Source organism: Clarias gariepinus, chromosome 21 (assembly GCF_024256425.1).
Source record: "Clarias gariepinus isolate MV-2021 ecotype Netherlands chromosome 21, CGAR_prim_01v2, whole genome shotgun sequence".
Classification (NCBI taxonomy): domain Eukaryota; kingdom Metazoa; phylum Chordata; class Actinopteri; order Siluriformes; family Clariidae; genus Clarias; species Clarias gariepinus.
This window is the reverse complement of record NC_071120.1, coordinates 16,590,669-17,135,733: the sequence shown is the minus strand read 5'-3', so window position 1 is coordinate 17,135,733 and position 545,065 is coordinate 16,590,669. Positions and strand designations below refer to the sequence as shown.

Genomic DNA, 545,065 nt, shown 5'->3' with positions numbered 1-545,065 from the left:
TTATTCTATACTTTATTTTTTTTTAAATGTTGTGCTTTTTAAATAGCATGAAGCCATGTATTGTGTGTAAGTAGTACAAGACAGAAAGAAACAAAAGAATGAAAAAAAAGAACAAAAACGTCTAAGCAATATATCTATTCTAGATAAAATCCTTGCACATGATAGCAGTTTTATATTTAAAAGGTTGTATTGTTACAAAATAACGCTCCTGCAATGTTTTAAAAACATACTGTACAGTATACCATGGTAATAGTTATTTCTTGTTAGAACACTGCACGTACATCATTCTCAATTCGACATGTATTACATACAGTATCATTCAATACATTCTCCCGACTAAATTGTTAGCACATAACTCCTTCTTTCCATCTGTCTCTTTGTGCTTGTTGTTGGTCGACGTTGTGTCAAGGCGTTCTGTGTCTTCCACTCAGAGGGACAGCAACTGCAGCAGCTCACAGGAGCCTGGCTGTCTGCGCGGCTCTGGAGGAGCGAGAGCGACTGCGGCGACGCACAACAGGCCGAGACGCCCCAGCCATAGACCACAGGAGCCACCGTGGCTCCCCCAGTGGAGCACCCTGACTCGACCTGTGTGTGCTCGCGCGGAGAAGGAGAGCAAATGAGAGCAGGTTTTGTTTTAAGCCTGGGGGAGCATACATAATTTTTATATACGTGTTTGTGTACATGTGTGTCTCTGTATGCGTGTGAGTGTATGTCTATGTGTACAGCCTCATATAGCCTAATTTACGAGGCTGACCACGGTTATGGAGCCGACACAGGAGCAACAGGAAGTCCAAAACGGCATGCCTCCAGAGGACGCCTCCCGCTCAATTAGAATTTTAGTTAAATCATCAACAGCAAATTAGGACTAATTATCTGGATAAAGCCACTGACAGATTCATGCGGACCCTAGCGTGATTTACAACTGTTTTTATAACAGCGCCGTTAGTGCCAAGTTAATGTGGTGTAACACAATATAACCTGGTGGCAACTTTTAAAGCTTTTTAAAATCTGGCGGATTATTAATGTTCGGGAGTCAGAATAGTTTGTGTTTATTTAAAATAGCAGCAAAATATTACATAGTGCACATTTGTTGGCATGAGTTTTAAATGTAAAACGGATATTATTCCAAACCTATAATAATTACGGAACAATGGCTAATATTAACTGTGATTCATTCCTGATGATGGCTAAGATCTCTCGCGCTCTCTCTCTCACTCTCTCTATCACTCTGTGTATGTATGTTTGCCCATGGAGAGCCCTTTATCCGTGGCGCTGAGTGGTGTGAGCTGTGTCATGGCCCTCTTCTCCACACAGAGTCGCTCTGTGTGTGTCCTGTCCAGGAGACTGAGAGGAGCCCATATCCCCCTCCACACACACACACACACACACACACACACACACACCAACAAGTACACTTTCCCACACACACACACACACACACACTAACAAATACACTTTCCCACTCATACAGCCCCGGAACATTTAGATGAGCTGTTTGTTTTCCTGAGGAGGACCCCAAAATCTGATAAAACACAGCAGGTGAGAGAGAGTAGGAGAGAGACAGAAAGAGAGAGAGAGAGAGAGAGAGTGGAGGGAGGGGTGGGAGTCTGAACACCTCCCTCCAAAAACAATATTTTGACTGAAAGGTTAGCCATCTGGATCTTTTGAAGGCAGGATTATTGCTGGTGGCTCGGCCTATTTTTCCCCCCTCGTTACTGCGCCAGTTGCCAGCATCCACAGACAGCCACAAGCTGGCACCAAGATCCTCTCTCTGATGACAACCATCCTGCTGCTACATGAATGGAAGTGTTCCCCCCCCACACCCCCCCACCCCCCCTTCGATCTTTCTCTCTCCGCTATGATTCTGTCTTGTTAAAGGCACAAAAAAACCTACAGCCTTTGGTAAAAAAAAATGTCATCTTCTCACATTACACATTAACAACTGTTAAGCATATTTATTAATAAAATCATGCTTGTCGCTGTATCCATTATCATCGAATACAATAACAGAAATATTATCTTAATCACCTTTAATAGGGCTGTCCATGTCTTTAATGCTGAAGTCACTTGCTTTGCACAAAGTACCTAAAGAGACAAGTAGAGAAAACACAATGCATGCTAAAAATACCATTTCTTCCCCCCCTGGCTGCATAATGCTGCCAGGCAGACGCAGTTCCTTTAGTCCTGATAGAGATGTACTGCGATCCGGACGCACTGGCAGGTGGCCATGGTAACCCGATTGTATCTGTGTATGTGCGTCTGAACAAGCCCTGAAGCCCGTGGTAAGTGGCAGCCTTTATCTCCTAATTAGATGGGAGGCACTCACCTCTAGGCAAGGGGAATCAGTGAAGGGCTCTCACTGAGGTCATCTCTGTATCGTAGATTAATTCCAGTGATTTGGATTCAATTGAAATGACATATATGCTGTATGTTATATTAGTGATGCGCACAGGGGTGACACAAGTCGTGTAGCGTAAGCACAAAATCAAGTCTATGCACACACTGACACTCACACTAAGCTAAATCTTTGCTTAGGTTCCAGTAGCGCTTAAAGTACAGACCATTTTAGCTTCTTTTTGTTGTTGTTGTTGTTGTTGTTGTTGTTGCATTCCTATGTTTTAATAAATAAATGTATATGGTTTTTTTTAGCACAACCTAAGTAATATGATGAATATTCATTTTAATCAACTATACAAGCAAAAAATAGCACAGATACATGATTGATCACATGATTTAATGGCAATTTTCAGTTGTTCTATCACCAATAATAAGAAGAATAAGAATAAGAAAATGAGCATCTGGTGAGTTAAAAAAAAAATTAAGCATATTTTTCATTCCCATATTCTGGTAGTGAAAATTTATGCTTTTAAAAAGGAATAATACCTTATCTTATTATTGTATAACTTATTCATGATAACTGATAATGATAACTAGACATTTCCAAAAACCAATGCTTTGTTGCTGGCTAGGATCCGTGCCACTTGAGTTGTGTTTTAAGGGTTAAAATCAATTTCCTAACTGCAACAGGATTACTAGGATTACTTTAACGTGTTTGTGTGTAAACCACATTACTATTTGTTCAGGGATAAGGTGAAGAAAGAATCAAAGAATCTTCAATAAAAGCTAATAAAATGTCACTTCTTGTACATAGATCCTGACCTCAAATGATCCAATACATAAAACAACAGTTAATAGTTTACTATAAAACACATAGTGTAGATATTATTCTAAATATAAAGAATTTTCCCTTTTACTTTTATTGGCTAAGTACTTTCAGCTAAGTTCAGTATATAGCATCTTCACATATGTAAAGCCTTCAGCTTCTCTCCAGCTTGGACTCTTGGCAGCTCCATCTTCTCGCTCAGAAGATCGCATGGCAGGGAGAACAGATGGAGTGTGAAGAGTAAGGTCTTCTCAGGTCCATTTCATGGTGCATTTGGCCGTGCTTTGCATCTGACAATTTAGGTGTCATAATAAATGTTCCCATAATAGCTTTCAATACAGCGGACACTTCTAGACAGGCATCACTCATGAGGCTCATTTCTCTCTCTCTCTCTCTCTCTCTCTCTCTCTCTCTCTCTCCACCCAGCAAGCGAACGGCTCCAGGCATCCTTTTTCAAGAGGCAGCCTGGCCAATCAGCCAGCTCACTAACTATCACCGATTTGAAAGACATGTCAAACACATTAGCTGCTTAAGTGCACGGTGAAATTCGAAAAGTGTTTGATTAAGCAAGACTCATTTAAATGTTTCAAGTAAATTTCCGTGTTTATCAATTAATAGCTACACCAGCAGCATCAGTCATCGTTTAAAAGCAGCTGCACTGTGAAATTAAAATTGGATTTAGACCTTAAGGCATCATCTAATGGCTACTTGCTGACTTTTACTAAATCAGTGTAGCAGATAGTTCGGATCACAATTTAGCAAAAGAAAAAAAAAAATGACACAAACTCCAGGCACTTGGCATAATGTGTATAGACTCACTCAGATCCTGTAAATGTTATACTACTTAGATTTTTTATGTTAATTTATTAGTTCATACTGCATAACAGGAGACTCACAAGGCGTGCTACACCTTGGACGGGGTGCCAGTCCATTGCAGGGCACTCACACAGACACTCACTCATACTCTATGGGGAATTTGGAGTCAGCAACAAGCCTATTGTGAATGTCTTTGGACACACAGAGACCCATGATAGGGTTTGAACCCTTGACCCTTGAGGTGTGAAGTTCTTTACATATTAGATATTTTTACTATATAAAAAAATATTATTAAATAAAAAAATTTACATAATAATGAAATACAAAAAAATAGCCTTCTATACTGTATGTTTAGATTAATTGTGTTTAAGTAAAATAATGTGCAAAAATAATCGCTACTGCTATTGATCGCATACTATAGAAAACCACACTTTACACAGTTAAAATAATTCATTAGCATCACAAGCATTACACACTTATAATAATTAAATAGAAATTAATGATGCTTTGTGTGTAAATTGTGTTCTGATAATGAGGTATAGATTATACTTACTGCCACATCAAGAGGTCCATGTGACTGATTTTGTTATTCTTTTTCTGCAGATTATTCTAAATGATAGAGAATGCAGTATGCCTAACTGTCTTGGACCGCATTTGAGAAAAATAGATGGGAAAACCCAATATTTAGTGGTCAAGACCAACAGCCTACCCCTGAATTAAAGTCCCACAACACAAAGAAACAACTTGTGCTTAAGATGGAAAATTCTATATATTTCATTTCACTGAAACTCAATTGTGGCTGGGGAAGAGCTATCTTGTACTGTTTGGGATTGATTTGAAAAGAAAGAAAATATTTATACACCCCCATGCATGTGCCTAACAACAAGTAATAGAGACTTTAACAAAGTTATACACTTTGTAATGTAATATATTTACCAGAGCAAATGGTGGAGGTCAGGTATGACACAAGCACAATATGCAAGAGTTGAGTTGTTCGAGAGTGCATTAAAGGCTCTGGCAAGCAAAACAAAAACCAGGCCAAACTATGACATGTTTTCTGGGGAAAGCTGCCTGGTGATATCCCAATTATGGAGAAGTAACCACTAAATTGTCAGTTAGAGAACCCCACGCATCTTTTAACACATGTCTTCCAAGTGGGTGCTGTTATGTCCACCTTTCACAGCTAAATGGGCACCAATGCCATCCATATTAGCCCCATATCCCCATCATATTATAATGTTTCTAATAATGTTGTCACATGCCCTGGCTGAAAAGGGTCATTTTCTGATGCAATTCAGACACTCCTGCAGCTTTGGCATTGATGGGAGGGGGAAAAAAAACAAGAGGAAATAGAAGAGAAAATGTGGAGAAAAATTAAATGTACACTTCCATTTAAAACAGAAGGGAAGGAATATAAAATATCTTTTATATATAGTATACTGCAAAGCCAATGGAAATCAATAAAAAAAACTACACCTTTCTTTAAAAACAAATAAGACAGACGAATGATCTTAGCTGAAGTTTCAGTCACTAAAATCCAAGTCCAAGCAAGTAAAACAAACTTAGCAGATACATTTTTGTGGAATTGGTGGTGCAGTTATGGCACAATTTAAAGTCTAGAGTTTGACATTGGCAGAACTCTATGCTAGCACTGACATAACAGAGGACTCATTGGAGAGGTTTAGGGTGTTGACCTGACTGTCAGCTCTTTTTAAGGTGATATTGGACAAATCATTATGGGACCACAAGAATATTTAACATCTAAACAGTATAAGTGGAAAAAATGATGGGTCAGCCGTTAAAAAAACCTTTAATGGCTGTTGAACCTTGGTCTTAGAACCCAACAAAAATGAAGAATTTCTTTTAAAAAGATAAAAGAAACATAGCAGCTCTGTTACTGTACATTATCCATCTCTGTCAGCTCAAGCTTTAAGTAAATAAAAGACGGTGGGAAAAAAACGCCTGTCTTATTTGCCTAAGTAAGTTCTTCAAGTTTTTTTCTTGGAACATGCAGTTGGTTTTAATTAGATGTTCATTAGAAGGTGTCTCGCATTCCCTCAATTAGTCCCTGTCATGGCAGCAGTGGCGGCACAGTAATCTCCATGATTAAGCGGCGTTCTTGTTTGTCTGCGCACTGTCTGCCAGGCTTTCTTCGCTTGCTGTTGTCCTGGAGTTCTGACATGGAGAGTAATCGTTGTGCGCAGTGGCCCTCTGAGGCTTGCCTTGCCTCTGTTCTGCAATACTTAACAGTGTACAGCGCTCACTTCAAACATCTGCCCCCATTAAGCCCCCTTTGCCATTTTCAATTATACCTTTCCACCCTACCATTTGGGCAATTTTCTAATCTTGCCATGGTTGGCGTGATGCTGGCACGGCAGGCGTCCCGAGTGACAGATGAAGGCATGAGGACTAGGAATGGTGGAGAGGTGGAAAACACATGAACAGGAGAGTCACAGCTGCACAGTTTTCTTTCCAATGTCTTCTGCATACTTACAATGGCCACCTGTGGATCAAGATTCCTTTAAACACATGTTAGATATGTGCATCTGATTGGTTGATGTTCAGCCTTCATACAAAGCTACCACATTCAATATCAATGCCTGATATTCAATGTCAGAATACAAAAACAAACATAAGACATAACATTGACCCACTGGTGAGTGTGATAAAAATGGGGTTAGACAAGCCATAAGTGCATTATCAAACCTATTGAGCAATGGAAAGATCCACTGTGCTTTGTGGAATTATGTTTCGGTTGCAACAAAATCTGACTAGGCTAAAAAAAACCTGGTAGCTAACATAATACAATAATGTAATCTAATATTATTAGCTAGGCGGTACAGTGGCTAAGCCTTGTGTTCGATTCCCACGTCAGGTTTGTGTGCATGGTGTTTGCATCCTTGGTGGGTTTCCTCCGGGTTTTCCGGTTTCCTCCAACAGTCCAAAGACAAGCAGATTGGACTAATTGGGGTACCCAAATTGCCTGTAGTGTGTTAATGTGTGCATAAATGTTGAGCGGAGGGTATACCATGGTCGTACAAAATGGTCACCATTGGCTTCCAAGGTCCCTAGTTGGACAACAGAGGTTCCTAGATGGATGGAAGGAGGGATGGAATATGATTAGCTAGTTGTAACAAGTTAAGTGTAACAAACAAGTATATTATCGGTATTCTTTTTTTAACTGTTTTTAATGTGTGATCACATTACGTCCTTGACAAAAAGTTTCCAGGATGTTGGCCAAAGTTTTGGCTATACAGCAAGCTCTCCTTATGTTTATCCATAATGTGACTGTGTGTTGTGCTAGCTCTTAGTGTTTCTACATATCTGCATGTTTATGATTCTGAAAAGATTGTTCGTCATCCATGCACACTAATTAATTTAATTATTTCAGCAAGACAAATTGGTTGAGACCAGCTTGAGGTAATGACAAACAGTTGAAGTGAATCACACCACCATAAAGCATGTTACGTTCACTGAGAAATATATACTGTAACTAATAGTTAAATTCTTTGTGTTTTTAGTACTGCTGCTTGTTTTTAGTTAGTTGTTGGTTAACCTATTTTTATTTAAGTAGGGCAACAGAATAAGTGCACATTCAGAAGAAAAAAAAACCTTTTAGGAATTTTAAGGGATCAGTTGAAGTCATTTGAAAAGACTTATTTGCACTGCTTTGCACTGGGCCAGAAATGGTTTACTGGGAACTTTTTGGAATCAAATTGGGTTTAGAATTCTCAGGGGCATTGCAGAGTACATGGATGGCATTTTACACAAATCATGACCTCGAGTATAATAACTGTCTAAAAGCTGAAAAAAAAGTCCTACAGCCAACCAAACTAGCAATACACCAATGTTGTATCAACAACTTTCGCTTACACTCTTGAGTCAATCTGAAAGAAACACATCTTCCTATAAAGTAGATTCTTAAGGATTTGGTTGTGCTCTTCAACTCCGATGCAGTTCTCCTGGTCATGGGTTTAAAATTATAATCGTACAGTGCTCGTCATGTATCATTGTACAAATCTGTTTTTCTGCCTTTTTGGCTGAACCTTGGGCCAGCTGCCTTGCTGAAAGGCCAGCTCTTGGTGGAGCTCAGCAAGGGTGAAAGAGGTCAGGGCAGATGGATATAGAGTGCAATTACCTCCCCTGAAGGGTACCAGCATTAAGGTCTGTTAGGTTAAAGTGTCTGCCACTCAAACAGAAAAATAGGGTCACTAAAAATCGCACAATAGCTAAAAGCCTGTTATAAGGGCTAGCTATTATGTGCAGAATGTGACCACCAAATGATTTCTGAGAGTGAGAGTGGACACAGGGGGTTGTTCAACACAGAAAAACCAGTGGGAGTATGCTTTTTGGTCCTTGAAAAACCTCGTAGGGACTGGTTTGGCAAAAGATCATGTCTTGTTTTGCTGATAAATAGTCCTGTTTAGTTTAGGTTTTTTTTTTTTTTTTTTTTGAGTACATGTGCAAGCCTGCACTTTGTAGTCATTTTTGTGTTGAAAAGTGTATATGTTAGTCCATAATCACATTAGGTTTGTCACTGACACGCATCATGAGATCAAAAGCAGATACGGGGGTGGAGGTCGTGTGTTACTTGATCAGTAATACATCTTTCTGCGGAATATCTAATCTGTGAAAATATGCGGCACAGTGGGAAAAGCAGACTGTAATTTCTTGACCAAGGCTTACTCAAACGGAAAAAGAAATCTACACGAATTCACCACACCATAGAAAGAAGCAAGCACTAGACTCTCTGCATTGGTCTCACCCGCTTCTCCTCTCCAAACAATTAGCATCTCACGCTGTCAATTTTAAACCCAGCAGCGGCAACACTTAAAGGTCACTTAGCCAATTGACCGCTGGGAGTTGGAGAGGAAAGTTTATTTTTCTGAAATTATACTCATGCACACTTTTCAGCTCTTGTTGTTATGCCTGATTTGTTTTATTATTTATTTATCTTTTTATATTTTTTTTTACCTGGAGAGCTATAACTGAATAATTGCTCCCTGTACATTGTTATTATGATGCCAGGCAATGGGTTTAGCTAATGATTGTGAATGATTATGCATGTGTGTAATTTAAATTTAATCAATTTTATACTTATATCCTATTTATTTGTTTTTGTAGTCTTCCTGTCTACATACTGGGACAAACTTACTCTGTTTTATAGATAAAGAGAAACTGGTGCATCTGTGAGTTTGAGAATCATAATATCACTATAGGTAAAACTACCTACTCACTTACTCATTCACTCACTCACTTATTGTCTATACCGCGTTATCCTGTATGCAGGGTCGCGGGGACCTGGAGCCTATCCCAGGAGAGTTAGGGCACGGGGCAGGGTACACTATGGGCAGGGTGCCAATCCATCACAGGGCACACACACATACTGTATGCACATACACCCATTCACACACACATTTCCACATTACAGGCAATTTAGGAACACCAATTAGCTTAATCTGCATGTCTTTGGACTGTAGGAGGAAACCGAAGTACCCAGAGGAAACCCACTAAGCACATGGAGAGCATGCAAACTTCATGCACATAGACCCCATAGTGGGAATCAAATCAGGAGGTACAAGACAAGAAACCGCTAACCACTAAGCCAGCATGCCACCTACTGTAGGTTAATTTATTATTATTATTATTATTTTGGAATCTGTTAATGTGAATTGGAATGCACAATTGCAGATCATTATCAGCCCATTTACATAGAAACGGCACTTCAAAGTGCTGAGCTGGATGTTTTGAACAAGCAACATGCTTATAATGAATAAAATTCAAACTGTCTAAACCACCAGAAATATAAACAGCGCTATGAAATAAACGGCACATCAAAATGACAAGTGGATAAAAAGGAGAATCATACTGTGTAAAACAGACCAATATGCACACAGTTCAAGCCTAGTAATATAGGTGGCGGATAAAGAACAATTATAACGCTTAATATGCAAAAGAGTTAATTAAGGAATTAGTTTTTCTTTTTTTTTTAAACAGGATTATAGAAATGTACCTGGTGAAGTGTTTATTACTAGAGGATGAAAAATTTGAAAGTTGGGATTCCTGGAGTACGGCTATGACAAAGCTTATGCTTCTGACTAGAAAAGACTTAGTTGTAGTGTTCTATATAAACCCTTGAAAGATTCTTTTAGCAGAACATGTGAAGAACCCATAACCTTTATCTTAAACATAAATTAAAATGTTAAATAATTTGTGATTTGTCATCAGGCAGCATTGCCGGCTTAGTGGTTTGCCTTGTACCTTCAAGAGTAGCAGTTTGAATCTTGATTCCAGACTGTGTGTATGGGGTTTGCTTGCTCTTTCTGTGCTTGCTGGGTTTCCTCTGGGTACTCCGGTGTCCTCACATGGTCCAAAGACATACAGTGTAGTGGCTCATTGTCATCTCCAGATTTCCTATATTGTACACTGTCTTGTGCTTTATGTACCCTGATCAGAACTGTGTGTGCATGGCAGTTCACATCCTGATTGACAGTGGCATCATCCTAGTGACATGAATTGGCCAACTGCACTAATGCTAAAAAATTGGCTAGCATTCTTTAGACAAGAACGTCATGGTGTTAAAATGCTAGCTAGATGCCGTTTCACTCAGGGTTGCTCAGACACAAAAGAGCTGAGTGAGCTAAGTCATTTCAGATTGTGTGAAAGAAAATGGCTAGCTCCGACTGGACGGTTAGTTTACCCGGCATCACCTCTACCAAATATTTTCGCGCGCAAATCAAATCAGAAAAGATCAATGGCAATACAGAAAATTTATTGAAAAGGTAGTGGGATATTCTTATACACACTTTCTACCACATTCATTTGTCCTTGCACATGCCCCTCTTCAATAGCTGTGCCACTAAGATCTGTGAAAGGCTCTATTCTTTTCTTCTCTGAGCTCTTTCTGCACTGGATATTACACACTCAACACTTGTGATTTATTCTTTACATAAACGAGGTCTCAGAAGCTCTTGTTTCCACGACACCCATCGTGATTAGGTAATGCCTCTCATTACGAGCGCGATGGCCCATTTCTGCTGGCAAATCAAAGTGGTTCCAGATCAACGGCCCTTAACTTTCAGAGTCATTAGACATCTAAGCAGGGGTTTTAAAGCAAAACATCTGCTTTTGGTTTCTCAGCAAGTTTACCTGTTCCGAGCCATCGACTCGGTGTGCGATCAGCTGCCAGGCCAAACACGGCGGGAGAATCTGATGACATTGTCTGAGGGTTTTTCCCCCCCCACTTGTTCACTGACACAAATGAGCTGCGGAATGAATGGCAGAGAGACTAGCTATAAACTCAAGGCACAGACTGCGGATATTGCAGATATCATGGATAATATCTTACCTCAACATCTCGCTTACTTTTGTTCTCTTACACACTCTGTTCACTCACAAACACTTTGTCTGATTGCAAGTAGTGAATACAGAATATGCCATCTCGCACAGATGTGACAACTTAATAATGAAAACCCTTGCAAACACAGACTGGCTCTTGTAAACCATCTGTTATGCATCCTTTAAATGGCACAGTGAATTATATTTAGTGTCACTCTACCTGGGCAGCTCTGATATCGACACAGGCATGTGATCCTCACTGATTTCTTTCATACACCTTACATTTCTGAGGCGGCAGACAGTTCGCTCCGTACTGCATACTCAGATAACATCTCAGCGCTATGCCAACGTGCTAATTTATAAATAAGTGCCTTATTTGAATCTTTCATTATCAAACAGCTGTTTGTAAGTAAACTCAATCTTTTACTCATTCGCTACCCTGCTTATTTTATACAGGGTCACGGAAAGCTTGGAGCGTATCCCAGGGGCACTAGGTGGGGTACACGCTGGGCACACAAGCACACACATTCTCTCACACACTACTGGGAATTTGGAAACACCAATTAGCCTACTCTGCATGTCTTTGGACTGTGTGAGGAAGACTTCCCGCAGTCACACTCCCGACCCTGGAGCCACCAGTGCCAACCACTATGCCACCATGCCGCCTGTGAATAAACTGTATCACTAAAAATTCCTGTTATTGTAATATTTCCATGTGGTCGTTTTTTAAAAAAAGCCAAAGAAAGAGAGAAAAAAAAAAAAGAAAAAAAAGGAAAAGTCTGCTTAGTTACTGAAGGATGTGCAAATGATTAAACAATAAATGGAAGCAAGGTGTTGCTATTCTATAGCTCTGGATCGAAGGCAGGGTCAGATTATGTCGGCACATGTGCTCCATGTGTGCACTTGCAAAGAGAAATGCAACACGATCTCCAAAGATTCCTCACCCTGGTCAAGTTATTATTTTCAGGTTTTCTGATTGATTCGCTTTAAAATACTTTCCTCCCCCGCTCTCAGAAAGTCCAGCCTCAATTATGAATATCATTTCATAATACGTAAACAAAGCCAGAATGAAATATTGGCCTTCTCTAATTACATAAATATTATTTCACATTCTTATGTTGATCAGCAAAGGAAGCACATATTTCCTGAATGAGTATCGCTTCAGATGTTTTTTCGCTTTGGATGGAATTGGGCTGAAATCCTGTAAACGGCTTAATAACCTGCACAAGAAAGAGACTGCAATTTAATAATGTGACAAATATTCATAAAAACAGAACTATTATTGCACAACATAAAGTGCTAGCTTGGTTGCTTAATGTTTAATTACAACATTGCAAGAACACCACCACCACCACCAACAACAACAAAGCCTTGAACATACTGTACGACTTGAGTAGTAGAAGCTCCAGTTTGGATCTCCACAGCTACAGATAAGCAAGAGAGCAGTTATTGATTCAAATTAATTAATCCACTTATGAATGGAGGATTCGCAGGCTCAGAAGTGGCTTAAATAATCCTTACAAATTAAACCAGCAAATTTGCTGCATTTAATGATACTTATTTAATGAGTGATACTTGATTACTCAAGTAATTAAATTGCACAAAACTGTAAAAACATGAAGCATTAGTATGCAGAATATACAGTATTGGGAATGGATAACCTTAATAACATTCCGTGTTAATTAATTTAGTGTTATAGTTGATGCCATGCCAAAATCAGTGTAATTAAATATTGGACGGTTTGGAGCAAGGACAGATGTTTGTTCAAGAAAAAGGAAAAAAAAAAACCATAGTAATAATATGGTGTGGTTTAGTTCACATAATACACGAAATGTGTTACTGCAGAAACATTAATAAAGTAAAGCGCTATTGTAAACCTGAACTGTTCAATCCTAAATCCTTAATAAGTTCCATAAAACTGTAGCAGTTCAAAAAAACAAAAAAAACAAGCAAGGATTTTATTAAGTTGCCGGCAAAATAAACAACATCCTTTATTACTTCTTTGTCTTATTACTCTAAATCTTTTGTGACAACCATACCTCAGCATCCATTGCTAATCTGGATAGAGTATGTAAAAATAATCCTACTAACACTTATGTCTTTCTGAATTTAAACGCTCGCCTGTCAAACGGCAGCACAAATGCCAAGACTTGAAAATGACATGCATACGTGTTAAAAAAAAAAAAAAAGATATATAAATCATATAAAAAAATAATAAAGCTTTAGGTAGCATTTGAGCATTCTGGTTTGCACTGTCAGGGATATGTGTGTGTGTTAAACTTGAGCATATAAAGTTCAGACCTCGGTTGGTGATTAGGCGTTATTTTAACTGTCATTTATTTCTATTAAATAATAAAAAGGAAAGATGTTTTATACATGAATAAAGCTGTGAAACCTCAATCCGGAGTAGCTAGAAGAAATTTCTGAGCTAGATGATGACATACCTGCTTTTATCATAACAGCAAACAGCAGCTTCTCGAGGCTAGGCTCTCCTGGGGCCGGGCACAAATCAGCCTTGACGTGAGACGTCCGTCTACATTTCATGATCTTCCTAGAAGTGTAGCGCTGACATCCTCACAAGAACGTCCAGCAGCTTGCAGAGGAGAATAGTTTCTGAATGTTGCTTCTGGGCATGCTGTAGGCCATGGACAGGTAAAACAGGACAGGATGACACTCTGGAGACCTTCTGGCTGATGTCACAGAGACAGTGTGATGGCTAGAGATGCATGGTAGGGATGTGAAACGCAAGGATGTCAAAGGTACAACCAGGGATCATAAGTATGACAGAAGACACTTCAAACTCAGGTTATTTTTGCCCCTTTGTGTTACTCTATGGTAGGGATGTAATGCGATGACATAAGCTGTATTTGTATATGTAAAAGGGTTTGAAGCTTTCATATCTGTATCTGGATTTGAATATTAATCATAACTGTGTGTGGGCTAGCTATAATGGTTTGCGCATTGTCTTCACAAAGTTTTATTCACCCCGTTACTCAAGTTTATAATTGGTCTCAACTAGACATGCCTGGGACACGGGACTGCTTTCTATCACCCTTACACAGCTCTCATTTTGTTTGCCCACAATATTTCAATACATTTAGATGGTACTTTTTTCCATAAAGTAAAAACAAACTATGTGTCTAATGTAAATCACCAATTACAATCTTATACAATTTGTTAAAATAATTTTACAATAAACCAACCTATTTCCAGAAATATTTTTTTAAGAATTAATTTTCGAGTTCTATTGACAGATAATTTTGCCCATTTTAAGCATTATCTACCAAAAGGAGCAATAAGATGCAACACTTAAAAGTAAAAAAAAAGTATGTAAAAAAATTTCCTTAATAATCTAAGATTTAGTTTATTGTGAAAATATAATAAGAAATAGTAGATACACTCACCGGCCACTTCATTAGGTACAAAATTAGGTTCAACTCCTTAATATCTTATCAGCCAATCACATGGCAGCAACCTCAATGCATTTATGCATGTACAGTAGACATGGTCAAGACGATCTGATGAAGTCAGATCGATTAAATGTGGAAGAAAGGTGAATAAACTGACTTCGAACTTGGCATGGTTGTTGCTGCCAGACGTGCTGGTCTGAGTATTTCCGAAACTGCTGATCTACTGGGATTTTTTACACACAACCATCTCCATGGTTTACAGAGAGAGAATAGAGAAAAAGAGAAAATATCCAGTGAGTGGCAGTTCTCTGGGCGAAAATACCTTATTGATGCCAGAAGTCAGAGGAGAATGGCCGGACTGGTTGGAGCTGATAGAAAGGCAACAGAAGCTCAAATAACAACTAATTACGACCAAGGTATCTCTGAATGCACAACACGTTGAACTTTGTGCACATGGACTACAGCGGCACAGCAGCAAAGACCACACTGTCAGCTAAGAACATGAAACCAAGGCTACAATTCGCATGGGCTGACCAAAATTGGACAATAGAAGAGTGGCAATTTTTTTTTGCCTGGTCTGATAAATCTCAATTTCTCCTGTGATATTCAAATGGTAATGTCAAAATGTATATAACATGAAAGCATGGGTATATCCGTTTCAGGCTGGTGATGGTGGCGTAATGATGTAGGGGATGTTTTCTTGGCACCCCATAGTACAAACTAATTATTGTTTAAATGCCACAATGTATTGTTGCTGACCATGGCCATGCTCTTTATGACCACAGGATAACACAACATATCACAAAGCTAAAATCATCTCAAACTGGGTTCTTAAACATGAAAATGAGTTCATTCAATGAACCATTGAATACCATTCCATCCATTAGAGAGCCTTTGGCATGTGACAGAATGGGAGATTTGCATCATGGATGTGCAGATAAACATCTCTATGATGCTATGTTAATATGAACCAAAATCTCTAAGGAATGTCTCCAGAACCTTGTTGAATCTATGCCATGAATAATTAAGGCAGTTCTGAGGTCCAACCCAGTATGAGTAAGGTGTACCCAATGAACTGGTCGTTAAGTGGAAATTTGACTAGATTCAAGATATTTTCACTTGCCAAGATATACATACTAGCATATTTCAATATATTTATATAATGAAGTTTATCTAGCAATTTATGTTTTTATATTATTACAGTAAACCAAACATTCCTTTCTTATTTCAAGCATGAAATAACCCTGGTCTGGTACTGTAATAATTATAATATTTAATTCTAGAAAGGAGTAATAAAATAAGTTTGAAATTATAAAAAGAAAATCTCTCTCTCGCTCTCTCTCTTTCTTTCTTTCTTGATTGGTTGATTGATTGATTGGAAGTGTAAGGACCTTTTTGATCTTAATTTGACAGTTGTCTGTTGTTCTATTACCAAAACTGTAGTTTCAACCCACTATCCTATGACCTTTTCTGGCAAACTTTTTGGGGAACAAAGTGTTTTATATTCTATATTCATGTAATATGGTATACTATATATATATATATATATATATATATATATATATATATATATATATATATATATATATATATATATATATATATATATATTAGATATATATATCTGTTTAGAAGGCAACATCTGTTCAATTTAAATAATTTTAGCAGTTTTTCACCCTGTATCATAAATTCTTCCTGATTATATGTGTTTCAATCAATGCATACTGACTCCACTGTAGTTAAAAGCAGAAAAAAAAGTCTTAGTCCACACTACTGTTTTTTGAAATGAGATACGTAGCCTTGTTCATGTTTAAAGGACATTGCACTTGTCTAAATGAATGCTTCCTGCTCATGCAGGAAGTAAAATACAGCAATTAGCATGCTGCCTCTCCACATGTCTCTTAGCTAAAGATAAGACGTGCTGGCAGCACAGCAGGCCTCTAATTCCCTCATTCAGTTGTCTCTGGTCTCACTGATTATGGATCTATCCTGTAACTTAACCTGCATCTTTCTCCCAGCAAGACAGCCGTCCAATGAACAGCCCTTCCTCCCCACATCTCTTCTTCCTTTCTTTCTTCCTAAACAACTTCCTTTCAGCTGCTCGTCTTTGAATCCGGCTACGCTTCACATCTGGCAAAAAACAATCCCGAGCGGTTCAAAACAAGAAGAACAAGAAGCAGCATGATGCTCTTGAAACGATATCAAGCTTTGAGCATAGATCTTCACGAATATCTGCTGGAGAGACACGGCGGGAGCTTTAAGGAGGAGGCTGAGGTGGAAATCATAGCGTGGCCCAAGGCGAGCAACACCACAACACACGGAAACATTTTGCCCCCTGATCTCTGCACCCTCAGAAAGAGTGGTGGGACGCTCCAGGGCAAGGACGGCTCTGCAGGAGGAAAAGTATAGAGAGGTCAACGCTTAAGGTTTCCTCTGTATCTTGTTCTTCCTTCCTTTATCTACATTTCTTCCAGTTTTCATCTTGTCCATCGTGATAGGTTTCAAAAACATGATAAAAAAAAAATCAATCTACTGTAACCACAACATTATTTTCCTACACAGGTAAGAAAGACACATTTCTACATTTTTCCTTGTTTAAAAAAATAACATGATTTTAGATCTTGTTTTTTTTCTCTTACTGTGAAGGATACTCTCTCCCTCTCTCTCTCTGTTGCTCTCTTTCTAACGCACTCACTCACCACCTCATATATTTTATATATATATATATAAAATATATATATTTTATATATATATATAAAATACAAAACAATATAACTTAGTAATTATGATTAATAAAAAGTCTCTAAAAATATATTTATTTAACCTCTTTCTGGGAAGAAATGTACATAAAATTATGAATGCAAGACCTAGTTTAGAACTAACATATACAGTATATAAATAATAATTTAGTTCAGTATTCTATTATGAGACCCATGGTCAACAGCAACAACAATAAAATAAAATAAACACATTTCAGATGAAAGATATTTTTAATTAAAATCCTGCTTTAGAGCATATAAACATATGAAAGTAATTCTGTTTTCGTTTTCTTTTCACTCCTAGAAGAAAATCATTTAGAGTCGGTCTGAAGAGATCCCCTGTGGTGAAGTACCACAATCCTGGTGAGGTTTTAGTGACATCACCTGGGTTCTGTAAAGTATAACTGTGAAGTCTCACTCTTTATGAAGGTATAGATGTTCACAATATGTGGTAATGAGGTAGTGAGATGATCCACATACTGTACAGCAAGTGTTGTATAGACGGATAAAACCAGCTTTAAGGCTCTTATCAGTCTGCTTTTCACCTAAGTGGAACCTGCTTCAAAGAGTGACGTAGCCGTGCACTGCCGGTAATGAGGGTGTATTGGTTTTTAACAAGGACTGCATAAATAGAGACAAGGACGGCAGCCTTTGAGTCACAAAACAACAAGGGATAAAGTGGAGCTCGGCGCAGACTATGGAACCCAGTGGGATTCACACACTGACATGCTCACACTTCCACACACACAGAAACACATACGCACACACACTTGCTTGTTCAAGTGTGGGAGCGGTTACAAGTGTGCAGAGAGAAGCACAGTGCAAACTCGCCTACGGGTGCTTGCTAAAGATGTAGTTGAATTCTCCTGCTGCCAAATAAGACCCTGTTGGATGGTTTCTAAACACGCATACACATACACCACACACACACGCACACAAACGCTATGCTGCACTTGGTACAAAACTTGCTACAAGAAAAAAAAATGTTCGGAAACATGTGCTCTTAAAAAACAAGTCAAAGTGTGTCTGAGCGTCCCTTGTGAATACGGCCCTGTTGGGTTCCTGTGGAGAATTCGCGCCAGTACCGAAGCCTGCTTCCATCAGTCAACACTTCTGCGCACCTGGAAGGTTCAGAGACCCCATTCACCGCAGCCATGACCTGTCCCTCGCAATCGCGCTTTGACTCGTTTCTTCTGCCACACTTTGGAGAGTGCGCACCTGGCCCAAACCACATTTTACGCTTAAATAATCAGTTCGTTTGCACCGATTTAAGTCCCCAATGCCTGCACAAGGGGCCAGATGCCCTGATCAGCTCTTTTGAGGACATAGTTTTAAGTTTTTGCTAGCTTTGCTGCACTACTTTTCTCATAAACTTGGTTAGGACATATTGTCCGAGGAGGACTTGTGGGAAATTAGAAGCGCACTTGCAGTAACTGAGCAAACCGGTAAGCAGGCAGACATGTCCGGGCGTGTAAAGTGGAAACCGATCTCCTAATATCCAAGAACAGTTATACTGAGTAACACAAATGTGTGAAATAGAAATGAAAGCGCTATCAATATACATGCGTGTTTATGTCATATGATTACAATACCCAGTGTGCTCAAGAGAAACACTGAAAAGATTGCAATAATTCTTGCAATAATCTCAAGTGAAAACAGAAACTGTCGATATTTTCAGCTTGGCTCTGGACTAAATCGTATGTGCTGCCAGCTGAATCTCGCTACTGCTAATCACAGAAAAGGTCAGAGTAAAAATAAGGTGTGGCGATTTGCCAAGATGGTGTCTAGTGGCAAGGCTTTAGGTGGCCTTCTTGCCTTTGGGTTAAATTTACACACTGCGATTAATTGTGGCTTGTTTACTCAGGATGGAAAGGTGCCGCTACAGAATCCCGGGCATTGCACAATTTCTCCGGCCGCAGGGCGGTAGTCTATGTCTTTGAGTTTAATGGGGCTGTGATAACTATCAAATGGACATGGATTACACACTATATCATTATACACACCATTGATTTCGCCCTTGCTTTGCCAGACAAGCAATATTATATGTCCAAAATGACCTTGCACAGAAAGGCAAGCAGTGGTGTAGATCCAAGACAGGCTTGCCAGTGTGTTCTGCGCATACTATTGCCAAGCCATCTGAAACATCACTGGTAGACATTGTATGGTTTAAGGACTGAATTAAGAAATGAATAGCGCCATTAACGAAAAGGAATAAGTGATGACTTTTGTGAGAGCAAGTGTTTTGACATTAAGGGGAAAAAAAAGTGGTCTTATGAGCTGTTAGGTTTCAACTTGTCATCAAAACCATTCAATGCCAAGGATCTCTAGAGTATGTTAATTCTTTGGCAGTCACTTAATTACACTTTTTACTGCTTTGCTGTCACAAGTTAGGGTTAGAAGAGGTTTTGAGGGGAAGGTATATGGCAGATGGTTTTGACTTCAATCCAATAAGGTTCACTAAGAATTCTTTGTATAGATTTAGGACCATGGTTTCTTCATAATTGTGTGTTGTAAGATATAATTCAATCATGAAATTAATCAATTTTTAACCCTAGAAAAAAACACTTATAATAACAACAATAATAATAATAATAATAATAATAAATATCCATCAGTCTATTCAAACATTTAATCTGGACATGACTGGATATCTTAATTATTAATTATTTACAATTCTTTTTTTTTTATATTTTTTTAGAGGCACATTTGTTAAAGAATTTATTTGCATATTTATTGTTTCCTGAGAAATGCTGTAAATTCTCATGATGGGTGTTTTCTCATTGATTAGATGCTATTCTGTTTAACTAACTGCCGGGACTTTGCACTAAATAGACCTACAGTAAAAGTGAATACAGTTCAATAGTTACTGTCTGGGGCACTCGTGTCGATTGCCCATACAGTAGATGTAGCGTCTGATGCACCAGTGTACCTTTTTAAAAAAGTTGCTGTCTCATCTACACTGGGAGTTCTCTGCACACAATTTGGGTTTGGTCCAGCTGTGTCGATATATATACGATGCAGGTTTAATTGATTCCTCTCGGTTAGGCAGTACTGAATGTGGGAACAATCTTGTGCCCTTCTTCCTGTAGACTATACAGTACAACAAGACACTGACACAGTGGCCTTTTATCCTGCTGTTAATACTGGGTGCTTTAATATGGTTTGGGAAGATGATGCTGGTGTTTATCACTGTTTAAAAGTGCATTTGCAAGGACAGTATGTAAAGCTTTGAGTATTTATTTATTTATTTATATAAAAAAATACTGGTCTTTGTTGGACATTAAGGATTTTAGACTGATAATTGAGAATTAGTCATAAAGGAGAAAATCAGTTCCCTTTTAACGGAATTAGTTGCTCTGATAAATCCTACCAGTGGGATATTGATGCAAAAGTCTTCTCACACGAACTAGAGAGAATGCCTGATATCAGTTCCCTTAAGCGAGGACAAAAAGGGGAGGAGGGTAGATGATGGGCCTGTGTGCATGGGTGTTTGTGTGTGTGTGTGTGTGTGTGTGTGTATGTGGTGGGAGGAGGTACTCATGCAGCTATCCAAACTCATTTAAAAAATCAAAACTTCTTTTTCTTAAGTCAGCATTTCAAATCAGACCATGTCTGCACCCAATTAACGCGCCATTTTGTAAAACGATAAATTTACAAATTCGACATACAGCCCCTTTTCCTCAGCAGAGATAGGGCCTAGCATAAGGGAGGAAGATTTAAGAGCATTTCGCAGTGTCAAACATCTAAACCCATCGGGAACCACGGCACAATTAGAGTGGGGTGAAGAGGAGGAGGAGGGGGGGGGGGGGGCGATGAGGATGTTCATGCGAGCGGCCTTATTTCTCTCTTACAGTAATGTGGTTATCGCGGGTGTCGCGGGTGATCCTTTTAAACGGTTTGTTTGCGGGGATAAAAAGCACATGGAGGAAATAAACTTAGTTCTGGCTTAAATCTGTAAATCCTCGCTGGTCATGGAAGATGATCCCAATTTGCTTCTGAGCAGTGCTGTCAGATCTTACAATAATAATAAAAAAAAAGATTTTAAGCAGCAATTATGTTCGATTAATGTTGGAGTGCACGGACTGTGCGACAGCAAGCAGATGTTCGCGTTCTCTTGATCGCTTGTTTTACCTGATGAAGTGTGTACCCCATGCAACAGTCATAAAACATTGCTTAATCCTCCCCCGTGTTTACTTGTATCTGCAGTGCAATCATGCCATAAAGTGATTATCACATTCACTCAATTGCCATCAAATTGAAATCTTCAGACTTGCATGACATTTGCCCTAATTGGAGTTCATTTTGATTCGACATTCTTGAAATTATTTTTGTTAGTCAGTGAGCATGGTTTAAGAGTAAAATACTACAGATTAGGTTTTGATTTTACTATAAAAATAACAATATTGGATCTGTTTCCAACCAACAGATTAAATCAGTTGTTAATTAATGTTTCATCACCTGCATTACTCTGATTGTTTATTAAAAATATTTAGTGCAAAATGTTTTCATTATTATTTTCAAAAGTTAACCAACTGGACCATACTTTAGTAATAGTGATAACTGACAACTGGAAATAAACTCAATACCTTAATAACTGCTAATAACTGTTACCAAACGTTTGCTTTAATCATTTGTGACACTGTGCTCAAATAAGTGCTTCTTAAAGATTATAAATTCCCCAGAGCTTGGCAACTAGCTTGCTGTTGTCTTAATATTAGCAATAACTAAGGCGGCAAAATTATACTCACTCACTCATCATCTGTACCGCTTTATCCTGTATTCAGGGTCGCAGGGGCCTGGAGCCTATCCCAGCAGGCTTAGGGCACGAGGCGGGGTAGACCCTGGACAGAATGGCTAAATTATATTTACAGATAATTTAAAAACAGTTTTAAATTCTGTACAGTACCACTGTATCTAATTGATGGGCTTTAAAATTGTGTTTTTGTACTTTCACTGCTTCTAAGATTTAGTAGCGCATTTTTAATTAATTTAATTAAGTAATTATTTTACTTAACCTAATTAAACTCTCTTGTTGGTAAAGACAAAGTAACCATTAGAAAAACCACAAGAAGTTAAAATAATTTTTTAAAACAACATTAGAGATCGTCAGAGTGAGAATCATTTAAGTTTTTTTGTCAATTATATTTGTCAATACTATGGCATATATGATTATGTTCATTACTTTATGGCATCTGCTTTGTAGTGCTTTAAATACAACACCATTTCAGATTTGGCAACAGACACAAAAAAAAAAATAAAAAAAATATATATATATATATATATATATATATATATATATAAAGAAATTCTGCAAACATAGATTCTGAAAGACTTGCTTTAGGTAGAAAAAAACAGTTCACAGGATATTGAACATACAATTTTGTAAGGAAATGCCATGAAAACTCATTTGACAGACACGGCGTTACTGTATTGAACATTGCATCAACTGCTAAGGAAGCTTAGAATAAACAAAATTTCCACACATACACACACATTATTATGCATGCATTTAAAAAAATAAGAAGAATGAAATGAAATCTTGTTTCTGGTCACTATTGATTACACCGATTCATGATTATGCCTAAACAATCATTACCAAATCCCACGGAGCCTGAGCATCCACGCTGACACTCCACGCAGACAGCTCCGGAAATCTCTGAGCATTAGAACTCAATAATAAACTATGCTTAGAAAAACCAAAAAAAAAAAAAAAAGATTAAATACTTTGACAAGATTATCCCACTGGCACCATAAGGAACATAACAGCTGTGCTTTGCAGTAACAACAGCGCAGCAGAAACGGCGTCTCACCTATTATTTCACGGCATTTTACCCACATCCCTCTGTTCAGCAGCACAAACAAACAGGAACACATGGAGATAAGGCCGCACAGCCAGAGCACAATGTGGTCTCATTTGTTTTTCTACAGAGCTGTTTGTCATCTCCATAGCCCTGTGTTGATCTTCTCGTCGTGCAAAAGTTTGCCTCGGATGACAATGTTGATGTCAGCTTTCCTCAATGTTCCTCAATGTTATTATTATTATTATAATTATTTCCAATGATATAGCAATGGAAATTTTAATAACCAGATGACATAAGATACACTATTATTGTTTATCATTGAAGTTGATTTAGTACTGTTTGTTGACTTTAAAATTAGTTAATTTGGATATTCCTAGGTTTTAAATATTCATTTTCATTAACACAATAACTGCCTTGACATTTCTCTCGCTTTCTCCCCGTAATGCTGATTCATTATCCTTTATAGAAAAGTCACACATGTATGACATGTGGCTGTTTTGACATCATGTGAAGAATATGTGGTGGCACATGAAAAAGAATCTGAAACAGAACTCCACATGCACTACATTTGTGAAAATAAATAAATTGTGTGAGCAATCAGCAATGTGAATAAGAACACATGGACTATATGCTTGTGTACATACATATGAAAAGTCCCCATGTGGAAAATGTGTGAAACATGACTTTTTCTATAGGCAAAATCCAAACCTGGTTTTACTTTAATTGACACACACAGCAGTGAGTCTTTGACTTTTCTTGGTGTGAGTTTCATAGTGCTTTACACTTTGGCACTCATGTCAACCAGGGCTGTGATTTGAGAAAATAGAGGACCAGGCATATAGGGGCATATCGTCTTTTCATTCATTACTGGAAATATAAAGCATATAATGTATAAAATAGAATTTAAATATAAATAAATATTACCACATGCAAATAGCAGTAAATAATTAGAAGAAAAATAGAAATTAACATAGACATTTATTTACATTTATTTTCAAATAGAGATCATCAGGTTTTACAAAAACTTGGGAAGCCCATCAAAAGGGAAAAAAAATCACTTACAAAATTGTGATCATGGATCAGTTACTTAAGAACACAGTTTAGAGACAGTCATTTAATAAATTAGAATAATATCTTCAGGCTAGTTGCTGATAGTCTATAAAAAGTTAATTAAGCCTGTTGTGTTAAACAAGAAAGGTACGACCAGTGAGTTTACAGCTAGAATTATGTGGTTTTACGTCTCCTTGAGCACTCTGTCACATTAGATACAGTTTTTAAATAGGTATGTACAGGGTTGCATGATTTAATAAAAAAAAAAATCACATTGCAATTATTTCGAAATATTGCAACTGAAATTTAACTGCAATATTTAATTTTTCAATTGAATTTAATAGTGTTTTTAACAAGTTTAAGATTTATACAATCAAAAGAAACTATTTACATGTATACATATTCACGTTTCTCTCTCTCTCTCTCACACACACACATACTGTATTCTCTATAGAGCTTATCCTGTACAGGGTCATGGAAACCCTGAAACCTGTACCAGGGAACTCCGGGCACTGGGCGTTGTACTCCCTAGATGGGGTGCCAATCAATCTTAGGGCACAAGCACTCACACACTCACACGCAACAAGCAATTTGGAAATGCCAGTTAGACTAATCCGCTTGTCTTTGGACAGTGGGAAGAAAGAAGGGAACCCACCAAGCATGAGGAAAACATGCAAACTACACACACTCACACACACAGATCTAAAGGTGGGGTTTACTCAACCCTATAAAAATATATATAAAATTACTGACAAACTTGCCATAAATTCACAACTATGTGTATATGCCATGTAATAAACTACAGCCTTTTTTGATTAAATAATTCCACAGGTCTGTACTGTGATTTTAAGGTTATGTGATTAATTGTGCAGCACTAAAATGTATGTTGCTAAAATTACCCCTTTTCTTATTTCTTTTGTTTTAAAACTAGTCAATACTTAACAAAAAAAGAGATCTTGGTTTATAGTTTATACTGTACTTGCATAAAGCAATAATTTAAACAAAAGAATTCCCAAAAGAATCCCAGCAACCTTACCACTTAATCTAAACAACACTCTACTCGTAAATACTGTACATGTTCACAAAGCACAAGAAGAAGTCAGACTGCACAACCTCCCACCCAAGCTAATCCATTTAAAAAAATTAAGATATCACTGTCATTGCATGCTCCAGGAGGAAGTGTTAGAAATACTTCCCTGCATGCATTTGGAAGTTTTTTGGCAGCAGCTCATGTTTGCCTTGAAGAGTCCCTGGCGCTGTTGAAATGGCAGCAGGATGCTGGACCCACCGGAATCCTCGTTTCAATGCCTGCATTCAAAAAAGTAGCGAGCGCCCTTCACATGGCATCAGCATGGCCACAGCCAGTCACCTGACTGCTGGATCTCCATGAGACAGCTGCTGTCTTCTGTGGTTTCATACAGAAGATGGCATCCACATATAGCCATGTGCTGTCCAGCTATCCACATATTAATGGTAAAGAAAGTACTGGCCTGCCAAGCAGATATTCTGTAGACTCTGGTGGCAGAAAAAACAGGTCATCATTTGATTGTTCAGATGTTATGTTCATGTAATAGGGGTTGGTTATTCTATTAAACTATGCTATCATAATTTTTTTTTATGCAGCTTGCATGATGATGGCTAATGTTTTTTCTTTTCCTTTTTTCACAGCTTGTTTCTCAATTTTTCCCCAATTTTATCAGCGGCCACCCACCAGCCAAGTGTATGGTTCAAACTGCTGCACTTTCTCCATCACAGGGCAGCATAACCCCTTCAAAGGTGAATGTATCTCACTGATACATACAGTGTATCTGCCCTCTTCCGTATACAGGAACACCTAGCGGCCCACAACTGGCTAATGTCACTGAGATTGGCAGGGGAGAGAGAGTATTTCATTTCTCCCACACAGAGAGATTGGCCATGGAACTTCTTTCTAGACCTATGGTAGGAACCAGACTTGTGTCAAGAAAATATATTGGCTGAAAATAAATGTTTATTTAAGGCTCTGATTATGGAGACATTTAAATTTAAAAAGGAAAAGAGAATCAAAATGCAATACTATGTAATCAGACCATGATGCTGAATCAAGTCCACAAACTATGCAGGAAATTAAAATATTTACCCTGTGCATGTAAAACTATAGTGTACCAAGTAGTTTTGACAACCATTTGGATGATGTATACTTTTTCCACCATAAAGACTCACGGACCAGGCAGTTGAGGTTCTGGGTTGCTGCTCATAGGGTCAGTGGTTCAAGCTTACTGCACTGCTTGGTCACCACTGTTAGGTCCTTGGACAAGACCCTTAACCCTATGCCTCATACAACCCACCCATTGCAAACCCAGTAAGATAATGGAAGGATTGCAAAAGGATGAGCATCTGGCATAAAATTTGGTCCAGATCTTGTGGCTCAAATGATCCAACGTGGTGACGACTAGAATAAGAGGGAGGAAGCCCCAGCCAAAATCATTGTTTTTTTTCCCCATGAATTAAACCTACTTTTCTATCTTACTGAATTTTCTGAAATTCTGAAATGCATTAATCTTCTACAAAGTGGGTTTTTATCCAACCCTCAACCTCCATATTAAAGAACTGGGAGCTCTGGGTTGACACCACTGGAAATATGTATCACATTTAAATACCTTAAGGAATATTATACTGGGACAAATTTCAGAAGAGTGGAGGCACTAAGTTGAACAAGTTTCCAATGAGATTTTATTTCCCCCCATTCTATCTTAATATGAAGCAATCGTCATGCAAGGAGAGAAAAAAAAGGCTTTCAGACATGTCTTGCAGCTATATAGATGGATTCAGCATATAAAAGTTAACATAGCATATCATTCCACCACTTCCCACTCATCTCCTTCCCTGCGGGTGTGGGGAAAAAATAAGCGTATTATCAAATTCAGCATAATTTCTTGTATGCGTGAAATGGCCACCTCTTCTGGGAACACAGGGCCTAATGATGAGTGGCAGCCTTTTTTAACTTAGGTGGTGCGGACCAAAGGAGACAACGCACACCAGACCCAGATGCTGCTAACATTTCCACCGATTAAATGCGCAGAGGTGACTGTCTCGCCAAAAGGAACCACAAGCACTAAGAAGAAGAAAAAAAATAATAAAATGGTAGCCTTGTCAAACAGAGTTTCTTTAGAAAAAAGTCCATTGAGGGACACCAGAGTCTGATGAAGAACGGAGGATGGGGGAAATTACAGGTTGCTTGGTTACTTAGCAATTTGGGAACTTCATCAACTTCCAAGAAAGAAAGAAAAGACACAAGAGGAGGAAAAAAGATTCCTCCCAATTGCCTCGCACAAGCTGGGCACATGGCACTGTGCTGGAAACACACTATCCTTTGTGTGACACTGTAATGTGTCCCTCCTATTTCCTGTGCTGAAGCCACTGACGCGTGTCCTGCTCTCGCTGCCTCTTCCAGCCTGCTGGAAGTACTTATTTGTCATTTCCTCTCCGGACTGGGGGAGACTCAATTCCATTCTCCTGACAGCTGAGCAAGTGAAGGGTAAAATGATGAGGGAGTTCCAAAGTAAACACATTAACTGACTTTTCAGACAAGAAGAAACCCCAAAAAACTGCAACTGTCCTCCTTTGCATTCTTAAAATGTGTTCCTTAAGAAATGATGCTTATCTCTAGCAAGGGGTATTCATTTTTAAACAAATAAAAACACTGCTAAAGGATGTTGTTTAAGGTGACTGTCATGTCCACCTCAAGGCAAGTCTTTATTTTGTGTTAAAAATTCGAGGGATTTTAAATTAGCTTTGCCTTGTTGTAATATAATTTCTATTATTTTAGTATTTTTTAACAGGTGCAAAGCTCTTTTCCCAACTAACAACATTTCTGTGTAATCACTATCACCCGAAATACAACAAACAATATCATCTGAAAAGAACACCGAACCATAATGTTTAGCCCAGTGCTTGTTTTGCAGACAGAACATTGTTAGAGTTGAGAAATTCATTGTGGTCTCGCTGAGGCCTCCTCCTCTCCATCGTCCTCATTAGGCCTGGAGCAGGGTTTGGGATAATGAGAAAGCAGAATCGAGGGTGGTGGCGTGGATTTGGCGGCCACTGCGAGGCAGCTCCAACATCCACATCCTGACAGCTCTTTCTGGATGATGGGCTGAGCGTAATTTGACGGCCTTGTGTATAAAGTACACCATATTGTTTGGGAATTAAGTGCAGCGTCAAGGCCTGTAATTACACGCTTACAATAACGGGTTTTCAGAGATGCTGGAAATAGCTCGCAGGGTTCCGGCCTATGTTCCAGCCGCCGGCGAACTTCATAGCAATGGGCTGTGCTGACTTTCAAATGTCAAACGATTCTTATTTTAGAAACAAAGCGCCTTCTTTTACCGCTTGCTGATGTGGGAGGGCAGAAGCCTATTGTTTAAGTGTTTCCTGATTACATTTACAACAAGAGAAACAATGTGTGATCATTGCCACAGGAACTACTGTGTGAGAGGGAAGGGGCTGGGTGAAAAATATTCCACTAGGCAACCAAACACGAAATCTACAGTTTACACATCTGCTGGACAAAACGTCTTAATAAGCGCTTTTCGCGTCCTGTTATATGCATTTATTTGCATTTAAGAAGGAGGCAGTTATAATCCAGCAGAAAGATAAGAACGTGACAAACGTCCTGGCTGATATGTAGCCTCATCTAGTAAGGTGAAGGAACAGGGTGGTAGTCTAGGTGTGTCGTCTGTCTGTGTTGTCATTGGCTCGAGTGTTTCTAATAGACTCCCCAGGCTGTACTTCTCCCAGAGACATAATCAGTCAGCGAGCGCTCCTATCCCCTCGGCCTAGGCCAGCACAGCTTCAGGCCAGAGAGAGGCGACTCTGTCCAGTCAAATGGCCTGCTGGGACAATCCACACCACCCCTGTTTAACAGGACGCCTACGGCCCTCAATGACTGGCCAAATTCAAGGACATATAGCAATAGACTCAGGACAGCTTGTCTAACTTTAACCAAATCAGGTGCACTGCTCATGTTTTTTACAGATGAAAAATAAGAAACAACTCAACACCGCCACAATCATTGCAGCAACCATTACTTCCACTGATGACTGATGTCTTTGTAATCAAGTGATATTTAGGTCAACCTGCCAAAATAATTCATTTACATTCTACACCAATAGATTCATATAAAACAGCAACAATTCTAGTCAATTCCCTTTCTTTGATCCAAGCATGACACTCCGCCACCACTCATTATTCCATGATGATGTAGAACTATTCTTGGAAGTAAATACTAATGCTACAAAATAACATGCAATTTGACAGTTCTCAGTGGCCTAGTGGTGTGTTTCTGTCAGATAGATCTCAGTGCACCAAGGTAACCACATGAGGAAAGGTGGGCGCCTGACTGTAGGGCTCATCACCGGGTTCAGAGAAAGTTCATGTAACCACACTGCAGGGTCAGACCTCCACCCTTAGCCTCATTTTAAATCAAGACCAGTAGAGATGTGCAAGCAAATACGAATCAAACAAATCATCATGATGCACATAATAACATTGTCAGAGCTATGATTGTCCCCTTTAATTTGAAGGTAAAGGCTTAGTAGAAACTTTTTTTTCCCACCCCATAGCTTCTATTTATTTCTTGACTAGACTGACTTTTAGACTTTGAGATTGATAAATACAATTCAATATTTAATTTTACTGTTTGCATAAATGTTATTTCTCAGTAGTGTTTTAGCGTGTGCCACATGCTAGAACACTTTTTTTAAAAGGAACCTTGTTCTCCTATTTCCATTTTGTAATGAACAACGAATGAGCACAAAATCCAGAGACCCAGACTGTGTCCTCAATGCATTTAATAGTAGGGCACTCATCTATCTAGTGTGTACTTGTGTCTGTTAGATCAAGGTTTGTGGAACCAGAATCAAAATGTCAACATGACCTGTTCTTTCTTCAGCCTCAGTGCAGAGGAAAAGGAGGGTGACACTGCTTCATCTACATCCTTATAAATGACTTGCATGCTAATTCTATACTTAGGACCGATTTTTCGTTGATTGGCCAATGACAGGGGAGCCTGCTTATTTGAACCACATAGAAGAGCTGTTTCTCCTGGATTGGGTGATGGTACAAACCCAAGGAATGGAATCAATTTACCAAATGTGAAGTAAAACTTGCCTAGACACACAAGCAAATGAAACAAGAGTACTGTAACATCAACAATCGTTGTGGATCGACTTAATGCAGTGATTCTTTTCACAAAACCCCTCCACCATCTTGGAAAAGCTCCTGTTTACGCAGGATGTATTGTCTCTCCTCTTTATTGTTACATGTTAATGTACATTGTTCTGGTATTATGTACAATTAAGTTAATATGGGATCATTGTGCAGCAGTAAGAAGAACAGGTCTGCTTGTATGTTCTAATTATTATGCCACTAAAGTTCACCAAGGCTTTCTTAGTGTCTGCTGGAGTGACTCATGAAGTTGGCCCTAAAATGGACATGGACTTCTGTCAGGAAGGTCGCCATTTCTGAAAAGTGGGTCAGCAATAAAATATTCATGTTGCGGATGGTTCGAGACCAAACCTCTAGACCAGAAGCCTCTGATCCTGGAGCCAGGGGCCTACTCAGTAGGCTTGGCTTGTCATATGATCATGTTGTCATGGGATCAGGTGACAACAACTGGATACACATCATATTGGCTTGTTTTTTTTCCACATGAAAAAGAGACACTTGTCTCAACCACAAACTGCAATAAGTGATTAGGACCACTGTTTTAAAAATGTGTGAACTATAAGAGAATTGTAATATTTTGATAATACATCTTTAAATGACTTGTAGTGAAACGTGATTGTTTCCATATGTGGCTCAAAAAGAAGTTTTAGTTTTATGACGTCCTATGACGGCTGAGATTTTAAAATATGTGTTGTTTTAACAAGCTTAACAAGTTTGTGTGCATTTTTGCAATTATGACAACCTCAACATTCCAATAAGATTGATCTATATACAATATTTATGCTGTTGCCACCTTCCATGTGATTGCCTACTAAGACATTAAAATTAATGTGCTCATGTATAAATATGAAAAACAGTATAACACCAAGAAATAATTTTCAATTGAAAGTACAGGTAATGTGTTGAACTCGATCAGTTCATTTTTCATCTCATCAAGAATTACAAAGAAAAAAAAATAACTGATGACATTAAGAACTGTTAAGTTTTCATGTAAACTAACTACTGTACCAATTTAATACTTATATAAGCAAGCACTGCCTTAAAAACATCTTTGACCCTCTGTAAAAGTTGTAATATGCACAGACAACACTATGTAGTTGTTAACAAATTATAAGATGTAAATTCATTATCATTATAATAATCAATATTTAATGTTAACTAGACTTGATGCCTAGCCAGTTACATTAGCTACTGGATTGAAGTTGAAGCTAGCAAAGAAACTAGGCTAACTCAATTAAATATAGGAAGTTTTACAGACTTACTGCAGTATATTAAAAATTTTTAAGGTAGGTCTGGGGTGCTTATCCTCAAGTTCCATACCTGCAACCCATGTTTGAATGCACACAGATAACGATAGCATTAACTACTTTGTGTAGCATACATATGTTACAGTAGACAATGAATTGGAGCAATTCTTCATAGGCATTTTTTAAAACAATGATAAAATTGCACAGGGCTATTCCAAGGCGGTATCACATGCAATCTTTGACAAGATGAGAGAACTTCAAGAAACAAGAAAAAATTTGTTCTTGAAATAAAATTAAGAAGAATATAAATACTTACTTCCAGCAATACTTAACTATATATACACATACAATTAATTAAGAATTTTCTATTCCTGTTCGTCGTTTGCTTTCTTACATAAGACGTTTATCATTTTGTAGATACTCTAATAATTAATCAGTGTTTCAGACTGACTAATATCAATATGTGGCCTTCTGATTCTGACTTCACTTGCTAATGCTCTCGAAAGTTTATCGCAGTAACAGCTTTGAATTCACTGGGTCACTAACAACCCTCAGCTTTTCACCCCTTACAGATTGGTACTGTTGCCTTGCAGGGAGTGCCTGGAGGCAAGTTTGGCTCTTGTGTTGGAGAAAGTTTGCACTAAACCAACTTTTCCAAGCCTATGGAACACCCATCCTCAAACCTGTTTACAGGAAAACGCCACATCACAGAGCCCACTGAGGGGTAATTTTGGAAGCGACCAAAGGCGTGCCATCAGCGTGGCGTTCCCTGCCGTTCTCTGAAACACTTATAATGAGAAGCGAAGAAAACATTTTTTTCCATGACTCTCCTCCCTACAGTGCCGTGGAAATGCAAAGGACTCCGGCTTTAACGCAGCTCTGTACAAAGCCCGCATTCTATCTTTCTGCCGTGAGAACATAGAAATCATAAAACAAACAAATGCACTAAAAATACTAACTTTGCCTATGCAAACATTCCCCCTTAATGAGACACTGTGCTAAGAGAAAGTGGCACTGCTTGCTTGGTTGTCGGGAACCCGTGGTTTCACTAGTGAGACGACCTAAAGGAGATCATAGAGGGTGGTGGGGGAGCTGGGAAAGGGTTGTAATGCAGGCAGACAAATGAAAGAATTGGAAAGGAGGAAAGGAGCGAGAAGGAGAATCAAACAGCGATAGCAAGAGTGTGTGTGTTTCTCATATCTCAGAGGGGACTTGGAAAATGGGAAAGGGGTTGGAGTTTATAAACTTGGGGTCTTGAGTGCTCTGGAGCATGCTATCTTCTTTTAGTCACACCTAGAGGCCTTGCATTTCCTCTCAACAGGAAAAGCAGCATTGGCAAACCATGATCGCATGTATTGTTCCAAAGCTGCTGTTCAGGGTGATTTGGCCTCAGGGCTAAGTCTGGAGTAGTCTTGGCAAGATTCTTCTCTTTGTGGAGGAAGCTCAAGATATGAAGTGCTGAATCTTGTAGCTTTTTTACCTGATTATTATAACTGTTTATAATACAAGTCAAATATGGAATCCCCAAACAGGACAAAAAATATATCTGAAGAGTTTAAATTATGAATGGATACGAAAATATATCTTGAGGAAATTGTTCGGCAATATTTTTAAAGCTTACTGAACTGAATTTAAAAACATTAGCAAGGTTCTCTCAAAGGCTAGCTAGTGTAACGACAATGCATTACATGGGAATATCCACAACAAGTAATTTAGTTGTCTGGTGAAACCTAATGAGTACAATTATTTAAAAGCGGTTACCATGGGTACAACTAATACAACTAATCCCTAAACATCTAAAATCTAAATATCCATTAACGAATCCCTTAATTGAAATATCTGTTTGCATTTTTTAAACAACTATGTTAATAAACTAATTATCCATGCTAAAGTGAAAACAACTTTGGTTGTTTTCAAAGAACTTTAATGTTAAGTCACTAGCTAGCTTTTTTCAGGTTTCTAGGTTTATAAGTTCCTAACTAACTCATAATAATTTACTCATATACAGTAGTTGCACATACAGCTATCTAGCATACACATACTGTATGCACACGCAATAAGCTAAAAGCATTTTCCCTAATAGAGAAAAAAAAGACATCTTAATACAAAGTTCTTCTTCTGCAAATCATCCCAACACATCCCAACTTACTATTCTAAGTGTGAATGCATTTTTTCAATTTTATTTATTTGTTTATTCTTTCATTTATTTTAGGGGAGGAGACACTGTGGTCAAGTGGGACCTACCTGAGATGAGTTACTGCAGAGTGGGATGTCTGCTCAACTGTTTCCACTGTCTCAGACACTGCTACTGCTGACTAAGTATTTAGCACATGATAAATACTTTTAGCAAATGTGACGACTTTAAGTTAAAAAACATTACTTGCATAGAAAAAAAAAAAAATACTACAGTTAAATTATACTTCAACGAGTACTGTTACAGGACACCATGTACTCGAGGACTGTACCAGGAGTACATAAAGCTGGTTACTTTCCATCACTAATCATATATCTTTTTTTTTTTTACATTAAACTGAATGTAAACCTGTGAATAAGACAACATATTGGTCAGCTTAATTGTCTTTCTAAACTCTTTCTAAAATATTGTGGATGTGTTATTATTCAAGTTTGTTTACAAGTCCTAGTTCTCATGCTCTTTTGGTGTCTGTCATGTAATAGAAGGAGGCTGAGCTATGGTGTAGGAATTTGGAATGACTTATCTAGGTGCAATTCTCGTACACTTTTCTAATTTTACTCAGATACAAATACCTTCTGCATTTAATATATCTCCCTGTTCATGTGCATTACCTTCCTCAGATTTTTTTTTTTTTTGAATGAAAAGTTGGTCAAAGTGAAAGGTAACATAAGGATGAATGCATTTACCATAACTCTATAACTATAATGATAAAACCTATTTACTATGATGTTCACATTCTGTGGACAATAGCATACATAAAGGAAACAATGAGCAAAATCTGCTTACCCACAAGGAAGCATAAAGAAGGGGTAGTAAATTGCAGTCATGTATTATATGATCTGCTTATTTGCCAGATATATACTGGCCAGATGTCCTGGCAAAAACAGCTGTCGACCATCATCCTGCACAGGTTCCTCCAGTTCTGTCTGCAGTTAGGGTGCACAGAGATCGTGGTCCACTATTGCATCCTGAGCCCTTTAATCCTCATTCAACTTCTGCTGTGGGTTTTGATTTCTTTACTGCTTGCTAGGCAGACCTGCAGTGTGTCAATGTAAAAAAACAAAAAACAAAAACAGCTCACCGAAACAGCCACGTAAAAGGTGGTTACAGTGGGGAGGTACTGTAGTTAATCAAAGCTGATATCAATCTTTGAAGCTACTTAAGTGCAATTTAGATCATTGTTCAATTTCTCTGTCACAAAAGATGAAAAGCAGTGAAAATTACAGGAAAAGTAAAGAAAACATGCACTAATACCAACTACTCATCGAGCTTAGATGCTTCAAAGCAATTGTAAAAATGTAAACAATTAACTATAAGACTGGGAATATGTTCATAAATAATGTATTTCTCTTTTTATTTTCTCTTAGAAAATAAGATCCAAAAATGAATAACCTTATATAGATTGAAAAAAGTTTTCCTGCTGTGAATTGACACACAAGATATTAGCCTTTCCCCAAAGGCCAAAAGAAGAAGAAGAAGAAGAAGAAGAAAAAAAAGAATAGAAGCAACATCCGTGCCTAACTAAACAGACAGGCAATTACTGCAAAAAACAAAACAAAAAAAAACTGTGCACCATAATGTGCAGGAATGAATAATAAACAAATTATTAGTATTCTTCACATCAAAATTAAACATAAAAAAACACAGAATGCGATTAGACTCATCGATTGCAAATGTATAATAAAAAAAAAACACTTGATATTTCTAACAAAAAGAAAAAACCTGTACGCATTACTATATTATATATTTTTCATGTCAAGATGAGTGAAGACATCACAGGTCCTGGTTCTTTGTCAGAACGTCTGACTTTCCTTAGTCGCAGCTAAAGGTTAAGGCTTCTCGTTGTAAGCAGCGCATAGAGCTCATTAGCCAGACCACCTGGCACTGATTAGCTCGGCTTTACAAAACCCACTGTGCACTTTAATCCAAACCCTGCTACTAGGCTCGTGTGTGCTGAAATGTTTAGCTAGATTTTCAAAGAAACTTTTCATGGCTTCTAAATCGATCAGCTTTATACTATAATAAAATAAAAAAAAGTTTTTTATGAAGTTTCTGCATTTACTGTATGAAATGGCGTTTATCAAATTCTTTATCGGCTGTAATGTAACAGGTACCTACTGTAACAAGCTTTAGAAAAAAACATGCTGTAGATTTAACTTCCCATTGGTAGTTGCCGGGACATTTGCCACTATTTTTACTGTTAAAATGTTTCCTGTTTAAACCAATTTTACACTGTACTACATTTTTATCCTGAAAATTGGCACATTGTAAAATAATCCCTTGGTCATTAGTAAAGATTCAGAGTCTTGAACGTGTGACATGACCAATTTAGTGCGGTTTCAACCAAAGCCATCTGACATCTGGAAAAAACTAAAATTCTACATAGAATTTTAATTAAAATCCTGTTATACTATACAGTAGATTTGATGGCAAAGCAAAAATGAATAGACTAATGCCCAGAATAGTGTCTTTATTCCCTCAGGCTGATTGTTTATGTTTTGCTCACTTGACCACATTACTGTATGTGCACAAGCCAGGAACATGCTGATTGATAATGTAAGCAAAACCCACCATGTTCTTCAATTCCATTGCAAAAAAAAGTTATAGAATTTGGCCAAAAGGTTTACAGGGTTAAAAGTAATCATCATAAAAAATGCTTTAATCACACAGCGTAAAACCAGCTTTGCAGATATATGTTGATGCAACCATAATTGCCTTTTTTGGCCTACTAACTTGCAATCATTTCTTTGACTGTTTTTCAGCGTTTGAGCACTTGTTGACCTAATACTTTCCATCATTACAAATGTATCAGTCATGTGTGTAGTATACAGCATGTACAGAATGTATAACCTCTGTAACCATATGATGTAATGGTCAGTACTGTATGTGATAATAGTCAATACTGAGTTGTCCAAAGCCTAAAGGACTAAATTTGCTCAACACTGACCAAGCTATGGTCTCTCTCTCTCTCTCTCTCTCTCTCTCTCTCTCTCTGATGAGTCAGCCCATTCTCCTGCTCCTCGACCGTCCTGTTTGTTTGGGATTTGTGGGCTCAGCCAAAAAAGGGAAAAACAGCAGAGCCAGGAGAGAGGAAAAAGAAGGTATGGATGGAGAAAAAAAAAGAAATGTTGTTCAATATTTGGATGTCTTCTGCCTGTCTGCTTAAATATTGCCCCGTGGCCGTCGGGATGGAGCTGAGAACAAGGGCTTCAGTAAGGCTGACAGGGAGATCTCTGTGGCGATGAGGGCGAGTGTTTATCTGTCTGTCTGACGGTTTATCGGGACTGTCAAATTATCCTTCTCAGCAAACACCATGGCTGCCGCATGAATGTAAATAATATGTGCCATGTAAATCACGTGATTACGGCGAGTCCCGGTGCCTCATGTAAGGCTACTTAACAACACTGAGAGCCTTTTGACTACGTTTCCTAAATAAGCACAAAATACGGTTTTCAAATAGTCCTAAATTACATGAATAAATGTTCCGTATGTGTGAACTTACATATATACAGTGCGCAATATTGCTAAATGTAAGAAATATAAGAAGCGTGAAATGAAGTGACAGAGCGGCATTATTTCTAACAAGCGCAGAACAGTCGTGGCTGAAGTTCTGAATCAACCCGGAGCTGAAGCATTTCAAGCAGAGAGAAACGCTTGCTCAGCCAAGAGCAACATCTTGACGGACTGCCTGTCAATGTAGCGTCTCTCTCTCGAACATTATGAGACTTGTTTGAGTTGCAAGTTGCTACAGTTAATAAACCAAATTGCGCGAAGTGCGCTCCCAGATTGACAGCAGCTTTCATTAAAATCAGATCACGCCGTATGAAAATATCCTCCACTGAAAAGATTCTGATTCCACACGAGTAACCCTGTAAATAACCTGCAAACAAAAATAAATTGTCTAGCAGTGGTATGATTCATAAGCATGGAAATCTTCATCTTAATTTGTGGACGCAAACGTCAATATGTCTATTATAAATCACTGTTGATGTGTGGCACAAAAGGAGGATATCGTAAAACTGCTATGAGGAATTCAAAAGAATATGAAATACAGCCCATATAAAAAAAGGACTTCAAAGTGATTAAAAGATTTGGCAACATAACCCAACCAGGATAAATTGTTTTTATGCTTGGTGCAATGAAGTCGTGCCCGGCTGTGAGTGTTGGGCTTCAGCCAGAGCATGAAATTCACTTCCATTTAGCCTCAGAAATAGTTGCTAAGGAGTCAGTGTATTGACCAAACAACTCACATGCTGCCATTCAGACAACTGTCTTAGATTGTCACAGTCATGTTATTTATTGCTCTTGACATGTCTGGTAAGAATATATAAGCTCTGATTTTGACAAGTGTAAACAGACATGCTACATGCTCCTCCAGAAAACCGTTGCAGTCACTTTAACCCCCCAAAAACATTTTTTTTTTAAAGATTTTTCCACCGTGTTCATTCATCCCGGTTCAGTTTATCGTCAGTGTCAGTCATAATCTACTTATGCAGCGCTGCATGAGTCTGTATCCATGAACATTCAAATACTTTAATCTATACACACACCTTTAGTTTCCACATTGATTCATAACCTACCTTATTAATTCTGTTTTTTTTTTGTGTGTGTTCTTGGCTTAACCCTTTAATTTCTCAGGACCTGACACCAGTTCCAGACTTATGCCGTCTTCACAGTGCCTTGTGAGTAGTAATTTGCAAATTGTAACAATGACATTTCCCACCCTAGAATGTACGACATGCTAAGTGCGGAGGGAAAAAAAGAACCTCTCCACAAAAGCATGTCTGTCAGAGCACGTCAAGCTCAGAAAAAGCTACATTAAACACAATTTTACCGTTAGGCCAGAGCACCTATTGGCCTCCTATAATCATCTTTAAACAATCATGCACATTAAAAACACATGATTTGACACATGAACACACATGATGCACAACGTCATGAAACAAAAAATTATATATATATATATATATATATATATATATATATATATATATATATATATATATTAATAATGACATAATATTGACATAATTGAATGATAATGATTTTTTATTTTGTGCAGGGAAATTGCTATACAACAATCAATATTTAGTATGAAGTCCATTATTCTTCAAAATCTGCTGGATCTGGCAAAACATAGAGTCAAAAATACTCTAAAGTCATTTGCTTAATCTTTCTCTAAAGATCATATACAGAAGACTTGAATTGACCGCTACTGCCTTTGTCACCATCATTCACCTATTTTCTATTGAGTTTAGGTCTGGAGATGGATACCATTGTCACATAGACAGTTTTTCACTAGTTTTTCAGTTAATTAGCATGAGTCTTTAGCCAGATAGGCTAGAACTAATTAGCGACATCACCTGTTTTGTGCACAAGGACAAACCATAATACATGGCATATGTTGTCTTAATACTTTTGGCCACCAATTTACAGTATAATAACTGATCTAAAGCCAATGCTGCTACAAACTACTTTAAAAATAGACAGGAGGCATTTTACACAACCTATAAAAAGGGAACCAAATTGTAGTTAACAAGACAAGACGACTCTAAGTTGGAATTTCAAGTCAAGGGGGCTTTTTCAGCGGTTTTACCAGTTGTAGGTAAGGAAATAAATGGTGCAACGTCACCTCGAATTTAGCAATATTCCTCACTTGGTATATTTTTAGGGTTATGGTCCATCCACAGCCTATACCAGGGAACCATAAAAATCCATCGGAACTTCACACAGAAACACTGAAGCCATTAGAAACATAACACAGACTTAGAAGTGGCCCAGGTATCCTGGCATTGTGGATCTGTAAGTTAATTAGTTTCACTGTACTGAATATTAGGCTGTAAAATACAGTATATAACCAACTTAAATAAAAACTAACTGCTTGAAATGTGGCCCGGGTTTGTTTAGGTAGTAAATAATTTTTTGGCTGAAATTCCTTAAACTAATTTTAGTATCGGTATGAGTTCTGTAATTCTGTAAATTTCCATGTTGCCCATTTGGGTGACACAACATGGTCTTAACTGGAAAGTGTCGCACCACTGCGGTTGACTGGTTCCAACGCCAGATACAAACACACGTCCTCACATCCTCACGTAGGAAATTTCCTTCGTTTTAAAGAATGAAACAGAGGATGGGGTACCCCGTACTAGACCCACATTTGACCACATCTCCTGGTCATACAGTACCACGAGGTGTGGATGGCATCAGTACAGTATGAAGCAGAAATACACCCAAAACCTGATCTGTCCTTTGGTTTCAGACAAGGAGCCAAGTCATTTCTGCAGATCTCGACATGAGACACTGTCTGCGTGTCCTTTAATAACATGTACTGTACGGTTGGGTTATTCTGGGATTATCATTGCTGTATTTGTGTCCATGGAGATGAAAGTTGTGAAATACCTCAAAGAGTTTGAATCTGAAGTAGATATTACTGCATTACAGATCGCACTTTAGATGTCAATAAGCCAAACTTTTATTTTGCTGCTCCAATAACCCACACGATGGCCTGATGCTTTAAAGTTCACTTCTGTGTGTGTGTGTGCGTGTGTGTGTGCTGTTGGTGTGGAGACTGAGATGAAATAAGAGGAGCTAAGTTTATGTGTGTGGGTCTGTCTTTTGAATTTGTAGGTGGAAGTAATGTGTGTGCATGTGGAAAAGCTGCGCATCCTGCCTGGAGCTCCAGCACCCGCTGGCTGTGCCAAAGAAAACTGTGGTCGGAAGAGAGCGCTAATAGAGCATGATGCACGTCACCTGAAACTAGAATCATCGGCAACTGAGAAACCACAGCAAGCAGCCATCCTCCTGCTAACGCTGGCCAGGAGCTCCTGTTCCAGTTCCAGCCCCCTGATCTCCCTACACCATTAGCTCAGCTCAGCTTCCAATCGCGTGCCTGCCTCCCCCCCTGCTAGGAGCTGGCCAACAACGGTGGTGACGTCCGGCCTATTAACACTTCCTCTGACTTCACCCCTTTGAATCTCCCAGAGCTCCAGATCTCCAGCTCTAGTGAGGAGCTGCTGCAGTGCCAAAGCCATCTGCAGCGAACCTTCATTGTGCTGTGCACTCAGTAGCGTTGGTGCGTATCTCCTTGGACCTCTTCATGGTCTAAAGATAATTTAGACTGGGGCTGGTTAATGTAAGCCAGCTATCTGTTGTGCCAAAACACTGAGTTGTGGCTTTTATGGAACGTGCACAGGCCATTCAAACCGCTTCATGAGTTCCCCTACTGTCTGGACCTTCTGGGTCCTGTCAAAGTCACGGTCATTGCTCTAGTAATGAGCCCAGAATGGGGCGAGTCAAAGCACTGGCAGACGTTTCTCTCTGGAGGAAAAGGTAGTGTGCACAAAAAGAGTTCAGAAGCAGAAGAAATTGGCTTTATTTTACTGTTTCAAGGCTTGCTGAACATAATAGTCACTCTGCGTATTATTGTGTATTTGTTATAGGTGAACTAGACAATAATAAAATATCTTACCTTTAAAAGTAATGTGGAAATTTCCAAGGAACATAAGCATAATTGCTGAAACCATTTGTTCAAAGTAGGAAAAAAAAACTATGTAGATTTTTCTTCATAGATTTTTCTCGGTTCTATGAAGGTCATTTTGCATATACAGTATAAAGACTTCAGTATATTGACAATGTTATAATGCTCTCAAGAAGCATTGTACACCTTGATATTGTTACTTAATAGAGAACACTATAGTTTATAGCAATGATTACAGCATACAGAGATGTTACTTATCCACTAGGGCAAAATAATAGCAGACTTGAAATGAATTTAAAAAAGAAATGTTTCTACGATGCAAACATTTATAAGAAGGCTGTACATGATTTACATTTTACAACATTTAGGTAGTGGAACGCCTGATCCTGAAAATCGACAGATAATTAGTCAATTTCATTTAATATTTTATATTTCATACATTGCTAACCTAATGCATCATACAGTAAGTGCATTTTATCTCATTACTACCAAGGAAATTCAGTTCTAATTTGCTTAATAGAGTATGCTTACTCGTAGACACAATGTAACATTTAAAGATTTATTCTTTTATTTATTATTTTTATTTTTAAAATGGGAAATGATGAAATCACATTTTTGGGGGAGAAAAAACAAGGAACTGCTGTAAATCTTGGAGGTGCTGACTTGGCATAATTTTAGAAACCTGCAGCACCCATAACCATAACACTACAGCCTTCTGCCTAATATTAAGTAGGTTCCCTTTTTTGTCACCAAAATAGCATTGACACATGAAGTCTTGGACTCCATTAGCTCTCCGAAGGTGTGCTGTGGTACCTGGCACCAAGCACTCAATAGAAGGTCCTGTAAGTTGTGATGTAGGGGCCTCCCCTGTTTGGACTTGTTTTTTTTCCAGCACATCCCACAGGTTCCTTGATTGGATTGAGATCTAAAGAATGTGGAAGCCAAGTCAACACTTAGTTGTGTTCCAGAAACCATTTCTAAACCAGGCAGGGTGCATTATCCCACTGAAAGAGACCACTGACATCAGGGAAATACAATTTTCCTGAAGGGTTGTACATGGTCTGCATCAATGTTTAGCTAGGTGGTACACGTCAAAGCAACATCCACACGAATGGCAGGACCCAAAGTTTTCCGGTAGAACATTGCCGAAGGCATCACACTGCCTTCTCCAGCTTGCCTTTTGCCCATGGTGCATCTTGGTGCCATCTCTTCCCCAGGTATATACCACGTCATAAGCAGCATCAAGTTTTTCAGCAATTTGAGCTACAGTAGCTTTTCTATTGGATTAGACTACACAGGCCAACCTTTGCTTCCCATGTGCATCGTTTTTTCTTCCTTGAAACACTTGGGAACATCCCACAAGCGCTGGCAGTTTAGAAGTTGCTCTGACCCAGTCGTCTAGCCATCCCAAAATGTCCCTTGTCAAAGTCACTTAAATCTTTACACTTGCCCATTTTTCCTGCTCCCAACACATCAACTTCAGGAACATGCACTTGCTGCCTAATATATCCCACTCGCTTCCAGCTGCTTGTGTAATGAGATAATCAAGGTTGACCACTGCACCTGTCAATGGTCATAATGTTATGGCTGATACAGTAAAGGGGAAAACAGTTGGACTTTACATTAGCTATATAAGATACATGAACAGTTAGTATGGTCTTTTATATTATATACCGGCAAAATGTTTGTATCAATAAACACATCAGTGAGTTCTTAGAAGTGGCATTATTTTTCGGCATTTATATAACTTTATCATAATTGACTGAGTATAATGAGCCAAATAGCGCTTATGAACATTTTCCTTTAAATCCTTAGTTCCCTTAGCCATTCAGAATCATTCTTGCATCAATGAATATGATTTAGTGAGGCTTGTGCATGTTTATTACTAAAATTGCAGAGCAGAATCAACTAATGCAAAGTGGTGAGGCGAATAAGCAGGGGGTAAAATAAACACTGTTTTATTGCCTATATTGTGTGGATGCTGGTTCTTTTTGGCTGCTGTAAGTGCTGCAAGAAGTCTTCTGCAATGCGAGACTGAAAGCTGCAGCACAATGTCATCATTCAAAACGAGTTCGGGGGGAAAGCCATGGGACAAACACACGAGGCATCATGACACGCAGAGACCTCCTACATCATATATCGAATATCTGTCTGCAAATGTGGGCGTAAAAGATGTTTTACATATCTTCTACATTTTGAGAAACTTTTTAAAATTCCACATGGAATCATGACCTTTCTTGAAAGTACGGCAAACTGAAATTACATTCCAGAAATAGCTTCATGAGCTTGTTGGCATTGCACCACCCCCAGCATCTTTATACTGGGATGACTGTGCAGGCTAGACGTTCCAGTTTCTCTCTGTCCCTGCACCTCACACACACACACACACACACACACACACACACTGAAAACACACTTCAGTTCTCCTGATGACAGCCCGTGGGTGGTGAAAAAGACGAACCGTGTCAATAGTGTCCATTAAAAAAGGAGCCCAGTCTCTGGTCACTGGTTCCGTTAATGATGGATGATTATCTCAAAGTGTGACAGGTGTGGGAATCGTACAGGAGCACGCCTTCTCACTATGTCCTGTGTGTGTGTGTGTGTGTGTGTGTGTGTGTGTCTTGTCTCTTTGCCAGGCTTTCTTGCGTTTCTGTGTTTATCTGTCACCCCCCTCCCCCAGCCCACAAGCCTCTCTCCATCTGCATTCTCTCTCTCTCTCTCTCTCTCTCTCTCAACTCTACTCTGTAGATTGCTCACTGGTGTGTTTGTACCTGTAATCCACATGAATAGATGTGAATAATAATATTAGACAAGTGAAGAAGACTTAGACACATGCTCAGGTGTAATCTTAACCATCCTTCATGGTTCTATCTAAAACTTTCAGTCTTTCAATCAGGAACATTACCTGCGCATTTCTTTCCACCTCCTCCTTCTCCTTTTCGTCCTCCTCCTCTCTCTGCGTAGTGACACTAGGCAGATAACTCCAGGGCTAATGAGGCTGAATGTGTGTCCTGCCGCCTGCACTCTGTCTCCTCGCGGTCCAATCTCGCTGTCACACTCAGGAAAGCGGCCTATCTGAGCCATTACAAGCCAGCCACACGGCAGATCTGCTCAATACACACTCTCACACACTCACACAGACACATAGTCTATATTATTATCTTTATGGGAGTTTTTCCATGGACTTTACATACATTTCCTCAAGCAGGTCCAGCAGCAGGTACAGTAACAAGGGCATCTGTTCTAATCTTCTCTGCCGCTCTCGGAGTTCCAGTAGAGCTCAGAAACCCGGGCTGTTATGAGAAGGGAAGCTGCTCTCGAGTCTATTAAGGCAAGATGGAAACTTCAGCATTTCTCTTCCAGACTCGTTTTCCGACTTGTGTATTCAAGAAATCTCGTTCAGCACTGTTTTTGCACTTTCACACCACAAGCTAGACCAGTTTAAAGAAATCATAACATGTGAAAGCGATTTGGTTAGATGTCATAGAAAATAAAAGGGCAGTACATACTTTTCTCCACCGAATCTTTAGAAGTCGTGTTGAGCGTGATTATATCCTTTCAAGAAATGTATTATGAAAATTGTCCGTGCAGCTAGATGGGTACGTTCCCTTAAGGAAGTGGTAGAAAAATTACTGGAAAATATGAGTTTAAGACACAAGAGCTGGGCGATCAATAAAATACATCATGTGTTGGTATGAAAGAATAATAAACAACAGCATATTTTGAAATGTTTTATTTTATGCACGCCACAGCAAATTAACAAGATTTACATTTTCTATTTATTACAGATGTATACCAATCAGCCATATACACCCACTGCCAGGTGAATGAAATAATATTCATCATCAATTACTTAATTAGGAGGCATTTCGAGTAGTGATGGAAAGTTTGAGTCCTTTTAGTGACTCAGTTCTTAGAATCTTGTTCATCAAATGAACGAATCTTTTTTAAATTATTTAGTTAATTTTGTTCCTTTGATCAGAAATAAAATAAAATGTTGCATTTTCAATAATAAAAAAAAAAACAATACATCTACATACACAAATTTTGGCTATAGTTCCAGTAATGAAAATATTACAGTGCAGCTAAGGATATATTATAATAAACAGAATGAGTAGCTCACCTCATATTTTCTAGTCTGAGTTGTTCGTTATTTTCAATCTATTGTTGCCCAGTATAAAATGAACGAATCAAAAAAGAATTTAAAAAAAAAAAGAATAACTTACACAACTATCCATCATCTCATTTTCCTCTAGGTTTAAGTCAAAAGAACTTTTCCATTTTAGTTTTTCATTTTATTTTATTTATTTAATCTTTAAACACGTTCACTTCTGGTTGTAAGAAATCGCTAAAATTGCAGCTTCATCTATTGAAGAAGTCCCTAAAAGTTTTTAGATAGAAACGAAAATGTATTAGTACAAGTGCATTGATCCATGCAGTCAGTAATACTGTTTACTAAGTTGGTATAAACAATTTATCATCATCTTCTGACCAATCAGAAGTGCCGTCTGCTGATTCTTTAGGCATCTGGCATCAAAGACACCTTTTTTTTAATGAAGAACCCAAATTTTTCATGACAATATGATGTACATTATAATCAGAGGCAGATTTAGATATGGGCAACATGGGCAAACAACCAGTGCGTCATCTACCAGGTGTGGGACAGAGTGCGCAAAAAAAAAAAAAAGTTGAGAATGATTTGGGATGTGTCTGGTGTCTGGGGTTTCTCTCTACAGTACCTAGAAGACGGTTCTGGCCTCGACTGGTGTTGGCAGCTGTTTCTCTGAGGACTTGGCAGTTCGATAGTCCGGACTGAAACTTCCTACAAGTCTACCTGAGTTTGCAATAACTACCTGGACTCCATATTAACATTAACTAACATAAAATGTTATGCTGTACTGACTGCCACCTAATACACAGTATGGATGCAGATCAATTCCTGCTCTCTGTTTCACCCAAATGAGGATGGGTTCCCTGATGAGTCTGGTTCCTCTCAGGGAGTTGTTCCTTGCCACTGTCGCCCTCGGCTTGCCCACCAGGGACTATCTGACCATTTTGATTCATACACATTCACATTGCATAGAAACTTAAATAATTCTTTTGATTGTGTAAAGCTGCTTTGCGACAATGACAATTGTTAAAAGCCTTATACAAATAAAATTGAATTGAATTAAATTAGTTTGATTGGTTTTCTATTGCTTGTTTGCACATTCATTTATTTCATGTCACTGTGTGGGTTAATTAACCTTGTTGGTGGCCTGATTCTAGTTTGTGAGTGAGACATGGTGTCCCACTCAGTTGTACAAGGTAGAGAGGGAAGTGGGTAAGTGGACATCCCATCGGGTCTCCCCACTGGAAGCCAGGCTGTAAGCAAGAACAGGGAAAATGCAAATCTAACTTTTTACAACAGCGTAATTATTAAAATCACTCACACTACTAAATGCTACAGGATAAACCACAGATCATTCATAATACTGTGTACTATAGTTTCAAAGGTATATTTCATTCTTCTGTTTTGTGAGAAATTGTTAGAAATAATATATAACCAGTCTCCACACCACCAAGGGGAAATGATTTACTTTGCCTTGACTCTTAATTGGGTGTGGGTAATGTCCTGATTCCCTTCAAATAAAACAAACAAATAAATAAATAAATAAATAAATAAATAAATAAGAAAGGGTCAAAGCCATCAGGTGCCCAGTTTAGAAAAAAGAAAACAAGAGATGGGCAAAAAACAAAGGTATTCAGTATTAATAATTCCAGTTACCTATGTGGCTAGTTCTGGTTGGAGAAATAAAATTACCTCAGAAAAATACCATCTTAATTAAGTTCAATAGGACTGCAGGAGCTTCATATGAGTCTTAACTGAATTCTGGAATGAGTTTTTGGCTCTGATTACTTGCATGGTACTCTCGTTCAGGTGACAAACTTTATGGTCAGTGTGCAGAGCGGGAAAATATATATAATGACTAAGTAATGATAAAGACTTATTTTGATTCAAAATTCAAAGATTTAAAGAACTTTATTAATCCCAGGGGGGAAATGCTTTGTCTTGGTCATACAGTTGCATTGATTAATTAATTTACCGGGAAGAAAAAAAACGAGGCAAGGAAAAAATTTTATTCAAGAAATAAAATGATTTTTTTTTTTACAATAAATAGAAGTAAAAATAGAATTAAATATAGCACACAGTTACATATTGCACTTAACATAGTTAATGTACTAATATGCACCTTAATTTTAATTTAAAAAATATATTTTTTAAATCTTATAACTATTTCGGTCATGAGTAAAGTTCTAACTAAAAATCGTGCTTATTTAAAATTTTGACTAAATGCTCAGTTAGCATTTGTGTATTTGTATGAATGTATTAATGGACTGCCAAAGTAGTATTAAGCTTTACTGCTGGTGAGGGTAAAGCTGATTGAGTTCTGCTGAATATTGACCTGTAGCTTATTTATTTATTTACTACAGTACTTACGTGACAAGACTCTAAGAAGAACAGCCTGTTATAAGTAAGTTGTGCATTTACATTCAATGTCAAGAAGAAACCTTTTGAATTGATCAGTATATTTAAACTCTTTAACCTTAGTGATGAATATTTGATCTTTGTAAGCTACTAAAGAGTAATAAAGCATTTTAGTTGGAATTTTGCCTTGCTTTTAAGCAGATAAGTAAATATGAACAGTATATTTTCACTCGGTATGAGTTATATAAAAACGTTTTAAGGCAAATTTATCTTTCTATGTCCTGTATGCATTTATTAAAATACTGGGAGCCAAAGTTTAATAAGACTGAGTACCAAGAATCAGTACTGTTTTACCATGTTGCTCCCTTTTACGCACTTGCTCAGAATAATCTTTGTGCATTATGAGGGTAACTGTATTTTTATTATTTTTTAAATGACCTATTTTATCAAAAAACAAAAGAAAGAAGTAAAAAAATGAAAATGAATAAAAAGCACCCAATTAGCATGAGCGAATGCCTAAAATACAATTTTAAAAATATATATACAATACATTCATTAGACAATGTCGAATAATGTTTTTTAAGGAAATATTCAAAAATGAAATCCCATGATATTACGGTTTTTCATTAAATACATGCTAACGAGATATCTTAGTCATAACGTAATCTGAATAATTAATATTAATGCTTGTTTCATTGTTATTCCTGGGTGTAAAAAAATGCAGCTCATCACACACATACAGTAACATACAGGGCACAAATAAAGAAAAAAAGGAAGACATTCCATAGCCTATAAAATAAGATAAATAGGCTTCACATCCTAAAAGTGCCTAGATCTGGTTCATCAAGTAATTCTTTGTATAATTCATCATAAAAAAACAATCAATATGAACTTTTAAGGCAAGAACATCTTGTCCTAGACTCACTCACTTCAATTCTCAAGGTAGCAATCTGAAGCACTCTCATGATGGCCTGATTTTGGAGCACTTTAACTATGTCATATACACAAAAGAAGATTAAATAAAGCTTCTGCTACGGCCGCTAAATGATGATTCATCGCTTTTTTTAGTTCGATAAACGTTTCCGAAGTTTTAAATGTGATGATGTTTTTTTTTTTTTTTTTTTTTTGGAATAATAAATATAATGAGGTTGAAATTAATTTATACACACCTGGGGACAGTACTTATTGACTATATGGACAGAGCTGTCATCTCCCACAGCAGTCCATTTCATCAGGGCTGATACTTGAAAGAACGTAATAGTGCATGGCCTCTTCAGTTTATTCTGTCATTAAAACTAAGCTAAAAGGACAGGGTGTGAAATGACTTGTTCACTCCCCTGCCTGTAGGCAAATGGTATCTCCCTGCTCATATCACTCGGCCTAAACTCACTGTGAAATGATACTAAAAGGCATTGCAAATAATAAATGATAAAGCATTTAAATAATTGGGACACATTAATGTAAAGAAACGCCTGCTTCATTCTCACTCTGTATTAAAAGTGAAATTCAAACCGATAAACTCGTTTTCTCATTATGTGATGTGAGGGGTACTAATGATATGGTGCAAAAGATTTAAACGCTAATAAATTGACTGGAAACGTCTGTCATTTTTCTCAGCTTCAAAGTCCACCATTACAGCTTACTGAGCCCGGCATCTGTCTTCCCTATAAGCCTAATACAGCAGTGAAGATCCAGCTAATTTGGATACAGTTTGTCTCAAACCCCTTTTTCTATTTGGGCAAGAATTGAAAAAAAGCCAATGTTCCTTAAAGCAAAGTACACATTCAACGTTTGCAAACACCTGAACTAATGAAGTCATATTTGACCCTCTTTTCACCTCCATTCTGTCACACACACTTGCTCTGCAACCGGCACTAGGACCCGGAAGTAGTACGGTCGCGGCACAGGAAGCATAAAAGGCCGTGAAGTGGCGGAGCTTTGGCAGGAGAACGCGGCCCTTTGCAAAGCTGTTGCTAGCGCGGCTAGCCAGCCTCCCCTCGCGGCAGGCCTCCCCTCACAGCCGGCCTCCCGTCAGATAATGTTTTTCCTTCCCTACCAGATAAATGGGATGGCACGGAAGGGAGATAGTGGGAGATAGGGAGGTAGTGTTTTTCTAACTGCACTAGGTCTGGTGTTTGAGTTTAATGCTACTTAATACTCCACTGATCGATTGCGCATTGCTCTTCTAGTCTTGCTGCTAATAGGGCAGGCAGCTGAGTGGGCCCGGCAGTCCTTCGTTCCAATTCAGACACCGCCCATTCATACAATGAGTTCACCCGTCAGCTAAAACTCACCTTTGAACACCCTGTGGGTAAGGTGGAGACCGACACCGACCATCTGTGGCAGGGTGGATTGTCCGTAAGCCATTACACCGCCGACTTCTGCACTCTTGCCTACAGACCTCCTGGGGAGACGCCACGCTCCAGACTTCCTATTACAAGGAACTGGCTTCTTGGGATAAAGACAAACTAGCTGGGGAAGAGCTCCTCGCCACGCTGGAGGGACTGATTCAACTCGCCCTCTGGATCGATCAGCGCCTTCTCTTTCGCCCGAAGCCAGCCCCGAGAACCCTGCCGCCAGCACCAACTTTTTCCTACACAGCACCTCGACCATCGACCTCCTTTACCTCCGCCACCCCCGGACACATTGGATTTCCAACCGGGTGATTTGCCCCCAAACCCGGTGAGAAGCGCCATCCCTTGTCTCACGGTTCAGGTATCCCTCCAATTTGGTCACAAATGGGTCAGAAGTACTGCGTTCATCGATTCTGGTGCTGAAGGTAACTTCATTGACTCTACTTATGCCAAAGCACTGGGGGTGAAAATCGAGGCTCAGACACTATGAGAGCCTGGTCATTCCATTTGGACTCTGCAATGCCCCCGCTGCCTTTCAATGCTTCATCAACGATGTTCTTAGGGACACGTTAGGCCGGTGGGCATTTGCATATCTGGATGATATACTCACATCCTCACGGACTGTCGAAGAACATACCTAAATTTGTGTTTTTCCCTTACTCCCCTTCTGAGAGAGTCCTTAGAATAAATGGCATGGTTATCCTGCCTACTCGCGTCGCTGCCGTGTTTGGGTTTACCATCCACTTTACAAAGGGCTAACTGCTAACTGTTCTGGTCCTCCCGGGTTAGTGCTTGACACATTCGTAACACTTTATTTGATCGCCTGCGTAACACATACATACAGTACAGTACAGTGTATGTGTTACAAATTGTATGTACTGTATGTGTTACATACATACATACATACATACAGTACATGTGTTACATAATGACTTTATAAAGCATTTCAGGAAAAAACTATGAAAGTCTTTTTTCGAATCTTATGAGGTGCAATGGGAATTTTAAATAGTGTAAAATATATTTTAGTGAAAAAAGAATGAGAATCCTTCATTGTCATTACAGAAATGTTAAATACTTGTTTAAATTAAACAAAGCATATTCATTCATTCATTTACCAATATTGCTCTCATGAAGTGTTGAAATTACTATGTAGTATCCATTCTACACGTTTTCCATTTATCCAGTTCTGTAGTATTCTGAGAAAACTCATCCCATGTTACCTTGGTTGAATGAGTACTTGCTTTCAGGGATATAAATAATGCAGTTTTTCTTATCGCTCTATTAACATGTTTACATTCTTCAGTACAATGAGACAGAAACTTACTGTACCTTTCACTCACTATACTCTTTGTGCGTGTATGCATATAGAGGTTACCGGCAGCTTCGCCCACATGCAAATTCTGCTGCCTGCGTGCTAACATTACCTGAGGAGTGTATGGTCAACTCGCTGCTGCTCCTCAATCTGTCTAAATCTACTTCAATTCTTCATAAAATGCTGTTAAGTAAAAATTATATTAAAAATGCACATTTAAATTGCCTATTTTTATTCGTTTAAAGTCAGGGATTTTGTAGGATCAGTATCACATACAGGTTGAAATAACAGTCATTAACTGAAACAGAAACAGTGATGTTGAAGGCTTAAAACTGTGTGAGGAAAAATGAAACTCTGCTCCTAAGGTGAGGTTGTGAACAGCTACAGCATGGCAACAAATACAAAGTAGTTATACTGCATCAGCAAGGTCTCTTCCAGGTAACGATTGCAAAGGAGGTATGGGTTCCACGATGTGCTGTTCAAACCAATTTGCAAGAAGCACATGGAAACAGGAAATGTTGAGGATCTCAGATGCAGTTTTTGGCCTTAATGCTGCAGATTAGAAAGACTTATCGTGCTTATTTTTTTGACATTGAAAAATTTCCCGCATCAACAAAGAACTGATGGAAACCACTGGGATCAAGGTACATCCATTTACTAAGAAATCAGGCCGGAAGTGGTTTCTCATGGTAGAATTGCAGCCTAAAATACAGTTTGCATGTTCTCCCTGTGTTTGGTGGGTTTTCTCCAGGTACTCCAGTTTCCTCCCACAGTCCAAAGACACGTTTTGTAGACGGTTTGCTGTTTCCAAATTTCCTTTAATGTAGTATTTGGTGTGTTAGTGTGTGTATGCCTGTGGTTTGCAAGAGGCTGGGGTCCTCAGTAATGTAACTTTGCCTGCAGCAATAACCACTGCCATCAAGTTATAGATCATTGTGGCCAAGCAATGCTTAGCGCAGGGATTTTCTTAGCGAAGGGAACTCCTGTCCTAGAGGGCCTGTGTCCAACACAGTTGGTGATTCTTCTGCTCAAACTCTGCTCATTTGACTAATCTGTTAATCACTAGGTTCAGTAACTGTGTTTAGGAATCAGTAAATTACAAACTATACACTGGCCCACCAGGACTGGAGTTAAAGATCCCTGTCTAAGCGAATTAATTTAGGAGTGTAGGAGTATAGTTAAAGCATACTCAAGGCATCAATCAAGTAAATATTGTATAGTCTCCAAAATATTAGGTGGTAAGGTGATTTTACAATAGATATATAGCCAAACTTACAGTATCAGGACACCTGTGCATTATACCCCTACGTGGCACAAACATGGAGGCACATTTAGAGGATGATGTATGCATTGTATGTTGTAGCATTACAGTTTCCCCCTCATAGTAACTGAAGAGTCCAAACCTGTCCCCAGTACCCTCAAACAGAAACCAGCGTCCATGAAAAAAGCCTGAGAAAAGCATTAAATTAATCAACACTGCTTTAATTAAAATGAAACAATAGTTGCTTACACATCCTATGAAGACAGTACAGTAAGTGCATTTTAAATTAACCTTGCTGTTACCCTGTTGTTCCTTAAATCTCACCGTTTTCTTGATTACATAATTTTAAATACTTTTACTCTTCAAATTCACATCACTGTAAAAACAAGCTGGTCAAAATTGCAGAACAGTCCTGCTGACAGAAATCAGGCCCGTGTTGAGATTATTTTTGATAAAATTTTTAATTGGGAGAGAAAGCTCACTCTGAAGTGTATCCCACTCCTTCTAAAGTATTACACATGGGTGCATTCTCTGCCCATGTGTCGTGGCTTTGGAAATAAAAAGTTGCAAAGAGAGAGAGTGAAAAAAAGAGCAGGAACGATGAGGGAGGAAAAGGAAAATGTGAGTGATTGATTGTGAGGGAACATTACACTGATTATTTACATCCAGTTTGGAGAAATGGCACAAGCCTAAAGCCTTAAAGCAAACAAAGAGCCGAGAGCCCACATTTCAGAGCAGCCTGTTCCAACACAGGGTGAAAATCCATTATGTCAAATTTCATTTCCTTTCTAGCAATACAAATGGGTTGTTCTAAATGAGGAGGAGAAATGGCAAAAATTTGTAAGATTTTTCTTTTTTTTTTTTTTTACAATCTTTTTTTTTTTTAAGTAATGCAGCCTCCTAGGGAGACCACCTGGGAGATTGAGCAAGACTGAGAGAGAGAGAGAGAGAGAGAGAGAGAGAGAGGTGGTGCTCTTTGTTTTTATTTCTCTCCACTGATCGGGAGAAAAAGAGCAAGGAAGATTTTCTCTTGGAAGTTCTACACTGGAAGTTTTTAGTCCTTTAGTCTTTCATATGTTTGGGGTTTTGCCAACACACACACACACACACACACACACACACACACACACCTATGTACTGTATATATACAGTTTAGTGATCCAAATGACACAGTCAAGAGCTTAAATTTTCTGGGTGTGCACATCTGTCAGGGAACCGAAAAGACTCCTGGTTTTCCTCAGCTGCTTAAACCGCACCCTCTGATCACTACATGCACCTATGTTTAGTTTGTCTCACTTGTGATATGAGTTGTTGTGATATGACCCTAGTCACTGTATCACCTCCTGTGCTCGTCCTTTGCCTTGTGTCAGTTAGGGCTTATAATTTCCAGGAGTGCTGTATTAATCCTGTCCTTAATATTTTCAATGCCTTTAGTATAAAAGTCTGCACATACATCAGTTTCCTTATGGATCTCAACTGGAGCTTACATATTAACGCTTTTTGTGTATAGAAAAAAGCTAGTGATGTACCAATATGAAAAGTCCTGACTAAAAATAAATCCATGTGCAATACTCAGAAAGAAGTTTCCACCATGTTGAAAATATGGTTTATTACAATGATTTATGTATCAACATATTTAACTGGACATGATGCCAATCAATTTCAGGGCACACAAGCACACCCACATTCTGGCCAATTTGGAAATGCCACTTAACGAACCATGCAGGTATTAGACTGTGGGAGGAAACCGGAACACACGGGGAAACCCACCAGGCCCAGGGAGAACATGTAAACTTCACACACACATACCTAGGGCAGGACTTAAACCCTTGACACTAGGCAGTGCCCACCACTATACCACCAAGCCACCTAGGTTTAACTCATTAAATAAAATTAAGTACATTATAAACATAATTCATTTGAAAAAAAATAGACATAATTGCAATTTGTGAAAGCTAAACAGAGCCAAATTCATTATTTTTAATTGAAAATTGGTCATTTCTATTTATAAATGAAGACTAAAAGAAAGGAAATGTACAGAACGTTGTAAACAAATTGCATGACTTAAGAAAACAGAAAGCATAAAGTTAGGGCTCAGTGGGGTTGTATCATTTCTTAGAAATGAGTCACTTCTGTTAAGTTTTTATTAGTTGCTGTCAAATACACAGAACAATTCATTAGTGGATTTCTCTGAGCCACATATTTACTATTTACGGTATATACAGTAGACTAAATTCTGGTATACTCAGAAATGCTGCTCTTTTATAATAGTTATTAATGATTATTCATGTTGGTTTTTATCACTGATAATTATTTTATATTATTAATATTGATATGCAAATTACAGGGTGTTTAAAAAAATCGGGTCATTAAAAAAAAACTAATTTTACAGTAGATGTGCTATAAATGTACTTCACAGCTTGAAGTGCCAAGCAGTATTTTGATTACAATTTAGTCATGGTTTGAGTCACGTGATTTTGGACTGCAATGTACAATGTGAACTGTTTGTTTTGTTTATGTTTAATATTTATCTTGCACAAACATCAGGTCATTATGCCAATCTTGAAAAGTCTCTTTTTACATCATTAAAAGGGCAAAATGCACTTGAACTTGGTCATTTTCTAAAAAGACATGGATCTTCTTTTTGGACTCTTATGGACTGTTTGACTTTCTGTAACTATATGATCCTTACTCTTCCAAAAACAGAAATAGGTTGAATCTTGCCTCTGTTCTGCATGCACCCTCTTGCTGTACTTTCTTGGTTTTCTCCACATGCTCCAATTTCACAAACAAGCCAAATGGTTTTCAAATTGTCCATAATGTATGACTGGGTCTGTGTGTGTGCCCTCTAATGGAGTGTACTTTATCCAGGGGTTTGCCCTGAACTTGCTGGAACAGGATCCAAGCCCCCTGCAACCCTACATAAGATAAGCATTTTGGAAAATAAACAAATAAATAATTGACTTAGGGGGAATTCTTTAAATGCAACCTTACGAACAAAGCCATGATGATTCTGCTGTCCTGTGCACCGAGTACCGTCCCAGACAATTAATAAAAGTTCCTGCATTTAAGAGCTTGTTACTGTACTTTTTTCATGTACTGTATATGTGGTTTACTTGTGGGATACGCAATGCAATAATTTTGTGCTTTTACTCACTACATTTTAAATAGAAACTTGTTACCATCAGTGCAATTTTCAAGTCCATTGATTTTCTAATCTAAACAGAAGACTTTACACAGTCATTCACACTATAAAGTGACCTAGGGTACCCCATGTAGAAATACACAGAAACAAAACAATTCCACCAATCCTAGTTTACGGAAACGAATGGCAGATCATTGTGAAAGCACTGATTGATTAGAGGACAAAAGTGATTGACGGTTACCTTAGCAACAGATCCCAATCATGCAGTCTCTGAGCAAGTGTGTTGAATGGGTGCAATTGTTAAGGTAAGATGAGAAGTGATCTAGCTAATGAGTGAACATACTGAGCAAAGAGTTGTGAGTTTGGCTTTTGTTTTACGCCAATAACAACATTGTTGTTTTTTTTTTAAACCTTGTATTCTGTATGCTTGCAGTATGCCCATGTTTATTTGCATAAGTGACTTACATTATACAGAGTAGCAATAGTAGCAACCATCTATTTTAACTACTGAATTAATTAAAAGACACTAACAATGCAGCTAGACATTAATTTAATTAATCTCAAATCTTGTCTCTATCAACAAGTCATGGCATCATGTCCATCGGCTCCTTACCATTAGCTTCAGTTAGTAATCTATTGGGTGCCATTTTTTTCCATCTGCCTTTGTGAAAAAAAAGAAGAAGAACGATTCTTTAGGTTGATTTTTTTAAAATGTATTTAAAACATATTACCAACACCTACTGCACTATTAGAAGCTAAAACCTTCTTCTTCTTTTTTTTTTTTTTAACAAAGTTAATCACCGATTTATTTTTAGCATCCGAAAAGCCAGAGATCCCTTGAGCGGCAACTTCCACTGTTGTCTTTTAAGATGTCTCTTTTTTGTCCATAAAATTTGCCAATGATGAAAATGATTTAACATTCTAGCTGCAATTTCTTTTGTCTTAAAACTTATGCATTGTTCGCTTCTCTTTGTCTAGCCATGTCTAAACTAACTAGTCAAACAATTTTATAACTTGTGTTATAAAAATATAAATATAAATTAATCTCTTGTAATGTCTACAAGGTTTTACAAACTTGTTACGCATCAGAACACAGCCAACTAATTGTATATTTATTTATTTATGCCTTATTAATTTTTTACGTTAATTCTGTTTTTTTTTTCTTTTTCAACTAGAAAACACATATTTTCTAGATGTACACTTTCACAATCATGGTATCAAGAATATTAATAACAAGTTGTGGTCAAAGAAACTTGGTTAAATAGATATCCAGGAAAATCAGTTTCTTTGTGAAATACTTGTACTTTTGTGCTTATTTTAGAATGTGTACTTTGATATGAAAAAAAAATATATATAAAGAATAAAAATAAATAAATAAATAAATAAATGGTTCTACTAGTAAATTTTATTGAGTACTTGTAATTTTACTTAAGTATTGAGTTTGTGTACTTCTGCCACCTGTGCTGCACTTGTTCTGCCAAAAACTGTGTAGATGTGAAATATTTTCCTTGTGGTTTGTCCTGTATCACTTTATACTGTACAGAATGCATTAACACACTTGATTGACATATAAGTTCTTTTAAATTAAGATGTTCAGTCCGTAATAAATTCAGAGTTTAATTCCATTGAGAGAGAGAGAGAGAGAGAGAGAGAGACGGAGAGGTACTGAGCGAGACCGCACGTGGACAATTAATGATGTTAACAGTTGACCCTTGTGGCCTGAACAGTGGCATTGTTCCAGTGTGTTCGGCGCATAAATCTCGCCACGGCCAAATCAACTTTTTTGATAGTTCACCAAATAGAACTAATGACCTTGAATAAGAAGCAAATTAGCAAACACACAGAGCCATCTGTGTGCCCAGCAGGCATTCAAATTAGTTCATCTTTGCCAAGGTAACCTAATGAATCTCGTACATTTTACATGCAAATCTTGAACTACTCTTGCTCTTCTGCTTCGCCAAACGTCATAGGCAAATAAATATATAAAACCTAATTATGATTTAATTAATAGAAATCTCTTGTTCCATGGAATGCATGAATTAGCTCAGTTCAGTTTAGTTCTGACATAAACTAGGGTTACAGCTTCATCAGTGATGCTGTTTTAACAAGCCCAGAGGTCCAAGCATGGCATGCCAAAGCGATGATGTGAGGTCGTTCAAGTCAACCTGGGACTTTTGATTACGAGAGTAAAAACTCCCGTCATTCCTTTATACAATCCCCTGTTACACTAATGCACTTATCCCAGTGTTACACTAGTGCTTGGATACCATCAACACAGAACGTTTTCTCAGGATTTCTCAGAACGTTTTCTCAGGATGTATGATGGAACTGACTGCTGCATGTTTGAAATGCTAGCCTCCCAGGAACTCCTGTAATGGCATTAACTCCCAGCCGAGTTCCTGTAATGTGCAAGTGGGTTCAGTTCCCACAGACAGATGCATCTCTTATGCAAGTTGGCAATTTTTAAAGATCAGGCATTATACTTGCTTAATGCTCACAGGAATGACAGCAGTGGGCTCTGAGCTAACTCAGCCAGGATCATCATCCACGGATGTACAGCCTACTTTAAAATATTTGCACCAGAGTGCTTTTATTTTGAAATTATTTTTTAATTTGATTAGCTTTTAACATTAACCACATTTCTGTTTCCTCTTCTTTATGGTTTCTCTATTTTTCGAACATCGTTTTGACATTATGCACGTCCCACATGCTAGTGAAATGGGGCTTCCTTTAGGGTGATTGCTGCTATAGGGTCTTCTACACTAAGAACTTAAAACTTGTGGTCCCAGGCTACTGCCTCCCTTGCCTGTCCTGTCACTGTGCATGCTTTTGTGCATGCCTTTGTGTGTGTGTGTGTGTGTGTGTGTGTGTGTGTGTGTGTGTGTGTGTGTGTGTGTGTGTGTGGTTCAAAGCCTCAAATATGACAAACAGTTGCAATGACTTAATGTCTATTGGATTAATGCTGGAAGCACTAAAACCTCATCACTCAATAAAACACCAGTTCATCCATTTTTCCACACATGCTCCACACTGTGCTGTCAACCAATCAGATTCTTTCCAGATCTGTTATGCTGGGTTTTTATTGGCAACTTCTAAGTGTATGAAGTTGTTTTCAAAATGCAAGCAAAATTAACCCATATTATAGCATTCATGAACTGATTTTGAAAACATGTAATTTATATATGAATTGGGTATTTTTACATATGAAGATTTTTGTCACTGTAGGTGAGTTTACATGGACACTAATAATCCACTAATAATCAGAACAATAGCCTAATTGAAATAAAAAATAATTATTTAAAAACCTCAGTAAGGACAGAATGAAAGAGGCAGAGTAAACCACTGATACTCCATTCACTCATTCACACACTTAGGGCATGAGGTGGGGTACCCCCTGGACAGGGTGCCAATCCACCACAAGGCACACACACACTCACACACTCATTCATACATTACGGAAAATTTAGGAATGCCAATTTGCATGACTTTGGACTGTGGAAGGAATAATAATTAAATTTTAACCATATAGACACCTGGTCCAGGTATTTTTCTTTAATTGGGATAACTATATTATTTCTGCCCATGTATGCCCCATGTGGAGGTAACATTAGGTGACTTCACAAGGTTCCATAAGGACTTTCATCGCCTGGATTTCTGGATGAGGAAGAAGGTATAACTGGCTTGTAATTTTGTATGTAATAAAGCATCTAACCAATAACAAGTGAGTTTTTGTAACCAATCAAAATGCAGAAGACGAGATTTATCTGAAAAGGTGGGAAACCTAACCTCATTTCAAATTTGGGGGCAAAGAATCTTCCTCTGTTATTTTTCTGGTAGATTACAACATATAGTTTGCATTTTGTTAGCCATTTACACACTACGGGCAATTTGGAAACGGCAATTAGTCTAATCTGCTTGTCTTTGAACAATGGGGAAAAAACGGAGGAAGCGGAGGAAACCAACCAAGCACAGGTAAAACATACAAACTCCATGTACATAGATCCCGAGGTGGGAATCGAACCCAGACCCTGGAGGTGCAAGACAACAGTCCTTACCACTAAGCCACCGTGCCTTGCAATTTACTGATTATTTTTTATTGTTTAAAGTCTAATTACTGATGCATTATTATACTAGAAGTAAATGTTGCTAGAGTTATTAAAATCTAGAAATAGAAATTAGAAATAGAAGTTTAATTTTCAATCTACATGTAGTGAGTAAATATGTATTACGTGAAAGGCGGGTGTTTAATGGTAAATACTGAAATACAGCACTTAAGTAAAATAATAAAGTAACTGTACTTTGTTGTACTATCTCGACATTGCATGTGTGTGTGTGTGTGTGTGTGTGTGTGTGTGTGCGCGCGGGCGTGTGTGTCCACTCCTGCTCACCATGTCTCTGTTTTGGCTCTACTGTTTGAAGACACACATCATTAGGCACTCAATGACACTGTGTTCTTGCAGAAAGTTCCTACCATTACTGTTCATGACATCCCACACTCCTGTAGACCCAAACTAGTGCACGAATTCATATCCTGCTCTAGCAACTGCATCAACTTTGAGAGTTGGACCAAATAGATTGTCAGTGTGGGCAGTGAGGTCAGGCACCTCTCATGAAGCAGAGCCAATTTTGCCTTTTTAACGCAGAATGCTGTTATTTTTGCCCGTACGATCCACTAGCTTCTAGACAAGCAAACTACTTACTTCGATACAAAAATACAGTCATGGAGTGTAACCATAACCTTACATGTCCACATCTTCATCTTGAATCCTTTCCTTCACTTTGCAGCTTTGTTGGCATGAATCCTATTCATCTGGAGCAGTCAGTCCTCCACTCCTGGAGTCCAGTGCTGCTTCTATACACGGCAATCCCACAACACACCTTCATTACACATCAAGGGCGTTAGGCCCATTAGGATAAATACCCTAAATGTCCTGACTTTACTAATGGCACGCAGCATGACAGCTCACTGATTGACTTGGGGAGATGACTGGATACCTTTGCACTTCTTTGTCCCTTTCTCTTATAGTTTCACTACAGAATGATGTATCATACACACCTTGAGTAATGACTGATTATTATTTCATGTAGAAATTCTCTCTTTTTTTCATCTACTCTCATGCTTTCCTTCTCACTTTCTCTCTTACACATTCTTGCTTTTACTCTCTCGCGCCACTCAAACCCATATACTTGATGTAATGGATTTCCCCCTCACCCCCCCACTGAGCCAAAGATATGAGGAGACATGGCGCAGGTGGGGGGTGTAGATATACACTGTCCAAGTTTAATCCCCTCTCTTCCCCACTCCTTACAGGCTGTTAGTCGAGGATCTGATGACTGATAAAGACAAATTTCCCAAGGCAGCAGGTACAGAGGGGAATCGCTGTTTGCTATCAACCCCTGTCAATTAGCCTCATGCTAGCACGATAAAAGACTCTTAATGGGCCCTTCATATCAGCACTGCGACTTGGATCTGTCCCATGCGTGACAGAGAAACCAATCCCCCCGACGCCTCCATCTGATAACAACAGTTTCCCCTGTCTAATGATACAGTGCAGGGTTCCTCACTACGTCTTATCTTTCAGACACCTCCCAGGAAGCCCAGGCATTCAACACACCCACACAGACACCTTTTATTCTCTATAATTCTATTCTCATACGTATAAATTACAATTAATACAACTAATTTCCTTTTTATTTCTTAGTAGAGAGAGGGGTTGGTCCCAATGTATCTGGCTTATATTGATAAATACAGTACAGTATATATCAATAAGAGGAGTTCATGTATCTAATGTGCTCAAGAAATTTGATTGCTTCATATAGCCATAGATACGTTATATTCTCTTGCAAATGTGCCTTCAGGAAATATGTGCCATTAAGAAATAAAAGCATCCCCGGTGGCATTTGCTAACATCTCACTTGTCAAACTCACTCTTTCCAATTAAATCCCAGCATTAGTTGGTTAATAAGCTGGTTTTTGTTTTTTTTTTGGTTTCTTTTCTTCCACTTGTGCACCATAGAGACAGATAAGCACCTTCCACCCACTCTTACTGTTCCCACTTTGCAGCAATTATTAGGAGCTAATAGATTTGCAAAGTTGCAATATGCTTATCCAATTACGGGATCTACATTAGCAATTAACTTCCAGCTAAAAATAACAATAATGCCAATTACATGCATACAAAATCATATAATCAGCATGCTCTGTCACTACACAATTATTGTGATTACCCCTCGGTATATGGATTGCTTTGCCAGAAGGGTATGTACGCAAAGAACATTCTCATTTTCCTTCCACTTATAAATTACCAATTTCATTTCCCGCAAAGAACACAGAGGGGAAAAAAAAATGCAGACAGCTAAAATACCCTGAAAATGGACATTTATTTAGTGTTAAAGTGAGGACTAATGGAGAAGTACTTTCCTGCCCAAAGTCATTACCATGGCGAACATTGGCCTAACAAATTACACTGAACTGCAACAGGTAAGAATGGCTATAATTGCCTTCACCTTAGCCTTAGCACTGTCAACAAATGTCAAAGTTCACACCAGTATTGGTACATTTTACTTTGGGAGCATTGGGAATTAGATTTTTTTTTTTTCCCTTCAGTTTTTCGGAGCCTAGTTTTCTGGGACTGGCACAATGGTATCCTCCACTGGCAGAGAACAGAGTGCGGCCTGCAGGGATGTCTGCACTCAACGTTGGTGGTCTGAGAATGGTAGCGGATGGACTGAATGAGTTTACTGTATGCTGGGCTGCGGGGTGGAACGAGGACGGGTCGTAGGTGCACGGACACCTCATGAGCAGGAGAACGTTTATTTATTATGTGCCCGTTGTTATGTCTCTGAGATTATTCACCGGTATACACTTTGTAGTTTGTAGCAAGTGTGGTATAGCAGTGGGCTTAGGTTCGCGGAAACACTAGCACACACTTCAAACATGCAATTACTTTGTTAATGTATTTGAACACTGTTTAACCTATTCATTAAAGCCGGAAAGGTTTCAAATGATGGCTGGAGGAATGGATCCGAGGAAGTTTTCCCTGGATCTAACCCATACTTCAACACATTTTCCCTTTATGTTAAGTAACTGGAAGACTTACTGTAAAGATGGACATCGATTTTTCGATGGACTGAAATGTACACATACATACATATTAGCAAAATAAATTGTCTTGCGTGTGTGTGTGTGTGTGTGTGTGTGTGTGTGGGTGTGTGTGTGTGTAGGTGGGTGACATCATGAGAGTAGGACAGCAGAACAAAAAGGGAAGCAAAAAAAACTAATGTGAACAGTTACAGTCAACACTGATATAGTTGCCTATTAAACTTAAAAAAAGACATGTGCTGTTACTGTAGGGCCAGTTTTGAGGAAAAAAGTACAAAGACATCAAACAGCAAGAATGTAAATGAGTAATGAAAACAGGAAGAACGAAATTAGTAGGTGCTTCAATTTTAAATGAGAAAGCCGTCTCAATCGATCTAAGTTTTGTGTAAAATGTTCCAAGCAGTTATAGCTTTTTAAAAAAAATACTATAAAATACTAAAAAAGTGTAGAATGTGATCTAGAACCATCGATCCAAGCTCCTCAAAAATAGCAAATATTGATGTACTAGACTAGATTTATATACAACCAGTGCTTTGACTCGAGGCTACTGTACATGTAATACCATATAATCCAGTATTTTTTTTTTTTAGCACCACACACACACACACATTAGGGTCGTTAATTAAGCATTCAGAGAAAACATACTTAGAAACTGCCATAAACTCCAAAACGGGTTTCGTCTAAAACAACAGCAGCCCCCTACTGTGTTACAAGCGATGCAGTTAATAAAATATACCTAATATTGTTTGCAAGCATTTTACTGCACCTCACTGTGTATTTTTCTTTCTCCTTGTTGTCTTTCTGTTTTTGTTTATTATGTTTGACTTATGCAGCAAAAAAAGAAAGAAAGAAAGATGGAAAGTAAACCAGTAAATACTGCCAGCACAGAGAATAAAGCCTAAAATACCTTGCTAACAACAGGCGTAGAGAATTCCTAGCCCCACTTGACTCTGAGTTACGTCTAAACCCAATGTTTTTTCTAAAAAACATTTTTTTGTGTGGCTGTTGGGATGGACTGGGGAATTTATCATGGTCTTATATTTTATGCGATTAAGAACTATGCCTTGGTTCCTTTGAGTAAAGTAGGAGATTTTCTTCTAAACTGGCGACGTTGACAATCAGCCAAGTTTCTGGGAACACTTAACATAAAATGACCAAAGTTTAGCTGTTCTGCTTCTGCAAAGAGTATTAAAGCTGAAGAGAAGTGGCCTTCTTTGGCCGAGCCAGCGTTCACTGAATGTGCCGTCTGCTCAGGACACTCTGTCATTCAAAAGGGGAAGGTTATAAATAGGCAGTGAGCAAACAGTCAAGGTCTAAAAGTTTCCTACAGCGGCAGGCCTGGCTTGGATTACATAATGGGATAATAACATAGCATAGATTATAACAGATCCTCTTTATTTATCTATAATAATGTTTGCCTGACTTACGGCAAATGACTCACCGGTGTCACTCAAACTGAGTGGCAACATGTTAACAGTGTGTCATCGGTGCATACTGTACAGTATGGTCATACTAAATTCCGTTTGATTTCTAAGTTAAATGAAGTTTGAATTCATTAGCTTGTGCTAATATTGTGGTAATTGCTCCTATGGCTCTATAGTAAAGCAGGCACTGGTGTGATTATATCACAGATAAAAACAACAAAGGTAACCAGGGTTCAAACAGTGAGGGGAAAACAATTAGTAGTTAAGACAGTGTTGGAACATTTATTGTAGCCATTAGACATAAATCAGCTCAAGCTCCGCGCAAACGATTACAAAGCACAGTTGTGCTTGACCACTACTAGTTCTTTTTATAAAAACTCGACCTTCAATTGTTTCCACAAGAATTAAAGGAATTTACCACCCGCACAAAAGTCATGGATTTGTTGCAGTTCATATAATTTTGGTTTTGGCATCACGGTAATTTGCAAGCGCACACTTCAAATGAAATGGTTTCGTGCAAAGGAGCTGCATGTTGTGTGCGGTGGACGCTTGTCTGGAGTCATTTGATATGCACCATTTGAAGGTCCAGCCCTTTCACATAACACAGTGTTCTGACATGTGCGAGAACCCATGCTGTGCCTCCTACTGCCCTTAAATGTAGTTCATGCTCTGAGCACTGCCTCACCGCATTCACCCTCACGAATGTTGTTCTTCATGAAGTAATTGCACTGATAATACGGTGCTTATGATTGAATACTGCATATGCGATTTTTCACCTGACTTACTCCATTGTCCTGTATGACTAAAGAAGAAAAAAATAGCCTTGCGTAACAGGTGGCTTATCATTCCCTTTCCTATAAACACCAACCGCAGACACACAAACCCACAGTAAGCATTTGAACAATAGCTAGCCTACATCTATTGTCCTCATTATTGCATCCATTTTAGTTCTTGAAAGCTTTCTTACCACAGACCTACACCCACCCACCACAGAAGTCTTGAACTTTAGTCTTTGAATCAGCTATAATCCCAGACTAAGAAGACAAAAGAAGATGCACCGCACCCCAGCATGGGTTCATCCTGAACTTCCTGGCTTGTCGTTTGTGGTGGCGGTGGCAGACGGCCAGTCTCTGGCTCCAGTCCCGGCGTTGAAGCATAGTGGACATGCCCTGACATGGGGCTGAAATGGATATTTACCCATCCTCAGTCTCATAAGTTTTAACCTTTTAGAATTATAGGGTTGCACTGTAGTCTATTGTCCTTAGGACTTGAAGTATGATGGATATAAATGGACTAAATCTTGACCTGTAAAAAACAAATCAAATTGGTTTGGTCAGTGAATGACTGGCTGTCCAGCATAGTCAGCATTCATGGATTAGATTTGGTTTGCCCATGTAGTCTCACACGGCGTTTATGCAAAGTATAACAAACGATAGGAATTTTAATTGTATCCCAGTAAAAAATTGATTGACACTACTAAAACACAAAAATTATTTATTAAGAAAAGTTTACACAAATTGCTTCATGCACGATATGAATACGCAATAAGCTCTAAGACTAACTAGGTTGGGCTGTAACATTCACTTCAAGTACATTTCAATTGTATAGGACTTTTAATAGGGCCATTGTCAAAAATAAGCTTTAGAGAAATATAAAATAAGAATAATATTTTAAAAAAATATAAAAAATATATATAAATGTATACTGTAGGTCTATCAATTTACTGTATATCTAATGAACAAGCCGGGGGCAATGGTGGCAGGAGAAAAAAACCCTAGAGAGGAACCAGATTCAAAAGGGAACCCATAATCTTTTGAATAATACTGGATAGTACAATTATATATAGATGCCTTTCAAAACTGTGTGCTATATGGTAAAAAATGCAGTTGTATTACAGGAAATTCATTTAAAGTCCACTTCATTAAGGTTACCAACTAGCAATTTCAGTCAATCAGAGCAATTGTGGTCATAAGTCATCACAGCAAATCTGCTTCCATGAAATGCAGTCCAAAGTTGTAATATTCACAATTTCTAACTAGAACTATGCCCAATAATCACATGTGCAAGCAGGGACTGTATCATGACTAGTGATGAGCATAACTGAAAATATTTTATTTATTTAAATAAAATAGACATGCTATCAATATACAGCAGCTACACAGGATCTGAAGCCCTTTTATGACCTCACTGCTATAAGGTGATATCATGGGTAGTGTTGCCACCTCCCAGCTTTCAGGTGTCTGGCTTTCATCCTGATTTAATGTCTGAATGGTCTTTTATACATTTTCTCCATGCCCACCTGGTTTTCCTCTGGGTTCTTCAAATCCCAAAAACTTGCCAGCGGATTAGCTAACATACCGTAGATATGCTCCTTGGTCTGAATGTTACCCTGGTGCCCTTTTTAGGATGTATTTTGGCATCATGCCAAGACCAGAACCAATAAATAAAAGAATAAAAAGACCCACCAGTGGCTTATCCTAATAAAATAAGTTGGATTTCCAGTTTTCCTGAGCCTGTCTTACTAAAAAACATCAAGGGTTTGTTGGACCTGATGGTCGCTTCAACATCTGCTACACTGTGACATTTCTAATTTCAAACAGTGATGTTCACAAACTAAACTGTGCAGCAGCAGATATTATTTCTTCTTTCATATTATTTTAGACACTGAACTGAACTACAATATTCAATAGGGCTGCCCACCATGACCTTTTACTATGATATAGTTTTGATTATGGTATGCTCAGGACAATGAGGCACAGACAGACAGTGGGGTCCTGAGGGTATAGAGGGAATTAGACCATACGACATGAGGGCCCATGTATGCCACAGCTATGTCGCGCCCCAGACAGCACTCTCATGTGGCAACGCCCGCAACTGTCCACATTCCACAGTATCCAAACATGTTGACCACTCAAGTTGTGCCAGTCCTCATGCCACCGCCCACTCCTATAAAGCCATAATAATTCCACTTGATGTCACTTCAGCCACCTGTGCACTGACGAACATATGTTTCCCATTAAGCCATAGTCACTTCTAGAATGTTTTCCATTTTTGCTAACCATATGCGTAGTTACCATTTGTTGTTTGGTGCCAACTTTAAGTAAACATTCCAAACAAACCACAACTATGTGGTAATTCAAGATTCTTATTTGTGTCTGATTAAGTCGGCATAACACAAGAAGCCACAATGTGCCATTGTGCTTTGTGTTCAGCCTCGAAGAATAGTTTTACACTTCTCCTCTCTGTCTTTAATTTGATAGATAATCAATGACGCCTTCGCGCAAGCCCTGGTGAGAGCTCAGAAGAAGGATCCTAATTGAATCTGACAGTAATTTTCACATCGTTCTCATGCCCTGTCTCCAGTGCCATTAGTGACATTACTGTGCTAATGGTTGCCATGACAGCATGAGCAATGCTCATTAATGGCCTCAGTGGCAGAAATGTTCAGAACAATTTCTTTTTCCTTTTGCTCTCTCCTATATTTTTGTCTCAACTTTTGATTTTTGAGATCTTGAAACTGCATCTAGGAGAAGTTCAGGTACGAAATAAGATTTCGTGTCAGCAGAAACATTAATAGAGTGAGCAGAATTTTTTTTCCTGCTCACTCTATATAAAAAGTTCTTTTATATAGTTTTTTTTTTTTGTATAATCTTTTTTCTTGTGCTGTGCAAAAAAAGTGGCTCATATTCACATTGAGTCAACAAAAGGGAATTTTTGTTTCTTTCAGCTTAGTCCCTTTCTTTATTCTCGCTGCTCTCACTTGGCTTGCTTTCCTTTCAGTTCCCTTTGCTTGCTTTCTTGCGTTCTTACTTTCTCGTTGTATGTTAGTCTTGTCTCAACTACCTTGCCTGCTTCCCCACAGCAAAGGGTCTCAAATGGCCACACAGTGGCTATTCTAACCAAAATCAGCAGAAGCGTGCAAAAAATGAGACGGCATAAACAAGCATCTGTTACAGATGGGCCGGCATTTTTCACTGCGGTCAGGCTTTGTTTAACAAGCAGCGCTGATCACATCCAACTTTTGGAGGAAAAAAGCTGTGTTCTACTTGGGACAGACTGCTCCAGGAAGTGTGGCATACCCGTTTTCGATGGTCTGTAAACAAGCTGAGCTGCCATGCCCAAAGTCACTTTTAAAAGACGCGAAAACAGTCAAGTGCTGGCTTTTGCTCAGGAACAAGCAGCTGGACTGGAACGTAAGTTTTGACACAGCCCTGGAACACAAAGCCGTCCTTACTGTGACCACTGGCTGAACACACACAACCCCACCCCAAACATCTTGGACACATTAGAGCCAGTAGACTACATGAGACAAGTTGATGACAGATAAAGTTTTCTCATTGCAGTTCATGCAGATTATCCACATAATTTCTTGTAGGCTGGTTTTGCACAGTAATACATAATCAACCTCTGATTTCTTCACTTTGAACACTTAACCACTGAAACATACCACATCTACAGTTCCTGTTGTTGTTCTTCTGAGACCGAGTACTCATCAGTTACATTTTACAGCTGTGTATTTTATGCCAATCTATCATGAGGTAGTTTGCTTTCAGAGTGCCTTTAACTATTAACCCGAACGCAATAAATCCTTCAGAATGCGCAGATAATTGTTTCAAAATAGATACAAATACTTGTTTATTTTAGAAATCTTGCCAGAAAACTTCACATGGCATTTACTTGTGACTAGCAAAAAAAAATAAGCAGAGAACTTTTTTTTTACTTTCATGCAGGTGAGTCAATGAAGCTCCTGAGCACGAGTCAGATATGAAGCTTAACAGATTAATGAAAGATCACACATAAGGTGTAATGCATCTGCATGGTTTAATCATTCATCCATAGTACCTGCATGATTAGGCCCATGCTGGTCTACAGTAAGTTAGGCGACTAGTTTGTTTCTTCTTGTTTCCATGTCTCATGCATACAGTATCTCTAATCTAAAAGCCAAGAGTGATGTACTGTAGCTAAGATTGCGGGACTATTGAAGCCGACATTCACCGACCACACTGACAGCAGGTCTATCTTTTGGTTTAGACCACACTATCTTCAGGTTTCAGAAGATGTTCCACTTCTATAACAGCAGCTCTGACAGTAACAAGGTGAGATATACAGTAGATCCATATTAATGAAAATGTTCCAATAATTGATGTTCTAAAGTATTAATTAGGATCTGTAGATGGGAAGGTTATACGTACAGATGATATAAGCCTAACAATAAATTGACTTTAAGAAAGGAGTCTTCCTAACATTTACAGATAAATTCACCTGGGCACACAAACATGGCGAGCTGCATTTTGGTGAATAAAAAAAAATGCAGGTATAAATCCTGAACCATGCTTGCGTTTGATGAGAAAAATAGACTGAGCTGGCTAGCTGTGCTAACCAACTATTTAAATGCCACATCTTAACACGCACTCTGCAGTAGTTTTAGCTGACAGTGTCTTACATCCCCTCATCTAAGCAGCTTAGATTAATTTTAGTTTTGTCAATCACAGCAAACACTGGAAAATTAAAGTCACACTTTTTAGAGCATAGATCATAAACAGCCTCAGCACACTTATCTTCTGCACATGGGAATACATGAGAATTCCCTCAAGACATGAGAGAAACTCTAATATACAATGCAGTATATATAAATTAAATGTTTGTTAACTTGTTATTTAACAGCAGTAACAACAGTTTTCCTCTTTGCTTTTAACCTACGTTTAATAGTATACAGTCACGTTGCCATTAAAGCATCATAGCTGGCTTCCATAAAACTTTAGACAAGAAAATAAAAACAAATTTTAATATATAATCACTATATATTAACACAAGAATATAATATAAGGGGTGTTCCAGTCAAATCAAGACTTTTGATTGTGCAGAATAACAGAACAAAGTTAAGAAAGTAACTAATCTACCTTTATTTCTCTATATAATTCCCTGCTACACTAATGCGCTCAAACCAGTGTTTCACTAGTGCTTGGATATCATCAAGGTAGAAAGGTTTCTCAGTATACCAGAGGCATGATCGGACCGCTTGCTTCACAGATTGTAGAAAACCCTGGCCTCCCAGGAGCTCCTTTAATAGTGGAAACAGCTTGAAGCGAGGTCAGGGTGGAATAGGGGATGTCGCAATAACTCTCAGCCAAGTTCGTGTAATGTGCAAGCGGTGTTTGGGAATGATTGTGTGTACAGTTCCCACAAACAGATGCGTCTCTTCTGCAAGTTGGTGACGGCGATTTTCAAGGATCAGGCATTCCACCCGATCTGCTCTAGGTCTCGTCAATAGAGATCGACATTCACGAGTGTACGGCCTTTTTAAAATCATTTACACTTTTTAACTGAGGCTAAGAGTCTCATGTGCGTTGTGTACTAAGTCTTCTGTAAAGGTCAATCGGTTTTATGCCTCCATTCATGAGAAACTTCATCACAAGTCCTGGTTTCAATTGAATGCCCCTTGTACATAATTGCTCATCCTAGTTAAAAAAAAATTGTGTTATGACAATGTGGGTATATTTATTTTGCTCTAATAATACTTTTAATAAATGAAACCTTTAAACTACTATAAGAGGAGTTAAACCCATGAGATGAGACATGGCACATGAGCAACTACAGTGCAATAATGAAAATAATATTAAATCAGCACTACTTAAGAAAAGTTAATTTTCTTAATTTTTTTTTACATGTTGTAACACCACCCTGTTTTACATTTTGGAGACAATAATGTAATGAAGAGAGTAGTTTTTTCATGAGACGCAGCAGTGATGCTGATATATTTGGGCATGCTTTCATTTTATGGAATATGGATTTAATTACTGTTCGATTTCACTTTTTCATTTTGTTAATAAGCATGCCGGTGACTGACAGTTGGTTTATTGCTGGATTTGGTGAAACGTCTCTTTATTTCCGAGTGACTTTATTGCGGTTGGAGAGGCAGCCGAGTGCTTGGGCTTGGTTAGCTGCCAGTAATGGACAGATGCAGATGCCAAATTGGGGAAGTGAAAGTCCTGCTTTCTTTCTCTCTTTTTCCTCTTTTATCTCTCGCTTGCTCTCTCCATCACTGCAGAGCCAGTAGAAGCAGCAGACCACACACACACGCGCACACGCACGCACGTGCACACACATTTGCGAGCACATCACCCCATGTTAACGAATCCCTGACTTGAACCCAATGAATGTAATCAACTGTCAGAGGTTTGCGGGTGTATGTGAGCCTCGAGGGACTGTTTTTGGGGAAAGGCTAAAGAGACAATAAGACTGCGAGCATGCTGCTTATTAGCAAGTCAGAGTATAAAAGTGGTAAAACACACAATATCTTGTCAGAATGCATTAAGAAAGGATTCTTTTTGTTCCCTTCGGATGTTTCGGTTAAGGGTTTATGGCAGCAATTTCTAAGTCAAAACCTTGTTTAATAGCTTTTTTTTTCTCAACATGATCATTTCATCACTAACACGACGTTTCCTCAGACCTGTTTAAAACAATCGAAAGCCCTGCGACGCAGCTGCCTCACTGGACAGCCAAGTTGCATAACCCATAAGTTAGTAATGTTTCACATTGGAGCTAATTACAGTCTTATCTAAAAATTCACACTGGATGCGATGTGCGTGTAGCGTACACAACAGTCTGAACAACTCGCATTACACGTCCGTGTTCTGCAAAGGCAACCAGTGGAAACCTCAAACGTCCAACATTGCCAAAGCAACATGATGGGTCTGTAATTACAACCCAGTTCACTTCAAAACATCACATGAGAAAAAAGAAAGGAACAGCAAACAAACAACAACGTCCTTGCTTATTTTTGGTATAACGAGGATCATTACTGTACAAACACTTGCACTCTGCAAAATACAGGTCAGAATAATCCAAACCATGTTTTAGATAGAGGTTTAAAATAAAGTTGACAGAATATCGAGTACGATTCGAATGGATCGCTCTTAGGAAACGTTGTGTGAGTTTGACAGCTTGAATTCTCTTTTTTTTTATCCAGAAAAGCTTTTTTTTTTATCCAAAATGCACATCTAAATCTACATCCAGATTTCTGTCTTGTGACGACATTTATTAAATATAACGTTTCTGGAATTCATTAATGCCAATGACAAACACAGAAAAACATTTAAAAAAGCATCTATGCACAGTAGAATGGCCAGGTTACTCATGCAGCTTGAGTGAATATACATTTGACCCCATGTGCGAAAGACACGAGGGGGGGGGGCCTTGACGTTTTGAAATTACTTGACAAATTCCATCAATCTCCATCCTCTGACATGCTACATCCTGGTGAATTAGGGTTAAGAGAATGCAAAGCGGGTTTTACTCTGCATGACTGAGCCAAGCACCCAGAGGGCTTTGTAAGGCCCGCAGTGTGATTTATAATTACAGGCACATGCTCTCTTGCAAGCGGCCACACACACACACACACACACACACACACATACACAAAAACACACTTAAACATGCATGCACGCATGGAAAAATCCTGCACACAAAAATGTATAAAATGTGAAGAATACAGTAGATAATGAATGCGATAAATCTGCATCAGCAGTTTAAAGACATCTTGTGCCTCTACAATTACAGTATGTTCCTCTGTATCCACTCATGACTAGCATTAATTAATTCAATATTTATTTAACATTAATATAATATTTGCTTTCTTTATGATTTACAGAACCTTTTTCAATTTATGACTTACACAATAAGCAGTGCATGTAATTTAACCGAACACCAAACATATATTGTTGACTTTGCCAATAAGATCATTTCTCCTGAAAGGAAGTGAGACAGGAAGTGTCCCTGGCAGGCAGTTTAGAATGAGTGTGTCCTTCCTGCATGCAGTGGATTACACAAACATCTTTAGGAGAAAGAACGAGAAAAAAATAGAAAAGGCTGCAAAAAGTCCCATGTATCATCATCACTGTATGTTTCATACCCATATAAGACAAGATCTGAAGTCGAACCACATTGCTGCAACCACAGCATGTTTAAGGAATTAATGTATTACACAATCGTCAATGTAGCTTAAGCTTCTGCAAATATAAAGTATTCAAGTTAATGTGTACTTTTGCAACATAGTGGTTCACCTGTAAATTAACAAACACTTTTATCACGCAGTTGATTTGCTTTTAGTGAGGACTATAAAACTCAAAAGCAAAGTTCACAGAGAGCTGAAAATCAACACAAAGACAGCTAAACAGAAAAAGAGCACGTCTTCTATCTGCGTAGACGTTCCTCCTTTTATAGGTTAGCTTTTATTTTTTTTCTTGTTCTAACGGATCATCTAGTCTTATTTGTGCTCATTTATGGATTCCATTTAAATTGCTTTCCTTTAATATAGAATGACTGACTTTCACAAAATATATAATACATTTGTATGCTCAGCTAAAACATCCATCTATTTAAACGGAATATAATTCAATATAAAGGTGCACTAACTCAGCCCTAACGTTAAAACCACTCCCTTAATAGTGTAGCACCCCCTTGTGCCACCGAACACCAACATCAAAGCATTGATTCCACAAGGCCTCTGAAGGTGTACTGTTGTGGTATCTCACCCCAATTAGCTTAGCAGCAAATCCTTTAAATCCTGCAAGTTGTGATCATGGATCATGGATCAGATTTGAACTTTTTGAACTTATTGTCATCTTCCTTAAACTGTTTGAGTTTTGCAGTGTGGTGCATTATCCTGCTGAAAGAGGCCGCTGCCATTAGGGAACACTGTCACTGTTAAACCGTGAAGTTTGTACCTAAAGTACCACCCACATGAATGCATGGACCCAGGGTTTAGCCCGTAGCAACACACTGCCTCTACCGGCATCACTTTGCCCCTTCCTTTTTGTTAGGGACTAATCGCTGTGTACAAGGAACATCCCTGAAGAGATGCTCTGACTCCGTCAAGAAGTCATAACAATTTGTCAAATTTCCTTTTACATGGGTATTTTTCCTGCTTCCAGCACATAAGTTTTAGAAATGACTGTTCACTTGCTGCCTGCTATATCCCAACCCTTGACAGGTGCAAATGTTACAACATAGTCAATGTTATTCATGTCGCCTCTTAGTGATTTTATTGTTATGGCTAATCAGTGTAAATACACTTTATATTTTTTACACTGTAAATCAAAGTTGGCATTAAGGGGATCTCGATGTATATACACTTGCACAAATTTAGTAACACTTTAAGATAATGTAACCAATTGTAAGATATTTACATGCATCAGTGAAGGAAGCAAAAAGAACCATAAGGTCAAAATTGTCAGATATAACTTTTATTCATGGAGGGATATTTGGTCTCCATAAAGATATAAAAGCATGCCAATGCATGCACACACACACACACACACCAAGCAAAATAGTCAAGGGAATAGAGCACTTAGATCAATGAATCTAAAATCATCCCAGATTATTGTATTACTCTCATACAGTAACCCATTTACTGCCAGATCCTCTTTCCTTATGCACAAACACAAGGGTGTGAACTCTACCTGACAGAATGGGGCCACGGCGCTACCCAGGGAATTAAGGTGTTGCTCAAATGCAATTATATAATTATAAACTTCCTTTGTTGTGGGCTCATCAGATGAAATCCAGCAGCAATCACTGGAGCTGCAGCACCGTTTAAAAACCCCTGACATTCTGTGCACTTCTCACGTATGTTTGATGTGGTCAAACAATTATATCTATATATGTGAGTGTGGTTCGCTCATGTCTCCGAGAGGGATGCCAGTGTTTAAAGATTGCATGTTGTCACTGCAGTGTAAGTTTTGAATGAGTTGAGTGAAAGCTGAACTAGTTTCTCTCTCTCTCTCTCTCCTACTCTCTGTTTCTCTTTCTTTCTCACTACAGTTTCTTGGACTACTTGAAAATGCCGTTCTGGAGAATATATAGTTCAAAGCAGGGAGAGTAGGAGTTTGTAAAACGTAAAAGGAGGTTTTACAGTATATGGCTGCTGGTGGCATTTTAAATCTGCAGTGTACTTTGTGTAATAATCTACTCCTTTAAGGTTTCTGGGCATTTTGAGGAATTACAACACGACCTTGTACTTTATAATTTTTTTCCATAGTCGAGGTACAATATCATTAAAGGACAATATACACCTGCTGGTGTTTAAATACTGTGTGTGCATTTCATACAAATTTAAGTAATTCACAAACTTTAGGATAATGCTGTTAAAAAAAAAATTGGTACTACTGTTTCTAGTACCAAGTGATAAGAAGTGCCAACCCCCAAGTGGGGGTGATTCTTGCCCTAGTCCATGCTCTTCCTGTGCTTTGTGGGGTTCCTTTGTCTACTCTGTTTTCCTCAACGATCCAAAAACATGTTTTGTAAACTGATTAGTGTTTCCGACTTGTTTTTAGTGTATGATTGGTTATCTGATTGAGTATGTGTTTGTGCATTCTGATGAGTTGGAACCAAATCTACGGTGTCCCATAACTCATGCCCTGTGCCCTGGTTTCAGGCACCATGGAAAATAAATACCTATATTTAACTATTTTATGTCTTCACCTCTTTTAAGGTGTACTACTACATTTCATGTTTATGACTATACAGTAATTGAACTAAAATATTAAGTGCAACTTGTTTTAAAAGAAATGTTTCAGTATAGTAAGCAATTTTGGATTTACAGGGGAAACCACACACACACACACACACACACACACACACACACACTAGAAGAGTTTTAAATTATTTATTTTGCATTTATCTAAACCAGAAGTAAAGTTTTAGGACACAATACCTTCAAAAGTGAAATTTAAACATTTGGACTCATCACAGACAATTAATTAGCATTAACTAGGTGAGAAAAATCACATTTAGCCAGCAGGCTTCAGAGATCTGATTGGTCACAGACGACTCACACAGCATGGTATTTGCATATTATTATTATTATTATTATTATTATTAGCACAAGTATCACTTTAGAACTTGGTAAGAATGAAATGATTCCTCTTGCAGTGCCAAATGCATATGATTCAACTAAGATCCAAGTACTTGAGTAGGTGTCTTCCAGTACAAAGCGAACATGAGCAAGACATATGGATACTGCAGCATTGCGTTTGGCTGAGAAATTCCTTGGACATGCGATATTTCAAATTTGTGCGAGTGCACAGATTTTATCCTCTTAGACCAGACATTGACTGAACACTTCTAATGTTTGACAATGGGAAACATAACAAGCATATAGCACAAGCATACAAGCACACTGGAGTGCATGAAGGGTGTGTACATTAAATTTAGTCTCTGGAGGAACCCCAAGATTGCACTATGTAAGTTATTTACTTTAAAAAGAAATCATTCTTAATTATTCAAAAGTCTCCCCAGCCAGACAAGGTACACTCTCACTACCTGCGTTGAGCAGGTCAGATTATTTCTGTTTCATTAAAGTCAGCAAATTGAATATCAGGGCCAAAACAGGAGCTCCATACTCTCTTAATTATGTCTAATAAATCTGGCTCCTAATTACCCCCAGGCAGAAGAGAGACTGCTGGCTAATGGAAAGACTGGAGTGGCACATTAGGATTTGTTATTCTACCCTCACAGATGAAGCAGACAAACTAAATGTGGACGATTGTCAAGACGTTTGCTCTGTTTGTTTATGTGCTCATTGCTGGAGGGGACTACCATTCTAATAAAGCGCTCACAAATGCATGCTAATCTGACATGTTTGCTTAGCACTGAGCATGAAGCTGCTCCTGTTTGCCTTGCTTCAATTGCATCCCACAGACTGTGAATATTTTACAGTTCAAGAAGTAAGGCAAAGATGTAAACATGCTTAGTTGAAGCAATAGTCGCTAAAATAAAATGTGCACAATTAATTCTACCTTACCCTAAAGTTGATTAAACAAGACATGTTTGGTGACTGATAGGTGCTTGTTTTGTTTTGCAATGGCACTACAAGGCTAATGTTGCTAACAATGCATGGGTGTCTAAGTTAGCAATTTGGTTAAATGATGCCATTTGAATGTTGTACAGTACTCACGTCTTACAGCTGGATGGAATGATTATAATCTGATTCACTGTGAAATCCTTTCTTTAAACTTTAAATGGAGAGTTAAGTCTTAAATCGAAATTGAGATGTATATTAGTACATAGTACAATTACAAATCTTGATCATTATACATTTTCTGCCTACTGACAGTGATGTTTTGCGTGTTTTTCTGAGTTAAATCGCAGAAGATTCATATGAGTCTCAGTTCAACTTTGGAATGCACCTTAACTTTGATTAAAGCCAGATTTGAAAAAATCCCAACTCTCGCCTTAAGCCACAATTCTAACATAATACAATTTAGCTTGAAGTAATTTTGCTTCTACAGCTAGTGCTACTGTTTCAGCTAAACAGCGTCCATTTTCATACTTTGTCCCAGACATTACATGAACAAAAACATTATAAAGGGATATACAGCAAATCAATTCATTTGTGTCTGCAAAGTTGCTTTGTGACCATGAAGTTTACATAGTGTTATTGGCTAACTGCTTTTTAACAAGATTAGCCTCACAGCTCCAAGGCAGAACTAAAAACAAGTTTCCAACAACAGACACTCCTCCCGTGTGACATTTTATATTAACCGACTATGATATATTTTACAGTGAGCTATTTCCTGTTTCAGATATTTCTTTCCACATATAAAATAAACATTTATACTTTGAAATTAAAGATCAAGTTATAAAAATCCATGAGTAAATTTAGCATTTTGTTGTTTAAAGATATGCCAGATATGCACTCTGTCTACAACATATTAGGTAGCTTAGACCTAAAGTCAAGACAATCAGCCTAACCAGAAAACAAACTGTTATTCTTCTTATTTTCTGGATTTTCCATTGTCAAGTTTGCAGATACAACTGTTCCCCTTAAACAATCTGCCTTCCTCAGACCGCATGTGAGTCAACGCTTTAGTTCCTCATTTCAGCCAGTGTCTAAAAGGAATCAATCTCCAGTCTGGATTTGACTCATTAGACTGTGGGCTACTGTGTGTCTTTGTTTACGCACATGTCTCAAAGCCAGGAGTTTCTTATCATTCGAACCTGCTCTAAGAAGCTGTAATAATAAAATAGGATGTATTAGCGGTAGTTACTCACCGGTGACTGCCAAATGAATCAGAATGGCTGCAGACATTAGGAAAGGGTGGGGTGAAAAGTATTACTGTTTTTTTTTTTTTTTGCAGTTGTTGGTCAAGAGTTCAGCTTTGCCAGTAATTCTAAAGAGTTGTAAATAGATAAAAAATTTTAGCACCTATTTACCCACACACTTGTAAATGGATTACACTTTTTGCAACCATTTGTAATCAATGTTTATCTGATTTTGTGTAAATTCAATGTGGAACTTTTGCAATATTGGTTGTTGCCTGAGTGCCTCTGAGTGCAACTTTTTCTCTTTTTTTTCATTAAAGCATGACTTCTGTATGTTCCTAAAGCATTCATTCACTTATTCTTCAGTAACTTTATCTTGGTTGGGGTTAGGTGGATCTAGAACACTGTGCACTGAGCATGTGTTGGAAACACACCCTGGAAGGAAGGCAATAGATCGGATTCATAAAAGCTGTACATTCATAAAATATGTACAGTTTTCTTACTTCCTTATTTTAAACCATATGTTTAGAATAAAGGCAAAGGAAAGTACTAAAATTTTCTGTCAAGTTACATCATCTTTTTTCATTTCCCCAAAATAAGTGAATAAATAAATCATTGCCTTGTAGAGTCCTATGTCATATATAATCATTTTAAAAAATACATCAATATTAAAATACACTCATTTGGATTAATAGAACAGTAGTAAAGAAAGAAAAGAAATATCTGGTAAACACTTTAAATTTTTTTAAGCAAAATACAGAAGTGCTATACCACATGTAATTTTTTTAATCTGAATCTGCCAAAAGTCCCTGTAACGAACCTATTCAGTTATTATGGTACATTTTATTTCAGGTTTCATTGTTGCATTGCTGAGAATTTTTTTTCCCTTTAATCAAGGGTTTGAACTATAACACACAATACAACTTATGAGGAGCATTGTTATTATTATTGTTATTTAGGCTATAATTAGCTTGGTGGTATTTTTCCGATTCCATGATTAATTCTGTAGATCTGTGTTGTTCTTAATTATACTGATTAATGCAAAACATATGGATATAGATGGTTTAGATGGATCTGCTTATAACCAGAGTTACAGTAGGAGAGGCTTTATGTGCAGCACATCAATCATACAATGTAAGACAAGAGCAATTTCATTCCTACTCATGTGGTAATTTGTCTCTGTGGTGTCTTGCATAAATAATCACGCCCCTTGAACTTATAATCAAGGGTGGGCTTATAATCTAAAAATTAATTGAATTTGGGATTATATGTTATGAATTTACGTAAAGTAACACATTCAGTACTGTAATATGGAAGCAGGGGGGATTAATATACAATTCAGTACTTTGCAAAGTTGTGAGCCACCCCTCATTTCTTCCTATTCTGCCTGCTTCCAAAGAGCCAAACTTTCTTGTATTTTTTTTATTTAGTTTTGAGGAATAGTTCTCCTACCTTCCTTAAGGACTTTTTTGACTCCTAATTTCTGGCACATTTTAGTCTCACATTTTCAGTCCAGTCCCTATAACTGACTTACATTCTGCAGAATGTTTTTTTGTTTGTTAAGCCACTCAGTGACCTATGAATCATTCAAGCATAAAAACCATAGACCTGTGAGAAACAGGTGTAGATGATGACAGATGATCAGACCAGTGATTAGTATTCTGATGGAGCTAAATGCTGAGTGGTTGGAATAGACAGGGGGAGAAATGAGGTTCTGTGCCATGACTTACCTGCAAAAGTCATATAAATGAATGTATGCAGTTAAAGTGACACTACCGGAACCATGATTCACTGTTTTTACTTTTCACACCATCCATTCTTGGAGTGAGTTAACTCTGCAAATACAGCGGTTTACACAGAAAACGATGATGAAAATATTACTCTCAAGTACATTTTGGCATGACCGTTTAACAGGACTGCCTTGGACTGATTTTGTAGTTTTTATTTTAAATGTTGGGCGTGAATATGGCAAGCAAATACACGGTATGTACATTATGTTGTGTGATCTAAGTACTTTTTCCTGATCCTTCTTTAGATGCATTTCATACAGTGTGTGTGTGTGTGTGTGTGTGTGTGTGTGTGTGTGTATTCATCTCAGATTTCACAAACCTCACTTTGACCCAGCACATCAGTAGGATCTAGATTCCCTCTCTGCAGACTTGAGCCAACACGGACTCCCTCTGTACCTGTGAAAATAAACAAGGCCTCAGGCTCCTAGGCATCCCAAGCACTGTTAACACTCCAAACATTCAGAGTCATGGACCATGGACCCAGCCACACTCTTTAAACACTTGTTAAACTTGCACGTTTTTCCTGCAATGTCAACAGCTCCCAATCACCCTGCAGGGAACACCATTCCAGCTTCTAGGCAACAGTGCAATGAAAGCAGTCGAATCAAAAAAGGCCATGTAGGGAACGTTTATAACGGAAGTCTCCCCACCCTTTCGTTTTTTGCATGAAGGGTCTGATTGAGAGACGAGACGAGAAAGCTATGCAACCACGGTGACTTCCACATCACCAACCCCACAGGTGAAAAGCCCCAAACTAGACTACAGAGACCAGAGATCAACGCAACCCTCCCTATGCCTGTGATACCTTGGCAGCACCCCGCAGCCCAAATGGAAACCCTGGTCAATAAAAAGGCCAAGCCTGTTTGCACTTTTCCCGCAGATGGATGGTGAAAAGCAATGTGAGCTGGCCATGGCAGCCCCGAACGTTTCCTCTGGAAAGTGTACTTTGCTCAGTTTTCCATTGTCGAAAGACTAAGAAACGTGCAGACCACCATCAATGGTGTCTAGCTGCATTATTGAGACAACCCTGTGTCATTCCAGCCAAGTGGCCCATTGCACGTGAGATTTTGCAGGCTCTTACACATTAAATGACTCTCACTTGTGCTTGAAGAGTGTGTGAAAAGCAGAATGGAGGAGAGTTATGTCCTGCTGGACTTCCCAGCACGCTGCATATTACTGTTCCATTGCATCATTGTGAGCCCCAATTCTATCCTCATTTTATTGTACTTTCACGAGACTAACACCAAAGACTGGCAACCTAATTGTGCATATGTTCTCTAAATGGTTACAAGATTTATTTCAAATGGCTAAAAACGGAAAGTCCAAATTTTATCCAAAATGTCCACTTTATTAAATCATGAAATGAGCAAGTCAAATGGCATCAAGGATCCTACATCTTGAGGAAGATATACTGTACAATACTGCCTGTAGCCAGTTTGTCTTGTTTGGTGCCCAACAAAATCGTTGTGATTGCCAGAAGCCAGAAAATGGTAGAGAAGGAAAAGGGTGTTAGCCCTGTACTTAAATAAACAACAAATAAATTGACTTCTGTTTTTCAAGCCTTTAATGATGTTTTTTTTTTTTTTTTTTTTTCGCTTTTTTTCCCCAACATTACCAGAGAGAAGAGTAATTCATTCTGGGATCTGCAATAATAAAGCACTACTTGCCTCCCTCCAGCTTTCTGCCAATCGTGGCTGAAGCAAGCGAAATTATTCTAGAAGAACAGGAGCGGTGAAGTTAATAGAGGAAATCATTTAGACATTACAGTCATTTTAATGTACTTATGTCTGCTTAAAATCACCCTGGAACACTGTGCTGTTCCAAGTCACACAGTATTAAAACAGTCTGCAGCTTTTGAGGAGCTGATGGCACAGGTGGCTGTGAAATATGGAGTTGCCACTTTTCTCCCTCGCTAAATGTCGCTAAATGCTGTGGGAATGTACCTAACCTAACTTACAGTAATGGTGGATGACTTTTATAACTTTTTTTCCTGTGTGAACTTTGAGAAATATTTAGTAGATTGGAGCGAACGCTTAAAGGAAATTTCCACTTTGAAATGCATTAAATGCATCAATCAACCATAGCATTAAAACGCAAAAATGTATGCCCAATATTGAGTAGCTTCCCCTTATGACACCGGGACATATCTGACCAATTAGGGCATTACTCTGCAAGACCTATGGGGGCGTACTGTGGTGTTTAGCACTGGGACATCGTTTGGGTGCTGTGGGTTGCCGGGGTGGGGACTTCATGAATTGGGAAAATCAAGAATGGACTGAATGTACTGGCCTTTGGTCTATATAGACCCATAATCCTATCACCAGTTTTCTGTTGTAAAATTGATAATCAGTGTTAATGTGTTAATCTTTTGTGATGTTAATGTTATGGTTGATCAGCGTATATTTACAGAAAATATAAATATTTGTTATGTGATTGGTGGCTGTAACAGCAGGATATTTCTAGCACGGGTACAATGACCTTTAATAAAAGGGAAAAAAAATGATACAATGTCAAAGATGAGTGATTACAGTCTGATTTAATTGTTAGTTCCTAAAAAACAGAGAGACAAACTTACAGTGTTAATGAATGATGTTTTAACAACAACAAAAAAGTTTCTTCGAAGTTACTTGCTGATATAAGGCACAGCAGCTGTTAATTTCCCCTTAACCTTATTCAACCCATATTCAGCAATAGCAATGTATGGCTATTGTGTTCGCACTCCAGGTTTGCACTGTGAATTTTACAGAGCAGCATCACAATTCTGGCGGTACTGACGAATGGCCTGCCAGGTTTTCAGCCATTTCTTAAAGTCATCATAAACAATATTTCTCCAGCCGAGCACACCGTGCAAGTCATCTGTCCTCATCGTAGCCTGGCCCTAATGCTTATTCAGCACCATATATTCATTTTATTTGTCAATTATGAGTTCAGGGACGAGAAAAATAAAGCAATTAGGCATCTACATTAGCTTACTCACTGCCCAATTTGGGAATTGTTTCAGCACAACCTTTGCCAATAATAAAGTGGAAGCCAATCAAAGCAAATAGCCCAGTGGATCTTTACCATATAATTGGGATACATGTAATCATTAACCTTGGTGCAGAGCAAGAGAGTTAATGAATCAAATCAATACTTCTCTCCTCTGATCCATAATTATTTGAAAAGAGATGAAAAATTAAACAGACTCGGCCTATGAGGTTATCATGCCGTGCAATTAGCTTGCCGGAGGGAGATTATGTTACCTAGATACCGTCGGGGAAGTGTAATTTCTCTTTCAGACTACAGTTTTTTAATGAAGAGCACAATTACCTAAATAGGTCAGCAGAAGACATGCAGGCAGTTTTACCCTTACCTGTAACGAAGAGATGGGGGTTGTGCTAGAGACTGGAAGAAAAAAAAAAAATAGGGTTCCATTAGTACAGCCTATGGGCTTGTTCCATACACACCATACCAGCACCCTTCTGATATCGTGCTCCTGTTAGAACTCATTATCTTTTCAAGTCAATGAATGTGCAAGCTAAAAAAAAAGGTCATTATGCTGCAGTGTGTAAAACAAACATAGGTTTTATATTTATACTAATTTACTAGTAATTCATATTTAGAAATAAAAATAGGTCACAGCTACTGTATATTTTCTATTGTTTTGATTCTGTATACTTTCGGAAAAAAATGATACTGTATACTGTGGAGTAAGTCAACATTTCTATACTTTCTATACACATACAGTATACAGTAACTTGAATATGTGTATTTCCCCCCATACACAACCCAATTGTGCAGTGGACTACTTGATATAGATTTATAACATCTAAACCCAATTAAGTCCATTTCAGTAGTTCGACTTTGTAACACTACCGAATGTGGAGAAGGTTGGGGTGAAAACTTATTCAGGGCACTGAAGCACATTACAAGGGAGCCAATGAGTTTTATCACCTTTAACACATATTGTGAAGACACATATGTGTTTCAAAATCTCTCTCTCTCTCTCTCTCTCTCTCTTACACACACACACACACACACAGGCAAAAATGAAGGATTTTCTTCCCCCTCTACTGTGACCCTGCTGTTTGCTGTAAGGGTCTGTCTTTGTGCTACAGATTAGATCTGGTATGATTGGCGCTAGGGACCAACACATGACAAAAGGCAGTGCTGGTCAGCAGCTGGTCAGTGTTGATGTGGACAGGCACACATACACATGTACACACAGTGGTCTAAACTAGGTCAGACAAGGGTATCTTCCAGACTGGCAGTTTCCTCACATGTGACGCCTTTCCCTTACATGTTGTCATTATGTTCCCCAAACACTGTCAGAATCAATAGCTTCAACAGCTCAACAGCAGCAGTGTGGTAACGGGCCGTTATAGCTGCTTGGATCTTTTTGAACATTGTGTCAAGAACAGAATAAATCTCGTATCTGCAAGTTAAAAAAATGTGATTTTTTAATCTTTATTAAATTTTATGTAAATAAATTAAATATGGAAGTAGTTGGTCAAAGCTACAATTAAGTTAAATGTAAAATAACATCCTGAATTAAGCAACTTTTTATTCATCCTGAATTAAAAGACTTACTTTTTGCACATTTGCTCAGATATTTTAAATTGTTTTAAAATGGTTTTAAACATTGTGCCAAAAAAAGGATGAAACTTATATAAACATAATAAATTGAACAAGGAACATATTAAATCATGAGATTTGTAACAAGCATTTAAAAAATGATTTTATCTAAATTCTAAGTAAATCTAAAATCTTGTTAAAAGTTAAAATTAAGTTTTAATTTATATCCATTCCATTTAAACCTACAGGTAGAATAATTATATAGAGTAACTAATTTGAATTACTCAAGCATTATTCGCTGCTGCCAATGGGAGTATAAGTGGTTCTAGTTCCAGTTTAGAAAGATTATAAGTACTGTAATGGAACAATGAATCATACAGCAATCAGCCATAACATGAACACCACATAACATTAAACTGGTGACAGGATCATGGGCACCCTAGGCTCACCAATACCTGCATAGACCAAATGCTAGCCATCTCAACTGATTCCACAGAAAAGATAATGCAGCACAAGTACAGTAGCTAAAAAAAGTCCATGCTGATCATGGTACTGTATAAAGGCACTGGAACCCCCAGCACATGACAGTCTACCGCACATGAGGCCCAATATTGTAATCCATACACTGCTCAGCCCCCAAAAAAATGTTCCACACTCTAATATTTAATTGAATTACCTTTTGCTTTGATAAGCAACAGTTATTTTCATCCAGAGAAGTCCAGAGCATAAATTTCTCTCCAAAATTTTGTATTGATGATGGGAGATTTAGACAGCCTTTTTTTCAGTACACCATCTAAATGGGGTTAAGGTCCGACCCCATGACCTTTTTCAATTGGTCCAGTCTATTTTTTATGCACCAAAGCAATTTGAAGCTTTTTTCCAATTAACTGATAAGTGGTTTCCTTAATGTTGCACAGATGTTTAGTCCCAATCCCTTTCCTTCTCTTCACATTATTCATGTGATTAATTTCTATAATAGTTCCACTAAAAAAAAAATGGCTGTGAATTCAACTGTTGTTGTTGTTTTGTTTTTTTTTTGCTATTTTTTCCATTAAGCATGTGAACGCGAACCTGTCTTTGTAAAAAGAAAAAAAAAAGTAGAAGTAATTAAGGACTGGGAGCAATTCTGCCTGAGTCCAGTCCTTCATTAGCAGGAAAATTGCAGACAGTACCAATATTGCAAAGCAATTTGAGTGATAGATAAAAAAAAAAAAGATACTCCATGTTCACTCTTTGCACCACATGTTAACCCTATCAGCGTTTCAGGATTTGTATCTTTTGCTGCACCTGAACTTATTTTATGTCTTTTTTTTTTTGTTGATATGTACATTATTTTAAATGCAATCACTGGAGCAGTAGCAAAAAAATCATACTGAAAGTCGCAATGTCAGATCAGTCAAAAATCAAAAGCCATGGACATGTCAATTATCTCACATTTAGTCAAATTACTTCGTTACTCTGTGAGAGAACTGAAAGCTCTTATGTAGAACTAGCCTAATATTTGCAATTCAGATTCTGATTACTTTCTACAGCTCCAATTAGATAACACCTCATGGAGGCTAAACTCTTCTCAGCAGGTAGCTAATAGTATGAAAGTTGAAAACAGAATGCATGTTTTAATGATGCAAAGACCAGAATGTTAAAAAAAAAAAAGTAGGCTTTTTAAAAGATATTTCCAGGGTGTGGATAAGGAAATTCCAGGAAACTTTATAATAGGGTTTAACATACTGTAACACTTTTTAAGGGACATGCAGTATACAATATGGCATTTAGCGTGCTTTCAATAATGCACATACAGTACTGTAGGCAAAAGTGGTTTGTGGTTTGATTATGGTTTAATTGTGCTATACACAATCAAACCACAATTAATCTCTTTTTAATAACTAAAATAATACTAAAGTATTGATTGTACAAATATTTTGTATAGTTGCAGCAATAAAAAAAACCTGTGAAACTTTTGTTTGTGATCCATTAAACTTATAAGCAGTGATGTAAATATATGGTATGAGTTGTGTTTTTCCTGGAACATTCACGTTCCCTGTTATATGGCAGCATAAAGATGTTAGGGTTAATGTCAACCTGTTTGTGTGGCTCCCCTCTTATTTTTTGAATGGCGTGATTGCCTGGCATGTATTCTCCTCACATACAGTACACATTCCATATGAACCATCCGACCCACCAAATGTTCTCAGTTTCAGGTTTGCAGTATGGCAGGTGCTTCAGACTTTAAGACGTCGTGCCAGCAAGTGTTGTTTTTCCTCCTGAAACTTGGCAGCGAGGATATGACAGACTCTCGAGCTGTGACTTTAATAACAAGAATGCAAGAAAGTAGTCGGAAAGGAAGCTTTCAGGGACATGGAATTAGCGGGGATCCGTGGTCCGTCTGTGCTCGGAGCGCACTGTCACAGAGCTGGAGACGCTCTGGGAGGCCTGGGAGCAATGACGAGGGCAGCACATTCAGCTCGATAGACAATTCTCTCCTAGAGCAGATGTGTCAGCCACCCACACTCTGAAAGATGTGGACTGTGTGAGCGTGCATGTGTGTGTGTGTGTGTGTGTGTGTGTGTGTGTGTGTGTGTTTTCCATGCCAGAACCTTTAATTTAGCTTTGTCTTCATATGGCATATTTTGAATTCTGCCTACCTGTCAAGTGACGACAGCACGATCAGTTCAGTAATCTAATCGAGCGAGCAAATTGTCTCTTGGATAAAATTAAGCAAGAAACAGCATGAAGAATAATGACACATTAATGTGCAACCTATAGGGACTCTGTACATTAAGATACCTTAATGAGCAATGTGACACTTTTTACTTCCTATTTCTGCTTCTCTGCTGTCTGGTGAAGTTCCCTTACCCTTTTGAGCTCCTGTGCAGCCGCAGAGGCCCTCCCTGAACAGGCGATTAAAGGAAAGACTGCCCCCTACAGAAAATCTGGGGCACAACCCTCAGGGCTGACCCTCCTCCCTCTGTGTCCCATGTGTCCTCCCTCTCCCTTTGCTGCTCTGATCCACCCTACACCAGGGAGCCAATGAGACATGACCAGGTGCTTTCTCTGAGGTTGCACAGCCGTGGGGTGTTTCTCTTCGGAAGCTTTATTATCTTTAAAACTGAGAAAAAAAACTACTCAAGGAACTGACAGAGGCCTTCAAGAAACATCCTGAGCTCAGTGCAAGAAGCAAACAAATAAAGCAGCGGCACATAGAGAAAGAACGACTTGCACCTTGCTTCGATTCCACGGCTGGAGCAACATCACACGGCTCTTGCCAAAGCAAGGCTGCACTGCCTATTGACAAGGGAATCTTTAAGAGCGTTTCTTGTGCAAAACTTAACAAAACATCCCCAGATTGATTTTATGTCTGACTTCTGCTGCCACTTAAGAGACAGGGCGGTTTTGTTTCGCAGCTGAACCCCACATGCCGGCTGCTTTTCCTTCAGGGCATTCTCACTGTGTTGCAGGCAGGGGATGAACTCTCGGGCAAATCTATCTTGTGCAGAAGAAGCGCACAGCTCAAAAAGTGCAGGCAAAGCGTAATGAAGTGAAAGGTGGAGCGAGAGCAAGTTTCTGCCGTTTTTCAAACACCCTCAGCCATCAAAGACCTTGTGCTGCTGCACGCTTGTGGAAAAGTTTTGCATGTTGATTCCATCTCCAAGGCAATTTTTTTTTGTTTGTTCCTCTCTCTCTCCCTCTCTCTCTTTCTCTCTCTCAAATGTTTCACTGTGTAGGAGTTTGACTCTGAAGATGGCAGGATGGCGTGTCTCGTTTTGGAGTTTTGTCAGCTTTATGCGCAAGCGCGGCAGCCTACTCCTTTGGCACTCAGACGCATGCTCTCACTTCCTTCTTTGCAAACATTTGCCGTGGGTGGGTTTGCTTGGTTTGCACCGGCAATGATCTATCATTATAAGGTGTGTGAGCTTGGTGGCGAGTGTAAACTTGGCAAGCTCCTTCTGTCGCGCCACCAAGCCCGAGCCCTGTTAGCTCAGCGATTTCTGAGTGGTCAAGTCGTCTTGCCACAATCGCATGCTGGCGCCACAATCGCGTAGCCCAACTGCAACTCTTTGACTCTGTAATGAATACATGCCGAAAATACACTCAGCCGTCTTGCTCTTCCCCCGCTGCTTGCCGGTGACCAGAGAACTGGACCATTCTAGCAGGATGAGCCGCAGGCTTGGTCACCTGGGCCGTGTGGTCATGGGACTAACAGTGCTACACTGACAAACCAGGCTAACCGCTGACCTGCAACGAGATAACTGGCCAAAGCATGGGGTTTATGAAACGATACTATGGAGGGAGAGAAGAATGGCAATGAGTGTTAATGGTGGTTGTTTGTGTGTATACACGCATGTGAAGCCCCTAACCCACAGGCCATAAATACATTTGGTTAAAAACCTTCTCAAGACTGCTGGCCACTGTAGGTATCATGAGGCCAGTAATTTTCCATAATATCATCACTCATTTTTCCTATACAGGTGTTTTCTACTCATTTTCACTCAGTTTAGACGAATTCGCTATAAACCATTAATACAATCACAATCAGAGTGCCATAAAATATTTTCAAATAACCTGTATTATTAACCCTATGATGCACGAGTGATATGACCCTACACTCTTTCATAAATGGGTCATTTTTGACCCACCTATAAAAGTCAATGTGTTTTATGCTATTTTTTTTATTTTGGTTGTGAATAATGAATTGTAACATAGTTTGTATTACATTTTAACCACACAAAAATTATTTCATGTTTGAAATTGTATTATTTTTCACTTTATTACAGATTTTGAACATTTTGATAATTAAAAAATGAATATTATACAGAACAGCAATAGAACAATGTCAACATTCATTATGTGTATGTGTGTAAATGTCTGGTCATTGACAGTTCCTCACTCTTTTCTATTCTCTTGCAGGTAAGTCTCTGTGTTTGCTAAAGCGTTTGATGTGATAGTCCCTGTTTTGCCTTCTTGTCTCCTCACTGCACGCAGTTGTGACAGACTACCTGTTTCTGGCTGTGATCATTGCACACAGGCACATTGCACTTCCCACACCTATTGCTGACTTTGAATATCTATTGCTATTGAATCTTTGTTACTTGGGCAGATCGGACACCTCGTTCTCTTCAGTTGGCCCTGTCTGCTTTTTTCCTTCCCTGGGTTGTGGGTTTTGTTACTCCACACCTTTCCATTGCTTCAATGATCGGGGTTTGCAATTGTGGGCAGCCTTCCAGTCGACTCCTCATGTGTGCTGTGACAAGCTCCTTTGAGAGCTCTTTTAGGAAGAGTCGTCGTGCATTGGTGATACCTCTGTTGAATTCAGGGTGCTGAGTCGTGAAAAAGGTATAGGCATTTGGGGTGGCGATGTCAAGGATGTTGTACCACAGCACCATGGGCCACCTCTGTGTTTGTCGCTTGCAGGTGTAGGTGCCAACCATTTGGTCCATGGCGTCAACACCTCCTTTGGTCTTCATCATTTCTGTTTTTTTCTTTCTGGTGTTTTCATCCACCATTTTATTGTGGTGCATCGTGCTCAGGAGGACAACAGCCATTCCTTTCTTTCTGACGTAGCTGGCCATAGTAATGCTGCCATTGAATCCAAACTCCTGGAGTTTGGATTCAATGGATTCCTTTGAAGGCTTCCTGGACTTGGAAGCCTTCATCAGAGAAGGGATATCTGGCTTGTTCTGCCGTAGAGTCCCCACAATAGTGAGATCCATTTCCAGGAGATGCTGCGCAAGAGGCACACTGGTGAAAAAATTATCTGTGGTGATGTTGCGACCTGTGTTTCTAAATCTACTGCACAACTGCCGGACAATGTTCTTCTCCAGATTCTTCTGAACTTCTTCCCCTGGTTGTCTCCCTGTGTAAACCATCTATACAACCATTGAGGGAGCCTAAAAATTGTAGAGGGAACTTAAATTTAGGGTTAGGGGTGTGTAGACAATTCAAGTGTACGTGCTATTACTAATTTCATGTGTGCCATTGTTACATTTAGAATGTAATAATTGTTATTGTCAGATTGTTAGATGACGCTGATGGTTGTATGCAATACTGTACATTTCACTACATGTTGTGCATGTATAACTATGTACAGTATGTGACAATAAACTTTGACTTGACTTGACTTGAGGTTCCCATGAAATTGTATGGGAAATGCATGTGGGTCATTTTTGACCCACTTATGGAAACTTGGGGTAGTAATACAAATATTATAATTTCTTAAAAAGTATAAGAGGTAACTTAAACATTTTAATGGAATGATATCAAAAACATGTTATTTGAGGAATACCTGGAATATGAAAAGATAACAACTTTTCATTACAAAGATATTGCAAGAAAATGACCTCTCCGGGTCATTTTTGACCCACTTGTGCATCCTAGGGTTAATAACTATACAACATGTGTGTTTCCTTATTTAGTGGAGTCAAGTAAACAGCTACTCATAACAATGCTGCTGAATTCTTCAAGGGCAAAATTTGTGTGAAGGTAATTAAATTTAACCTTATGAGATATTGCAAAAATTGAGCAAGTATCAAACATTTTTATACAGTACACTAAAGCAGATTCAGGCTTCTGCTTTTCATGAGTAGAAAATCCTACACTCAATCCATTATTTATTTAAAAGAATGTTTTTTTTTTACTATTTATCGTGTTTTATTAGATTTTTTTTTCCACACCTGGTATTAGACATATTTTAATTCGCATACTAGTTTCAAATGTTGTATATAGGACTATCCACGTAAATATATATAATGCGCAGAGATCATCGATTTTGAAGATAAATATTTTCAACGACACAATCCTTTAGACCTTTTAAATCATGAACTAGACAAACCGTCATCAATCGTCCCTTTGACTCGGTCACAGATGTACATTAAACACTCCAATGGAAAACCTATAGACTACTGAGCCAGTGAATGCTGCAGCAGTTTATGTCTGTGCAAAGAAACAAGTATAAACAGCACTTCTGATTTATTTAGAAGTAAAAGAGGAGAGAGATGGGGGAAAAAACCTTCCTTGCCAAAAAAAAATGCTGACCAAACAAACACACCAACAACCAGATTGGCCACTTGTGGGTATTTATAGATGGCATTTGGCGGCACTTGAAGGCAGCCTGGAGATTTTAATTGAATGTTGCTATTCCAGTCACTGCATCAAGATAGACGTTTAAGTTCTCCCTACTCGCTTTAGTCTTGGAATTTGCAATTGTGCTCTTTCTGCTTCTTACTAGGCCAGAAGAAACTGTTTTGTTAATTTTCCAAGTAATAATTGGGATACATCTATAATTGGGAGATGTGTAATTGAATTAGGGCCAATTGAATTGAATTAGCTGCCTGTAGATAAGATATCATTTAAATGACTTTTTTTTTAACCAGAAAACTTTGGAAAGAAGGCACACAGAACATTACAGAGGTTTCCTAATGTCAGTATTAACCTAATCTATAATAAAAGATGTGCTGATGCAAATAAATATGCATATTTTTTGGAAAATTAAAAAGAGAGATAAAGGAAACTTTAGGCATGGTAAAAGCAACAAATTTGATACATTCTTTAAGAATTATTTCATTCCACGGTGAAGAAAAACACTTCACAACATGTGGCCGAATTAAGAACACTCTGGGGAAGGTAAGTAGACTTTGTTAAAGTCTACAATCAGGAGATGCCTTCAACAATATAAGACCTCAAAGGGTGTATCTCAAGAAAGAACTGCAAACCACTGGTGATGTTCAAGGACAGATAGGACAGATTAGACTTTTTTAAATAAAAAAATAATAATAATAAAAATAAAATAAAAAATCTCCTCAACATTAACTTGATTGAATAATTGAAAGAGATGAATATGGTAAATTTTATAATTTAAATCATGGCACATCTTAGGCAGTGTTATGGCATTGATATGTACAGTATGGAAACTGGGTCACTTGTGTTTATTGATTACGTGACTGCTGATAGAATTAGCAAGATGAATTGTAAAGTGTACTGAGCTATATTTTCTGCTCGGATTTAGTCAAATGCTTCAAAACTGACAGGACAGTATAGTTCACACTATAGACAATGACCTAAAAGATACCACAAAAGCATTCAATGGCAAAGAAATATTGCCATATAATATTTAAAAATATTTTTAAAGACCTAATGAGAATGAGAATGCTTTTTACTTACTTAAGACAAGACTAAAGGCAGAAAGTCCTACAGACACTGAAGGTGATTGCTTTTAAAACCTCAAAAAAGGAAAAATCAACATTTGGTGAGTTCTATTTGTTTCAGACTTTAGGCAGTTCAAGCCTTTTGTATTAAAAATATTTTTTAATATTCATCCAAAAAAAAATTAAAATGTAAAAAAAAAAATTATAATAATTTATGCAGGATATCTGGGTCTCAGTAGATCAGACTTGTTGTCCAGTACAACCCACAGATGCGGGATTAGATTAAGATCTGTGAAAGTGGAGGCCAAGTCAACACCTTGAACTCTTTGTCACCATCCCTGAACCTTTTTTGTTTTTGGGCAGTGTGCATGAACCTGCTGAAAGAGGCCACTGACATTAGTGAATTCTGTTGTCATGAAGAGGTGAAGTTGGTGGGCAACCCTATTTAGGTAGGTGGTGTATGTCAAAGTAGCAACAACACTAATACCAGGCCCATGGTTTCCCAGTAGAACAGTTCCCAGATCGCCACACTACCTCTACTGGGTGCTTTCTTCACATAACGCATCCTGATGCCTTCTCGTCCTTGGGTAAGAGATGCACCAAGCTCCAATATACTGCATGTTCAAAAAAAGTTGATGTTATATCCAGCATTACCTTTAAGTAATACAGTATGTGGTACAGGAGTTGTTGTATAGGATGGGAGCAGACGGGCTAGCCCTCTCTTACCATGCGCATCAATGTGCCTCAGGCAGCCATGACCCTATCGCCGGTTCACCGGTTGTCCTTCCATGGATCACTTTCAGTAGGTACTAACAGAAGCTTATCATAAGGTCCATTTAATTGAATCCCTTACTTGGCTAAAAAAAAAAAAAAACCTGAATGGACAGTAAGCACCATATAGAGTAGTATAATATGCTTCATGTGTGTATTACTCATCACCTTAACGACATACAACAATCCTTACACCCAGCAAATTTAACTTCTGATCAAAATTAAGCGACTTATAAACAATTACCTAAAGGGTAACATGTCAAATTATTTATAATTAGTTTACAAATCAATAGTTTGATTTGTGCATTTAATAAAATATTTTCACAAAAAACAGGACAGTTAATATGACATTCCTTATGGTATTTTCAGTTTCGAGCTCCTACACATTTGCAAACTGGGGATGAGGGGGTTACTTTTACCAAGGTTCCAGGCTTAAGCAAGAATTGCATTGCCACCAATATGAATATAACATGACACTATCTTACTCTTGCTTTTCTTCTTTTATCTCAGTCTTTCTTTCATTGTCTTTAGCATTTCTATCAGAGGACACTTATTTTCCCATCATAATGCAATAAGTTCTTAGTTTTTAAGGTTTAAGAAACCATAAGTTACCGTAGCACTACAGCCACAATTTTATATTGTGTGTGTCATATACAGTATACAGTATATGAGTCTCTTTTTCCTTTTCTTACTTTTAAAATTGTTCCTAAAGGCTTTCACATACATATATTTATTTATTTATTTATTTATTTATTTATTTAATTATCTTAGATGTTAGGTTGGGAAGGTATGTAGCTTGGGTTTGTTTTTTGTTTTTTCACCTCTTTTTTTTTCAGTTGATGTTGCATTCCCAAATGGGGAAATCTTTTTTCCCCCTCTTTCTCTATAAAAAAAAAACATTCACATAAGAACATGAAAAACAATAACAAACAAAGCAAGGGGAAGGAGGCATACGCATGCCTGTCTAGGTTAATTATCTACACGTTGATTAAAATTCGGTGCTTTTGAACCTTGTGCTCTAACTTGTGCATTGAGAGTGGAGACTTTAGTCTTTATTCTTAATTGCAGACCAGAATTAGCATTCTGAATACTTAGACGAAAAGTGTTATGAAGACTGAGAGTGAAAATAAAGGCAATGTCAACAAACTCTAATAAGGAAGCACACATGGTAAGAAGACTTACATGAAGGAACTGTAGACATATCCTAATAGGAATAAAAACCTACAGTGGAATCAGTGGTGGTTGACAGTACTTGGAAATAAGGTGACCTGGATATATTTAAGTTCAATTTATCTGTAATGATAAAAAAAAAAGAAGAAGAAGAATTACAATTCGCACATTTTAAAGCATTTAATTTATACCTTCCAACAAATGAAAGAAGATCTGGCTTTTTTCATAAAAGTGTATACCGTTCAATATTATTTACAATCTACCCTCAGCTTGTACAAAAATGTGAATGACATAAAGAACGGGTGCAGCGCATGACACATCCGTGGCTAGCGGTAATGAACGACAGCCCTCACATAACGCTGCTCCAGCCTCAGCTCTGACTCACTCAGCCGACTAATAAAGATGACACCTGACAGCTAACAATGCTCGTCAAAATCCTTGCGATTTCTCCAGAAGACAAGAAGCTGGGCGTCTGCCTGCTCCTTCCCTCCCCACATCTGTCCACCAGGCCTTTTCTCTCTCTCTTTTTTTTTTTTTGTTTCAATGTTTTTTCCTTTTTTCTCTTTATTAGAGAACAACTTGAGGAGCACAAGTTTTGTTTTTCAAGGTTGGCCTTGAACTGGACTAATCCAACCAGTTAGTGTACTGTATGGTATTAGATTAAATTCAACTTTATTGTCATTGCACATAGTTAGAAGGCAACAAAATGCAGTTAGCATCTAATAAGAAATGTAAGTTAGTGGTGCAATATAAACATATATACAGACCTATAAAACTATACATAAATATATACATGTATATATTTTTATTTACATAAATGAAAAATAAACGCTATGTATGAATTGGATTTACAGAAGAATATACGTATATATTTAAATGAATATACAGTGTAAAGTGAGCAGAGATGGATAAATTAATGTACTGAATGATTGTAAATATACAGATATATCTAAATATAAATATATGGAATAAAGATATATAGAAACTATATATAGTTGAATTTACAGTATGTGCAATAATATTTAAAAATAAATATGAATAACTTAACAGCTGGATGAAAATGCAGAGAGTATATCTATACACACATATATACATATATTATTATACATATATTAGTGTACTGTCTATGTGCAAATTATACAATGACTGTACAGGGAATATTTACAGAAATATTATACAAGAATGTTGGGTTATCAGTGATGGTTATACCATCCATGTTAGGGGGACGGTATTACCATATCACCCCATATATATATGAAAAAAAGAATATATATATATATATATATATATATATATATATATATATTTTTTTTTTTTTTTTTTTTTTTTTTTTTACAACTCCATAACTGACAGCTGTCACACTTATGTCGCCCCTGGAAGCACTTGGTATGAAGATGGAGATTGTGGTGCAGGCCAGTCATGCATAAGCCATGGGGCACCTGTCGCCAGGCATGTCCGCACATGGGCAAACAATAAACAGTGAATTAAAAGAAATGGATGGCTGCTGCTCCAGCTTTCTGTTTTTTTCTCCCTCTTTCTTTTTTTGGCCCCAGTTCTACCCTACCCAATCTCGCCTGCCCTGAAACCACATGAGGGTGTGGTTCCGGCTGGGGACAGGGAAGCCATTTATTTTGGGTGCATCTCTTCTGACTGACTCATTTGTTAACTGGAAAATTGGCCATGTGCCTCCAAACGAGATCAACATTCAATCAGATATCCGTCCATCGCTCTTGGGTGCCTGCTCTTCACTGGTCAGTTTAGTTTAAACTATTAAATACATTCAGTTTAAGGGGGACAAAACAAATAGTAAGTGAAAGAAAAGTGATATTAGGATCAAGTATTATTAAAGCATATTATTATTTTTTTTTAAAACTACCAGCAGTGATCAGCATGGCCATAACGTGTAAGCAAAACGAAATACAGTACATACTAATTATCCTAAGTAATGCAATAATATCCTGTAATGTGCAGTAATTTATTTTTCCTTGCTCTTCAAAAAAAATGAAAATGAGAGTTTAGTAAGATGAGGAATGTGCAAGAGCACTGTGACAGTGTGAATAAGTGCTATGGGCACCATCAGATGCAACAGCAGATGCTGAAGGCTTTGTGCTATCTCACAGCTTTGACAAGCCTGCTGCTTTGGCCATGAAATCATCTTCCTCAAATAAAAAAGAAGGCCCATAGAACTGCATTTTTTTTTTTTTTTCTTTTTGCCGAACACTTTTTACATAATGAATCAAGGCGAAGAAAAACTGCATTGTGCATGATGTAGTCAGTTTAATTATCATCTGACTTTAGATTAAACATAAAACTATAAAATGACACTCACTATGCATAATATTAATATCCATTAATTGTAGCTTTAAAGAATAGAATCACTGTCAGCAGATTATAAAAAAGGTGAGATGTTCTGGCTTTGCCTTCAATTTCCATCACTGTGTGTAAACCTGTTTGCTCTGCATCACCTTCACAAACGTTTATTTAACATTTCTGTGTGTGTGTGTGTGTGTGTGTGTGTGTGTGTGTGTGTGTGTGTGTGTGTGTGTGTGTGTGTGTGTGTTCCATGGGTACTAGTCTGGAGAACATTAGCTCTTGAGAGGCACTGACAAAAGGTCTTTAACATAAAGCTTCACAGCTGGAACATTCCAGATGGCAGGAGCAGTCAATAAAGAGAGGAGTGAGAGGCCCATAAAAACACACAAAAACATAAAACTCACCACCATAAAAACAGAGCAAAAACTTTTACACGGCAGTTATTTATCTGCCTGGCAAGCCAATGCTGAAGTGTCCAATCAAAACTATTGGCCCTAAATTAATTATTCCTCAATATAATGTTATTAATGGATGGGTTTTTTAAAATTAAAAATTTGCATAAATAATCCCTCACATTACTATGTGTGTTGTAATTCTATCGTTATGGAGTGCATTATTGTTAAAATTCTCATGAATGCAAGGAAAATTATACAGAATATCTGTAGAGAGCAGTGCTGCAGGCTCCAGTTAAGATCATGTGATTCATGAAAAATAAACACAGCAGACATGGAAGAGTGTATGTTTGATGTTGGGCTATGATGGTAAAATGGGTGGGCATGGGTTCCTTTTCCTTTGGTCATATTGTCGTATTCTATCATAGATGTATGAATGGTTTGGAATGGCTTTACTTTCCTTTATGGAAAATGTGGCAGCAGCTCTACAAGAATTATCATTCCATGGTCTCAACATTGCCGGGCTGATCTTGCACATCTTTTGATTGGGGGAAGGCAAGCCTGTGCAGAGATGCACACTTACCCATCACAGACAGGCTCTCCCGCTAACAAAAGGCAGACGCTCTTTGCTTGCCTGTCCCCGCGCCTGGGACATGTGGCACGCTGACATTCCCGGCACCCACACTGGCAGGGGAACGTGCCAATTAGCGGCCATCTAAGAGAAGGGGGTTGCTGGCTGGGGGAAGCTCAGCAAAGGAAGGCTGGGTGGGGATGTATGGGTGGATGGATGGAGTTAGAGAGGGGTGGAGCAGTGGTGCAAGCCCAGACCTCAGGAATGCCTCATGCTTAGACAGAAGGTGTAATTAGCAGGCTGTCCTTGGATGTCCGGGCCACATCAACGGAAACCCCAGCCCATGAGTTTAGTGCCGTTGGTGGACAGGGTTGTGACCTGCAGCGGCTCCACCCGGTATGGTTGAGACACAGCAAAGGCAAACAAGTCTATGCTTCTGAAAGAGACTTTGGGGAAAGGCTTTAACCAAATCCATGCAATCTTTCACTGTCAGAGGCCCAACACCCATTATCATATTTACTCCCTCATTCATGCTAACATAGTTGGTAAATGCACAGATACATACACACACGCTTTGCTTGACAGACCACTTCCCTCCACCAACATACTACCCTCCACACCTCCCCAACCTAAATCGCTGATTCTCCCTTGACAGCTGGTAGACAGTCCTTTAGGAGGACAGCAACCAGGGTGGGGGAGGCTTGGGCAGCCATGCTGTCTGCTCAAGCTTCTGGGCAAAATAAACCGAGAGTCATAATGACATCCCTGCCTGTCTTTCCTTGTGGTGCAGGTGCCCTAATGTGGGAAAACCAAGAGATTTGGGTGAAATGGGTATTGCATGTGGATGAGACATGGATCCCCTCCAATTACCAAGGACACAAACAATCCACAACATTCTCCAAAATTATAACCTATGTCATTTTTTCATTTAGGAAGGACATGGAAATAGAGAAAAAATATATAATACAGTAAGTGTAAGCTATAGATCGAAAAGGAGAAATAAAATGGAAGGATAAGAATTAAGTATAAAAACAATGTGACAATGATATGATAAAAAGGAGAAATTAGCTCGTGCTCAAATGGCAGTAACACAATTAAACATTGATCATTAGCAATGCACCTAGGTATCAAAGACAATTACTGTAAAATTGGTACTTATTGAAGTACTTTGTGAAAGATGGGTAATTATCTACATAATTGCACTACATTCTGAAACTGTAATGTAATTATAATATAACCCTGAAAGAATGCCACCCAAAAGTAATAGTAGTTTCTCACTGTATAGGCATTTGGTTTTATTAGCTGAACTGTTCTGAACCTCCTCTGCAGCATCCTCACATGAGTGACCTAATTGAACAGCTGCTGGCTTGGCGGTCACTGAGGACATGGACCCACTGGGACAGATGTGTGCTGTGAGCCTGGTGCCCAGTCCCTGGAATGCAACTCCTCACACCAGCACCTGACATGTCCCTAAAGTGTCGAGTACCATAGGTGGCGCCAAAAAGGTCCAACAATAACTAGGTGGTGGCCAAAACCATGGACAAATACATGACTATATGTCAGATCAGGCATATCCTCTGATGCTCCTGCATGTGTAATTAATTTTAATTCAGCTTCAGGCAATTAATAATGCCTCAATACAGGGTTACAGGATGGTAAGTTGCAGGCATCATACTAAAGGAGGGACTAAAGGCGGCTTTGAAGGATGACTTGCAGCGAGGAAGGTTGTTATTGACCAAACAGCCACCATTCCTCTCATTAAGTTCTATTAATCTATTTACCCTTCACCGGTGCCTGACACAAAGCTTCTTACTGCCCGCTCCTTTCCGAAGCTGAAATGACACGCACTGCAGGCTACATTGGAAGCCATGAGGTCATGTTGCTGCTGATGGTGTTGGCTAAGGGTTTTGAGAGGGGATGGGTAGTGCCTCAAGGACTGCAGACAAGAGCAGAGGAGAGGAGAGGAAGGGAAAGGAGAGGAGTGAAGGAGCAAGCCAGAGGGATTCAGGAGTGTGAGATATTCATTAGCAGAGTCAAACTGACACACACGCCCCCTCACAGCTTCTACCAAGAAGCCTGATCTGGACCTGTTATCATCTGAGATCAGCAGTGTGGGAGTGTTCATGTAGGTAAGTAAACTAATGATATATGTATACAGTATACAATCATTTATAATAGTTTCCTTATGCCAACTAGTATTAAAAAGTTAGAAAGAGCAAAGGTTAGAACATTGTTTAGCAATTGTATGACTTGGTTTATATAAATTCAATAAAAATAAATCTCACTTAGTATAATTATTATATATTGTATGAGGTTGGCACTTACTGTATAGTCTCGATTCATTATTTATCCCAGCACGACTACCATCGTACTGTATACATAAAACACACACACACACACACACACACACACACACACAGGACTGCACATGATCAGCTAGTCTAGCCAGCGCTTGTTCAGCAATGAAGACAAATGCACCAGACCATCCCTTTTTGCACTGCCAAGCCACATCATTGTTATAAAACCACACTTCTTTTTTTATTAAAACCTTTACACAATGACAGAGGCTACAAAGTCAATTGCTGTCTGATTATCCTTTAGCAGCTTGCCAGGGTGCTTGTTAACACGTTCTAATGAAAGTTGGAGATTGCCAATCCAAAGAAGTGAGAAAACTGTTATACTTTCAATATGAATTCCCAAATTGTCTTATGAAAACAATCACGTTAAAAACACAGCAGCGTCCAGGCTGAGATTAAAATTTTATAAGCAGTGAGACAAGCTTTGTGGAGACTAAACATGCCGCATTAACTGTATGTAACTGTGTATTTTTAATGAATCAGAAAGGTGCAGTAAATGTGGCAGAGAACATTAACTCGGCACTTGTCAGGCTTGATTTGGCCCTCGTTCTAGGGCAGTAACTTGGAGTTACTATATAATTGCTACCAAGTCAGTCTTTGAAATCAATCTGTTATGAGGTCTTTGAGAGTTAAGAAAATAAATAGTCATTTGAATCTGGCTTTGGATTACAGTAAGTCCTCTACATACAAACAAGTTAAAAAAAAGTTCAATTTTGAGAGCTTGTTTGTAAGTCCAATTTGTTTGTAAGTCCAACCAACATTGTCTAGGTACTTGGATACTAACATAATAGCTATACACAGTATATTACAGTACAGTGTTCTTTGTGTTCAGTGTCTACCATCTTTTCACCTCGCTATATTCTCTCAATTATTTTTACTTTAGTCTCCATCGTTATTGCTTGGCGCTTCTTAGCAGTACAAGCTCTGTCAAACATACTGGGCTTGTACTGCACTTGCAGAGGATGCGAAGGACGCCGGGCATGTGATCTACAGTAACTCTACAAACGAATGTTTGCATTTTCGAAAGTTTGTAATTCAAATTTTTCATATGTAAGGGAGTTAGTGTACTGTATATTGATTGAAGGGATAAAACACAATAGGGCATTTGTAATACTCAATGAGTGTAACAGGTTGTTTTAAAGTGTTTTATCCCTCCTATACATCAGCAGTTTGCTTACTATTTAATTAATATGACACACATTTTAACCATTTATGGTTGTAGAACATCTGTGAAACAAGTTAGTTGCTTTTATCACTTGTGAAGGCAGAAATTTAGCTTTTTATATTACCAAGAAACCACATATTTCACTGACTTATACAGTATACTAATAAAGTATGTTAAAAAACTTTTTAAGTTTAAGCATTATTATTAATATTACTGCTACTTATCCATACTGTATTCTTGTTGGTGTTGATGACTCTTTACCTTCCACTGATTTCCATCTTGTTTATGGAACAATTTGTAATATCTTCACCTCTCATTTAACCCTCTTCTTTCAACCAGTCTTGGAACACATTCACACACTACTTTGCACATTAAGCTTACACTGCATGTCTTTGGACTGTAGGAGGAAAGCCACCAAGTACTGGGGAAAAACTCCACTGCAAACTCCACAGGCATAGACCCAACACCCAAGATGGGACTTAAACCCTTTACCCCAGAGGAGCAAGGCCACTAAGCTAATAACTATTAGCTACAGAAAACTTTACATATATTTAAAAACAACTGAGACTGGAGACTATTATCGACAATTACACAAGACATTAGAACATACTACAACATGTTTTTAATACAGTCTATTGTAGCCAGAACTTCTGTCAGAGCTGCTGTTCTAAAAAAATAATCTGCCCTTTCTAATTCATTAGTTTCAAGGATTCAACAGAGCTGTTATAAATAAATCATTGTGTATGACACTGAAATATTATCTGAACAGAAGAATATTTCAAACTGAAAAGACTTTCAAAACCGGCCAAACATGAGCATCATTAGTTGTACCTGTGCCAAAATCACACAGCTTAATACACTAATTAGACTGTTTCACCAATTTCATCATTTAACTTAGTTGATCTAAAGTCAACCTCCGGCACATTTAGTGTCATTATGAATTTTATTGCACTAATTTGGCTTTTTTTTGTTCAAGGTCAACCTTGACAAAGATGTAATGTGACCCTTGCAGCCTGGGAGACAAAGACATGGATCACATACCTCACACCTGATCATGATGGACTAGCCTGACACAGCCAGAGAGGTCAACAATGAACATTTCTCAGACAGAAAATAAACTCTGCTGATATGAACGCAAACTTATTTAATCCACAGACTTATTTTCATTTTAAGTAGAGGTTTTGAGAAAACATAATCCTAAAATTAATAATAATGTTAATAATGCAGATCACCTATAGATATCACAATTAGCAAATAATGTTTTTTTTTTTCACTTTAGATTCTTTAAAACCCCCAGTCAATGTGCACTTAAACACCTTCCTGCAAGCAGCTCCATTTCTTCCCAGTGTGTAAGAATGTAGGGCGCTCCATGTTTTATGCCCAGCCCTGGTACCTCTCTTCTTTGCGCTTAGCTGGTGCTGGGGACCATGGGGAAGGACAAGTCCTGGCTGTCCTGGCTCTTGACAGAGGAAATAAATCACAGCACACACCGGAGGATATCCTTCCAGGCTGCAATCTGGGAACTTCATTATCCCGCCCCTGCCACCAATATTCCTATGCATATCGGCTGTGATTGGGCCCAGGCCCCGCCGTAGTGTAGCCTACTTCTGTCAGCAGCTGAAGAGCGAGAAATCAGTCTTCCCACTGCAGACTGATAGAGCTAGGGCTTTGGAAAAGGATGACTTTGAATGAGCCAGGAAATCCTCTAGAAGATGCTGTACATGGAGAGATGTACTTACAGAGGGGTACGGGAAAGACTGAGTGGGGTGGGAGCAAAATGTGATACGAAAGAAAAATCCTTAGTAAGCATACTGACTGTGGTCCTGTTATAACTCTAGTTTATTTGTTTGCAGAGTAGCTGAGGTTAGATAAGTTTAAACATACATACTTGACCTCTCATGTATTTTGGGAGGGGGCTGAGCATTATTTTTGATATTTTTTTGATATTCACTTTCTTATTTGATTCGTATTATGTTTTACTGGTGTTCTTGTTCATCCATCCTGTATTTAACTGCTTGCCACAATTAATTGTATATAGAACTTCTCAAAAATAAGGGTTTATGTTTGTTTAGTTAGTGTACAGTTATGTTTAAAAGTTAGTTTCCCGTCTTTTAATTCGGTGTGTTTTTGTGTAAAACATAAAAATAATCTGGGTCCTGGTATTAGGCAAATAGAACCTTAGATGAACAACAGCATGTAACATTTTTCACTGTGCCATTATTTATTTAAAGCTAAAAAGAAGGAATTTGTTTTGGTGACAGAAGCTTCTAGTGATGACTGGAATAAATAAATAAATAAATAAATAAATAAATAAAAAGTACAATACAATATAATTACCCATCATGTGGGCAATATTACTGTAAGTACCCCATGATACAAAAGCTTCCACCGTTAGCAGCAATTATTTGAAGTCATCATTTCCTGTATGATTTTATGATAAGTGGATCCAAAGCATTACCCCTCCACCAACAGTGGGTACAGTATGAGATGTTTCACCTGAAATGTTGTTTGTTTTTTACCAAACATGGCGCTGGAGATTAGGGCCGAACAACTCCATTATGGTCTCATTTGTCCATCTGTGCACTTTTTAGACAGATAATTGTTCCTGGCAACCCTTCCAAACAAACTGAACTTGTTCAGTCTTCTTCTAATTGTTCTGTCATGGACTTTTGAACCTTTAACATGCTCAGTGTGGCCTGTAGGGTTTGCAATGTAGCTCTCTGTTTTTTTTTTTTTTTTTGTTTTTTTGTATATAATTTTAAGCATTGAACGATCTCACCTTGCGGTGAAAATTGGTTACAGTCTTGAAGGCTTTCCCAGAATTATTTTTTTCCCTGTAGAACGTTGAATTTCAAATTATTTGGTAATGATTTATACCCTTTACCAATTGATGTACAGCAATAATTGCTACTGTAAGACCATTGCATATACCTCTTATGTTAACACTCACCTGAATGCTCCGAAACTGAAACTTCCAAAACTTCTGCTTTTATAAAGTTCTAAACACCTGCTGATGATTATTTAAGGGCTGATGATTAACAGCACCTGGTTGCAACTTACCCTCTTAAATCCAGTGGAACCTGGAAGGGGTATTTAGTATTAACCTCTTTTCTCTCTTTTTTGGATTTTTTATTTTTTTTTGTTAAATAAATAATGGCGCTGTTAAAAAGTTATATGTTATATGTTATCAGTTGATATTTTTTTGTTTGTTTTTACGCAAAATACATGGAATTAAAAGAGGGGATTGATTGTCAAAAAGAGGGGATATTCGACATGACTGTAAATATCTGTGTAGGAGACCAAGAGAGAATAAGAAAGGATGAGAAAGACTGCATTGTGGAGCTTTATCATTAAATCCTGTTGCATTATATTTGAAGACTATAAAATGCAGCAGAAATTCCAGGCAGTGCTTCTGAGTGGATCGACCTTTGGTTGTACTCTGCAGCTATTGATTGTATATGTGTGTGTTTATACTGTATTTCTGGACGTGTGCTTGCTATTCGTTGACTCTATAAGTATCAGTTAATGCTGTTGTTAAATATGGAATAAAACATAGTGTGGTGTATAATCAATGATAGGGTGGTGTGCTGCAGCTCAGCACAAAGGGCAGAATCAACTTCAGACCTACAAGAAGTTCCGAAGTTACTCTAATAGTTTTTTTTTATAGTTATATTTAATTTCATAGACGTGTTGCATCATCTGTCCTGTAGGCTATCCCATGGTTGAAAGCTCACTACTGTTTATAAAGTCTTGACACTTTTTTTGTTTGTTAAATAACAAGCATTGCTCATACAACTTCCTGTAAATGAGCTTTTACTATACAAAAAATAACGTATTAGAATGAATGCAGTAATGTAAAATTAGCCTGCACTAGACTCAAATATGCTGAGAAAATGAATCAAATTGTCCTAACCAGTGAGATTAAAGAATTTAGTTGTGATGCAGTTTTATATACAATAACATACTGTGTTGTGACCGAAATTTAATATAAAATATCTATTTTCACACAGACGCACACACGCGCGCGCACACACACACTGAGCATGTTAAAGGCTATTACAGTACAATTAGAAGAAGACTGAACAAATGTTACAAAAGTTTGTATGTAAGCGCTGCTAGAAAAAAAAGGCCCTTCTGTTTAAAAAGAAAACAAAGTATACTTAGCAAAAAAAGAAACGTCCTCTGACTTTCAACTGTTTTTACTTTCAGTAAACTTAATGTGTAAATATTTGTATGAACACTAAATAATAAACACCTTCCTGTCTCCCTGTAGCGCCGTCTTAGGCGTCTCACATTGCGGACATGGCGATTTATTGCCCTAGCCACATCAGCAGTCCTCATGCCTCCCTGCAGCATGCCTAATGCACGTTCACGCAGATGAGCAGGGACCCTGGGCATCTTTCTTTGGGTGTTTTTCACAGTCGGTAGACAAATCTCTTTAGTGTCCTGCGTTTTTAGATCTGTGAACTTAAATGCCTACTTTCTGTAAGCTGTTAAGGTCTTAACGACCATTCCACAGGTGCATGTTAATTAATTGATTATGGTTAATTGAACATGCATGGAAAACATTGTTTAAACCCTTTACAATGAAGATCTGTTATTTGGATTTTTACAACATTATTGTTGAAATACACAGTCCTGAAAAAGGGACGTTTCTTTTTTTGCTGAGTATATATCTCAGGTTTGCAAAACCACATCTGAACAAAGCACAAGGCTTCTGGTACAATGTTACTTATTCCAACTGTGAACTGTGGGAGAAAACCGATGTACCTGCAAACTCCACCCACAGACCAGAGGCGGGAATAGAACCGCCTCTATGTAATTTATAAACCTATATATTCTTTGTATATACATTGTGTATTTTTCTTTTTCATTCTTCTTTACTAGCAGAATTATTGGTCCAGTATATAATGGTTTTCTGGTTTTGACAGTTCTTCTGGGTCTTGCTTTAATGAAGAATTGAAGTATATTAAAAAGGCAAAGATAGAATGGCTTTATAATATGAATATGTCATAAAGTTTCATATATAATTTTCTACTACCTTCCGTATTGCTGACATTAAAATAGTTTTCATTTGAAGGCCTAGTTCTCTATTGGAGGAGGAAATGAGCACAGAGGCAGACAGGAAGATATTAATTTCACCATAATCCATGAAGCTTTTTTAATAAAGATTGTGGGTGTCAAAGAGGACTTGCCTTGCAAAGAGGTGCAAAAAGCTGAGATCAAGTATGTCTGTAGCACCACCATTTTCCTAAAGTCACTATAAGTCCTGGACCGAATGTTAAGAGCGGTGCTTAAGAGTAAGATTTTGATTTTGAGATTTTGCAGGTTGAGTAATAATAGAAAATAAACAGTCAAAAACTGCAGTACTTGTCAAAATCTATATTAACTGATTTACTGGATTCTCTTAGGCTTTATATAGCATGCATTCGGGACTTGTAATGATACACTACCCCGCTGCCTTTAGCTTTGATTATGGCACCCATTCACCATGGCACTGGTTCAACAACTTTATGCAACATCAGAACACTTACTTCTGTGCAGAGCTGATTTATTTTATTTTATTTTTACTCTAATTTATCTTAAACTAGAGAAACATACCAATCCGAGAAACATATCTACAGTCTTTCCTAAGAACGTTCCAATGATTTTTAAATGGTGGCCAATTCATGTGTGAAAATGATTCCATAGGCTCCCACAACAACTCTTTTAAAATTTGAGCTTGATGAAGCTTGGCATTGTTCTAGAATATGCCTGTTCCATCAGAGAAAAAAAAAATAATTAGTGGGATACCCTGGTCTTTCAGTACATTCAGGTAGTCAAGTGACTTCATTTTAACAATCTGGGCTCATCAGACCACATTACCTTTTTTATACTGCTTCAAAGTCCATTCCTTATGCTTTCTACTAAAATGTTGCCTTTTTTACTCAAGTTACCACACTAACAAGTGGTTTTCTTATTGCACACAGCTGTTTTGTCCCATCTGCTGTCTCATACATGTGGAAATTCTCTTTCTTTTACTATTAAAGATAGCTGTGGTTTCTTCTGGTAAGCAATCTCCAATCACAGTTATTTTTTTTCCAACCACATTTTTTTCCAATAGGTTTTTAGATGACCACTACTCTTACAGGTTTTAACAACGTGTTGGACATTTCTTAAACCACTTTTAGTAGTTTCAGCAATCTCTTTGGTTGTTCTCTTTGCTTAATGCAGGCCAATATTGTAAGGTCCCTGACATGGTTGTTTAAGTAATCGGGTGGTATTAAGGTATTAAATTACTAAATCAGATAGGGTTAAATGACATGTAGCCAGGTAGGTAAAGGTTCATAAGTATTTAACTATCTGAAAGGAGTTACGTTTTTTTTTTGTTTTTTTTTGACTGAGCATTGTGTGTCAGAGACGACACCAGTTTAATAGACACATTTAATCTACACAGTAGCTACAGGACATACCTCATTCCTTCATATGAAATTCATATGAACATGTAATATATGAATCCATGTATTAATTTTGTGAACATTTCCACTAACACCTAGAAAATTCACTACATTGATCTGATCTGAATAGCTTGCATGATCAAAGATTTCATACAGTTCTATTCTCTCACCCAGCAAACACCAACATACATTGACGCTTTTGTGTTGTTGTTGTTGTTGCTGTTGGTGGGTTTTTTTTTTCCTATAATGCCTTCTCAACTTCTTTTCTGTGAAGCCTCCTTGACTTCTTTTCCACAGCCCCCTCTGTGATCTTTATTCTTGGCCATTTTCATAGCATCAATTCCACAATCGCTCACCCAGAGGCCACAGGAAGAGATCAATCCTGCCACAGGAGAGCAGTAACCCAATCACATCGACCTTTTTCTCCCTTTGCCTCCCTCTCCTATTGGCTCCTTCACCGAACAGCCCACACAGGACTAAGCCAACGCCGGGAACACATCTCTAAGGTGGCTTTTGGGTCAATAATGTTGTCAGCAGGAGGTGTGTTTGGTGTGCTGAGGGGTTTTAGGAGAGAGCCATGGTTAACCTGGAGCTAAGAATTAGCAGGTATTCCGGGAATCTGACTCAACACTTACCTGGATCACATGACCTGCATTCCGGGAATAGAAAGTCAGATGGGGAAAGAGAAGAGAAGTATGTTTGGGGAGGGAGGAGAAGCTAGGGAGAGCATCAAACAGCCAAGCCAGGTATGGTGTGGGGAATCCTTTGGGTCTGGATGGGCTAATTAGAGTGAGCATTTGAGAGAGAAACACAGGTGTTTTAGCTGGAGCAGCTCGCCATATAGAGTAATGGCTGCACCGTTACCCTGAACACCCCCAGTCATTTGTCGCCACTCTCTGTAGCCATGCATCTCGCTGCTCCATTTCCGTATGCGTTTCATTAATTCTTTTTATGTGCCTATTCATTCTTGTTATTTATTGCCCACACAATGTTAACACCATTAGCGGGAGACACAACCATGACTTTGCCTCTGTAGTCCTTACCTGAACCATGGGGAGCCCACATAATATGGTTTATTGGGTCAAGGTGTTGTGTGAGGCAAAGACTCAGGACAAGGGTGTGTGTGTGTGTGTGTGTGTGTGTGTGTGCAAGCAAGATTGAGAGAGATGAGCACAGTCTGTGCTTGCATTATGCAGCGAAAATGTCCTCAACGCTAAGTAATTAATTAAGTATGATAAAAAGAAAAATGCTAGTGTCATAGTGACATTTCTTAAAAGAGCCAAAGAACACATTTAATAACATTAACTTCTTCTCTACTATCTCTGTCTAAAAAAAGAAAAAAAATCCTTTTTCTCCATACTTTTGCAAGTTTAATAATGAATAGCACGTCTCATGTGATATTTATGCCCACAAATCGACATAGGGTTGAGAACGGGGGAAATGAGGAACGCACAAACACACACAGAAAGAGAGAGAATGCACCCAGACAAACACTTAAGAGGAAGGATGCAAAAACGTGAGAGGCAGTGAAGAGAAGACACAGCATGTGTGATAGATGGCGGGTGTGTGTCTGACAGAGAGAGAGAGAGACATAAATGGAGCTTAAGTGCTAGTGTTCAGTCAGAGAAGGTGAAATAAGAACACTCAGAGAACACAAAACACTTTCTGTGATCAGGCCCTGTTCCAAACACTCATCCAGTGCTCACCTTAACTAAACCTTTAATGAAGAAATGCTTCTTCTGAGTCAGCACTATACAGTAGTTTTAAACTTTCATTTCATCCACATTAGCAAAAACAAATGCTTACAGTGCGTTCCACTTGGAGGACAACTTCTTAAGGAGAAAGTTTTTTTTTTTTTATGGACCCACTAAGGTGCTTTGTTTTGGCCAAATTTTAATTCAGAATTGTGTTTTTACACAATCATGACTATTATAACAACTACACAGCTTATAAAGCTAGCGCATGCAGCTAACATATGGTGAATTAGCCAGCTAGCTGTTGTTTAGTAAACAGTAAACTGGTTGTGTTATATACAGTTTAGGTTCATAATTTTCTCTATAAATAACTTGTTACTAAGCTATGACTTTTAAAATGTAGCTAATTTTTGTAGATATTTGGTTCTCAGGTCCAAAGCGGCTTGCAAAGAGGTAAAAGACAATTCTATTGCCTATACTGTTGATGGAGAGTACTAAGCTAATATAAGCTAACAGGGAAACTTGTTAGGGGAAATGAGAAGTGAATATAATGTTTACATGGAATGTAAAGTGTTGGTCACAAATAGTGAGACAAAAATTAAACTCACAGACATTTTAATGACATCATTAATTTATAGTTATTTTATGCAATAAAATTGCAATACAACAATCAATAAATATTATGCAACTTCCGACTAAGCAATCTGACTGGAGGAGAGTTATTTCATGTGTGGTGATCACAGAACGGGGACACCAAGGAGATGTTTAACTATATGTATTACTTGATGTCCCAGATGTTCTAACATTGTTACTTACACTAACTGTCGGTAGCAGCATGGGTCTGTACAGAACACAGTACTGAGAAGAGAGCAGCTACCTGCCAAAATACACATTCTAACCAGTCATGGATGCACTTTAGCAAGAAAACACATCTAATAATGTTATGTCATTTTAAACAACAATTAGTTTACTTAGGTTTCAAATTGTCTCCGTGTTGTTTTATTCACACCTAAGCCAAGCTAGAAAGCTAACTAGCTTCTAACACAAATCCCTCTGTAACTCCTAATCAAGGCCCTTACTTGTTGTGTGAAACAAATAAGTGTACTACCTAGTGCACTAGCTTTCCATTTAATGCTATTTGGGATTCAACCCTGGAACCCAGAACTTAACAGAGCAGATATTAAAGGATAATAAGAAGAAATATAAAAGAGAAAAGGAAAATATAAACAAGAACTAACAGGATTTACAAGACTGCCCACCACCTCCATGTTTGTTCTCTTTGCCTTTTGGCTACATAGTACTGAAGAATTTAAAACTACTTTTACCCTTGATAATTACTCAAACTATCGGTCACTAACTGTTAGTTGCCAGCTCCGCTAGTCAAGATTAGTTAGGAAGTTAGGATATGTGTTGGATATGTGTTGGTAGAGCAAAATAACTGGTGTTTCAGCACAACAGCACTCCCTCTTGTGTTATATTGCTCTTGATAGAGCTTAGTAATGAAGTCCTTTTACTCTTCAAAAGCTTCTGAATCCAGCTGGGCACAGAGACAGAAAGTCATCTGCTGTAATCTGGTGTCACTTACTCAATCCATGGTTGCTTGATTGCTTCCCGAAGATCATGGTTTCTTGACTGCTACTTCACTATTGTCCATTGGGTTTAGGTCTGGAGATGATTCGCGAAACCACATTTTTGTGCACATCGTTTGTGCACAGGCAGAAACATAATTCATGACATATGTTGTCTTAATACTTTTGGCCACCACTATATCAGCAACTAAAATGCCTTTTCTAACAGTGGTTCCCTGTTTAATGATCAATTCTAATAGCAAATCCACAGCAAAAATAACTCCCGCTTGATTGCGATTCATTTTGAGGTCATTATGCAAGTCATGTGCCTTGCTAAATGGTGTTCAGAACACAGTGTCTGAAAATCATTATTTTATCATCTAAAATGCAGTCCAGTGAGGCAGTTATTTTATGAGGATGGAGGAACCAAAACAGCTGCGTTCACAATGAGATAAACCTGAAATTTGATTAATCTGGCAAATCACTTTTTAACTGTTTGACATGTGTTAAGAAAACTAAAATATGATAAAAAAAACAAATCTGCCCATGAGCTAGGGCATTATTTCAATGGTAAATAAATAAGTAAAAAAAAATTAAGACATCAAATACATCACCTGGCAAATTGTAACAACCAGCAAAATAATATAAACAGTAATCATAATGTAATATTTTATTGTTTTTCGAATTATAGTTAAGTACACCAGTAAATTTCTAAATGAACCATGAAAGACAGCTGTGAATTAATATACTAGCAACAATGGCTAAATTTGGAAACATGAGCTTCTGAGCCTAATGCTGGGTTATTTTCTGAGTAAATGCTTCATGATAAATATAAAGTGACAGCATACAATAAAAAATGAGTTTTAAAGTAAAAAAAAAAACACTACATTTTAAACATTTTTTTAATGTAGTCTTGAACTAGTATGACTGTGGGTAAAAATATGGAATTATTGTAAGTTTTTTGGACTGTGGGAGGAAACCAGACCAACCAAAGGAAACCCAGCAAGCATAGGGAGAATGTGCAAGCCAATGCACACCCAAACCAGATCTATGTTTTGTACCCCCAACCCTGAAGGTGCAAAGCAACTGCACTAACCACTCAGCCACCATGACACCATTTGCCATGTCTGAGACATGGGAGTAACATTTTCTTGTTTTCCCAAGGATGGATGACAACATTCTCACATTGTACTTCTCTGAAATTTAAAAGTATACGACCTTTCCATGATTGTGTGTGTTTCCCCTGGGGTTGCTGGTTTCTTCTCCCTCTTAAAGTAGGTTGATACAATATAGTAGGCTACATTAAATTGTCCCTAGTGGTAAATGAGTGTCAACCTTATGCCTAGTGGTCCTACAATAGGATCTACTGTACACTCCACTACAAACCTGACTAGGAGAGTGAAAGAGAGCAAGAGAGAGAGTGCAGAATCAAGCACTCTACCATTTAGAATCATCTACTATGTGGACAATATAAAGAGAGTGAATTTATTGATTCAGTAGACTGGAATATATTAAGTGTGATTTGAAGCACAAACCACACAAAGTTAGACATAGTTATGTTATGACATAGTTGTGACTTGTATGTCTTACAACTTTATTCATAGGGGGAACAAATCCAACCATATGGTCCGGACTATAGTTCAAATTCAAACTTTCACAGGAGTTTAGGTTGTAATAATCATTGTTTGATTTTTCATTTCGTTGCAGCTTCCTCCATTTGGAGCGTACTTCACAAACCCACGTCGAAGAGGTGTCTGTAGAAAGAAACACATCAGAAGCTCCTCAGCTGCACCTTGACTACAGTAACACGTTTAATTGACATTCAGTAATGGTGTCAAAAGCGCTAGCAGGTGCACAATTACGCCAATGAGAGGTCTGAAGCTTCCTCCAGTCGCAGGAGTTGTGACATCTTGACATAGCCCCAGCAGTGACACTGTGCTGATCAGTAGGTATTTCATCTCCCCGGTGAACACTGTTCATTTGCACCCCATAAGAGTGGGCTTGGGAGGGGAGAATCAAGCTGCTACCAAACTTTACTTTTATTTTTGAGTTCATTGAAGTCAGCTGTTTCATGCTTCTTCTTCTTCTTCTTCTTCTTCTTCTTTTTCTTTTTTTTTGTCAAAGCACCATCTGTGGATTTTGGAAGTATTTTTTTTAGAAAGATCCAGAAATATCTGGACAGTGTAGTGTTTATTCTGCATCCTGAATTGCTTTTTATTTCATCACATCATAAAAGTATGTCAACTATCACATTATTTAAAAAACTTAATGCCAACTTTTAATTTTTTTTTGCAAAGTTGAAAGTATTTTTAAAGAATTATATACTGTCTAGTATTTGTTTAATGCTAGTATGCGTGATTATATGCTCATATAAGTTTACGGCATATAAAAGGCATACAAAACATACCCATTGCTATGTAAAAATCCATACAACCTGCTTTAATTAAGTGCCTAATACTTTTATCACATTTGGTTTTAATTCAAGGACATTAAGTGAATTATAATCAAAAAGGTGCCATCCCATCAGGGATGCTGAAGCTCTGTAGGGTGGAGAATTAAAAGGTGAGATAATCAAAGACTAGATGTCACCTTTTATTACCCCTGCACATAGGTAATTCAAAAGACCTCATTGCGGAGAAATATAAATAAATATTTCTTTATATGTTTTAGAAACATGCAGCTCATGCATGCACACAGTCAACATGAGGTTGCTGGGTGTAATGATCAAGCAGAATTGGATGATGTAATGTATAAGTAGGAAACCAAATCCATATGGTTATGTGGCCCAACATTGTAAACATCTGTAAATTGCTGCCAGTCAAAACACCTAGAGTTTATTTTTTTTATGTTTTATTGCTCTTAGATTCTTATTAGAGTCTAATGAATACTTTATTAAACACAGATGCACTTGTAGGGTAAAACTGTTGTGCCTATAGAAAATAAAGACTCAAATGGTACCAGGCTTGACTGTGTAACTTATATGATGTACATCAGTGTTTAATTTAGAGTGATCAAAATTATAATCCTTTTCAAATACAGTGATTTCTTGTTTCATTATATATCTACTGCTTGATTAGATTTTCAGATTTTTTTTATTTAATTGAGGTCATTTAAACAAAAACTTTAAAATAAACATGGAGTGTCAAAGAAAAAACTGGAGTAAAATCTTGCTAGCAGAATTGGATTGCTAAAAATCTATTCTTTTTTAAATTTGCTCGGAGCTGATTTGTTGGATTTGTTGCAGGATCATTACATTAAACGTAAACTTGGAAGGAAGTTTATTTATAAGAAAGATTAGATTTTTTTATTTATACTGTATATTAAGTACAGTGGCACAGTGGATAAGTGGTTAGCATTTTCTCTTTGCACCTCCAAGATCCGGGTTCAATTCCCGCCTCAGGTCTGTGTGCATGGAGTTTGCATGTTCTCCCCGTGCATGGTGGGTTTTCTCCAGGTTCTCCAGTTTCCTCCCACAGTCCTAAGATATGCAAATGAGGCTAATTGGCATTCCCTAATTGCCCGTAGTGTGTGTGTGTCCTGTGATACACGGTCCACAGTGTACCCCGCCTCGTGCTCTAAGCCCCCTGGGATAGACTCCAGTCCCCCCTGTGACCCTGTACACATAATAAGCAGTATAGAAAATGAATGTATGAATAATAAGTGTACACAGTTTACTTTTTTAGTCCTCTAAAATTACTTATTTGAGAGAAGCAAACATTTTTGGTATCTGTGTTATACAGTATTGCTACAAAAACAAATAAATTTCTTTTTAATTGATTTAATAAAATCAGTAAATAGGTTGTACAGTAGCTTGGTTTAAGTAGTTGAGGTTCAGTACAGTCATGTTCAGAGGTTAGTGCCCCTTCTTTTAATTCTGTTTTTGTGTAAAAATATAATAATCATCTGATCATAGCAGCTCTTAATATTGCGCAAATACAACCTCAGATGAACTACAACATGACTTTTTTCACCATGCCATTATTTATTTAACAAAAATGAAGCGAGAAAGAAAAAAAACATGCAAGCAAGTGGGTCGCTAGATTGTAGAGTCACCTTTTACGACAATAACTTGAAGTAATTGTTTCCTGTGTTAATTTATCAGTCTCTCACATTATTGGATTTTTGGTCCATTCTTCTATTCAAAATTGCTCCAGTTCATTGAGGATTTTGGGGCATTCATTTGAGTGTACTAACTTTTGAACATGACTGCAATATATATTTAGAAATTTCAAAAATTGTTGGTCAACTGCACTTACTACATCAAGGAGTATTATTAAAATAGAGGGGATGTGGCCCACGATGTGGCCCCGAGTCTGTGAGCTCATGCAAGCAGAAGGAGCAGATAGTGCTATCCTACGAGTGTGTTACGCTGCTTCCAACGGTGCATAATCAGTTCGAAAAGATGCAGTCGGCCAGCACCACATAGCTTGGAGGAAACACTCCTTGATCTCTTTGGTACATAGTTATAGCCTTGATGGAGGAGTGCCCTAATGATGGGTAGGAATAAGGACTAAATTTGGGAGAAAATCTGAGAATGTTCTTAGACAAATCCTGGGAAAAACATTTCAACAAAACAAGAATTCAAAATTGCTACAAATTATACAGTAACCAAATGTGGTACAGTTTCTTAATTCAAGAACTCAAAAACAGTAAAACTTTACATAAAGTGTATGCACATACATTATGATTTGGAATCTCATATTTACATTAATATATATATAATTTATTTTATTTTTATAATTTTTTTTTTTCCCGGCCTGTCAGTATCACAGATAACACATAGCAGAGTGTATGTGTAGCTGTTCTATCATCATTCACAGCAATTTTTTTTGTTTGTTTGTTTGTTTCCCATATTATAACGGACAAGACCGGGGGACCAAAAAAAGAGAAGAGAGTAAAAAAAAAAAAAAAAAAATATATATATATATATATATATATATATATATATATATATATATATATATAATTATTATAAATTATATAAAAATATATATATAATTTAAGCATAAAAAATATATTTTATTTTCCTCTTGTAGCATTTTCCTTCTTCAAATGCTGACTTGCTGATTGTGGTCTTAATATACAATACTGTGCAAAAGTCTTAAGCCACCCATCATTTAATAAAATAAATTATGTAGATTTAATAAAAGAAATATAACAATTTTTTTTAATGGATTTAGTTCAATTCAATGTTATATACAGTATATAGCAGATTTAACAATGGTCCTTGTCGCAAGGCAGCTTTACAGGATAAAATATTCATGGAAATAAATTTGAACAAAAGTACAGACTATACTAAACTATCAGTTTTTCCCCAATGAACAAGCCACGGTTTTTAAAGACATGGGTAAAAAAAAAAAACATTTGTTTTTGTGGTCTTTTGTTTATGGGAATTTCAGTCTATCACAGAAAAATTGCCTGCATCAGCTGAGTCCAAGACCATCTCAATTGTCACCAAGTGTAACCATCCACAGTCACCATACAGGCCAATGTTCAGGGAACATACAATGAGAACTCCAAATAGAAATGATGCACCAGGACAAGTCTGACAGATCTGGAGTTCAAAAGGGGCTGCCATGTGTACTAAGAAAGACAGAGATTATTATATATAATAATAATAATAATAATAATAATAATAATAATGTGCATGTTGTGTATGTTTGTTTTGACTTCAAACCTCCACTATTGAGTCAAACCTGATCCCATCCATTTAGTGCTAGTGATGTGCTCTGTTTAACCTTAATGGCAGTGGTTGTATTGTCAATTTGGCGATTAGTTTGATGTCCCATGTACAACAGGTTGGAAAAAATAGAGCCTCTTGATTTGGTCTTCAGGCCACTCAACAGTAAAGGGACCTCATTTCACTCCAAAAGTGCATCAGACAAAAAGCCTGATCCATATACTCTTAAAAGCACTTAGCAATATGACAGTTTTGGCATAAATCCCATAAAAGAGACAAAAAAAAATTTAAGTGCTTTAAATAAATGTAAAATTGTGGTATATTGCTTGGTGAGTTTTATTTCGCTTCCCAATAAAATGGAAAAAGGTTTATGACCATTTTTAATACAGCACCTACATATGGCATTACTTTACATTTGCACAGGTACATTTACATTTTTACCTTATTATATTTATTTTTACGATGCTCATTAAATTCAGTAAATGTTTTTCTTGTCAGAATAGATTCTGTCAGTCCTTCCACACTCCTCTGCTGTGGAACTATCAAACAGTCTTCATTTCAACGTCCATACATAAATCAAAGTGCTCTGGCTAAGGCTTCCAAAGAACCACCACAAAATGTCCATTTAGAGGCACACAGCCCATGTTTGTCTGGTTAGGACACATGCCCAGAGGCTAGCTGCCTCCCTTAACACTGGTGTTGTCTTGTACGGCAAGAAGAACACTCTGTACCCACAATTCATTTCCCACTGAGTCACGCCACCCTGTTGGCGGCCTAGCCAGTTTGGCATTGACATGAACAGTTGCCCTGGGCTTTCACTCAGCGTGAATGGACATTTATTTTAGCTTCTCAGTGGACCTGCCAACTCACCTGGGCTTTAGATCTCATTTTACCGCCGTGCTTTACCGTGCCAATGTCTGTCATTTAACTGACAGAATACTTCAACAAAGAGGCAGCCCTGTATGTTTCTCTATGTCCAAACATGTTTCTGACACCTGAGCAGAGGTTTTGGTGGGATTTCTTCAGTCAGTTTGATCCTTAGCCACCATTCAAGAGCTGCAACCCATCTTCCAGCTCATATATACTTCATGATGGTGACAGAAAAACTAGAAAACAGTTTCTTTTAAATCACTGTTTCTAGTTTTTCTGTCACCATCATGAAGTATATATGAGCTGGAAGATGCTCATATATGGTATATAATGGTGTGACATTTTATTTCTATCTACTAGCATTTTTAAACCTGTAACTCATTTGCACTAGCTTGCATCAGTGGACTAATTGGTCAACTTAAATTATTTTTCACATTGATTTGGTTTCGTTTCGGACAGGAAATTATTCAAGCAAACCGAAAAGGCGTCACAAGTCAGGTTACAACGTTTCCTTATCTCATTGGCAAAATAAACACAGGAAGATCTGTGCTATGAAAATCCTATGAAAAAATTGCTTTGCATTATGAAGATATGGCACAACTGGCATTTGCTCATAACTGTTGTAATTATCAACAACAATCGCCCAAACAAAAGCACTCCGTACCAACAGGAAGCTGAAAGCAAAGAACTCCTCTTGAGAAACAACACTGCTTCACATTTGCAAAGAAAACTAACAGCCCACAGTCAACTGAGCAAAACAAGGGAGTGAATATTTGTCACATACGGAGGAGTTGAGGCAGGACACAAGTGCAGACGGTGGTTTGGAACAAAAGTGAAGTAAACACATTATAAAAAAAATAAAAAAAAGGTACAAACAAGAACATGAACAAAACTAAGATCATGGTTTTGGCTAGGAACTATAGACTAAGTATAACAAAGACATCCTACAGTAATATTAACAGGGCAACTAACAGAGGAACCAAACAGCAAACTAAACACATGCATGACAAGACCTAACTGACTTTAAATAGACAAGTTAATCAAAGTTAATGAGGTTCATGTGACAAGTCTGGGACGAATTGTCAACATAAAAGTCCTCCTGAAAGTCAAAAACTTTCATTCTCACTTTTTTTTAGTAACATTTTAGCCTGATTGGGGTCATGGTAGAACCATGCAGAGCCTAGCCAGATGTTAAGCCACATAAGAGCTTCCAGTTCAGTCATCTAAATACTGTATAAGCGTACACTATATATATATATATATATATATATATATATATATATATATATATATATATATATATATATATTGTAGCGTTTTACCGCCGGAAAGGATGTTGGAGAGACGAGTGAGCTTAATTGCTGACCAATGCAATGGCTGGGAGTACTTTATTTTGCACACAACATGTAGCGACACATTCACACGAGAACCACATCCAATTCAGCCTAAACATTTAACAGGTCACACACAAACATGGCCGAAGCCCCCAGCCCAAACAACAGTCCCCAATAGGGGGAACACATTGCAAACCCCCCGCAATGCATGATGGTCGTCAGCTGCCGCCCCGCCTATGCCACAATATATATATATATATATATATATATATATATATATATATATATATATATATATATATATATACTCAGCAAAAAAAGAAACATCCTTTGACTTAAAACTTAATGTGTAAATATTTGTATGAACACTAAAAGAGTCAACACCATAAGACATAAATAAAAATGTTTCACAATGTGTCCCTGAATGCAGGGAGGCTCAAAATCAAAAGTACCAGTCAGTATCTGGTGTGGCCACCAGCTGCTTGAAGTACTGCAGTGCATCTCCTCCTCATGGACTGCCTATTGTGGACAGTCTGAGCACTGATGGAGGGATTGTGTGTTCCTGGTGTGACTCGGGCAGTTGTTGTGGTTATCCTGTACCTGTCACGCAGGTGTGATATTCGGATGTACCGATTCTGTGCAGGTGTTGTTACACGTGGTCTTCCACTGCGAGGATGATCAGCTGTCCTTCCTGTCTCCCTGTAGCGCTGTCTTAGACGTCTCACATTGCGGACATGGCAATTTATCGCCCTAGCCACATCAGCAGTCCTCATGCCTCCCTGCAGCATGCCTAATGCACGTTCACGCAGATGAGCAGGGACCCTGGGCATCTTTCTTTGGGTGTTTTTTACAGTCGGTAGACAAGTCTCTTTAGTGTCCTGCGTTTTTAGAACTGTGACCTTAAATGCCTACTTTCTGTCAGCTGTTAAGGTCTTAACGACCATTCCACAGGTGCATGTTACTTAATTGATTATGGTTAATTGAACATGCATGGAAAACATTGTTTAAACCCTTTACAATGAAGATCTGTAAAGTTATTTTGATTTTTACATTATTGTTAAAATACACAGTCCTGAAAAAGGGACTTTTTTTTTTGCTGAGTATATATATAATAGTATATAAATATTTTTAGTTTCTTCTTCTGTATCAATATCAAACAGTTTATTTTAACAATGAATAATCAGGTTGCATTCCCCAAAAAAATCACAATGTCAAAATATACCCTATGTGCAGAAAAGGAATTTAGATTTGACCTGAAAAGTACTGGCTTAAATCAGCACTAGATAGCCATTGGGTTTTTTTAGTTGGGGGATTTCCTGTTCTTGGTCAGCTCTATTATCTAACAGGAGCTCAGAGAAGATGGTGGTCAGAAGGTTAATAAGTGGATGACCATTTGTGTTTACTATTCTCATATCCTTGGGGATCTCTGACGAGGAACTTGTCCACAGTCCCATAAAAATCTCAGTGAGATCTACTCCTACGCAGCATAATGACTTCCCAACAGATTAAGATTTAAGACCATGACCATTATGTTTTACTCCCTTCGCCTTGACAGAAGAAACTATCCCATAGGAAAAATACTATAGTGTACTGTAGTAATTATTTTAGAGGGGCATTCAAGTAAAACCATGTGATGAAATTTCTCATGAATGGAGGCGTTACATTTGATTGACTTTTACAGAAAGCACAGTATGGTGATCAGACTCTTACCAAACTTTTAAAATGTCAATGACGATGCCGGCTGAGGTGGCTTGGAGCCCACTGCAGTTGTTCCCGTGAAAATTTAGCAAGTGGAATGCTGGATCAGAATCAACTGATACCTTGGCGCCGATTGCTGGAAGGGACACATCTGTTTGTTGGATCTGTACACACAATCATTCGCAAGTACCACTTGCACATTGCAGGAACTCGGCTGGGAGTTATTCCCACATCCCCTGTGGAAAAGATTTCCACTAAAGGAGCTCTTGGGAGGCCAATGTTTCAGATGTAAAGCAGGTAATCTGACCGTGGCTCTGGCATATTGAGAAAACTTTCTACATTGAGGGTGTCCAAGCACTAGTGAAACACTAGGATAAGTGCATTAGTGTAGCAGAGGATTACATACAGTAGAGAAACAAGGAGAGATTTTCCCCTTATAACTGTGTTCTGTTATTCTGTACATGCAAAAATCCTGGTGTGTGTGTGTGTGTGTGTGTGCACATTTGAAGAAAATAAATTAGTAAATACTACATCGAAACAAGACAATAGGATTTATTTTTTTAAGTGTTTGAGGTTGACTAAGTCACAGGCATAATACTGCAGTCTTTTCTTTTTACTTCTTTCTAGTTTTGCTGCCTAATGCAGAATAGTTTCATTTATTCATTTCAGTGATTCGTTTTAAAAATAATCTCAACCAAAGTTCTACAAATTTTAGATTAGCATAAGGTTTTCTGAAAGTTTCCAAAACTTTTAATGCCTGGAAGTTCTAAAAATGTTAAATACCACATTACTACAGTACTAATGATTTATTTTTAGTTTTATTGACCTGAACACATACTTAAACATGAACACTGTATAATTACATTCTAAAACAATTGTCAAGCTATTTATAATCACATCATATTTTTTAAATATTGCAGGATTGCAATTTATTATTATTATTATTATTATTATTATTATTATTATTACAACCTAATCTTCTTAGAAGCATTTAAAATATTCTTAAGCATCAGATTGTGCTCTTAAGCTTCTAAACTGTGATTGACTATATAGTACACGCCAGTGAAAGACAGCAGGCAGGCCAGGAAATAACAAATTTTGAGAGTTATTCCTGTTTTTTCTCTTTTTTTTACAACAGTTCGGCTGACTGCTATAACACAGTTACAGTTGTCCAAATGCAAACGTTTGTTGCTGTGCTTTTCCTTATATGGTTCAGATAAAGTAGTAGTACTATGAGCGTGTAAAGTGTGTGAATTTCTCACACATCTTGTTGAGTTCTGATTCTGATCAAATTCTGCAAAGTGGGCTCCTGGCATCTCTCAAATCCAGAGTAACTTGATAAATAGTTGGCTATTTGTCACAATGTAGCACAGCGCTGATATGCAGAAAGTCTCTGCCGTGGCCTCCCAGTGTGCCCTTCTGCAAAGCTCGGGTTCATGGGAATGGCTAATGGGAAGTAGTGCGGAGCCACTTCCCACAACCATGAAACAGCTGTAATCCTTAACCCCCTATACAAACACACACACACACACACATAAACAAAAAGTAATGACACAAATGACTATATTCTGTAGTTTTATATCTAATGTCATTCCATGGATATAATGTACGTGGAGATTCATCAATAATCATACCCTAGAAAAAGGAGCGTTGCAATTAAAAAGACACAGCATACCATACGTCCAATACATATAAACTCAGTCATGCTTTCGTACATTCGTACACATACACACAAGCAAAAAGGCAGGCTTTAACACGAGTGCAAAATTTATGACGCTTCCATTCCAGTGTCCTAGATCGGCTCAGTGCATTCATCACCTGAGCCGTGCAAAGGAAATGCTGAGGCCGCTAGTCATCATTTGGCCTTGCTCTAACTGCACTATACTACTGCTGATAAAATAAACAGTACTGAACTGGGAATGCTGGCTAAAGAGACACCCTTTTCTTTCTCTCTTTCTCTCTCTCCCTCTCTTAGCTCTCAAAGGGGCTGTAATCCAGAGAATTGGGTTGCTGGCTTAAATGAAAAGAGGTCGAGGGTTGTCTGAGCACTCACATCTCCATGGACTAAAGCTGAAGCTGAGACTGTTGAGAGGAAGTTGGCCCAACATTAATCTCATTAACTTCAGCACCGTCATCATTTTGCACCATGCTTATTGTCTGCTCTCGCTTGAAGTATTACACGCATAAAGCTGAGTTTTGTAGCATGTGTGAATGTTACGAATATAGGGTTTGAATTTTTTTATAATTGAGTTCTGGCTTTTTACTATAATCCAGGATGGACAATTCTTTTGATATCCACATATTGTATATGTACAGTATTTTATAGTCGAGAAAAAAAATTTGTTTTGTTCATATATTATGTTAAATACTTGCTCAAGTGATTCTGGTAAATTTTAAAGTAAGTGAAACAGAGTTATAAAATTCTTTGTTAGCATCCTCTGTTTATGTTTAAAATAACAAGGGGTCATTGCTAGCTTGCTCTACTAACTACTGTAGCTAGTATCCAGCTCACTAGCCAGTAAGATGTTCCTTTTTTCCCCATTTAACTGCATGAAAGTCATAAACAAGTTTATTAATTACCATTATGAAACATTAAAAGACAGTATTGAAGCTTTTCTAACAACAGCCACCATTCAAAGAACTAAAAAATCCATCATGCATTTCAACAGGAAAAAAAGTTGAATATTAATCACATCACTTCCTGGCTAGCGCTAAAAACATTGTAAAAGTATATATACAGTACTAACAACACATTTTTTCTTGTTGTTCTCTGACTTTTCACTGTGTGTTCGAGGTCTTTTGCTGGCATCAGCAGGAGAAGGATTGCCATTTCCACGCTTCAAAAATCACCATATATCCATGTTGTCAAACTTTAACTGATCAGCTGGCTGACTCAAGAGAGTTGATGTGATTGTTTATAGGAGACAGGTGAACACTGTAAATGCTGATTAAGCAAAGCAAATATAGAATACACTATGGTTTGATCTGGTAAAACAATATCAATAGCCCAAGCTACTGAGAGACTGTTCTAGAAATAACTTTGGCAAATTTCAAAGCTGCGTTAATGCTAGTCCGAGGTGGGTTAACTCTAGTCACTGATGGGTAAAAGCTAGCCAAAGCTGGGTACATGCTAGTCAGATGTTAGTAAATGTTAACCGAGACATTCCAGAATTGGAGGATTTTCACTACCAGCTGTAAAATTTCAAAAAAACTAAATCATGCACTTGTTGTGGAAATTCTTTTTGGAAAATATGAATATAGTTGCGGAAAAACTGGTTCCAAAATAGTATTTGAAGTATCAAGTAGGCTTCAAGCACCCCTAAAGTGTGCCACTCTAACCAATGCAACTCTGTTTCTCATATTATCAGAGTAAGACAAAAAACTTTCAAAGGTTTCTTTCATCAATTACATAACTAAGTTTCTCCTTGACCTTGACAGTAATGCTCCATTCCACAGCTAGAATTTATTTTTATTTTTTTTAAAGAAGAAGAAGCCAAAATTAGCATTGAGCACCCTAGCAACCCTGTTACTTTATTGCCAAAAAGCTTCTCCATATGACCATCATGGACACATCTAATTTTGAGAGCCTGACACATGCTAATACATGTGACACTACAAACAAGCAATTTATGTATGGGGAATTTAAGGAATGCAGCAATAATACCTATATACTTACAATCACTTACATAGATGTCACATGGTTAATAATGTAATTTACTACTAATAGGTTAGCTAGTTAGGCAAAGCCTTTGCGGTATTGTCACTATGCTATAAAAAATAGTATTCTAGACATTTAGAACCAAAGAGTATGCACATGATCCTTTACGTTTAAGCTAACACCTAAGGCTAGCATTAGTTATTCACCAGAACGCTACTGTAACTTGCATACTATTTATTACCTCCACTACTGTACATACCAGCTGTTTCTTTAAAAATGCTCAATTAGTTTTTGATTCAAAAACTTTTGATGCTGACTGCAATAAAGAACTAACAGCAGGTAAGAACTAAATGCGAGTGTTAAATGATGAAATTGATCCCCACACCATCTTTTGAAATATTCTCTCAAAGGCAACCTAAGCTATTTTATCAGCTGAATTGCAGATGGTATCTGCTTTGCTGCCTGTTTTTCCCTGCAAAAATAAATATGCAGCATCTGTCCAATCTAGTCATTCACAGCTTCGACTCCTGGGTGGACGATCTCTCCAAACAAATGTGGCGAGGCATGAGACTCATCAAAGTTGTATCATTAGAGATGGTCAGCCGAGAGGAGCCCCACTGCCACCCAGTGTGAGTTAGTCACAGCTGAGAGAGCTGGAACTGAATCCCCTGCTGCGAGCGACGTGTATATAATGAGAGGTGAGGAGAGTGAGCTACACATCCGGCCTGAGTGTCACAGGCTTGAGGCAGGCTAAGGTAATTGAGTAAACTCCATCAGAGGCAACGAGTGACACTACAGCCCTGAACCGTGCATGCTGGAGATCAAATGACAGCAGGAAGTCATTTAGCAGTTGCATTATATAACAAGGAGGTGGTAAGACCCGGCTGCGAACATGGTGAGCTCGTTATATTATGATGTGTGATGACTGCCCGCTTCTGTGAGAATACACACAATATGCCTCTCTATCAAACAAAAAATTCATACAAGCTGTCCATTTCCCTTATTCTTCATGATGGTCATAATAGATCCAGATCTGATCATGAGAACACTGGACAAAGAGTAGGAAATTCCCATCCTGGATGGGAATGCCAGTCATGTCTGGAATTATCGAAATGGGAGGATGGCAGCGAACCTAGAGGAAAGCCAGAACATGCAGAGCTCCATACAGACAGTAATATAAGCTCAGAATTGAATTCTTTAATTGAATCTTTTTTTTAAACTGGTACATATGTTGTCCTTTTAGATGTCTTGCGTCTTGCTTGAGAACATCTAAAACAAACGGCCAAGTGTACTGTATATGCTGTTGAACGTTTTAACAATTTTGTAACATCAAAAATTGTTGGGGGGGTAACACTATTTCACTGGGAAGGGCTTTGATATAAAAAAAAAAAAAAACTTTGATAAAAAAAAAAAATCATTTCCAGCCATACCTCACAAATATCACTTTCAAAGAGTGATATGTTTATAGAACATGAAGTGTCAGACTATAAAGGCCCTTCACTGAAATCCTTTTAAAAAAAAACACAACACGCTTGAGTGAAGCAACGTTTTCTAAGCTCTGATGTCAGGTCCACCCCTCACCCGCATGCTTCCCACTTCTCATTGTTTTCGACATGTTTGCATCTAATAGCATTTGTCTAACAGCATTAGTTTGTTAAAAAGAAGGCAATCTCTTCATTTTGGCTCTTTAATACCCCAAGAGGAGTGCAAGTCCTGGTTCTTTTCCCATCATATTGTTTGCATGAAAGGAGCCTTAAGGTTGCGCTGCCTACACATGCACACAAAACACACACTTTCTCATCCAGCAGCAATGTGGCATCAGACATGGAAGCCGTGAAGCTAGGTGAGTCAGACTCTGAGGTGGGTGGCATAAGGCTTGAGTGGGCGGATGAATACACTTCCATCCCCAGGAAGCGCTTGTGTCAGGACATAATCCTGATACGCAGATCAAAACACCTCAGCCTACATCAATAATGCCTTTGCAACAGGTTTCTTTGTGAATTAAAGCCATTAGACGCCTGCATATTAGCCTTAATTATAGCAAATGAGGAGGCATCGGGAGTGTGAAGCAGGAATGAGCCCTAAACTGAAACACTGAAACATTTTTTTTTAATTCAAGATTGCAATTCAAATATGGTTTTAAATCAAAGATTAGAATTGCAACATGAATTAACAGGATGCCTTACAGTGAATCAAAAAAATGAATTGATAATCATAAAATTATCCCCCCCAAAAAAACAATCAGACAAAATCAGAAATAAGCAGACTCACATGCACACACAAGACAAACAAGTTAAATTGAAATGGAGTAAATAAAGCTGTACATAAGGTGCGAACTTCACAGGAGAGGATGTAGAGAGCACTGACATGTGAGAGTGCAACACATTTTATATCTGTTAGTCAGAGGGGTGACAGCAAGAGTCGCAATTAAATCAACTTGACATTGCATTTGCTAACCTTCAGAGGTAAGTAGGCCCTTTTCCAGCAGTGAAATGATGATGTATTTGCCAGCCCGTTTTGTAAGTAAAGAGATTCGAAAATGTGCCTGTAGTGATGGATTAACAGGGCTCTGATTGTTATGAACAGAAATGTGCTCTGACAGGCTAAAGTGACTAAGTAACATTGCATGTGCGCAAAGCAGGGAAATGCATCGGGCTAATCTTTTGAATATGATTAGCACATAATGTAGCTGTCCTAAAAAAGAGTGATTCACCACAGTGAGAGGCAGAATATCTTGAGGCCATGTGATTTTTCTTCTTTTTTAAAAACACAGACGATAAGAGCTTGCTCTGGGAAAGTTCCCTCTTGACATTTCAGGTATGAAAAGAATAAAGGTCAATGATAGTGCGTAAGCAGTCATAGGAAATCAAAACTCTTATTATAAACCAGATATTTCTTATATGATCTGTGAGTTTGCTTGAAATCTGGCAGTTGCAAAAAAATCTATCTCAAGCTCATGTATGTGTATGTTTGCAGGGTTTAGTCTAAGGCATTTTGAAATGAGTTGCTGCGCTATTGAGTGACTATCAGAAAATAATGTGGACTGATAGAATGGCTTGACTAGGAAAAAATAGGAAATGTCATGAAATACTTTTCTATTTAACATTATTGCTGAGTGCAAAATAAATTGCGGGTTTATATAAGTTTATTCTAGTACCTATTATATTTTTCTATAATACCATGTAATTGACAGGCACTTGTATGGTGGATGCTTCACATAACATAGTCTTAATAATAAAAATGTTTTATAACTGCTGTTATTTAACAAAGAAATTTTCTGTTGATTTATATGGTGACGTGGTAGTAAGGTGATTTTTTTCTGTTTTTCTTTTTCTAACAAGAGGTACAGTGCTGTAAAAAAGTATTTGCCCCCCTCCTGCATTTCAACATTTGCATTCTTGCCATATTTAAATGATTGAGATCATCAAACAAATATTAATATTACACAAAGATAACCCAAGTAAATGCAAAATGTTACAAATGTTTTTAAGCAATGATTACCTTTAGTATGGGAAAAAGCTATCCAGACCTACCTGGACCTATGTGAAAAAGAAAAAGTAAAACAAAGCCGAGTTAAATTTTACTTGCCACACACAGGCCTATTAACTAACAGACTAAGTAATTGGCGTATCTCTCTGTAAAAGCCATTTCTAAAACTTAGAACGGTGTTGAACCTTTCCAGGAGAGGCCAGCCTACCGAAATTACTCCAGGACCACAACAACGACTCATCCAAGAGCCCATAAAGGATCCCAGAACAACACCTACCAGAACTGCAGGCTCACATGCTTCAGTTAAGGTCAGTGTTCATGATTCAACAACAGTAAAGTCACCTAACAAACAATTGAGAGACTGGGAAAATTCATTAAAGAGTACCAAGATGAAAGCCACAAGAATACAAAATCTTGTCCCAAATTTGCCCAAAATATCTTGATTATCCTCTGTGCACTTGAGTTATGCAGTAGGACAATGATCTAAAACACACAGACATAAATCAGATTGAGATTCTAAAACAAGCCGTTCATGCTTTAAAACCTGCCAATGTGGCTGAATTAATACAATAGGCCAAAATTCTTTCACATCGATGTAAACAACTCATTGCCAGTTCTTGCAAGCAATTGATTGCTTAGTTGTTGCTGCTAAGGGTGGCACAACCAGTTATTAGTTTAGATATTAGGTTACTCGAGTTATCTTGTGAGACAAATATGCCAAAAAATTAAAAATCAGGAACAGCCAAATAGTTTTTCACAGCGTTGTACTCATACTCACCCCAATTCAAATAGTGAATTGTTTTCACTATTAAATTATTGCATATCAAAATCTGTGCTCTTCTTTATGTTGGTCTGTCAACCGATATGTATGCTATTTATGTTATTATTTGTTTGGAGGAATATAATGTCAGGATTTTCCTCAGCAAAATTGCTTAGGTGGCACTTTTTGGCTCCGTCTGTGCAGCTCTGCTTTGCCCTTTTCAACTTTTGAGCACTTACATGGGAAAATGCCATTCCTTTGAGCACATGATGAAAACATTACCTCAAAGAATGACCCTTTGCCCCTTACTGCTGCTGTAAAAAAAAAAAAGTGAAGTAAAGGAAAACATTTTAGGTCGCAGGGAAAATGGCCACTCCACTGTGAGAATATGTACAAAAGTAAACAGCAGAATGTTTTTGGCTGGCTCGGTTGAGGTTTTAGCCAGTCACATTTCCATTGACTTGGTGTATGGATACAGTATGTGCAACAAAACACACAAAAGATTGCCGATTACATTGATATTACAATTAACATGTCATTCATTTGTCAGATTTCGTGCAAAAGATTAGATGTAAAACAGGTTTTAATTAATCTTTAATCAGTAGGAGGTTCATGTAAATTAACAGTTTATGGCCCCTCCTATAAATTAGTTGTTTTGATTAATGACATTCATGACAAAGGAGTAATTTCAGGGTTCATTAGACCTCTCTTAATCTTCTAATGAATAACTAAGAGTGTGTTTATAGAGCCTTGATATTTGTTCAATATTTGAATATTCCATATGTAATTACACAGAGCTACACATTGTAACCTTGTAAACCTGCATTTCCCTTTTAACCAGGAAGGGAAGGGCACTGCAAGGGCAAAAAAATTGAATGAAACAAAATTCCGTTTTGTCCACCTCCTTGGATTATTGCTGTTACGCATAAGCTCTATTGTCGATATTTCAGTTGCACATTATTTTTGAAATTAACTAATAACAAAATGATGATAGGTATAACACATGCATGCACCTGTAGAGGAGGCAGTTATGTAGAAGATGTTTCAGAGTTATATAGAAAATATGTCCGAGTTGCCAGATTTCAGAACATTTGCACTTCAAGGAAAAATTCTCTTTTAAATTCACAAATTTAAAATTCTCTTTTAAAGTCAATGCAAAAAGGTTATTTGTTCCAAACAAATACATGTTGGAATAAATATATGTATAGGTTTTTTTTTAATTGCTTAGCAAATAAAAGCCCTATTCAGACATGGGATAGGCAACAAATGAAATAGGTCATTTTGTTATTAAGAAATAGGTCAATTTGATGGTAGTGTTCCTCATGGTTTCTTTTGGTCTAATGGTGCTATCACGCTATGGGCCCAGACATAATCCCAAGTACACTCTGACCCTAACAGCTGGTACACTTGTGTAATAGGAGCACTCTGAACTGTGCCCAGGCATGGGTCAGTTGTCTGTGCTGGAGACTACTTGAAAAGATGGTCTCAAGCATTGTAAAGTCTATGCAGGCACAGTTCAAATTAAATATGAAGGCGAACAGTACTGTACCTGAACAGGGAAGTTTAGAATGCAACATATTAATGTCATCTGTCTCCTTTGATATCTCTATGTGCATACAGCATGTGCCAATCTCATTCTCTGAGCTACACAACCGTAGCCGATAAAGTATGAAGGCAGATAAGAGGGCTGCTCTTATGATTTTCTTTTAAATATCTATAATATTTGGGAGTTCGTGAAGGCTGGCTTTTTTTTTTTGTCCACTTCCTTAATTTGTGTTTATTAGTAGGTTAGGGTGCAAACCGCCATCTGCTGCATTAGAGAGTATAAACACATTCAAGTGTACTTGTATCTAGTAATTGTATCTGGACACAGTACAAAACAATAGTGCCTTATGTATAAGCAGCCTAAATCCTGCCTGGGCAGTCTTGAAAACCCATCCACAGAACGTGAGAGTTGACCATAAAACTTTGGCTGTTGTTTTAAAAACAATTCTACCACACTTGCCAAATATGCTAAAAGTAGCCCTAACTTGTGTGTGTCTGGTAATGTGACTGCGTGCAATTTAGCCATGTTGAAAATGATCTGCAAATATCACTATGTCTGAACAAGTAAGACTCAGTTGTGACTTTTAACAAAAAGTAATTATGGTGCTAATTCAGACACAAAGCCAATATCAGATTTATGAAAAGGAGTACATGTAATTCTGAACAGTACAGTAGCTTCAGCAAATAAAGAACACCTATTAGCTTTTATATGTATGTCTAAATGTAAATGTAATGGATAGTGTATTACAGTACAGTGTATATACATTGTCTAAACACCCCACATGAAACTTGCATTTTCCCCATTACAGTATGTCAGATCATTCCTACCTTCAATTATTTTTTAATCCAATGAAAAGCAACCAAAAATGTTTAAAAATATTTTATTTTCGTTAATTGCTATTTTTAAAACATGAAGGTCAGCTGTTCTGGAATAGTTTTTGGAAGAACATTATTGTCAAGTGCATTTGCAAAACCCATCACGCACCATGATGAAACTGGCTCTAATGAAGACCATCCCAGGAAAGCAAGTCCAAAACCTAGTGCCCTGACTCTTCAGTGCCCTGACACTTTTTTTCCATCAGAAACCTGCATTTTATATTTAACTTGGATGTGTATAATTTTTATATCTACTGCTTGTAAAACCCAAAGTGTGCTGGAATACACACATCAACTAAGAAGTGGTCTGGCTGTTGCTAGAGTATACAGAGTAATTAGGATGCACCGATGGTACCTGATCTTTTCAGAATCATGTATGTACAGTAAAAACAGTGATGAAATCAAGCACAACAAAATCCAGAGCAAAGGTGTAACATAACTATAACAATGCACACAATACCGTACCTCATGGATAAACATACCAAGAGAAAAGCCAGGGGTAGCTCAGTGGTTAAGGCCTTGGACTACGGTTCGGAAGATCCCAGGTTCAAACCCCATAACCACCAGGTTGCCACTGTTGGGCCCTTGAGCAAGGCCCTTAACCCTCAACTGCTCAGATGTATAATGAGATAAAAATGTAAGTCGCTTTGGATAAGAGCGTCTGCCAAATGCCCTAATGTAAATGTAAATGTAATGTAAATAAATACTGTAGGCAGACTAAAATATTATTTTTATAGGTGGTGGAAGAAGAACAACACAGCGCATGGCCGAAACATTTGCCAATAACTAGATGACTAGTTTGTCAAGAGCTACAGTACTTTGCAAAAGTTTTGAGTCACCTCTCATTTCTTCATATTAAGCTTTCAAAGAGCTTTCATATTAATGTAGTCTTAAGGAATAGTTCTTCAGGCTTCCCAAATGACTTTTTTGCCTCTCATTTTTAACCTAGTCCCTGTTCCTGACCAATTTCTGAAGAATGTTTTTGTTTTGTATGTGACCTATGAATCATTCAGGAACACCTAACCAGACATGAACCAATATGAAACAGGTGCAGATGATGACAGATGATCAGGCCGGGGACTGGTATACTGGTGATGCTGAATGCTGAGTGGTTGGAACAGACAAGAGGGAATCTAAGGTTCTTATGAAAGTCTACATAATTAAATTTCATTTGATTCTTTAGAAATGAGGAGTGGCTCAAGTTTTTTGCACAGTGTTGTACATCAAATGCACAGTGATTAGACACTCTGACTCCCCTGGCAATCCATTTATTTGTAAATGTCCTTAAAACTCAATTATTGCACATTGCTGTCTGACTTACCTGCCATTGTTACAATATATTATCTACTAATTTTTAGCCAAGCCAATCAGGTGTCTGGGCAACCAAAACATGTTGATTCCTTCTTACTGTTTTTTTGCTGGTAGATTTATAGTGTAGTTAAACTTTGCTCTTTTTTCAGTTGGGGTTTGATAGGTTTGATGTGTTAGAGCTGGCGTATGACATGGTGTGTGTGAAAAATTCCCACCAATGTAGTGACATCCCACAACAAAAGCCTAATTTTAACCCACTAAAAAAAAAAGAATTTAAGCCATTGCTAATGAAGTGGATGTTTTCCTAAACTGTTTCTGTCTGTCATCCAATTGTTGTGTCTGTTTTAACAGAATAATGGATAAAGAAAGGATAAGGGACATGATCCATCCCTAATGATGTTGCATGAATCAACTGTCATTGTTTCTCAAGTGTGTCAACAAATATTTGAATATTTCTACAAACTGTTAGAACGATTCCACTTCTCTTGTGCTCATAACTGAACTCTGCTTCACAAGGCCATAATTCATCAAGCGCTGGCTTTTATCTCCCTAGATTAGAGAGTGCCTGTGTTATTAGCAATGGGTAAACTGAGATGTAGGTATTATCTGCTGTGCGTCTGACCCTAGGGGACCTGGGCTCTCAAAGAGGTGCATGTCACACCCTGGGGGCAAACAATAACGAGGCTGTCCTGAACCTGCAGGGGACAGGGAGCTGCAGCCTCACCCATGTCATTTCAGTGTCCGCCCTAGCATCGAAGCAGAGGGGCTCCATCAAACCCCACCTGACAACAGCGACAGAGAAGGAGGTGTGGAATGGCACACTCTCTCGCACACCCACACATGGAACTGGTATCCCAAGGAGCTGTGGAACCATAATCATCATCATTGTGTTGAAGATGTGTAATCATTGACTCAGGATGACATAAACGGAAGCCACTTCAAAGTTGCACACTTGGTTTGGCCTCAGTCGTAGAGAAAGACTTTTGGAGAGAGTCAAAAGGAAATCTCATGAAAATTTATGGGTTAGTGTTTTTTATTCGTTATTTTATCATTTCTTTACATAAACCCATCAAGGTGTATACTGTACATGTCCAACAATAACAGACCACGCACCCATACAATATCATCTCTTTTTTTGCTGGATATAACTATGTTAAAACAATGCCATGTATCACTGTGAAAGCAGCATTTAAATCCCCCCAGATTCACATTCATCAGCAATGCACCAGCACCCGGGTCATCACCACTGGGATTTCACCATGCAAACAGATGGGCTTTGCACACAGGTATTATATACATAAGAGAGTGTTGCTCCCAGGGGATCTGTAACTCCAGCTCAAAGACTTTGAATATTTAAATATCTTTTGGTACGTCCTTGCCTCTAAAGCACTCTATCACTACATGGCAAAAAATGACATAATAGCAAGTGAAATATTCTTAAATCTAGTTAAATTTATCTAAAACTTTATCAAATAAGACTACACCAAGCCAAATAGAAGGTTATCAAGCATATTTATAACTGAATTGTACTAAAATTTAAAGCAAAAATAGCAGATAATTTTGCTGCTTTCAAGCGAATAACTAGCAAACTTATCTGGCCATAGATCAAGAAAGTTTTGTTGAACAATTTAGGCAAATGTGCAGGCAAATAAGCTTAATGATCTTGTTTTCGATTTGTTGTTATCCTTTCTTTAAAATTTCGATAAATGTGCTTATATTTGCAGTGTCCAGTGCATACAGCATTGAAACAAACTTACACTAGCTTTGTAAGTCATTTGGATAACTCTGTATGAATCTTTCGAAAGACCACAATGTTCTGTATAATATACTGTAGTTAATGACAGTAGTTTATGTTTTGATGGATGAAATAAGTTATGCATAATGTTTTGTGTTGTTACTACATTTATCCACATGTATAGATTAAAAAAAAGGTTTAGTCTGTATATTAGTCATATATATATATATTATATTAGTCATATATATTATATTAGTCATATATACAGCTCTATATATATCGCTTTTTTGAAGATATCGTTACTGTGTTATTTCATACATTGAAAAAAATCAAAACCAGTCTCAAAAAATTCAGTTTCTATGAATGCCAGAATTTGTCATAGCATCAAGGAAAAACTGGCTGGAAAGAATTTTTTAAAAGTTATTTAGATGAAGCCAGTCAATCTGTATTTGCCTGAAGTTAAACCGGCACCATGATTAAAATAAAAATGCTTAGTAGAATTGAGTTCTGAGCAGTTTTGTGCCAGATTATAAACCACAAGTTTGACGGCATACTGCACCTGCGTCAAATTTTATGAAACTTTTGGCCATATCCGCCTGAAGTTAAACGTGCAACATAAGTGAAATTAACCAATGTTATGAACAATTATGTGGTGGATTTAATAATCTACTTTAAAATAAGCAACTAATAAGCTACTTGCTTAATGTAATCAAACACCTGCATCAATAGATATTATTTTGAAAAGCTAAATATTTTTACTGGGAATTGTTAAATTTTTTACTGCTGAAATAACAGCGCTAAAGTCCTATGAGTCAATTAATGTGCTGGAGTTGTTTTAAGCCAGAACTTAATCTTTATTCGATCTACTTTTGCGATTTTTTCATCTGTGATTCACTGTTCGATTACTGATCAGAAAATGTGTATTTGGCTGACGACAAAAAAGTACAACTTAGTGTAAATAAGGTACAAAATACTTAAACTTACCAAATTTTATTTCCTTGTATTAATAAGTTAGGCAGAGGATTCTGTCGTACAGAAAGACAAACAGTCAAGTACATGGGCTTCCTGAAATATAAATATCACTGAATACATTAAAGCTAATTTTTTAAAAACTATTTATACAAACTCTTTAACCATCAACAATGGATATTTACTCTCGTGATCTATATGAGAAGCCTGCAGTTTTTATGTTCTATTCTTACATGCATTTGAAATAAAAAATATTATTGTAAATATGGCAGCATTGTGGCTTAATGGTTAGAATTGTAGCCTCACACCTCCAGACTGAACGAGGGGGGTTTGCATCTTCCCTGTGCTTAGTGGGTTTCCTCTGTATACTCCGGTTTCCTTACCCACTCCAAAAACATTCTATGTAGGCTGATTGGTGTTCCTAAATTGCCTGTTGTGTATGATTGTGTGAGTGTATGCTTTTGCCCTCAGATGCGTTGGCACCCTATCCTGGATGCACCCTGACTTGCGATCCAAACCCTTGTAACCCTACACCAGATAATATAAAGATAAAGGATTAATGGATTGCAAATGCTGAGGTTTTTTTTCATTAGCAAATATTCCGTTGCTTAATTAGTAGGTGAGCCATCTGCCTTGAACCTTAAAAAATGCCAGTCCACCTCTGGCTCTTGTACGATGATGATGAAGTCTGAGGAATCAGTGTGGGGGAAAATAAGTCATAAACCTTCATTCAGCATCAGTTACAGAGAGGTCAAATGGCATTTAGGGAAGGAGGCACTAAAAACAGGAGTCCAAAAGTTCAATATCAAGATGGAAAATAACTAACAGGGCAACTGAGTGTTCTCCATGGCTGATTTTTCTAAAGGAGAAAACCTGATTGAATTAGGTTAGCAATATGACGACAGATTGATATTTGGTTGTCCAGAATTGCCACACAGTAGGGTACGCTGTCAGGTGTTGTGATCCGAGAGTTATTCAGCAAGATCACATGATCTTGACATGAGAATGCAACGGCAGGGATATACCACAACTCAGTCTTGCTAGGATTTGGTTTCAGGTGATGAGCTGTCATCCATGACAAAATATCTGCCAGACAGCCTGAGATGTGAGCTGAAGCATTAGTGTCAGAAAGAGGAAAAGATAGGTGAGCTGAGTGTCAAATACTTAGCATGAGGTAAGAAAAAATTTGTAAGGATATTATATAAGGATATAGAAGTTGGTATAAAGAGAGAAGAGAAAACGACCCCACACAGAGTCTTATGAGACCCAAGAGAGTCTGTATGGAGGAGATGGAAATCTCTTTTATATCATCTAGAATGAGTTCTCCTCCAGGTAAAGAGAGTTTTTTAACTGACAGATTTTTTACCATTCTTTTTATTTAATCTTTGTATCATTTTATGATATAAAACTGTAGTTTTTTTTCTTACAGTGATATCCTCTTATCAATACAACGTGTACATTTTGCATTCTATTTAAAATACCATTAAGTGTGATATTGCTGCAAACGAACAGTTTGTAGCAAAATTTCTTTCACATGATCATTATTTTGCATTATTATTCATCTTTTTTTTTTTCACTATAGACAGTAATCAAGAATGTCATACATTTGATTTGCCATCCTTGATAATTTATGTTAGAGCGTTGAAAAAGAGGACGCCTTACCCAGTATCGCTTTGGGATTGGCAAAGGTGGCAGATTCCTGCTTCAATCAGGCAGCTCTTCTAGCTCTGCTTTTTTAGTATTTGCCAAGGAACATATGGAGAAGCGGTGAGATCTGGCTTCAAGAAGGGCTCTCTGACCTTCAAGTGGCACGCCGCCTGCAGTCCGATGCTCCCACTCAACATGACGGGTGGATCTTGGCTGAAACCATGGCAGAAATAATTGCGCCTTGTGTCCATGTGAGAGAAAGATGTTTTTAAGGACCTTTTTCCGCGACATTTCCACTATACTGACAGAACAGGCGTAATCATCTCCACAATACCAGAGAATCATGAAGGCTTCTTACTTATTGTCTGGACCATAACAAGACCTTGTTAAATCAATTTCCACATGTTCACATAAAATGACAAAGCCCATGGTCTAAATGCTATGTCTGCTCTGTGGACACAGCATATGTTCCTGTAATGCAATAATACATGATTGAGAAATATGTACAAAAGAACAATTAATAATATTCTTTTTTATTTCTTATGTTGGGAGTATTTCTATCTATCTAAGGGTTATAAAAACCTTTTTTAAACAATTTAAAGTCAAACATTCTACAGTAAGAATAATTATTTACAAGTGGTCAGCATTCATAGACGTCCCAGCACATTCACCCCAAGGTCAGACTGTGCATTGCTCAGTGAAATACAACACATACCAAGTGCTACATGTCAAACCTACAGGCCACGCTGAGCATTTTAAACGTAATTGTCCATGACAGCACAATTAGAAGAAGACTGAACAAGTACAGTTTGTTTGAAAAGGGTTGTCAGGAGAAAGCCTCTTCTGTCTAAAAAAAAACATGGAAGCATGACTGAGGCTTCTGGGACATTGTTCTATGGACAAATGGGACTAAAGTGGAGTTGTTCAGCCTTATTGCCCAGCACCATTCAAGATTTAAGATGCAAAGACCTTTATTAATCTCAGAAGGAAATTGCTTATTCTTGGTCACAGTTGCCATCCAGTAGAAAGGAAAGAGTAAGAAATAGGGAAAAATTATAAAAAAATAAAAATAAAAAAAGGCTTAAAACATTAAGTACCGTATTGCACACTAAACTTTTTAAATACCCTATTGCAAACTAAACATGCACTGGTGAATCTTATATATGTATGAAATATTGTATTATTATATGTAATTACATATAATACATATACACATAATAATATTACATGTTTGGTGAAAAAACAAACAGTTTTTCAGCAGAAACACCTCACACCCACTGTAAAGCCCTGCAGTGGAGGGGTGATGATTTAAGTTTGTTTTGCAGCCACAGCACCAAGCAGCAGTCATTTAGCCAACCATGAAATCCTCCGTATACCAGAGTATTCTAAAGGCAAATGTGAGGCCATCTGTTCAACAACTAAAAAATTGGACAATGATGTGAAGTACACCAGTAAATCTACATCAGAATGGCTCAAACAATAAAAAAAATTATGTTTGAATGTTCTAGTCAGACATCACCCCAATAGAAGTCTTGTGGTGAAACCTTAAGAGAGCTGTGCGTAAGCAAATGCCAAAAACCTCAATGAACTGAAGCAATATTATAAAGAAGAATGGACCAAAATTCCTCTACAATGATGTGAGAGACTGATAAAGTCATGCTACAGGAAAAGGTTACTTATTTTGGCTTCATTTCTGTTAAATAAATAACGGCACAGTGTAAAAAAGATTTTTGTTCGTCTAAGGTTGTATTTGCCTTATACTCAGAACCGCTTAGATGAGATGATTTTTAGTATGCTTTAAGACAAAAAAAAAAAAACATAGAACATACAGTATAAGAAAATCAATTGTTGTCTGTGTATTGTCAATTATGCTGGGAAACAAACACAGTATACCGAACTCAATTGATGAACTCATATTGTTCAGAAAGCACTTCAATGACTGTCATTCACATGAGAAACATCGGCCAGAGACAAACTTTAAACAAGCTGTCTACAGATTCATTTTAGTGAGGCCAATTGCAACAGTAATTCCAGTAAGAATAAATGTAATGTTTGCAGAAACACTGCTACTGCATCATGTTGTAACATATTAAACATTTAGTACTACATCTAAAGCATATTTACATTCGCATTTCAAGCAATATTTAAGTTCTGTTGTTCTGTGTATGATTTAATATTTAATAAAAGATTGAGGTGTAGGCACTAGTGCACTGTGTACTTTCAGATCTAAGTCACTGTTTCTTGATAACATTCGTTAGGAACTAAACTGCATAAGGAGGGTGCATTATTGGAACTCTCTTTATAGATGCTATAAATACCTAAAGTTGTTGAAAAAGGGCACCTGCTAAATGCTGCATTGTGTTGTAATGTAAAAGTTAATAATTCAGAAGAAATTCACACAATGATATGATTCATCTCCTGCCTTGTTGCAAACCTTGATTGCCAATGGAAAAAAATGTGAACCTGATGTGTTGGAGTCCAGACTCCATAGGTGATTTAAACGACTTCATAAAAAGCACAGACTGGGGTGCTTTATAAAATGTTGCATTATGTTCGCTGATTAACAGAATGGGTTTGTGCATTTGACTCAGAGTTAATCTGAAAAACATGAAGAATTACATGTAAGGACATTAACCTGTGTGAAATTGATTGGCTTTAAAAATCTATTTTAAAGCTCCTAAAACTAAACTCCTAAACTTCTAAAACTAAACTAATTCAAAATCTTTAAGTATTAATAATAAACAATGCATATAGTGAACAAAGTATAGTCATATACTATATATTAAAGAGTCAAAACAGATAATAACCTCTGTTGTAATTTACATGTAGGAGGGCGGAAAAAAAACACATCCCTTCACGCAAAAATGCCTCCTTTAGTGACTCAGAGGAAAGCATTATCTGCCCTCTTCTAAATACATGATCTCATAGACACACTAGTGCCACTGTGATTGACAGGGAAAATTTAGCAATTCCTTCTTTCATACCCTGACAACATGGCCAATTTAGCCTCCCTTGGCACTGTTGGGCATTGTCAGTTGTCCTTATGATAGAAATTGAATGCATTTCTGTTAAGCAATTAATTGTCATAAATTGTCTGTGCTTTAGAACCTACTGTATTTTGCTCTGTAGCGGTGTTTTTATTATTATCTCTCTGTTAGTGATTGTAATAATATTAAATGTGAATCAGTTATTAAGCTTTAAATTAGTAGTGGGGGGGAAAAGCAGAGTTTTTGAAACTATAAGAGTATAGGGTTATAACTCCCTTGTCCTATTTATCTGTTATAAATATAGTATTCAATAACTATCATGAATTATTCAGTGAATATAGTGTAACTAATAGATAATGCATGCATTTACAATAAGTGTAAATGTACATCTTGACCTATGGTAGAACCTGGGAATTTAGATATTATTGAACAAGTTAATATATACAAGCAGATGCTCTTTATCTTTATCACAGCTGTAATATATTTAAAATCTTTATGCATATTGGGGGTTGATGAATTATATTTTATGTACATTTATTTATTCCTTTATGTATTGATTTGAGTGTGTTGTTTCCATATGTTGTTATTTTGTTGTGTTGATATTATCTAGTTCATGCACTATGACCATGTCAATTTCCATATTTATGAATACTAAAGCTTACCAAAGTTTTTATCCTGACCTTAATAGCTGACAAGTTAGTTGAAACCTCCTTGCCCACGTTACGTTGGTTATACCACAAGCCCTTTTCATCGCTTTTCCTGTTGCCATGATTCCCCGCGGTGCTCCTGCATGGACAACAGCAGCACGTGTCAGCTGAGCAGAGGTCAGGATGAACCCTGTCATTGTGGAGTGTGGAGCAAATGAGAGGTGGCTATTAGGTTCACCCCTGGGTGCCCTCTCTCTTGATGAAAGCTCAATCAGCATCCCTGCCCTTGGATCTCCGTTCGCACTCACAACACTCATGACTAACACATCACAATTAAGCTGCAATTATCTTACACAAGAGAATCAGACCTCAGCTGGCCTTTATGATCGCTGGCAGACGTGCTGAAATTGTAAAACTGCAGCGTCTTGACCTGGCGCACCTCATTTAGAGCAGCATATTCCATTCATCTGACATGTACCAGTGTTTAGAAGGATCTCACATGGCCACCACATGTGAGCATGTCTCACATAATAGCGTTGTTTGACGCTGTCAATCAAGCTCACGTACAGAAAAGACTTAACCTCAAGAAAAGCCCTGGCCTAAAGGCAAGGAATAAAGACATTATTGTTGCTCCAGACATTAACTTGAAGCATGTAGAATTTCCATAAGATGTGCATACATCAGCCACGTCCACCTACTCACAAGCAGCTGGTAAATCCTCGCAGGCGATGGCAGCATTAAACGCTTTTCTTCTCTAAGAGGAGGATAGAGCTTTATTGTGACTGACATGAAAATGTTCTCATATGAGGGTCTCCTTGGTAACCACATGCTTCCTCTCGAAGGCTAGTCTCAAATATTTAATCACTTTAATCATCCAAAATTAACATGACAATTAAATCAACAACACAAACATTTATGCAGGGAGTTTGTAATTCGCTACCCTGCTTTACATGGCTGATTTCAAGCTTAGGAAAAGAATAAAAAAGGTTTATAAAATAAAGAATAGAAAACAACAGTCACCATTTGCAATTTCTCAACATGTGTCTAAAGCAAAATTTTTAAGTTAAAAATCACTAGCTAGCAATCCCATAGGAAATAAATGAATTAATTTAAAAAATCGTTATTAGCATTACAGTTTCTCCTAGACGACAGTGAGGTGAAATAGAAATAAAAAATAGATGTCAGCTCAAGTTTTTCATACTTTCCTCAAAAGACAAAAGACTTAAGTAATCTTGAATGTCTTCTTTTGAGTTTCAGTAGAGATTTTAACAACGACAAAACTGTTATTAGATCTACCAAGTTAATTATCAAGTTTACTGCAGGTGGTCTAATGTTCATTTTTAATGCTAAAATTTCCATATAAGCGGCGAAGCATGTCTTTTTATATATATTTATATATATTTTTTTTTTTAATTGGTGGAATATTCCAGTTTAAGTACTTAGAAAAACATACACTAATGTCCTTTTGGGCTTAGTGATAGGTTTCTGGAATAAGGGGAGAGCAGCTGCCTGCCTAAGCCCATATTTAAAACCAGTCACGCAAGCACTTGCATGAGCACCACCTTGTGCCAGCGCGCTGATGAGATCATGACTCACCTCAGTGCTTTGTTCACAATTAACAAGAGCTACAAATCCAAAATCCCTCTTTAACATCTACTGTAAACAAGCGCATTGCCTGTTGTGTGGGACAAGGAATTATAAACTAAACATACTGTAGCGCACTGACTTTCCAAAGTGTGCTATTTGAGATTCAGGTACAGAAAACAGATTAAGTGAAAACATAAAGAGAAACTTTCGAGATATACAGGACTGTGTCAGGACCTAACCTGGGGTGACCAGAAGACGTAGCGATTAGCGGTTAGCCCTTTGTTGCGTGGATGGTAAACCCAAACGCGGAAGCAACGCGAGTAGGCAGGATAACCACGCTGATTATTCTAAGGACATCAATCATGGGAGAAGTAATGAAAGGTTTCAGTTGAGAGGTATGGAAGACAGGGTGGATCCGGAGCGCCGCAGGCAGCTGGAGCCGGTAGGTGACAGGATTAATTCAAAGGGTGATACGGTAAGGGCCAATGTACCTGGGTGAGAGTTTTCTGGATTCTGTGTGGAGATGTAGATTTCTTGATGACAGGCACACGTTGTCACCTGCGTTATACATACGTCCAGGAGGGTGTTGACGGCGATGTTGGGTGCTGTAGCGGGCATTGGCACGTTGTATGGCAGTGTGAGCTTGGTTCCACAACCGTCGACACCTACGGACCAACTGTTGGGCCGACAGTACTTTGACCTCCGGTTCTTGGTGATCGAACATCTGAGGTCGGAAACCGTAGCATACCTCAAATGGTTGAGGTTGGTGGCAGATGATGTGTGGAGGTTATGTGACAGTTCTGCCCAGATGAGGTAGCGGGCCCAGGAGCGTTGACGATCGGTGACAAAACATCTCAGGTAACGCTCCAGTTGTTGGTTGGTCCGTTCCGTCTGACCATTAGTCTGGGGGTGATACCCGTACGACAGACTGCAGGTGGAATTAATCAGATGGCAGAAGGCCTTCCAGAACCGTGCGGCAAACTGGGGCCCCCTGTCCGAGACGATGTCTTTCGGGAACCCATGCAGGCGGACTACGCATTCTAATATCAGCTCGGCTGTCTGTTTAGCTCACCGGAGTCCAGCAAGAGCCACCAGATGCATGGCTTTGGAGAACCGATCGACGATGGTCAGGATCGTGTTTTTCCTTCGGAAAACGGCAGGCCCATGATGAAATCAAAGGCATTGTGTTCGTCCAGGGCCGACAAGGAACAGAAGGCGGTTGAAGTTCTCCAGGTGACGGTTGGTTGGTGTCTGTGGCCCTGGCGCACACTGGGGACGCCCAGACGAACTCTTCTACATCCTTAGCCATGGAGGGCCACCACAAGGCACACTGGATGAATTGGGCAGTGCGTCGAGTGCCGGGGTGTCCGAAGAGTGGAGTGGAGTGGCCCCATTGGAGGATCTCAGCTCTCATGGCATTGGGTACGTAGAGTCGTCCGGGCGGCATACCTGCTCGCTCGGTCCCTGTAGCTTGTGCCTGGCAACTTTCGTTTCCAATTCCCAACGGAGTGGTGCAATAATTTTGAAGGGTGGACGGACAGGCGCGGGTTCCGCCCTAGGGGACGTCTTTCTCATGTTGTCGGGAGAGGGTGGCTGCCTTGGTGTTCTTGGACCCCGGGCGGTAGGACAGATGGAAATTATAGTGCTCGAAGAACAGGGCCCACCGCGCCTGTCTTGGATTGAGCTGTTTGAGGTTTCGGATAGTAATTAGGTTTTGATGATTGGTCCAGATAATAAAGGCTCTCTGGTGCCCTGGAGCCAGTGACACCACTCCTCCAAAGCCCACTTTATGGCCAACAGCTCGTGGTCCCCTACACCGTATCGCTGCTGAGTGGGATAAAATTTTTTGGAGAAGAAACGACAAGGATGTAGTTGGGTCTTGGGTAGGGGCCAATGATGCACAATTTCCAGCTTATGCGGTTCCATGGCCACACCCTGGGGCAAGATGACAAAGCCCAGGAACGTGGTGGAGCGCTCGTGAAAAGCGCACTTCTCCAACTTACAGTACAGCTGGTGGGCTAGCAATCTCTTTAGGACCACCCTAACGTGTTGAATATGTTCTTCGACGGTGTGGGAGTAAATGAGGACGTCATCTAGATACACAAATGCCCATCGGCCTAGCATATCCCAGGGAACTTTGTTTATGAAATGCTGGAAGGCTGCAGAGGCGTTGCAAAGTCCAAATGGGATGACTAAACTCTCATAATGTCCAGTGGGGGTGATGAAAGCCATCTTCCACTCATCACCCTTACTGATGCGCACCAAGTTGTAGGCGCTCCGGAGGTCCGACTTAGTGAAAATGGTTGCACCAGAGAGGGCGTCCAGGGCTGAGTTGGTAAGAGGCAAGGGGTATTGATTTTTTTATGGTAATGTTGTTGAGCCCCCGATAGTCAACACATGGGCGAAGTTCACCGCCTTTTTTCTTCACAAAGAAGAAACCCCGCAGCGGCGGGCGAAAAGGAGAGCCAGATGGTGCCTTGACGAAGGGCTTTAGCTACATACTCGTCCATCGCCTGCGTCTCCGTGGTGGATAGGGAGCAGAGATGGCCCCGGGGGGCAATGGCACCCGGTTAAAGGTCTATTGCCAGGTCGTAGGGGCGATGAGGAGGCAGGTGTGTTGCGCGATCTTACAGCCTCAGCCAGGTCCCGATAGGCGGCGGGGATGGCGTTGGTGTCGATCTTGAGGGCCTCGGACTCCCTAGAATACGTCCCAGCCGGCACCCGTAGGCAGAGTTCGGTGCAGGTCAGGCCCCATTGCAGAATCCGGTTTTGGGTCCATGAGATGAGTGGGTCATGCTGCAGCAGCCAGGGCTGTCCAAGAATGAGAGGTGGAGATGCTACAGAGGTGAGGTGGAATGGCGTTGGTGACGGAGGTCGAGGGGCGTGGAGTGATAGAGGCGAAGGTGGGTGCTGGCGGCAGGGTTTTTGGGGCTGGCTTCGGGTGAGAGAGGAGGCGCTGGTCGATCCGGAGGGCGAGCTGGATTAATCCCTCCAGTGTGGCAGGAAGCTCTCGCCTGGCTAGTTCGTCCTTGATCCTAGAAGCCAGTCCCTCGTAGTAGGATGTCCGGAGCGGCTGCGTTCTCCTGCCGAAGCTCCGTCACCTCACGCCGCAAGGCCGCGACGTTTTGGAGGCTCCGGCGAAAAGTCGTGATCTCTCCGCTTAGTGAGTACTCAAGAAATGGCTGATAAACCGTCTGGACCAGCATGGGCGAACTCAATGACTAAGTGATGTGAAGCGCCATCTTGTCTCCTTTAATGCTTCCGGAGTCGCGACCGTAATACTTCCGTGTCCTAGTGCCAGTCGCGGTGCGAGTGTACATGACAGACTGTCCACTAACTCCATGGTTTATTCTTCTCACTGTTTGGCTGCATAGTACCAGTAAGAATTTAAAGCTACTTTCACTTCTTTATAGTACTGTACTGTATATACCTAAAGAAAGGTACGCCAGTTTCAAACGTTGTTGTAGTTGCACATTTAATAATACTGGTATAAAAAAAATCAATATGTGAAATTTTAATTAATTAATTTATTTATTTATTTATTATTCATTTAATCAATTTCTGGAGATATATTTGTAACTAATTTAATACCCGAATGAACCTCAAGTGAAAATCCCATATAAATCTCCTGAGATATTAAAGAGAAAGCTTTAATTTTCTTCTGAGAGCTCTCTAAACACTACATTGTGGAGTCTTAGATTTCCAACTAAATAACTGTTGGTTAACATAGTATATGCTCAACTGCTCCTTTCATTTTGACTTTCTTTCTTTCTTCCTTTCTTTCTTTTTTGGCCTAGTTAACTTAGGCACTAATGATAAACATTCCCACTGCAGTCTTCTACAGTATGCAGTCATAAATATTGCAAATGTCAAGTGTCTGCAAAGCCATCCCATTCAGTCGCCACATGACTAGTCATTTTCTTGCTCTTCTTACTCCCCTGTGGTGAAAAAGGCCTTTGTTATCAAAAAGCACTTGGCTACCATATAAATAACCAGCACATCTACTAATGTCCACTGCAGTGTGCTGGAGAGTGCAATCAGGCCTAATGGCATTTGTTTCTGGCGGAACTGTAGGCAGCACAGCCAGCATCAGCTCTAATGTGTACCTTGACCAGTCCGGGAGCGCAGTTAGTTTGTCCAGTGCTGCCTGATGGAGGGTGGAAATCAAGGCAATAATTGGGCTTGTTTATACTGAAAGGGTGGCAAAGAATCATATTTAGGTCTTCTATGCTGAGGACAACCAGGACCCATTTTCAATGCTTGACATTTAAGTTTGTCAAAGTGAGCTTTCGTTTTTTTCTACAAAAAAGCTATTTTAACATGGTGCTACTTTATTCATCTGTTTATAACAATCAAAAGTGTGCAGAAAACTTCTAAACTTCAGGAAATGAGAGTCAAAGGGATAAAACATTGATCTCTCAGCATGCTTCAAAAGATGTGTGTACAGCATACCGCCTGTTGGTTTGGCACGCTGCGGAAAGCCGATGTCAGCGTGTGTCAGTACGTCTCAGGCTAGAACCTGTAAAAGTCCTAATTAAACATCCCTTCAGGTCAGATTTTCAAAAGATTACCTCCATTGTGACAGCAGATGTGTTCCCTGTTTCACACAAGTTTGCTGGAGGATTGAAGTGCTCCTGTTTCACAATGCCATGCATGTAGTTTTGCATGTTCTATCGCAAGTAATTAAGCAAAATCACAATGCTAGCGTAGCAGACATTTATTAATAGCAAGTCCATCAAATTACAAAAATCCAAACTGTCTTTCATGGCTGGTTGACTGGTAAATCCAAAAAGCCCAAAACGTTGAAGATTTGGAAGCTGATCTGTTAAAGCAGCATGTACAGATGACGAGGTGAGAAACCTGGATGGATTGAATGAATATGGCAGTGCACCATCACAATTTTTAAACCAAGATGAAGCATGAGTTTCATGAGCATCATTATAAGTAAGTTGTGTAATGAGTTATGTGGTAACTAATAAAGGCTTTCATTGCAATGCCATTGTAAAGGTGTTAGGAGCTACATTTTTATATGGATATTTAGAGTTTAAGACCATATGGAAAGAAATGGCCTAGAAAATACATACACTTTTAGGCCTTGTTCACACGGGCATAAAATTTTTGGATAAACGAACGTGCTCTGAACGTCTGCACAACGTCGGATTAAAGGAAGCTTTTTTGTGGTATATGAAGAAATGCTTTTATTTTGCCCTTTTCCACATTTTCCTATGTATAGCATGTAGGATCATGGGATATATCCGGTCCTCCGAAGCGTAAAATGAACATGAAGAAAACACACTAGAAGCGTTTTCCTTGCGTTCGTTGGTTTGAACGGCAAGAAAAAGCTGCATGCAACGTTTTTTTTTCACACCATGCATGCAATGCCGTATAAACGCGCAGCCGGACAAACGCACGTCACCAAAGCCGTGTGAACACTCTCTTTGACTCCTATGTGTAGAAAACGCTCGCCGGTTAATCCTCGCTTACCGGATGCTACAAACGCAAGAAAATCGCTCAATTTTAACACCCGTCTGAACAAGGCCTTAGCCAGACAATAACAGAATCTATTGATTTAACTGCTTTCAGAGCTACAACACTTTAGTTTTTTAATCACTTTGAATCTCTGATTTTATGGAACACAACACCATGGAGTGTACATCATATTGGCAGGTCTGCATGCTTACAAAAAACACTAATTGATAAAACCAGCAAAGGAAGTAGATATTTGGTTATCCTGGTGTGGGCTACCAGTGAATAATGGATGCTTTAAAATTGGATCCCCTAATAAACATTTGGTAAGCTCTAGCACCAAATTTCTGCTTCTAAAATATTGAACCTATCAAGAGTTTTCCAGCACTCTGAAAGTGGGCAACTCCTCCTGGGTCTGCTGCCCAGAGTCTCAAAACTTGTGGCTTAGACACATACAGAGGAAATGACCTAAACCAGGCCAAACATCATGCTCTAAGGACATGTGGGCACTAAACATTGACCCATTTTCTAATTAACTGCTTTTTAAGAACCAAGTGCCTATACAGTTACATGCATAGAGTTTTCCACAATTTTGTGCACACAGGTCCAGCTAAGACATCACAGATAGGCTGCACAGGGATCACCTGGTCATGTGCTTGTCCTCCAAGCCACTAGAAACCAATGAGTCATTGCTTTGGGTGGAAGCCAGGTCAGATCCATTGCTCTGCACATGATATGGCAGGAAGAGGTTTTTTGACAAATGCCTGTGTCAGAATTTAGTTTCATTCCCAAGGGCTGCTGTCCTAGACATGAAGGCCAGAGTGTATAGAGTTAGTCTTTGTATTTGGTGCCTGTATAATTCCATAACACATTACAAGTAGGTCAACTGAGGGTGACAGCAGAGAAGTAATTGGTGTCCATGTAAATGTAATGTTGGAATCTCGGACAGATATTATGAACAACTCTTCAACAAAGATAAGCCCTATGTTTGTTTATGAATGTGCAGGATATGGTATTATTAGGAAAAAGAGAACGGCTCGTATTGCTGATAGTAAGGAGTAGGACAATATTTATAATGGTATACCATATACAGCAAATGAACGCCCCTCCTCACAGAAATACCCATACACAGTAAATTCCCACAATCCACCAAAAGGCTTACAGGGGCTTGATAAAGACATCTGTGATTCGTGGGTCATGTGAGCCTGAGGAGCCACGTGTGAGCAAGCGAGGGTGAAAAGTGTGGGAAGGAAATCAAAAGAGGCTCTTGAAGAGGCCCATCGGCTAGCGTCAAGTACTCCAGCCTGCTGAATTATGAATAAGCCACTGATATCCTGTGACTGGGGGTGGGAGCAAGTACTTCCTTTCGGGCCAGAGTGGAGCTTGAATACCCGTGCATTATTCATGGCCCAAGTGCTCCTGTTAAAATGACTTGATATTGGGAGTCAAGTATGAAAATATTGCAGCCTTTTGTGGCAAGAGACTTGAGAGATTGGCAACACAAAGGACCATGTGCAGGAGGAAGCAAGTGACAGATGTATTTACTTAACTTTTGTTCTTCTTTGTTGATTTTGTGATTTTGCCAGTACGCACTATGCCTCAACACTGACAAATTATTTCATGAATTTTGTTATTCCTATAAAAAAAGAATTGCAGCACTAACTGGTGTTCATTTCAGCTGTAGCTCTCATGTGAATGAATCTCTGTTTTATTGATTAAGTGGATACCTTTACATTAATGTGGAAAAATACTTTTAGCACCTGTCCACATACAGATCAAATCTCCAGGATTGGACTATTATGTGTTTACATTTTATATATAGCCATTTTGCACGTGAATAGCTAGACTGTGGGCTGTCTGACAAGATTAACTCCAATTTGTGGCCAGGTCAGGCTTATGAATATTTGAGACATCACATTTCCCAACTGCCTCAGCTCCCTAGTTAACTGTTAATCCATGTGTTTGATACATTAGAAGCTTACCCCTTACTTTATTTAAGAACTTCTTCTGCTAAGTCTGTTTTCTTTTTTTCTCTTTCCCATCTTTTGCAATCCAGAAATTTATATGGGAGTCCAGGGGATTTGTGTAATTGGGTTTAATTAGGCTTGTGTCAGGGCAAGCGAGACTGAAGTAACTTGACCATAAAGGAACTAAAGAGATAGCAGAAGCCCCTCCAGATGTAGCCAGACTTTGTTTGCCAGATGCCTATGATGCTGACAGGCCAATTAGAAACACCAAATCACACAAAGCTCTTCTTTTTGTTTTTCCTCAGAGGTAAAATCGATTACCACATGCTTGTGAGGACCTCTGCAGTCTTTCTCTACAGACATATCTATTACTCACAGAACTAGCAGTCGAGAGCCATAACTAAAAGCAGCATTGGTTAGGCTTAAGCTGAATTGTAGGTCAGAAAGTCTCTCCTTCCACATGATATATCCCAGCAGACACCAATTCACCCACTGAAGAGAATTAGCATAGCCTCACGCTAGGCTTAGTATAGGATTAAGTGAGGCACATTGCTGTGGTGGCTGAGAAGAAATGATCAGTTTCATATGCTTCTATTATGTATCATAGTAGCTTGGGATTGTGGGCTAAATTTAATGATTAAGCCAGGGTAATGTAAATAGTAAAGACTTATAGAAGGACATGAAGGCAGCTAGAATGCCAGCACAGAAAATTGGCATTTTCTTTGCAGACCACATCAACCATGTGTGGACTTTTGACTTGACTGCTGAACCCCCATAGGCTGCATATAGAATAGCATGGAAAACACTGAACACATCAGAGCTGGAGATTAGCGTACAATTATACTTGTTCATACTATATAGTTACAAAAGAAAAAAACAATAATCCACTGTTCAATGGTAGAGTAACTTCATGGAGGGCATCAGTTTCTGGTTCCTTCCATGAACATTGGAAACAGGGTTACACAAATGTTTAGGTTTCTTGAGGCCTAAATGTTGGTCCTCAACATAATTATGTCTGTCTTACTGCAGTGTTTAATTTCATGATAGAGAACATATTTGGAATTTTGAAAAAAGAGTAAGAAAATATAGTGGCTTTCAGTAATAATTAGCCGTCCAAGGGGGAAAGGTTTTGCAGAACATCCTCATTTCTCAAGAACTTCGTTGTTCTTCTAAGGCAATTTTTTATTCATTAAAATTAAGTGCAATGTGAATATGAATATAAGAACTGGTTCAAGAAACAAAAACATGGTACTTGCAATTTATATGGCGGTATGAGGGTAAAGCTAGACAAGATAGGCCTGTAAAAAGTAATACCCTACTTACAGGAATACTTAAGAGAAGATACCAACTCTGACTGTGCTTCAATGACCAATTATTCAAATCCAAGATGAACTCAGTCATGGAACGCAGTAATTATAGGCCAATGGCTGGAAATGCCACAGGATGAACAGCTAAATAATAGCCTTGGATTCACAGTAACATTTTGAAAGAAGATTATCTATGTAATATCTTATACCCCAACACAGAGACAGGAAATCATCATCATATGAACGTTAGGAGATAGCCTCTTGTGAAAATGAAAGTAGGCTGGAAGCGGGGTTGTTCCGACCACAATTTCTTTTCCAGACTAAAGACTTAATGTCATTAATGCATATAATAATTAATATAATAATAATCACTTTCAGCAGATGAACCATGACCAAGTCTGTCTACGAAGTGAGTTTGTGTTAGATGTCTACCTGACCTGATTTGTTGATTATAATAGATATGTGAAGATTTTTCTTTTTTTGCTTGATTGTTTAAATATATTTTTTAATCCAATTTTGTAGCCCTGGTTTTGGCATTCTATTTTACAATTGTTTGGTCATATGACCCATTTACAATACATAATATATGCTTTTGGGGTATTACATAAAAATAATAGATGTTAACATATTTTGGATGTTAACATTTAACTTCCGCTCATAATACCAAAATATGTTGTATATTAATATAATGTACAGTAAATAATATGTTTTAGGGTATCATTTATAGCTCTAGGGTCCCTCGTTAAATCCCAAGCTTGGGTTAATGTCTGTACAAAGTTTTACACATTCTCCCCATATTTGCATGGGTTGCCTCTAGCTATGGCAGTTGGTGGATTAGCTAAATCGTCTTAGGTCTAAATGAGTGTCTGCATGTATGGTGTGTTTGCATAGTGGCCTAAAATAGCCTGATGTACCATCCAATGTGTATTTTCACTTCCACCACAAGCCTGAAGATGTAGTAGTACTGTACATATTTACACATATTATGCAAAATTTACCTTTTAGTCATTTATAGACATTCAGATGGGTCTCCAGGAAAAAAAAAAACAGTTTTATCCTTTTTTTGTGGCTCAACAGTAGCTGAGTAAAACAGGGGGAGTTTGTGGTATAAAAAATGCATTATCTAAGGCGTATTTCAGCTGAAGCATTAATGAATTCAGTTAAGGGGTTCTCTGAGTCCTATGTCTAACTTGTTAAAAAAAAAAAAAAAAAAGTAAAACATGGGACCTTTAAACTGAACTGTGCAAAAACTGTAAAAGGCCACAATATATATAAAAAAATAGAAAATATTTTTTAAATATTTTTTTTAAATTTAGTCAGATTTAAAATAATAGTATAGCTGTATTATTATTATTATTATTATTATTACAACAGTAGCCGAAAGCTCTGATTATGTTACAACCTATATGGTAGAGGGGCCAGACGGAAGCCACTCCTTTGTAAAATGGACATGGCAGCCCGCCTGGAGTTTGCCAAAAGGCACCTGAAGGACTCTCAGACCATGAGAAATAAAATTCTCAGGTCTGATAAGACTCTCTGGCCCCTCTACCATATAGGCCTGATTGGTGGATTGCTGCAGAGACGGTTGTCTTCCTAGAAGGTTCTCCTCTCTCCACAGAGGATCTCTGGAGCTCTGACAGAGTGACCATTTTATAATTAAAATAAATTTGCAAAAATCTAAAGTAAAAATTTTTTCATGTTGTCATCATGGGATGTTGTGTGTAGAATTCTGAGAAAAAATGTATTTAATCCATTTTAGAATAAGGCTGTGACATGACAAAATGTGATGAAAAAGTGATGCGCTATGAATACTTTCCAGATGCACTGTATTTTTTCGCAGAAAGTGTCCAAAAAACCTATAGAAACATGTATTATTAATAGAAACATGTATTATGTTGGTAATTTTTTTCTGCCATAATTAATTACAACTAGTGAAAATTAAATAAACATCCTACTCTATATTCGTTAAACTATCAACTGTGGTATATCTACCTACAGTTCACAGAAAGTTCACGGATTATCTTATTGCCCTAACCAATCTCAGACTTTTAAGACATATTCCATTCTATTATTCATAATCAAGTTGAAAGCTTCTGCCCGGTACACCATTTGTCCATTTGCATCCAAAGTCAAGATAACTACAGTATCTATTCAATCCCTCACACTGCATTTGAAAGGCTAGTTAAATGTTAGGCCTTCTCACTTTAGGCTTTACACAATGATCACTTAATGATTCTGGTGTTTATCACACACTTTAAAAACAACTTATTTTAGAAAAATGGTGTAATTATATTAGCTCGTTTTCAATATTATATAATAAACAGCACAACTCTTATACTTTCTTTCTATTTTTATGATGTTTAATAGGTCCAAAATTACTGGACCTCCTGATTTTTTTTTTTTTTTTATGAGCAAAGTCCTTGGTGGGATTAAGTGTATTAAAATGTCAAATGGATGTTTAATGTTGTGTTCACTCTAAAAACTTATTCTGTGGCCTTGTAAATTTCACAGTAATAAAAAGGTTATGTTACCCTAATAAAATCTCAAAAAATCACATACATAATTGTTTTTAAAAAAAACTATAAATTTTGTCTTAAATTTACACTATAATTTAAGTTTATTTCACAAATAGAAATTAGCATTTGACTAACTAAATTATATTTTTAACATGCACTTAATATTTTTTATACATTTCAATCAAAATATTTGGTAATGGAGTAATTATACTGATTAGTTTCAAGAACTACAATTATCACTCATTCCAACTCAATATTCTTTATGTTTAAAAACAAAAACTTAAATAATTGAGTAAATTGCCCAGTGCAAGTGCTCATGGGAAGTCTGATGTGACATTAGGGACAAGAAGAAGAGGATGTAAAGATGGACATGAAGCACCTGGAACATTCCTTACAAATCCTTGTGAGTAAGTAGCTAACACTAGTTACTGAAATAATGACTCTGTCTGCCTGCATACACAACTTTATAGGGTGTAAGTTACTGTTCTGAATCCTGTCACAGCCAAGCTCCATAGCTAACGATAGCTAGCAACAGGCCAGTCCGGGTGTTCATTGTGATTTTACTTGTTTGTTCCAACCACCAAACTGCTCAGCTAAAGCGCGGGTAATACAGACACTTAAAATCTAGTGTAAAAGGAGAGATTTACAGTAACACCGAGCACCAGTTTCTCAGAATAACAGTGTTACGGTGCAGCAGTTTCTCGCTATTAAAGTCCCTCGCGCTCGGGTTTGCCGTTTCTTAAACCGCCAGCCGCAACACATTTTTCGCGTGCATATCTGGCGGAATCGCACGAGACAGGATTTTCCTTTTCTCTCGCTCTCTCGCCAGATCATGAGCCTTTTACCTTCCGCAGTCTAACGCGTACACCTCGATTCGCCGTAAAAAATTAATAAATAAAATAAATCCCCCAAATGCTCAAGGTCAGACGACAGTTGCCGGAGGAGGGGCCTCAATGATGGCTCCTCCCCCTCCTGGCGACCTCCATGAGTTAACTCTTTCATGGAATAAGCTGTATTTATCCCGTGTTCTGTGCTATTGACATCGATTTGTTTTAATGTCATTGATGAAAGCGCGGTCCTTTATGATGATGTCCCAGATCAGAGAGATGCTCGCAGGGGGGATCTCTCTCCTGGGAGCTCATCCTCCCGGGAAAAATCCACACTCTTCACCAAGCGTGTAGACATCACGCAACATCTTCGTTAGTGGAAGGAGATTTCTCAGGCAGCGAGTCAGCCTGGTGCTGTCCTGCACACAACGGCTTTGCAGGCATACCAGACAGACCTACTAAAAGCTGAGCACTGGCAGGAGGCTGTGGTTAAAAATTTGCGCACCTTTTAGAGAGGCCGGCAGCGGGGAACCTACTGCCTGGTATGTCTCTTTAGGTACGAAGCACTGTGGAAGACCAGCACCCTCAGGAGACCGATGTTCAATTACCGCCGCCACTGGTGTTTTGGGAGACAGTGGTTTTCCGACAAAGTGTTAGGTGCTCGGTTCCCTCCTGTCGTGTTTTAGAACTCCGAACACTTAACAGCCACCACCAGCACTCCACCGCCTAGCTAAACAACAAAGCTACCGCTTCTTGGGAGAAGCTGGCAGCATGTAAGCTACTGCCAAGCATGTCTCCCTGGCTACAGGATTCAATCATTGTGTTTCAACGGTGTGGGTTTTCCACTTCTGTAAAACCAGAGTGAGCACCTCTGTTAATTTAAATCACAGGCTTGCTGGGAAAAGGGGCCATAGCACATGTTCCCCTCCCAGACAAAGCAATTCGGCATCAACACGTCGCCCTAGCTGACCTCATTTTCTTAGGGTGGAGTCTTAACACCACAGAAAGCGTCCTCCTTCCTACACGAGGTATGACGTTGAGTGTCATGCGGAATCCGACCGCAATGCGGGCACAGCTGTCTCCTGCGTGCGCCGGATCCATTATAGTACTCTAAAGAAGTCCAAGCTAGGCCAGGAGGTAACTTCACCGCTCCTAGAGTGGTTTTAGTGGTGGCTAAGTGCCGGGGGATTTCATTTAAGGGCCAATCCCCATAGACAATAAGGGTTACGCGCCGAGAGCTTCGTACCCTTTCTATGTGGTTCAGACCCCGGTCTTTGACTCTGGGTCTCACTCTAGGTCCATGTTGTCGTCACAGATTGCTAACGACAGACGTTTTCCCTCACAGGCTGCAGTGCGGCCTTAGATGGCCGTCCAGCCTAAAGGATCTGAAGAGGTCATCTTCTCGCATGGCACATCAATTGCCTCGAAACGACTTTATTTCTGGCCCTGAAATACTCCCTCCAGCAGCTCAGGCAAAAAGGGTTACGCGCAGAGAGCTACCTACCCTCTCTATGGAGCTAGCGTCTCGGCATCAACATGTCGTCCTAGCTAACCTCATTTTCTTTAGGATGGAGTCTCAACGCCATGGAAAGCGTTCTCTTTTCTACACAAAGTATACACTGAGTGTCATGTGGGATCCGACCGCAATGCAGGCACAGCTGTCTCCTGCGCGCGTCAAATCCATTTTAAACACTCTAAAGGAGTTCAAGCTAAGCCAGGAAGTAACTTTCACTGCTTCAGTGGTGGCTAAGTGCCGGGGGATTTCATCCAAGGGCCAATCCCCAGAGGCAATAAGGGTTACGCGCAGGGAGCTTCGTACCCCCTTTTATGTGGTTCAGACCCTCATCCTTGACTCTGGGTCCCACTCGAGGTCTGTGCTGTCGTCGCAAGTTGCTAACGACGGACGGTTTTTCCTTACGGGCCGGAGCGCAGCCTTAGATGGCCGTCCAGCCCAAGGGATCTGGAGAGGTCATCTTCTCGTGTGGCATATCAACCGACTCGAATTGATGACTTTATTTCTGGCCCTGAAATACTCCCTCCAGCAATCAGGAGGCCAGCATGTCCTAGCACGGATGGACAACATGGTAGTCTTGTAAATATCGCCCGAGCAGACTAGATTAGGCAGGATAAATTAGGGAACTAGCGCACTAGGTTCTGCTTTAAGGACAGGACAATTCTGTCCCTCGGGGTCATTTACATTCCAGGACATAAAACATGTAGACCCAGTCCACTGCCAAACTGTTGGCAGTAACCTCTAATGCTGTAACCTCTCACAGCCTAGAGAGAGCTAATTGGCCGAGCTCTCTCAGGGGGGAGGGATGAGAGGTATTTAGTGGGAGGGGAGGGATGAGAGATACTTAGTGCTCCCACATTAATGACGGCTCTACTAGCCAATCAGGGGCGTCCTCCGAGTGTGTTACGCCGCCCCCCAACGGTGCGTGAGCGAGCAGTAAAAAAAAAATGGTTGGTGACGTCACGTGGAAAGCTTAATGTGGGAGTCCTCAGCGACTGGGACGAATTGGACACGACTAAATTAGGGAAGAAAAATCAGAAAAAAGGGGGAAAAAGTTTTTTTTTAAATAATACATGCCTCGTCTTAGTTCTTTCTGTGTGCAAAACAGCTGTTTCACTAATTAGTTCTACTAAACAGTTGTGTTAATTAACTGAAAAACTAGTGAAGAACTGGATATAAATTATGTGAAAATTAAGCAGTATCACACAGGAGCGAGTGCTGTCGTGTCTTCACAGGCATGCTGATATTTAGCACAACACCACAACCTCTAGTGTGATAATGCCTTATATAACAGTTTCACAAATATCATTTGTGGCTTTGTTAGTTTATTTAACCAGTTATTTTGCTTTAACAACACATGTCTTTCTGTAACTGGTAGAACTAACTAACCTTGACTAGTGACTGACACTAACGGTAGCAACTAACAGGTAGTTTAATTAACAAGTGTAAAAGAAGTTGTAAATTCTTACCAGTAGTCTGTAGCCAAAATGTAAGTAGAATATACCACGGAGGTGGTGGACAACGTCATGGTGCAAAATAGGTCTTGTGGAGTCATGTCTCAGGAAGCCAAGGGGGAACCTACGCAACATGTTCACCTGCTCCTCGCTTGTTTGTAATGTATATCTTCACCTGCATTACCATGTCTCATGCCACACTTTGCCTGCTGAGAACTGTTTTTGGATCTTTTTTTCAGTTTGCCTCAGGAATATGTCTTATGGTTGTTGTATGTTTTTTTTTTTTTTTTTTTATGTATGTATATGTATCTGTTAGTCTGGTCCAAGTTAAACCTAACATATTTTTGTAGTCATAATATATTTCCCTGAAAATTGGACCAGTGAAACTAATTTAGGTCCAGCAAAAAAAAGATTCTGGATTTTCAGTCTTTACAAATGATCACTTAGTGAACTTCTGTAGTCAGGGAAACTATATTTGATCAAGTTCACTGGCTTTCAAATAATGTGGTGGTCTGGGAAAACCCATCAGTCGTATCTTACTACAGCTGGATTTTCTTTATTATTTCAGAGTTTCTGCCAATTGTATGCTTTAACACTTCTCCATTGACAAAAAATGTCACTAAAATGTCATAATAAAATGGTTTACTTATTTATGCAGTAAGTTACAGATTAAGAAGTTTAACAAACTGGGGCATAAAAATGGCTCGCAAGTGATATCTGTCTGTGCATGACTGCACATGTTGTGCACCAAGTTTCTTCATGACTACTTACTGATCTAAGTGCAGTTGTCATTGATAAGTACTGTGTCTTATCAATGACAAGATAAATTGTCAAATTCTGGCATCTGTTTCAGTATAAGAGAGCTAAAAATAGACTTATACAGTATGTTGATGAAAAGAGGTCCAAACCAAATAATAAACTTATTATATAGTCAATCATTCATACCAGCGTTAAGTATAATTAATGATAAAGTTGTTAAAGCGTTATGTTTTTTGTTTAATGCTAACTAGTTGAATAGGTAACAATATAGGATTTTTTTTAATGATCGTTTAAGTTCTATTTTAGCAATTAACACTGTAAAGTCTCTGGTATAAAAACATGCTCTAATCTTGACATGTTTGCTCATTACATTTTCTTCTCATTATGGAGGAGACAGGCTGGTGTCGCCTATAGGCTTGAAAGCATGTGGTTGTTCCCCATTCAGTATATGGATATGAATTTGTGTATTTTTTTAAAACTATTTACAGCCATATGTTTCCTCATCTCTCATCTAGAGATGATGTTCCTTCCATGTTTAACAAAAACATCCCTTTTTTTTTTATTACCTGGCGCTAGTCTGCAACATGGAATCTTGGATGTGGCTTACAGAGCAGAGTTTGAAAGTAAGCTTTTAATCAACACTTTGCGAATTTCCCTGCACACATTATCAGATGCAGCTTTTGCTTATTAGACTCGACCGTCGCTTCAGCTGAGTAATGCGGCTGGGCCTCCAGTACACAGTCACACCATTGAGACCTGCAGTGACCTGTACACTGTAAAGGAAACAGCACATGTAATTTTGCAAGGCAAACGCTCCTCGACCTGCACAGTGTCCTCAGTGCCCAGACTTTAATGGCTACAACAGGGCCCCAATTTTGTTGTCATCCACAGGAAGCCTGCGGAAAAAACAACACGGACTCTTGACAGCCATGAGGACACCTAGACTGCTATTATTAATAGTAGTGTTGACTATGACACTGAACAGACTGAGCCCTTGTATGGCTGCCTTTTATTTCCTCAATCCACCTCATCCCCCTGGTTTATGAAATATGCACAACGCAAACAGAGGTGGAGCTGATGCACAGTCCTGTTTCTACGACTACTAACCACTACATGTCCAGGGCTATTACTTATTTATAATATACACCAGGTAAGTGCCAAAATTGGCACTTGTTTTTATTCCCCCTCCCTCCTTGGCGCCCTATAAGGACACTTTTGTAGTGCCTTGTTTGCATTAGGGCTCTGCTAAAGCGATAACACACAAAAGTAAGGAGTTGAAATTAGTTACACTGTTCAGGGGCAAGGGCACAGCAATTAGCATAAATATTTGGACAGGTCATCAACTGAGACATAAGTTGTGGTATTGCTGCAGAGGGCCTGTGGTAATAGTGGCCAACTAGTTGTTTTAAGGAATTACCAAAACCACCTTATGTTGGACTGTGCAAAAGCATGAGAGTTTGTAATTGTTGGACCAGTACATTTCTCAAGACATAGCGGATCTCATTTAAAATCTTGAGAGTTGTTTCGTAAGTCAGTAAATCTCTTTTTTATTTGAAGAGTGATTCCAAAGCACCTTAATATTTATTGGTAACAAACCATGTTGCCATATCAACAGCCTTCCAGTTTCATCCCCAGCAAAAAGTGTCATCACTCAAATCCTCAGTGAGGATTGAAGATTCATTCTAGGTCAGAATAGGCCCAGAGCACACTTTTCCTTTAGAAAGCAAGCATAGATTTATGGCCTATTCGCTCCATATTGTAGTGCCAGGGATTGTCTCTTCAAGTTGTCAGAGTGCATACTAACAACAGAAGCCCAAGGGCTCAACCTTTCAGCAGAATAATGCAAGATTTGTTTTAATGATAGTGATGTCTCTAAAGTCTTTTCACAATACAAGCTCAGGTCACTAATCTCAAGGAAGCAGTGCAGAAAGAATGCACTTATGACCCGTTTTTGTTTGTCTTTTTGTATGGCTTAATGCATGAGCATTAGAGATGTAACACAATTTCACTATACTGTATGTATGTGTATCTATTTTGTGCTTCAGGTATCCATATCTGGGTTTGGATTTTAACTTGTCCCTCAACATCAACTACGAGGGCTGTTTAAGTTAAATCAGGACTTTTGATTGTGCTGCATAACAGAACACAGTTATGAAAGTAAAAAAAATAAAAATTATCTCTCTATATAATCCGATGCAATAACTAATGCACTTGTCCGACCATTTCACTAGTGCTTGGATACCACCATGTTTTTCAAATTTTTCAGAGCTATGATTTTCCTGGCTGAAACACTGGCCTCCCAAGAGCTCCTTTAAGGCCCAAACATGTAGAAATGACTTAGAGAGAGGTCAGGACTGTGCATGGGATGTGGCAGTAACTCCCAGCCCTGTTCCTGTAATGTGCAAGTGATGTTCCTGAAAGATTGTGTGCACAGTTACCACAGACAGATGTATCTTTTCTGCACGTTATCCGTCAATTTTTTTTTTAAAGGTTCAGGCGTTCCAGACGCTGAACATCTGCAGTGGGCACCAAACCCTCTTAGCCGGGATTGTAATTCACTGATGTTCACAGACATATTGCCTTTTTTACATTTCTTTAAATGTTGTATTGCTCTAAAAGTATATACACTCCCTCGCTTACTCATTCTCTATACCATTAATCCTGTACATTGTTGCAGGGGGCATGTAGCACAAATCAGCATACACCCTGAATATGGTGCCTGTCCATGGCAGGGCACAAGTATGTACATATACACTCACTCACACACTAGGTGCAATTTAAAAACATCAATCGGCGTAACCTTTAAACTATGGGCCAGACTAAATGCTGAGTGGTTGAAACAAAGGAGAGGGGAAATCAGATTGCTGCTGAGGCTGTTACATAAACAACCAATTTTTTAATTTGGCTCTGTCACGATAAAAAGTTGTTGCTTTTTCTATAATAAGCCCATTTTTTTATTCATTCATTCATTCATTCATGTTCTATACCGATTATCCTGTGCAGGGTTGCAGGACTTATCCCAAAAGACAGGGTACACCCTAGACAAGTGGCAATCCATTGAAGGGCAGACACACACAGACTTGCTACGGGCAATTTGGGAATACCCAACTGACTGTGGAAGGAAACCCATCGAGCACTGGGAGAACGTGCAAACTCCATGCACACAGACCCGAGGCTGGAATCGAACCCTTGACCCTGAAGGTGCGAGGCCACGCTGCTGACCACTACACCACCATGGCGTCTATTTAATTTAATCTCCATCATTCAATTAAATTTTATATAAAGAAATGAGAGATAGCTCAAGGCTTTTGCAAAATATTGTATATGGCTGCATCTAATGTTTGAGAAGTATTGCAGCTAATTTCTCTTGGAAAAAGAATAAATAAAAGTATCTCTGTAAAGCAGATATGAACAGAATGGTAAATATGCCTCCAATAAGCTTCAAGCCCCAAGCTTGTTTAAGAATCCTTAAAAAAATATTAGAGCAGCCACGGTCCTTAATTGCTTAAGAGGCTCTGTCTACTCTGTGCTGTGCATTTTTCACAATGTAGGTCAGTCTTTTCTCACCAGTCTCCTTCAGTCACTCCCAACCTCATGTACTGTATGCTGCTAAAATATGGAAATTCCCCTCCAAGCTGTTGCTTCAGATTGTAAAGAAATATACATATTAAATTTATTTGAAAATATCCAATATTGAATATTTAGCACATTGCATAAATAAAATGACAAAATATTGATTTAGGTGCATGTAAACACCCAAATTCATGATATTCAAACATATGTTAAGTCCATTCACCAGCAGACTCCTTCCTTAAGAAGAAGGCGTACCGTGTTGGAAGGCGTGCCAGGATGCTTTTAGACAGGAATCGACAATGCAACCCTCCCTGGGCAGGACCGCCACCACCGTGCCAGGCTGCTTGCATTGGCACTCAAGGAGCAGCTCTACTGACAGACAGACAGACAGACATAGAGGGAGGGAGAGGACCGGTCTCCTCCTCTCCATGCCTCCTCCTCCACCATCTGTCTCTGGGACAAGTGAGACATGTGTCTGCCAGAGAAGACGCAGGACGTCCCGAAGAGTCGAGGAGCACCCTCTTAAATCACTGTCGTGGCCTCCTCCTCTGTGATGGATCTGCTTCATTTAGCAGGAGCACGAGACGCACAGGGAGGCCAGATCTTCAGCCCGCGTCGTACAAAAGCACAAAAAGACTGCCAGCTGCAGGAGCAGTAGGGTTCTCAACTCGCACACATTTTTATTGTCACCAGAACACTAGGGGCCAACATGCAGGCTGTCATGATTTTGATTGCATTAAACATGTTTCGTCCCGTCATTATTTTTTTATCTATGTTTTGTCTTTCATCGTTTCAGTCAACAAGGCAGTCTGTATTTGTTATCATTAATAAGGAACAAACAGTAAAGTAGATTGCTGGGTTACTCTGTGATGATCACATTTTCTTAAGTTGTCTTGTCTTCTAATTTCTTTTTAAGAGTTTGTGCAACCACAAATGGAATAAAGCACGCTGTGCTACACAAGCCATTAAATAAAATGCGTACTTGAGTGCCATTAACATTTTAAAGCACTTTTTATCTTTTGCATTGCTTTCATTTCTCTGAGTAAGTAAAATGTAGAGATTGCATTTGTGAAACTGTCCAAATGAAAACAATTTTCCTTACAGGAAGTGGTCACAGCTACGGTTGCTATTTCGGGTATTACATCACTTTCAAATGAAGCCAGATGAGCAAGGTTCTGACTTCTTAATTCCGTTTCGTTTTAACTGGTTCACTGTTAGTCTTTAGAATCAATTCTCTAGTACACCTTTTAACTTTTGACTTGAAGACCAAAACACAAACCACACCACATTCATACAGTAGTTTCTCATTCTACAAGGTCAAAGAGAAATGAATGTTCAGCTGAAGCCCCCAGTAGAAGCTGCATGTGGTGGGTAGGGCATGATTTATGGATGATAACATCAAACAATTCCTTTTGCAAATTGCAGTGGCAAAAAAGAAGTGTGAAGACCAACCAAGTTAAAATCCTTCAACCTGTTGAAACACTAAATGAAAATTACTATGATGAAAGTTTTTATAATTAGACAAAAAAATAAATATTTTATTCATAAATAATAATAATATATTATCATATATACAGGTTTTAGATTTAAAATCTTTTTAGGTGTCAAGGCCTAAATTAAAATTTACCACTGTTCATGAAACACTTTCTTAAGGGTTTTTGAAGGGTTAGATAGTTAAGGGTTTTTAGCTTAAGGGATTTTAGCAGGGTGTCACTAGAGATTTATGAATAGGAATGCTGTGCTTCTGCTGGGGGGAGGGTTGGGGGGGTCTGGTGATATAGTAACCCAGATTTTTTAATGATCTTAAATTGTCTGCTTATTATAAATATTTAAAGTAGCAATAGGTATAAAATTGATTTCTTTAAAATATGATGATTTGGTGAATCTGGCACATAGTGGATCTAATTCTTCATACCTATCCATCCACTAAAAGGCATAATGTAAATCAGTCCACGTTGTCTTATTTTAGCAAAGTTGAAGCCTAAAATATGGTTTTCAACTATACAGATCATAGGTTTGCATAATTAAAACTATGTGACGTTTTCAGACCATTAATTTAGGGTAATCAACAATCTATCATTTTGATGTTGTGTGATGCGATGAATACAGAGGAGATATACACTGTGCAAAAACACACAAACACACACTGTAATATTTTGCCTTACCCCTTTTGGCAGTTTGGTAGCCATTGCATGTGTAAAAAATGATTTCTTGTGCTCCCAGAAACACTATTACATTATTTGAGTTCTAAAGTTTTTTTTTCCCATGCCATCAAGGGTAAAATTTAATTGATGCATTAAACTTGTCATTCAGTACATTCACATAGCCAGCTGAATTCATTCTATTGCTGAGCCTGGACCTGACCAACTGCAGCCCCAGATCATACCACTGCCTGCAGAGGCTTGTACAGTGCTCACCATGCATGATGGGTGCATCGCTTCATGCATGTCCCCGTTTCCCTTGCCATCCATGCCCATCTCTCTGGAATACGGTCAATCTGAACTCATCAGGACTCATTTCCATCTGTTCACATAGCTGTAGGGTCCCAATCCTGTGGAAATGCTCTTACTTTCACTATTAAATACAGCTGTGATTTCTACTGTCCATTTTTATGATGCAACTTCACCAAGTCTTTAAGCAATCTCCAATTATGGTCATTCATGATTTTCTCTCCTGACCACAATTCTTCCATGAAGTTGACAGTTCAGCATTATCATTCCAGGTTTTAATGTGTTGGACAGTTCTTAACCCAATTTCACTGATTTCAAATCTCATAATTTTATGTTTTCTTTGCTAGACGCTGGCCAAAAATTTGACCCTGCTGAAATGTCGATTTATTTTGGCCAGAGAATGTATGAAAGTAAAACAATCCCAACAGTAATTTTATTTATATCTATTTATTTCTTTGACTCTCTATCTGTGGAAGTTCATATAATTACTGTTAAAATAGGATGAAATGGCTGACTCATCGCCCCATTAATTTCCTTACACAGACTGAATGGTAACTAGCTAACAGGGTAACAAACAAGTAAAAATCAAATGCTAGCTGTAATGACCCCCACTTGCCAAACATTCATAATGCTACCTACTCTCAATATGATGTATTTAAATAAAACCTAATGTTTAATAGTAATTTGTGAGAATGCTTTCTTAATTTTTAGTAAGAGAAGCACAGCCAAGGCGAAACCGGAGTACCTGGCACATGCACACATACCTGAAGCAGGAATTGAACCCTCAACCCTGCAGGTGCGCAGCAATAGTGCTAACCACTATGCCACCATGCTGCCTGTAATGCATTTATATGGTTAAAGATTTATAATATGAAGAATAAATATCACATAAGTGATAAGTTATAAACCGGACTAGCCGGTGTTAGATAAAATTAAAGAAACATTACAAATTCTGGTTTAAACTTTATTGTTACACTCTAAAAATGCTGTGTGTTTCTGTAAACACATTGTTGGACAGTTGTTTATGCTGGGTCAAAGTTCTGGGTTATTTTAGGTACTTTATACACATTGTTGGGATGCTCTATGTTGGGTCAAACGAAATTTAGTGGGTCGTTTACAAATGAACACCTGGTTGGGTTATTTTTTAAAATAGATAGCGTCTATTTAAAAAACTGAATTTAAGTCAGATTTACAGGAACTTCTCGTTTTTATTGTTTTACAAAGTGTTTATGTTACATTCATTTTATATTTAACATAAAATAATGCGATTATATGATTTTCTCTGACATTTTAGTCAAAATTGAGTTATTCACATTTTCTTATTCTGTGACAATCTATTTACATTATGTAAAGTTTTGTACATTTTGCAATTCTTTTAAAAATAAAAATAAAAAATCTAATGGAATGTGTCAACCCAGCAAGAGTGTGAATTTTACCCACTGATTGGGTCAAATAAAAAACCCAGCACTTTAACATTTAACCCAGCTAGAGTGTCAATTTAACGCACTGGTTGGGACAGATGAACAACCCAGAATTCTGGGTTAAATGTTTAAACCCAGCACTTGGGTCAAAACAACCCAGCACGTGTCCGGCTGGGTTATGGTTGGGTTGTTTTTTAAACCCAGCAGTTTTTAGAGTGTATGGTAAGCAATTAGAGACAATTACTATTATTAGAATAGGTAAATAAAACAACAAATCTGATATTTCTCAGGTCTACATTCATGCAAAGAAAGTAGCGATATTTTAAAAGAAATCTACATTATAGCTTGGGTGTTTGACAATGTGGCCAGCCAAATGCAGAAAATATCCCTAACTCTAACCCTTGCTTAATAAGTATATACAATCAGATTCTTGTTTGCAGCCAAGTCAAAATCATGCCAAAAAAAAGAATTTCTGGAAGTTAAAGCTTACTTATGCTTTTGGTCATCTTTCCTCTTACTCTCTTCGACACTACACCCACAAGCACCCAAAGCCAGGGAAAAAGCACAATGCCCCCTCCCGCCCTCCAAATTACATTAGTAACAGCTTTCATTCCCTCACTATTCGAGTAGGTGTCATGAATTGGAGCCAAATAGCTAAAGACACTGAAGGGCGTCAAGAACTGTGAGAGAAAGAGACAAACTTTTGGATGTGATTGGATTACAATTTCAAGCACTGAGTATACCAGACTCACTCCAATAATGCACATGAGTAATAAATAAATAAAATAAAAAAAGAACATGCCACATCACAGCCAGCACATACTTTTTTTTTTTTTATTATTGAAAAGGTAGGATATCTGTTCCTTATATCCATTTTTTTTTTTTTTTGAAAAAAGGAAAATCAATTCGGATATAATAATTTATGTTGAAAGTAATAAGATCGAGTTTTTCTTGCACAAGCTCTGCTAAGGTAGAGTACATTATTTCATATTAATCTGCAGCTGTATTATTTCAGTAACATTAGCATTTCATTCCACAATCTCAGTGCAGAAACAAGCCGAAATGTCAATCAGTACGAGTTGACTACACTTCATCATTCTTTCCTACCTTCATCATCTCTGTTACCCCCCTCAAGCTCTACTATAATGAGTGGGTTCACTTTGGAGCCACCGCACAACAATCAGCAAAACTACATCATATGTATATATTTCTTCCTCACGCTCTTACGTTTTTTTTTTTTTCCTTTTTTTTTCCAGACGATTAAAATAATGTGAGGAGTGAAGCGGGAAGCACCCCGCAAGGCTCGGCGGGAGGTCTGTTTAGTGTTGCAGCAGGCGAGCTGGAGAGTTGAGAGTAGCGAGGACTCAGGCAACGGCTCTGGGTTGGGAGTGTTAACGAGATCCGATGGGCCCCTCTGTGGGCCTGGCCTGTATTAATCCATCCCAATAAATAATTAAAGTGGCCTGCTGCCTGGGTTATGCCTGCATTATCCTGCTACAGGAGCGCTGATGTGCAAACAGCATTGTTGTTTCTCCATGTGGGATTACAGAGCAGGTCAAAAGTTTATAGATTTTTTTTTACTCATTTTTCGGCAGCTAATGGAAACACTAAGGGGAGCTATCACTCTCAATTAACAGTATCACATACAGTATTCCTCTCAGCCCGCCTGTGGGAAAGCTATAAAAACCACGCTTTCAACTTAAGAAAATATTATTTTGTCCACGCTATATGAACGATTACTGACGATATTGAGTACAAATGTGTAAATGCCATTTAACCTGCATGCCATTTTAAGACAAATTTATGTAATGAAAAAATAGGGCACATGTAGGATTACGAGGGCCCTAACCTCTTTCTCTTGCAACACGCCTGAAAATTACATAGGGAAAAGCAACAAAGTGCTCGTGTCTGGTCGGCTAAATGGAGGAACCAGTCGAGCTCCTTTTTAGTGCTCAGTTCAGCCACGTAAAAACGCTGCCAAGATGGACCTCAGTGTTTAAGTGCAGCTTTCTTGCTCTCACTATTGAGAGACAGAGAGAGAGACGGAGAAATGGAGGGAGTACGAGGAAAAAGAGGGAGTGTTCATAAAACTGTGCAGCTATATATGATACAGACTTCATCTCAGACATTGCTTTCCTCTCCTCCCTATTTATAAACTCCTCACTGTATCATTCCAGCCCTAAAAACAACTTTCATTCATGTCTCCAATGAAAGCCATCTGCGCCATTCAAATATACAATTTTACTCCGTTTTGCTCATTGTAATACTACCTAGCGTCCCGAATGTCCGAATTCACCACTTAGAAAACTTAAATTAGGAGCGCAGGATTGTAAAGATTCAGACATGCAGCCTGCCAGGTCCTCCTCTCACATACTGCTGAAAATCTGTTATTTTGGACATTTTTAGACAAAGTTAAACTATGACTAAACATGAAACGATTAAACATGAAATTATGGTTTTCTTTCTTTTATCCTTTCTTAATTTCTCTGCTTGCTTATTATTGAATTGTAAAAAGTGATCTGCTTTTTGTTTTAATAATAAAAAAAACTATTCATGGCCTGCTGTGAAATTAATTTCGAAATAGTTATAATTCTAACACTCCATATTGTGGAGAGAGGGAGAGAGTATGTGTGTGTGGTCCTTAAACCCACTTCCCCACGCAGAGATAATAAGCTGGCTTATCAGTACAGGACATGGCCAGCCCCCTGTGGAGTGACAGGTCAGAGAGTCCAGGCTACCGAGGATTCTGGAGATGATAAGGCGAGAGAACGAGGGATAGCAAGAGCGCGGGAGAGAAAGAGAGGGAGAGAGATTGGGGGAAGGAGAAGCTCAGGCCCCCAGAAAGCAGAGGCAGCTGCTCAAGCCTATCAGGTCCACCAGGAACGCTCAGAACTCATTAGCATAAATTCAAATGACAAATGTGGCCGGCACTGGCAGAGACTAATTAATTCACATAGGGGGGAAAAATCACGGGCATTAGACACCAAATCCTCCACCGCCAGAGGACTGAACAAGTGTTAAAGCGCTTGGGCTGGGCTGGGCCTCTCTCTCTCTCTCTCTCTCTCTCTGTTCTCTGTTCCTTTGTTCATCTCTTTTCCTTCTTTTCCCGTGGTGGCCTAACAGTCTGTGAATGCAGAAAGACAAATTCAGAGTGTGCTACTGTACATATCTGCATGAGAATTACCGACATATGCTCAAAGGTTGTGATCGTTCACATTCCATCACACCAATACCCATAGTCGTTACAATGGAGGATGCACAGCTGTACACAAAAACTCATCCAGTCCTGTTTGAACAGGACCAGTGTTTCTCTCTACATGACTGCCATTAACATCACAGGGGAAGGATAAGGGCACCCCCTTGTGTTCCTCTAGAGCAGAGAGTTATCCTGAAGCACAAACTTCACACTTCTCACTTTAGTGCATTTACCAAACCACAGATTTTGTATTAAAGTACAGAACAGCATTTAAAGTTTATATCAAATTTTGTTCAATCTGAATTACAAAAAAGGTATGTGTGTTTATACAGTATGTATGTATTTAAATAACGTATTTGGAAAGTGATTCCTGAATAGACACGGATAACTAATGTGGCTGGAACAATCTGTTTTGCTAAATACAGTCAGTGAGGATAAAAAAAAGGGAAGAGTATAATGTTTCTGTGACCATTTGTAGTGATGTATGGTCTTTTTTTATCAAGGGAATTTAAGAGAGCAGCCAGCACTCGCGGACTTCCCCCTTGGGGCTTTTGTGATGAATTTCCAAGCAATTATTAATAAATAGCATTCAGAGTATGTAAAAATTAGGCTGGGGGAAATCTGTCCTTTAGACTAGAGCTACTGGATTTAAAGCTTGACTGAATGTGATTACAGAGTTAACTGTCCGGTTTATGTTTCATCAACAGGATTTTTTTTTTTTTCATTATTTAATACGGTTCGGTGTTATATATTACAATATCATGAACAGATTGCAACATTTGGATTCTATCAAATCCATATTTTTTTATATAATATCACAGGGAATTGTGATTGTAACGTATCTCACTTTCAGGCTTTCACAGTGTGTTTGTGTGTGTGCTTTTGTTTATATGTGATTCATCCAGGCACAGTACTTACTCATAATCCCTCATCATCATTTTTTTTTTTCATTTCCCCTTTTGTTTATAATGACTGTAATCTTAAACTGAATATGAATGTGGAAGTTTACTACACTGTCTCATCTTAATTTTAGTGTCTAACTATATTTCTTTTCATAAGTATTTTTAAAACTGCATCATCACACAGACACACTGACACCGGTCTGCTTTCTATTTTATCCAACATGCCAAGCAACACCTGCAAAAAGCATTATCTTTAGCCAAGTATTAAAATATGTCAGGAAAGATCCACTATGGTAGACAGTTAGAGCTGTTTCAAAACAAGGCCATAAATATCCCAAGGGGAATAAAGAAAGAAAGAAATCAAGCTATTATGTGGATACCATTCATTTAAATATCAAGACATCACTCTTTCCACATTTGTATTATTCCATTAAAGCATGACCTTTGACACATACTGCACGTCCTTTACTTTACAATGTCTCTCATGGTCAGTTAACTTGATTCTGTATTGCCTTTTAATGTCTTTGGCTGCCATGGCAACGGCATAACATGTCGTCAGGCAAGTTCTCTGAGTTTAGGTCACTTAGCTAACGTGAAAATAATTCACAGAAGCAATGAATTTTATTCTGCTTCACCATTAATTGTGGTTCATTTAGATCAGCATGCACCAGTCGTCCCAGCACACACACACACACAAACACAAAATAATAATAATGAAATGAAACATGACAGAGGCTGCTCAAATTCATACACAGAATTGTGTATTGAGTTTTTTTCTATTAGAATTTTTTCACTTCACCTCCCTAAAAAAAAAAAAATGGAAAAAAAACTATCCATGTTGTCTGAAGAAAAAAAACTAAAGCACCAATCAGATAGAAACGACCAGGACTTAAACCAGGGCAATGTTACAGTAGCAAATGACAAAAATAGTGCACAGGAGGTTGGATTTTTTTAATAGTTACAGGGTTGTGTTAGTGATTGCGGTGTCACCGTGGTGTCTCGTCATGACGTGTGTCTAATCAGTGACAGCACAATGCAAAACCTGATGCAAGAATCTTGTAAAAATGTAGATGTTGTAACCTCTGCAAATGGCTTCATTAAAGCGTATGATGTAAAAACTCATGCATAGCCAGTCATTTGCTTTCTCATTTCTACAAATAGGGAAAGCCTTCAATATTTTCCTAAATCAGTCCATTAATTTTTTTAAACACATATTGACATTTTCAAAAAACGAATATAATGTTATTTAATAATTGCTATTATTGTTAATATTTTTTAATAATAGAGGAAGCCTGTGTTTATGGAATAAATAAAAGGTACACTTTCTACAAGAATTCAGTGTTTCCCTGCGCATGGGGTGAGCTGATCTGTGTATCTGTCTGTCTCAGAGATAAGCTCAAAGTCCTGAAGTGAGGAAGAGAAATGGTTTCATGGCTGGCCTGACGCTTTGTATTAGCATGTCTGAAATGTGCATCATCTGCTAACACTTGGACATGGTGTTGCTGTGGCTGGTGGTCGGGCCCCATAATGCACCAGCCACAGGCACCGGGGCCTGTCACTCTGATAGACATCTGGCTAGCCCTCACAGGCTTCAGTCTGCCGGTGACGGGAACTGATGTGACAGAACGCAGCGTGTCCTGCTCTCATCTGGCAAGAATATAAAAGAAAACAAAAAGCTCTACTGTACAGCCTACTGTCAAGCTGACATGTTGTTTCTTCGTTTTATCTCTCTGACTGTTGTTTTAAAGCATTTATTTATACCTAAAGCTTAATGTGCCCTTCTTAAATTACCTGATGTCAGCATGGGATGGTATATCTACAGTTTATTAGATGTGATTAAAATTAAATTTACATATTTGTATACAGTATATATACTGTACATGCAGTGAAAGATCAAATTAATTTTTATTTTTGTTGATGCTGTTAAGAAAATGATCATATACATATTTTTGTTATAAAACCCTGGAAGCAGTTGCTCATGAATAACTCATAATAAAGTATTTTAAGGAAGGAACTATAATTGTATAACAATTAATTATTGTATGCAATACTGTAAGAGAATTCATGCCGTATGTTTTACTGGAAACTCTTTTTAAAACCATACATGCATTTAATGCAAAACTGACATCATATTGTCCTGTACTGTAATCCTAATTTAGCTCAAAACTGCTATATCATTTACATTGTTAATTTCTTCAAAATCCTTCACAAATTTTCACTAACAGGTTTCTTTATTGTTAAACCTTCAACAGATAAAAATGTTATAGATGTTAATTTGCAACAAAAAAAATCACTATACCTGAAAAAAAAAAACTCACTTTTTTCCCCTTTTTTTTGTATATTCAACATAATGAGGAAACTATGTGAATTGATCACACTTACACTGCATAGTTCATTCTAGTAATTAGAAACCTTTTTAAATGAAGTTTAGCTAAAGCAATGAAATCAAGTGTTGATGAGACACTTACTGAAACCTAAAACCAGGTGTGGGAACACGCTGACCCTAAGAACAAATAACAGCATAAAAAACAAACTTAAAGCCTTTTTCTTTTGCCCTTTCAGCTAATTAGCTTAGATAATAGCTAACAATAACTCAAGGCACAGCAGCAACTTACTATCTTATCAGATAAGCTAGCTAACAATTGCACAAGAAATAATTTTGTAGGGAAACTGTGGTTAAAAAGTCGAAAACTATTCTAGATAATTTAGCTAAATGTTTTCAAAGCTTACATTTAGGTAAACACCTAGCTCGCTAATTATTGTCTTGCTAACAGAACAGTTTGAGAATGACCTCACTACTCAACTGCTTTAAATTTACACAAACTTAATTTACACATATTTGCTTTAATTCATCAAGTGATTAAATAGTTGATTATCAAACATACCTCAAGCTCTGTAAATGACTTTTTTTTTTTACACTTCCGAATTGATAGTAATTTGAACAACTTAATCTCTATAAAAAAAGTTAAGAAGATTGAAGACACTGTAAAGGTGGGAGAATCAGACATAGCTTTTTTTATGAAATCATGGATTAAATTTCAGAAAATCCACTGTTGAAGCTCTCTTGGGATCAAGTTCTTTGTGCCTCAGCAGTCATATTGAGTTTTCGCGATCACAAACTGATCATGCCATGAACAAAAAATAATTTCATCCCACACATTATAATGGCTAAGCTTCTTTACAGAATGCATTTTTTTGCCGTAACTTTTTTTCTTTTTAAATAAGCACTGATGTAATGATGTCACACAATCTGTAATCCAAACGTCCTCCTCTTTGGCCCTGTCAAAAATCTCCTAAAATACCTGCGTCCATGCTGTTAGCTAGAGATATGCTCCAAGGCGCCCATTATATTCACCCGCGCCTGTTAGAGCAGCAGAGGATCATTATTTATTGGCATGGCACTCTTTTTGCGCTCTACGCATCTTACCAAAAGTGGATTTGAGGGGCTTCGTCTCCAGTTTATCTGTGTTTACACTGCCGCTATCGGTCATGTTCAGCAAGCCGCCTCCGTGGCAAGGTTGGCACCCTTCTCTTTTTTTTCTCGTCTATGTCACTGAGGTATTAATCATTAGCTGTTTGCCCCCTATCAGCCTGCTCCATGAGAGAGGGTGACATTTCATATTTCGCTACAGACACGGTTAATATCTGCCTCTCGACTGTTAGTAAGCGTATGTGATGCGGTTGAGATGGCGCCATTTTCTTTCTTGAAATGACAAGAACATCTTTTTGGAGTGGCATGAAGGCTAAAAATGTAGCTGGCCCACTTGCGGCAGTTTGCCAACATATGAGTGTTCTCATTACTGACTGCTCCAGATCTTAAACATTCAGAAACCAAGCATTGAGCTTGGTTTGCTGCAATCACCAGTAACATGAAAAAGATTAAGAAATCAGTATAATTTGTATGTACCGTCAATCGTCAACAAGCCAGCTTCTTTCTCACATTAGCTTGTACTTAGCTAATTAGCTTGGCTTCCCTGCCTTTTCTTTGTGAAGAGGCTACCATCACCATGCTTCCTCTAGTACCCGCTCTTTTGCACAAGGTCCTGTGGATATGCCTGAAAGCACCTCTTCATTATTTCCACTTGTGAATTTCATCCGTTTGGTGGAAGGCCCAGTAGCTGGCAGCAGAAGCGCTTGGCTCTTGAGCACCCTGACATCTCACATCCTCACAGTGCCAGGAGTGATGATTGCTTTATTATAAGTGTGATCAGATATTTCAAAAACTATATCTATGTTAGGCAATGTCGGGTCATTACCAGATGCTCTGGTTATACTGGTCAAAAACTGGTCTATTCAAACTCAAATGACCTGAAGGTCGGTACTTCGTTTTTACAAATATATTTTTGAAGAAAGACAAGACAAGTTTAAAGAAAACTGCAAATACAAGAGCCATAGAGATCTCCTGCACAACCTCTACACATCCTAAACAATTTTATTGTAGTAAGCTGATTTGAAAATGTTTTTTTTTTAAGTAGTAGTTTATGACTCCCAAATCTCCAGGTCAATCCTGAATTCTAAGTATTTTATTTGTGGAATTTTATGTCCCTCTGAACTTATTTCCCAAAAATGCACGTAGGTAAATTGGCTAGGAAATGATTGCATTAGTGTGTGAGTCCAATAATAATACCCTGCATTCCATTCAATGTCTATTCCACCTTACACCCAGTGTTTCCAGGACTGGTTCCAGATCAGCTGTTTCCATACCAGAATAAAGCAACTCCTGGAGATGAATGAATAAATTAATTAATGAAAAAATTAATGAATGAAAGAACGAAATTAAAAAAAAAAGTCTGTGCTAACTTGAAGCAAAAAGAAAACAAAAGAAACCTATCAGGAAATAATGTAATGTGATGTCTAATGATGAAACAAGAGAAATGGTATCATGAAAGCTAAATCCCCCAGTTATGAAGATCACAACAGGGAAATCCACAAGAGGAAACTGTGGGCAGCTTTATCAATCCAGTGGAATACATTTGTTTTATTTTCTCTCTCTCTTTCTCTCTCTCTTTGTTATTTTCTCAAATACAGACTTGGTCTAATCCCTTATTCTTCATTGTTCAGTCAAGCCAGGCTCCAGCTGAGTGAAATTACTTTTCACCAGCGATGGTGCAAAGAGACTCTTGTCAGTACACTGCTTTGGGGTTACATTAGACAACACTGATCAATGGATTTCTTTTAAATGGCTAACCAAAAAATCTGCATGACATAATTCTCCATTTTGTTAAGACTCAAGTAATTGGCAATGAACTCACAGTCTGTCAGCTCAGTTCACCGGGTGGATACAATAACTGGCATTCCTCAGCAACATTAAGCACCATTTCTCATTTAGTCGAAATTTTGCGCATGACTAGCCAAAACCAACCGCTCTGCTAAAATCAACAGATTAACAGGGGCCAAAAGGGGTGTTTACTTTTATGAACAATACAGTCCTATTCAAGATACCACCGGAGCAGGCGACATTAGAAACCCAACGAAAATCACGTCGCATATAAATCACCCGTACTTCTGACAACAGGCACAGCCTCTCTATTCTATCGTGGGTTGATAGGATTGTCAGCCAGGGTTTTGAGAAAACCTCCCAAGTGATGTCATTTCCTTTGCTGGAAGCGTTCTGACCAAACAGTCTCTGCTGTAGATGCAGTGTGGCTAGCCGTCTGTCTTTCATGCCCTCTTCAATGTTTAATCCATAACACTTGTCGCATGGCATTAATCTACTGAGCACTACTGACCAACCTGGCCCGGATTCAGCTGGCCTATAAAAATATTATTGGTCCATTTTAAGAGGATTCTGGTCTGCCTTGCTCCAGACTCTAAATATATGTCCATAATTTCTTCGTCTTGTATATGACCACAACATTCAACTACATCAGCTCTAAATCTTTACAATATTTCCACTCTGGTATGCCTGTACTGTATATGCCTCATGCGCACTCAACAAATGTCGCTTCTACATTTATTAAATGCTCTTGTGAATGGCATGACTTCAAAGAGGTTAGTAATGACCATACTCTTGATCCAGAACCAATTTTGCTGTCTTATTTCCTATAAGAGTTGGAAAATCCACTCTGAGTCAGTCAGATATTTATCTTCATACTTTATGCACATCAGTGGCGTTCAGGAATTACTGTGTAATGAGTAAATACTGAGTTGACTTTTAAAATACTGAGTTGACTTTTTTTTTTCAATTGACACTGACACTGCACAGTTTTAGTTTAGTTTGGTTAACGTTTTCATGCTTTATCCACAATGCTGTTTGACTACATCCTGTTAGTGGTGTAGTCTTTTGGTCTGTCCAGCTTTCTCACCTGGTCATCATCATAAAGTTTCAACCTTCATACTTATACCACAGTCAACCCTATCACACCCTTTATCTCAGAGACCACTAACCAGCGAAGCTGCACTCAGCACAGCTGTGTTATATAGCTGCACTGTATTTTGGAACTTTAAGTGCAGTTTTTGGTGTCCTCACTACATCTACATCGGATTTTTCATTAATATGACTTCGATATGGACATTTCTGGAAAATAGTGATTGAGAAAAAGACGCTGTCACGACTCAGTTTTTACGAGCTTATTGCAATGCATAAGTTTATCCCCTCAAGTTATTAGGGGTTTCAGAGTAGAGTTGCACTTTAAGGTCAGGACTTCGATCTGTAATTTCTACAGAATGCTGAACGGACATGGGTTTAGAGGTGATCCTTGTTTTTCGCAATGTGACCTGAGGAGCTGGGTCAGATTACAGCTCGGTTACTGTCCTCTCACTCCAATAACCCCGTCGTGATTGACACTTTCCTCCTCTGCCTTCACCTTGGCCCCTTCCCACACTCGTCACGGCGGGCACCAGCGGGCACGCCAGGCCTGTCAATTAGCAGCTAATGTAGGGTGCAGCTGTATGTCAAACAACACTTTCCCTCGTGGCCAACCGCGCATCAAATGTCCATCTGTCTGCCTGCGGGATTGCGATGTCTTGTTACTGAAGAAGAACGGAGGGGAAAAAACAGCCAGAGGGAGAGGAGGACAGTCGAAGGGAGGCTGGCGCATTAGTCACTCGCTCTCTAACACTTGTCCTAACACAAAGAGACATCACAGTTCAATTGTTTTCAGAGCTAAGCTTGTGTGAAGGGAATGATGTGTTTGGGCGGAATGGATTCTTCTTGACCACTTTTTTAATAGAAAATCCCAGAATGTTTTCATTTTATGATTGATTTCTGTTTGAGTAGGACTCGAAAATTAACAAAACCATTACAGCTATCCGTATCTGCTGTATCTGTAACTGCACCAGCATCTGACCAGCTGGCAAAACACAGGTTATGCTGATCAACCTGGTAAAAGGAAAATAGTTTCTAAATTACTAATGTAAAATCACAGACATTTTTTTAAAGAAAGAAAAATAGCATAGCTGTAAGGTGCATAGAAAATCAAACATTTGGACAAGTAATGTGGAAGCCTGAAAATACTAGCAGACAAGGATGGTGTACCAGTTTGGACGGCTCAGCCTGTGTTTTGGCAGCTGGTAGCAGGTCAGACTAAAGATTCTTAGACCAAATATTTAGCCAACGTTGGCTTGAATCACTCTGGATGAGAACATAATCATTGGGAACAATCATTTATTCTTTTTCCATAGTGCTTTTCCTGTGCAGGAATTACGCAGCATACCCGTGGGGGCTCAGAGCACAAGTATGAGACACCCTGACGCACACATAGAGACTAAGAATCATAAATGATTCCATCATGCATGTCTTTGGATTGTTGAGGGAAACCGAAGTACCTGGAAGAACAAAGTTGCGACAATAAGGAAACTCAGTGCACACAGATCAGAGGTGAGGTTCGAACCTCCAACCCTGGAGGTATGAGGTAACAGTGCAAACCAGTGACCCAGCATCCCCCTCAGTTTGTAACATATTCGCTTTTATCCACTCATTCATCATGTATCACTCTTTAACCTGTATACGGGGTCTCGGGGGCCTGGAGCCTATCCCAGGAAACTGGACAGGGTGCGCACACACACTATGGGAAATTTGGATCTCCAGTTAGCCTAATCTGCATGTCTTTGGACTGGATTATGCAGAAGAAACCCACCAAGAATGGGGAAAACATGCAAACTCCATGCACACAGACCCCGGACCCTGGAGATGCAAGGCGACAGTAACCCACCGTGCCACCTCACATTTATCTCACTCACTGACCCTGACCCTGCATACAGGAAAAAGTGGTATAGACGATGAGTGAGTAATCAGGGGGGCCTGGAGCCTATCATGCGGTGGGGTCCACCCTGGATGGGGTGGGAATCCATCTGTTAGCTTAACCTGCATGTCTTTGGACTGTGGGAGGAAACCAGAGTACCCGGAGGAAACCCACCAAGCAACACGCAAACCCCACGCCCACAGACCCGCGGCGTGAATGGACCCCTCGACCCTGGAGGAGCGAGACGCGAACGCTTTCACATTTATCTATTCAACTTTCTCCCGCATACTTCTCTCACCAGAATTTCAGAGATTTCCCTGTGTTCTCCTGTGCCCTTTCTCCCTGTAACACGATCATCATCTTATAAGAGCCCTATCACCTTTTAAAAATAACAGTAATTACCTCTCCCAAGGCAAAGCCAGACAAAGAGTCCCCTGGATATAATTAGTCATCTGTCAACAGCCATCAGTTCCTCGTGTCTGAGGAGCGTGTCAGACGTTATACCTCGGAATTTCAACCGATACGCGCTTGCCAAACGCACGCGCTGCAGTCACACTGCCAGACCCGGAGGTTGCCAAAAAATATTTAAGGAGTTTAATAAGAAAATTACGCATGTCATACCCTATCAATCATTATTAGTGAAACGGGCTTGCGGTTATTGACACGTAAGAAAATTTCAGGTTTTAAAAAATGAGAAGCATGCCAAGTTGTAAATGTGGGGAATTATGAGATGTGTGCTGCAGAGCCAGAACACACCGGCTTTTGTCAGACGGCGGAATGTTTTGATCACGAGCGCGCTTTTAATGGAGCTCGGTGCAGGATAAAATATAGTCAATGTCCCCCTCTAGCGGTAATAATGTGGTAGTGCAATGTAGACAATTCAGACACAATGTAACTGTTCTCTGTATTTGAAACGCATTAGTCTTATTAATAAATAATTAAACAAACAAATACATGAAAAATGTAGACAAAACTGGAAACAGGCTGAAGGAACATAGAATGATGACTTTAGAGGAAAGTAGCAAAGAAAGAGAGCTCTGTGAAAGTGGAAAATAAAAGAAAGGGAAAAAGACAAACTGTAGGTCTCTAGGTCACAGGTATGATTTTATTGGGTATAATTTATAAAAGCGTTCATTATTCATTAGTGCATTATTATTATTACCACTGGTAGTATTATTGTTGCCACTGGCGTAGTGGTTAGCCCTGTGGCCTTGCACCTCCAGGGTCAAGGGTTCGATTCCCACCTTGGGTGTGTGCATGGAGTTTGCATGTTCTTCCTGTGCTTGGTGAGTTTCCTCAGAAAAACATGCAGATTGTGTGTGTGTGTGCTCTCTGAAGGCCCAAAGTTTCCTGGGATAGGCCCCGGGTAATCCTGTACAGTATAAGTGGTACAGAAGATATTAATTAATAAAATAATCTGTAGTTATAAATAATCTGAGTATTAATATTTGTTCAATTTTTATTACTTTTGAATATATGTATATAAATCTGTTAATTTAATTGATTACTATATACAGTATTTATAAAGATGCCTATTTATTATTACTCTTAACTCTACTTTTTTATGATTATATACTCTTAAACTTTTCTACATTTTAGCCACAAATGTAAAAGTATTTTATTGGGATTTTATGTAATAGACCAACACAAAGTAGAAAATAATTGTGAAATGGAAGGAAAATGATCAATGGTTTTCAATTTTTTTATACAAATCTGCAAGCGTAGCATGCATTTGTATTCGGCATTACTCTGATGCCCTAGGGAGAAAGAAAACCTGGTAGAGTCTAAAAGAAGACATAAGATTGAGGCGGCGGTTTACCTTCTAGAAGGACAACCATCCTTAACATGCAGTCTAAGCTACAATGGAATGGTTTAGATCAAAGCATATTGATGTGTTAGAATATCCCAGTCAATGTCCAGACCTAAATCCAATTGAGAATTTGTGGCAAAACTTAAAAATTCCTGTTCTCTCCATCCAATCTGACCTATGGTTCCAAAGAATGGGGAAAAATGTCTTGCGGCTGAAATTGCAGCAAAAGGTGGGTCTACAAAGTATTGACAAATTTTACAAAAAAAAAAAAAAAATTGAAAACCATTGATCATTTTCACATTTATGTGCCACTGTGTATTGGTCTATTACATAAAATCCTAATAAAATAAATTTATGTTTTTGGATTAAAAATTTCAAGGGGTATGAATACTTTTGCAAGGTTCTATCACCATTATTTCGTTTGTACATCATCAAACGAAAGGGTTACGATTGTCAAGAACACACCCTAAATAGAATGCAAGTACATTTTATTATTATTATTATTATGGATTATATATTATATTATATATTTATATAAATATGGATTATAAATGTAAAGAAATCACAAGCACAACGATTCAGAATAGAAAGCCAGTATATTGTACATTGTTAAACAAGTGCCTGTGTATTTCACCAGCTGCAGTGACAGAAGTGTGAGGTATTATCAGTGTTTTAACACTCAGAGAGGCACTAAATATAGTGTTGGTACAGTAAGGCTCTGCTCAAAACCTGATATATATAGGATTCCTGAGCAGCAAGACAATGCAAATATACACATTTACAGCAGAATTAACATCAACAACGCACATTAGCACAATACACAGTTACTCATATGCATATTTGGCAATGCAAATGCCACATAATCTTAGGATTATGCCTTGCAATATGTTACTCTGAGGTATAATGCAACATGAAGGAGGCAGCACAAATGCATGACTTTCAATCTCAATGTGACACTGCGTATAATAACCTTCCATCTCAGTACAGAACATGTGCAACATTTTAAACCACATCCAGAAAACAAAATAAGTCACAAACATCATCACTCCTTATCCTTGCAAAACATGTGCAAAACATTGAGCTGAAATAGAGCTGTAGACTTTCTGTTTGCAAAAGACAATAAGATCAACAAAGTATTTACATGGTAAATGAGGAAGCCTGGTTCTTTAGCACTCGCACACTTTGAGTTTTCTCCTCAAACATACACTGCAACCAAAGGGGGAAAAAATGCAAAATATCGCCTCTAAAGGATTTCGTAATCATATATGAGATGACAGAGATGATATACTGAACAATGTACAGTGCATTAATAAGGCATTTTACGCAGTTATAATCATTTACCAAAATGCGCTACAATTTGGAGCAATGCTCATTATGCATGTTACATAATTCACTAACAGTATAAATACATTTTACTTAGAGCTTACAAATATGATTTATGACTTATTGCAAAACAATTATGTAAGAAATATCAGTAACAATAAATGTAACAAATTTTTTTTTAAAGGCAATAGTCTGCTAGACGAATTTTAATAGGCCTTGGTATAAAAAATGAATGCATTTTCAGAAATAATGAAAACACCATCTATAACACCTTATGAATGTATTATAACTACACAGATCAGCCATAATATTAAAATATGAAACATTAACCCAATATCGTGTAGGTTCCCCTTGTGTTGCCAGGGCAGCTCTAGCTCCTTGGGGCGTGACAAGTTTTGGGGACGTGCGCTGGTGTCTGGCACCACAACGTTAGCAGCGGATCCTTTGGGTCCAGATCCTTTGCAGTTTCCAGCCTCCATGGATCAGACATGAATGTTTTGTTGGATTGAGATCTGGGGATTTTGGAGACCGGATCAACAACCTTGAACTATTTCCAATAGTGCCAAATGTGGCAGGCTGTGATCATAGGTGTTCAGATACCACTCTATCATTGGCAGCATTGACATTTTTCAGCAATTTGTGCTACAGTGTGTTTTCTGTGGGATCGGACTGGACAATCTAGCCTTAGGTACCCATGATCCTGTCACCATTTTACTGGTATTTATTTGATAAACAATGATTTTCAATTCACCTGGCAGTGGTGTTAATGTTATGGCTGATCGGTGTATATACTGTTACAAATGTATAAATAGATAATAGACATTGTTATAGGTGCTAGAATGTGTTACTGAAAATGTTTGTGCTCGTAAAAGGAAAATAGAATGCATCCTCACATACCTTTACCATGCATTGTTAAAAAGTAAAAAATAATAATAAATTAGCATGAATCATTAGTCACATAGTAAGAACACAAACAATATTACACCATTCTTCTTCTTCTCAAGATTTAAACGTAGTGTCTGTGCTTTATAAGTGTCACATGCGAAGTTTGCTTTGGCACGCAAAATCAACTCAAAGATCTGCACAGCGTACACAACTTTGTACACAACACCTCTACCCTGTCTCTAATTCAGCTTAACATTTAATATTTACCTTCTTGTTAACTGGGATTCTGGATAAACAGCGATGCAAGATTATCACCCTGTAAAGTGTTGTCTGCTCACTCCATTCAACTTAACAAGCTTTTACACTCCTCACATATCATCTTTATCTACATTGCAATATACAGTATGCTCTTGCTCCGAGCAGATTTAAACAGAAATACATTCATCTGGTACGCCACATGTTAATATGAAGCAACATCTATTTCTTTTTTTCTTTTTACATTTGTCACTTCGCACTAATTCCAAAAGACATTTTCTGTACATTTTTCAAATGCAATGACAAAATCTTAACACTTTCTTGTCCTATTTGATGGTGTAGGACTGGTGGAGTCTGTAGGTCCTGCAGATGTTCTGGATCTGTCTAGTAAGATACTCAACTCAACTGGAGTAAAGAGGAATAGCAACCTGGAAGTTTTCAGATAGTTCTGCATATAGGAAGTCACTATAATGTGATCTTGTAGCTACATCAACAAGTGAACACAAACCTGATTGGTCACCTGGCATTCCAAGTATCCTTATATCACTGTGTGCATCAATCTGCTTGTTTGCTACACAATACTGCACTTCCTGCTTTAAACTGGCTATTACAGTACTGACATCATCAGTGAACGAGTACTGTATATATACAGCAGGATATTATTATTATTATTATTATTATTAACTTTAGGGTGTTGAAAATACCTCTGCTGTTCACATCACATTGTTGTTTATTTTTCTACTACAGCTCATCCTGGCGTGTTTTATTAATTCATAATTCATTACTAGTTCTAAAATGTTTTAAGTGTAATAAGCAAGCAGAACCGTCCTGTTTTTTTGGTTAAGCGTTAATAAGGTTATCAACCAAAATGTGTAATTAATGTTGATATGCAAGATTTATGCTTTATAACAGTTGCAAACAAAAGTTTGTACCCCCTTTTTTGAATTTTGTGTCTATGTGGTAAAACATCATTTAAAAAAATCATCTGATCATAGTCGGTCTTAGTATCAGGCAACTACAATCTCAGACAAACAAACATACATTGGGACATACTGGAAAGCAAAGTGAAGCAAGTTTACATATTTTTTGTGGGTGTTTTTTTTTTGGGGCATTTTTTGCAAGATTTAGTGGAGACACAGCACCATGGGCCCCAAGAATGTTATAAAGCACCTCAGCAACTAAACTGAGCCATGTTCAGTATTGTTTTTAAAGCAGCTGGTGCCAAGAGGAATTATAAATTCAGGTTAAGTGAGATTTGATGGCCATTTAATTTAATTTACTTAATTATATAAGTTTTTTAAAAATGTTTTGATTGTTTTATATGCAAAGATATGAATATAGTGTTGGCAATGGAAAATATTGATAATATTTTGGGGTGGCTGAAACAGATTATCGGCATTTGCATTATTTTCTAAGGGAATATGCGTCTCACAATACAAAATTTGCAGTAAGACTTCAATTTGTATGCCGAGGTATCTCTCAAGCTCAGCTTTCTTACAACTTACCCCCTTAAACTTATCCTGTGGAGGCCGTAAGGGGTACTTACTATTACCCACATGATTTTTCCTTTTTGGCTACATTTTTGTTAAATAAATAATGGCACAGTTAAAAGTTATATGTTGTAGTCCATCTGAGATTGTATTTGCCTATTTCTAAGACCCACTATAATTTGTATTACCCAAAAACATAGAATTAAAAGAGGGAAGTTTTACACGACTGTATGTATATAAATTGCAGTAAAAAACAAAAAAACTGTCAGTTTTTGAAAACAGATCAAAGAAAAAAGTTAATGTATTTCAATAATACCAAAACCATACCACTGTGGGTGATATTATATGCTACACATTGGCATAGCACAATGAGAACAGTCTCATACTGCAAATAAGATTAAACCATATCTATACTAAGAAGTGACAATCCATGCCTTATATCTTTTCATTTTCGTTCTATTCTGTTAAGTATCTGACAATGACTTCAGCCGATCATTATTGCTCAGTGCTGAATTTGTCCTGCATATTGTTGCATACAGTTCTAATAATTAACAACAGGCACAACAGGAGTTGGAAGCCCGAAGTGCCAAGCTGGCTATTGACTTCACCGCACAGGTAGTCAACTTGTGACACGTTCCCGCACTAGAGATGTAGGTGGAGGCCAGCCTGTGGAGCCTCTTGGCTCCAAAAGCATTATAATGGCCAGGCATGACCTGCTCCACTTCCTCCTTGTCCACCATCTCTACCAGCCTCTGACAGCTGCGCACATAGTCGCCAACCGCGCTGTAGGGCAGCCAGTCGATCATGGAGCCGTCGTAGACCACGTCTCCACTGAACAGTAACTTGTTGTCCTTGTCATGGAGGCAGATGCTGCCTCTGGAGTGACCTGGCATGTGAAGCACCGTCAGCTGACGGTCCCCGAGGTTGATGACATCGCCTGAAAAAAATTTAAAGGAAAAAAGGAGTACAGCAACTGGATACGAGTCTGCACTGCAGCACTGACACAGCATAAGCTGAAATGACCGGAACACAAACTATTATGGAAAATTTCAATCATGTATGCAAAGCAACTCAGCTACAAACGGAGACAATATGTTCTGTTAATACAATTATTATCCTAACCTAATATTGAAATCAATATAACGCATAAAAAGGGATTTATTTATGTATGTATGTACTGTATGCAGTGGAAAAATGGTGGACCGATTATGCCAAACTGCCCTTATGTCTTACAGAGAATGTGTGCTTATGGTGTTATGGACTGGTGTTGCACTGAGATTTAGTATTCCTGAAATAGGCTTTAAATCCACCTCAACACTGGCAAGGATAAACTGGTTAAGAGATTCATCAATGAATGAATGAATTAATAACTTTGATCTGTCTCCTGGGTCCAATTCAGTGGAGTATCTCTCATCTCTGCTTCTGATACTAAAATTCCTTTAGCAAGATCTATGGAGAACTTCTTTTCTAAAGATCTTAGTATCTGGTCTTGATAATGACAATTATTTGTTAGTTGAATTACACATGTGGAATTTAGGCTGGAACTGAACTCTGAAAGAAGGCTGATTACCAGTGCATTAGATCGTCTCTGTTAGTATTACTTCATTCTTCAGCATTGAATTATAACAAAATCAGGCACGCTTAGTAATGTGGAGAGTTTGTGTAATTGATTTACTGACCATTCTGCTATATAATTGTATAGCTTACCGTCTCAATACAATTCAGATAAAGAAGAAAACCACATTAGGCAGAGGGCTTGGTTCTCTAACTACATCCATGCTCCTTTAATATTCTTGTTATTCAATTGAGTTCGATTTTTTCCATACAGGCAGTTTCTAACCGGAGAAATGCAAAAACTACACCACGATTAAACAGGCAGAGATAAATAATAATAATAATAAAAACATAAGAATATGATTTTATATCTAAAATAATTTGGGATAAAAAGCAGCACCGCCTCCGACTCACAGCTCCAGCACCAATCCTAAACTCTGGTTACACCTTGCGTAATTTCTGCTCTAGGTTCCCTAGTGTTCTCCCAAAAACCTGCCGTAATTAATACTGTACCTGTGAATGAGTGTGCAAGTAATTGGTGCCCTGAGATGGAGTGATATTCTATCCCAGCTGTGTTCCTGCCTCATATACAGTGTGTTCTGCAACCCAAAAGACTATAATAGCAGAATAAAGAGAATTAGAGACTTTTGGTGCAAATAACTGGCAAATCAAAGAGATGCAAAAGTGGGGGGGAGGGGTGTACTATGAATAAGACCCCATTGTGTGAGATTGTGTAAGCACACGCCCGTGGATTTCTGAAACATCTGCAAGCTGCTGCTGATGTCAGTGTGATGCTATTTGTTTCCTTCTCATCAGCACCAGGAGAAGCTCAGCACTGCATGCCGCTACACACCTTCCTGCAGGATGTGGGTGGGCTGCACCGGCTTCACTCTGTACTGCCTGGCCGTCCAGCCCGGGCACGGATTCTCCACGATCTCCCGGTCAGACAGCCATGTCACCGTCTCGAAGTTGTCTCCGTTGGCGAGCGCATCGACCTCGGCCTCGTGCACGCCCACCTGTTGGAACTGGTGCAGACCGCCCGAGTGGTCGAAATGCACGTGCGTCCCGATGGCCAGCAGCGGGTTTTTTCGCTTGGCGTCGTCTCCCAGCAGGCCTTTGGCGCTGATGTACTCGGGCAGACTGCGCAGGCCGAGGCCGGCGTCGATCAGCACGTCCTGGTGAGATCCAGGAATCAGCCAGATGTTCGCCCTGTTTCCCGATGCGTAGAAACGCTCCTGAATCCAAAACAGGCCGTTTTCGAGCGACTTGTGCGCATACCAGTCCGTCGCGGACATCACAGTGCATGTACGTTAATGACGTTACGGAACCGAGACAAATTAATCCGAGTTACTGGAACACAAACGCGCGTGACGGGCGTAGCAAGCCGTAATACCTCCTTCTCCGTAACTGGCGCTTGTTGGGAGCTGCGCTAGTATGACGTAAACGGGAAGTGAAATGATGATTGGTTGAATATTAGGTTAATCCCCGCCCACTTCAGGCGCTGAACTATAAATACCCAGACGCGGCCACGAAAACTCAGGTTCGTTGTTTAATGTTATGTGTAGAAAGGAACAGGGTTTTTTTTAACCGTGAGTGTATTTCGCATCAGCTACTGTTAAAAAAATAAGTATATATACTGCTTTTCAGGATATTATCAGGAAAGTATGGCAGGTAAAGGCAGAGGCATAGCGGCTTTTACGTTTAATATAGAGGCACTGGGAATCACCAGAGGATCCATGCCTGAGACTCAGCGTGGGCCACAACCACTGTTTCCTGTAAGTTCTAGTTTGCTGGCCTGTTCTTTATTATTGCAGTATTATGATTGGAAAAAAGTATTAGGCCAAACCTGCAGTGATATTGTATCCAAATAAATGTGAGAGTGGAGTTGTGCAGTTGGTCCATCTATTGCAGCTATAACAGCGTCCACTCTTTTTTTTTTTTTTTTAAGCTGTTTACGAAATTTTTGAAGTGTTTCTGTATAAATTCATGCCCATTCATTCTTATGAGGTTAAGCACTGATGTCGGATGAAATACCAGGCTCGAAATCTCCATTCCAGTTCATCCCAAAGGTGTTTGATGGGGTTGAGTTCAGGGCTCTGTGTGGGCCAACAAGTTCTTCCACAACCAACTCATCAAACCATGTCTTTATAGTCCTTTGCTTTGTGCACTCGGGCACGGTCATGTCGGAATATAAAAAGATCTTCCACAAACAGTTGGTAGCATAGCATTGTCCAAGATGTCTTGGTATGCTGAAGCATTAAAATCTCCCCTCGCTGGGGATAAAGAGCCTGAATGAAACACCGGAATTCATGGCCAATCCTGAATTAACAGGTTTGGTCAAATACTTTTGTCCATATAGTGTATGTTTTTTCTCTATATCAATATATCTGTATTTGTGGCCACACAGTATGGTGCATCATACAGCACTACTAAACTGCATTTTATGTGTTTAACAGCAAGTGGAGTTTAAACCAGTGCCTCTAAAGGCTGGTGAGGATGAAGACTACATGTTAGCTTTGAAACAAGAGATAAGGGGAAGAATGAAAGGTCTGCCTTTCAACATAAAGCCATGCTCAGGCAGGAGTGGTGGGTTGTGCTCTTGCAGATTAAATCACAGTAACACAATGCGCTATGGCTTTCATTAGCAGCACTTAAGACTGCTCACTGATCCACACATGGAGCACATTGGGATTGGTGTTCACACCTTTGGGTTATTAGTTTTCATTTTGATTAAGGACTGAAGTGAAAAGATCTTGGGCATTTCAAAACAAATGGAAAAAAAAGTCATGGCGCTTGTTTTGTTTTTTCAGATGTGGAACGGTATAAAGAAAAATATGTAAGGGAATGCCAAAAAGTCGAGGATGAAGAATGGACACCAGGTACGACCTCCACTACAAATAGGGCTTATTATGCAATTTGTTATTACAGTTTTGTCCTAAATTGTTTTTGCAGACTGGAATCGTCTTCCAAAGGAGCTAATGCCCCAGAAGAAGAAAATAGGAAAGAAGACTGGTAACTTTACAGAATTGTTGCAAAGCACATTACTGCCTTTGTATGCCATTGTTAAATAAAACAAAAAATCATTCACAGATCCTAAGAAACCTAGAAAGATTTCAAGAAAAGATCAGGAGGCTTTGCTGTCTAAACTAGATGTAAGTTTTATTATTTTTAGGTCGTACTGTATTTGTTGCAAAACTATACTTTTATATAAAAAAAAAATTGAAGATTCTTCAGTACTGAAGAATCTATTTTCTAAGTAGGCTTTAATGGAAACCTCTCAGGGGAACCCTTTCTTTCCTTTCTATTTAATCCTTAAGCGATGCTCTTAGTTTCTAGATTAAATCATTTGTATTCTTCAGTAGGCCAAGCCTAAAGTATTGTTTCTCTTTAGTTATTAAGATGCTGAACTTAAACCTTAATTAATGTATATAGTGCAAGTAAAAGGTTTCTAATTTCTAAAAAGGTTTCACATTCTAATTCCTGATTTTTATTTCTTTCTGCATTGTAAAACCGCATCCAAAATAAGCAATAATCTTCTCTGAATAGTTGATATTAAGATGTCTGCAACTTATGCTCTCTAAAGCCTTCATTACGCCTCTAATCCGAGGTGGTGTTAATTGGTGTTTTTTAAAGCTGGTAACGCTAAATTAACTTCTACTCTGTAGCAGAGGTAAGTTTTGGTCCTGCATTCCTGAGAAGGTCTTCATGGGTAAGTAGGTAGGTATAACTTGTACTCAACAACAAAACGCAGGTAAGCAGCTATTAAAAAATGCAAATAGTAGTTTATATACTTTGAGAGCCAGTTTCATGGTGCATGATGTTTTTTTACAAATGCACCTGACAATACTGTTCTTGCAAGGACTTTTCCAGAAGGGCATTCATGTCTTAATGCTTGTTTGTTTTTAAATTAATTATACACTTCCATATTTTTTAGTTTTAAAATCTCTAATATTGCTCTAGAATGTAGAAAAATGAAAAATAAAAACTAAAAGAAAATAATAATTAGGCGTTTCCTGTTACTGTACAGTCGTGGACAAAAGTTGAGAATTACATAAAAATTGGAAAAGTTGCTGCTTAAGTTTTTATAATAGCAATTTGCATATACTCCAGAATGTTATGAAGAGTGGTCAGATGAATTGCATAGTCCTTCTTTGCCATTAAAAATTAACTAAATCCCCAAAAAACCTTTCCACTGCATTACATTGTTGTCATTAAAGGACCTGCTGAGATAATTTCAGTAATCGTCTTGTTGACTCAGGTGAGAATGATGACGAGCACAAGGCTGGAGATCATTGTCAGGCTGATTGGGGTTAGAATGGCAGACTTGACATGTTAAAAGGAAGGTGATGCTTGAAATCATTGTTCTTCCATTGTTAACCATGGTGACCTGCAAAGAAACGCGTGCAGCCATCATTGCGTTGCATAAAAATGGCTTTACAGGCAAGGATATTGTGGCTACTAAGATTGCACCTAAATCAACAATTTATAGGATCATCAAGAACTTTATGAAAGAGGTTCAATTCTTGTTAAGAAGGCTTCAGGGCGTCCAAGAAAGTCCAGCCATCGCCAGGATCGACTTTTAAAGAGGATTCAGCTGCGGGATCGGAGTGCCACCAGTGCAGAGCTTGCTCAGGAATGGCTGCAGGCAGGTATGAGTGCATCTGCACGCACAGTGTGGTGAAGACGTTTGGAAGATGTCCTGGTGTCAAGAAGGGCAGCAAAGAAGCCACTTTTCCAAAAAAAAGGCTTGTCTGGAAAAGAAAAGGTGAGCGCTACCTCACCTTTTCTCACAGAACCTCACAGAACCATCAGTCCTGTGTCATGCCAACAGTAAAGCATCCTGAGACCATTCATGTGTGGGGTTGCTTCTCATCCAAGGGAGTGGGCTCACTCACAATTTTGCCCAAAAACACAGCCATGAATAAATAATGGTACCAAAAAACCCTCCAACAGCAACTTATTCCAACAATCCAACAACAGTTTGGTAAAAAAAACAAAAAAAAACAATGCATTTTCCAGCACGATGGAGCACCGTGCTATAAGGCAAAAGTGATAACTAAGTGGCTCAGGGACCAAAACGTTGAAATTTTGGATCCATGGCCTGGAAACTCCCCAGATCTTAATCCCATTGAGAACTTGTGGTCAATCCTCAAGAGGTGGGTGGACAAACAAAAACCCACTAATTCTGACAAACTTCAAGACTGCTACCCAGTCAGGATTTGGCCCAGAAGTTGATTGAGAGCATGCCCAGTCGAATTGCAGAGGTCCTGAAAAAGAAGGGCCAACACTGCAAATACTGACTCCTTGCATATATGTCATGTAATTGATAAAGTGCTTGTAATTATATTTCAGTACATCACAAACAACTGAAACAAAGATCTAAAAGCAGTTTAGCAGCAAACTTTGTGAAAACTAATATTTGTTATTCTCAAAACTTTTGGCCATGACTTTACATTCCCTGTTCTATATTTTAAAGGAACTTGAGAAGAAAGGTGATAAATTGGACATTGAGAATGAAAAAGAAGAAAAAAAAGGTGATGAGAAAGATGAAGAGGAGGAAGCTGAAGGGGAAGAATATGATGAAGAGCTTGAAGAGGTACAATAATTATCACTCAATAAACTAAAACTGGAAGCAATAACTCGTACCCCAGCAAAATATAGGCTGTAAATTGAGAATTACACAATGATTAGTAATTTGAGGTTAAATGTAAGAAGATTTTAAAGAGCGGGGTGGGGGGGGGATGGGTGCCTGAAACCATTAGTATGTAATCTCATTTATACCAAAGAATAAGGGACATTAAAGTAATTCACCCATAAGGGCTTTGAAATTTATAAAGAAATGAATAAAGTTAAAAATATTTTAGAAACATGTACCTACAGAATGATTTATTTGAATTTGAAGCAGTTTTGCCCTTGTAAATTTTGGATTTGAATGGATGGCACCAGAAGAAACCAGCGTGAACTATATGAATATACTGGCTATATAAAGTGCTAGTACAGGTTTCCAGAAAGACAGATATCGACATTTAGCTGAGTATCAAAAATCCAGCCATTTAGAGCAAGGCTACTTTCAGGACATATTTAGAATCATCATCCTCAAATTTACACTCACCAAATTTGATTTACTACTTATTGTATTAGAAGAGCAGAAAGGGAGCAGTGCTCTTGCAGCACAGTAAGTTTGGCTGGTAACAGTCTGTGGGAAGAATGATACACAGCACTGCCTGATTTTGCAACAGTTTTGTAACAGTCATGCCCTTAAACGTCATTGAAGTGCGATTTATTATAGATAAAAATAAGTTGAAATGTTGACTATTATTGGCTAGTCATTCTTCTACATGACTCCATATTGAAGCATATTGGTCACTTGAGTAATGATGCCTTTTTGAGAAACTAAACATCTACATTCTTTTTTCAGGAGAATGACTACATAGATACCTACTTCGAGGACGGTGATGATTACGGAGCAGGCAGCGATGACAATATGGATGAAGCCACATATTAATCTTTGATCAGAAAATACTGTCATTCAAAGAAGAAAGGGAACTTGTAATATTACTGGTGAAGCACTTAAGTTTAACCAATAAAACATCTTGTACTTGTGTTCCATTACCTACAACTGTTCATTAAAATACAACAAAGGGTAGTAAAATATAATTCATTTATTTTCAACCTGCAATTACGTACTACAGGCCGAAGGCACATACCGCTCAAATTCAATGGTCATGGAAAATAAACTACAACTTGCTCACATGTTTGTCAAGAGTTAAAGATTTCAGCACTGTAGTTGGCAAACAGACCTTTTCAAGCAATATTAAAACAAAGTAAGCAAAACCTCCATCAATACTGTTTGCTATTTTTACCATTTCCTATAATAAATTAATGTATGTATCCCTGACAAAGGAGACATCAATTATCCCTGTGGCGTTCTGAATACACAGTTATGCTTAGCACTGAGCCAAACATTACGTGTAATACAGTTTTCGGCACACATGGGGCAAAAACTGTGCAAAACTCATGACAGAATTTAATTAAAGGAATGGACAGATTGAGCTAGTTCATACTTGGTGCCAGAACAGTTCTAATGGCCCTATTAATGCCCAGTTAAGTGCAGTTATGGCATGGCAGCTTGAGACTCAAGTTTCACAGAGCATGTAGTAATTTCAAATATGAATTCAATAGTTTTTAAACCAGACACAACAGGCCAGGCCTAAAAAACAGTGATAATTTAAATCACCATATCTGCAGCCCCCCCCCAGAACATTGCATTTAAGAACTGATGAGAAATGTCTAGACCAATTAAATCAGTCAGCTGTACCATAACTGATAGAGTAATCAGTTAAATCTTAACAGGAAACTGTAATGTTAAAATTATAAGCCAGTGCCGCAATGGCATTATTGTGCATCCATATATTTTACTGAGGATACATGTTTAATCTTCTCCAAAAGCTTATAAAAGTTCATTATATCTGCAAGTAGCACACATCAAACAATTCTTCATCCATAATTAAACGGTTCAAAAATATTGAACATGTCCTTTTAAGGTCAAATTTTTAACATTACAAAAGTGGTTTTGTTAAGTCCTTAGAAAAATCCTTAAACTGACTTGCTGGTCCATGTCACCCCTTTATGTTCGTTGTTCCTGTATCCGAACAGATGCTTGATGTTCAGTAGCTGGATGCATGGAGGACTCAGGATGAGGAACAGCCTTAGCTTTTAAAATAACACCACCATTGTTTAAGACTGTAGAATCAGGCCTTATGGATTCTGTGGTAGTGTGGTGACTAACATCTGCTTTCATTAGCACCTCGTAGTACAGCAGGTAGAACACCGGTGTGACGATGCCCACAACGAGCATAATGGCTACCGCAGTCCACCACCTCATACCCCAGTCCGCTCCATAGTATGGGTCCTTCCTCACGGCAGACCTGCGCTCTGCCTCTCCCTGAATAGGTGGCTGGGAGTTCAATGAGGACACCACCTCGCTGAGACTGCTTCTGGATGGGCTGGAGTATTTGACCAAAAGTTCAATGTCCTTGTCCTTTTCCTGCAGGAAGCACTCCACACTGTCAGTGGAGGAGGAAGATGAGGGGGAGGAGTCAGCGGAACCTGTGCTCGGGGGGTTCTCCAGGACTCTGCGGACACCGCTGGGTGAGCTTGTTTTCTGGGGAGCCGTGCTGTGTGTTTCTGTGAACAAGCTAAATTTCTTCACAGGGATTTTAATAGACCTCAAGGCGAAGAAATCCTGCTCTGTCAGAAGATTATTGGCTCTCTTTAGATCAGCGACCTGGGACAATTCAACAAACCATGTTACTAACAGTTACCACCAGGGATGCATCACAAAACACTCTATGCAGATACTTAATATTCTTAATATTAAGTAATCAGAAAAACATCTTAATTAGCTCTAGTTTAAGCTTATGGCTTATGATCATAAACACTGTTTTTTTTTTTTTACACACACATAAATGTCTGATCTGAGCTTGCAGAGCTATAGCAGTGTGTGGCTACTAATAGTGAGTGAAAGGTGCTGTACTTTGAATTGTAAATGAATTGTACTTTGACTCTAGGGCAAAGTGTAGTACCAAGTGGCAAGTAGGTTGTATCTTCATGCAAAGGGTGCGTCTAGGTGCTCACACTTCACCGTCCTGGACATGCAAATGCCTTTGCATGCACAGAATAGGCACTCCTTTCAATGACCATGCTCGCTGCTACTTCCCTGTGTGCTTAGACAGTCTGCTCTCAAACTCTTTATATTATCAGTGTTATCTGTTCATTCCAGCCTACATCTGAGGTAAACCACACATTATAACAAGGAACTTTAGTACAAATTAAAGTAAACAACAATGGTATAAAACTAATACCAGTATAGTGGTGAATGAATCTTATACTTATCGCATCAGTATGCACTGTCTGTATATAGTTATCTACTCATGTTACACAGGGGGGAAAAACTGTGGTGTTGACTCACAGAGCAGAAATACCGAAGTGAAATGCTAATCAAAGTGTCCCCCTCCTTAACATCCCTCATCACGTAGACAATGTCATCCTTTCGCTCTCTGGAGGTACTGCGCCGGAGCCTCTCCCTGCCTCTGGAGCGGAGCTCATTGCTCTCTGCATCCTCCTCAGAGCACTCTGTCTCCGAATTGTTCCCGAAGATGTAAGTGTGACCCCCAGTCGCAGGCTGCATTGCCGTTGCTGACTGGAAGCCATTATATTGGTTTCTTCCAGTCATTTTCTCCCTGTTTGCAAAAGCAGACAATAGATAAATGCACACAATATAGTATAGCTCACACAAACACAACAGAGACAATATTTAAGTAATATATTACGAGTTACTATTAAATAAGCTGTCGAATTCTGCAATCGGATTGTTTAGAAGGTGTTTTTTCCCCTACAACAGCTTCTCTGACAGTAGTGCAAGATGTAATTCCAATCATAGGTTCATTAATGTGTCCATTCGAGTGTTTTACTGTTTCTATGTAACATACCAAACACCTTTTGCTGTTTTATTAACCACAAGAACAACAGAAACAGAAGAGAAAAAAAAAATTCTGCAACAACAAACCTTACTATAATCGGATAAATGTATCAAATACAAGTAAACAACAAGGGTATAAATGAAACACTTTTGATGTTTCCCCTGTAGTAGTACAGGCATGTGCTTGCAGTAGTTGTCCTAAGGGTTTGGTGCGTTTAGTTGGGGTCAGTTGGAATTACATGTTTGGTCTATGATCCCTCCTCTGGTCAGTTATTAAGTGTATGATGAAACTTAAAAAAAAAAAATAATAATAAAATAAAAAAAATAATAAAATCTGCAGTGTATTTTAGTGTATACACTGCAGTATGTAAACTAATCAATTAGTGTATACTCCAGTCTTTTCAGAATCTTTTAGAACTGTAAAAGTTGTGTAATTCAAAAATTAAAATTCAAAAATTGTGTATTTCAATTTACTTAGCCTGATAAAAATAAAACTCAGTTTAGAATTTTGCACTTCATCAACTGGGCAGCTTTTGGATCCTTTCAGTCTCTGTCTTCCTGAGATATCTTTTCTCACTCTGGTTACTTAGCCCAAACCGTCAATACTTCTACACATTTGCTATAACTAGTTTTACACAAGTATAAAGTCAACATGAACAAAGAGTTTGTTACCCTGTCATGGAGTATTTAATAATCTACCAAATAACATGGAGTGGAAAGGTTGTTGTTGTTCTATGTCTTATGCTCTTTTTGTCCTCTCTGTCTCTGCTTGTCCCTGTCTCTCTCTCTCCCGTCTGTGTCCGCACAGCAATCCTAAACTAAATGTGAACAAACTATAAAACAAAATAATAATAATAATACAATAAATAAATAAACCTTCTTCAAACCTGGTGACTAAGTGCCTAATGCCAAATTTCTAACCCTTCTTTTCACACTGTTTTTCAGCTGTATGCTTCAGTTACCTTGTTAGCGAACACCCACATGTTTTAGCCAGGAAAACAGAAAATGCTGACCTTTGCACCGTTTCCATCAGGCTTATTCCAGATCTGTGCGTTTTAAGTGTGGTGTGATGTTTCAGATATCAGTTCATATAAGTAACAACTCAGAACTTGTTAAGAAATTTTAATACAGTAAAACCTCACTAAGCCCATTTTTTTTTTTTAAGTACTTTAATTCTGGTCTCTGGCTACTATATCACTGTAAAAAGCTCTGAACCAAGGGAGATAGACACTAACTCTGACTTTTGTCATCATTTTAAATAGTTTACTTTTAGTTTTCATTTGTTTGTGTTTAATTCTGATGAACTGCAAGACAAAGGCAAGCACAGATTTAACTTTAAAGAGCTAAAAGTAATACAGGGGGTTTTATTTACAAAATGTCCAAAAACAAACAGCATAAAAGTTTGGAAAAACCCAAAAATAAGGAAGTAATAAGGTGGCTGGCTAAACAGAAAGTGGCACTAAAGAAATTAAATTTATCAAGGAATGCACAATAAGGTGATCTGATATGTCTCAGATACTATAGCAAATGGTTATATTAACATTACATTTTGGGCTAGATGACCAGTCCTGCTTTTTTTTTTAAATCTGAAAGTAGTTACCTAAATTCATTACTGTTATTGTTCATGAGACAACTCTGATGATCCACATTCCTAGTATCAGAGCTGTGTTGTTACCCATAACATAAAAGGACAAAGTGTTTCGACACCTCCCCTTCTAAATATGTTATAAACGCCTACTAGTGACTTAAAGCCTTACATTAAAATATTTATCACCTCAAAATAGATCTTTACCTCATTCTTTCATATATATCTGTTTAACTCTGCCAGATTGTTTGGTCAAAAATTCAGCACACAGTCAATCAGCATGACGGTCTGGTTATACATGGTAAAAAGAAAAAAAAGTAGTGTCACAGGAGAGAAAATTACAGAGGGATTAATATGACGTTTCATCTTATTGACGATATTAACAAACGCGCGCGCACAATTCAACAAGATTCAACTCGATCATGAATGCTAACCAAACTAGCCAAACAAATGATCAATTTCCCATTAATGTGATTTACACACACTCCCAGCACTTTGGTTCTAACGGCACTAATTCCGTGATACGAGGATACTTTCATTACACAGCCAAATATTCCTAGCCAGCTAGCAGTGTTAGCTTGAGATCATTTAGCTTATTTTTCTCATCACCAATGAGCAAGATAGTCGTTTCGACTATGTAACCCAATATTGAGGGGGGAGCTGCTACGAAACAAACAAACGAACGATAGATACCTGGTACAGTCAGATAAATTCACCGGATCCAGCTAAGCCATTCTCCTCGCTAGTCAAAAAAAAAGCCGAGCGTCCCGTTTGTTTAGCTAACTAGCTATCTAAGCCACGTCGGCACAGTCCCTGCGTCATGACGTATGGAGCAGTGGGCGGGGACCTGAAGGTGATGCGTGTTTTCAGTGAGAGGATGTGTGAAGGTGTCACTGCAGAAATGCACACCACATGAATAATGAGTACTCATACAGAACAGCTTTGGAAAGCGCTTCAAAGCATTTCTTGGCAGTGCCGTGGTCAGGTGTGTATGGAAATATTATAAATACAAATACAATCACTGCTTGGGTGGATATCAGACAGTAATAATAGTAATGATGTCACTAATATAGTGACATCATCACTAATAGTGATAAATGGCATTTGCCATTTAGTACAGTATAATCTTTAAACACACGATCCAGTGTTGTCATCAAATAATTTACTAATCCGTCCAGTAATTAATTAACGCTCTGAAGGTGTATGGCTGATAAGATTTCAAGCAAAGACAGGGAAAAATCTACTATTTGGTCGATCCTGTTTCTCACAAAGGCAGCTGGTAGCTAACAAAATGTGTTTATTAATAATAATAATAATAATAATAATAATGAAAATCCTTATTGTGTACTTAATGTGATCACATACATAAAGATGCTAAATTCCTATAAATCTTCTGATAATACGATATTGTTCAAATGAAGTACTTACCAGCTGTAAACCCTCCCAAAGTACGCGTACGTTTATTCGGTTGTAAAATAATTATCCCATAGGGGGCGGTATTAGCACGCGCTACCTTATACACGTGGATTCCCTGGCGCTTAGTTTACAGTAGATCTGGGCTAATATCATTTAACACTATTGATCCCAGGGGAAACATAAAAGACAAGGGCACAAATGCATGTGAGAATTGAAGAAATAATAAAAATAAAGGTTGAAATAAGAAAAAGTATAAAAAAAATGTAAAATGTTGAAAATTCAAACACAAAAATCTATTTTTTATATTAATATGAAGGATGAATTCATACCATGCACAATTTATATGTTGTAAAGTTAAAGAATATAGGTATTATTTTTACAGCCATGAATAGACAGGACCTACTGTGTACAGTTAATAATAATCTGATCCAACACTTTCGTTCGTTCATTCAGTCAGTCAGTCAGTCAGTCTGTCAGTCAGTAATCACTGGGATCCAGGCATGGTCTCGGAGGATTAGAATCCTGTCTGAGAATGACTGCTAATTTATTTTCCCTGTTCCAGCACACCTAATTCTACTAATCTGCTAATGAATGGCCAATACAAAATTGATCTGGATGTGTTAGAGTAGCGAAAAAGCTAAAATGTCCACAAACAAGAAATTGGTGCCTGTGATTTATAGTAAACGATCAACTTCTTGACAAGTCGCTTTAAGAGGGAAGGGAAAACCAGAGAACACAAAGAGCATTCACACGTTGAGAGTAGAACCTAAGACCAGATTTTATGTCTAGATTTTATGATTTTCTGCCTATAATTAACACTACTACTTATACTACTACTTCTATTACTACTACTACTACTACTACTATTATTATTATTATTATTCACTTACTCACTCATCGTCTATACAACTTTATTTTGTGTACAGTGTCACAGGGGGCCTGGAGCCAATCCCAGGAGAATAAGGTCGGGTACACCCTGGGACAGGGAGCCAATCCATCGCAGGGCACACACACTATGGGCAGTCTGAGAATGCCAATTATCCTAATCTGCATGTTTTTGGATTGTTGGGGAAAACTGGAGTACTGGGGGGAAACCCACCAAGCACGAGGAGAACATGCAAACTCCATGCACACAGAACCAAGGCAGGAATTGAACCCAGACCCTGGAGATGCAAAGCAACAGTGCTAACCACTAAGCCACCATGCAGGCTTATTATTATTATTATTATTATTATTATTTAAATATGAATATTATTAGGGTTAAGGCATTGGACAAGTGTTCAGCATCAAGTGGTCACTGTTGGGCCCTTGAGCAAGGTATTTAACCATCAACTGCTTAAATTTATACTCACTCACTCATCTTTCATCCCGCTTTATCCTGTATTCAGGGTCACGGGGACCTGGATCCTATCCCAGGAGGCTTAGGGCACGAGGCAGGGTACACCCTGGACAGGGTGCCACACACACATACACACAGTCACACACTACGGGCAATTTGAGAACACCAATTAGCCTAACCTGTATATCTTTGGACTGTGGGAGGAAACTGGAGTACTTGGACGAAACCCACCAAGCACGGGGCGAACATGCAAACTCCATGCACACAGAGACGGGAATCGAGCCTTGCTGGGAATTGAACCTGGACCCTGGAGATGCAAAGCAACAGTGCTAACCACTAAGCCACCATGTGGGCTTATTATTATTATTACTATTATTCAAATATGAATATTATTAAAGTCTTTATGCTATTAGGGTTAAGGTTGGTTAAGGCATTGGACTCGTGTTCAGCATCACCAGTCACTGATAGGCCCTTGAGCAAGGTATTTAACCTTTAACTGCTCAAATGTATAATGAGATTTTTAAAAAATTAAGCATCTCTGGATAAGGGCGTCTGCCAAAGAAATTATTATTATTACAATTATTATTGTTGTTGTTGTTGTTGTTTAGGTCTAACAGCATCCATAAAAACAAAGACCTCCTGCAAATGATTATCAGTAACATCACTGTTGCACATTGGATGTAAACCGTCGCACACTACCACACACACATACACACACTGTGTGGGTCGGGGAAGTTTTGAGCTAAAAATTTCGCGTTTCAGGAGCGGTGCACCACAATTGACGGTCTTTTCCCGGACAGCAGGCTGTGTGTGACGCGTCGCTGGGGGGCGCTGTTTGAAGCCGTTCGCTGATAATGCGCTTAGCATGTCTCGGTGTGTGAGCAGACGGCGCAGCTGAAGTGCGCTCCGAGTTCAGTCCAGGAAAGCGGCATGGCAGCACGGCTCGCACCGAGCACTCGAGCGCGCACTTACTCTCAGACATTCACACACAACATCGAGTGAAGAGGCACCGACACGCATCCTTACTACACTGTGTCTTATTTGGACTGTATGAAACTTGGCGCGCTTTTTTTTTTCTGCCATTTGGCTGGAGCGCAGTGAGGACGCGTGGAGGCTCCGTTAGCTTTACGCGGTGACGGACACGCGCTCCTTGTGGTGTGAAACCCCCCCATGTACGCGTAACTGCCCCGGATTCTCTGCTCTTCCCCCCGGATCGGTAGCGCAAGGTGTTAGGTGAGTCGCAGTTATTTATGATCTTATGAAATAGCTGGATGCTGAACAGGTGTTTGAAACGGAGCGCACTATGTTTCACTAAGCCATGTGCAACACGTAGTAAATCCAGAGCTCTGCCTCTTCATCCTGAACACATACACACACACACACACACACACACACCAGCCTGGGTGCATAATTATAATCTAATGCTCTCAGCGTCAGTAAGATTCAATTCAGGCTACATAAGGCGCTTATAAACAATAACAGCTGCACGTGTTTGATCCGTGTGCATATTATCCATCTTTCTTTTTTCCCCTTTCTGTTCTTTCAATTTCAAGCAGCCAATTAAATGAACCCACTGAATGCATTTTTATGCCTCGACTGATTCTGTTATATCAGTGTAACTTTGCTGAAAGGAACCCATACCGTGGCGCGTGAACCCGAGTACAATAATAATATTGGTGATGGAAGGCCATCTGATTGGCGTTTCCATGGTTACGCGGCGGCGCCCTTGCGGGGACGGTGCGCTTCGCTTTGTGCGTCTCTCCCCCGCGCGCCCATTCAACTGAAACAACGGGGAACCTCCTTTAAAAGGCACTCGATTGTCAAACCCTAAACCGCGTATGTAACCTCAAGGCGTTCTGCTTCACCCTCATGGAAGAGTTTTAATAAATCCCCCGAGCGACTTTATGGACGCGCACCTGATTGCGCACAGGGATTGCGGTGGCTTCTCTTTGTCCCGTTTCCTCCATTTTACACTGATTTACGCATTGGTGTAATTCTAATAGCTGCTTGACTTGAGGTCAAAGGTCAGCATGAATACTTATCACTGGTTTCATTTATCAGGCTGCTTATTTATGACTAGCCTACTTTTTTCAGCGTTTGACAAAAATGTCTGTTTGCTAAAAAACAGAGCCTTGGTTGTTCTCATTGTGCACCAATCATATTTTTTTGCACATTTTATATCACAAAACTAACTAATTCACCTGTCTATTTCCTGCCCTCCAATCAGAACCTGTTTTTATTTTATTACTGTTTCTATAAAGGTTGTTAGTGTGTCCTGATTGTCCCTACTTCTCCTGTGCTCCTCCGTTGAGTCAAATTTATAAAATGCTCATGCTGAGCATCCTTTTAACACGGTGGCTTGGTGGTTAGCACCATCCTTGCACCTCCAGTTTCGAGGGTTCGAATGCCACCTCTGGTCTGTGTGCATAGAGTGTGCATGTTCTCCCTATGCTTGGTGGGTTTCCTTCCACAGTCCAGATTAGGATAAATGACATTCCCGATTTTCCGTAGTGTGTATGTGTGTGCCCTGACTCTTGCCCAAAGATGAAAGAATGAATGATTTATAATCCCACTATTAAAAGTTCATGCAAAAGACACAGCTTTTTAAATTTTGGTTCATGCAACATTTATTTCTCCCTTTATTTAAGGATATTTAACTTTGCGTCTGGTTTGTTCAGTAAGGAGCTCCATGTACACTCAGATTCCTTTAAAGCTGCTTTTTTTTTGACAATTTATTTATTTGACTCTTTGCTAATTACGTGACTCAGACCACCTGTCAAATGATGAAGCTATTGAGACATACTCCATACATGCCTAACATACAATGTTTAGTATATCTGTTGTAGTTATCTGTGGTATGTATCTGTGGTAAACCAATTCTTATTTAGACAATATCACACCACAGGGAGTGCTATTGTGCTGGTATATCAGAACAGCCGTGATGCAGTCGTAGACACAAATGTGCAGCCCGAGTGGCAAAGACATTAAAGCTGTGTTGATATTCAGTACAACGGCACAACATTGAGGGTGAAAATATTTTTATGTAACAGTTCCAGAGACACCCCCCCCTTATTAGCGACAATAATGTTTGTTATTTAACAAGTTAATTTGCTTCACCAACACATACTATATCCTTTCGAGACTGGGGTGAAATTAACACTGGTAAAATTCGTTTTAAATTCTTACCGATTCTATGTAGCCATAAGGGAAAGCGAATAAACCATGGAGGTGATGGACAGTCCTGTAAATCCGGTAAAGAGTGTTTCTCTTTGTATTTCCACTTATTCTGCTTTATGATATCAGCTCCAATAACTTTCAGGGTTCTGGGGTGGAATCCAAAATAACGATAAATAGATAGCTAGTCTGCTATGTCAGATGTACAATCCCATAGAAGCAATTAATAAGATGATTAGATAAAATGATATAAGTTTATAAGATGTTTTTTTTTTCTACCAAAATGCTTCTGTGCCTGGTTTTGAGTGTTGTCTTCGGCCGGTAGGTGCTTTCCCCTTTTTCCAGTACTGTGGACCATGCTGTCTGTGGACTGTGCCGACTGTGCACGGCACATGCTTTTCCCCATGCTGGCAACCAACAGTTAGTATAATTGCTAGAACACCTGTGATGTGGAGTGATACATTACGTTAAACATCTCCAAGGTGTTATAACCACTCGTGGAATGCCTTTGGCCTAATCAGATTACTCAGGCGGAACTAACTGTTGTATAATAAACCATAATGCACCTTAAAGAAAAATGTACATTCATATGTGTTTGGGGTGAAATTGCAAACAGATGGTGTAACCCTCTACTGTACAGTTGTACAGAAGCACATGATATATATATATATATATATCAGAAGCACACAAGATTATATATAGAGTGTGCAGTTATTTACTACAGTATATATATATATATATATATATACTGTAGTAAATAACTGCACACTATTTCTCGGGGTTGTCTCGAGTCATTGAGTTACACTTTTGTGCTGCAGCCAAAGTGTGGCATGCCATAAACAGCACTCCCATTGACGAGGCGCTAAGACTCTGATTGATGTTTGTGGGACATAAACAGACCACACAAGGGCCACACATGATGGAAGAGCGGCAGGTGTACTGAAACAAAAGAAAGAGTCGTCCACACAGCACAGTAGCGCAAGCTAAGCTAATGGCTCCTCTACGCTAGCTGTAAAGCAGACAGCTTTGGAAGTCTTTTAATCAGTCGATTTTTTAAGAACAAGGACAACAGAATTTTTTTTTAAATTGCTTACATATTTAACAAGCTCACTTTAAATCTCACCACCACCGCCATTACCCTTTCAACTACATGTTTTTTTTAATGCTAGTTTGGCTAATCCATACGTTTGAGTTGTTTCTGGAGAAAACTTCAAAGTGAGGCAATATGGAACATCTGTTATATTATAAACTGGAAGTCTTTTTTTCTAAATATATAAGAAAAATCTTTACAGACCTCTACAGATATTTTAATTTACATTTTTGCATTTGCATTTATAGCCAAATCATTTAATAATGTATTGTCATATCATATATTATCATAGTATAGCAGTCAGTCTCATAATCACAATTTATTACCTTTTTTTCTCCACATTAATCAAACTCAAGATTGTCAGTTTCTGATGTATTGAGTATGCATGGATGAATAAATGATGCAAAACCTCACATGAACCAAAAACAGATAAAAAAAATAAAAATAAATTCCAACTTGGCGTTAGTTCTAGTCTAATTGAGATTTCCACACCTTCTGAACCGACATAGCAGGGTTCCAATCTGGATTCTCCTTTCCCACCAGATTGGGGCCTCCGCTAAAACAAAGTGGCCACGCAAGGCACTGAGCTCTGGGGAGAGGATGAATTCAGCTGGTGAAAATACTCCACAAAGACTGCGCACCCAGGGCAGAATGGCAACACAGTGGGAATATGCTATTGAGCTTTACTTTGCATCTTGGTATTGAACACGCAAGCAGGATTTTGTGTGAAATATACTAGATGTTGAATTTAATAGCACACTCATAAGCATGTACAAAAAAATGTACAACGGCATCTGTTAAATTTTGGAATGAGGTAAAAATTTGTACATGTTACCGTGAAGGTGTGAGATCGCGCTCATTAAGTAGATTTTAATTGCACACTCTTTAGCACGTATTAAAAAAATTATAGCTCCATCTGTTTAATGTTGACATAAACTAATAATTTTTCCGAGGTAGGTTTTTTTTTGTATGATTTTAGGGTGTTTTTCTATTTAAATTTAAAATGAACACATCTTTTCATCCTGTGGGCCAATAGTGCTGAAACTGGCTGTATGTTACCTCAAGCTCGACTAAACACAGTTGTGAAAACCCAATTAATATTCATTCAGTAGTTTTTACGTGATGTCTGCACCAACAAACTGACACACAGACAGACAAAAATTCTATCTGGATGTGTTCTATTACTCTTACATCTTACATCCCCTTAATTTTTTTTCACAAATATCTTCAGTGTATAGACAACACAACATTATAGTTTTATTATATGTATAGATGATGAATGTGTCATGCTTGAATCCTGAAAGTTTGTCAGTTGTTTTTGTACCTGTGATTTTCTAGCTGTCATTCCACAGTGATTTTTATGTGCTTAAGCCAGCACACATTTAACATTAATTTTGTCTTTAATAAATTGGAATATGTCTAATTCTGAAACGGTTATGTGAAGATAATAGAATCAAGAAAATATTGTACATATACAATATATGTACAATAAAAAAGTCAGGCACATGCAAATAAATGCTGTAGAGCAAGGATGCCTTCGGAAAAAAAAAAAAAAAAAATAGGCCAGTATGCAGTAATTAATGAAACAAAGTCAATATTCGGTGTGATGGTTCTTTGAAGACCCTTTAGTCTCAGGTACAATTGGTGCAGTTTTATAAAGAAAAAAAGTTTTACTGAGCATCACGCATAATCACCTACAGTTCTTCTGAGCTCTTTGATCGTTGCACCTGAATCCTTTTTGCATGCAAAACCCAGCAGCTTTCATTATTCCTTTTTTGTTTGGTGTAAAAAAAGTGGCTGCTTGTATAATGTGCTGGTTTATGAATTACTGATGTTTGACTCAATAATTAAGTCATAAAAATTATATATATATATATATATATATATATATATATGTGAATGAAAGATGTTTGCACGGTACTGTTTTTTTTACATTATGTAACTGCAGAGTAAAAAGTTTGGTATCAACTTAAACAAAAATTCAACATTTAATGAAGACATATTTTCCAATCTTTTCTTAATTGCTTAATCTTAAGAAATAATTGTGTAATAATCGAATATATTTTATACAAGTTAGGTTTAATATGCAGTACAAACCTCACAAAAACCCTAACCATTAGTCTTTTACCTGTGTTTAGAGATAATTTGGAAAAGTTTAGATGCAGTTAGAAAATGGCAAAAACAATTAACACAGTTAATTATAACTATTAAATACATTTATTTATTAAGATTATAAGAAGGTTTTAAGCTACAACTTGATACAAATTAGAAATATAACATACTACAAATAATTAAAATTGTTAACAAAAATAGAAGTAGAAATTAAAATTCAAGACATGCTTCTGCTCCACAATCACTCACAGTTTAATAAACCATATTTCAGGGGACTTAGTAAGTGATTACATATCAGTCATGTTTTCTCTACCTTGGGATTAGTTAATTAGGTTTAATGCCTTTAACATTTAAATGATTATACATGTAAAAATTAATATACATATAAAAATCAGTATATGATTATATATAATCAGATATGATTATTGGAAGTTTAAACAAAATGAAAGAAAGAAAAAAAAACAATTACTTGTAAAACTCTGTGCCCTCTATATTTCGGGACCCACCCACACACACACACACACACACACACACCAAAATGGGACCTGTGACATTGCTTAAAATGAAGCAGCAACAGGATTTCTAAGTGTTTAGTCATAGGAAATACACAGGACATATGATGCTTTCCCTTTGTCTTTTATACTTTTGTTGTATTTCCCTAAGTAAATTCTTGGTTTTCTTAATATTTTCGGTCCTTGCACAAACGTACATTTTTTAGGCATTTATACAAAGAGACTTACAACTGAGACTGAATATAACTGAGTTGTTCTCTCAGTGATCTATCAGTGACAGCTTGGTGTTTCTGGGATTTAATTTCACAACCTGGTTAGTGACCCACCCAAGAACCACTACTAAGCCACAAATATATATAAATAAAGAGAGACATATAAATCTACGGGGAAAAAAATAAAATAATATAATTCTAATTATAAAATAATTCTGGTGTTTTTCTATTTTCCTATATATATTGTTATATTGATTAAATAATCATAACATCAAATTTTCAACATTCATCATTATTTATATATATATATATATATATATATGAAAATGCAGGGCTTGGGCAGCACAGTTACGGAGCAGGAGGTATTCCTTATAGCTCCAGGGTCTCAGATTTAAACGTGATCTCTGGTTACTGTCAGTGCAGAGCTTTTGTGCATATTCTCGTCTTAGTCTGCATGTGTTTTCCCTGGGTTATTCATCTTCCAAAAACATGCCAGAGAACAAATGTGAATAAGCATATACAGTACAGAAGCATGTTAATGTGTGTATACATGGTGCAGTGTAATAGACTGGTGTCCTGGTGATCTGGTATTCTTGCCATGCCCCCAGTGTTTCTGGAATAGCCTCCAAATCCACTATGACCCTGAGGAATAAGATGAACGAAAGTCTAGTTTTAATCTTCTTAAACGCACTTCTGCTTGTTTTATTTTTTTTTACTCTTCTCCACCGTTTTCTATTGCAAAACTCAGAGTTTAAATAATGGAGCTGGAGGAGGGCATTGTATCAGGTGAAAAAGGTAAGCCCTGTATTGAAGGGTACAAACGGTAGTGATTTAGAAGTTTGCAAGTGTCAGGGATTAGCAGACCACAACGCTGAAACTGTTATGAATTCATAGAAATACACATTGAGCACACAAAAAAATGGTTGGATTCTTTCTTTCCCTGGCTTTGTCTCCTTTTCTTGCCATGGTATCCACCGCCACTCTTTCTCCATCCTTTCTCTATGGCTCTTTCTTCTTCCCACCACGAGAAAGGTTCCTCCCCATTGTGTTTCGTCATGGTGAAAGAATTTCTGAAGTGGAAGGATTTAAACTGAGTCCGGGATCACGCGAAGACCAGCGCTGACCAGTGAGTGCTGAATTCAGGGCTACTGACTCTTCTGACAGCACATGTTAACACAATGGATGACCAGGTTTATTGGAAGAGACGGTCATTCCTGGTGAGTCAGACTAAGTGACAAAACAGGTAACGTCATTTCGGGGCAATAAATGAGTGTTGACTTGTTTCCTCAGTCATCAAGGAAGTTATCCCTGATTTCAAATCAGCCCAGAGGGTTTCGTTTACACAGGCGCTTTTTCCCATCCTCAATCCAGCCATCTGTCCGAGCGCTGGCAAACTCACCAGATTGAAGAGACCACGGCAGGAATTTCCCACACCTCTTCTCTGCTGAAGGGGTCTTGGAGGGGAGTCGGAGTGAGAGAATGAGACCTAACTGTCTGAATGGGGGTTTGATTCGAGCTAGGAGGAGTTCTCGTGTGGAAAAAAAGGGGCGTTGGAGTGGAAAAAAAAAAGAAAAACAATGTTGCAAGAAAAGAAAGAACACAACAGTGAGATTCATGGTTTTAAAAAAGAAAGGAAAAAAGTCTGCACGTTTTTGTGTGGTGGTCAGTGAATCGGGTGCTCCCTTCTACTCCGCTGATTCTCTCTGTCTCTCTCACCAGACGCTCACACACACATACTCCACACCCATCGCTTCTGTGTGCGCTGCTACAAAGAAAGGCAATTAGCATTTCAGCCTGGCTCAACTGGCTATGTCTGATGAAGTAATAAGCTTTATAATTTGTTTTTTTTTTTTCCTCCCTCATGCAGGCTGCCATTTGTGAAGCAGGCCCTCGTTTAATCATATAAAAGTAGTTTTCTCCTCCCTTCCAGGCATTGTTTGTCACAATAGCTAATCAGTCATGGAGCTCTGCGGCTCCAGGAGCATTCGCAATGTGAAATTCAATGGGATCCTTTCTTGCGTTCGCAGCTCACAAATTGAGAGCGAAGAAAAGTCATTGTGTTTTTGGGCACAAGAATAGGGGATGCCTTCGGAACAAACCGAATTGGGCAGAGAGCAAACCAGAGACAATTCCTTCAAAATGTTCACTCTTTCACCAGCGAATGATTGGCATTGAACAACGCCTGGCATTTAGTCCAAACAAAGAAGGTGAAACATTTGGATTAAAAAGTCCCACATGACGATATATGACAGAGTTGCTCATGCATTTTCTAAAAAAAGATTTTTGTTCTCTTTCCTCCCTTTTTATGCCCCTCAAACAGAGCGACATCTGCTCCCACTCAAACTTCTCAGCACTCCCCATATTCAAACGTACACAAACACGCACAAATGCACTGACACTTTTTTTTTTTTTTACTAGCGCTCTAATTCTAGGTTTTCTATACAATCCAAAAATAAGAAAGTTTTGGGCAGAGTTCTGCCAAATTAGAGTCTATCTGATAAAAACTGAGGGGTTTTAAAAAATCCTTCACTGGTTTAATGATTATGTTTAAGCCGTAGTCCTTTATTAAATTTCTTAATTTCCCCAAACCACAAGAAACCCAGGACAGCAGCTTACCTAAAAATAATTTAGGAGAAGCATAAATGGCAATTATTGGCTTCCATATAGATCAGCTATGAGGTTTGCCAGAGCCCCCCAAAAGAGGCTGGTTACTGAGGCAACAGAGCGTGTCACGAAAAATGAGAGCGTCTTATTTTTGTTACATATCCAACAGTTAGTGCACAAATGTTTCAGTGGTGTGTTTTCCATCATGCAAATTTCAAATAAGATCGTGGGGAAAAAATGTGGATGGAAATAAGAGAATGAAAAAGGCCAAAATCTCATATACTGTAATGGTGATTTGGCTTCAGAGAATTGGTTATTCAGGCAACAGAGGTGTCCGTTATAGTAGGTATAGTTGTAGAATTGTGGCTAAAAAGTGGCACATCACTGAATCAAATGCAGATGACTTGAAAAAATGCAAAAAAATTCTTCCGTTAGTTATTACTTTAATTGTACCAATTTTATTTGGGTGATTTTTTTTTTTTACCAGTGAATCCACTGTGAAGGCTCTGTTTTCTGAGCCAATACAAAAATTAAGATGATGTTGTGGTCTCATTGGTCAGTAAATATTGAGAGCTGCTTGTTATTAAATAGTGGTCGCAGCAGAATTTAGCCTTGCTGTGTCGTTTCTAATGTTGTTTGGCATACTCTTGGTGAAAAACAAGAGAAAAAAGTTCACCAATATAACGGTGGAGGTTTTGTGGTATGAATGTTTTTTATCTTCCTCTCTCTCTCTCTCTCTCTCTCTCTCTCTCTCATTGCCTGTGAGAATATTCATGGTTAGTTGTGTTGGCATCTCTGAAGTACAATGACTCATATTGTCTTTTGCACATCTTTCTGAAATTTGCTAATAATCTAAGCAACATTTGGATGTATTGTATAAGGCTTTCCCAGGGAGAAGTAAATTAGTTGCGCTCTCAGGGATTAATGGCACTTTGCACTGTTGGAGGTCAAACCTAAATTCGCCAAATGATGCATTGTAGTGTAAAGATTTTGCCAGTTCACTCATCATCTATACCCCTTTATCCAGTATACAGGGTTGCGGGGGACCTGGAGCCTATCCCAGGAGACATACTGTAGGGCATGGTGGCAGGGTACACACTGGACAGAGTGCCAATCCATTGCAGGGCACACACTCACATTCACACAATGAGGGCAATTTTGGAACGGCACTTAGCCTAGTGCACGTCTTCCAACTATAGAAGGAAGCTGGAGCACCCGAAAGATACCCACCAAGCACGGTGAGAACATGCAAACTCCATGCACACCAACTCCGAGGTGGGAATCGAACCTCAACTCAAGAGGTGCAGGGCATCAGTTCGAACCCCTAAGCCAGATAGATCAAAAGATAGCTCAAGATTTCCTGATCCGCACCAATTGTTCAGTCATTCATAATTTATCTGCTTGGCATTCAATTTCTAATCATGGTGATACAACATAAGAATAACAACGTTCATCTACAACAGGATGAGTCAAGCAACCTCTAGATGCTGAGTCACCAAGGATCAGCTTTGACCAGGAGAACCTTAGAAGACCTTGTGCAGGAATTAACCTCCGGAGATCAACTGGCACTTTAAGCTAGAGTAATCGTCCACTGCAGATATCAACAAGTTTTATTCTATCGTACACTATGCATCTACGCATATCATTCTGAAGTCAGGGTTTGTCCTTTACAAACATGCACAACCATCCTGCAGTAAGTAGCAGCATCCTGAAGCATACCCACACACATGGCTTGCCCAGCACTGGCTGTGAAGGCTTAGTGATTGAATAATTGATGCTAAGATTACAGATCCTTGGGGTAACCCAAGAGGCAGGCACTGGACTACCGGGCAAGGTCGTAACCATACACTTCATCACATCTTCAGCCAGCTGATCTACTGTAATTGCTAATGTCTCAGTTACATTATGACCACGGCTGCCATTTGAACCTGCTGCCAAGTCACTCTTGAGGGCTCTGGGGTCAAGGCCTTCCCCTGTTTATTACTAAGAGTGGCAGTATTTTTAATATATATATTGTAAGTAATCACAACCCCCCATAGTTACCCAGAGGGGTATTTTCTTTGTAAACGTTGATCTGCTAATCTCCTGAATTCAATAGCTTAATCTGCCTTAACAAAAAAAAAAAAAAGTGTTGAGGCTTTTGTAATCAAGTTTCCTGGCACGAACAAGCGGGCATTTTTACAAGTGATAATTCCAGAGGTAATAAGAGGTAATTCCCGGGCATTGCTTCTGAAAAAAAAAGGAAAGATATAAATCTTCTGAAGCATTTAGCCATGGAAAGTGATGGACATAGAGGAAGCTAAAGTAATTTGTGTGGGTGTGAATACATCCTCTTGGCTGCCAAAAGAAAGAAAAAGACAAAGAGAGAAAGAGAGGGAGAAGAACAATAGTCTCAACCACCCAACTCTGAATAGATCTCCTCTGTTGCATTGTTCCTTTTTTTTTTGACTGTCTGGTAGTCTTTAGTAGCCCACAGCCATCGACTATCTGTACAGCAGTGTTTCCTATCCTGGTCCTGAGGTAGATTGTAGCGTTTTTCCTACACCCACCACAGCTGACTCAGCTCATCTGCTCTTTTAACAAGCACTTCTTGAACTTATTGGGTGTGTTATAGCAGGGAGAATACTCCTAAAATGTGCAGTGCAGTTTTACTCCAGGACTAGGATTGGAAAACAGTTGTATGGCCCATTCCACCTGCTTGTGTGGACCACACTGACCTCACTTGTTGGCAGAGGCATTTCAGGAATTTTCTCATTCACACTAAGACATCAGCACAATAGCTGGTCCTGGGGTCAGTCAAAGAGCCATCCTGCCAGGTTCTTGGCTGCTCTAGGGCCTCCTGGTCACTGATAAAGTGTCTGATGTGACTCTGGCCAGTATGTCCTGCGGTGGGCTGGCAGACGATGAGGAGATCCTCACAGAGTCTTTATTTATCAGTGTCAGGAAGCTTTGGTAAAGCTCCCATGGTGACCTTTTTTGAAAGATAGCTTGGTTACCTCCATTGAACCATTACAAAAGTGACAAGCCTCATGATCTTGTCATGTGTCACTTTGAGAGAGTGGCATTTGGGAAAGTGAAGATGCACTGATCATTTCACTATGATCTATGGTTGTTTAGGCTATTATTTCTAAAAATCTATGCAAAATGAATTCAACATTGTCCATGGCAAAACATGAAAACAAGAAAAAATATTTCCATACTCATATTAAACATATTAACTGAAGTCTTTTAACCAGCATTGGAATGAAATTTGTCAGAATTTAAGAATCAAATTTGACGGAAATAAAATAAAAGCATTATAAATTGGTTAACCAAGCACAGAATAAAATGCTGTGTGGCAAGGATGTCCATTACCACGAAGCAGAGAAATATTATTATGAGTGCACAAAAGAAATAAAACGACCAGAATTTTGTTTACGAACGTAGGAATGCTAGCCAACTACATAACCACAACACTGCTAATTCTGTACTAACAATAGAGGTGGGGGGGGGGTCATTTAGTTACATAACATGATTCTTTTGTGCAGCAATTCTTGTTTTTCTCGATTTTCTTGAAATGATTTTTTTTTTAATTATACGTTTCCATTTGATGCAGTAAAATGTTGCAGTTTCTATATAATCGTTCAGGTGGTGCACTCCAAACTATTCAAACATTGTCAGGCAGCACAGCGCCCTGTGTTCTAAGTTTGTTCTAAATTGTGGCATTGGAAAAAAACTTTTAATGAATCAGGATATTTATTTAATTGTGACAATTTCCTATCAGGTGGCCTTGGTGATTCAGAAAGTATGACAAGTATGTCAGTAGAAAGCTGGTAAAGAGAAGGCTATTAGGTTGTGTAAACCAGTAAACAAGTTCGGTAACAAGCTAGCTAACACTAGGCTTATTTATTTTGTAGTAGCAGGTAGTATCAGCTAGCTACTATGTCATTAATTCCACTAGCCAGCATCTTTATTAAAGCTAACAGTAAGCTAAATTTTACAACTAACTGATTTCTCTGGTTTAGTTTTCCAATTAGAAAGAAATTATGTAGAAGCTATACTATATATACACAAGAGTCAGAAAATATCTGCAGTTTGGGTGTCTCTCTGTTGAAGGCCTCTGTTTTCTGTCAAAAATGCATTAATTTGCACATGCGGTGATTAGCTTTTTGTGGTCTGAGGGTGTACCTGGTGCCATTTATTATTGAAGACTTTGTGCGCAGTATGGAGAAAGTGTTTTGTTGTGAAAAAGTGCGTATAAATTGATAGAGAAGGTCAAGAAAGATCAGCCATCAGTGTTAGTGTTAGCCATCAAGAAGGAGCCAGACGGTCGTCCACTTCCGCGTCTGCCTACAGTATACTGTCGACACTCAGTGTTAAAAACATCCTCCCTATAGGGGCGAGATGAGGTTGCTTCATTGGACTTTCCACTGTTTGGTCCCCAGAAAGCCTCCCTACAAGGCTGAACATTCACTTCTGATGAAGAAGTGAAGACAGCGGTGCATTCGTGGCCTGCAGCTCAGCTTAAAATGTTTTTAATGAGGGAATATGAAAGTTTGTTGACCTTTGGACAAAGTGTACTGAAAAGCACTGAAAACCCTATCAGTTTGGTGTGAAAAAAGTGTCACAGAGGTGTGAATTGTTTTCTCCATCAGCTGTGGATCTTAATCACGAAAGATTTTGCTGTGTTATATTTGTGTTGTTGAACATCAAATCTAGTGCAGTGGGTAAGATGTACAAGGTAGTTATATTTACACATTTATTCTAGTGAGACAGCATGAAACTCCAGTTTTCTATGGTTTTTAAAATGAAATCTATAATACCATTTATTGTAGGTACCCAATTACAAATGCTGTATTATTTTCCCCTGTTGTAATTAGCAGTGATAATGTGTTAGAGTGTGGAGTGTGATCGTTGCAGTCGATTTGTGTGGTAAAGAGTGCAATGTACTGAAGTATTTATTCTGATGGGTTGGTGGAGATTTTGGTAGTGTTACATGCAGATAGTGTCTAATCACATGGATGACCCTTACATTACAGGATGTAAATCTTTTTTGTGACACAACAAATAATACAAGTAAATTATAGACACATGAATTAATCGCATTGTATGTTATTAATTTTTGTTTTTTATAAGCTTTAATAATGATTTAGAGGGAAGTGATTTAGGCCCTAGGAAAGAGTTACAATGACTACGCGGCTTTTCTCTCCAATTTTCTTCGCTACAGGCTGACCATAATCATGCGAAACCAAATATGTGATAAATAAAATTTCTAAATATGGTTGCAATTATTTATCCCTCGCAATGGTAAATGATCTCTACGAGTAGGTTATGTCTAAAATCATACCAATTCCATACAAGGAATCGTAAGTCGAATGATATACTGTAGCATAACACCTTGATGAAAGTCCCTCAGCCCTCAATACCCGTGTGGCCTAAATTAGCCCCAAATGATCTACCAGCAATGGAACATATGAAGAAGTGGATCTTTCCAATGTCCAACTTTCCTAAGCAATCTCCCTGCTGCAGAAATAAATAAGATACATGCACTCATTCATACCAACGCAAGCACATGAATGAGGAGATGGCCACAAATCAGCCCACGAGCACACACTTTTTAAGCTGTTTGCTTTCCTAGCCATGACAACTGCCGGGTAGCCGCCAACCATACTAGTTAAAGTAAGAGAGAAACCTGGTAATTTATTTGCCAAACCAGATGTGGAAAAAGCTCACCCTGACAGATGAGAGCTGATTAACATCTTGTCGTGTGCAAAAAGGGGAAAAAAACATAGTAAACATGTTGTATAGCAGCCTGTGGCAGGTCATGCATTCAATTATCTTCTTAAAAACACACATAATAGAGCGCAAATAGGAGATGCTAATTTAATCTTAAATATGACTTGAATAATGCTTTACATAATATCTGCATTATTATGATAATTCTGTTTAATAGTAGCTAAACCCAAATATTACAATTCATCAAACGAGGTACATTTATTTTTGAACATCTTTACTATTCGCTGCATTTTTTTTATTAACAGGTATGACCAACATGCCTTTGCACATTGCAGAAAAATTTCCATGTCATACATTTTATCTATAATGCATCAGTTTAAACATCTGTATTTCTCTCTATTTTGCAGGAATGCCAGGGGTCCTGGCTCTAGCTGGCTTACTCCTGGTGCTCCTCATCCCCAGTGCCAGGTCAGAGTCTGCAGAGCTGAGGTTCCAGGGCCAGACAGAATTTGTGGTAAATGAGAGTAGCAGAGCTATAGTACGCCTGGTGGTGGAGAGGGTCGGAGACCCCATCAATGTCACTGCCCTAGTCCTGGTAAGCTCTTCCGAACCAGATCAGGTTCTAGGAGAAGTAACTCTAGCTGTAGGAGCAGTACATGTAGTTGATGCTGTCTTGTAGACGTGAGACTTTACAAGTGTAGGTGTGAAGGAGTGGTATCAATACTGGTCTCCACACTGAATTAGTAATAATTATCCAAGGCTTTGTCACATTTAGGTAATTTAGAGCAGTACTCCGACTGGTAAAATGCAAAGGATACAAGACGTTTCTTTGTGTCCCATAATAGTCAGGAAGATCTGATCTAGGAGTTAATTTTTTCATATTATAGATAAATTAGAGGGAAATGTTTCTCATGCCCTCAGTATTGTTCACAATGGCGCAGAGGACAAGAGACCAACTAGGCTGGGAAGATTACATACTCTCGCGCGTCAAGTCATGTGCTCACAAATGCAGAGTAGGGAAGTTCTTTCCTCAGAGTGGCTGGCTGTGTGATTTTGTAGCATGAGCAACATTTTAAAGAGATGGAAATAGAATAGGCTAAATGACCAAATAGGGCGAAAGTGGTGTAAAAAAAAAAAAAAAAGAATAAGTGTAATAGCGTTGATAGGTGATGGGAAAATAGTCAATTTTAAAATTTCTGTATTTTTATTTTATAATTCTCCTTTTTTTTTTTTTTTTTAGAAAAGTTGCAGAAAAAAATGTACATTTATTTTTAGGCTTTAAAAGAACACTACAATGGTGTGTAGTGGTTAGCACTGTGGCCTCTTACCGCCCAAAGTCTGTGCTTTAAATTTGCATGTTCCCCCGTGCTTTGTGTGTTTCTTCTGCGTACTCCAGTTTCCTCCTACAGTCTAAAGACATGCACATTAGGCTAATTGCCGTTCCCAAATTGCCCGTATTGTACAATGCTTGTGTACCCTACCCAGTGTGTACCTTGTCTAGATCCCTGGGATAGGGTCCAGGCCACCGCGACCCTATTCAGGATAAGCAGTATAGAGAATGAATGTGTGAAAGTGAAGATGCAAACAGACAAGCTAGTAGGTTAAAAGAAAAAGTCAGTCATTAAACTTACATCAAAATAAATGTGTCCAAAGAAAATACAGATTATATCACACTGGTCACACTGTACTGTAGGTAAAAATTGCCACTGACAGGTGAATTGAGCCTAATTTTTACAGTTGAAGGCACAAAATGCTTGAACAAGAAAATGTGAGCAAAGTGTTACACAACTGTGTCAAGCAGATGTGCATGTTGCATTACAAGCAGGGTGGATTTTTACAGCCAACCATCTGCATGCTGCTACCTTTACAGCGCACTGCTGTGGACATCTGGGCATAATTAACGTAACAATGCAAATCTGCCTACTGTTCAATAAAGAGTGCTAAATGTCATGCTACTGTAAGCATTCTAGTGTAGCTCCTTAATCAAATCATTCATCGTGTAGCAAAAAAAGGAAGATGTTTGACCTTTTTTTTTTTTTACTGTGAGTTTTGGTGGGTGGCATTATTGTAAATGCTAATTGACATCCAGATGGAAGCGTTCTGTGTGGGTAAAGCTTGCAAAATCTGAGAATTTCCCACTCTCTGTGAATTCTTTAAAGCTGCAGCTTTGCACGTCACGCATCAAGTAGTAGTTACATATCTGTTAAACTGTTTGATTCATTACTGCAGATTAACGAATATTAAAATGAAGATTAGGATTAGTTTGATTCATGTACAGGATTGTTTTTACATCAAATATAACCAGCTGTAGATTTATATTTGGGGTAGAGACCAATTTGGGAGTCCAAACTAGGCAAAGAATGGGGACTCCACCTTTGATGAAATTGCTTGTGACAGTAGTAAAAATGTGGTTTGTGGTGTTGCAGCTGCAGGGTGAGGACACTGGAGACTTTGAGGCCACCACTGCAGCTGCTTTCCTTCTGTCCTCCGAGTCAAGCAAAACCATCTTCATTGCCGTGAAGGATGATGATCTACCTGAAGCTGATGAGACGTTTGTGTTTAATCTCCGACTCCAGGTAAACTTGTGCATGTGTCTTGTGTTTTTGTGTTCATTTAGAATAAAATAATGTTTTACTGTTGACTACAGAATTTTTGGAATCCTTTTTTAAATTAAGCATAAATTAATGTTTAAAATGAATGATATTGGATGGAGCTTTGCTTATTATGGGTTTGCACCATACAGTAGGTCTAATCCCTATAGCCCAATAACCAATAATAAAAATTAGAAAATACAACCACCCAAATATCATATCATAAGTAAAAGCATAAAATATAAGTACATCATAAAGTAGCTGGCAATTTTAGGGTTAGAGCCCCACGAATCCATTAGTTACTTTTACAGTCTGGTACGAAAAACGTTTTTGTCTCCATAGCTAAGTTTTTCTATTAATGACAACTACACAGGGGTGAATTTAAGGTAACGTTTAAGTTGCTTAAACGGCTAGTAGCTTAACTTAGCATCAGACATGTAGGAGTTGACACAGGATGATGTGTAGGGTATGAATGACGGAATAAAAAAAATGCAAAGTAATTCCACCATATAAAAGAATGTTAGACACATTAGCATTTTACATAAGGGTGATAAATTTTAGGCGGAGTCAGCTCCCACAAAATAGGCCCAAAGCACACATCGCCCACAAAATATGCCCAAAGCATCTATGATCCATCACCATATTATGAGTTGTGGGTTTTTTCTCTGCATTCCACCATTTTTTGCCAAAATGCTGACGGTGTTTATCTAATTAGCACTACATGATTTTTGATGCATTACGAATCTTTGGTTTAGTAATGAGATCACTATTGGAAGTGTTACCAGTTTTGTAGGGAACAGTTCTTACATTATTGTATCAGACCATGGTAACTACATTTCCTAGTAGATGTTTGTGCTTTTTCAATTTCTGACTTTTATACACTGCAGTAGCCTGTATCCTGAGTATACAAAGCTGCTTTTTTATTATTAATGCTTAATAATCTCATGGTGCCAAGAGCATAATATCTCCTCTCCAAATGAAAGAGGAAGCCAGAAATATTTACCACTGCATAAAAATGAGTCATGGCCATGTTTCTGTACTGCTGCTAGCCAAAAATCAATCTTGATGTTGTGCTTAATTCACTTTATGCTTAATGTATCATTGGCAAATTCAGAGCATTTATTTTCTGTTTGTAATTACAGTAGTATTAAATATTTTCCAAATTTGTGTTGTTGCCTTTTTTAAATACAAAGGCTGCTGAACTAATTCGAAAGTTGACCAGTGATCTCAGTGAATTGCAGTTTTATTTGTAGCACCGATGACATTTGGTGAGGTTTACTGTATTTTGTGCCTTGCTTTCAGAAAGAGCCATTTTTATGCACCTCTTTCAAACAGCTCTTTGTGATGGTGTAGAATTTTGAATAAAAAAAAATGCAGGAATCTAAACACTGTGATTTAAAAGCTGTCCCGCATGTTCATGCATTTTCTTCTTTTTTTTTGATGATCTCTTTGATATTAATGGGATTTCCTCGTGGTAATAGGCTAGAACTTATGTAGCATAGATTGACTATACTCACTGCACTTCTGGCAGATGCTGACACCAAATTAAAGAGTGCTGAAGCTGGAGTGAATCATTACGAATGAATTGATGGATCAGCTACGGTTGAGACTGATCAGCAGTGTGAGTCATTTTGTGTGGATGACAGCCTTGGGCTCTTTCTAGCATTCATAAATGCAGAAATACATATACTTTTTTTTTTTTTTACAACAAATCAAACCCTTTGCATTATCATGCTATGGTTACAAGAATTCATTTTCCTTTATAATCCATTCGATCTTCACTGGCTGTGAAATGCAAGGCAATCCTAGAACACAAAGACGGGCCTTTAATGCAGCACGTTTGGTACAATTAAGAACATACAGTATATACACAAAATCTGGGAATACATTAAATTCATTAAAAGCATTACGATTAAAAACACCTTGGTTTGGGGTCCACATTGTTTCACAAAGTGGGTTGCAGGGTGGGGACTCCATGGATTGGACTTGTTTGCTCATGGTTGCTCGATTCGATTAGGATCTGGGCAGTTTGGAGGCCAGGTCAGCAGCTTTCGGTACTTTGCCTGCTGGTGACCATTGCACTTTGTGTTTTGGTTTTTGTCTATCATGGCCAGCATTAACCTTATTTTAGTGATATTTCAGTGTTGCATTGGCTTTTCTGTGGGCTGAGACATCATGGGCATCCAAGGCATCATGGGCACGTCGAGGGTGAGCCTTGGATGCCCATGATCCTGTCATCAGTCATGTTGCTGTTATGGCTGGTCAGTGTAGATTCCATCAAGTAATGTGGCAGCTGCACGTTCAGCTGCTCTTTTTAAAGCTGATGTGGTTTTGGGCTGAACTTCCTTATGCTACAGACATTATCAAACTGAGAATGAGTAGCAAATGAATTATTTAAAGAGAATATTTAAAGGATGAAACAATTTATTAAACATGAAAGCTAGCATTAAAAGAAACTAAATAACAGCTGCAAACGACTGTGCACTTAGAAAGCTCTTTATACCTCTCTCCATTTTCTGTGTGTGTTTCTGGAAATTTATTACGGAATCTGAAATATGAAACTTATGAAGACTAGAGGGCACATTAAGTAAACTAAAAGACATTTAAAAAAATTTTTTTTGTAATTTTGAGGATTTTACAAGGAAAATTCATAACAAAGATACTTTACGTTGGTGTATTTGTGTGAATTGTATTGATTTTTATAAGAATTGTGTTTCGCCAATTTTCTTGTAAGCTGCCAATAATTCTGGAGATGACTGTAGCTCTGGCTGCCATTCTTCTCTTTAGGAGGTCTACAGTATGATGTGAATGATTTCTTTCTTTAGTTTTTGCGTGCATATGTGACCATCTGTGACCATTTTTTTTTTACAGACTTCCCACTTAAAATCTATCTAGCGCACTACAGATCTCTCTTGTACTCTTGTTCAAAACAGAAGAATCTCAAAGCGATTCCAGGCATGGCCTAACTGAGTGCTTCTCATTTTTTCAACTCTGGTCAAAGGACCCATAATCCCTAGCATGGCCTTTGATGTTTTTTCTATAGCTCCCTTTTCAGGTTGAAGTCATGCCACTTCAGCAGCACGACTGCCTTAAGCATCATCTTCTTGTGAGAGGAAACCCATAGTGACAGGCACAAATTCTCTGACTATTAGATTAAAGGGAAATGATGCCTGGCAAATAAGTATGAGAAAATCACTGGCCTAGAATTAAGCTTCCAGTGACTGAAGAAGAAAAACAGAAATGGTGAAGAGGGATGGAAAATCAAATGAAAAAATATACCTAGGTGTAAGTATTTGAAAATCTTATCCAATTAAATGCCTAAATTGCACTCAAGTGAAAGTCACATGGGTGCGATTATTAAATACAGTTACGTATAAAAAAAAAAAAATATTGTCTTTTAACCCATTATTGTTTTTAGAAGAAAAGTATGTGAAAACATTTAAAGCAACAATACTGTTTTGCCTAAAACTATCATTCAATCTTGTATATTTGTTGGTCATAACTTATGATACACAGTTTGCTTATAAATGAATCCAACATAACATATCCAGGAAATACACAGTATTTGCTAGTTTTAGGATTGGATTTGCTGGCTAGTCAATAAAGCCACTGAAACTGATGCTTGTCTAATCTGGAATTATCATGGAAATAGGCTAACTTGGATATAGACAAGAAAAATGAGCAAATTGCTTCCTAGTGAGGCACCTCAGTTTTACAGTCTTACTTCAGCATATTGAAACATTTTCCTATAGTTGGGCCAGGACGCTCATCCTCAAGTTCCAAACTGCAGTGTTGTGGCTTATACATATTCACACACACTTGGGTAGCTTTAGCATTACATCTATTCTGTATCATGAGAAGCTCAACAAAGACGAAGGACTGGCACATTAATGAAATTCAGTAGATATTAAACTGAGCCTGACATGTAGACATACAGTACACTATATGGACAAAAATATTTGGCCAAAACCAGCAATGATATTGTATCCAAATACTAGGGCAGGACGATATGGCAAAAATTTATACCACAATATATTTCTTAATTTTGGTCGATACCATATAATTCCAATATCGGTATGGGCAATATTAAAAAGCCTCAGGGAAAAACTGCCGAGGACACACACAATGGATATATATATACATATATATGTTTTTTTTTTTTTTTTTTAAATAAAAACAGTACAAAAAAATAAGGTTCACTTTTTATTTGTATTTAGCCTTTACAAACAAGAAATGTGAAATAAACTATCAAATAAATAAAACTCTCAGACTCAGCTTATTAGTAGAATTAGCAGAAGCGCGCATGCGCACACACACACACTCAGCCCCCACCCACCCCCAACTCCTTTCGATTAAAAGAAACTAAATAACAGCTGCAAACGACTGTGCACTTAGAAAGCTCTTTATACCTCTCTCCATTTTCTGTGTGTGTTTCTGGAAATTTATTACGGAATCTGAAATATGAAACTTATGAAGACTAGAGGGCACATTAAGTAAACTAAAAGACATTTAAAAAAATTTTTTTTGTAATTTTGAGGATTTTACAAGGAAAATTCATAACAAAGATACTTTACGTTGGTGTATTTGTGTGAATTGTATTGATTTTTATAAGAATTGTGTTTCGCCAATTTTCTTGTAAGCTGCCAATAATTCTGGAGATGACTGTAGCTCTGGCTGCCATTCTTCTCTTTAGGAGGTCTACAGTATGATGTGAATGATTTCTTTCTTTAGTTTTTGCGTGCATATGTGACCATCTGTGACCATTTTTTTTTTACAGACTTCCCACTTAAAATCTATCTAGCGCACTACAGATCTCTCTTGTACTCTTGTTCAAAACAGAAGAATCTCAAAGCGATTCCAGGCATGGCCTAACTGAGTGCTTCTCATTTTTTCAACTCTGGTCAAAGGACCCATAATCCCTAGCATGGCCTTTGATGTTTTTTCTATAGCTCCCTTTTCAGGTTGAAGTCATGCCACTTCAGCAGCACGACTGCCTTAAGCATCATCTTCTTGTGAGAGGAAACCCATAGTGACAGGCACAAATTCTCTGACTATTAGATTAAAGGGAAATGATGCCTGGCAAATAAGTATGAGAAAATCACTGGCCTAGAATTAAGCTTCCAGTGACTGAAGAAGAAAAACAGAAATGGTGAAGAGGGATGGAAAATCAAATGAAAAAATATACCTAGGTGTAAGTATTTGAAAATCTTATCCAATTAAATGCCTAAATTGCACTCAAGTGAAAGTCACATGGGTGCGATTATTAAATACAGTTACGTATAAAAAAAAAAAAATATTGTCTTTTAACCCATTATTGTTTTTAGAAGAAAAGTATGTGAAAACATTTAAAGCAACAATACTGTTTTGCCTAAAACTATCATTCAATCTTGTATATTTGTTGGTCATAACTTATGATACACAGTTTGCTTATAAATGAATCCAACATAACATATCCAGGAAATACACAGTATTTGCTAGTTTTAGGATTGGATTTGCTGGCTAGTCAATAAAGCCACTGAAACTGATGCTTGTCTAATCTGGAATTATCATGGAAATAGGCTAACTTGGATATAGACAAGAAAAATGAGCAAATTGCTTCCTAGTGAGGCACCTCAGTTTTACAGTCTTACTTCAGCATATTGAAACATTTTCCTATAGTTGGGCCAGGACGCTCATCCTCAAGTTCCAAACTGCAGTGTTGTGGCTTATACATATTCACACGCACTTGGGTAGCTTTAGCATTACATCTATTCTGTATCATGAGAAGCTCAACAAAGACGAAGGACTGGCACATTAATGAAATTCAGTAGATATTAAACTGAGCCTGACATGTAGACATACAGTACACTATATGGACAAAAATATTTGGCCAAAACCAGCAATGATATTGTATCCAAATACTAGGGCAGGACGATATGGCAAAAATTTATACCACAATATATTTCTTAATTTTGGTCGATACCATATAATTCCAATATCGGTATGGGCAATATTAAAAAGCCTCAGGGAAAAACTGCCGAGGACACACACAATGGATATATATATACATATATATGTTTTTTTTTTTTTTTTTTAAATAAAAACAGTACAAAAAAATAAGGTTCACTTTTTATTTGTATTTAGCCTTTACAAACAAGAAATGTGAAATAAACTATCAAATAAATAAAACTCTCAGACTCAGCTTATTAGTAGAATTAGCAGAAGCGCGCATGCGCACACACACACACTCAGCCCCCACCCACCCCCAACTCCTTTCGACTTCGCACACACATAGACACACATACTCTCTGCCTTACACACAAACTCCGCTTTGTCGCGAAACACAAGAGGAGAGGAAAAATGGATCTTTACCCTCTATGAAACTTGCTTTTGCTTTATACGCACGCTGTACAAACACGCTAACAAACACAAAATTAAATATGTTTCACACACACACACACACACACACACACACACGTGGTCACAGTGTTATAGTAAACAGAACACGCGTGCACAGATGTTAATTATACCAGTAAGAGACGGGCACTAAGACCCAGCAGGGAAGACAATTACCGACAATTCCGCAAAAGAGAGAAAAAACGTTGGCTCATATATTCAAATGTATATTGAAATATCGGAAAGAAAGAGTTGCATTGTGACTCTTTGTAGATTTAGAGAAGGCGTACGACAGGGTGCCAAGAGAGGAGCTGTGGTGTTGTATTAGGAAGTCTGGAATGGCAGAGAAGTATGTTAGAGTGGTGCAGGACATGTATGAGAGCTGTAAGACAGTGGTGAGATGTGCTGTAGGTGTAACAGAAGAGTTTAAGGTGGAGGTGGGTCTGCATCAAGGATCGGCTCTAAGCCCCTTTTTGTTTGCTCTGGTGATGGAAAGGATGACAGATGAGGTTAGACAGGAGTCTCCATGGACTATGATGTTTGCAGATGACATTGTGCTTTGTAACGAAAGCAGGGAAGAAACTTTGGAGAGGTGGAGGTACGCTCTGGAAAGCAGAGGAATGAGGGTTAGCCGCGGCAAGACGGAATACATGTGTGTGAATGAGAGGAACCCAAGTGGAATGGTGAGGATCTAGGGAGCAGAGGTAAAGAAGGTGCAGGACTTTAAGTACTAAGGGTCAACGGTCCAAAGCAATGGAGAGTGTGGAAAGCAGGTGAAGAGGCGGGTACAGGCAGGTTGTAATGGGTGGAGAAAAGTTGCAGGTGTGTTGTGCAGGTGGCACTGAAGAAAACTGAGTTGGAGGTAGCAGAGCTGAAGATGTTGAGGTTTTTCTTGGGAGTAACAAGTATGGATAGGATCAAGAATGAGTTCATCAGAGGGACAACCCACGTTAGATGTTTTGGAGATAAAGTCAGAGAGGCCAGATTGAGGTGGTTTGGACATGTTCAGAGGAGAGATTGTGAATATATCGGTAGAAGGATTCTGAGGTTTGAACTGCCAGGCAGGAGGTCTAGAGGAAGACCAAAGAGGAGATTTATGGATGCAGTGAGAGAGGACATGAAGTTAGTTGGTGTGAGAGAAAAGGATGCAGAGAATAGGGTTAGATGGAGGCAGATGATTCGCTGTGGCGGCCCCTGAAAGGGAACAGCCGAAAGACAAAGAAGAAGAAAAATCTAGAATTTAGACTTTTTCTAGAATAGAAAAAATCTATCGCGATATTTATTCATATCCAATTATTGTCCAGCCCTACCAAATACATATACTTCAATATGGAGTTGGTCCCTCTTTTGCAGCTATAACTGTTTGCACCACAGGTGTGTTCCAAACGGCCTGAAGTACCCTGCGAAGTATACTTCACAGGGTGTTCAGCCATGTTAAGTGTGATTCCAAACTGCAGGGAGTGAAAATGTTCAGTTTATAGGTAACTGGAAAAGGTGTAGGGAATGAGTGAACAACAGGTCTTCACTTCACCGGAAAAGGGAATGAAATATTTCCCATAAGTCGCTGGAGCGTGAAAAAAATAGAGTTTGAAAAAGGATTTATATATTTATTATCATTATTATAGAGGACGACATCATATTTAAAAAACACAAAAATTTACATTTTACCTTAATCAAGAAATCCGTAGTATTATTCAATATAGGCTAGTAATCTGTAAAAAAAGAAAAATCTCCATACATCTTTATTAATTATTATTATTAATCTTTCATCTTTAAGTCTTTTAGTTTTTTTTTTATTATACAGGTTTCAACAGTATATGTTTTATAATGGTATCAGTTTTTGCTTTAATAAATAATCAATATTTAATGTCCGTAGTGTGAAACTTCCACAGCAGCAGCGAAAGGTATACAAGGTGCTTATGTTACCATGGTAACGCAAAATAAACGTCTACGCTGGTGACATTGCAGGGTGTTCCGAATGGTGGAGTTTTGTCGAGGGAAGTTCCCTTCACCGACATTTCCTGCAAACAGAGCAGGGAGAACCCTGTGAAGTACACTTTGAAATGGAACGCAGGCAACAATATTAGGTGGCAACCCACCAACGACAGAGCTCGAACCCGGATGCTCAAATCCCTAGATTAAAACCCTCGAGCCGTAGCTGTTTGAGCCACCACAGCCGCAATGTTACTGTATCTCATAAGGTAATATAGAGGTCAGAAGTCCTGATTGGAGAACCCGGTGTAGCAGGCATGGTCAGATGTAGTTAACACAACTTCTTCCCACAGACAATGTGTACGTTCCATGTCTTTTGAACAGAACGTTCTTGTTGCTTTTATTGTAAAGATTCCCTTGAAGTGCATCATACTGCACATCCAGTCCTAGTTATAGATCAAAGTGTCTAACAGAAGAATATATACAGATTTTTAGACAAAAAAAAATTGGTTATGGAGAACTTTGGGTGCAAGTAGAATTAAGAAATAAGTGAAAATTGAAAATGACATTTATCTTCTCTTTCAGTCAAACTGTTCACTTGCACGTTGTGCTCGACAGAGACCCTGCTTAGCATGGTTCCATAAGCAGTTGTCAGGATTTGATTAATGATGTTCTGCCTCAGTTTTTGGTCTTCCTGTCAGCTATTGAAAAATGAGACTCAAAGAGGACAGAAGTCAGGGTTGCTGTGGAACCATGAGCCTTATCTTGGTGATGCACAGTAATTACTGTTATCAACAACTTCTTATCAAATTAGAGTTGGTCGAGTGTACAGCTTTCCTCCCATACATTTCCACACTATTATATCAAGGTTAACATTATTATTCAAATAGGAATTTGATTTGGTCTATGGTGCAACACTCTACCAAACAGACATAAATGGCAACTAAACTTGTATAAAAGTACGAATATCTTTTTTGCAACACCATTAAATGCTTCTCAGCCACCCTCACACTCACACACACATCCACCCACACACACACACATACACATGCACATGAGAGAATTCACCACCATAAGATTTCTGATATCTTTTACCAGTTAATAAAAATAGTTATGAAATTTCTGAAATAAGCTATTTATTTATTTATTAGGATATAGTATTTTACAGATGATACTCTAACACAGCATTCAGAGACAGTGTGTTAGAAATAAAAAGATTCTTTAAGGATGTTCATTTAGGATCCGGTCATTATATTTAGGGACATCCAGACCGGAATGGCTTTGAGGAAAGTGCGCATGGTGCTGTGATTGAAGTTATGCTCGGCAGAAGGGATTGTTCGTGGGTGTATGTGTTTAGTGTCTGTGTGACTGCTGCAACCAGAGCTCAGTGAATAAAAGAATGCTTTGTTACAGCTGGGAACAGCCTCACTGAATACACAGCTGAATGCAGAGGTTTGCGCTACGGTTAATCTCATAGCTGTGTTTTTTCCGGTTCTTCTGTACTGTCTTTTGTGCTATCTCTCATTTATGTCACATTACCTACAAACACACATATACTGTTGTTTTGTTCTCTGTGTTATTATAAGTAACTACTGCAAGACCATAACCCTAACCACGGAAATGAAAAAGATATCATATAACCTTTTTTTTGCAAGTTGCATGCTGTGTTAAAAAAAAAGAAAAAAAGATTTCCATGTATTTACCAGAGTATGACATGATTTTTCATATTGTTCTTGTCATTGTGGTGAAATTTGGCCCTTTCAAAGAAACTAACACACGTAAACATGTACATTTGTCTTATCATCACGTTCATTCACATCATGATGAACCTAACTTTAACCTGAATCTTCAGTAAGCGAAAGGAAAGTATTTGGTCTGTTTGGTTATTTAAATAGAGGCTGCAGTTATGTATTTAAGAAATTCAAGGGTTTTTATGTGGGGACCAGCCAAATGTTTCCTCAAGGTCGAAACTGTCAGCTACTTCTTATATCAGTGCAGGAGCATCTCCTTCTTTTTCTTAAATTTTCTCTTTTTTCCTCTCTCTCTCTCACACACACACAAAAACACAAAACTTAAACAATCTAATGTCAGAATCCTGTTAAAAGTGTTGCTTTGATGTTTGTTTTTTGCAATTAGAACTTACACTTGTTCAAATTTGCACTCAACACTATTTGTACGATGCTTTATTTAAATTTTTTTTTTTTTTTTGCATATAGACTAACCGGTATCACCCATGTAATTTCAGAGCTCATCAAACGGTGTGACTATTGGAACTCCAAACACGGCCAGGATCACTATCTTGTCCAATGACAATGCCTTTGGAATTATATCCTTTAACTCAGTAAGATTTTGTCATTTTAACATTATAACTATTTTATTATCATATTGTATATATACTTTTTCATGATATATATCTTTTTGTACATACTAGTGATGGGTCGTTTATGAACGATTCATTCTTTTTGAAGGAGTCTTTAACGTGACTCAGAAGAACGAGTAGTCTCAGAGAGTGATTCGTTCATTTCCTTCTGGGCGCTCATGAGCAAAGCATCGCAAAACCTTTGTAGGTTATGTACAGGAAACAGAAATTAGTCGTCTAGCCCAAGTCGTTCATTCTTTTTTTACTGCAGACGCTATGCAGTGCAATAGATTTAAAAAAACGAACGACTCGGACTAGAAGACTCATGAGAAGAACCGTTTTATTCTGTTTCCTGTGTAAGGCACTGCATAGCGTCTATAAGAGTCACATGACAAAAGAACGAACGATTCGGACTAGAAGATATGAGTGGTGAGCTGCTCATTCTGTTTATCATAATTTGTCCTTAGCTGCATTGTAATATTTTTATTACTGGAACTATAGCCAAATTTGTGTAAGTAGACACGTTGGGGCTCTGTTTATTGAAAATGTAACATTTTATTTCTGATCAAAAGAACGAAAATAAACTAAATGACTCAAAAGCTTCATTCATTTTGATGAACGAGATTCAAAGAGCCGAGTCACTAAAATGATCCAAACCTCCCATCACTAGTACATACCAAGACCGCCAGCTACAGCTAACCGTTACCAGGGTGACTCCTGGAGAAAGTTGTTTTTGCATGTTTATTGAAGGCAGTTAAAATCTAAGGGGTGGAGGGAGATGAGGAAATGAGACTTTGGGGAGGTGGTGAGGGTGGAATGCCTTTGCAAAGGGGTTGTTCAGGTGGCAGTCTCTTGGGTTGCTAGGGTGAGTCAAAATACACACATAAGCACTTTACTGACGGGAATAACTTGTCAATAGAAGTTTGAATATTGTCATGAAACTACAGTAGATTGTGCTGCCATCTCGCAGTCAGCCCTTTGATCTTTCATATTAGTTTTGGCAACAAAATCAAATATATGACACCGGTAATTCACAGTGCAATAATGAAAAAATCTCACCTGTAGTTTAAGCTAAAGCTGCTAAGCAGATAGCTCCATAATGTACATGATTTCTAAACTAATCGGTTCATCTCGATGTCAATATATCTAAACAGTAATTTTGAGTAGTGCAGTACTCAGATTTCTTTTTTTTTATCCGCAGTCCAGCCTGATATCTGTAGAGGAGCCAAAAGGCAGGAACCTGTACGTGCCTCTTACTCTCATACGAGAAAAGGGAACTTACGGGTCTGTAACTGTGAATTTTGAGGTGAGCCCTAAGAATGTTAGCATAACAATAAATCATTCTTATCAGATGTTGAATAATAATCTTGTTTTTATACTCTATTAATGTATGTTGAGATGAGAATGATGAGAATGATTCCCACTGACAGATCTTTGGAGGCCCGAATCCAGCCAGCGAGGATCTGAGTCCAGACAGAGGAAACCTCACTATTCCTCCGGGACAGGCAGTGGTGGTCTTTAGTATAATGATACATGATGATAAGGTAGTGTTGACTTCAGAACTTCTTGTTTTTTTTCTGCATTTTGTAACACTGACATGTACTGTACAGTATGAGCTAAATTAAAGGCTACAGAAAAGAAAAAAATATACGAAAATGAAATTAATTTTAACATAAAGTACAGAAATGATGCAGTGGCATTTATTTTAACATTTGGTGAACTATAACAACTTAATATATTTAATGACTTGATTCATTTTCAAAGTCTAGCCGGATTTCATTTAAAATTGAAATGGTGTTGTGTTAAAACCCAACATGTCAGAATTCAATGGCATAGTTAAGTAATATTCAGGATTACAGTTTCTTTTTTGTTAAACATTGACCGGACAACAACAATAAAACATATTATATCAATATTGTACACCCAAAAAAGAATTGTGTAACATTTGTAGTCTATGCTGACTATTCCACCAGTCTGAATTCCCTCTATCACAGGATAGCCACCAGTCTGGGTGTACAAGAGTGAAAATAGATGTACAATATATAGCAAATTACTCTAAGCCTCAGTTTATGCTTTGTTATGTTATATCGACTTACAATAACTTTGGCAAACATTACACTACATTAGTAGGAGTTCATGTCTTTTTGTTGGCCTTAGTTCCTTTCCTTCTTGTTTAAACAAGGTTCCAGAAGATGATGAAGTCTTCACTGTGCAGTTGACCGGAGTAGGAGGAGGTGCCTTACTAAACCCCAACAGTACGAGTGTGCAGATTAAAATCTCTCGTAACGATGCCCCTGTGCGCTTCTCACAACCCTCTTTTGCTGTGTCTGAAAGTGCCGGTGTCATAAATCTCACTGTTACGCGTGGAAGAACCGATGGCGGCTTTCTCATCGGCTCTGATGATGGAGAAGTGTCTGTCATGTATTCTATAGTGACGGGTAATGGAGCAGCCAGTGCCACACTGGACCAGGACTTTGTGGACCTACAGCTTAAAAGGGTGGTGCTTTTTCCTCCGAAGATTTATGAAGCAGTGCTGCGTTTTAACATAGTTGATGACAGAATTCCAGAAATTGCCGAGTCCTTTCAGGTGATTCTTCTGGAAGAGACACTGGTGGGTGATGCAGTACTGGTGTCTCCTAGCTTTGTGCAGGTGACTATCGAGCCAAATGACAAGCCATACGGTGTGCTCTCAATCAGCATTCCTCCTTCAACACAACCTGTTATAATTAATGAAGACACAACTATGAGGTAAGGTGATTTTTTTGCACAAGATATCTTTGCTATATGGACATATTAGTATTGTCCTTTTTACCAATTAAGACCATTAAATAAAAGTCGAGTCAAAACAAAATGGCAGTATAAATCTTCATAATCTACTTTCCTCCTCCATAGGTTTGAAGGCATTACCATAGTGAGAAATGGAGGAACACATGGTCTTGTCTCTGTAAACTGGACTATAATACGGAACTCCACAGACAGGACCCTGGTCTCTAGTGACCTGTCTCCGATTTCTGGAACTTTGTTCTTGGCACAAGGGCAAATGAGTGCCATCTTGCCCTTAAACATCACTCAGGATGACCTCCCTGAAGAAGCAGAGGCTTTCCTGCTTAGACTGATCCCTCAGTCTGTGCAGGGTGGCGCTGAAGTAGATGAACCCATGGAGGTAATTGAGGTTGATGTTCATATTCTGTGGTATTAATGTCCAAATATGTCCATGTTGAAGGTAGTTGAACAGGAAGACGGTTCTTTATTAAGTGTGCTATGATATGAAAATGGGTTGACAATTATTTTTTTCTCCCTAATTTAGTCGTGTCCAATTCCTCCCCTTCACTAGGGGGCTCCCACATTAAGGCTACTACTACCACTCAGTCTGGAGGGCCGAAGACTATCATGTGTTTCCCCCGAACCACGTGGCTCCAGTCGAGAACAGCGCTATCCGCTATCCTCCTTCCGCTTGCGTGAGCTCACAGGCGCTCCTGATTGGCTGTAGAGCCGTGATTAATGTGGGAGCACTAAGTTCCTCTTATCCCTCCCCACTAAGAGAGCTCGGCCAATCAGCTCTCTGCGCTCCCCGGCTCTCTGGCTGGAAAGGTTTGAAAGGAATCGAACTTGCGATCTCCAGATGATAGGGCCAGCACTTTACTACTGCGCCACTCGGAGGCCACGGGTTGTCATTTTTCATTGCTTTAATCAGACAAAGTGTAATGTTAATCATATTGCATGTTGAAAAGAATGAAAAAGGTCAAGACCAAAATAACTACACATAAGGGATTTTCCATAGGTTTTACTTTGAGGTTCCCATTCCAAGGGGTACAAAGTCATAATTCTGGGAAGTTATGCCACCTGGGAAGTCCTTTGACCACAGGAAGTCATGTCAGGCACATGGCTCTTTCCTTAACCCCTTTGCTGAGGTTTTTGAATAGTAGACCCACGATCCATTCTGCATCAAGTTAAAGTATCAAGATGAGAACTTGAGTGGTGAAGAACTGTTTTTAGATCAGTGGAAAACTTGTAATCATCTGGATCGCACTTAGGGGGTGAAGAGGGATGTGGTCTGAGAGCCATATGCATCTGTCTGGCATAGTGACATCAATGCAGTGTTGGGTGCATTAACCGTCACCTGTCTGTTCCCTTCATGTGGTCCTAATGGAAAATAAATCTGCCAGAAGAGTGCAGAAGGCCTCTGCGTGCCTTCTTTTCTTAACTTTATAACTGTGGTATCCTGATTATGTGCGAAAGCAGTGGGGAGATCAAGTCCTTGTTTACTTTTAAGCCATTAAATTGCACCAGAGCATAAATGTGGTAGATTACCCCCACTGATGCAGCACTGCTCTGCTGTGCATATGGCTGGCAGGAATTGACTCAGCAACATGTGGGGGCTGAATGGAAAGGGGCAGATTATAGCTTGTATATGTCAAGCACCCATAATTTTACTTTGAAAAATCCTTCTCAGCAAGACGCAAAGCAAAATATTGAGAGAATTCTCTCGCCTGGTTCTAAAGATGTCTGGATAAATGACTAAAGGGGTAATAAAGTGGTTTGTGAATACTATTTTTGGCTGTGGGGCTTAATGAAAGAGGGAGGTTTGCTAAGAATAGCACATAGTTTTATGCAGATGAACTTACATTAGATGTGTGTAGAGAAGAGGATCTGCATTTCATGCTACACAGATTTTATTATTAGTATGATGGAGCTCGTTTTCAATAACTTTATTGCTACTATATGGTTCAAAATTGTTTTGTTTTTTTATCATCCCCAGATGATATTCTACATCCAGGATAGTGATGATATTTATGGACGATTTGGCTTCCATCCACGTGAGAGACAGAGTATTCAGAGCCAGCCTGAGGGGCGCTTCCTATCCCTAAGCTTCCTGCGTGAAGCGGGCACTCTAGGGGAAGTGCGCTTGGCCTTTTCAGCCCTCTACATTCCTGCCGGGACACTGGATCCGGCGAGGGCTCGGGATGGCGTGCTGAATGGCACCAGTGCCAACAGTTTGCTGTTCAGTTCGGGTCAGTCGAGGGCTCAAGTCATCCTACCCATCCGTAACGATGCCTTCTTGCAAAACGGAGCCCGCTTTCTCATCCAGGTACTTTCTCAACAAACCGCCAACCATGTGAAAACATGGTCGAGTACCCCCGTGTTTTGCATGGCACTGGCTTTTAATCTTTTTGCTTACAGCCCCTGTTTATATGTCCTGTCCTTTCTTAATACTTAGGGCCACCTTAAGTGTCTTAACAATTTATTCTTCTTTAGTACAAGAGTCTCTCGATCAGCTTGTCTGGTAATTAGCAATCTTGAGTCATGGGCATTTAAGTGGTTTGGCTTGTAGCCATGGGATTTGTATTGGTGCCCAAACAAATAACCCCTTCTTCAAGCAATGCTGAGAAATAAACACAACACACACACACATACAGAAAAAAACTGTAGGAACTAATCAAGAGCTCATTGAAGGACTCAGACAATATACACATACTTACACACGTACAGTATACACAGGAGTACTGACTGACACCTGGGAGCAGGTGATGGAAAAGTCTCACCGTGTAATATAAGATCTTCTTACTTGATGTGATAAACATGAGACAACGCTGGATGAATACCAGCTTGATATACATTGTATTATAAAGCAACTCTTTTATATGTATTTTGATGCAGATGTTGTAAGATTTGTTCAAAACAACACTAATTCCAGCATTATCTGTTCTTTCTTTCTCAGCTGGACAGTTTGCAGCTGGTGAACATCACTCCTCCGATTCCTTCAGTGAGCCCTCGCTTTGGTGGCGCTATCAACATCTCCCTGGTTATCACACCTGACATTGCTAATGGAGAGATCGGGTTCACCAGTAACCAGACAGTGGTGGCAACAGAACCTGAGGAGTCAAACGCCAGCATGGTATATCAGGTTCTTTAGGAAAGGACTAACTTAATATAATATTAATTAATATAACTTATTATATAAACTCTTGTCAGTTTTGCTTTTCAGTTATTGTTACATACTGTAAATGTCATGAAAGTGTTCATGAAACATACTGTACATGTACATACTTGTCCTGAGCATATACTGTACATTTTTTTTAGATCATTCTTCCCTTGAGGCGAGATGGCACAGATGGACAGGCTGTGGTTTTCTGGAGTGTCCGACCTGTTGGAGAGAACAGAGTTGACGTTACCACAAGTGACCTTTCGCCTTTCACTGGATCGGTCACATTTTTATCAGGACAAAGTGAAGCAAACATCTCCATCTCCATCATGGCAGATAATGTTCCAGAAATCAATGAAACGGTCCTACTTACATTAGACAGGTGATGTGCACTTCTTACTTTGGCCATTTCAGATGGAAGCACCGTTCGCACTTGATTTGTTGGTGCAAAAGCATGTTTTGGGAGGTTTTTCTTTTTTAAAGAAAACAAAGACAATAAAGTAAAAAACAGGTTAAATTTAAACAATTAGCTTATCAGCTATAAACGGTCACCAGTGCAAATCATATGATCTGGAGACCATCACATGGCAGAAACATGACTGTTAATGCTGATACATAGCAATGATCATAGATTTTATTTTAGTAACCTGTTTATTATTATGTTCATTATATTTAGCAGTAAGCAGCATCACCTTGCACCTCCAGGGCTGGGGGTTCAAATGTTGCCTATGGTCTGTGTGCACGGAGTTACAGTAGCATGTTCTCCCTGTGCTTCGTGGGTTTCCTCCAAATACTCTGGTTTCCTCTCACAGTCCAAGGACACGCAGTGTAGGCTGATTGGCATTTCCAAATTGCGTAAGCTTGTGCCCTGTGATGAGCTGGCACCCATTGTGGCCTAAGTTTTCTGGAATAGGCTCCTGTCCCCATGCCCCTACACAGGAGTATAATTAATAGATGAATGAATGTTTATTATACTGTAAGTCTTCCATTCATCTAGGAACATCTCTAACCAGGGTCTGTAAAGGCCAATGGTGACCATTTTGTGACCCCATTTGTACGATTGTGGTCGTACTTTGGACTGCAGAAGAACACCGGAGAGCCACCAAGCATAGGGAGAACATGCAAACTCCATGAACACTGACCCAACACTGGAATTGGACCCAGGACCTCGAGGTGCAAGGCGAAGTCCACTGTGCCGCCATTATGTCTTAGATCATATATAATGTACAACATACAAGTGTCTGTGAATTAGAAGTTCGTATAAATACAATAATTTTTTATAATGAATGTATTCGTAAACTTGTGAAACCACAAAAAAATTATTTTTTATCCTCTGACTAATCAAACCTGAGAATTTTAAGAATTTGCACTATGATTTATCCGTGTCATGATGTATGATTAATTAGCTAACACTAAATCAGTAGCCTCTGTTACAAAAAATGTTAACTATTATGTTGATGTTTTGACTGATTTCAGTTTTGTCTGTTTTTTTTTTGTGTCTGTTTTTTATTATTTATTTATAGTTGGCTATGTGTATTGTCTGCACATTCAAACTTTTTGTCAGTTACTTCAGCCACGTATTTAGTTCTATGTACAGAAAATTGAGACAAGAAGAAGGTTCCCACAAAAGGTTTTCTGTTAATAGCAGTAAGACATGAGTGCGGTGACTTAAGCTCCCCATTCCATGTTTTTCTTTAAGTGAAGACCCCTCTCGTGTTAATGAGTTCTGACGGGAACGCTCCTTCTCCTTGCCTCCCACTCTTCCTTTGCAGGGTAGAAACTGCACGCTTTGTAGTGTACTTCGGGTAAGTGTACACTGAAGAGATTTTGCCCTTTTGTGTGCTGTGAATCTGCACTTTGTGTGATGGACCTCTTTGGACTATGCCTTAACATTTCGATGGGTGAAGTCTCTTTTATCTGGGTGTGTGAAATGAAGAGAGAGGGTGTGTGCCTGTGTGCGTGCATGCAAATTGTGTGAATCAGTCAGGTCCAGAGCATTGCTCTCTTTTCTCATTTAGCACCTAATTTACCCGCTTCCTTTATGCTCTGCTGTAAAGCCATCAGTGTTTGTATGCATGCGGTGCATCCTGTGAATACGTTTGTTTGGAATGCTGCTCCCTGTCTAGTCTTTGTCTGCCATTTTACTAATTATCTGGAGCTTGGAGCTTCAGAGCGGCCTAAGCCAAGCTGAGTTAACACACTGGCCCCCCTGCTGGGTGGTTCTATGCTTGTAGGCTGTTCCAAAACATGGCTAGTCAAAGCAACCCCCACAAACATGTTTCAGGACGGCCGTCTACAAAAACAAGCTAATCCAATACCAATTTTCACAGCAATGTGCGTGCTGAATATGTATACATAAAGGTAAAAAATCTGTGCTGTTCGATCACTAGGACTAATACGGAGAACCAGATTCTGAAGCCTGGTTTCACCAGCCGGGAGATCGTTATACTAGAGAATGATGACCCTGGCGGAGTCTTCGAGTTCTCTCCAGTCTCTAGAGGCCCCTGGTTTATCAACGTAAGAATAACATATCCTTGCTGCACCAGTCACATTTCGCTCTTCCAGCTGTACTTATACAAATAACCCAATTCCTCTGTATCTGTCCTCTCTACAGGAGGGACAGACAGTGGAGCTGAGAGTTATCAGACAGCAAGGCCAGCTGTTGAACCAGCTAGTGAGATACACGGTGACACCTTCCGGAAACCAGGATTTTTATGGCGCCACAGGCATCCTGGAGTTCCAGCCTGGGGAGAGGGAGGTTGTAGTGGCTCTAGTAGCCATACCTGATGGGCTTCCAGAGGTAGGAATTGTTGCCAGGTTTAGTGCATGTATATGAGGTTTTCTTGAGTCAGATCTTAGATGGTCAGCAGTTAGTGTTTGTTTAATGGGGCAGGGGTAGTGAGCTGATTGGGATTGTGTCACTGATGGGGTTTCTTTTCTTTATCTTATCAGCTAGATGAGATGTTCGCAGTGGTCCTCAGCAGTCACAGCACTCCTGCTAGTCGCCTGGGTAACAACAGGCAGGTCAACATTACTGTGCGTAGAAGTGATGACCCTTTTGGGGTCATCCGATTTATACAACCACAACTACTGTTCTCCATCAATGAAAGCAAAGGAATGGACATTCATTCAGGTATCCATGTGTGTTATAACTGTCCAGTAGGGGAATTTGAATTATTGTTATTGACCATTAATGGTCTCATTCTTGTTTTTGTATGTGGATCTTGAAAGAAAAAAATGTGCTTATATTGATTTCTATGTATATTTGGAAAGATATATGATGATCTTCTATTACAGCGTCCTACCCCATTGTGAGGGAGAGGGGCCGATTTGGAAACGTGTCCGTCCTGTGGATTCTTGAGCCCACCTTCTTGGGAGACGTCACCCCAGTCCAGGGGGCAGTGGTCTTTACTGAAGGAGAGTATCTGAAAAATCTAACCCTTTTCTCCACGCCTGATGAGGTAAAACTCCTCCAAATATTCGATCTTTCCTTATTCTTTCACAACAGACAATGTAAAAACTGTTTACCTCCTACCTACTCCTGAAGGAATTTTGACCAGTCCTGCCCTCTTTAACAGTCTTTACATTTAGAGTATAAAGAAAAAAATAGAATAAATACCAAAAAATGTAATAAAATAAGCTATGCATAGAAGTTCTATGTTAACAAGCAATTCTTCTCAGGTGCCGGAAGATGTAGAAAAATTCACCATCACGCTCATTAATGCAACTGGAGGCGCAAGACTGGGAAGTATTCTAAATGCATCTTTACAGATTAATAAAAACGATGATCCCATTTACTTTGCAGGTAATATTTTTAAGTTTTATACTAGAAAGAAGTTGATGTCATTTTTTTCTACATAAACACTGAAAAAAATGTGATAATATTGTATTACTTATTATGTTTAAATTAGATCCGGTCATACAGAGAGTCAGAGAAGGCGGTGTGGCAAATTTTAGCATTTTCAGAGCCGGACTGGCCGATTTCATAGCCACGGTCATGTACCGGTTTGAGTTTGGAGATTCCTCACCAGGAGACTTTATGCCTTTAAGTAATGACTCACTGCTAACGTTTGACTACGGGGAACGGATGAAGAACATATCAGTCGCTCTACAGGATGACGATATTCCAGAGACAGATGAGCGCTTTTATATTGTGCTGTTCAATGCTACAGGTGTGTTCAATTCCTCACATTATAGACCATGATGTGAAAAATGTTGCATTTTTCTTTTGGCCAACCATGGCTCATTCAGCAAGTGAAATAAAGCTTCTTTCACTGAGCGTATTTGGATCTTTGCTGTGTTTGTCCATGGAGGTGATTTGAATGTTTTAAAATACCATCAAGAGAGGCAAATAATGCACTTCATTTCTATCTGTTTCCTGTACAGCTAATTAATCCAGCACATTTGATGTTTGTTTCAATACACATAGAGATCTGTTGATTAAGCCTGACTGGCCTGACCCTAAAAGCCTCCCTAATCCATGTATTGTGTAACATGCACACACACACACACACACACACACATACAATAGCAGGCCAGACCATAGTTGGATGTTAATTACAGACACTAACCGCTTTTTCTCTCACTGTATACATCACAAAACCACCCAACTCAAGAACTTTAATCTTTCTTTGGTTTTACTCCTGCATCTTATTTTAAAAGAGTATGTAAAGACCTACCTGCAGCTGTGCCATTATTTAAACTGCTGTCTTTATTGCATGAAAAAGGTATTGTTTTTCCCAATGCTGGTGGGATTTTAGAAGTATTTAATTGACCATGTGAGGGATTTGTTTAGAACAATTCATATATAGCAATATCACACGAGAGGGAGTGCTGCTGTTCTTAATATCAGCACTGTTAATATTCGGTACAACAGCACAACTTTGAGCGGTGGAACTAATTAACCTTGATTGGCAGAACTGTTAGTGATTGCCAGTATTACATTATGTCGCGAAAAGGTAAGAGGAATAAACCATCCAGGTAGTGGACAGTCCTGACAAACAGGAGAGATTTACTTTATATCTCCACTTACTTCTGTACTGTAGACCATCAGCTAACTTCTGGGGTTTCTGAGGTTGAATCTCAGATAGCGTTAAGTGGAAAGCTAGAGCACTAGTTAGGGTGTACAATCCCTTGTTCCACACACCAAGTAGTGCCCTTGACCAGGGATTAGAAAGTGATTTGGGATTCAGACGTGTTAGATTGTGGGTTGTTGGTTCAGAGGTAATTAGAAACAATTTAGAAATAAATACTAAGGAGACAGAGTGTGGTTTACAATGATATAATGTTATCAGGTGTGTTTTCTTGCTGAAAGAAATGGTTTTAAATGGGGGTTTTGTCAGGCAGCTTCTCTCCCCTCTATCTAGAACTGCGGACCGTATCAGCCTATCTTCATCTTCATTGTTAAAACACTTGAAAAGCAGAGTGACACATAAAGTATGGTTAAAAGAATGCTGTAATGCTCTACAGTATAGCTTAACTCGTGGTACGCCTATTTCGAATCAGATTAGTCTCTCAAAACTAACCGACTAAATGAATATGACTGTCTTGTGTAATATCATAGCTTTTTGCCATTTCAAATTTTCATTACTGACTGGAGACCCGTACTGTATGTGACCCTGAGTTTGTTTTGCATGCAGGAGATGCTGTGGTCTATGGAAAGGATACTGCCACAGTAGTGATTGAGGCCAATGATGATGCCAATGGGATATTCTTTCTGGATACCACTGAGAAGCCTGTGGAGGAAGGGAAGTCCAACAACTTCTAGTGAGATTTTTTTTTTCCATAAACTCATGCATATACACACAACCAACTCACATGCATAAAATGAAGGCAGTGACATAATTCTGTAGCATTAAATCCAACCCTCTCAGTCCTGTCTGTTCTCACTGTTATTATTTTCTCCAGCGTTATTAGGACTAGAGGGCATTTTGGCAACGTCACAGTCTTCTGGCAGCTGTTTGCCAATTACACCCCTCTTGAGCTGAGTCAGGAGTTTGTCAACACATCTGGATTTATAGTCTTCACCACAGGAGAAAATACCAAGCCGATAGTACTGGAGGCCATCTCTGACAAAATCCCAGAGTTCAATGAGTTTTTTGAGTTGCGCTTAATGAACATCTCAGGTCAGCACCAGCCAGAAATTCAATATTTTCCATTTTTTTTAAATATTAGTTTGAAAAAGATTTGAACAGAATGATTCTGAACTAGCACCAGTAGTATCACTAAAAAACTGTTAAACTTTTTTCATCATACTGTTTATGCCTGATAGTGTTTCATTTTTTTTTGCGCGCTGTAGGTGGTTATCCTGGGGAAGGCGGCAAGCTGGCTACAAAAGACCTGAACGCTTCTGTTCTCATCCCTTTTAACGATGACCCTTTTGGAGTGTTTTCTATAGACAAGGACAACCTGGACCAAGAAGTGGCAGAAGACATCCTTTCTGTGGATGACACATCTTCCATTATATCCTTCACTATCCTCCGCCAGCAGGGAACTTTCGGTGATGTCCGTGTCTCATGGGAGATCCTTTCCGAAGCCTTCCCGCAAGGTCTTCCACCGATCCAGGACTTTATCTTGATGGCTACATTCCCTGAAGCTGTCAGGCTCCAGCCTCATGCCAGGAGGCACCATTCTGCAACAGATGCCTTCTTCTTTTCTGGCATCCCTGGAAGTTATGGAACCATTACTTTAGAAGCTCAGCCAAAGGATATTCCTGACAAACTAGCTAATTTTACATTCTCAGCCTGGCTTATGCCCAGACCCAACACTGATGGGTTTATTGTTTCAAAGGGAAACGGCATTGGAAGTATGCAATACGGATTAAAAGTCCAGACGAACGAGTCTCATGTTAGTGTGATGCTTCATTACACAACCACTGGCTCTAACAGCACCCAAGTGGCAAGAGCCACAGCAATGAAATTTGTGGAAGATAATGTATGGGTTAATGTCATCGTTGCAGTGGAAGATGGAATTATTGAGTTTTATTTGGATGGGAAACCAATGCCTGGAGGAATCAAGAGCCTCAAAGGAGAAGCCATTATAAATGGTATGTAAACTGGGTCTGTTTTAAGGTTAGGCTCTAGTACTAAACAATGTTCTATAGCATTAGGCCTGTTGTCTTACTTCATTCGTCTTCTCAAAACTGTCAAATATCAGCCTCAGAGGAAGACAATTATGTTATTTCTGGAACATCTGGCATTTAAAGTCTTTCATCATACTATATTGTTTCTAAATGTGTCCTTGGAATTTACCACCACCAATCAGGACTATTTTTCTCACCACCACTTTATACTTTATTATTGCGAGACTTCAGTCCAGTAGTCAGTCAAAACAAGTGTTGTTTAGCTTCTTCCAGTGCCTGTGGTCCAAATCTGGCATGAGTCTGTTGTGCAAATTTGGTGCTATTGTCTGAAATTTTACAGTGCACTTATGCTTGAGTGAGTATGCAAGTGCTACTGGACATTGTTAGGCCGAGATAAAAGCAACTAGTCGTCTTCTCGAGTAATGGAAAACAATGTGGCTTTTGTAATATTGTGAAGTTTCCTAGGGAGACTTCCGTGACATTTCTTTTATTAGTTTCAATTAAAGACATGTAAACAGTTAGTGTATTTGACGTTGTATTGGGTTTATAGTTTAATAAATTGTAGCAGGTTTTGTCCGTACTCACTCAAGCATATTTCCTCAATTTGTACAGTCACTGTAGAGATATTAATACCAGCGACTGGTGAGCCTACTCTGACCAGAATTATCCCTTTTATTTGAGGTGTTTTGTGAAGTGTATCTATGATTATGGATTTTATATTATAAATTGGCACTATTCGTACTACATGTGTATCTTTTGCTAACGCGTTCCAGATGCGGCTCCCATAAGCATCGGCTCAGACCCTGACGGCCGCCAGCTCTACACGGGTCTGCTGCAGGATGTGCGCCTCTACTCCATCAGTCTTAACCAATCAGAAATCCGAGAGCTCCACGGCCAGCCAGCGAAAAACGACTTCCGTAATGTGGCTGGATACTTGGAGTATTGGCAGGGAGAGAAGCTCAAATCGTTTGTCGTGGAAACACGTGATGACCGCGAAGAAGAGGGAGAGGAGGTCTTTTACCTGCAGCTGGTGGCCGTTCACGGCGGAGCGCGCCTTCCCACGCCTCGCCCTACAGCTAGGATCAGGATTATGAAGAGCGACAATGCTAACGGGTTGTTTGGGTTCACTGGCACGTGCATTCCTGACGTAAGCATGCACTGCTTTACACACACCATTTACTGTTATATGCATGTGTCTGGGTGTATCAATTTTAAAAAGAAAATTACATTTTAAGTCAGATAAAAGATTTTCACAATGTAAAATGTCATCCTTACTTATATTTTGACTTTGCTTTAATTAACTACTGCCCATGTATCTTCTCTACAGTATCCTTCCTTAGCATCCCAGAGAATTAGTTGATTAAATAGTCATTATCAGTGTTTGCTTTGGCTCCCTAGAAGGCATGTAACGCGACCCCCTTCGGTTGTGAGTGCATGTCCTCATGTATATTTGATTTGTCTTTACGCCTGGTTGGAAGGAGTTCACGTTGGTCTCTTTAGATGGGACTCGTGGCATCTCCGATGGCTGATTCGATAAACAGGACAGATGGCAGCCCTGGACAGAGCATTCCTTTACAAGGACTACTTCTCGCTTACTAACAAAAGCGACACTATGGCATGTGGCCGACTGTTGCCTTCATTAACACAGACACATAGTCACTTTCACAGCATTGTTGGAACATTTTTTTGGTGTCCTGCTTGTTTTTGTGTACTGTTTTGGTGTGCCAAGATTCTACTCTGCTTTGCATATTGCATCAGGATATGATTTCATATTTAAATGCAGTAGGTTAAATTGGCACCAGAATGCAATTTTCAGCATCCTTAGCTGAGCTAATGAGTCTCTTAATTCTTCAGTTCAGATAGAAATATAGCAGAACTGTTCTATAGAAAGATGTAATAGAAATATTTTGATAGACAGGTTCAACTCAGACAGAAGTTTTCTTATCCATGTGTGTATTACCTCGCTCATTAAGGATCTAAATTAGCATCCAGATTATAACTAAGTCTATTAATAATATATACTATTAATTTTTTGGAATTCAATTAATATTTCAAACAAATTTGAGGACTCAAGACTCAAGATCTTATCTGTCTTATCCTATCTTCAGATATCAGATGAGGGCTCCACCGTTTCCTGCATAGTAGAACGCACACGTGGTGCCCTGGACTCGGTCTATGTAAACTACACTGTGACACAGCTCGACTCTCCTGCTGGGGCACCCAACGTCTCAGACTTTATCAAACCTGCAGGCTCCATCTTTTTCCTCCCAGGCCAGCGCTCTGAGGTAACATGACTGATGTTAATGGTTCATTATTAATGAGCAGGGGATCTCCTGTTGGGGAAGTGCTGCACTGAACGTGCTCCATGTCTGAAGAAGAGGTCAATGAGGACTTACAGGGGTGTAGATTTAGTAGCATAGAATGGAATTTTCATTTGTTTTTCTTATTAATGCTGAATATTAGCCAGGTTGCAAGGTTCTAGCTCCATCTAGTGGGTAATTGACAAAAGATTTGGGGTTATTTATGGGAGTTGTATAGATTAGGGGTGTAACACGGGCACTGTCTGTATGTGTTTGGGTCCGCTGGTATTTAAAGTTAACTGAATAAAAAAAAATCTGCAACTCTGTACTTAAAAGCCCCAAAAAACACTGTGAAAAAATTTCGACCAATGCCTACATTTTTTCCTTACTCAAAAAAGAATTAGTCTAGTCTCGGCTCTGTGGCGTGTGAAACTTTTCATCTAAACACATTATCTGTTCAGTACAAATAAAGTATTTATACAGTACGCTGCCTGGCAAAAAAAAAAAAAAAGATTTGATTCAATCACTTTTATCTTTAATTACAACACACAATATGGTCACAAAATGATTCCTCATGCTCCCAGAACCACTCTTCCTTAGTTTCACAGAGTCCTGGAATATGGGCGTGCCATCACAAAAGAAAAACTTTATACACTAGATGTGATAACCTGGTCACTCGGTACATTCAGGTTATCAGCTGACTTAATTTTTTGCTACATAATGTTGCTGAGTCTAGACCTGACTAACTGAAGCAACTCTAGATCATACAGTAACACTGCCTCCAGACGCTCGTACATTGAGCATGATGCATGAGGACGGAATCACTTTATACAATTCCTTTCTTACCCCTGACACGCCCATTACTCTGGAATAAGGTCAATCTGAACTCATTCAACCCTTTTTCATCGCTCTTTATGCTCTCCAGAAAATGTAAGCCTTTTTCTGATTAGTCTCAGTAACAAGAGGTTTTCTTGTGGCCACACAGCCGTTTTGTCCGAATCCTGTGAGTCCTCATCACATTGTGTGTGTGTGTGGGAGGAATGCGCTTTCTTTCACTTTTAAACATAGCTATGGTTTCTGCTGTTGATTTTTTTAACCATGCAACTTTAACAAGTGGTTAAGTGAGCTGCATTCATGATTTATTTTTTCTTTTTTTTTCACCCATATTTATTCCGCAAAGGTTTTGATAACATGATAAAGTCTTTTTAACCCAGTCCCAGTAACTTTAAATCTCCTTAGTTGTTTTCTTTGCTTGATGCACCCCAATAATTAGACCTTTCTGAAATTGCAACTTTTTTTTTTTTTGGCCAAGCAATATATTTTCAATATTTATGTTTCTATTACAAAAGTTGAGAAATAAGAGTTGAGAAATGAGTGTAAAGTAATAGGCTTAGATGTGAACCTCACATTACTCTTCTGGATATCACAGGTGTTGAACCTACAGGTAGTTGATGATGATCTTCCAGAGTTTGATGAGTATTTCCAAGTCAAGCTGATCTCAGCCCAATCAGGAGATGGAAAACCAGGTTCTACCCCAACCAGTGGAGCCAGCATCGATCCTGACAATGCCAGCAATAATGTCACCATCAAGGCCAGTGACCATCCTTATGGTATGCATGTTTATACCTACTGTACTGTAGATGGCTATTATTTGTTGTATGTCAACAGCATTTTATGAATATATGTAAAACACCTGGTGTTTCAGGTCTGCTGCAGTTTCAGACTACTCCTATCACTCAAGCGATGATCAGTCCAGCTCTAGAGGTGGCCCAAATAACTGTAAAAGAAGAGGCTGGTGTGGTCAGACTTCCTGTGGCTAGAGCGCAGGGCCTGCTGGGAAGAGTCTTAGTGGCCTATCGTACAGTACCAGTCACTGCCATTGGCTCAGAAGACTATGAGGTTATTTATTATCTGCATGCAAAAAAAGCACAAAAAAAGCACTCCACACGAAGCTGATTGATTTGTTTTTCTTTATTTATTGAAAAGGAAAAGGAAAGCCCTAAATTAATTTGTGTCGCTTAATTTTTTTCCCCCCTGGGACAGAATGCAGAGGGGTTGCTGGATTTTTTGCCTGGTGAAAGGCTCGAATATATCAACGTGACTATAATCGATAACTCAGTGCCAGAGCTGGACAAAGTCTTTAGAGTGGAACTTTACAACCCACAGGGAGGAGGTAGGAAACTTCACAATCTGAGCTTTCAATGCACATCATCTATCACCAACATAATGGGACTGAATAATTGGTAGTCTCCTGTTCTTATCATTAGGCTCTCTATACATTCTTCTGCTTAAAAAAAAATATATATATATATATATATATATATATATACATATATATATATATATATATATATACATATATATATATACATATACATATATATATATATATATATATATATATATATTCATATATATATATATATATATATATATATATATATATATATATTCATATATATATATATATTCCATTCCTTATAAATGCTGCCCTGACCATTTTCCATGAAGTTTGCTCATGGAAAATTAAACTTCTGTTCTTTGTGTGATTCCGTTTACATCCTGTGTGAATCCTGTGTGCTTCTGGTTGCTGTGTGCTGATTAAGTGGACCTGTTCTTTGGGAGTGGGGACGGAGGAAGTGGAGAGAGTGACACTGATTTCTTTCTTCCACCCTTTCACTATCACCCTGGTAAGGTCCCTGTCTCTGTCCCTGCATGTTCCTCTTAAAACCTACCTTTAAATGAATCTAGTCCAACTTTCCTACCTAAGGTTCTATTATTGCATCATGGTACAAGATGAGATGAATCTTCAATTAACCAAATGAAGAGTTTAGCAGTAAAGTAGGCCAAAGTGCCAAAGTCATTCAGTGAGACCTAAAAACACAAACTTGAGGTGTTCAGTTGTTCTCACTGAACAAAGTAAATGAACAAAACGTCATGATGTTTCAATGAAATCAGTCGTGTTTCCAAATGTCCACCATTCATGCTTTTTAGTCAACCCTGGCACAAACAAAGCCATGTGTATCTGCATTTGTGTGTTTTGACAAAAGCCCAGTTCAGGTTTATTCTAATCCACCGTTTAGTGCACCCTTGGTTCATTTTCCGAACAGTATCGAACTGCTTTCAAATCCAGGCTCTTAGTTTGTAAATTCCAGATTATGAGCTGTAAATGTTTGGAGAGCTTGTCTACATCGATGCCCAAGTAAAACAATCTTTTTTGGACTTTGGGGTTTTAGCGGCCTCCTGCAACTCCAAGACTAGTGTCTGCTGCGCTATTTACATTGCACTAAGGCCAGTGAACGCTCAGAGGAAAAATGTGGGAAAAGCAAATATCCATTATATTGAGAGGATAGCAGCAGTGGTGAGTGGTTTATTCAAAATGTCAGGAGGTTCATTTTTCCCATAGGGCCTCATTTTCAAAGCATGTATTTTGCACTGTGTTTAACTTGTTGTCAGAGGCTGGCATTGGGCAAGATACTTTCTGTTCTGATCGACTGAGCTGTCAATAATGCTTCGAATTGGTCATCACAATTAATGAACGCTTTCTCCTGTAATTATATGTATCAGTTCTTAATGATACCCTTTGCTGTTCAATTAAATTGATAAGTCACATTCCGGTTTAGAGAAATATTTATCTTGAATGATAATGATATTGATATTTTTTCTTCGAAGCCAACTTGGGCCTCGCATCGCATATCACTGTGACCATTTCTGCTTCCGATGAGGCTCACGGGGTCTTCCAGTTCAGTAATGATTCTATCTCGGTGAACGGAACTGAGCCAGAAGAAGGTCGGAGTGATGTAATGTTACAGGTGAGGTTTCTTTAAAATTGGTGTATCAATTAAAGTTTGGTACTGTATATGTTGCTCACAATGTTCATATTAGACTTGTTTCTTTTCTATCTCAGGTTATCCGTACATTCGGCACTCTCTCCAATGTTACTGTATACTGGCAAGCAGATGCGGACTCGGAAAGAGAGCTTCTCTACAGTTCTGGCAACTTGACCTTCAGGGTAGGACAAACCATTGGAAACATTCTCATCCGTATTTCCGAGGACGATATTCCTGAACTGGATAAGAGTTTTAAGATCCGTCTGTTAAACGTTTCAAATGGACGGCTTGGAAGCCAGACTGTTTCCACACTGACTGTACTCGCCAGTGATGACCCCTACGGATTGTTCTTGTTCTCAGAAAGTAACAGGCCTGTCAGAGAGGCAGAAGCAAACACTTTGGTTGTTTTGACAATACAGAGGAGGAAAGGATTGATGGGAAGGGTTAGAGTGACCTATAGGACACTGATGGATACAGATCCAGTGCCCTACTCGACACCCGGTGTGGGCAGGGCAAGCGCTGGGAGCGATTTTGTACCTATTTTCGAGTCAGTAACCTTCTCGGCCAATCAGAGTGAAGCAAATGTGACTGTCAGGATTTTGGATGATAAGGATCCTGAGAGGGCAGAGTCTGTGTTTGTTGAACTTTTCAGTGTCACATTGGTGGAAGGTGCACAGACACGGCCAGGTAAATAGAAACATCTTTTACGGCACATTATTGCTTAAAGGCTTCGATTTTTGATGCAGAAATAATTCTAATTTCATGATTTTCTGGCAGTTGCTCTGTCTCCTCAGCTTGGCCAGAGAAACGTCTCAGTGGCTCAGATCATTATTGAGGCCAGCGATGATGCCTTTGGTGTGCTCCAGCTCTCTTCTACAGGAGTAAGTGTGCCTGAGTACTACACCGGACCCATCATAAATGTTACACGCACCGGGGGGATTTTTGCTGATGTGTCAGTAAAGTTCCGCGCTGTACCCATGACCGCGCGAGTTGGTAAGTAAAAAACAATATTTAAATATTATAAATACATAATATTGTTTGTGCAGTGCAATGAATTGGCACCCTGTCCAGGGTGTACCCCGCCTCGTACCCTAAGTTTCCTGGAATAGGCTCCAGGTCCCCTGTATACAGGATTAAGCGATGAATACATAATAATATAAATGCTGACTTTTCCTATAGGTGAGGATTATAGTGTGGCCTCCTCTGATGTGGTCCTTCTGGAAGGAGAGAGCAGTAAACCGGTCCCTATCCTTATCATCAACGATCTAGTTCCTGAGTTGGAGGAAACCTTTCGCATTGAGCTTCTTAACCAGACCACTGGGGGAGCTTTCCTAGGCGAACTCACTCAGGCAATCATCACTATCCTGCCATCTGATGATCCATACGGGTCCTTTGGTAAGTGGAAAAGTCCAAATTCATTCTGGCGTCAATTAGATAAATTTCTCCATAGGTTTGACAACACAATCTGGTCCATGTTGTTCAGTTTTTCAGACTGCTCCAGTTACTGTAGAGGAGCCAGCGGCCAATGCTTTTCAAGTATCTTTGCCGATTGTGAGGAACGCTGGGACTATAGGTTACGTTAGTGTCAAATGGCTTGCTACCGTCAATGGCAAACCTGCAACGAGTGATCTTCAACCTGCATCTGGAGAGGTCAGCTTTGCTCCAGGTGAAACTAAAAAGACACTAAAAGTAGAGGTTTTGGCTGATGATGTACCAGAAATTGAAGAGGTAAAAACTATTTTCTTAGCTGTTCTACAAAATGTTAAGGATTTCCCCCACTCCTTATTAATGAGCGCATAAATCTTTATTTTAGATCATCAAGGTAGAGCTTATTAGTGCAACAAATGGTGGAAGCATCGGTGCTGAAAATGTGGTGAACATCATCGTGCCCGCCAATGATAATCCATACGGCACAGTGCACTTTGAGCAAGCGATATATAGAGTACAGGAACCTTTGGAAGGCGTCTACCGTGCCAATATTACTGTTCGAAGAAGGTGAGCAATAATCTTATCTAAGTTTAACGCATATGACATGCAAATAAAAGTATCAGAAGTCCTAATATATCTTTTTCTGTTCCAGTGGGGGCAATTTTGGTTTTCTGGAGATTCTGTATAGCACCCTTGAGATTGACGTGGTGACTAATGCCCAGAGAAGCGGCCATAACTTCCTTATTTATTATGATTCGCCCTTGCCTGGGACACCCTCTAGTGCCGTACGAAACCCTATCAACATCACCTCAGCCAAAGATCCTCTCAACTCCTGTGCAGCTTCATGCCTTCGAGAACGTGCCTGCCAAGCTTTCTCTTTCACTAATTCCTCCACTGCAACATGCTTCTGGGTAACCACATCCGCAAACCAGCTTTCCACTGCTGCCCAAACACTCACTTATATAAAAAATGCCACTGCTTCTGCTTCCCTCTTCAGCTCACAGGCGACTGCCGGGACTGACTATGTAACTATTGTAGGGCAGACAGCAACCATGCTGGATGGCTCAAGTATTGCCAACCTTACTGTACAAATTCTGACTGATTCTTTGCCAGAGATGGATGAGAGTTTCATGGTACAAATACTAAAGGTTACCCTGGTTAATATGACTGTGGCTGAGAAACATTTGCCCACCATTACACAACCAAACACCGCTACAGTGACCATAGGGATGAATGGTGATGCGTTTGGGGTGTTTAAGCTGTACAGTATAAATCCCAGTGCTACTCAGAATGGATTGTATCTAGAGGTAAGAGAAGAGACCGGGACGAGAGTGACGCTGGTGATTGAAAGGACGGGAGGCAGTCTAGGCCGTGTTACAGTGGAGTGGATGTATGTTGGTGGCACTGCTAAGCCCAGTGCTGATTTTAATGGCACAGGGGAGACGCTCGTCTTTGCAGGAGGTAGGTCTAAATAGCCATTCCTGAATTTGTTTTCTTGTTACCTTAATCATCAGTATAGATTTGTAGATTTAGCCACTACGTTTAATTAGAAATGTTTTCTTCTCCAATGGTTTTTGTAGGGAAAAATGAACATCATCAAGAAAAGTAAAAAAAAAAAAATGGGTGGGTGCTAATTTGAGGGCCAAATTGGGGGGGGGATGGGGAAAGGCAGTATTTTTCACTCTGCTGAAAAAAAAAGACATTTTATTTAAGATGCATCCCAGCCAAAATAAATAAAAAAATAAAAATCAAGACAAATAAATCCAGATCATTTGAAAACGGGCGCCAAAAGTAGTGCACTAAATCACGGGGTAACTCTTGCACACTACAAAACTAAAAAAAACAAAAAAGACCTCACATTTTGTTAAACTTTCTTGTGCATTGATATACCTGACTTTTTTAGAGATGCAAAGAATAATGCAAAGCTGCTTGATAAGCCATCATTAAAATTATATGGAAAGTGATGACTTCCAACATCATGGCATCAAGGCATGAGTTGAGTCAGAAAAAGCAAGCAATGCAAGCTTACAGTCAGGCGTGATATCTGTTACATAAACATACAAAACCATGGTTTATGTTTCTATTCCAATTCAAGAACTGAAATCAAGCACAAATTATAAACTTACTGAACTTACCCCCAACTTACTGAAATATCTTGGAGCCCAACCATTTAACCAAGGAAAATGTAATTCAGCTATCAACGTGCCACATTATTGCCATGCCACTTGCCACTATTGTACAGTCGGAGTTCAAACAGGTCAGCATTAGGATTTGTAGTGTAAATCTGAATTGACTTCAGGGCATCACCTGTGTTCCTTCATCTCAAAGGTGACGTGAAGAAAACTATTGAGTTCTACATCACAGACGACACTGAGCCGGAGGACAACGAAACCATGCAGATTGGTTTAGTAAGGACCGATGGTGGCAGTCGTATCCTACCCAGCTCAGATACCGTCACCGTCCTCATTCTTGCCAATGACCATGCAGCTGGCTTGGTGGGCTTCCATCCAGCCTCACGATCAGTCATAGTTAAAGAGGGTGAGTAACATTGATTTCAATACAATTTCACATCTGAAACAGTGTACGGGTATTCTGTACATAAACTGGTCCCTTGAGCTTAAGGACACATTCGATTTACATTAATTGGGGATTGATTAATTATTTATTTTGCCTAGCCTGGAGGTATATGCATAGGTATTTGACACCCACCTGTGCATGATCAGGTATCACTTCAGCACTTCATAGTGACCAGTTACTGTTATAGTGAGAGTAGTAGAGAGAGGCTTGTAACAGCTGGCACACTGACAGAAAGACATGTTAAACATGCATGATAGAGCATGGTCACATTCCCTTATGGATCTCAGTCCTTTAGCTTATACAGTAGCTCCGTTCTTAGCAGAAGCATTGTAACAGCAGCTCTGACAGTAGTTCGAAGGCAAATCATAGGTTTATTTTAATGCAATTATACGGTAAGACCTATTTACAGGGAATTGCCTTAAAAAATTATACACACGAGTTCGATTCCCGGGTGATGCTGTAACCTTTTGCAGCCGGAGGCCTAGAGAGAGCTGATTGGCCGAGGGGAAGGATGAGAGGTACTTTGTGCTCCCACATTAATCACGGCTCTACAGCCAATCAGGGGCGTCCATGAGGCTCACGCAAGGGAAGGAGCAGATAGCGCTGTCCTCCGAGTGTGTTACGCCGCCCCCAACAGTGTGTGAGCGAGCAGTCCGAAAAGATGCGGTCGGCTGACGTCACATGGTTTTCGGGGGAAACACGTTATAGTCTTCGGCCCTCCCGACTGAGTGTTAGTAGTAGCTTAATGTGGGAGCCCCCTAGTGGCAGTGAGGAATTGAACATGACTAAATTAGAGAGAAAATCGGGGGGGGGGGGGGGATGGGGGGAAGGTATCAGTTAATAGATTAAAAAGTGTTTTTTTGAAAACTGAAAATGTGGTTTCTGTTAGGAGAAAGGGACTTTTTTTTATTCGGGGGGGGGGGGGACTCCAGCATCAGTGTTCACTTCACATTTTTTAATCCTTTTGATATTAATTTCAACTAAGAATAAAAAACAGGCAGATGAAGTAACAAATGTTTATAGGTGCTATAACGTGACCTATCAAAATCAGAAATTTTGAGACTAATGCTATGCTTCGTGTAGTGGAAATTGAGAAGAATTCTGTCTTTGGACGCATGTTTTTTTGTCTAACAGGTAAGAGAGTGCCATTACTTGTGCAAAGGACAGCTCCTGCAATAGGGAATGTCACTGTGTACTGGAGAATCGAAGGCCCTCAAGCCTCACTTACATTTGTCGAAACATCTGGTGTTCTGTTCTTTACTGAGGTACGAAGAATATGAAACATATAGATATAAAATATAGAATGCTGATTGCCACTTACTGTATGTCACTATCAGTGCGTGATTAACAGTTGATTTTGTTCTATGTTCTGTTTTACACTGTAGCGTGTACTGAATGACACTCTAGTGCTGCAGCTGCTGGACGATGGCATTCCTGAGGAGAGAGAGGAGTACAGAGTTATCCTCTCGAACATTCAGACTAAGGGTAGGATAATACGAAAAAACATTATTTTCTATTTGTTCTCATAGTTACTTAATATCATTTATGCCTTTTTTCGTTTTGAAGTATTTCTTTAGGTATAGTAGATAGAGAAACTAGACGTCTTCAGCGTAGATGATTAACTTCTTTTGCCTCTTACAGGTGTAACAGCTACAGGTGCAGCAGCTTTAGACACCGCAGGTCGGGAGGCAGTGGTGAGCGTAGCGGCTAGCGATGAGCCGTTTGGCGTGCTGAGTATTGCTCCATCCTCTCTCAGCATATCCACTGAAGAGAAAGACACAAAGCTTAGGATTTACATAAACAGAGAGTTCGGTGCCTCAGGTGAGTCCTTATGGGAAAAAAAATATTTTAAAATGCTTACTTCCTGTACAAGTGTGAGTAGGAGTGTTCAAGTCAACCGGGACTTTTTCTTGCGCAGAACAACAGAACGCAGTTATTTTCTCTATATAATGCCCTGTTACACTAATGCATGTTGCCTGCTAAAACGCTGGCCTCCCAGGAACTCCTTTAATGCCCCAAATATGATGAACTGGCTTCAAGTGAGGTCAGGACTATACTGTGGATGTGGCAATAACTCCCAACAAAGCTGCTGGATCGTGGAACTAACTCCTAATGAAATTAACAGATGACTTAAATATCATACACAGAATTATGCTTGTTTGCACGGGCTACCTGACTCGCTAACTAAATAACTAAGTATGGTATTAGTGCACATATATGAGTGAGGTGTACATTTATCCGACCTATAGTCATAAGAAAGTAATTACAAAAAAAACCCCTTTTAAAGCACATCAGTGTTGACAGTGTTGAGTTTTTTCATGTTACCATTTTTGTTTCATTTTTGTTGAATTCCACTTGAATTTGAATTGATTAAAGTTTCTTTGAACACTACAGGATCAGTAAACATCAGCTATGAGACAGTGAAAGGTTCCCTGCAGGACCTGAGGCTGATTGAGGGGTCTTTGGCAGAACCTGGTCAGGATTTTCAGCATGTCTCCAGCTTTGTGGTCATGCAGGATGGTCAGACCTCTGTGTCCATCCCGATCACGATTATAGATGTAAGTGTTAAACAGAACGAGGATTGATTTTGTGCTTTTGTGTTTAAGTTTCAAAAAGAAAAAAAAAAAGAATTTCATATTCAAAAAAAGAATATGTCTTACGTATTTTGGAGAATCTACCAGGCACGGTCAATTCAATTCATTTGACTCTCACTCACTCATCGTCTCTACCACTGGTATAAAGAGTCGCAGAGGGCCTGGAGCCCATCACAGAAAACTTAGGGCATGAGATGGTGTACACCAATCCATCACAGGGCTCACACACTCATTAACACGGTGTGGGTAATTTGGGAACACCAGTTAGCCTGATCCGACTGTGGTAGGGGACCGGAGTACCCCGAGGAAACCCACCAAGCACGGGGAGAACATGCAAACCCCATGCACACAGAGGTGGGAATCAAACCTGGACCCTGGAGGTGCAAGGCGACAGTGCTAACCACTAAGCCACAATTCATTTTATTTCAACTTTATTTTTATAAGGCGTTTAACATTGTGACATTGTCACAATGCAAAATGATCTAAACCTCTAAACTACCTCTAAACTACCACTACAATTATTTAGCGCCATGCGATCGAGACTATGTTTAATCGTACTCTACTAATTACCTGTGTCAATTAATATAAAGGTATAACTAAAGTGCATACCTTTCAGTACAGTCCTCGTACTGTATCTATGTGCTGTTGGGTCAAAAGAGCAATTGTATAATAGGATGTCTTTCAGTTAACATGACGTCCACTTTGTTTATGAATCATGAATTGATCGTGAGTTTTAAAATGTTACCATTTATTGTGCCGGTTCTACTTCATACAGAAATATTGGTCTGTGTTTTAAAACAGGACGACATCCCTGAATTGACGGAATTCTTCCTGGTCAACATAACATCAGCTGTTCTCATAACAACAGTCTCACCTACCCCTAAGCTAGGTACACACCTAAAGACATATCTCTGATCCTTAACACTTCAACATGTCATGCATTTTTTTTATTCATTTCTCATTAATTATCTTTCTTCTCAACCATTCCTTCTTTCATTTCTTTATATCTTGTCTTCATCTGTTGCTAGAGGTACACTATACATTAAAAGGTAATGCTGGAGATATCTGCTTTCCTTTACCTCGTAGTGTTTCTACTCTATAACTGCAATCATAACATTTCTTCTTTATTTAAATGCCATCGAAGTATAATAATAGTAATATATTTTTTAAAAAGCTTATGTTTTGTTGTTGAACTGAATATTTGAACAGATACCCAGGGTCTGGTAGCAGAAATCAGCATTAGTGCTAATGATGGAATCCAGGGTGTCATCAGTTGGCAAAGCATCAAGTAAGAGCAAGATGCATCATCTATTTCAGGTCATATTTAAATGAGACGTGTTGATTAATATATGTGTGTGGTGGTGTTTTTTTTTTCATATAAAGCTACGAGGTGAACGAGACAATCGGAGTGTTATCTTTAGTGATTTATCGTGATGCTGGGACATACGGGAACGTCTCCGTCTTCTTCTATGCTCAAAACCTAGAGGCACAGTTGGGTCTGGACTTCAATGCTACAGCTTCAGTAAGTTATAAATATACCTTTATCTCTTAGTGCATTTTGTGGAATTGTTGAAAATATAATCAAGTTTGATTCCTTTACAGGTTCTCCATTTTGTTAACGGAGAAAGGTACAAGTTCGTAGAGGTGATGATCTTGGATGATCCAGTTCCAGAAGGAGATGAGAAGTTCCAGCTCATTTTAACAAACCCATCTCCAGGGCTTGAGCTTGGAAAGAATGTCACTGGTTAGCACAATAAAAAAATGAAAGTAGAATAAACTTATGTGTACTGTATGTTTTGAACATTAACCCCAATTCTAGCATTTTCCTTTTCTGTTCATGTTTTATAGCAACGGTGACCATCTTAGCCAACGATGATGGCCATGGAATCATTTCCTTTAACAGTAGCGAGCACTTCCTGTTGCGCGAGCCCACCTCGGTGTCAGGGCTGAGCCAGAGTGTGGCTACGCTGATCGTTGTAAGAAATCCGCCACAGGGGATTTTTGGGACTGTGACCGTGCAGTTTTCTATTAGTGATGCTAACGGAACCCTGAACACTGAAGACCTCACACCGTCTGAGGGCTTTGTGGTTCTGGAAGATGGGGTCAGATTTAAGGTGGGTACGACAGATTAAAATATAAATAAATAAAATATAAATGGTGTCAAATTATCCACGAAATAAACGCAGAAAAATTTACAAAAACAGATTTATTGTCCTTTTTTGACGTTATAAGGATTAAGTGTATTAAACAGTGTTGGGGGACATTACAAAATTACTGTCATTAAAAAGTAATCAGTTACATTATAGCGTTACTTTATGATAAAAGTAACTAGTTAGAGTACTTTTCCATTGCAGAAAATGAAAACACCTTTGTGATTCCTCATGCATGTTATTTTAGTCAAGACCTTTATTATTATTCTACCATCATCACTCAGTGAAGTTTGGCCCATAATCTGTTAGCTACTAATACCCCTATCTCACCTACGCGGTTTCACGCGGTGGCCCTAAGTACGTTTCATTATGATTCACTGCGAGTTGAGTTCATCCTCCCTCGCAGACCTTGCAGAACTTCGCGGAACGCCGGGTGGTCACTCGCAGCGGCTCACAATGCCTAACACCGCTTCTCACCGCGAATCAAACCGCTTACGTGAGGTAGGGGTATAACAGCAGGAATAACAGAGGGGGGCGGGTTATCGGGGGCGGGGCTTGTAGGACGACTTTCACACACACACACACACACACTAACGGTGTGTGTGCTCACAGATTACATAAATTGTCTGAATAACGGATTACATTTTTAAAAATATAACTAAATAACTTAAATTATTAACCTAACGCATTAGATTACTCGTTACGTCAAAAAAATAATCCAAGTACTCAAACTCTTACTTTGCAGCGCGTTACACCCAACACTGGTATTAAATGCTATTCCTTAGGTAGTGTTTAAATATCTGTCCATGTTTTTAGACTCTGGAGATCTGGGCAGTTCTGGACGCTGAACCGGAAATGAATGAAACCTTCAGAGTGTCTCTGTTTAACCCTACTGGTGGAGCACGGCTGGGGGAACCTGTAGAAAACTTTATCACTGTGTTACAGAACCAGGCTCCACTGGGGCTTTTCAGAATATTTCCATCCAGCAACAGGTATAAACATTCACACACACACACACATTGCTTTATTTAACTATTTTTCTCATACTGGTTGACATTTATTTATCTTGTTTCATTGTGTGTGTGTGTGTGTGTGTGTGTGTGTGTGTGTGTGTGTGTGTGTGCATTTAGGACTCTGAGCTCTTTAACAGTTGAAGAGACTGTTGGTACTGTGTATTTGACAGTGGCTCGCAGTAATGGTCTTGATTCCGCAGTCAGTGTGGAATTTGAGACCAACTCAGACACAGCCTTCGGCATGAGTAAGATCAATATTTCAATATCTACTAGCTTTCTTAAAGCATACGGTATATTACACCACAGTTCAAATACTGGCCACAGGGCTACTGTAATGACTATGTGTTACATTCTTCCATTGTTTGGATTGAAATAAACTTTGCATTGATTTGACAGGGGGAGATTATTTACATCTAGCTGTGTATCAGCGCTTCAGAGACACCTCACCATTAGGATGGTGTTCTGTGTTTAATGGAGACAACGATTCATTGGTCTTGATGCTCACGCAAGACCAGGTCACCCTCTACAGGTGGCAAGGAGTATTTGTGTCCATTCAGGTGTGTGGATTGTAACCCACTACATGATAATCAATAAGAGGATTTAAAACAGACTTTTTCTTTTATTTATTTATTTTTTCATTTCTAATGGGTCCGATTAGCAACACGAAGCCCCATCTGCCTGGGCCACCACTGACCCTTTGCATATAATATTTCTCTCCTAAACATGTGAAATTCTGAATGCAGCAACACTACTGAGACATTAGTCTCAAATCTATTTCATTATTTCAATATATTTTATTTCATTTTGCACACTTTTGCACATTTATGGTCATTACATCTTTACAGTTATACATATTCGCACACTCCCCGGACATTTCTATTTAAATTTTAAATCAATTTCCATACCAGTTTCCATACATATTTTCCATATTTGTACAGCCAAAATTATTGTCTAAATTTTCTACAGTACATCTGAGTTTTTAAAAATATTTTTTATATTTTATATTTTATTCTTCTATTTTTTTTTATTATTCTTATTCTAATCCATAATTTATTTGTTATTGCTAATCTATTGAAGGTCACTTCATATCGTACTATGTATGACCGTGTACAGTACTGTATGTGACGAATTAAATTTGAATTAGAATTTGATTTGATTTGAAATCTGTTGTTTTACTTAACTTGCTACAGACTTATTTTGACTGAAAGTTAATGCAGATAATGGGAAGATGAACCAATATAAATGTTTGAAAGAGACATGAGAAAAGCACATTCCTATGTATTTCCTTTGTTGCTGTTACAGAATGTGAGTGTGCAGAAGCCGGGCTCTTGTGTGGGTTTTACAGTAAATGGCACCACCTATGTGGCAGTGGCCCATGAAGACACCACGAAGCCGCCTGCTGCCAATGTCAGCATATTCCGCCTCCAGCCTGACCTCAACCTTACTCTAGTGAGTCCACTGGCGTGGCTGTTTTGCGTTTTTTACTTGACTTGCCACCATGCACCAACAATAGCTCTCCGTCCACTTTGACATATTAAGACACCTCGTTTCTTTTTCAACTGCTTCAGGATTTGTATACTGTATGTATGTGACTTACTATTTTTCTGGTTCTCCTTCTGTTCCAGGAGCATTCCAGCACTGTGGGAAGCCGGTATATTGAACGCTTCTCTGTCCAGACTCTGGAATATTTTGTTGCACTGAAACAGGTTAGGGAACATTCTGCCTTTCCTTGTGTTATTACTGACGATACTGTCAGATTCATCAGTGGTATGCTCAGTAGAGATGGGAGTGATTGTAAAGGAATAAAGATGATGTTCATCAAGTATTCATATTTCATTTTAAAACTTGAAGAATTTGAAGCAGCGTGTTTTGCTGTTAAGGTAATATACATTTTAAATGTTAAACTATATATTACCTTAAAAGCAAAACATGTGCTGTCAGTGCCGTCAATAAGTGCTAAAACATGTGCTGTCAATTAATTAATTAATCTAATTAATTACAGTCATAGTCTTTGATTAATCACAATTTTAAAATACGCAGATTTACTTGTGTTCTAAACGTGCATTTTTGAATTAATTAAAGAATTGCATGACTAACTGGTGAGGGTAAACTGATCATGCAGTTTTATTATACTGTATCTCAAACATTAACATCTAACAAATGTTAAGCTAAAACTCCTCGAATGGGACCGACACTGCATGCAGTAGCTGGGTAGTATAGGGTGTGGAAACCCACCGACGCCAGGCCCACGACTTACATTTACCGATTCTTGATTCTTGTTAAAATAGTTCTCCTTGATGGTAGCTTGGTTTTATCCAGCATTCCATCTAGAATCGTTTATTTTTTTAAAGAAACACCTGGTGATGTATTCTCTAAACATGCTGTTATCACGGGCAGCCAGGTAACCACGCTGCGATTATGGTGAGCCATTGGGGTCAAACTTGGCCCTATGATTAATCCGTGCAAGAAAAAATAATAAAGCCTGAATTTTATAATATATATATATATATTTGAACAATATATAATATTGTTTATTTTGTTCAATTAGCTTATTAAAATTTTAATTGCTTGTTTAAGTGCTAATCTTTTCTTTGTTAGGTGTTCGTGTGGACTGGAAATTCTCTCTCCCTTCATCACACACTGGAAATTCAGGACGTCACTGCACTCTCTGCTTTTACCCGAGCAGACAGGAACATCCAGCATTTGGTTGCGTGCGGAGGCAGAAATTCATCCGGCTGCCTCGTCTACCAGTGGATAAACGGCAGCTTTCAAAACCCCCAGCCGCTATCCATCAGTGCCAAAGTCAAACAAGTGGAGACCATGCAAACGGGAGGGCAGACGATCCTGCTGGTTGTTACAGAAGGTTATTTTGTTTTGAAATGTTGGGAGAAGAAACTCTCGCTGTATAATTTCATGGACGATCGAACTCCGAACTAACAAGGTTAAATGTAGGCTATGCATTGTTTAGCGGATGAACTCCCTCTGTTTGAAGTTTGAGTGATGGTGTAGAAGCCAAACATGCACTGTGTTCTCAGGAAACACCAGACACGTAGGCTCCGATGCATATTTAGATTTGAGTTACACAGAACTATAGTGAGACAGCAGAACAGATCTTAAGCATAGTAAATGGCTGATTCTCAGCCAGGCTTTATTTTCTACGACCGCAGCCAATCAAGAGGTTTATAATTTTACCCGGGGGTAGCGGTGTCAGTTCAGCCCTAGTCTGAACCACAGAAACACTTCAGGCAAATGGGAGTGCATTTGTGTGTTACGCTTGTATTAAACCTCTACTTTTGTTTTTAGTCTGTCTGATTTTAAATGTTTCCTTTCTTCTTTCCATTTTTTTTTTTTTTTTTGCCAAAGGTCCAACTCCCACATGTGAGGTGTTTTTATGGAGTTCTCAGCGAACCTTCTTTCAGCCAGCACAGTCCATTCTTTTCCCAGGCCTCTCTTCAGTCCATGCTTTCACTCCTCCTTCTGGCATACGTATGTTATTATATTTTAGCACTTTTACATCTTTATAAGTTACGCAGCGAACTAACAGTGTATATATTTCTCAGCGCATATCCTTCTTGCTGGAACGAACGACTCGGCACTGTACATGTGGAAGCCTGAAGTGATCCAGTTCACTCAAGTCCTAAAGTCCTCACCTGCTCAAGAGTTCCTCTATCTGTCCATCCTGTCCTTTAATGTCACGAAGAGTCTGATCATAGCTAGAGAGGGATTGGACTCTGTCATATATGAGTTGATCTCAGTGTCCAACCAAATCGACTTCATTCCTCGGTAAATAACTGTTTTACCTTAGCTATTGTGTTATAATAGATATACAACGCATACATTGTTAGGGAATATGAAATATGACACATTGACCAGCCATGTAGGATGGATGTTACTTTTACTTCTCTGTCTAGAAAAAAAAGATCCACTCTGACTAGTTGACGACTTGTATGGTCTATGCAAAATCTAATTCTTGGTTTATATGCATTATTAAATGTACTTTTGTACAATTTGTGCTACAATAAGAAGAATGTTTCTGTTCCCATTAAGTTCTGCTGAGCTTTTCTTCATGCCTGGAGTGAGTGAACTTGAGATAGCTGTAAACATAATCAATGACGATACCCCAGAGTTGGAAGAACGTTTCAGTGTCAGCCTCAAGAACCCTAAAGGAGGTGCTGAGATTGGTTTCCGTGGCCAAGTCACTGTGATTATTTCAGCTAATGATGACACCTATGGCATCATCGGCTTTGCTCAGGTATTATATATTGTAAACAAACAATACATACTAATACAGGAAAGCTCATTTATGAAATAATTTGTATGCATATAAGTAGATTAGATATTACCATGTTTTAGACTGCTGTTTATGTATGAGACGGCTAAGGCTATCAAATAAAAAATTTTAGACCATAAAATATTAAAGTTTAATTTAATATTTTTTTATTTTTTTATTTCAATTCAAAGATTAATTGTTGAATCCTATGTTAAGGTTCATTCAAGACAAACCGAGACTTGTGGTGAAATTTCTGACCATGCCATTTCCATATATTTGGGACATTAAAGGAGTTAATTATTTGGGACTGATTTTGGAAAGTTTTCTGCCAATAGTTTTCAGAACCACATAATGTACAATATGTCGAAATGTCACTTTTGTCATGCTATCATACACATTTTTTATGTAAAAACCTAGGATATAGTCTTTAACTTAAAATTTTTTCAAACAGCATCTTTATACTATATATAGGTGAAACTCAAAAAATTAGAATCTCGTGCCTAATTTTCATAATTGAGATGATTATGGCATACAGCTCATGAAAACCCCAAATCCACAATCTCAGAAAACTAGAATATTGTGAAAAGGTTCAATATTCTAGGATCAAAGTGTCCCACTTTAATCAGCTAATTAAGCCATAACACTTGCAAAGGGTTCCTGAGCCTTTAAATGGTCTTTCAGTCTGGTTCAGTAGGAAGCACAATCGTGGGAAAGACTGCTGACCTGACAGTTGTGCAGAAAACCATCATTGACATCCTTCATAGGGAGAAAAAGCCTCAAAAGGTAATTGCAAAAGATGTTGGATGTTCCCAAAGTGCTGTTTCAAAGCACATTAATAGAAACTTATGTGGAAGGAAAAAGTGTAGAAGAAAAAGGTGCACAAGCAGCAGGGATGACCGCAGCCTGGAGAGGATTGTCAGGAAAAGGCCATTCAAAAGTGTTGGGGACTTTCACAAGGAGTGGACTGAGGCTGCAGTCAGTGCATCAAGAGCCACCACACACAGACAGCTTGTCAAGCCGCTCCTGCCAAAAGCACCAAGAAATAGTTCAATGACTGTGTGGTTACTGTGCATGATTGGCCAGCAAACTCCCAAACCAAGTACTGAGTACATATGCATCTGTACGTATACCCTTGACGACAACAACTGCAATCAAGCGCCTGCGAAAACTGGCAAAGAGTCTTTCTCATTGTGAAGACTCTTTGCCAGGAATGTTGGCCCACTCTTTCAGAATTTTCAGAATGGTTCTAATTTAGCCACAATAACTTTTTAGGTCCAGGTACTATTGGAGAGTGACTGTTGGACTAGTTTCCCCTTAATAAATCCTCATTAAAAACTGCATTTAGGTTGAACTTGGGTTATCTTTGTTTAATATTAAAATTAGTTTGATGATCTCAATCATTTAAGTGTGACAAAAATGTAAAAAAAAAAAATACGATGGCAAATCTACTTTTTTTTTCTTCCATATATTTCCTTCAAATAGTAACATGCTGTATGAATATGAAACAAGGCCCTGAGTATCAGACTTTTGTAGCCTGCTGTTTTTAAACCCTGTTGAAATTTTCACCTGTCTTGTGTTTGTGGCCAGAACTCTCTGTCTCTGGAGGTGGATGAGTTGGAAATTGATAACTCCTTCTCTCTGAGTTTGGAGAGGAGAAGAGGCACTTTTGGGAGGCTCACTGTGCGCTGGGCAGCCAATGGAAGCCTGGAGGACATTTTCCCAACTATTGGAGTGGTGAGACTTCATAAAGCAGCAGTTAAAAACAAATGATAGCTGTCATTCTGGTATGAAAATAATCAGTGGGCCAGTATCAAGAGCAATAAATCCTTATATGATTTGTGTGAACCGTGGACCGCTATAAAAGGCGCTGTAGTGGTGCCAAGCTCTTATTCCAGTAACAGGCAATAGATTTTAACCTTAATAATTCTTTTCACAGGCTAATGGTTGTTGATTCTTTTCATTTTTGTTTTTCCTAGGTGACATTTTCAGAGAGTCAGACTATAGCCACCATCTCACTGACTGTATTAGCTGATAGTGTTCCAGAACTAGCAGAGAAAGTGGCTATTGTGCTAACAGATGTCACAACGGTTGGAGTTGTGGCTCCATCGGTGGGAGCTGTGATTGACCCACAACGTGCCAGAGCTGAGGTCACCATCAAGGCTAATGGCTCTCCATATGGAGTGATCGGGTGGCACCTTGACTCCCAGTATTTCATCACGAGCGAACCTCCAAGTAAATCAGCTCTTAGCATATTTTGGTTAAAGTAATATACAGTAATTAAGGGTACTTTTACACATATATTAGCCTAAACCCACATTATTGCGGTGAACCACAAAGAACTGAGTGTCTTATTTTTATAGTAATTACTATCCTAAGATTGCTGCGAAATATGTAAATAGCTTGCACAGATCTTTGCATATACAGTATGGCATTCAGAACTGTGCACAACCTCATCGTTTATTACTTTTTGATCTTTTCGCTTGTAGAAAGTCCAAGCAATATTACACTGAGCATTGTGAGAGATCAGGGAGCATCTGGGAATGTGGCGGTTTACTATACAACCAGACCTGCACTCTCATTGCCACTGGTCAGTCAAGCTAGTGAGGGTCAGGACTACATTCCCAAACAGGCTACAGTCATCATGATGGAGAATGCAACTGTCGTCCTTGTAACTGTCACCATCTTACCGGTAATTATTTCATCACTTTTTTCAATGCAGCAAAATTAAACGCTATTTGTGCTATGTGCTATTTTCTTAGTCAAAGACTCTAATAAGGACAGTTTATTTGGGATGTACTGTAAGGGCAACACATGTAGTAATTTGCCTAACCCACACAACCTCTTGCATCTTTTATAAGGGTAAATACAGGGATTATGATACAGTAGGTAATTTTTTCCCATATTTATTAACCATTTAAAATATTGTAGACATTTTATTATTTAAGTGGAGAATTAAACATTATTGGTGGTGAGATGGTATAAGTTAATAAATAACAAAAAATAACAAATTAAAAGTGCATTAGTTTAAAAGACGAATCGGACAGCACTTCATATAATGTGTTATTATATATAATATATAATAATGTGTTATTATATCTTTTTATTCTATGTAAAAACATAATAAATTTTTTTTTATCATAGTGGGTTGCAGTATTACCAATATCAGTATTAACAAATACAAGATTTATTTAACAAAAATGAATCCAAAAAGAAACATAAAAAACATATGGGCAATACTACGTACCCCATCCAAACTTGTTTGATGTAACGAGTAATCTACAGTAACGCGTTAGGTCCGCCATTTAAGTACTTAGTTATTTAGTTTTTTTTTTTTTTTTTATGTAATCCGTTATTTAGACAATTTATGTAATCCATGAGACAGACAGCAGTGATTCCGTTAGTGTGTGTGTGTGTGTGTGTGTGTGTGTGTGTGTGTGTGTGTGTGTGTGTGTGTGTCAGAAAGTCGTCCTATGAGCCCCGCCCCCGATTTTGGGCCAAACTTTGCTGATTGATAATGGTAGAATGATTATAAAGGTCTTGATGAGTCAACATGCATGAGGAATCACAAAGGAGTTTTCATTTTCTGCAATGGAAAAGTACTCGAACTAGTTACTTTTATCAGAAACTGACTTTTAATGACAGTACTTTTGTAATATTATTAGTTACTTTTAAAAGTAACGTCCCCCAACGCTGCCAGTAATTAAGGTTATATAAAATTTTTGCAATAATTTTTCTTACTTTTGTTATCACAGTTATCAGATGGCTCAGGCCAAAGCTGAGTTCTGAACCCTGCTCGTGTACATTTACTGTTTTCTTAGCTCCAAGCACCTGATTTGGCTAATCAGCTAATGAAAAGATTTGATGAGTATTTTACTCTCGTTTATTTTAAGCTTCATGAGTTTTGTTTGGACTGAGAGGACTTGATTGTGTCTCCTGGCAGATTATGATATACTTTGGTAGAGGGACTGCGGCTTTAATTTTGAGGTGTTGACGCATCACGATTTCGAAGTTAGATTTTTCTCTAACTGAGAAAAAACTGAGTGTGTGCTTGTGTATCATCACAGGATGATATCCCAGAACTCGCTGAGACATTTTTGGTGAACATCACTGGTGTGGAGTTGTTGGGAAATCAGAGCGGGGCAGGCCAGCCCAGAATCAGGAGGCCAGGAATGGAGATTGCTGAAATTACAATTCAAGAAAACGACGACCCCAGAGGAGTCCTTCAGTTCAATGTATCTAAGGTGTGATCTTTATTCACTACGGACTTTTATTCACTAAAAGAATGTGATGCATGTACTGTATAAGTAGGTGAGCTGGCTTGTTGGGAGCTTTTTTATTCAACGTTGAGAGCATCTTTATTTTCAGGATGCTTCTGGATTAGTGTTCGCCTATGAGGTTCCTCCACCTGGTAATGTGCTTTATCTACCAGTGGTAAGGCTGGCTGGTAGGACCGGCCGGCTCATGTTGTACTGGGAAGCTCAAGCGGTCATCGCCACTAATGACGACTTCACCCCATCTTCAGGCAACCTCACGTTTCAAGATGGACAGGTGTATATTTAAAATTTAAATATGATCATTGTTAGATATACGCCACCCAGATTATGCATAAATAAGTGTTTATATGTAAACATCCTTAAAGCTGTACTTTCTTTGTAGACGAGTGCCATGATTGCGATCAGCATTACTGACGACACTGTTGTGGAGCCTATGGAAACCTTTTTGGTCAGACTCACAAATGTGATAGGAGGAGCCAGACTGGGAACCGACATTTCCGTTCTGGTTAACATCCCTGCCAATGATTCACCTCTGGGTCGTTTTGGATTCCAGGAACTAACAGTACATATGACATATTGATACTAGTCTATAACAAACTGCTTCCTGTACGTGCTATACCTTATATGCCTTAAATTATCTTTTTATTCTACAGATTACTGTCTCTGAGCCGCAGTTTCCTGGTGACCCTGCATCCATGGCGAATCTGACAGTGGTGCGAAGTTCAGGTGGAGAGGGAACGGTCTATCTTATCTGGCTTTTGGAGCAGCAGGGGAGAAATGATCTGCTTCCTCATAATGGGACGCTTGTCTTTAATGGGGTGTGTTTCGGGACGCTTTATTATCCTACATATAATTAATTAATTAATAATAATAATAATCATCATCATCATCATCATCATCATCAGCTGGTTTTCTTATATTGTCCAGAGTGAGTCGAGGCAGTCTGTGGTGATCCAGGCTTTGGCTGATGCAGAGCTGGAGGGTGAAGAGAGATTCACAGTTCAGCTTCTTTCTGCCAGAAATGAGGCTGTTATTGACCCTACAAGAAGTGAGTGTGTGGTAATTTTCTGCTTTTTCCAGTACAGTAGTTGCAGTAAATCAGCATAACTGTATTGCAAGTTGGTATAATCTTGCAAACTTCTCAGAGACGATAAAGCTTTACAGATGGTCATTAAAGTGTCCTTGTGAAACTACTACTGCACAGAGGTCGTTCACATAGCATGACCTACAGACCTTGGAAATTCTATTATTGCTTGGTAACTTTCATGTTTATGTTCATTAGACCTGGCGACAATTGTGATCAGGGCTGACCGTGGAGCTCTGGGCATCATTGGCATTGCCGACTCTTCTAGGAATGTACTTATTGGAGAACCTCAGGGCATGTACAATGGCACAGCTCTTATCAGGTACCATTTGTTGTTGTTGTTGTTGTTGTTATCATTTAACACTCAGCTAACTGTTAAATAATGTTATGTGTGCATGTGATTGGTGTTTCAGTCTTGTTAGGGGGCCAGGCATTTTTGGTGAAATTGAGGTATACTGGAACATCACACCAGCCATCATCAGTGAATTTGTGGAGATCTCAGGAAAAGTTATCATGAGAGATCGCCAGTCTGCAGCAACCATTCAGCTGATGGTAAGAGAACCAGAAGAACACTTTTTAAATGCAAGGTTTTTTGCAAGGCCAGCCTGTCCAGTCAAATTGTAAAGTCAAGTAAAGTCAATGCTGTCCATAATACAGAGGCAAAACCCCCAGTGCATCAAGGTTCAAGGTTGTTGATCTGGCCTCCAGACACCCCAGATATCAGTCCGACCCAGCACCCTTGAAATCCCTCGGGCAAACAAGTCTGATACATGGACTTCTGCTCCTCCCCACAACCCAGCACCTACTGCAAACGGCTGAGGTCTTGTCGAGTCATGCCACGAGGGACCAGAGCTGCCCCAGTGGCACAAAGAGAATAGCGGACTTAATGTATTGGCTTTTATTCTTATGGCTGATCAGTATATGATATGTCTGCCCTTCTCATTTTGTTTTGTTTTGTCTCCTTTTCTCTTCCAGGCAGTGGATGATGATATCCCAGAGGAAAAACGTCTGTATGAGCTGAGTCTCACCTCGCTAACTCCCGGTGCAGACATCAGTCTCAGTCGACAGCGTGCCACCATCACCATGGCAGCCAGTGATATGCCTTATGGCCTCTTCTCCTTCTCCCAGTCCTTGCAGAGTGTATCAGAAGATGACAAATCTGTGGGTTGCCTTTTCGATCCACCTAATTACTTTCACAGACACATATGAAAACATTATGGCCAATACAAAATTATGCCCTATTTTAGGCATGATGTTACATCTGATTCAGGTGTCTTATGTCTGAGATCTTGTCCCTCTAGGTGAATATCACAGTGGTGCGCTCCATGGGGCTGCTGGGGAGCGTGTGGGTGAGTTACCACACAGAGGGCCACACTGCAGTGAGCGGGCTGGACTTTGAGCAGTCATCAGGCAGGCTACTGTTTGGTCCCGGCCAAAGCTCCAGTATCATTACCCTGAAGATTGTGGATGATTTGCAAGGAGAGGTACCCGAAGACTTCTACCTAAACATCACTCAGGTGCAACTCCTCAATGAAAGGTAGAGTAACAAAAACCTTTGCATCAAAGCATGTTTGAAAGGAAATGATGAAAAGCGTCTTATGCATTCAAGCATAATTGTTTATTTAAATACTCAAGTGTCTATTGTGTATGATCATTGTGGTTTTTTTATTCTATTTCCTGTCCTTAGTGCACTCAACTTCACCATACGTGAACACGGTATCCAAATAGATCAACCTCCAGCTATAGGTAACATCTCGACAATTCTGATTGTCATCCAGAAGAATGACAACATTGAGGGCATCCTGGAGTTTGACTCTTCATACATTAACATTACTGGTATGCACATACATAACATACATCACTTTAAAGGTTTAATGCAGTTTAAAAATTCAGAGATAGATAGATAGATAGGTAGATAGATAGATAGATAGATAGATAGATAGATAGATAGATAGATAGATAGATAGATAGATAGATAGATAGAAATGCAATTAGGATTTCTAGGTTTACACTGTGAGTATGGTGGTCTGAGAAAGCATTCACATGTTGAAAAATGCTTTTTTTTTGCTATATATCTGTTATATGTATATCTGATTTGAAGTAAATGAAAATGGAAATTGGATTCTCTTTCCAAAGTATCTCAGGCACAAGTTCTATACTGGCTCCACTGATAATAATCCACTGATTCCACCTCTACTACACTACATAGCACTAAAGCCTAAATTGATTTGATTTATGTATATCCATTTCACTCTGCCACATTCGCTTTCCAAGGTCTTGATCAAAGCCTGACATGCACTGTGTGTGGAAAGTCACACACATCACAATTACGCAACATGGTTTTAGCCACCCATACGCATACAGTATTAACTGCATTAAGTGATGCGTTTCTGAAACCAACTTGTTACCCAAAGCGTCCTGTACAGGACCGTAGCCATGCTTTTGCTGTTTGCCAGAATTCCCAGTAACATCAGACAGGCTTTTTTCTTTTCTTTTCTCCCCAGACCACCACATGTTCATTTGTTCAGTTCACACCTCTGAGGTTGCCAGGTTTTTGTTGAGTTAAGCTCTCAGGGAATGATTTTCTCAGTTTTCCCCCTTTAAATAGAGCACTTAAATTTAAGCCACAAGAAACAGCAAATGGAAATTGCAATGAAATGTTGTAAAAAATCCAAATATATATATCACATGACATGATATGATATGACATGATATGATATGACATGACATGATATGATATGATATATGGTTTTCTTTATTTCTGATTTTAGTGGAAGAGGATGTTGGCACATTCTCTATCCCTGTCCTTAGGACAGTGGGCATGTATGGCCAGGTCAGTGTTGACTACATAACGAGAAGCTTGACTGCACTGTCTGGCTCAGATTACATCCTATCTAACGGCACTATAACCTTCAGCCATGGCCAGAATGTCAGCCACATTAATGTCTCCATAGTGGATGATCTGGACAGGTGAGTGAGGTTTGGACTCTTTAGGTGTCACTCGATTTATTATCCTGAAATGTTTTGATATATTGTGTGAGATTTAAAATCTGAATATTCTGTTCCTTTAAAATGGTTGCGATACCTCATACAGTATTTTACTTGAAATATAATACAAATAAGATCAGACAGAATAAAAGTATTCTTATACATTTTCACAGGGAATATAACGAGGTGTTTGAAATCCGGCTTACCGCAGCATCAGGAGGAGCAATACTGGGCACCCGGCTCGTCGCGCAGATTACCATCGCTAAAAGCGACTCACCCAGCGGGATGGTCCGATTTTTCAATCAGAGTGTGATCTCCATCCCAAACCCTGACAGCACGCTGAGGCTCGTCCTCGTTCTGGAGCGCTTCGGTGGGGTGGTGGGTGATGCCATGGTGAGGAGCATATGGATAATGACATCCTGACGTTATAACGTACTTCACAAATATGGGGAAGCTTTCCATTTTAATGCTTTTCATTGCTTTATACATTCTGCAACGTGATAATTCGATCAGGGATTGAACAGTTGACCAAGAATAGATAGATGACCTCTCGAGTTAATGGGGGACAATTGATTGTTGGACACCACAGGTGTTATCTTCATGTATGAAATACTTAAATAAGTGACTGATTCCAAGCTCTAATCGTGCACTTTGCTCATCTAGGCAATATTCTCAGTAGTGTAACTACAGATGTGTTAAAATATTAATTATTCCACCCATGGTAGTGTATTATATGCATATTTTGCATACTGTACAACGCTTATGATGGCCAGTCTTTAGGTTTTCCAGGATAAAGCTTAACAATTTATTTTAGGAATATAAGATATATATTATATACATATAAGAATTCATTTTGTCAAAATGAAAAGTATAGATGCTTTAAATTTATAAAAAAAAAAAAGTTAACCTGATATCGAATAAAATCAAATCAATAGAAGCACGTTTATCATTACAACTTTACACTTTCTGATTGTTGCTCATCTTCTTCCCTAATTGTCCTAATGATAAAATATCCTTGTTTTCTCTCAGATAATGTGGAACATCCTAGGACCCAACACAAATGAAGTATTGCCGCCTGTTAACACAGATTTTGGCCAACCGGTAAACGGATCGTTCCAGTTCAGAGATGGAGAAGGAGGAACACGTAGCATCGAGCTCCAGGTTCTACCCCATGGTGAGGTGGAAGTGGCGGAAACATTTGTGATTAGACTCAGCCACGTGTCTGGGGACATGGATGTTGACCCCAGAGCAGGCTCTGTAACACTACAGGTATGTCCTGTACAAGCACGTATTAAGCACGGGTCATAAACCCTCTCCGATCCAGGGCGATTGCATCATGGCTGACCCCTATGCAAAAAATATGTATGTATTTCACTGTCCTATGGTATGTGTCACTGTGCTGTCACAGTCACATTGTGTGTATATTTGTGTGTCAGATTGCAAAGTTCGGTGACCCCAACGGCATAGTGCAGTTCACCGAACAGGATCTGAGAGAGCATGTTTACAGCGAACCCGCAGATCACGAAGGTCCCCTTAACATCTCCCTTCTTATAACACGCAGAGAAGGAGTCATGGGAAACATCACTGTAAGAACAACACACACTCACGCAACTCCTTGTTTTATTACCCCTTCTCACAATCGAATCTCTTTTGTATCTCATCTCACATGGACATTTTTATGGTGATGTCAGGGTATTACAGTAGAATTGACCTGTTTAAAAAATAATATATGAAAACATATAAAAATATACACATATAAAAGTCACTGTAACTTTTGGTGAATGTAATAATATCACATGGATTTCCCCCTAGGTGTTCTGGGAGATCCTGAGTGATTCAGACAGAACAGGTGACTTTCTCACCCTCCGAGGTTCAGCTACCATTCTGTCCGGTCAGCGGGTTGCAGAGATCGTCGTCACCCTGCTGCCTGACACTGTGCCCGAGCTGGACGAGGTCTACACAGTTCTCCTGAGCTCAGTGGAGGGCGGTGCCGAACTTGATACCAATCGCAGCAGCGTCCGCCTCCGGGTCCGTGCCAACGACGAGCCACATGGAGTGTTTGCCATTTTCAGCGAGCATCAGAATCTACAAGTGAATGCCACTGACCGCAGCAGGTACTTGGCACTTAACATTAGCAGGCTGGCGGGAACGTTCGGAAGTGTCAGTGTCGCATACCAGATCAGCTACCCCACCCCGAGCCAGAGCTTCACCGAGGACAGATCAACTGGGAGCGTTGTTGTAAAGGACGGAGAGAAGTCTGCTAGTATCGCTGTGCCAATTAGCACACAGGTTTGTCATGCATATATTTTAATAATATTATAGTAATGTATATCTGTATAATAAATCTGCATAATATCTTTAGAAAAAATCTTATTTCATGAAAAAACAAGTATACACGTGTCTTTAATATAATGATCAAAACCAGGAAGTTACTGTTGTGTTGTTGTGTTGGCCATAAAGACTGGACTTTAAATGGATTTATAAATAACTTACAATATACATAAGAATCGAGTATTTTTATGTAAACATCCTATTCTTCTTTGCAGGTTTTCTTCCCAACAGGTTTTAACATCACAATGCAGCTGATGAATGCGAGTCTGATTGGACCTTTGCTCAGCTCTGCTCCTCGAGTGCAGCTGGATGCAAGGATTGCGGTTGTGTCTGTGCCTGAAGAGGCCGCCAATGCTGAAGTCAGTTTCACTACATTATTATTTTTTTTTACATATTTATTATTTAAATACAATGCAACCAAATACACTGTAAGAAGGAGTCTCGGTTTAGTAGTGTGCCCTGTCGCCTCGCACCTCTGGGGTTGGGGGTTTAAATCTTACCTGGAGTTTGAATGTATAAGATTGATTGGCATTTCCAAAGTGCCCTTATAGTGTCGGCCAAAACATGGTATTAATGGTGATAAAAAGTGTCTCACTTACAGTAGGTGTAAAAGTTTTGATAGGATTTTATTCTGAAACACCATTTCTCATAATACTAAATGCTTCTTATCTCCCGATCCATGCCTCGTTTTTGTAAATATGCATGCACATTTATATTTTTATTAAATAAAACATACACATTTGTTAAATTTAATTCCATGCACTTTTTCTGTAGTGTCCATAACCTTTTGAATTTAAATCTTTCAATGTCATTTAGATGAAACTTGGCCAATTTAGATTTCCCATGAAAAGTCCTGAAAAGTGTATTATTGTGAAATGCAAAATTGTTAAGATATTGCAGTATGAATTTGACATGGTTACGGACACTACAATTTTTTTTGTGGGGGAAAATCCCTAATTTCGCACGCAATGCTTTTAAGCAACAGTTTGTAAGCAACCATTTTTATAGGTCATATGCTTCTACAAGATTACACAAATTTTAGTATTAATACTTATAAGAAATATGAATAATTTCCATTTTAAATTATCATTGTTTGAAGCGAGACAGTATAACGCTAAAAAAGGCCATTTTGAGGGCCAAAACAACTGAAATTTTTTGGGAAGCAAGATTGGTAAAGTAGCTTCTTTGGCACACACATTTACTGTATAACATCTAAAAAATAAATTCAGCGCCAGTCCATGTGCTTTGGCCATGTGGATGTTTGTACCCTGCAATGGGTTGGCAATAAATGAACGAATGTAAGAAGTGTTTGAGTTTTAAGAAGTCTAAAATATTTTCTCAAACGTCTTGTAGTTGTAAAACAAAGCACATTATAACTGTTTTTTTCAGTAAAGAAATCTCCTTCTTTCCAGGTGGGCTTCGCCTTCTTGGACTTGCAGGTGTCTGATGTCAGGAACGGCCGATGCGATGCGTTAATCAGCAGGACGGGTCTCTATGGAGACGTGACCGTGCAGTGGAGAGCTGGATTCCCTCCTGGACAGACTCCATCAGGATACCAGCCCGGGGTGATCACTCCCAGCTCAGGTTAGTTATCATCACACTCAGGTGCAGAGAACATACAAATACTCACACTCACCCGTTAGGAATTTTAACATTAGTGAGAAATCTTTAATAATGTTAATTCATATAATGGATATTGTGAATAGATCTCTGCTGGTTTTGCTTTTCACATTGTTGATTAACATCATGTTTGTGTTTGCATTTTTTCTACAGGCACTGTGATCCTGTCCCACGGCCAGAGGAGCAAAAGCATCTCTTTTATAGCTGAGTATAATACGTCGGTGCCTGTTTCACATGCAGTTCACCTGACTGCTATAGAGACCATGTCACCAGGTGGAGCCAGATTCAGGTAATACTTTTTAGTTTTTGAAAGAAATCATTCTAACTATGATAAAGTTTTCCTAATGTGCTCTATTGTCAAATCATATTATGTAATTTATATCATTAGCCTCATGCCATGAGTAAGGTATATGAGGGTTTACATATCTCGTTCCTATGATTGTTCAGACCCGGTTACACAGTGGCAGAGGTGGAGTCACTGGGACTTTATCGATTCCATCCTGACTCTCAGAAGCTGGCTATTACTGAGGACGTGCACACCATCACTATCTACGTCCAACGCCTCTATGGCTTTCGCACCAACCGCACCCGGCTCTACTATAAGACCTGGCCAGGTAGTGCCCTTCCTGGTGAAGATTTTACCCCAGTGCCCGACGGACAGCTGCTTTTTGAAGGCCGCCAAACGTCTGCCACCATCAACATCTCCATCATAGACGACTCACTGATGGAATCTAATGAGACATTTTACGTGAACTTAACCGACGTTCGCGTCATCAGTGCAGGCTACACTTCTCTTAGTGCTCGTCCGCGTATTATAGCTGAAAACAGCTTTTCTGGTATTACCATTCTCGCCAATGACGTCATTGTTGGATTTGGTTTTTTAAATATTGGTCCAGCAATAAGTCGCACTTCTGAAGACAAACTCGAGGGGGCTCCAGCTCAAAAAGTTGTCCTAAGAGTACGTAGGACGGCAGGGCAGACGGGGGTGGTAAGTGCTCGGGTTCGAGTCTATGACGGTGGCACCGTTTCTCCGGAGCTGCTTGGAGCTCCGTTCCTTCGGGAACACAATGGGACATGGGCGAGGGATGGGGACGACTTTAGACTTGAGTCACAGATGGTCACTCTGTTGGAGGGACAAACAGAGGCTGAGGTCGGCCTCTTCATTCTAGATGACCAGGAGCCGGAGGGGCAGGAGGTCTTTTATGTCTACCTCAGCGAACCAGAAGGGGGCGCACAGATCGTCAGCTCGCCGGATGAGAGTGGCATCACTTTCTTTGCCAAAATCATTATTCTAGGTAAATACATTGTTCAGCCCCTGTTTTCACTCTATAGAGGGATTTGTTTAACCATGACCAAACATCTGTCTTAACATCATAACCTGCTTTCTAGTACTTTCTTTAACGCACACTTATTGACTTCCAATTTATGTTATGTTTACTTCTGAGTATAGATTTCACAAGTTCACTTTGGCCAGACATATTTGTGATAAGGTGCCATTACCATACCGTACAAAGGAGCAAAGCATTTCTATATTTAAAGTAGTTAAAAAAAATGGAATTTGCTAAACATGAGGCTTCCATTTCCATTTTCTGGGGTATTGGCTCCACCTACAGGTCAAGCAAAGCTGGTCAAGACACTTTTCCTCAAATAAGCCCACATACTGTAACAAACATACTGTATTTTTAATAGAAGACATATCCTATGTGAATAAAATGGGAATGCTTGTCATAAAAATGTACAGGGAGTGATCTTCACAATGGAATTGTGGGCTTCACATTGGGTTCTCAGTCGGGCCAGGTTCTGGATGAAGACTCAGACAACAGGACAGCCATACTTTTCCTCCAGAGACAGGAAAACAGGTTCATGTCTTCCTTTGCGTTGTCTCTTAGTCTATTTGTAGAATCTCCAACAGGAATGTTGGACAGGATTAACTTGGGCTTGTGTGTTTAACAGAGCATTTGAGGATGTTCTCGTGTTCTGGAGGGCCACCTTCAACCTCACAGCTCCAGCATTGCTCAGTCAGGGGGTGAATCTGACACAGGAGCTGCAGCAGACCTCGGGCAGGGTGCTGTGCAGGAGAGGAGAGGTTCTCTGTGTCCTCCATCTGGAGGTCCGACCAGATCAGGTACGAAGCCAGGAGTGTCATAGGAGTGTTTTTAACTATTTCGAGACCCAAACTCTAACAAAAGCATAGTTCAAAGGATCAAACTTGTAGAATAGCATAATGGCATAAAAATAGTGGCGTGAATCCATGGTTAGACTGAACAATCCTGTAATGGACACTATGGAGCTTTTCAGGCTCTTTGAAACTTCTGTATGTTTGCTGTTTCACAGGAGCCCGAGTTCCAAGTGTGGTTCCTGGTGGAGATCTATGAAGTAGGAGACGGTGCTGCTATTAATCAGAGCGCCCGCTTTGCTAATATCACCATGCTGGAAAGCGATGATCCACGGGGACTGGTGTATTTTGCCGTGGGTTCCCGGCTGCCTGTGGCCACCGTCCGAACAAACAGAGTCACTCTGCAGGTTTACAGGGAGGGCAGTGTGGCATCAGCCATATCTGTGAAGTACCAACTGCAGGTGAGGTGCAGGGACACATACTATACAGTACAGTAGTGGCCAAAAGAATAAGGAAGGTAATAAGGAAAATTGCTACAACAACCAACATTTGGTATAAAGTCTTTAATTCTTCAAAACCTGCTGGATCTGGCTGGATATTTTGTAGAGTTAAAAAAAAAGATGTCTGCAGTACTCTGGTGTCACTTGATCAATCCATGCCTGCTCGACTGATTCCTGAAGATCATGTACAGAAGACGGTTCCTTGACATCTACTGACTTTTTCACTGTTGTCCAACAGTTTTCCGTTGAGTTTAGATCAGGAGATGGCTCAAGGCGTTGAATGCCATTGTCACATAGCGAGTTTTTCACTATTTTCTTTCCCAGTTAATTAGTACAGCTCCCCAGCCTGAGCTAATTAGTGACATCACCTTTTGTTCAGGCTCTTCAGGCCTGGAAGTGTTTAGTTCACAAGGAGAACTAATACATGGCCAGTTTTGGGGGACGTTACATTTTAAAGTAACTAATTACATTACAAAATTACTGTCTTTAAGAGGTAATCAGTTACATTACAGCATTACTTTCTGATAGGAGTAACTAGTTAGAGTACTTTTCCATTGCAAAAAAAAAGAAAACTCCTTTGTGATTCCTCATGCATGTTGTTTTAGTCAAGACCTTTGTAATTATTCTACCATCATCATTTAGTGAAGTTTGGCCCATAATCTTTTAACTACTTATACCCCTATCTCACCTCTGCGGTTTCCCGCGGTGGCCGTAAGCACGTTTTGGCGCTGTGTACTTGTTACATCAAAAAAGTAATCCAAGTACTCTAACACTCATTCTAACTCTACTTTGTAACGCGTTACACCCCACAATGTACGTAGCATATGTTGTTTAATACTTTTGGCCACCACTGTACAGTACATACACTAAAACAAATGCATACTGTACAATCACTGAGATATTCATATTAAAAAAGACACATTGGTGATGAAGAGTTGGACCCACATTTATCACACACACATTACTTTGCTCAGAGTGCACATCTACTGTACACCAGGTTAAAAACTAGGACCTTACAGACCTTATGAATAGGGTTAAGCACATGAAACACACTCTGATCCTAAGTCTTAAAGTCTCACTTCAAAGCCAATCAGATGATCTTACAGAACACTGAACTCAACAAGCTGGAGACTGTCAGCATAAGGATTACTTCTCATGCTTTCTCATGTCTCGCTTTCCTTTTTTCTTTCTTTTTTCATATTTGTTCTTCACTCTGCATAAGTAATTTTAGCTTTCCTCGGTCACGTATCCTTAAAATTAGATCTCGGCTGCTGAGATCAATCTCCATCACTGTTTGTATCCCTTGCGCCTTAAGTCTTTTTTCGAGGAGCTCATTTGGCTGAGATTTCTGCTGCCTGAATGATAAACAGCTTCTCAGACCACATGCTGTTCAATGTCTGAAAATCCCATCTCTATTGCCTAGATTTTTATCAGTTTCTCAAAAAAGAATACATATTTCAGTATGTACATAAATGTTTTATGACACATGCTTTACTTAAACAGATTTATGTATAATTAAAGTCCAAGAACATTAACTGAATGTTTTTTTTTTTATATTTATTTAGATTTTTCTTGTTTAGCTAAAGAAATACCAAAAAAGGCCTTATGTCTCCTCTTGCTTCTTGGTTTCTTCTTTTCATTCTCTACAGGAGCTGCCGAAGGCTGAGTCCATTGGTCCTACTCTGATCTGGCCCGCGGTGGCTGATGTAGATTTCGTCATGGCCAGTGGTGAGCTTACATTCGATATTGGCCAACACAGTGCTGGTCTAGACATCACCCTCACAGCCAGCGTCGGCTCGTCAAACCCCACACCAAAGCGCTTCCGTGTCATTCTCTCCGATGCCACCGGAGGTGCTCGGGTTCACCCGGTGTACGGGATGGCAAATGTGACTTTAGTTTCAGATACTGAAACTCAGGCCGTGTGGGCACTCCTGGAACAGCTCCAGCAGCCTCTGGATGAGGCACTGATCAACCGTGTACTGCAGGGGCTTATTAACAAAGTCAGCACCGACATAACACACGAACAGATGACTGCTGTGCTGGATGCAGCAGGGAAGGTGAGGACGAGTGTGTGGGTTTGCCATTGATCAATAAAGACGCAGAGTTGCACTCAATCAGTTTAGCCCTGAAATCCAAACTACATTTAAATTCCACAAAGAGAATTAAACTTCCTGCAGTTCATAGTATTCGATTAATGGTTAGATTAATATTATTTCAATGTTGAAAAGAAAATCATTTCTACTGACATTATTTCCTTAACTACACCGGTATGAGAGAGCGTCAGATAGAAGGCAATGTTAGAAGGCAATTCTCATACTTGTTGTACTTTGAAATTACATGTGAAGACAGAACCAGATTAAAAATAAATGTGCAACAGTTGCTCAGCACAGAACATGTGGGAGAATATAATATTTTGGGAAGTGTTCTCATACAGAATTACACAGTGTTCATGTCTCATGCTCCGTCCAGATCTTGAGTGAAGCCGAGCAGACTCCTCTGAAAGACAGCAGCCGTGCCTTGACCAATGACTTCCTCTGCGCTCTTGCCAAGCCGAGCCGCAAAGACACACGCGGCCTAAGCTATTTGGCTACAGTAGCTGAGCGCTTTGCCTTCTCGCTGGTCAGTGACACACCATGCAGCACCAGTGGCAAGAGGTAAGAGTCCCAATGAGTCCCATCATTGCATAATTTAACTTGCTGGAAAACATAATCCTGTCTGGTGTACCAAATAGCAAATTTTGCATATACTTTAATAACGCGCATGAATCAAGAAACCAAAGGAGCCTCAGTGGTAAAGTGCTCGCCCTATCATCCGGAGATCGCGAGTTTGATTCCCTACAGCTGTAACCGCTCGCATCCGGAGGTCTAGCGAGAGCTGATTGGCGGAGCTCTCTCAGAGGGGGGGGATAAGAGGTACTTAGTGCTCCCACATTAATCACGGCTCTACAGCCAATCAGGGGCGTCTGTGAGCTCACGCAAGCGGAAGGAACGGATATCGCTGTCCTCCAAGTGTGTTACGCCGACCCCAATGGTCCGTGAGCAAGCAGTTCGAAAAGATGCGGTCGGCTGGCGTCACGTGGTTCGGAGGAAACATGATAGTCTTCAGCCCTCACAACTGAGTGGTAATAGTAGCCTTAATGTGGGAGCCCCCTAGTGACGGGGAGGAATTGGACACGAATAAATTAGAGAGAAAATCAGGGAAAAAGCAGGGAAACCAGCCTCTCAAATGAATCTTAATGTGGCTGTTACTGTGTGGTGAGGATACGTTATTAACACATAATTGTTATCTGATTGTGACAAGTCCTACTGGCTAATTAATACAAGGAGTGTTTAAGTCAAACCAGGACTTTTAATTGTACGGTAGACCAGAACACACTTATAAGAGTAAAACCTCCCTTTATATCTTTATATAATCCTCTGCATTTTACTAATGCTTGGATACCCTTAAGCTTTCCTTGGGTACCTTAGCGTTTTCTCAGTACACCAGAGCCATCGGACGGTCTGCTTCACGTCTGGAATGCCGGCCTCCCAGGAACTCCCTTAATGGTTCAAAAGTGTGTAAAAAAAATTGCTGGGAGTAAGGTCAGGACTATACTAGGGATGTGACAGGAATTCCCAGTCGAGTTCCTGTAATGTGCAAGTGATTCGTAGTACAACTTTTAAAGTAAAATTTGCTCTATTCAAATGTTTTGCTCTATTTATTTTGCTCCATTCAAATGTTTTACTGCAGCTACTGTAAGAGTCTCATCAGCGAACTGTGATTACAGTCTTGTAAATCTCAACTGGTTTTACACCATTATCCATGAGAAAGTTTATCACAAGTTCGACTTGAATGCGTCAAAATATCATACTTATATTAAAATATGTTTATCCTTTATAATCTGTTAATGAATTAGCAGTATTGTTAGTAGGTCCTGTTTTTTTTTTTTTTTTATACGATATAATAACTCCAGTTATTTGCAATGCAAATAAAACCATGGAAATAGGTTAACCCACCCATGCACATTGTAATCCTCCCAATAGCTGCTGTTTTCCATTTCGCATTTTCAAATGATGATTCATGGTCATTTCTGAGATTGAGCCAAGCACGTGCAGGCCAAACATGTCTGCTCTGTTATGCAAATTAGGTTTTCCCCATCAGTTGGAAAACCATTGAGGGAATAGGTTCAGGTGCAGGTTAAATGCATGTGTTCATTTTATTATGCTATTCAATTATGGGACTGAATTATCTGACTCTCGTTTCTAAGGTCTTGCATAAATCTCTAAGTCTGTAATACTGATCGCCTTTGTTTATACCACTGAAAAAAAAACTCCTCGTGTCAACATGCAAGCCTGTATGGGCGTGTGTCAGTGGTCCAAACATCCATTAAACTGTAAAAAAGAACGAGGGAGGATGGTTTTTGAAAGATAGAATTCTCTGCCAACTTAAAGTTCATTCATGGATATAAAAGTTTAAAACTCTGAGGTCCTACAGTACATTGTCTTTGACCAAATGGCACTGGTTAATGAGACCAAATGTAATTACAGAGGTGATCAAAGGAGTCCACAGATCACCCTAATGTGTGTGTGAGTATATCTCACCTTGTAGCAAAACAACCAAACATATGGCCATACTGTGTAAATGCTCATTTCCTTATAATAGTTTTCACTATTATATGTATTAAAAACGACACCAAAAATGACAGAAATACACAGACATGATATAAATACATTTGATCTGCTTAAATCCTTTGATGTTGCACTTTTAAAATCAGCCCCTTCTTTTTTCCGTGAAGAATTTGAAGGTTAACTTTCAATCCTACTTTGTGCAATCCCTACAGAGGAAAGACCCTGGACACGTGCCCTTACTTCACTATCACAGCGTATCACTGGTATCCCACGGAGATCAACGCGTACACCTTTACAGGCACAAACGGCGATACCTTCTCCCTGCCAGATGCCCTGCTGGAGGTGCCAGTACTGCCTGGGGGTGGCTGGTCTCCTTTTGCCTGTCAGAAAATACACTTCATTGAGTACCACACTGAGCACTGGTTCCTCACTAACACAAAAGCCAGCGCTCTTAACGACAAGGTGAGCAACTCAAATGTGTTTCATTTTCAAATCAGCAGGAAATTCGTGCGAATTGGGTTTTGGAGATTCCATACGTGGTACAGATGGGGATTGGTACGTTTTAAATTTCCAGATGTTTGCTTTAGGGAGTTATTGTTCCTAGCAAATGAATTCAGTGATTTACGACACAGACCCGAGGGGGGGAATCCAACCGAAGCCCTGGAGGTGCAAGGCGACAGTGTTACCCTCTGTATAACCACTATAATTGCTAAAATAATAACTGAAGTCAGAAGATGTTTAAGATGATGAAAAATTCTTTAAAAAAAACAACTTAATACTTAACAGTGTTTAAAAACACCAGTCATGCACTTGCATTAAAATATAATGAACATAACTTATTCCTAAATCATAAACGTGACTTTTCAATGGAAAAATCACAACTGGAGTTGTGATACAGTACATATCGTTTGTATAAGAAACCTGGCCAATGAAAAAGAGCAGAGATAAATCATAAACGTCTTACAGTATAGTGAGGAGGCCCATTTAATTAGCTTTAGCAATTTATGTCCAGATGGTGGCAGTGTTGTCCAGTCAGTCTGTAAGCATGCAGTCCTCCCAGGTCATGGCCCTTCCCTTCCTTTCTCTCCACATGGCATAACTGTAATTTACACATGTTGTATATTAAGAGGACAATTCCAGATTGTCAACAGTAGAGTTTCCCAGAAGACACTGTTTGTATATTCCTGTTATTCTGCCCTAGATATAAACTTAGCTCATTATTTATGAATGGTGTGAACATTCTTTTTGTATGTGTGTGTGTGTGTGTGTGTGTGTGTGTGTGTGTGTGTGTGTGTGTGTGTGCATGCACAGGTATTCTCTGTTAGTCTGCAAGGCCAGAGTTCCAGACCTTTAGCAGATGGTAAAGAGGTGGTGTACCGCATACACACACCAGACCGCAGGGTGAAACCCCGGCAGTCTCTGTGCCTTCTGTGGAACCAGGCAGCAGAGAGGTGATTTCCTACAGTATCTCTAGACCCACAGCACACACACAAACACACATGCATGCACACATTTTTTTTGTATCCTTGTGAGGACCTCTAGTGACGTACACGTGGGCTTTTTCCCTTTTCTCGGGGTCACCACATTGGATCATTTGATCCGCAAGTTATTGGCACAGGTTGAACACCAGATGCCCTAACTGCCACAACCCACCAATTTCTCCAGGGTTGGGATTGGTACTGAGGATGCACTGCATTTTAGTGACTGGTATATATACTGGGCCCAACAGCGAGCTGGCAGTGGTTTAATCCTCAACACACTGATCAGCAACCCAGAGGGTTTATTGAAACAAAACTGCATACCATGTACTATTTTATATGTTATATACAACGTACCATATACTATTATAACACATACTATTAAAATGTGTTATATTTCTATTAAATAGATTATTAGATTAATTTAAATGATGTATTTGGACTTTTTTACAGACTACTAGCCTACAGTGTACAATACTAAGGATTTCATCTCATCGTCTATACAGTTTTATCCTGTATACAGGGCTTGGGGGAGGTTCTGGAGCCTATCCCTTAAGGAGACTTAGGGCACAAGGCGGGTACACTCTGGACAGGGTGCCAATCCATTGCAGGGCTCACACACTTACAAATACTCAATCACACACTACGGGCAGTTTGAGAATGCCAATGAGCTTAACCTGCATGTCTTTGGACTGTGGGAGGAAATGGATGTACAGTATGCACCAAAAACTCGAACCCGGACCCCGGACCCCGGAGGTACAAGGCGAAACTAAAGCCATGGTGCCGCACTACTAAGGATATTTTTATGAAGTTTTATGAAAATACAATTTTTCTTGTAGCCTAATGTCCACACAAGTCCAATCTCTCAGGTATTTCGATTCATATGACAGAAAAAAAAAAAACATTATTTGGTCATTCAAAACTGTGAATCTGCGCAACTTTCATTTTTTTTACTTCTCCTTTTCAGCTGGCTGTCTGATGGTCAGTTCTGCCGAGTGCTAGATGACAGCGAAAACTTTGTAGAGTGTGCGTGCTCACATCTGTCCATCTACACAGCATCTGCTGAAGTTGCTGCTCTGTCTACATACAATGAGGCTTTCTACACCGCGGGCTTCATCTGCATCTCAGGTTAGTCACACTTAAAAATAATTAAAAAAAAGTGTTTCATTAACCTTAAACAAAAATGTAGAAATCTGCTCGGTTTGAAATGTGTTGTCTCTTATTTCACAGGTTTCGCCTTGGCTATCATTTCTCATGTGCTGTGCTCCAGATTCCCCATGTTTGCAGCCAAATTACTCACGCACATGATGGTGGCCTGCTTAGGGACACAGGTAGGACACGAAAAAGTCTTTTCTTTAACTTCATCTGTAACAGTGGCTATTTTTGTAGGAGAAAGCATAAACTTAAAGACTGTTTTCCCCCCTATTTTTGCCCAGTTGCTATTCTGATGGTCAAAAATGACCTCGCCTACACTAGTGTGGGTGATGCGACAGAGAAATCTGCTGACACGGAGGCATTTTTAAACCCACTTTCACCCAAAATTGTGCAAAAGTTGCTGTGTTTCAGAGCTCCTTTTAGCTCAGACATGACAAAGTAGCCTTAAAAAGAAGAAATTTCAATTTCTCAGCACACATTTTTGTAGACATTTTGTACTGCATACTGTATCAGTGGATAGTTATTCACTACCCACATTATTACCTGAATCATTCTATTTATAGTAAATAAGAACAAACAGCTCATAGTGTTACGTGGTGCGGATTAGAGAGCCGCACCACGGGATGGGATAATATTAATAAGAGCCCAGGCCGCGCCTCTGCCTGTTTAGGACAGTGCAGAATATTTTTGCACGGTTCTGCCTCTCATGAGACCTGCGTCGTTACACAAAATCCTAAATCACATTCAATTAACAGACCAATGAAATCAAAAAATGCCTAACAAAACATATTACACAGATTGAGATGAACAAATAGAGAGACAGGCTTAACAATTATAAGTTAAACTCCCACATAAGTACCTGGCAAGTAACGTAGTGAAATCTATAAATGAAATATATACTCAAATAATTGGGAACCACTATGGCGGTCCTACACAGGTCAGTCAAAATGTGATGTCATGACTAGACGTCATGGTCATGACATGGAGAATGAGCAGAGTGGTTCGATCTTACAGGAAGGATTTAGTAACTTTCAGTATGTAATGCCTCTTTACATCTGTGGTGAGCAAATTAATAAAAAAAAAGCTTTTTAAAGAAAAAAGCATATAACAATACAGTATATTAAATATCTGCTGCTTTCTTATGCACTGGTTCATGTTCTTTGTTTCGAACATTCTACATAGTTATTCCTCAAACGGCTGAAATATAACGTGACATTCACGCCCAAACATTTTCACTCAACAGCTGACTACTGTACACTTTAATCCTGTCCATTATTTGATGGCTAAATTAAACCAGATTATTCCGAAAGCTAAAAGAATACAGCGCAGACCATGCCGTCTGCTTTGCGCAGCCATGAAGACCAGGTGATCCTTCACGTACCGCTTTTCTCCATATCTCTAATGCACGTTCATAGAAAGATATTTCTAGGAATTACATGATAACAGCTTGGACGAACACATCTAAACAAGACCGTATGGGCTACCAGGGTGACAACCTAGCTATCTCCAGTCTCCCTTCCCCATAAAACCTGAGGAAAAGGAGGAGGGGGCAAGTGGCTAGTGGTCTAAAGCTTGCGAACAGGTGACCTTAACCAGAGTGGGAATTTTCCACTGGTCCCGAATTAATATTGTAAAGCCGAATAACATGAAGATGCTCACAGCCTTAGGAGGTCTCAAAAACCTTTATGCATTCTGTCATTCATTAAGTGTTAGCTTTTTTCTCTCTTGTCACGAACCCCTCCGGACGGAAAATTCCATGCTGGCCGTTTCGAGCGGCTGTGGCTCTTACAGCGACGCAACTCAAACTTGTCCATCTTGACTGCTTGTGCTGATTGTTTCAATGCTTTCTAGTTCGAGAAGGATGCATGGTTACAGTTTGATTATGAAGCTTGGATTTATAAATATCTACTGTATAATGGGGCTTATACTGTAGTTGTGTAAACTGAAAATGATTTTTTTGTTAGCATTTATAAACTTTCAATAGTGGGTCACATCTTTTAAAGAATTGTATTTATACATAAATATTGCATTGGTTATAAAGCTTTTAAATGATTGCTAAATCAAAAACTTAGCAGCATATCATTAGAGCATGTGGGGCATTTTAAGCATTTATAAAAGTGCATCCAAGGAAATGTGACCAGCTTTGTAGGTCGGGTCTTCTTCAGTTTAACTTGAAATCCTGTTTACAGTGAAGGAAAAAAAATTCTGGTGTTTCGGCTTTGCACTTTGCGCTGATGTACATTGGCTACAAAGGTTTTGTCTATATATAGTCCTGCATTTTATTGGTTTTTCTGTAAATCAACAATCATGCAGTATTTGGCTACTCAGTTGTGTTTTTTGTTAGCTTTGTCATGGTATGATTGTATGATTAGTTCGTGCACAGGCAAGCAAACCAAAGGTTCAAGTTTGTCTGTGTAACTTATGTAATGTGCTGTTTGATCATATGGTTAGGTCATATTTATATATGAAACATTCTGAATGAGCTTGATGGGAGACTGCTTAAACACTAATACAGTGTTCATAATAAGTGTCTTAAACACAGTGAATCCCCTCACTCACCGTTTAAACCGCCAATACAGGGTCACAGAGGGCCCCGAGCCTGTCCTAGGAAACTTAGGGCACGAGGCAGGGTACACTCTGGATAAGGTTACCCACTACAGGCAGTTTGGGAACGCCAGTTAGCCTAATCTACATGTTTTTGGACTGTGGGAGGAATCCGGAGTACTCTGAGGAAACCCATTAAGAACAAGGAGAAAGTACAAACTCCATGTACACCGAGGCGGGACTCGAACCCGGACCCTGGTGGTACAAGGTGACAGTGCTAACCATTAAGCCAATTCAAATCATAAAAAACAACAGTAGAACTCACGGCTACTGTATGTTTAATAGTAATACAGTAGTAAGAGCATTTTCACATGCACAATGCAAAGAGAACAAGGATTAGGACTAAACAGCTGTGTAGCCTCAACAAAACCACTTATCAGTAAAAAGCTTCAATTTGCTAGAGAGCATAAAGAATGGGCCGTGAGGCAATGAGCCCAGAGTCCAGAGCTTAACCTCATTAAGAATGTTTGGGATGTGCTGGAGACAGTATCTACAGACAGAAATCGATCTCATTTTATAAGCTTATCAAAAAAAAAAAAAAGCCAGAGTCATAATCAAAGCAAAAGAAATGAAATATCCAGTAAAATATTATAGTGTATATGATACTTAGTATATAAGTACATTATTTTTTTGGCCGGGTACTGTATACAGTATGTGGGTACATTATGTGTACTTTACTAACGTTGCCATGCACCAAAACAATCTACAGTATGCCGATGTGTCACTTCTGCGGGTAAGAATTATATTCTTCCCTACTTTCTGATTATGCTTTGCTTTAAAAAATATTTAAATTAAATTAACCTTTTGCAAGTAGAATATTAGGGCCAGGAAAAAAAATCTACTCATAGTTTACGCTTGAGGATCTTTAAGACTTTTATGCATGACGAAATTCTTCCTGTGATCTTTATAATAAGGGCACAGTTATAGGAAAATGCTGGACATTTTTTCTCCCAGACTGTTGTATGATTTGGTGCAATGACACTGTTGACCCTGTTGCTTAGGTTTGAGCATCTTTTTTCCAGGTTTGCCGTGTTTGCGATTAAAGTTCATCAGCATTCAGATTTATCTGTTACTGTTATCCACTGACCTCAGATTCAACCCCAAAGCTTCATGCATGCCTTTTTGTCAGCTGCTAACTCATTGCATTGATTCCATTCATATTTGCATTTCGGAGGAGAAGGACAGTAGCACGCACACTCGATCATAAGTATGCAGTTTGGGTGCTGGCTGAGTATCGATGTACAATAAATCAGGTATAGAGCTGATAAACTGGGGCAGAAAAAAAAGCGATAAATAAATAAGATCAATATCAGCTGGAGAGGTCAAGCCACCTGTCTCTCCTTCTGTTGTTCCTCTCACAACTAAAGACTGTAGGGAGTGGAAAGTTACCCAGCGAAGCTCACCTGGCTTTGTTTGTCATCACTGCTAGGGCTCTTCATATGAGCGGCAATAACACATTTAACCAGGGCAATTAGCTAGCAAGCCTGGGCAATAAAAAGGTCTTTAGCTTCAGACGTATGCAGGCTTCCCTCAGGCACAGTGCAAGGTACAGTATAGAGCCACATGAACACAGAGAGACTTAAACATGTTAAGTGTTAGAAGCATAAACAGGTGCCGTGCCGTGCTTATTCAAATTGCAATCTAAGCCCTAATCTAAAAAGCCCGGGTCCTAAGCTCCTCTGAGATTTCAGGTCCAGGATTGTGTTAGGTTCACAACGTAGACCTCTTCATTTCTATGTGACAGAATTCTGTATACAGTTTCCAAGAGTCTTATAAACACTGCAATGACTTGCAAGTGCACAAAGTCAAATATTTACATAAAGATATCTTAAATCGCGTATGTACCGTACAACATGTGTGTATACAGTAAAACCAGTGCTTATGGGTAATTATGGGACGTTACCATCTAAACCATAAATGTCTAGAAAGCTACATGTAACAAGACTTTCTCACTTTAATGAGCAGATAACCTTTAAGACTCATTCAAAAGCCTGCTGCATGTTCATCCATCCTCAAGTTCCTTCCCAGGCATTACATTCCACCCAGGCATTAACTCTAAATAGACTAGCGGGATGCAAACTACACACTAATTTATAGATAAATTAATAATAAATGTAGTAATTGCAGGTAATGTCTGACAAACACGTTTGATGTTGGATGTTCAAACACAGAAACGTTAGAATAAAAACCGCACATGATAATATAATAACACTCAGTAAAATGCATAAATAATGAGTAATTAAAGTAATTAAAAACAACGATGAGTGTTTTAAAACAATTATGAGTGTTATGCAACCATAAGCCATCGGTGGTTTGAGTGCAGTGTCGCCCATAAGGCATTCAACTTTGATGACTGTGAAGGTCATATCTGGTTTACTTCATTTTCATACTGAACCATTCCATGACATTTCGTGTCCTACAACTGGAGAGGTTGTCATTCTGAAGATGATCTCTATCAGGAAATATTTCATTATACAATAAAGATGATTTAAACCTTTATTTACAGTGACGGTTCTGTATAAAAGGACCCAAAACATGACATCAACATTCCCCACGGGCAAACAGACCCACTGGGTTTTTAATTAATTTACCACCCATGTACAGGAATGTACAGGATAGCTTTTTTAAAATAATATGTCAGGGGTATCATTTGTGCAAGTTAAAAATTGAAAATGTATAAGTGGATATGTAATAATCAAATCAGTACATTATGAATATGACATGAAATTATATACAGTACAATTTCCTATAATAATTAATAAAGCACTCTATATATCAATCTATGACATAAAGAAATACACATTTTAGGTCAAATATTAAACAATTACATATTGCTTAATATTTAAATAATGTCTTTCAAAGTAAAGTGTAGTTTGGTTAGCAGTGTGTGTACTTGTTATTTTTTATTATTTAGCTGGATTATTTTTACGCTTTTTACGTTGCGTATATTTGCATAAAGTCTTTATTTCATGCAAGTACAATAAAGTTTAAGTAATTATTGTGTTTGTGCAAAACCTACAGCTTACATACCCAAATCTAATATGCGATATGCAGTACTGCTTAAGGCGTATTTTTACTCCAGATTGCCACTCATTTTGCAATATGTTTATGTCATGCATTACTGTAAATACATGACGCTAACAAAAATAAACGCTAACAATAAATAATACATTTTAAATTTTTTTTATTTACTTGTTTGCTATCTTACATTTCTTCTTGCATGGGCTATTTTTCTCTGTCGTCTTTTGTCTTCTGTTTAGACACAACACATTACTCTCAAGGCTATGCAGGTAAATTTTTTACTCCAGGCAACAAAGGCTTTTTTTTTTTTCTCCGAAAAATATGTACTACAGTATATTGAGAGAAGGTCATGAGTTCTGAGACATGCGGGTTAGACATACTCGACTGTGGTTGTATATTAGTACAGAATGCTTCACGCTCGACAGTGTCAGTGAGTTTATCTATGTGCAGGATTGTAAATTAGCCTGGCGTTCACAGCGACTTTACCACATCCGTTTTCTGTAATCCAGCTTCCTCTTTGCTTGTCATGTTATCATGAGAGTTATGATTTTTCCAGCATGGCCATTGTAGACCATCGATTGCTTGGATCAAAAACACGTTATGTTGCGGATTATTTCCAGATGTTTTGACACTGATGTAGTCAATAGTACCATTTCTTGACTGTTTTCTCTCTTAGAAATAGAAAAAAAAAATTGCTAAGGTGTCATAAGACCAAGGACACACCCTGTCATGCTCTAGACTTGATTCTAAACCATACTGTACAGTATCAACGCTTTTATCTACAGGAATAACATGTTTTTGCTTACTTAATGAAATTGCATGTATTTTTGCATGTATTTTTCAAACCATGTCAAAGATACAGTATGAGCAGAATAAACACTACCCTTGTCTAAGAGCTTGTGTCGCAAAGGTATGTGAAAGTATTGTAGTCACGGAATAAACACTTTTGTTTATAACCAGTAAAAGTGCCGTCAGTGTCAACATGTTCAGCCATGAGAGGCAGTCTGGAATGGCCGAATTCTGCGTGACGCACATGAGCGGGTTTCTTCTAACCACTCGTTTACCGTAATGAACCAGCCCCAGATGACGTCAAGGTTGGAAAGGGAGAGAGAGAGAGAGAGAGAGAGCAGGAGGGAGGATGTATGAGAAAGCCAAGAGAAGGAAAGATCCATATCCCAGCCTTTCTCTTCCTGTGCTTTTTCTGAGTGTGAGCGTGGGTATGTGTGTCACTACACTCCCACACTCACACAAAAACGGCCAAGTGAATCCAAACAGCACGTCGGTCCCACGACTCAATCAGATTAGGAAACAAACGCAATGGGTTGCCAAATCAAACATGTAACAGGACCCATGCTTGTTCATTTGCCCTAAATCATTCTGCTCATTTAGCCATGACTGGTTTAAACTGGTCAGAGCCCCGCCCCTTTTTTTCCCCTCGTGTTGGTGGAAATTGGATGCATACTGCTCAGGTCAAAACCTTGTTGCTCCAGATCATGGCCAACTCCAAGCTAATTACTAACCCCAATGCAGTACTAACATGATATTCCCTAATGGGGGTATAGGGCCGGCAAAGGAGAGCTAAAGTTACCACCTTGTGTCTCCTAGCTGAGCTCAGGGCCTGACGTAAACCTGGCAGAGCTCTTCCTGATATCATCTTGTGTGGAGGAAGAGCGCAGGATATACTGATAGAGCGCTGTACATAACTGACACAAGGTGCTGAGCTTTTAAGGTTATCCTAGTAGGATTGAGCTAATTGTTGCGTAACAGCAATTGTGTAAATGCATAACACAACAACACATCATCTAGTACAGTATGTGCATCTCTTTATGCTTTTCCCCACTGTAAAACGTCCACGTTATCCTTATATGAATCTGTCACTTGGAAACATCATGGAGCATTGTAACTTGGCAAGTGCTTCGCTGTAGCTTCTTTGGTATAATCAGAATGGGGACTTGTAATCCCTTTAATATTTTATGGTTCTTTGCCAGAGATCTGGCTGAGTCATTAGACACAACTCATAGACAGGTGACACCATGTAAATCCAGTTCCAGAATGGTTTCACAAAGCATTCTTCAGCTCGTCTCTTCACGAGTTATCATCTCTTCTGGAGTCCTTTAGCATTCTAAGAGTCCTTCAGGTACCCCCTTAGGATTAAGTTTGTATTCATTTTCCTGTGTAGCCTATTAAATCTGCACTGTCTGTAAGCCTTGTGCATTAGGTCTAGTGTCTGTGTTGTCTAATATCATAACCTTTACCCTGCAGACCTACAGTATTTCCTGTGTTTTTCAAAAAGGAAAAGAGTGTTTGTTCCAGACCAAACACAGATATGCCATGTATGTATGTACTGTATATACTGTAGTCTGGAAGCCTTCTCTGCCTGCAGACCAACAGGCAACAAACCCAAAATTGTACCATGTGGAACCTTGAACTTGTGTTAAGAGGTTTGCAAATAAAAGCAAAAAAAAAAAAAAAGCAAAAAAATAACTGATCTGACCTTTTGCACAATTCCCTTTGCTCCAAAGAAGGTTTAGTTCAGATTCTAGAGTTTGTTTTAACTTGTTGAAACTTAATTTCTGACAAATGCTAAACAAAGATTCCCATTCGGATCACTTATTGTTTTCTCCCTGGCACTTGGTCCTGTTGAATTTTGACGTTTGCACTATGGATCTCTAAATTCAGCCCCTCTATTGTGCATTTAATGCCTTATCACACTCCAGAACTGCAGGCCAGATGTGAGGAAGGTTTTTGATTAAGTTCTTGATCTCCTGCAGTCTTGCATTTACCAATCTGGATGACTTTGTTACTCAGATACATAGGCTCCATATTTGATCAGTTATACCTAAACATCACTTTAAGGCCCACTTACAGTATGACTTATGCATGCTGCTCATACAGCTTCCCCTTTGTCACTCACCTGTCCGTGCAGCTCATCACTAGATCTCTGGACAGATCGCACTGGCTGAATTATTTTTGGAAATCCCTAGACATGTGGGTGATTCACTTAGCCTGGACTTTGGATGGGAAAAGGGGGACAAAAGTCCAGCTTCACTTCAGGGGCAGCTCTCTCATCGTCTGTTGATTGCACATGGCCTCATGCCAACGCCACTCAGCTGAGGGAATATGAATTATTCATGCATACCACACATCTGCCAGTGTAAAGTTGTAACACATTCACCTAGATCTGATTAACCATCACAATAAAAGTGGTATGTCTGCAGTTAGGTTCATCCAAACCTATGGAAAGTACAGAATAAACGAATGAAAATGGGAGACCACTTTTTCAGCCTGGGATAGTGTAAAGTGTGTGCATCATGAAATAACCGTCTGAATAAAAAGGAGGATGTACCGAAAGCAGATCTGAATAGAAATTTAGAAATAAAGATTAAGCCAGAGTATACAGGAAGTGCACAAGTGTGTACAGGATGTGTATGAAGACATGGGAAAGGAAAGCATCCATGATTAATTTTATGAAGGTCTACGGCTATTTTGGGAATCTATTGTCTCTGGTTCTTGACTACGTGGCAGTTTGGTCCATTCTACAGGCAGCTGATGCCCTGACACTGTTTGTCATGTTTCTAGTCAACAAGCAGTCTGCATTTTCTGTAGGAACTTTTTCTTTTTGAGTTCACCTGTAGGGGTCGCTCTATAGCCACACTGATGACTTGTGAAACCGTGCTCTTACTGATCAGTCCCAGGGCGAACCCCATTGCTCAGAATACCTTACTCTGAGTCGAGTAATCCTCGAATCATGTATGTCATCAAGTCATTAATTAACTTTTAACTAATTTTCCCAGTAACAAACAGTAATCAACACATAGCAGGGTTTTGGCTGAGGTTTGAGGTTGCATAAAACAAGTTATAAGGAACAATTATGCAGTCTTCCTGAGAATAATGGAAGATAACAGCAGGTGTGTGCATGTGTAATTGAATGAGTAAGTGAGTGATATCTTAAACTAATTAAACGTACCCAAAGCGGTGAGATCAAAAGCTGTTATAAACTTTTACTGATTCATGTTACTGTTCTTAAAAACCTGGAGGTTTTTTTTTAAATAAAGATAATTAGTGCAAAAATTAATGTTCGACCATGTTTTATAGATTTGGCTAAATATTTCCGCTTCCCTGTATGCAATCTCCCCTAGTAAGTATTCTAATACGTGGAATTTGGTAGATGTGTTGCATAATCAAATGTGAACCAAAACATAGGGGTTACTGGGGAAAAAAAATCTAATACTTATGATGCTTTTGCATGATTTTGAAGTTTGTGAATTTTGATTTATGAGTGTGTTCTCATGGTCACCTCTATTTCCATTCTGAATCGTTGCTCATTCAGACAATAAATAGCCATTGACTTGATGTCGGTGATAAAAACATGTAATGGTCAGGTATCTAGGAGCACTGCAGTAAGGATCTCAGGAAGGCAAACTGCCTGTTTGATTGTTGTTGGTCTTTTCAGGGGTTAGTCCCATCGTCTTTGTTTTGCATTTTCTCCTGGTTAAATGGCAAACCTATTAAAAACACACGGGCTGAAAATTACCTGGAAGTTAAGGATGTTGTTCGAGCTAATGTGTAACTTGTTTGAGTGAAGCTTTCTCTTAGAAGACGTTTATTTAATATTTATAGAAGAAGTCTCCAGTGCCAGCACTTTGGAACAGTCAAAGGTGACGGTATGAGTTTTCTAATACAAGTCAGATTTTAGGATTTGTGTTTTGTTTTTTTTTTAAAACATAACATGGTAGTTTTTTGTTTTTGTCCTGTTCACTATATAATAGACAGGTATTGTTGTACAGTATGTGTCGCCCAGGAGAAAATGCTTGTCGTACAGCTACGTCCTTCCGAGTGCTGTTTACTCTGGGAACACTATAGTGTAAACAAGGAGATTTGTCAGTCGACTAGCCAAGAATTACTGGACCAGCAAAAAAAGGATATATGCATGAATATATATAAAACAATTTTTACATTATCCCATGTTTTTACGCCATACTTAGTCTAATGAGTGCAAAGGCAAGGTTTACACATTTGCTCAAACAAAGTTCTTCTGGAATCATTTCACAAATTTGGTTTTGTTTGAAATGCTGGGATTTAATGATTTGTTAATCAATGATATTCTTACACTCTTAGGCAAACTTCTCATATTATAGAAGCTGCCAATAGAATAGACAAATTAAACTGCAAAATCAGCATAAAGTGTGTTGGTATAGCGTGTGAAAGATCAGGAAGATTCCCTCTGATTCCCAGGTCACTGTCGGTTAAAAAATGGTTGTTGTTAAATTGGTTAAGTCGAAATCGAGAGATTTGAAGTATACTGTAGTACATCACTTTTTATGCTCACCGTACCATCGAGTGAGCCCCTCTGCCTGTGGATAGCGGCGGAGTCATCAGGAAAAGCCCACTCCCATCGGGACAGAAATGTTTCATTATAGGATAAAGGTCTTAGAATAACGATGAGACACCTTAAATGAGGCCAAACTAGGACACAGAAATATTTGTTTTTTGCTTTTAACCTTGCTTCTTTTTTTTAGGAAATGACATGATTTGAATGCCCTGATTAACCTGAAACCACCTTAACAACTCTCATTTTAATGTGTTTTAATGCTTTTTGGCAGAAAACCACTTTCTCAGGAACTCATTACCGTGTTGCCTGTACTCACAAATATCCACACAAGTGTGTGTCACTATATTACCTGAAATATAGCAAGTCCATCGGAAATTGCATGAGTAGTAATTTGACCTAGGGCAGGATAAGTAGAGAGACATGAAGAAATGAGAGAGAAAGAGACATGAATCGGTAGATGACAGAATAGTGATGAATGCAAAAGCCTTAGGCCTTGGTCTGTGAGCTACGTGCGGCTCACTCACTCAGCTTCTCTCGCAGAACAAAAGCAGCCGAGGAAACACCCACGATGCTGCCGAGGCTGGAACCAGCTAGTTCAGACCGGTATCTGTTAGGGGAGGAGGAGGAAAGGGGGTAGAGAGAGCGAGAGAGTGAGTGAGGGAGAGAAAGTCTGGCAGTGTGCTATACTCTCAGTGATGTCATCGTTTTGGCCGATACTATTATTAGTTTAGCATTAAAGCTGCATCAGCAGTGGACCAGTCATTTTGTTATGATAATGTACTAAACAGATATCTCAGAATTACTGATACAGTACATGTGTGATGTTGGTTAGGAAAAAGCTGTGGTCTGTACCACTGTGTTGCACTTTGTTGTCTTGTATAACGCCATATATTTTGATCCAAAGCTGGATTTTCTAGATTTGTCCTGCTAGATTCAGTACAAGTAGTTTCTAGTAAATCAGACTTTTAAATGTCATTGGTTGTTTTGCATTTCCTGTGTCTTTGTTGAGCCTAGAACTCCAGACATAATTCAGGGTCAAATATAAATATAAAAATTCATAACACATTTTATCTCAGGCACAATTTCTGCGAAAGGCAAGAAAATAGAATTAAGATCCCCGATTGCTCTGTGCCTTTACCATCAGCGTGCCTTGAGTTGAACACTGCGGCCTCAGTGCTTGATGACAAACACACATGCTGGCCTGTCTTCTACACAGGAAACCACCAGGACATCTCCTCTTCCTGAATGGAGAAAAGAGACTAAGTTTGACTATTGTGCTATTATTATCAGTGGGTGTGTGTGCTGTGTGTGCGGAGGATGGGCACAGTGCGCAACCATTAGAGCTAGATGTTTTTCCAAAGTATGAATGCATTTCACTCATAGGAAAAAAAAAAACCACAACACAGGAATCTGGAAAATAATCAAAGAATTAAATTCCTTACATAAGAGTGCCGTGTGTTTGAAACTGGGTGCATGAAGAGTTTTTCATTCCTACTTGTCGATTTATTGTATCAACTACGGATGTTAATGTTTTTACCTTCGGATCTCATTTCAATAGAAAAAACAACGTTTACATGCACAATATTTCTTCAATCCGACTAATCTCATTCCGCCTTCAAAGTTTAATCAGAATGGTTTTTCCAGTCCCTCTGCCACCACATTCCTACTGTTGGGCTCTAGAGCAAGGCCCCTCAACAGTATAATGAGGTAAAATGTAAATAGCTCTGAAAAAGGCCATCAGCCAAATGCAAAGGTGCCAAAAAGAGTAGGTTAGCCTCCCAACAAATCCTTCCTTCTGTGTTATGATTGGTTACAATAATCCAGTCTCATCTACTGTATTTGCTGCATATGGAGTGATGAGCCGATCAGTTCCCCTTCGTTTCTTTCTCTTTCACATTCTTCTCTTGTCTTACATGCTTTCTGTTCCCTCAATATTAGGCTGAATGTTTTTATAACCATAATATATCATGTTTAGCCTACCTACGCTTCCATATTTGCTCATAAATGAACAAAGGAAAGATGTTTAGCCTTGTAACATAGTTCGAAAATTTTTGCATGTCTATCAGGTCCAATCTAATCCTTAGAACGCAACAGAAAATTGACCTTCGCTATTCTCCAAGGCTGCCAAGATCATCATTTTCAAACAGAATTAAATATTGTACCTTAATTCTATCATTAATGCTAAACTTTTTTTTTAAACAGCAAATGCATAGGGCTGTGCTTATGATTACATGTCCTGAATATGTGAAATTGGCGAGTAGGGTATGGAAAATGCAGATGAAATGAACGAAATGTTATGTGATATACAGTATGTAATTCCAGTTCTTTAGGAACGTCATGTTCAGGGAAACATGAATCATATAACAATTTTGTCTACAGTATATTTTAAAAAGCATTTTAAAGTAGTAGAAATGATTTTGGAGTTAAATTAACGGGTCCGATTTTGAGTTTTAGAATTTGCAGTTTATTGATTAAAAAGTGAACTTTGTATAACTTTGTTTCCCTTTTAAGGAAGTTGTGGTTGGCCACTAGGAGGATTCTTTTTTACCTGGCAACCCTATCATTCTTGAACTGGTTTGACGGTTGTAGAATTAAATGATCACGAATCACAATTCAGGTGGTGTTTGTACTACGACTTGGAACGAGTATGCTGTTTTGTGCATAGTTAAATTTCTCAGGTAACATAGTCACGCACAAACATCTTGACAGCCCAGGAGTAATAGCAGTTTACCTGTCTGAGTGATCAGAATGGAAACTGGCCTGAGGGTGCAGGCAGCCCAAGTTTTTTCACAGCTGTACATGCTGAAGTGCTGTCTGTGCAAACACAAAGAAGACAAGAGGAGTAAACTAGTTCTAAATTCAGCCGTGCCTGAACAGCTTTGTGATTCATTTAGAGAGTTACACCAATTTAACCAGTTAAAGGTTATACAGAATTCATCAATGGTTTTCATGGATCATGGGACAGATGGAAATTAAATCTCACAAACCAAACGTGCCAAAGTTCCCAAGAATTCCAGTTTGTGTCAGTGATAAAGGCTGCCTCATTTATCTAACGTTTCAGTGTTGCAGGATAAACACATATCCTCACGTCAGCCATAATCTGGCTCAAACCTGCGATATCTTGCTTTTAGCTGCGCAGTCATCCTGTCTCGTCCCTGTCGTCTATAAGTCAGTCACAGAGAAGGGTCTGTAATGCATGAACTTTGCTATTTTAAGCCTGCTCGGCTTCTGTCCTTATCACTCAGCTTGTATCTAAGGAGACGGCTTCTTGGCTCGATTAATGCGTACGAGAAAGCCTTGAAACGAAAAATTTGCTTTCAAAACTTTCATAAAAAGCGATCTGTTGTGTTTGAACATGAAGTAATTATAAAAAAAGAGAGAAAAATGTCACAACATTAAAGAAAAACCAGTGACCTTAATTGCATCTCCTCAGCTTTCATTAAGTTTCCTGTGTTACTCAGTTCTTCTATCTGTATGTCTGGCTTGTCTTTTGGAGACTGATAATAGTGATAATCGTGACTGTGAATGAGTCATCTTTCAGTGCCTGCTACTAATCATATTGCTGCTTTCTAATGGCAGGACTCAGTTAGGAGCACAGCATGGGACTGAATCCCGCCATCTTCAAACCTCTTCAGTTTTGTTTGAGAAGACTGAAAACTATTTGAGTTATTTTCTGAAAATCAACCAAATTCTTCAGTCTAGTTTGGAAGGTTAATAAAAAAAGATCTTATTGAGTTGAATGAAAGATCTATCTCAGAATGCAGATTCCTATTCCTGCATGAAGGCTTGTAGTACTGTATATTGAGAATGAAGCATATCTCCTTCTCCATCTGCTTTATCAGCCTGTCCATGCAATGAATTCCTGAGATATCTGATCTCTTATCCATGGTCTGCTGTCACCCAGAATCATCCGTTATAGGTTTTGGATATAGATAAAACGTTGTCCTGCATTATTTATTGCTCCACCGTGTTGATATAGCTAGTTCTTTGTTTACCTGCTACAAGCATGTTCACACACAAGAGCGAGAGCTAAAAGAGATGAAGTGGAATACTTATCTGAGTTTAAGTACACCACCTCCTCTCCCATTTCCAGAAATGATATCTGGTGTTTGACTTCTTTTATGTCACTCAATGTCCATGTACAGTGTACAAATGAACGAGAACAGGACCTGCAGCTTTACAGGATGGCAAAACGCGATAATTTCAAAAAAAAAAACGTCGTTCGAATATATCTGCAGCTACTGTAGCATTATAAAGTGATGTGAAAAAGTATTTGCCTCTTTCCTGAATGTTCCAGAATTTTTTTTGCCATTTTTGTCACAGATCATCTAACAAATCTTAATATTACGCAATAAACGGTAACACAGGTAAAGGCAAAGTGCAATTTTTAAATGATGATTTTATTTATTAAGGGGGAAAAAAGATGTCTAAACCTACCTGGCTCTATATCAAAAGAAAAAAAAAAAAAAGTTAAGTTAAACTTTGGAAAGCTAAGTTAAACTTTACTTCCCACACTCAGGCGTGGGTACTTCCAGACGTACTGAATCAAGAAATCACTTAAATAGAACTAGTGTGAGAAATTTAAAGATATAAAAAACAACAACAAATCAGAAAGGGAGCAAATACTTTTTCACATCATTGTAGCTACAGACCATGACATAAAAAGAATGAAGGAAAAGTGTTAGAGAGGGTAATGCCATAGAGGGGAAAAAGCATTTTGATTTGAATAGAAAATAGAAATAATATTACAATTTAAATTCACTTACTAATTACGTACATGCTATTTACAAAGAAATGCAGTGTTTGAAATGCTGATATCACATTCTGAAGAATTTCCACTTTTCAATAGATATAGTTTGTATGAAAATTCATTGGCTACCTAGGCTGGCTAGAAAACTGACTAATCATGCCAAATTAGACACTAGACACAAATAAGACACTATGTCATAGAAGCCTTATACTCTCCCAGTGTCAGGCTCACATCATCATCGTGTAGTATGTCATCAGTGTAGGAAGGTCTGGGGGAAGCTTAATGAATTATGGTAAAGCTCTGTTAGCACTTACAGTATACACTAGAGTTTAAACCGGTTAGGGTCCATCAGCAGAGTTCTGACTTTCCAGAAGTTCCTCTGTTCAGGGATTGCACGCAAAGTAGTTTAAGCTACTTCATACTTCCATCTCCACTTTCTTGCATCTGTTTTTTTCCCCTGTTATCCTGTTCATTACATGGAGTGTTTGGATCAATCCTTGGCTGGAGAATGAGCCAGAAAGGTCATTAGGTGAATGAGGAGCTTCCCCACAAAGCTGAATCTAATGTTACTGATGTAATCAATTTAGCAAGCCTGGGAAAACAGTCCATATCAAGCAGAAGGAGGGACTGAGCTTCACTCCTCTATTTTAGCTCCCTGGGGAACAGGGTTGGCACAAACATGTTTTCTGTATCACAGAAATTGTCTTTATAGGCTGTGTAAGTAATACATGACGCTCATGTTCTTCTCATCTTTTTTGCTACAGTATAAGAATAGAATTTTTAAATAAGAAGAATTTTGCAAATGACTACATGGAATATTCACTTCGGTTTTGTGGTCACCGTAATTAGAGTTTATATTAGTTAGCTATTTTAATTAAATCTCATCCAGCTACACAATGGAAATAGTCACCTAAAGTGTTTTTTTTTTTTATTATTTATTTAATTGCAGAATAACCTTGTACAAATGGGGGATGTTGTCTTTTAAAGTGTAGTAGTGAAAAGTCAAAAGAAAGACTCATGGTTTTCTTGCTTAAAACTCTATTTATATTCAGTGACAACATCGCGGATCCTTACCACCTCAACCTCCATATCCCATGCGAATTAAAATATAGGCTGCAAAACCTCAATGTGACACACAAACTGTAAAGTCATACGCAGTACCTGGGGACCAGTTAGCACGTGGGCCCTTGCTGGTGTATCCATATACTGTATATGTAGCAGCACTCTGATGACTGAGTCAAAGTGAGCCTTTGACCTCAATACTATTTATTCCAACACGAGTCACTTAACCATAATCACACACCTAAGCATACTGTATGAGCTGATCAGTATTTGGTCCTTGGGACTTTCTGCCTTGGTTTCCCGCCTTCGAGCCTACCACATGCAACTGTGTTACTCACCCCTGTCAGTAATACAAACGAGAAGTTGGCAAACCCAGGACAGCATTTCCAGTTTATGCAGGGTTTTTTTTTAAACCTTTTCAGAGCTCATTGCAGTAATCAACTGAAAATGTTTGCGTAACTTTGCAATGATAGGATGACATTATAACTTAGTTTCGTTTTAGACTGCAGCTTTGTCCTTTTCCAGCCCTGCTGACTGTTCAGGCGTATCATACTACTCTGTATTAAGAAAAAAAAAAAGGTATTATAATGTCAAGAAAGGACCAGATTGTTGACATGATATTAACGTAATTCAGGCTTGTATTTTTATTTGATAAGGTCTTCAGTAATTTCCTGTTATCATGTTTCCCAACCACAAATCAGATGCATTATATAATAAACCAGAGTGTGAAGTAAGTGTGCGCTGTTATTTAGCTGTGAAGTATTATTAGTATAATGTGGTGACAATGTGATTGCGTAACACTATACAACTGTTATACTCGCTAATTAGAGTGGAGTTGTACTCTTTACATTCTGTATCACAAATCTGTATTATTAAGCGATTATTATTTACACTGCAGCGTAAAGGTGTAAAGTATAAATGTATAAAACCGTGTCATTCTCTTTATTTGTATTTGGAATAATTTTCTTTTTCCAAAGTGGTTTGGGGTTTGCATAAAATATGAACCTTACCTCACTCAAGTTCATAATTTGTCTTAACCACGTATGTGCACAGGTTATTTTAATCCTGCTTGAGTAAGTCTTAGTTTTGCTCGTATGTAAGTGCAAATTCATTTACTCTGTTTTCCCAAAGTATAAACAAACTCCAGTAGTAGCCTAATTTAAACCAAGTAGTTAAATTACCAATAATGAATACACACACACATCATATGCATCACGCAGCAACTCACATTCACGTTAATGAACAAGATTTTCCAACAAACATATAAGTTGAACATCCTACTTGCATGATTTTAATGATCTCATCAGTCCATCACAAAACCGAAAAAGTCTGATATTAACGCTGTGCTGCACCATTCGACCTAACATTGCTATGATAGACCAAGTAATAAAGCTAGAATCTTATATACCTCTTGTACACTGTCATGTTGGCTAAAGTACCTCCATATAAGCCCAGATTAAATGTCTCTAGAGAGCAAGTGTGAGTCATCCGATTTATTCTACAATATTCCAGATGCTCAGCATGCAGAAGAAGAAACTGTGCCTTTACACAAAAGTTCAGGCAACTTCCCTGTCTGAGCCAGCTAAACAGCTGAATAATACTGTAGAGTGAACAGGATATTAGGAAATTAATTACGATTAGAAGACACACACATTACAGTATATGCATCATGCGGCATCTCACATTGACGTTAATGAACAAGATTTTCCTTGTTTCATGAACTTCATATTTAACGGCCTGAGCCTCATATCTGATCCCCCAGCAACATGAAAGTTAAACATCCCGCATGATTTTGAGCACCTAATGTTGATCTCATCAGTCTAACACTAACACAAATTTCTGAGCCGCACTGTGCTATAGTGGTTAACGCTGTGGCTTCGCACCTTCTGAGTGCAAGTCGGATTCCCACCTCACGTCTGTGTTCGTGGAGTTTGCATCATCTCCCTGTGCTTGGTGGGTTTCCCCCGAGAACTATCCTCCCATAGTTCAAACACATGCAGATTAGGTTCATTGGTGTTGCCAGATTGTCCATAGTGGATGTCCTACAATGGATTAGCCCCAATCAAAACCTGTTCTCATTTAAAACTAAAGCCATAACATTGCTTGAATAAGTGAAGATAAATTTGCTTAAGTATTAAAGAAATGAACCATTCTATTTCAAATCCTTTTCCTCCCAATAGTTTCTCTGTTTTCTCTTTCTTTCTTTCTTTGCTAGCTGGATTTTAGTTTCTTATTTGTTTGTTTATGACTTTCCTGGCTCTCCATGATGCAGGAGGATGCCCTGTAGAATACTGGATAAAATATGGCCTTGGCCTCATGGTCTCCCTTTCCAAAAATGCATAAAACACATAGCTATAAATCATTTAGCCCTGTTCTGAGGGTTATGAGAAACTATGCTGTTGAAATGTCAGGGTGAAAAGGGTGTCACCGAACTGATCCATGGATCTGTATTTGTATACTGTATGTGCTGCTGAATGAAACCACAAATGTTCTTCCAGCTCAGGCTGAAATATGGTTATGGTTATTTTGTTTAACGTCTCAGTAACACTGCTTCCTGATTCCTGCAGGTTTCGTTTGTAAGTAACATTTATAATGTAGTCACCAGCTGTTCCCAGTCCACCCCACCCCACCCAAAACAAAGTGTGTGTGTGTGTGTGTGTGTGTGTTTACATTCATTCTGAAAGCTTGGTCCACACTATTTAGCTGAAATTCGATTTGCTTTCTCACCTTTTCTATGCTATATATTTTTTTCTGTCACAGATTTGCTTCCTGGTGTCAGCATTCAGGGGTCGAATGTTCTCGGATGACAGCTGTGCTACCCTAGGCCTCTTCTTCCACTACTTCCACCTGAGTCAGTTTAGCTGGATGATTATACAGGTACAGTAAGAGCAAAGCATAATGCATTGTACAGTACTCACTGCATGAAATCCATAAAAGAAGGTTACTACTGTACTTGAGCACATTAATGATCATAAATTATTAAAAGCAAACACGGAGTGGAGATAATCTTTTAAATAATTGAAAAAAATACATATTAGTAATTAATATTAATTAGTAATTACATATGAGTAATTAATGTAGCACTTGGATTAGTGGTTAGCATTTGGGTAGGAGGCTAATTTTTGTCCTTTTCATTTAAGCTTTTGTGTATCTTTGTAAATTTAGCAATCAAATATTATTCAATATTGAATATTAATGTTGAGCAACCTCTAAACTTTGGGTACTTTATACAGTATCTTTGCCCTGACTAGTTCCTTTCAGCTTAAATGCTTAAACGTTTGAACAGGAGCGGCCCATTCTTTCCTTGCCCTACTTCTCAAACACATGTTTTCACACAGTCTCGTCCTTAACTCGAGCTATGTGTGTTTCTGCTTGCACAGCATTTTTGCGAGAGTTGTTCAGACGTGCCTGCGGCCACCTCTCACAAATCCTCTGCCAACTCCAAGCACACCTACTATTCTTCAGCTCATCTCTTCCCGTGAACTAATATTAGTACTAATCGCAGCCTTAGGCTATTTTTTTAAACAATCATTAACTGTGCTAGTCTGTATTATTCATGTCGTGTCTTATTAGGTCACATCCCTCTGCATCACTATATTTTCTAGTAGAGTTATCATTCACATTTCTGCCCCCCCCCTTTCCTCTCTCTCTCTCTCGTGCTTACTTTTTATTTGCCTTATGTGTGAACTGTTTGCCTTCCTTTATCCTTATCTTTCTGTAGGCCAGCACAGTTTCCATCTCTACCTTTAAAACACAATCAATGTAGGCCATTGATTTGAGAGCTCCTTGTTTATGAAGCACATGTAAGTGTCTAGCCAGTGACTGACAGTAAGGTGGCACAGAGTCCTGAAGGCATGTAACATGTATATATAAGCTAAATGCATTAGGCATCATCTAGCTTTCTAGATTGATTCAGAGATTGAATAACAAAACAGTATTAATTTTGTCCTTTCAACGAGATTCATCCAAAGGCTAGTGCAGCAGAAAAAAAAAAGGTTTTAATGAATCAGGTTATGTCATAATTTATACTTTTATAATGTCAGGTCTTGACTCTAGCCGTGCTCCTTTTCTAGACTTCTGAAATCAAAATGTCTGCTTTCCTGTAAATAATCTTAGATTGTCTGAAGTCACAATGTACGAAGTTACTATCCTAATAACCCTGGTTACCTTGGACAGCAGTTTCAATATTTGTTTTCCGGTATAAGATAACGCCTGTTTTACAGCAGACTGGGAAGAAACATAATGAGTGTGGCCTTTTCTTTTAAGCCCATGTCACACCAGAAATGACGATGCACACTCAGGTGCGGTTAGAACTTTTCATAAAGTTTGAAATTCAGTTGGCATGTGGGTGCCACTAGAAAACTTATACATTATCTTTTATAATTTCCAATAATTTTTCAACCGGGAAAAAAATTCACTTTTTGTGGTATTCATTCATTCATTCTTTCATCTTCTATAACACTTAACCTCTACAGGGTATACATGGAATAACCATAAATGCCAATTAGACTAATCTGCATGTTTTTGGACTGTGGGAGAACCCGCACCATGTACACAGTCTGCATGCACACTAAAATATAATTTCTAATGTTACCTATGTTCTTGTAATCAATATAACAGTTGATAATCAGCAACACAAAAGTGTGATTCACTTTGCCTGAAACATTTAGTCAATGGGAGGAAGCTTTGCCAAAATAATGCATTGTATGGTTATGCGCACTTTTGGGTGAGTGGGTTCCCCTTTATATGTTGTAACATATTGACATATTAGCCAGCATGATGACCTTAAGTGTGTGTGAAAATAAAAGGAACAAAAATAAAATTATAAAAAGAATTATATACAGAATTATAACTTTTTTCCTTTCCGTATATTTGACCTGAAATTACACCTGCATTAGCACAGTCCGTAGAATTATTTTAATTTAACTTGATGGCAGAAACTAATACATGCTGGGGATGCTGGGGATCTGGTACTACCCAAAATTCAAGTGTGAAAGAAATGTCAAGCGTAAAAATGCCGTTAAGTTGAGATGGACTTACGACGGACTTGCAAACGAGACTATACTGAGATTACTACGGTTGCAAGTTACTTTCCATTTTTTCAATAATGAAATGAAGGTACTTTGGCCACTTTTCCATGTTTAAATCATCTTTCATGTTGCTTTTCCTCAGGCCGTTAACTTCTGGCAGACCCTGGTGATGAATGACGAGCACACAGAGAGACGCTATCTGCTCTACTTCCTGCTGAGCTGGGGACTTCCTGCTCTGGTCATCATTATTCTTGTCACGGTGCTGCTCGGTGGTTATAGTTGGAGCATTCACGATGTCTACGGACTGGTACAGGGAGAGCTGTAAGTGCACTGTCACATGCAACAGTCCAAAAGTCCAAAACCAAGAACTGTTCAAGAATTTATAACTGTTATAGATTAATCAGTGTTGGGATAATGATAATTACTGTAGCAAATAGTAATATAGTAAATAATGTATTAACAGGATATAGAAATACGTAGATATAGTTATTATTTATTAGTCCTTAAACATTAATAAATTTGCTTCATAAACCAAAAAAGGTAAACCAAAAGTTTGAGAAGTGGTGAAATAAAACCACTTTTTGGCAGTGGACTCTACAAACATGTGCCATGTAGATCACTATATCACACCTGTCATTCAAACACACATACACCCTTGCAAACACATGCTGTAGGCACACTTTGTTCTTTGTTAACTTGTACATGGGATGATTAAGCTCACTCGTCCTGACCCGCAGAATAAGTACTTCCTTTGTAGTTTGTGCAAGTTCCATACCCAGAATGAGTGGAGGTGGTTACTGCCGTTAGTAAGTAAGGGTATTGGGGTTATTTTTAGTTGCTTTGGTTATGAGGTCACAAGCAGTGAGTGTGTATACAGTGAATTTCATACCCTCCCAGGCTCAGGTAATAGCTTCTTTCTCCTCCCTCTTCCTGAGCAACACTCCTGCGGTCTCCAGGGTGGTTGCACTCCCTGCCTTTGCCGGAAAGGTAAATAACCCTCTCTCGCAGAGACAAACAAGTGATGTCATCTCACCTCATCTCACACGGCTTTCCAGTTCCCGCCTCTTCACAAGGAAGTAATGTCCAAGGTAGTGTTTTCAGACAGGGAGCTACAGAATGTACACCGTCTCGAAGGAACTTAATCAGAGAATCATGTTTTTAAGCATTCTTGTTTAAAAAAACAACAACAGGCAACTACTATATATATTTTGGTTTTTGACAGAAGTAAAGACAAGTTGACCCAAAAGCCGTTTTTTCTTATGTGATATTTGAGATATTTTAGACCCAAGTTTTCTTCAAAACTAACAATAGCAGATGAAAAACAGACTAAATACCACTTAACTTTCATCTGTGGGGTCATCTGGGGTCAGTAGTACATTGGAATTGGCTGAGAAAATTGCTGTGTTTAAAATCATCTAACATAAGTTCTGATACATTAAGAAATGCTCAGCATGAAGGCAGAAGCTGTAAATTTGAGTATTTGCTGTAATCTGTGTTTAAATATATTTTTGCCTATGGATGGGCAACCCATATGTGTATGTATAGAGTACCGTACACTGCGCATTCAATCAATCAATCAATCGATAAATCTTTTACTGATTACAAAAGAGTTGCATCACTCCATAAAGTCATGTCCGGCACATTTCAACTACTTCCTACGGGCAGGACATTTTAAAATGCACCTCCAGGGTCAGCCTTCAATTCCCACCTCGAGGTCTTTGTATGTGGAGTTTGCATGTTCGACCTGTGCTTGGTAGGCTTCTTCCAGTTTCCTAATTTATAGTCCTAAGACATGCAGGTTAGGCTAATTGCCGTTCTTAAATTGGGCATTACCCGTCTCTTAAGTAACTTCCATAGAAAAGACAGATATATCTCCAGGGTAGGGAGTATCCTTGCACGATGTGCTGGGTGGCATGTGGACGGATTAAAATATAAAAAAAAAAAAGAGACAATGAGTTTGTTGTTCAGATGACATGACTAATTGTTACAGTTTTTAACGTATTAGAATGTCTATACAGTATAACTCTACTGGAGTGATTAACACAATTCCCCAAATTAGTGTTTTGATAATAATGGAGGATAGCACCGTCTCACACTGTGATGTGACTGTAAAAACGACTTTTTTACTAAAAAATTCAGTGGGCCCTCACGCTCTTTGGATGGAAGTTGATTATGACCACTCCCATCATGTTAAAGGTAATCATTCAAATTGTACTTTGTATTGATTGGTTGTGATGCATCCCTATAAGACAACAAGTAGCCACAGCCCACACCAGCACAAGTCCGACAGCATACCAAAGCCTCTGCTTGTTCTTAATTCATCACCTGTCTCTTTTAACTTTGCAAAGAAAATGAGGGTTGCACGTTTCTCCACTATATGTTTAATCCTTTTTTTGCGCCTTTACTGGCTGGAAAAACCACAAGGAACGGGATGTCCACTTTAGTTTATTGAGCTGATTGAATGGTCCCATGTTGCTGCTGCCAAAAGCTCTTTGCTAATATTAAGCCATAAATCATTTTCCTAGCATCCTGTGTTTGGATTAGGCAAAGTAAATTTGCACCATGCAGCTGATAAAAGTCAAAGCAATCACTGCGTATGCTGAAATCTTTTAGCATTAATATTAAATGTAGTGGAAAGGGGTTACAAAACAACATTGACCTGACTGTAGTAGTAACTTGCTTGAGTTGAACTAGTGATCATGTAGTAGTGATAGCTTACTGTAGCTCTTAGCCAAATGCTGTTGGGGTTTAATTACTTTGCTAGGTTTATTAGCTAGCTAGTTAGCTCATGTTAGTTTGTACACGTTTTAGCACTGTATATATTACCGGTCTACCAAAAGGAGCTTCCCTTAGGCTAGAGCAACACTTAAATATGTTAAACACAACTGCAATTAAAAATTAGTGGTACATCTCAATTTTAATACGGAGCAGTCATACAGTAAAAAAAATCTGTCTAGCTAGTTAAGCATACTTAGCTAGCGTATAGCTTAGCTACATGTTACTACATGTCACTTTAGCCCCTTGGGCCAAGACTTCACATGACCCTACAGTGTACTGTGGTGTTTGATCCATTGGGTGCTGTGGATCTGCCTGGTTTGTCTGGTGCATCCCATGGGTGCTTGGTTGCATTGGGATCCTGGGAATTTGGAGGCCAAGACTCATGTACAGGGGGCTTTGGTGCACTGGGTGTTTTGGTACATTTTCGTCATGGCGTGCATTGACATTTTTCTTTTTCATTGATTTGTGATGCATTGGGTTTTTTGTGGGATCTGACCGGACGAACTGGCCTTTAGTCCCTGCAGACATGGGTGAGCCATGGGTGCCCATGATCCTGTCATCATTTACTGGTATATAATTGATCAATGGTAATATATTGATGTTATTTGTTTCCACATCATTTAGGAGGTCAGGATTTATTAAAAGTTAGTCAAAACGGCTTTACTACAGAGTCAAATATAGATTTCCAGTTCATCACACTGATATGATTGACACATCAATTTATTGTAGGGAGAAATCAAAGTGCTGTGTAAATTTAATCCCAGAGCAGCTTCACAAATTAAAGGTACTTTTAAATGGAACTATGCCTGTACTGTACCTTTGTCTGGCAATATGAGTGGAAAGTATTTTGTTTGCACATACAGTGATTAAGAGTTTGCTTTCCTTCTTTTACCACTCCCTCGGGTGATTTATCGGGCAGTGTACGTCAGCTAACTTTGCGTGACCTCTCCGTATTTTTTTTTTAATCTGTCCTCACGCTTTTCCCTTCTCCACCCTGTATTGTTAGGTAGCGGGCCTTAGTTATAGTTCAACATCATTCCATCCTCCCTGAGTGAAGCTAATATTACAGCAAAGCTGTGGGAAGCCACAGTTGCCACTGTGGGATATTTGACCTTCAAGTGTAAAAAGAGTAACTTGTTTACTCGTATGATTTAAATAGTGAAATATGAAAGATTAATGCTACCCTGGGTTGACGTATTGGGGAAGACTTTGCGTTCTTCTTAGGTGTGGATGTGAAATAACATTCTGTGTTTGGAAAGCCTGAGTTCGCTTAGTGAAGTTAAAGCAAATAATGAAATAATAAGAGTATTTACCCTTCCATACCACCTTTCGCATGCTTCGAGTTGCATTAGTGACATAAAGTGCCATTCATCTCTCTCAGAGTAAAATTACTTCTTCGGCTCTGTGAACAAGGGGCTGGTCCTTTCTATTTGGACAAGCATCACGTCAAAACAAAAATCAGCCTCTATTGCACTCCCCAAGCTTTCCCATGGCGAATGCCAGTTTGAGAATTGCTAATTGCACAGTGGCGAAAAACAAGTGCAGATGGAAAGAAATTCCTGAGATAAAATGGGAGGATGGGAACGTGTCAACCAGACAGGGAGAGACGGCATTGCTGCCTCAGGAAACCGAAAATCAAGCTGAAACCTTTTCGGACATTAAGACCAGCCTTGACATTACAGCAAGCAGATTAACACAGCACAGACCTGCCCGGTGGCTTAGTGGTTAGCCATGTTGTTTTGCACCACCAGGGGCCGGGTTCAACTCCCGGACTCGTTCGATTCCCACTTCAGGAACAAGTTTGCATATTCTTCCCGTGCTTGGTCAGTTTTCTCTGGGTTTACTCCCACAGTCCTAAGGCATGCTAATTGGCTAAGACAATGAGATGAGGCATGCATACAGTACATATAGCACAAAGTTATTCATAGCACATGCATAAATAACGCAGATATGCTCAGAAAGTATACTGAAACTTTGCATGTCTGTTTTTTCAGACATAAACACCACCCGTGATTGGACTGTCGGGCAAGCAGATTTACACACCACAGACATACAAAGCAAATGCATTCATATACCACAGGATATGCAGAACATAGACATATACAGCACATACTGTATATCACCCAGACATGCACAGCTCAGACATAGACAGGACGTACATCAATGGCACGCATACACAACACAACCAACCACTGCACACATACACTACATTGATATACACAGACAAATATACTGTTCAGGTCACAGATGTACAGCTAATTGCAGACATATACTTTAACATTCCACTTAATAGGAACTAAACATTTCTATAAATTCATGCTGTATAATAACCACGAAGACCAGTTTGACTCAATTAGCACTTTGTTTAAACTGAACTAATTAACTAAAATTATGTACTATGTGTCTCTGTATTTTTCTACTCCCCTCCCTCTCTCTATCTCTCTCTCTCTCTGTCTCTGTGTGTATAGGTGCTTCATCCCAAATGTGTACACAGCTCTCTGCACTGCTGCCTTCATTCCTCTTAGCTGTGTGGTGGGAGTGTTGGTGGTCTTCATCCATGCTTACCATGTTACTCAACAGTGGAAAGCCTATGATGATGTCTACAGGGGCCGAACCAACAGCTCAGGTGTGTGTACCTTAAGGCTTAACGATGTATACACTCACCAGCCACTTTAATAGAAACACCTGCCTAACCATGCAAATATTAGATTTGAGATTTGCCTACATTTATATAAATAAAAAAAAAGGTTTTGTCTGTCCATTGGTCAAAACTTGCTCTTTCAATGATATCCTTACATTTCAAAACCCCTCTTGAAACGTTTCAAGAGGACTCAAAACCAGTGTGAGAAAATGTCCAGTCTGTATATCTGAATGTCTGTCCAGCCAGATGTCATAAAATTATGCACAGCTGGCTCAACAGAATTTAATGAAACTTTTCCAATTTTTAGATATCTGCCTGAAGTAAAACCTGCGCCATAAATAAAATCAAAATGCAGTGTTGGGTGCAGCTCAGGTGTGTACACTAAGGCTTAACGATGTATACACTCACCAGCCACTTTAATAGGAACCCCTGCTTAACCATGGAAATACTATAATCATTATAGCCTACATCTATATAAATAAAAGAAAGGATTTGTGTCTAAGTACTGGTTAGAGTACTTTGATTACTTTTTTGATGTAAGGAGTAATCTAACGCGTTATGTCCGTTACGGGGGGAGGGGAGGTACGGGGGTAAAAGTCGTCCTACAAGCCCCGCCCCACGATAACCTGCCCTCCTCTGTTATTCTGCTGTTAGTAGTTAACAGATTATAGGCCAAACTTCACTGTGTGATGATGGTAGAATAATTATAATGTAACTGATTACTTTTAATTACAAAAATTTTGTAATTTAGTTACTTTAAAAAGTAACGTCCCCCAACACTGTCCAAATGTTGAGTACAGATGAAGGTATAGCAGTTTTGTGCCAGATTACAAGATGGTTTTGGGCGATATGGGCTATGGGCGCGTCTTAAATCCACTGCTGCACAGAATTTAATGAAACTTTTGCCGTACTTAGTTTAACCGACACCATAAATGATATTAAAATGTTGAGTAAATGTGATGTTATAATCAGTTATGTGCCAGATTTATTAATCTACTTTACAATAAACTATTAATAAGCTATTTGCTTAATGTAAACAAACACCTTCACTAACAGATATTAATTAGAAAAGCTAACCTGAATATTTTTACTGGTATTGCTTACCGATGAACTGATAACCTGTCTGAACATGGAGTGTATTTGGTGGACGACAAAAGAAGTACTACTTAGCCTAAACAAGGCATAGGGTACTCAAAATTCTATTTCTTTGTATTAATAAGTTAGGCAGAGAGTTCTGTCATCCAGAAAGACAAGCAGACATACATAGGCCTTAACCTGAAATACTACTAACTACATCAAAGCTGATCAGCTTATTTTTAGCTTTAATCTTTTAACGATGTTAAATAAAAACATAAAATCCTGTACCTCATCATTCAACACTATAATCTTCTCTAATCATGTGGGTCACCATTATAAGTGGCTGTTAATATCTTCTCTGTTACAGTTTCTTTTGTATAGGCTTATACAGTATTATTATACAGTGGTGTAAGAGCTTTTCTTAACAAACTAACTCATGAAACAATGCCTGCCCCTCAGTAAGTATTAATCCATGTTCATACTTGTCAGTAGGGCTGCTGTGCTTTAGCTTTCCAATAATAATTACACCGCACAAGGCTAATCCATAACCACACAACTATTTTCACAGTGGACTACAGACCTGTCACTGTGACTGCTTTGCACATAACACCAGCTGCTACAAACACGCACACACCCGCATACACGCACTCACATTCGCTTCAACTCATGAAGCAAGACTTCAAAGCCTCTAAAAAGCTGGTGAGACTTCAAAAGCTCGGATGCTGCATACAGACAGTTGTGTCTGATTATTCTTCAAACTAGAACAGATTTAGTCGCTCTTTGTAATATCTGTTAGAATTCTTTTTTTTTTTTATATTCCGGAATATAAATATAGTTGAAAGATTTAGTGCTATGATGACCTAGGCCATTTATTTTTTTGAAAATGGCAGATAATACAGTATATATCCCATCCTTCATTGATTCCTATTGATTTTAGCAAAATAAAGACAAATATTTAAACATGTATGTTTTCACTTCTACTTATGTCACATGTTTAGAATGTGGCATTGCGCTTTGTACTCAATAAGGCATATTGTTCATGTTCATGTTAGATAAACCAAACTAAACAACTAAAGTCTAATGTCTGGAAAACTTCATTTAGACCAAAATCAGTCTGAGCAAAAACAAACGGGGAAAAATTTTAGCACGCAGATGCTTAGAGACAACCTTCTGTCTATAGTGACGAGGTCAGTATTTGACTCAGCCTCCTCCTCTGTGGCATCGCTGCTGACTCAGCACTCAGCATACTGCCATCTCATATGCACAGTCGGGGCAACCTGTGTGCTTCTCTTTTCTTTCTAATCATCACTCTCTAAAAAGGGCCAGAGAGCTTGAGCCAAGGCTGCTCGATGCATCCTGTGCTATTGAAAACTGTTGAAAGAGCGACTCTACCCTTGAGATGTGCTTGTATACCATCAAGCCAAACCTTTTTTACAATCAAAAAACAACTTTCTCCTAACTTAGCCATGATTTAACCTTTGGAAAGGGATCTTCTAATCAGTCTCTGTGGAAATAATTCCAACTTTATAAGAAAACTTTATTTAACCATTAATTTTTTTGGTTGAGAATTCGTAGGCGACACGGTGGCGTAGTGGTTAGCACTGTGGCCTTGCACCTCCAGGATTGAGGGTTCGATTCCTGCCTCGGGTTTGGAGTTTGCATGTTCTCCCCATGCTAGTGGGGTTTCCTCCCACAGTCCAAAGACATGCAGATAAGGTTAACTGGTGTTACCAAATTATCCATAGTGTATGATGTGTGCCCTGTGATGGATTGGCACCCTGTCCAGGGTGTACCCCGTCTTGTGTCTGAAGTTTCCTGGGAGAGACTGTAAGCCTCCTGCGGCCCTGTATATAGGATAAACAGTATAAAAGGTAATAGAACCTGAATTTGTTTAGAGGAGGATAGAGCTCACAAGACATACTGTAGTTTCTATGTATTCTGGACGCACCCTGGATTATCAGCTTTTCCTTAGCTATTTGTTAATGTCTAGCCTTGATCTGTGGCTTGCCGTAGCCTAATAGTTACTGCTGTGTCAGTTTTACTCCCAAAGTAAGAAATGAAGAATCAGAATGCTTGGACTGCGTGAAAAGATGCCCAACATACTAGAAGCTTGTGTTGATGTTTACTGCAAGAATTGTAAGCTTGTAATGGCCTAAGAGCATCCCCTTTCCTGTAATAATCGCATAGAAAGGATGACAAGTAGCTCTTTGATTTGGGCTAAAAAGGGTTATGTGTCATTAGCTCTAGTTTACAGAATGAACATGTGCATCCATTTTCGTTGACTCCTGCCAGTGCTCTGTTATCTAATGGGACTTTAAGTCATTACGTCAGAATTGGGCATTCTTCCAGTGTGTGGGTTAGTCTTCAAAATAAAGATTTGAGCACTGACATTGGCTGCAGTGCTATAAGGAAGAAATAGAAACAAATTTACCATAAAAAATGAATTCATGAACAACAAACAATTTATGCCACATACATATATGCAGATAATCAAGGCTTATCAACTGCTGTACCAAACGTCCAGTTGAATTCCCAAACCTAGCCCCTGGATGCAGGGCATCCTCAGTGCCAGTCACAAGCCTGAAGAGAAAGAGAGGGTTGCGACAGGAACGGCATCTGGCAGGAAACCTGTGCCAAGTTGTTTACGGATCGGATGGTCCACCATAGAAAGCCCTCAATGGGAGCGGCCAAAAGAACAATAGCAATTTAGACGGAAGTAATCTAAAATCAGTACTGTACATTCGCAAAACAGATAAATACATAAATGTGTAGCTCCTTTGGAAATGTTCTGCGGAGTATATAATCGAGCTGTGTATTGCCTTTAGAAAGTGAGATGGTACACTATATGAAATAATATATTAAATAGATTCTTTTGTCTGGATCTGGGGTGGCGCTTTGATGTAAGAGGTTGGTGTTATAGCTCCAGTGTGCCTTGCTTAATCTTGAGAAGCGGTTACTGTTTTAGGGCATGTTCTCAGTGTGTGTGTGTGTGTGTGTGTGTGTGGATTGATTCTGATCATGCTGATAGCCCGATGAGCTATGTAAAATTCCCACTTATGTATGAGTGAGCAATAGACTAGCTCCCCATTCGGGGTGCATTCCTCCTAATGATGATTGGAATTTATTCTGGAGCCTTTGTCACATGGTGTCAAGACAATCAAAGACACGATGATTTACTGCTGTTCATGTACTTATCTGTGGATTCTTCATGCTTTCATGCTGAAATGGTCTTGATAATTTATGTACAACAGCTGATGAAATCTGTTGCAGCTCTTGAATCTTGAAACAGCAAGCCTTCAGCTGATAACGAGGAACCTACTGAAAGTCTCTTTCAGCTGTACCTCCTCAGAATGCAAATAATCTGTGGACTGACCTTACTTCTGACGTCAGATCAGATCAGATTGCTGGATGTAGTTTCAGGTGCTAACAAGCCAGGAGGCCATCTAAGCCAGAGTTACCCTACATAAACCCCAACCTTACCTGCTGTGTTTCAAAACGAAAATTCAAGTAATGCTATTAAAAAGGTTATGTAAAAAGAATAAGGTAACAAAAGATGGTGTTTATAGCTAGATATCAACCTGACTAAAATGGCTTTTTGATAGAGCAGACCGTTTTTCATAGTAATCAAAGAACATGTCTGGTTTTTATGACTGTAATTGTACTTTGCACTGAAATTGCTCTTATCTGGAGTTACAGTAAGGACGAATATTTGCAGATATATGAGCAAGGAAAAAAGGTGAAGTGCTTAGGCAAAGCCAAATGGTGCATGATGTTTCACTTAAATGTTCCTCATATATGGTTTTAAATATATTTTTGATATAAAATAATAAGAAAAAGTCTTTAGCCACCCCTCATTTCTCCATATTAAATAAAATTCAATTGGAACAATTGTTATACTGTGACAGGCTGCAAAGTGCCCAAAGATCCAGTTTAAAAATGGGTTATGTAACAACCTCAGCAGCGACCTCATTTCCCCTCTCATCTGTTCCAACCACGCAGCCTTCAGCATCACTAGGATACTGCACTAATCATCGGCCTGATCATCTGTCATTTTCTGCACCTGTTTTTCTCTGATTGCTGGAGAACCATTCCTCAGGACAACAGAAAAAAATCTATTCTGACTATGGATGCAAAATATGAAGACATAAGAGGTGGCTCAATAAAAAATTTTTTTAAGTATTTAATGTATTTATTATAGAAAGATCAGTCAGGGATTTTTGCTTAAGTCATGTGTTGCTATATTCTATCTAGTCTGTTTGTCTTCTAGTGCTCAGGACACCATCTGTCTGAAATTACTCAACCATTATGCTTTTACGAGCCTATTTATGTCTTTGTATCACACACCGAATGCAGTTATTATGCTGTTTCAGTGTCATTCTGTCATTATCGATCTCCTTCTATTCTAGCACCAGAATGAAAGAAAAGGAAAGCCAACAAGTCAGAGAAATCATTGACTGCTTTAGTGGGGAACATTCATGTAATCCACTGTATCTTTATCATGTTCAGCCATTAGCCTTTACTCGAAAAGCAATAAACAGGACAAGTGCAATAAGAGCTCCGAGTGGATGGAGATATACTGTACATACTAAGAGAAGCAAAAATGGAAAAACAAACGCCCACAGTTCAGTTGCCAGGACAAGTTATCATCATTACATGTCCTTGATAGCATCTTTTTGTCGGGTTTGAACCTTGCACTTTTTTTCTTGAACGCAAGCTCGGAGGACTCTGCACTGAAGACAATCTTTCAGGTTCATTGCAGGCACATGATGCATTGCTGATCATGGATTTTGCTCGAGAACTTGACTTTTGTTTTGTTTTTAATACCACTTTAGCAGCATGTTATTGATTCACCCCAGATAGATCATAATGTGTCAAACACCTGCTCAGAAACATGTTTCATCCAAGAATACTCCCATATACCCAGCTGAGGAGGAAGGGCAGGATATCCAAAAGACATGTGCGTTCAGCTCACATTACTGAAAAGACAAATTAGAGTAACTGTTCATAGCAAGAAGAATCTTTGTAATTCCGTGTCTTTGTCTTCTACAATTGCTGAACCTCTACTTTTGTTGTGCATCACTTACTAGCACGTCTTCCTCCTTCCAATCTTGGTCATAACATATTAGTGTTTATTATTGTGGGAGATTATATAAGCCAGACTTCTTTCATTTGAAATCTAAATAAACCCTTTCAGTATGTTCTATTAGTTCCTTCTTCTGCAGATGTTATTCTATGATGCCTTTCTTAGTGTAATCAAAAACCTAAAATCATGGATTAGTTGGCTTTAAATTCTTTAAAAAACCTTTTATGGCCTTTTTATTGCCCTTGCCTGATCATGCATTTCTTCCTCCGCTCCCTCCTACAGAAGTTCCTTTCCGTACTAAAGAAAAAATCTGTAATTGTGTTCTTGAGAGGAAATTTATAGATAACTTATAGATCACATCATGAGAGCATGGAGTCTCATGGGTAGATATTTTTCTTTAGAGCGGCAGCCATCAGGTCTGTTCTGTCTGTGTAGAGAGATTACTCCCCAGGGTTTTGGGAACATGCTGCTTCTGTAGAGGCCAGTTCCTGACCAAAAGAAAGGAATGTGCTTTATAGGGATGGAAAGATAGTGTAGGCGATGTGGGAAGGAAGAAGAGACATTATGGTTGAAGCAGATGAAAAAAGAAAGGATGGTAGAAAGAGAAGAGTTTGATATAGCCGAAGTTTGCTGGAAGAAAACATTTTGAAGACTGATTGACAGGAATACAGGAAGAGATAAGCAACAGAGCAGTGGAAGTAACACTTCTGTACTATCCCAGGAGGTAAACGCTGACTTTTGCAGCCTGTGTTTTCTGTCAGATGAGGAATGTGTGACCTGTGGGTCACATCTAGGTCTAGCCAGTATATAACCCAATCAGATGGCTCAAAAGCCTGCCTTTGGAAATCAACTCAGTAGGTGTATTTCATTCTGAAGGCAGGAAACTATCCTTCAAAAGGTATTTACCTTGCTGGGCAACGTTTTAACCATTACTGTAACACACTAGAATGCTGTAGGCTACCTTAAGCAAACTTAAAAAAGTTAGAGATATAAGCATCCATCTAGCAACCTCTGTGGTCCAACTCGGGACTGAGTAGGCCAATGGTAACCAGTGCGTTTATTCCAATTTTTACAATCGTGGTAGGACCTCCGGTCAAAATTCAAACACTATGGGCAATTTGGGAACGCCAATTAACCTAATCTGCATGTATTTGGACTGTGTGAGGAAACCCACCAAGCACAGGGAGAACATGCAACTCCATGCACACAGACCCCAAGGTGGGAATCAAACCCGGATCCTGGACCATTAAGCCACCATGCCACTTTGTTACTATTAGGATAACTTTTCCCCTTATTCCTTATAGCATGGGGTCTCATCATAACTATTACATAAACACATAGAAACACATTTATTAAAAGAGTACAATAAAACAGAACGATGTAGACAAAATGATAGGACTACATTAATCAAGATGAATAAATAATTGGTTTTTCTTTCAGATTAAGCAGTGGGTAGCTGCCTTTAAATTAGAACTGAATCTCATGAGAACAGAAATACAGCCAAAATGTTGCCTACCTAAAAAGCCAGTTGGAAAGCATTGTATGAGTCAGTCTATCATTAGAGTCAACATGTACCTCCATTGCGATCAAGCTTTCCAACTCGTTGACCCAACGAAACTTAATGCTGGTGAATTAGCACAGAAACAGTGCTCCTATCAAAGCATACTGTAGGGCCCTATGTTCTAGGGAAAAAGCATATGTTGTTAATGTCAGGTTCCTCTCAGATTCATTTGCTCCAAACTAAAGTCATTTATAATGCCAGTTGCTGTTTTTGGATGCATGTAATATACTGTATGTGCAAAAGTGATAGAATAGATTAAATCATTTTTATGCTGATTAAAAACTTGACACTGGATTTTGACTATGGTTCGAATACTAGGACAGTTAACCAAGTATGCATTGGTGTTACTTATTTCAGATGCAAGTGGTGATACCAGGGAACTGCTGCTTTAAACTATTTCCTTTATTAAAGATGATAATTTTATTTTATTTATTTATTTATTTTTTCTACTAGATATCAAAGCTTTAAGCTTTTCAGCTTTATGCATGTTGAAATGTTTTTTACGGTTTTAGACGGTGACTTTAAACCGATGTACTATGAACAGTTAAATAATGAATTTTCACTCAAGCAGCTTTGGACTTTGAATACTGATGCCTCCTCATTCATGAAAAGAAGGCATTGATGTGCAAACAAAGCCTATTTTGAGTTTTCAGAAGGTTTTAAATGCAATACGGCCCAGCTGAATGCAAGTGAGAGAGGTGTTCCAATTCAAATAAGGGTCAAAGTGGTTTTTGTGGATATTGTTCAGGGGGATTTTATTATTGTCTGGTTTTAAATGATGTTGTGTTGTTGTGTTGTAAACATTATGGTTTATTAATGAGGCAAATGTAATTAGTAGTTCGGTAATATTAAAAAAGGACATTTAGGTGTAGGTGACGAAGGTGAGGGAGGGCAGATCTTATATAAAACTGTAGCACAATTAACATTATCACAAAATTATCACAAATGAACATTCACGTTAGGTGCGAAGTAACATGGATATCATAAATTGATTGCAGATTTCAGCATGAGGTTACTATATGTAAGGTCATGGGACTTGATGTTAGGCAAAGTTCAAAAACAGCACAGAAACAACACTATGACTACAGCCAGGTGAATCGAATAACACTGATTGTCACTTGTATATTCCAGTAAACTGATGACAGCATCATGGGTATCATGGCTCATCCAAAGGCAATTCCACAGGCTAGCCCATCCAGCCTGATCCCAACGAAAAGCCAGTGTAACACAAATTGCTGAAGAAAATGAATGCTGGCCACATTAGTAAAGCATCAAAACGCCCAGTGCTTATTGCCTGTTGCGTATGGGGCTTTGGGACACCACAGCAAACCCCAGAATTCTTATAGGGTTATGCCCCAAGGGGCCGGAGCTGCCCCAGCAGCTCAGGGAGAAGTTTCACAGAATTGTGCTTTGCTTTTAATGTCATGGCTGGTTGATTTAAGTGTTGATGTTGTGTTGTATGATTATTTTTTATTTTTTTTACAACAATTATACCAAGTATGGCATAATTTACAAGCTAACCTCCACTAAAACAATTGGATATGTATTAATTTGCTTGATAACCTGATTTAAAATTGCAAATGATCGATTGTCCACATTGGGCTAAGCCTCACAGCTCTTGAGTAAAGCCTTCTAATAAGGACTTAATAAATTCACTTGCCTTGCCAGTCATTATGGGCAACAGTCCCAGGACCATAAAAAATTCCTGCTCATCCACTTTGCCAAAGCAGAAGATGTTGGATACTATGGAAAAATAAAATACCAGGGTATGCCAGGCCAGTTTGCTGCACAAAGTCGTGGACCTGTGCCCATGCCTGCCTAACTGTCTTCCTGTAGTACATGTTGACTTCTTGAACAGATTAAAATCTTGTGAGGTGTCTTCTGAGCATTTGTTTACAAGTGTGTCTTTGTGTTTGTTCTTCAGAGGTTCCCATGGTGTTGTATTTGTATGCCTTGGTCTCACTGGTGTGTCTGTGGGCTGGCCTGCACATGGCGTACCGATATCTCTGGATGCTGATTCTCCTCGTTATCTTCAACATCTTGTTGGTAAGTATCATCCATTATCCATCATAAGCAAAGGAACAAGCTGTTCTCAGCCATCTGTTGACCTTTGACTTTGTCAGTTTGTCATTCACTCACCTGTAATGGTGGTAATCCATGATAATCCTTCATTGATCATTTCAATGCTTATTTTTCACTTCTCACATTAAGAGTACATGTGAAATTTTACATCTAAAATCTTGCCTAATTACTTTCTTTTTCAGATGCAAGAGTCTTTTAGGGTTTTATTGGATGGGATAGGAAATGATTTTTGTTATATATTGTAGTTCACAGAATGACAGATCTTCGATATCTTTATGTCTGTAAAGTTCGTCCCATCTTATCAGTCTACCTTATCGATGTGTTCGCGCTGTATTAATTTTTAGCACTGGTACCAAGGAGCAGCTGATAAAGCATTGTGCCAAATGTACAGTCATATAGTTCTTATAGTGTAAGAACTATTACTGTACAGTACTATAGGTAGACTGATAAGGCATGATATGTGTCAGCATCTGCGAACCAAAAAGTCTTTACATGCAAAAGTAAATCACTGTGCTACATTTCAGATCATCTTATTAATTAAAATTTACCGCAAATTAAAAATTGCAATGCAAACTCTGTTAAACCTGCCCTATTTCGAAACAAAATAGCCAAAATATCTCTTTTTCATCTTTATCCTGTCGATTTTTCTGTGGCTCACTGAGGACTCTTACATAATATTGATTCCTTAAGCTACTGCATACTGAGAGAGAGTTTTACAATGATCCTCATATAAGGAGAAAGTTGATGTCAGCAGAATCTACAGGTGAGTTTCAAAAGATGAATAAGCTGTTGCATGTCCTCATATCAGTATCTTAACCATTCCTATTTACATTTACAATCAAATTGAATTGTTCCACCGTTGTAAAAATTATGTCATGCAAACACATGTAAGCCTGCGACAAAGATACAATATAAAGCTATGGCTATTTACACAGATTAGGCCAGCAAAAGAATAATAGAGGTAAAACAAACTAGACTCAGCACCATCAGGAACAGAATTCCACCCTTCAGTCACCCTTCTAACATTTCTAATTGTTCATGCATTCTTTTCTCTGAGTTATGTCCCATTCAGACACAGTGCATCTGTGAGCGAGCATGTCTAATGAGACGCCACAAGGGAGATGTATCCATCACTAATTACATAAAAAGCGAAGTATTTGACCCAGATCTGCTTTATAGCACTTCACTTTTTCATTTATTAATGAAAAACATGACACTATGCACTAATAAAAGGCATTGAAAGCTACTGTATAGTGAAAAACAAGGCAGCAAATAATATTGGAGTTCACTAGAAATGATTGTGTTGTATGTTTATTATTTAGTAACATTGTAGGGGCATTGTAAGGGACTGGGGGTGTTCAAGTCAAAACAGGACTTGTGATAAAGGTTCTCTTTGTACCGTAGTCCACAAATAACAAAAGTTGGCGACAAGTTATTCTTTCATTTTTAAAGGATCAGTTGTTTCACTTGCTGAACAGGAACGACTGCATTTCTAAGTGACTGTGTTTAATCATCATACTGTGCTTGGAAGTATTCTGTATATATATATATATATATATATATATATATATATACTTTTTTTCTTTTTTTTTTTTCAATGTAAATATATTTTTTTCTTTTATAAGAAATTTCATCCCAAGTCCTGGATTGACTTGAACCCCTTAAATGATCTCCTGATCATTATTGTATCACAAATATATAATTTTTTCTATTATTATTATTATTATTATTATTATTATTATTAATAATAATAAGATGTAAGGCATAAAGTCTTTATTTTACCTTCAGCTGCCTTGTTATGCTTACCAGGTGACTATTTTATGAAGTGATTCTACCAGACGAGCAGATTTAAACACACTGTGCCTTTATCAGCTTCATGATATTATGATCATGAATATAATGTGATATTGTAAATGTGAATTTTATTCATCATCAGTCCATTTACCAATAAGGTTCACATTCCCAATATTACATTATATTTACGATTATAATTCACGATGTCATGAATAAACTGTTGTTATGCAAGAAGCAAGAATTGTTTTGACACCAAACTCTTATATGGACACACGTACACACACACACACACACACACACAGACATAGCAGATGGAGACAGATGGTGTCCATCAATAAAGGCAGGTTTGTCAGGTTTTGGAATAAGTCCGGGCATTACTCAAAGATTGCTGTGGGACAAAGGGCGAAAGATGATGCATAGCAGGTTATAAAGTACACTAACAACTGCAAACTTTACTTTACATCCAACTTTATCTAAAAATTCTTTTCACTTTAAGATCAGAAGTTATTGAAACATTTTAACGTGCTTATGAATGCATAGTTATTTGCACCATGCTATATTGTATATGTGACTTCAGAATTTTAAGTAGTAACAGCTGGTTATACTGCTCTACCAAAAAGCATATGCTCGTGCAGGAAGATGCAGCAACGATGCCAAAAACTATAACAGCATTTGTTTTGTCTTGTCTGGGTGTTTTTTAAAAACGACATTCGAAAAATGTCTGCACTGATATCTAAACATTCACTGTGTGGACTGAAATGTGAAGAATGCAGCGATCCAGTACAGTTCAGGCTGCAGTAAAAACACTGCAAAACTAAGACTAAATGTTCAAGTATTTTTGGAATACAAAAAAACATTTTGGACACATTTCAACTCTTCAGCTTTGCCCCAATATATTACTTAAGTTACTTTTCTTGCTGTCCTTGTAGCAGTTTGAGTCTGTTTTCAATAATCACTTCCGTTCCTCTCTCTTTTCATGGAAGCCTTTTTTTTTCCGTGACGCCGATTTTTCCATGTTGATCTTGTTGTCTTGTGTCCCTGTTGCGTTAACTTTAGTAGGTTGTTTAATGTTGCCGTTTGGTCTGGTAGTGTTTAAGCCTGTAAGAAAGCGCACCTATGATATTGTGCCAGGGGTTACATGTGTCATGGTAAATGTGAAAGATGCATTTGTGCATGTGCATTTTATTTCATTTTTTATTATTTTTATCTTTTTTCAAACATTACTTGAACGTATCCCTTTGATTAAAATAATAGTGTTGGTTATGTACAGTATGTATTGTGTTTTTTGTCAATAACACAATGTAAGTGTGTTCAGATCGAATCGGTCATTCGAACCAATAAAAGCGATGTGCTGCATTCCTAAGCTTTAAATGAATCCAAGTGGTAGTAAAAGGCACAGATGCAGGTTTGCAATACATCTGTTTTTCCATCGCCGTGTCTCATTAGCAAATTCGGCCCTGATTTAAAAAATAAATAAAATAAATGCATGTCCACACCCATGTCCATCTCTGTCCAACACTTAGGGCCAGATCCAGGATGGAAAATGTCATGTGATAAATATGTAGATAATTGAATTGCCATGACACTATTTACTGCCAGACTCGGTCTTTGCTTCGTCAGTAAACAACTCAGTACAGTTTCATTACCAGCATAAAACTGGCTTTTGAATGATGGACCAAGGGGGCACAATTAGATTTCCTTTCTTATTCTTGGACTCAGAATCTAAAAATGAGTCCATCTTCATTCAGTTGCCTGTCCTGTTTTTCCTAACGTAAGCATGTGTTTGTTCTGTTTGTCTTCTCCTTAGGACTTTCTTTTGTGTTCTGTTTCTATACGTATTGACCCATCCGCTGGACCTAAAGACTTAATGATATGACACACAAGTGTAATTAAGCATGCAGCGATAGCCTCTAGTCATTTGTGGGCTAATTTGCTTGGATCAGAGTTTTAATTGCACCCCACACACCTTATCATACCCCTTTGAGTCATTTAGGGTGCAATAAACAGGGATAATGCAAGCCTATGTGCATTCACTGTTACACCTTACACCGAAAGGACATACACACCTGTGTGTCCAAACTGAAAAGAAGAAAATAGCACATACTGTAAAGGGTATTGGTTAAATAATAATAATAATAATAATACTGGTTTAATGGTTGAATAAATCAGAAAATCTAAAACATGCCTAATATTATTATCAAACCAATGTCTCAAAAGATATTCACTAACTCACTCATCGTCTATACCGCTTCATCCTGTATTCAGGGTTGCGGGGCATTGGAAGCCTATCCCAGGAGACTCAGGGCATGAGGCAGGGTACACCCTGTGCAAATCCATCGCAGGGCACATACACATACACTCACTCACACATACACATACACTCACTCACACATACACTCACTCACACATACACATACACTCACTCACACATACACTCACTCACACATACACATACACTCACTCACACATACACATACACTCACTCACACATACACATACACTCACTCACACATACACATACACTCACTTACACATACACTCACTCACACATACACTCACTCACACACACTACGAGCAATTTGGGAAGGCCGATTAGCCTAATCTGCAGTTCTTTGGACTGTGGGAGGAAACCGGAGTACCCGGAGGAAACCCACCACGCACGGGGAGAACAGGGAGGTGCAAGGCGACAGTGCTAACCACTACACCACCATAGCCCCAGAAGAAATTCGATTTAGTGATCATTTTTAGCAGATAGGCTTTCAGAGAAAAAAGGGGTAATAGAGATATCATACACTCTTCAAAATTGTTCCTTAAACATTCTCTTATGATATTTTCAGTTCTGCCAGTATGAGTGTGACTCACCTATAAGCTGTTTTGAATAGCCCACTGTTTTATAGGGTTCTATGTAAAGCCATTAAAAGTTTCATTTTACCATACTGTACGAGATGCAACTATTATGCTCCTTTTCCCAAGATGAAAACTAAAGTATGGTGTGTATGTAGAGTTACTTTAAACTTAAATTCTTTACATAAAGGTCCATTTCCAACAGAGTGCTTCTCAATCAAAGAGGGTTTCAGAGTTTTTAGGAGATTAAATATTGGGGAAAAAAATTCTGGCCAAAAAAAGTTGCACATTAATATTTTGTTCGGCTTTTTTTACAGCACAGTGCCATGGAGGAGGTGTAAAATTTCACATAATATTTAATTTACTTGATGTAATGAAATATTTTATAATCAATATTATAAAATTATACAGCACACAATATGGTGGCTAATTCATGTGTGAAAATGATTCCTTATACTTCCATGAGGAATCCATGCCATGCCTTTTTGTCATTGTACATTATTAAGTACTTCGAATATTAGAAAACTTCCTAAATGCAGGAAAATATTTTGACACTTCAGAAATTCCTTTTTTTTTTTTTTTTTTTTTTCTTTTGTTTTGCCGTTGAGTCTCCCTTTCTACTTAATATGCACTGTAGGTCAAACCATCCAACATAGGGTTTAAGCTAAGAAAGTGTAAGTATCCAACGAACCACCAACCAACCTTAAAAAATATATAGGCCATACCAGACTCTCTGGGCCAAGACTAAAATCAATGGAGTGAGGGAATTTTTAAAATTCGGCCATATACACTATAAAGCCTCAGAAGGAAGGTTCTTCCATCTTTTATTATACTTTGTGAGAAAAAAATATTTCAACCTCTTCTTTGTCTTTGAGGAATCCTAGTAGAACCCAAGAAATCTGAAATAAGCTGATCAGGCAGCTGTACTTCTTGACAACATTGGTGTGAAAGTGCATTGAAATTTAAAACCACCATACTGTACATTTAAGCCCATAGCACCTTTTATAACATAGCTTGCATTGCCTATATTTCATGAACTGGGGCCATGCTGCAATGTTTAGTGGAAGTGAGGTATTTTGCATCTGCATGAGCTGACTTGGTACCAGTTCTGTGCTAATGGCTGAAATGATGCGTAAACCATGACCTTATAAACTAACAATTATGTCATACTGATGGGAATGACGTCATGCAGTTGCAAAATCTTGTTTGAGGAATTTCTTCGCCGTGTGATTTGTAATCTTTGCTCTGTAGCTGCAAGGTAAATATGGATGATTGCACAGATGGTCTTTAAAGGAAGATTTTCAGTGTTGTTGCACTGTTAGGTGAGGTAGGTTTTTTTAACATTTGAATATGTTACTTTGTTTCTACAGGGTCTGTACGTGTTTGCTGTCTACTTCCTCATGCATAACCAGCTGTGCTGGCCTGCCAAGGCAACCTACACAGTGGAGATGAACGGCCACGATGGTGCTGACGGAGTGTTTCAGAGCAGCGGGGCAGCCACGGTGGGGGGAGGAGAGATCAGCAAGTCTACACAAAACCTCATCAGTGCCATGGAGGAGGTGTGAAATTTCACATAATATTCAATTTACTGGATGTAATGAAATATTTTATAATCAATATCGATGCTAATGCAAAAAAAAAAAAAAAACAGTGTAACTCACCAGTGATAACACTGATTGGCCATTGCAACTTTTTTCGATTTTTCCACCACTCGCAACAATTCATTGTCCGTCTTCAGCTGGACTCTTATAAAATATCTCACACTTTCAACACACATTTAGTTGGCTGTACAAAAAGAAAACATGTGATTGTATAACTAAAGGCCATTGGTCAGTAACATACCTCAGCCACCCAGAAAGCCTTGATTGCTATCTGATTTGTTGATTCCAGCGTAATGTTCTAAATATGTTGCTGGTAAATACACACAGGTGCTAATCAGTGAATGAACTCACTTGGCATCTATTCAGTCACTAAGGAGGGAAAAAAAATCCTGATTAGGTCATTTTCATTTATGGGTCCAGATTTTATCCCTTCGATTTAAACCAGACTCAACTATGCTGTGAAACACTGCAAAATAATGTTTGCGCAGATCAAATGGGCATAATTATAGTCTGTAAAGAACATTTGGGGAATTTCCCAACTTTCCCAGCTTTCATTTTCAGTTTAGTATGATTTCAGTTTCATATTTACAATGCAGCAGTAAACAAACACACGCACACACACACACACACACACACACACACAGAGAGTCCCTTACTGTAAATCTTAGGATAATTGAAGCTGCAGCATTCATAAGACTGACTCGTGAAACAATGTTCCCTTCCTTAGTGAACTATTTAATATCAACTCGACACGTCGTGAATGATAAAACCAACTCTTTTTGGAAAATAATTAAACAAACATGTTATACTATTATATGTCAAAGACAGGCATTCTTATGGGTATAAAAGGGCCATGTGCATGATTTCTTTGCTTCAGTCTAATAAACCAATTACCCTTTTAGTGTAAAAGGCTAGATCAGACTGGGACACCCTGACTTACCATTTATAAGGATTACAAACTCTTGGTTATCATATTCACCCTGGGGAGAAGGACAAATGCTGGATAAATAGTGGGTGGTGGAGTGGAAGGCTTGGCAGCCTGATTAGCCTTTATTAAAGAATATAATAAATGTGGCAGCCCTTAATTTGCTTAGCTTTGGACAATCTGATTAGACTCTACTCTAATAGACCTTTCGACCAGATTCTGGTGCTGTGCACATGGAAAAAGTGAAGTGGCTTGTGCTTCCTTTACTGCCAATACTGCCACTCTGACAAGAAAAGTGAAGTCATCAATAAACAGAAAAAGACAGAGAACTGATTTTAAAATCACTTTACATGATTGATTGTTCACATAACCGCCAGAACCAATGTGTACATATAGTAGTTCCTCAGTCTGCTTATAATGTACGTAGCGATAATATTGTTTTTATTTGTATGAAATTGGATGCTAATCAGGCATGAATCATTTATATTACAGCTCTGAGCAACTCTTAAAGCTTGACTTTCCATTTTTATCTGAATGAATGAGTGTGTGTAGGCTTCCTGTGAACTGGTACCAACATCTACCTATCTGATCAAGTTATATAAAGTTATATAAACACCATTCAGCTGAAGGTGTAGTCTGCGACCTCTAATGCTATACCTGGAGCCAGAACATAACAGGAGGGTTAATAAATGGTATGTTTATCCCTTTTACTCCAGATCTCGGCAGACTGGGAAAGAGCTTCCCTAAGACCCAGCAGTGAACCCGGCAGTGTGTTTAAAGAGACCCCTCAAAGCGACATTTTTCCTCCTGAAGGTGGCTTCGTTAACACAAATCTCGTCCAAGATGAGGAATCCCAGGAATTTGATGACCTTATATTTGCCTTAAAGACTGGTATGGTTTCTTTCCAAAGCACCACATACTGCATCAGGATTATTCTATGTTATACCTCTACATAATAAAATGTGTTGACATTCAGTTTAGCGAGGGAGAAAACCAGTTTGGTTTTGTAATTTATGAGATAAACTAGCTTAACAGCAGACTATGGATTCCTGTGATATATTATTGTTCAGCTTCACTGTTTTCCTATAATAGAGTAATTACACTTTGACCAGCAGCATTTTTAATGTACAAATTTAGCAACATTGCCAATGCTTAATGTTTCTTAATGCCATTTAGCAGCTCGCCCTTTCATCAGATCAGGTCAAAGATCCATGAATTTCCATCTGGGTGTCTTCATAAATAAATGCAAGGACACATTTGATGAAAATAGGCTTTAGCATTTCAAAGGTTAATCCAGCGATCGCATCCAAATTGTTTCTCCAAGTCGCCAAACTTGATGACGCGTTGAAAGCAGGACAGTGTTTGGACCTGAAATGAAAGTCAAATAACATAAAGCTTCTAAAACCGCACGTCTTTCATGTTAATATTCAAAGAAAGTTGCATACCTTTGTCTATCTCTAAACACTTAAGTGGGGTCAGAGGCTAGTTTAACTTCTGAGCTAATTTAGCTGGTGTTGAAAGCTCAGTCTTCTTTGCAGGATTTAGTCCCTTCTGTTACAGTATAAGTCTTATATTAAATCTGTTCCATTAGTCATGTAACAACTTCAGCGAGTCTTGTTTTGCAGATGTTTTACAACATTAAACGTATGAGGGGTGTTTAAATTAAACCAGGACTTTTTTTTTTTGGTGCAGAATAAAAGAACAGTTTTGAGAGCTCAGAATTACCTTTATTTCTCTATATACACTACGCTACACTAATGTACTTATCCCTGCGTTTAACTAGTGCTTCTATTAAGGTAGAAAGTTATGGGGCTATGATCAGATTACCTGCTTGACATCATTTCCAATACTGGCCTCCCAGGAACTCCTTTGATAGCCCTTTTCTTTGACAGACAAAAAAAAGTTTGCCAAGTTTGATTACCTAAGGGTTGTTGACATGACCTCATACTGCTCACTGCACCACTTACACCACACATTACAGGAACTTGGCTGGGACCGCCACATCCCCGTACAGTCCTGACCTCACTCCAAGTCATTTCCACATGGCAGTTCATACCAGAAATTACAGATAGCTATGGTCTATGATCTTTGGTTCATACTATCATAAAGCAAAATTAACATTTCGTGTTTTACAGGCTGGTTGCAGCTTGGGTTTCTTTTAGGCTCATACAATCGAAATTCATTCATTTCAAAACTGTGGGTACATTAATGTCTCTAAAATCATGGCAGAAAACTGGATTATTTTATGAGAGTAGTTTTTCCCGCCGTACCATTACATTGTGTTCCCCCCACCAACCAAATCCCACTTTACCCCCTGTAAGTGATATCAATCATACTGTAAACTACCAGTCAAAAGTCAGGACACACCTAATTTCATGGTCTTTCCTGATTTATATCTACAATGTAAAATAATGCTGAAGGCATCCAAAATATGCAAGACTCCCCCTTGAAGACTTGATATTGAGATGTGTCTGCTATTAATGGCACTAATCTGCTGGTACCTCTAACCTGGGATGCTGTTCATGAGAGCCAGTTTCATCATGGTGCTTGATGAGTTTAGCAAATGCTCTTGACAATACTGTTCTTGCAAGAACTATTCCAGAACAGCTGACCTTAGTGTCTGAAAAGAACAATAAATGACAGTTGGGGTCATTGTTACTTAATTGAATAACTTCCTATGTGTAATTTCATAGTATTGTGCTATAATGTGGGAAAAAATCTGTAAACAAACAAAAACACTGAATTGGAAGATGCATCCACACTATTGACTGGTACTATTTGGACAACTTTTCCACCTTTAAGGGTAAGCTCTATTAGCATTAATTTGGTATGTTGTTACCATACATTAATAATTTGTAATAATTAACATGGGTTGGTATGACGATTATTTTCCTTTGCCAGCATGTCTCAAAGCATTTTATTCCTCTTATATAACAGCAAATTATGCTTATGATCTCATGTTTTATTAATAATTGAATTCACGTCATAATATCAATGTTTATAGATAAATTTAATGTTTTGGGAATTCAGTTCTTCCCCAAAAACTTAAGGACAGAAAAGCACTAACATCCATATTTATCCAAACACATTTATACTGTACAAATACAAATACATCTTCATATATTGTACACACACATAAATATAAATAATGATTCACTATATGGATGCGTGTTTATCACTGGTGTCTTTGTCATTAAAGAATGGGTTAACCGCATACCATTAAAGTGCAGCTGTACTTAGCTAAGAGTGTAGACGTGGGTCTATGAAGTGGCCATTGAGCTCTGAACAGTATTTGTGTGTCAAACTCCACAGGTTCTGGTCTTAATCTGAGTGACAGCGAGTCGATCCACGGCAGTCACGATGGTGCGAGCGTGGCCAACTCCCAGATTGTTGAGCTCCGGCGCATTCCCATCGCAGACACACACCTGTAACCTCGCTGCCTTTATATTGAATCCATATAAGCCAGCCAGCAGTATTTTTGTACTGGTACCACCTTTGCACTAAAATGTACCACAGTTTTAATTTCTCACAGAATTGTTTTTTTTTATACCTGGAGTTTTGTCAATACTTCTGATCTTTTTATAAATATATAAATATATATATGTATATGTGAATTGTTACTTCGGACATTTTGTGAAGTTTGTAACAAATGTAAATATCAAGTATTGTAGGTTAAGAAGCACATGGGCATTCTGGCCCTGGACTACAGCTGCTTGTTTTGTGTAACATATAATAATAATAATAATAATAATAATAAAGAATTTTACTTAGGTTTTCTGTGTCATCTGTTTGGTGTTACTTTAATTTATAATGTATAGTATATAGTAAATGCATTCCAGTAGGTCTATGAAGTAGCTGCATTGCCTAATATGGAGAAGGATTACCTTGAGTAATTCCTCAAAACATCCAGCACAATACTTTACAGAAGAAGTTTGTCACCTGGGAGGGATCTGCTGCTAGGCGATTCTGTTTACACAAACGGTACAGGAGATTAGGTGACGGCACGCGATTACATAGGCATTCTGATTTTCTATGGAAACAGTATCTTCATTTTTAAATATTTTAAATCTCTGCATGTGCCACCACAATTATGTGGGCATTTTGATCATCCTCACATAAAAAGCTCAACATGTGTTGTGTAATCTTTTGCATTTTACAGACTTCTGCTGTACAGGCATATTTTCATCCTGTGCGTCGCATGTTACACCAAGTACCTGTTGACCTCAAATGTCCCAGCCAAAGATGATGAATAGATTATGTTTAGTCATATGGGCTGCTATTGTCAGTTGGTAAACTGGTTCTGCGACTGAAGCAAAACATGCAAACGCATGATCTATGAGCAAACAACTTAAGAACGTGTAAGTAGCTTTCTACCGCTGGAAAGCAAAAGCATTCATTAACAGGCTTGCAACAGAATGCGATGATAAGTACTGATAGTACCAAACATGACCATGGGCTATAATTGCGATGCCATAGGCAGTCTCTATAATTTGACCATGTCTAGTTACACATTGTTTATTAATGAATAGACAGCAGATCTCTGAGAACAGATATATTTAATAATAGATCACAAATAGATCACTAAAAACAGAAATTACATGTAATACCAGCTTCCTGACTAAATGCTGAGTCATTTAAAGGTTTCACACTATATGAATGTGGGCAATTTCTTAGTGATATTGAACGATTGTTCTGCACTGCACATTGCACATCCATTTGAAACAGCTGGCTGTAAGTGTGTTTTTTTTTGCCTGGAGAACAGCCTCTGACCTTGGATTGACTTTAGATTTCAGAGTCAACAACTCCTAAATGCAAGCTCTCCTCATGTTTAGAAGCCAAAGCCACTTCTTGGCCATGATTCAGCGATGGATCGGGTGTCTGTGTTTGCTTTTTGGCAGTCCAGAGGTGGATGAAAGACAATATTTTCTCTCTCTCTCTCTCTCTCTCTCTCTCTCTCTCTCTCTCTCTCCTCACACACATAATAAGCAGACACCCCCTCTATGAATAAGAATAAGACCACAAGCCCTTCAGTACTGCCTATCAGTAAACTAGATGCAGGATTTAACACACGCGATGCACACTCATCATGTTGAACATCTGCTGCGTAACTTATTATTTGTTCTCAAACTTGAAATAATGACATCAAATAGCCTCTGGATCTCTCCCCCCAAATCAGCACTTTTTGTGGCACACATTGGCTAACATTTTCCCACATTATTATTTAAAGACAATAAGAAAGCTGATGCAGCGTTTTCTCTTTTTAGAAAGGAAAATGTGTCAGTGAAGAGTACAGGATGTGTTATTATAAGACTCATCCACCATATAATGCTAAAGGCTGATCAGCATGAGTAACCTGTGCCAAAGCCAAGAGAAGATACAACAGGATATTATTTTTCTCCAACTCCACATAAAGATTTTTTTTTTCAGGCACAACTGGTGTTCATAAATCCCTCTACATTCAATAATATGTCACTACAAAACTTATAAATAGAAGCATAATGTTATCATATTAATATGTTAATGTAATAATGTCTAAATAATTTAAAAAATTATGTTAATTTTAAAAATAACAACAATTTTTTTTTTTGGTTGAGGTTATGTTTTTGCACATTTTCCCAAAATAGTGATAATTTTTTTCAGCCCTCAAAAAGCAGAGCCTTTTTATTAAAAAGGCCAGATAATTTTTGCTTATTTAAGTGTAATTTTGTACTTCAAATATATATACTATATATTTTTATATATTTATCATCTATAGAATGACTATATATAATTTTTTTTGTTTTATATTTTAGATTCTTTAAAAATAGCCACCATTTTCTCTAAATGGTCACTTTTACTCAAAAAGATTTTGGCCCTTGTGCCTTTAACATATTGATATAATGTCTATATCTATTGTACAATAAATGTATTCTGAAAATTATTTAGTATGCATTTCAATTTTATGCGTTAACCATAAATTTGTATAAATATACCATTGTTTACCACTATTTATTATTGTTTAACTTACATATTTTGAGTGGAAATTCCACTCTTAATTTAATTACGGTACAGTGCAAAAAGACATTTATGGCTCCTATTTTCAGTCCCTGTTCCTGACTAGAGGAACATTTTGTTTGTTAAGCCTCGCAGCGATCTTTGAATCATTCAAGCATAAAATCCATCTAATTTAAGACATAAACCAGTAAAAAACATGTTCTGATGATGACAGATGATCAAGCCAGCGGTTAGTATGCTTGTGACTCTGAATGCTGAGAGGTTGGGTCAGACGAGAGGGGAAATGAGGTTGCTGCTGAGGTTGTTACATAAAGCATATTTTTTTAATTGTATCTTTAGGCACTTTGCAGCCTGTCACAGTTAAACATTTGTTCCCATTTATTCAATTTAATTTACATAATTTAATATCAGTTAACATAAAGGAATGAGAAATAGCTTAAGACTTTCCACAGTACAGTAGGTTAATACATTAATAATTTTTAGTATTGTTGACAGCTTTGCATACTACAGCTTTGCATGTGCTCAACATATACGGCCACCACTATAAGATTGTTGGAAAATTCATTCCAGACCCTGTTGAAGTTGATTGCGACAATGTCAGGGTTGTGCAAAGCTGACATCAAAACAAAATGGTGGCTATTTTGAGGAATCTAAAGTTTGTTATATACTTTAGATTCCTCAAAATAGCCACCATTATACAGCAAGCTCTTTGTCTGAACTTTATGGAAACGGTGTCGTTGTAAATTCCAAAAGCTTTGATAGTCATCTCTCTCTCTCTCTCTGTATCATGCAGGTACACAGATTATTTTATGTGTATCATAAAATAATCCAGGCAATTATTTGTGGCTATGGCGAAATCTATTTGTTTGGAAGATCTGCCTGTGATGGACATCTAGGTCCAACCCAAGTCCAAAAAACACTTCAATGTAAGGTGTGTGCTATTCAAATCTCTGTAATTTTCGTATCCACCCTTACTTATTCAATTAAATGGCATGACCTGAGTTCAGATTTCGTTTGATCCCACTGAACCCGTTAGTCCAACATTCAACAGTTTTGTTTTGTATCCTGCTCTTAAGAACTTCATTAGCCTCATGGCTGCAATGTCTGTCCTGTCAGTCTATATCAGAAAATCATTCTTTATCTTTAAAATACACCATAAACCTGTAAAAAAGATATCTTCATGCTGTTATGTTTGCAGGTTATTGTTTGCTTTTAAAACTCTACCATCTCAGTAGACTACCTTCTGAATTACACGAATGGTATTTTCAGTAAAACCAGACAGTCAGGGTTAAATGGCAGTTTATCGTGGGCTGTGGATATTTTAGACTGCGTTTGTAGTTTATGCCTTATGGAACAGTGCTGTATTTATGTAAATCAGATGTAAATCTTACAGAATTGCATATCATGTGATCAGTCTGTATTTGTGTGAGTACCATGTCATCCCATGTAGAGGAACATGTGAACAATGTTACGCAAAAAGTTGATGCCCTGAAATCAAGTTAAAATGTGTCATGATCCTAAGAAATAAAATAGAATGACATAAGAAAAGAAATGAATCTTTAAAAAAAAAATTATTTTAATAGAAATAAATTAATGTTAAAAAATCTCATGTAAAATATCATGTGACAATAAATCAATAATATATAACCAGGCAACATAACAAGTGTTCAAAACCTACATGTTTACTCATGTGACTATTCAGACCTAAATACCATGTGACGCTTCTTATGTGTTTGAGCAATTACTTACCAAAATCCTTCCGACCACAAACCTGCTGTTCCACAGTTCATTAGTATTATAATGAGAGGCTTATAATCATGACCTTGATAATAGCGCGATTGTGTGCATGTGTCTATGTCTGTTTGTTGGTTATCTAGAAAGACTATATGTATTTGTTCATGATGCCAAAAGATCCACACCCCTGAAACAATCCAGAGCTCAGTGGCACTGTAGTATGGCGCAGGTTCGAGTGGAAAAGAACCAGCACGTTTAATGTCATGATAATGTCATGATAATGTCACTACTAGGTTGAAAATAATCTGCCAACTAAAAATACCCAGCAAATAGCAGTCCTATAACCAGACACTGACACTGAGAAAGGGCTAGACGACAGTGCTTCAAATAGGTGTGTCAAGGTAATTGTTTCATTTTTTTAAATCATGGATTCTGCTGTGACATCACCACAGCCATTACTAACCCACTACTTTATTATTATTATTATTATTATTATTATTATATATATGGTGTAATATTATTAATGATATATTATAATGCAGTGGTTGTTCATCCATAGGGGCTTGTTTTGCAAAGGCATTAATATTAAACATCCAGCAAAGTTCTCATTCATAAGTAAATAATTTTAACAATCAGTTAAAATACTTTTCCTCATTAACAAGGACTTAATCACAGGCTTGCCATAGGCTCAGTTTTTACCCCAAAAGGGTTACTTTAAAAATCCTTCAGTACAAAATAATCAAAATTAGATATAATAATAAAAAAATAAAAAAAACAAATATAAGAGCAGATAGTCTGCCTATGATGTAAAAAATATCTTGTGTAAGCTGCATTGCAAAGGATTGTTGAGGGAAAGGTAGGATTACAAAGTAGTTAATGTTGGTACCTGAGAAATATGTGCACAACATGGTGACCTTGTTCCCACACAATGGCTGAACAAAACAAGATAAATCTGTCTCTCTTTTCCAATTCCCAATACATTTTGGGTGGCTACTTTTAGGTGTTGTGAGATCCAGATGAGCTGTAAAAATCCAAGTGGCATTCAGGTCAGAATGGGACTTTTGATTGTGCAGAATAACAATGAGAACACAACTATGAGAGTAAAAAAACATGTTTATAAATAAAAAAAAATTCTACATAAAAATTACTACTTAATTCCATTAAGGTTGTCATTACTAATGTTATTCTGCCACAGCATCATCTATATTCACAAAGCTGCTGCTATGCCTCTTCATAGACCCTTTACCAGTATGATAATGTATCCTACTTTATTCCTCTGGCTGATGATTCTATGCTGCGCCACTGCCCTAAGCAAACAGACTGCATCGGGGTCAGTAGGTCACGACCTGTAAAGTTGCACAAACTCACACACTCAGATCAGTTTCAAATGATAATACACAAATCAGCAGGCAGTAAGTAAGCTGCACAATGAAGACTCCTGAGCTTAGCGTGCTGCTGCTGCTGATACTTCAGCTGAGACAGCATGCTGGTTAGGCATATGCACACATGCCTGCACATAATATACTCCATTTTACTGCCTATAAGTCTGCTATATTTACTACGGCTACAAAAATAAATGTAAACAAATACATTAAGTATTAATTCAAATGATAAACCATAGTTAACTCTACAATACTACTAAAGAATTCTTGGAACTGAAAAGATCAATATATTTTAGATAAGTGCTGTCTTTGGTTTGGGAAGGGGTTATCTATCTGCAAATCTACTATATTTCTTATATCATATCTATGTGTGATGCATCATTTTTAAATCTAGAAATCAATTCATCAACCTGTAATCAATAATGTCAACAGTATTGTGCTGAATCATATCGTTTACTTAGGATGCACAGGTTTCTGACTTTGGCTTTACTATGAAGCATAGCTTATTACTCAAGGAGACGGGTCTGTCTGCAGTATAGCTTGCCAAAATGTGCAGACGATTATGAGAGGCTTGATGTTCACAGACAGCAGGTCGCCAAAGGTCATAAGAAGGTATCATCTATACAAATAACCAGACTACAGTGTCTGGCGAAACTGTTCCTAGCTAGTGCACAAGGAGAAAGGCATAAATGTTTATATCCCTTCGTTTGTAAGAACAGTTGAAAAGGCCACCTTAATATAGTTTTATCTATTACTTATAAAACTATTCAGATAGCAGACTCCTGCTTTAAATTTGTGCAATAATAGTCTTGCTATTTATTGAAGCTTTAAAGCTTTTCATGCTTGTTTTCCACTAACAGAGCACCAAAATGTGGGCAAAGTACAAAATAAAAGTATAAGTATAAGTAGTAATCAAAGAAAACTGGTTGAATTAAATGCTAATTGCTCACTTACATTAAAATTTATGGAATGTGGTGGATGCCCTTATCCAGAGTGACTAACAGAAACTATCCAAAAAGAGTATCAAAGGAGAAAATTTGTAATCTTATGGAAAATATATAAGAGTAATTCATTAAAAAAAGTTATCTGGGGAAAAAAAAAACATTTTAAACAATAATCCTAAACACTCAAGCATTGCAAGTATGCAGAAGTGAAAACCACCTTTATTATCAACAGTATGTGAAGAGAGGTAACATTTGCTGGGCTAGCTAACTTGGGCTACATTCACGTTACAAGCCACATAGTTAAATTCCAAATTTTTTTCAGATCAGCTTTGCATGTCGTGACAGTTCACAATGCTATTTACAAGAGTCTTTGCTAACATTATATGTGTTATACCACTTAGTCATTTTAAATGTAATGGACAATTAATGTAATTTCAGCAAAAATATGCTTGGGATTTTGTTTTGGAGGATGTCAAGCAGTTAGTCATCTCTATTTGTTGAGGTCCAGAAGGAGAAAGAAAACCAGATGCCTTGCTGGTTTAGCAGCTAATGCTGCACTGCTATGAAATCCCCATGCTGCTGGTGCTGACTGATGACATCAACATCCTATGCATGTGCAGAGGCAAAAGGTGGTGTGATTTCTGATCTGACCATTCTCACTTAAGTTACATGAACATATATCAAATATATACTGTATCATAACTATTATATATATGAAAGAGACTTTTCAACCCCTAAAAAAAACAAAACTGATTTCTGTGTTCAGACAATCCCTAAAAAATCTGATTTGAGTAAAAAAAAGGTATCCTCATCAAGGGTAGGGCACAGTGCGAATCCACAGATTACTGGACAACCCCATCTCAATCTACCCTAAATTATCCTTTTTCATTGGTGGGTCCTGCTTCCCCTTGTGAGGTTGGATGTGCATTGGGTTAAGGGTCTTTCCCAGGGCCAACAGTAGCATTAGTGGCTTATAACTTTTCTGTACTACAATATCGCTACAGGTTTTGGTTTGCACAGTTCAAAATCATTATGACATCGTTACCACATTGTTAAGCATTAAAAAATGAAGGTACCTGATAAATTGGCTCAGCAATGCTTATCTGTCTCCACTCTTTCAGACACTGCTGCTAATTGAGCATTTGAAACTGTTTTATAATGTCTCAATCCTAAATTATTTAAAATATTACCATTTTATTTGCTTACAGTCTTCTGTGGTTAATGAGATTTTTCCCTCTGAAACCCATCATCAAGAATAAATGTAATGGATTTATAAAACTGTGATTTCATTATATTGGGGGAAAATACAGTCACTGTCAGTAAACCATATGCTCTAGTTAAACAACAAAATGCATGGTGTTTGTTTGTTTTCACCCTGTAGAACATATAAGGTCCAAGTAAACATTATTTATAATGCAATTTTTTTTTTTACCTTGACCATGCGAATAATCCAATAACCACAGCTTTCATAATAGTGGGTCGTGATTTCCACCACTGCATGCTTCCCCGAGGCACTGCAAACCTCACTTTGAGAAGCATTGTAGAAAAGAATTGGGTTTGGTATGTATAGTCAGTGCCCAGACAGAGAAGTCTTTGATATCGGCATCAGTAACGTGTATAATTAATGATGGAAGGAACCTGGGAAGAACCCATGTCTCCTCTCACTCTGTAAATACCTTACATAATAATCTCAGCTCGTTATTTATCAGTCTGTATGTGGTAGCAATGCAGACACAGCAGAAGACATGCACTGGGTGTGATAAGACATTCCCACCAGCATGGCACCGAGCCAGCGGGCCATGCGCAGTGGAAACAAAGTAGCCTCTATCTCTCCATTACACACTCGCTCTCTGTATGTCACACTCTCTATCTTCAACCTTCTCCTCTCACTTCGAAAGCCAGCCAGTCTGAACCAGTTTTGCGTAGTGTTTTCCAGTTTTGCAGAACTTGAGTGAGTCATGTACTGTATCGCTCACATGCTTTTGAGGAAAAACAATTTATGTGAAGTTTTTGTCCAACTTCTTGAGAAGCCCAAGGATTTAAATGAGTGTGTCTCATGTGATTCTATATTAGAATTAAGTCTGCTGTACTAAAATGGAAAGAGGAGAAAGACAATTCTATAAGAAAAGGTTCAAGGTCATAAGTATGTACAGTATGAACGTAGAATGTTTAGAAAAACTATAATAAAACTTCGGTCTCAAATTCAGAACGAGACAAACTGAAAGCCATGCTGTTTATCTTTTTTAAAAAGATGCCAGATTTTTTTAGTATGATTATTGCTTATATTGCTTATAAATACACACAATATTAATAGTTGCCAGGTCAAGGAAGTTTACCTTACTACCATCACCCTCGCTTGCTTCTTAGCGATGCATTTGAATAAATGCCAATGAAACTGAAATTACATGCCAGTGAAATTGAATTAAGTTGAATCATCCAGACAAAATTTAATCTAGTAACTTAACCAATCATTAATTTAACTTTACCCAGTGTCCCTATTATATCATCGGTTTATATTGCTAAATTTGTCACATCATTAAGGCCAAATAGTAACCACAGTTATTAAATTAGTATGTCAGATGAAACCCTGGCCCAAGAACACCTAACCTAATCTTTTACACTTCATAGCATAGGTCAAGCCACCAAGATGAGGACACCTGTTGTACAAGTCCCTACTCTCTATCACTGTCTCAAATCCATACTAGCACTGTTTCTGACTTAACACATTGAATTTGCCTTTTTTTTGACAACCTTTAAAAAATGTTGCGATGTGTACAGTAGTACTGTGCACAAGTCTTGAGCCACCCCTCAGTTCTTCATATTTTGCTTTCAAAGAGCCAGACATTTATGGATATTTTAATATAATCTTAAGGAATGGTTATCCAGACTTCCTGAAGGACTTTTTTTTTTTTAACTCTTTTATTTAATATAAATAAATGAGGGGTGTCTCAAAGCTTTTTCACGGTACTATAAATGGCCAAATACTAGGCTTTTTGATCCATATCTTTTACATTACTGTGGCCTAAAACACTCGGAACAGGACAGGAAGTGAATTGAAGCTTTTGTTTTTGATCATTGATTTTTTTCTCAGAAATAAATGTGGTCTAAGAAAACCAAAGACATTTCAAAGAGTTTTATTCAGGAAATCTATTCATTATTTATGATACAGTATGATTATACAGTCAAGAAACCTATAACAACCCCAATGTATGAAACGTTATTCCACTTTGCTCACATATTTAATGAAGCTTTCTATGAAAGAATTTCATATGATGTTAAATGAACATCCTTAGTGTTGTGGGATCATTTTAGACCTTATTAATAATTTTTAATAGTTAGTTTAAAGAAGGCATATATTAATTGGAGGAAAGTTTTGTTGGAGTCACCGTTTGACCTCCTTGGAACCTGTCACCACAGCCATCCAGTTCAACCAACATCATCCTTTTTGTGAATGCTGGAGACAAGATCCAGCCTCCCTATCACTAGGTGGAGTACACTCTGGACCAGGTGAGCACTCACTCACACACTATGGGCAATTTGGTCTGTGGACTGTGGGAGGAAATACAGTGACTGTGGAGCATGGAGTGCTGACCACCATCATACCACCTTCTCTAACACTCCACTGGGTCATGGTCATCTTTTCTGATATTACCACGCAAATGACCATGAGGGATCTAAAACGAAGGAGTGCATGGATAAATAGGTGAATGGACGCACACCAAGTACAAGAAGCTGGTGAAAGTGTATAAAGCACGCTGGCTGGCACACTGACAAACCTGAAACCCACAAGAACATCACAGACATTCATTCAAGCACATCCAAAGGATTTATTATGATCAGGAAAACAAATCCAACATTTAGAAGGCATTTTGTCACATTGTGTTCCATAAACTTTTACTATACTTAAATTTCATTCAAAATTCTTAATATGCAAATAATAACGGAAATTACTAAATACCCATTATATATATTTTTAGTATACAATCCAGCTAAGTATGTTGCAGTTATAAGTCACTTGGGACACCTTGTTTTTGGAAAGTTGGTACTAATGTGTTGGCAAAACGTAATCATTCTTACATTATTTTCACAAGTATGTCACATATATTGGGGAAACATAAAGTCTTCAATGATTAAAAAAAGGAATAAGGTATAAACCTATGATTTTAAACATCTTGGCCAATCTGGTTAGAGCTAACAGGAATGTTATATTTCAAGTCAATTAGCCACATGTTACAACTGTGTTTAACAGAAAAGCTCATAGAAAATCTCAGAAGAAACTACTTGGAACCTTGGTGGTGAGGCTACAAAAGCAGAAGGCCATATGAGATTCCACTCTTGTCAACCAGCACAAGAAACGAAGGCTGCAGTGGGCATAGTTTCACATATAAACTGGCTAATGTAAGATAAGAAAAAGACGGGTGATGATGTTAAATGTTAACATCAATTAATATCAACTGTTATGCTGACCTGCCTAACACACAGTATGAATGCAGATCAATTCCTGCTCTCTGTTTCACCCTAATGAGAATGGGTTCCCTGTTGAGTCTGGTTCGTCTCAAGGTTTCTTCCTATTACCATTTCAGGGAGTTTTTCCTTGCCACTGTTGCCCTCGTCAGGGACTATCTGACCGTTTTTATTCTTACACATTCACATTGCATACAAACTTAAATAATTCTTTTGATTGTGTAAAGCTGCTTTGTGACAATGATAATTGAATTGAATTCTTTATAATAATTGAATTGAAAAATTCTTCCCTTATTCCCTTTCCACTTCCTACAACCTTTCTGTAAGCGAACTAGGATTATAATGGATGATACTTTTTCTTTAGATATAGTAAAATATACCAAGACAACGACTATTTTAAATCCACACTGGGTGCAGTTCAATATGCTTACTTTGATGCATATAGTTCAATGTACATATTATTGTAGATGCATAGATTCCAAAAACATCCAAATGAAGTTTAAACGATTTGAAAACAAGATATATGTATATTTTTTCTTTTAATTTAAAAAAAAATGTTGGTACACTATGTGCTAAGTGTGAACACGCATTACATGAAGGCTTAGGTGTCTGCTTTCCACCCAGCCTTATGTAGTCTGTCAAAATCTAATGAGATAAAATTAATAGAATGAATGATTGACAGTGAAACATTACCCATCTGTCCTCTCTGGTAGAAAGAAATAGCTCTGATTCCCCGACATTCACATATATAGTGCACTAGCCTGTTGGCAGGATGTGCTTGTTGGCATGTAGATTGGGGAAGTCCATTGCGTGAGCCATGGTAGCATTACGGCCATACTCGTAACACATTCCTGCTGTGCCGCTTACCATGCTGACTCAAGCTGGTGTGATTGCTCGGTGACGTTGGATTTCTTCTTGAGTGTACAGTAGGTTAGACAGAGAGACTCTGTGATTTACAGTGGTTTGGGATTTGGGAACTGAGTCAGGGAAGTGCTCTTGTCCCTAAATCACCCTGTTGGAATGGGCCAGTGCACAGCTGAGCCAGACAGATACTTGGAAAAATGCAAATGAGGAGATGGGGAAATGCTGTGATGCACTCATTTCTATAAACATTAAGAATGAACGTGCAGGAAAAGTTAGGTACTGTAAGAATGAGACGATTAGAAGAATAATAGAACTAAAGGATATCCACCAACGATCAACAAAACAAAAAAAAACAACAAATGGAGAAATGAAGTCAAATATAATCGAAATGGTTGTTTCACAAAATACACATAAAGCGTAACAATCATTATAATGAAAATACTACCAGTAGTAAATCACTGGTGTGTCAAAAATCTGACGTGCATAGTTCACATAGAGAGAGGCTGGGGTTAGTATGTGCTGTGACGCCTGAAATGATAGTCTATTGGCTGGACTTTGGAATTTGTGCAGTCAGTATTACATGGACTTCAGAAACTGAATCTATTTGGTTTTGCATGCAGAGAAGGAAAAGGAAAGCAAGAAATTAAAATGCATAAAAAGTTTATCCTACAAGAAATTGCAATTCAAATAAAAATAAATTGTGTACACAATTTTGTGCACATGGCACGTAGTGCACTCAACTGAACTAAAGTTATCCTCAGTTTCAAATCTCTTTTTCCCAACATACATGTATACACATAAGCATACATGCACACACATATACACACAAACATACATACACAAATACATACATACATACATACATACATACATACATACATACGTGCATGCACATGCTGTTCTCATAGTTTTCCTCTTTGAACAAAAATAGAAATAGCGACTCTGTTACTCTTTCTTGGAAGAGAGCTGTGTGGAATCATAAAGTATCTTCCACTGAAACTTGAGCTAGGTGAAAAGGGTGAAAACAATTGCAATCCCCAAAGCACAAAAACTTTGTTCCCATTACATAACCACACATTGTTATGACAGACAGCCTCAGTGTAACTCTTGACCTTGCTCCTGTTCCAGACCACACAGCAAGCCTGAGATACTCGAAGATAAAGGGTATGATTGTGTTCCAATCCACACAGTGACTATGTAAAATGCTATCCACTGGAAAGTGGCAGAGTTTACTGGTTTTGCAGCCTTTTAATAAAACCAGGTCAAATTAGGTTACAAGCTGTTTACAGTGATCACCAAGTCTGTCACCTCCTTGTGTGACTTGTGGGGAACAAATTAATTTTCCAGTGAGGCAAGGGGTTTCTAAAAGTATCGGATGTTATGGAAAAACTGAGCTTGGCTCCGTTACATCTAACTCAGGGCTCGTTATGGTTATGGGCTGTTATAGCAAAGGGTTTAAAATAGGTGAAGAAAGTTTTCATGAATTATTATAAAACAGAGAAGTAGGATTTAATGTTACTTAATTAACTTCTCTGGGCATTTTTTAGAACCAGTTTTGTTTTTATTCAAGACGTGAACAAAGACGCTTTCCTGTTTTTATTAGAACCTCTGCTCTTGCTTGCTTTTATGTAAGATCAAAAGGGACTTCTTCAATTCTGGCCACTACATGGTTCCTCTTTCCCTCTCTGCATTGCGTTATGAGTGTATGTCTAAAGAACACTGATGCTGATAAGAGCTTAAGTTGATGTTTACCAATAAGTAAAGATGTAAAATATGCAATCTGTTGGAGTTTGGCCTACTTTTCCATGTTTCAAAGAATAATGCATGCAGAATTTCATTAACACTTGTTAGCAAAAGGTCACTTTTTGGTTATTATTCACCATCTGAACACGGATTTCTTACCAGGCTTTACCCTACATCAACCACATATTAAGATGAACATTGCAAGATGTTGCTCACAACTAATTGTACATTTTCCAGCAGTAAAAATACTGAACCCCAGCCCATTTTACTGATAGTGTTGAACAATAAACAGAAAGAGATGCTCATATGGTTTGGAGAGCAAAGGGTGACCAAATTTGGGTTTGGAGAAATTTTTAATGCAACATAATCTCAGTCTTATTAAGCTGCTATTTTTAAATTACTTACTGAAACAGGTGATAACATGAACCGCCTGTCATAATGCTAAAAAATTGCCAGAAAGGGCTGGATTAGTGATGGAATGTCAGAACTAACATCAGCTTCATTCTCATGAGCATTGTTTGCATTGGGGGTGATGCGAGGGGGACAAATGAGTATGTAGGGGTGCACTCTGAGTTCATACTATACTCTCTGATCTCATGTCTGGGGTGATAGAGATCAAGGCTTAACAACCAAGATACTGACGGCAACATGGGTCAACATTTAAAAAAAGGAAGTGGTCTAGCTGTACTCAGAAAATATTACCCTCTCTCGTACCTAGAATGGGTTGCACTGAGAGAGAGAAAGAGAGAGAGAGAGAGAGAGAGAGAGAGAGAGAGAGAGAGATCCAGATAAAAGACCTATGCCCTATTTGGACCAATGTGCACATTATTCGTTTGTTTTCCATTAATAGAAAGGACAAGGTACTAAAATATCAGGGTTATAGGGTGTAGGACCCTGTGGACAACACTGTTTCTGGTTTCAGGTTTATTGAGCTTTCTATTTGCAATCAGCAACCCTTTATTCTGGGCTAAGCTGTTTTGTTTTTGTTATTCTCAAAATAAGTATTTAACATGCTCATACCATTCTCTTTTTAGCATTGGAATATAACACAAGCCATGGTTACACCATATTGTCACAAATAAAATATGATGTTATTGTGTACATATCATGCATGAATATCACGATACTGCTACATTCTAAACGCCATTTGGACCAGATCAGAAAGTTGATACTGCTGAAGGCGAGTGAATGCAAAGCCGAAAATAAATGTGACTGTGCACAATCCATATATGTCACATGTGAACTTCTAGTGACTTGTAATCATCTCCTCTTGAACAGAATGCAACAGGGATTAAGTGGTCCCACCAAAGACTTTTGTTTACCAGCTGTAGGCGGAATCGGATAGCTGGGCTGCTAACCCTGCTCGGGCTTAATCTGTAAACATGAACATCAAACAAAACCATCTTTTGCATGCATGTATTTGACCAAGACTTTGCACTGTCATTGTCATTTGCCAAGAACTATGTTAGTCTATTTAAAAAAACAAAACACACACATATAATTAAATATCCCTCAAAACCTTTTTGGTGGAAGGAAAGAACTTTAAATACAATGCCAAAAAAACAAGTTATCACACTCTCCTCTCAACACTTCCAGTCATGAGGGCTTACAAACAATCCTGGCGTGTCTAATCATGACTTTGCATTCTCTAACTTGGTAAGAACTTGAACTCCTTCTTTTCATAGCTTGGAAGAGATCATGCCACCTCCGTGCCCCTTCTTACATGTGAGCTATGCAGACTGTCCTGGGACATGCAGTAAGCCCTGGAACCTGAGCCTGAGAGCAGTAAGGGCTGGGTTACTGCATTTCTTGTTTCATTCAAGTGGCTATAGAAGTAAATAGACTGTGGGGGCAGCATGGCAACCGGCTTTACATGTCAATAGCCATAAATGTCTGCAGCTGGCCTCTTCACTGAATGTCTGCCCTTATGGTTACACAAAAGATTGGGGTCTGTTTATTTTTATTTATTTTTTGCAGTGCTCAGATTCCACGATGAAGGTGCCAATTTGTGATTTGTGTCTCAATCACATTTAATAAAAAAAATATGTATGTAATATAAAATGTATAAATAAACAAACTTACAACTTACAGCATAATAATAATAATAATAATAATAATAATAATAATAATAATAATAATAATATTTTAGAATTATAAAATATAATTATAATTAACAAATTTAATTATTTAACTTATTAAATATAATAAACTATTTCTGTTTAAATATAATCATTAAAATACTAAATGCAATATTTGCTTTTACGTAAGTCATTTGTTATAGATTATGACAAATAAAAATTTTCATTCACTTACTCAACCCTGTGATGTGAACACATTTACCTCTAAAAATTATTTAAAATATTTCACAAGACTTTTCTAAAGATTATTTTGTAAAAGTAGATAATTAAATAATCTAATGTCTTTAATGTCTTCTTTCCATTAGCATGGATGTTGTATTTTCTAATTTTACACTTAAACAAATAACACCTGCTACTTTCTAATGCTACTGCTACAGAGGTGGTGTAATTTCTCAAAAAATCAAGTTAAAATTTAAAACTGTTTCTAAAGGTACTTTTAAAGCTACTAAGGTGATCTGATCAGACGCTTTTCTAGACAAACTGTGATAGACATCGTAAGGTGACTGTGTTACTGACACTGCAAAATAATTACTTTTAAAATGAGTAAAATCTCATTGAAAAGAACAATAATTTACTTTGATCCATGTCATGTCTTAAGTAGTGTATTTTATTACAATGCCAGCTACCAAAAATGCAATTTTTTAGAAATATCTGGTTATAACTATAACTCTATTGTGAACATTTTAATAGCATGTGAGGGTGTGTGCCTCTTGGCAGCTTTCAATACTTTTTAGTATGATATCATCAATTTCCTCTCACAACATGACTTCCCTTCTGTGCATAGCACATACACAAGTATGTGCTATGCACATGTTACACAAGTGTATGTTACACAAGTGGCCACTTGCCAAACAAAAGGAAGAGGGCATAACAAGAAGGAAAAAAATTGCATTTGCCCTCTGTGATTGCCATGTAATTATCTGAATTAATATTAATATTAATAATATTAATTAATTAATAATATTAATTATTTAATATTAATATTATCATTTAAACAGTTTTTTTTTCTAATTAGCACACTACTTTTATTTCAAATAGTTCTGTGCTCATTTGACTTCTAAAAAATTCTAACCTAGCAAGTCTAATTACGAACTAACAATGTAAACAATTCTATAAACTATCTAGCTAAACAGGAGTGGTTTGAGGCATAAAGGCCAAAAATATTTTTTTAAGTATATATAGAAGGTCACACCCTCCTTTATGTTGCTGGACCATGTTTTGACCTTTATTACGGCTGTGGCATCATTTCAATAAGCTCATGAAATGTCACAACATTTATTTTACTCCAGAGTCTCATTATTTTCTCTCCAAGACCCGATACTGATGATGCGAGAGTTGGACTGCTGCGTAAAGTTTCCTTTAGCACATCCAAAAGATTCTCAATATGGGTTAAGATCTCGACTTAGTGGTGGCCAATCCATGCGTAAAAATGATGTCTCATGCTCCCTGATCCACTTTCACAATTTGAGCCTGATGAACCCTGGCATTGGGATCTTGGAATATGCCTGTGCCATCAAGGAAGAATGTATCCGTGGATGGAAAAACATGGTCATTCAGTATATTCTGAATATAACTTTTGGGGTTGCACATAACATTTCTGAACCTGAATCTGACAAACAGAAGCAACCCCAGATCATAACACTGCCCCCTAGGCTTGTATGGTAGGCACTAGGCATCACTTAATTTGCCTCTCTTCTTACTCTGGAACAGGGTAAATTTGGACATGATCTTTTTCTAATGCTCCGCAGTCCATTCTTTATGCTCCTTTAGCAAATTGAAGCATTTATTTATGATTAGCCTCAGTGATAAGGGATTCTCTTAACGCTATGCAGCTGTTTAGTCCCAATCCCTTCACATTGTGCATGTGGAAATGGTCTTACGTTCAATATGCTAAGCATTTCACTGCATATTAAGCATTTCACTGCATATGGTACTGTGTATGACTGTGTATGTGACAAATAAAATTTGAATTTGAATTTGAATATTAAACAGAGCTGCGAGTCCTAGCAAGTACAGAGTTGTTGTTGTTGTTGTTGTTTTTGTTGTTTATCGATTACATTTCCATCCTGCTCATTCAGGAAGTTTTTCCAACCATTTCTCTTCTTTGAAGATAATGGTACATAACTACTTCTAGGTATTAAAATGCATTTTTTTAAATTCTTAATCCAACCCCCCTTAGTTGTTTTCGTGATGTAGGACAATAAACTGATCTTTCTGAAACAGAGTAACATCTTTACATCTTTGCCATGACCACATGATGTGTCTTCTGTTATGAGAAGCTTCTAACTATCAGTTAGTTTTAAATAAGTGGTTGCCAGCTAAAACATATTAATCACTACATTAATTATTCAGTGGAAGACTCTTAACTACTTGCTTAGTTAAATCCCCGTTGTGACTTTTTTTAAGCTCGTCAGTGGTTATGTGTGTGTGTGTGTGTGTGTTTCACTCTTACTATAGAAACAGCACGCACTGTTTTTTTTTTTACAGAACGGGAAATGAAATTGTATCAAAGCGCACTGATTCCTGCTGATGACGTTCTGTTTCTAAGGTCTGGGTTGCCGATATTTCTTCACCCCTCTAAGAAATAATCAAAACTTTATTTGAGCTAATAGTGTAAGGGCCTTAAGAGAGCAGCTGGGATTCCCCCAGGAAACTGAAGAGGGCAAGTTGACAAGATTCGACCAGATTTACTCCTTAAGTCTAGAAATAAAAGCATTAAGAGAGGGTGTAAATGAATCTCAAGATGATAATAAAAAGGAAGCGGATTTACACAATGTTTGCAAATAACTCTATATACCACCAAACTGCCGTATGTAGACACAATATATCTACTATTTAAATTTTAATGTACATATTAAATAATATTTAAGCATTATAATGTGATTTTAATGCTATATAATTATGTAATTGTTATATTATTAATGAACATATGACAAATACGTACATTTTTAGACATTTTAAACATTTAGATAATACATGCTCAATTAACTTAAATTAGGAATAGGAATAATTAATACTTTTAATCAAATATACCATTAAATCTTAATATACCCTTAAACCTTTATCTTAAACCTTTAAATGAAATTATCAAATAGATTTAACACATCCTGCAAAAGTTTTTCCTAGCATATCTCACTATTTACTTACCATGTTACACAATCCTTTGCTTTAAATAAACTTTTAAAAAAAGACAGATTAGTTGTTTATTTAAACAGATTTTGGTTATTTTTTTATACCAAAATTTTTAATCTCTTGCTGAAAAATTAAGTCAAATATGATCAATAAAAAGGCTTTGAGATCACACCACCATGCCATGCAAACATGCCACATGCTTTCTCATTATTATCACTTTTACTGTTTTTTGGTACTGTTTTTGGAACTGGTCTGTATATTCCCATGTCACCATTAAAACAAAGTTTAAACAAACTTCCAAACAATTTCTTTCTCTTTTTTTATGGTTTTATTTCGTTTTTATGGCTTTTTATCTGTTCTGACTTTTAGGAAAAAATAAATTCTCCATTACATAACCCTAGTTCTGTATTCCACAAGCACAGGATTTCCCACGAAGTTTTTAACACAAAGAGGAACAGAACATTTAGAATACTTTAGTGATATCTGTGCATAGCTCAGATTAGCCAGGAAATGTTTGAAAGTTGTGTGGCATAAGCAGGGGCTAATAAGCAGCCAGCACTACTGGCTAATCCCACCTACCTTTATGCTACTACCACGAGGTCAGATTACCACAAAGGCCCTGACCTGAGAGATTCAATGGCAGATGGATCCACAAGGAGAGTGAACAGTGCTAGGACAAAGCTGACTCATGAGAGCCTAAACCTCCCCCCAGCAGAATGTAGATTTAACAATATAATTGTATACTTGGAGTGTTACTTTGTTTAGTCGCTGACCAGCCCATGTTCCGAATACATTTTTGAACAGGATGTCCTAAGAACAGACGTTCCACACTTTTGTGTCAATTCTAAAGATAAATATGAATTTCTTCTAAACCATGTTAAAATAGGCAAGGTCCTGCCTCACAAATGACCAACGATGATGCCTTTTAATATGTATGAAGACAATGTTTTTCTAACTAACAGTGTTGCCAGGACACACATATTCACCCAGTATCCAGTAAAGGATTCTGTTATCCTAAACTGGGACGAGTCTAATTTCAAGACTCGCTGTCTCCCTATCTTTTTCAATTACTTTCCAGGCTGTTTGCGTACTTGCTTTGGAGATGCCATGCCATGCTTAAGCTCAACACTGATCTGTTGTGTAGCTGTCTCTCAGGCTTTAAATGAACCTCTCAGGTCCTCTTTCAGCCCTTTGCGTGTTACTTCATGTTTCCCTCAGTCCAATCATTAATTGCCAACCATGATGTTTTCTAAATATTTATTAATGTGCCATTCAACAAGTCACCAAAACTATATGAAAATTGTATTTTCTCAAGTCATGATTCCTGATCTAAAAAAACAAAATTTTAAATCAAAAGAACTTAGAAGTTAAGTTCTTTTGAAGCTAGAACTCTGTTTCTCATTTTATTTCTCCATGAGAAGAATATAAATTACATCTGTTCTACAGGTGTATATTAGACAGGACAATAATGTCTGCCTGGTTGTATATCAAGTTTGTCAGCCTGACATTTATAACCTATCCTAAGGCTACTCTCGACCTGTGACCAGAGTGTCCCTGATGAGATGAGGTCATGGGGTGACATCTATAAACGGGCCTGCCCTCTTTGTGTTCGACTCCTGAATGCAGTCGCAGTTTTGTGTTTATCCTATATGAAAACTGTATTACATCTAAATACTTAAGATGTAATACAGTTGTTACTGTTTTGTAACAACCAAATAGTATAATGTGTCCCCTTAAAAGTGATGTGTGCGTATCTATATATATATATATATATATATATACATACATGTGTGTGTGTATGTATGTATATATATATATATATATATATATATATATATATATATATATACACACACACACACACACACACAACACCACTATTATAATATAATGCAGCTATAGTAAACAACCAGTAACCTGGAAATATTACAATTCTTGTGGTTACCTCTAGGGGCACTGCTGTACTAGTTTTCAGCAAAAACAAGGAGGCTAGAAAGCTTTTTTCTTCTTTTTTTTACCTATTAAATATATTTCTACACATTGTCCCTTGTTTTGGGGTGTTAATGCCGAGATCACAGAATCTCTATCTAGTAAAACTAATTAAACTATTCTTCACAGCATTCTGTCACTACATGAAAATCAATCAAGCCTAATATTAAGAGTGGAAAGTCAGCAAAGCTGAAAATTCTCAGGGGAAGAGTTTGTTTGGATGTTAGTTTACCAGCAGTTAACACTCCTTTATGTAAATTCTTGAAATAAAGGATGAAATGTTAAATAGTGTGGGAAATAGCAACATATGACTTATTGGTCAGGAAAGGAAGTTAAAGAAAACAATTAATAAAAAGTACCAATGAAACATCAGTAATCTTTTAATGTTTGGAAAAGTTTTATTTAGCTCCAAGGAAGAACAAAGACAAGTTCAAAACCATTCCAAATAGAAATTTGTCAGTTATGTAGTGTTGATGATCACTGAATAAAACACAAGGTTATACAGAAAACATCAGAAAAAAATAAAATATTGCACTTTGGTTCTTAAAAAAAAAAAGAAAAGAAATACACCAACATGTTTTACTTCATTCATTCCTCAGAGAGAGTGGGGAGTTTAGCTTTAACACTGGACTACATGGAAGGCCAAGCACAGGAAGTGACCGACCATGAAAGGAAAAAAAAATTACTTTCTCAAGCTTATTGTTTTTGCTTAAGGCCCAAATTACTTGCCAGTTGTGATTTTGCAAGATAATGGATTGCCAAAAACAAAAATGAACAAAACCAACATAAACAAGAAATGAGTCGTGTATCAGAATAGCAATGTTTATTCTGTCCACTCCCAACCAAGCTCTCTGAAGGTGTGCGAGACCACAACTATTGTTCCCAAAATAAAGCCAGGTGAGAGACAGAGACCTGCTCCAAGTTGTTCGACCAGGAAGCAAGCCTTAAATGCCCATAATGGTAATCAAAGCTAGTCATTACAAAGCATAAGCCATGGCAAATTAGAGTGGCGTGTCTGGGGATCGGTGCTCGCTTCGAAGGACTATTTGGTTTTCCCTTTTTGTCCTTTTAGACATAAACATGCTTCAGACACCACAGAGACAGTCATAAGGTTTTGAGTTGTAATGAAAGTGAGTGATGAACCAGATCAGTTCTACAAGGCCACTATGATAAGACCACTTTAATGAACCTGTGTATATTTGAAGCAGTAGTCCTTGAATTCTTGCTGAATTCGACACACCCCTTAAAAAAACACACAATTAACACATACACACACTCGCATTAGCTACTTGACTATGATCAACCGTATCATCCTTTTAAAGGTTGGTGAGATTTAAGCGATGCATCGAACATTGCTTAAATGTTTTTCACTGGGGAATGGATGAATACCAAACATCCTCCAGACCTCTGTGAGATATGATCAATGTCAACCTTATAAAGTTTGTGTATAAAAAAAAACAAACAAAAAAAAAAAAACACAGGTGCTATATTACTGCACGGAAGCGGAGTATTAATGTAGTTGTTGAATGAGTTCTAAAAACTAATGTATGCCTCATTTCAACATAGTTCAACCCACTATTTGGCCAAATTTCTTCATGGATCCTTTCAGAGTCTCCATCATTGTTCTCTCTTACATTTTGCTCTAAATCATATCTGCCATCACTGGCCTGGAGGAATGCTAGGACAAAAGACGTCATGAAGTAAAACAGGACAAAAAGGGAATGTCGTCTACCTTAGAAATCTGCCTTGTGCATGTTTTTCTGTTAATCTAATCTACTTTTTAACTAGTCTTCTCACCTACATTTTTTTTGCTTTCAAAACAGTGCAATTGAAACAACTTTTCATATATAATTTCTTGCTTCCAACCTTTTGGCAAGTGAGAAGTTCTCCTGAGACTGAGTGCTTTTTAGGCAGTACTGTATAGAAGCCTGCACTGCGTTACATTACAAATAGAAAGGCAACAAACTGTTCAGACTGTTTGCAGGCAAACTGCTGGGTTCCACCCTGTTTCATCTCTCCATCTTGTCTACACATGCAAGTGGCAAATGCCTTCTGTTCTCTACCACAAAACATGCATTTTCCCCAAACAAATGGAGATCGGCTTGAAGGCATTCTATGTTTAAAACTTATAGATGGTATCTATGTGGACAGAAGGGAACAAAAAAAAGAAAAGTCACGCTGTTATTACAACTCACACAGGCAACAATGCCATCCAAGCCTGAAGAGTCAGGTGGTGTAAGCCACTGGGAGCAGTTTGTCATCTGCACATCCTTAGGAGGGAACGCAATTTAAAAACAACAACAAAAAAAACACCTAAGAACTGCTAAAACTAGATCAGAGCAAGATTTGTGTTTCAGTCATATTTTCGTCTCTGCATCTATTTTTAGCAAGTTGTGCGGATAAAGCGTAACAAGCCTGCAAATCATTTAAGTCGTATTAGACCAAGACAGTGGAAAATGAAACAATTAGTGATTTTCAAACTGAGCCTTAGAACTCAAGCTAAAAACAAGATGTGCAAAAATCCACAACAGAAGCAAAGAGATTCTAGTCTTCTCTCCTTTTTAACTGCAGGTGGTGGCTATAGTGTATCCTCTGCATATTTTGTCTGTATCCAGGTAGCTTTTTGCTACAGAACCTTACTTTGTGCCATGGTTACAGAAAAGAAGCATGAGGACAACAGAAACTAGGCTGATTAAGTCCTGGCGTCTCAGTCCAACCAGGTGCGTCTGTCCACAGGGATCGACATGGATGAGCAATGTGATCACACTTCCCTGTGGCAGGAATGAAGTGACATGGCAGAAAGCTCCTGCACTTCACTGTCCTTCTTCCTGCATGTTCATTTTCTCTCGGCATCAACAGCAGAGCAAGTGCACTCGCCGTCTCCGGGAAAAAAATGAAAGTCGAAAGTTTTGTAGGGCACGACTGCTCTGAGCTGGTACTTTGAGCTTTTCAGCGTGATGGGCATGTGTCGGGCCTCTGCTCCTCGGGCTGTCTGGGTTGATCTGGATTTGGATCAATCTAGAGGAAAAAAGAAGGAGAAACACAGCTAAAGTTAAGACATAAAAAAAAGATAGGCAAATATGAAGCAGATCCCTTGAGGGTACACTAAAATCTACTGACCTAGTATTACAGTAGGTTTACATCATGTTGTAATTACAACAAATTATGAGATAATGGTCTACTGAAAAGCTGTGCACTTGAGGAATTATTTGTTTCGGTGTAAACACACTACACTTCAGTTTTAAGTATCTGATACCAGGAACTGAGACGGATCAGAGTACATATTCTGAGACATTACACTCCTCACTGTCTAAAACTCTGGAAGTCATTGCTATTTTGTGCATCGCTTTGGTGTATAGACACTTCACACACTGTTTATTCAGATCTTTCAGGACATTCAACTTCTTACAAGCTCATAAATACTGTAACTCCAAAAAAAAAAAAAAAATCTGTCAACATATCTCCATGTGTTACATTAATTTGTTCAGCTTATAGTCTTTAATGGCACATATAGATCTTAAGAATAAGTTCTTAAGTCTACCATTATTTGCAAATAAAGGCACATGTAAATCTTTGGTAAAATTTACCTCAGAATATGGGGGAGGAGGCTGGAAGCGGAACTCTTGGATGTAGGCAAACAGTGGGCACTCGAAATCTTCACGGCCTGAGGACACTTCCATGCAGCTTTGTCTCTGTTCCTCTGTGACCACCTCTGCATAAGCTGGGGGAGCTGCAAAAGGGAGAACAGAAACCATGCTCTATTTGAGTGCTATTTCTGTTAACTGTTAACCTCCCACATCCTCGTCTGGTAGTGTTAATCGAGGGAAAATAACCACAGCAAATCTTTAAATATTTTAATCTCCCGTATGGATACGACAACACATGACACACAGTATGAAGTACAAATACAAAAACTGTATAACATGTTATTTGAACTTACCTTCAGGTCTTTCTGGGAGACTCATGCCTAGCCAGTTCATGGTCATGCTACACTGGCTGCTCACAGAGGATGTGCGACTGCCAAATGGGTGGAGGGGGATGGTGCCGATCACCAGAGGCAGGTTGAGGGACAAGTTCATAGCTCCTGGAATGTCCACGTAGACCTAGAGATAACAAGCAGTGCCAACAGGTCAGCTGCATGCACCTTTAGATGTCTAATGAAATTAACCTGATAGAAATGACAGTTTTATGACCCTTTGCGATTGTGCAAGCACAGAATGATTTTATGTTGCGGTAAGGTCATTAGCATGCAGTAGCCTGAAATTTTGGCACAACTAGCAGTCAATGGCCAAGTCAAGTTCAGTGTGTTACAGAATATTTTTGGGTTATTTCATATTAAGTTATGACATTTATCATCAATCTAACAATTACATGGCTCTACATAAAAATATTAAAGCATTTAATGAAGTGATAATAGCTCCTAACTCACCATGAGGGAATACTCTACTCGAATGATGCTGCAGTCCAGGATGGATGGTGACACGGGAGGGATCTTTAGCATCTTCCCGTTCCATGTTTCTGTCTTGCCAGAAGACAGAGACTCGCCACGAATGTTGGCCACCAGCTGCTTGATCTCCTTCATTTTCCCTTTGGCATAAAAGGTCTGCGTTTGGTAGATGGCAGCCTTTGGCACGACCATGCGCGAGGAACAGTTCTCGATCTCTGCGAAGATCTGAATCAGTTCTCCTGCAAAATGATGATAAGGTGACTATTCTAACAGTAAATTACATCACCATTGATAATATGGAAAAAAACTCATGCTTAAAAATTACATGTTACCTGGGGTGTAACCCTTCCTTTCAATTTTGGCACTTAGGGAGATTGGACCTGAGGTGCAGAACCAGCAGCATAGTGTCTTGTCTTTTGTGCCTGCTTGTGGAGACTGTAAAAAAACAGAGGAATGACAAGAAAAAGATGATGTTAGTGTCCTGAGACTTGTTAGCCTTTAGGATGTCTCAAATACACCATGATGACCAGTGGTCGGTACAGTGGTCCTCAGGGACGCTAAGTCACAATCTCTCTTTCTTGCAACCTCAAAGCCCCAGACACATCCAGCACTATCTAGAGCATCAGGTATTTGGTACAGATGTTTTTGAAGCTTGAAAATAACAACTATGTGACCAGGAGGCCCTGAGGACCAATTTAACAAAGGCTTATACTGCAGGAAGTCATCAAAAAAGTTGATAATGTAAAAACAAAGATACACTAATAGAATGGTATTGTGATTATAAAGCAGACATACAACTTACCAGCAGGAGGGGAGTGTTAATGTCAATATGTTCAAAAACAGTGAACTCTTTCTTGGTCTTCATGGGCAGAAGCCATGCCCTGTGCAGCTCTGCTTTCACCCAGTAGCGCACACTGCCATGCTTCCCTTCGAAAGAGGTAGCCAAAGGTCTGCACATCAGGAACAAAAACAAAAACCACCATGAACAAACTGAAAGTTTTACATAATAGGACATCTTATCAGTCTCTTATTAAGAGCTTTAAAATGAAAACCTTGTTCATAGTAAATTGTTTCACTTTCTAGTTAAGTAGGGAAATTTTAAGAAAGCACTCACGTTTGTGGAAGCTCAAAGCTAAATGCATACTCGTGTCTTCCTGAATGAATTGTGGTGAGACCTTCCTCAGAGTTATCATCATCTGAAACAGAAGAGGACAATATTCCAAATACATGTATACCTTACCTGAGACAGCACTATATAGTAAATAACAACACAAGAGTGTATAAAGACAACAATAGGATTTATGATCATAAAATTTTCACAGATATTTCAACACCTTTTAATACTTTGTTGATTGATTAAATATCACACAGTTTGATTTTGGGTTGTAATTATATTGTGTGTGTGTGTGTGTGTGTTTTATTAGGTTTAAAATGAGAGACATTTGTAAAGGACAGGGCACATCACGTAAAATACAGAATTGGAATTTTAAACACAATACATTCGCTTTAAAAATAAACCTTAAATTAAAATCAAACAGTTTTTTTTAGCTAAACGCAGACTTCCGCTCAGCGCTCTGTTTCAGCCGAAGCCGCGTGCACGCGCACTGCTGTCACTCAAAAGCAGAGCCGAACAAGAGAAGACCGGCCTAAACCGGAGCTGGCTGCCTCAGCGCGCGCCGCCTCGCGCATTACGCATTTACAGCCGTGCAGCGTTCTCTCACCAAGGGCTGCAGCTTAGACCTGTTTACTGTTTATTTACTGTGCCCTGCACTCACTAATGGTTCACTCATTTTAATTTATACTGAACAATAAACAAAACAGTCGACGCCAAATGACGGGACAGAATACCAACTATATTTCTAAACTTCACTTTTATTATTTCATCGTTACAAACGATACACTTGATAGACTGATTGCAATACACAATACAAATAGATTACAGAAGAAATTTTCATGACATAAAAAATTAATTACAGTATATAAAAATGTAAAATTTTATGTACAGAAATTAGACATGCAATCTAACATTTATTCGCCCAGCAATCACAAAGACACCTGTACATGCACCAACTTAACCTACTTGTATAATGTAAGAATAACATAAATGCACATATCGTTTCTCTGATCATAGTTTTAGCCTACAATATCCATTGCGTGAGACTGTCCAAGAGCTTGTATGTTTGTTTGCAAAACACTCACAGGGCTGCAGCAGGGTACAGAATGTGCTTAAACTTGTTATGCATTTCGTTTTATATAAATATAATATATCAATACTAAGAAAATACACGTAATGTCAAAACGTTTGCATGCGAAATATCTGCATATGTTTCATGCGTCTGGACCATGGCGGATATTAAAAGTTGCAGCTATTTAACACTTTCTGCAGAAGCGTGAGGTCATCGAAAACACGTTTCAGCGAGAACCAATCAGAAGCGAGCGCGAGCAGGTACTGCATCAGAACAGGATTGAACCGCTTTTAACAATGGGTGGAAACTAAAGGCGAAATTGTAATAAAACACCAAATAAACATCTTGTTTTTGTGGATATTCGAATAAAAATAGCAAATTATCAGTGTGATGTAACAGATCTGTGATATGAATTCGGTAACTTTTCTTTAATAAAAATAAAACACCTCGACTTAACCAAGAAGAAGCCTTGTGCTGGTTGCTCGCCCATTCATTCTTAGCCTACTTCTTTCTGACAGTTGAGTTAAAAAGCTAAATATAAGTTTGAATACAAGGTCACATTCGAACTGAAAATGCATTTAGCCTTACATTATAACCAACTCTTTTAACCGACGAAGTGATGCAAAATTAAACAGTTGTCCTGGTCTGGACCAACTATACTTGTAAACAAGTCTGAGCATCTATTGCAGAACAGAGAAAGCAGCACAATACGCAGAACTACATAACACATTATTCCTTACCTCTTCCATGGCCAATAAGGATGTCTTTGTGATTTAGATACTCCACTTCTTCCGTGTAGTTTTGCGTGTAGGCAGTGTTGGAGCCAGCGTTTCGAGATTCAGTCCAGCGCACTTTCGCTAACCCCTTGGCGTGAATTTTCAACGACTTGACGCGAATTTCTCCCGTCACTTCGATGATAACTCTTCCTGAGACGCTGTCCCCGCTGGAGAAAACGGGGACGTTGCTGTCATTGTGACAGTCATAGCTTACAACGAAGCTCTTCACTTTTCCTAGCACCATGGCGACAAGAAAAGAAAAAAACGGATGTACAAAAAATTCTATAGAAAAAAAAAAGAAAATAAATCTATGAAAATAATCTCGTATGAAAAAAGCACGTTTCAACACTGTATAGTGTCATTGATGTGCGAGAGCTGAATAACAGCAGAAGATGCTGTTATCGCGACTCGACACACAGACTCGATGGTGGTCCGCTATGAAAGACAACCCGAGTTCCTTCGCCCTGCTCACTTTAAGCGACGGTTTGGTGAAAAACAACTTACTGCGCATGCGCGAAACTTTTCTATCCCCCCCCCTCCCCGACTCGAGGAAGGAGGAGGAGGGGGGCATTCCCTTGTCTAACTCTACATTAACACGGTGCAACAAACAGCTGAGCAATGTGAAAGACATATCACTTATTCACATTATAAATCATATTGTTGCTTTAGCAGGGAAATTACCAACTAAATAAAACGATATTGCTTTTAGCCTGACTAATTTTTCCAACCAATAGAAATAAAGTCTACTAATGAAATACTAATGCTACATAGCAGACAAGTTATAAGTTATAAAAACAATGAGGATAATTAACGTTTCAAACAAGCATTGGTCAAGTTTATCAGTAATAAGCTACTTAGAAAATAACTCACAAGATCAGCTAGGAATATAAGGACTAAAAGGTTGACTGATGGTGGGTCATGTTTTTTTTCCAGCATGCAAACTAATGCATTAAGTTTCACGTGTGAATGCATGTTCAAAAACACGACCTTAAACAAAGCAACACGGCTCCTTATGATGATGATGATCATGGCAGTGGTTTAACTGAGGGGGAAAAGCCATGCGTCAGTAATATGCAACAGGTGTTCATGAAAAATTCTGCGATTATTACAGTTTTACTGATGTTGCTCATGGACCATGTCATACCAGTACGGTACAGTAGTCCGGAACGTTGCAGATCAAACAGCTATGTTTAATTAGTCTTAAAAACGCCACCCTGTGGTTATACTACAGTATTACTTGACAATCTTATTTTTTTGAGAATAGTAAAAAAAAAAACCTGTTGCATGTAATTGGTTTATAACTTTTGTACAGTTACTTTAAGTATTCAGACTTATGTGAGGTAAATAACAAAGGGCATTTTGTGTACTGTTGAAATGCCACGGTATAATTAACATAAGGCCATCTATTAACGGTTATTCATTAGACAAAAAAAAATTAAGCATAATATTACGTAGTCCACACTGTCCCGTATAAACACGCATTTTATGAGAATGTCACTTGGTAAACAGTTTAGAGTATTTTAATAAAGCGAAAGTTTTTTGAAATATCTTTAAGCGCGTAGAGCTGATAAAACTCTGTGCGGCTATCGCCCTCTAGTGGACTGTCGAAAACTGACAATTGAAAAATGATGTAAAGATGTATTCGGCGTATATTTTACCTCAAAGTATCACGAAAAACGAATAATTCTAAAGGCTAATTAAGTTTTAATTTAAGTTAAAATAATTTCATAGCATGACATTTACTCTAAAAATGAACGAGTTAAATAAAAGGTTTAACAGGTCGTCTAGGTTTTAATATCTCACTTAGTCACTCATTGTCTATACCGCTTTATCCTGTATACAGGGTTGCTGCAGCCTGGAGCCTTTTCTAGGAGACTTAGGGCACGAGGTGGGGTACACCCTAGACTAATAGGGTGATCTACTGCAGGTCACATACACTACATAGACACACTCACACGCTCATACCTTACACTACAGGCGATATGAGAACGCCAGTCAGGCCAATCTGCATGTCTTTGGACTGTGGGAGGAAACCTGAGTACCCGGAGGAAACCTACAGAGCATGGGAAGAACATGAAAACTCCATGCACACAGACCTGAGGCAGGAATTAAACCCTCGACCTTGACGGTATAAGGCTACAGTGCTAATCACTAGCCGCCTAGATTTTAATATGTACTTTTAAAAGAACGTTTCTAAGGTTTTACTTGGTCAAGTGACTAAGGCTTGTTATAATATTTGTGTAAGAAACAAGGCGTCTGAGTTAAAAAGAAATTGATAGAAGCTAACAGATCCTGATGTAAAGTGGAAGTAAACACTTTTAATACATCAAATACAGCTTTTGCTTTGTTTAAAACAAAGATGGATTTTACATGAGATGAATTGTGTTTCTTAAGACTTTAATCTGTGCTGCCCAAATCTATCAGTTTATAATATATGCAGAAAGTCATAACTCAAATTCAACCTGAGATTAGATCATGTGAGCTACATTAACTGAACATAAGGGACATGTGATGAAGCATACATTATCTTGATGATGATGCATGTCTTTGCACTGCTAGAGGAAACCATGGAAAACCCACCAAGCAAACAGAGAACATGCAAACTTTACGCATACATACCAGAGGCAGCAATTTAACTCTCATCTGTGGTGCTGTTAATTGATGTTTTTTAAGGCTGGTAACTCTAAATAAACTTCTCCTATGTCTTTGTCCTGCCTCTGGGTCTGTGTGCACGTTCCACAGTACTAATCCTCGGTGGGTTTGCAGAAATTAATGATAATTGATAAATAAACAAAAATGGAACATAAGATTCCAAAAATGCATTTGGAGGAGAAACTAAAAATAGATCACCTGCCTTTAATGTACATTTTATAATTTACTTTGCATGAATTTTATTAGAGCGGCACGGTGGCTTAGTGGTTAGCAACATTGACTTGCACCTCCAAAGTCCAGGTTTGATTCCCACCTCTGTGTGCTTGGTGTTTTTCCTCCCACAGTCAAAAGTCGTGCAGGTTAGGTCAATTGGAGTCCCCCAAATTTCCCGTAGTGTGTATATGTGTGTGATTTGCACCCCGTCCAGGGTGTTCCTCTGCCTTATGCCCCAAGTATCCTGGGATAGGCTCCAGGCTCCCCCTGTATACAGAATAAAGCCGTATAGACAATGAGACCGAGATATAATACTCTCGGTCTCGGGCTCTCGGGTAAACCTGATAGCTTTGCTGTTGAGCCAGAGCAAGATATTAGCCATGTAGCCCCCCTTATTTAATTTCACAAGCTTCACTCTTATATCCTCTTGGTTTACTGGTGAGTATGGAATGCAAGACCAAGACTAAACATTTTCCACTTAAGGATAATGAATTAAATTTTATTTCCTAGGTTAGGTGAGTATTTAAAGTACATAATCACTTGACTAAAATGCATTATGAATGCAGTGGTACAAATAAAGGCTACCTAGTCCTCTATTTGTAATCTCAGTTACACAGGGAGTGGCGTACTGTAGAATAAGCATTAATCATATTCTGGTGATACCACATATCAATCTTTTATTTGCATTTGCAAAACTTGTCAGTTATGTCACAGCCTACCAACTTCATGTTGTTCAGAGCACATTGGTATAGAATTAACTGTATTATAACTATAACAATGCTTAACTATAACAAACAGCTTTTTAATTTTATTACATTTCTGTATTTATAGTTACATTGCGTTTTTATAACTGACATGGTATAATTATGGCACCACAATAATTAATATAATTAATTCTTTTTCTGTTTGCTGTGATAGTACTGGCCATGAACAACCCAACCCATAAAAACAGAAAAGCCATTATTGTTTTACTGGCTTAGGTTTATACAATAATTTGGAAATATGTAAAAATGTTGTTTGTATTGTAATAGTATTATCAGTAGTGTAACCACTTACATGTCTGGAGGTGGACATGCCAAACAAAAAATGGTAAAGTAATACAAGAAAGTTGTGTATTAAGCTTAGATCCAAGGTAAAATTTACCATTACAAGAAAAATAAAAGTTTTTTTTTTTTTTTTGCAAACCACCACATCACTTCTCTATTTACAATGTCTTCTGTTATATTACAAAACAGGATTTCTGGTTTATTGGTCTGTTAGCTTTACCTTGCACAAAAGCTGTGCACTTATAACATAGAACATACTCATTGCTTGGTTTCCTCACAATGGAAACCCCTACACATTGTGGGAATGTAAGTAACAAAGTAAAAAGAGAACAACTTACTGCAAAGAAAATTAAATGCTGGATGCATACTCGTTGAAATATTGATGTCATTTATTTATATTTCCAACTGCATACATATTAGTCCTATAAACGACATGAAGCTAAGTTTTTTTTTTGCTGTTCAATTACTAACAAACTTTGATCACTGAGCCAATTCCACTAAACTTTTAAGTTACCAATATGATAACATTCGCCGCAAAAATACACACAATATTTATCCAACTAAAAGCATCTTGAGGTATTATTTTAATAGATAAGGAAAAAGTGTATTAAGAATATATTTTTTATACATCTTACTATTTTTTTTTATGCAAGTACAAATTCGTTAACAAGAACATAGGATGTAGTCTGAACGCTCATTAATATGTTGCTAGAATATTACAGTATATGCATCTATATATGAGAATCATTTTCACACATGAACTTGCCACCTCACTGTGTAACATAATAAAAGCTAAAGGTGGTCAATGAAAATTTGGACTGTGCAGCTTTTTTTTTTGGCGAGGTAGTATGTGTGTGTGAGTGTGTGTGTGTGTGTGTGTGTATAAATAAAATCAGCTTTGCAAGGTCATGCATGCATATATACAGTATATATACAGTGTATACACCATAACAAGGATGCAGGCAGTGGCGGCACTAAGGGTGCTGCTGCTACAAGCTACAAAAATAATGAAATAATAAAGGTACACACAATTTCACCAACTTTAGCATCCTCATATGTCCTTGCACTATAATCATCAATATCATGATTTCTTATTACTCTTCCAGATTATTCATGTTTCTCAGGGGATTTAGTTGGATCAGCCTCTGGTGGTGGGGTTGGATTTGGCCAGTACTCTAAGGGCGCTCCTGGTAGAACGTGACACGGGCCAGCAATCCCTGGATTGAACTGTGGGGCGCTAGGTACTGGATGTTGTTGAGGGAAGGGTGGATTTGGATAATTCATAGGAGGGCACTGAGAATTATATGGTGGAGCTGATGCAGTGCCATTGAATTGTGGGGCTGTTGAGTTTGGGTTTGGATAGAGGGCTTCATAGGAAGGAGGAGGATGTTGTGAACTTGGACACACTGGTGAAGGATATGGACTGGGGTAAATTGCTGGAGCTGGTCCAATGGGAGCAGCTGGAGCTGGTCCAAAGGGAACAGCTGGAGCTGGTCCAAAGGGAGCAGCTGAAGCTGGTCCAAAGGGAGCAGCTGGAGCTGGTCCAAAGGGAGCAGCTGGAGCTGGTCCAAAGGGAGCAGCTGGAGCATTGGGCCAGGGTACAGGCTGGGGTGGAATTTGGTTCCATCCTGGTGCTTCTGGGTTCCCACCAGGTTGAAAACCTGGCTGAACTGGCCCTGGAGCAAAAATCTGGCCTGCAGGTAGAATAATCACTGGAAATTTGATCTCTGGGTCACTAGCATAGGGCACATCCAAATAGACCTGTGAAAAGTAAAAAAAAAATTAAAGGCTATAAAGCTTATATGAAGGAAAGTGAGTGACTATTTACTAAAGAATTCAATAACTTTTTTTGACTAGACAAAAATCCATTTTGTCATCCTTATTCTAAAAGAATAAAATTAAAATTACAAGTCACATCTACACTACATGTTCACGTTTACATTCTGGACCATTACACAAAGTCACTTTAATAACTATTGCACAGAGTCACTTTTTCTATGCATACTTGCACAAAATTATAGTTCTATGCATACAATATATTTCTATTTTCATGTTCTATTTTTTTCTAGTTAAATTTTTATTTAAATTTAAATTTTTTATCATATTTCGTCTATTGATATTTATTACTTATAAGTTTTAATTCTCTTTTTAAGGTCACTGGCGGTCGTGTAAGCATTTCACTACATTTCGTACTGTGTATGACTGTGTATGTGACAAATAAAATTTGAATTTGAATTTGAAGTCGTAATTGCAAATCCAACTTAAAGTTTTAAAAGACTAAAATATAGCCTCAGCTCAATTACACTTTAAAAAAAACAGCAGAAGCTGAAGATGCTAGTAGTAGGAAAATCTAAGAACAGGACATTTATACCTTAAATACATAGTCCACTTTCAAAATGTTACAGTTTATAACACTCAGCGCCAAATCTGTTGGAAGCGTCAGGTCTGAGCTGACTATTTGCTTTGATCCTGATGAGACGGGATCCCCCACATTTTTGAAAATAGTCTGGTGAAAAATCTTCGAGTGACCTTGTGCATAGCAAGCCTGTATTTGTTCGAGTTTGTACTTCAGCTTAAGATCACGGGATGAAGAATTATTGATTTCACTGGAAACCTTAATGATGTCACCTTTAAAAAAGGTAAGAATAAAAAAATATGAGGAAATAAATTACAGAGAGATAAAAAAAAAATTGTTTAATGGTGAAGGCTTTTTTTTTAAATAACATTAACTGACCTTTCATATAACCCATTTTGTTAATTGTTGATTTTACTGAGATGTTTCCAGAGGTGAAAAGTTTCATCTTTTTGTCAATAAATCCACTCTGTGGGTTCTGTGTGTTAAATGACAACATAATATATTAAAATATAACTAAATTAACATATTTTATATATACGAATTAGACAAAGTTTAGGCAGTCTACACAACAGTGTACATGTATAGGTCAAACTTAAATAGCTATAGTAAATATATTGTGCATAGATATTAATAAATATAAATTGTCAGCCATATTGCTATGTTTCATTTCATATGTAATTTTCTTTTAACCAAATTACCAATACATTTAATATCCATTTAATGTAAACAAGATAAGAAGAACCATAGCATATTTTCCTCTCTCATAAATAAATGTTGAAAATGCAATTTATGCACATACCATTAAATTAACACCACACATCCTTGGAACAAATGTGATTTCTTTTTTGTCATTTTTGTCGAATTTCCAGGAACGGTCCAGTGTGACTTCTAGAGTGTATTTTACCCAGCCATGAAATGCCTGAAATGATGCTGGAAAATTTCTACAATAGAGAAAACAGTATATATTACTTGAACAAAACATTAACTGTGCAGTTCTTAAAATATTTACACCTGAACTCATAATTAGCTTTACGATGAACTCTGCATGGCAAACATAGATATGTGGCAATACTCACATGTAGCCGATCTTTTAGTTATAATATGTGCACTAGGTAAATCTAAGTCAAACACTTGAGCTTCTTGAACAAACTTTCCTGATTATGCAATCTACAGATATGGATGTACAGTACTGTGCAAAAGTCTTAGGCACCATATTATATGCTGTACCAATTTTGTTATATATGTTTATCATTATGTACAAAATCATTTAGTATTTCCATATATAACTTAAACATTTATAAATAAATAATAGTACAAGACAGACCAGTTTTCAGATGAAAACAAAAAAACCTAACGTACGCTCCTGGGATATGCATAAAAATAAAAAGAGTGTGACAAAGTTACCAGAAGAACTCATATTCTCCAGCATGCTCAGTAAAACCTAAGAGGTTATTAGTTTTTTTTGTTGGTACTATAAAAATATAGTACAAAACTGGTCTGTCTTGCATGCATACAGTATATTCTTCTCCTGTAATGTTATTTATTTATTTATTAATTTTAATGTTATATATGGGAATACTGGATGATTTTGTACATAATTATGCAGACATGATAAACATGTATAACAAAATTGGTACGGCATATAATATGGTGTCTAAGACTATACTTTATTTTCCTATGACTGATTAATCACTGTGCTGCTGTGTGCCTTGTCGGACTGCTGCAAGCCATATGTGTGTGTTTTAGGCATAGGACAAGCCTGATTTCCTTAACCTTACGCTGCCCAGGCAAGCAATTGTAAGTAATTATACTGAAAATTGTGTGTGTTACTATACATCATGTAGGGCTAAAAATAAAAAAGAGGTGGGACCACAAACTTTGAAGTGATTATTGGCTTAGGTGTTCCCTCTGTGTGGATGAGGGCTTAGTCTTGCGAAAGGTACAGGTTCAACTGATGCTATGTTCCATTTAAAAAGCACATATCAGAATGTTACAGTTTCTACAATCTTATGTTCTCCCATCAGTTACACCTTATGGCACCTTTTTCCACACTCCAGTCTCCCATGAAAAAAGCCCAGTAAAATATTTACATCCGCCCTAGCAAAACAAAGGTTTTATTCAATGGTCCGTGCATTATGTAAATACCACATCTTATCATTATTTAAGGGGGTCAGTGTAACTGCTTTATCTCAGTTAGGTTTGCAATGGATGTGACAATATTCATATTTTATTCCTACTCCTAAATGTGTGTGAGTTTATGCATAATAAGACTAAATAATGTAAACCTCCACATGACTGATTTCAAATCCTATAAATTCCATGGAGTACCCGCTATAATCACAGCACTTAGCAGATGCTCTTATCCAGAGTGACATAAAGAAGCGTTCTGGACTCAAAAAAATGAAAAATCACAACCTTATAATAGTAAAAAATCACAACCTTATGCTAATTCACTAGATCAGAGTACCATTGAGAAAATGTTGCCTCAAAGGGGTAATTTTATGTAGGCATTAATGATACAAAATAATAAATAAGACAAAAACAAAGTAATGACTCATTCACTCATTCTCTAAACCGCTTATCCTGTACAGGGTAGCGGAATGCCTGGTGCCTAACCCAGGGGATTCGGGGCACTAGGAAGAGTACACCCTGAACAGGGTACCAATTCATCGCAGGGCACACAAGCACATATACACAAACAGAGACACAGACACACATACACAGAGATGCACATGCATGTGCATGCACACACAGACAGACACACACACACAGACACATACACACACACATACATACATACACCCACACACATACACACGCACACACAGACCCAAGGCAAAAATTAAGCCCTCGACCCTGGAGGTGCAAGGCCACAGTGCAAACCACTACACCACAGTGCCGCCACGAATCATTCAATGATGGCAAAAGAAATGCAGCTGTGTAAATAGGCGACAGTTTGTTTTTTCTGCACACAGCCATGAGCTGCATAGTAGGCATGCAAGTACATGCAAGTCAGCCTTTCTGGATTTTTTGCTACACCCAGTCAAAAATTTCTGTTCACTTTGGCTTACACAAATATTTACACAGAAATTTACTGAAATACAGTTAAACCTGGGATTGTGCATACTTTGGTCTGCAAGTGTTTTGCAAAATGAGCAAAAATTATGAAAAAATAAAAAAAAACAAGAACTTGAAAAACGAGCAGTATTGTGAGAAATCATCTCCCATGCTTGGTCTTGATGCACCTGCGGTGTTCATACAGTTCACATCTGTGTGCACCTATATTATTTACCTGAGCACTGTGACCATGTGTGTGTGCGTGAAGCATTTTTTATTTTGTGTTTGTATGTGTGCGCGCGCTTTCGCAAATGAGAGTCTCTCTTGGTAAACTGGTGTGTGTGTGCATGCAAGTGTGTATGTGAAAGTCATCCTACACAGTAGCCCTCCTCTTCTTCTCTTTCTGGCTCTATCGGAAAGCTGGTGTGTGGTTAATTCGTTTTACTTTTACACTATATATTTTGTATTAATTATTTTTATATAAATATTTTTGGGTTGTAAAATGAATCGTCAGAGTTTCCATTATTTACAGGGAAATTCACTTTGATATACAGGCGGTCTGATATACAAGCACGCTTGCAGAATGAATTATGCTCCAATCCAAGGTTTAACTGTGTTGATAAATCAGGCTTGATAACCCAATCTTGCTGTAGCACCATGATACCTCTTTCAAAATCAGCTTGAAAGAGTAGAAATTATGGAAGGAGAAAAATATATTTTTTGGTTTTCTTTAGCATTGTGTCGATAATAAGTACTATATAAATAAAGTCTAAATATCTGCTGACCCACCTTAAAATTGCAATCATGATTTTACCACTACAATAATCTTAATGTCAGAATAAGTGAACTAGAATTTTTCTATTCTATTGTTTCAGTGCATTATTTTGCACACTGCTGTACTTAGCATTAAGCTTCTTTGTAGTCCTACATCACAGAAAGTGCCTCTAAAAAACAAGAAATGCTGTTAAAAGCTAATTGTGAATCACCATACTCACCCATGGGGCAGCTGAAATCTAAATGGATAAACATGACGTCCAGGCTTAACCAGATTGCCGTCTGGAAGTGAAAAATAAAAAAATATAAAAAATCAAAAGAATACATTAAAATATAGTTTAAATGTCACACACAATGCTGCAAATAATCCACTCAAACTAGAGGAGGAAGGTAATGTTTAAGCTCATATAAATCACCGTTTTGTTTTTTTTTCTGTTGTGTATAAAAAGTGCCAATATTTTGGGAGTTGACTTATTTGATAATGTAAGAAATAATACAGAAAACACTTACAGATCTCTCCACATGTTAATATAACACCAGGCTCCTCATTTCCTGTTTAGAAAAAAAATATTAAAGCATTTCAAAAACGTTTTTTTATGCATTGTATGAAAGGCGTTAAAGACAAACCAGGACTTGTGATGCAAGTTCTCATGAGTGAAGCTGTAAAACTGAGACTATAGAGGCAATAAACATTTAAATGCTGTAAAAGATTTGAAAGAAGGCTGTACGTTCATGAATGATAAGGTGGCTCAAAGCCCAATGTAGTAATTTCCTTGAACATTAAGCTAGTATAACGCCTGATCCTTTCATAATTGACAAACAGCTTGTCTGTGATCTGTGGGACCTGTGCACACAATCATTTATGAACACAACTTGAACATTCCAAGAACTCGGCTGAGGGTTATTGCCCCATCCCCCATGCAGATCTGACCTCGCAAGTCATTTCCACATGAGCCATTAAAGGAGTTCCTGTGAGACAAGTGAGAACACTTTCTACCTTGATGTTATCCAAGCACTGTCCAGTTATTCTGAGCAATAAAAATTCCTGGATTGACCTGAACACCACTTGCATATGAAAAATGTGTGCATCATATTTGGTAAAATGATTTCAGAAATTAGATGTTTATTTGTGGCAGATGAACATTATGAAAAACGGAGCAGGAAACTAACAAACCGCAACAAAACATTCAAATGATACAGCCAGTGATAATGACGGACTAAAATGTATTAAAAGCTTTAATGGGACTGAATAGTGAGGGCCCTCGGGAATGAAATCACATCCTGCTTTAAATTTTACCTCATTTGGCTAATGGTTTCATCAGAGGAGGCTTACTATTTAGACAGTATACACTGATCAGCCACAACAATACAAAACATTATGTCCAGTATTGTGCAAGTTCTCCTTGTGCCACATAAGCAGCTCTGTGCTCTGTTAGAAATTGGGGCCCTTACACAAGATTTTGCTGCATAGCTCATACACACTTGCACGTATGCACACACAACCCAGTACACATTTAGAGCTCATTAAGCTGAACAACTTTTGCATTACATGTTATGGGTCCCACTCAACAGGGAGTCAGTTATTTTTCGTCATTTGAAGTATAACGCCACAAGACCTCTGTGGGTGTTCTATGGTGCACCCGGGTATCTGGATGTTAACAAAAGATCATTCGGATGCTGAGTGTTGTGGGGTGTGGTCTCCATTAGTCAGACTAGTTTGTCCAGCACATAAACAAAACTTTTGGGGGTGTGCCGTGGTGTGTGGCACCAGGATGTTGACAAAGGATCCTTTTGGTGCTGTGGGTTGAGGGGTGTGGCAAACTTGCTTGGCCAGGACATCCTAAGTGTTTTCCTTTTCAAATCCTTCAGCTTCATGTAGTTTCGTATAGGTAATATAGAAAAGTATATTTAGTTTAGTATTTTACTGTAGGAAATTTACCATTACCCTCGACTGCTTATTTTTCAGTGATCACCCATACTATTGACAGCATATAACATTAACACAATACCATTGATTATTACCTATATATTTTTTTATATTACCAAAACACCCAGTGTACCACAGCCCACTCTGCCTGGGTCTCTGTAGGCAAAGAGCTCAAGGTCACAGCCCCAGGCTCCAAATTACCTACATCAGAATCCAATTAAGCAGCCACACCTCAACAACCCATAGCACCCAAAGAATCCGCTGTAAATGTCAGACACCACAGCTCCATCCTAGAGGTCCTGTGGAGTCGTGCCAGCCTGGCCACCTCAATATCTACTATATACTATTTTGGGCTCAAACCTTATGGCTGATTGGTGTACTGTATATCCTGGATGGTACATCAGCCCACCACGAAGTACAATGTGCTCACATTCGCACACTCATTTACACTTTTCATTTTGCGAATGCATGTATCCCAACCAGAAATAAGGTTCCAACATTTTAAAGTCTCGTTACCGCCAAAAATCAACAGTGAAAAAACTGATTCCGCTGAGAACTACAAATAAATATACCACCTAGTGAATATAATGTCATTGCCTCGCTATAATATGCTATGATATATGTTGATGTCTCATACTGCAGATGTCATAGTGTGCAAAGGCCCTATTGTTTTTCTAAGGATTATTAGTGGTGCTTGCAAAGCAAAGCACTACTATTGTTATCTTACAGGCTTATTATTTTATTTCTTCTTTTTATTATTCTTCTTCCGTACAAAAGTTTGTCGCGTAATTAGTCCCGCACCGTTTGTCGTAGACCCATGAAGGAAGTGTCAAATCATGTGAATTGTTCGGGAATGGGGTGCTACTGTATGACTTTTCTAAGGGGTGGGCGGTATTACCCGCCCCAAAAAGTTCCATAGACTTAACATTGAGACCAACATCAGCTGTGACATCAAAGCTATGACTATGATGCCACAGCAAGCACCACTCACATTTTCTTCAGGTAATGTGCCTCTCTAGTTATAATTATTATTTGCCCATTTTCCTTCTGAAGCACTGGGGTGGTGATGGCGCAGAGTGCATGGGCACGCTCATTGTTGCCCTCTTGTTCTTCTAAGGATTTTTTTCCAAAATTTTTGGGCTTTTTGAGGGTCTTACCAAGCTCAAAAAGTTATAAAAGAGTCGGCAGACAATTTCGGCAACAACTCCCCTGTTTGGAATCTGCTGCCATTAGGATGCCTGAGAGTCTAAATATGGCTTGGGGCCCTTACACAAGATTTTTCTGCATAGCTCATACATACTTACACGTAAACAATCCAGTATACATTTAGAGTTCATTAAGCATTACAGGTCATGGGCTCCACTCAACTGGAAGTCAGTTATTTTGCGTCATATGGGTACTCCTCCTAGGGGATTTATACGATCGACAACAAACCGTGCTGATATGATTTCAACACATTGAGGATGCAAAATTGCGGAGGGATTTTTGTAGGGCTGCAACTAACGATTATTTTGATAATCGATTAGTTGGGCGATTATGTTTTCGATTAATCGGACAAAACCTAACCGCTTCTTTAATTTGATATTTTGCTTATAACTATAAAAAAAAATAAATCAGGGTATTATTTATGTATACAAATAAACTTTTAAAAATGCAAAAGCCACATATAGAGTTTAATAATCTTTAATTTTGACATTTTAAACCTTAAATGAAATGTAGTATATAATATATACAGTATATATGGTTTAAAAAAATACACTGATATATTCAGTTGTTAAGATATAAACAGCTAAAATAATGTAATTTTGTATAATAAAATGATGTATGCATAAGTAAAACCACAGTAAATTACAAGTTAACTTTGTAGTGGACTATAAAAAAAATGTAGAAATGCAAAAAACTAATAGTCACAAATATACTGTTATTTGCATTCGCTGAAAACCACAACAATCACTACATGTAATATTCTACTGTTATTCGCACTGTGTAAATTAAGCTAATCTAAAATAGCGGCATTGAACTAATCACTATTGGTCAAGAGGTAATTGCGCAATGTGACGCTAGCGAGTAGCCCATGAACAGATCTAGCGCGACTGTTCCGAAGTTAGCAAACAGTTTAAACAAAAGCACTTAAACTATACAACTTTTACACGATAAAGAGATACAGTTTTTACTGACCCTGCTGACGTTTCGCCATCCGTAACACCAACATGTTTTCTTTTTAAGTGTTCGTGCATGACATGCCATGAAAGCTCGGTCTTGCATAGCGTGCAGGTTACCGTCTTCTTAGAGGCGTTTAATGTAAATTGCTATCACACCTTGGAGGACTCGGGGCGCGCGCTTTTTCCTGCAGACGCTTCTGTAACCTCCATTGCGCGAGTGACTGTGTATCTGTGTGTATTTGTGCATCTTGTGGTCGCTCTCCTCAGTGACGTGAGCAGCCCAACTAATCGATAACGGCATTCGTTGACAACGAATTTCATTATCGATTTTATCTATTAGTTGTTGCAGTCCTAGATTTTTGACAACGCCTTAAACGTATGCTGAACATCCTGTGTGACATCCTGTTGAGTGACACCACATTGAGTGTGATGCTTTTTTCTAGCATCAGGGGTCTTTTTGGAGGTCTTAAAATACACAAAAGGCACAAAAATTGTGTGTGCATTTTGGTGTTCTTAACATGCTCAAAAAGCACACAGGTTGTGTGTGGCACAGGTGCTTGGACCCGATTAAGTCAGTTTATATTTTAACTTGCATTCACAAAAAAAGCCAATAAAGCACATGCTTCTGAAAAGGTCAATGATGGTGCTAAAAGAAAAGTATCAATTTATCACTGCCTGCCACTTATGGGGCTTAAGTTAAAGGTTGTTGTTCTGCCTCCAAATTCCACCGAATTCTCAATTTAACCCTGCATTCATAATGTGCACAGGACTAACAACCTTAATCGATTGTGAGCCCACCCCACAGTACCCAAAGGATCGATCACCACAGCACACCCCAAGTCTTTTCTTATCTTATTATAAATATATATTTCTTTAATACTTCCACTAATTACTTTGATCAACAACATTACCCACAAAGCTGACTTTATTGTGCAGAAAATGTAAAACATACACTGCCTGGCCTAAAAAAAAAAAGTCACCACCGTGATATAACTAAGCAAACAGGTATGAGCCCTTCATTTCACAATTACTGCAGTTAAGTTCAGCTGGCAACAAGGTATTAAACCCTAACTGATGCAGGGAGTAGTTTTTCATTTCCTAAACAACCATATCGGAAGACCTATTCTGTGGTCACAATATATGTTGACTTTACGCAGTTTCGACGCAGTACGCGGTTCGACTCTGGACCGAAATAAAGGTTGACATTACATAAGCTTATTAGATTAATACCACAGCAATAAACCAAAAGGAAGTCCAAAAAATACTGAGTGTACAACTTTTCTTTGTTTTTCCATCAGCAGAAGCAACGGTATATCAAAATTACCAATTATCAAAGAAAATACACTTATTATCTAAACACTTGACAAATGATGTTTTCATTGCATACATAACTATGATTTATCTTAATATTCTCTAAACACCATAGGTCATATTAACTTTATCAGCTATCTTTATAGGTAGGTACCTAGTTGCCTAAATAAATAGCTAACTTAGACGATAAATCTAAAATGGTGATTTTTTGCTATTATAAATCTGAATTTTGAGTTTAATTTTTATATTTTATGCCAAGATTTAAAGAAATCTAATTTTCACGATTAAAAATCAAAATAAATAAATCATAATTTAAAGTAATCCACATCTTGAGAACGCAAAAATCTACTGTATTTTGTACTGTATAGTACTGTAATTTGAGATTAGTCTGTACCTGAACTGCATTTTTCCTATCTGGTCAAATTGACCATCAAAATAAATGAACTCCCTTTCAACTATTAACATAATTATACATTAACAAAAAGTGTCCAAAAAACATGCATTTCAGACAGGTTACACATGTGGTCTGATTACTACAGATTGACCCTATTCCACAGCGTTGACCGTGTCAGGGTAGATAGGCAACCACATAAAGCAAGGCATATATCAGTTGGTCAGATCTAGACTAGCAGAGTTATATGGCAATAAAATCCACATAAATAAAATAAAAAAAGTCAGCTGATGACTGAATGACCAGGTTATAACATCAGCAGTTTTTTTTTTTATGGCACAAGCGTACTCAAGGATGCCAAGATTTAGCACATTCAAATTGTGAAAGGGTGGTTCTGGTAGCATGAGGAATAATGTTCACACATGAACTGGCCACCACAGGGACATGACCTTAACCTCAGTGAAAACCTTTTAGATGTTCGGGAGAAGGTCTTCCGTAAGAAATACAAGAACGGAGCCAAAAATATGAGACAGAAAAATATGTTAAGATATTGCATAAGGTTGCAGAAACAAAACCTGATGTGACAAGACCAAAACCAAAGGTCTAGCTAAAAAACAGACTGAAAAACTTTTTTTTTTTAGCAAAGTAGCATGTTAATAATGAATTAGTAACATTTAAAATTGAACTAACTTTGGTGCATACAACGTGTCATTAAACTCTCACTCATTGTCTATACCAGGGGTCGGCAACCTGCGGCTCCGGAGCCTCCGTGTGCCTCTGGAAAATAAATACTAATATTTAATAAAACTTTATTTTATTTGAGTTTGTACGTTTTTTTTATCTAATTCTATATTTGAAGATTATGGTGGTCTTGTAACATTAAAATAAAACGTTTAATTTTTGTCACTCAATATATGCGTCACACCCGCTTATACTGTAAGCAACACCCGCTGGCAACGCAATTAAAAAATGTAGATATCTGATAGTTTCAAGAAGATATGTAGTATTTTATTTGAAAGTAATGATCAACCCAGCGTCTTTTTTCAGACTGCAAAATGTTTTTGTTGCCTGCAGAAATAAAATTTTATTTTCTCTGTAGTAGTTAACTTATTTCATAAAGGCAAGACACTATAGTTTTTTTATATAGAATAAAAGTATTTGCTAACCCCTACACCACTGTGTCGCCTGTTAACTAGTTGAATGTCTGTGTTAAAGTTTCTTTTTTTATCACCCGATATAAAAATAACGAGCGGTAACAGGAGGAGGAGGAGCATTTGTTAGAACCGCCTACTTCGGCTGGGCTGTGCAGAAAGGGAAGAATGAAACGAAAGTCGTGTGAAAATACAGCCATAGTATCATTTATTTGTTAGTTTAGTGTTAAAATTATCATAGAACTTGTACTGTAACCATAGACTCTGGCTCAACAAAGGCCACATGATAGAAAATCTGCTTCTTTTTTTTTTTTTCAATTTTAAAAACCGCGCTTTTGGTTGTTTATCAGAAATCAGGCACACACTATCCACTACACGGTTTAATATCTTCATATGTACTTTACAGGAAACTGCAAGGGCTTACCTTTCTTTGAGGAGTCCTGTATGAAGTACTGTTTGAGTTTGAAGTATCTCTCATAAGCACTGTAAGTGTGATTATTATCATTGCTCCGCTCGCTCCAGCTGACATGCGCCTCCCCTTTACACTTTATATAAAGGCTCTCAATCTTAACTTCTTTAGTCACTTCGAAAAAGACTTGCCCATTAATAACATCGCCATTTGTGAACGTGTTACACTCATTAACAGGATCGTAAGTCAAAGACAGCTCTTTGATCGGTGACATGTTGGTATGTGACCTGAGGAGACGTCTTTCACCCTCCGTGAGTAGTGAAATACAAACTGCAGAGCAGAGGAAACCTCCCTCAAGAGTATGGAAAGCCAAAAGGGACAAATGCTTCAAACGCTTTCTAGAGAAACGCACGAACGAAATCACACTGAGGGACACTGAGGTATAAGTAATGTGTCGTCAATGTGATATTCATTTATTCACCTCCTACACCGTTTATCCTGAACAGAAGGGATACTGAATTAAAAGTGAAGAAAGTTCAGGATTTTTCTTGTTTTGTGATTCAGCTGTCTCTATATTAGTGATGGAAAGTTTGAATCATTTTAGTGACTCGATTCTTTAAATCTCGTTCATCAAAATGACCGAATCTTTTTTGAGTCATTTAGTTCATTTCGTTCTTTTGATTAGAAATAGAATAGAATGTTAAATTTTCAATAAACAACCAAACACATAATTTTTTCAATCACTTGGATTAATCATTTATTCTGACAGTACTAATGTTTATTATAGACAACCCTACAGGGGCAATTGTTACTAAGCCTGCCCATAGCCACTCCTAAACTAAATTTCTTGTACAGTATGTTGCCCTCACAGATTCCTTCAACTAAGCTTGGATGTACATTTACATTCCAATAAAGGTTACCCATGACATGTCTCTGAAGTTTGACTTTTTCCACCATTAACACACTTATAGGCAACTAGTTCTCATATCTTCTTCTCCATAGAACATGTTAATGCTCAGTAGTACACATATATGGTTCTTTAATGTATTTGCATTGTACTAAAATGCATTCTTTTTCAATTGCCATATACAGTATCCCAATCAATATGGTCGTTAAAAAATACAAAAAAAACAACAACACATTTTTCTTTTTTTTTATTTATGAGGTGCAGTATATAGTGTATATAGTGCAGTATATAGGCCCGTGGCACAGCCTAAGCTTTTATCCTTAATAGCTGTTCGCAGAGTTTTCGGCAGAAGTCCCTGCTCTTTGCTGGGCAGACCAAATATTTCGGAGTATTTCGGGGAGTCTGAGGACCGTGGGCTCTCTACAACGCTGGTCAGCAGCCAAGCGCTGAGCAGCCTGCTTTCAAGGATGATGATGTGCTCAACATCTTTCTGGAAATGCATGGCTTGTCGGAGGCATGAAATTTTGCCGTCTGCCCAGAGCTCTGCTGCTATTGTGTTAGCTGCTTGGGACGACACTAAATTTTTTGCTCTTTACCGTCGAGTGGCCGAGAAGCTGGAGGTGGAGTGGCCCTCCCCACAGCCGGCTCAGAAGCCGTTAAATTTTGCGGGATTTTTTTTCCCTCCTGAACCGACAACCATTAAAAACTGCTGCCCATGTTTCCCGACTCTATCGGCGAGTTAACATCGTCATGAAGCAAGCCCCTGTCAACCCACGTATTAATGCCCAGTTACGGACAGTATTTAGATTTGGACGGAGCTGAGAAAGCAGGACTGGTTAGCCCACGACCAATAGAGCCATCTTCGGCTGCTTATTTGGCAACGTAGCATAAACATGGAGTGTCTGTCCCTACTTTCCTTCCGTCCAAACACTGTAGATTCTCCTCTGCCCAGCTGGAGAAAATTTACTGCGCTTACGCTTATTGCCTGATACGTGTTTCAGACATATAAGACAATGTATTTGGCAGAGCTCGCCTCACTGATTCGGCCCCCAGATTCAGTTGCCCTAGCAATAGAGAATGACGGTTTCAGCAAGGGAAGTGAATGACTTCCCCCTTGCCTGTTTATAAACGACACCACTGTTGTATTGTCTGTCCTGATCAGAACATAATGGCCTGTCAGAATCAGACGAAAATGTCTTATGGCTGAATCACCGCCAACATCTCTAAATAGCTGATGTGAAGCCTCGTTGTTCCTGTGACCACGCCCACTCACTGTGGAGCCGTCGTGGATCTCCAAAGAAAATGCTCACTACTATTCTTCTCCATAAAAGATCTCTGGGGACAGATGCACTAGCACACTCATGGCCCCCAGCACTATTGTATGTTTTTCTTCCAGTAGAACTGATTTTGCCTGTCACAGAGAGGGTGCGCCAGCAGGGCCTGTTCCTTATCCTGGTGGCCCCTCGTTGGCTGGCATGCAAGTCGGGGTATGCAGAGATACGGTCTCTAAACCAGTTTAATACACAGGACTCATCATCTCTGCGCACCGCACAAAAATGGACACTTATGGACATTATTCATCTGTTCACTCATGCACAGATGCACGTACCCCGGTACGCTGTAGACCGGACAATCATGAACATTGCACATTTGTACATACATGCACATTTGCACACTTTCTGGATATCCACTTATTTCCATTTTTATTTCCATTTAAATTAGCTATTTTGTCTTTTGTACAGATAGGTTTTATATTTCTTATAATTATTATTTTTTTTTAATATTTTTTTCTACTTTCTTATAGTTTTAGCTATTTATTTCTCTTTCTTATTTCTTGTTAATAGTTTTTTAATTTTTAAGGTCACTTGCGGTCGTATAAGTGTTTCACTGCATATTGTACGGAGTATGACTATGTATGTCACAAATAAAATTTGAATTTGATTTGATAGTCAGCCTGCTAGCAGCAGAACCATGGAAACTTCCTCTCCTTAGGGACCTTCTGTCTCAGGCAGGGGGGGGGAGGAAGGTCCAATCTGATAGCTAAAGGGCTTCCTCCGAATGTGACTCAGACAATTCAAAGTGCTCAGGCCTCATTCACTAGGGTTTTGTCTTTTCTACAAGAACTGTTAGGAAAAGGCCTTTTCTTTCTGTCATATTGGTTTTGACGGAGCGTCACCGGGGGTTTATCCGTTGGCAGTACGGTTTTTAAGAGGAGTATGATGTCTGTGACCAACTGTGAGGTCCAATGTTTCATCTTGAGATTTATTGTTAGTCCTTCATGCCCTTTGTGGTCCTTCTTTTGAGCCAATTCAGTCTAAAGATATGAAAACTCTTTTCATATAAGATGGCACTTCTTCTTGCTTTAGCATCTGCTAAACGAGTGGGTGATCTCCACGCTCTGTCCGTGCATACATCTTGTACGCAGTTTGTTGTTAATAATTGAAAGGTTACTCTACGCCCATACGTGGCCTATGTACCTAAGGTTGTCCCCACTGATTATAGCTCTATGGTCTTCAACCTTTATAGCTTCTGCCCCCTCCTTTTGCTTCTGAGGAGCAGGGAAACTGCATAATTTGTGCCCGGTACGTGCACTACGGGTCTACATGGACCGTACTATGTACATTATGCGCTTATGTGATCAATTGTTTTTCTGCTTTGCCAGAGAGGTAAAGGGTAAGGCGTTGTCTAAACTATACCCTAGAGGTATACCGTCTTGATATAATTGTGTCCTCTTTGCGAGGTCCATTATGTAGTAGAGTAGCTATAAGGGTTCTTGTTGCTAACTTTGGTAGATGCTAAGTGGGGCATAAATATATGTAATGGGGGTGTGATATCCCTTACATTATGTGTTGTACCTTGTTCCTCTCCCTGAGGAAACAGAGATTATAGAATGGTTATGAATGGTTTAATTGACCATTCATAACCATTCATTTTTGCTCCTGAGTTTTTGTTTCCCGGCATAAGGGGGCGGGGGGAAGGCATGGGGGGAGGGGGTTACAGGGCTGCTTCATTATCAACTAGCTGCTATTGGTTGGGTCTTACAGTGATGCATTTTCATTGCCCAGCTGTTTTTAAATGGCCAAAAGTATTGAGACAAAAGTGAAATTAAATGTTTTAATGATAACATCATTATTTAAGAAAAATGTAGACTAAGGTTTCAAGTTTCGTAGATGAATGAACGAGTTGCTTGGTCCATCCTCTGCGCTCCAAGAGCCTTTCTGATGGCAATAACAAAATGCAAATTTTGACAGTTTTGTACACCATTTTAACATGTCCTGGTGACCCGGGAGAACAAAGAGAGGAAGTTGTATGAATGTCTGTCCGAAGATGAAACAGGAAGAGCTAGCTCAGAGGAGGGGGGAGAGAGAGAGAATTATAAAAAGATTAGCATGTTAGTTAATATCACATTTAAGAGGAGACACAAATGTAGTAAAAAGGAAGGTTTAAGATGTTAATATTAGATCCAATAGGATGAGAGGAAGAGAGTAAACATTTTCTATTTAAAAAAACTTATTATTATTCAATAATAATAATATATATTTTTTTTATTTAATGAAATTGTTATAAAACAATCAATATTTAGTATAAGGTCCTTCACTCTTCAAAACCTACTGGATGTGACTAGACGCATAGTGAAAAAGATGTCAGAAGTACTCTGGTGTTATTTGCTTAATCCATGCTGGTTTTATTGCCTGAAAATCATAATCTTGTACAAAAGATGGGTTTAATTGATGAGCCAGGGCATAGCTCCAGAAGCCGAATACAATTGTCATGTGGCAAGTCTTACTAGTTCTTCAGTTAATTAGCACAACCATTTAACCAGATAGGCGAGAACTCATTAGTGAGTTCTCATAACTCTGAAGAGGCAACCCCAGATTATAGCACTGCCACCAGTGGCTTGTACAGAGGGCACTATTGCTTCATATGTAATATATTCATATATTCATATACAATTATATATTTATATCCATATATAAAAATACACTTATTATCTAAACACTTGCGAAGCATGATTTCGGCTGCTCCCGGCAACAACTTAACACAGGTTTTAAACCGGATGTCCTGACGCAACCCTCCTATTTATAACCCATCTTTTAGCATTTCTGAAAGTGAAAATTCCAAAGAAATTTCCAAAGAAGAAGACAGATTGTCAATCTGAGTGTGGACTGTTCCAGAAACAAATACCTGGGCATCCTGAAACACCGCCTTTCAACTATTAACAGAATTAGACATTACCAAAAAGTGGCCGAAAAAAACATGTATTTTAGACATGTCAAAATCAATGAAAATTGCTGAAAGTACTGGAATTGGATTCAGAGCTGTTCAACACATTATAAAAACTTGGACAAATCATGATCAACTACAAATAGGTGGTTGTTTATGGGCCAAGTGTTTAAAGTTGCCGACCCCCGGTCTATACCATTTTATCCCGGTTACAGGGTCCCACCAGGCTGGTACGGTACATTCTGGATGGGGTGCCAATCCATCACAGGGTATCTATACATACACACTTTCATACACTATGGGCAATTTGGAAACGCCTGGAGAAAAAAACCACCAAAGAGGCAGGGATCGAACCCAGGCCCTGGAGGTGCGAGGCCACAGTGCTAACCCCTACACCAGTGTGCCACTGTTTACTTGGTGAATGTCTGTGTCTAAGGTTTTTTTTTTTTGTTACCTAATATAAAAAAAAATGACGAGCAGTAACAGGAGGAGGAGCATTTGTTAGGACCGCCTACTTTGGCTGGAAAGTTTAAAACGCAAGTAGTGTAAAAATACATCCAACGTATAATTTATTTGTTTATTTTGTATTAAAATTCTTATACAAGATATGCTTTAACCAGAGACTATGGCTTAACATAAGCCACATGATAGAACAATCAGCTGTTTATCAGAAACCAGGCACACCCTGACCGCGCCTCCACACTCTCCACTACACGGTTTAATATCTTCATATGTACTTTACTGTACAGGAAACTGCAAGGGCTTACCTTTCTTTGAGGGGTCCTGTATGAAGTACTGTTTAAGTTTGAAGTATCTCTCATGAGCACTGTAAGAGTGAGTCCTATCATTGCGCCGCTCGCTCCAGCTGACATGCGCCTCCCCTTTAAACTTTATATAAAGGCTCTCAATCTTAACTTCTTTAGTCACTTCGAAAAAGACTCGCCCGTTAATAACATCGCCATTTGTGAACGTGTTACACTCATTAACAGGATCGTAAGTCAAAGACAGCTCTTTGATCGGTGACATGTTGGTAAAGAGGTGTCTTCACTCTCCGTGAGTAGTGTTAATTAAATCTGAACTATGGAGCATGCGAAAACTCCCTTAATTGTATGGAAAGCCAAAAGGGACAAATGCTTCACACGCTTTCCACAGAAACGCAAGAACGAAATCACAAGGAAGGTTAAACATGTTATTATCAAATCCTAGAGGAAGAAGGTCAACACATTTCAATTAATAAACTTATTATTATGAACTAATATAATATAATTATATAGTAATATATATATATATATATATATATATATAGTAGCGTTCTCACGCCCGAAAGGATGGTGGAGAGGCGAGTAATTAAATTGCTGCCCAATGCAAATGGCTGGGAGTATTTTATTGTACTCACACAGGATAACCAGCAGCATAACAACACACACACACATCACACATATCCTGGCCGAAGCCACTAAACCAAACACCTTTTCCCAACAGGGTGAACACATAACAGCCCCTCCCGCAAAGCATGATGGTCCCCAAGCGAAACCCCGCCCCCCGTCACAATATATTACTCTTCAAAACCTCCTGGATTTGACTAGTGGCATAGTTAAAAAGATGTCAGAAGTATTCTGGTGTTATTTGCTTAATCCATGACAGTTTTTTTTTTGCCTCAAAACCATGATCTTGTACAGAAGACGGGTTTATTGACTGCTACTGTCTCCTTCACCATTGAACAACAGTTTTCAATTTGGTTTAGGTCTAAAGATGAGCAAGGGCATGGCTCCAAAAGCCGGATACAATTGTCACATAACAGGTTTTACCTGTTCTTTAGTTAATTAGCACAACCCTTCAACCACATGGGCGAAAAACTCATTATTAAAATCAAAGGGACAACTATATTGCCCTGCCAAAAAAAAAAAAAAAGACCTGACACTAAAGATTTAATTGAATCACTTTTCCTTTTGATTACAGCACACAATTTGATGGTCAGTGAATCCTTATGCTCCCAGAAGCACTATTTCACAGTTTAAGTATTAAGGAATATGATTGTCATAAAGGAAGAAAAACTTCACTGATGTCATAACCTGGACATTCAGTACATTCGAGTCATTTGTTGTCTTGATTTTATTGCCACACACCGTTGCTAAGCCTAGACCTGACCAGGAAACCCCAGATTATAGCACTGCCACCAAAGGCTTGTACAGAGGGCACTAAGCATGATGGGTGTATTGCTTCATGTGCTTCAGGAACAGGTTCAGTCTGACCTCATCAGACCACATCTTTTTCTGTCCATCTACAGTCCAATCTTTATGATGCCTAGCAAATTAAAGACCTTTATTCTGATTAGCCTCAGTAACAAGTGTTTTTTTTGTATGGCCATACAGCTGTTTAGTCCTAATCCTGTATGTTCTCATCACAATGTGCGCATATGAAATACACCTACTTTCTCTATTAACCATAATTATAAGATTATATGGTTATGTTAATGGTTACATAGTTCTATGTTTTTCTTACTTTAGATTTTTTTTTTAACCATGTGACTTTATCAAGTGATTAAGTGATCTCCATTCATGAATTTTTTCCAACCACATTTCTTTTACAAAGTTGACGGTTTGGCACAGTCCTTCCAGGTTTTGATAACATGTTAAAAGGGGTCTTAATCCAGTTGCAGTAATTTCAAATCTCTTTTGTTGTTTTCTTTGCTTGATGTAGTCCAATAACGTGACCCTTATGAAATGACAACTTTTTTGACCAGGCAGTGTATAATACATAATATATACTGAACAAAAATATAAACGCAACACTTTTGTTTTTGCTCCCATTTTTAATAAGAGGAACTCAAAGATCTAAAACATTTTCTACATAAACAAAATAACCACAAATATTGTGGTTATTTTGTTTATGTAGAATAATAAATATTGTGTAGAATATCGAATATCGTTACAAATCTGTCAAAATCCGTTACGATGAAGAACTGGAGTCAAGTCGAGACCCCAATGAGGACGACGAGCATGCAGATGAGCTTCCCTGGGACGGTTTCTGACAGTTTGTGCAATCCGATTGTTTCAGCAGCTGTCTGAGTGGCTGGTCTCAGACGATCATGGAGGTGAACATGCTGAATGTGGAGGACCTGGGCTGGTGTGGTTACACGTCGTCTGCGGTTGTGAGGCTGGTTGGATGTCCTGCCAAATTCTCTGAAACACCTTTGGAGACGGCTTAAGGTAGAAAAATTAACATTTAATTCACGAGCAACAGCTCTGGTGGACATTCCTGCTGTCAGCATGCCAATTGCACGCTCCCTCAAAACTTGCGACATCTGTGGCATTGTGCTGTGTGTTTCAACTGAACCTTTCAAAGTGGCCTTTTACAGGTGGCCAGTCTAAGGCACACCTGTGCAATAATCATGCTGTCTAATCAGCATCTTGATATGGCACACCTGTGAGGTGGGATGGATTATCTCGGCAAAGGAGAAGTGCTCACTATCACAGATTTTGACAGATTTGTGAACAATATTTAAAAGATATGGTTATTTTGTGTATGTAGAAAATGTTTCAGTTCTTTGAGTTCATCTTATAAAAAATGGGAGCAAAAACAAAAGTGTTGCGTTTATATTTTTGTTTAGTATATTTTGTGTAATACTGTATGTCATGTATTATACATATTATTACATATTACATGTATTATTAACCAGCAGTGTCGTTAGGTTATAATTGCGGCTTTGTGCTTAAGAGTGTAGGAGTGTACCAGCATTAAGCTTACATGAGGTAAAATAATTCCATGGTGAAAATCATTCTTTGTCATGAGCATACTGTAGATGTAGATGTCCACTCTGTCGCATAACACAATTGAAATTCCCATACATGTTCGTAAGTAAATAAACATACAATCAGTTAAGCATATGCTAAAAACCGGCACAAAAGTTGAATTATTAACATTTTAAAGTGTTTTGTAGTGTTGGGAATTCCAGCTATTTTCAGAGAGAGAAAAAGAGAATTTGGCTTAGCTCTTCAGTAAGAGCTGTCTATTTCGGTTCCCAAACAGCTCTTCTAGTGTAACGTCTGGATTTTTTTTTTTGATCTACGATTGTTACTGTATGTGTGCATCTATTATATTATTCAATTATATTATTGTATACTAAACCTTAGACATTCTAGAATACCATTATTATTTACTTTATCTTTGGTATAAAATAATTCATGTGCAAACATCCAATGCTATTACAAATGTGTGTAATGAATGTTATTTATACTGAACTATGGAAATCACTTAGAGTTTTGCTACAAATTCTAAACAAAGTGCATCTGACACTGTACATTGAATGCCTATGGCTGACTGGCATGGTGGAAAAAAAATCTATCATTCTGTGGTTTATAAAAAAATAATAATAAAAAAAAATTGGCTTTCAGATGGAAGGCAGCTCTCATCTTTCATGTAAAAGAGCTTATAGTTTCGCGACCAACACATATTGATTAATTCACGGTCAACTCACGCATCAAGTATTATGCAAAATAATAATCACATGACATGTTGCCAGCAGCCTTTTAACATCACAGTGATTGCTACTGTACTACATGCTAACAACAAGGCTAACAAAAAATAAAAAGGCAGCAAAACATCTTTTTTTGGAACAGCAACAAAGGTAAACATTTCCGATGTAATGTTAGTTAAACAATAGTAGAAGCAGGCCCACACCCACAACAGGCTATCTAACAGGTTGGCTTTCATCACTGCTAGCTAGCTAAGTAGCATTTATAACAAGGATACAACAATGGTAGTCTGGTAGACTCTACACTGGGATTTGTTCACTTGAATATATGGGATTATCTATGGCTATAACACTCACCCCCTGACAAGCTACTACTACACAGTTATTCTACCACACCAGAGAATAAGTGGGGAGGAGAAGAGGAACCAGAGAGAGAGAAGGAGAGAGAGAGGGAGAGAGTAAACATCCCACAGAGAAAAAATGAGGGAGGGAGAGATAGAAAGGCAATGCACACATCCAGTAGTGTGCAAAACTTGCTCAAAGATGCCCTTTCTCAATGTAAATGTTTAACAAAGGTGCATTTGTCAGGAGAGTTATCATATAATATTATACCATTCAAGTGAGGTTTTATTGCATCAAGGCATAGTTGCAATCACTGCAAAAAATTGATCATAAAGCACAAACAGTAGTGCATGCACATTAGTGGATAACAAATCCTCTGCAACTCCAAAGGGGAGAAAAATGAACACAGCCTACTTACAAGCTACAATGTATGTCTTTTGGAGAGTACACAACAAAAGGGCCAGCCTTACTACGACCATTTTAATTTAATAGAATTGCATAAATGGCATTGACATTGGCAGTTGTCAACATTCAAGGTACAGAAAGTTGGCTTACAGACGGGGATCATCTTACACTGATCATCAATCACATTGCTGGGGAGATGCACAGCCACATAAAAGACATTTCTTTAGTAATGGATAAGTTCATCTATTTTAGTAATAAAACCACATTGAAAGGTTATGTGAAGTGTGAATCCAGCAAAAGCAGCACTCCCCATTTCATATTCCTGGACCTGATGGAACTAATGAAAGGGGGGTTTTTCCCCCACTGTGAGGGACCTCCAGAAACGCCTAAAAGCTCACAGTTTTGACCAATACCTCACAAATCACTAGTGACTGTGCTAGCGGTATGCTAGGTCTGCAGTCTGGTGCGTCAAAGAAAGTCTCTAACCTATACCCAAACATGGGTATAAAACCTGGTGCAGTCTAAATCATAGAGCTGAGCAGGCTGAGGGTGACTATGTCTCAGCAGTGCAAGGTGAAATATATGCCATCTACAGCAGATCACCTTAAAAACAGAAGCTGAAATAGGGCGCATTCTGGAGATACAGTGGGTGGCAAGTTTGTGGCAAACTCTGGGTTTCAGAGCTGCTTGACATCAGCCACAAAAAGTTGAACAAACAAAACAAGCGAAAAGCTAGAGGTAAAGGAAGGGGGGGGGGGGGGGGGGTGGAGCAGCGATTCGCAACATCCAGAATCACATGTTCACCATGCCAGTTAATGCCGGACTTTTTTACACAGCCAATAATGTACGCTCACAGATAAAATACATATTGCTGCTTGCGAGTCCCATTGATTTGGACAGTAAAATTACTGTGGTAGCTCTGTGGTTAAGACTTTTGAACACAGATCAAAAAGTCACTGTTATGACCTGGAATAAGGCCTATATACCTTAGCTGCTCAGATGTACAATGAGATAAAATGTCGCTCTGGGTGTGTGCCAAATTCCATAAATGTAATGTAATCACACTGCATGTAAGATAATATCAACTTTAATAAAAATGGGTTTATTTCTTTAATTAATTACTCATGCCACATATACAATAGTACCCTTGGTATTACTGAGGTGTGGATTGAAGAAAGCAGGATGCATTTTATAACTTTCAATAAGGTAGACAGAACATCTCTCAACTACAGGGCATCTGAGACTGTTCCTCTTTACAGAATCTCTCTAGATTATCCAGGGACCTAGGCTTTTCTTGTGCACCCTCCTCTTCAGCTCACCCACAGGTTTTTTTTACATTTTTTTATTGGGTTCCAGTCAGGGAATCATGATGGCCATGGCCGAAGATTGATTATGTGGTAAGCTAACCATTTTTGTGTTAATTTGGATGGATCATTGTCCTGCTGGAAGATCCAGCGATAACCAAGTTTTCGGTTCCTGGCAAAGAAAGACAGATATTGATGCCATATACCTTCACAAGGTTTCCAGGGCCTTAAAAGCGGGAACAGCCCACAGCATCACAGAATCTCCACTGTATATAGTTAGGATAATGTACTTTTCATTATAGTCATACTTAAACCAAACAGATCGTGAGTGTTTAAGTTAATTTCGTACCACGTTCAGGGTGTATCCCGCCTTGTGCCCTAAGTCTCCTGTATACAGGCTAAAACTGTATAGACAATAAGTGAGTGAGTAAGTGAGAGTGAGACCATAAAACAGTTCTTTTTAAAGTTGTAAAGGCATTTAAGTGGCATCTCATTATGTTTTTGGAGATTTTGTAAGCCCAAGAATTTACTTATTCTTGTAATTCACCAACAATTAACTCTTGGGTGTTTTTTGCCACTTCACTGTAAAAAAATGATCTTGGAAACCTATTTTTAAATGGGAAACAGGCTTCAGTAACATTGTTTATCCATTATTTAGCACGTGTTTTTGTTATTTTGTTACTGAAAATATTTTTTTCACGATAAGGGACTTGTTTTTATCTGAATAAATCTTTCAATACATGTTCTTTCTTTCTTTCACACAGATACAGCTACTTCATTGAATAGATTTTTACTGCTTCTTTTTTTTTTTAAACTAATCTTTAAAAGGTGTGTGCCGATAATTGTGGCAGGCACTGTACTGTTTGTTGGGTTTAACGAAGCCATGTCTATTTCTCCTCAACAATCAATACAATTTCATTACATTTATACCAAAAAAGGATTTTGTTTTCAACAGCAAAGAAAATTGTAATTTTGCTCATAGTCTCAATCTAAAACATCCCTGGTTATCCTATTTAATAAATACTGCCTGTTGTAAATGATCCATTGCTTTAATTTTAAAAAATCCCAAATTACAACAATTTTACCCTTGTATCAGCCATGTTCATTTATATATGATCTTCTTAAACATCAATTAGTGTAGATGGATGATGTGATTAATTGTATGTGTAAGCAACCTATTACTATAAGTAAAATAAGGGACTGGTATCAGCTAAAGATTGTACATAGGTTAGACTATAATTATCCATTTGTCATATTTATCTTATTTTTATTTTGGCACACTTATACACATATGGTATACAGTATACACTTCTATAAATATACATGATTTTGTTTTATAAAATAAAATAAAATTAGATCACAGAAAAATAGAGCTCTCTAAATAATAAACCATATGCAGTATTACAAATGCATAAACACAGTGATTAAATTTGTTAATTTGGATTAACAGGTGGAACAGTAAACAGTTGGATTATTGTAATGCCGTACTTTCCGGATGTTCCACTAATTGAATTTAAAATACTACTTTGCCTATAAATGCACTGAATGGTCACCACAGCACCTGAGTAAACTTCTTGAATTATATGAACTGATACACCTACTTTGATTAAAAAGAGTAAACTATTTGTTGGTACATCACATAATAAAAGACCACAGCAGGGACAAAGTTTTTTCTTTTCTTTTCTTACAAAGCCATTTAGGTATGGAATAGCTTTCCAATTAGGCAATCAGGCATAGTTTAATTAAACATTTTTGCATAGTTTGTCCTTAAGGAGCAAATCTGAAAAGTTCATGAGCAGAAGATTTTTGTTCAACTGATATTTTTGGATGCTGTCCCTCCTCAAACAAGTTCGCTCTTGTGTGTCGACAATGTAGTAGTACTGCTTTACATTCCAGAGTACCCTCTTTACTTCTGGTTCTCCCTTTTAGTTATGTTGTAATAGCTAGTCCTGCTAGCAAATTTTACAAAATGTAATCCATTATCTGACTAAGCTACTTCTTGTTGGAGTTCTCATCACATAGACACCAATCAGTGCTAATGATGGCCCCGTATGTTCTGCTTACATATACACAAGTCAATACCAAAAAATCATGAAACAGGCTTTGGGCTTATGAATATAATATGGCTCTGAAATTTTTAGGACTTAAAACTTCCATGACCATTTTGTACCAAAGTCTCTATCAGTCAACAGTTGGACACCTGAAAAAAGTGGACTGCATGTTAAATGAAATTAAATTTCTCTTGTACAACTGCACCATGGATAGCTTACACCATGCAGCACACAGTTCTAGAAGGGATGTATTCATGATCATGCTATCCAGTCACCCATATGAAAATGAATTCTCTTCTGAGTCTGGTTCCTCTCCAGGTTTCTTCTTCATGTCATTTCAGGGAATTTTTCCTTGGAACATCTGCCTCTGGATTGCTCATTATAGAAGAATCTATAGCTTGTAATGCTCTGAAAACAATGACAGAGGTGAATGTTTTAGTTTATTTAGTAGGATAAAAGTCTTGATTTGCTGGATTTTGCCAGTGTCCTGTGGTGCTTGGAAACGCTGGTGGATGGTGGTACGGAGAATTTTAAAAATCAGTGGTGTAAGGAGGAGGCATGCAGGGAAACATAGATGGACTGAATCCTGATGCTGAATTTGAGTCTGGAAAAATGTCTGTATAGGAAGGTGGTGGTTCGTCTTGATTGGCTGGCAGAGGATACAGACATGGGTATAGATTCTGAGCTGGTTCAAAGGCAGTAGCAGTAGAAACATGGGGGAAGGCAACAGGTCCTGGAAAGACTGTAGAAACTGTCGACATTGCTTCACGTGTGTTCAAATTCAAGTTGCCATCTACTGAATTTTGTTGGGGAAAACAGTACTGTCCTGCTGGAATAATGACCAGTGGAAAAATAATCTCTGGGTCTTTCGCATAGGGCACATCTAAATACACCTTAAAAATCAGAGAAATTGATTAAAGGTGATAAAAGCACAGTCTTGAAGATATTGGTACCATTAATAAAATCAAGTAAAACATCATTACCTTGAGCATGTACTCCAATTTAATAATGTTACAGTCAGTAATGTTTGCATCCAAGTTAGTTGGGATCTTCAGCCTACTTGTGAAGGTTTTCTTAGACCTGGATGGAATGGGGTCTTCCACAGCTTTGAAAATAACTTTTGTTTCGTGCTTCGTTCGAGATTGGGCAATGAACGTCAGTTTTTGTTCAAGTTTAAATTTGAGCTTTAAAGCACGAGATGAAGAGTTTTCAATATGTGTTTCAACCTTGATTCTCTCACCTGGTAGAAAAATAATTCAGAATCTCAAAAATAAATAAGGTGGGTTTTAACAGCTTTGATTATCTCTTTCCTATATCTGAGGACAATTATGTAATAATGTAAAATTACCTGGCATGTAGCCCGTTTTGTCAGTAGACGCTCTAACTAAGGCATTTCCAGAGGTGAAAAGTCTCATCTTTTTTTCTACAGACCCAGAAAGTGGTCTCTGTACACAGAATGGTAAGAAATTTGGGTTTAAAGGCATTTAACAGAATGTTATTGTCAGCTTTCATGGACTGTTGTTTATGTTTAAATTCTTTTTTTTTTTATAATAATAATAATTTACGATCATTTAGTAACTGCTATATCCTGGTCAGGATAAGAGGAATACATCTGTGGTAACTTAGTTTAAACAAGGAGGAAACTGAGGAATAACCACATGGAGAGTAACCTGAGGTTGCAATTGAACTGAAGTAAAAAAAAATAAATAAAAAAAGGCCACTCACTATACTCATTACCCTGCTTTGGTTTAATATAATGCAATTACACAGTGAAAAATAAGGGCACATACCATTAAATGAGCTCCATTTCTACTGTGTCTGTTTGACACAAAGGTAAATTCCTTCACAACAGTTTTAGGGATCTTCCATGATCTACTCAGTCTGGCATGAAGAACATATGTAATTGATCCATGTTCTCTTTTAAAAGATGATGGTGTGGGCCTACAAAATAAACCAACTTTCTTAATGTCTAAAAATCATTAACCTCTTCCTTTGACATTTTATAAGTAAAATATTAATGATGACCATTTTAGACATTGCTACCATGCTTTGAAAAGCACGGTTCTTAGGACCTGACCTTTAACTACTGTACATACTATGGGCAATTTGGAAACGTCAGTTAGCCTAATCTGTATGCCTCTGGACTGTGTGACAGTGCTAATTACCACGCCACTGTGCTGCCCACATAAACTTTAATCATTGAACAGTTACTTGTTCAATATATCTCAATATATCTCTCCTCTGACAGGTGTCATTTTAATTAGATAATAAAAGCTATTCATTTCACATGTAAATGGTATTAATATTAAGAGTGACTGGTATTGCATAAAGAGGCAAGCGGTAAAATCTGGTAACAGCAAACTGGATTTTACATTATTAAAAATAATATGAAGCAAACTATTAACTCTAGAATTATTTACCTGTGAGGAAGCTGAAATGAAAATGGAAAGGAATGGTGTCCTGGCGTAACCAAGTTCCTGTCTGTAAATTAAAAATTAAAAAACAGAGAATTTTTTTTTTCAGTTTGAAGTAACTGAAGATATACAATAACATATTAAAATAACATATAAAGTACAGTAATTTGTGCTTAAAAATTTTAAAGCTACTGTACTTGCAAAATAAAAAACTTTATAGAAATAAATAAATTACAGGTAGTCCTGTAAGAACAGACCGCGGTTCTACTTCCGGTTCAATCATGGAAGTGGCTCATGTTTATTGTACAAATAATACACACTGCAGTGCACCAACACCAACATTTACAATTAGATACAATAATTTCAGTGTGTAAGTGAATTAATAAATGTCTAAAGTCTGGTATATTATATGTGTGTGCGTATGGGGGTGCAGGAGAAATGAGTCTGCCTCACCAGTTTCAATTAATTAGTCTGTTAGCATAATGTTAGAATTTTTTTTTTTTAAAGCTGTCCTGATGGTGAATAGTCCTAATTTTGAAAAATTCTCAAAAAAACAGAGTTCACAGTCCAATATAGTGAAAAACAGCTCTGAAACTAAATTGCATCTAGGATTTTTCTCACAATTCAAAGGTGCAGACACAACACTTTTACATTTGTGCGAGATTAATTGCGTTATGTGCGATTACGGTTTTTGGCCACATGCTGGGAGTGTGAGGAAAGGGGACAGATTTAGTCAAGTGCATAGGTATGCTTCACATTGTATTATATGCTTTGTCAAAGTCGTGCAAGACCCACTTTATCGCACTTAAGAACGAATTGGACTTAAAAACGTGCTCCCAGATGGAACTTGTTTGTAAGTTGGGGATTACCTGTATATATAAATATATATATAAAATAGAATCAACTTACATGTCTCCCCATTTGTTACAAGTGTGGCTCCAGTTTCTTCTGTAAAAAGAATATATTAAAAATTGTTATGACCTCACCTCATTTATTCTTAAATATTGATTTACTGATTGTATTCTCTTTTAAACATGTTCACTTAAATTTTTTCAAAATTGTTAATGCTCCTGCTTAAATACAATTCATATTATGCATTCTGGCATGCTTGATTTTCTTTCTGTTCCACTTTTTTGTCAGTGGCTTTAAATGAACTGCCCTTGAATGCCCCTATGAGGAAGTGAATTTCCCTAGTCCATCATAGTGCAGGAAAAAGGAAGTATCTAGTTCAGAACCTAAACTTTTAGCTGGATATTTAGCAATATCAAAATAAAACAAAGCAGGTGGAGTGGTTTAGTGGTTAGCACCGTTGCCTTGCACCTTCAGGGTCCAGGTTCGATTCCCGGCCAGGCTCGATTCCCGTCTCTGTGTGCATGGAGTGGCTCGATTCCCGTCTCTGTGTGCTCTGCAGTCCAAAGATATGCAGATTAGGGTAATTGGCGTTCCCAAAATTGCCTGTAGTGTGTGAATGGGTATGTGTGTGTGCCCTGTAATGGATTGGCACCCTGTCCTTGCGACCCTGAATATAGGAACTGCCGGGAAAAGTAAATTTTTCACAACAACTCACCTTTAAGTAACACAAGGCACTTAACTTTACCATGGATGAAGGCATCTACTGTACCAAATGCCACAAATGTTGATCAATGGCGCTTGGTAGAGACCACTTTCATAATTATGAAACAACTGTTTAATAAATTTAACACAATAAATATCCAATATACATCATGTACTTGAATTATTTTTTAATTACCCTTGCATTATGTATTTAGCATACATGCAGGGTTAAACTGGGCCGGGATTTCCATATGTTTTAATTGCTCTTCTCGTAGACAGTCAGCATTTGGATTTTGATATTAAATTGCTGTTTCCTTCAATTTTAATGTACCTAGAATCTTTTTAACTTTGTTTTTTAATCGCACAGCTTTTGGCATACATACCAAACACTGGTTTAACCGCATGCACAGAGACCTCAATCATACGTCTATATGGACCACAGAGTGGCAGATGCATTGCAGGGCAGGAAAAAAAAAGGTCAAAAAGTGACAGGTTTAATAGGAGTATAAAGGTCTCTAAAATTTCTCTTAAACATTTTTTTATTTAACTAAATAAACCTTACAAGAAGATCTGCGGAAAATTTCACCAAATTGTAAATCTGACAGTGCAATGTACTCAAAAGTGATGTAAAGGACAGCTGTAGCTTAATACAGAACGGTTAATACCCAATGAAGCAGGTTTTTCAATATACACCATTAGCTGTTCTAATGTCATCTGTTCAGTAATATCTATGGGAGTAAATTTAGCAAGGGATTCATCATTATTTATCTGGGGCATGACTCTCAGACAAAATTTAGATTTTGGATCAATAGAGACCTATAGTCTCTACTTTTTTGTATAACTAACATATTGCAGTTTTGAGATGCATATGGATTTATTTTTATAGGCTCAACTTTACTAAAGTTAATTGATTATTTTTTTAATGTGTGATTTCATGCATAAACTAATTGTGCCACGTCAAAAACCTAGGGTTAGTCCTCGCAGATGCTAAATGTCTTTTGCCTGTGGCTCAGAGATAAAGCATACTAAGAGAAATTCATGACCGTATTGGTACTTAAACTTTTAATTTTTTTAAAAAAGAAAAAGAAAAGTGCATAAAATCCAGTCTAAATCACCTGTTGGTGCAACTTTGACAAGTAGTAAAAGAAAGAAGTAACATACAAGAAAAAACAAAGCTTCACTTTAAGCAAGATAAGGCACTAAACCGAATCATGATTTCCCTAAATCCAACACTTCCAGTTAGATGACTTCATAAACACCATCAATAAGGAAATAAGGTTGAGAGTTAAGTGTCTTCAATGCCTCGGCTTTTCAATTAGACAGTAAAATTTTAAAAGATCTATTCTTGCAAATCAAATAAAAAGAGTCTTTTCTCCAGTTCAGCATGTTTTTTTATCTACATGTCCTAATATTTCACATTAGGGAGATATACCCAGATATGTGTACCCCAAAAAAGTCCAGAAAGTTTTGATTAGGATGAGCCCTGTGTATGGTACTAGACCATGAATAAACAAACCATGCCTGAAATGTACAGTTAATTAACTTTTTCTCTCACTCTCAGTGAAAAAAAAAGATAATAATCTGTATATTTTATTGTAGGCTTCTCTTTTGTATCTTAAGTATGTATGTGGCACCTGAAAATATGGATATAATCCAATTAATAGGTCTTGGACCATTACCTTTAGTGTACAGATTTATAGGCACGAGGTAAAAAATACATACTAAATCTGACATTAAAATTTTTTGTTGCTCAGTTATGTTTGTATAGTTTTCTAAAATAAAATAAAAAATTCAGTTTATCATATTGCCTATGTACAGGATCGCAGGAGGCCTGAAGCCTATACCAGGAGACTTGGCACGAGGCAGGCTACACCTTTGAGAGGGTGCCAATCCATCGCAGGGCACACACAAACACACACTCACGTTCATTCACACGCTGCACGCAATTTGGGAGCAACATTTAGCTTAATCTGCATATCTTTGGACCCAAGAAACCAGCCATGCACGGGGAGACATGCAAACCATGCACACATAAAAGAGGATATTTATGCAATATGTAACTTACTGTGTGCTATATTTAATTCTATTTTTTACTTCTATTTATTTAAATTTTTATTTCTTCAATTTTAGTTTTTTCCCTTGTCTATTCAAAGCAACTGTATAACCAAGACAAAGCAATTTCCCTCTGGGATCAATTAAATTCTTTGAATCTTGAATTGAATTGAATGTCCTACATTTATTTATTAAGAGTAATTACTCAACTTAATAATACTGACTTTTAAAATAATCACAATTGTTTTTATGTGTGAAATGTGAGCACTTTATCTAAAAGCTGTCTAAGCAGTTTACATCTAGAAAGACTTGTAACCTGTTTCCACCTGTTTCATCCTTACCCATCCTAGAGTTATCCCAAATGAAGACCTGTTTGAGTTTGAAGTATCTCTCTGAAGCGCTGTACGAGTCGTCCGGGTTATCGCCGCTGTTAGACTCGGTCCAGTGTACCTTCGCTTCTCCTTTACACTTGACATAAAGTTTATCAATCTTCACCTCTTTGCTTACTTCCAGCACCACTCTCCCGCGGACAATGTCACCATTGGTAAACGTGTTGCTGTCATTAACCGGCTCGTAGTTTATTGTAAAGCTTTTGATGTTTCCAGACATGGTTCCTACTCGAGGCTGCTGTCGGAGCTGAACACACACTGCATACTCTCACACACGCCGGAGCACACTGAGCAACTCTGGAGTGTTTGTTAACAAACTGTGGAATTTCCCCTCAAAGGCGCGGACCTTCCAGGCAAACAAAGTCACGTGGTTTTCCATATTCGCCTATGAATCTGTCTGTCAAAAAGAAGTGACGCATAATTAATGATTGATTTGACGCGGAATTAATGATGATTAAACATTTATCACACATGTTTTGACTCATAGCATTCTTTAAAAAGATCAGTTTTAAAACAGATTTAAGTTGTAAAAGCATATATATAAAATATATAATGCAATACATACCTCTCTCGATACATTATATTTCATGGGTCACGATATTATATATAAATAATATGTGATAAATAATAAGGTGATACATTTATATATATATATATATATATATATATATATATATATATATATATATATATATATATATATAAACCGTTACCGTTATGTTAGACGTTATACATAAATTTACATTTAAAATTATTTTAATGAATCACTATAGGCTACATATATAATCAGAGTCATTACGGTTTGTGAAATTAATAATAATTAGCAACCTTTGATGTTTCACTACGTCTCCAGGAAGTATTATCGAATCACATCCGGGAATCTTCATGGTCACGGAAAATCCAACATGGCGGCTCACATGTCGAGATTCGTGTGCTGGAGCCGAATACACAGGTGCGGTTCGTTATTAAATGATAGAAACATTTTATAAGTCATGTTTATGGATAGGGGTTAAAAGAGCAAGTTCAGGGTGATTTCGCTGTTTTCGCCTAATTTAGCTTTATCCACTTGTGCGTTGACTTTATATTTCAAAACCGTATTATGAAATGACCTACAGATAATGAGTATGGGGTTTACAGTTATACAATACGGAAATGTTATGTTAATAGAAAATTTATTAAATAATCATTAGATTAATGTTATCTATGGGATGAGACGTCTAATTTTAAGGAGCTTAAATTTTGGTTTTGGAGGAGCTCATGTGTTTTTCCTTAAACTTCATTTTAGGATGGAGTGTTAATTAGATGATGAGGTAAATCATGTGTATTTGGAGCAATTAAGAAAAATCTACCATGTGCGGGACAAGAGTTTGTTCAGGAGCTGAATGGGAAAACCGTGATGTAGTGATTTTGCACAGTAACACAGACAATAGTAAAGCATTGGTCATTTTTATCTTTAGACACTGGGTTAACATTTGACTGTTTTGGGTCTCAATTGTTGTTGTGAGCGTGAAGGTTTTTTGAAAATAGTCCTGCTTCAATAATTCAAAATGTAATGCCAGTATGAATGTCTTTTTCACACAGTTTTGTTTTAGAAAGGGAAGAGATTAAACACTATATAAAGTCACAACAGACACTTACGAAATATTGTTGATCTTGTAATCATCCGTGTCTGTGTTTCGTTTGTCAGTAACCTAAGAAGAAACGTTTTATTCTAAAAGTACTGTGTTTTTTTTTTTATTTTTATTTTTATATATATAAAGGGATTTAGATCATATAAATTGTGCAATGGATACACTGTGTCACTATTGTGGCCTGTTATTTACACCCTGTTTATGAACTGTTCATGACTGGTCTGACATTAGTGATAGGAATCACCAGTCACTGATACCATATTGTCATGATACCTAGGTGCTGATTCGAATAATTTTTGTGTTTCTGTTAGGATCCTGATTTTGTAAACATCCTGATTCAATATTATGGTTTTGTCCCCTGATATTACAATTCTAGGACTTTGAACCTTAAACAAAACATAAAATAATAATTATTTTTAAACAAACTTGGCACATAAATTAATCCTACCAGATGTGATGCCAGTGTGGGAATAGCTTAGAGTGTACCACATGTAAGATTATACAAAAAGTAGAGAAAGGGTCGTAAGCATGTGTTGAGCAGGCGTGAGCATTTAAGACTAATTACCGCACATGGTGTTTTGAGATGGCATAAGTGTATAACAAAGAGTGTATAATAAGTGAGTTTTGAGATTAATTCATTCATTTGGACAAAAAGGCATATGGCTGGCCTTTTGCCGTGCACTTTTATCAACATAATGTAACACCAAAAAAAGCTCGGGAGCTCATGCACTCAAAACGCAACCGGTTATGTGATCATCATGGCTGATAAAGCTGATAAACAGTCAGCTGATAAACACTGCCTGACCCATCAGTGCATCTCTAATATATATGTAATAAATCATTTAAAATCGATTTTAGAAGCCATGTGGCAATACATGAATCGGCACACAAAAGAATCCTGATTCATAACAGAATCAATTATTATTATATTCTTTTCCCTCCCTACGCATCTCCAAAAATATAGTGTCTGCAAATAGTCCTTACTATTTGCCCACATAATATTATTAAAATCTGCCATAAAACATCTGTATTATTTTGAAAATTGCAGGGTCTTGATCAGCTAACGGTGTTGTTTTTCTATTGTAGGTTTGGCATTGCTGCATATAGGCAGTACAGCAGTGCAAGCAGATATCCTAGTGTTTCTTTGTCTACACCTTTACCCGGCATTCCCAAGCCTGTGTTCGCTTCAGTTGATGGTCATGAACAATATGAAACTAAAATAACCACTTTAGAGAACGGCCTTAAAGTTGCCTCACAAAATAAGTTTGGCCAGTTTTGTACAGTTGGAGGTAAGTGTGTGTGACTCATTTTTACATGATATAATTGTGTGCTAACTTCCTATGTGTTTGTTGTATACAGTATGTGTTGTGTATCTGCAATTATATAGGTGTGATCCTATTTCTGATATGCTTTGCAATATTTGTACTATATAAATATAAATTTGTACTATATAGCTATATACACTCACCTAAAGGATTATTAGGAACACCTGTTTAGTTTCTCATTAATGCAATTATCTAATCAACCAATCACATGGCAGTTGCTTCAATGCATTTAGGGGTGTGGTCCTGGTCAAGACAATCTCCTGAACTCCAAACTGAATGTCAGAATGGGAAAGAAAGGTAATTTAAGCAATTTTGAGTGTGGCATGGTTGTTGGTGCCAGACAGGCCGGTCTAAGGATTTCACAATCTGCTCAGTTACTGGGATTTTCACGCACAACCATTTCTAGGGTTTACAAAGAATGGTGTGAAAAGGGAAAAACATCCAGTATGCGGCAGTCCTGTGGGCGAAAATGCCTTGTTGATGCTAGAGGTCAGAGGAGAATGGGCTGACTGATTCAAGCTGATAGAAGAGCAACTTTGACTGAAATAACCACTCGTTACAACCGAGGTATGCAGCAAAGCATTTGTGAAGCCACAACACGCACAACCTTGAGGCGGATGGGCTACAACAGCAGAAGACCCCACCGGGTACCACTCATCTCCACTACAAATAGGAAAAAGAGGCTACAATTTGCACGAGCTCACCAAAATTGGACAGTTGAAGACTGGAAAGAATGTTGAAGAGTCAGAATTTGACGTAAACAGAATGAGAACATGGATCCATCATATCTTGTTACCACTGTGCAGGCTGGTGGTGGTGGTGTAATGGTGTGGGGGATGTTTTCTTGGCACCCTTTAAGCCCCTTAGTGGCAATTGGGCATCGTTGGCCACGGGCTACCTGAGCATTGTTTCTGACCATGTCCATCCCTTTATGACCACCATGTACCCATCCTCTGATGGCTGCTTCCACCAGGATAATGCACCATGTCACAAAGCTTGAATCATTTCAAATTTTACAGTCACCAGATCTTAACCCAATAGAGCATCTTTGGGATGTGGTGAAACGGGAGCGTGCGGTAGCGTTCCCTGAATGTGCATCCCACAAATCTCCATCAACTGTAAGATGCTATCCTATCAGTATGGGCCAACATTTCTGAAGAATTCATTCAACACCTTGTTGAATCAATGCCACGTAGAATTAAGGCAGTTCTAAAGGCGAAAGGGGGTCAAACACCGTATTAGTATGGTGTTCCTAATAATCCTTTAGGTGAGTGTATACAGCAGGCATCTGTGATGTTATTGTTGTAGGTCGGTTTTATTATGAGCATAAAGGATATAATATTCAGCCTGAATCTCCACCTTATTATTACTGTTTAAGACAAGCTCACCCTGTGTGTACTCAGTTTCTGTAATTACTCCAGGAGTCTTACATGTTGGTATTTCTAGTATGGTTAGGAAAATCTGCTGTCTTTTTTTTTTTTTTTTTTTCAGTTTTGGTAAATTCAGGTTCCCGCCACGAAGCCAAATATCCTAGTGGGATTTCGCACTTTTTGGAAAAGCTTGCATTTTCTGTAAGTTTTTTGCTGTTTTTAATGTTTACTATACCACATTTAAAAAAATAAAAGTTAATATATAATATTTTTAAAAATATATAAAAAATTTAGTTTTGTTTGTTTGCTTTGTTTAGTCTACTTCACAATACGGAAGTAAAGATGAAATTCTTCTATCATTGGAAAAACATGGTGGAATCTGTGACTGCCAAACATCCAGGTTTTCTCAATTTTAGCATTTAATTCTCTCTTTTTAGTCTGTTTTTAGTTCTGGATATATATATTTTTTTTTCTTTTTCCCCTCTACTAAATGAAAAATCTTTAATATAGCTATTTTTTAATGATTTATTATTATTTTCAGGGATACAACGATGTATGCCGTCTCCGCTGAAGTCAAGGGTCTGGAAAATGTGGTTAGCCTTTTGGCAGATGCTGTTCTGCAGCCGCGTTTATTAGGCAAGATCACGCTTGTTAGGAAGAATTTACACCTGTGATGTGTCCCTGCTAATTTTTTTTATAATTGTCTTCTCCACAGACGAAGAACTTGAAATGACCCGAATGACCATAAGGTTTGAGTTGGAAGATTTAAATATGAGACCTGATCCTGAGCCTCTGTTAACAGAAATGATTCATGCGGTGAGTAATATCAGCTTCTTTTGCACATCCTGACGAGTGATTAATTTGCTTTAAATCTGTTTAAAGACTGAGCTCCATCTCTATCCAAATACACAAACACAGCTCATTTACACATCCTATGATATTAGTTTCTTTCTCTACATTTGCAGGCAGCCTTTCGAGGAAACACTGTAGGCCTGCCCCGTTTCTGCCCAGTGGAGAATGTGGACAAGATTGACAAGAAGTTGTTGCATACATACATGCGTAGCTATTACACGCCAGAGCGTATGGTGTTGGCAGGGGTGGGTGTCGAGCATGAGCAGCTGGTGGAGTGTGCCAGGAAATATCTACTGGATGTAAAGCCAGTTTGGGGAACAAGCACATCAACAAATGTGGACCGTTCTGTGGCCCAGTACACAGGAGGCATTGTTAAGGTGGGTTTTCATGATTTCCACCAGGAACAGCTAAAAAAGAATAATAGAAAGTAACGTAACTAACATATCTACAGCATAAGGGTCATATTTGCATGGCTATATGATGTGCTCATTCCCACATGCGTTTACAGATGGAGAAGGACATGTCTGATGTAAGCCTCGGACCCACGCCTATCCCAGAACTTACTCACGTTATGATTGGCTTAGAGAGCTGCTCCTTCTTGGTGAGTTTATTAAACCTTTAGCAGGGATGCCCCATTATTCCATTACACTTCTGGCCAAGATAAAGAGCTCTTTCTTTCTCTAAAACCACTTACAGGAGGAGGACTTTATCGCCTTCGCTGTCCTTAACATGATGATGGGTGGAGGAGGCTCCTTCTCAGCAGGTGGCCCAGGAAAAGGCATGTTTACCCGCCTCTACCTGAACGTTCTCAACAGGTACAACATGACGCCCTTCAAGAGAAACAAATGCAACACAAGAAGAGATTGTGTATTATTTTAATTTCATATTTCTTGATCAAACATCTGTACCTTGTATGGCTAAAAATCAGTTTTTCCCCCCACACATGCTGATCAGTAACCAGCAGCAGTTTGCATGGTTTAACATGATCAAAAGCCATGGCAGTGTTTCTAAAGTCTAAAAGTAAAAAAAAAAAATTGTTTAATGCATCATTTCAGGTTCACCATTTTGTTTAAATATATTAAACATTCTGTTCAAATTGCATTTTGTATGCATATCATGCAGCTCTAGTTGCTAGTAATGAATGGAACCAAGTGCCACTATTTTATTACTCCTCTCTGCGTTTTTACTATTTGTGGATTTCATATTCATTCAAATATGTTTACTAAAAATAAAAAATAAAAACTTTTAAGTTATTTTTGGTGATCATTTATATTGTTTTTCAGACATCACTGGATGTACAACGCTACCTCCTATCATCACAGTTATGAAGACAGTGGCCTGCTCTGCATTCATGCTAGCGCTGACCCAAGACAGGTACAAATGGAAAATGATGGGAAGAAAAACAAATCTGTAAAAAAAAAAAAAAAGAAAAAATCACACACACAATGGCTTATAGCTCATAAAAATAACAATTATTAAAAAATATTAGAATATTTCCTTTGATCAATCAAAAAAATTGTTTGTGTCCAATACCTGATCTGGGCTTCTGTTGTACAAATTATTGCATCAGTGTAGCATGGCATGGAGGCGATCAGCCTGTGGTGTTATAAGAGACCAGGTTGCTTTTATAGATCAGGTGGATCAGGTGTTTTTCCTCTTCCTCTTGACAATACCACATAAATTCTCTATAAGGCTCTATAGAGATGGCGAGCCTTTTGGCAGTTGGTGCAAGAAACTGAGAGAGCCCGGTGCTTTTTTCTGCACGATTTGCTCGAGGAAGCTACTGTATGCCAGCAGCGGTAAGAAAGTGCTTGCTCGTCATGATTTAGACTCCGGTCATAGAGCTGCTGCCCGTGCACTCAAACTTACCACGACGTTGCCGGGAGCAACTGTTATAGCTGACACACTGTTGTCGATGACTGACCGTGTCTGTGATTTAAAAATACGTTTGTGCACATTTATAGCAGAACATGATTTGTCATTCAGAATTTCGCATCCACTGGTCACCCTGTGTAAAAAAAAAAAACTGACAGAAGACAAAAGAGCGTTAACTAGCCTGTCGATTTCAAATCAACATGCGAGTTACATGAACACTCATGGAATTGCATTACAGTTTAAAAAATGTTTGTCTGAGAAACTAAAAAAATGCATGTTCTCACTCAATGTTGATGAAGCAACAACCTTGAGTATGGATAAAATAGTCAATGTGCTTGTTCGCTTTTTTGATAATGAAAGCAACAGAGTAATAACACAACATCTGGCAAGCAGAAAAGTCAACATTGCAAATGCCCAAAACTTCATGCTGGAACTTAAAGATGCCATGCAGACTTATGGTCTTGAGTGGAGACAAGTTACCAGCATCCTCCTTGACAACTGTGCGCCCCCCCCACAAAAAAAAAATCAGGCTCAGGATTATTTTTTACTTTAACCCCTGTGGAATGTTTACTTTAAAAAGTTCACTAATGTATATTAGGGTGTGTGAAAATATATGTATGTGTGTTTTCTTTCAGGTGCGGGAAATGGTGGAGATAATCACAAGGGAATTTATACAGATGGCTACTACAGCAGGAGAGGTACAGTTATAGCTTTAAAGATGACCCCCATGTTAAGACCTAAGCATATATTTAATACCAAAAGTGTTGACTTTTCTTTTAGATGGAGCTGGAAAGAGCGAAGACTCAGCTGAAGTCCATGCTGATGATGAATTTGGAATCCAGGCCAGTCATTTTTGAGGATGTTGGTCGGCAGGTTCTGGCCACAGGCCACAGGAAGCTGCCTCATGAGCTGTGTGATCTTGTCAGTAAGTCCACATTTTATTTTAATCCATTTCACTGGTGATAAGATATCCTTCAGTAAATCTAGGTAAAAATGTAAACATACACTCTCAAACAAGAATATGTCCAGGTAGAGATAGAGAGAAAAGAATCCTCCATTGATGTGATACCCTGGTCATTCTGGACATTTAGGTCATCAGCTGACTTCATGTTATTGCCATATGACGTTGCTAAACCTACACCTGACCAACAGCAACACCAGATCATAACACTATCTCTAGAGTCTTGTACAGGGTGCACTATGCCTTAGTGATGGCCAGATATAGCCTCAGATACGTGCTGAGGTTTTCCAGCCAAAAGTTTCACCAAAAGGTTCATATGATGATGCTTCATTCAAGGGCTCGTTGTACTGCTATCTAGTGGACAAATTATGTGTAGCAACTAGATTCAAAAACTTGACATTGTATGTTGTGTCCAATTTAAGGTAATGTTACAGCCAGTGACATCAAGAGAGTCAGCACCAGAATGCTGCGCAGCAAACCAGCTGTGGCTGCTTTAGGGGATTTGACAGAACTGCCCTCCTACGAGCACATCCAGGCTGCTTTGTCCAGCAAAGATGGCCGTCTGCCCCGCATGTATCGCCTCTTCCGGTAGAACATTATTGTACATGTACAGTAGCAGTTATACATTTCTGTACCCCGGAGACTGACCTACAGTGTAACTTTCTATGGAGCTCTTTTATCGAGCTGTTCTAAAGAATTGCTGAATGTCAGTAGTAGTCAAAGCACTTAGTGTAAGTTGAACTTTGCTTACCAAGGACTTGTTATATTGTGTGAATATGTTTTCAGTATCATCTTCAAGGTAAATAAAGCTGTGCAGTTTTGCAGTAACATTTTCAACATACTGGCTTGAGGCAAATATAAGGGGCGTTTAAGTCAAACCTGGACTTGTGGTGAAATTTCTTATGAATGCAGGCCGTTGTTTCCATGAGGGGAATGCCTGATCCTTACAAATCTACAGATAACTTGTCAGCTTGCAGAAGACATGTCCGTATGTGGCAACTGTACAAATAGTCATTCACAAACAACACTTGCCCATTACTGGAAGTCGGCTCAGAGTTATTGCCACAAATTGCCCCGTATAGTTCTGACCTTGCTCCGAGCCATGTCCACATGTTTGGGCTACTAAAGGAGTTCCTGATAGTTCAGCCTTTCCTCAGGCAGTCTGATAATGGTTTCTATGGATCTAACTTGATTGTATCCAAGCACTGGTGAAACTTTGGAATAAGTTTATTAGTATAGTAGGGGATTATATAGAGAAATAAAGGTTATTTTTATTCACATAAATGTTGTTATTCTGCACAATCTAAAGTCCCAGTTTGACTTGAACACCCTTTATAAAAATGTTTGAGCCCTGTTACAACAAAATTATGCAAGAAGGTGGTTTAATGTAAAGTCTGTTGTCTAAAAAAATATTTTTGAGTCTTGCACCAAGTTTTAATAAATACAAATTAAATAATTTTGTTTGCTTCTTAAAAATGTTATTCTGATTGACAGATGCTTTTTTTTTTTTAAAAAAAAGAAAAGAATGTGTATCCAACATGTTCAAGCCCCAGGCATTTTGTTACATTTCTAAGACAGAAGTATATTAGTGTACTCCTCTAGAATTAGTGTACAAATTAGTTAGTACTAGAAGTGGTGCGTCTTTAAAACCTACAGCTTGTGTGAAAACACACTATTAAAATAGTGACTGTGTTAAAATCTGCTCAGGGATGATGATACTCTACTCTAAGAGTCGAAACCTTGGAGAGAGACTGAAGAGTAGTTTAAAAGGCATTGTGAGCAGTGATGTCTTTAAATGGGTGAGGCACATCTCTCATCAATTCGTGTACGATGTAAATTTTTTGGCATACAATGAATGAAAACACACGCTACATGTGATTTGCATCATGTTTTTTTTGTGTGTAAATGTCTGCCTTGTGTACACATCCTTCTTCATCCACATTTTGCAAATAATGCGCTGACATTGAAATGTGAAATTCCATCTACATAAATGTGATTTCAATTTCCTATGTGGCTATTCATTGATTTATTTATATTGCTTTGGTCAAACTGTTTTCATACCTGTAATCCTACAAAGAAAGAAAAAAAAAAAACATAAGACACAAGTCAGATTTTAGTTATACCTTCATGTTACTTAAATAACACTGTAAACATTAAAAACATGCTGTTATTTAGGTTTAAACAGAATGTTTCAGAAAAGCAACAGGAGGACGCGAACAGGATTCAGGCACTTTACATCATTGGTGCAGAATGTGATGCAAAAAGCATGATTTAGTGTTACGGTTTTATTTGTGGCCCATGCAAGAGAAATAGTTTCGTCCTCAAACTTAGTCCTTTGTTCTTTACAGTTGGCTGGCTGACATCAGGTAAAAGGCGGAATTATTTAATGTACAAGAAGTTAAGGCATCGGACAGATGTTCCAGATGAGACTGTGTTTGGTCTGACTTTTCGCAAGATTACAATTTCTGGCTAAAGTAACTCAACATCAGCAGAGGTCACATTTCCATTGTAACAGATAATTTTCACGTGGAAACCAATAAAGAAAGTTATGTAAACTACACCTATGAAATATATATAAATAACATTTAATTAATATCAATTCCAAACATGTGTTCATTAGTTGAGCTGTTGATTTATTTGTGTAAGGCCATTGAACACTGCATTAGTTTGAAAACTTGTAAATTGTATGAAATGTTTTATATGATATTAAATATAAGCTGACACAAATATAAAAACGAAGCTAGATAAAATGTAGTGCACAAGAGATGGTCATCTTTAAATTCTCTCTCTTCATTTCAGCCATATACGGTATGTTCACCTTTTTTTCTACAGAATGTATAGTGTTCTCATGGACATGTCCAGCTTTAACCAGAGACCTTGAATGATAAGGCACAGCCTCTTTCAAGTTCCTGGATGGAGAGATGAAACGCTCCATCTCCCATAGTTCTAAGCTTTCCTTTGGTCCCAAAAGTCCAGCTTCCTGAGTCAGTAGCTTAGAATGTGAAAGATGCAGTCTGAAGTCTGCTGGCCCTGGATCAGGAGATAGAACAGACAGTGCTGTTGCTCTGGTTTTTCATGGCCTCCCTTCTCTTCAGTTCTCTCGTGATTCTCCTTCTGATGCCCTCCAGGTACACAGCTCGGTCAAACAAGCCCGCTCCCAGAGGAATGCTAGAGGGCAGGTACTTAAAAATTAGCACTCAGTTTTGTGAAATAATAACCTCCTAATACACAGTTAAACCTTGGATTGGGAGCATAATTTGATCAGGAAGTGTGCTTGTTTATCAAAGTGAACTTCCCCCATAAGAAACAATGAAAAGTCAGATGATTCGTTCCACAACCCAAAAATATCCATTTAAAAATAACTAATACAAAATATAAAGTAAAAGCAAAACAAATTAACCTGCACTTTACCTAAATAATAATTGCTAATCTAAGACGAGAGAGAATTTCGCGAAAATGTGACATTGCATTGTCCTTAAACACTTTACGGATGTTGACTATATAAGTGACGCACGCACGCGCACCGAGACTGAGCATGGGAGACGATCACCTACAAATCCACAGCGTGAGAGAAAGAACCCCTGGCTCGGTTGTGATAACGTGACGCTAGGTAGACAAAGCATACTACTTGTATTTCAAAACCTCGTTTGTTTATATTTATTTTATAGGTTAAAATTTCTGAAAAAATTTAGCTTGTCTTGAAAAATGCTCGCAGACCAAGTTACTCGCAATCCAAGGTCCCACTATATTACACATTCACAATTTATAACCTGAATCATTTCCTTACTTGTCTCTACCTGGCCGGAGTTTGACCTGGAACATGCCAATGACAGGCCGGTGATCTGAAGTCTTAATGGATGAGCATGATGTATATTTAACCACCTTGATGTCTTCTACTTGTCTGCTCCTAAAAAGGATTCGATCCTGCAACATAAAGAGTAAAAGTGTTTAGCAATGCTTAAGCAACATTATAAACTGTATCCTCTTATTTTAAAAAGCGGTGATAATGTTTCCTGTTTACTGTGTATGATGGAGTTCTCTGCTTGGATGTTGTGTCATAAATGTCACACCCAACGTCAAACTTGTACGTAGGCGTGAAGTGAATCGGGGCTTCCTGAAATCCTTTAAAGATGGAACCTATGAGCAGGAATGAAAAATTCCACATTCTTCTTAAACCACAGTTATTTGGTCTTATACATAAAGTAATCACTCAAAGTGTTCTCCTGGAAAGGAAGCTTATTAAGTCTTAAGTCTTTCAGTCTAAGACTAACCCACACTGACCGTCTTTCATTTCTTTGCACAGCTGATCGTGCTCGAGTAGGGCGTCCATGTTTTTCCCTGCGAGTTGGTTTAAAATTGCTTCCACTCTTCCCCGGTCTTGACTAAGGCGGAAGTTAAAATCTCCAAACCAAAAGACTTCATCGAATCTGGTGGTCACGTCCGCTGAGAATAAAGTCATGGAGTAATTCACTGCGATGAATATGTGGTGTATACTTTAAGTTTAATTAAATGGAAACTCACAGGCGGTAGAACGGTACGGGTTGGTGTCAGGAAGGCACCTGGGAAGAGCTAAAGCTTCTATTATCTTATTGTAGTCCAGAATCCTTTCATAAACTTTAGAATCTCCCGCTGGAAGAGAAATAATTCTCAAATGTTACATGGTTGCCTATAAACAATAAATTAGCCAATAAGTGTGCACCTAAACATACAGTGCATGTAAATTTTAACAGGAGGATTAAACTTCTTACATACAAGTAAAATGAGACGTGATGAAAAGAAAGGATGTCCCAAAGAAAGTGAAGGCGATGCCCACTGCCCCTTTGGTTTTAATCTGTGAGATGATCCGCGTGGTGACGGTAGCATGCTCCACCTCTACAAAAAGGGAAATCAACGCACTGAGTTTGATCAGATCGGTCAAGAGAAATACAGTCTGCCAAGCACATCATTATTTTATGTGATGTGATAAAGCTAAAAAGGTGACTCACCGGAACAGAACCAGATGAGGTCTCGGCGTATGAAGACACTGAGATAGAGCACTCCATGTGCAGCTGCGTACAGCATCACGTAATATGGACCCAGAGTTTCCTGCAGACGGATCTCCCACTCCTTCCTGTAAATACATGAAATGCTGAGTGAAGGGTCTGAGTTTAAAACCTACAGAGACAACAAACTTCTTACCTATCAGGGCATCCTTCTTGAACCCCAATGATATAGAAGTCTTGTGCAAAATCTGTGTCTGTTGGGAGCAACAGGTCATCGAGGTTGTTTGGAAGCCCCTGTATGCAACACTCAGCATTAAAATAAAACCTCTAATGCACATCAATAATACGAGTATTTGTGTCACAGCACTTAAGCTCAGATTTACCTTCTCGCCCTGCATATTCCAAGTGGCAATGTAAATCCCAATTTGTCTGCTGGGAAAGTACCGGTCCAGCTCTTCAGCCCCGAGTAAGGCTCCACTGCCCAGCACGCTGCCCTCCAAAAAGCTCCTGAAAAAAAGTATGTATGTATGTTTAGTAGAAATGTCTCAATTCAGTTTTGACAAATTAGAAAGAAGTCAAGTAGAATTTTTTTAACCCTAAAAAAAAAAAAAAAAAAACATTCTCCATAAACAACGTGTGCTGAGTACCTGACTCACTGATCCAGCCCTAGTCCCCTTACCTCCACCCCACTTTACTTTTCAGTTTCATTTAATGCAACTAAATGTAGTCAGAAATAAAGCAATTTATCATGGAAGGTAGGCAATGCAGATAACCGATTCCACAATTTTCAGCTTCTTTATTATTTGTTGACTTGCAAACTCTGATTCTTATCAGAAATCTATTTGCATACTATAAATATTCTCCTGATCTAATACACAAAAATCAAGTAATAAACATCATTAGGTGTGTATTATTAACAGGGTTAGACACAATACTTAAAACACAGAGCCTAGACAAAGCACAATAATGAATAAATATGAGCACATGCAAAAAACTAAAAAAAACTACAGTCATAGCTTTTTTTTAGCTCAAATTATAAAAATTTCAAGACATCTTAGCAGAAATCTGGCTTAGAATATGGTGTAGCCTAACTTTATAACAAAAATAAATAAAAGGGTTCTACCTGTTCCTCACGTCCTTGGGCCGGATTGGGTTAAGCACACTGAAAGAGGACTTCATTGAATTGACCGAAGTGCTGTCCGACACCATGGTGTCCCAAAGCTGGCTGTCACTGAGGTTCTTTTGCAACCTCTCTTGCAGTCTCTCATTCCTATAATCCAAGCAATCTGTGTCAATCTGATTAGATGTCCTTAAGGACATAGAGGCGATGCTGTTCTCCAGTGGAGGAAAGGCTCCTGTGGGCTGCAGTGGGGAAAGAATAATTTTAGAAGGTTTTACTTGCTGCCCAGAAAGATGACCTTGGCCGGGAGGACATATGTCGTCCTCTGGGAAACTGCTACATCGATCCCGGAATGGTGGGGATTGCCAGGCGACTTGATCAAAATGACTTCCTCCAGGGTTCTGGCCATTATTTAAAGTCACATGGCTGTTTGTCGCAGGAAGAGTGGAAATGTCCCTAAGGGAGTCCGTCGAAGAGCTCATCTCGGCAGGGTCAGTGAGGCTCTCCTGACTGCTCCTCAGTCGTCTCCCCTTTTTCTTTTCCTCAAACGACATGTTCTTACTTCCTTTGGCCGTGCAAGGAGGCTTGGGAAGCGAGGGAGGGTGAGGCATGTAGGGACCAAGTTTGTCTTGCAGCCTTTGCTCATCTCGAGGGGTCTGGAGCACTTCAGTAGATGACTTCTTACCTAAAAGTGGCTGCTCTTTATTGGGTCTGCCACTTACCACTTCTATACTGAAGTTTGCTGCATCTTTTTTGCAGAGTGAGTCTCCTGACTGACCTCCAACAGGTTGGAATGGGACAATGAGCTCTTCATTTTCATTCATCCTACTCCCACTTTTTTTTTAGACACCAAGTGCCATTATCCTCACATGTTCACAATCTGGAAATACAGTAAATAAAAACAACTGAGTGGCATTAAAAAACCCACATTTGAACTTAACAAGCTTAACAAGTGTAATACAGGGTTAAAGTTGAGGTGTTTGAGAGCCCTGTAATAATGTGGAAAAATTATTTCAACTATACTAAAAAAAATGTTAAAGATTTATTAGCTTGTAATGAATCTAGATATATTTAGATATGTTTTCATTTGAATAAGAAGCACCAATAATTTACTAGAATAATAAGCTAGTAAGGGTGGTTTATTACAAAGTCTGCATGGAATGGCTTGAGCACCATGAATTGATTATGTACTGTTCACCTCTTGACATATGTTCTTCTGAAACAGGAAGTCACAATTACGGTTTGAGAAAATTAAATATCATGCACCAACACAGTACATGTAGTTCAGACACCGAAACAGTCGGTAAAGTGTTCGTTAACCTATGAATATAAAATATGCTTTCAATTGTAAGATGAACAAAGATGTATTTGTTTGATGGTGTGATACTGGTCTTGTGAGCTGAGCTGCATTGTGGAGAAAGGGGGAAAAAGGGGGAGGGCATGAACAGTGCTTCACATGCTCAGTGTTGTATGTAATTTTTCTCTCTGTTTTAAAAAGTCATAAGCTTCATAAATGTAAGCCAGTGTTCTGTAAATTCTTTGTTTTGCCACTACACTAGTCAGGGTCAACCATGTTAGGGCAGTACGATCCAAATAAAATCATAATCTCGATTCATACATATATGCAATCTCTTTCCTGAATGACATTCAGATCACATCTGCATTTAGATCACAACGCATTCATGTGTTCGCTTATTTACTTAAAAACAATCCCAGATTGCTACAGTATATACCATTCCTCACTTATGGTGTTTCAATATTAGGGCGCACTAAATATCACAACTTGCGCTCACTCAATACCAGCGAATCAGAAGAAGGGTGGTTCATTCTGTTACAAGAGTTGAAAGTCCTGTGCAGACCAGCACTTTCATTCATTCGTTCGTTCATTCATTTATTTAAACTTGAGTGCAGTAAATGTTTTGGTTGAAAAAAAAACCCCTGAGAATAATGATCTCAATTTTAATAGAGAAACATCATGATTCACATTTTTTCCAGAATCGTGTAGCCTTACCCTGTGTATATTTTATCACCTTAATGTTGTCATTGTTAACAGACTTTTTCTCACTCCTGCAGATAATTTGTCTCCATGCCAACAGCGTTGTTCTGAAAAAGCATGCCTGTCACACTTGCACAAATTCCCCACTTTATAAAATACTCTCTATAAGAAACAGGTATGTTACTATAGTATACTGAAGTATATTTACAAGAATTTCATAAGTGTCAAAGACTTTTCTTGACAATTACATCAAGTTCATGCAAAGAGATAATATTTGCAGTGTTGACGCTTCTTTTTCAAGCATCTGCAATTCACCATGTTAAACAACTTCTGGGCCGCGTTCTGACCGACAATGAGTAATTGCATAATCATTGCTTGGTGTTTGTCAGAATTTGTGGGGTTTTGTTTGTCCATCCACCTCTTAAGGATTGATTTCTGAGGAGTTTCCTGCCCATACACCCAAAATTTTGATGTTTTGTTTCCTGGGCAACTTAGTTATTACTTTTGACTTATGGCACAATGCTCAATAGTGCTGGAAAAGGCATTGGTCGTCACTAAACTGTACTTGAATGGTTGGGAGAAGTTGCTCTCAGATAATGTTTTTTTTTGTTTTGTTTTTTTACCATTTTGTATTTATGGCTGTGTAATTAGACAAAATTGAGTGTTCCCACTCCCTTGGCTGAGGACTGTATGAAAAAAGAACAATACAAGCCTTTGACACCTATAAAATGCTTGTAGTTATACTTTAGTTAAAAGAAAAGATCTAAAAACACTGAAGCAGCAGGCTATTCATTAATATTTGTGTTATTCTCAAGACTTTTGGCCACGGCTGTACAGGTTGAGTCCTGAAACATTTAATCCTGTCCTATAAGTAACAGACTGGAAACATTAAAACAGGAAGATCTAAAAACAAGTTTTTTTTTTTAAAGGTATATTCATTGTTATTGAGTTCATAACACTAAGAAGCCGGTTGGTTTTTATTCCTGGGTAACTTTAAGCTAGTTTAATTATCTGACAATGCGAGGGTAAGCATCTTCTGCCTTGGATTATAACCTTTCTTTGTCTCTGTTATTATTAGCGGTTTTCTTAAATTATTGTATAAATAAAACACAAACCCCTATTAATCCGTTTTAACGGTTCCACTCGCGGTAACTAGCGTACCAGGCTAACCTGGGCTCAATCACAGCTCTGTAGGGCGGTCACATTGTCAAATAAAAACAAATCGAAATAAATTCCATGTTTTATAACCCTGTGTTATTAAATAAAAGTAGTATTATTATCACGCAACCCGTTACCTCTAACCAGGTCCTCGCATCATGGCAAACTTTTTCACTTCCTTAGCAACACCAGACAACGAACAACTCACTGAAGCCGCCATTATAGTAACAGGACCCGAACGGAGACCCTGGTTGCCAGATCCACGCGACGAAATCAATGTCTGCAGTATTACTTAGGCGCCGAGAACTTAAAACAACATGGCAACCCGAACAAACCCCCGACCCTCAGGATTTAACTCCACAGCGCCAACAGTGGCCAGATTAAACACTGCATGTATTTGTTTCAAGGCATTTAAACACAAAGACATATACACTGTGCATTTTGTACAAAAACTTTACAAGTGTATTAATAACTAAATTGATCTAAATACACGAATTAAGAATGGTGTTAGAAAGGCATTTATGTTAAATCATAAAGAGAAAAGTTTTGTATTCCTTTAATTTTATAAATTTTAATGAAACCTAAAAGAAGTTAATAGACTCTAAGTACCTAACGACCTGCACCTTCTTTACCTCTGTAGCCTCACCATTCCACTTGGGTCCTTCTCATTCACACATGTATTCTGTCTTGCTATGGCTTTCCAGAGCATACCTTCACCTTTCTAGATTTTTATCCACCTGTTCTCTGCTCCTGCTACAAAGCACAATGTCATCTGCAAACATCATAGTCCATAGAGATTCCTGTTTAACCTCATCTGTCATCCTGTCCATCACCAAAGCAAACAAGAAGGGACTTAAAGCCGATCCTTTATGCAGACCCACGTCCACCTTGAACTCTTCTGTCACACCTACAGCACATCTCACCACTGTCTTACAGCTCTCATACATGTCCTGCACCACTCTAACATACTTCTCTGCCACTCCAGACTTCCAGCTATATTTCTCTGTAGTTGCCACAGTTCTGCACATCTCCTTTGTTCTTAAAAATTGGAACCAATACACTTCTCCTCCATCCCTCTGGATCATCTCACTCTCCAAGATCTTGTTAAACAGAGTAGTTAGAAACTATACTGCCATCTCTCCTAAGCACTTCCAATACCTCAATCCATACCTCCACTTCCATACCAAGTCCTTAGTGGAGAACAAAATTGCAAATACTATTTGGAGGCTGCTCTTATTATTATTATTTTTAAATTATGCACTTTTAACTAAACATTTGAGTTTTACATGTAAACAGTTAATCCTGTGAGATGTGTTCTTATAATTTTTTCACAACAATAAAACATGCCCCACACAATGTTACAGAGTTACAAAAGTTTTTAATTTCAGCAATCAACTTTAATGAATATATAGTGTAGCCCTACAGTGTAAAAAAACTATGTCTTGGTCAACTGCACTGCAGTCGTGTCGTATAATTTTATACTATAAATGTTTTGAAGTGTAAAAAAATGTTCATAAAATGAAAAGTAGAAAATATAGTATACTGCATGCATCCCATACTTGAGTTAAAAAAACTAAACAAAAAAAATACTTCCAGGAAAATTTGCATCAGTGTTCTTAGTCCTCTTTGTGATGCTCTAGTCGGCTAATTAACAGCAGCGGAATGAGAAAGAAAGCCGAACTGATGAGGAAGCACGTCTCAGCTCCAGCAAGCCAGTACACTGCAAACAAAATAATGCAACTGCCCAAATATATGGAATTACACATGCCTCTTTTGGAGGAAATGCTTAACTAAAAAGGCTAAAGATAATCCATATTGTGTAGTGTTAATAGTAAAACTGTAGGTGATGGTAACAAGAGAAAATGCTTTCCTTATTCTGTTTAACAACGTGCAAAAATGAGATAAGATTAGTCACCTGAGGAAGCCACAACTGGACCCAGTGCTCGGGCCAGTGCTCCAAGACTACGCAGAATTCCCATGACTGTACCCTTCTGGTTTGCAGTACCTAATGCAATCAGGTTATATATAAAAAAATCTGTTACTTATTCATGTAAGCCCCTATCACTGAGAATACTGTTGCTACTTTTCCAGTTTACAAGAAAAACAATGGAATGGAACAATGGATCTGTTGGTGTTCATTCATACAGTGGGTACAGTAAACCCATGCTCACCATGTCCAGATACTTGTGCTGAAAGACATGGCACAACAATGGCAGCCGCTGTAGAAACACAGAAAGAAAACAAAAAACAAGTAAAAACCAGCTATTTCCTTTCTAGTAAAATGTCAATTATCAATCAATTATACAACTCATGCTTACCAAAAGAATACAGAAACAGGCTGATGTAGAGCATTGTTAAATTCCATGCTATTCCAATTAGAATAAAGGCTGGAATGAGTAATAATATTGCCTTGAAAACATAATAAATATAAATTAGATATGACACACATCATTATACCAGTGTTACATATGCATATCTGGACAAGAAAAACTATTTCTCCAATATCAAGCCACATCAATTATACAGTACTTCTCTGCCACTAGTTCTATGACTGTCACATAATGCTTCAACCACTGGAAAATTGCTAGTGTATTGCAAAATGCTAGTGAGATTATCTCAGATGCTAGTTGGAATCCCTTTCTTTCTAACTAATCTATTTATTGGATTTGCAATGAAACAAAATAACACAGAACATTAATTCATACACAAAAACCCATTGTTCAAGCAGTTAACCTGTTTAATAATAAACCCACATTTAATATCATACTTATACATGATCGATTTAATTAACTAAAAAATGAACAGGAATAGCGTTGCACTAAAAGACTCACCATGCGGACTGTCCGGATCTGCTGACTTGGTTGGATCCGGCGTGCATATCCTCCCTGAAATGCTGCCATTGTGATGCCAATGAAGAAAAACATCTTCCCCTGTTGCATGCTGAGAGAAAGAAATGCTCATCTTGTTTTTTTTTTGTTTGTTTTTTTTTCAACGCCAAAGTTAGTCACCTAACGATTAAGAAGCATTATTTATTTGGAAAATTAAATGTATACTGTATCTAAACTAATTTGGGATTTAAAGAACGATACTGAATGTCAATCAAGGCATGTTAATTGTATGGGATATGGAGGGCATCCTAGACAACTAGGACCAATAAACAATAAATACACATATTAATATCACATGGTGACACAGTCACATGACCATATCTGTCGAGGTTTTACCTTGTGTAGAGCTTACCTGGAGAACCCGAAGCGTTGATGAGTCAGGAAGCTCAGTGTGAACTCAAGGCCGGAGAAAAGGAAGAGGTATGTGAAATACACCAGTCCCAGAACCTTAAGGTTGCTCATCCCTTATGTAGTAATGGCAAAGAAAAAAAACTGAGAACCTCAATATGATAAAACATAGCGATAGTTGACTATGGAAACTACACTTGGTTTCAGCATTCTAGTAACAGTCAGTTTCACAATGTATGTGCAATGCTTACATCAACACAACTCAACACAACCAGTCAGAAAAAAGTAACCTTTGTCTACTGTCTCCATTGAATATGAAGTTCAGCACAGAAACCATCTAAGAATAAGAAGCTGCTGACGTGGGATGTACAGTAAATGTATAATATACTGTATGAGCCTACGTTGTTTGGAAGGCGGTTCCTTTGTTCTTGTAACCGCAGAGAAGTTGAATAGGGCCACTGGGTTGAGCAGGTCTCCTATCTCCTGAACACCTGTGGGCTCCAAGGTGCCCTATCCAACAAAATTATGAGCAATGATGCTTAATTTACATTGGCATAGTTTATATACAGTAAGAATATAGGGTAATAACAATAAATTTTTTTACTCGCCTTGTGCAAAGTCTCTGGAAGCATGAGAAAAATAAATGCCAGGTCTGCTATAGAAAATAAAACTGCAAGAAAAGCAGGGCCTTGGTAAAACAACTCAGCGTCCACTGGCCTCAGTGCAAAATACGCTCCCATTATTGGGCCCAGGGTGAAGCCCAAGGAGAAGGCAACGCCGATCATGGCCTATTGTGAAAACAGCACAAAAAGGAACAGCTTGGTTATCACACTAACCACATGAACGATGACACAATCTCCTCCTGAAGACACAGACACTGTTGTAATTAAACTAAATGACCCACCATTCCTCTGTTTCTCGCTTTAGGGCAGGGCAAGTCTGCAACAACAGCAGTGCAGAGGCTGACATTGCCCTTGCAGATCCCTCCGACCACACGAGACAGGAGAAAAACACTAAAGCTGTGAGAGACAGCCCACAGAATGTAGGAGAAAATCAGCCCCGCCTAGACAACACAGAGACTAATTAATTTTTTAGATCAATCTGTGCAAAAATTTGACACGGAGAATCATTTATCATTTTTGATCAGCTGTATATGTATATATTCTATTCTCCTCACAGTAGTTAAAAGCAGCAGCGGTCTTCTGCCATGCTGATCAGACGCGGCTCCTATCACAGGAGAGAAAATGAACTGCAGCAAAGAGAAGAGTGAGCCGATCAGACCTAAGATGTAATAAAAAGAATTTTAAAAAGAAAGTGTTGAATCATTTGGGGAAACAAGCTGCTTGCAGGATAAAGTCAGATAATGAAATTTTTGTATATTTTACCTCCAAAAAGTACACTGGTGTATTTTCTTTCCAAAGGTATTCCTACAGTGCCCCTGAACCAATCCACAACGCTTTGTAGTGACAGATACACACTATCCTGTTTTAACAGTTAATGAGAAAAAAGGAAAAAGGTCATTTATTTTGAACATTACATGGCAGAAGAAATGTTATATAAAAATCCCATGCTGTTGGTCTTCCAGCTGCTTCCACCAAGGGGTCGCGACAGCAGATCATTCATACCGCACACAATTTGGCACAGGTTTTGTACCAGATGCCCTTCCGGATGCAACCTTCTTATTTAATTTTGGCTTGGGACTGGCACTGGGTGGGAACTGAACCCAAGCCTTCCTACCACTGAGCCACCAATGCCCATCTAAAAATCCCATAAACTTTATTATCCTAAATTAACAACATGGCTGAAGTAACTGTACTGTACATTAGGTCCCGAATCTAAGTGACAGTACAGATTTGTTTTACTGAACAATAAAATCTGTTTAAAAGTTAAACATATTTTTAAAGGTTCCAAACAAGACCACATCTTACATCCTTGTATACAAAATCTGGCACAGGTCTCATGACTCTGTATGGATAAGTCTCATGGTCTCATGTATGGATAAGTTAAGTATTTTTTAAATATTTAAAAAACCTGCTTTCAGCTCAAGCATGCACTTCCTTTACGCTTGCGCAAGCACATGACTCCAACTGAGCCATGCAAGTAAATATAGTTAAATTAAAGATTTTAAAAGGCTTTAATGAAATTTTGATGTATCAATCAATAGAAAGGTAAAACGTGTTGCAGAACCAACCTTAAAAAATTAACTGCACATGCGAAACTGTACATGCATTTATACATAATTAAGAAAACCTGCTGCTTTTATGTGAGTAATCAACAGAATGAGTCATAAAAAAAAGAGATTGCTTACCTCTGTTTGACTGTAGTGATCTAAGATGGAGGGAAGAAGTGGGAGAATTACTGTGAACCCCAGCAGATCCAGCAGAAGAGCCAGAAACACAACCCGAATGACTCTGGATGACTGTTTGTCGTCTTGAGAACTCTCTCTTTGGTTCTCCCCTGCCATCACGCTTCCCTTCACTAGCCACTGGCCTCCTCAAAAGTGAACAGCTTTGGAGGATCCTCAGAGCATCTCCTGTGGTCACTGAGACGACACCACTTTTATTACTGGTTATCTTGGTATTCATAAGGAAGTAACTTCTTACAGCTCAACCAGGAAATACAGGAAATACTAGAAAAGATTTTCTACCAGGAAATACTCAATGATTATTAAACATCAATATGTTATCTTTATTGTTCCGGTGCCAAAATATGTCCTATTACATGTGTTAGATATAAAACACTGATTTGTTTGCACTCGCAGCTCGCAAAAGTTTTTTCATTTATTTGGAAGTACACGGTGGATTAGTGGGTAGCACTTGCACCTCCAGGGTTGGGGGTTCGATTCCCACATCGGGTCTGTGTGCATGGAGTTCGCTTGTTATCCCTGTGATTGGTGGGTTTCCTCTGGGTACTCCTTCCTACCTACCTACTTTCTCCGTTCCTAAATTCCAGATAGTGTGTGAATGAGCGTGTGTGTGTGTGTCCTGTGATGGATTGGCACCCGATCCAGGCTGTCTCCTGGGATAGGCTGCAGTCCCCTTGTGACCATGTTTACAGAATAAAGCGGTATAGGCAATATGAATGAGTAAGTAAAAGTAAAGAAAGAAAGACACAAAAGTTTTAGAATACTGTCAAAGATACTGTCAAAGTGGGACATTTTCTTTCTTTCTGAGAGATTTCTTATTAACATTTTAAGTTTTTGTAAGTAAATGAACAATGGAGGGGGGAGAAATCATAATTCCTAAGAGGAATAAGTTTCTTTGACATGACATGATCTCAATTCCATCTCAGTAACATGAATATACTGGACATGAACGAGACTAGTGTTTAAAAACAGTTAAGATGAAGACAGCTCGTTATGAAGGACCGTTGTCTGAGTCGCACTGTTTGCATTAACCGCAGATATTTACATAGTAAAATATGGTTTGTAGAAGCAGGTGTTTACCTTCAGCAGCTGTGTGTGTCTCTGTCCTGCTCGTGTGAATGGATGAAAGTGGCACAGGAGCTGACACACAGCTCTACAGCAAACTTCCGTACTGCACAGTGAGGCGGGTTAGTGCGCATTAGAGCGGATTAGTGCGCGCACACACACTGTGCAGTACGGTAGTATGCGGTGTCAGCTGGAGCGTTGCTCAACCAGGAAGGGGTGTCCGGTTTCAGAAAAAAAGGACGCAAAGAGGAAGTTTGGGGGGGAAATACGTACGAAATAATAACAACAAAAGTATTTTAGCAAAGAACAAGTCGATTTGGCATGAAACATTTTTTTTAATTCTCACTGTGATTTCATGTTAAAATAAAATTATATTACAAGGAACTGCAATCTTTAAATATAGCGATTGCGTAATGGGGGTCAATCCGTGGCAGGGGGGCGTTTTAGGACATAACACCTGTATTCTGACCACGTGTTACCACATCTGCGATTTCATCATGGCCAGCAAAGTTTGGAACAAAGAGCGGACGTTAGTTTCTTTGTGAAACTGGGCTAATCTGTCAGAGATGTCTGCCATGATTCCGCAAGTTTACGGCGATGCTGTCAACAAACAAGTTTTTGTAATCCCTCACTTATCTTCTATACCGCTTTATCTTGTATTCAGGGTCGCGGAGACCTGGAGCCTATCCCATTAGGCTTAGGGCACGAGGCAAAGTACAACCTGGACAGGGTGCCAATCCATCGCAGGACACACATACTCATTCACACACGACAGGCAATTTTGGGAACACCAATTAGCCTAACCTACATGTCTTTGGACTGTGGGAGGAAACCGGAGTACCCGGGGTAAACCCACCAAGCACGGGGAGAACATGCAAACTCCATGCACACAGACACAGTAATCGAGCCCGGACCCTGGAGGTGCACGGCGACAGTGCTAACCATCGTGCCGCGATTTTGTAATCCCTCATTAAAAATGTTTTAGGCTGAGCTGTAAGCCATTATTGCACCGCTGTCTTCACTTCTTCACCACAAGTGAATCTTCGCCCTTGTAAGGCTGCTTTCAGGGGAGCAAACAAGTAAAAGTCCTTTGGAGCATGATCAAGACTATAGGGAGGCTGCTGTAACACCTTAAAACATAGTGTAGTGTCGACAGCGTTCAACACTATTGAATAGCACATAGTCCTCTGTGTTTAATCCGAAGTTTAGGCTTTAGGTATTCAGTAAGCACTGCTGATTGTTGAACCTTTTTCCTGATAATGTTCCAGCACTGACATTGAGAATACCAGAAAACCGTAAGCACTGATGAATTTTCCAGCTGATTAGCAGACTTTTGAATTTTTTCTTGGTTGATGAATGAGGATGTTCCCGTTCCGTACTCTGCCGTTTACTCTCAGGCTCACAGTAATGAAACCATATGTCTCGTAACTAAAAATTATTCTCTTCTGAACACTTTCTCCACTCTGCACACCAAGTCTTCGATAAATAACGGCACAGGTCATTTTGATTCATACACATTCACATTTCATACAGTTGTCCAGCATTTCTTTTGATTGTGTAAAGCTGTTTTGTGACAAGGACAACTGATAAAAGCGCTATAAAAATAAAATTAAATTGAGGTATCTACATGAATCACTGCACGCTGCTCTTTTTTGGTGTAAATCACAAGTGCGGATACTTTTTGACTCAACCAAAACAGGGCTGCAATTTGAGCGCCTAGTTTTGGCACACCTAGGACCACTGGTAAAATCTTCCCTGGACCCACTACAATTGTTTTCTATCTATTGCAGCGTGCCCACTCCTTCCTGGATGGATTTAACGGTAGAGTGAGAATCATCTTTTTTTATTTCTCCAGTGCTTTTAATACAATACCACCATTTCTACTGAGTGAGAAACTGCTGAGGATGGGTGTCAGCACATCTATTGTGTCCTGAATAGCTATCTGTTAGATAGGCCCCAGTTTGTAGGTTTGGGGAATTCCCTGTCTGATGTGGTGGTCAGTAACACAGGAGCACCTCAGGGGACTGTTCTTGTACACCTCAGATTTCTAATACAACTCTGAGTCCTTGCCATCTGCAGAAGTTCTCTGATGACTCTGCAGTGGTGAGGTGTATCAGGGGTGGACAAGAGTCGGAGTATAGAGGACTTCTGGAAAGCTTTGTGAAGTGGTGCACCAGAAACCATTTGCCCCTAAACATCATAAAAACCACGGAGATGGTAGTGGACTTTAGGAAGGGTAAAACTATGATTAAACCTGTTACTATCATGGGTGAGTAGATTGGGGTTGTGGACAACTAAAAGTACTTGGGTGTTCACTTGAACAGCAGATTGGACTGGATGCTGTGTATAAGAAGGAGTTGAGCAGACTTTATTTCCTGAGGAAGCTCAAATCCTTCAACGTATGCAGCAGGATGCTGGCAATGTTTTATCAGTCTGTTTATAGTGCGGTGGTCTGCTGGAGCAGCAGCATCAGTGCCAAGGATGCAGGCAAGATAAATAAATAAAATCATCCACAAGGCACATAATTTGACACAAACTTGACAGGTTGGAGACAGTGAGGGACAACAAATCACTGAACAAACTCCTGTCAATCATGGAAAATCCATTCCACCCACTACATGATGAGTTCATTCTCTAACAGACTGATCCAGCTTCGCTGTCACAAAGAACGGTTCATAAAATCATTCGATGACAATAATGACAATATTCAATGTCACTTTAAAGAAACATACATAAAATGACAATTTGCACATTTCATTTCTTTTTCTTATTTTAAACCGCCAGTTTGCACTTTTCCCCCTCCTCCTTCCCCTTTTTGCTGTATGTGTAACCATCTGCTGCTGTAACACAATAATTTCCCTCACAGGATCAATTAAGTCTATCTATCTATCTATCTATCTATCTATCTATCTATCTATCTATCTATCTATCTATCTATCTATCTATCTATCTCATCCTCGTAATGCACAATTCTAGTACTGTAATGTATACACATGACCACACGAGGGCGAAAAACAACATAGTGTTTACATAGTGTAGTTTATCTGTTAATTGTCGACTTGTATCTATTTTTTCCCCTTTTTGTGTCAAATTCAAAGCTGGATTTATTGAATATATTGAGTAATATTGTATATATTGTCAATATTAAGTGTCGCAAATTAATTCTGATTTCATTTGTGTAACACGCACCATGAAGTAGAAAGTAAACGCGTATATACTAGAAACAACAAAATTGAAATGCTATTAAACATAAAACAGAATATATGACGTACAAATGTTCGTGTTTGTAAATGTAATATAAATAAAATATCTATTTTTAATTGTGATTAAGCAGTTCCATTTATATTTCTTCAGCGGAACCAAGTAGGAAATCGGTGTTTCCGATCGGACAATTTTCCTGGAGCACACGAATCCTTCACGTTCCCTAGATGTCACAACATTAATGTAAGTGAAAACAATAAATAAATAATATATATATTTTTTCATTTATATAGCACCTTCTCTTCTCAGGCCGAAATTCACTTTACTGTTGTAGAAGACAACAACCTGAAAAGTATTTAAATGAAGCACTTTTTGTTTCAGGTGTGACTGAGATGTAGTCTCATACAGTCACTGCAAACATCATGATGTATACCAAGGTACTGACTCTGCTCAGCTCACATCCACTGCGGAGGCTTCCATCACAGACGTGTTTCACCTGTTTTACGTCTATCCAGAGGGACAGGAGGGATTACACTACAGGTTCACTTGCATCAGGATCATGTTATATCAGTACAAACTTTCAGAAACAGAGAAGAGGTTTCTTACACATCCCTCTTTATGGAATTAACAACAAAAGATCCTTCAGCCTGAGTCCTGCAGGGATCGTCAATGCTGCTCCAGCATCTGTTCAGCCCTACCTTCGCTTAATGAGGTTGGACAAACCTATTGGTGAGTTTATGTCAAGTGCACATTGTCTGATTACATTGATATATGTATATATATATATATATATATATATATATATATATATATATATATATATATATATAGATAGATAGATAGATAGATAGATAGATATACTATAAGTTCATATCTTATAAGTTGTAAACTACCAAAATTTGCACTTCTGGTAGCTGCTAAACTGTATTTTGTTGCTGAGTACTTGAACCATACAACAACAATAAAGTTTTATGGGATTTGTATTGGTAGGGACATGGTTGTTGTATCTGCCGTGTACATGGAGCATCGGGCTGGCGGCGAACCCGGGCTGTCTGCCTGACCTACACATGCTTGCACTGTTTGGGACCGGAGCTCTGCTGATGAGAGGAGCTGGCTGCACCATTAACGACATGTGGGACAGAGACTTCGACAAGAAGGTATTTTTGTCAAAAAGCTGAATAGCAGCTGCTGTTTAGTTTGATGCAAGCTCAAAATGTATAGGTGGATATTATATAAGTGGCTCAAGAATTGTTGACACCCAATGGTAACCATTTTTTAGTTAAAATATGAGAAAAATCTAATTTTTAATTAAAGTGCATTGAGTGTAAGAAAAGCTTTTATAAAGCTGCACTTTACTTTTAACAAAAAAACATGCCACAATGCTGCACATATTCTTATTCATGTTCCTTAATGATAAAGAAAGTAGAGAAGTAGCAGTGAAACACACATCACCTTACAGCACACTCTTTGGTTAAATATAAAATACAGTACTTCAATCCTTCATAGCACTGTTGTTGTGGTCTATATAGGTGTCAGGGGAATACATGTTTTTTTCTGTGGTTTGCCTGAATATTATCACAATATGACTCACTGCACTGATTTGTTGCAGGTATTTAGGAAAAGTGTTATTTCTTAATCCTGTCCTACTATTTGACCTCTGTATCACATTTAAGAGAATATCTTCTTTTAAAAATAACACTATTCTCTCAGGGAACATTCGAAATCATTTGATCTGTGTGATTTTGGAAAAAGATGCTGAATAAATGCACCGTATATCATCATTAGATTTGCGCAGATGGATGCATATTTGTATATTTAGACATGATAAAGGATTTAAAAAGCAGCGCTTATAACATGATGTAGAATCCCCAAAACAGGCTGCATGGACTTTTGTATAATTTCATTGCCTGATATCTAAATTATACTGGAATTGAATTAGGAATTGTGCAAAAACAAAAAATCTTGCTATTATCTTTTGGCTGTATTTCATAAACACTGAAGTCATACACTGTACGGTGCATTATTTTTTTAAGTGGCAGATTAAAGCCAGTTCTTTTTATTTTTTGGGGGGGAATTTTTGAAATTAATGGCCATACCAGTATAGTTTTATTACATCATAGAAGCAACATTAGCACTTTTTAAGCTGCTGGAAATCTGTCTTTCTTTCGAATTTCTATCTCTTTGGTTCAACTATCCATTGTAGAACACTATAAGCTTTACCTCTAATCTGATTAGTGATAAGTAAAAGTGTATGAGTACAGATTCTAAGTCGAATGGTGCTGTGCGAGATTGAATCTTGTACTATATTCTGCTCCTCAGGTGTCCCGGACAGCCATGCGGCCTATAGCTGCAGGACAGATCTCTCAGTTCCAAGCACTGGTGTTCCTGGGAGGCCAGTTAAGCTTAGCACTGGGGGTTTTGCTGTGTCTCAACTATTACAGGTACTGCATGTACTGTAACTTATATTGTACTTTTGCTCTTATTTTAATTTGAGTGTTTTAGTCTTAATAGCCATAAACACATAGCTTTGGTGAGTTGTATGTGAGTTGTAAAGCATCATTCTAGTAATATTTTATTCAGGTTTGGTTTTACTGTAGCATTATATATCTCTTACCTAGTTGGGGATATAGCAGTAGAGTGCAAACATTGAATAACATTAAACTTTCTCTGTTCCAGCATAGCCCTTGGTGCCGCCTCATTATCGCTAGTCGTCACCTACCCATTAATGAAGAGAATAACGTACTGGCCTCAACTTGTCTTGGGTATCTTCTACAAAATTCATTTATCAAACTGTTCTAGGTTAAAGGGAAAATCCACCCTGGGTACTTGTTTTGATTTGTTGCTATTTGCTCAAAATAACTGAATTGGCAGTGTTGCCAAATGGCTATAGGTCATTTACCAAAATAATCAAATCGTCCCACCCACCAAAATCAAGGCATAGCTGTCTTCCCCATAGTACTTGACATCAGATAGCAAGAGGATGAATTTTTAACTGTCTATTCAATAAAATATTCAATCACCTTAAATCAACTGCTAATGCCATCATGCTTGTTATCATATAGTAAAGATCACTAACAAGCCAAGCTGTGTCTTTGCAGTGACTCTTTCTGAAATCCAGTTCTCACGGAGTCCAGCATATGCTTTGTTAGATTTCTCATTACCATCACATCTCAACTTCTAAAAACTTGTGACTGAGAAAGACCATGTTGTAGGAGCTAACAGCCAAACCTGACCTGTCCCTTATGTCTAAGATGTCAGTGCAAGATAAAAACATATACAATGCTTTAAAAAATTAATGGGAATGTGTTTTTCAGGATGGACTTAATTAGGTATTAAAATTCACTTTACTTGTCAGGTCTTACTTTTAACTGGGGAGCTTTGCTCGGCTGGTCAGCTGTGATGGGATCGTGCGATTGGTCCGTGTGCCTGCCTCTGTATTTCTCTGGCGTCATGTGGACACTGATTTATGACACAATCTATGCCCATCAGGTACTTTTTCAGTTTATTGTATTATAGTGCATGCGCTGAATAGCATGTCTTGTTTAAGATGAATTTGAGACTTTTAAAATCTAACATTCTGTTCTGAACAGGACAAAGAGGATGATGTTAAGTTAGGGGTGAAATCAACAGCTCTGAGGTTCCAGGAACACACTAAGCCATGGCTGAGTGCCTTCACTGTCGCTATGCTGTCTGGATTAATACTGGCAGGCGCTAATGCAAACCAGACGGTCCCATACCACGTGGCTGTGTCTGCAGTTGCTGTTCATCTAGCACAACAGGTTAGTATGGTTCAATCTTTGATCTTCTATGGTTCAATCCATTTATTTTAAATTTATTCTTGTTATATTAAGATGCAGTAATGCTAAAGTAGTTTCTAATGACTGTTATCCTCCAAATGGTGTGACTTACAGGTTTATTCTTTGGACATCAACAAGCCTGACGATTGCTGGAAGAAATTCGCCTCCAATCGTAATTTAGGACTTCTCTTATTCTTAGGAATAGTTTTTGGCAATTTGTGGAAGCGAAATGATAGCCAGAAAGAAACTAAATAAAATTTCCTTCCTAATGTAATTAAGGGAAAAAATGGTTATCTATATGTAAATAGGAATTTCATTTAGTACTCATTTAAAACATTTATTAAATTTTAAACATGATTTCTTTAAAAATTTGAAATTGTTACATCTATTAAAAAATTACCATGAACAATGAGAACAGAGACATCAAGTTATATCTACATATACCCAAAACAAAATCCTTTCACATTTAAAGATCTTTTTATACATGGAATAAAATATATAACAAACCTGTGCAAGCTGATCACTAAATCAAGTTGACTGGTAAAAAGTGGTTTTAGTAGCCTTAAAATGAGCAGAATAGAATGTGCAGAACAAGAAACAAGGCACCAAGTAAAATTAAAGACGAAAGGAAAGATGTATCTGCCGATGTACAGCATGTGCTGGAGATGGATCACTTGGAGCAATGTTTGGTGGAAGGTGGTCACGAGGATGCGCACTGTTCATATGGAGATTCGTAGATGTCCATGGGGGGGCAGGTGCACACGAGATGCTGGTCACCATAGATGTCATCAATCCTTGAAATTGTGGGCCAGAACTTGGTTTCAGGTCTCACGAAGGGCTACAATAGAACAAAAAATGATAAAATGATAGTTCCAGGTGTATAATGTACAATATATAGATATAAGATACATACCATGGGGAAAGCAGCAGCCTCCCTGGAGTAGGGTCTATCCCATGTGCTTGAGGCAATGCATGCCAGGGAATGAGGAGCCATCTGTGTATAACATAACTTGGATGAATGCACCGTGTTGAGACTAATTGGCTAACCATTGTGTTTTTCAGTGTTTATTTACAGTGCCGTGAAAAAGTATTTCCCCTATTCATTGATTTATTCATATCACTTACCCTGTGTACAGGGTCGAGAAGCCTATCCCAGGAGACTTAAGGCACGAGGAGGGGTATACATTGGTAAATAGGGTGCCAATCCATCACATGGGCAGACATGCATACACACTGAGCAATTTGTGAACACTAGTTAGCCTTATCTGCGTGTCTTTCGACTGTAGGAGGAAACCAGAGTACCCAGGAAAACCCACCAAGCACCAGTATACCACCATGCATCATTTGACAAAAATGCAAAAAATGATATAATAATTAAAAAATCAAGAAGGGGAAAAACTTTTTCACAGCACTGTATTACAGTATAAAGAAAGAAAACACCACAACTCTTCTTTGATTGTGTACCTTTAAAGGGTTAACCCTAGAATCCATCCTGCCTGACTCGATCTCAGCAATTTCCTGACGAATGGCCATAAGGGAGTCACAGAAACGGTCCAGCTCAGCCTTGTCCTCTGACTCAGTGGGTTCAATCATTAGCGTTCCAGACACAGGCCATGACATGGTAGGGGCATGGAAACCTGGGAAATGTTTTGTAAACGAGTACATTGCTAATAATTAATACTTGTACAAAACAGAGAAAAAGCTGTGTTAGCGGTTCTTAACGTTTATAATCCTGTACCATAGTCCTGTAGTCTTTTGGCAATGTCCACTGCCTCGATGTTGGCCGTCTTTTTGAAGGGTCGAACATCCAAAATAAATTCATGTGCGACAAAACCTGTAAAGAAAAGTAAAAAGTACTTAAACAAAACCTCTAATAAACAAAAACAAATAAAGTGTCACTGTTAAAACTCATATTCACCTTTTGAGCCCCTGAACAGAACCTTGTAATGGTTTTCTAGTCTCTTTGCCATGTAGTTTGCGTTGAGGATGGCCACCTCTGTGGCATGCCTTAGACCATTAGCGCCCATCATCTACAAAATGTTACAAACACGTTATTATCTGTTCCACAACAATTTATCCTTATGATCTGATTTTCTTCCTGGATGACAGAGAGCGTCACATTACTTTTATGTAGGCCCAGGAGATGGGCAGGATGGCACTAGAGCCCCAGGGGGCAGCACTGATGGTGCCTAGTGAACTCATGTTGCTACACTGCATGTTCACCACTGGGTGGCTTGGCAGGAATGGGGCGAGGTGCTCCTTCCTGAAACAGAAATTGGCAAAAGTTGCACAAACATCCGGATATGAACTGATAATTGAGTGCAGACAGTTGAACAGGACAAACAAAAAATGTTGGTGTGATCCTCCATTATCACAAAATGTTACTGATATTTTTTCATGTTTATACATTTTAAACATGATTTTGCTTATATAGTGTCCTAGAAATCCAAAATCATAGGGTTAGTGTACAGTGTACAGTATATGTACAGTACATGCTTTATGCATTCACACTATGATGTATTTGAAAAAGGAAAAATAAATCGAAACAATCCTAAAAGTCAAACTTTTGACTTTAAATCAAAGGTTTTTTTTTTTTATGTTCTGTCCTCATTATTCAACTGTGATTAAAGATTTATGGCAGATACCCTGCATCAATTCTAAAGTAACCGAATTCCTATAGTGCCTTCTTTAAACCAGGCCATGACAAAAAGTTATCTCCAAATTTGATCAATTCCAGTTGATTTTAAAATCATTCTTAACCCATTTTCATGTCTGTACATTTCCCTCCTCAACAGTGCAGTAATGCAGATATAAACTCACATGCAATGTTAAACATGACAATACATTTTGGAAAAGTTGAACTTACACGCCGATTGGACCCATACCAGGGCCCCCGCCGCCATGAGGAATACAAAAGGTTTTATGAAGATTCAGGTGAGAAACATCTGATCCGTAGTCTCCCGGCCGGCACAATCCAACCTGGTAGCACCGGACATAAGTAGACATTTTAATGCCAATGTACAGTACCAGTCAAAAGCTTGGATTTATTTTCTACATTCCAGAATAATAATGGAGATTTTCAAACTATGAAATACAGTTTTATAAATATATAGCATTGGGTAATTATGTAATGACAACAACAGTCAGTTGACAAAAGTTCTTTCGAAGTTGAACCTCAAAAATCACCAATTAACAGCACCTCAGATTAGAGCCGTTATGTCGGCTTTACAGAGCATAAGCATCAGACACACCTCAATATCAATTGTTTGAATGAGATTAGTGCATATTTTGGATGCCTTTAGTATTGTTTTACAATTTAGAAAGAGTCAAAATCGGAAGACCATGAAATTAGAAGGCGCGTCCAAACTTGACTAGTGGTGTATATTAGAATCTCAGAGACCCAGTTTTAATGGATATGCTTTTCACCTGTGCGTTCATGTTAGCCCCATCCAGATACACCTGTCCACCATTCCGGTGAATGAGCTCACACACCTCACTGACATTCTCCTCGAACACACCATTAGTTGAGGGATACGTGATCATTATGGCTGCCAGGTTTTCTTTGTGTTTATCAACCTGTAGATGGAAAAGGTGAAAATAAAATCTCACAAGGAAGGCAATCCCATGTTAGAAAGCAAGCACTTGTTATGGAATAGTTTCAGACTTCATAATACTTGTTTTTTATCTGCATAATTTAACCGTTAATATTTCATTTTTGCATTATTTAAACTTGTAACCTTCAAACAGTCTGATAGGTATGTAAGCATACTTTGCATAACATATTTTTATTAGTTTATGTAGCAAAACAATGGCACTGAAATTAATAAATTACCCATTATACTGTATATTAAGCCTTAAATGCACTAAAAAGAAGCACTAAATGCCTATATATTAATATTTTCCCTCCCTGCTTGGGGACGGTGATAGTACAAACAGTGTAGAAGATTCTTATATAACAATAAAATTATGTACCATTGCCTTCAGATGAGCTATATCAATGCTGCCATCTTTGTCCACCTCTACAACCTGCACTTTCATGCCAGCCATTTGAGCACTGGCAGGGTTGGTTCCATGAGCAGACTTAGGAATCAGACAGACCTGAGATTTAAAGAGGTTTAAAAAGCTTAGACATATTTTCAGAGCTGTGTGAACAGCACAGATTTACCACTGACAGATGAACATAAAAATGAACTATAATGCACAGTATACCAGGCTATAATTAAAATGGGCCAGACAGATGAACATAAGCTCTGTTTAAATGGACCCTAATAATCGGAATAATACTTCAATCAGGGGGAAAAGGTGTATGTAATAACCGCACAATCTGAACACACTGACTTGATCAGAAGACATTTTCAATTGGAATAAGAGGGTGGTGTATACATTTTAGGAACTTCTTTGAACCAGTGAAAATTAAGAACAATTGTGTATTTGCAAACAAGTAGGGTTGTGTAAAGGGATCCAGGGGTAGAGCTCAGTGGTTAAGGTTTTGGACTTCTGATTGGAAGGTCCCACGTTCTAACCCCAGCACCAACACAACAGTTGGCACGTTTGGGCTCTTGAGTAAGCCCCTTAATGTATAATGATATATAAATGTAAGTCACTCTGCATAAGGGCGTCTGCTAAATGCCATTAGGGTAAATGTAATGTATAATCTGTTAGTTACAACAGCAGACAAGAACACTCTAGCTTCTTTCCTTTTTTTGTCCAGAGAAACTTACAAGATTGTACTGTGCATAGTGGGAATCAGACCCAAGTTGCCTCTGTCAACTAGGCTTTTATTGTATCAAGCATTTTCCATCAGGCATAATAGCACCAGTTCATATTCTTAGAATGTCTCAAACTGATAGTTTATACAGCTCAAGGCATTCTCAGGCAATTGACTTGAGTCTGGCCACTGAGCTTGATAGTTGATATAACAAAATGTGGAATAAATACATTAAAGTATCATGAAAGTATCTTACACACGACTCCATTTGTTGTAAACTTTTGTTTTGTTTTGTGAGTGTGTATTGTGCTGTTTTGTCTTGTCATTTGTTTTGTTTCTGTACAAATACAATTCTGTAAAACAAATTCCTTCTAAGTGCAAGCGTACTTACTGTAGCAATAAAACTCTTTCTGTTTCTGATTCTGATTAAATCAGGGGGCCCTCACACACTATAACAACAAAGAGCTGATGTCATAGCACTTGGGCCCTAATAAATAACCTATGAAATAAACAAATCATGAAATAATCAAATAATAAATAATTATTAAAAGATTATTCTAATTATTTTTTTTATATTTATTAAAATTATTTTATAGAAAAAATAGTTTTTTATTGAGTTAAAATTTGTTATAAATATGATTTATTACTACATATACTTTTAATAATTTATTAAACAGCATATTTATTTCACATTGTCATATTCCACCCTCCATAACTTTTTGCATGTCAAAAAAACTTGCATTCTGGTTTAAGGCTTAATCTTAACAGCTTATTAGATCAGAGTCCATGTAAACAGTTAAGTTGGAATCCCTAATCAGGACAGTTTCATTTTCATTTAAAAAATATTATCTAGATAACTCCAACAACTGTAACTGTGCCAAAAATGTTATTTTTATAAACTGTGCTAAAATTGGAGGCACACTGCCACCAATAAACTGCCAAGATCACTAGAGTTTTGTAATAGCTGGAATATATATACAGTATATAAGTCTAATTTGTATTATGAAATCAAGCAGAGCTATCGGAGCTTATCATTGCCATCATAAACACAACGTCCTGTAGACTGCAAACATGACTTTCAACTCCAAAAGGACACTGAACCATAGAAACCTTTTTATGCTTCATGATCACTCAACAAAAACTAAACAGTTGATGCCTTAAAGGCCGAAATATTTCACCAAATATAGATTATTTTCATGTAAGTAAAATAATCCCTGTACCTGGAATGCACTGGTTGTTTTGTATAAACCATGGCAGTTTGAACCTTGGCTGTTTCAGGTATAATGTCCAATTTCTTAGACATGATTTCAAGTCAGATGTAAAAAAACAGATTACCAAACAATGAAACAACTGATATAGATTATACAGATTTATCGTAGCATCATTTGCTTGTGTAATGTCATTTTTATCCTTGTCCGGCCATTTATTCAGTTCAGAAGGTTGAAGTTTTGTGACAGTAACAAGGATAATCGATTTGCAGGTCAGACAGTGTCAGCTGAAACAAACGGGCTGTTATGTAATTCCCGTTCTTATCTTTTTCCTCAGTGCGTACCGGTACAAACAGGCATTCTGATCATTCCTAGAAGGACTAAATTTTTTTGTTAGGCTTTTATCTGTTCCCAGCTAATCCTGGGTTATCTTTTCGTTCTGTGCCTTGATCAGTTTATGTGGGTCTTAGTTTAGATTGGTTAATTATTTACTGCGTGTACAGACACTCACACTTCTGTGGGATTCTCCTTTGGAGTTCAGATAGGCTTTGATAGCAGCCAGACCAGCATACTCTCCCTGAGCACCACTGTATGGAAAAGCAACACAAGGTTCAGGCTGGCAGGCAGCAAGTCTGCCTTAACAGATCACAGTTCAAAGTTCTTGGAAAGAACAATGTCTCAATAAGGATAAGGAACATCATGGGTGGGGTGACGACATTGTATTAAGTTTTAATCAGTCTGTGATTGGATTGTCTTAAGATTTACCAAGCATTAACAATTATCATACCACAGTGTTATTTAAGTCCTGAATGAATCTGTTAGTAATGACTTAGTCATTAATTAGTCATTAGTTTTACTTTAGCTAAGACTCCAAATTGACTGACAATGTAGAAGAGGAAAATAAATATATGGAATCCAGTAAAAAAAAAAAAAAAAGTTAACAAATCATTGCAGCAGACGCAGTGTGTACCTGTTTGGTTGAAAGGAGATCTTGTCATATCCTGTGATCTCACAAAGATCCTTTTCCAGTTGTTGAAACAGCTGCTGATAACCTTCTGCCTGGTCCAGCGGCACAAATGGGTGAATGTTAGCAAACTCCCGCCAGGTGATTGGCTGTCAATGAGGGCAAAAAAAACAAAACAAAGTGTTTTCATGAATGAGCTGGCTCAGTGAGGGCCAATAAACTGGAGCGAGCAAAGAAACCGAGAATCGGCTAGCTATTTCGGCCTGCACATTCCGAAGCACGTAGGGTACACAGTCCTGGTGACGGCACAGATTCTTATATTCGAGGCAGACATAACCTTGGCAACGGCACTGGGTCTATCCACGATTGTCCTGCGTAAGCCAAAAAAAAGCATGACTCACCATGAGTTCAGACGAGCTGTTCAGCTTCATTGTGCAGGATCCCTGCATTTAAAGACAGTTTCAATGGGATGGTCACACAGGAATAATGGGACTTAATACGTATTCAAATCAGTCTGTTTGTGACTTACCAAAGGAATCATACTGTGCACAAGAGAAATGTCTTTATTCTCCAGTCTTTTCATATACCGCACTATGTTGGTCTCTGAGTGATAACTGGAAGTGCAAAGCGTAAATAAATTACTTTTGTGCATGAGTGGAAATGCTACTTAACACGCACTGTACTGAACCTCATTGGGAAAACTAGTCTAGCTGGTTCTTCGGTGTGGTAAACAGTATTATTAAGAATATGACTTAACCCATAAACCTATCTAAAGACTGCAGAGTTTTATTATTGGTCATGCTTGGATGTGACCTGTTTTAATTAATCAGCTGTACTGTATATGATTAACTGAGAGAGAAGCACGGCCAGTCAGCTTTGTGGTTTTATGGTTTATAGCCATGTTTTGTCCGTGCCAGTGTGTTTTGCAATCCTTAATGTTCTCTTAAATATCAAACGCAGTAAACATAATAATTAACAGAAAGATTATGCACTTCCTCTCGATTTTCTCGCTTTTCACATATGATGCATTGCGCCAAATAACAGGGGCTTATTAGTGACTGGCTATTCTGCCATAATTTACATTTTCTTACTTTCTTACTGAATTCTAACCAATATTAAATTTGGTTAATTAACTTTAAGAATATTATATGTTGTGGTGTTAAAGCTGAAGCACTCCTCACAAACCTGTTGAACACTGGGTGGGTGAGGAACATGCTGGTCCTCTTGAAAGGACTTACTAGCAGGCCTTTGGTTCTCTCACTCATTTTTTCAGCAATGAGCTCCTGTAACAGAAACCAGCACAAGGAACAGTCTGACGACGTTTTTCACAACAGCAATGTCGGCAAGTTATTTTTTAAAATCTTTTTGGAGTACTTACAGCAGAGGATTCACACCCAAACACCCAGAGCAGGTCATCCAAGTCCCTCTCCGTAATGGTCTCATCCAGAGACACTCCTAGCTGAAACCAATGGCATAAAAATATTTAAAGAATATCTTAAATAGAAAAGCATAAAATTACATAACAATTTGGTGAAAGTACTTATTACATACAGCTGGAAAGAACTCACCATTCCTCCATCATAGATTCGTAGATTGATTTTTCGCTGCGCAGCCTTCTGCAGTACATCTTTGGCAGCAACACCACAGTTAATCTTTAGTGTGTCGAAAAAGATTTCGTTCTGGAGTTTGTGTCCAGCCCTGACAAGTCCTGTGATGGCAGGAACATGACTGATAAGTTACAGTGACATGACCTTTGACTTGTGGTTTAGAAAGCAAATGACTAATGACAGACCTTCAGCCAGAATCAGTGTTGCTTTGTGCGTCCGTTCAGCAATGTGCCTCAGGCCTTGTGGGCCATGGTACAGAGCATACATAGCAGCCATGTTTGCCAAGAGAGCCTGAGGGGACATTAAATATTAAACAGTTGACCTTTTGACTCCTACTGAATTATTTAGTGCACTATAGTAACAGCTCTGCACCTGAGCTGTGCAAATGTTGCTGGTGGCTTTATCTCGGCGGATGTGTTGCTCTCTGGTCTGCAGAGCTAGACGATATACGTCTTTTCCAGCAGCGTCCCTGTGATGAGAAAGATAGAGATGTAACCAAACATACTTTGCACTCACATATGTCTGAAATCGCAAAGACTCAAAAATTTACTGCTGGGGTTTGGGGATTGGTCAATAGACTAGTCTGAGTTCACACCAGGTCATTTAGAAAAAGTTTTTAGGTCATGGTAACCTTTGGGGAGGTGGCACGGTAGCTTAATAGTTAGTAATGTCGCCTTGCACCTCTAGGGTCTTGGTTCGATTCGAAGCCAGGTTCGATTCCCGTCACTGTGTGCATGGAGTTTCCATGTTCTCTCTGCGCTTGGTGGGTTTCCTACGGTATTCCGGATTTCCTCCCACAGTCCCAAGACTTGCAGATTAGACTGATTACCGTTCCATGGTGTGTGAATGAGTGTGTGTATGTGTGTGCCCTGGGATGGTTTGGCACCCTGTCTCGGGACTACCCTGCGTCATGCCCTAAGCGTCCAGGACCCTCTGTATACAGGATGAAGCGGTACAGACAATGAGTGACTGACTGAACCTTTAGGGAATTATTTCTACATACCATATATGGTTAATTGTGGGTGAGACCATATTTAACTAAGCAGTAATGTAGTTGGTATGGGAATGAACAACTGGTAGAGAATAACTTCATAGTCTGTACCTGCCTACCCATCACTGACCAATGTCAAAATTATTGTACATACTGTACAGGAGTTCTAAGTTATGCATGTAAGAATTCAGATCTTTATATGATATTGATTAATGAGGCACCAATTCTTCTTAATGCAAGTCCTAATAATTTTTCTGTTTAGGTGAAAAAATCAATTTAGCTCTGTTAACAGTTTTGACACTAATGCCAAATTATATAACTGAATAAGAAGAGATTAGAAATTACTTTTAGCAACTCACAATTTTGAGTGCATTGTTTTTAAGTAGCGCAAACCAAAATTCAAACAATAAAATTATAAATCACCCATCATGAAGCTCACCTTGTGACTCCGACCATCCTTCCTGGCATCATTCTGACCAAGTTCTCCTTGACTGAGAAGAAGGCAGCATGAGGTCCGCCATAGCAGAGAGGAACTCCAAACCGCTGGGAGCTACCCAGGGCGATGTCCACGCCGAATTCACCAGGCGGCCGCATGATACAAAGTGCCAGCAAATCCGTGGCACAGCAAGCTAGAGCCTTTAATTGAAATGTAATGCAGGTTGAATCAAATTAACAATTGTTATAGAAGAGAGTCAAAGTATCAGTGGAGAAAATGTACAAAAAGACCAAAAAAAATTACAGCATGGTTTGTTTTATATTAAAACCATCTGTAGATTTTACAGCCCTATTGTGCAATACATACCCCACCCTTATGAGCCCGGTCCACAAGTTCCGAGAAGTCTTCCACCCTGCCTTCAGTGTCAGGGTACTGGAAAAGCACCCCACACACATCATTTCCACTTAAGTCCATTTCATGGGGCAACTTCAGTACAGTCTTCACCCCAATGTAGCTACAGTATGAATAACAAATGTCATAAATAAAAAATTTTAAGTACACAAGTTTTTGATTTGAATTCAATAGTTCGTCTCAATCAATGTGACGTACTTGGCTCTCGTCTGCACTACTGCAATGGTCTGTGGGTGACAACGGGGGTCGATGTAGAACACCCTTCTCTTGTTTTGCCTGCAGTCAGAAAAACAGGCAAATCATCCACACAGACTAAAGAAAAAAAACGTTCAGCATTCCTAAAGCATTTAAAGGCTATTATCTCTTTAAGTATTCTAACCTGTGGCAAAGCTGCATGGCCTCAGCAGCAGCAGTGCCTTCGTCTAGGAGGGACGCATTGGCCACTGCCATACCAGTGATGTCACACACCATGGTCTGGTAATTGAGCAGACTCTCCAGACGACCCTGCGCAACTTCCGGCTGGTACGGTGTATACTGGGTCACCCTGTGAAAAGAAAAGTCTTAGACAGGAATATACGATTCCAGAACGGTTCCTAAATTAATATTGTAGCCCTAATATGCAAAGCACCGGGTGTGTAAAAGTGTAGATGTGCGTTTTGGGCGTTTTGCAGTGTAAAAGCTTATGTAAAACTGGCTTGATTGCACAATCAGATCATGAGATCTTAGAAAGGAAGAAAAGTCCTCAGGACATCAAGATCAACATGCTGTTCACAGAACACAGGGGGAATTTAATAAGAGTTAGTATTTTTGCAGCTTGGAATGGCTCCCTAAAACCCATATGGAAAACATCACTCCAACTCAAGTGCCAGATTCTGCATGCAAACTACACTTTTTGCAGGCCTCTGCTAATAAAATCTACTTCTCAGCGTCATATTGAATAACAAGCATAAAAGGAGAAGAACACACCATCCAGAATTTTCCAGAAGATTCCTCTGTATAGCGGGTGGCACTGAGCAGTTGTAATACCCCATTCCAATGTAGGATCGCCAAATCTTGTTCTTGGAAGCAATCTTTTGAAGGGTCTCGAGAATTTCATTCTCACCTGTGAAGAGTCAACATAATCATTTTAACCATAATATTGTAAATAAATAAACACTTTTCTTTTTATTCGACATGCAAAACATATTGGGAAAAACCCAACAACAACGAGTAGGGCTGCACAATTAATCACATAAAAATAAAAATATACCGATTCTCATTCATACACTACGGGCGATTTGGGGCCGCCAATTATCCTACTCCACAGGTCTTTGGACTGTTGGGGGAAAGCAGAGTTCCCAGAGAACCCCACCACGCACGGGGAGAACACACAAACACCATGCGAACCCTGGACCTAGGGGTGCTAATCACTAACACAACATGCTGCCCGATCTTAATATGGACCTGTGCAGTTATTTAATTGCAATTATCACAGGTGATATAGGCTTAATTGGGAATTCAAGTTTAAGTTTATTTTTTGTAGTTGCTAAATAAATACTGGCAACCATCTTCTTAATGAGAGGATTCGTGCCATTATCTTTGGTAACTTAAATAAATCTCATTAAATACAAAAATGGATAATTTAATAGCGACATATCATAATTTAAATTGCATTCACAATATGTCAAAATAATCGACTAATAATTGATCTTTTTTTTCAAATCATGCAGCCCTGACAACAATACCAATGCATTCATGTGAGGAAGCATTTGTTATCATGCTTTGTTAAACATGGGTGATTATCCCACTTGACCCTGCTGGGGCCACAAAGAGCTAACCATAAATATAACGCAACTTGACATTTAAGAAAAATGCATGAATAAGGCCTATGGGACAAGACTTTTTTTTTATACAAAAGGCACTGAAAAAAACTAGTTATGCAGCCATTTATATAAAGTGGTAATGCCTTAGATCTGGTTACACTGGATGTGTTATGGTGTGTAATTATTTAAATAACGACAGTAGGGTTATGTCAGACGTTACTGCCCCAAAGTCTGATATGAATAACTGATATGAATAACTAATGTGTTCAACTTTTTTTTTTTTTTTAATTGACACATCAATATTTGCATGTAATGTTTTGGAACTGGTTATTAAAGCTTTATATTAGTAAAGAGAAGAAGATGGGAATGTGGGCTGGTTCTTGGTGGCTTATTCTGGTTTAATTCCGGTTGCTTGGATGCACCAGAGCATGCTGGAATTCCCACATATTGTGGTGCAGCTTAGTAACACAGCAATTCAGCAGAGCATGGACAATAAGATGAGATAAAGCACACACATTGTCCACACACTCTTGTGCAGCAGAATCTGCTAACCTTGGTTTGTAGTACAAGCCCACGTTAGCTTTGTTTCAACTTGTTTTAACTAAACAGTATCACACTAAACAGCATGCAAATCAGGCTAAATATTCTCATCTCCCCATCTCAGTCCTCTCGCACTGACACACAAATGCTACCAGGTTTCTTCCCAATATAGACAAATTAGGATAATCACATTTTAGCCTCATTTTACTGACCTGGGTTACATATAGCTGTTAGCTACATTGGAGAGAGATAGACAGTATGTGAATAGCCTGCTTCAAATAATTTGACCTGTTCCAATCCTGTACATGAGGATACATCTGCTGCTCATGTGCAAATCTCTTACTGGATTTACAAAGCAGGCTTTGGGCAGTTGAACCAGCAAAATCTAGTATGAAGGCATCCAGAATCCCCCATGGAGCCCTTCAGCATGGATGCTTTATTACTACAATACACACACACAACCACACAAACACACGGAAGTGACATCTGGGTACACACAGACTGGATGCTCACTTAACTTAAAGATGATAATCATGTCCTAAAGTGCTCTTTTACCGTTTCTGAAATGATACAAAGGTCTCCTGTTTAATATGATGATAATCATAATCTTTTAACCTACAGAACACAAAGCACTCTTCTCTACAAGATCGTATATAAAATATTGTACTAAGAAGTCATGGGCATGTACATACAGGGTTTGATGCAAAGTTGCATATGACTAATATGGGTTGTGTTGTGTTGGAAGCAGAAAACTAAGCATTTGTACAGCACGAACCTGAGTGACTAAAACAAGCCGGCAAGCCGGCACACGCTGTGTCATGCTCTGGGCAATGTTCTGCTGGTCTTAACATTCATGAGGAGAATACTTCAAAACCTACAACCTATCTATAAACTCTTATTGCAGAGCAAGTACACCCCTTCATGGCAGCAGAACACCCTGATTGCAGTAGATTCAAAAAGTTTGTGTGTGGGGTTACTTCTCAGCCAAAGGGCCCGGGCTTCACTCACACTTTTGCTATTTTGAACACAGCCATGAACAGAGAATGATACAAAAACATCCTCTAAGAGCAACTTCTCCCAACCATCCAAGAACAGTTTGGTGATGAACAATTAATTTCCCAGCATGATGGAGCATCTTGCCATAAGGCAAAAGTGATAACTAAGTGGTCTGGGGAACAAAACAGACATTTTGGGTCCATGGCCAACAAACTCATGGTCAATCCTCAATGGGTGGATAGACAAACAAACAAACAAACAAACAAACAAAAACACAAATTCTGACAAACTCAATTGATTAGCAAGAATGGGCTGTCATAAGTCGGGATGTGGCCCAGATGTTGTTTGACATGGTGAATTGCAGAGATCTTGAAAAAAGGTCAATACTGCATATATTGACTCTTTGCATAAACTTAATGTAATTAGACTTCAGTATACTATCATAACATCTAACAAAAAAAAAAACATTGAAGCAGTAGGCTTAATATTTGTTTGAATTTTCAAAACCTTTGCCCATGGCTGTACAAGTTAAGAAATGATCACAGGTTAATATCAGGAGCGCGCGCGTTGCGCCACAGTGGAGTGATGGATGTGATGTGATGTAAGGTAAAGCTGACCCTAACCAGCTCAAACTGGCCTGGCGAGCGAGCTTCGAGCGCGAGCTGAACTTTACACTCGACTTGCGATTTCTGAGGGGCGGCAGAAGTTCGTGCTCCTTGCAAAAAACAACTCCAAATATGTGCAAAGGAAGAGCGCGGAGTGGGAAAGGGCCAGGCTGGCTATTGGCACACAGCGAGCGTGCAGCCTACATTCCGCCACACACACACACACACTAACACACACACTGCTTTTTGTTCGGACTAAAAGAATCCCACGTTCACCTTTTCACGCCTCTGACTACATCTGAATACGCAGCACAAAACTTTTTAACATTTTGCATGTTTCGCATTTCCTATGTGCATACCATCTGTGAAAAAAAATCCACAATGCAATCTCATATTATCCCTAACAAATCTAGGATTAAATAACAACAACAACAACAAAAAAAAAAACATGCAGGCTTTTCTGCTTCACTACTGTAATAAAAGAGGTACAACTTACACACTGGATCGTCCATTTTCAGATTCCTTTCCAGACGAATAGATGATGGGATTGTGTTTTCTATGAGCTCTGATATGGTCTAAAAACCAAACAAATGAAACATCATCATGTGCATCACAAACAAACCAAGCTGGAGATAAGATAACTTTACAAAAAACGCACATTTGCAAAACATCTGGAGAAAAAGTGTGCACACACATTATAAGGGTAACTTTAACCCTGGTGTAAATATAATCAAGTTTCTTGCACTTACCCCAACCTGGAGGGTGTTCAGCATCTCTGTCTTCTCTTTGTCCCCAGGTCCAATGTGTCTCTCAGCAAAATCATCATGTCTCGGTAGGATCCTGTCAATCATCCTCGACCCTAACACCGCACAGGTCCTCAGCTCGCGGATATCCTTGGACTCGTGTGAAACTTGTGTTTTTGCGTGTGTTTTCTGGAGAACATTTCTCTTCCCACAGGCGGTTTTGAAGCTCTTGTAGTGCATGCGCGTGCTCACGGCTCTGCCGGTCAGAACAGCCCAGGATCTCGCGCAGCTCTGCATTTTATCTCGAGCTATTAAAAAAAAACTAAAACCCTGAAATTCACACACCCTGTTCCCTGTGACCCGCCGACGCTTTCGCTACTGATGTGGAATTTCTCTTCAAGTGTCTTAAAAGTGTCTGGGTCGTACGCCTTCTCATTATAGAGTGAGCAGCCAATCAGCGAGGAGACGCGGCAATCGCAGCGGCGAGCCCCGAGTCAAAGCCCCGCCCACAAACCGCTCACGTGCGCTTTGCTGAACATCGACATCAGTGTCACTGTGAGCGCGTGCCCAAGTAACGTTAGACTGGTACACTTCATTTATTTATTTATTTGCTCATTCATTGGCGGCAAATAGATTTTTTCCCCTAATAATACATTTGTGACTTTTATACAAATTGAACATGTGTGAATCTGATGTCTGTTTCTTTATACAATTCCCCACCCACCCCCAAAAGGCTATCTTGTACAGGGTTGCAGGGGCCTGGAGGCTATCCCAGGAGACTTTGGGCACAAGCACAACCACAGGGACTCAGACACACACACTATGGGCAACTTAGGAACGCCAGTTAACCTAAACTGCAGAGGCATTGGGCTCAGTAGTAGGTTTCTTACTTGCCATGCAGAAGGCCCTGGTTCAATTTTTAGCCGATGCCCAAACCCGAGCACCTGGATGCCTGGATGCAGTCCCGTTCCCAAGCCTGGATAAAACACGAGGGTTGCATAAGGAAGGGCATTCAACGTAAAACTTGTGGCTGGTTGTGTGTGAATTGGATGGTCCGCTGTGGCGACCATCCTGGTAAAGAACACTCTCTGAAAGACCAACAACAATTAACTTAACCTGCATGTCTTTGTGGGAGGAAACCATCTGGAGGAAACCGAATTACCCATCTTCTGAAGTTCCAAAGTAACTGGCTTTGTGTGAAGAAAGCAAAGTACCTAGAGGAAACCCATTCGGTTTTCTTTGGGTACTCCAGTTTCCTTACACAGTCCAAAAACATGCATGTTAAGCTAATTAACTTTCTCAAAATGTTTGTAGTGTGTGAATGACAATCAGACATAGAGCTGGCAACGCGACCCACATCGGCACATTAAGAGCTTGCTCCAACCCTGGGGATATATTTGTCATTTGTATTTCAATTCAAACGACGAATATATCCCTAGGGTTGGAGCAAGCGCTCAATGTGCTGACGTGCTGATGGACCCAATACAGTACCATACCCAAAATATTTTTGCAACTACCAATCAGGGAAAAAGTACCATTCATGTAGAATTATGAATTAATTAAGAGCACTTCAGTTTTTCCCTTACTCAACTACATCATGAACATGAAAAGATTAATGTCATCCTGATTTTTTTTAGTTTTTTTTTTTGTTGTTACACTTAGGACCACACTGCCTAAAACTGCTGTACTTGGAGGCCTTGAAACATAAGTAATTTGTCATAAAGAATTGCAAAGTATTTTTTGTTTAACTTACAATACTATGCACCTGCTGTCCCTAGATTCTCAAAAGGAGCTGATTAAACCAACCTGCCATAGTTTGATGCTTTCAGTTCCTTAAAAAATTGGACACATAAATAAGTGTCTTAAGTCTATGAGAATCATTTCTTAAACCAACAGATAGTGTGAAAAAGTAAAACTTAGGAGGAGGTGACTGCAACAGCCCAGACAGAGTTTGATTAAACTTTCCTGCTGATCATTTTCCTGTGGGTGATATACAGTACCTGTGGTGAACAAACATCACAAAACTGTATAATCAATGTTTTTGAAAACTTTTTCCTGGTTAGAATAAAGTAAACATGCATACCTATAAAACTATCTCACCAGTACTCAGCTACTATAGGCAATGCTGATTATATATATATATATATATATATATATATATATATATATATATATATATATATATATAATAGCAATTGATTCACAATTAATGCTTGCTCTCTTCCATCACTACGCAGTTCCAAAAACAACAAAAAAACTAATACCTGATTAGAAGCAAATAGGTGGGCCATGGTATAATGTGGCTTGTGGTTGAATGGTTTATCTTATTGTGTAATTTCTTGGCCAATAACACAGCTACGTACATGCTCTGTGGTTTGTGCAACACCCTGATGGCCATGACTTATTGACACGCCAGAACAGACTGTGAAGAATGACAGTTTACCAGGGCTGGAACTTATTCTTTTTGTCCGTACGCTCTCCAGTCACTCCCTCAAATTCAAATTCAAATTCAAATTTTATTTGTCACATACACAAACATACACAGTACGAAATGTAGTGAAATGCATTTTACGGCTGCCATTAACCCTAGAAGAGAATTAAGTTTACAAATAAGAAATAAATATGAATAAAAGAAATACGATAGAAATTAAATAAAAATTAAATTAAACTAGGAAAAATAGAACTAAAAATAAAAATAGAAATGTGCTAGAAAAAAAAAAAACAACTAAAAATAAAAATAGAAATATGATGTGCAAAAAATAGAAATCTACTGTACAAATTGAAATATACTGTGCTGTGTGTGCAAATATGCATAGAATAAAGTGACTTTGTGCAGAGGTTATTAAAGTGTCTTTGTGCACTGGTCCAGGATGTAAACGTAAAACTGTAAAATGTAGTGTAGTTGTGAAGGTAGGTGTGCAAAGTTATTAAAGTGTCTTTGTGCGATGGTCCAGGATGTAAGCGTACGACATGTAGTGTATATATGAAGGAAGGTGAGCATGTAATTGTCCATAGTGTTCCCTGTTTTTGCTCAAGGTTTTGGGGACGCTTATGTCATATGTTATTTAAAAGACTCTGCGTCATTTGATTATTGAGAACCTTTCTATGTTAGCCTAGTTACTCCGGTTTGGAGGTATGTAGTAGATGCCTTTGCACATAAATCCAAACCAGCAGTAATTATACTTTTCCTTTTGTAACTTGGTCTTTAACTCTGTGATACTAGCGCCACCTGCCTAGGACTTAGACAAAAATGTTAATGGACAGCATAAGTCCTCCATATCCACTGATTTCTCTGTTGGATGACTTTTTTTTTTTTAAACATCCAGAAAATAATAACTTAGATTTTGACACATCCCTGTTGAATTAACTGATTTATCCCTACACAGAGGGCAGGATTTCAAACATATACTAAAACACACAGTGTTATAGAAGAGATCAAGCGCATATTCCTGCAGTCCCTCCATTTTCTTCTAAATTACCAGTGTGGTTGCATTTAAAATGCAAAAGACACAAGAAAAAGAACTTTACCATATCATTGTTTTACAATTTACACTGATCAGCCATAACATTACGACCACCTGCCTAATATTGAATAGGTCTACCCTGTTGCCACTATAACAGTGATGCACTGTGTTCTGACATCTTTCTATCACCACCAGCATTAACCTTTTAATCAATTTGATCTACACTAGCACTTTTATTGGATTGCACTACATGGGCCAGCGTTTACTCCCCATGTGTATTGGTGAACCTTGGCCACCCATGACCTTATCGCCAGTTTACAGGTTTTCCTTTTTTGGATTATTTTGGTATGTCCTGATCACCGCAGACCAGCAACAGCTACAGTTTTGCTCTGACCCAGTCATTTAGCCATCACAATATGGCCCTTGTCAATATCACTCTAATCCTTCGGCTTACCCATTTTTTCTGCTTTCAACACATCAACGTCAGAAAAAAAGGTTCACTAGCTGCCTAATATATCCTACCTCTGTAAATGTAAAATGTAGTTACGGTGTGAAGGGCCAAATTGGAATGGCTAGACAACTGGGTCAGAGCCACTCCAAAACTGCAGCTCTTGTGGGATGTTTATGGACTGCAGTGGTCAGGACATACCAAAAGTGATCCAAGGCAGAAAAAACCTGCCAACAGGGTTATGGGTGGCCAAGTCTTACTGATGCACATGAAGTGGAAGGCTGGCCAGTGTAGTCCGATCCAACAGAAGAGCTACAGTAGCTCAAACGGAGAAAAAGGATAATGCAGATTCCAATATAAATGTGTCAGAACACATAGTTCATTACTGTTTTGAAGGTAAAGGGGGACCTACTCAATATTGTGTGGTCATAATGTTATGACTGATCAGTTGATTAATACATTGTTGATGTTACTGGTCAGCAGTTTTGCTTAGTTATTCCCCTTTAAATAAAAATAATAAGGTATTCAACAAAATTGAACAGAAAACATTGTGCACACTAATCAAATAAAATCCAATCCAATTCACTTCAATCCAGTCAATTCAAATCCACTCAACTCTTTTCATTTAAATTTGTATAATATGTTTAGCAGGGGACAATTTCCCAAATCAGCTTTATGGAAGTAACAAAGAATTTAATTTATCTTTTTTTAGAATAAAACTTTGTTAACCATCCCATAATAAGCAAAAAAAAAAAAAAAAAAACAGGTACAAATGTAAGAATTAAACAAGTGTGTACTCATGATAGTGTTGCTGTGTTTTAGAGCATCCGGTTACTAGAAATGGAGACAGGTCTAACTTACTGCACATCTATCTATCCGTGTACGTTTGGAATTTAGATTGCTTTTTTGAAGTGGAAAATATAAATGTTCATGGCTCCATGGTAATCATACTCTCTCCGAGGTGTAAATACTAGACTTCTCAAGAGGAAGCCACAGACAGAGCAAACCACATATCAGGACATATTAAACCTACTAGAATGGAGCTTTTGTGGATGATTTTTATTCATAACCCACAGCTGGCGTATCAGTTGTTTACCATACCATTGGCCTTTTTGTTTTACAGGTTGGCTACACGAGGATATCTCAGTCTTTTTAACAGGTAAGCGTGAATATTTTAATGGCATATACTTATGGTTATTGCAGAAAAAAATATTTAATAGAGTTTGTTTTGGTAAGGCATATCTCTCTGGCGTTGGGAGGATTTATCCTTGCTGTTCTGACTATGGGCCAGTACAGCATGCTGCTGTTTATTGCCAGCATCATATTTGTGATATTGGTGCGATTCCTGGAACCAGTTTGCATTCACTACTGGATATTTGGGCTGCAGATGTGTTGGCAAACATTGTGGCATTTTTATATGCAGTATCAGCAATATTGGCTTCAAGAACCTCCAGATTCCAGGTAAAAAAAAATACACTTTTTCTAATTACAATCAATCAGTCAATCAATCAGTCAATCAATCAGTCAATCAATCAATCAATCTATCTATCTATCTATCTATCTATCTATCTATCTATCTATCTATTCATTCTTAGGCTTGTGTTGGCCTTGTCTGCTTTAATGCTTCTCAGTCAGAGAGTCACGTCAGTATCAATGGATCTCCAGGAAGGAAAAGTCATCAGGCATGTCCAAAAACACAATAAGAGCCAAGCTGTTTCCCTCGTCCCTTTCATAAGCTACACTCTGTACTTTCCTGCCCTTCTTGGAGGACCACTTTGTCCATTTAGCATCTATGTGGACTTTGTAGAGAAGATTGGAGTCAAGCCACCTCCTTCACCTCTTACCATTCTGCCTTGGAAGATGCTGCAGTTTTTACTTCTGCTTCTTCTAAAATTTCTCCTTACAAGCTTTCTGCAATCAAGCATATTCAGTGCAAGTAGCTCTCCGTGTATATTATGGGTCTGGATCTTCTCCCTGGTGCTCCGATTGAACTACTATGTGCACTGGAAAATAAGTGAAAGCGTTAACAACGCAGCAGGACTAGGTTTCACTGGGTACAGTACAGCTGGAGGTGCATTGTGGAATGGGCTTTCTGATGGAAATGCATTTGAGATAGAAACCTTGAGCAATATTTCAGCTTTTGCTCGCCTTTGGAACAGGACAACAGCAGGCTGGTTACGCAGGTTAGTGTTCCAGAGGTGTAGCAGGATGCCGGTGCTCATGACGTTCAGCTTCTCAGCTTTGTGGCACGGCTTGTACCCAGGTCAAGTGGCAGGCTTCCTTGGATGGGCTCTAGCTGTGTTAGGAGACCACAAGCTACGCAAACACCTTTCCCCAAGGCTGACCACAGCTTGGAGGAAAGGCTTGTATACTTGTCTAAGCTGGCTCTACACTCAGGCGGTCATCACTTGTGTGGTGGTAACAACTGAACTCCAAAGTTTGGAGGCACTCAAGCTGTTTTGTACAACGCACATTGCTCTAGTTCCAGTCGCAAGCATTTTAATACTGTTAATTTTATAAGATGGTAACTTACACTTACTTGCCACTTTAATAGAAACAACTGAACAGTCAAAAATGTACCAACAGCATAGCTAAAAAAAATATTATCACATCCAGATCAAATGCTTCATTAATTCTTATATCAGTTATCAAAATAGGAAAAATGTAATCTCAGTGCATTTGATTGTGGCATGGTTGTTGGTGACAGATGGGTGGTTTGAGTTTTTTCAGAAATCTCCTGTAATTTTCATGCACAACAGTAGAATTTACATCTAGTGAATCACAGATCACAGAATGCATGATACATCAAACCTCGAGTTGAAGGGCTGACAACAGCAGAAGACCACAGTGAAACTAAACAGCAGAAGATTGATAAAATAAATAAATAAAATCCACACCTTAACCTCATTAGGTTCCCATTTTTGGCTGACATAAGTTAAACCTGATTTGGTCTTCTGCTGTCGAGATCGATTTGCATAAAGGTTTAAAATTTTGTGCAAGCCGAAATCATATAGTAGATATAAAAAGTGCTCATTTAATTTACTGTAACCTTGTGATATTCTTTTAAAAAGTGGCCAGTGAGTGTATAAAGCTTATGATAACCATATACAATTTCTTGTGTTTTTTTCTCCCTATTTCCTATTCTATTTTAACAACTATATCAAGGCAGTTTATAGTTTGTAATGACTAATATGTGATTGCTGCACTGTGTAGGTGTACATATATGCAAATATTTCTATGTAAGTGCATGTGGATGTTGTAAGTGTATCTTTGAGATCTTTTAAGGAAATAAAAGAAAAAATCCACTTGCGTTAATGTTTTCTTTCTGCACACACACACACACACACACACACACACACACACACACACACACACACACACACACAAAAAAAAATCTATAACTTTTTACCACTTCATTTGTTATGCTGTGTGGAACACAGGATTTCCATTCATCCCCTTAGAGGGAAGAGTCACTGAAAATCAATTAAAAGTTATTCAGAATGATCACATTTAATCTAACATAAAATATTTTTATTCTGATTAATTTGATCTCTTTAAGGATGACCCCACACCCCTCCACAAAGCTTTAGCCTTCATACTTCCCAGCTTTAACCCACCTGAACATGGAGTATGTGGGATGTTTTAGACAGATGTGTTAAACAGCCTCTTCTCCATCATCTAAATGCCAAATAAAGGAATATCTGTAGGATGAGTGTGTTCATCCCTCCTTTTTGATTTCAGAGACTGAAACTGTTCATCATCTTACTAGATAGGAGCAACTCGGATCCTTTAACGGATTCGACTCCTTCTGAATCACTCTCTGAACGGATCCGGCTCACTTGAGTCAGTAGGGATTCTGACAGCATTTTCCTATGGTCCATCCACTAGAGGGCGCTCACCGAATCCCTCGTATCCAATAAATCCTTGGACTCGTGAACACGCTGAGTCACAGATCCGTCTGTTTCACTCCGCGCTACGAATCTGACTGACCCGATAAATCCCACGGTTTAGTTAAATCGGCCAGGACACGTTGTGCATTCTGAGTCTTTTTTGCTTCTGGCCATAAAATGTAAATAACAAAAAATCAAGAATTATAAATGCCAAATATTTATTTTAATGGCAAATGCACATAGAAATGAGTTTAGACAACAACAAATATAATGAATGAATAAAATAATATATTTATCAGTGGTATCTGATTTTTATTTTTAATTTTTATAGGTTAAAAGCGAATAAACTATTTGGCATAGTTAGTTTTTAAAGTTTTAGGTAGCTAGTTTTAAAACAGCCGGGATTTGAACGTGATTTGTGTACATTGAGCTAAAGCATCACACCGTTAGCATTAACATTCTGGTGAAGTTGTGTTGGATGTGATACAAATGCCAGAACCGTTTATCATCCCAGTTGGTCATAATACACATCTACACCACACCAACATGTAACAAATATGTTCAGTGTTAATAAAATCAGATTATAGAGCACTACGTCTAATCACACAATTTTGTAAAAGTGAAACAGCTGCGGCTTATGTCATTGTCATACAGATTCTGCCTGTTTATGCGACGGTCCTCCACTAGGGGCGCTTAACGAGTCCTCAGAATCCACGGAATCCTTGGAATCACGAACAAACACTGAGTCTCCCGGATCAGGTGTTATGCGCTAAAATGCCCGCCCTGCCATGGATTGCCCCCCCCCCTACATAATCGCTATCTAATATTATATTAGAACATAAATTCATAGGTTTATTATTGTCAAATATGATATTACTCATATAATAACCCTAGGCACGTGACAGCCGTCAAGACCACTAATACAAATTCTTGTATAATGTTTATTTTGTGGCACATTTATTTTTCAGGGGTTTGTCATGAGTATGCATATAAATATTTATATATAATAAAAATAAATATTGTTTATAATAAAATTAGACGAAACTAATTTTAAAACAAAAACAATAAAAAGTATAAATGTTATATATGAAAAAATATATATTTCTATTTTTTCATATACAATATATATATTTTCATATTTCTTATTTTATTAGATTGTCTCATGTAATTTGTAATTTGTAAACCATTAAGCTATGAATTTATGTTCTAATATAATATTTGATAGCGATTATGTTGGGGGGCAATCCATGGCTAGGGGCATTTCAGCGCATAACACCTGTTTCGCTCATCTCTACACCTCACACACTATCTTTATAGACAGCTTGTTTCTTTAGTTCACTCTAGTTAATGAAGCTTTTTCCAGTTTGCTTGTCAGAGATTGAGGTGACACTGCCATCTTGTGGTCATGTCTTATAATGCAATACTACCAATCCAGAAAAATCTATCTGGAAAATATTTGATGTATATAAGAAAGTCCTTGACTCTGCAAGGTACACTCACCTAAAGGATTATTAGGAACACCTGTTCAATTTCTCATTAATGCAATTATCTAATTAACCAATCACATGGCAGTTGCTTCAATGCATTTAGGGGTGTGGTCCTGGTCAATCTCCTGAACTCCAAACTGAATGTCAGAATTGAAAAAAAAGGTGATTTAAGCAATTTTGATTGTGGCATGGTTGTTGGTGCCAGACGGGCCGGTCTGAGGACTTTACAATCTGCTCAGTTACTGGGATTTTCACGCACAACCATTTTTACGGTTTACAAAGAATGGTGTGAAAAGGGAAAAACATCCAGTATGGGGCAGTCCTGTGGGCGAAAATGCCTTGTTGATGCTAGAGGTCAGAGGAGAATGGGCCGACTGATTCAAGCTGATAGAAAAGCAACTTTGACTGAAATAACCACTTGAGGTATGCAGCAAAGCATTTGTGAAGCCACAACACGCACAACCTTGAGGCGGATGGGCTACAACAGCAGAAGACCCCACCGGGTACCACTCATCTCCACTACAAACAGGAAAAAGAGGCTACAATTTATACAAGCTCACCAAAATTGGACAGTTGAAGACTGGAAAAATGTTGCCTGGTCTGATGAGTCTCGATTTCTGTTGAGACATTCAAATGGTAGAGTCAGAATTTGGCGTAAACAGAATGAAAACATGGATCCATCATACCTTGTTACCACTGTGCAGGCTGGTGGTGTAATGGTGTGGGGGATGTTTTCTTGGCACCCTTTAGGCCCCTTAGTGCCAATTGGGCATGGTTTAAATGCCACGGGCTACCTGAGCATTGTTTCTGACCATGTCCATCCTCTGATGGCTGCTTCCAGCAGGATAATGCACCATGTCACAAAGCTCGAATCATTTCAAATTGGTTTCTTGAACATGACAATGAGTTCACTGTACTAAAATGGCCCCTACAGTCACCAGATCTCAACCCAGTAGAGCATCTGGGATGTGGTGGAACGGGAGCTTCATGCTCTGGATGTGCATCCCACAAATCTCCATCAACTGCAAGATGCTATTCTATCAATATGGGCCAACATTTTTAAAGAATGCTTTCAGCACCTTGTTGAATCAATGCCACGTAGAATTAAGGCAGTTCTGAAGGCGAAAGCACCATATTACTATGGCTTTAGGTGAGTGTACATTATAATAAAAAACGACAGTGTGTGTGTGTGTGTGGAGAAGGGTGCCAGCTCAGTGGGTTAACACTCTGAATTACTGATCAGAAGATTGACGATTAAAGCCCCAGATCCACCTGGCTGCCATTGCGTTTAACCTTGTAACCTGTCTGATCCAGGGGCACTGTATCCTGGAGGAATTTCACTGTGCAGTAATGTACATGTGACAAATAAAAAGTAACCTAACTTATAAATGGTATAGACCTTGTAACTGGTAAGTCATACACAGTGAGGGAAGGTTCTCCAAGAGTGAAAATGGTGTAGGATGGAGGCCACAGTCCATGGAGGCTATCAGTGGTCCCAAGTCCGTACTTGTGGACATGTAACACATAGTAAATATGTTACGGACGAAATTCCTGGAATGGGACTGATCGCAAAAACTGGGCCAGTATCTATCTCTAAGTATATCTACCTAGACTTATGTGCAGTAATATGTCATGAATCTGCACCACAATCTATAACATTGTTGTGGGTGTAAAACTGATATAATTTTTAAAATCATTTACAAATAAAAAAAGTAACAATTATTTAACCAGAAAACAATAACACAAACAAACAAATGTTACAATACAATATTCTGCACATTCAAATGTTAGATATAAATGAAATCTTATATGTCAATTTAAATTCCAAGTTACACAAAGACTACAAAAAGATTATTATATTCAGGAACCACTGACCTGATGTAGTCACGGTGAAATGAACTACGTCTGTGGTTGTAAAGCATTCCTTGGAAAATCCCCCATGTTTCAGGGCATGCTCTGCTAGACTTTTTATTGGTGGTTGTGGGGTAGAACTCGAGTCCTACTAGGAAACTTAGTAGGACTTTGTCGGCTTGCTTGGCATTATATCCTAAATGTGGTCCTAATGGGCAGCACGGTGGCTTAGTGGTTTGCACTGTCACCTTCCACCTCCAGGGTCTGGGATTGGTTCCCCATCTTAAACCTATGTGCATGGAGCTTGCATGTTCTCCCTGTGCTTGGTAGGTTTCCAAAGACATACAGATGAGGCTTACTGGCGTTCCTGAATTGTAGTGTGTAAATGATGTGTGAGTGTATGTGTGTGTGCCATGCGATGGATTGGCACCCCATGAAGGGGGAGGATCATAGCTCGTGACCACATGACCCTGTATGTGAGTGATCCCCAGTGATCCAGACCGCCCCTCTGCAGATCAATCCCTGCTATCCGTTATAACCCAAATGAGGATGGGTTCCATGTTGAGTCTGGTTCTTTCTTTCTATTACCACCCAGGGAGTTTTTTCTTGCTACCATCGCTGTCGGCTTGCTCATTAGGGACAATCAGATCACTATATTCTATACACATTTTTACTTTCTCCTATACATTTCCATAATCTTCTTTTAAGTTTGTGAAGCTGCTTTGAGACATTACATTGTTAAAAGCACTATACTGTATAAATATAACTGAATTGAATTAATCCAGACTATTCTATTAGACTGGACTAGACTAAATGCTATGACTGGAGTTGGAATTAAGGGCTCAACTGGTAGATCGTCATCACTCTTAAAGAATTACCCAGATGTGACCGTAGGCACAAAATTGAAGAGTGACCCAAAATTTAGTCTCAAAATACCAAGTACATCCTCACATGACTGAACTGACTGAAAATCACCATCATAAATACATTTAAAGCTAGCCCATTTTTATCATTTCTCTTTTTAATTTTAATTCATAGCATAGCATATTTATGCTACTTTCATATTCTTTTAAAAGTTAGGTTTTAAAGGTTAGGACTACACATTTTTAAATAAATTGCATTGCCGATTTTTAAAAAATCTGTTGTGTATCAAATAAAACTAAAGAAACAAAAGTACTGCATTTTAAAATAACTTCTTCCAGACACACATTTAATATATGATTTTAATTAGACACCACCTACATGACGATGGAAAGCTATAAACATTATATCTTCCTTTCTTTATATTTAACTGCTTTTAACAGTCCAAATATAGCTGGAATTGCATTCATCTTTCATTTTTATAAAATTATAAAATCTTTATTTATATGTACATAAAAACACATATATAAAAAGAATGCAATTGCACATGCATTCTTCTGTTCACAGTTCTTCAAGGAAATATGCTAGCACTGCTAGCAAATGGGGTGGGGAAAAAAGCAAAACAATACGTAGTTGCTTTTAAAGGCTGGTAGGTGTTCCAAGTCCTTAATGAGGTCTGCCAAGATGGTGCACTGGAAAAGCAAGGAGAGTGACGATGGAGGTCCTGATTAACTCCCTGGTGCTTATGAGTTTCAAGTCTTTCAAACAAAATTAAGTGTTTCTCTCTTAAAATGGAGGCACTTGTGTGTATGGGTCTGAGTCACTGCTGTCTCGAAACAAGTCGATGCGCAGAGCAAGCTCCTTAAAGGCCGGCCGAAAGGTTGCGTCATTATCCCAACATTCCTGCATTATGTCATACATCTAAAAGAATCAAGAATATAAAGCAATTAAATCATATTCAGTATATTTATGCAGTACTTTGTGAGTAGAACAATATCCTGTTGTAAAGTATAATTATTTGAATAATTTTATACAATTCAGGCATAAATAATGTAAAAATAAAACGCGCCAAGTTTTGGACACTGATGTCACTAAATATGATAAAATCGTAGATTTTAAAACAGTCCAACTGGAATAGTAAAAAAAAAAAAAAATAAAAAATCAGGATAAAAGAAAAAACATTTTAAGTACTAACAGGGTAAAACTGGTCCTCTTAAAATACATTAAAAATGTCTTTTAAATAATTTATTATTTAGTACCTTATACAAAAGCGCCCAAAAACTGTATACACACTTCAACATGATAATATATGTTTCTATTTTGACAATCACATAAGCGCATAAATGATGGTGCAACTACTGACATCTTTAGAGAAAACATAATATTACACATTGCTGCCATGATTCAAATCTAGTTTTTAAAAAATGGCATAGATAACAACTGCTGAAGTGTGTATACATCGTATGTAAGTTTGTAAGTTAATATACATACATATATGTACAATTTTAAAGGCTTTAAAAAGATAATATTATACTCAGATAGTGTACTGTATAATGCACTGACAATGTATTGTATAATATTATTATCATTACCTTTAACTGTTAATGTTAAAGTTAATATATTAAAAGAACCTGATATCCATTATAATTGTCATCTGTAACTTACAACACAACTTACAATTTAGCCTAAATCGTTTATTTAGAATTATTCTGAATTCTTGGTCACTCGTAAAGTCTTACCTCCTGGGGGCAACCCAACGGCTGAGGTAAGCGGTTGCCTTGTTTCAGCAGTTCGATGAGGTGATAGACTATAGTCTGGCCATGCTTGTCTCCTCCCATCATGCTCATAAACACCTAAGATAAACATAGCGTCTCTTTTAATGTACAATGTCATGCAAAATCAACAATGTGATGGTGGATGAATTCTATTTGCATGATGTGATTATGGCAAGTGCACACTAAACCACACATTAAACCACTTTAAACCCAATGTCTCCTTTGTGAACACTTCCATTTACATGCTGTGTGCTGTTTGTATAAGATTTAATATAAATAAGAAGTAATGTTAATGGACAAACACCAATTGTACAAGGGAATGTGTGATACATACTGTAGGGGGACTACAGAGCTTGTCACTGTGTGTGAAGAGTTCGTACAGAACAACACCGTAACTCCAGACGTCTGACGCCACAGAGAACTTGCTTTCTGTTAAGGATTCAGGGGCATACCTGCAAACAAAGAGACCGTATTTACAAAATCTACAGGTATTAATGTTTTTGTTTTTTTTAAAAGACACAGAATAAGCTCAATCCAAAATTATTAAACACATCCAAACAAATCAAAAGAATTTTAAATATCCTACCAGAATATTGGACTTTCTCCAGGTTCTTGGACCTTGTAGTATTCTTTGTCCTGAGGCAAAACCTTGGTCAAGCCAAAGTCACCAATTTTTACCTGAGTCTCGCTCTCCACCAAGATGTTTCGAGTAGCCAGATCTCGATGAATGTACCGTTTGTTTGCAAGGTACTCCATGCCCTGGATCAATACAATGCATTTAGGTGTAAATCACTACTGAAAAAACTGTAGCCTACAGTACAGTAAGGAACTGATTAAGACAGTATCTGGTATTTACTAATAAACACACATAACGCAGACATAAACAACGGCTTGCATCACTTTAATACCTTGCATATTTGGGAGGCATAATGCACAAGCTTCTTGTGGTCAATCCTCGCTCGGTTCTTGCTGAGATAATCTCTCAGACTGCCATAAGGAAGGTACTCCATCACAAGTCGAAGGTTTCGCCGACCTGAAAGAAAGGAGAAAAAAAAAGAAAGAAGAGAATGACGTTATCAACATAAACGCTAGTTAATCCCGAGGCAGATTTTCTTTTTATTCAAATGCAGTCTATGTGCAGCAAGTTTAATGCACCTAGTAAGTTTAGGTGGTGTTATGTTTTTTTTTTAAATACTGCATAGCTCACTGTTATACACAGTATAAAACCTGGCTTAAAAAGTAGCAGTGAGAATCACTTTTTTCCTAGTCATAAAATTTGGAAGCTCTCATAAACCATGAACCTAGGAATGAAACCTGGCCGAGCCTTATGCTGTAAACAAATGCCTCGAATGTTTCAATTTTTTTTTAAAGTTCAGTTAGATTTTTTTCTGGAGGACAAAAACTGGCTAATACATCTTATTCTTACATTTTTAACTGTGCAACAGTATCAGCAAAATCTTACAAATAGCAGTTTCTGTGTAAAGTGTTTGACATGCATGATGACATTTATAGTGTAAATCCATTTTTTTTTCACATTTTCATGCCATCCCAATTAATTACAGTACTGCTCAAAAGTTCGAGATCACTTGCAAATTTCTTTGTTTTTGTTTAGTGATTTATTTTCTACATTCTACAATACTGCTGAAGCACAAATTATATTTTATCTGCACAAACTATTTTTCATCTTTGCTGCTACTTACAAGGAATGTTCAGTCCTCTACCTGCACTCATTACCACAAAGTATTGTCATGCCATGTAATGTAGCATTGTCACTCGTTTGCACATTTGCACATGCACTTTATGTTGTCTCTTTTGTATAAAAACTTAGATAGCTTTCTGCTAACTAAAAATGTCAATCTCTCTTGTCTCAGCTAGCCAGCTAATTAGGTTTCTTGGTTAGCTAGTTAGTTTCTGTTAATTTATTTTGTTAATTTATGTTGTAGCACCTTGGTCCGGGAGGAACATTTCTCTGTGTACTAAACTGTATATGATTGAAGTGACAATAAAAGCCCACTACACTTAAAAACTATAAAATAACACACATGTATTTTCTATTGGTGTGGAAGAAGTAAATCAAAAAAACCTTCCACTTTTGTTTCTCTACTTTTTCTTCCATCATTTTGTTTCCAGTCTTACAGTATGTTACCATAAATGTTTATTTTCTGTTGTAAGCTACACATTTAGATATATTTATTACCAAGATCTGCCTCAAAGCTCCACCAATTTTTTTTTTTTGACTTTTAACAAAAAACATATATGTGATCGACTATACAGTATGTATGGTAAAGAGAAACGGTGCATAATTTATATGGACCCTATCTACAAAAATCTATTGTAAAAATCAAAAATATTGTAAAATAAACATATGATCCAAGTGGGTGGTTGCAGGTTATTTTATATAAAGTAGGGCTTCTTACCAGCACCATAGCACACTCCTTTGTACTTCACAATATTCTCATGCTGGAGAGACTTAAGGATCTCAATCTCGCGCTCAAAGTCACGCAGGTGTTCTGTGGTGCTGTGCTGAAGCTTTTTCACTGCCACCACTTCGCCTGTACCGTCCTGCAGGGGGTCATACCGGCACATCTCCACACTGCCGAAGTTTCCCTGTAAATAAATTAACATTAAATAATTAACACCATTAATTTTTTATTTTTAATAGTAATAAATCAATAGTTATCAATTTATTCACAATAGCATAAACTGATGTAGGAAACTATAAGATGTAGTGCAACCTTTAGTTCAGTTTCTTTTCATGGGTTCTGTGTTCTCTTTCGCTTCCTGCGATAATTAAATTGGCCACAGATGACTGGCTATGTCTTTGAGTATCTCAAAGCTTCAGTTATTTTCATACTAAATGTAAACACTTTCTGAATGACAACATTTATTGCCAGAACACACAAACATTGTTTCTTTATGTGTGATGTTATACTGGATTCCACTTGAAGGCCGTAAACAACACACAAATTTTATAGGTGGTCTTTAATGTGGTGATTGGGCCCTATAATGCACCGGATTTGTGGACACACTGGAAACCGTGGACTTTCTTTGAAAATGTAAATGATTGTAGAATGATAGAAAAACATTTAAAATGCACTACCTTGCCAAGTTGCTGGAGGAAAATCAGATGCCTTTCCTCAAACTGCACTGGCTCCTGGTCCTCAAACGTTCCTGTGGCAAACATGCCTCCTGTTCTAATGTGCACCAAGTCACTCTCCATCACCACCGTTTCATAGTCTGTGAATAAACGTTTTTATATTTCAGGTAAAATTGTATCTATACAACTGGACTGAACTGAGGAGAAATCAGGAGTCAGGCTGCACTATATACTCATCAACTGTACAGATATGACGGGAGCTGCACCGAATTCAAAGAAAACTAATTTGGCCTGTTTTTGTGTGTAAATAACAAACCTGGGCATGAGAGACTGTTGAGGTCACGGATAATCGCTCTAAAGGACGACCTGAATGCTGGCTCATAGTCCATGCAGCTGTTAATCAGGTTGGCCAGTTCAGTCCACATTGGGACAGGCAGCTGATGGTGGTTTTCATAGAACAACAGTTTCTAAAGTGAAATACAAATTAACAAAATAGTTTATTATATCGTTCACATTATAATGCAAAAATCATTTTGGATACATGATGTAATGGCCAGTGCACGTGTTTTGCAATCTATACAACTGCTCAAAAGTTTTGGGATCACTTACTAACTTCATAGTCATTCATCAAATGGGTTTTGCAAATACAGTTGACAATACTGTACTTACAAGAACTATTCCAGAACAGCTGACCTTCGTGTCTTAAAATAACAACTGACTGTTGTTGTTGTTTTACATAACTACTTAATTCCATATGTGTTTTTTTTAGTTTTGAAATCCCCAGTATTGTTGTGGAACGTAGAAAACAAATGAGTAAACAAAAACAAAGAAATCTGCAAGTGATTCCAAACTTTTGAGCGGTAGTGTGTGTACGATACACAGTACCTTGGAGCTGTCCATGTTGGCAAGAGGCTTCTCTCCTCCACTGCAAATCTCCCAGAGAGTTGTGCCAAAGCTCCACTTATCTGTAGCAAGGCTTACATTCTTGGGGTCTACAATACATTCAGGAGCAACCCAGGGGATTCTCTCTAGTAAAACTGCAAGAACAGAGGCATGCATTAAGCTCCCACATCACAGAGGTTCAGATAAGCATAAACAGGCATGGCTAAACAAACTCCTAAACATTTTAAAAAGTCTCTAATGAGATTCATGTCATGTAAACCATGTGTTCGTGACTAAACCCTACTGTACACTGTGACTAAATTATGTTATTTAACAAAGAGATAAATTAAATTTCTCCAATTTTTATTATTATATCACACAAAGTTTTTTTTTTATATAGATACACATCACAGAATAGGCAATAGAAATTATAATATACAGTACATTGATGTTCACTATGCAACAGGCTTCATATTTTTTTTTTACTCACTCTCTCTCGGCAGCACTGTGATACTGATGCCCGGGTCGCTGAGTTTGATAAAGGGAGGACTGCCTGTCTTCCTGTCCTCCTCTCGAATTAGAAGGACATTTTTGGCACATACGTTCCCATGAGCTAGGTTCTTCTCTTCCTGTTGCAAGCAAGAGGGAGAAAATCTAAAATTCATCTTTTGCCTTTTTTAACAAACTTGGAAAAATTACACCTTATTACACTTCCGTACCAAAAAGAGCATAGCCCATGCAAGCTGCTTAGCCACCTCCAGTTTCCACAGAATACTGATACTGTTTTTGTTTTTCTTCAAGTAGATGTCCAAGGAACCAAACTTCACAAATTCCTGCACCATAATATCTGTAACAGCAGTTACATGAGTTAAACTCCTGGCATTACCGTTTTAGAAAGAGGAACATCAATTGAAGCAGACATATGGAGCTTAAGCAGTAATAGAGAAGTGGAGGTCGAGGGCATGGGCTTAAATTTCGAGTATAATAGCCTGGGGAGAAACATGACACACACTTACTCTCCTCGCCACACACACAGATGCCGTAGGTGAATATCAGATGCTTGTTGGAGAGCTGGCTCATCATACTGGCTGCCTCAAAAAAGGACTGCAGATTAAAAAACACTCTCAGATTAAAACACTCGCACCTTTGTGAATACAATTTACTATACAATCCAAGAAAACTAATAACTAGTAAATTCTAGCCAACATGCTGTTACATACCTCTGAATAATTTCTGTGAGCTTTATCAAGGACTTTGATGATGACGTCTGTCTGGTGCATTTCTTCATAGTCTCCCATCTCTTTCCGAACCCCCTTAAAGATCTTTGTAAATGTTCCCTGGCCTTGGTTCTCTCCCTGGAACAGATACAGTTCTCTTCAGGTCACAGGCTTCATATTTTAGATCTAAGGTTACCTTTACAGATTTAATAATGAAATTAGTCACTGTGTGAATGATTGACGATTTTCTATTAACCCTAGGTCAGGCTCATAAGTTTTTAAACTTTTCAAAAAGTTTAAATTTTAAAAAAAGTTTTACAAAAAAAAAAAAATTTGCTCACAAACTCAAGGTCCTCTTTTCGGATTTTGTGGAAAACCATCTGACTGATGTTCTGTCTATGCAGTGAAGGTGATGGGAGAACATCTGAGCCTTTATTACTCCGACAAACCAGAAGATTAGACTTTTCTGCAACAGACCAAATACAGGCATGAAATATTAATAGCCTATAAGTATTTTATCTATTAACAAAAAGCATGTAATGGCATAATATTTTCACACAAACTCAATCACCATATATTTTTTAATTTAAGTCTAAGTGATTTCATACAACTGGAAGTCTTTCAGGTCTTACAGACACCCAGATAAAGCATGACAGGAAAAATGTATGCTTTTTTTGTTTTTCCAGTTACATATTCTTGTATTTCAGAACATTAAGCTGGAAACCTGTGGTGCATTACTGACCTTTGGCCTTGGGAGGGCAGCATTTGCTAAACTGAAATGCAATGCCATCTGATCTAACAGTCTCTTTTTGGTAACATTTTAGCAGCTCCTGCATGCTTCTGAAGGTCCTCTTGGTTCCACTCAGAACATAATCGCCACTCTCTGACCTACTGATTAAGCAATGCTTGTATTCCACCTCGGTGCACATCTAAAAGAAGAAAATCAGTTTGACAATTACACTTAACAGTAAATACTCATAAATCTATCAAGATTTACGATTAAATATTTGATTGTTTAAACCTTCGAATCTTAAAAGTTTTTCAGTTTGTCACAAGATAAACAATTTACAACAATTGCAATTAGCTATAACATTAAAACCACCTGCTGAATAGTATGTGCAGCTCCTAACCACTAAGGCACTGACACCACTATAACTCTGAAGATGTCTTGTGTATGTACAGTATCTATCTGTCCTTGAGAAGTTATCAGCAAATACGTCAATCCAAACACAAAAGTTGTGAGACAGGACCTTCATGATTTGGATTTGTTTGTCCAACACATCCTTCAGATGTTCAATCAGATTGAAATCTACGGAACCCGGAGGATATCAACACCTTGACCTCTTGCCAAACTATTTCTACAGTACAGCAGACCACATAAATGCATAGACCTAAAGTCTCCCAGCAGAAGACTGCCCAGAGCATCCCACTGTCTCTACCAGCTCACATGTAACCCAGTCCCATCTCTTTCCTCTTTTTTGTGATGTACACAAAAAGAATATATAAAGCATGATTATGAAACCAGGAATCCTTCTTCCATTGTGCCATGGTTAATAGTCTTCATGTTTCCCACTGTAGGCACTTTGAGTAGTGCACCCGTGTCACCGGCGCAATTCTAAAGCTACACTTCCCAATTCACAACAAGGTGTCTTTCACTGTGTTTTCTGACACCTTTCTATTCTAGCCAGCATTAACTTTCCAGCACATGTCTGATTGAAGTAGTCTTGTGGGATGGGGGTGCACCTTAATCTGTTGCTGTAGGCTCACTAAGTAGGTGGCCTCCCGTTCTGCAAATGTGTGAAGGGGCAGGGCTGCTGAAAAAGGGCACCACTGGTGAATTATCTTTATTTTATTTTGAGCTTCCTTCACATTATAAACAAAGTGGGGAGTTTAGCTCGGGGTCCGGAGATTTACCAAGCAGAGTTACGTGGCAGACGCTAACTGCGATGAGTGGCCCATAAGCGGATGGTTTCATGCGCCCCAGGGACTTGCGATACGAATGCCTCTCTATTGATCACCGCACTAAGGACACCCGCGAGAGGACGGCACAGTCTTCAGGTTAAGCCTAGCCGCCAGACGAGAGCTGGGAGGGGCCAGTTGGCAAGTCAGCGGAGGGAGCCATTCAAGGGAGCATTCAGGAGCCGCTGCCCACACGGGACCAATCTACCACTGCTCACCAGCTTTGTGCTTTTCTTTGTTACTTTGTGATAAAATTAATGGGATAAAAGGTCTGGCTTTGATTCAAGTTTTGTTGAATTTGGTATATGCAGTCCAAAGGGGAGCCAAATGCAAGTTAAGGTGGCCATGGGTTAAGCTGAGAAAAAAAAAAAAAAAAAAAAAAAAAAATACAGACCTACCACACAAAAAGCAGAAACTTTAGAAATAGCCAAATAAACAATTTGGTCCTTTCTTTAAAAGAAGGAATGCACTGGTGAGCTCAGCAAAACCAAACACCTTGAAGGCCACAAAAGACACCTAAAATAGATGATCATGTATCGTTGCCAATGGAACTGGGTCACTGGTGTTTATTGACAATGTGACTGCAGACAGAAGTAGCAGGATAAATTCTGAAGTGCAAAGAGCTGTAGTTACTTTAAATTCAGTCAACTGCTGCAAAACTGATAAGGCAGTGCTTCGTAGGACAGATAATGACCGAAAGCTTACCACAAAAGCACCCGAAGGCGAAGAAACAGAACGTTCTTAAAGGGAGAAGTCAGTCACTTGACCTCAGCTCAACTGAGCTGCATTTCACTCACTGAAAACAAAACCGTAGGCAGAAAGACCTACAAACAAGCAACAAATGAAAGCAGCTCCAGAAAAACAAAGCAGCTCAGTGGGAGAACTCAGCAATGGGTGAAGTCTGTGGGTTCCATATCAGACAGTCACTGACTGCAAAGTTTTTGCATCCAAGTAAAATATAATCCTTATATTTATGATTATACTAATTATACTAACATTTACTGTATATTTGTGTCATTCTCAAAACCTTTGGCCACGGCTGTACATTGTAGTGGAGTAACGAGGCCAAAATCTAAAAATGGTGACACTGTCCAAATATATGACATGATAGATTTAGAGAGTTTAATTTTCTTTATATTCAGTATTTAAAAACACAATAATTGTGACTATGGACACACAACTCAATCAAACTGATATGATAAAGATTCTTGATTTAAATTATGAACCAACTCTAAAAAGTGCTGTTTGGCTATCTTGGCTGTTTGTCTATTCTTACAAATACAAAGTGTGAGACTTCTTAATATCAGAAAGGAAACATACCCCGATAGCAAATGTCAGGAAGTATTTGTTGTACTCTTTGGGGCTGCAGCGTAGCACAAAAAGACCTCGCTGGTTTCCTGCCTTGCGCAGTTTGCTGATGGCAAACTCCATTCTGTACAAAAGTTAAGACAGTCAGTACAGTTACAGTTAGTTACAGATGACAAATGAAGGAATAAATTAGATTTATTTAAACTTTACTAACATATACCAACCAGTTCAACACACAACCAATGAATTTTCTATGAATATACATTGCCTGGCCAAAAAAAAAAAAAAACAAGTCACACACTGTTTTATTACAGTGCTCGATGTGGTACCCAGTTTTATAAAAATTATTTCTTATGCTCCCAGAACCTGGTCATTCAGCATATTTAGGATGTCACCTGACTTCACATTTTATTGCCACATATAGTAATGTTGCTGAGCCTAGAACTGACCATCTGAAGCAATCCCAGATCATAACACTGCCTCCAGAGTCTTGTACAGTGGGAACTTTACATGCTGGGTGTCTCGCTTCATGTGCCTCCCTACTTCTGGATTAGAGGAAGAATACACCTGGACTCATGAAACGTCACGTGACCTTTTCCCCCAGAAAATTTAAGCTTTTTTTTCAGATAAGTCTCACTAACAAGTTGTTTTCCTGTGGCCACACACCTGTTTACTTCCAATCCTGTGAATTCTCATCACATTGTACGTGTAAGGAAATGCTCTTACTATTTACTTCACTATTAAACATAGCTATGATTCTTACTGTAGATCTTTTCTCATGCAGATTCAACAACTGTTTAAGTGGTCACTGTTCATGACTTTTTTTTTTTCATGTATCTTCCACAAAGCTGCTGGTTCAGCACTATCCTTTCAGAGTTTGATAATGTGTTACAGGAATCTTAAACCGGTTCCAGTAATTTCAAATATCATTAGTTGTTTATTTTGCTTGTGGCAGGACCATTAATTTGGCCCTTCTGTAATAGTGACTTTTTTTGGCCAGGCAGTGTATTACCTAAGTTAAAATAACATTTTGAGGCTTACGATATTGGCCCATGGCAGTAGTTTTCGATAGCCTCCAGTAATCGAGGTGGTGCAACATCTTTACAGAGGTAGTGATGTGCATCTGTGGTCAGCCTGTAGTAGCCGTCTATTAAAGACACGAAGGACAGAGCCTCGGCAGGAGACGAGAACTCCAGCTCCTTTTGAAAAACACACAAACAGGTCCGTCAGATTGCGCAGACTTAATAATGCAACCCAGCAAGAAGCATGACAAACATCTAACATAAACACTAATTAAAGTACCGTAACTTACAGTTTACAGTTTATAACAGGCATTGAATTTTTTTTTCTTTGTTTAAAAACTACTGGCTATTACAATTATTGCAATTCCATAAGGTTTTGTGCTAGAAAAAACTTTTACTCACTGTTCGCAAAACTTTACAAAATTAAGGTAATCGCTTAACAAACATACCTTATTTTTGCCATCTTGCTTGTTGATGCAGACGACTCGGCTCTTGTGGGCTCCCTCTTTGTTGGCTTGTCTGATACTGATATCAATCACATGAGGGAAATCACAATACGGCTGAAGGTCCTGCACAACAATTACAGTGTCACTGGGGTGAACAGGAAAAAGTGCTTCTTTGCCATGTATGTCCTGAAATATTTAAATTCAGTTGTAACAAATATGTGATAAAGTACTTAATAATTTAGTGTTGGTACCAAGGCTTACACTATAAGTTGTAATAATACAGATAAAACATTACTAATGTACTCAGCTTATTCAACACAGTGCAAGAATGAATATGTTTTTATGGACAGAAACTAAAAAAAACACAAAAAACACGCAAAAAATAGACTATGACATCAAACATTTCAATGGAATGATAAAACGCTGATAATGGTAAACAAGCGCTGCTGTTCAAGTATTATAGCATTTAGTTTTACAGCAGACAGTCCAGTAAGTTACATAAATGTAGATACAAAAAATGACATGTTAAAGATATGTGATAAATGTCACACTTATCGTTTTAATCGGTTGAGAACACGTAATCATTAACGCTGAACTTTCCAATTTCGCATAAACTGCATTTTAAATTTAATTGCTTTAAAATTAAATAAAACAAATTATATGACTAACAGCTGCTGGAAGAAGAAATTCTGCACTGCGTTAGAAAAATGGTGCTGCAAAATACTTGTGAAAAAGCATTACGTAATTTGGATTGCACTGCACCCTTTTCTTCTGTGCTGATTAATTTCAAGCTTGTGAATGCCAAGCCCATAAACATTTAATGAGAATTCAATACAGTTCCCCAAGCATTCAGTGCTGTTATGTTGGTAGAGGGAATTGATGAATGGCACGGCTGCTATAATGGGTAGATCATGTTTTTGCAATGGACTTGAGACAATTAACCACTCAAAAGAATAAAAAAAATATTATTTATAAAATTTACTCATTCCTTTTTTTTAACCAAACAAACCGGCCACACAAACAGAGTTTCTAAGCACAGGCACCAGTATAAGGTTAAACTTCTTGGGTTGAAATCTAGCTTCAATTACTATTATGATAGGCTGTTTATGCAGGATCTTGGTTAACCTATTCTGATGATTTCTTTTGTTTGCTGCTTATGACTTATGGGTCTGTGCATAACTAGTAATAATAATTATGCACCAATCTCTCTAAATACGTTTTAACGGGGGCAAAATAGTCATTGCTGTTATAATTTCAAACAACCATCTTTATGTGAAATCAGCAGCAAGCTAGGGTTAATTTTTAAGTTAACTGTGCGCAGGTCAATGCTGTCAAATGCTATGTAAATAGCATTTCAACAAACCAGAAATGTAAAAAAAAAAAAACAAGTGGAAATGAAATACACAGTTACTGAGAATTCATATCGCAACATATTACTGAAACCCATGAAATATATTATGTCACAAAGCCAACAGTAAATACCAGAGAACCAATCTGATTTGCTAACCTCTTGCTGGACATCCTTTTGCTTCTCACGGCACCACTGAATTCCTTGATCTGCAGAGACGATTATAGTGACCTGGCCGGCTGAGGCCTCTTTGACCTGGAAGCGTTCCGTGTAGAAGCCAGAGTCAAGTGCCTCTAGGTTGATCAGATATTTGAGTTTGAGGTCACGTGGCGTGGCTCGGCACTGACTGAATTGCTGCACTACCTTCCTGAAGCGGTAGCGAATCCGCTTTCGCGTTACAATGTGGTAGTCCTGGATCTTCAGCCGCATGTCTTCTGGGAGGAAGGACTTATAGCTGTGGGCAGAAAGCATACAGATAGGTGTCTCAAAACAAATGTCTGTATTTTTTTTTCTAGCAAATCTTACCATTTTTGTAACAAAGATAAAAGCAAATAAGAAACCATTAAGACGTGTACTGTATGAATGCAAAGATGCTAACACATAAAAAACAGAGACATTAAACTAGCACACACAGTGATCAGCCACCCCTGTGTGTGCTAGTTTATGCACACATATAATGTCATTTGTTAAAAGCACTTTTCAAACAAAAATGAATTGAACTCTAACACTTCAGCAAATTCTGTCATCACAAAGACAGAGACACCAGCACCAGCTGCACGTTGTGTGATTAACCTGGTTTTTAGTAATTCATACCTTATGGCATTGTAAATATCAAGCGGTGAGCACTGCTTTTCTTTGGCTATCCTCATCATATCTAAGACAGCCATACCAAGGCACTCCTCCTGGGTCTCATGGCTGGTGGACAGCTTCACCCAGCCATTTACAAAGTCACTTCTCCACTAAAATCAAAATAGGGAAGAGAAGACTGAAAATCAACCAAAAAAATATGCAGATGTCTAGCAGTAAGCGTAATGAAGTGAACACATAGCACTACTTATAGTTTCTGTTACAACACGAAAAGCACTAAACCAATAGCTAGTGGTTTATAATGGCTAATTTGCAGGTGAAAAAAAAAAGGTCTTACACATGTGACTAATATAGTCTGATATACAAAAGAAAGTAAAAATAAAATCTCTTATAAGAGGTATATTTTCTAATAAAAATGGCAAGGGTTTTGAAACATGACAGACTGTGTGCTTTGACTGAGGTTTCCATCAAGTCCACAGCAAAAGCTGGACTAAGACGACAACTACATTTTGATCTTTGCTTCTGCTATTTCCCAGAATTTAAAGCCACTTAATACAAGACTTTGATCAGGGTCCAGCTCTTTGCACACAACAGCTTACACTGATCAACCATAGCATTAACACCTTTAACATTAAGCCTAATAATGTGTAGATTCACCTTGTGCCATAAAACAGACCTCTCGAGGCATGACTCCACAAGATCTCTGAGAGTGTGCTGTGGTATCTGGCACCAGGACGTTAGCAGCAGTTCCTTTAAGTATTGTAAGTTGCAGGGTGAGGCCTCCGTGGAAGACTTGTTTGTGCAGCAGATCACATGAACGCTCCATCAATTTGGAGATCGGATCCACAACCTTGAACTCTTTGCCTGATGAGTCCTTTGTAGGAGGCTCTGATAGCATTCAATCATGGCCATTATTAACTTTTTTTGGTAATATGTGCTACATTGGCTTTTCTGTGAGAGCAGATTAAATGGACTAGCCTTTGGCCCACACAGGTATAAATGAGCCTTGGGTGCCCATGATTCGGTCACCAGTTTACTGATACAGTATATAACTGATAATCCATTTAAATATTATATTTAATTTGTGCATTTCCAAATATTAGGCCTCTAACAAAGACTATAAACCATAAATACTGATAAATGCAAGAACTGGCACCTGCACCTGAATAAAAACATTTTTGAAACGCTATTAAAAAAATATTAAACCTTAACCACTGTACTAGTACTTGGAAGATTTGTGCATACTAGTTATTCTCTTCAAACAGCTGGACTGTTTCCTGAAGTCGAGAGTGAAATATCATCCTACTTCGGCTCATGAGTAAAAGAACAAACCAAAATATTCACTAAGGACAAAACTGGAGACAGCTGTCTGGCTGGAGGGACACAGTATGACTTTCCTTTATTTGGTATTTGTTCTGTAAATAAGGGCTTACACCGATAATATACCTTGCTCTAATTCTTTTTACCCAATGTATAATCTCAAAACAGACCTTTAAAAGAGAGTTTCCTCAGAGGCCAGGGGCCTAATTTTCAGGGAAATCCTAAACAATATAAAACATGTCAACATTTGGGCTACACAACAGCAAAGTTATGCAATTTACATGTAGTGAATAACATTTACTGGAGAAGACGGATAAAACAGATGAGCAAAGAATTTTTTTTTTATCCAAGCTCGCCCAGGCATAATCTTAATTAAGTTGGCAACTGACCTCTGATTAGCTGTACACGTTAAGGGAAAAAAACAAAACAAAAAACTTTTTAAAGCTGTTTATTTGACAGATACCTATTGTCGCTCTTTGCCTGAACGGCCTATCACATGTTTTTTTCTTGCTATGATTTCCTGAATGTACTTACTTTAGGTTACTTTAGTTGTACTTATCTAAGTATTTATCGCAAAGACAATCACACAAAAAATTGTGCCCTTATCAAGATATCAACAGGAACAGGAACAATGAGTTAGACCATTAGCACAGACATCATTAGCTCTTTGGTAATACAAAAGTCTAGAGTTGTTCCTGTATTTATACATTCATTTGTCTCTCACATAGTTATAAAATAAGATACATACTTTCTGCAGTCCAGTGAGAAACAAATTTACAGAACTTCAAAAATTAAGTGACTGAACAACTCGCACCAACTAAGCACCGACCCTGACAAACTAGTGATGTATTGTCTCATGATTGCTAAAAAAAAAAAAAAAAAAACATTGGACAATGCTACATCTGACAGCTGGAAAGCACATACACACATCCCTAGGGTGAAGGGAGATAACTTGCTATACCAGAACGTAGCAGTTATCTGACACCATAAAAAAAAAACTCAGAAAACCTGTATCACGGAAATCGTGCAGGAAACAGGGATGCAAAAAATGTCTGGCCACTGACGCGCGATGGCATCGGATTCCTTACTATCACAGATAAAATTTAAACCCCTGGCATGTGACTTTTGGAATTTCTCACTATCTTTACAATAATTCGACTGATTTTACAATTGAGTCCACGCCTTGACTACTTGCCTAGAACGCATGCTCTATAAATGTAGCTGCAACAACGTTAAGAAATATGACATGGGTATAAAAATTTGCAAAGCAACCTACCTGGGCAAAAAGATAAGCCATAACATGATCGTCAAGGACTGGACTCTCAGATCCCTTGGCAACGCCGCATCTGTAAGCTCGAGAAGCTCCACAGCTATACCACCCAGGAAAGTAATACCTAATATAGGTAGATTAGATAGATTTAATATACTAGATAGGTAGGTAATGTGTGTCTGACTGAGCCAAACAGGAATCTCTTATTTAAAGTAACCCAAACAAGTGCGACATGCAAATAGTCTTTAAGAACATCTCTTACTGTACAAAGATTATTCACTTAAGTAAGATACAAAAAAAATCCCCTTACCCCTAATTAAGGGATAAACAGGTTAGATACATAGACTAAAATACTTTAATTGACTTTACATGTTAGGCATCTAACAAAACCTTAAGTGAGTTTCCTGATCTAAATGTTGTTACCTAATTCTGAAGATCAAACTCTCTTTAGCTGATTCATCCAGATGAATAAGGTGGTTGGGTGATAACCAGACTCTGTCATGTTCTCTGTAAAGGCTGAATAGACTAAAGTAAACAGGTGACACCCCTGTGCAAAGAGGAAAAAGAAAAGGAAGTAAGGGGTCAAACAGAGGGCTATGCCTTATCACTTTATCTCTCTTTACTAAAACAAGCTCGTGCCAACTCAAGTTTAAAAGGTGAAGATGTTATTCTCGTTAGATTTTTTAACGTGTAACTAGCTGTTTTTTTTCCTCCTTGGTGCAAATAATCTGAAAAGTATGCAGACATAATAAAAAAACACATTAAAGTCATGCTCTCAGTATGCACATTATATGGCTGAAAAAAATCCATTTGGAGAGCTGTGTTACAGGCCACAGGGTTTAGTTGTGTTACATCAGTCTCTTTTTACAGACACTTTCTAATACCCTTTCAGTCTTTTTTCTCTCTCTTTTTGGTTGAGAATAAAAGACATGAATAAAAGTTGTGAACCAGCCACATATTTTCTTATTAAAAAGACAAAAAAAAAAACATACTTAAAAACAAAAAAACTAAAAGGTTTATCATAGCTGGACAGGTATGTGAATACAATCCGTTTAAAGCTTTGAAGTAGCTACACCGCTATTACTTACAAGTTAGGTAAGGCAATCCTAACGCATCCTAAGGCAATGCTAACTCCAGTGTAGCTAACAATGAATGTGACACTCATGAGATCTGACTATATGCACTTTAGATCATTCTTATAAATCAGCAGCAGCGAATATTCTGTGTATTTAGTATTATAACTTGCCATGTAAACTGATAAATGGCCGCGTGCTGACAGTGATGTCATGACAGTCATTTCTAACAATAATAATAATGATACTAATTAGTAGTAGCATCAACTCTAGTTAAACTATACAGGTGATGTTTTCATTATGATCACAATTCGCCAGAGCATGTCATGAGAGCCTTGTTGTTCAACAAGCAACATGTTTATGTTGATGGATAATAAATAGTGGTAGCCTGACAGGTCCCTCGACACTGGAGTCAGATTATACTAAAAAGCGTATTTTCTACCTTACTGTTTGAAAATAACAAATGCTTTAGCTATAGCAAAAATGCATGGCTTTGGTTGATAAAATGGCATGGTACATAAAAAGGAAATTGCATCTAAAAAAAGAAGCTCTTACAGAAATATGTATTAGAATTTACAGAATAAGAATGTAAGACAATTTTTAATGACATTATTATTTTAATTTTATTTTACAGATTTTCTGTAAGAGTTCTTTTTTAGTTCAATCTTGGTTGATGTACAACCCAAACCACCTGCTGTACTACAAACATTGGCTGAGACATGATCTGCTGTCCACTGTGTCCATTTTTGTTTTCTATTTAAAACATTTAGAATTTCAAACTATTTTGAAATTTACACTAATAAAGTTAAAAGTGACAAAGTGATTATTCTTTTTTTATGTATACAGTACATGCAGGACAGAGGTGGAGGTGGGTCTGCATCAAGGATCGGCTCTAAGCCCCTTTTTGTTTGCTCTGGTGATGGACAGGATGACAGGATTTTAAGTACTTAGGGTCAACGGTCCAGAGCAACGGAGAGTGTTCAAAGGAGCTGAAGAGGCTGGTACAGGCAGGTTGGAATGGGTAGAGAAAAGTGTCAGGTGATAAAAGAGTATCAGCGAGATTGAAAGGAAAGGTGTACAGGACAGTGGTTCGATCAGCAATGCTCTACGACTTAGAGACAGTGGCGCTGAAGAAAAGACAGGAGGCAGAGTTGAAGGTAGCAGAGCTGAAGATGTTGAGGTTCTTTTTGAAAGTGACAAGGATGGATAGGATTAAGAATGAGTTCATCAGAGGGACAACCCACGTTAGATGTTTTGGAGATAAAGTCAGAGAGGCCAGATTGAGGTGGTTTGGACATGTTCAGAGGAGAGCTTGTACAGTAAATATATCAGTAGAAGGATGCTGAGGTTGGAACTGCCAGGCAGGAGGTCTAGAGGAAGACCAAAGAGGAGATTTATGGATGCAGTGAGAGAGGACATGAAGTTAGTTGGTGTAAGAGAAGAGGATGCAGAGGATAGGGTTAGATGGAGGCAAATGATTCGCTGTGGCGACCCCTAAAAGGGAACAGCCGAAAGACAAAAAAAAAGATACATGCAGGACAGAGCTTTGATTAAGTGACGAGTAATGTGCAATTTTAAAAAAATTTCTTAACTGCATCAATGAAGCTAAACGTTCAACTGACAGACCAAATGCAGACCAATTAGCACTTGTGCTCTTAAATTGATCTGAAATTTAAATGAGATGTGTAAAAACTAAGTAAGTTGTTTTACTTAAAAAATTAAATGGAGACCACATTCAACTGACTTGACACCTTGTGATTTATTTTCTATGGAGCTTTGTGGCTTTGTAAAAAGCCTGGTCTTTATCCCCTCCTCTTCCTACACGCCATGAGGAACTCAAGAGAAACACATATTGAACATTTGTGAATCTTTAAAAAATCGGTTATTAAATTTATATCCGTTTAAATATGTTGTTGAAATTATGATCAATAAATTTTTTAATTTTCAACAAGAGGCCTATTTAATTTTATTTTCCTAGGACATGTAATTACTCAAATTTTATATTTCAAATGATGTAAAATTTTTTGGGACACCCTGTATATGACCCACAAGGGTGAGTCGAAAACGATCCGCACTCTGGCTACATTAAATAAATATTAAGCGGTGCATTCGTGGCTCGCAGCTCAAAATAAAATATTTTTTTTATATTGCTGACAGATGGACAAAGTGCATTATAAAGCAAGGAGATTATGTCTAATAAATATGTATGTGCCTTTCCTAAAAATACACAGCCAAAATGCAGATAATATTTGACTCACGCTGGTATGTTGGATCGGTCATTCACTTTGTTTCTAACTTAAAATCCAACATGTGAGCTTTTCTAAATATCACTGGCTTATTCCCTGGTTGCATGAACATCTACCCCTGACTCACCACACTCCTTGGCTGCTTCGATGGCCAGCTGTTCGGCAACGTACTCTCCTGGTGGGAAACAGAGCGGAGTGCAGTCCTCTTCATTCCGACTGTTGCGGTACAGATGAAGTGTCAGTGCAGTGACGGACGGCTTTGGCGCTCTTTCTTGCCGATGAACGTCACCATTCTGGTGTGCTGGAGGGCAAGCAGCCATGTCCGTTACAGACACACACTTGGGTGTGAATCAAGGGGCTACATTCACCTGGGAAGAGTCGCACAGAGACAATGGTATGTAAAAAATGCACACTTTTTTTTTTTTTTAGATAAAGATAAACCCTGTTAAGTGTGTATAAATGTTTTTATTACAATAAATATTTTTTGTAATATTGTTCCTTTTATGCTTACTCACTGGGCACAGGTTCAATCTTTTTCATAACCCTTTTATAACCCTTTTTTATTTAACCAAAAACTGCTAAACAGTATACAGTAACTCTTCTGGGGACTGTTTCCCATTAACAGTACAGAACTTTAAACACAAAACACCACTGGCTACAATAAACATACAGTAAAGTCCCTGAATTACGAACGAGTTCTGTTCCAGGAGCATGTTACTAAGTTGGATTAGTGTATAAGACTCAAACAAACTGAGTCTTATACACCTTTGACACAAATATACAATGTAAAGTATAAGAAAAACATACAGATTTGGTGTTTTGGTTCCGCAGCTGTATTGGAGTATGGACCGAAATTAGGATTATTCACTATTTGAACAGCTTCACAGGACAGCCATTTTCTATTATTGTGCTTCTGGACTGATTCATTGAAACTGGTGAGGCTGATTAATTCACTTAGACATTGGAAATATTGTATATAATTGTAAATATTGGTATATGGTGCACTGCAGTGTATATTTTTTGTAACCTGTTTACAATTAAACATGTTTAAATTTTCGCACGGAAAGATGGAAACGTAATCGCAGCGCCAAAACTCGCGGTGAATCATGATGAATCATACTTCCGGCCACCGCACAAATCCGCGTAGGTAAGATTGGGGTATTAAAGTTGTCTTAGATGAATTAAATGCATTACAGTGCCATACATTCTTATTTTAAAGCCTTTTCTCAGATGCAAAAACTGAAGGAAAAAAAGGTATTTTAAATGACTTTAAATATCAAAAAACTAAAGCACACATTGAAATAAATAATTATACAAAAACACTAAGGTGTGCAACTAAACTTTCTGAAATAAAGTTTTAAAGTCTACAGCTCAGGCATAACAAAAGCCTTTACTGACAATTTCTGTCGTTTTCTCTTGCTGGTTTCTTCTTCTCTTGGCTTGCTGATATTTTAATTGCTCCCTCCCATTTTGCAGCCCGTAACAGAACACTCCAACAAATCAATACACAGCCAACTGTTTGCGTCTCCTTCCGCTTTTTGGGTGTAGTAAGCGATTTTTCTTCGTTGGTGTTTACATGCGGCATTTATTCAACAAATAATTGCATAAAAACATAATGCAAGCTTTTAAAATTAATTAAAAGAAGCTTCAAGGCAGAAGATTTTGCCTTGAACATTTTTTGTAATTGAATTACTAGAGTTACTCAAGGAATTGTTTCAGCCCTACAAAACACACAAGGTACTTTTGCAAATAGTAGATTTGTTTGTAGATCCACAGTCTGTTCGTATCTGAGGAAATTCGTAACTCTGGATTGTCAGGGACTTACTGTAAACAGAATTTGAAATGTAAAATGATGCAGTCACACAATCAGACCTGTTTGACCAATTTTAATGGTAGGAATCTTTTAGTTCATAACTCTAATGCCAACCTTAATGCTTGGATGTTAATGACTGACTGACAGGTTGAATTTTCGAACTGAAGGTCTTATACTGTCATACTGTATTTGATACAAATAATTTGAAAACAATTTACGAGGGAAATGAGTGACTTGCTCACCAATGTAAATGTTACAAAAATATACAAGGTTGAAAGAAAGGTCTTTTCTTTTGATTGTGTAAAGCTGCTTTGTGATAATGTAAATCGTTAAAAGCGCTATACAAATAAAATTGAATTGAATTGAAAAAATTGTTCCTGAGAGTAGCACTGTTTTTAAAAGTTAATGTGTGTAACTGTTTTTTAAAAAAATTTTTTTTTTTTTTTTTTATAACAACACTAGACCTACATTGTGGCAACACTCTGACAGCAGTGACCAAAATAAATGCCAAGAGACAAACAAAACAAGGATTGTAAAATTATTAGATTTAGAAATGTTTTATCTGCTTTTGAGGGTCAAACTTTGTGGATGAATATTATAAAATAATACAAATTATAGACACCACCATCATTTAAGCTGAAAATTATGATTGCCAAGAGTTCTGTAATCAGAAATTAAACAATTAAACCAGAAATTGACAAGATTTGCTATTTATTAACAAGGAAGGAGTTCTCTCTGCCTGTCAATAGTTTTTGTACACATGGGCAGCTCATGTAAAAGTAGGCTGTACATAAGTGTGTGATTGCTGCAGAGTTACTGATCTACTGTATCTCTTGGGAAGAAATTGCATAAAAAGATTTTATAATTCAAGCTTTCTGCCTCCAACATAGCCAAAACCCTATAATAAACTAACCACATCAGAAATTTAGAGCCCACATAAGAGCTTAGAAACCAATGCAAATCTTATTTAGCTTTTTTGAGAAAAGTTTGAGAGGTTTTGCAGATTCTGGAACAAATTATTATCTTTTTAAATTCTAGCCCTATAAAGTAGACAATACAGTTTTCTAACTGATATATTGTACCTAGAATTCTGACACTATTTAACAGTAAGTGTTATTTGGCTGAAACTCACGATGTAGAGGTAGGTTAAACAGTTGTACTCAATTCTAGAAACTAAACTGGTATAAGCATTGCAATAATTCTTTATCTGGAATCATTTGTGTACTCATCAATAACAATAAAGGCATAACAGAACGAGTTATTTAGCTCTGGTTATGTTTCATGGGGTTTTACGTGTGTCATGAGAGAAAGCAAAGGTGGATGCAGCTGTGGATCATTTCTTAACCAAAGTACAAACAAAAACAAACAACAATGAAAACCAGAATTATAAACATTACATGCAGATACAAGGCAAACATAATAATAAAATCCAGACTAAAAGTGAGACCGTGACACTTAACTCTAAAACAAACATACCACAAGCTAGAATATGTGACACTGAAAGCTACAACTCCAAGTAATCAAAGGTAAATGAGACACCTTTGAGAGAGATTGTACGAATATACAATGTAAAGCATTGTCTCTGCGCCTTTAAATCGCGAAGATTCTTTCAAGCCCGGATGCCATTTTGTCTCAGGGCGATTTTCCACTTTCTCGGACTGTGAACTCTGTTTTGTTCAGGATTTTCCGAAATTAGGATTATTCACCATCGTGACAGCCTGACAGGACAGCCATTTTCTACCGGTTCAATGTAAAAACCCGACTCACTTCTCCTGAACCCTTACACACAAACACATACAATATACCGGACTTTTATACATTTACTTACACACTGGAAAAAATGTTATATGATTGTAAATATTGGTATCTGGTGCACTGCAGTGTCTATTCTTTGTACAATACAGGTGAGCTAGTTTTGCGATTTGTTTGTTCAAAATACGTAACTCGAATGTTGGTAAGTCTGGGACTACCTGTGCCTTTAAGACTGGTGGGCGAGAGAGCTGTTCTTATGTACTTTAGCAATCAGCAACAGAAGCAAAATTCATCTCCAAAAACCTCACCTAATGTTACCCCCACGGAGAATTCCCCATCGGAGAATTCATTTAGATACGAGTACAAGTACTGTACATGAGCACCAATATCAGTAGTGATGCACCCTTAACTTTTAGCATAGATATAGAGTTGCCACTGCTGAGCAGTCCCTGGAGTGAAGTATTTTGGAATTTCGGCACTGTAGCAAATCCAACCTTTGAGAGCGACGGCATTCATGGAGCAGCTTTCACCTTTGCAAGTGCGAACAGCACTAAGGGCTCTTGAGTTCAGGAGACCCAGACTGCTGGGTCGCAATCCTCAGATGGTAATTCATTTCAAGGGGCAAACTCAGAGGAACAGGTGACCTGGCAGTGACGCCCAATCTCTATGTCTATTTGGCAGAGGAATCTGCTAGAATGGAAGGACACCAAAGTGTGGTAGGCTTTCTCACAGACGTAGACAAGACTCAGTGCTGAATTCTGTTCAACATGGGGGAAAAAAACTTTAAAATTTTTTGCCGACTCGCTTTTGGCTTGGTTATATTCACCAAGCTGATGCAAAAAACAAACAAACAAACAAACATGGTAGGTTGTTTATTATGTGCTTATTGCCTGTTAGAGTGCTCAGCATTTACTTTGACGCGAAAAAAATTATATGAAAAAAGATTCTTTCAATTATTTTCTTAAAAGAGTTCACAGAAGCAATGATATTCTTTATCCATGACACATGAAACCAGCAAGGTCATGGCAACAACTGCGACTGTAAACTATTAAACCACATGCAGTTATGTTCTTTTAGACTCCTGTGTCATTACTGAGATTTAGACTTGTGGTTTTTTTGTGGTTATTGTGCGTACCTCTTAGGTGCAAATAAATAACAAGTAGGCTTTTTTTTTTTTAACTGTATTTGACATTATTTTTCCAGAAATCCATGATGCCGCCCGATGCCGATCATTACACTGCTGCTGTAAACTTACTGACACGTTACTTTGGCCTTTAGGAAAGAAGATTAAACAATCCTGTTTATAAAATGAACTTTTGTCTATCATAAGCTGCCACAGAGCAACTGCTTATAATAGAGTTACCAAATGGGACAAAAGTCAGCTTCAGAAAAGTGAAAAAGACAGGAAGGGGGGTGTGGGGCTCTGAGAATGCATTTCGGTTTGTAGAAGCCATAACAAGAAGAGACCAACAAGCTGGATAAAATAAGCCATTATGGTTCAGGTCTCATGTGTGGCTTTAATCCAGTACTGTTACAAAGTAATGCAGTTAACATAATCACCATTAATTAACTCTATTTCCCCAGAAAAATCTTACTTACTATTGGGGGAAAAATACAGCAATCACCTTCCTGTGCCAAACAAAATGCACCTCTCATGTATGAAACAAGTAACTGCTTAGATCTAAGCTCGTGCCCTATTCCCAATATACTTAAATATATTGACAAGAACCAACAGTCATAAAAGACAAAACAGCAAGTGCTTCTAACGGTTTAAGGATTGTACCGGTATTAATGGTGGATATGTTTACTGCATTACTTTGTGATAACATTAACAGCTGCGCAGTCGACAACTGCTTGCCATCAGATAGTGATTTTAATTTTTTTAATGATTCTGCAGTAATGCACAGGAAACAGTAAAAATATACAGTGCATTTCCTTTATACCTCTCCTACAAATGAATTGTCTCATGGCCAACACATTTCCTCTGCTGATCTGCTACTGCTCAAAGTGTTTGATTAAATCTTAGCTCTGAGCAGAACAGACAGATCATCGGCATAGGAGTTACTCTGCAATTTCATCACAGTTGACATTATTAACATGACATGTTACCTTAGATAACTAATCTTCATATATATATATATATATATATATATATATATATATATATATATATATATATATATATAAAAATTAATGAAAAAAAAAAAAACATCACCACCACCGACAGGTGAATGAGTAACAGCGAAACTTGGAAGTGGGTGTATGTATTATACATAATATGATATGCGCCAAAACGTACAGTACAGAAACTCATGCATCTCGAACGTGCTTTTGCATTTGGCGACGGGGCATAGCTTCAGACACATGTGTTGCCAGTAGTGAAAAAAAGTGCATTTGTTGTTGAAAATGGGTTTCTCAACGGAGAAAAAAGTATTCATAATTGTAATTCATAATAGTATTATTTCCGCTTATACGTAGGTGATTGTGCACGGGGACCAAGTTAAAAAAAGGTGGCAGTTCACGAGTTCAGCGAGGCAGTGCACACACACACACTACGAACACTTACTTTACGCATTCGGTGGTAAATCAACATGCCAAGAGTGTGTAAGCTAGTTATTTTCAGGAGAAATAAACTTACGGATGACAACAACATGATACTGTTCAGATTTTCATTTCAGTACTGTATATTTTGTGCGCATAGTGAACTTTTTGTCCCTGAAGTTAATGTGCTGGAAGCAGAAAACATGGGCGGGCATATCGATTTTAACGGCCAAACGGTTATGTCTAGACCACTGGGTCAGAGTAACTCCAGAACTGCAGCTCTTGTAGGATATTCAGGACCTACAAAAATTAGCCCAAGGAAGAAAAACCATTGAACATTTGTGACACTGGTATTCAAAGCTCATTGATGCATCTGAGGGGCGAAAGCTGGTCTGCGTAATCCGATCCAACAGAAGCGCTACCGTAGCTCAAACTGCTGGTTCCATTATAATGGTGTCAGAAAACACAGTGCATTGCAGTTTGTTGCATATGGGGCCCTGTCAGGGTCCTCACATTGACCAGCGTCCACCAACGTCAGAAGTGACCACAAAGCAGTGAAAGAAGGTGGCCCGGTATGATGAAACACATTTTATTTTACATCATGTGGAAATCCGGGTGCATCATTACCTGAGGAAGAGATGGCACCAGGATGCACTATAGGAAAAGTAAAGCAAGCTGGGAGAGGCAGTGTGATGTTTTGGGCAATGTTCTACTGGGAAACTTTGTGTCCTGCCATTCATGAGGATGTTACTTTGACATGTACCACCTAAAGTGACCAGATACCGGCATTCTACCGGCACTGCAGTAATGGTTCAAGAATGTGTTAAGAAAGAACAACCAGCAGTACAAAGTGTTGTTTTTCAATTTCCCCAGATCATAACCCAATCCGGGAATCCATGGAGGCCGCACCTCGCAATTAACATGACTTACAGGATCTGCTACTGATGGCTTCGTGCCAGGTACCACAGCACACCTTCAGCGATCTTTGCCTCGACAGGTCAGGGCTGTTTTGGCAGCAAAATGGAGAACTAACAATATTAGGTGGGTGGTCATAATGTTATGACTGATGATTGGTAGATCAGTGTAAACAATATATTTATACACATACATATATTTTTATGTTTCTATATAATGCTAAGTTGAACATCAACTACCAACTACAAACTACAAACAGTGGTGTTCAAAATAATAGCAGTGTGTTGAAAAAAGTAAGTAAAGCTCCGTATACAAATAATAACCTTTTAATTTAAATCACATAAATGCATTGGACACCCTGCACATTCTATTCTGAATCACAACATGAAGAAAAATGTGCTAAATGTATTATTAGTTTAATGTAAGTGAAAAAAAAAACAAATATTAGCCTGTTCAAAAAAATAGCAGTGTGGAGTTCAATTAGAGAGGTAAATTAGTTCCCTTTATATAAGGATAAATGCAGAAGGTCAAAGTGGGTTGTCCAGACATTGTTCAGAAGAACAGCGTACTTTGATTCAAAAGTTGATTAGAGATGGGAAAACATACAAAGAAGTGCAGAAAATAATAGGCTGCTCTGCTAGAATGATACCAAATCATTTTTAAGCTTTAAAATGAAGACCAAAACCAGAAAGATGTGAAAGAAAACAGAAAACTACCATTTGAATGGATCAAAGAATAACAAAATTGATTCAAAGAACATCTAAAGTAGGGCTGCACAATATTAGGAAAATATGCAATATCGTTGTTGAATATTGCGATAATATTTTTTGCGATATAACATTTCTCTAGTGAAATGCCTTTTCTATTATTATTGGCTATTTTTAAAAAATCATTTATATATGTAATGATCATACTAAAACAGGTAAAACGTTCGTCTGATGTAATTAAATCTAATTCAGTCTAATTCCTCTCGATGTGACCACAGTTTTTTGGCACGACTTACACAGTACCTTCATTTGTGAGACGTCTTCTCTCTTGAGGCCAAAATATTGCCATATTTCTGACGTACTGTTCTTTTAAGGCACAAGTTGTTCGCTGCTGTCATTTTCCATATTTATTTTTCATTTTCTGCTCTGAGCCACTAGGTTCGCCTTTTGGCCCAGTCTAGCCAGTAGCATTATATCACCTACTTGGGAGGCAGGTATAAAGATAGTAAGGGCCCATCTGATTGCTCAAATTTGGACACACAAATGCTTGGCACATAAATTTAATTTACCGCAACTCTTTGTGATACAGATATCGTGTGTACCATTATCGCGATAATGATATTTTTTCTATATATCGTGCAGCCCTAATCTAAAGTTACCTGTGAGTACTGTTACTATTAGAAGAGGGCTATGTGAAGTCAAGCTATCAGCAAGAATGCCCCGCAAAGTCCCATTGTTGAAAAAAAAGACGTGCTGAAGAGGTTACAGTTCCTAGAAGAACACATTAACTGGCCTAAAAGAATTAGGCCATATTTTATGCATATTTTTATGCATATGCCTATGTATGCATATATGCATATGCAATATTTTGTGGACTGATGAAAGCAAGATTGTTTTTTTGGGGTCTAGAGGCTGCGGACAGTTTGTCAGACGACCCCCAAACACTGAATTCAAGCCACAGTACACTGTGAAGACAGTAAAGCATAAGGCACAAGCATCATGATATGGGGATGCTTCTAGTACTACGGTGTTGGGCCTATTTATCACATTTCAGGGATCATAGATCAATTTGAGTACATCAGAATACTTAAAGAGGTCACGTTGCCTTATGCCCGTGAGGAAATGCCCTTGAAATGGGTGTTTCAACAAGACAACGACCCTAGACACACCAGTAAGCAAGCAGCATCTTGGTTCCAGACCAACAAGATTGACGTTATGGAGTGGCCAGCCCAATCCCTAGACCTTAATCCAATAGAAAACTTGTGGCCTGACATTAAAAATGCTGCTTCTGAGGCAAAACCAAGAAATGCAGAGGAATTGTGGCATGTAGTACAATTGTCACAGATGTGAAGCAGTTCTCAGAAACCATGGTTATACAACTAAATATTAGTTCAGAGATGCACAAGAAAGATTAAACTTCAAGCATTTTTGTTTAAATGGTAAATTCATCATTTTATAAAGATGAGTGATGACACTGCTATTTTTTAAACAGGCTAATATTAGTTTTTCTTCACTTACATTAAACTAATAATAATAATAATTTTTCTTCATGTTGTGATTCAGAATAGAATGTGCAGGGTGTTCAATGCATTTGTGTGATTTAAATTAAAAGTTCTTATATGGATATGGAGCGTTACTCACTTTTTTCAACACACTGCTATTCTTTTGAACACCACTGTATTAACTTCAACAAATAGTGAAAGTGAATGAGATTAGAAAGGGTATTTACCAGCATTGCTCAGTTAATATCAGAGTTCAAAACACCTACGAATCATTCCAGATTTATGTGCCAATTAACTCACCTCCTGTTTTATTATTTTCATATCACAGCATGGCTCACACAGTTGTTCCAGCAGCAACGTGAATGGTAGGTTTCTATAGTAACAGTTCACACACAGGGCCTAGTATAGCAAACATGCTACATAATTTAGGACTAAATAGTCAAAGGTTTTTTTTGGAGTTTTGCTTGTAGGTGCCCTTTAACAGTCAGGGTAGTTTTTAGTGAAGTTTATCAACTGGAAAGGCTTCCAAGTAGTTTAATCTTTTTTGCTCAGTAAAAGAGAAAGAGAAAGAAGACCAAGTGTGGTGAGGGACTGACTGTTTATCACAGCTACAGTATAACATAAGTGAACACAGGAGTTAACTTGCCTCTCAATGTTCCACAACACTAAACTTAGCTATAGACCTACAATATACAACTTTCTCCACAATAATATATTAAACATTGCAATTGGTCAAATCATTTCGATTTAAGTAGAATAACATACTTTAGACCTGGCTGTTATATGAAAATAATGCAATTTGCTTTGTCATGCGTTACTTTTTCTGACCAAGGGAACTAGCATTTGTGTTAGAGACTCCACCTGTAAGATGCTCTAGATAAGTGCATCTGCTAACGGACGTGTAAATGTAAAATTAGTGTGGCTAAACTTTACTGTAGGGCTTCCTCTTTACTACATTTTACTGAAAATAACTCTGCAGAATGTGGGAAACGCATTAAAACAATCTGCGCTGGGTAAGAAAATACAGTACCGGTAAAAATTCAAGTAACAATTCAGTGGTCTTTCTCGATTTGTATTACTTTTTACATTGCAAAACAATGCTGAAGGCATCCAAAATATGCTATAATCTCCCCTACTTATGCTCTGTAAAGCCTTCATAACGGCTTTACAGAACCACCATAATGGTGGCGTTACCTCTAAATGAGCTCCTCCTTTGCAGCAGAGCTAAGTTTTGGCCTTGGTTTCCTAGGATGGTCTTCATGAGGGTCAGGTTCATCATGGTGCTTTATGGGATTTGTAAATGCGCTGAACAAATCCTGTTCTTGCAAGAACTATTCCAGAACAGCTGACCTTTATGTCTTAAAATACCAACTGACTTCTTGTTGTTGTTACATAATTACATTATTCCATATATGGATACCTTAAACTAATATCGACATTGCGCAATACGATTTTAATGTACTATATGTTGATCATGTGCAATAACGCATATACACTTAGACGGACTCACGTGCATACGAGTACATGTACACATATACACACTCGTATATTCACGTAAACAAGTTGACTGGCACTTCTCGTCCAAAGCTTAACATTGAATTGTTCCAAACTAAACTAAACTATTATATTATTTTATAATTTTGAAATCTCCAGTATTGTTCTAGAATATAGAAAATAAATCACGAAAAAAAGAAAAAATATATATTGAATTAAAAAGTGTGTCCAAACTTTTGACTGGTGCTGTATGTGGAAAACAATGAAGCAATGCAATCAAAGCAAGTGTGCTAAATGCCTGAGGGAAAAAAAAAACACCTGGGGAGAGAAAAAAAAGAAAAAAAAGACCTGGACTCTTTGGCAGTATTTGCATCCCTCCTTTCAGTCGTTTTATTGACGCTCTTATTTTATTGACACGCCCCCATCGCACCCAACCGCTGTGCAGAAATGCAAACATGATAGAAACCAGTGCTGAAGAACAGTCACAAAGCACTGCTTTAAACTGCACTACTACTAATAATAAAATACATTTATAATAATAATAATAATAATAATTATTATTATTAAACATGTGCAAGGATTGTGTTTTTGTCGTTCACACTGTAGCTACGGCAACTTTTTTTTTTTTTTTGCAGAGTTTTTTTTCTGATTGCAGAGTTGAAACCTTCAAAACTATCCACAAAGTAGGTAGCTACCCCCATCCCCATGGAGATACCCCCACCCACATGGAGAATTTCGCAGTTGAATTATTTACTACTTAAAAATTACTGTAATGTAAAAAACCTGTAATCAATAGACTGTCAAAAAAAGAGCCATGATCAGAACAGAGGAAGTGAACTGAAGAAACACCACAAACTTACTGTAAAGCCCAGTTTTAGATGGTGACAAAATGTCATGTCGTTTGCGCAACACTAACAAAGTTTCTGTCATTTCATTACTGTAAAAAGACTTCAGCATTTACTGTGACTTAAAAGGACTGTTTGACTAGATTAGATTATATCCATGAGTTCCAGTGAAGAAAAATTGTAATGGTATATAATTGTGTGTGTATATATATATATATATATATATATATATATATATATATATATATATCATACACACACATACACACAATGGGGAAAATAAGTATTTGATCCCCTGCAGATTTTCTAGGTTTGCCCACTTACAAAGAAATGAAGGGTCTATAATTGTTATCACAGGTTCATGGTAAAGGATTCAGACAGAACATCAACCAAAAATCCAGAAAATGCACATGATACAAATGTTATGAATTAAGTTGCATTTTAATGAGGACAATAAGTATTTGATCCCCTACCAACCAACAATAATTCTGTCTCTCACAGACTGGTTATGTGCTCTTGTGGTACACATTAATTTAAGAAGGTGCTTCTAACAACAACGTAGTATGTGTATAAAAGCTTCCTGTCCACAAAATCTCTATCTTCTATTCAAACCTCACCACCATCGGCAAGACCAAAGAGCTGTCAAAACAAGATTTTAGACCTGCACAAGGCTGGAATGGGCTAGAAGACCATCAGCTAGAAGCTTGGTGAGAAGGAGACAACTGCTGGAGCGATTATTTACAAATGAATAAAATACAAAGTAACTATTAATGGCCCTATATGCAAGATTTCACCTCATGGGAAGAGCTTGTGAATGATCTCAAGGAGTTGGGAGCAAACAAACCATTGATAACACAATACGCCTGCATGGATTGAAATCCTTCAGCACAGCAAGGCTTCCCCTCCTCAAGAAGACACATGTACAGACCCGTCTGAGGTTTGCCAATGAACAGAGAAAGATTGGGATAAACTGCTGTGGTCAGATGAGACCAAAATTGAGGTCTTTGTCATCAACTCGACTTGCTGTTTTCAAAGGAAGAAAAATGCTGACTGTGACACTAAGAACACCACAGTCCCTACAGTCAAGCACAGAGGTGGAAAAATTATGCTTTGGGGCTGTTTCTCTGCTAAAGGTACAGATTGACTTTGCTGCACTGAGGGGCCAATGGATGAGGCCATGTGTTGTAAAATTTTGGATAAGAAACTTCCTGAAAATGGGTTGTGGATGGGTCTTCCAGCATGAAAATGAACCCAAACATACTGCCAAGGCAACTAAGGAGTGGCTCAAGAATAAGCACATTAAGGTCATGGAGTGGTCTAGCCAGTCTTCAGACCTTAATCCAATAGAAAATTCACGGAGAGAGCTGTATATTCAAGTTGCCAAGCAACAGGCAAGAAACCTTAAACATTTAGAGAAAATCTGTAAAGAATAGTGGATCAAAACGCATCCCAAGATGTGTGCAAATCTGGTAAACAACTACAAGAAACGTCTTCCCACTGTGCTTTCCAGCAAGGGTTTCTCTACCAAGTACTAAGTCATATTTTACTTGGGGATCAAATACTATAAAATAAACTTTGTTAGTGTGGTTCACTTGAACCAATACTAACAGCTTGAAAATAAGTGAGTCGTGGTCCACTTCCAAACGATTTGTAGTGCGGTTATATTGAAATATGACCACAGATGATATGTACGTTGAAGACGAAGATATGTAAACAAACCAAGTCTGCTTGTCTAGTGTTATCTGATAATGATGACTGTATCTGACTGGCCCACGCTGTGTCTGTAATATCCGGGCAGGGACTGAGAAACAGTCATAACTACGTCAGGCACATTATTTAGCACAGCACAGAATGATTTTCGAACAATGGAAAAAATAAATATTTTCTAACGTCATTTAAAAAAAACAAAACACTCAAATACAGTTTAAATTTAATGAGCATCCAAAGACGTTCACTATGAACACTGCACATAAGCATAAAAAACAAATGTAATGGCCCAGCAGGGCTGCGTTCAATGACGAGCGCTTGTGAAACGCTCACAAGCATATGACAAGTGGATGGATTAATGAAATGTCGTATGTTTTTTGAGCGCTCTCCTTATTGAATGTAGCCCTGCTGTACTATCACATGCTTGTGTGCTCTTGTGTGCTACCTGGCAGATGGACGCAGGAGCGGGGAGAGTCTATCACAGGATTAAAGATCACTGCTTGCATTAATTGATTGATTACTTTTTTGTGGGGTGGATGATATATAGATAAAAAATAGTAGTTAAATAAAAAAAAAATTCACATTGGTGATGGTTTTAGTCTTATTTATCTGGAGACATGCATGTCTTGTTTTTACTGTATAACAACATTTTATGGACTCTTCTCAAACTTCCAGCTGGTAAAGACAACACCATATAATCTGTAATATCTTTCGGTTCGATGTGGAAAATGCCAGAATGAATGCTTTGGTCCGAAATACAAGTGTGAACACAACCAAAGACATTCTTGACAATTGCGAACTTCCAATTTTCAGCTAACAGTTTGAGGAAGAAATAAATATGGGTCTGGTGATGAGGTGTCCACAAAATTTTGGCCATAATCACCTGGAGTTGATTTTGCAGAAGGTAAGACAGGTACAGACACCCTTCAGAAATCATATCCCTTCTAAACAGCTCTCAGTGAGGAATTTCCCCACATGTAGAGTATACGTGGGCGTGCCACCCAAGTATACTGACGGCTGTGCAAGTATATTTTTTCTGACAACACAGCATTGGTCAATAACCAATATATATTTTTTTAAATTTTAAATATAAATGCTTCTACAAAAGTCCTGCTTGTTTGAGGCTTCAGACATCACTCTGTGAATTTGGGTTTTCTGATATGTAATGTACAGTACAACCAAAGTTACTTTCAAAACGTGTAACTTTTACTGCTACTGGAATTATACCTTACAAAATGTGCATATTATTATTATTGGTAACCATAACCTTATTATTGGTTACCAATAGATCAACAAAAAATGTGATCCTATGATTCTGTGCTATTTCGTTGCCTATGCGACCCATTTTTTGCTCAGTCATGTTTGTATGTTTGTATAGTTGGTTAAAAATAAATAAAATTTAGTTCATCATATTGCCTAAGTTGTGCTGAAAAAAAAAAGCAAATGTCACTCAACATTGCCATAGGTAAAACATATTAATATTAACGCATAAAATAGCTAAAAATGCTCTCTTGCACTTCATCACATATGGGGGGATGAGGTGGAAGTTGGATCTAAAACAGAAATGTCAAATAAATCTAAATATTGCTTTAAAAGATCATATGTATTTGTTTTTTGTTTTATGTAATTCACATGCCTTGTTTTGTGCCTTTTGTCCCGATGTTAAAAATGCCAGCGTTATACAAACTTTTATATTTATATACTTTATACTAGTGAACCAAAACTAATGCATAATTTTATGCTTTGGTCCAAACCACAAATGTAAACACTCGAAAACTTTCCAAAAAAAGGGGTTCTGAAATAAAATTTAAAAAGCTGGTGAAGACAGGACCATATATAACTCAAATGCCTTCTGTTGCGTCTTTTAGTTCGATGTTGAAAATGCCACCGTGAATGCTAAGCGAACTAGAACTTTATACTATCGAACCAAAGCTAATGTATAATATTTTGTTTTGGTTCGAACTAAAACTGTGAACACACCCAAAGGCATTCTAGACAATTGTGAGCTTCCAATTTTGGGAGAGAAATCTATACGGGTCTGATGATGAGGTATCCATCTGAAGTTGGTTTTGCAAAAGGGTGAGAAAGCATGATTACGTACCTTTCTCAAGTTAGTTTGAACTTTTACAGTGCATGTGCAACCATTTTATTTGCTATCTGGTACAAATGTATCAATTTATAACATAACATTTAATAAACTCTTCATAGGTTTTCAACTGGTGAAGACAATTTTAAGGATAATTTGATGCTTTGGTCAGAACTACAAGTGTGAACACACACAAAGGCATTTTAGGCAATTAGAGCTTCCAACTTTGAGGATGAAATACATACAAGTCTGACGATGAGTTTTTCACAAGCTTTTGGGCAACTCACCATTTGGAGAATTTTGCAGAAGGCGAGATAGCATGATCACGTACCATGGTAAAGTCAATGATCATGTGCTGTGTTCAAGTCAATTCAAATGTCCACAGACAGGCTTCAGAAAACTGATCAGTATGCTTAAAAAAACACAACATGATATTTTTGTGTACGCAAATTCTGTTTTTAAATTAAAAGTGACTGACCTGACAACTCAAAAATCTGAGATTATTCAGCAACCGTGTCATGATTAACTCTTACGTGTGTAAAACTAATCCAGCCTGAATAGGGCTAAAGATTGAACGCTCAATACTATAGATCTTGGCCTGCTCCTATGCTATACAGTTTGATAAAAACACAGCAGTGGAGAATACTGTATATTGTGAAATACTCTTTGGAGGGCTAGTGTTCATTTTTTTCATGTGTTGTTTTCAATGTATAACGTAACATTCTATAAACCCTTCATGAGTCTTCCACTGGTAAACACCAGCATATATAACTCAAATGCCTTCTTCTGTCTGATGTTAAAAATGCCAGTGCGAACCCTAAGCAAACTAAGACATTATACTAGCAAACCAAAACTAATGAATAATTTTATGCTTTGGTCCGAACTACAAGTGTGAACACACCCAAAGGCGTTCTAGACAGTTGTGAGCTCCCAATTTTGGGGAAGAAACATAAACAGGTCTGACGATGAAGTTTCCACAAACTTTTGGACATATTATTTGGAGATGATTTTGCAGAAGGTGAGATAGCGTGATCACATACCGTGTTCAAGTCTACAGACACACTTAAGAAATCTGAGTAGCACTCTTAAAAAACATAGCATGATCTTTCAGTGAATGCAAAGTATTTAAAAAAAAAAAGTGACTGACCTGACAGCTCAAAAATCCCTGAGATAGTCCAGTAATCATGACATGATTAACACTGTTATGTGTGTTAGACTAATCCAGGGTGAATAGGGCTGAAGACTGAACAGATCTTGGCCTGCTATGATGTAGTAACACTAGCAGTGGAGAATATATTGTGAAATACTCTTTAGTAGGCTAGTGTGGGTTTTCGGACAGAGCCAAGCTGAGGAATACGCCTCACTTCCGGCAGAGGAGATTACCCAAATACCCGACCTTAAACACCACTCTGTGCATGCTCATTGTGCTGTCTAAAGAGGGTGTTACCGCTCAGACTGCACTCGATTGCAAAGTTTGTTGCAAAATTAAACGCGCGAGTGAATCATCTGCTGAGTAACCTTACAGGAACTGAAGGCCTTCGTGTCATGTGAAGTTTGCATGGACAGCCAGAGACACTGACAGCTAGCAGGCTTCCTTAAAGTTACCTCTGGTTTATCTGGTACGCGCGTAAACAGATGTTAAAGAAGTTATAACATGCCAATAACCATGCCAATTGTATTGAGCGTATCTTAAAAGATAGCTTTAGATGAATTAATCAATCATTATTGCTCAACTAGAGCTTTCCTGAGTCAGCTAATCGATTTTGCCAAACACTTTTTTTTGCAAAAAAAAAAAAAAAACACAAAAAAACTAGACAAACAAGTTAGTCAGGAGTAGTATTTTATTAATTATCCAGCTAAACATGCAGAAGTGAGATAATAACTGGAAGCAAACTAAGGTGAAGCAAAAGAGAGCTGCAAAACTTACTTGGTGGCTTGCTGTCGCTAAGCTAGCTAGCAAGGTTAGCCTGCTGGCCAGCGCAACTTCAACCCCAAATCCCCGATTTAATCCATAACGTGGGTTTGTTGAAGTCCAGATATGTTCGTCTTTCCCACTTTGGTAACATCGGAAGTTCTCTGTTAGTTAGCCGAGCTGCTAAACCACACCGAGTGAAGCTAGTCCCTTATTATTAGCCGAGTCAGTCCTGACATTTAACGTTGCGCGCTGCAAACCTCACCGAAAAAAAAAACGTTCATAACGTCCGAACTGTATGTTAGTCCAAAAAAAAAGACAGCAGAAAGAGAGAGAAGAAAAAAAACCTGACTGCGTGACTGATAAACACGCCAAAAGGGAACTTTATTAACGCTGTCAGCTAGACGCGTCAGTTCACCCAGCTAACATGCTAACTCTGAGTCACAGAGACACTTCCTAACTCTCTAACCTTACAGAAATTTCCCAACACGCACGGCGAACTTTCGGTTATGTCTTCGGCGAAAAAAAGTGAAAGTGGGCCACCGGTATTTTCATTTCCAACACGCAGTGTGCGTGAGTGTTTTCCGTCGCTGCGCAGGTTAAGAGCCGAGCTTCACACAAGCTCACACACCAAGATAAGAGGAGCTCTGTCACACACACAGTACTACCACCTGTAGGCTGTACATTACACACTCTCTGCACACACTGCTCTCCTGTCAAAATACACACTCGGGAAAATACAAAAAAAAAAAAACTAATATTAATAAAGCATGACTAAACACACACACACACACACACACACAAACATAATGCATATACCACAAATACTTATTTTATGCTTTGTTACAAATATATGCCTTATACCACAAATACTTATACTTAAAATTTACTGTATAAAAGTAAAAAATAAATAATTAAAATAAATAATAAAGTAGTCAACTTATACTTATTATGGTTATAATACAAGTTTAATGTATAAAAGTAAAACATTATGACTTTTTTATTATAAATTGGTCAACTACAAGAATACGTTTAATGTAATGTTTAAAAGTAAAAAAATACTTTTATTATAAATTAATCATCCATAATATTAAAACCACAAATACTTGTTTTACTTCAAATTTAATAGGAACGTTTATACATTTAAGTACATTGTTTAACCATAAGATTAAGATAAGATTATTTATTTTACCATATATATATATATATATATATATATATATATATATATATGTGTGTGTGTGTGTGTGTGCGTGTATATATATATATATATATATATATATATATATATATATATGTGTGTGTGTGTGTGTGTGTGTGTGTGTGTGCGTGTATATATATATGGTTAAATAAATATTTGTGGTTATATATATACTCAGCAAAAAAGAAATGTCCCTTTTTCAGGACTGTGTATTTCAACAATAATGTTGTAAAAATCCAAATAACAGATCTTTATTGTAAAGGGTTTAAACAATGTTTTCCATGCATGTTCAATTAACCATAATCAATTTAGTAACATGCACCTGTGGAATGGTCGTTAAGACCTTAACAGCTTACAGAAAGTAGGCATTTAAGTTCACAGTTCTAAAAACGCAGGACATTAAAGAGACTTGTCTAACGACTGCGAAAAACACCCAAAGAAAGATGCCCAGGGTCCCTGCTCATCTGCGTGAACGTGCATTAGGCATGCTGCAGAGAGGCATGAGGACTGCTGATGTGGCTGGGGCAATAAATTGCCATGTCCACACTGTGAGACGTCTAAGATAGCGCTACAGGGAGACAGGAAGGACAGCTGATCATCTTCGCAGTGGAAGACCACGTGTAACAACACCTGCACAGGATCGGTACATCCGAATGTCACACCTGCGTGACAGGTACAGGATGGCCACAACAACTGCCCGAGTCACACCAGGAACACACAATCCCTCCATCAGTGCTCAGACTGTCCGCAATAGGCAGTCCATGAGGAGGAGATGCACTGCAGTACTTCAAGCAGCTGGTGGCCACACCAGTTCTGACTAGTACTTTTGATTTTGAGTCTCCCTTCATTCAGGAACACATTGTCGAACATTTTTAGTTTATGTCTTATGGTGTTGACTCTTTTAGTGTTCATACAAATATTTACACATTACACAAGTTTACTGAAAGTAAAAACAGTTGAAAGTCAGAGGACGTTTCTTTTTTTTACTGAGTATATATAAAACTTCAAGTATAATAAATTATACATTATAATGACTTTAAAAAAAAGTATTTTATACGCTGGTATATTAGGAGCTGATGTGTTGAAAGCATGAAAAATGGGCAAGCGTCTTGTGGGGGTGTGTCCCAACAACTACTACTTACTAAAAGTGGTCTAACAGAGGGCAAATAGTGAACCAGTGACAGGTTCACAGGCATCCAAAGCTCATTAATGCACATGTACAGTAGGGCAAAACCAAGCCTCTCAGATCACAACGAAGAGCTACTGTAGAAAAATAAATGCATCTGTTTGAAATGTTGACGTGTAAGTGGTTTTGTAGCCAAAAATCAACAGGAGGTTTCATTTTGACCCATGTCCAAGGCTGCTGTCTTTGCGGGACCACCGGGTGAGTTGTCCCGGGTCCTGGGTCTTGGGTCTGGGAAGGGTACAAAAGGTCTCCTGGACTAATTACCACAATTACACTAATTACAGATAAAACTACATATTTGTAAAAAATAATATATACAATTATGTTTATATAGAAGGTGTATATACAAGGATAAGTAAATTTTTCACACTCTGATAATTTTAAAACTTTTACTGTCTTCGCTGTCTTATCAGCGCTTTTCATTCTTGGCTACTGTTTCCCCAGTTACTGCTCTGCATGTGTGAATGTGTTACATCAGTTCATTTGTAACTGCGGTGCGACAATGGACACCCCACTATGGACACAGTGGACACAGTGCAGTGATTTGTTTATTCATATATGTTTTGTATGTCCGCACACTTGTGCTTACACAAGTTCGACACTGCAAAAATTAGTTTTGAGGTGTTAAAGCATCCTCCTATAGTCTTGATCTTTCTCCATATGACTGAAAGCAGCCCTATGATAATAAAGATTAATTTCTGATGGAGAATGAAGGCAGCGGTGCATTTGTAGCTCTCAGCTCAACCTAAAACTAAATTTTTTAATAAGGGAATACAAAAGCTTGTTGACAGATGGACAAAGGGTCCGACAAAAGTGTAGTGAAAACCAAGGTGACTATGTCAAAAAAAGGGTGTATTTGTCTTTAAAAAAATTAATTCAAGTAAATTTTACAACCAGAGTGCGGATAATTTTTGACTCACCCTCGTAGTACTTGTGAGTCATAAAAAAACAGAAGGGGAGAGTAGCGCTCTTTTGTGGTGTATAAATGGAACATGTATTGTGGGTGCATCATAGCTAGTCAGCAACCTCTGTGTTCAGTCTGGTTGTGGTGGTGGGTGGCAGAGGGCCTTTGGAGAACATCTTGTCTATGGAACAAGCATGATATGCAGCAGTCTAGGCCATGAGCAACTACACACGTACACAAGTGCCAACAATGGGCAAGAAAACATTGTGCAATAGAAAATAGTGGGCTGGAGGATGAATCATATTTTCTTTTGTTGGAGGCAGAGTTATTGATTTCTTAAATTCATGTGAATGTTACTTTGACATGTACCAACTCCTTAACATTGTTGCAGACCAAGTACACTCATTCTTGGTAACAGCAGTGGTCTCATTCAGCAGGACAATGTAACAATCTGCTGCTTAAGTCTTGGTGCCAGATACACAGCATACCTTCAGAGGTCCCAGAGTTCCCAGGATAGGCTTTGCATCTAGCACAACCCTATCCAGCTAGTAAAGGTGTTTAAGTTAATAATTCATGCATTGATCATTCATTTATTTATTGCAAAAATAATTGTGAAATACAGTATATTAATCTTATTATTATTATATTATCTTTTCCTATTAACAGAGTAATTTTTAGAATATATTAAAAATCTAAATAAATATACATAAATATATATATATATATATTTTTTAAGCCATATTAAGACTATAGAAATATCATAGAGCCAAAATCTATTGCAAAATACTGCAAACTTAACCCTTGTAAAAAACGTGCTCAAAGTAAGCATGCTGAAAAAATAAACGCGAAGAAGAATCACATCATCCAGAAGTTTCTGCATTGTTATTAAGGGTCCAGGCACATTATGTTGAAACCCTTATTCTTCTTTTTTAATCACACTATTGTCCTTCTTAAGTTGTATTTTATATTCACTTTTTCCCCTAAGCTTTGACATATTGACACTACTCCAGCATTTTTATATTTCTCCAGATCCCTTAATATTCTTTTATTATTGTCAGGTTAAATATTGCTGGCAGCTGTAGACTATCCTCTGCCGTTTTGGAGCAACCACAAGTCCCACTTTCTTGCCAAAGATCTTTCCTCTTATTCCCTGGATTAATTCTAATTCAGTTAGATGCCACCCACTAATTTCTGCCAGGATAGATTGTCGGTGTAATGTGTTTCATGTTTAAAACTGCTTTTGCAAAATAATTTTATTTTAGGATCTTTAGAAACTTCTCAGGTAAGTGTGAACCTCAATAATTTATAAAATTGCTAAAAATTGCTAATAACTTTTGAACTGCTTTGATTTTGTTAGCATGAAAGGGAAACAGGAATCCTGATTTAACAATGAGCACTTGAAAAGAGGTGGTGATATAACAAATTTGTGAGCTCTCAAAAATGGAGTCACATGTTTAGAATATAATAATAATAATAATAATAATAATAATAATAATAACAAGCATGCTTCTTGATGCAAATATCTCATAACCAAAAATGAATTAAATCCCGAAGAAACCTCTTTTCGATTTTATTTTATATTTTATTTGTTATTATTTTTGATATTATGTTATTTGTAAACACAAGCAAATTTTTTGCCAAGGCCTCAAAGAGAAAGTTTTTTACTTTTAAATTAGCAACAGTGTAATGGATTTTAACCATACTTTCTCCAATCTAGGAGGCTAAGCTCTTTGGACCTCTTGGCTCCCATGAAGATGCTGAGAGTTATATGTTTAAGGAATTTGTAATTTACCCAACAGAAACTTGACCATTTTGGTATTTGATCATTCTTTTTTACTTTCTGTAACAATTCTTGCCGATTATCATGAAATTGCACCACAGCATTTTAAGATCCTCTTTGTCTTACACTGCAATTAAAAATGAGGACTAAATCACCAAACCAGAAGTGAAAGCATATCTCAGTAATGATGTATTTCCTATTAACCTCTTACAACTTCTCACATAGATTTAGCAAAATTTAAATTAATTTGCAACTTGGGTGGATTACTCATCAACCGATGGCATTTTTGACATCAAATATCTTCTTGGGAGCCAGCATTGATATACTGTACAAGTATTGTAAAGCACATGATTTAAAACAATGCAATATAGTAAAGTTCACGTCTTGTCAAAGATTTATTATTTATTTATTTTTTATTTATTTACAGTATATCTATCTATCTAGCCAGATTTCTGACCCTCAAAGACCAGTTATTTTGCTTTCAAATAGTCCAGCTACAGTCTGCTCATGATTCTAAATTAGTAGCACCTGTTTGAGGTTGTTAACTGTCATAAAGACATCTGTGCACCCCACAATCAGCCTAAGTCTACGTAGATACATGGGGTATCAATGATGCTAATAATGGTGAAAAAATCAGCCCAGAACTACACGGGAGGAGCTGTTGAATGCCGTGAAGAGAGCTGGGACCATCGTTTCCATTTCGACTATCAGTAATACACTAAGACGTCATGGTTTAAAATCTTGCATCACACGGAAGGTTCCCCTGCGTAAGTCAGCCCATGTCCAGGCCCGTCTGAAGTTTGCCAGGGACCATTTGGATGATCCAGAGGAGTCATAGGAGAAAGTCCTGTGGTCAGATGAGACCAAAGTAGAACTTTTTGGTCTTAACTTCATTCGTTGTGTTTGCAGGAAGAATAATAATGAGTATCATCCCAATAATACCAAACCTACAGTGAAGCATGGGGCTGGAAGCATCATGCTCTGGGGGTGTTTTTCTCCACAGGGGACAGGACGACTGCACTGTATTAAGGAGAGTATGAACGAGGCTATGTATTGTGACATATTGGGCAAAAACCTCCTTCATTCAGTCAGAGCATTAAAGATGGGTCGTGGCTGGGTCTTCCAACAGGACAATGACCCAAACACACAGCCAGGAAAACTAAGGAGTGGCTCCGTAAAAAGCATATGGAGTATTTAAAAGCAAAATAGCTGGTCTTTGAGGGTTAGAAATCTGGCTGATAAGCAAGTGATCAAATACTTATTTGACACAGTAATTCAAAAATCAATTTAAAAAATCATACAATGTGATTTCCGTTTTCTTTTTTTTTTTTTATTGTAGACCCCTCCATGATTTTTAAGTAAGAGAACTTGCAAAATCACAGGGTGATCAAATACTTATTGACCTCACTATATATAAAGTAAAAAAAAACTTTAAAGCATTCTTATTAACAAACCACAATCATTTCCATTATTTGAGACTTTTAATAATTAAAAAAGACTAAATTTGTTACAGTTGATATTGAATCTAGCAGCTGGCCACATGTGCAGGATCACATCACAGTCTATACCTAATTTTTCCTATTTTTTTTTTGATAGGTCTTTATTTTCTGGTCCCCTGTTCCTCTGTTTTTCAGCATGTTCATAAATGTTACTTCTAATGACATTTGTGACATGTGCATTTTTATGGTGCATTTAATACTCATACAAGACATATTTTAACACAAGTGATTGTGAATGTCAAGCTAGTATGATCTTTTACACATTTTAATTTTTTTATATGGCTCTTTTTCCTTTCTTCTATGACCCAAATTTCTGTTACATTGAAGTTTTGCAGATTGCTATCTTCTTTAACCATGGAGAAGGTGAAGGGGTCTGTATAAAGGTAAGCACTAGGGGGTGCTACAGTTATCTTTTTCCACCATAAAGTCACACAAGGGGCAGATTCCTTACCAAACTGAAGCACAGCTGTAGCATAAACAACTTTTTTTTTGTAGTAGTAGTAGTTTTGAGATTCCTTAATGAGGAGATGAAAATGAGAATTCATAGGTACAGTTAGACGTCTGCCAAGATTGCACTAATTAATAGAGTTACTTTTATTCATAAAATATATTAGATTGTTTATCTTCAGTACCCATTTTACTCTTCACTTTATGCCGGTTCACTGCAGGTGAACACACACACACACACACACACAGGGGCACTTTAGAATAGCCAATTTACCTGTTTTTGGAGGTGGGGGGAAACTGGAGAACCAGGAAACCTCATGGAATTGAAATTAAACAAAATAAAGAATGCAAAGAAAACAAAATACACTTTGTGCCTTAGCTTACAGAATTTCCATAATTTAAAAAAAATTACGTAAAGATAATAGTTTAAAAAAAGAAAGTATAATGCATCTTATTTTCTCAAAGTTTTCCTATCTATTTGAAAGTTTGCAAAGACAGCATATTTGTTTAAATATACATTAAATAAAATATATATTAACGCTAGGTTTGGAGAATTTTTTATTAAAAGTGATCCTACCTCGGGGTCTTACCCCCTTCTCTTTGTAAATCATTACTTTACCACCCACATACTCCTGACTTAGACTCTATTACATAACACAAACATTATACGAGCATCCCCAGAAGGTATAGCTGAACAAAGGGTGGATAGGATAGTGCTTCGGGAACTTTAGGCCTGTTAGGCTATCTTACACCCCCCTCACTGGATTCCCGCCTGGTGCTTTTTGTGTCCCTTCCACCCCCACTCCACTTTTCACTTTCACCCAAATACTCCCTGTGTTTCCCCTCCCCGAACCCTGCACCCATTATGGAGTGCCAATTATGCAGCAGAGGGTAAAGGGGAGGGGGGGATAACAATGCAGATAAAGAAAGCATGCGGTTAGAGCCCTGTGAATGGCTCCATTCAGTCAAGCCAGGCACGGAGAAAAGCAGTCCGGCACTCCCAAACCCCAAAGTTTCACTTAGTACAACTGTGCATTTATCTTCTGTAATTACATGCAAGCTCACACATACATGCATATGTTCATGCATGAGCACACACATGCTGAAACAGTTGTGCAAAAAAAAGTATCCCGAACCTGCAAAAGGCTGATCCAATGCCACGTATCTTTGTGTAATCGCTCAACCTAATGTGTGTTGCATCAAAGGTATCACATAGTACAACTCAAGTTCAAGTTGCAGCCAAATTGCGATTTTATCTCACAGTGACTTAGAAAGCAAAAGGAAAAGATTAATTGGTGCCATTTGCTGTTAAATGTTTTTACAGCTCAGACTAACCGCCCTGGGTCATATAGGATGCCTTTTTATAAAAAAAAAATGCATATATTGCATGCAAACTAAGAAGTTAATTAAAGCCTTAAAATAAATGTGTAAAAAAGGGAATGTTGGCCTGTAAAAGTCTCCTGAGTTCAAAGTTTTTTAAATAGTGTTGCTTCAAGCACACCCCAGTACATTTTAAAACACATTGATAACTTCTTCCTTAACATGGATTAACAAAATCATAACAGGATGTTCAAGTTCAATACTAAACCCAGAAATGCATGATCAAAATTAACAAAGCAGCAGGTCCTTAAGCCTATACATAGAGCGTTTAACATATCAATGACCGTTACCAGTAGGACAGACTCTCATCTTTGCACAAGTTCAAGCAAAGGGGGAAAAAATGAATGAAACGGCTTGGTCTGGAGCATCGTGTGTGTGAAAAAAAGGGCATGGCCCCTCCACCTGTTACCTCACAGATGTTTAACTCCATACTATGCGTCTGCCCTTATTAATCACACCCGCACACACAGCTCGAGTTATGTGTGAGTATTTGGAGAGGGGAGGCTCCATATGGGTCCTCCTGCAACTCTTTTCTGATCCGACAGGCGGGCAGATGAGACGTGATCCTACAGGTCACCGTGCACAGACGTAAGACGAATAGCTGAGCAGCAGAGAACGGCATGGGGCCCCACTACCGTCTGCCAGCATAGTCCATCTTTTGCACCTCCTCCCCCAGCTCACACCCACCCACACACACATATACACAGGTTCCCATTATGTCCATAGGATTTGAGAAAGCATTTTCGTTTACATACATTAACAGAGACTAATGAAGTAATGGTAATCATCTAAATAATTACTTAAGCAAGATTAAGAAAGAAAGTGTCTAATGAAAAGAAACTCTTGGGGTTTGCCTCCTAGTCAGTGCCCCAAACTTAGCCATTAGGGTTGCAGGGCACCGTTAGTTCTGCTGGTCCCAAGCCTGGATAAAGTAGTTGTGTCAGGAAAGATATATATATATATATATATATATATATATATATATATATATATATATATATATATATATATATTATTTTATTATTATTATTTTTTAAGAATATTAAATGGTAATAATAGAAGGCAATACCATTAATTTATCATAACTTTTATTAATCTTATTGGATTTTATTCATCTAACCACTGTAGTCTGATATTTTTGTACTATAGATGTCTAGTATTTGTCTTTATGCACAAGAATTCTTACACCATGAAGAATTTTTTCTAATTGTTTTACTTATTCCAAATCATGTATAATGCACTGTATGTAATGCAGTAACATATAATCAGATACAGTAATCTTGGATACATACTGTCCATTTTTATTCCCTGTAGAATTCAGTTTGTAATTCACATCTACAGAAAAAAAAAGCTGTGAAGCAAATCCAAGTGTAATTAATGAAAAGTACATAATTTGCATTACTTGAGTAAAAGTAAAAAAAACTATTTAAGTTCAATGCATTAAGAAAGTCAATTCAGTGTAATGAATGTGTAATTATATTTACATACAAAGTTTGATAGTTATGACCTCTATTACCAGTGCATACATACTGAAGCAAGCTGTCCATATGTAAGTCATATTTATGGCCCTCATTTCCCAAAAGTAAGAAAAAACTCTCATAGCAGAGAGCTCAACAGATGGTAAAGAGAGGAAGAGAGGCACTAGCGCAAAGCTCCACATTTCATGAATTAGCTGCACACACATAAACACACCATTTTCCCCAAGTTGCATTGCATTGGGGGTTACATTACACACCTTTGAGCATCCATTTTTGGAGTTCAGTGTAAAATAGATTTCAATGAGAAAGAGAAGGTCAGAAGAGGAGGTGTGGATGCACGATGAGGGGTGGTAGAATAGGGAGCAGGGTGGGAAACCAACAGGAGGGGAAAGAAAGGAGGTGTACTTGGGGTAGTGGGATTTTCCATTTTAAAAAAAAACTGGGGCCACTGGTTATTGAGTTGCATGAGAAGGATCCCCCTTTTTTTTGTTCTCCCCATGCCCCCTCCTCTTTTACTCTCTCCAACCTTCTACCTCGCTCGTCTTCCTCTCTCATTACCATAGCAGCTGCAGAGCTGTGTATGTGTGAGCATGCATGTGTGTGCGCGTATGTGTGTGTGCGTGCATGGGCGGGGGGCAGGGTAGGGCAGTGTGACTTGGGCAGGGGCTCCCGTCAATGGTGGGATGTCTGTAACTTGAATAGGGGAGCAGAGAGCCGGGCTGGCTGAACAAAAGCAAGAGAGAGGAGGAGAGCGAACAAGTGAATGGGGCGGCTTGTCACCAGGAGCTAGAGCACGCAAAACGGAGTGAAATAGTAAAAGAAAGGAAGCAAAAAAAAAAAGAGAGCAGAGGGCATGTGAGGATTGGCCTGGCCACCTGTCTCTCACTCCCTCTGTCTCTTAGCCCTTCTGTCAATGTAGGGACCAAAGGTTAGAGTTATGAGAAAGAGATAGAGCGAATTGCATAAAAGAACATTTTACTAAATGCACTGTATGTTGGTGGTGGTATGGGGGATGCAGGCTGAAAACACAAAAGCTCTTTGTGAATACTTGAAAAAACATCTAAAATAAAAGGACGGTAAAAGTATTCCAGAGTTGGCGTGTCGGACCAATGTAATTTGCAGATAACAGGCTTATTTAATCTGTGAATGGTAAATGTAGACACTTGTGCAATGTGGTTATCTGATCTCTTTAGCTAAAATCTTTCACAAAGTTCCCAGGCAAATGTGTATTGAGGTATGCAAGAAATCTCTCACAAAATCAGCTGTCATGTCATGTCTGTAAATATACCCCAGTGTGTGCTAAGCTTGATAGTTAGTCATTTAAATCTACCTCTTACTTGCAAAAAGGCCTCGTTGTCTGCTTCGTTCATTCAGTCACTCATTCATCTTGAGTTAAGGCTTTACCCTGAGCAGGGTCGTAGTGGATCATCCTGGCCACCTTGAGCAGAAGGCGGGAAAATTCACATAGCATGCAAAGAAATGCAACAGTCATGCACACACTCATTAACACCTAGGCACAATCGTTGCAGATAATTCTTGTAATGTACCTACATGTTTTTGGAGAACCCACAGGAAGCTCACATTTGGACAATCGTATACCCACTAGTTGTAAGACTTAGTGCCACATCCTGGTAGCTGCTTTATTTTCAGTGTGATTACTTATATGAGTCTTTTTAAACCAGACATAACATCATGTAAACGCACCAGCAAATTTAAATGTGTTGGTCACAGTAAAGCAGCTATGATGACTGTCTTGTCTACTATAACTGGCCAATATATTTACATCAGATATGCATTTATTTACGGTATGATTCTTCACATTATCTGTGCTTTTCATGGCTGTTGCATTCTCACAATTCTATGCACCCTGAGTCTCTACAAAAACATGTCCCCCTCTGTGTCTGCTTTTTTTTCTTTTACTGTTTCGTCTTAAAACATGCTGCTAGATAAACAGCCCCTAGGTTTAAATATATTTATGCACCGGCATCCCATCCAGGTGGTATTCCTGCTTCATGTTGAACACAGATTTAGGTTTTGGATGCACATGTCATATAATAAAAAAAATTTATTTTGTCATTGCAAAGAATATTCTGTTTTATTAAACACATACAATCTAGAATAAGATTAATCCTATCATACCACATGGAGTCCCTCAGGGATCAATTTGTGGTCCATTGACTAGGCTTAGTGGTCAGCTCACATAGCTCTTTAGCATCGCTATGCCTATGACACGACTTTTCTTTATTTTTTTATTTTCATCCTTTTCCCACATCTAAAAAGATATCAGACTTTATCATGCCTCCTCCTGAATTCCATTTGTATTAGTTCTCCACTTAAAATTTGTTTTTGTATATTTGTTCATGCACCTACGCTAGAAATTGCCCCTGAGGTTACTCAGTGGCTTTTCTATTACTTATTGGTTCCTTAAATTTTTTTTTCTTTTTACCAATTAAATAATTGGATATTATAACTTAGAATACAAACCTTTGGAGATCCCATGGGTGATTTGTGTGTTTAATTGTTTGCACCTGAATACTTGGGTCTGGATTAGGTTGTCTGATATATATGCTAAATATGAATAAATGTCCCCTTGTCAATACTTGTATAGCATGAAGTTAAGAGTGAAACTTTTCAGATTTTCTTACTATTGTACACTGCCATTTTATAACCAGTTGCCTTAGGTACTTTCTATAACCATAAATACATTAATGCTATGGTATGTATATTTTATAGTAGGCTTTTCAGAGTATATTGCTAAGCTAAGTGCTATAAAGCTAGTAAGTTGAGCTAAGTTGTTGCTAAGATGAACAAGGCTTGGCTATATGCTATATCTAATGTATATATCTATTAACTAGTGTAGGCTTAAAACCCTCAGACACTCAGTAAACATAACTCTGTTTTAAAAAAGCAGAATTTAATATTTAAAAAGGCTTTTGTACAAAGATACAAATACAACATGTAATATCTTTCAAGATATGACCACTTATACCATTTAAAACATTAAGGACAAACCTTCTAGACAGATATAAAACAACAACATGACAATTCACAAAAAGCATAACAAGAGATCAGTGGTTTGGTCTCTTTTTCTGAACCTCTCTTTGCAGAAAATAATAATTCCAAAAAAAGTTGGTCCAATAAAATCACAGTCATTCGACATTTCTCTCAACCAAGGATGGTATTTTTTTTACTCTCATGTCATAAATGTTATGGCATTATCAAGTAAAGACTTGTGCATTGTGTAACATTGCGCTACACAGATTTTACCATGTAACGCCCCCCTTAAAAAGAGGAGGACGGGACTTCTGTGAAGAAGTGCTCCAAGAATTACTGATCACTTTACCTGAATGTTCTTCCATGAAATAAAAATCAACATATGTTGAAATCGCTTAGATATTAAAACGATGTCACGTTACGGTGACCATGGTTCAATATTGTGCAAGGAGGAACACCAAGTAAAGTGCTTTACAAAGTTCTAAAATCAACATCTAAAGACATTTAAATGTCTTTGCCAAAAGTGAGAGAAGGCTAACCTACCATGGAGCTTCCATACAATATGATTTTTTTTTTCCATTTAGAAAAATAGTATCTTTCAAAGTTGGCTGCGACACCAACTGTTCATAAAACAGCCATCAGTGCAATAGTTTAAAACATTCTCAAGTATAAATGATGCATATTTCTATACTGGCTTTGAATGATACTTCATCAGTGTTTTCTCACAAACCCTCTAAACTCTGTAGAGTCTTCCAGCATTGGCAATAAAACTGGGCAAAAAAAGGGGAGGAAAATCTAAACAAAACAGACCTAGGTACTTCAATATGCAGTGCATTGTATGAAGATGTATTAATAAAACATAATTCCATGAATCTGCTCAACTCCTTAAGGCTGAAACTAATAAGGCATGTTGAGTAAGCAGCCTAACTTTTAAAATGATTATAGCTTTAAAACAATAATGCAGTGAGGCTTGGCCTTGAAAACACCAGCCTTTATTTATTTCCCAATTAGGTAGCTTGAGCCAAAACGCCCTGTTGGTGTGAATTAACATGTAATTAACTGTTTACACTGCGCTTAGGTTATGGGAATAACGTTCATAGAAGATGATCGTGTTTTACAAGTTGAGGCTTTATGATGACTGCTCTTTAAAAGCTATGGAATGCATATTTCGCTGGAGATCCTGAATTGTTTTCTGTGTGAATGTATCCACACCAAATTTGAGGTAAGAATCCTGACAAAGTCATAACCCTTTATGCATCAAATCAGCTAATAACCATTTCCTGCCATAAAAAAAAGCAAAGAACCTGTTTAACATGTATATATCAATCCAGCTATGTCATTGTATCTCAGTGTCAGCAATCTGTGAGTAATATATTCAGAAGGTAATCTATAATCATGCACTGATTAAATGTATAATATAAACTGTATTCACTGTTCACAAACCACATCTTTGACATTGTACCAACCCAACACCATCTGCATTTTGGACGTGAATCCGTGCCCCACTATATATCACCAATAATCAGTCTTTGACTTTGGCACAAAAAGTGGTCGAATGCGATAGGCTTAAGGCAGCGTTTCACAATCCTGGTCCTGGAGTGCTCAGGGACTGCACATCTTGGTGTTGATCCACACCCGACTTGACTCGCCAGCTATTTTAAAAAGCCTTAATGAGGTTAAAATGAGTACAGTGGAGCGGGGAGAACACAAAAATGTGCAGGATAGTGCTGCATGATATTGGAAATAATACCACATATTGCTACATTTATTGCTAAATGTAATTAGTGAAGGTTTAAGTGGCATGGTTTTTACGTTTGTTGGAGAAATGCTGAGAGCGGTCAGAGCATGATAAGAATATTTGGGGATTTATTGAAAGGTGGCAGGTTCATTGTTTTTTCATAATCAGCATTCCTAAATGACTGTGGTTTGATATTCTGCCAGAAATTTTAGTATCTAGGTTTTTTTTTTCTTTTCAGGATGAAATCCAATCCAAGCAGATTATTATACAAAAGCTATTATCGCAATAATAAAAAAATAATAATGAAGAAGTGATATATCGTGCAGTTCTCTAGAACTCCAGGACCAGGGTGAAAGGGAAAGCTGCTGCTGCTTTTTCAATGTCCGGCTTTTCTCTGCTTCTTCTTGCCTTTTCTCTTTTTTCCCCCCTTTCTCTCAGAGTGCTCCGGATGAGTACTTGGCCCTCGTGATGAGGTAGAGTGCGATGTCCTGGTGGCCGCCGAAAGCCGCCATGTGCAGCGCGCTCCAGCCGTCCCGGTTCGCCAAACGCACGTCGGCGCCGAACTTCACCAGGAGCTTGACGAGCTCGAGGTTGCCGTCGATGACGGACTGGTGCAGCGCCGTCTGACCCTCGGGCCCGAACGAGTTGACGTTGAACTCGCAGTTGGTCATGCCGCGCAGCAGAGAGTGCAGCTCCGCCGTGTTGCCTTTGCGCAGGGCTTCCTGGAAGACGCGCTGACGCGCCGAGCAGCTCACGTCCGCCTGGCTCATGCTCTCAGCAGGTAACCTCACCGGAAACGGACCGGAACCAGTTGCCTTCCTCGCGCGCTCTCGCCTCCTTGGATGTTTTTTTTTTTTTTTTTTGAAGGATGAAAATATAATCCGCAACTTACTCACATGGAACAAGCCCAGGTTTAGGCTATTTTACAGCATACGTGTTCAGAGGAATGTTCGGAAATGTCTTTCAGTTTACGTCTTCAAACTATCCAGCGAGCATCGGTCCCTTCAGCAGCCCATAGCGCAGTCCAGCAGGCAGACCCGATCTGTTCCAAATGACATTTATTTAGAAAGCATAACAAGATGTACCTCACTTTTATATATATATAGGCCTATATATATATATATATATATATATATTACACCACACAGATCGACATCATTCGAGACCCACATTATCCTTCACAATAAAAACCGATTAGGATTTCGGATCTTACCCCGGATGGTTGCGAATTCTTCCCCCAGGTCTGTGTGCTTGTTGAGAAGTTTTCCCACCCTGCTCCCGCTCCTGTGTGCGCACTGTGGAGCTCCTCAGCTCTGCCTGATCTTGCTCTACTCCCTCTCTTCAGCTCATTTCAATAACAATGGACACTCCTATAATCGGCCTGGTAGAGGAGGGGCTTGGCCTCATTTCTCAGGCTGCGAGGGGGCCGTTGGCTCACATCCCAAAGCGCATACTAGCATCCTAAAGGAGGAGGCAACCGCGCACAAAGCGCATGAATGCGTCCTCTCTGCACTGCACACTACCCTACTAAACAGTAGCACAGTACTTAACAGACTAACGCAAGGTGGGTTAAACTGCCTGACATTAGAAAATAGAAAAAAAAAAAAAAGAGTATCATGTTTGCTTGTGGTAACAGAGTATCAACTGAATGGAAGCTCATGCAAAATCCTGCGAGGACCTTCAACCTATAGGACATTCTCATCAAATGAGAACCTTTCCTTGTTATCACCCTCCTAATTATTTAGTATCTTTAGTCATCTTACTTTTTTTTTTAATAAGTGCAGATTAACTTTAAAGTACCTCAAAGACAACTTTTGTAACTTCAGTGAACTTTTAGATTTATAGTTTAAAGGTGAACTATATAGATCCTCCCAGGTTAAAGATGCATAGGGTGCTTAAGGGACAAAAGATGTACCCGTGAGACTACCATCCCTAACCAGCTACCCTAACATACAGTACCCTGGACAAATTGAGCAGTTACTGAAAAATGTATAAAAAGGTTAGTAGGCCTCTACAACATGCTTCATGTCCTTTACAGTTGCCATTTGTGAATTTAGTATGGCATTTATAAAATTAATTCTATACATATCAAATATATAGGCTACATATACAGTACAAGATAAATATATACCCACAATTGGTGGTTTGGTAACATGTTAGCTAAAGCAATCAAAAGACTATTATACCATATATATATATTTAAAGTTTCTCATGGGATTTAATGTTTCTAAGCTTTCTCAGCTCTGCTCAATAAAAAAAAAAGTGTACAATAATGAGCTTTTAAGGAAATTGAATGTCTCTCTTGGGATCTTGTGTTATGGTTATGAGTTCTGAATTAAACCAAAGAAGTTAAAATCTCAGCAACTTATAGATAAAGATAGATCTTACATCTTCAGTAACTGCTGGTTTATTCTTGGTCAGGTCCTTGGTGCATCCAGAACCTATTCCAGGATTTCACCATGGATAGGATGCCAAGTCATTGCAGTTTACCATGCACACAAATTCACACACTCAGGGGCATTTTTATCATAATGGATAAGCCTCTTACTGTAGATGCATGTTTTTGGGAACTTGAAGGAAACTTAAGAACCTAGACAAGACAAACACTGACACACAGAGAACATGCAAATCTCCACATGCAAATAATCCACTCAGGATTAAACCGTGGACCCTGGAGCTGTGAGGTGGCAATGCTACCTGCTGCACCACGATCATACCGCCTAGCTGACATTATATGTAATTATTTTTAGTAAATGCAATAGTCCTCCTGAAACTTAGTCAACAACAACTTACTTTCAGCTACTACTCCCATCAATGGGGTCGCCACAGCGGACTATCCGATCCGCACACAACTTTGGCACAGGTTTCATGTCGGAAGCCCCTTCTGACGCAACCCTCCCATTTTATCCAGGCTTGGCACTGGCACTAAATGCAGTGGCTGGGTAGTGTATAGGTGAGGCAACCAACGTGAGTGGGGCTAGAACCCGGATCCTCAGATCCCCAAACCAACAATCAAGCGCATTATCCACCACTCCCCTACACTTCTTTTAAAATATAGTCAAATTTGTTTAAATTCTTTCAAAGTTCATTGGACGCCTATACTACATACACATTAGAACTGGTACAGGATTGTATGTTTTCTTCAATAAAGGATTATCTTAAAAATTAAACAAACTGACCATGCTGTTTATATTCGTAAAAAAAAAAAAAAAAAAAAAAAAAACGCTTTAATGCACTGAAGTCCAAATTTTCCCATGGTATAGGCAGGTCTTCTTAGTTTCTCAATACCAAGTGAGTTACGTGTCAAATCTGTTACATGTATTGCTCCATCAAGACTGTACAGGTTCCACCTTTATTTTGCTGCAATCCACACTTCCCCTTTTACATGCATGGTTTAAAGAATAGAATAAATGGGAACAAAATAACGGTCTCATTTCAGAACAAATATCCGCAATCTTCTGAAAGCCTGAAGTCATCGTAACATTTGTTTATCAACAGTCCATTTGTTTCAAATGTGGTGGCAAGTGGGAAAGCTACTTGCTCACCAGCTTTTTTTGGCACCATTTGAAATGCTTATAAAGTGACACAGAATCCAACGGGCCCATGGGAACTAGTCTATTGCATGCTGGGCTTGTATAGGCTCGCAGCCACGATTTGGCACAACAGCCTAACTAGGATACTGGAAGACCTAATGAGGCCTGACAGCAATTGCTTCATTCACAAACACAATTTTATGTGGGGTTAAACAAATGTCCACGTAATGCTTTAGTGCATAAAGAAATTGTATTAGTTTTTGCCCCAATATGCCTAGATTTTCTTGCAATGAAAAAAAATTATATACATTTCTAATTATATATGTATTATACAGTATATACATACACACAGTATATACATATATGCACACCTGAAATAGTTTAGGAAAAAAACAAAACAAATTGAAACAGGTCTTGACTGTCTAACTTGACTAAACTTGTCTCTAGACGGTGCTTTATTCAAATTTATCATGTTCTCTTCCCTCCCATTTCAATAGGCTTCATTCAAATGGCTTAAAAAATCTCTGGCGGTGTGACAGGATCGCAGTGGTCGTATTGCAGTGACGTTTCAATAGCGAGGGTGGGTCAGCCGGGATCCAATTTTAAACCACGTGCTCTAGGACCGTGGGAAAGAGTCGAGCTTTTCTTCCCAGCATAGGCGTATGCACAATTCAAGAGAAAGAGCAAGAGCGAGCGAGAGAGGGAGAGAGAGAGAGAGAGAGAGGGTAGTTCAAAAACAGTTGCCTGTGGAAAGTTGGCGTGTAGAAAGGATACCAGAGACTGTGCCGAGGTTTGATAACCTCGAGTCAGTTACAGGAATGTCAGCGACTCGAACGTCTTTAAGCTACTAAGGACAGATCAGTTTCCCAACCCGATGTTGCCTGAGATTTCTCATGCTCACGTGAGAAGATGTAGGAATGGAGAAGTTTGCCATTATGGCCATGTATGAGGTGAAAGGTTTCAGGAGCCCACACTCTCTGCTCCTGACTGTGACCTATTGATTTGGCATGGGAACTGACCCCTGCTGTCAGCCCCTAACCGAGTCCAAATGCCTCATGACTGGTCAGGCTTAACAGATAACAAGCATGAAGCAAGACTCAATTACATGACACAATAGCCTGAGCCGAGTATCCTGACATTATCGCCAACATCTCTTACCTTCTTGTGAAAGAATACATAAACAGGTTATCTACATTTAACACAGTGGCCTTAACATTCTCATAAGAGACTGAACATATGTCCATACTTTTTTTATCATGGTCATCATATGTGCAATACTATTGTCTGTGAGAATATTATACATGTTGATGACAGGTGTTGTGTAAAGTGGGCACTTTTAATGCATGTTATTGGTGAAAACGTGGTGCGTAGATGAGCAGGAATTCTGTCGGCCTGCAGCGTCAGACAGTAGGAATGTCCTGTTTGTCTTGGTGTGTGTTTGTTCACTGTACTACGTGTTATGCTTACAAGGCTGGCATTTGTGTTAATGTGTGTGTGTGTGTGTGAGCCAGTGAGTCTGTACCGGCCAGGGTGTTTGATACCTTTGTGTGGGAATCAAGCTGCTTCCTGCCCCTTGGACCACAACAGCAAGAGCTCCTATTGCCCATAAGGTCAGCGAAGGGGGAGAGCGAGAACTAGAGAGGCACTGTGTGTGTGCGTATGAGTGTGTGAGAGAGTGAGAAAACAGTAGTGCTCCATAGTTACATTTTCACTAAATCACCAATAGACATGCTATTCTGAAGCACAATAATCTCATTTAGGGTTGATCACATGATTATAAACGCAGCATTACACATATCTGACTTATGGGTTTAGATCATGCCAAAGGCCAGTGCTAATTCTTAGCACAAAAAAAAAAAAAATCAGATATGAGTGAGCTGCAGTGTAAGACTTCATGCACATGGGGCCACTGCTGAAATGTCAGTGTCCTAAGCAGGGCCCACCCTCCTCCGTGCGCATGCTTTCCTGTTCCCCTCCCATTCCCTGCCTCTCTGTTTGGCGCGGATATCCCCAGGAAAAGGCAACACGGATCGTGATGTCAGCAGCTGCGCTACAGTAGCCCTCCTCGGTGGGAATTTAAAGAAATAGGCTGCACCACCGAGATTCTGTACACCACCACAACACACTCAGGAGGTCCTGATATCAATCAAGGCTTTAGTTTGTGTTTCTGAAGTGCACCCGAGGGAGTTCTCCTTCCCGCGCCTGTGCTTAAGCCCTGGAGCTCTTCACACCGCTCTATATTTGTGTAAAGATCACAGTGTGGGCATTAATCTTAAGGTCTGTTCATTAAGTCCATGTAACTAATTTTTAAGCAGTTTATAAAAGACGTGTTCCGTGTCTGACTTGCTTCCTGTGCATCTTATTAATTTTGGCGTAACATTACGCCAAAATATTTCGTCACTGTATTTATTTTAATGTAACAATGGAGCTTTGACAGACTTCAATTAGTTAGTGTTTATCTGCATTTTGCTTTAAAAAAAGAGCAACTTGTGAGGTGGAATCTTATCTAAGCATCTCACTGAGCATTTGGCAGTTTCTTAAAGACCCAGCTGTTGCACTCTGGAAGTACTGGGGCCTGGCAAACACTAGCACAAACTCACAAACTAACAATCCTCAGAAACAGGTACAGGTATGTGTTTTATATATACTGTACACACATATACACAGTATATATATATATATATATATATATATATATATATATATATATATATATATATATATATATAACATACATATACATATATATATATATATATATATATATATATAACATACATATACACATACACACACACACACACACTATATATATATATATATATATATATATATATATATATATATATATATATATATAGCCTATATACACACACACACACACACACACATATATTATATATATATATTAAAGTTTCCCATGAAATAAACAATGCGAATGTGTTGGTTTTTTTTTTTGTGAGGGCACAAAAGCTTAGTACTTTTTTTTTCAGAGAGTGTAGCTCTGGGTGGCCACGCTTGCGTGACAAACTTAGACAAATGGCTTTTCAAAAGTAGCCCAGTGTTTTTTTAAAAAAAAAAAAAAAAAAAAAAAAACAATTACAGCCTACAAATCTTTTCTACCATCGCAAAAATATTTACAACATGACATCATACAATACCATATACTGTAGGTTCCTCAAACATCAAGGTCATGTTACTTACACATCATAACCATAAGCGCAGCCCATATATTCACACAGCACATGTGTATATGATTTGGCATTTACTGTTTAAATTAAGCCCATGGTATTCCAAATTCATCTACACCATACTTAATGGATAGAAAAACAGTTATAACATTTACTTTAAAACATCCATTATGGTCTTTTTTTTCGAATGGTTGGGGTGTTTGTGCATGCGCACGCGTGTGTGTGTGGCTAGAGATGGGACTAGGATGAAGATAAAGTAAGTGATAAAAAGAGTGGCACATAATATTACCTACATGGTTCATATTTAACATTATTTTTAATATACCTTACTGCATCATTGTGGTGTTATATACATCACAAAAATATACATCATTGTAAGTGAAGATGAGCAAGGTAAATATTTCTTATTATGACATTATTTTAAAAGAAGTAAGATCATTAAGCCCAGTTCCAAACAAATGTTTGCATTCCAAGCTTAAACTTATCTTAATCTTATTTAGATTTTCATTTTGAGGCAGCAAGGTGGCTTAGTGGTTAGCACCGTCGCCTTGCACGGGTTTGATTCCCGCCTCTGTGTGCATGAAGTTTGCATATTCTCCCTCTTCTTGGTGAGTTTTCTTCCACAGTCCAAAGACACACAGATTAGACTAATTGGAGTTCCCAAATTGCCAGAATGTGTGTGTGCCCTGCGATGGATTGGCACTCTGTCAAGGGTGTACCCTGCCTCGTGCCCCAATTCTCCTGGAATAGGCTTCAGGCCCACTGTGACTCTGTATACAGGATAAAGCGGTATAGACGATGTAAGTAAGATTTTCATTTGAACTACTAGTTATCTGCCTATTTTGTCTGATTATTTCTTCCATACAATAAAAAGGGCATTTTGTACTTAAAAGTATATAAGGGTTCATTAAACATTTGAATAGAAATATATGTCCTGCAAAAGTTTCAAAAAAATAAATAAAGTTTATACTAAAAGCCAACCAGTCGCCTGAAAAATAACATTGTGGCTGCAAGTAAGCTCAATTCGATAGAAAACTAGAGACTTGGCAACCTCGGTAACTGAAGCCTCAAGTAAAATCATGAGAAACTGAACAAAAGACCATGAAATGTCTTATTCTCTCGGGTTAAAATCTCAGACAATTACACTTTAATGCAGCTGGACAGCTGGACTCTGTGAAGACGCGGTATCTTTCTAGAGAATTTTACAACACTGACCTCTGTTGAGAGGAACAAGCATCACAAGACACACATTCATATTGAAATTACTTTTTATTATTTGTACATGATTATACCAAATAAGAATTTTGCAAGTATGCCTTTACAAAATTAACAGTACGGCTTTAGTCTGTTATTACTTAGTATGTACTGTACATAAAAGGAATAAACATGATTCTAAAAAAATAATAGCAAGCACCAACAAAGCTGCAAAGATTTTTTTTTTCCCTATTTCAGCTAATTCATTACTACAAGATCAGCTGGACCGGTGATCAAACGATGGATGAACAGTGAGTCTTCTAGTCCACCAGCTGTGTCACATTACTGCAGGTAGAAAGTTTTGTTAAAATCTAAAGTCATTTTAAATCATATACATGACTAATTATTCTTACCTTGACTCTGGAAGAGGACATGGGTCTGTAAGACAAGAAAATATTGGTCACAATGGTTTTATAACAGCCAGAGATAAATGTGAAGGCTTAGTACAGTTTAATTGGAAGTAATCTGTTTTCCATGTGGGCAAGTTCAAACTTCTCTTTTAACCCTACGGAGAATCAACTTTCGCTATGCAAAATCAAATATAAGCGATCTTATCACAACCAATGAAGCTGGTCAAATTGATCATCCTATTGCACATGCATCATTCGTTCAGGACAGGCATGCAATATGCTTTAAATTATACTGCAAGCAAAACGAACACACTATAATGTAAAGTGTCCAAAGGGTACTAGAGACATCGCTCTCATAATGTTTATTCTCTCTGTCCAGCATTATATTTGCTCTGTAAACATCACAAGGCCTGCAAACAGACGCCACACTCAGGTCTCGGTCGAATGTCTTGTTTACTTTTCGCTTTGCATCAAACTCACCCACAATAACTGGTGTAACGATGGCCTCCTCAGGAAACCCAATAGACAAAGCAAACGATTTAAATTTTTCCATGATCTCCGGCGCGAGTTCGGATTTTCGCCCTAAAGCATACATAGAGGGTTTACAAAAGTTGTGTGTGAGTTGGAGGATGTATAGCTTCTATTCAAGAGGATTCTCATCAGCTCACCGTAGAGAGCCACCTGAGTGTATTCTTTGTTCATATTCTTGTATTTCAGGACAATCCCATAGTCAGTGTAGTTAGTCTCCACCACAGTAATATCCTTTTCAATCATGTGCCCTTACAATAGAGAAAATAAAACAAGCAGTTGTTTTTATGTCAGTAAAAGATTTGTGGACTGAAAAGTGCAGATCATAGTGATTTATAAAGAAAATTGTTCTGTATACATAATCACCACTTTATCTGTGGTATTAAATATTAATGTGGAACATATGAGACAACATTACAAAAATAAAAACTTACTTTCACTGAAATAGTTAAAAGCTCCAGGAAGCTCAGTCTTCTTATACATATAAGAACTTACATCACAAGTCTTCTGGCTACGGGCAGAGAAACACTGAAAGATAACACTGAAAACTAAATTTTGGTTTAAACATAGTGATTGTGTCTAATGGAAATGGTTTCGTTTCATCTTTAAGGGTACGCTGATGAACAATTGAAAAAGCTTTTAAAACTTTAAAAATAATTAGGTTCTCAGAGTTCTCAACACTAACCTGCATGTGTTGGTTAAAAGATAAGCTAAAATTTATAGTATAATTATTTCGAATAGCTCAACACCCATCTTGGAAAAAAAAAAAGAAGGAACTGTACCTATTCATTGTCCACATGGTAAGATTGGCTCCTCCATATTCATTAGCAATCAGATGGCCTCTTGAGATTAGAAATTTGCTTTTGTATTTAATAATTAATGGGTGGTCATAAGCCAAGGCAACACGAAACCAGTCACCTGCAAACTAACAAGAAGATTAACAATAGTTCATTAGCAAGTATATGGATTATGCATAAGCAGAGAATGATCAAGCTAAATATTTAAAATTTAGCAATAGATTTAGAAGTTATGTCACACAATTGCTGGAATCACATCACAGTAAAACAGACATGGTCTAAATTCTGCAATGTTGTTGAACTGATACTGCAATAGAGGAGAGGTATATACAGGTTATCGAGTTAAAGATAAGTGAGGAATTGCGTGCAAACAATGCAGTAAAATAAGAAAAGAGTTTTTAAATTATACATTTTCATGATTTATTTCATGGTTGCTGTCTTATGACATATGACAAAGCAAGACGTTAATTAAATATGCGGGCTGGGAGTTTTTGCCACGTCACCCATACAATCCTGACCTCACTCTAAGCCATTTCCACGTGTTTGGGTCATTAAAGGAGTTCCTGGGAGGCCAGTGTTTCAGATGGAATCAGACAGTCTGACTAGGCTCTGGCGTACTGAGAAAACTTTTTTTCTTGATGAGACTTATGAGATTGATATAGTGTCACAATGGTGGAAATTGGCTATGGTGGCTCAAACAATTAAGGCTGCGAGTTACTGGGTTACTGATTGGAAGGTTGGGGGTTCAAGCCCCAGCACCGCCAATTTGCCACCGTTGAGCCCTTGAGCACGGCCCTTAACCGTATCGGTTTAAGGGTGCCTTATCCTGGCTGACCCTGCACTCTGACCCCAGTTTCCTAACTGGGATATGAGAAAAAATAATAATTTGACTGTGCTGTAAGTTACATGTGGCAAATAATTTAAATCTATATTAAATCAAATTACATAAAAGCCTCTGCCAGAGTGACGAGGTTTACAGATGCGGCTAAAGTCCATAGGAATTGTTTGATCAACTGCTGAATCTGTAAAGTTTTATTTGATGTAACCTTTATTTTATCTTGTACAATTTTAAGTATTTAAGTATAAAATCTTACTATTTAAATACATTTACTCAGGGATTAGGCTCCACTTATTAAATCCTAGTCACCTGGCTCTATTACGATTGATACAAATTAAATGTCTCTGTATGTGGAATTCATTACACATATACATATTTGGGTCTGCCAACACAACTTGTGTAAATGTAATCATGAGAATATCTCACTCACCTGTTCCAGATCAAAATCCTGCTGGGGCTGAATTTCAGTGGAGTTCAATGAGTGCGTCCATAGCACTACGCTGCACAGAACCGCCACAGCGAGCAACATGTTAAACTGTAATCCAGGCGCTCTCTCTGTGTTCCAAAAGCAGACCTCAGGCTGCAAAGCTGTGAAGCCTCTTCAAGGACCAGGAGGGGGTTTTATGCAGGCCACCAACAGTGGGTAGGCCAAGCCCCCAAACGTAGGCGCATGCACCACTCCAACTCAGTGAATAGGAAAATCAAGTAACAGCATGTTTCCTAAAATCTGGTGCAACCCCCCCAAAAAAAACCAACAATAAAAAAACCCTCTTATGTAGGTCATCATATATCCATATACAAATAAAGACAAAAAGACAGGCAAAAAGGACAAAAATCTACAAAAAAGATACTTTTAGAAAAGGTGGGAATGGGTGTCTACGGAAAAAAAAGTTTTTTACTTCCTTTTTGTTTTTCAAAGATTTTTCAGGAAAACAAAATTGTCAGTGTGTCTATGCAATTATAGTTTATTATTTTTTTTATTACAAACTATTTGCAACAGCAGACATACATGCATTTTTATATTATCTTTATCAAAAACAAAACACAAAATAAGAAAGATTCTAACCAAAAGACATCCTGACACACATGTTAAAGAATGGCATTAGTTCATTTGCAGTATCATTAGCTTATTAACTCATTTAACCTGCGATCTTATCAACTCATCCAACCTCCATCTAATGTTTTATGGCACAAACTCTCAAAAAAACATTTTAAACCCAGTGGCAGTGTAACATCACATTATAAGCAAGTACCATTTGTTAAAGATTCCCAAAGAAGTGAAACTTAAGGAGATATGGATCTGATATTAAACATTAAAGCAAGTGAGTCCCTGTAAATTCAAAAAGTACAAATGTCAGCCCCAGTACACCTGCACAGAAAGTATCAAGTTTTAATATATCTTGTATGACCACCTTTTTTAGAAAGACAAATTTGTAAATAGACCTCATTAGTAATCTTTGGAGTCGAAAGACAATTTGTTACTCCGAGGCATGTTGATTGAAGAAATCCAGCCAAGATGTGCAAATTTGTATCTTTTGGTGCCAGCAGTGAGAACGGAGACTCAAGCCTAGTGAGAGTGAGTTCCTTTAAAATAAGCCTGAATCTCCTCCAGTGTTTTGCCTTTAGTCTCTGGGACAAAAAAGACTGTGAAGATGACATTGAGGGCACAGAAACACGAGAACATCCAGAATGTTCCTGCACTGGTTATGAGATCCTGTGGGATTACAACATAAGAGATTTATATGAATTCACTCATACTGAGACAGTACCCTGCAGAAGTATTCAATCCCCTTAAATCTTCAGATTCACACGAATTATACAAATGACATACAGATTGCTCCAGGAAGTATTATTATTATTATTATTATTATTATTATTATTATAGAAATACTGTATGGTCATTATTTGGTCATTAAATCTTTTTTAAAAGTTAAAAACTAAAATATGCCTGCTTGTAAAATAATTCATTACAGAATAATACTTGACAGAACCACATTTGCTGCAATAGTAGATTAAGGTTTTTTGGGGTGAATTCCTCCCAGTTTTATACACTGTCTGCAGTTTGCCCATTTTTCCTGGCATATTTCTTTTAAGGTTCTTTACGCTACTTGTTGACCACAGTGCCACATATTCTCAACGGGATCCAGATATGGACTTTGACTTCCTCAGTTCAGAACATTCACCTTTTTGTTTCTACCCACTCCTACAGTGCTTTGGCCCTGTTCTTTAGATCACTGGTGATCTACCAACTGAAAGGTAAAGGTTTTTTTTTTCCAGACTTTACTCTCTTTAGACGACTGAAGCAGGTTATAGTATCCTACTGTACATTTCTCCATCAATTATCCCTTCAGTGTGGACAAAAACATGGATAAAAGTGTCCCTACAGAAAGCGATTGCCACCACTATATTCAACTATAGAATTTTAATGGGTGTTAATTAAGGTATTGTCTACATCACAACAAAGAACATTCTTTCTCCCAAACTGTCTTAAATTATGCAAAGGTCTTAAAATGGTGGTCTGGTGCTCTTTTAATATACTCTTAGCCACCGAACTATGTAACTCCTTCAGAGTCACTATTGGCCTCGCTTCCTCTCAATATAGTGTGTATGTTTTTTTTTTTAAGGTTTGATTTTGAAGAACAGCCCTCTCTTGGTGGCGTATGGGTCATGTGATGCAGCTTCCACTTCCTTACTATGAAAACTGCTTGGATGTCAAACCTCTTAAATATAATTTTACCTCCTATTCCTAATACATACAATTTTATTACCGGAAACTACAATTCTGTTAAATCCTAAACTTCCATATACAGTTCTTCAGACTGAATTTTTCTTCAATGGAAGAGACTTAGGTGCTTTTTTTGCCCAGATAATGGCAAAGGTTATAATATTTCAGAGATAAAGGCCAAGTTCAAGTAAACTTTGGCTACGTTCACATTAAAAGTCACAATGCTCACTTCGTATTTTTTTTTTGTAAGGTTGGATTTGCATGTCATAAACGTTCACATTCATAATTACACATGCACACATTAATACATGGAAATACTTTTGCAAGCCACAGTACATGATAATGACAAATTGTTTAAGAATAATTTATTATTTAACAAATAAAAATGTAAAAAAAGTTTTTTATGTGGAAATGCTTATTGAATATTCTTGGAATGGGACCATCATAGGAATGCTATAAAAGCATGGTCTATCATATTTACTTAATACATTATAGTATTTTTTTTTACCTTATACCCTTTAGTAAACAACAACTTTTCACTGTTAATTACTGGAGACGTAGCCAGTTAAAAATTATACTATTTAATTTAACAAAGACACTTTTTACCATGAGATTCTGGAAAGTCTTGGTGACAATGAAGGCACAGCTCCAGTTAGTAAGTACACATGCAGCACTTCCGAGCCCTCGAGCTTTGGTGGGAAATATCTCAGACATCACGAGCCACGGTATAGGCCCCCAACCCAGTGCGAAACCTAATAAACATATACGTTATATGTTAATAGAGGTGTCTAACACCCAGGTTTAGATGGATAACACTAAGATTGTGTCCACAATTTTAAATAAATACTGAAATTAAAACATTAGCTAGGATACCTTTTACATTGTAGTAAGAAAAACTGAATATCGACGAGTCATAGAATTTTATCTAGCAGGAAGAATCATAATAACCACCAAATATAACAAACAATTCAAATTCAGATTGCAGTTTAGGAGATATTTAGACAAAACATCTAAAAAACTAGATAAACTTACATTTTAAATGATAGTCATTTTCAGATAAACTATTTAATAACTAATAATTAATAAAGTACTTTCTCAGTGCATTGAAAAAAAAGCTATGAGCTTAAGCATTAGAAGATTTTTGTATTATTTCTTATAATTCTATATAATTCTATATAATATTTTAATTACCTGTTATAAAAATGCCCATACTAGCAAGTGCGAGCCAGGACAGGTCAGGGTGTGTAGCGTCACCGACTGCATCCTGGGCTACCACAATTGTGCTGTACAGTGTAGCGTTACTCGGCTTCACTGTAGCCAACTTGAAATAAATCCCAAAAGCTGCTTCACTCAAACACATGGCAACACCTGAACAGCGTAGTAGAGATGAGGAAATTATTAGAGCTGTATGGAGTCATGGAAGTGTGAAGGTATCAGTGTATAAAGAAGAGAGAAGAATATGGTGGACACCGACCTGACAGGACGAGGAGAACTTTTCTTCCAGCTCGGTCCATGATTAGAGCCGCGACTGCTGTGAAGAATACCTGAGTGGCTCCTACAATCACTGATGCAACATTGCCATTCTGAGAATGTAAAATTGGTTTGCATTAGCATGCAGTCTACAGCATTTATGTCGCGTATGATTTATTTTATTTTATTATATTTTTTACACCGACCCTAGACAAAAAAAATCCTAAAAAAATAAATAATACGGTAACATCTCACGGGAACATTGGGTCATTAATAAAAGGCTGACATTGTTCTCAATTAATGAAATAATAATAATTCATAATTTATCATTAATAATAAAATCAAAGCATTGTATATTTAGAGCAGAGTATGTCTCTAACAGTGTGAAATGGCACCATGGCAAATAAATGGTTTAAAATTGAATTTTGCGAAAAATTTACACCATTGAATCAACAATTGACTAGACTGAACAGATTTAACAATCTTACAATCTATTAAACTTCTTTGTCTCACTTTAACAGCTAAATTCTAATCTCTAAACACAAACAATAATTATTTTTAGTGGTAGACTGCTGAATGTTGCCTGACTGGAAAAAAAAAAAAAAAAAAAAAAAAAAGACATTTTAGATGCAATTATTGTATCATGAAAACTAAAGACAATTACTGTAGAAACTGAAAAGTGGGGCACATTGATGGATCTGTTTTCCTTGACTAAATGGTGAAAACAGCCATTTACATCTCCTCTGTGTGTGTGTGTGTGTAAGAGAGAGAGTAAGTATGAAAGAAAGAGAGAGAGAGAAAGAGAGAGAGAGAGGAAAGGACATGGTTTGGCCCAGTTGGCGGCATGTCTAACTCACACGCTAAGAATGTAACCCGACACCAGAGTGCAAAATGAATGTGAAAATTCTCCTCTATTCAAAGTTTAAACAACACAGATCACCAGACTCCCCTTTCTTCTATAGGTTTTGTGCAAAATTCAGCACTAGAAAGATAGAGATATTTTATTTAATTTGTTTTCCTGAATCAGTGTGCATTCACTTTAGAAACCCCATTATACTCAATAGAGTAATCTTGGAGTGATTTCAGGGCTATTTAGAAGAAGTTAATTATTACCATTTTTAACTGGACATATTGATATAGGTTATGGCAATCTATAAGCAAATGTAAAAAACTAAAATTTTGTGAAACTGTCAAATGAATGCCTTAAAAAGTAACAGCGCTCTGCTGTAATTGCTGTTGGGGAGGACAGATTGGGGATTTAATTTTCCCAAAATACAATGATAAAAAAAAGGGGGCCCTCATCCCATAAAAAAAAAAAAAAAAAACACTTTCCTTGTGGCCTGACCAAATATCTAGATTACCAGTTTAACTAAAGACAATATGTTTTCTTTTTCATTCTTTTCCAGGTCTTGTGACGTTTGAAAATTTAATTTTTGTTTAAGTTCCATCAGGGAAATGACTCAAATTCATGTGAAAAACAGACCCATTCATTCAGAGCTTGATTCAAACTTCCTACCTGGAAATGCGCTTGTTCAAATATAGTTTGTGCGTAGAACATGATGGCGTTGATGCCGGTGAACTGCTGTAAAAGCATCATCATGATGCCCACTCCTAAAGGTTTATACACACCAGCATCTTTCATATCAGCCAGACTCAGACTTCCTTCCTGTAATTAAAAAGAAATGTGTTTGAAATATGTGTGGACATGCACCCTATGGACCAAAATATGTGGATACTTGAACATCATGCTCATGTTCTAGTTGAAGATCCTATTTCAGATTTAGTTCTGCGCCACTGTTACAATAGGCTCCACTCTTTAAAGAAGGCGCTTCAACTAGATCTTGGAGGGTGGCTGGAGGGATTTGTGCTCATTCAACCACAAGAACATTATTAAGTTCAGGCACTGATTTCGGATGAGGAGCCCTGGAGTGCAGTTGGTGCTCAATTTATCCAAAAGTGGGGGTGAGGTCAGGACTCTGTACAGGACACTTGAGCTCTTCCACTCTAATCTTGGCAAGACATGGTTTCATGGAACGTGTTTTTGTGGACAGTGGCATTGTCATGCTGATACAGGTTTGATCCCCTTAGTTCCAGTGAAAGGAAATCTTAATGAATTGTGTGCTTGAGGAGGCCCACACATGGGATTGATGGTCAGGTGTTTACAAATCTTTGGCCATATAGTGTCATTTTTTCACAAGTTAGTTTAGTTAGTTCATTTTATTTTTTACGAAGATGATCCATTATGTTATCATTATTATGGCATGCATTAATCAATGTTCAAATAAAGACATTTCTTAAACACATGCAATTCATTTAATATTCATTTGGAATCATTTCAGTTTAATGTTATCCTAAATAATTATAATATTAATGTGTTAAATCATGCTATTTACTTGCATTTATATAAACTTTCTTTATCTTTTATAATCAAATAAATGCTTCATAAAATGTGACCACATGGCTATAAACATTATCCAGTCCAAAAAGCTTTACCTCATATCGAGAGGCTGCTTCTATTCTGGCACATTCCCACTCAACTGGTGTGTCACGTCCCCGAAGGAAGCGCAGTGCCTCTTCTGCTTCATGCCTCTTCCCCCGAGACAGCAGGTAGCGTGGCGTCTCTGGCATGAAGCACATACACAACAGCATCAATGTAGGGGGAATGGAGGAGGTGATGGCCAGCCATCTCCAGTCAAGGAACAGACCTGAAACAGTGTTAAATTCAGTGATTAGCGCTCCAGACTTGCTCTAATTTAATAACTTTCTGTTGCTATGTCTTCACGTCTTGGGTTCTAAGTTTCAAAACATTTGTGCCAGTTTTTTCCAAGATCCTGGAAGAGCAGATACAGAGACAATGATTTTGTTAAAACAGACTAAATTGAATCAAAGAAATTACTGTTATAGTTACTGACTATATGTCTTTTAGGGCAAAATGTCTTTTTTAAACACTCAGACAACAAAAGACAATGTGTTGAGTCTTCCTAACAAGTTCCTGCTCAAGCCGACTATTTTGTTAATTAAATACGGATGCTGGAAGATGCAGCACAATTTGAAAGACTTTAACTCTATTATAAAGACAAGAGGAACACTTGAGCAGAAGCTGAAGCAACTAAATGATAAAATTAAAGGAAGGAATTTTAGCTTCTGTGACGCATTTCCAGTTTTAGCCAAAATAAAAAAAATAAAAAAAACGGGGTTTAGGCCCATAATGTATGAGCGAGTGTGTTAGTGATTATGCCCTTAGGGGCTGGCACCACATCCATGGTGTACCCCACTTTGTTCTCAAAGTTCCTTTGGAATGTGCCAAGTACCCCGTGACTCTACATAAGATAAGCGATATAGACAATGGATGGATGAATAATCCTATTGAGGGCAGGTTATATTTCTTGATCGCAATGGTAAATTAAACATAATTTTTCTTTGAATATCTTTTTTAAACATAAACAAATTGGAAGATGATGTCATGCTAAAGCCTCTTTTATGTCCATTATGTGTATTGAGAGTAAATAAACAAATATAGATACCAGCAATATATGCTCCCATGATTCCAGTCACTACCATGAGCTGCACACAGGAGCCCATCGCTCCTCTTACACGCTCATGAGACGTTTCTGAAATGTAGATCTAGAGAAAGCATACACAAAATAATGAATTTTGATTTGCCAATGTGATTTATAATAATAAAAATAATAATTTCACAAGACCAGAATTATCATTCACAAAATATATCATAATGCATATAAAGCAACAGTCTATAAAGTTGCAATGCTCCAGGAAGAGGTCTATTAAATCAAAGCTGAAGGCCACTGGCTTATATCAGATTCATTATGGACATTCTTTAAAAAAAAAAATAATAATAAAAAATCAAAACACCACTCTTAACTTTGAGAACAAAAGGAATTTGCATAGAGGAATGACTTCTTTATTCAAGTGGAGTGTTGTTGAGACAAAAAGCTGCACACAACTCCCTTCAATTTGGTGCTGTTTAAAGCAAGTTTAAAGGTCTTTCTGGTATGTCAACAGACTGCTGGAAATGACTTAGGACAGACTCTGGGGTTCTACTTGAATAAACATTAGGCCCAGACACAAAGCTATGACGGTTTACTATGCTGTGCCTTTTACTCCTAATTATATTAGATTGTTTTATGGTCAGTTCAGTCAGTATGTATGACATTTAAATGTCTGCTGACTGCAGAAGCTTAATGTCAGGATGACAGCATGCACACTGTCATGTGACCTGCCAGGGAGAATGCTGAGTAAGATAAAAAAAAAAATAGTACATAATAGAAAAACAGGAGTCTACATGGCTTATAGATAAGTTTTTGAGTGATTGTGTAGTATTATATCCTTTGTTTGGAACAACTGTTCATTAGGTTAAGCGTTAAATATTAATGACTTACAGGCACAACAAGAGACGTGACTCCACTGGCTAAGCCAGTGAGGACCCGTCCCACATACAACATCCAGTGGTTCTGAGCAGCGATGACGATGGTGAAACCGAAAATGAACGGCAAAGAACAGAGCATGAGACTCAGCTTCCGCCCAATATTCTCCACCAACCATCCTCCCAGCAGACCTCCGATCCCAGCTCCAATCGTCACCACAGACTTCAAAACAATAAAGTTCAATATTAAAGCTGGAATCTGATGTTGTAATGTTTTATGACACAACAGCAAATATTGCACATTCCTGCACAAATGGTCATTTTTAGTATGCTTTTCTAGATACTATATGAGACAGATACCTATTCAACTTAGAAAACTCCTACTGCAACAGGATATAATATACTGCCTATAGTTTAATAATCTTTCAAAATCTTAACAAATTTGTCCCTTGAATATATAGATATTTCAAAGGTCAAGAACTGGAGACATGTCAGAACTTGAGTTACCAAAGAGGTTATAAATAAATAAATAAATAAAGCAGGAAATGAGAGCAGGCTATATCACAGGAGAAAACAGGTTATACAAGTTTCACATTGTGTCTTAGCCTTATGGTTTTTGCAAACGGCTTTTACCCCAAACCAGGAGGCTTCTTCAGTAGTGAGTCTTAGCCTTGGATCAGGGATTTGCTTTAGATCTGGTATTGCAGGAGAGCTGTAGCCGAGCACAAAGCCAAAGCTAAGGGGTCCAAGAACAGCTGCAAGCGTAGCCATGTACAACTTCCCATTTTTCACTTTGCTAAAAAGAGAAGAAGGTTTTAGAAAATCAAAACATTGAAAAAGTCATGTTGTATGAAATAGTTTGTATTATTGGCTAATTATATACAGACACTGAGATAAGCAGTAATATGTTTAAAAACATGGAGGATACACACATTCTCATGAAGCACTATTTTCCCCCCATATCGGTCCATTGTTTCACAACCATCAAGTGTTTAAATGTAAAGATGCATGTGGCTTCTATAATAGAATTTTTTTTTTACCCCTTTAAGATTTTCATGTATACACAATATAAAAACACACAAAATTCTGTTTGATAATAATAAAAAAAAAAATATTAGTAAAATATTAAAATACACTACTATTTTGTTTAGCCTGCTTTGACAACAGTGCGCAAGGTTGTAGCCAGTTCATGTGTGAAAATGATTTCTCATGCACCCAGAACCACTCTTTCACAATTTGAGTCCTAGAATATGATTATGCCTTCAGGGAATAAAACAAAACCCATACATGTGATAACCTGGTCATTCAGTACATTTATCATACATCAGCTGACATTTTATTGCTACATTACATTGCTAAGCCAACCTGGAGTTTTGAAACAAATAGAGCCAACACATAAAACATGCAATTCCTCGAAAGTCCACTGGGGGCTGACTCCAAAAGTGAGTCAATTCCCATAAAGCACTATGTTAAAATTTCAACAGAAAAACTACAGCTTGAAACAAAAAAAAGTTTTGGACTCAACATCTAGATTTCCTGTGCAGGACAACTGTACCGTGTGTGTACATATATGTGTGAGAGAGTGTGTGTGTGTTTACACGTGTATGTGTGTGTGTACACATACAGTATGTATGTACATACAGTATGGGTGTGTGTGTGTACACATACAGTATGTGTGTGTACATATGTGTGTGTACATGTGTGTGCGCGCACATGTGTGTACACATACAGTATGTGTGTGTACATTTGTGTGTGTTTTATGTACATCAGTTAAAATTATAATAAAAGTAAAGTAAAAAAAAAAATTGATTTGTGGCCAATTTGAGTGACTGCAAGAGTCAAACCTGCCACAGGAAATGGAGGAGGTGACATGGGATGATGCGTACTGTGTGGATGACTGACTTACCATTAGAAACCTAGGCATTTATCTAAGCTAAAGCTAAGCTCACAAGATTGTGTGTGATAAATTAGTTAGATAGGTGTGCGCCTATTTTCCTATTAATGGATTAACTGAATTTTTAGGCAGAGTCAGCTCCAGCATAGATGGTGATGTCCAGAGTCCCCATATTTGAGCTTTAAAACCACCCTTCAAAAAAACTATAGGTGATGTCACAGAGGGTTTGTCCAGTTCTTTTTATACAGTTTTTGGGCTAGGTGTAGCAACCTCAGATCATAACACTGCCTCCAGAGGCTTGTACAGTGACCAATATGCATGATAGGTGCATCGGTTCATGCACTTAATTTCTTACCCTGAAACACCCAATAAACTAGAATAGGGTTAATCTGGACTCGTCAAAACACATGACCCTTGTCCACTGCTCTAAAGTCCAATCTTAATGCTTTTTTAAAAAAATAATTCTTAGTACCTAGTGTTTTATCTCATGGATACACAGCTCTTTAGTCCCAATCCTGTAAGGTCCTATCACATGTTTGAGGAGAAATGCTGTTACCTTCCCTATTAAACATGTGATATGGTTACTACTATTTTTTTTACAATGCAACTTCACCAACTGTTTAAGTGACATTCATGTATGATTTTGTTTTTTTAAAAAAACTTTTTCTATCACAAAGCTGACGGTTCAGCACCATCCTTCCAGGTCATTTTAAATCTCTGTAGTTGTTTTCACTTGCCTGATGTTGGCACCCAACACATCTGTAGATAGTAAATGTTTTTTGCAGCTTGTGCCCAAAACCAGAACTTTTCCAGAAGTAACAATTTTAAAGTGTTTTAAAATTATGGGATGTTCATCTTTCAAACAGCTGCCCTGTGTGAACTCTGTTTTGATTGGAAAAAAGTGTTTTCACATTAGGTTCCACATAGAAAGCAAATAATGAACTCCTGAAATAAGTGAATGTGGATAACGTAAAAACAACAACAACAACAACAACAACAACCACAACAGATAAATGAAAGCAATAGTTGTCAGTGTGATAAAAAACCCCTCAATGACCCCAAATTCAAATTGATTCGCACTGGGTATTAAACAAACTTGATAATAATAATAATATAATAATAATAATAATAATAATAATATTTCCAAAACTGCACAGACTTTTTCAAAGCTGAAAGGGAATTCCTTACTTCAGATAGGCATCAGTTTCAGTCCTGTCCTCTCCCCTCTGCTCACTCTCCTCCTCTGCCAGTAGTGGCCTCGACTCCTCTTCATGATTCATCGCAGTTTTAAAAAGGTTTTTACTTTTCTAACGCGTTTTTAAACATTACTGTATGTAATGTGATTTCTGCCCAGTCGTCCTAAACCTGAGTGACTGAACACATCTCGTGAGTGACTGAACGGAGCGCTTATATTTGTCAGCTGATAGACATACCGACATTAATTCACTTCCGCATTCATTTCCAAAATAAAAGTCTTTTAAACGTATTGATTTGTGTCTTTATTAACAGGTAATTAAGATTCATTTATCAGTGCGGCAGATTTGTTTGTTTGTTGTCTTGTTTTTTTCCTGATCAATTTCAGTTTTCCAATATGCAAAACTATTCATTTTTTCGTATTACTTTCGAATTACTTTTATTTCGTATTTCGTTACTCATGACTTTTTAAGTTTAGACTTTTGAACAAGAAGTGTCATTAATCATTTTAAGAAAGAGATGGGTAACTTTAGTTATTAAAGTTGCTAAGTTTAAAATTGAACTCCACACCAAACAAATCTTTTAGGAAAATGATTCAGTATCGATTCGTTTTACACGGTTCATTTAAAACGATTCATTTGCTCGTCCCGGGTTCGTTTCCATGGCTACAGTGTTACTGTAAATGCTTGGAAGAGTAAAAGGTGAACTGATTTAAGTTGGGTATGAACAAATATATAGGTCCGGTCTTTAGCTGTAATTCCACATAGGTTTGTGCGACTAGTTTTCTTTTAGATTAATCAAGATTTGATTTTTTAGTATAAATAATATAAACCAGCGGCCCAGGGAATATGTGGAAAAACCTGTCAGAGGTAACACTGTTCACTTATTATAGCTGTAGTTACTCCATGTTCACAATTTGACAATTTTTAAGAATGAGATTAAGTGATCTATCTATCTATCTATCTATCTATCTATCTATCTATCTGTCTGTCTGTCTGTCTGTCTTTCTGTCTGTCTGTCCAACCAATGACATCTATTTTATACATTATCAAAAACATTCTCAGAAGATAACTATTAAATGTGGGTGTATCATAAAATAAGGCTTGCTCCTCCAGGGTTCAGTTTCGATGTCTACCTCGGTTCTGTGTGCATGGAGTTTGCATATTCTCCCCGTGCTTGGTGGGTTTCCTCCCGGTACATTACTTTGATTTTATCTCACAGTCTAAAGACATGCATTAGGCTAATTGGCATTTCCAAATTGTCCACATAGTGTGAGTGTGTATATGTGTGCGTGCCCTGTGATGGATTGGAACCCTGGCCATTGCATCATAGGCCATGTATATAGGATTAAGCGATATAGATGATGAGTGAGTAAGGGAGTATATCATACAACAAAACATAAAAATGATCCCCAGACCTAACTTAAAGAGAATATTCATCATATACACAATAAATTCAGAAAAAAAGGTTTTCTTATTATTATTGACATGCACCTAGGCTGAATTGCCATTAATCCAACTCTGCAGGGGCAACCATGTCATCATATTATAAAAATTGTAAAGTGCCATTTCTACTGTTTCATTTACTGTATTATTTATCTACTGTACCATTTTATTTCATTTCATCCTGCAGAAATGAAGATAACTTTTACTTAACTGTAAACATTCAGTGTGAAATGCCTATTTGTTATCTTATCCTAGATGGAAGTCTCAAAGGAATCAGAGACACAATGCCCATCTTCTCAAGAACCTGCAATTCAAAAACTCTTTGTCTCCAGCCGCATTTTCCAGACTTCAGAGGTCAAACAAGATGGACATTTGCAAGGCAACCTTATTATAAAGGATAAAGCAAATTCTCAGTAATATTTTTTTTTAAGATACTGTTCTTTTTACCAATTTTATTGAGTGCAGTATATTGACTTGGCATGTGTGTTTTGCAGTCACCAAGCAGGCATGAAGGCTGTAGATCAGCTAGAGTTTGAGAGGGCTGTCACTTGCTTTACAAAAGCCATAACACTAAAACCAGAAGAGGTAGAAACAAAAATAGAAAATGAACAGTACTGCATTTGTATTGACAGTTGTACAAAAAAAAAAACAATTGTGTACTGTATATTCTGAGAAGTGTACATAATTATATCTAATCTATATTCCTGTAAAGACTCGGTTTTATGTAGCGAGAGCAGAGGCCTATCTTCAGCTATGTGATTTCAAGTCTGCAGCCCTGGACTATAAACATGCCCGTTATCTGGAACCAGAGAAAAAATCTTACTTGCATCGCCTTGCCTTTATTTATTACCTGCAGGTAACTAAGATGAATTCTTAATCTGATATAGTAATATATTATATAATCTTGAATCATGTATGAGACAGTTTTTAGTATCAATTGTGTTTACTGCCACTTATTAACATAAAAAAAATCTTATTTTAAGTTGATGTAGATATGAGATTATCTGTGATAGTTTTGGACTACAGCTCCGAACATGTCCCAAGGTATGGTTTAAGTTTGGATTTGTTTTTTTATACCTACAGGGCCAGTGTTATTATGACCAGGGAATGCTCTTTGAGGCTTTGGAATCTTTTGCCAAAGCTGTTGAACTGAAGCCTGACTTTAGGCCTTATCACATGAGAAGGTTTGTAGACCCCTGAGGCCGTCCGATGTTACATTTTGGAGTACTATAAAGCCTTGTTTTAAGATTCCTATGACATACTGTATATATGACTTTACAGTGTTTTTATGAAAAGCTCATCCACCAGCAGGGGGAGCTGTAAGTCTAGTTAAGACTTCTCTGTAACCGACATACTGAGCCTTCATTTAGGTCTTCCATCTTGATGCTAAAATGCGAGAAAAGTGAACTTTGGTGTTTCTGTTGTGCATGGTGAATGCTTTTGTTTTAAATAAATGTCTCCCCATAGCTTGGCATGTCTGACTGCGCTGGGTCGTCACTCTGATGCTATTCGGCTGTTGACAAACTGCTTTGAGAGTGACCCTCCATCCAGTGACCTCTACACTCTAAGAGCACGTCTACATCATCAATTTAATCAGGTTCAAATTTTATCTTTGTTACAAGTAAATTAAAGTTTAAAAATTAAGCAAACTGCGGAGTAAAAAAAAAAAAAAAATTCTCTACTGTGCTGTTTATTTCAATCTGACTGTTCTTCCTCAGCACTTGCATTGTTACTATGACCTGAAGGCAGCCCTGAGGCTTAATACGAGCTGTCCGGAGGCGCAGGCCTTGCTGGATATGATGGCGCAGGGAGCCGAGTGCTCTCGTCAGCAGGCTGTGACTAATGCAGTGGAGGGAGAGTTGTCTCAAGCCCTGGAAAAGATTTCCACAGCTCTAGAGCTGAACCCTGAAAACTCTCAATATTATGTTTTAAGGTGAGGTGATACTTACACAAGGTTTTTATTTGGGTCTGCCAAATCTCTTGCTGCTATGTAATTTTAGAATTAGCAATAATAATAGTGTTCACAACTAATCTCTTCATCACTAATGGTTTCTGATTAAAACCTTCAATATAAAAAATAACAAGAGGACACATACTTGTATTATCAAGAATGACCCCAAAAAGATTTATGAACTTAAAATGAAATGAAAGTTCCTATCAACATTTTAATATGAATATTAATCCATAATTCACATCCGTATCCTAAGTTATGGTTTTATCTAAATCAACCCTGTTATAAATTTTACACTATGATAAAATATTAATGCATTTGTTAAGGTATAAGTGTTTCATAGTAGTAGCTATAACCACCACATAAAGTAGGACTAAGATAAATAGATTTTAAATTGTTTACTGTTGTATTTAATGAAGGTTTCAGCAGGTTTAGGGAAGGAGTCTCCAGTATCGACACTTTGCTTTTTGCTTTTAAGCCACAAGCAAGTTTTCAGTATGAAGGATTTACTGTTTATTAGTAACAGGTTAAGCATTTAACTCCAGGACATGATGCTAAATGAAAAATGACTTTTGGGCCAACATTAATAATGTTCCAATAACAGCATGCCCAGTTATGAGCTTATGCATATTATTATTTTATATCGTGAAATTCCGTATCTTCACAGAGGGACCCTTTACCGCAGACTGAAAGATTTTACTTCTGCCATTGAGGATTTGATGATTGCAGTGGAATTACGTAACGATGAAGCAAAAGATATTGATGGAGAAAGCCCCAAGGAGTCTAAGGATCTGGACCAAGATGCTTACATCCAACTAGTGCTCACGTACAATGATTTTGCAGTCCACTGTTTCAACCAAGGCTTCTACAGCGAGGCCACCATGCTTTTCAACAAAGCCATCCAGGAGCAGAGTGTTGAGAGTGGGCTCTTTATTAACAGAGGAGGTACGAGTGGAGGACTGGACACAGCAAGCCCAGTCTTTATACACTGTGGTATAGGTTAAGTAAATACAGTCGATGTTAAATTATCTTATTAAAAAAAATCAGTTTTTAATTCCTTGGCCTAGGGCTTAGTTGCTCTAAATTAATCCTGTGTATTAGCCTTACATTAATATATAAGCCTTACATTAATCCGGTGTCTGAGAACATGCAACCTCCATGCACACAGACCCGAGCTGAGAATCAATCCCTGGACCTGAAGGTGCAAAGTGACAGTGCTAATTACTAAACCACTGTGCTGATGCTGGGTAGCAGCCAAATAACCTTAAAGTCAACAGGAGTATTAGAGCAGGTTAATATTTGGTTTAAAAAAAATTCTCAGTAGAAAAATGCATTTGAAGTATTATACAATATATTGGATTAAAATTCAAGACATTACTATATTATTTATTTCCATTTGGATTGCTCGTGCATGTTTTGTAAATCAATCACTTTTATTTGTTTAAGATCAGTTTCACCTGCCAAAACCATTGCTCATTTTGTATACCCATAACCATATGTCTCCTACTTCAGACTGTTTCTTTAGGCAGAAGGAGTGGCTTCTTGCTCTGGCTGATTATCAACAGGCTGAGAAGTTGAACCCCCAAAATACAATCATTTGGCTTCGTTTGGCTGTTATTCACAATACACTGGGACTGCACAGTTATGAGGAACTGTAAGTTTATTTCATCTATAAAATAATAACATATTGTAAACACGTTGATTTTGTAGTGCATTTTAATATTAACTCAGCCTCATTTCACAGCACTGTTGAATTCTCAATTCTGACTTTACAGAAAGTACAGTATGGCTTCAATTTCAATAATAGCAGCTTTGACAACAGTGTAATTGTAACTAGAATCAAGATTCTATTAATGCAATTATTTCAGTACTCTATTTCCAGGACAGAGCCACAGAGTTGTCGATATGGTGATGTTTTCTGCAAGGAGACACTTGAATAACTCATGGAAGGAGCCTTCAATGTCAGCATTATTCAGAGAAATAAATATTGCTTTAAGTTTTCTGTCCTCGCATGGTCTTTTACAGTTTTGTTGTCAAATTGAGAGTGTCAAACATATTGTCATGTTAATAAAAAAAAAAAACGCTGGTAAGGGAATGACTTCATAGCCCCTATAATGTAGGTTCCAACAGCACCTAACTTGAGTTGTTTTGGGCAATGTTCATTAAATGTGGTAAAAAAATCATAAATTCACATTTAATCATTATAAAAGTTTACTATTGCTAAATTGCTGTCGTCTTAGAGGAATAAAACACACTGCAGTTTTTGGAAATTAATCAACTTTATGGTAATTAAACATCATGCGTCTCTTTTGTTGTCAGTACATTTTGTCGCCTTGTACAGGGCATGTTAGGATTGAGAACCTTTGAAAATATTATATTCTGACAATGTTCTATTATCAATATTGCACTTAATACGGCACTTTCATTATTCTTTGGTGACATGTTTAGGAATTTTCAGGAGGCAGCAGACAAGTTCTCAGTGGCCATTAAGTACAATCCTGGGGTGGCTCAGTATTATGGCAATCAGGCTAAGGCTCTCAGCAGAATGCAGCGTATGGAGGAGGCTGAGCAGAATGCTGTCTGTGCTCTCCTCTTAAGTTCCGCTAATGATGAGGCAAGTTTATCTTTACCTGTTCACCCATGCAGAATGAAGCATAAGCTTGCAGTTTGTAATTAGCCAGTGACACAACTGCATGTGAAACAGAACTATAGTGTTGTTGTCAATTTTAAGGTTCAGACTTGCAGCTTCATTTCAAGGGTTCTTTTATTCACATTCATATAAGGCATCTTACAAATGAAAAAAGGAAAAAAGCTTACAATAATCTGATTGCATCAGTGGGCACACCCTTTTATAATGGAGTATACATTTAAAATAAACCACAATTACAATCGAGTTTATTGCCGCCACGACAATGTTTTACTGTGGGTATGAAATATTACCCTATTATGTATATACAGCATATTCAGTATACTACCACTTAAAAGTTGGGAATGACTTTTGAGATCACTTAGAAATGAAATTAGACAATATAACTGACATGCCGACATTGTCAGAGTTAGAAATAATGATTTTGATGAGAATGATGAATATGTTTTTTAAACTTTGTTTATCAAAAAGAAAAAAACCTTTTGTAGCAATTACAGCCTGGCAGACATTCTAGTTGTGAATTCTTCAAGATAATTGGATGAGATTTTACCTCATGCTTCCTGGAGCATCTCCCACAATATGTATTGGCTTGATGGAGCCTTCCTCCATAACCATACGGTCAGGCTGCTCCCACAACAGCTCAATAGGGTTCAGATCCGGAGACTGTGCTGGCCGCTTCATTATAGAAGTGAAATGGATAAAATTATTTGTGAATTGCATGAAAATGTTTTTTTTCTTTGGAAAACAAAAAAAAAATTGGTATTTGTATATATAATATTGATAGATATATCTACCTTGGTTTAATTGTGATTGTGAAAAGTTCATGATAATGAAACGACTTCAGAGGAAGAAGATCAATGTCCTTGTCACAGCTAGATCTAAATCCTATTGGAAATCTGTGGAATAACTTAAAAAGGGCTGTGTACAGGAAATCTCCCTGCAATTTGATAGGTCTGGAGCATTACTGAAAGAAAGACTGAAATAATCTTCCCAAATAAAGATGTGCTTAGTTGGTATACACTTAAAGACAATGTTAGTTAAGGGGTGCAGTTTTTTTCCCTACATTTTTGTTTGTTTGTTTGTTTTATTATATTAAAGGTGGGGAAAAGAACTCACCATATGTATACCAGCTTTAATCACTATTTAACGGGGCTATGTAGCATTTTTAAACTTACTGTATTTACTGTATATATTAGTCTACCATTTCAGGGACTGTATGTGTATGTGTGGACTCAAATGAATTAGTTATGCATTTGGCACATTGTTAAAGATATTAAAAAAAGGGCAAAATCCAATTCACTGAGGTGAAGTATCTATTTATTCCAGCCAAATTCAAGCCACAAGTAAAAAAGTTAAAGACAGACTTGGAAGATCAATTCATTAAACAAACTCTGTAAGATTAACAGTAATGTTCCATTAGTTATGGGCGTAACAGAGGCTGTCTGTCAGTGCTGGGATTTCAACTCACCAGTAAGATACCCACATGTGAAATATGTGCATTGATCCAATCTAACCTTAAGACTATTTCGAGTAAAGGTAAAAAGCCACCCACTGAAATCTTTTGAAGCATTTGTTTGAATTTGTACATTTTTAAATTGCTCCTGTGTAGTTCTGAATTCATCTTGCTGCTGCAGTTGGCCTCCTCACCTTTAATAAAGACAAGCAGTACAGTTTCACTGGCAGTCAAGCTGCCGATATCACCATGCTTCACTAATGAGGTGGTATGCTTTGGATCATGATCATTTTCTTTTTTTTCCCTCCAGACTTTCCTCTTTCCATCCCTCGGGTACAGATAAATCTTTGTCTCATCTATCCATAATATTTTGTTCCAAAAACTCAACAGGTTTTTATGCTCTCTTTTTTTTAAATGGCAGACTGGCCTTTTTATTCACAAGACTTAATGTTTTGGCTGTGTGGCCTTTTTATTCTTAAGGCTTAATGTTTTGGCTATGTATATAAGTGATTTATTGTGATTTTCCAGCCTTAAAAAGGTCTGCTTTACTTTACTCCTTATGTTGAAAGACACCATAAATAGAATCCAGATTCAAACTCCACATCTAGAAGCAATGCTGGACCTTCATTTAAATCACTTGTATGAGCATTATGAGGAGCCAAATTCTCATTTACCCATGGTCTTCTGAAAGAAGAGGGACAACAGAGCTACAGTATATGGAAAATATGGTTAATCTAAAGGAAATGTTCTTCAATTAAGCTGACTCTTAAAATCAAAGAGATTCATGGAACGTACAGACACACACCAAAAAATGTGGCCGTACTGTCCAATTATTTATGAACTGTAGTTTTGGCGTGGAATTTAGTGGTATGTGATTATTACATTACAATATATTATTAAATATTGAAAAGCAAGATTGGGCATTCTTGGTTAATATAATGAAAAAAGAGAAAAATGAAAGCACGCCTTATGCAGATGAAATGTGTATTAAATGTGTTATGTGGTGTGTGTTGATCTAAATGTCTGTGGTCAGCTCGTCCCTCTGCTGCTCAGACTGTTCCCAGGCTGCTCTCTGTCAGATGTCATATCCAGTGGCACTGCTCAAACAGTCAAAGCTCAGCTGATGGAGCGAATCCAGACCTGGAAACTAGCAGGCTTTCCTGTGTCAAGGTGGGAAATGATTTTCTTTGGTTTACGTGAGCAAATTCACACTTAACTCACAGAATTGTTATTGTATTCTGTGCCACAGTGGCATAATTCATTGTGGTTACCTGTATTCGCTAACTGCTGGCTTCGCATTTTCAGGCTGTCTAATACGCTTGAGAAGATGGTCCTTAGACACGACACTGACAGCCAGTCGGAAACAGTCTCTGAAAAGGCTCCAAGCAGGCAGGACGTGGAAGTGAGATTTAATCCTGTTGAATACACTCAAGATCTGGTCGGGAGCAGGGAACAGGTATCCTAACCGAATGACCAGTCACTCATCTAACTGTTAGAAATGGAAACTAAGTAAACATTGCCTGTCTACTCAGCGGCACATCTGCATTATTAGTCACTGCAAAAAAAAATATATATATATATATATATAATTTTACCATAGAACAGCCAAGATTTATTATTCGGAAATCTCTGTACTGTATTTGAATAAAAACTGCAATATTTTGTATTAGGTGAGTGAAGCGGTGAAGAAGCTCCTGCATCATAGGCTGTCTCTACATCACACCGAACCTCGAATTGCCCCGCTTCGCATCACACAGAACTTAGAGGAGCAGGTAGCTGCTCGCACTTCTAAGCGTCCATACTCCTGGAAGAATTTTGGAGGTCTGGGCCTTCACACCTAACACCATGCCTGAAAGTAGAAGGGAAGTTACATGAAATGTCTTGAGCCTTATAGATGAGTTTAATGTGAAACACAGCAATCATTATGCAATCATAATGTGCAGATGTTTCTATTTTATTGAAATTTGAACTGCAGATTTACATCACAGGAAGAAAAGGATCATAACACTCCTACTGTAAAAAATCAATTAACAAGCTTGAATATACAGTATTTAAGCAGGTTTACATGTAAGAAATAAAATAATGTAACTGATCAACAACAAAGCAGTGACATGCTGTAACTACCCCAAAGTTGATTATTTTACAATGGGTCACAAAGCGTCTTTTTCCTTTTAGCACTATGGCCTCGTACCTCCAGGGTTCGGGATTGAGTTCCACCTCGGGGTCTGTGTGCATGGAGTTTGCCCGTTCTCCCTGTTCTTGGTGGGTTTCATCCGGGTACTCTGGTTTCCTTCTTCTTCTTCTCCATCTTCTTTCTTACTTGAAATTAATAATTAGTTTAAAATTAGTCTTAGCTCAAGTGGAGAATGCGCCATACAAGTTTTTGTGAATAAGCTTTTTATTTAATATTTTACACAAGAAAATATTAGAATTAACAGATAAGCCTGTAAGCCTGTGACTATTGTAATATCCCCCATGATTTAGAGAGAGCCCCATGATTTAGCGAGAAAAGGAGGGGGGGCGGTCAAGGCCAACCAGTTCATTGCAGTATATAAATGTCCATCATGGGCTTCTTTGAACAGTGGAGAGATTTTATATACTGAACATTTTGTTGCGCAAACTGAGCTAAATAAATGAAAGGTGCTCTTTAGACAACTTCTGTGGCTGTAAGAAAGTCACACAGTGTGCGAGTCTTCTACATGTCCGTTGTGGGGAAGACATTTATAGTAAAATAACCTAGGTTTTTGGAAAAATCATTCCTTAATTATGTTCGCTCCATGGCTAGCTCAGTGCAGTTGCAAGAGATCTTGTTTTGTTCACAGCAGCTGTTCTTCAGCGGCTGGGAGAGCAGCTGAGAGAGAGAGGAGGGAGTTGTGATGCTGTCTAGAAAACACCCCAACAGCTGATCCCAAGTCTCTGTCAGAGACTACCATACAAACCTCAAACAAATGGTGCAACACATTTTTTGGAGTCTCTAGAGAAGAGCCCTAGACTTTTTGGCACACTAACAATAGAGCATCACTTATCATATGGTGTCTGTAATTCAGACCTTTTTTTTTGCCCTTATCCAAGATGATAGCATTCTTCTCTGGAAAATGTAGACATCAGTTTTAATCTGTAATTGACCATCCAGTCCAGTCCAGTCATTGACAAGGGGGTTGAACAATAGTGCAGCTGTCAGAAGAAGAAACCACACAGTTCATGGGACTTAATGTGCCTGCTGAGTGCAGTAGAGTCAAGAGTCAGGGCTTGTTAAAATTCCCTTATAGACTTTGACCATAGCTGTAGTACAAAAGCAAAAAAAATACTAGAAAAGTCATTATCCCTTTTGTCAGCGCCCAACAAAAATAGCTTCAGTTAAATAGACTTAGCAGGATTAAGTTAAATGAAAGTTCGGCACTGTCCAAACTATTTCAACCCAGGATTGAGAAGTACATAAGTGCATTCATCAAAGGATAACATGCATAATCTTTCATGATAGTCCGTTAAGGCATGGATGAAAGCTCTGGCTTTAGGGCTGCAAAGCTTAAGAACTTCCAGCTCAGTGCATCCTGTCTGCCAGCTAAAGTCTCCATCTTGTGCTTCAAACAGGTGTACCCATCAGATGGTATCAAATTCAAGTTGTCCTCCAGTGTGTGACTCATGACCCCACCACATGTGTGGTGGAATTATGACAGAAAGGCTGCTAAAAGTGTACAAAAAGCAGATCAAGAGGTTATAGACAGACGATTGGAGCTCAGTGTGGTTTAGACAGACTATATGTTGTGCAGGTTTTTTTTTTTTTTTTTTTTTAAGTAATACATCTCGTAGGTTGTTGCAAGCTTCTTGGAGAACTCACTACAGTTCTTCTGTCTTCAGCTAAAAATCCCAGACTGCTGTGAAAATGTTTTTTTTAATCTGAAACATGATCTATTACTTTATTCTATTATTTAACAAAATACAATCATTTCTAAGCAAAACAGATTTTTTTTTAATCTAATGTTTGGAAAATATTTCCACTAAAACACTAATGAAGTAGGAATGTAAGACAAAGTGTATTTATAAATTGTAGACTTTTACACAGTACTGTATGTGTGAGGGCTTAAACCACAGACAAAGTGGTTTTGAACAGACAGTAGCCATAAAAGCACTCAAAAGTGCTTCACACTAGCGTAATAAAAGCGTCAAGTTACTCGTTTTGGCAGAATCAGGCCTTGCAGCCAGGACAGACAGGAGTTGGCAGTTTTCCTGCCAGACAAAAACACCTTTGCTCTGGGCACATGAGCCAGTGGCCTGGCCCACAGTCAAAAAAATGCCTTGCGGACCAAAATTTCATTCACATTTGGCAGGAGACTGTTTTGTCTAAAACATGTCGCGTGCGTTTGTAATTTTTGGATAGTGTTAGGAGTAGGCTGATGGATTGAGCCTAAATGAATGGAAATTTGACAGATGATGAAGAGTGAAGGGGATTACTGCTAAAGTTTCTTTCCTCCAAACTTTGAGGATAATCTAGATGAATTGTCCTGAGCACTTTAAATGAAACAAAATACAAATTGTAGAAAACATTTTATTTAACAATAAGCATTTCCAATGTAATTGATTACTTTCAGTGAAATAAAATATAAATCACAAAATCACAACCTTCAACTAGCAGTGGTATTACAATAAATAAATATATTTACACAGTTATTCATAATGTTCATTTCATAGTGGAAAAAAAACGACTCTTAATAGACTGGAATAAACACGCTACTTTCCACCTGCTGCAAGACACATCAGAATGATTGTTTGCTTCTTGTTCCTGGAACATTTTAGTTTATTTCAGCTGTGTTGAGATGGCTGCTGTACCAAATGACATGACAATAAATATGAAGAATAAGATTTGGTAGGTTTTTTTTTTTTTTAGTTCTGGTATTTTTCAGCATTTTTAGCTGCATTTAATGGCCATTTCTCTTAGAGAAATGTAGACAAGCAATCTCTCCTGAGGTACATCTTAAAAGACAATTTATTCATTCTGGAGAAATAAAATGTCTGCTATGTTTCGCGACTCATAAACCTTCCAGCTGGACCTCAGCCTTCTTAGTAACCCTGTGACTACCTGGTTTTATAACACCACTTCATATGTCTACACATTCGAAGGCAATGCCTTTAGTAGCCGTTTGCTTTAAACTTTACAAGGCCATTTTTTCAACATTAAAGTCTGTGTTGTAGTGGTTGAGTATTTCGCCCCACACATTCTTGGCTTGCCTGAAGGTCATATAACTGTCCTCACTGTTGAATTGCTGGTAGCAGACATCTTTGCGTGTTACATTGTGCGTGGCTGGAAGTGGCGAAATGGAAGGCCAGGACTGCAGGCACTTTTGGGCTTTTGGGGCAAATGGTACAAGCATTCGCTTTTACTGGAGGTTGAGATGTCTGTGATCAAACCAGTCAAAAATTTCTTTAAGCGTCTACAGTTAATGCTCAATGAATAAATATTTTGTGCACTACTGTTTAACTAACACCATGCTTTTTAACCCTACCGCTACAAAAAATTAGTGTCATCATAAAGGGACTTTATGCACAGCAGCAGAGTAAGTAGCAGTTGAGTTTGGCTGCATTGCATCCCGTCCCATTAAAGTCTGTGTTGTAGTGGTTGAGTATTTCGCCTCACACATTCTTGGCTTGCCTGATGGTCATATACAGTAACTGTCCTCACTGTTGGATTTCTGGTAGCAGGCATCTTTGCGTGTTACATTGTGCGTGGCTGGGAGCGGCCAAATGGAAGGCCAGGACTGCAGACACGCGTCCAGGGCTTTTGGGGTGTCATCCAAATGGTACGAGCATTCGCTTTTACTGGAGGTTGGGATGTCTATGATCAAACCAGTCAAAAATTAGTTTAAGAGTCTATAGTAAATGCTCAATGAATAAATATTTTGTGCACTATTGTTTAACTAACACCATGCTTTTTAACCCTACCACTACAAGAAATTAGTATTATCATAAAGGGACTTCATACACAGCAGCAGAGTGTGTAGCAGTTAAGTTTGGCTGCATTGCGTCCCGTCCCTGCGTAGCGATTCTTCTTCGGTAGCAATAGAACGAAGGACACAGCCAATGAAAGGTGGTAAAAACTGTGCACGTAAGCATAGTCCCACTCCTGTAGAAACAAACAGAGTTCACATATTAATGCATGTATAATATATATTTAAAAACTCCAAGGAGTCTTAGCACAGATTTATTCTGCTTTATGACAAAAAAAAAAACAAAAACAATAATCAATAAAACTTTGGTAATGGTGAGTTGTGACTTCCAACACTGTAACAAACTAAAAAATCACTGTCTCCTTTGCTATGTTTTCAAGACCCCAGTTTGAGCCACTGGGGTCACTTAATAGATAGACAGCAAGCAACAGTAAGTATTACCTCAAAATAGAAGCGAAGCATCAATGCAAGGGCTCCAAAGCAGCATCCTGGTCCCACTTGCTGAGTGTACACACTTTTGTCTGGGTACAGGCCCTTCTTTTCTTTCATTTTTTGTAACTGGACCAAAAACAGGACAAAGTTTGTGATAATTGCAATTTCATGGTGCAACATCTTTGAGAGCAATGCCTGGAAAACCAGACTGCTTGAATAAAGGAAGTGTCTGCGGCAGTTATAGTTGTCATTGTCTGCTTTTTTGATGAATGTGTCGTGTAATGAATTTTTCGATTTTGTGGGAAATATTTGCACCTGTGATATTTTCCTTCTAAATAATCCTGGTTAGTCTTTAGCCAATTTATGAAACTTTTTTTTTCTTGTTGTTGAAAGCCTGGGTGTCCAAAAATGTTTGAAATGTACTCTAGTCATTTCATTTTTATTCTCATTACCCTGAATGGAAATGAAATGGTTCCACATCTGCAGCGCCTATCACATGATACTATGTTTCTGAGTTCATCAGCAGCATCTGCAATTGTTCCTTTCTCCCACTCACCCATTTGACTGTGATCATGAGCACAGCTGTGCCGATGGGGCCGGAGTAGATACCATAGCCCCAGCGGTCCTGGTATATTCTCACAGCAGAGGTAAGCACTCCAAACATGGTGAGCGTGGAACGCTTAGGCTCTTCAAAATCTCCTAGCGCTGTATGAACATGGAAGAAGAGAAAATGAGTACACACTCTTCACACGACGTGCTGGAATCCCAGACATAAACACGTGTCATATTGTTAGCATGACTCTTAAAAATTGATATTCGCCGTCCAGTGCAATTGGAGCAGTTTGCCAGATTCTGGAGAACTGTAGGACATTTGAAATACTCGTACAGGTGTTCAGACTAAAGTTCCAAGTCTAACATGTACATAACTATTATAATCTATTTATTTAAAAAAAATCTATTGCATAAATCTTTTAAACATTTTAAAACCCATCACAAAAAAAAGGATTTCTGAGATCTTCGGACTTTCGGACTTACCTAATAATGTAACCCATATCGAGATTGATGTACCATAAACGCTGAAGTACTCCAAAATCTCATATTTCATGAAGCATAGAACAGACAGGCCTGGTCCATCACAGGCATGATAAATCTAAAACATAGAAAGGCTTTTTGAAACATTTTGTACAAGAGCTTATGATTTTATTTCTCAAATCTAAATAGGTTTATTTAACTTTAATGTGAAAAAAACAAAGTAGTGATAAAGGAACATAGAATAACTAGACAGACATTGTGGAACAGTGTATTTTATCATATCCTAAAGAAATTCACCTGGTTAAGTAAGTATATACAGTGGATCCTTGGATTACTAGCATAATTCCTTCATTAAGTGGGCTCGTATTCCAAAACATGTAGACCAAAGCAAATTTTTCCATAAGAAATAATGGAAATTTAAATTATTCGTTCCACATAAAAAAAATAAATAATAATAATTAAGGCCAAATATAAAGTAAAAATAAAACAAATTACCCTGCACTTTACCTTAAAAAAAAAGTAAAGTAAAAATAAATCCAGACAGATAAGTGTTTCTGTTTATGCGTGCAGGCGCTGTGTGTGTGTGTTTCTCTCTCTTGCGCTGCGGAGTATGTGAATTATGTGTGCGCGTGGCGTAATTTGACACCGTGCCGGTTCACACACACACACACACACTCTCTCTCACCTTTGGTGTCTTTGTGTGTGCCCTCTCGCCTTTACTTTGTGTACACACACAGTAAAGGCGAGAGAGAGAGAGAGTGTGTGAACCAGCACAGTGTCAAATTACGCGCGCACACACACATAAGGCACACACTTAACGACAGTGAGGGAGAAAATTGATTTTTAACCACTGTAATGAGAATTTTTTTTTGCTTTACATGCGCGCACCCACACGTGTGTTATAAGAAACAGTACACGCGCGCTGTACAAACATGCTTACAAACAAAAAAAATTAAATATGTTTTACACACACTCAGTGGTCACAGTGTTATAGTAAACAGTACACGCATGCATGGATGTTGATTATGCCAGCAAGAGACGAGCACCAAGACCCAGCAGGGGAGATGATTACCCATAATTCCGCAGCGCAAGAGAGAGAAAAAACGTTGGCTTAGTTGTGATCACGTGACACTCGGCGTTAAAACAAGAAGTGCATTTCTGCTACATGATAGTCGGTACTCGTAAACAAACACTTGCTCATTTTTCAAGTCAAAATTGATTAAAAATTTGTACTCATGCTAATTAGTACTCACACATGCTGATGGGAATTCAAGAAAAAAGTCATGTTCATGTGCTGCCATCCCTTGCACAGAATTAGCTGTTACTTATTTCTACAACATATATTCTACAGTGTGAAATATAAACAAAGGTCTCTTACCGACGTGAAGAACATGGTAAAGAAGTAGACCATGGCCTCCATTTGGAAGCCTCTTTTTGTGGCAACACTGGCTGCAGGCAAAAACACCAGACTGCTAATGGTTGGCAGCAACATCTTAGCAATAAGAGCTCCCATTTTCCTTGATATAAAGCACCCTGTGAAACTCTTAACCAAGGTAAAGAACACTCAGGAGAATTTCCACATGTAAATTTTCCCAAAACTAACAAATCTGGAGACGTCTCAGAGAGACTGGAGAGTGGTTGCTGTGTATACACACACACACTCTCTCACTCAGATCTACAGCTGACTCTTCAGAGGATCTTTAAAATTTAAATGGCCCAGCAGAAGGGCCATCATTTGCCCTATCATCGTCATAGCAGCTGTTTCAGCAGTTGCTGATGCCCACACTGTGTCACACAGTAGAAAGTAAGAAGGAGTGACACAGAGCAAAGTCATGTGTGGTAACATATTTTAAGAATTTTAACATCTTAACAATGTCAACTTCACCCTAGTACGGAACACCAAACATCCCAAG

General features: G+C 38.2%; 19 protein-coding genes across 27 annotated transcripts; 6 read left to right on the top strand and 13 right to left on the bottom strand.

The window, feature by feature from the left end:
* Nucleotides 1-183,200: 183,200 nt before the first annotated feature.
* Nucleotides 183,201-186,552, bottom strand: mblac2 (metallo-beta-lactamase domain containing 2). Its single transcript, XM_053480434.1, has 2 exons — nt 185,990-186,552; nt 183,201-184,519 (listed from the first exon to the last, which is right to left on the bottom strand). Exons 1-2 carry the CDS (start codon nt 186,429-186,431, stop codon nt 184,131-184,133), a joined length of 831 nt encoding a protein of 276 aa, XP_053336409.1. The 5' UTR covers nt 186,432-186,552; the 3' UTR covers nt 183,201-184,130.
* Nucleotides 186,553-186,671: 119 nt separating this feature from the next.
* On the top strand, nt 186,672-191,745 carry polr3g (polymerase (RNA) III (DNA directed) polypeptide G). Its single transcript, XM_053481234.1, has 7 exons — nt 186,672-186,911; nt 187,593-187,722; nt 187,947-188,015; nt 188,089-188,148; nt 188,227-188,288; nt 190,613-190,732; nt 191,555-191,745. The coding sequence occupies exons 1-7, from the start codon at nt 186,801-186,803 to the stop codon at nt 191,639-191,641; spliced, it is 639 nt and encodes a 212-aa protein (XP_053337209.1). The 5' UTR covers nt 186,672-186,800; the 3' UTR covers nt 191,642-191,745.
* Nucleotides 191,746-191,783: 38 nt separating this feature from the next.
* Nucleotides 191,784-196,996, bottom strand: lysmd3 (LysM, putative peptidoglycan-binding, domain containing 3). 2 transcript variants are annotated; one of them, XM_053481232.1, is made up of 4 exons: nt 196,896-196,982; nt 196,410-196,490; nt 194,108-194,378; nt 191,784-193,423 (listed from the first exon to the last, which is right to left on the bottom strand). In XM_053481232.1, the coding sequence occupies exons 2-4, from the start codon at nt 196,412-196,414 to the stop codon at nt 192,764-192,766; spliced, it is 936 nt and encodes a 311-aa protein (XP_053337207.1). In that variant the 5' UTR covers nt 196,415-196,490; nt 196,896-196,982; the 3' UTR covers nt 191,784-192,763. The 2 variants fall into 2 exon arrangements, with proteins under 2 accessions (XP_053337207.1, XP_053337208.1); XM_053481233.1 differs by lacking the exon at nt 196,410-196,490 and having other exon boundaries at nt 196,896-196,996.
* A 17,789-nt stretch (nt 196,997-214,785) lies between these two features.
* adgrv1 (adhesion G protein-coupled receptor V1) lies at nt 214,786-330,859 on the top strand. The gene is made up of 89 exons (XM_053481342.1): nt 214,786-214,971; nt 216,803-216,952; nt 227,520-227,615; nt 228,835-228,939; nt 229,064-229,177; nt 229,816-230,381; nt 230,526-230,796; nt 232,393-232,722; nt 233,353-233,529; nt 233,715-233,938; nt 235,947-236,073; nt 236,171-236,356; nt 236,509-236,689; nt 236,854-237,017; nt 237,238-237,361; nt 237,468-237,728; nt 239,196-239,322; nt 239,464-239,681; nt 239,855-240,601; nt 241,411-241,784; nt 242,746-242,922; nt 244,367-244,547; nt 244,643-244,836; nt 244,990-245,110; nt 245,544-245,627; nt 246,610-246,749; nt 246,845-247,454; nt 247,545-247,760; nt 247,947-248,162; nt 248,251-248,495; nt 248,581-248,762; nt 248,848-249,656; nt 250,524-250,733; nt 251,907-252,037; nt 252,158-252,257; nt 252,414-252,593; nt 253,167-253,330; nt 254,168-254,255; nt 254,576-254,654; nt 254,750-254,888; nt 254,969-255,110; nt 255,215-255,480; nt 256,333-256,508; nt 256,647-256,774; nt 256,926-257,086; nt 257,832-257,978; nt 258,155-258,235; nt 259,128-259,392; nt 259,893-260,015; nt 260,090-260,312; nt 260,577-260,781; nt 262,387-262,533; nt 262,776-263,031; nt 263,286-263,488; nt 264,864-265,040; nt 265,165-265,347; nt 265,456-265,635; nt 265,727-265,891; nt 266,001-266,121; nt 266,356-266,479; nt 266,571-266,709; nt 267,133-267,318; nt 267,459-267,694; nt 267,845-267,993; nt 268,929-269,127; nt 269,319-269,538; nt 270,175-270,414; nt 270,582-270,731; nt 270,958-271,434; nt 271,692-271,835; nt 272,889-273,060; nt 273,250-273,385; nt 273,544-274,391; nt 274,838-274,955; nt 275,050-275,221; nt 275,431-275,673; nt 277,362-277,769; nt 278,182-278,366; nt 280,532-280,781; nt 281,631-281,770; nt 282,765-282,925; nt 283,028-283,128; nt 302,482-302,598; nt 304,894-305,072; nt 309,998-310,155; nt 319,816-319,937; nt 325,982-326,170; nt 327,854-328,028; nt 330,450-330,859. Exons 1-89 carry the CDS (start codon nt 214,786-214,788, stop codon nt 330,566-330,568), a joined length of 18,600 nt encoding a protein of 6,199 aa, XP_053337317.1. The 3' UTR covers nt 330,569-330,859.
* Nucleotides 330,860-353,600: 22,741 nt separating this feature from the next.
* Nucleotides 353,601-359,402, bottom strand: arrdc3a (arrestin domain containing 3a). Its single transcript, XM_053480981.1, has 8 exons — nt 358,895-359,402; nt 357,083-357,164; nt 356,771-356,918; nt 356,301-356,403; nt 355,951-356,207; nt 355,462-355,624; nt 355,109-355,251; nt 353,601-354,539 (listed from the first exon to the last, which is right to left on the bottom strand). Exons 1-8 carry the CDS (start codon nt 359,172-359,174, stop codon nt 354,471-354,473), a joined length of 1,245 nt encoding a protein of 414 aa, XP_053336956.1. The 5' UTR covers nt 359,175-359,402; the 3' UTR covers nt 353,601-354,470.
* Nucleotides 359,403-362,581: 3,179 nt separating this feature from the next.
* On the bottom strand, nt 362,582-382,570 carry LOC128509363 (arrestin domain-containing protein 3-like). Of its 2 annotated transcripts, none has more exons than XM_053481070.1 (7): nt 382,278-382,570; nt 369,539-369,580; nt 369,250-369,310; nt 365,997-366,138; nt 365,576-365,672; nt 365,213-365,469; nt 362,582-364,602 (listed from the first exon to the last, which is right to left on the bottom strand). In XM_053481070.1, exons 1-7 carry the CDS (start codon nt 382,534-382,536, stop codon nt 363,949-363,951), a joined length of 1,512 nt encoding a protein of 503 aa, XP_053337045.1. In that variant the 5' UTR covers nt 382,537-382,570; the 3' UTR covers nt 362,582-363,948. The 2 variants fall into 2 exon arrangements, with proteins under 2 accessions (XP_053337045.1, XP_053337044.1); XM_053481069.1 differs by lacking the exon at nt 382,278-382,570 and adding an exon at nt 376,395-376,709.
* A 6,704-nt stretch (nt 382,571-389,274) lies between these two features.
* On the bottom strand, nt 389,275-396,868 carry LOC128509672 (arrestin domain-containing protein 3-like). 2 transcript variants are annotated; one of them, XM_053481493.1, is made up of 8 exons: nt 396,448-396,715; nt 393,821-393,905; nt 393,410-393,448; nt 392,507-392,567; nt 391,877-392,027; nt 391,435-391,531; nt 391,070-391,326; nt 389,275-390,979 (listed from the first exon to the last, which is right to left on the bottom strand). In XM_053481493.1, the coding sequence occupies exons 1-8, from the start codon at nt 396,580-396,582 to the stop codon at nt 390,617-390,619; spliced, it is 1,188 nt and encodes a 395-aa protein (XP_053337468.1). In that variant the 5' UTR covers nt 396,583-396,715; the 3' UTR covers nt 389,275-390,616. The 2 variants fall into 2 exon arrangements, with proteins under 2 accessions (XP_053337468.1, XP_053337467.1); XM_053481492.1 differs by lacking the exon at nt 393,821-393,905 and having other exon boundaries at nt 396,448-396,868.
* A 499-nt stretch (nt 396,869-397,367) lies between these two features.
* Nucleotides 397,368-406,032, top strand: pmpca (peptidase, mitochondrial processing subunit alpha). The gene is made up of 13 exons (XM_053481041.1): nt 397,368-397,447; nt 399,213-399,415; nt 400,943-401,022; nt 401,139-401,221; nt 401,363-401,457; nt 401,537-401,637; nt 401,787-402,050; nt 402,182-402,274; nt 402,370-402,488; nt 402,957-403,047; nt 404,184-404,246; nt 404,329-404,473; nt 404,932-406,032. The coding sequence occupies exons 1-13, from the start codon at nt 397,401-397,403 to the stop codon at nt 405,099-405,101; spliced, it is 1,554 nt and encodes a 517-aa protein (XP_053337016.1). The 5' UTR covers nt 397,368-397,400; the 3' UTR covers nt 405,102-406,032.
* Nucleotides 406,033-406,615: 583 nt separating this feature from the next.
* On the bottom strand, nt 406,616-414,049 carry inpp5e (inositol polyphosphate-5-phosphatase E). Of its 2 annotated transcripts, none has more exons than XM_053481040.1 (11): nt 413,903-414,049; nt 410,615-411,491; nt 409,875-409,998; nt 409,688-409,785; nt 409,495-409,619; nt 409,262-409,381; nt 409,031-409,138; nt 408,791-408,952; nt 408,531-408,646; nt 408,307-408,433; nt 406,616-407,677 (listed from the first exon to the last, which is right to left on the bottom strand). In XM_053481040.1, exons 2-11 carry the CDS (start codon nt 411,433-411,435, stop codon nt 407,601-407,603), a joined length of 1,878 nt encoding a protein of 625 aa, XP_053337015.1. In that variant the 5' UTR covers nt 411,436-411,491; nt 413,903-414,049; the 3' UTR covers nt 406,616-407,600. The 2 variants fall into 2 exon arrangements, with proteins under 2 accessions (XP_053337015.1, XP_053337013.1); XM_053481038.1 differs by having other exon boundaries at nt 408,297-408,433; nt 413,903-414,048.
* A 1,074-nt stretch (nt 414,050-415,123) lies between these two features.
* On the bottom strand, nt 415,124-420,544 carry mfsd10 (major facilitator superfamily domain containing 10). Of its 2 annotated transcripts, XM_053481230.1 has the most exons (13): nt 420,447-420,544; nt 419,310-419,543; nt 418,387-418,483; nt 418,179-418,282; nt 417,906-418,064; nt 417,610-417,789; nt 417,403-417,511; nt 417,006-417,117; nt 416,597-416,705; nt 416,084-416,174; nt 415,937-415,984; nt 415,681-415,770; nt 415,124-415,485 (listed from the first exon to the last, which is right to left on the bottom strand). In XM_053481230.1, the coding sequence occupies exons 2-13, from the start codon at nt 419,463-419,465 to the stop codon at nt 415,382-415,384; spliced, it is 1,359 nt and encodes a 452-aa protein (XP_053337205.1). In that variant the 5' UTR covers nt 419,466-419,543; nt 420,447-420,544; the 3' UTR covers nt 415,124-415,381. The 2 variants fall into 2 exon arrangements, with proteins under 2 accessions (XP_053337205.1, XP_053337206.1); XM_053481231.1 differs by lacking the exon at nt 420,447-420,544 and having other exon boundaries at nt 419,310-419,557.
* A 3,275-nt stretch (nt 420,545-423,819) lies between these two features.
* Nucleotides 423,820-427,786, top strand: coq2 (coenzyme Q2 4-hydroxybenzoate polyprenyltransferase). The gene is made up of 8 exons (XM_053481055.1): nt 423,820-423,875; nt 424,014-424,361; nt 424,623-424,789; nt 425,952-426,073; nt 426,309-426,394; nt 426,988-427,121; nt 427,223-427,411; nt 427,544-427,786. Exons 2-8 carry the CDS (start codon nt 424,055-424,057, stop codon nt 427,682-427,684), a joined length of 1,146 nt encoding a protein of 381 aa, XP_053337030.1. The 5' UTR covers nt 423,820-423,875; nt 424,014-424,054; the 3' UTR covers nt 427,685-427,786.
* A 29-nt stretch (nt 427,787-427,815) lies between these two features.
* gldc (glycine dehydrogenase (decarboxylating)) lies at nt 427,816-442,833 on the bottom strand. The gene is made up of 25 exons (XM_053481054.1): nt 442,447-442,833; nt 442,194-442,272; nt 438,721-438,856; nt 438,134-438,298; nt 437,953-438,030; nt 437,710-437,857; nt 437,347-437,543; nt 436,289-436,385; nt 436,102-436,207; nt 435,878-436,017; nt 435,688-435,768; nt 435,495-435,592; nt 434,839-434,923; nt 434,711-434,752; nt 434,316-434,458; nt 433,857-433,932; nt 431,402-431,527; nt 430,856-431,005; nt 430,296-430,408; nt 429,554-429,692; nt 429,348-429,459; nt 429,168-429,263; nt 428,894-429,066; nt 428,343-428,423; nt 427,816-428,267 (listed from the first exon to the last, which is right to left on the bottom strand). Exons 1-25 carry the CDS (start codon nt 442,735-442,737, stop codon nt 428,130-428,132), a joined length of 3,090 nt encoding a protein of 1,029 aa, XP_053337029.1. The 5' UTR covers nt 442,738-442,833; the 3' UTR covers nt 427,816-428,129.
* Nucleotides 442,834-447,389: 4,556 nt separating this feature from the next.
* mboat4 (membrane bound O-acyltransferase domain containing 4) lies at nt 447,390-448,872 on the top strand. The gene is made up of 3 exons (XM_053480430.1): nt 447,390-447,511; nt 447,589-447,813; nt 447,948-448,872. The coding sequence occupies exons 1-3, from the start codon at nt 447,390-447,392 to the stop codon at nt 448,870-448,872; spliced, it is 1,272 nt and encodes a 423-aa protein (XP_053336405.1).
* A 5,896-nt stretch (nt 448,873-454,768) lies between these two features.
* On the bottom strand, nt 454,769-492,133 carry jak2b (Janus kinase 2b). Of its 3 annotated transcripts, none has more exons than XM_053480958.1 (24): nt 491,501-492,133; nt 474,339-474,579; nt 471,316-471,439; nt 470,899-471,016; nt 468,309-468,454; nt 467,655-467,949; nt 466,151-466,333; nt 465,721-465,878; nt 464,692-464,803; nt 462,155-462,341; nt 461,754-461,878; nt 461,416-461,550; nt 461,212-461,299; nt 460,915-461,042; nt 460,686-460,824; nt 460,199-460,350; nt 459,630-459,780; nt 459,317-459,453; nt 458,634-458,823; nt 457,125-457,249; nt 456,803-456,975; nt 456,551-456,668; nt 456,181-456,294; nt 454,769-455,362 (listed from the first exon to the last, which is right to left on the bottom strand). In XM_053480958.1, the coding sequence occupies exons 2-24, from the start codon at nt 474,529-474,531 to the stop codon at nt 455,228-455,230; spliced, it is 3,426 nt and encodes a 1,141-aa protein (XP_053336933.1). In that variant the 5' UTR covers nt 474,532-474,579; nt 491,501-492,133; the 3' UTR covers nt 454,769-455,227. The 3 variants fall into 3 exon arrangements, with proteins under 3 accessions (XP_053336933.1, XP_053336935.1, XP_053336934.1); XM_053480960.1 differs by having other exon boundaries at nt 466,151-466,270; XM_053480959.1 differs by lacking the exon at nt 491,501-492,133 and adding an exon at nt 490,721-490,880.
* Nucleotides 492,134-506,242: 14,109 nt separating this feature from the next.
* nrarpb (NOTCH regulated ankyrin repeat protein b) lies at nt 506,243-507,513 on the bottom strand. Its single transcript, XM_053480433.1, has 2 exons — nt 507,306-507,513; nt 506,243-507,134 (listed from the first exon to the last, which is right to left on the bottom strand). The coding sequence occupies exon 2, from the start codon at nt 506,860-506,862 to the stop codon at nt 506,527-506,529; it is 336 nt and encodes a 111-aa protein (XP_053336408.1). The 5' UTR covers nt 506,863-507,134; nt 507,306-507,513; the 3' UTR covers nt 506,243-506,526.
* Nucleotides 507,514-514,084: 6,571 nt separating this feature from the next.
* Nucleotides 514,085-517,244, bottom strand: lcn15 (lipocalin 15). The gene is made up of 7 exons (XM_053481670.1): nt 517,014-517,244; nt 515,731-515,873; nt 515,383-515,459; nt 515,089-515,199; nt 514,901-515,002; nt 514,424-514,448; nt 514,085-514,355 (listed from the first exon to the last, which is right to left on the bottom strand). Exons 1-7 carry the CDS (start codon nt 517,110-517,112, stop codon nt 514,331-514,333), a joined length of 582 nt encoding a protein of 193 aa, XP_053337645.1. The 5' UTR covers nt 517,113-517,244; the 3' UTR covers nt 514,085-514,330.
* A 288-nt stretch (nt 517,245-517,532) lies between these two features.
* Nucleotides 517,533-528,494, bottom strand: slc2a8 (solute carrier family 2 member 8). The gene is made up of 10 exons (XM_053481669.1): nt 528,245-528,494; nt 525,796-525,958; nt 525,179-525,385; nt 524,303-524,402; nt 523,272-523,483; nt 522,295-522,444; nt 520,783-520,891; nt 520,500-520,676; nt 519,915-520,060; nt 517,533-518,297 (listed from the first exon to the last, which is right to left on the bottom strand). Exons 1-10 carry the CDS (start codon nt 528,334-528,336, stop codon nt 518,151-518,153), a joined length of 1,503 nt encoding a protein of 500 aa, XP_053337644.1. The 5' UTR covers nt 528,337-528,494; the 3' UTR covers nt 517,533-518,150.
* A 537-nt stretch (nt 528,495-529,031) lies between these two features.
* Nucleotides 529,032-537,715, top strand: LOC128509846 (tetratricopeptide repeat protein 16). Its single transcript, XM_053481704.1, has 13 exons — nt 529,032-529,119; nt 529,951-530,108; nt 530,190-530,280; nt 530,408-530,551; nt 530,779-530,879; nt 531,163-531,292; nt 531,414-531,628; nt 532,314-532,591; nt 533,159-533,300; nt 534,095-534,260; nt 536,780-536,916; nt 537,052-537,202; nt 537,417-537,715. The coding sequence occupies exons 1-13, from the start codon at nt 529,099-529,101 to the stop codon at nt 537,585-537,587; spliced, it is 1,905 nt and encodes a 634-aa protein (XP_053337679.1). The 5' UTR covers nt 529,032-529,098; the 3' UTR covers nt 537,588-537,715.
* Nucleotides 537,716-540,384: 2,669 nt separating this feature from the next.
* On the bottom strand, nt 540,385-544,815 carry mymk (myomaker, myoblast fusion factor). Of its 2 annotated transcripts, XM_053481440.1 has the most exons (6): nt 544,531-544,815; nt 543,156-543,270; nt 542,677-542,825; nt 542,130-542,246; nt 541,724-541,864; nt 540,385-541,576 (listed from the first exon to the last, which is right to left on the bottom strand). In XM_053481440.1, exons 1-6 carry the CDS (start codon nt 544,663-544,665, stop codon nt 541,457-541,459), a joined length of 777 nt encoding a protein of 258 aa, XP_053337415.1. In that variant the 5' UTR covers nt 544,666-544,815; the 3' UTR covers nt 540,385-541,456. The 2 variants fall into 2 exon arrangements, with proteins under 2 accessions (XP_053337415.1, XP_053337416.1); XM_053481441.1 differs by having other exon boundaries at nt 541,493-541,864.
* Between the last annotated feature and the right edge of the window lie 250 nt (nt 544,816-545,065).

Excerpts from the sequence above, each read along its gene's own strand:
- pmpca (XM_053481041.1), top strand. The coding sequence starts at position 397,401 with ATGGCGGCTCACATGTCGAGATTCGTGTGCTGGAGCCGAATACACAG. Across the intron at positions 397,448-399,212 it reads TGCTGGAGCCGAATACACAG|GTTTGGCATTGCTGCATATA; the intron begins GTGCGGTTCGTT and ends TTTCTATTGTAG. Across the intron at positions 404,247-404,328 it reads TGGCTACTACAGCAGGAGAG|ATGGAGCTGGAAAGAGCGAA; the intron begins GTACAGTTATAG and ends CTTTTCTTTTAG.
- lysmd3 (XM_053481232.1), bottom strand. Across the intron at positions 193,424-194,107 it reads CACTTCGGTATTTCTGCTCT|GTCGCTGATCTAAAGAGAGC; the intron begins GTGAGTCAACAC and ends GAATTGTCCCAG.
- mfsd10 (XM_053481230.1), bottom strand. The coding sequence starts at position 419,465 with ATGGCAGGGGAGAACCAAAGAGAGAGTTCTCAAGACGACAAACAGTCA. Across the intron at positions 418,484-419,309 it reads ATCACTACAGTCAAACAGAG|GATAGTGTGTATCTGTCACT; the intron begins GTAAGCAATCTC and ends CTGTTAAAACAG. Across the intron at positions 417,118-417,402 it reads GGAACCGCCTTCCAAACAAC|GGATGAGCAACCTTAAGGTT; the intron begins GTAGGCTCATAC and ends TTACTACATAAG.
- mblac2 (XM_053480434.1), bottom strand. The coding sequence starts at position 186,431 with ATGTCCGCGACGGACTGGTATGCGCACAAGTCGCTCGAAAACGGCCTG. Across the intron at positions 184,520-185,989 it reads CACCCACATCCTGCAGGAAG|GCGATGTCATCAACCTCGGG; the intron begins GTGTGTAGCGGC and ends AATTTTTTTCAG.
- arrdc3a (XM_053480981.1), bottom strand. The coding sequence starts at position 359,174 with ATGGTGCTAGGAAAAGTGAAGAGCTTCGTTGTAAGCTATGACTGTCAC. Across the intron at positions 356,208-356,300 it reads AAGGAAGGGTTACACCCCAG|GAGAACTGATTCAGATCTTC; the intron begins GTAACATGTAAT and ends ATCATTTTGCAG. Across the intron at positions 354,540-355,108 it reads CTCCTCCCCCATATTCTGAG|ATTGATCCAAATCCAGATCA; the intron begins GTAAATTTTACC and ends TTTTTCCTCTAG.
- LOC128509846 (XM_053481704.1), top strand. The coding sequence starts at position 529,099 with ATGTGGAAAAACCTGTCAGAG. Across the intron at positions 529,120-529,950 it reads TGTGGAAAAACCTGTCAGAG|ATGGAAGTCTCAAAGGAATC; the intron begins GTAACACTGTTC and ends ATCTTATCCTAG. Across the intron at positions 530,281-530,407 it reads TAACACTAAAACCAGAAGAG|ACTCGGTTTTATGTAGCGAG; the intron begins GTAGAAACAAAA and ends ATTCCTGTAAAG.
- nrarpb (XM_053480433.1), bottom strand. The coding sequence starts at position 506,862 with ATGAGCCAGGCGGACGTGAGCTGCTCGGCGCGTCAGCGCGTCTTCCAG.
- mboat4 (XM_053480430.1), top strand. The coding sequence starts at position 447,390 with ATGGAGCTTTTGTGGATGATTTTTATTCATAACCCACAGCTGGCGTAT. Across the intron at positions 447,512-447,588 it reads TATCTCAGTCTTTTTAACAG|GCATATCTCTCTGGCGTTGG; the intron begins GTAAGCGTGAAT and ends TGTTTTGGTAAG. Across the intron at positions 447,814-447,947 it reads CAAGAACCTCCAGATTCCAG|GCTTGTGTTGGCCTTGTCTG; the intron begins GTAAAAAAAAAT and ends ATTCATTCTTAG.
- LOC128509672 (XM_053481492.1), bottom strand. The coding sequence starts at position 396,715 with ATGTCTGGAAACATCAAAAGCTTTACAATAAACTACGAGCCGGTTAAT. Across the intron at positions 393,449-396,447 it reads TTGGGATAACTCTAGGATGG|AAGAAACTGGAGCCACACTT; the intron begins GTAAGGATGAAA and ends TTCTTTTTACAG. Across the intron at positions 392,028-392,506 it reads TCATTTCAGCTTCCTCACAG|GCCCACACCATCATCTTTTA; the intron begins GTAAATAATTCT and ends TTTATTTTGTAG.
- LOC128509363 (XM_053481070.1), bottom strand. The coding sequence starts at position 382,536 with ATGTCACCGATCAAAGAGCTGTCTTTGACTTACGATCCTGTTAATGAG. Across the intron at positions 369,581-382,277 it reads ACAGGACCCCTCAAAGAAAG|GAAATGAGGAGCCTGGTGTT; the intron begins GTAAGCCCTTGC and ends TTTTCTAAACAG. Across the intron at positions 366,139-369,249 it reads AGATTTCAGCTGCCCCATGG|AAATTTTCCAGCATCATTTC; the intron begins GTGAGTATGGTG and ends TCTCTATTGTAG.
- coq2 (XM_053481055.1), top strand. The coding sequence starts at position 424,055 with ATGATGTATACCAAGGTACTGACTCTGCTCAGCTCACATCCACTGCGG. Across the intron at positions 424,790-425,951 it reads ACAGAGACTTCGACAAGAAG|GTGTCCCGGACAGCCATGCG; the intron begins GTATTTTTGTCA and ends TCTGCTCCTCAG. Across the intron at positions 426,395-426,987 it reads CTGGCCTCAACTTGTCTTGG|GTCTTACTTTTAACTGGGGA; the intron begins GTATCTTCTACA and ends TTTACTTGTCAG.
- adgrv1 (XM_053481342.1), top strand. The coding sequence starts at position 214,786 with ATGCCAGGGGTCCTGGCTCTAGCTGGCTTACTCCTGGTGCTCCTCATC. Across the intron at positions 233,530-233,714 it reads AGGAGTCAAACGCCAGCATG|ATCATTCTTCCCTTGAGGCG; the intron begins GTATATCAGGTT and ends CATTTTTTTTAG. Across the intron at positions 265,636-265,726 it reads TTGGATTCCAGGAACTAACA|ATTACTGTCTCTGAGCCGCA; the intron begins GTACATATGACA and ends TTTATTCTACAG.
- jak2b (XM_053480958.1), bottom strand. The coding sequence starts at position 474,531 with ATGGCTGCTTGCCCTCCAGCACACCAGAATGGTGACGTTCATCGGCAA. Across the intron at positions 467,950-468,308 it reads GATATTTACAATGCCATAAG|CTATAAGTCCTTCCTCCCAG; the intron begins GTATGAATTACT and ends TTCTGCCCACAG. Across the intron at positions 456,669-456,802 it reads GGAGAAAGTCCAATATTCTG|GTATGCCCCTGAATCCTTAA; the intron begins GTAGGATATTTA and ends CTTTGTTTGCAG.
- gldc (XM_053481054.1), bottom strand. The coding sequence starts at position 442,737 with ATGCAGAGCTGCGCGAGATCCTGGGCTGTTCTGACCGGCAGAGCCGTG. Across the intron at positions 433,933-434,315 it reads ATCTCCTTTCAACCAAACAG|TGGTGCTCAGGGAGAGTATG; the intron begins GTACACACTGCG and ends TTTTCCATACAG. Across the intron at positions 429,460-429,553 it reads TCTCCTGGGCCTACATAAAA|ATGATGGGCGCTAATGGTCT; the intron begins GTAATGTGACGC and ends AACATTTTGTAG.
- mymk (XM_053481440.1), bottom strand. The coding sequence starts at position 544,665 with ATGGGAGCTCTTATTGCTAAGATGTTGCTGCCAACCATTAGCAGTCTG. Across the intron at positions 543,271-544,530 it reads TTACCATGTTCTTCACGTCG|ATTTATCATGCCTGTGATGG; the intron begins GTAAGAGACCTT and ends TCTATGTTTTAG. Across the intron at positions 541,577-541,723 it reads GCTACACACTCTGCTGCTGT|ACATCCCAACCTCCAGTAAA; the intron begins GTATGAAGTCCC and ends GTTTGATCATAG.
- lcn15 (XM_053481670.1), bottom strand. The coding sequence starts at position 517,112 with ATGTTGCTCGCTGTGGCGGTTCTGTGCAGCGTAGTGCTATGGACGCAC. Across the intron at positions 515,003-515,088 it reads CACTCAGGTGGCTCTCTACG|GGCGAAAATCCGAACTCGCG; the intron begins GTGAGCTGATGA and ends TGTATGCTTTAG. Across the intron at positions 514,449-514,900 it reads CGTTACACCAGTTATTGTGG|ACCCATGTCCTCTTCCAGAG; the intron begins GTGAGTTTGATG and ends CTTGTCTTACAG.
- inpp5e (XM_053481038.1), bottom strand. The coding sequence starts at position 411,435 with ATGAATGAAAATGAAGAGCTCATTGTCCCATTCCAACCTGTTGGAGGT. Across the intron at positions 409,786-409,874 it reads GGAATATGCAGGGCGAGAAG|GGGCTTCCAAACAACCTCGA; the intron begins GTAAATCTGAGC and ends TGTTGCATACAG. Across the intron at positions 408,953-409,030 it reads CCCGTACCGTTCTACCGCCT|CGGACGTGACCACCAGATTC; the intron begins GTGAGTTTCCAT and ends CTTTATTCTCAG.
- polr3g (XM_053481234.1), top strand. The coding sequence starts at position 186,801 with ATGGCAGGTAAAGGCAGAGGCATAGCGGCTTTTACGTTTAATATAGAG. Across the intron at positions 186,912-187,592 it reads GGCCACAACCACTGTTTCCT|CAAGTGGAGTTTAAACCAGT; the intron begins GTAAGTTCTAGT and ends TGTGTTTAACAG. Across the intron at positions 188,016-188,088 it reads GGATGAAGAATGGACACCAG|ACTGGAATCGTCTTCCAAAG; the intron begins GTACGACCTCCA and ends TTGTTTTTGCAG.
- slc2a8 (XM_053481669.1), bottom strand. The coding sequence starts at position 528,336 with ATGAATCATGAAGAGGAGTCGAGGCCACTACTGGCAGAGGAGGAGAGT. Across the intron at positions 520,677-520,782 it reads AGTTCTCCTCGTCCTGTCAG|GTGTTGCCATGTGTTTGAGT; the intron begins GTCGGTGTCCAC and ends TACGCTGTTCAG. Across the intron at positions 518,298-519,914 it reads AGACTTTCCAGAATCTCATG|GATCTCATAACCAGTGCAGG; the intron begins GTAAAAAGTGTC and ends GTAATCCCACAG.